We start from the raw sequence: 478,900 nt of genomic DNA, 5'->3' as shown, positions 1-478,900 counted from the left end.
CGCTTCCCTGGAAATAGCAGGAAGGTTTCCAGTGTTGCCACGGGGCGGGGAAGCTGCTAAGCAAATGGCTGGCGGTGTAGCGTGCAATTCATTCTTATTCTGGCTCACTTTGTTTTTCTTCTATGAATGCGGCATTTACACTCTTCCACTTGGGACTCACACTATCAGTGCTGCAACCGCGGAGCCAAATTCCCCAGAAAGAGCCTCAAAGGGCTCTCGGTCAAAAGGTTTCCTCTCGCACAAGACGACCCGCACAGGTGGTGATGAGCGATTTCTGTAATGCCAGCAGCAGTTACACACACCCAGGCTACAAGAACTCGGCCGCCGAAGAGGAGTTCTGCCTAAATGCTGCTTTTCTGTCTGTTTTTCCTTAGGTGACAAAAGCGAAAGCCACGTGCCTTGCAGCAGGGCTTGAGGCGTTTGAGGACTTGTCACCCTTTCCCCGAAGTGAGCCAGAACAGAGTTTCAGAGAGTCCTTTCGCCTTTGCGTTTGAAGGGGAGCCAGGGCCAGCGTTTCCAGCCACTGGGCTCTCATTTTCCGGCACGCTGCGGGTTTTGTGATTTTTTTAGGTCTCTTTTTGACCCCATACCCATGTCTAATTTAGTAAACCTTAGGAAAGTTGCAGGGTTTTTTTATAAGATATTTAGCTCCACAGGCATTAAAATTGCAGTGGCTGTAATAACAGGCCTGAATATAAAGGGTCATGCTGAATTATGCACGACTCCTGACTTTGGGCCGTTTCAGTGAACTAGAGTAATGCTTCGGGGGGGGGGGGGGGGGATTGCCCCCCCCCCCCTTTGCTGCGGCCTGGGAAGAGTCTGAATTCAGGAATGACTAAAAGCAGAAGCACACAAACATGCTCTAATTGCCTGTATTTTCCCACCTAGGCCTTAGCGTGCAATAGCAGAGCTGTCAGGCGTCTGCTCACTGCCGCGTCAGAGGAGGACGACGGAGCCAGTAAAGCGCCAGCAAAGCTGAGCACAGGCAGCCTGCAACAAGCATTAGCTCCTGCATGTTGCAATGTTGCTGCCGAAGATCACAGACTCCCCAGCAAATGCAGGTATAATTTATAGCACAGGTACCCCCTCCCCTCCCCCCCCCCAAAAAAAAAGGGAAGCACGAGCCACACTCACAAAACACAGCACTGACCACAGCGCATCGCTCCTGCCAGGCAGCTGGGGCGCGAGGACCTCGGGGTGGTCACAAACAGGAATTACTTAAGCCACGTTGTATTTTGTACAGAAAACCAAACACTGAGGAGAGAAAAGGGGACGATGAATCAGTAGTATGATCTTTTTTTTAACAAGCTATTTGTTTTACAGGTGATCATGGTACTACAGAGGTGTTTGCTTCCTCGGGACATAAACCATGAATAAATGCTTTTATAGCCACCCTCCTTCTCAAAAACACATAGAAAGAAAAGCAAAAAAAAAAAAAAAATCAAAGTAAACTGAAATTCATGATTAATGCTTCCATATTTGTGACAATAAAATAAGCATCTCTGTAGCCGAGGTGTTATTTAACGTTTCTGAGTGGCAGTAAGGCAATTTGAAAAGCCAGTCATGAGCCAGTATTGGCTCGTGACCCCCTTTTCATGGCTTCGACTTTGTTATAAAGTGGAAGCCCCGGAGACCGCTGAATCAATCTGTCTGCTACTCGTCACATGCTTTTGCACTCTAGGCTGGGAGAGTGGAGACTGGGGAAACTGATGGATTCACTGGCCATCTAGGCAGGTAAGGGGAATCACACTGGAGGGGGATTGCCTTGCCTTGGCTCGTTAAGTCCCTGGCTAACAAAAAAGAAACAGCCTTGGAAGTGAAAGCAAATAGGTAAGTACGGGCCAGATAAATACTGCTGCTCATCGTGGATGTTTCAGACTAAGAAAAGAACAACAAAATTTGAGTTTACCTGTTTCAGTTATGAGGAGTGGTTTCTGCAAAATCCCCGGTGATCCGTCACGCTGTTCTGCGGAGCAGCTGTACTGCGCTCAGCGCCTCTGCACGAGGCCCAGCAACGCCAAGAAAATCCCCGACGACTCGGCTGAGCGGGTCCTGCTGCTGCGTTGGGCTGTGCCGGGCTGCTCGCTCCCGCCTGCTGGCTCTCAGCACAACTTTTCTCCTCAAATCCCTGCTGCCAAGGGAAAACGCTGCTGTGTTTCCTTTGCCTGCCTCCACGTCATCTCACAACACTTAATCTGTTTTAGTTTTTTTTTTTAATTCTGTCCCTTAGGCCAAAACTCAGCTGTGATTGAAAAGCATGAAATTTCCAGAATGCTCTCCAGAAAACCCGAAGAATCTTAGGTTTGGGACAGCTGCAGGGGCTAACCTCCTTCTGAAATTAAAAACAGTCCTTCAGAATAAATACATGGTTATAAGCCAGATACTTCCTCCCAAAGAAATACTGTGGCTTAGGTTCCCCTTTTTTCCTCTTTTTTAACCCATGACGCAGCACCATGACTTAGGCGCATGCTAAGTAAGCCCAGCACTTTCTGTGCCCTGGCGATGCTGTAGATCTGCCTGTGCGTTGAGGTAGCACCACAAACTACGAAGCAGGGATAGACGACTATATGAAATTGCAGTGGAAAAACTAGATATTCTTTCCCTTTTCTCCATTTATTCTTGAATTGAACCGGGCTAGTGACCTTCAGAGAAGTCATGTAAAGAAGTAGATGAGGAGCAGAGCTGGGGACAGCAGGGATATAACTCTTTTTTGCCTTTAAGGTTAAGACCTGCCCTGAAGAGCCCTAAGGAGCATACAGGCCAGATCATAGCAATTTACTGACTTCCATCGTGGGGCTTTCGGGTGGATCCACACCCTTATTCTTCACACAGCTGCAGAAGGGGAAGGAGGTTACGGAGAAACAGTTGGTTTTACTTATTTTTTTTTTTAATTTTCCTTGACCAATCCTAAGCATTAAGAAAGTCCACCAAACTCCAGACCACTGTGCCAAAGTTCAGTCCTAATTTGCCATTCATGTGGGCTCTCACAGAGGGCATCCCCAAGAAAAAGCCATCCGGGGGACACTTACGGTCTGCAGCCGGTTTCCTAGCGAAGCCCACGCGTGCTCCTGCAGCACGCTGGGCAGTTTCTCTTCCTTGTTATTGTAAAGCAAAGCGAAACCTGTGTCTGTGAGGGCCTTCGGCATTCGCATGTTGGACGGGTGCCCCGACTGCTCGCTCCGCCGCGCTGTGGCTGTCCCCGCTGCACCACCCTGGTGCGCACAGCCAGGAGCAAGACGCACACAGCGGCTGGAGCTGACTTCAGCACCAGCAAGGGTCCCCTGCGGGGGGATGCGAAGGTTCATACTGCAGGCCAAATTCTCGCTTGCGAGGGCTTGCCACCGAGACAGGCTGCATGCAGGTTTCAAGCTTTTCTTTTTTCCTTCCCGTTCCCAGAGAGCTGGTGCAGGAGGTTTTACACATAGCTAGAAAGACTCTTGTTTCACGGGTGCTGCATGAAGTCACCTGGGCACAATGTCTGCAAAGCAGCCCTGCCCTGCAGGCCGTGCTCTCGCCCAGCCTTACTCCAGGCTAGGACCTGCTTGGCGCCACCAGCATCTCCCCTTAACCAGTCCCAGCCCAAGGACCAACGTGGCCAAACACACCAAGGTCTTTGCTAAAGCAGCTCTCCGCAGGAACACATGTAAAGGCTTTGACCCATCACAGCCTGTTCTGGTTCATGATTTTGAGGCCTGAGGGCCAATCGAGACTGCTAGCTCCAGCCAGCGATCTCCATAGATGGGAGCTTTCCCCAGCCTCTGGGGCTGTTGTTAAACCCCATGCACCGAGGACTGGAAGGACTGACTGCAGAGGCTGGCCACAGCACCAGGCACCACTGTATCTACCTAATGCTTGGGTTCCTAATAACAAAACTTGGGGAAGAAACAAGCCTTCAAAAGAAAAGTGAAATATATACTGTTTTATGAAAAAGGGAATTGCAGAGTTTCACTTGGATTGACTGAGCTAATGACCTACAGGCAGAGCAGACATTTCCAGTTAGCCTGCTCGTCATTTCTCTGGTAGCCTGTCAATGAAACTGTTAAGCAAAATGTGGGTGGAGAAATTTTCCCAGGTGTTAGCCTCAGACTGTCCTGGAGGTATACATGACACATGTCTGGATCGACTCAGTAGCTATTATTTAGCATAAATTCCATCTGCTTCACCAGGAACTCTGCCTGAGGAATGGCCACTCAAGAGCGGAAGCCAAGTTTCTTCAGCTGCCCCTTCCTGCATCCCACCGTGCCAGAGAGGTATTGGACACGGCGGTCCTGCACCCCCCGTGGAGACAGAGTCACCAGCTTCTTCTATTCATCCCTCCCAAGCAGGAAAGGCCACAGTGAGAAGCAAAGCTCTTGATGGGAAGAATGGTGGTGAAAAACTAAGGTGCTGCCTCTCCACTACCCAACTCCCCAACTCACGCACAGAAAACATAAAATAGAAAAAAACAGAAAGGCAAACACACCCCGCAGGTAACAGGCCCAAGATGCTCATCGCCGTTTCATGTTGTGCAGTCCGAATCGGGCACTAAATCACCACCACCTGGAAGGCATGGACAAACACGAGGCTTTCCCCGAAGGAGACCTGGGGCAAAAAGCCTCCAGGCTCGTTCACTGAGTCAACCAGGTGTTCCCGCTGCTCTGGCTGAGCCAAACTGCTAGCCTACACTCCCAATTTAGTTAGTTCACAAGCTGTACAGTGTAACTGAGCATTTTTACCTGTGCAGTGAAATAAGCCACTGCCAGGACTCTCAGCTGTCATAGAAAGCAGTGATACATTCGAGGGTTTTCTGAGATTTTAGGCAATGATGAAACAAGAGGTGAGAAACTCTATACCTTCCCTCTTCCCTCCTACTGCAACAGCTCCTCAGCACAGGGCACAGGACCTTCCCCCAGCAGCAACCATCGCTAACATGCAGTCGCTGCCACAATCTGCAATGTGATGGCTGGGGAAGAGAAGGGGATGCCCAAGCCTCACACCCATGCTCACATCATGGGACTGCAGCAGCACTCTCAGGCCTTCACGTTTCAAGTTAGAAGAGGTGATTAGCAGCTCTACTTTGCCCACAGACAAATCACTCACCCTCAGTTTCATCCAGCTGCTCCAGTCAGGAGGTCTCTTTTGAAGCAGGGGTAGATCAGCTTTGAATAGTGGGGTTTCAGCTCCCTGCCCTGCCTTGCTCACCTGCTGTATACGATGGCACTGCACTATTGGCATCGTCAGTCACAACTATCCCGTGGTAGAAGCAGAAGACTGCAAAACTGGGTGTCTTCATGGGCTGAGGGAACGGCCCAGTCTTGCAGTCAGGCTTTGCTTTTTTTTTTTTTTTCCCCCCGGGGTGGGGGGTGCTCAAGGAAATGCCTTGTTCTACGATAATGCTGCTGAAGTGAGTTACCTCACACCAGAAAAAAAATGGGTGCCTCTGAGTTCAGTTTCACATTGGCAGCCTGCAGCTAAACACACTCCAGTTGTAAACAGTTTGGGTCCTTTGCAAAGACCTCTAGCATTTGCATTAATCCTCTCTCCATTTTCTTTTGCTGAGGCGCTACCACGCTGTATACCAGAATCATGACCATTTGTCTCCAGCAAATAAACTGTCTATGGCAGGTTCCTACCTGCACCACATCTTTACAGTGAATTCCTTAAGCCTGTTTCGAAGATAGCATTGCAGCACTATTAGCGGCATGGGTGGTTTGTTATTCAACTTCCACCACCCGTTTTTTTGGCAGGTATTTCCCAATCAGAATCCTCATTCAGCCTATGTAGGCAATTCTGGTTTGAACATCTATTTAATATAGCACTCGCTCCAAGTCCATGTTGACTAACTTCACAGTTCCTAATAGTCAACAGCCAAACTCTTATTGCCGTTTGCCGGCTGCTCCCATAAAATCAAACTTGTGAGGTTGATTCTTCTCCTTCCCGGCTTTGTCCTTCTAGCTCCATGCCTGGGAGGCTGCATTAGATACCGATGACACTGTCCATCTGCCACAACAGCCCTGCTTTTTAGGGTAGTGCCAGCACCCAACAGTTCCACTTCCTTTGCTGGTCTTCTTCCCTTACTGCAAAGTCAACGTACTGTGTTCTATACCCACTGCTTATTTTAGGTCTTGGCTTTACCATTGCAAGCGCATATAGCGAGCCAGCTCCATGAAGTATCTGTACCAGATTATTCCTCATTATGAAATGCAGCCTATTCACATCAGAGCACAGAGAGATTCATTTTGCTTGCATTATGCACCCGATGATCTGTCTGCCTGATGGGCAATTCCTTACTCGGATATGCTGCAGATGAGAAATAACTGAAGCTCTAGTGCCCAAGACATAACCTCAAGAATCATTGCACATCCAAGGAAAAAAGAAATCCAACATATATAAGCACAGCTTTGATCTGAAAAAAAAAAAAAAAAAAAAGACTCTCCAAATAGCTCTAACTCCAGAGACCTGCTCTTTCTAGGTATTAACTACTACGAGAGCCAAGGGAAAAGAATCTGCGTTTTATTCTGCCTTAGCAACCTGCTAACTGGGCAGAGATGAATGAATCTTTATAGCTGATGAGGTGAAGCCAGACAGCAACTTTTCCTCCTGTGGTAGTAAATGTTCCTTGATTTGTGGTGAAGTGGTAGATTTTAATCTGAGAGTCAAGGAGAGCTGTCGCAGTAATGCGTGCAACCACACTGCAAACAGCAAAGGGCTCACAGGTCACGAATGTTCCTGTGCCAGTCTTCCTCCTTCCCCCTTTCCCACCACGACCCACAGCTGCTTCCTGGACTTCCCTCATTGAAAACATTAGTTAACCACAAGAGAAATCACCAGGTCCTGCAAAGTGCGTGTTGTTTTCATACTGTACCCAGATGCCTATCTCTTTGCTCCGCAGTAAACATGCAGTCACAATGCTGTCTTTGATACGTCCCTCTGGAGCAGATCTAAAGCCCAGGAAAGGAAACTGAGGAACTGCCACTGTCACCAGTGGGCTTCCATCCCCAGCAATGGCAAAACAGTGTAGCCACAAGGCAGGAAAAGGCAGCAATCCCTTTGCATCTTGATTGCTGCAAATGAGATCTTGTGCTCTTTCACCAAGTAACTGCAGTCACAGGGCGAGGGAGGAAACAACGCGTATAGCAACAGCCTAACCTGTCATAAGGCTTTGAACAGTTTGTTCTTCTTTGCTTCTGCTCTCAAAGCCAGGCTCCAACCTGAACTCCAGTAGTCTCTGCCATGCACGCAGCTGCCTCGCAGGCTGGTGGTGGTCTGGGCGAGAGCGGGGAACACTTACATCTCCCTTGGACGCGACATGAAATTTGGTACTGTAAAAAGTCAAATACATTTCAGGAGAACTTTACATATAATTAATTTTATTTTAAATACCTCTTCAAACAGTTTAAACAAAAAGCGTATTCCACACTCTTATCAATCCAAAAAGTTCTTGATTTTAAAACAAAAATCTAAATTAAAAACAAATTCAAAATTAAAGCTATTAGATCTACTTTGTTTGACAACTGATAAGTCTTGTCCATTGAAAATCTGTAGTTGCATGAGCTGTAGCCACAGCCAAATCTTTGACATAGAGCATAAACTGTGGCATGGTCGGGCCAACACGTAAAAATAGATGGTGGATCTTCAACTTACCTTTGCCAAACTCTAAGCGTCTGGCCCAGATGTGAAGCAAGTTATTAATCCAGCTGCAGTGTCTTCAATTCACACCTGTCGTCCTCTGCATTTTCAGTGGAGGCCAGCTAAGTAAAAACAGTGTTCACGCCTCCAAGGTGTCCCCAGCCACCCACCCACCATAAAGTCAGTGAGCTTATTTCTGTGGCTCCTCAAAAAAGGTGCTCAAAGACAAGTTTCAGAACTGCTGTGTCCTTGCAGAATTGTCCACCACCGCTGTGAGGTTTTGGCTAGAAAACACAGAATTGCACAACAGGACTATTTCCCAGGGGACATTTGTATATGGTATTTCTTCAGGCAAGAAAGAAATTACATTAGGAAACATTCAGTGAAAGGATTCACCTGACATAACATTTACATCAGTTAAATCTTGTCACAACCTCAGAAATTCAGGTAATGGGTGCAGTACAAAATCTAGGGAGCTAAATTAGTAAGACAAGATAATACAGTGAGCACCCTGGACTGAGATATGATACAAGTTCTTGAGAAAATACTTGCATTCCTGGCATGTAGACGAGTAAGAGATATTTTCTAGTTTCAGAATAAAGGGCTCCATGCATGTCCTACCTTCATGTGGACTGAAAGGTGGGATAGCTGGTGGAGTTTCATTCCCGGAGCCCATACCTGCTGCTGCTCCATTGAGTAAATCACCCAGATCCCAGCTCCTTTAAAGCATAAACATGCTAACGCCTGCGCCTCAACCAGCATATTTTGAGGAAAACATAAGTCACCAACGTCTCTATAACCGCGGGAGGAGCAACTGATTCTTAGTCCAGTAGGGGATAAAGAAGGCAGCTAAAAATTACATACGTACTCCTTAGAGTGAACAGCTCAGATCTCATCTGCTTGGGCTTCATTCAAATTCCTATCTACGTAAGAGAATCTAACCTATTTCCTACTTAAAGGAAATACCATGTTCTCCCAGCACCAAAGTGTGATACAGTGGGCTTCTTTCTCACTCTCTCTTTCTCATGAGAGAGTTTCCCTCAAATTTATTCCCAAAGGTCAAATTCAACATCATACTGCAGCTGCAGTACAGCCTCTGCTCAGCTAACAATAGCATGGCTGCCACGTCTCTCCAAAGAGCTGAAGTTGGGTTCTAGTGTGTATTCTGTATGCGTGACTTGTGGTAAGTAGGTCACGCATAAGATAGATAGAGCGTGCGCTTCCCTGGCCATTCACCGTGCTTTTACACAGCTTGATTCTGTGATGTGTTAGTCTCTAAAGTGAGGGCCGCACTCCAACACTTCACCCCCCCCCCACCAACTCAGAAGCTGCAGTCTTACACAGACTGGAGCTCAGTGACAACAATGGTGTGGTTGCCTCCGCCTACACCATGGTAAGAGCTAAAAGACTTAGTTCCTTAGCGCACACTTAACACAAAACTCCAGGACACCGAGAAACACACGAAGTAGCACCAGACACTTCAAGATCATCACAATACGCCTCATTTATCGCTTTAGCCCTGAAACTCCAATGTACTTCACTGTACCACATGTCAATGTGGATTAAAGCTGCACCAGGAGAGACACACATCTGAACTGGCAGAGATTAAATAATTGAGAAAGACATAAAAGCTTTTAGTGTGAGTGCTTTCACATGACATTTGTTAGAAATTCAAACCTGTTTAACGCTTTCCAATCTTTCCATATGTGCATGTCAAAAACATGCCACAAGCTTGTTCAAATGCCATTTCACGGACAGGCTAGGGGAGAGATTGTGCATCAGCTGCAGACATCATCACAGCTACAGCTACACTTCCCTACACTCACTTCATAAAATAGCTGCAATGTAACACCCTTGCAATCTTGATTCACTAGCTTTTGTGATCCTTTCCCATTTCACTTCTGAGGATGAGGCAATCTGTACTTTGAAACCAGTACAATTGCTGAAAATATCGTCAATGTTTCCATTTGTAATGATTTAAAGAGCCAAAGGTTGTTTTGCCTGAAAGGTAATTGCCTTCCACATGGATTCAGGAAATGGAGCAAACAAATTAGTCAATATAACTTAATAAAGGCTTGTTTCTTCAGGAATTACCGCCCAAACACAAGATCATTTATCCTGAAAACCTGTTAAACGTAGAAAAAAATACATGAGTTGGATGCGCTTTTTTTCTCTCAAGTAACTTGGATAAAGACCGCAACTTCCAGTAAGTGTTTTCAACAGGGTCTACTGTTATCAAACCTACTGGGGTTTAATCGTAAGGAATAGCCAAACAATCTTTGGCCTAATGAGCTTGAAATCAAAGTGCAGCAACTTTGATTGCTGTACAATATGTATTCAAAGTATTTGTGACTCTGAAAACTGGTAGTCTGACATTTTGCAGACTTTACTCACACACGCAATCCATAATCTCCCAAGCGCATCCAGTACTTCTGTCTTTCCTGGCGAACGCTGCAGGGTCCAGATTACCACTGTACATTCTTCCAGTGCATGCTCTATTTATCTGACAGACAAAATATACAACTTCTATTTGAAGTTTTAGCTCTTCTGAGTCAGCAGACATCAAATCTCTCTGACTAACTCCAAGAGCAAAACGCAGAGTTCTCAGTACAATGGACACGTAGACAAATATTTATGGTTTACAAGTGTGTAAGCTGTTCATCAACACCTGCTCTTTTTACCCTATAATAAAAATCTATGTAAAATGTGAAGTATTCTACTGACATCAGTCCAGAAGTGTTGGTGTTCTCCAGTGGAGAGACGTTACCTTTTCTAATAATTGCCTGAATGGAAATGACTTTAAAAAGGTTTCCCTCAGATAGAACTTTGCCCACAAAGCCCTGGGGTATGTGATCTTATTGCAGGGAGGATTTCCTACCTGAAAGGATACTCTCAAAAGTCAGCATCACCACATTTGTGTCCTGTTCTCTTTTACACTGCATTCTTGACCCCTGCTCTTAACATAATCCATAGCCCAAATCACACAGCAGAGAAACCTGCACAACCACCCCCCCCTTATCTGCCCTCTCCCCCACAAGAGAACAACCCAAAACCGAATTCAGTTCCAAGACCAGGAGCCGCATTTCTCTCCCTCTCTCTCTCGTGTCCCTTCTCAGTGAATAAATAGGACTTTTGTGCTGTAGAGAACCTGATTCTGCTAAGCAGAAACCATCCAGTTTTCTGCTGTAGCCACCTGGGCCACATCACAGATTCATTCTCTGCTTGTTGTTCTGACCAGAACCTGAACATTTTATTGAGACTTTTGTTTTATGCTTACCTAGGTATAAAAAATATTAAACGCATCCCCAACTATAAATTCCCTCCCAGAAGAGCGCTCAACTCTGACAAGGTAAGAAAGGGGAGCCAATGACACGCTTCTTCCCACCTGTGAAGAGCTCCTGGCACATTTCACAGCGCGTTTGCCTCTGTACAAAACACAGCACAGAGCATTCACTAGGGTGTCCTGGGCTCCCGACCCTGTTCTAATAACTAACAGCAAATAATCATTACTGGAGCAGGGTCTGGAACTCAGTTTCTTCTCTTATAGGGGAATGTCCTAACCACAAGCTATGCCAGAAACTCTGCTCTCCTTGTGACTCCAGCTGTCTCGCTGTCCCCAAGCACTTCAGAGATTGACCCGTTCATTTCAGTAAACACTCTCAGGTGCGTGAGTTAATGTGTTGACGGATCCCACACTCGCATCCTGCCCAGTTCAGTGCTGAAACCACAGACATCTCAGGTTCTGCAATCTGTTTCTTCAGGTGTGTGGGTGAAGGGCTGAATTTATGATTAACGTGACTTGATTCAGACAATCACTTTTCCTCAGGGAAATAAAAAAATGCCGCCCTAATACATCTTAGGTGTCAACAAATATCAAAGCTCCTCTTAAAAGTTTAGTCCTTTAAAAGTTTCAGGCTCTGCTCCTGCCAGTTGCTCTGTCTGGGCTGTGTCCTGCCTTTGGGAAAGGGCTGGTACCAAACCTTTGCGCAGTCTGACAAGTCCCTACACATGGAACAGTTTTCAAACCAGAACACCTCTTCCTGCAGTTGCTGGGAGCCGTTTTGTACAGCTGTATTTCTGTAGAGGCTCTGATTTTCTTTGCTACAATCTCTTTATGCATTCTCAAATTTACCTCCAAATTCCACTGGAAAAGGTATAGAACTTCAGTGGATGTATTTTCGTGCTATAAATGCGTGAGCCGCAACAAAATTGACCAGTGAAAAAAAATGAACAGAAAATTAGCTAGAAAAAAAGCTAAACTATATCCACTCCCTTCTTTAGCTGAAGTTGTCTTCCTGCTTGTCCATCAGGTCAGAGAACGAGCCAAAGAACGTGAAACTATGAGAGATACCCACAGACAGAAAAAGATAAAGGGACAGATAAAATTAAAGAACAGAGCACCAGAACAGAAATGCTCCACTGAGTGGAAACAGAAAACGGAGAAGGGACCAGTGAAAGTGGAAGTATGGCAGGGGTCAAACAATCCAGCAACACCACGGTCATCAGAGTCCAAGTACTTCCTCTCAGGCACATTTCATTCTTGTAAGTAGCACCCCAATGAAATCACTGAGACTATTAACACGAGTCAAGTTACTCACATCTCTGTTTTCAGGATTAGGATCGCAGGGAAGACAAGCAGATAAAGGAGGATCTCTTGGGCGTCTTCAGTTCTCTTCAAAGTCCAGGGGGACTGACGGGTGGAGAGGCATTACCGCTACAGAGGTAGCGGAATGAGAGGAGGAGGAAAGAGATGGGATGTCCCCTGCTTACCGGCAGTCGTTGCCGATCTGCACTGTAGCAGCATCCAGTCCCATGAAGTTCCTTGCAGGAGCTTTTCTATTTTTATGTGTAAAACAAATTTTTAAAACAAAAAAACAAAAAACACAGGGGTTGAACCTCATCAACTCTCCTCCTATGAGTAAAGGTTACTGGATCTCACCCACACCTCTTATCTTCTGTAAAGCAACATGAACTAAGTACGGTAACACCTTACAGTGACAAGGATGAGTGTTAACATTCCTCTAATAGAAGGTTTTGCAACCAGCCTGGCAATAAACTCAGATGGTTCACAATGGAAGAAGAAAAAAAAAAAAAATCAGCTGTGGAAAACTGCTATAGATCCAATTGAAAAAGCTGCTGGAAAAAAGTTTTGAGATAAAAAATAAAAAGGTATCTCTCGTCTTGGCCTCTGTACCCTTAGACTGCATTTATTTTCCGATCAAGATATCTCTCATTTGGCTTTAATACAGATTTCTCCTTTTATGCCAACTATGCAGACAAGAAATCTGAGAATTTACATAGCACACTGATTCCCGAAAAAAAAAAAAAATTCTTCCTCTTTCCCCGTTTTCTAGAACGCTCTTAGAAAACCCTCCCATTTTGATACAATTTACTATAAAGGGTCACCATTCTAAATATCTCCATGTATTTTTTAGGGAGCTAAGCCACCTAACCAGTGGTCATCACAACTCTGACCATTCCCTGAAAACAACTGTACTCTGACATATAGATTCAAACTTTGATCAGCTGCAAATATCCTTTGATCTGGGGGACCGGTTTTGTATTCTTTCTCCTATCAGGCTGGCTACCTTAAGGACACAAAGCTGCCAAGTTGTCACCTGCTAATGCCAGGTGGCAGCTAGTGACCAGGTAACCCGCAGTCAAGAACAGAGATGCTCACAGTACATTGCAGTGCGTGCTGAAAAACTGAAGGAACTCCAGTAACGGCAGAAACAGAGAAGAGTGAAAAGATAAAGGTGATTACTCCATAGGATGTTACGGATTTTAGTGTGCTGACTGCTGATTCAGGAAGACATTTCTACCCGGAATTCACATCTAATCACACGTTTAACCTTTAAATCAATGAAACGTTAGCATAAGCACGTGCTTAGGGTTATGCATTCCAAGGGGTTCCTCAGTGAACAAGCATCAGTCGAAAAAAAAATTTTCCAAAAAAATTATCCAGGAGCATAAACGATCGGTCTTCCATATGTTAGGAGAACTGTAAAAAGTATTAAAATAGTTTTATTAACTGAAGCAATCAGCAATCTTATTCCACACAAACACTTTTTAACCACAACATTTTGCTTTTTATGTAGCAATAATTTACAATTAACTGTCAGCCTAGCTGTGATATAATTGTATGAAGGGAATAGGACTTTATTACACACAGCCCATCTCTTCCAGGAGATCTTGTTACAAGTCAATATGCTACCTGATCTTCATGAGGGCTTTGGAAATCAGCCTTCCACTGAAGAAAATTCATGTAAATAAGGCGGGAGAAGGTAACATTACGTAACTGGACAAACCGTTAGGAAACATCCCGAACTATCTATCCATTTCTCCACAGCACAACAGCTGAAGATGCAGAGGATTTCATGCAATGTTCCAGGCACTTAGTAGGTTGCTGTCTCTCAGCTGAGCCAACGTTATCTGCCCTTTTTACATTCTCCCTGCACTACCTGAGCTGAGAAATAAAACAGGTTAGCTTAACCTTATACCGCTGAAGCTGAAATACTTCACAAGCCTGTAGGGCATATTGAAATTGATGGGAATTAAGTACTGAAACGTCTCGAGAGATCTGGGCTTTGATTGCCTCAGTGCTGATCAAACATTACACGGAAAACACAGATGCCTGCTACTTTCTTAGAACTGTGATAACTCCAGGCAAATCCTGTACCAGAAGAATGCATCTCTCTGTGGGAAGGCAGAAAATTGTACAGCACCTGGGATAGCTATCTCTTGCGGTAAAACTTTGCAAGCAAGGTGGTTTTCATTTAGCTAGTATTTTGAGAGTCAAGCTAGGTGAATGAGGTGAAAATTATATTCCTACTTGTAAAAGGAGAGAGAGTAACCAGAGAACGAAACAAAAGCTTAGTACCATTACTACTTATGTCATCATACGTTTACAGGAACTTCGTAGCTTTTTTAGAACAGCGTGGCTGGAGAAGATCCTGTTTCTCATCACTCACATATTCAGTCCTCAAAACTAAACTGGACTAAGGTTTTGGGGTTTTGTTTTTTACTAACTGGGTTTCCTTATTATTATTAATTTTCCTTTCTTTTTAAAATAGCGTTGTTAAGTGTTGTTTTGGTTGATACCACTGTAGATGAGAACACAATTTAACCCAATTTTGACTACCATACTGTTACAGTTTTATAGCTAGCCCCCAGAACGGTTCTTACTTTTCTCTGAAAGTTAATTTCAACACAAGCAACTATATCTGAAATAAAGCTAGTGAAATTATACTTTCTCACCCGAAATCATAGCTGTTCTAACAGTTTTAATAGAACATGATGGGCAGTTACTGCACTTTATCTCCGAATGTGCACATGATATACCCCTGTATTTGTTGCTTTAGTAACAAAAGCCATCACTCCGTTTTGTAATCTTTCTTTTGCCTGGTGAAACGGATATCTGAGATGAACACATACAATATACAATAAAAAGGACATAGATTTTTTAATCAGAACTTCTGTGAAAAGAGCTTGCTTTTAATTGTTGGATGCTACTGACATACAAAATATTATCATGGTTAACCTCCCCCAAAGTAATATTATTATTAGATCTCAGGCTATACATAGTCAATAAGCAACTCAAAGCCCAGTCCATAGCTCTGTAATTACTCCCTTTTTGCAATTAAAGCAGAAAGACGCTAAGTGTTTGGGAACAGATAAGCCAAGTCACTGGCGGAACTAGACACACTGGGCCAGCAATGTGCCCTTGTGACAAAGGTGGCCAACAGCCTCCTTGGCTGCACAAGGCCGAGCACTGCCAGCACATTGAGGGAGGTGACCCCTTCCCTCTGCTCAGCACCGGCAAGGCCACATCCAGAACACATGTAAAAACGCCTGATGGGGTAAGTAAAGAAGACAGGGTCAGACTCTTCTCAATGCTACCCCATGAACAGACAAGAGGTAACGAGCACAAACTGAAACACAGGAAACTATACTTAAACAAAAGAAAAAAACTTGTTTACTGTGAGGGTGACCGAGCACTGGCAAGGTTGCCCAGAGAGGAGCAACTGTGGAGTCTCCACACATGGAGATACTCGGCACCCAACTGGACACGGTTCTGGGCACCCTGCTCTAGGTGACCTTGCTTGAGCAGGGCAAGTTGGACCAGACGATCTCCAGATGCCCCTTCCAACCCCAACTATTCTGTTTTTTCAGGGTTTTGTTTTTTTTTTTTGGGCTAAGGCGTGTTGTTTTGACTCCACTGGTCTAGTCACTAAATCACACTTTCCCAAAGCAAAACAGAGAGAGACAAAAATCTGCTAGAAGAAAGACTATACTATGCAGAGTAATTAATTATCAAGATTGTCTACTCAGAGTTAAGAGTGGTCAAATATAGGATGCTTTGAGATGGAGGAGGCAGACAAATGAAAGAGAATAGGGATGAAAAACAGATGCAACGTCTGTCTGGAATAAGACTTGACTACTTCATTGCTAAGACCTAGAAAGGACATGCTATTTCTCATTCTCTTTGTTTTAAGGCTATTTTGGTCCCTCATCAATTCTTCTGAACTGTTCAACGTCAATACTTTGATTAAATATACTATATATATAAAATATACCCATACAAACCTAGTATTGTATCACTAATACGCTGTATTGAACTTTCCTTCACCCTCATGGAGAAGGAATTTTTATCTTATACCGCGCTTTGACAGATTCTAAATAAAGAGTTCCTTACAAAATAGTGCATTTTGCATAGCATCATTCAGTCCATGACTGAAAAGCCGTTGCAGATGAGCAGAGACTACAAATACGATACAAATCAGGCAAAATGAGTAGAAACGGATCAGGCTCAACTCACAACTGAGACAAATCACCACAATCAAGACTGCTAGATCATGTTATGGCAGCTCAGCCTCTGCCCCTTTGAGTCTCCCAGCACGCGTCATTGAGATTTACACTTCTGCGGGGATTTGGACAGGCAGAACGTAATTACCAGTGCCGGAGTTTTAACAAGTCTCTGGTCCTGTAATAAGTGCCCAAGGATCTTTGGCAGCCCAAAGCGGCAGGAACTTCAGTCTCATACGCTACCAGGAAAATAAATTACTAATGACACCGGTATCATTTGGACTTTGTTCTTTATAGTTATGTGAGAAAGAGCTGCCTATTTGTAAAACAACAAGTGTAGTAGCACCTTCAATTATTTCATCTCCTATGAGGAAAATACTCTCTCATCAATGTTAAGATATATTCCATTTTGTCAGGAACTTAAACCACTATGCGTTGCATTGATGTATAACTTAACCGTTGGGCTGAGGAAGCACTGACCAAGAAAGCATTTCTGCTTTGCAAACAACCGGGCAACAACATTCCTCACAAATTATGTGTAAGCCATATACTGTAACAGATGTGAATTACACAAAGAAAGCCAAATATAGCTCAGAGTATTGCATAAAAGGAAATCAGAAGGGTCCTACTTGTGTGCCTGTCCTACTCGTGTAGCCCATCTTTTTAAGAAAACGAAATATATTGGCTTCCTCTGCTCGTGGAGTAAAACGATTAGCTGCTCTGCCAGCAATGACTTTCTGCACGGTTAGGTTTGCCCTCCTGGTGGCCTTACAGCTCTAAAGAAGTCACACTGGCAGAGCTCCCATGGCTGGTGGCTACCTGGGAGACCTTTGGAGGAGAAGTCCTACTGGGAGATGCTATTACCATTCCAACCCTATTTCCACACACTTCGGACACTCTCTGGCCCGTTTCCCTCACCTCACAGCCACAGGTCACAAAGAAGCCCCTTTAGGAGCTAGGACTCACAAGCAGGAAGTAAAGTCTTTTCTCCTGGAACATGGTACACAAGAGACCATTGAGAAGAGTCACCTCCACACAGAAGTTGTGCGAGATAACTGTTTCGCGCACAATAGCCATTCACTCCATGCAACAGTGGTTGCATTCACAGACTTCTAAATGTATCTGAGCTATCTTTCAGACAAAACACCCTAATTAATTTTTTGGTGCTTTTGAGGCACTACCTTTCAAGAGCAGCAGGAAAGGAACGCCACAGACAAGAAGTTATTGTCCAAGTTCTGCGCCAGCGCGAACTGGCTGTGCCCCGCATATAGAGAAATCTCATGCATTATTGCTGAAGATAACACTATGACTTAGTATCAGGCAAAGAAACCTGGAAAGCCTATTAGATGCCTTTTCAAGAATACACATGCCTGCATATTCCCAAAGCCTGTTTCACTTCCATGTGAGAAAAAAATCTCCGAAACAAGACTAAAACCACAGCCCACTGCTTAATGACTAGTGCTGAAGTGGAAAACACGCAGTACAACTGGAAAATTATACGGCACTGGTATTCTAGCAAAGTCAGTCTTTGGATACTCCACAAAGCTTATGGGAAATAAGATGTCAATAAAAAGAATCTGAAAATTCAACGTAAAACTCTTGATTCATCCTACTCCCTTCTAAGTCAGTGGCAAAACTCCCACTGACTTCATTGCAGACCTGACAGAACCAAAAGTTCTCTACAGCCTTTTGACCAGTCTAAGAACGGGCCATGTGCAATATGAACTAATATTAAAATACTTGGTGATTATACCAACTGTATCAACAAAAAAGCAGTTTCCAGTCAGGCTTTCATGATTTTCATCAATGACATTTCTTCATCGTAGTTTTCAACGATAACAAATTTAAACGGGAAAAAAAAACGTATCATACACGCATCCACTTTAAGTAATTCTATTTTCCTTTAAACAGGTATATTGTTTCATGAAAACTTGTAATTCAGCTAGCCATGGACTGTGGGCTGGTGCAAAGAAGGAAAAAAAACCCACAGTTCTGAGGCTCTAAACAATGGGTGCTACTCCAGCACAGTGCAGTGGCTTCCAGCCCGCTGTCTTATTTAACAGACTGAATTTTCTATTATGTTTTAGAGGGTTTTGCATTCTTTCCTTCCCCTCGAGTCAGCCCTGGGTACACTTCACAAGTCTGCTGGTTGTGATGGATTTCATCCATCTCTTCCGTTCCAGTTTGCAAGCACACCTCTTTAATGTCTGGAGAGAGCTGTAACGTGTTTGCTGACCACAAGCAACGCACAAAGCATTTGCACTGGCACCTGTCTTGTACGCGATGGTACCACCACACACTATTCCTCACGGTTTGGGACACCAGGGAGCTTGTTCCCCATCGCGTGCAAAGTGAATGGTCCTGTATACAGTGGGGTACTCTTTACACTTACACTGTTGACAAGCACGTCGCTCTCCTCACGTCCACTGCCTCCTGTCCCTCGGCACCTCCAGCGCAGGCTCAGCGGCACACAGCAGCCCAGCGAGCAGGAGCACTGAGGTGGCATCGCCGGGACGGCTTCCCGCGGCCACCGTGAGCGGCGGAAACCATCACAAGGAAACACAGGCAAGAAGAGTATTTTGTTAAAGAGAGCAAAGCAGAAGTAACCGTTCTCCTACAGGTGTGCTGGGGCCCACACTAAGGGGAAGCTTAAAAGCCATTATCAGTTTAAACAGCAAGCACTGAAAAGAACGCAAACGTTCCTCCACTGCTGCTCCCTCTTTTCCCCACTGCAGAAAATAGGGTTGCGGACTCCTCCTTTGCGACTCCAGCGGCTCGTAGGGATCTTCTTGGCCTCAGAAGCTTTAAAGGCATGAGACTAAACAAGCCGCCAAGCCACCGCCACTGAACCTGGTTTGAGCACGTCGACCGAGAGCTCCCCAAGCAAATATTTCCCTCGATCTGGGCTCTAAAGACTTTATCGCTTCAAAAAAAGCAGAAAAGGCAGAGCCTGCAAGCGCCCTGGCAGAGCCCGCTCCACGCCCGCGAGGGGCTTTCAGCATTGCCGCTGCTCGTCCTCAGAGGACCCCCTAACCCAAAGAGACCCAACCGCCCCTCGGTCCCGTCAGCGCCCTCAACCCGACGCATCTGACTGTTTAAAGCCCCCAGGTTGGCTGTGTCCCCCCGGGAACGCATTGGTTTAACGCCTTTCCACCGCCCAACGGCCGCGCGAGCGCGCGGCGCAACCGCTCCCTGAGGCGCGGGGCCGCTGAGGGAGCGGCGGCGGCGGCGGGGCCGGGCCGGGTCCCCGCGGCGTCCCGAGCCCCGCTGCCCCGGCCGCCCGGCAGCGGCAGGCGGGCGGGCGGGAATCCCGCGGGGCGGCGGTGGCGGCGAGGAGGCGCGGCGCTCTCGGGATGAGCGAGCCCCGCGGCGGCCGCCCCGCGGGTTTCATCTCTGACCGAGCCGCTGATGTAAAGAAAAAGAGAAGAGGGGAAACTCCTGCCGCCCGACCGCCGCTATAAAAGGCGGCGGCCCCACCGGCACCACCACCACCACCACCTCAAGGCTCCCCTTCGGCAGCATCATGGCGAAACGCGGCAGCAGCGGGAGCGGCCGCCTGGGCGGGCTGTGGGCGCTGGTGGCCGCGCTGTGCCTGGCGCTGCCGCCGCCCTGCCGCCCGCTGCCGCCGCCGCCGCCCGCCCGCAACCTCACCGACTGCCGGCTGCGCTCGCGGGCGCTGCTGGCGGCGCTCGGCGGCTTCCTGCGTCAGCTCCAGGTGGGCGGGGGGGGGGCGCCCGCTCCGCTCCGGTCTGGTCCGGTCCAATCCGGTCTGGTCCGGCCCGAGCTGCCGCGGCTGCGGGGGGGCGGAGGGGGCTACAAGTTGTGAGGAGATGAGGGAAGCGCTGAACCCCCTTCGCCCCAGTGCCCGGGGGGATTTTCTTTCTCTTCTTTTTCCTTTTTTTTTTCTTTTTTGCTTTCTTTTCTCCTAAATGCCCTCGCTGTCGCTGCAACTTTAGTCCAAGAGCACCGCCAAAGAAAAGGAAAGAGGTCCGTTGTCCCCGCGCTCGGGCAGCGGGCCGGCGAGGGCTGGTCGGCGGCCGTGCTGCTCCCTGGTTTGCCTTTCTAAGAAACAAACTTAACATCCGCAGCTGCGGCGACATGAGCTCTCGGTAGATTCAGTCTCCTGGAGCATCGTTTGCGCCGCTGCAGGAACGGAGACGGCGTAATTCACAGCTGCGCTTATAAACCAAACCCAGGCCAAGCCTCATCCTATTCCCGTTAGGCACAGCCGCAGCGTTTTCTTGCGTTCCCGTCTCTTAGTCTGGCTCTCTCCTGTTTTAGGTATTTAACCAAAACTCTAGGCGTGAGGCTGTACCGGGACTGCGCTACCGCAGACAGCTGTGGCGCATCGCCTGTAACTGTTTCTATAGGTCAACAGTAGCGCGGGGCTGAATTTGTGACCGCTCTAACCCCTTTTTCTTTTTCACGCAGGCGTTTAACACACTAGGATTTGAATGCACCCTTGAAGAGCTTGATCTTGAAGATATCACCGAGCCTCAAATGAACACGATAAAAGCTTGTACATCTGAGGATTCAGGGGTATAAAAGAAATCAAATTTCAGCACCATGTTTATATGGAGCAGTCGTATAAGTCATCACACTTCCACAAATGATCATGTATCATTTCTTCTTTGATTTGCAGCCTGGAAACTGTCCAGCACTGGAAGGATCTACTTTAGATATGGTAAATTGCATTACATCCCCAAAGAACCACTTATTTCGCTGGTTTTGTGTTTATAACGCATTTAAGGTCATATTCCAGTATTCATAAGTAATTCTGGCTTTTGCAGAATAAATGCTTGCGAGGTATCTATGAAGATCTGAAGGCCTATAGGGCAGAGCTGAACAATTTCAGTGATCAACAGGTGTTGACAACTATTGATGAGTTGATGAAAGTAGGTATTTCTGTCTTTTTTTTCCTGTATGTTATTTCTGTCTTAAAACAGAGATGTTTATCCAGTGTGTTCCAGTCTGCAATCGGTCAAATAACAAACTCTCTGCAATCTGACTATTTAAAAACTTGTCTCTCAGCTTTTTTTTACTTAAGAGCCTAGTAGTAAGTACTTGATTCTTATGAATTATGATGCATCTCATTTGGTGTTTTTGTCTCGCTACTATGGTCAGCGCATCAATATTCAGATTCATCGCTTTTAGGAGTCCTCATTCTTTCAAACTGTCCTGTCCTTGTGAGGAGATGGTGTATGTGATTTTCTGCAAATTGCTATAGACTTTCAGAGAACTCAGCAAAGAGCAAAAGGATACACAGCTCCATTTCTCTTCCAAATACTGACATACAACGTGACTGGCATACTGAATATGAAGTAGGTTGTACTGAACTTGGATAAATACTATTAGTGAGATGAGGGAATAGATGTGACTTTTTCGTTTAGTCACTTTTTGATTGCACTTTCTACCGTGCCTACCTCTTCTCAGGCGCTGAGGATCAGCAGCACGAGCATGCTGCAGCCATCGTCAAACGCAGGATCAACTTTTAAAGACAGAATGAGGCTATGCAGTGTTCTTCATGCTTTCCGAATCCGCATGGTGACTATAAACAGGATGATGAACTACTTGTCTTCTCCGGAAAGCTCGCTGTAAGCACTCCACTCTGAGAGCACTTTAGGTATAAATTTGAATCAGAGTTGTTTGGAGTACTGAAGAAAACATAGTGGGTTTAATATCCTGCAACATATTTGGGGACTTTTTAGAAATTAAGCACATAATATTTTACAGAATTTCTTAAGAATCAAATCATGTTTTAGTGAGTTACTGTCAACGCCTTTTAGGCTATTGTGTTCAACTTTGACATTTTAGAAAATAAGCTATGTTTTACAAAAATGTTCTCAAACAACCGAACACTCAACTGTATTTTTTCTTAAATGTTGTATTTATTCAATCCTAAGTTTATATAAGTTAAAACATATTTATAATATTCCTGTTTTATTTATAATACTCCTTATTTATTCTTTTATGGCCTAATAAAATTTAAAATATATATTAAAACTTTGGGGTTTTTTTCCTTCTTACTCGCGCTACGAGATGAATCAATATGACCATACTTTTAAAATACTTTTTAATATTGCTGGCACGTAAGTGGTACATTGTGGTAACGCTCAGGACCGGTATTAATTGAAAAGCCTATTTCCTTCTTGTTAGTCGCATCGGATGAGTTTTTTGGGTTTTCTCTCATAGTGGGCAGTAAAAATAACCTGCTCAATTTCCTTTTATAGCAAATTTCTGTCTGTTACATAGTTCATGGTTGAAATCCTGGCCTCATGGAAATCAATGGGTAAACTGTTTATTTCAGTGGAGCGAGGAGTTTACACATGGCTTTTAAGGTCACTGAGGATGACTGGATCATTATTTTCTAAATGCTTAAGCTAGCCTAAAAAGAGCGGGGGTGGAAGAAGGAATCCACTCTGCAAAATCTGCCTGAGGTCCTCTAAGCAACGACTTTTGCAATTGCCATCTACTTTGCCCAGCCAGCTGCTGTGTTATTTCCGCTTCCCACTCATAGTTCTCTGGAGCGTTTTTTCTTCAGCTCTGTTCCCTTGCTCGCTTTCTGCCCTTTGGACTCCTCGGGAGCCATGCTGCCACCATCACTCAGCCCTCGCATCTTTCCCAGGACACCCTTCCCCAGCCTCACCTCTTCCCGATGTCCAGCACAGCCCTTTCCTCGGCGGAGGGGCCGGCTGGGTCCCCTTCCCTTCCTCCCCCTCCAGGGGACAGCTGCCCGTGGCCTCATCCCCTGCCTTCCTAAGCGTAGCTGTTACCTACCTGAGTATTACACCAGCCAACAAAATACAACTCTAAATCCCCAAGAGCTTGCCAGATGAATTAGAGCCTTGCTTCTTACTCCTGTACACTGTCCACAGGATGGGCCAGTTCATAAGGTAAGAGTAGCCTCACACCGTGGCGTCCAGATGATCTTACTCAATTGTCATGTTTTAATTCCTTCTGCCTGCAAGAAAGGGCAGTCGCGTGGACAAAGCCACAACTGAGGAGCACAGAACTATAATACGCCATTTTTTTGAAGGTACTTGATTTGGATTTAAGGAACTCAAATCATAAAAACCTTACCCTATCTTCTGATCATCTGCTACCATAGCCAATTGCCTCATTATTACAAAAAAAGCACCCCATTTCCAGCTTAGACTTACTGACTTCCAATTTTGACCAGTCGGTCCTGTTAGCACTTTGTTTATATCAGATATCTTAAAGTTCCCAGGGACTAGAACATAGATTTTTGAAAGCAAAGGCTTTCAGTTGGAAAGCAAAATCAACTAGGTTAAATTATGTCTCTATTGTTTTTTGGCTTGAGCCACACCAAAATTATGACTTGAATTTGACTTAGTGTGTTTGTTAGAGAAAAATCACAACTTGCCTCTACTTTTTGAAGACTGGCTCTTGTTCCTTCTGTTGAGTCAGGCTGCTTCTTCAGTAGGGTGTTAGGAGCACACAGGGCGTAGTTGTCTTGATTCCCCCTTCGGGCACAGCACTTGCAGGGAAAGTCTTGCTTAGTTCTTGCAAACCCATTGAAGTTGCATGTTCAGGAGATGATTTATTAAAGCATTTAGCCCATTTCTAACAAATCACCACTACATACATGCGAAAGGGATTATTTCCAACGCAGACGTATCAGTTGGCCCAGCCTGCGTGAGCTTGTGTGGGAGCCGCAAAGGCAGGCGTACTGGGGTGGCAACGTGGTGGCCCCACGTTACCTTTACAAAGGAAAACATTTATGACCGTTTAGGATTGCCAAAGTAATTTCAGATTAGTACCTGGGCTAAATAGCTGTCTTAATAAAATAAATGTCTAAAGTGTTTACCCAATTCTCCCATTTTTTCTACTGGGACCTGCACTGTCTCAAACAGACTCTAGAGGAAACGTATCAAACTTTTGTTTGTTTTGTCTGTGAAAAGCATCAAAGTTTTTTGTTGAATTATGATTACAAATTACTCTTATTATGAATCACATAAGAAAAGTTTTATGTTTAATTCCTCTTATTAATTACACAAAAAGACACGCTTTGGTCCTGCTACTGAGCTCATCTGAAGAGTCAGGTCTTCACCACCTTCGTAATGAAGCTCGGGCCCACACACCTGCCTTCTCAAGCTCGGGATTGGCCACCATGTTGCGGGGGAGGCTCTCTTACCTTCGTAGATAATTTAGAAAGTGAGCAGTGAGCTGAAGAACGCAAGGCACAATATTCTCCAAGAAAAGCGTTTTGTATTGTAATTTGGCATATTCACTCAATAAAACTGTTTACTGTAGCAGTAAAGCTAGTAGTAACGTTTTGGGAAATGATTGCCTTAACGCTCTCTTCTATGAGTTAAACAGTTTTATTCATGAGCAGGGAAAAAAAAATAATGACATCTGTATTTTTATTATTAGTGGATCCATCCCCAGCGGCACCCGCTACACAGATACCTGACGTTTGCAGAGAGCAGGGAGAAGAGTTTCCACGCGTTACCCACACAGGGCACAGCCGGAGCAGAACGAGCAGGCGACGGCGCTAGGATTGCATTTTGCCAGGAGATTAAAACAAAAAAACCCAAAACGCTCATGCAAATAGTGTAAACGTTGCCTGTTTAATTCTTATTTCTAAAAGTATGCTTTTTCTTTCATAAACATACACAGAGTAGGACGATCAAGAGAATCACAGGTGTCTTTAAAACAAGACAATTTCCCTTCTAAGGTAGCTGTTCTCTTCTGCCAATAACATCACTTGAAAATCCTGTAGTACATGTATTGCCTACAGAGTAACCACCTTTTGATGAATGTTGACTTTCCCTGTTTTAGATGTCTAATTCTATTCAGGTAAAAAATGATCAAGTAAAAATGCATAAAAAGATTGTAGTTAAAAAAAAAAATCATACAACATACAAATTGATCTCACAAAAACTGAGACAGACTATATACAAAAGAGCCGATAAGAACTTCTTCTAAAAAAATTCAAAGCTGTCCATAGTTAATATTGGTGCTACTGTGAATCTAGTCTTGAGTTTGTTAGAAAACCGACCCACAGCCCAGCACAGCTTGAATGTGCAGGACTACATACAGGAATTATGTAAACGAATTTATCTGCAAGTTTGAGAATATTCTTCCCTGATCTTAGACATCTGTGAGAAATGCAATATATACCTCATGATTTTTGCAGTTTAATTTTTTTAAGGTGATGAAAGCTTCTATAAAACTTTTCTCCCTCTGTCTTTCCCTGATTCAAACAAAGCTGCTTCAAGATAAAATCCCGTAGATGAAAAAGGTAAACTAATGTTGCTGAGTGCTCGTGTCTCTTAGAACTGGCTCAACTGAGACAAAATTCAGTGGAAGTTTTAGGTTTCACATTCACCACGATTGGCACTTCCCTCATGACGAGACAGTTCCAATGACTGGTATCTGAAACAGTTGAGTAATTACTCCTGAAAACATTAAATTCACTTACATCAGCGTAAAATTTCATACCCACGTCTTTCGAAGATTTTGCCTGAACTTTCCGCTGACGGATTAGAGCTCGCATCTTCATAACAGAATTGCAGCGAAATCCCAGGTAAACAGCTTGAAAAGTTTAACCATTCAGCTGAGGAAAATTCCTGACTTTTCTCCTTTTCACTGCTTCTCCACAAATTCGTCACTGAGCCAAAAAACCTGAGGAAACGAACACACACATACACACACGCATATATATGTATTACTTGATCTCTACAAGTTGCTACAACATTCATGTTGAATAACAAGTGTACATATACATGTTTCTAAGGATGAGGTGAGTGAGGGAACATGAGCAATGGTTCCCTCTTTGAGAGCCAAGTTACCTTTACAGAGAGTTAAGAAAGAACAAAGTTGTGTCTGTGTCCTCCAAAAAAACATTAGTTTTTGAGAAAGGTTCTCCGCAGCTGCTTGAGTTCTGGCCCCGCAGAGCACCTTTTGTATGGGCAACGTCGATGAACACGAGGCGTCCCGCGGAAATCAGTGGGACTGTCCACGTGCAGTAGGGAAACACACAGGACAAGTGTGCCGGATCGAGCCTTTAAATTGTCAGGGGATGGTGTTAAACTTCAGTGCTACTAAAACGCAAGCAGTAAAGACACAAACCTTTCCGCTTTGGGCTCCCTATAAAAAACCAAGAATTTGCTTGGGTATGTAATGCTGGCTGGTTTGCAGCAGTCAGGTCATGTATCAGCTATTCTAAATGCAGTGACTACAAAAATATTTTCCATTTTATATCAGTTTCTGAAGGGAAGTCTAAAAACGCCACAAGAAAGAAAATGATTGTTAATTTTCAAGGGAAACTGAGTTTTACTGGATAAAACATATACCAGGTATTTAGTAAATTCTCTGATGAGAATTCTTTAAAATATGCCTGAAACATAATGATATAATTAAAAATATATAGTAAGAGGTCGACCTGTACCTTCCAGTACTTCTAGTACGTCATACGACGCCTTATCCTTGAGTCTGTTGTACAAACTTTGTGCAGTTGCGTTACTTTTCTCTCTGTCTCTCCACATGTTTAACATCAGAAATTTCTGAATGTTGACTTCCTCCTCCTTTGCCTGAATCTGATGAATGTCTTTCATTTCTAGCTGAAGACATTCGATGGCAATTTCTTTCCACTCTCCGCCAAACCTCTTTGCGATCATAATCAGTTGCTGATCAGTCAGTATGCTTCTCGTTTGAACGCCATCTGAAATGATACCCGACAAAAATCAGAACCAACGTTGCTCTCCATATGGGACTTCCTAATTAAAATGATGCTGTTAGTGTTGTGCACTGCCAGGAGAGAGATGAAGGAGACCTTATTAGTCAGATAGCGGAAAGCGGATTTCCACTTTATGGCTCAAGGCTGCGGCAGGTTCCACGCCCTGGCAGCCAGGGAGCTGCTGGCTCCTTGGTCTGCTATTTTATAAAACAGCCAGGGATTTCTAGACGTGCAACACTAAGGTCATGCCGAGTACACCTATCACCCCAAAACTTCTGAAAAGATTGTTTTCCTTGGAACCTACGGTTGCTTCCAAAAGCTGAAATTTGGTTTTGCTTTAGTTACAGTAGCCAAGAAGTCTCAGCTTGAACGGTGACATGGACTAAGCACACTTCTGCCCCACGTCGGCCGTGAGAGAGCAGAAGGACGCTCTGCCTGAGGAAAGCCCTCCCTCTGGTGGCAACGCTCACCTACGCACAAACCCCCGCATGGTTATTTTTGCCGACGTGCAAACCCTTAACGGATTCAAGAAACGTTAACGGATTAAAAAAATGACCATGATTCAAATGCTATTAGGTATTTCCCCCAAAAGGAGAGCCCAAGATAAACAGGTACTGGAGGCCAAAGAAGTAAGACTCTACAGAAGTAAGACTGTAATTGAGATCCAATGTAAAACTGGGAGCTAAAGCTTTTCACATATGAATTTTTTTTATATACTAATGAACTACAATTATTTTGTCCATAATTTTTCCAAGTAACCATCAGTAAATCTCTAAGCCTGCAGTTCGGGGAGAAGAAGGAGAACGGTTAGCATTGCTGGCACCAGCAAGGCACCCGACGTCTTTGGGCACCAGCATCTCCGACCATCAGGACAATAAATGGGAGCTGATTTTTTGTTTGTTTGTTTTTTCAGAAAAATTCAGCCTGTTATGGCTAAAGGGATATCCCAAATTAAAAAACTTGAGACGTACAGTGGAAACCTCTTTTAAAAGCAGCTGTTAGTTCCCAGTCCAAGGAGACAATACCATCGTAGGTGACCCTCATAAATGCAATTCCCAAGTTGCTCCTCTACACGTACTTCCTGCAGGAATGGCAAACAGTGTCTGACAGTGTACCAATGAGGTATATACACCTACTAAAGCACCACTCTCTTCCCTTGTATTTTCTGGTCACATTCATAGCCATAATTAAAAAAGTTAGCTCTAGAAGTGCAATTCATGGCATGCAAGAAAACCCTAACCTGATATTTTAATCCACACAAAAACACTCTACCTGCAGTATCGCTGCCCTTCTGCTTTTTCCAGTAGTGTTCTTCGTCTTCAGAAAAGCTGTTGGTGGGTTTCCGTCTTTTGACACCTAAGGGGGAAAGAACAGTTGATGTTACTGCTTCCGGGTCACATATACATCACGTGGGCTAAATAAGCACTAGAAGAGACTCCAAAGTATCTCCGAAGTGACTTACTGACTGCGTTTCTCTTCTGCTTGTTTTTGTTCTGATCGTGATGTATCCAGTCACCTGCCAAACATTTTCCCGAGAAAACAAAAGGTGAGGTAGCAACTCCCATTGCCGTGCCCCAAATTCAACGGTTCTCACGTGTAAAAACCCCGTTCGGTGTTGGCCTGCAGCTGGGCCGAGATTTAATAACCAGGCTCTGCAACGAAGTTAGTTCCCCCCTTTTTATCCAGCATGCTGCAACCCGCGGGAGGTGGCAGTCCCAGCAATCGAACCCGGCTCAGCCCGCGAGGCTGAGGTCCTCGTCCGTGCCGGGGTTTGCCTGCGTGCAGGGGCGCGAATAGGGGAGGACCAAATTATATCCCAAGTCGCCCTCATTTGCAGCGGGAACAAGTCACCAGCCAAAACATGCCATGCTCACTCTCTCTTAGTTTTGCTTTCCATACAATCGCATCGGACTCCAGCTCGACCAAAGATAAGGTGAAGTCATCAGGCTTCTCCAAGTAGACTTCAATGTAACTCTTCAGTTTCAAGAGAGAGCCGTCCACAAATTCGATTTCCTGCAAAACATAAGGACATTAACAACAAGCGTTCGCCCAGAGGTAACTTCGACAGACGGCACTGACCGCCGGCACCGATCTCCTGGAGCTTCGCCACTGCCGGCTGGTGGAGCCGGGATGTCGCCCCAAGGTTGGAGGCCGTGAAGGGCCATTCGCTTTCCGCAGCGACGGCCCAAGGAGGCGAGAAACGCGCTCGTTGCCAGCGCGTGCCCCCGTCAGCAGGGACGGAGCAAAAAGCCCTGCTGCGGGGTGGCAGCTCACGCCGTGGCACGCAAGGCGACCACGCGCCTGGACCTTACCTCCGGGTTTACTTCAGCTTCTGGCTCGCACACTAATCGGTATCTCTTTCCTTTCTGCAGCAATTTTTGGCAAACGGGGGGCTTGTCGATTTTAATGAATTTCTTGTTGGAGTGTTTCACCGCTCTCGATATATCCTAAGATTTAAGAACACAGGTTAGATGTCACTCGCCTCAGCAGACGAGCTGCTGAAGCCCGCGCAAATGCGGCGCTCGTATTCCCGGGCTGCTTCTTCTCTCCCCCCAGCTCTGCCAAAGGGTCTCGGCCCCCTCCACACACACAGCAAACGGCAAAACGCGGCCCGCCGGGCACGGCGCTTGGGCACGGGCGAACGCCGCCGGCTCGCTGGGGGCACCCGACCGACGCCGGCAGCTCGCTGCGCCGCCCAGGAACGGCACCTGCGCCCTGACGGCCAGCAGCGCTGTCGGCCGCTACCCGCTCCTCACCCTTGCCCGCGTCCGGCAGCCGAGGCGACAGCTGAGCGGGCAAGGGAAAGAAGCCCTTTTAGGGAGAAATCCTGAACTCCGGGGATTTTGGTGGCAAATGGATTTCTGACGTACTTCTTCCTTCTAGCAGCTTGCGAGTGAGCACGTGGCCAGCGCAACTGCTTGGGTGTCGTAGCCAGATTTGGCAGACCTTTTCTGCTCGGGAATGGCCTTTCGCGGAGCGCTTTGCCCGCAGGAAGGGGCGGAAGGGAGCCTCTCCGCCGCCTCGCAAGCGCTGCAGGATGCTCAGCCTGCCACAGAGCTTGGGTTGCAGTTTGGAGAGGAGCTTTACCTTTATAAAGGAGTCGTTGTTGGTAGCCACGTACACCCGAAACAATAAGGAAGGGTGGCTGTCGACGACTTTGTACAGGACCACGGCGCCGTGGTAGAGCACGGGCTCCTCGGCCTGCATGACGGGCCCCACTGGCGACAGCGAGCTCACGAGCCATTTCACGTGGGACGGCGAGCAGTCCGCCGGCGGCTCGAGCGCCGCGCTCGAGCCTTTGACGTGCAAAACCTTAAACGTCCTGCGCGCGTCGCCGTCTGTAAAGACACGCAGCCAAGTCAGCGGTGCCCGCGCCGCGCCGCCGCGGGCAGAGGCGCCGAGCGGGCAGCGGAGCCGGCACGCGGCACTCACCGCCGAGGCACAGGGAATGGGGAAACTCGATGGAGGTGAGCGCCGTGGCCGAGGCACAGCTGATGTCGAAGAGAGGGCCTCCCACGATCCACGCTTTTCCCACCAGGTCCGCATACTTGCTCCACGACAACACGGAGTATTTGATCGCAACCGCCTGGGTCACCTCAAAAATCAAGCCCGTGACGCTGCACTGGTAGGTGCCCTCCCCTTCCAGCGTTATCCTGCGTGGGGCAGAATCGACAAGAGTCGGCTTAGCTCCCACTAAGGCGTTAAATCTCACACAAGGCACGTGTAAAAATGTGCTTCGCCAGGGATAACTTGGAGAAACCCCCTTCGCAGCAAGCGCTTCCCAGAGTGGCTGATGACAGCTTTTGCAAAAAACGTCACCAAAACGAAGCAGCTGCCCCGGTTCCCGTCGGAAGCCAGCGTCCCACGCGGAGCACAACACCCACGCCAGGCACAGGGAGAACGAGGCTGACACCCAATTTTGCTGCTCAGGGCGAATGGGAAGCATAAATATCCCTGTGAAGCAGAACAAGACACCCCATGATATGCCCAGACCAAAAAAGTACCTAGGAATGTGTCTGTGGTTCTTTACTTCAGTGACACTTAAACTGCCATAAGCCAAACTAAGAGCTTTCTTGGACAAGGATCAGGGTCAGCACTGGCAGCAGTTATAAGCGGTTTATTTTTAAGGATTTGGGGGTATCTTCCATCATAACTACAAACGCATTCGTGCAGCAAATTACTCTTCTTCCCACTCTACCTGAAGGGAGAAGGATCTTGATGTGAACAATGTAGGTGTATATCTATTATATTTAAAAGAACATACAAGTACTTTTCTCCAGAAAGTCTCTTTGGGGTCACCTGCTCCTTCGGGACCTATGTAAATAGGTAAAATAAAAAATACGTATTTAAAAAGGTGAGGCGAGACCAGAATTAGGGTTTGCAGTTTGCCTCATACAAATGTGATTTTTCTTTAAAAAGAAAAAACCCATACGTTTTCATTTCTGCAGTGTTCACAGCGCGGCAGGCAGTTCACTCCTAATGAGAAAACAGCAAAATCGGCTCATTAACATCAAAGCAACTGGATGCTCAGAAAAAAAAACAAGAACAACAACTGAAAATCGGTTAATACCTGATTCCTTGTAGTGTGGTGGTGACTCTTGCTTTTCTTGTTCTTCATCTAGAAAAAATCAGATGTATAAGGCAGGTATTTAACGCAGCCTCGTGAAAGCCACCTCTCTAGAAGGGCGCTTCTCTGGGGCTCGTGCAGAGGTGGGAGCGCGGGCGCTTGCGCGTGCCGGCGCAAGGACGCGGCTCAGCACCGGCGTCCGAGAGCTGCCAAAAGCTCCCGACTTGACCAAACTGCAGGAGACTGGCACAGCGGGGGGGGGGGGGGGCCCCGTTCCCAAGAGCTGAGCGAGCCCCTCGCCAAAGGCGAGGTCCGGCCACCAAGCTTGGAAGCCAACCGAGCGTCCCGGCGAGCAGGTAACCCGGGCGGCGCGATACGGCTGTCCTGAAACTGGTTTAGGGATGCCTGAATCGTCATTACTAAAATCCGGCACAGACGAAATCGAGCAAAGCCGATACGGCGGGCGGAAGGTTTTATCCCGAAGGATGGGGATCTCGCCGGAGGCGGCGGGCAGAGAGCTGGCGCGGCACAGTGTCGGGAGCGCCGGCCACAGGTGGCGAGCTGGAGCCCTTCCCGGAGGAGCGCTGCTCCCGCCGCCGGCGCCGCTCCGACCCACGGCGCGAGCGGGGACGCAGGGCCGAGCAGCACCCGCCCCCCCCCCCCCCCCCGTTTTGGCACCGGCCACCTCTCAGCCTGAGGAAGCTGGGCCCTGCAAACGCGCCGCGTCTGCACGCTCCCGCGCACCCACCAGCCTCTCCTCGTTACGCTCTCCGGTGTTTTTAGCGAAAGAAAAGCACTCCCCGTGCCAGCACTGAATCGCTAGATCGCCACCCTCGTGCATCACGGTGGGAATCAGTTATCATCATCATCATCATCATCCGTTTTGTCCTTCTAACGCCTTAAAAAGCAGGCAACAGCAACAGAGACAAAAGCACACTCACCCGACTGTCTTACTTCCGACTCCTCAGTATCTGAAGAGAAAAAGATTTCTAATTATTTCAGTAAACGTTAGCAGGCCGGTCTGCAATGAGAATAAACTGCTGGCGGCGTAACACATGTAAGCGAAAACCTGCAGGCTTCTCAGCAACAGCCAACACTTCCTTTAATTCTTTTCCTGCCCGTCCTGTTTTGCCACTTCTGCTGCCAACTCTGGAGCAGATTTATAGCCTCGCCGTGTTTGGACGACTCCTGCGGTGTAACAGCATCTGCACGGATCGTGCCCAGAGGCCAAAGCAGCCTTAGCTGCTGCTCCTCTGCTACCGCCCCGCTCGCGAGGAAATAACCTGCCCGCAAAAATATCGTTTGGCGTTTCGGCAGGCGGCCGCCGAACGGGCAGCGGCGCGTTACCGGGGAGGCTGCTCCCGTACGACGCGGCCGGGTGAAGCCGAGTTTCCGTCTTCAGAAAAGAGACGGACGCGTAAGCGGTAACACGCCGCTCACCGGACTCCTCTCCGGAGGCGCTGCCAGAGTCCCTCGCAGCACTGTCCTCTCCTGGGCAAAGCCGCAGCCCGTCAGCCACGCGGAGGATTCAGTAGCGCAAGCCCACAGGGAAGTCAAAGACAAACGGAGAAGTTTAAGCGCGTTAAGGCCATCGGCCAGCTGGATACGCGCGGGCCAGAGGGAAGGAAACACGGAGGCACGCTTAGGCATAGCCCAAATCCCGGCGTGGGAGGTCCCCCCCCGCCCCACCTTGTGCAGGGCCTCACCACGCCGAAACTGCCGGCCGCGCTGGTCAAGGGGCTTTGACGTACGAAAGCCTGCACGACTCCTACTCGCCTCCCTTGGGCCGTCACCGTTCGCCTCCCCGCCGCCGGTTCCCGCGCCCCGCGCGGCGGCTGGGATGCGAACCCTGGCCGCGCGGGTGTTGTAAGGGGGAGCAGCGCGCTGCTCCGACACACACAAACTGAAGAGAAAAGCGTCTTGCAAAGCGCACGCCTGCAGGAGCTGCGGCACTATCTTTACTACCCTTTTATTGCTGTGCAAAAGCAACACGCTATGGGAGCGTCGCCGTCTGTTTACAGCCGCAATAAATCACGTTTCGCTCTTGTCTAAAAAAAGAAACCCCACAGGATTTTATCCTGTGAAGCATATCCTACGTTTGCACAGCAGCAAAACATAGGAGCGCGCACGTTCAGAGGAAGCGGAGAGGGAAACGCTGGCAGTGCCTTACTGCCAACAGCGATTTTTTCAGCCGTGCTTGCACCAAGCGCCGGTGCTGAGCTCTGGGGTGGAGAGCAGGCTGCCGCTTACCTGACCGGCGCTCGTGGGCAGACTCGTCGCCACTGGCACTGCCAGTTTCTAGCTCTGAAAAACAGTTGAGGATAGAGGTGTGTTTTCCACGTGAGAAAGGAAAATTTTGAGTACATACAACCCAAGCCCCCAGGGCCGTGCCTGGCACATGCTCCCCAACACGCGCAGGAACCGGCAGGGCAAAAGGAATATATAGATAGATAGACAGATAGATAGATAGATATGTATATATATTCTTTGTTTGAGCTTTGATACGCAGGAGTTAGGCAGTCAGGTACTGACTTATAAATGCAAGATTAACTCATCTCTTGGCATTTTCATACTATGCAATTAAGACAAAAGGGACAAATAACAAAAGAATTTCCAAAATTTAGAAAAACCACAAAAAGATTGAAATCCGTATTCACAAAACTGAAGCATTGCACCGTCTTCTTTAAAGCAAGCGCTATAAAATTGCGATTTTAACTCAGCAGAGCGGGCGTTTCTAACGAACCCGCTTGCAGCTACCGCGTATTTCCCAAAGGGACTGTACCTTTTTCATCGGAGGAGAGGGACTCAGCTCCGCTGGAAGACAAGAGGGGAAACGCGTGAGAACGTCTCAGTCCTTTCCACGCTTGCACCCCAGCCTCACCCAGCTCGGGGGCGGCCGGAGCGCCGGGCTCACGTCCCCCTCCCCGGCCCTCGCCCCCCGGTGGGTTCGCGCCGGGAACTGACGCGCAGGCTACCCCGCCGCGCCGCTCATCTTCCCAGGATGCGAACACCTCTTTTGGAAAGCCGACGGGCGCTAGCTGCGGCGGTGGCAGGGCCGCGAGCGCGGCCCGGCGGCGGGGAGAGCAGGGAAGGAGCGGCGGGAACGCAACACGACGGCAGCGGTGCAGAACGTCACCCCAGCGGCACCCGGGGACTTCCGAGCCGGTGGTTGCGCTGGGAGAGGGCAGGACCGGCCTGAGGCTGTTTCGCTGCTTCGGTGAGGCAGGAGGCTCCGACCCGCTTGATGACTCAGACGCCCCAATGGGCTTTTGGTAGACCTGCTCCGGGGCCGCTTTCACGGCATCGCCCCCGCGAGGGCCAGGGATGCTCCAAGAGGCGGGAGCTGGCGCCGGCGGGGCGTGCGGACCTCCCGTCCGACCGACGTGCGGCGAAAGGGGAGAGGGGAGGCGGGCGCCGAAGCGCGGCGGGCCAGCACCGCGGCTCGGCCGACGCTCAGGACGCGCGCCTTACGGTCACGGAGGCCAGCGAAAACAAGGTTGCGGCAAGTTAGGCACAAATCCGGTCCTGGGTGAGAGACCGCGGGCGCGAAGAGGCAATTGCGCCAGGGGACTCGCGCCTCTAAACTGAATCGCTAGACAAAAACCCGGAGCATCCGCGGGGTTCGGATGTAGCCTGGAAGTGATAACCCAGCATCCGAGTCAAGGACCACACTGCGGTCCTTTCACTTGTGCTCACGGCACGGTCCTCTCCCGCCTGCCGGGCTCCGGGGGACAAACCCCAAACGGGGCGGAGGGACGGGGGGGGGGACACCCGAAAGAACCAGGCTCCGCAGGGTAACGCGTGACCGCCGCCCTGCAGCTGAACCGCGAGCGCGGGAGCAGAGGCGCCGCCAGCGCCTGTTTCCGGCGGCTTCCCCGCGCCCACGCAAAAGCAAAACCGCGCGTGTGAACCGCGCAGCGCCCCGGGCCCGGCGGGCGGGGACGGGGACGCCCGCGCGAGGGGACGGACGGACGGACGGACGGAGGGACGGGGAGGGGAGGAAGGAGGCGGGCGCGGCGCTGGCTCCGGGCGCGCTTTTGTCTGCGGCGGGGGCAGAGGCGGCCGCTGGCGGCGCGGCCGGGGGCTGCTCGGGGCCGAGGGGCGCGGGGGTTGGGGGGGGGGGAGGATGGAGGATGCTGGGGGAGGATGCTGGGGGGGGGAATCGGGGGGGAGGACGGAGGATGCTGGGGGGGGAATCGGGGGGGAGGACGGAGGATGCTGGGGGGATGCTGGGGCTGCGGAGGGGGAAGGGGAGGCGGCGGGGGGGGAGGGAGGCGCGGAGCCGTCGGGGCTCGGCCCCGCGCTCACCTGCGGGGCACCTGCGGGCGGGACATCGCGGCGGCGGCGGCGGCGGCGGCGGCGGCGGCGGAGGCGGCGCGGGAGGCCGCGGGGCGGAGCGTAGCCAGGCGGGGGCCGCCCGCAGCGCCGCCTCCGCGCGGGGAGGGCCCGGGGGGGGGGGACCGGGACGCGGCGGCCCCGCTCGGCCCCGCTGCGCGCCCTCCCGCGGACACGCGGGCGCTGCTGCGCGGCGATGCGCACCTGCGCGCGGCACACGCGCCTATGGGCGCACCGGTCCCCTGCTGCCTCCTTACGTGCATGCTGCACGGCGATATGCTGTACAGATGCACACCGTACAGACATCTGCTGTGCGGGTCTACACCCCATAGGTAGGTATATAATGTGCCTCCTCTCTGCACACACGTGCCCTCTCCGTGTATACCCCGTACATATAGATAGGACGCCGACTATAGAGATGTATAACAAACCCACACCAGATACTGTATATTGCATTACTTGTGCATACTGGAGATGTACTATACATAGCTATATATAGTTACATACCGTTAGATGTCTCACCTAAACACACAAGTGCTCTCCCTGTATAGATACATATATATGAGCACTATATGTACACATGTATAGTGCATATATATGAGCACTAGATATACGTGTATAATGCGTATAGATACGTGTCTAGTATGCCTCGTATATATATCTATAGAGTATATGTGTCAGTATGTATATACTCTACAGATACAGCGTAGTGGCGGGCACTGCAGCGGGAGGCCCCGGCCGAGCGGAAACGGAGGGGACCAGCTGACAGCACGAGCGCGAGAAACACCGGTAACGTGGGGAAGACGGAGGAGAGCAGCCGACCGCGGCCAGGGAAGGACAAACCAGAGGCGGAAACGGGGAGAGAAGAGAGACGAGGAAGGGAAGAGGGGAAGGGAGGGAGTCAGTGAGCAGCACCTTCCCTCTAGAAGTCTCTCAGTGAATTCGCAATGCATAAAAACACGAGGAATAGCTGTGACCTTGCCGTGCCCGGACCGGTGGCGCTCAGAGCGCTAACAGCAGGTCAAGGCAGGGCACACGTTTACACCTGACTCCGAATGAAGGGGGACACCGGGTCGGCAAAACAAGTATTGCCAGGGTGGTGTAACAGCGGATGCAGCGTGCTGCGAGCGCATCCCGCCCCCGAGCGACTCTCCGGCACGGCGGCCCGTTTCCCGCGCATGCTGGGCTCTGCCTCAGACCCGGATGCTGGCAAAGCCGCGTACTGCAGCTGTATCTCACCCAAACAGGCGACGCCGGGCTGCGTTCGCCGCCGGCGAGCGATCCCTTGCTATTATTAAACCCGTTGGTCTCCACAAAGATTAGATACCGAGCTGCCGCTTTTATCGCTCCGGAGAGCTGTTGTTTGCCTGCCGGCCCGGGACAAAGGCGAGTAAACAGAGCGGCTATATAACTTAAGCGCAAGTGTGTCAGTGACCCCAAGGCGTGCGTGTACCCGGGAGCGTCCGAAGGCCTCGGCCCCGCTGTGCTCCCACCCGGGGTGGAAATGGGCTGGATGCGGCACCGGGGCACCCATTCCCGCGGCCTGCCACAGCCGCCCCTGGCTCACCCCGCGGCTGTCGCTGCTCTCTTCCAGCGCCTGAACAACCCCCCTGTCCCCAAAATCCCCCATGTCCCCAGGGAAATACATGCACTGAGTTTTCTGGCAGAAGCTGCAGGGCCGGGGCTGCTAACGGCCTTCGTAAAGCTGCGGCAGGAGCAATGAAATGAAAAGCCCGGGAAAACCAAAAGCCATTTCATCCACAACGCTGGAAAAGCGGCACAGGAGAGGGAGCTGACCGAGGAGCGCAGAGGGAAATGCCGGCGCAAGCAGCACCCTGCCCGCGCTGCCGCGCACCAGCAGCCTCAGCCTAAAACGGACTGAAGGCGGCAGAAGCAGCGCCGGTGCAAGAGCAGCCACAGGAGTTTGTCAGGGAAAATAAATGCACGTAACAGGATACAACGGAGAGCAATTAAACAAAAAAAAAAGAAATAAGAAACTAGAGATAAATGAGAAATCAGATGACTGTATAATGCAGGGGCTTGGGGCTGGCAGTTTGTTTTTTTCCCGGAAAAACCACAGGCTAAACGTGATCAACCTTTGGAAAAAAAAAAAAAAACCCACGGAGCAGTTCTTTCATCACAAAATTGCTGGATAGCCGTTTCCGGGATTCACAGGTCCCGCACCGGCAGCCGTTGTTCCCGCGCACCCGACCGCTCCGGGCTGCGGCCCTGGGGCTGTGCGGGCTCTCCCGCAGCTGCGTAGAAACCTTCAGATAAAGTCTTTCCCCCTCGAGGAGCAGCCACCGGTGAGCATTACTCCCGTTTCGCAGCAGCATCCCTCAGCCAGCGGCAGCCGGAGCCGGGCCGCGGTAAAGCCCGGCCTGCCCGGGGGCTCCCGCGCAGGACGCCCGCGGGGTGAGCAGGGAGTGAAGGGCCCTTTTCGCGGCCCGCGCTCCTTACCGACCGCTCGACCTAGGCGCACGCGCTTCGTGCTCGCCGCAGTTTCTCCGGCCCCTTTCACACGGCGGTGGTTTTGAGAGATGCTCCAAGTTAACTCAGGACTTACCCCCCCCGGCACACGCACGGGCGCGGGAAGCTTTCTGGCACGTCGGGGAGCTCGGGATGCCGGGTCGGAGGAGCCTTGAGATTTTTGGAGGGTGCCGGGTGCCTATCGCCTAAAACCAGAAAGCAGAAAATGGGTGTAAATACTTCCAAATATCCCAATTTGCCGGCCCAGGTATTTTTTCCTCCAAGACGGCCACGGAAACACCAAGCGGCTGAGGCTGCAGCCCCTGCAGCGCTCGAGTCCCTCGCTTACCTCCTCGCCGGCCGCGAGGGGACAGTAGGGAAGGGGGTTATTGCCGCCGAAAGAAAGAAGGAGGAAAGCTGCGTGGCGGGGGGGTCACACACCCTTACGGCCACGGCAATGCGCTGCTTGCCTCGGTGTTGATTTTCTTGGGCTGTTTAATCAGATCTTAAAAATACGGATGGGCTCGTTACGAAGGAGGTCCGCACACCTGCGTCGGAGCTCGCGGGGTTCCCGACACCTTGACGCTGTATTTTAAGACAGAAACGTGCGTTTTGCGTAGGTGTAGTTCCTATTCGGTTGCAAGGAGTTAATTCTTCTGCTACAGTAGGTTCTCCGGCCAGGCTTTACACCCGCGTGCATAAAACTCACCGACCCTACCCTACGTGCACCCTAGGATTTGACAAATCGCCCTCACGCTCCCCTTTGGACGGCTGGGCTGTCATGGAGCTTTTTTTTTTTTTAATTAAAAACACCGGGTTACTGCAGCGGCTGGCGCACGGACGGGAGGGAGCAATCGTCACCGTGTTGCCGGCGTTGCCGGCCCGCGCGCCGGGCTGCTCCGCTATCGAGCGCCTCCATCCCGCTCCCGCGACGGGGGAGCCGGGAACCGCCGGAGCGGCGCTCGGGAAACACCACTTTGGGTGGGTTTTCAACTTCGGACGCCCCAAACGATGCCTCGGCGCGGCGGCTGCGTCTTCGGTTCGGCTCTGCCAGCCAACGCGCCCGCCGTTTGTCTCGTTCAAATGAACTCGCTTGCGTAAAAACGCTTTAAAGCACGGGCGTTCCTGCAAGCTCTCCCCCGCGGCCAAAACGCAGGGTTATCCCTGGGCCACCGGCGGATCGTCCATGTTTTCCCACCACCGGCTCAGGGCTGAGATGCCGTGGCCGAGCTCCCGCCCCTCGTTTCCCAATACCGAATATTTGCCTTTTTCCACCCGTGGGCTGCCTGAAAGGGCCCCCGCGCCAGGCGGCGACCCCGGCACCCACACGTAAGCCGCGGCCCGCCTGGACCGCCTCCGGGGCCGGCAGCCACGGCTATTTACGGCGAATAAAAAAGTAAAATAAAAATAGAAAGGTCAAACCGCCTTGACCCCAGCTTCCTGCCCCCGGGGTGCTGCTGCCGCCATCGCGGCTGGATCGAGGCCTCAAACAGCCCGTTTGGAACCTTAAAACCACCGGAAATGGGGTTTTGGGGACCCTGAACACCACTGAGCAGCCCCAAAAGGCCGGCAAGGAGGGATGTGCTCGAGCCCCTCGGGGCCCTGGGGCGGCCTGAGCTCCGGTTTGTGTCATTCACACCATTTTCGTGGGAGGCTTCGTTTCACCCCTTTGCACACACGTTTCTTCATTTCCCTTTTAACGCTTTCCTTTAACGTTTTGCATTTCATTTTTTTGTTTTCCTTTTTCTCTTTTCTCTCGCCCTCTTAGCCTGGCCCCGGACCCAGGCCTCCCCGGGGCTTTATCCCGCAGCATTCCTGTCCCCGCCGCTCTGGGCCGCGGGAACCTCCTCGGCCCAGGGGGCGGCAGGCGCCTGCCATGCCGGATTAGACGGAAAACCCCCCCCAAACGTGACGCAGCTCTGCGGCGAGGCGGCTCCACTGCTTTTTTGGGGTGAGAAAAAAAAAGAAAACCCCAAAAGTCCACAGGAGCGGCTGGTGCTCCATGGCGCGGGAATCGCACGGGTGAGCGCGGGAAAGGGAAGAGGGGCCGGCGCTGCTTCGCTTCCCGCTGCTTGGGGTGACCCCGGGATGCGCGGCCGGAGCCGGAGGCGGCCCGGCCGGCTGGGACGCGCTCCTCCGCCTGACTCATGCGATCCGTGTGGGCGGCAGCGAGGAGAAATAAAAAAAAAAAAGCGTTCCTGGAGAAAAAGGGGAATGGGAAAGAATCCGCTGCTATATTTAACCACAAATAATAGGAAGAGGCTGAGCTTTTGGGGCTAAGTTGTAAATAACAGCGAGATGACATCACCTCAGAAACGCGTCGTTAGAGCCCCTCGAGAAACGGCGCGGCTAGCGAAGGCGGCTGTTCGGAAAAATGTTGCCCTCTGTAAAAAAAAAAAAAACAAAAATAGTTTTTTGATTATTCCAGACCACTGCGGTGATCCTCCCAACCATGACAAACCGGTTGTTATCGGCTCTCAGCTTTTGCTGCATTTTAGCACGTTTTGGCGTTTCTACGCCCAGCGGCTGAGGCGCTGAGCGGCAGCGTGAGGGCGCGCCGGCCTCCTCCCCGCAGCGGCCCACCGCTCTCCCGGGGCGCCCGCTGCCATCCAAAGGCTCAAAATCCAACACCTGCTTCAGGACCACGTTGAATCGAGGTTATAATCCTGGAATCATTTTTAGAAAGTTATACCGTTTGACGCAGAAAAAACCAGCCGGCGAAGTGAACCATCCTTATCACAGGAGCATCCTTACTGCGCAAGCATCAGCTGAAGAGATGACCATTACTTTTAACAGCAGAAGCCACAACCCAGACTTGCCCGATGCAGGCGAGTCTGTCCAGAGATTCAAAGGGCTCAAATCCTAATTGCAATGAGTTATTAAAAGGGGAGAATTACTATGATCAAATCTTCCTAACGCTTATTTCTAGCAGAGGCAGAAGATAGAGTACGTTAACCGTAACACGGAACCCGCTAAGTCTGGCCACGTGCTTGACGCTGATATAACTTTGCTGCAATATTTCCACATTGTATTTATTTAAAGAAAATACATTTCATTTCTGGAGAACATTCAAAACTGTTAAGGAGGAGAAATGACCTAGTCTGGGAAGGAATCACAGTCACGCATGAGCGTTCGAGTCCCTCTCTCTCACTTTCCCCTTTTTTTAATAGTCTGAAATAAAATATTTGCTGGCAGTAGAGATTTTTGAACTGTGAGGTAATGGCTTTTTTTTTTTTTTTTAATCATATGCAGAGTCATCTTCTTGTCTCGTAAGCCTCGCTGCAGTTACAGATGTGCCTGAGCAGCAGGCGGTGACAGGCTTCAGCTTGGCCTTCTTCGTGCAAGCAGTCCGGAGCTTTCCCCAACGTAAAGGATGTCCCCGTGTTCCCCTCACCTTCGAAAGCTCGTTACGGGCGGGCTTTTTTAAGAGCCCCTTTAACAGCTTTCACAGCCATTTAAAAAACTGCCTATGGGTTATTTTGGCGCAAGGTTTTGAACGGCTGAGGACCGCGTGAGCCGGGACCCGAAGCCAAACAGCCGCCGCCGCGGCCTCGCTCCCGGCACCGCCTGCACGGCAGGACCCTTATTTTTCCCAGCCAACGGAGGAAAACGACTGCACGGCTCCGAGTGCAAAACAAAGCACCAGGCGAGGAGCCCCCGCGTCCTCCGGCGGCGCGAGGGCCCCTCGTGCCGCCGTTCCTGCTGCTCGCCAGCCCTCGCCGCGCGTCTGTATTTTGCAATACGCCGCCCGCGGAGATGCAGCTCCCCCGAGGTGGTAACGCGCCGCAGCCCGCAGGCCGAAAGCCCACCTTTCGCCAGGGCGCCGGCCCGCGGCGAGGGAAAACGCTAAGGCAAAACTGGCCGCGCAGCTCAACCTGCTGCGAAGTAAAACAGAGGGAAGTGTATTTTTAATAAAGTCCTAAAGACGGTGGAAAGAAGCTGCGGTTTCTCATTATTTGCATGCACGGACAGCCAGCGAGCCGGCACCGTTGACGCCGTTCGTCCTTTCCGGTGGTTTTTTTTTTTAGCCCGAGCTCTGCCCAGGGCCGTGCCGGCGCACAGCCTCGTTCCTCACCATCTCCGCTCCCGAGCGCCCCGACAGCTCACGCCACCTCCGCCCCGGCGCCCCCGCGAGCCGAGCGAGCAGCACGACGCAAGGGAAGGCGCCCGGCCCCCGCGAGCGGCACGGAGCTGGCGGAGCTGCTGCCCATCAGATCTGGCGCGAGTCAACAAAAGGCAGCCGAGCGGAAAAAGCGCGGGTCGTTTTTTTTGCCGGGTTTCGCAGCAGTAAGTTTTTCTGTGCCTGGAGCAGCTGAGCCGCTGGGAATCAGCCAGCAAGGCCACGCGGGTCGGCCGGGCTCTCCCGCTGGGCAGCACGGCGGCGGCGGCGAGGCAGGGCCGCGTCCCAGCCCGGCCCATCTGTCCCCGCCAGCGGGGAAACGCGCCTTCGCAGCGCAAGCCATCGTCCGCTCGCCCTTCGGCCCTCGCGGGGGAAGAGCCGGGGCACGGAAAGTCAGCCGCCGAGCGACGCGGCTTTGCCAGCAGTTTTTAAGACAAAATTGCTTTCGCGTGGGGTCGTTCGAAAATAAAGTCGAAACGTGCCAAAGTCAGCTCTGAAAGTTACTCTTCCTCTTTTACTGACTCACGAGTCAAGTCGCCAGGAGAATGCAACAAGCCGAAACACGGGAAGCAAACGACAGGAAGGGCAAGAGCTGCCGTCGGCGCCTGGCCCCTGCCCCAGCACGTGCGAGTACGTGTGCTGCCAACAACAGACCATTAAAAGCTGTAAAAAGCTGCTTCTGCCCCCAAACGTGGTTTCTGAGATCAGGCCGGCGGCGTGCTGCCCCTCGTTCCCACCGGAGCGACGGAGAGAGCCACCGCGGGGCAGTCACCGCCTGGCACGCTGCGTAGCTGCTTTCACCAGCTTCGGAAACGGGTATAGAATTGGCTAACGACGTGGATAAAAAAATTTCAGTGGCCTACAGGCATCCTTCACCCTGTAAAACTTTGGGTTTGTATATACTTCAAATATATATATATATATGGATATAGAGATCAAATACTTCTTGCTATCACTTTTAAACGTTTATACAATGTGGCCAGAAATGGTAAACTCGAAGGACGTTCCACAATGCTGCATTTAAAAATAAAATCCTCCTATGTAATTTAAGTGCCAATCCTGCTTTTACTGGAATTGAGACTAAGCCCTTTTTCTGCGATACAGAGAGTACAGCCAACCCCGACAAGGTATGACGATCACAGGGAACGTAATACAACGAAGAAAAATCTTTTCAGGCAAATCACTACCGATCTTAAGTCCCGCTAATGTAAGTGGCAGGAAGAGAAAGACTTCAAGGACAGCAAGATGAGGTTTTGGCAAGAGCCTTACCAGAAAGCAGCGCCAGCGCAGTCAGTCTTTGTAAAATGACGTGCCCTTAATCTCTTTGTGAAGTTATTTAAACAGCTACAAGAAAACTGGAGGAGGCAGGTCCCGAGATGGTTACAAGCTAAGGGAAACGGACCTGATCCTGTGCTCCTTCCTCGTGTGGAGTTTCCTGGGTTACATTAACACCAGTGCTTGCGTGAAGGTGGATTACAGCACTGGGAATAACGTTTAGTCCTCTTAATAAACAGGCAAAATCCCAAAGAACCCCTCTTGCTTTGTTTCCATCTTAATCAGGAGTGTCTACAAAGCACCCAGAGGATCCTCCTGCAAAGTGCCTACAGTGTCCGTGATCGCTGGCTTTGTGCAAAGTTAAAGGAAAGCAGAATTTGAGATCATCCTAACTTGAATTGTGGTTAAATTTAGCCCAGAGTACCTAATTTAGCCTTAGATTGCCAGTTGATCACAGCTTCCTATGCTACCACCACAAGCTTCCTCCTCCCATGAGCTCTCGCTGGAGCCTGAAATCACTCAAAATAAGGGCAAGGCTGGGTGGCCCATTATGGCAATAGGCTTATGCCCAAATAAACTACTAACAAGTATCTTTTTTTCTAGCTTGAAGTTAGGGCGTGGGAAAGAAGCAAGGTTGCGTGTAGGCGTAGATATGGGAGACCTCTATTTTCTCTGTTTGAAAGGGGTACCTATTTAATCTCAGAGGAAACCTGAATGGTTATTTAGAAAAGAGATCAGAGCACTTCCAAACTGCAAAACTCCAAAGCTACTTCTCTATATAAAGAAAAAAGATCTTGCAAACCCTTTATAAGAGACACAGAAGTAATTAAACGTGATCCTGTTTATATATCCATTTCATCTGATTGTTCCAGGCATATTGCCTAGCTCTGGCCAAAGAAAGAACTTACCCCTTTATTTCCTTGAAGATACCAGACCATCGTATCTTCATATGAACCACTTAGTTCTGATTAGAAACATTTACAGTTGGGTAAAGGTACCTACATTAAAACAAGCAGATAATATACGGTTCAGTATTTTAAGTTTTATAGCATGAGGCAACCCTTGACTAAACTGGCTCAACAAAAATACACATTGGAAATACAAGCTCTTACATATGGAAAATTCACATAAACTTTTCTTCACCCCCCCACCCCGCCCCAAGAAAAATATTAGTGCACAGGATGTATTAGTACTTAGAATTTTATGAGAAGGTGAAAAGATCATCACAAGAGAGATCACTAGCCACACAATGTTGGTAAGGGCTGAACGGGAAAATTGCTCTGTTCTTTTTATGTTAACGTAGGACTCAATGCACATTCTTCCACGTATTCCCGATGGCAAAAGCCCTCTAATCAGTTATACCTGCCCAGCACAAACTGTACTTACGGAATCAGGAAACATCAGCTGATTTGGGGTTCACTGATGAAATGTGGTATCACTAATTCACAAAATAAGGTAATGGCAGTCTGAATATTTATTTGTTGAGTATCAGTCATGAAATACCAAAAACCACTAAACTGCATTTTTTCCCAAGTTCCCTCTATTTCTACGTGGTATCATCAACATTTGTCAAGAACTGTTTGTTTTAAAAAGCTGTTCTTTTTTATTATTTGTTAATTACAGCTTTGACTATTCCAAAGTGAAATAAGGCAACTGAAAACAATATAACTTAATGAGCCAAACTGGCTCCCAAATACACTATGCTGTAATGTAATTGAATTTCATCCCTCCTTAGAGCAGCAGAAAACAGTCAGGTCCTGCGCCTGGGCTCCCTTGTACTCACCAAGCAGAATTTCACATCTGCTTCAGTCATGATTTTCATCGCGTCCTTTACATATCCCGAGCTTCACATCTTCTAAGCAAAGCACCGGGAGCCTGGACCTGCAGGTTCCTGGCACGCACTTTTGCAACTGGGCGCAGTCAGCTGGAGAGTTGGCGCCTTTCACAAAATCTGAAAATCTTAAAATCCAGAAGTCTGCTGCAAGCTTCCAGTCCAAAGGATTTCTTTCTAGACATCTCATAATTAACTCCAGATTCTTCTTTTTCATTAAGATTGTATCAATATTTATTAATTTAGAAAATAAAACAGAACTTACATTCTCTCATTATTATTACAAGACAGTTGGCCTTCCTATTTCTTTATTGTAGATTCCCATTTCTACGGATGAGCAAGCTATGAGCGTGCTCTAATCCCCAATTAATCTAAATGAGTAAAATCAAGTCACATATTACCTACTTTGCACTTACACAGAACTTTGTATGTCTTGTTTTGAAAGGAAATTAGTATGTATATTGGTTAATTAATATGGAATACCACTGAGTCATAAGAGGCTTTGGATGTCCATACGATTGGAAACATTGAGGAACAATCGAATTCTTCCCTGGCCATTCATTTCAGATGTCCATCTACCCCAAAAAAACATAATCCCTGGAAGAATAAGCACTTGCAATAGTTTGTTTGATGCTTGCACACCCAAATCAGATTGTGAAAGCCCAAAGAGAAGACTTCACCTGGTCTACTTATATTTTTAAGAAATGGTACTGGTGTTTGCTATCACTACATAGATGCTGTTCCCTTCATTAGGCAGAAGGTAGCTACATCACCAGGCAGATTACTCTGCTTTCCAAGCACTTTTTTCCATGGTCCAAGACTTAACTTCACACCTCAACATTTTATTAGGAGAGTTAAAGTAGGAAAAGCAGCAGCAGATACCAGTCCCTTGCAAACGAGTGTTCATTTCAATAGCTCAAAAAGCTTCAATAGCTCTTTTCACCACTGATGACAGCACAGATTATGTAGGAGAACCTTTACTGGCATATCCCTGTGTTGCTTTTATCATGCTTACACACTGACTGATCCAAACTGTATGCTTCCAAAGCAATATTTAGCAACAAAAGCAGCGTCATATGGCCTAAAACTTTTAAATACGGTTAAATGTTGTGCCAGGATTGATACTTGCATTCTGACTGATTTGGAGCATTTGATATACACTACAAACAGAAAACCTGTGCTACAGAGAGTCATATTCACTGGAAAAACATGCTATTTTTTTTTCATACTTAAGTGCAACAACAAGAGCGATAGTGGGACTAATACCAAAGGTAGGACCTGCATATCGGAACTAAACAAGGAATTATGAACCCACGGTTGCAAAAATTACATTACAGATTTTTTCATCTATTTATTCCATCACAGTCCCCCCTTCTAGGTCCCTGCCCTAACGGTACTGTTCTACACCTCAGCTAAGGAAGTGGGAGATGTTGGGCTCAATTCTGGTCTCACACATCTGCACAGAAATCAGCTGCAGCTGCAGCGCAGTCTTATGTAAACTAATGCAAATATGTCAGACAAACCTCTGGGCAAGCGGAATTAAATCCAGAACTGACCCAGATCTGGGGGATCTTGGCAGGTGGCAGGCGAGCCCTGCAAATGTAAATGACCCCTAAGGACAAAGAACCTTTGCTTGCAGGACCATAATACAAGTAGTTAATTAGGACATACAATCAAAATGAGCAGAATAAAGGCCACAAAGGTCTCTCGAACTCCCGGCGGCTGGATAAGCACAGAAGCACTGTGGCTACACCCCATCCTTCCTACTTCTACTACTACCCTTACATCCTGCAGGAAGAGCAGAAAAACTAAAAGCCTCACCCTGGCAAAATACAAAATTAATATCTTGCCAAAATGATGCTTTCTATTTATAAACGACGAAAACACACCATTTATTTTTTCTTAAAACTTAAATAGTGAAGGAGTTTATCATTTCCGTAGAGTGGCCCAAAACACACCCAGTGGGCTTATATTACTTTTCAGGCAAATTTGCCAGATATACCAGAAAAATCATGTAAAGGCTGGCATCAGGCCAGCATGATACAGCTCTCAAAATACTTTACTGCTTTACAAGCAGTAAAAGCAGCGTATTTCACAACTTTGAGGTGTTTGCTGTTCCTAAGAATCAGTCTATCAGTGGAACACAACTTTTTGGTTCCTATTTTGCTTCTTTTGGAATCAGAAGTACTGACATGTTACAATTCTACAGAGAGCTCCTCTTTTATCAGTTTTTCCTTTTACCATCAGTATTTCCATTCACTACTCATTTGGATCTACATATTTTCTGAAGAAATAGCAAAGACTAAGTCTCAGAGGAAATTTCAGGACGTTTTTGTTATCTACAGTAGTGAATTTTATCTTTTAACAGAATGCATTTGGATGAAATCCCAAGACAGCTAAAGGCAGAGGACATGCAGCTTCTTCCACAGCTGCGCTAACCGTACACACGGATCTAACGCAAGCGCCTGGCTACCCAACCTTGGGCAAGTTGTACCTGGGCAATTTCCGTTACATGAGAGCTGCACAGCTAAATCTTGCACCCTGTTTCGAAAATTGATTCTTTGGCATTTCAACTGTCTTCACAAAATATCCCAGTGTCTAACAGGGACTAAGATGGACTCATGACAGCTGTTTAGACCAATAAATAGGGTGAAGCTAAAGCGAGATCAATGGTCTGGTTCGACCGCCAGCTTGCGTGAGCCTGCTGGATGACCACCGACCGGCAAGCATCTTCACCCATCAATAGGAGAATAACGCTACTGGCCATCTGCACAAAGTGCCAGGAAATGTATTAATATCTATTAGCTTGGGGTTTGAAAAATCATTAACATTATAATTTGCCAGCCTTTTCCCAAAGTGCACTATGCACATTAACTTCTTGGGGAAAAGAAGCTCTGCAACGTAGATAAGTACATATTATTACTCTTGTAGCTGGAAAAAGCAAGGCACAGAGGAGCTACAAAGGAGATAACAGAGCCAAAGCCTAAAGGCCACAAGTCCCAGACACGCTCAGAAAACACCTCTTACCTGCTGTTGCCTATCATCTCCCTCAGATAAAGATACTGCTAAGACAAAACAACTTCTGGCCTCTAAAGCAAATGTGATATACGTATAGTTACCTTATGCAGTGAGTATTTTAGAGTTGAGCACTTGCTCTCCTGCAGTAAGAAAGAAACGGCTCCGCATTAACTGTATCAAATTAAGTTTTCATATCAGATTATTCAAAGCTTCACCCCGTACCAGTTCCAAACGAGAAAACTCTACTGTCAAACACAGATCTCACAGCTGCAGTGTCTTACATATTAGAACACAACTACTTTCCTTTTTCCTGTGAACTACATAAAAAAAAAGTAAGCTATAAAAAAATTAAGCTAGAGGTAAAAGTGAAGAATAGTGTTTCTTTAACCATTTGCATTACCTGGAATAATTGCAGCCAAAATGATAGTCAAAGTTAAATATTATGTAAAGCAAGATTAAAATAGTACTTTCAAAATTCTTCATCAACGCCAAGAGGATGTTCTAAAAACGTTCTTTGCACCGCTCTTCATTGCGATCACCATTGGCAGCTGTCAGGAGCTTCCCTCGGAAACTAAGGGTGGCTGCTGTGTACCATCAACAGAAAGTCGCCCACAAGGAACAAACCGCACTACCTCTGTCTACTCTGTCCATTGCCGAACAGAGGATGGACAACATATGAAAATTAGGAGGTAAGCATGGATGTCTTCTATTGCAGCATAGGGTACTGACTTTATCCTGACAGATTATTCAGGTTTGTCCCATTTTACACAGCCAGAATGGGAAAAAAGTCCTGCATATTTTCACATAAAGTTTCCGAGTCCGCGTGCAATGAGACCTACGTGCAAGATTTGTACCATTTGAAAGTTTAAAAGACAGAAGTGCTACATAATGCACACAGCGTTTTTTCAGTATATTGCTTTCGTAACTCAAATTATGGCTTTTAAATACTGGTCTTAGCTTTTACCTCACCTAAAGACATATTTTTCTCACATCCATTTTAATCCCTTTTCTTACAACCAAAGAGGATTTACTGGTGCCAACGTCAATATCACAAAAAACTGAAATATATTAGAGGAAATACAACACACATCCTGCTAAGGCAAAATTGTGGTTATATCTGAATAACTGATCAATCATAACACTGACTTAAACAATTACATTTCAATCATGGTACTCTCTGGTTCTGAAACAAGTTCATGAAAGTTTAAATAAAACAGTAAACAATTAAATGGGCAGCTATTTATTTTGAAATCAGATATTTCTAAGTCATTGAAGAATCAGTTATTCTCGCACTGGACAATAAAGCAATCGGTAATTGATTAGCTATTTCATTTATGGCTCTGCAAGGTTTTAATTCAGGGTTTGGAAGAAGAGGTAAAGTGACATAAACACGGTAAGTAGGAGGAAAGCATTCTTGGTCTTACACTTGCATTTGCTAATATGCAAATCTTATCCGAATACACCAGAAATAGCCCATTAAAGCAGATCAGCAAGGTTTGTTGCAGCTTGTTTATAAATACTCTTCCTTGAAACATCTACATTCTTCTAGTAAATAGACTACTTCACTAAGTGAACTGTCCAAATGACTAAAAACAGAAACAGATAAATGCAATGCAGAACTTTGAAACCCCGTAAACAAACCAGCACAAGATTACCTTGCACAGGACAGGCAGCACTTTTCTTAGAAGTGCAATCACAATACATAAAAACCCTACAGCAATGCTAGGCGAGCCACATAAGGATGTTATATATAAAGATATAAGGATCCTGAAATTTGTATTTTATAACCGAGGTACAAAATCGTACCATGTACACACATATTAGAACTTGGTGAAAATAAAGAATAAACAATGCTTTTTCGGGAAATTGAGTATATACTTACACATTCAAGGTACTCATAAGCTGCTCATAATGTATAGCCCTAAAGACAGCAACACTTACTTGATCAGTAAGTTGTTAGCTACAAATTCTTTCTCTATTTAACACAAACATTCTCAGTACAGCATGTAGTTCAGGACTGGATGTGTATGGACAAAATATGGATCTGATCAGTAGTAAATAACTTGAGATCTTCACTGTACTTTGGCTAGGAAATAAATAACCTTCTTCATCACTTAAAAATACACTTCCCATTAATAATAAGACATGGAGAACCTTTGCTTGCAGGACCATAATACAAGTAGTTAATTATGAATTATGAGTTAATTATAGCTTGGAAGTGCTGCTGTACCATTTTCTGTGAATGACACAGACATCAACCTGAAGGACAGTCACTCTAACACGGTATCTTTGCAAGCACGGCACTCATTACTTTTTTTTTCCCTCAATCTCTGCAATGGTTAACTGTTACACTATGCATTTTTAAGAAGCTGAGTGAATTTGCTGCCGCTGCTGTGCTTCCACTTGGCCCAAGAGTAAAAGACCAAAATTGAACTGAGATCCTGAAATTTGTATCACTGCTAGCTAGCCGGGCTTTCAGAAACTGCTAATATTGCATTACAAATCCGTGCCAGGCTTCATAAATTTAATATGAAACATTTGCCGTTAGTGATATTTTGCACTCACTCCTGGAACTAGTAAGTGCTTCCTGCAAGTCACTGGGGGATGAAGGTGCTGACTTTGCAACACGCACAGCATACCAGAATCCTGGGGAGCTTCAAATGAGCCCAGGGGGCTACATCAAAATTGCCGTTTCATTTAGCAGTCAGGTAAATCAATGGAGATCATCTCATCCACCATCTATTAGATACATAAAAAAAAATCACTTTATTTGAACTTTTATTAGGAAATTCACAAACTATGCAAAAAGGTTCATTTCAGCCATATAATGACTCATAAAACAAAATATTAAACACAAGAAATTCAACATATATACAGATATTCAACATTTTGGTGGTAACATACATATTATACAATGTCAATTATGAATAACCTACTCATGTCCTGATGCTGCAAAAGGCTCCTGCAAAGAGCGTCTAACATTTGCAGTCACTTTCATACGTAAGACAGAGAAAAGCATAAATCGATGAAATAACCCACGTATAACAACAACAAACTTTTGAAACAAACTATTTCAAAATCAAGTGCTTTGGGCAGAAGAAGAAACATGGAAAGCTCTTCTTTTTTAAAAGTGAATATAATACCTTAACTTTTAGGAAGCGCTGAATATCATCGTCAATTACGTGCGTCAGACACTGCAAAAACAACTCGCTATGCTGTTTGTTACTTCAAACAAAGTTCAGGGCACGTTCCCTCGTATTTTCAGTGATGACTTAATTATTTCATGATAACTTACGTTTTCTTAAAATATACCCTTCGTTATTAAAACAATAGTTTGTTACTGTGACAAACCTGAGTTGTTGAAATAATCTGAAATCATCTACTGAAGAACTTCAGAGCACATATATTACCAGAACTAGGTGTAACTGCAAGGGACATATTATTTTGCAGTTTACAAGTGCAAGCTCCCTTTTCCATTTTCAACATTTATAGTTTGCTGAATTCATTTTAAGCCAGTTTAACAAGTCACTTGCTTTTCAGAGGTCTGAGGCTGCAGAAATAACTAAACTACTTCACTGCACGCTTAAACAGGGAATTCAATACTTAGCTAGAGTCAACTAAGATTAAATAATTTTAATGGCAATGAAAATTTAAAAGCCAATAATGGAAAGACAAAAGTAAATTTCCCTTTTTTCCCTCCTACGTGTATCACAGATCACTGTGGTAACTACACACTGGAGTTAGGGAATCAGAATGTAACTCCAGCTCAAAACTGGACTGAGCAAAATAAATAATTCTGCCCATCAACCAACAAGTAGCAAGACTTGCACCATTTCTTGCTCCTGTTCCCTCTTTTTTTTTTTTTTTTTACTTAATCAATATATGGTAGTAAAAAACAGTCACAACACTTGTTAGTATGACCAAAATGACAGTTACTGCTGCACAGTTACACCAGCTCTTACTGCTGGACTGCCTGCTGCTGCTGCTCGTTCTCTTTCTTTAGCAATTTCCATCTCTATTTTGGCTTTGATCTTATTCCAGTCAACTTCCAGCTGCAAGAACAGAAAGAGTATGTAGAGGTCAACTCACTTTATACAGAGAGGTTACACAGACACCTATTCACTAACCGGAAAATTTGAAGTTACTATTACTGAGTGACTGTATATATCGTTATATAGCTCTTCCCACATAGGCTCTGGCTTGCACTAATGGAATGTATGTCAAGTTCTAATGAACTGAGCTCTGCGCTTTCCACGTTTAAAATAAAACAAACTTGATTTTTTTTAAACAAATATTAATACATCTCATTGGATCTGGTAACAAAACATTAAAACAGGAAAATAACTTAGATCAGTTTACTGCCTCTCATCTAACTTAAATGCAATGCAATCTGTGTCCTATTACTCAAAACATAGTCCTTTATCAGTAGTACATGGCATAATATCTTTTGACTGCACCTAAAGTCCATCAGGTAAAATGATGGCATATACATTAGTCATCCGATACAACAGAAATCAGATTTCCACTTGAAATTTGTCCTCTACATCAGTACATTTTTCAGCTGTATCTCGGCATTTCTCCAGTTGTAGAAGAACATAATTCAGCGACCGTAGTCTATTTCAGTGAAACTTGAAACAGACACAGTACAACATCCATGGTACAGTGGGGTACAACAGTTGTCTTTTTTTTCCCAAAAACGATTGACAAGGAAGAGTGGATCATGGTGTATTTGATAACTACAGAAAACATCCAAAAATTGGACAAAAGTGTAATTGTGAAGTTCAGTCTCACTGCAGGAGAATGAGGAGTGTCAAAGATGGGCTAGGGGAAAAAAATCTCAACTGCTGCACAGGGAATTTTCAGAGTAGCTGTTATTCCGTTAACTCACAAAATAACAGGAAGATCTTCTACTAGGGAAGACGTAACTGTAATGCCCACATTTTCATGTGAAAAGGTTAATCCTTCAGTTCGGGATGCATTTGCTGGGTCCAGGTGCTTTAGATCTGATGACTGAAATCTTTATGGAGCTCTAAGAAAGAATGTGTTTGCTTTAACAGATGTCACACAGATGCTAAACATACCTAAGGGCTAATTCTGCCATCTAGCCCAGAGGGCCACTTGCCAGTGAAGCCAATGATCCTTGCCAGTGACACCTAGTAACTGCCAAGACATGGACTCTCAGTATACATATGAGGTTCATAATACCTTATATATAAAGATGTGAGATATAACAACTAAGCACATTGTTTAGATTCTGCATCTGACTGCAGATCAGCGGTCTCAGCTGCAGTATAGAAAAGAGATAAGAACTCCCTGCTTAAGCTTGAAAACATTTTAGGTGGTGAGAGGGAAAGTGAGACCAATCTGTTTTCTGTTCTTTTCTCTGAGAAGGAAAAGCAGTATAAGACCTTGCTTTTTCTCTTCGATGCCCTCACTGTTTGCTTCTAGATTCGCTACCTGAGCCTGATAGGCGGCACTAAAAATTCTGCTAACGCCATAGCCAAGAGCTTCAAATCCACTTGACTGGATAGATTCCCTTTTAATTTCAGATCCAGCAGCCAAGACCCCCAGAACACAAATACGGAATACAGCTCAAGGACTTGTTGACTCCAGGGACCTTCTGCATTTTGAGACGCAATGTTCAAGACTGACGGCGAGATGAAACCCTTACAAAGGTCCTACTCACACCTTGTCGCTGACAAGGTGCTATTGCTTAGGATCCCTTCCAGAGATCACAGCCTTATTATGATTTAAAGACAGCATTATCTAAAAAAGTCTCTTTCAGAGGCATTAGGGGATTAACATGATCTTTGCTGGATCTAAAGTACATGGAAGACCCAGGCAGCTTAGCTGCTGAAATTGGTGTGTAATAAGAGTTCTTGTAATCTCTTCTGTTATCTTTTCCATATCCCCTAGATAAAGTACTGCAGACTTGTTTATCACGCGCCTAGACATCTTGCAGACTTTTATTCTTGTTTAGGAAATAAAACATCCCGAGAAGCGCTAAAAGCTAATGACTTACATTACAAATTAAGTTTTATTGAAAGTGATTAATGGGCACTATCCAATTAAAGGATCCAAGCTAGCAGCTCAGATGCATCTCCTGATCCATCAGCTACAGTGGATGGAAAGATCTGATACAGCCAAAGTACACATCTCTCTTTATAGTCTCAGAGTGCTCAGAAACAGGGCAGGGAAGACCAGCATGGATGTAAGGGCTGCTCAGTGAAACTGCTGTCTCAGGTGCCCATCTGCTACATCTCATAAAAGAAAATGCACAGAAGATACTCCAGCGGAGTTTAAGACACTTTTAGCTTATGAACCATATGATCTCTTCTCAGTCTTTAAGATCTGTGAAACGCTAATAAATTGAAATGACCTAATGATAATGGAGAGGGTTTCCAGAGGTCTGATGAAATTGTGTATTAAGCTATTTATCATATTCGGCAAAACAAGTCATAGATCACTCTTAATATATGTCTGGATAGCTTCAAGGATTGTTATTATTAGTATCCATAAGAGCACATAAAAATGCTGAAAATATTTAAGGGGTACATATTCAGCCATACTGAGGCTTATCTCCCTGTTTATGAAAAACAACTGTGCCTTCATTTGTATAATCCTTGCCAGATACTAAATATATACATTCCATATCTGTGCCTCCAACTAAAACATACGCACAAATATTAGTAGCCACATAGCCACGCATCAAGCTATGAGCTTGCACTTTTAACAGTCAGATGTAAAATCATAAGATCTGTGTCCACATTTGAACCAAGAAGGAAAAAATATAAAAGCAATTTTTGTTCTTTTTGGCACAAAACTGGCTACAAAGAGTCGGCTGACCTAAAGCTGATGCTGAATAAATTCACCTAAAGCCGAAAAATTCCAAGGAATACTTACACCTTCTGCATACTGTAAAAATCTTTTGTTGGTTTCTTTTTTACTGAAGTCCTCTAGGAACTTTTGTCGATAAGCCAGAACTGTGTCAACATGTGTCTTGTGCTTTACTGCTAGGTCTAGTGCCCTGGAATAAAACAGAAATGGGCTTGTCAGGCTATATAAATGCTCTGGCACAACTACAATCACCACGGCTTTGCAAAAAGGATATGCTCAACAGCATTTGGGCTGCAGGTAAAGATTTCTGATCTATTGTGCCAAGCAGTTTTACATAATTATCAATCACAGGAGGTTAAAAGTAGCCAACGTGTCATATACTGACTGTCTACTTTATGATGCACATTAGGAAAAACACCCAACAATTTATTTCTGTTGACAACTTTGTCTCCTGATTGGAGTTTGACAAGAGGAGGCTTTTTATTTCAAGGAAATAGAAAAGAATGCATAGACTTCAGTATTCTCAATAAAAAGGGGCAAAAGGAATCATTTTCAATAAAGTTACTATAGTCAGGAGTTATAAAAATCTCTTTACTTCCGAATAGGGTCATTCTGTGCATTCAGAGCATATGCTATGCAGCATTTAAGAAAATTTTAAAGGTGGGAAAGATAAGCCATTATAGGAGTAATCAGTTATTCTAATATATCTGATTCCTTCTCAATGACATAAGGAATACTTCTCTTTTTACACACACAGCTTTTAGATAGTACATATTAGGCAACATAATCAAAAACACAGATATGTGCTCACTGGAAAAAAAAAAAAAAAACTTTTTGCCCCCAGTGATACGTGCAGTTAGTAGTAAACAGCCTCATAAGATTCTGTTAGAAAACCTGGTTTTCTTTTTTAAAGGAGAAATTCTTCCTACCCTGCTTTCTCATTCATAATTTCTATTTTATCCACCTACACATTGCTGGGAATCTAATTAGCTATGTTATCTATTTTTAGCAACAAGATATTTCAAAACAGCTGTAATTCATTGAGGGTCAAATACAGTTTGAGGTATTACTAAGCGCTTTTCTGTGTTGGCAATCATGAAAAAGTAAAACGTCATTTAAAAATGCTTCTAAGCATGTTTCAGATTTTTATTACAGAATACTTGCATCTTCTAAATAGGACAGAAAAATTAATCATTTTACTTCTTTAGTATATTGTCGTGATATGATTTACTTGATCTTTTTACAACTCTGGGCAATTACAGACAGGAAATTAGTCAGCTAATTATCTGGAATAAAACAAATGATCCAAATACTTTAAATGTTACCTCAATAAGACAGCTCATAAACATATCGTGTTTAGAGAAATACTACCTATCCCAATTGTAAAGATTAATGTTGACTTGAATAGCTTGGTAAATAAGGCCTGTCTGAAGAAGCAGGGTTTCAGCTTCTTGGGTATTTCCACTGAACAGCAGGATATGAGCCATCCTTGATTCTTTTGATGGAAGATCTTTGATGAAATTGATAAACTGAACTTTGTCAATCTGTTAATGAGATGAACGATAGCTGAATAAGGGAAATCAATTAACCAAATCAGTTTTGCAATAATTTAACTAGGAAACGGTTAACTGCATTTTCTTACCTCACCAATCGACGCATAGGCAATTTCTGCTGTAGCCATATCTTTATTGGCAACTGCCATAGCAGCTAAACAGGCCCACATAGTCTGATCCTGAAACGAAAATAAAATACAACTCCCAAAACCTCATGAAATTAATATTATACTGAAATTGACTTGTAACACAAAGCATACAAATCCTGAAAATATTCTACAACAATATAACATTTCTCAACTATGCCATTCCCTGGACTTTGGTCTAAATGTTTCAACAGAAAGCCACTATTAAATTAATTCTCAGAAATCCCTCATTACCAAAATTGTGATGTTGTGATGGACAGCATGGCTAAATGAATCATTAGTTTTCAGCAGCTCAGCCAGTAATGAGCTCTTGCCATAGCACCACTTGTACAACTTCAGCACTGGTGCCTTTATCACTGCCTTCGTGGAAACTAAACGCTGGCTTAGGCTACAAAAAAATTACGTTAACCTGGTTCACCTTAACCCGGCCTCGTGAATAACTGTACTGGAATCACTGATGCTGACAAACTGCAGCACTGGGAACAGGGACATCTCAGGAAGGCTTTACTGCCAAAGCCAGTATCTCATTAAACTGCACTGTTAAAGACAGAGCGTCATAATTTCCGTAACAACAATAAATGTACATTTATCGTAAATGTAATACATATGGAAGAGAAAAAAAAGCATTTATTAGTAGAACATACTACGGACTTGCTGAAAAGAAAATGAGAGCTTCAGAAGTTCCATCTCCTTTGCGATACTTTCAGTACGTTTAATGCTTAGAATTTAAGAATTTTAGCAAAGCCTAGCGGTAATGATGATTTTGACCTCTTGTTCTCTTTTTTCATGACTGCTGAATTTTTATGCACTCTTAAGAAAACGTGACTAACTCAGAAAAACATTTAGAAAAGGAGGCGGGGGGTTTGGTTTTGGTTTTTAAAGACTGCCAGACTCACCTCATCTGTTGCTGTTGCCTAAATGCATACAAAAGAAAGCGAAGGAAAAAGAAAAGGCAAGTGAAATAAAATATGAAAAAAATACTAGATAACTGTATGGGGAGATAAAAAACATTTTTATATCAGTTATATTACGGTCTAGTCCTGAAAACTTACGCTTCTTACTAACTTTCGTGAATATCTCTGTTTAATCCATTTGGACTTTGGTGTGAATAAGGACTGTACGAATTTTCATGATCAGACCAAAAATCGTCAGCAACAAAGTAAAAAGTAAACAAACGGTTTGAAGAATGGAAACAACACCTAACATTTCATATGCAATTATTACTGAAGTAATACTTTAAAACATAAATAAAATGTTTCAGTGAAATTATATCTTAACTTTACCAATTAAAAATTACCTTGACAAAGCGACACAATCTGACAGCATCTTCCCATTTGGAACTACTAACGTATTCATGAAGAATCGCAGGATAAGGCGAAATATTAAGGTGAATAAGCGAACCATCTGCTCTTCTAATTGTTATTTGATTTCCTACAAAGTGCACAATCTGGGGATTTTTGCTAAATTCGCTGTGTAGAGAAAGACAGGTAAGTTAACATTCACTCCTTTCTTACTGAGAACATTAGGAACAGAATGATTATATTTCATTTTCAAATCATAAAAAAATCTAAGCACCTAGTTATTCAACAGTTACATTCAACAGGTACTTGTAATATGGTCTAAAAATAAAATGATACTTATGCACATTCACTGGCTGTAAGCCAAATGCAAATTGCGTTTCTGTGCAAATACTGGATTTTCTAGTAATATTTTCAGTAAAAAATCTGGGCTCCCATGATTCTTAAGAGTAAAATTATGAAGTCAGGTGTACTATTTGAAGAATTTCCTATCAAAAAGTATTGTAAGAAAGGAGAAACAGACACCAGTACTTCTTAACAGGAATTTTCCCTCAGGCAGAAGTAAAAGTCATACATGCTGAGCTAGAAATAATGTTATCTGTGACCAAATATTTTGATACGTTTCATTTACAACAGATATTTTAAACAGATCCATTATTTGGTTTTCAAAAATAGCTAAGGTAATACTGCAAAAGGTTTAACTAAAACATTTGATTGTGCATCAAAATAGTACTCTGCTTTCAAATTGTGCTCTTACCATTTAAACTCCAAACTTCACGGTGTACCTTATAAAAAGCTTCCTCCTAATTCTCTGAGCAAGAAGTAAGAACACAGAAAGAATTTTGGAAGTTGCAACCCTGGCATCTATTTCAACTGGCAAAATTAACATAATTCTTTAATAACTGAGTAAACAACTTGAAAGAATATTTGAAATACATACTAATACTGTTTTGATCAAAAGGATATATTATTACCTTGCGTCTTTTTCATACAGAGTTTTTGGCAAAAGATCTTTATCTACATAGACCGTGTTGGGGTAATACCAGACTGTGAAACGGGTATCCTGAATCCCACAAAGTATGTTAGACGTGTCATTCCAAGCCAAAGTATGAACCATTGTTCCTTAATTTAAAGATAACAGAATATTACGCATTTCCACAAGAATCTTCAAAACAAACACATACTTCTTGAAACTTCACTATTGGGGTACTTATTAGCTCCTTTTATAAGGAGTGGTTTTAACTCCCTAATTTGTAAGGTGAAGTCTTATAAACTTTCAGCCAAATTCAATTTTGTATCTTTCTGACATTCATAGTCTTCATTTCTGATGTGGATAAACACAAAGTAGCTCAGTGTTGTTGGTTTTATATCGCTTTTTAAGCTTTAATGATAAACTATTAGTATGTGAAAGATATAAAACACTAGAAGCGATGTCTCCTCTTAGCTTAACTGTTGCATCTTAACTGAGTGCAAAGAAAGCGCCTTTTAAAAATTCATTTTTTAGAGCTAGTTTTGAGAGTAGAGATCAAAATGAAAACAATGGCCAGATTCCATCCTGGCACTTACCAAATCATGCATCTGCCTACAGAACTTAAGCTTTTAATTAAAAATATTGTGCAGTTAAGAACTTGAATCGTCAAGAAAAATTTCTGAAATATTCTATATTCAAATCGCTTGAATAATTCTGAGGAATACAAGCTTCTCCAATAACTTATTGGCTTGTTACTCTGAAATATAATAGTAAGTGCTTAAATGTTAACAACTGCTTTACTAGTTACTGCTATAAAATTATCAGAATTTACATAAAACATACTAGTTTCCATCACTATCTTATGAAAGCCACGGGACTATTCAGAGCGTTTCATCAAGTCCAATTTCACTACTAACTAAAAAGCTATTATTTTGTCTCTTGTGCTGGATAAAAACTATTCTCCTGCTAGCACACAGTTTAATGTTATTTTGAATTTTTCTTACCTATTTTGACAATCTTCTGTTCTTTTCCAAACCTTTTAACGGAAGTAATGTGAAGATCTCTATTCTTATCAATAAAAACTATCTTTCTTTCACTTGTGAGTCCCTTCTGGTCCAAAGCAATCTCCACAATTTCTGTCTAAAAAAGAAAAAAAATATATATCTGACTTTTATCCTGAGGATCTGTATCAGAGAAACCATGTGATATTCAAACAGATGAATGCCTCACTAAAAACAAGACAAAACTCTTGAAAAATAGGATTTTTAATGCACTTGTTATGTGTGTCTTCTCTGTTGAATGAAGCTCCATATAGATTAATTTCAGACAGATTAAAGCAACACTCTCTGGCCAGTATCATCTCCAACAGAGAAGTGTTAGCAGGTTAGGAATTTACAAAAAGATCACAGAAACAGAAGTGACAGTCCATAAGCAAAGGCAGCATAAAAGAAGAAAGCTTATGTCTCTCTCCAAAGAAGCTGCCTGATTTTGCTTTAGTGCCTGAAGTCCTTTCTTGTATACCACTAGGGTGAAGAAAAGTAAAACACAGTTCATGCAGTCGGTTTTGAAAGAAAAACAGCAAGAACTCGGATCAAAGACAAATCTGTTTTCCTTGACTCTCTTTTCTTCAGTGTTAAGATGGGCCTGAGCTAATAAAAGTTGCTTTGGAGTACGTACAGAGGAAACCCAACTCATCAGTTCTACTGCGTAACACAACCATTCACCTGTAGTTTCAATTTCTTATGAACATGGGATATGTGTGCCAGCAGCCAAAAACAACATACGGTACAGCCCTTGGAATATCAACGCTGCATGCAGAATCTAATTATTGTTATTTTGTAAGAATCAACTAGCTTGTCAAACTGCTTTGTATTAAGATTAGAAGCCTTTAATAGTTTTTCATTACTGATTATTACTTTCAAAATACAATCAAAAAGAAGCATTACAGCCTTCATCTTACCTTGTGGGTTAGAGGCCTTCCATCACCCAACAGCTTTCCAGATAAAGCTTCAAATATGTAGATAACTGAAGAAAAAAAACGTTATATGGTTATCCAGTTATCCGTCTGGTCCTCACTCCCCTCCTTCTCTCTCTCCACAAAAAAAATCCACCTCGTCTTTATTTCTGGGATATCCAATGAAGACTAGTATTTGAATCTTTCCTAAAAAGAAAGTTTCTGTGTGCGTGCATTTGTGTGCGGACGTCTGCATGCACACGCGCGCACACACGCACACACATTTGTGCACAGACTATTCATAATACTACGTATATCGTCTGTGAATGTACACACACGTTCAGACGGCTGCCGGACCAGCCAGACTACTCAAACTTAGCGAAAACAGTAACATTATTATGAAAACATCAACTGTAATTTAAGGCACGTGATTCAGCCTTAGTTCAAGGAAATCACATAAGTGACAGAAACACTTCAGATGCTTGATAACATATCCCACCTGAGCCCGCCACTCGATTCCTGCAGGTAGAAAACCTAAGAGGTGCATGCGCTTGCATTCCAAAGGATGGCGATGTTAACATGTTAACGTGCTGCTCTGTGTTTCTTTCAATAGGACACAGGATGTTGGTTTGAGGTCAATGGTTATACAGGCAGCAGAAAAAACCGTAAGAGCAGGTGTTCAGAAAGCATTGGTTGAGTTTGCAGAGGAGGAAAAAAAAGTTGTGTGCAAGTGCTGCTTTTGGCAGCTGGTGAAATATACAAAAGAAAATTAGCTGTTCCTGAGAAGTGGTATTTTTCTCACCTCTATGCATGGCTCCCTACAAGAAATTTATTTTGATCTAGCTATACAAACCAATTTTGCTGCTACTTTAATAGCAACAGAAAGTGAGATTAAGAGAGTTTTAAAGAAAACTATCATACCCAATTGACAAGTAAAATTCGTTAACTCCTCATGAACTTCTTAATCTACAATGCTTATTATGGTAGTTCGGTAAAGAATTTTTTTTTAATCTGGAAAATTTCAATATCTATTTATGATTTCTTAGAGCCTAAAATCCATATCCTTAAATTAAAAATATAAACAAAGATTATTTTCTTACTTTAAAACATCCAGGGAAAGAGAATGGCTAATGTCTGGCTTTTAACACAACATTTTGCTATTACAGAAAAAATGCCCCTAAGGCTTGCAATTCCTTTGGATCCTCTTCCCTCTTCCAGTTTCATTAGAGAATGTGGAAGGACTAAGCGCAGAGATACAAGTCTTTGTTCTGGACTACTGAAAGTGAAAGAAGATCCGAGTAACTACATTAAAGCACAAGTTATGCTTTTCTCTGTTGTGGAGTATTTCTCTGTTTTAGCTTGTAGAGAGCTCCAGGCTACCATGTGTAAAGCGGTTCCTGCATCCAACTGAGCGATCTGAGATGCTTCCATAATGCACTGTGTTATGAAAACCAGACCTGCCCTCAAAACAGGGGAAAAGGAAAAAATGCTTTTGCTGGGGTGAATCTAGAAGAACAAATAGGCCTAGATAAGCCACAGTTTCCTCTGCCAAGAAACTGCTTTCCTATGTGCTGGCTTATTCATAAGGCCTTTCACCACTACTAGTGGGACTTGCTTCTAAAAAAGAAAAAAAAATGCTCAACATCTTAAATACTGATACATATATAGACAACAAACAATATTTATGGGTAAATTATTAATACAGTCTCATTGATATAAGTACTTCTACTGTTTTTTATCCTAACCGCACGAAAGGTATCAACAGGACAATAAAATAAAGTCTCTGTTTTACACATCTTAAGTAATATCCAAATACACATATACACACCCAAACACACACCAGGTACAAAAAAAATAAAGTCAGAAATAAAATGCAGTTTTTCACTTATCTAGTTACAAATTTTGGAAAACCACTGCTTTCTCCTGAATAATTTATATCGAAATATACTTTTACTAATTAAAATCCATTTTAATTATTACACAGCTACTTTAGATTTTTTAATGTCTCTACTCTTGATAATTTTTCCGTTAAGTACGTGTCCCTCAAAATGAAATACACGTCACAATTATATTATTATTCTGAAAAGTAACTATTCAAATTGGAATAAAGCATTTGTTCTCACACAAAAGAAAAGGACGTACAATAAAAAATCCCTAGGCTGTATGTAGCAGCAAAAATGCTTCGAAACAAAAAAGTAAGATAAAATCTCCCATGCTTTTTTTTTTTTGGCCTGGGGAGGGATACTGTAAAGAGTTATTACAGGCTGTCCCATCCCTTCCCTCCCCCACCTAATCTTCAAGTAAAATAAGTTGCAGGTTACAGTCTGAGAAAACTACCATGCAATCATTACTAAAGATTTAAGTCACTGCCTATAATTATCAGGATCTTCTTTTGCTTTTCTACTTCACAATGAAAAGTTTCTTCTACGGGAAAAATAAAAAAAGCTTCTTCCTTGCAGCAAGATAAAGAATTCTAAAATTCGAAGACTGTTTGAAATCAAATAATTAAGTCTAGACTAACAGATTGCTTGTATGGGTTGCATTACTGTCAGTTGGAACTACTGGCAGGAAGTTTCCACTGCTTCATTCCAAGGTAACAACAGCTCCCACGCACATGTGTTTCCACTGGTCAGCCCCTTATTGGCCATATCGCAGTAGGATATAGCTACAGATAACACTGCGGTGCTGTATTGTAATACTTACGTGGCCTATAAATGACACAGTTCTGACATCAGGAGTCAGAGTGCCACGACTCTTCCAGAGAGGCACTTCTTCAGCAGACACTTAAAAAACTTAAATTGTTGCATGGGCAAACGGCATATTTGCTTGAAGAGATAGAACAAAGGACGGAAAAAAGCTAAGTGAAAATAATCCTGTACCCCTCATTAATGCAAAAATTTACCTGAAGCAAAACTTGGTCATGTTTTATTTTAAAATTACAGCATTTTGGTGCCAAAACAGAAACTGTAGAGAGTCTTCAGGACCACTACAGTGAGAACATCACAGCCTCATGGCTATGGGCACCACAGCTGCATATAAAACTTACATGCTGTAGAGACACAAAACCCAAAAAACCTTGGAAGAAAGAACATCTGAGAACTAAAATTAATCACCGTTGATGTACTGGAGGCTCCTAAGAGCAGCAATCAAGCAGGAAAAAAGAAGGTGCTGATGTACTTCTTTAGAAAATCACGTGTAAGAGAGTGAAAACCTACAGCGCAAGTATTTATTGCATATGATCCATGGTTCTCCAATGCATTACACATGTAATTGGAAGGTCAGAGACATACATCATTCTTTTTCATTTTTTAAATCAAAGTTAAGCAAAACCCATCACTTTAAGTCATTTTTAGAATAAATATAATCTTTACTTTATATCAGAGATAAATAAATTATTATTTCCACTTCATGCTTTCTTTTCACCATAACTACGCTAAGCCTGAAAAACAAACTCAAATGCAAAGATGTTGAAAACCTCATAATGCATTATTAGCAAACACGAAAGTATTAGAATCAAGAACATACCCTTGCCATCAGCTTGGTCTTTTATTGCTAGAGTATCATTACTCAGAGATACTGTCTGAGCATTTAAAACATCTGTTCTCATTCCTGGAAATTTTGGAGAGGAAATTAATCTTCCTTCATAGGAATATAAATAAAGCCCTCCACCATCTATAAGAAGAAAATGCCTAAAAAAAATCAACAAAAAAGCAAATCATTTAACAGTACAGACAATAATGATGACAGTTTCAACTACTGGAAGGTAATTGTCTACTATCCTGCTTATCCTGCAATTGTTTTCTAGTTAAATTATGTAATTTCTAAATCTTACATTTCAAAGTTGACATTCTGAAAGCTCCGTACGGATGATTTCAATTTTAATGTGAATGTTACCTTTTTCCATTGTAGAAAATATTTATTATCTGGAATCACTATGATTTTCAAGTTACTTCTCTGTTATAGCTATTACAAGATTTAATTCTTACAGCTCCTGATGATAAAGCATATGGCTTGCACAGTTTTCCCCACACATCATTCCACAAGAGAACTCTGGCCATTCATTTTATACTGTATGTATATATGAGACATAACTGAAATGTTTATAGCTACCTGTGAGATAGTTTTATTACCTGTTATCTCTTTCTTCAGCATGACTGGATTATAATGTAAAGTAAATGGAAGATACTTCTTTAAATTAATTGATCTCCCTCTGTTAAGATGCAGATCTTCAGTAAAAAATAACCTCTTTGCAGGAACACATTTCAAACTTTTATAGAGAATATAGAGAATAATGTGTAACAGTGATTGATAAGTATAATATCTATAGTTCATGGATGCAAACCATGACCATAAAACAAAAAGCCAATTGCTAAGCCCTCAGCTATTGCATATGGTGTTACTGCCACTGACATCACACGCTGTGAGCGCTGTGCTGCACTATGCTGAAAACAGTTGTCCAGGGACAATTGTCTAAGAGAATTAAGATTAAAATCAGAACTCAAGATTTTTGACTTCTGCTCCTTTTCTTAGTCCTTTAAAAGTCTCTCTCTCTCTCTACAAAGGCACATTTAGAAGTCTGCGTGGCAAGTGATTTTTCAGGACATACAGCTGAAAAATTTCTTACACTGAGACAAAAGAGTCAGTTCTTGCATGTATAACTAGAAATACATAAGAAAAATGAAACTATTTCTTTTTATTTGGTAATGCTGGCAATGTTTTAAATAAAAATTGGAGACTAACGATTATTTCTATAAAACATATTCCACTTTAATAAAGCAATATAAAACATTAAAAAATAGATGTTAGTGTAATGTCAGAAGACCTACTTTCTACCATAAGCAAGAGTCTCAACATGTACATGTAACATATGAAAACATTCATTACCACCACCTTATCATAGACACTATAGGGCAAATGGTCTGTTCATTATACCAGCTAGGCCTTCACATGCTGCTTACAAACACCCTAATTCTGCACATTTTAGGAAAGAATCTAAGAGCATTACAAGAAGTAAGCTACCTTTCCGCCTGTAGAATTAAACTAACTGTTCCTTCCTTCAGGTCAAAGATAATTGGTGTATTCCAGTTCTTTGTACTACAAAAGAAACAAGTTCATCATTCATTAAAACTGCTAATCTTCACATATCACTGTAAATACAAAGCTGAATTTGCTAAGTAAAGCATATACATTTTAATTACTTAACATTCCTATAATGGGAGGTTTTCAAAAGGAAAATAGCATTTAGGTAGCCAAGTAACATGGGTAATCATGCAGTATGATCCAATAACACTTCTGCCCTGCCTTCATTTTTTCATCCCTTCACATTAGCAGTGGCTGATCCAGACACCTGAGTAAGCATCCAAATCACATTTATATGAAACAAACACATCTTTAAATATTTCTGAATTGCTGTTCAACTTTTTTATATTACGGAGGTAGGACAGAGTCCTTCTCTTGTGTATCCTATTACAGCCGGGATTACGGTTCAACACTAGTCATCTCACTGAACAGATAAGTAACTTTAGCATATAAGACAGAGTATCATGTTCATAAAGCATGATGTAAGATTGAACTAATTCTATTCTATTCCAAAATAATGGCATGCCAAAGTCCCCCTGGATGGAGTCACCTAATGGGAACAAATACACTGGCAACCAGCCACCGTTACTGCTGCCTCTACCTGAAAAGAAAGCTTGCAAAATCTTTGTAGCAAAATGAACTAGCAGCGATGGCACCAGCAGGAAGCTGAAGGAAATTGAAAGAAATAATGACAGGAGGAGGGCAACTTTACTCAAATATATTTTGCTGTATATTAGCCTAGGTTCCATAGAATATTTCAATTAATTTCAAAAAAAAAAAATAGCATATGAACTTCAAAGTACTTCAAATAAAGTTTCTGCTGCTATCTTGCAATGGTTACCTGAATTCAAAAAGCTTCATGAATATGTATTACTTACGAAAACACGTAACATTGAAGAGAAGTTGAAACAACCAAATGCCCATAGTTCAAAGAGGCCTTAATAACCCTGTCACGGAATTCCAATAAATCTACTGCATCATTAATAACATTGCGCACCTAATCAAGAGAAATTTTTGGTTGAAAAAAATGACAGTAAATGAAATGTAAACAAACCAGTGAAATATCATAACCTTATTATAAACACATGCTGATTCTATTATGCCATTAGCAGAAGAACATACCTGTGTAGAAACAGGCACTTTCACAGCAATGGTGAAAACGTAAATTTGTAAGTTCTATAAACGCTGCATAAACACTGAATATGCTTTTGAAATAATTTTACATTAAATATTTGTATCTGCTAATTTGCTTTGTGTTTAAAGAGCCAACCTGTAAAAATGGTCTGTCTTCCTGAATGGATGTTCTAATAAAAAATCAAAAGCCTAATCTCACCTAAGATAGTGCAAGAGTCAATTATTTAAAAACAAACAGACAAAAACCAGCACAACAGCAGCAATGCTCAAGGTTGAGAGATGAAAATAAAAATTACTCAAGAGCTGGATGAAATTCCTTAGAAGTAAAAAGAATAAGTAATGCTTAATTGGAATACACACCAGGTATAAGCACAATATTATACATGAGGTTGACAGAGTCATCTATGATCAAGGAGGTCTAAAAGTTCTCATTTTAAGACTCAGTGTTCAGTTGCAGATTATTTAAACATTTGAAATGTAATCTTCCAGTGATCTTATCAAAATAGTTCAGTTACATCCAAGACTGGGATACAGATACGTTGTCTAGATGTTAAATATCTCTGGTATATATTTTAACGCTACCACACTCCGGAGCAGAAATTTAGGAGAGTTGACCTTTGTACGCAGGCCGTGCCTTTGCCATTTCTGTGAAAATCAGCTCAAATTGTTTCAGTAAAATCACCGTTTGTCTGTAACCAGAGATTTCTGAGCCCCCAGATTCGAAGCAGCTGAAATCTAACGAGATCTCTTACGACCATTTTTTTTTTTTTTTAAGATATCACCATTCTGAAGGTGGTAACTTCTCTTTGATTTCTTCCATTCTGCAGTGAACTGCAGAACGGAGACTGAGCTCAATTATTAGGAAAGTCTAGAAACCATTTCCGTAGACATACTAATTGCTGTGTCTACCACAGCAACAAATCCGCAATTCATACCTAATTTTGCTGTTGCCGTACTGAGTGAAAAATCAACCCAGCCAGAAACCTTTTGTAGGCAATGCTTTCCTACCTAAATATATACGAATAAAATAAAATGACTATAAAATAATGAAATAAAATGTTAATTCTGAATCAGGGTTAGTTGTACTTCCTCGGTTGTTTGCATATTCAAACTCTCTGGAGATTATTAACAGAGCCCATCTGTTACGAGTCGATGTCTGGGAATGAAAGAAGAAATATGAATTTTTACCTGCTAATTCGTCTTCTGTGTTCCCAGACACTGACTCATATTATCCCACCCACCGGACTGAGCTGTAATACAGCATTTCTGTTGTTACAATTTTTCCCAATTACATATTAAACATTAAAGAATCAAGACCAAAGAAAATTTAAGTGCCTAATTAGGAATTCGGGAACTTCACTTCGATATTGAAAATACTGGCCTGGTCTCTACTACTGCATGTGTAATTGGGAAAATTTGTAGGAATGGAAATCTTATATTATCCCACTGTTCACAAAATAAATGTTATGAGTCAGTGTCTGGGAACACAGAGGACAAATTAGAAGGTAAAAATTCATATTTTTGTATTAATTCCCAGATATTTGGTAACCTACACGTGGATTCAGGCCAAGATTTTCAAATGAAGGATCCTAAATGTAAGCTCCAGAAACCACATGTAGGGGCCGGCCTCGGGCCGGCCTCATTTCTAACAGTACCCAGACTTGGCAGCTCCCACTCAGGTCAATGCATATTGCTGAGTTCTCAAGGCATGGAAGCACCAAGGAGGTAACTGCAAAAGTGCAAAAGAAAGCCTTAAGCTCCTATCATTTTGTTTTTCAGCGTTGGTGTCCTGAATGTAGACATTCAGTTTGACTACAGTTGTTTAAATGCTTTATTTCCCAAGCATTTCATCTCCTAAGTCTTCATTCGAAGAGCCCATGGACAGAAAGAGCTTTACAGTCATGATCAGCAACCAAATTTATGTTGAAATGCATTAAGATAGCAACAGTCATCATAGTTTCGTTAACAAACAGAGATATAGTAAACCTTACTAAAGCATTAGTCGTTACAAACTGCACTCAGTGCCACCAACAATTCACGAGTGCAGGTAAGGTAAGAAAACCTCCTGTATATCATCTACACTTAGTTCATCTTTGTTGACGGTTACTGTAACACAATTTAGGTTACCTGATTCTTTGGTTTTAGCCAACGCGTTCATATTGTTTTCTGCATAAATACTTTCATTACACTTAAAATTCTCTCTCTCTTTCTTGTAAGAGGCCTCCCATAGCTAATTTCATGTGCTCTTCAATGATCTTTGCATTATTCTGGAGGACAAGGTACTTCTGAGCGATCTAATTCTAGTTCATCTGCTAGTATAGTCTTATTTACACGCATCCCATCTCCTGTACAACTGCTAATTATTCACACCATTTGCTCCCTCTGACCATTTTATGGTCCTACGATATATGTATGAAAAAAAAGAAATTCTTATTCCTCATTTTAGGATTACAAATTCAAATCGTATATTAAGAAAACCTTAGAAAGTTACTAATCAGAATGCACAGCTCTGAACTGTGAAGATTACCTCCATGGTTCTCCTCTTAATTAACGTTATTTCAAAGTTCTTCCACTCCCAGCGTTGCTCCACAACATGGGCAAAAATGACATGTCCATTTCCACACGCTCCAGCTAGTTGAGTACCATCAATAGACCACGCAATATTAAATATACTGCCAGTGTTTGGTTTCTCTAAAGCATAAGACCACTTGTAGAAAAAGAGAAAAGAACACTTAATATTTTATTATACTTTATGGAAATGCTTTACTGTGGAAGTGATTTATTGCAACAAATAGACTACTGCAATAAACAGACTTGTAATAAATAGACTGTGCTATTCATAATTTTAAAGAGATTTATCAATGAAGTAACTTTTTATTATAATTTAAACAAGCAAACCAAATAGACTGCGTTTCTTAAGTCAGATTACTTGCAAACCAGTGATACAAACCCAAAAACTTTAGATACAGCAGAAATGAAAAAATGTCACAATGCCTGAAGTACATTAGATAAATATTATCTAGCCACAGTATATTAAAAATACACCTAATCTTTTATGAATCTAGACAATTACTATATACAAATTACATGAATGTTCTTAGAAAAAATAATAATATTGGCTACATGGGTACAGTAAGCTACTATAGTAGGCGTGATGCAGTCAGTTTATGCTGCAGTGACAGCAGTCCCTAGGTACAGAAATAGCAAGGCCCTGGGAAAATCAGCCAGTGTAAGGAAGACCCTCTTGGTACAGAGAGAATTGCAAAGCTCCTGTGGTGCAGCTCTCCTTGCTTCCAGCATAAGAAACACTGGTGGATTAAAAAAAAAGTCTGAAAGCAATGCTTTCACACTGTTCTGATCCTAACTCACAAAGGATCCCGGGTACTTCGCCCACCTTCTCCTACAGTCTCTGTTACGGTTATTTTGCAGGGATAGGATATAGTAAAAATTTCCAGTTGCTACGCTTGCAAAAAATTCAGCCAAACAACCAACACCCGCCCCGCTCTATCGCAAACAAAGTAGTGACATCTGGCCTAGCTTCAGAGGGAACCGGAAGCAATAGCTCCGAATTTCCCATTTATTTAAGACTAATTCAGAGGTCTAGGGTAAACCTCTGTGTACTTTGAGAACTGCCTGATGGCTCAAAACATCTCAACCAATGAGAAAGACCATCATTTGAAAGGCCCTCAGAACGTTACTCTAATGCAATGTACTTTAAATAACACATAGCAAAGAAAAAAGAGAGTTGGCTTTGTCTTCCTTAATAGGGCATAAACCTTAGAAAGTTTAGAAAAAGGTAACACATAGTATCAATTATTGACAACAATTAGTACTTCTCTTCTATGTAGATTATTTTACAACCATGGACAATTGTTTTTGATGTGGCTCTGTTTGAAAAGTCTGAAATATCTGATACTGCACCCTTCAGATACTGCACTATTTCATCCGCTGTGCCAACCTTCACCTAACGGATTAATTCTTCTGCAGCATTTAATTGATATTTAATTCAATTTCATTCTTAAGATAAAAAGAGTAAAACTAATAGCTGACACTATTAAAGGATCTTTTGTTCCAAGTCCCACTCCTCTCAATTCCTCACAAGCAGATTAAAAACATAAATTACATATTCATAAAACAGCCATATTCCGTGAAATACAAACACAGATCCGGATGGAGCGGAGCAGCTTTGAACAGGACACAAACAACTCCTCAGACAGCTCCGAACACAGAATTAACCTCTTGCTACAGAAAAAAATAGTTGGAATGTAGTTAATTAAACTAGTTTTGAAAACCAGGAGTACGATGCAAAGATAGTGCAGGCGTTTCCACCATGCACAAGACGTAAATGTAAGTGATTTCACAGACCTTTTCTAAGGCAAAACATCTACCTGCACAGTGTATTTCAATATTATAATGGTACTCTGCTTTTGAACACAAACCCCTCAAAGCGCTTTACAGATCTTCCAACCAAAAAGTAACCAAACGCAGCCTGGCTTCTTTTACGCTCTCCATAAGATCACTGCCTAATACAGTATGGGAACAAGTCAAATAACTGTATTTCAAAGTCCTGTTACTAAATAAGTAGCGTACTTGCTTTCCTTCGCAGCTAGAAATTCAAATAGTAGGTAAAACGGCCTAATTGGACGCTTCTCTGCTAACTGGATTTTGCAAGGTGGAAAGGCCCGCATGGACCTGAAGAACGTGTTTCTGCGGGACAAAGGCCACTTCTCTGAATAAAAGCCCTTAATGGCTAACATATTTTCCTTCATCTTCTCCTACCGGCTTACGTCATCTATGTCTATTAAAAACAGAGTTATCAGTTCAGTTTTTGTTCTTTAAATGGAGGCCCAAAATTATTGGAATAGCAGAAAGTTCTGAAAACTGAAGCGATCGCTTACAACGAAGCTTACCACGGAAAATGTGTCAGGGACACGTAAACACGCTGCTCTGCCCGAGTAGCTAGTGAATCTCAGCCAAGTGCCCCGGGCACTATTACACAATAGTTCACGAACTGTGGGCTAGCTAAAAGTTCCTTTCAAATAAAAAATAAAGGAGCCGTCTATTGCCTAGCAGCAGCGTATAAGCTGTGCGGTAACACCGCAGTTCCCCAGGGGCACGCTTCCCCCGACTCTGCCCGCACAGCATCGCAGAACGGCACCTGCCTTGCAATGCAACAACCGGTCGCTTCCTATCCCTTGACCTCCGGTCTTTTCATTCTCTCTTCAAGCTCAAACATAAGAGAGAGTAATACCAGGCTTCAGATCACCTCCCACTGGAGAGAGCCCTTTACCTTGGTCATACAGTGAAATAGGAAAGGTGAGAGTTTTCAGACCAAGACGCTTGTTTTCTATTTCTTGCCTTTCTGAAATAGTGTTTGTACAAATCACCACAAATCTGAGGACAGGTGTTTCCCTGACAGTGGATCACAAAGTAACCTTTTTCAATGGACTATCAGGAAGAAATTAAAGCCCGTTTCAAAACGAGAAGCAAATCTCAACCTCAGCTACAGCCTCTTCAAAACTGTGTACAAGAATATTTAAAAAAAAAAATCTTTGAACAACTGAAAAAACTTATTGCATATCTTTTTTAAAGATTTATCCAAATACATTTGAAATCTCCAGAAGAACCAAATCACTAAGAAAAGACATGTGATTGAAGTTAAATGTAGACATTTGATTCTAATGGCTTTCGGATACATGATATTATACCAAAGGAGAAACAGTTGGAAGAAAATACTCACCTAATGTTTCTAACACATTTCATATTCTGATTTCTTTTGCAGTACACACAAAACCCAAGAAATACTCAGTTCTTCACATACGCAAAGTCTCCATATGATTTATATGAAATGAAATCACAAAAATTACATTAACATAAAGGTGTCTGACTTAAATGTTCAACAGCAAGGAAACGCAACAGGATGAAATTCAACCTCCCAGTTGTGCTAATGATTTGCAGAACACTGTTGTAAGATCACCTGCTGAGTTAAGGCTCTTCTACTGCCTGTGCACATGAGGGTGAGCGAATGCCAGAAGGTCAGCACTGGCTGAATTTCCCGTCTCAAGGACTCAGTTTTAAAGGCTTCAGCTTCCACCGCTCTTGGCTCACAGACATGCCATTCACTGCCTATGATTTGCAGTTGGGGAAGCTAATTGCAAATTTTTTGGGAAAAGTCCATAACCTACTCTTCTTCAACAGAATGAATTCCGTATGAGACACTCCACAGTAATCAAGAGTATAATCTTTAACTTCTGTCTGACATCCATATATGGCAAGTGAGTAAGCTCTTGAGTTGTAGGACAAATAATTGCACCAAGCACATTCAGAGAAAGCTCTAAACGCCCTAAATCTGACACATGTTTTTCACAGCTGGCCGGATGTGATCTATCTGAGAACAGTTTGGAGAAGCACTACTTCAAAGCTGGATATGAGGATACTCCTGAACAAAGTTCTTTCTAAGGTCAGTTACCTTAGATCAAGAATCCACCCAGAAGTCAGAACGGGCAATAAAGGAGCATCAAACCATCCATAAAGAAGCCGTTCAGGGAGCTTAAGGAAAATAGCTTTGGTATTACTTTCTTTATGCATAGCAGATACACTCTACCTTCCAAAGAGGATGCATTTCAAAAATTACATTTTTTAACCAAAAGTTTGGTATTCAGGTAGTTCAAACATTTAGTAAAATATTTCCACATTAAAACAAAAAGAAATACTATAAAGCAATTATAAAGCTTTACTTCCTGTTTATTTCTGAAAGCTCTCAGTATCATTCAGACCACTCCGATGATTTCGTACTCCCTGAAGATGTCTGGTACATTCTTCACGTATAAGAAATGTTATAACAAATAAAAATCACTTAACTTTCCATTAGCAAGATAGAAACAATTTTTTAAAAATGAAACAGCTGTCATGTATGTCCTAGATCTACTGAGCTAAAAAAATCAGAATATGACTAGTTGTTCCAACATTAGCTGCAGTGCTGCAATACTTTGGTATTACTGTTTGGCTTATCCTTTTCCTGTGTCATATTTAATTCTGTATTGAATTCAAGAACTATCTCAAGAACAAAAACAGTAGTTATAAAAGTTTCATGTTATTATATAAATATACAAAAGCAGTAACTTTAAGCTTCCCTTTTCTGATTACACAATGTAGTAAAAACGATGAAGCACCACAGTCTTTGAATACTGTCTCACTTCCATAAATGGACACTGAGTAGGCTCTTGAGATGTAGGTCAAATGACTTCAATGAGCAGATTCAGAGAACTCTGTGTCCTAGGAATGAGAACAGTATTTCACATGTATAACACTGATAGCTCCAAGACCTATGAAAGATCTAGACAGTTATGATTTCCAGACAGAATGCTGTAAATTAAAAATTATTATCCACATAATACCTTAGCGTAAATACTCTGAAAAAGACAGCGAAGAAAGTATTTTTTTATATTTTAATGATAAAAATGCTTTCAAAATGAAACTGCTCTCAGCTATACAAAGAATGGTTAGTGGTTTCTGGCAGGTCTTTTTTCAGGTTCTGTTTACAAGTACGCGGAATTTCGCACAGGGAAGGCTGACATAAGCTTAAGCAAAAGCTGAGACTGCTAAGCATCCCGATGATGTCAGAATCGACATAGCCAGCATACCTAAGCTGCTGACATGAGTAATAGGACTTTGCCTTTGCTTATGGAAAGAAAATATGTAATCTCCACTACAATCCTTTCCAACCAGAGAGCAGAAGGGACTAGCAGGGAAATAGGCATTCTTGTCGCTTAATGCCCCGACTCACACACACCCAGACGAGCATGCTATAACCCGCCTCCCATCCCCACCTGACACTTAAAGAAAGTTTCAGGTCCTAATAGCTGAGGAGCTCTTTTTTAACTGGAAGCTTGGTTCTCCTAACACCTCTTAAGGGCTTGACATCAGTGCAGAGAGGAGAGGAGAACCTTAACATCTGGTAGAGCATCAACTTGGTGCGCCGCAGCAATCTAGCGGGTTCACCCTGCAAAACCCGACTCCTGGAAGAACCAGGGAGCTGATTCACAAACGTGGTAAATTTGGCAGAGGGAAAGAGAATTGTGACAAATCAGAATTTTGCTTTTTCTAGATGTGAAAGCACTACTAAAAGCTTATGTGAAAAAATGACACAGAAAAATGCACAAGAGCCCCAAAGACAGTTTCATAGAAATGTCACCTACAAAGAAACTAGGAGGAATCCGACACCTGAAAATACAGTAGAGTCTTAATGTCCACTCAAGCTGGCAATCAGTTCTCACTGCTACCGAGTGATGCAGGGATATTTCAGTGCAAACTGCTCAGAAGCCTCCCTTCAGAAAATGAACATTCAGTTCCCAATGTAACAGCAGGCAAATTAGATCCTAACAAAATCAGAAAAATCACGTCAACCAAAGCAAATCTATATTTAGTTGTGTTAGAAACACCTAAATATGCACACACATACAGAATTAGCTCATGGGAAATACATATGCATATATGTCTACACACACTCGTGCACGCGCAGATGCATTTTACTGGGTATAAAATACAACAATTTTGCAATAAGGTTTTCAATTCCAACCACATGGGAATCCACAAAAGATTCTGTAAGCTAAAGAGATAATACGCATAACTGGAGGTAAGGAAATCCAGTGCTACGTGTGAATATACGACATGTATAATCTGAAGAGGGAAAACTGTCCTTGACACAAGACTGTTGAACTGCAGAAGCGAAGAGGGTTCCTGCTGCCTTCTTAAACATTTGTTGGACTTTGGCCCAATAATTCATGCGAATTATCAAGAACTGACAAAGTCACTACCTCCAGATGAAGTGTTATGCTGCTTATTAGAAGGACAGGATCTTATGGAGGACATCTAAAATTCTCCTAAAATTCAAGTACATTCTCATAATTATTAGATCGAATTACAGATCTAATTACAGATCTAATTATTAGATCTAATTACTAATTACTAATTAGAACGAAGAACAATGTCTTACCAATAATTACACAGGACAAACTGTCCCATATAAATTCCTAACCTTAGAAAATGAAACATTGATGTAGTTCTTTAAATAGATTATTACTTTCATAGATGCTCCACATGTTTTCATTTTCTTCCAGAAGTTGCATTAGCCAATTCCAATAAAATGAAATATGTCAACTTACAAAGAATCAGCTACCAACATAACCCAATGGGAAACCTATCTATAATATTTTCCTTTTACTGAGGTACAAAGAATTTAGCATCATGACTCTTAAAATAAAGGTAGATGAAATAGAAACTGTAGAAAAAAAAATCTGTATCTTTGCAATACTGCCAAAATGCATATCTCTGCGAAACACGACTAAAACTAAATGTAATGGGATCAAAGCTCATTGTAACTCTATAGAAAACAGATCTGCTGGGGTTTCCACAGTGCTGTAGTTTAAGTTAATTCAGCACTATCAGAATATTACAAAAACATACACCTTGTATATAGAGTCTTTTGAAATCTTCCCATCTCGTTTATATTAGTCTAATATCTAGTGTTAATTTAAAGGGTAAGTTATAATGTTAACTTTACAGTATTCACACAACTTCCTGCCCTGAATGCAAAACATGGCTTTAAAACTAAACCCTTGAAGTATCATTTTCAAAGATTCTCTGTAAATATCTGCTACACTGTAGTTTTAAAAAATCTTAGATCCCTTGTCATTTGTTAGCATTGCTAACTATTTAACATATGACCAATCCTGAATTCCAAATCTTTTAATCAACTTTCACCAAGTTTAAGTCTTCATCTTTTGAGAAAAAGTGCAAAAGAAGCATGTTACCACTGAGCTCAACACCTTTTAGCTGTAGCATCATACTCTCATTTCTTTTAAATGGAGGGGGGGGAAAGCAGCTGTTACACTTGCAGAACTTTTCCCCTTATTTTTCACAGCTACCAGGCAATATTTCCCAAGTTACATTATTTTCCAAATGATTTCATAAAATTTCTAGCAAAATTAGAGATTCTATGGAATGAGCCATGGAATATAAACGCTAGGTAAACAGAAGCAGTCAAATATGCAAACTACCAGTCTAGTAAAATGGCCTCAATTTATTCCATAATAAACGAGAGATCCTGGAGAATGTACACAATCATTTAAAAAGATGAACTTGCAGTCTAATGCGCAAAGAATTGCTTTAATTTTAAAACACTTGATAAACACAGAGGTTAAATCAAGATCTTAGAAGTAAATCAAAAGGCAAGATTTAGCAGTCAATCAAGCACCTGTTACTACAAAAAAAGACTACAGGTGAACATCACCAGAAAAATGTTTAACAAGAAATAAGAGCATGATTCATTTGGAAAATAACAATGACAACAAAAAGCAAACCAAAGCGATCAAACCCCATTAAGGTTAAATAAGTTATTAATGGAAAAAAATCTGAAAGGCCTCCCCAAAACAGAGGCACACACACATGTTTGGCATTATTAAAAATAAATGTGATGTCCATCCTTGCGAGCTTTTGTTGATGATTCTAAAAGGATTAATTTGACCACAGTGGTTCACTTCAAGGATTTTTTAAATTATCCTTTAAATTCTCCAAAGAACTGAGGAAGCAACCTGTCTTTGGAGCACATGTATACGGTCCATCTTCTAAGATACTATGTGGGAGCGGAGAGGGAAAGGAGGAAAATTAGTGAATTACAGTTATCCTTACCACCTCCTACTATGTAAATATTTTGACCCAATCAGTAATGTCAAGGGACGCATGTAGAGCTGCAGGAAATAACTTACATAAATGAACCTTTTTAGCAATATCCTCCATACAAGTGACTAGATTCTCAAAATCTGAGAACACCTGGAAGTTTAAGGTATATTCACCAATACAGACAGTTTTACTTTGTAATATTCATACTTTAACAGTAATCTTAGTGCTCTCTATAAGCTTAATGAACATGGACACTTAAGTAGGCAATAAATTCCAACATAAAATATATATTGTTTGGTATTCTGTATGATAGCCATATAATTTCTTTTAGAAACATAACGCTGTCAAAGCAAGCGATGTTTTTAAATGAAGAAATTAAAATGTTCAGAAAGTTACTACAATATTTGCACTTTTCTTTTTTAATGGAAAACTGCTAGAACAAAGTATCAAGGGAGAAAAAAAAGAGTAAGAGAAAAGAACATACACTAACAGAATTTAATTGAATTATGTCCCAAAACGGAACATACATGCTAGAGAAGAGTTAATGATATGTATATCGCCTGATGGCTCCCTGAGGAGCAATTTGCCAATACAGCTCCATTACATCAGACATAATAAAAATGTCTAGGTTGACCAGTAAAAGCCAGGTCTGGTTCTCTTCAAACTCCATCACTCTGGTGGTATGTGAGTCATTCTTCCTTTTTCCTCAATCCTAGCAAAGTAAGTTCTTTAGTAACTATTTACAGTTAATGTCAGAAAAGAAATTCTCATGAAAAATCATGACTTTTGAAGATTAATCTAATAAATTACGGTTGCTAGCTACTAGCCACAGACAAAAGTATCTGGCACTAGCTACTGCGCATGTCTGTTTCTGTAAGAGCTGAATAACGAATCAGATAAAAGAACCACTAATTTTATGAATAAACAATCCTACCTGCATTAAAATGTTAACAAGGTCCACAAGCCCATGCAATATTAAATACCGATTTTAAAATTATCAGTTTTCAGCTAGCAGGAGTTTGAACTGCACTTAGGTTACATTAAATTATATAATAACTAATAAGGAAAAAATAAGGCCCTGGATGTCAAAAACAAAAGCTATATGCTGCAAAACAGAGGTACATGACAGCAGAAAAAAATCAAAAATTTTTAAATCTTCCTTTTCCACTACTTCAGTCTTTTAATATCAAACTGTCACCTTTAGGCATAAATCTATACTGAGTGCAAAACACAACTCAAATTGTTGGGCTTACCCACATAAGACCACATTCATTTCAGCTTACAGCTTGCTGATATAGCTTGGTGATCCCAGTATTCAGGAAGGAGATTTAAAATGGTTGTGGAAGAAGAGGGCATGGTTTAAAGCACTGCTTTAAGAAGAAAATACTAATGGCTAGTGTCGTTTTTTAAAAGATTATATGTTACATAATATAGTCCTACGCGGACATAGTTATATTAGTATAAATCGCTTTATACAAATATACCGTATTTAATTTCACTGAGCCAAATAAGCTATATGTATATGAACACTTCTACAACGGCATATTCATATAGACAGATGGAGAGACAAGGGTCAGTGTAGGCTACTGTTTTAATTACATTTTAAATGACGTTCAATGGAATAGTAATTGGAGAAAAAAATTGAAGTATATATTTTATATGAATTTCTTTTTGAGAATAGCATGAAAATAACTAAATCTTAGTTAACTAAGTTAAGTAGCACCTGACAATATAATTAAACATTAATAAACAGAATCTTGAGACAATATGATTTGTATAGAAATTTAGTTGCTGATGACATGGGACACTATTATACTAATCTCTCAATCTTCCTATGCTATTAAATTCCCTTGATCGAATCTTTTTTAAAAATTAAAACCACATTTGGAGAATTTAACCTGCCTGGGTCTGGCATTTGGGACAACTGCTGATTTATTTGTTGTATATAAACACTTTCCACATTTCCCAAGTTCAATGTTATTTTCAACATACAGTTTCTTTCTGTTATTACGTGATCTTTTCGTACACTCTTCCAGCTTTGGCTGTTTTATTATTATTAAACTCCTACATGCAAGTCTGGAAGCTGTCTGTGCTGAAGATAATACATACTCACTATTCAGAATTTATTTTTTTAATCTCTCATTCGTTCGAACGCTGATAACAAAAGTCACAACTGCTCCAGGTGAAACACCGTGTAGCATGTCACTTACAGCAAGCAAAAGCACATCAGGCTACTTTATAATACCTAAGTGATTATTTCAAGAAAAATTGTCACGTAATTCCATATTTATGCCAATAACATCAGCTGAAATGACAGTAACGGAAAAATACAGATGCTAAATGATGTCATTTAAAATAATTTCAAAGTAAACTATTTATTTCTCTCAAGAAAACCATCAGCTTCAGCTTATTCAACACAGCAAGTCATTCGTCACAGTGGATTGCATTTTCTGATCATTCATAACTAAGTTAATGCATACCTTAAACACTTCACCTCCTGTATTTCTTACTGATGGGGCAAGGATGCAAGTAAAAAAATATGGCACACCCTCAAGAGAAAAATGCCTGCCAACCCACCCTGCCCAGGAACAGGAAGGTGTACGGGAAGCAGCAAGGGTACCAGGAGACACGGGCACTGAGCTCGTAAAGACAACGATACAATCTCACCTTCAGCGCCTAACAGTAACCCAAACAGGAGGATACTAAAGAGAGGAAAAGACGTCCCAGCTAGTAAACTAGCAACTTAACCAGTTATCAATCATCTCTACGTCCCACCCTCTAGCAACTGAGGCACGGCTGCACAATCTTCATGACTGTATGCACAAAGACAGTTTATCTACTTTCTTCTTCAGAAAGAACGTATAATTTGAAAAAGACAAAGGCAGATAAACCTAACAGTAAGATATATCTTATTTTAAAAGAATAACTTGCATGATGAAAACCATTAAATGACAGAAATTGCAATCTGTCATAACAAACAAGGCTTGCACAGTTTAATTTGAATTATCTGTGCCCTGTGTGTTCTGCATGAAATCTGAAGTGGTAAATGAAAACTTCTCACTGCATATTTGCTCTTGAGTCTTCTACCAAAAAGAGAAAGAAAAGATCTTCTTTACTTCAATATTTTTTATACCTACAGCAATGCTAGTGGTATCCTCTTTCTGCACAAGTAGATACCTCAGGCTCTAGCTCTAACCACAACTTTACTCTTCTGAAATTTCCAAGCTGTTCCTAATACACAGGTAATAAAATGTCCTTAGCATAAAGATTTTTTTTAAAGATACTGTAGAAATCAGAATAAAACAACTTAAATGAAATCTGAAAATTAGTACTTTCTAAGAGAAAACTGCAAGTGAGTAGTTTTCCTTCCAGATAATCATTGCCAAATTTTACTCATAGATTAAGTAGTTCTAGGAATTTCTCAAAGGAAGTAAGAGGCAAAGGCACCCAACACAGAAAACAGAAGCAATCCCTGCATCAAATTTAAGGCCTAGATTACACTTATTTTGTCAGTGAAGATTATGAAAAACAGAATCCGTATAGAGAGCGAAATATGAAGACTCAAGAGTTTGCAAATTAACCTGCATGCTTCTGCTCATACAATTTTTAAAGGCTATTCTTCATGAATGTATAAATCCTTGAAATGTGTGGTCCAAGTTCATAGTTAGGAGCACCACATGGTACCACGTGATACTGAAGATGTCCCAAAACACCAAAATAAACGCTTACTTGCCAACCTGAGCAAGACTGCAAAAAACACAACAAAAGAGGTACACAATGGGACAGCAAAAGTCCCCAAACTAGTGATGTTCGATGCAGTGCAAGTCTGAATAAAAAGTTGCAGAACCACAGGAAATCCACAGAGACAATCAGGTCAATCTGTACCCTGGGTTAATGTACTTAGAATACCAATGAAGGCACATGAAACTACATTAAATTAATTTTAGTTGGAGATCAAGTGGAAAAAAAACTAGGTCAACGATAACAAACTTGGAGCAAAGCTCAAGTCAAAAAAAAAAAAAAGGAGAGAGAAACAGAGGTATCTCCGTTAGGAAGCTTTCTTCTCTCACAGCAGTTAAGTAGTAATTGCATATGTTCAAAAAAAATAAGGCCAGGGACACTTTGTTAATGAATACAGAAATGGCCATGTTAGAGAAACTCAGATTAAAACAAATCTTTAGCTGGAAACAGTGTCTTGTCTAGCAGTAAAAAACAAATGCAAGAATGTTCTCTTAGATGCTGCTTTTACTACTGTTTTAACCTTATCGTTTCTAATGCTTGATAATCACGTTTTGTGATCGCCTTATGAGATGTGCTTGCAAACTCTTAGCACTTTTAAGGCAAAAAGCTAAACAATAAATACACAAGAACTTTCGTTCTTATGTTTTGTTTTTCCATGGACACTGTCTTCTAGCTTCTTTTTTATTGTTCTTACACCCTCGTTGCTTTTTATGGTTAATAACTGTATTTATGATCGCCTTATGAGAGATGCTTGCAAACTCTTAGTATTTTTAATGAAAAAAGTTAAAAAAAAATACAGAAAATTGTAATGCCCTGAAAGGTAGAATATTATGAACATTTTTACTTGACCCAGAAGGTATTTGTAAGCGCACCTAAGCAGATCAAGAAAGCAGTATCGTAGATGCACTGAGTAGAAAGATGTTGGAAGTCAAGACTAGTTTCTGCCAATGAAAATACTTGTCTGTACACTTATGTCCCTAGGAATATTTACTACATTATCACTAAATTTCCACATCTGCTACTTCTCAGAGTTGTTACTTACCCCAGTTTTGTCACATAGACGTAAAGTATGAAAAGACCCAACAGCAAATAATTCCCCATCCATAGCCCAGGCAACAGATGTTATAGGATACTCGTGGGGCTGTGAGCTGTACAGTATACGTCCATAACTGTCCCAAATCTTAAAAATAATTTTTAAAAAAGAATATATTTTGCGTGCGCCTTTACGTATTCTAGAGGTATAATTTCCCCTCATTTTCACGTAAGTTACAAAAATACACTGTCCATTTTTAAACCACTACATTAAAACACAGGTGCTGAGTATACTTATTACACTTATTTATTTATTATATTTATTTTAAAATATACTTGTCCAAATAAATTCTCCACTGAAGACACATTTTAAAACGCACTGACTTTTTTAGAATTTTAGATCAATAAATGTTCTCTAGAATCACATGCACACTTCTAAGCTATTTAAAAAAAATTTTGCAAAACTGGAAAACCACACCTAATATTGTAGCTCACCTTTTCATTAAAGGCTGTTCACAATCATCAGTATTGGTTTCTTTGGTGCAATGGAATTTGCTTTGCTATCATGGCAAATGTTACATTGCTCCGTATAAAATATTTTGAAATAACAACTGAATTTTGTTTCCTGCACTTTACTGTAAGTCTCTAACAGAACCACAAGGATTATTTTATTTGCACTTGTTCTCCAACAGTGGAAGACAACTCTGCAAATTTCCAGACCAAAGAGATTTTATAACTGATTGTAACCAACAGAAGACCAGGAAGTTAATTCATTGAGTAGAGTAATTTGCTTTTAACACTTTGATAGAAAATTAAAACAAAAAACCTCTTTTGTATGATTGTGCCACAGCCATCACACAATCCTCTTACGAAAGTGCCAGGACCAACACATTCTACAATTAAAAATAAGTTTGTAATTAAGGGAAGAAATACAATATGTGCTTTCTATTTTGGATATACAATATTCCAACCATATAATTTCCTAAGATGTTCACTAATATTCCTGTAATGGAAGGCAACTACTTTATCTCCACTAATTTTAAAATTTCCTTACTTTTCTCAGTACGTATTATTGTTTATAGTATTGCAAGTATTTATTGTTATATTTCTACAATTTTCCTTTAGGAGTTTGTTTGAATTGCATTTTATTTTTTTTTTATTCTGGCATATTTTCTCAAGCAAACATTTGTAATTTTATGCTACTAGATGGCGTGAAACGTATTTACAAATAATACAGCTTAGGGTAACAGGTTTTTTCCTGAAAACTGAAAGACTTTTTCAAATCTGAGCTTATAAGTGTTACTAAAACCATAAAACATCAGACTGCCTAAAAATATCCCTTTTGGTAATTTAGTTTCCCCTAAAAAGGTAACCAGTACTCACCTTGTATTTACAATCTTCACCTGCAGACAGAATAAGATCATTGACTGAGTTCCAGTCAATTTTTAAAATAAGTCCATCATGGCCTTTCCACTAAAATGGAAGAAAATAAATTAAATAGAGGTGCAATCAGTCTGACAACTTTTAATATTATATCATTTAGTAGCATTCACATGCCCCAGTCCAGGTCAGGGTTTCCAACAGTACAAACGCACAGACATTCTCTCTTCTGCAGAATAACAGATCTAATACAGTCTAGAACAAGGTAGAACGAAAGCAGGACTTTCTACACTAAAAGAATGTTCCAAACTCTAGCTTCTGTACTCTGAGAACTGTACTATTCCCACTGACTTTAATGCAACCCTTTACTTTTCACTTGATTCTAAATTAGTACTCACAAAGCTCAGTACATACATAATTTTCTATTAACGATACCTGTAAAACTTTAGCATTTGGCTGAAGAGGTTTAATAATCAGCTGCTTTCCTGATGTATAGAGAACCTTTTCAGAATCAGGTCCCCAGGCTACTGAGTACACTGGTGTTCCTGCAGACAGCACGGAAGAAAACATTTCTTATCAAGACTTATCTGATCAAATTACACAGAAACTGGCACAGCCACTTCAGACTGGTTACTTAAAATCATGCATCAAAAACCCAAATGTGGGAGAAGGCCAACCCAGGGGCAACTATTTGCCCCGGTACTTGTCTAATTGTAGATAAGTTAGTAAGCAAACACCTACAGCTTTCAACGGGACCCCTTTAAAATGTAACACTTAACAAATCAACTATAGACATCACAAAAACAAATGATGAATCAACGACTTGTCCAATTCTACATCTGGGTTACTGAAAACCTGTATGACTTAACTACTGCTATAGGTACCTAATTCACAATGCTCTCCTTTTCTTGTACTGTACCCATCAATTCTTCCTATGCATCATGTAACTTTTAAAACCAACTTATTTTATTGGAAAGTCTATCCCACTAGCCTCCAACTACATTTACCACTTGCATTTACCACAGTTCATGCTCACTTCAAAACCATCTCAGGAAGAACTCATATCACCAAATTTCTTTTATTATAAGATTTCCTTTTCTTCTTCTTCACCCCAATTGTCTTTATAGCAAAACAGTTTTGCCGCTTTGGCTTCACTGAACCTCATGTCTACACTCCCAGTTGCTGCCCTGTTTCCTCTCTCTTAAAAAAATCTGACCAATTTCTTGCAAGACACAGTTGAGCAAAATAAGATGAGATTTTCCTTCTCAGCTTTGGGTAGTCTTTCAGCTGTAAGGTGCTCCTCTTCTACATTAAGGTACTGACCCCCTTGGCTCATGGCTAACCAGGACACTGCAAATATTTTTGTTACCCTTCTCCCTTTGTACAATTATCTCTACTACATCAAAGTCCTTCATGGCCAATTTACTTTTAAGGTTGATCTGCATCATGGCATCTTTCATTAGAAGGCCAATGGCATCCCTGGGCTGCATTAGGCAGAGTGCTGCCAGCAGGTCAACAGAGGTGATCCTGCCCCTCTACTCAGCCCTGCTGAGGCCACACCTGGAGGACTGTGTCCAGTTGTGGGCTCCCCAGTACAAGAGAGACATGGCACTCCTGGAGAGAGTCCAGCGGAGGGCTATGAAGATGATTAGGGGACTGGAGCATCTCTCCTCCAAGGAAAGGCTGCGAGAGCTGGGACTGTTTAGCCTGGAGGAGAGAAGACTGAGAGGGGATCTCATCAACGTGTACAAGTATCTGAAGGGAGGGTGTCAAGAGGACGGGGCCAGACTCTTCTCAGTGGTGCCCGGTGCCAGGACAAGAGGCAACGGGCACAAACTGAAACACAGGAAGTTCCGTCTGAACATGAGGAAAAACTTCTTTGCTGGGAGGGTGACTGAGCACTGGCACAGGTTGCCCAGAGAGGTAGTGGAGTCTCCTTCCTTGGAGATGTTCAAAAGCTGTCTAGACACAATCCTGGGCAACGTGTTCCAGGTGACCCTGCTTGTGCAGGGGGGTTGGACTAGATGATCTCCAGAGGTCCCTTCCATCATCATTCGGTGATTAATCATCACATAATCATTCTGTGATTAAGTATTAAAATGTTAACTCTTCCCACTGATCAGTCCACAAGGTCAAGCCTTCATTCACTGCCCAGCTATCAAATCTTCAGATCTTCTCTCCTGATTTCCATCAGATTTGTCGACACTTCCTATAAATATCTACAAAACCATTTCATGTTTACCTTGAAACGCCCCTCTGAACTTGTTTGCCAGAATACCTACAATATGATTACATCCAGTGCAGAGACCACTGCCTGCAATACTGACCGATATCTAATTTAAAACCAAGAAATATTTGTATCAAAACCAAAATCAGAAAATCAGGTAGATGGTTCATCAAACCACCACCTATCATTTTAACATTGTGTTCTTATTATCACCTCTTCCTCAAACATCGTCGTCTATTGCAATTTACCATGCTATTTATTTCTAAAACTTTTCATAATGCAAGTTCTACATATTTCCAAAAAACGAACAAAAATAGCTGCATTTTTTTATTTATTTGACCTTGTGTTCTTTGATGCAACTGTATTCAGAGTTGCCACTTAGAAGATAAAATCAACATGAAAACAAACACTCTAATACTTACCAATAGCCACTGTGGGAAAAAAATACTTTGTATTGCACCTGAATTATTCTTTGGAAGATGTTTAAGCTCCATAATTAAGACTGTATCATAATGCTTTTTTTTGTTTTCCTGCACTAGTGAAGAACAAACATCTCATACACAAGCAACTTACAAAATGAATTAACAGCAGATCAAACTAGAAAGAGTGACCTGCAAACTTCACAGATTTTTCCCAATTAAGCGGAAGTATTTTATTGCATATTAAAAACTCCAGAAAGATGTAGCCAAAATAAAACTGAGCGTTTGGTTTTGAAAACACATAACGTTGCCGTTTTAAAAGATCTTTTTGAAAATAGAAGAAAGTGAAAAATTACATGGGAAAAATATCCAGGAAAAAAAATCAGATTTGCCAACTATGCAAATATTTTCCTTAGTACTTGACAGCATTGCTTTCCTCTGAAAACGAAGAATCAAAGTATTACTTTGCTTGATTCCATGCAAATAAAAGTAAGAAAATTAAATAAAAAGCATGCCCAAGCATTTATTTATGTCACAGCAAAAGCCGTGCAGCAACGGATAGCAAGTTTCAGCATAGCCTCAATATTACAAGACATCAGGAAACAGCGAATATGAAACTGCAAGGAGGTGGACTGTGTAATAAGCAGTCATGTAACGTCAGATCATTCTTTTTACTTTTTGTATAACTTGCTTCCATTCCTTTGGAAATGGGAAAGAGAACGCTTATTTGAGGACTCTGTTTTTCACCTAACAGACTTGATATTCTCACTGGTAGACATGAGGCCTTTGAAGAAGCAATTCAATTGTCTAAACGCGAGCATCGAGGGTGATGTGATGTGCCTAGTGTACTCTAAGGTATCCCTATGGAACTTACAGATATGATACAGGACCTGAAGGAAATCCAGCTCCTTCTGGAAGATTTGGAGATTAAGCAGAATCACCTAAGGAACCTCATACAGCAATAAGGCACACCTAAATTAAGGCAACTAAAACTGCACCCTAAAAGTTCTATCGCAGAAAAAAGAAACCTCAGAAAGAGCAATTATTACAGTCCAAACATTTGTACTTGACAACTTAAGAATTTTAGAAGAGGAAAATGGAAATAAATTCTCCTTCAGTCTCATAAAAATGATTTTCTTAGGAATTCAAGCACATTTGGCTTGACAACTATCAAGTTGATCAAATGAATTAAAATTGAGTAAAAAAAAATTTTTTGTACATCTATCATTTACGGTAATATGACACTCAAACAGTCTTAAGAAAATGCCCTTACAGGGTAAAGTTTTCAAAGACACTTTTGGCGTTTTCCATTTCTAAAAATGACTCAAGGGATTCTCTTTTGATGAGATTTAGACAGTTAACTGATAGAGTGGATGTATCAACGGTCTTAACGTCATCTAATATCTTACCCATTCTTCAGCCTTCAAATTTTCTCTCTGAACATACCCGATTTTATTATAGCCATCAATTCAGCACGCTAAATTTGATTTGCGCTTTCAAACATTTAAACTCTAAAGTTAAATCTGGTTCATTGCTCCTGAATATTTTTGCAATTCGTATATTTTGGGAAGGCATTTATTTTATTTTGTTTAGAGCTACGGAATGATGTAATTATCATGTATCTTTTGGGCGGGGAGGGGGGTGTTACTTTTCAACCACCCTAAGTCAGTAGGAGATAATTCATAGAAACATGCAACATATATTAAGTAAATCTGGCACTAGCTATTTTCCTGCTGGCAGCAATTTGTGTTGAAAATGACATAAATTCTGACACCAGCTGTTCATAAATTCAAAATAAACTAATTTTTCTCCTGCTCTTATGCTGATTGAACAGTCAGAAGATTTTTATATTTAAACCAAATGTTTAAATTTTTTATGATGGCTAACTACTTAACCACAATTTCCAGAGCTTAACAGCAGGAGCTAAGTTAACTCATTTCCTTCTGCACTTAGCAAGAACTTGGTTAGGAAAGGACAGCCAACACATTGCATTGCTGTGGAAATAAAAATTCAGCAGAAAAGCTCTAGTGAATTACATTGGTTATAAACAGTTTCAGGAAAAAAACAGTGTGACAAAAGCAGAAAAGGTGGGCTGAGAGAAGATCTGAAGGAGGAACATCAGCGTTAAGCCACAGGGTGGGCTTTTTCACATCTTGGAGCTCTACTAGCAGAGAGTTAATCTCAGGGAATCAATCCAGCGGCCAATCTGCATAACAGAGAAAAAGCTAAGGCTAGGTGCAAGAATGATGGAGCAGTCGCTGACGCTTTCAGCCATAGCAAATTCTTTGCTAATTATAACAGCACGTCTGTATGAGACTTCTTCCTTCCACAGCAACAAAAACACTAATTCAGACAACTTTATGTCTCTCTGGGGCAGCACAAAAATAGAAGCTGCATCTTGAATACAGTTGCCCCTTAAAAAGTTAAGTCCCACTTCACAACAATTAAAGTGTAATTAAAGCATATGTGTTGCAACTGTTGTGATTTTGCTTTCAGTAACCAAAAAGGCAACCCACACAGCTATTATTCACATTACTCCTTACGCTTTTCTTAGGATATAAGCCAGATATATTTATGTATTTATATGTATTTATTATTATGTAAAATACAACCAGGATATAATTACTGTCATGACTACAATAGCCTTACATAATTTAATACAAAAATGACTATAAACAAAATGGGCTTTCATGTATAATATTGTTATAAATTATTCTCAACTCTAATGTCCACAGTTTATAAGTAAAAAAATGTGTTTTACCCTCTGTCACACTGTAAACTCGATCTGGAATCTCTTAGTAAAGTTGAAGGGTTTTTTCCTCCCTTCTCTTATTGCCAACAATAAAAGACTAAGAGCTAAAAGTCTTCCGCTATCAACTTCTGCAGAACAGTACTGTTTTGATTGTATTTACCCAGATAACAAGAGTAAGCAACTCTGCTACTGACACACAGGGATGAACAGAATCAATCAAAGTATTCTACCTGTGTTAGCTCTGCAGTAGCAGGTCTAAAAGTAGTAAGCAGTAGTTTTAAGAAAGTATTGAATGAATACAGAGAAGCATTCCTATTAATACAATGATGTAAAAATAAGGTCTTTATTACCTTGCAAAGATGTATCAGACAAAACACATTTAAATCCATTTCATACTGTCTGCTGTGGTAAGTGTACTGCTTTAGGGCTCCAGTGGAATTCAAAAGTATGAATGGTGGATTACTGGAGCATACTGGTCACCGGACGCTCATCAGAAAGTCAGCACGACCAAAACATAATACTCAAGAAAGATAAAGCTTTAAGTGTAGAAGTTTACAATTACAATGTCAGTTTGAAAGAAAGATGTCAGATCACCTGAAGAACTACAAATCCATCCAAGGTAAATTGGTAAAACGTATAATATAGAAACAATAAGTCTGTCAATAATGATATTTAAATGATAAATAATTAGTGTCATATTCTTTTATACTGGGAAGTCATGGCTTCACCAAGACTCAAAAAGCACATACAGAGGACCGAACCAGCCTGTGCAATGCACGTGCATTTTCATAAAGGTTATGGTGAAGTCCCTCACCAAATGCTCTTAAAGAAACTAAGTTTTCATAGCGCAAGAAGGAAAGTCAACCTGTGAATTTAAGATACGACTTTCCTGCAAGGAATTATATCTGTCTTTACCGGAATTAGGGACAGTAAAATAGTTAACAGGCTCAAGGAAGCTAAGGAATGCTCCAACCTATGACAGAAACTATATATCCTTAGATAGTAATCAAACTCGCAGCTTAAAGATGGACTACTGAAACAGATCTGATAGAGAAGATGGAGAACTGAACAGATCACCTGATCTTCTGCCTTGATGTTAGAGGACCAGTGTGTCTTGTGGGGTACTCACATTAAGAAGGCAGGCACTCCAGCCTTAGCCTGGTTGCTGTTAAATACTTAGGATGGATCCATGGGACTTGTTTGTCCACTAAGGTTCTCCGATCTTGAAGGAAGAGTAAAGTTATCAGCAAAGCTATCAGATTCATTGATGGGATGAGCTAAAGAAATGGTGCTGTGGGAATAATCTTTACAGTAATGAGAAAGGCACTCTTGCATTCTACCTCTTAATTTTCATCTTGTTTGCCATGACCAATACCTCCGACCTGCAGGGGATGATGAGGGTTAGAGAGCCAGTAGTTTATGAGCCTCACTAGTTGCAATTGTGGATAGAGATAAATCAAGAGAGGCTATGTAACTGTGGGCTCAGCACTGGTCCTACTGACCAGATATTTGGTCTGTGAGGGGCTCAGTGCTGGTGGCACCACTAAGCCTACAGTAAGATAGACCCTGTAGGGCTTCCCTCCAAATAACCTTAGTGTCAGGGTCTGCAATGTACCATAAAAATTTGTGCTGTTAAAACTGTTCTTCCTTTCTTATGTCAGCCTTTGTTTCTTTGCACATCCTACCCTTGATAGTTTTGCGGCTCTCTCCAAAGGAAGAGAGACACTTTAAGCACATAGTCATGCTGCAGTGTATACACAGATACAATGCTGCTTTAAGCACAGTCATGTGGGTTATCAACATATAGCAAAGGGAGCCGTGAAAAAAAATTACCTCATTCATATATATCAGTGCATGGCATCAGCCAGAAACCCAAAGGATGGTAAATACAGCAATTTTTAATAGCTTTCTGTTTAAGGAAAAGGAGAAACAAAAGGAAGAATATAATCTAAGGATGAAAAAGCAAGATCAGGCTCAAAGAACAATGCAGCCAGAACAGCAACATGTTACAGCTAGAGGCTGAATGCAACAGAGGCTGTTGGGGCAAACTAACTTTATTCCATGCATCAGCATGATGGAAGGACATGGGGCCAGGGCACTCTATGTGAAAGTACTGAAAAGGCTAAAAAAGGGAAAAATCTACAGTCGTGTTTTCGTAGTGAATAAAAATCCAAAGATAGAATAGGTATGTGGACCATTATCCAAAGATAAAGAGTCTGAAAATTTATTTCTAATACAAAGCACGGAATGAGTAGAAAGAACGTTAGCAACAGTAATCCTTTCATTTCTTAAGGAGATGATAAAGAAAGTGAAAAATTAGCTCAAACGTAACATGCTTCTTTTAAACAACAACATTTCTGCAAAGTCCTATCCTGATGCCAGGTATGTCAGCAGCTGACAGAACGTTCTGTAGGAATCTGATCCTACAAATTAAAAGTTTAAAGGGCTTCTGAGTCTCACAGGATCAACTGTCTTTTTCTATTTGTGTTTTACTCCACGAGGACCCACCTCTACCCTTACACTATACCAGAAGTTCTGAGAAATCAATGGAAATTCAGCTTGCATACATCAAACTAGAATGAGGCTCTTACTTTATAAGCTTCATCAAACTAAGTATGATACCTCAAATAAGTACAGTTAAACATAAGGAACTTGAAACATATCAATTGAGAAACACTGTTGAATGTGTTGTGTTGTTCTTTTTTTTTTTTTTTTTTTTTCAAAAAACATAGTTTGGTTGGCTTATCTTTTTACATTGTAAGCATGAAAAACACATTACATCTGAATATGAACTTCCTTAGCAGAATTGAAGTACATTTTACCTTTTCTCCTGTGGTTAAAATGCCTTCAACAGGTTGAAAGAATTTAGATAATTTGTTTTAGAAAGAGATAAGGGTCTGACATTTAACCCAACCCCAGGTGCATGCGGTTTCTTAAAAAATGTCAAAAGGTCACATGATTGCAATGTATGAAGTCTGAAAAACAAAATCTAGCTTGGCATTTTCACTGAAATAGTATATAAATGTTAGAAGTTATGATTATAAAAATTAGCATTTTAAAAATATCAAACATGTATAAAAATATATTTGCAGGTTGCAGTGTTACACTCTAAAATAATGTGAATTTAAATTGACTTAAATAAAAATAACTGGAATGCTCTAGTGTGCATAAAACTGTAGTTACAAAGCCAAGATCAAGGTTAGGTCTCTATGGCCCCAGTTCAACAAAGAACTTAAGCACAGAAATAGTTTCACTTCAATAGGACTATTTGCATATATTGAATTAGTTACTAGATGAAGTAGATTGTTGAACCAGGGCTGCTAAGAGTTCTAAAGTACAGAGGAGCTAAACTATAAACACTTTTTCTCATCTTTCAAGCATTCTCGCAATGCTTTTAAATAATTATTTTTTCAGTTTCACCAGAAGAGTCAGTGGCTTGGTATTAAAAAATTGATTTTTTTATTTTGAATTCTTTGATTCTTTAGTCTCTCCAGCATCCTCAGGGTGGAAGTGAAACAGTTGTCTGAAAATGTTGCAAGAATACTTTTTTTGTACAAGATGCTTTTTTCTTGGAAATATTAATCTTATTGAAAACCAAATCTAAACTGTTTTCTGTTAAATTTATCACAAAAAAAAAAAAATCGTCTTGAGGGAGGGATCAATTATAACCATTTAAGCCAAAAAAGTAAATCTTTCAAAACCTATAACAGCAAAATTGGAAGCTATAGCAAAAACTATTTCATATTCATAATAAGACAATTGCTACTTATAATTCAGTAATAAAAATGAGAAGAATATTTTGCCAATTGATCCAGCCCAATCCAAAATAAAACACAAACACCAACCGAGAAACTTACATGGTTTGTAGTTAGCATGTCAACATGAAAAGATGAAAGATTATTGTGCTATATCCTGAAAAAATTCACCTGATAAAAAATCCATAATAGATATGATATTCAGATATACAACAGATTATATCAGCTTTATTTTTTTTTGGCTGAGAGGCTCTTTGTTTGAAAACATCGACTAAAAATACTAACTCCTTTATAGGTGAGCAAAGGAAATAAGTTTTATTGTAGTAAGATATGGAGTTCCACAATAAATATTATATTTTAACATAATATCAACAGTTGTTCTATAATTGTAAGAATGATTAAATCAATAACGACAATAGTCAATATTAGGTAAGAACGGAATACCACTTCTGACAGTGTATAATGACATACAGTAGGTCCACAGGAACAAAATGAGTACTCTAAATGCATTAGATTGCATTTAGTTTCATTCTTCTACTAATTTTAAAATCTAATAATAAATTGTTTAATAGTCAAACACTCTTATTCAAAAAGAGGCCTTTTAAGTGGGGTTTTGAACAATTTAATGAGAACACAGCAGTTCAGGTAACGAAGCTGATAGTCAGAATGTCTACCCGCCAACAAAAAATCAAAGATCCAGCTCCTACTGAATTCAACTGTGGATTTAGCTTTAATTTTAGTGGAATTGATCCAGGCCTTAAAATCCTTAATTAAATCATTACTGCCAGGTTTAAGGTCTGCTATTTCAATATATTTTATAATCAAAAAATTAAACATTCCAAATGAAAGTTAAGACAATTAACTTACCTTGCTGAGCTAAAGTGGATCTCAGCATTCCACTTTTAGACCAGATTTTCACTTGGCCATCTTCACCAACTATACACAGAAAGTTATGGAAATCATCAACTTACAACCAATAACAGATCTAATAATCATAACAATTGTAAACTTAGGGTATTTATTTGGAAATATTTATATTTAAAACACCACGTCATTTTACCTCTCAATATTGTTTAGGTAGTCTTCCTAACAAGGAAGCAGATAATACTTTAAGGAAAAAATATTTAAGACTGTACTTCTGCTATTATCAACAAGTCTTTTCCTCTCCTGAAACTCCCTATAGTCTTCTCAACTGAAGCGGCTCCTGGGAAGAGAAAGCCCATCACTATTTAAGTACTCCAAGCTCTCTATTTTCTATTCAGCGTTACTAGTATTCTTCATCTATTTACAGTTCAATGGCCCAGGAGCTGTTTAAATGAGTCTCTTAGGAGTCCAAAGGGAGCAGAAGCAGTTTTTTATGTACTAAACTGGACACTTCACAGCTGATAAATGGTGAAACTGAAGATAACCAAAGGCTCCATTTGGAAAGTTAAAATTGTATAATGTAATCACATGCTACCAAGAAACTTAGACAACTTATTAAAGATTAAGTTCTTACACACTATACAGAAAAGTCAGTTACGTGTACATAAGGAACACAGATCTCCTAATGTACTACCATATTTAAGATGTATAGCTCTGTGCCTTTATTTAAGCCTTCTAAATTCAGTTAATTGGGAAAAAGGTTCACCAGGACTCCCAATGCCATTCTTCCTTTTACAGGTAATTTACTTGTCAGATTTCAGGTTTTTATGCATGGCAGATTTCGCTTTAAATATTTAAAAAGTGCAACAAAAACAATTTCAAGGATCATATTTGTGCACACCTGAGACTGTTAAAATAGAACTTTGAAGAATATTTTAACTGATACACTATCATCAATGAATCACTATTCCTCCAAGCATAGTTGCAGTGTAAGAGTAGTAGATCTCAGAGTACACTGTTTGGATATGGTGATGAATTCACATATTCCCCATAAGAAACATGGCGTCTTTCCAAAAGAAGATTGAAACAGCAATTTTGATTTTTTCTTTGGAGAAGTTCCTAAAGCAAATCTCTCTTTAAAAAGAACAGTATTTCTATCCCTCTGGGATTTAAGAGGAACATGCCAGACAGAGTTCCTTGAAGCAGCATTTTAGACTCAGACTGAATCTGGAAACAAGCAGATCCAAAATTATCTCCAGTACTTCTGGACTGAGTTGGAATTTGTCCAAAGAAATCAGCTGTACTAGATCAACAGGAGGCTGCATCAAATTTTGACACCAACAGAAAGCCCACTAAGGGGAAGTCTATCACAGGAAATGTAATTAGCTTCTCCTTAACGTCAAGATAGAAGTTTTTGACAAAAATGCCAAAAGCAACTAATTACCAGACGATTTAGGAAAAAAAGACACGCAGCGATACAGATACTGGGAGATCACTTCCCCAGCCCTTACGGAGAAAAGGGTTAGTCAGCGGCTGGATCTACACCACCCAAATAACCAAGAAAAAGAAGCAAAGGAACATTCAAGATGCTCTTGAGGCCTCAGTAAACTTTGGTGGCCAGAAAACTCCAATGTCGTGTGCAGGGATGTACAGGTACTGACTTAGCAACCTTTTCAGTATCAGGCAAGGGGGGAAAAAAAAATCAAATATTCTCCTTTATGAAGTACAGAATATCTATGGAAATCTCTTAACGTTTTAATATTAAAAACATTTATTTTCGAGTAAATAGAATAACTTCTAATAAATAGGATTACTGAAAGAAAGATAAATGTTTTACTATCTTTTGTATTGGTTAAAATAATAAACAAAAATCAGAGAACATTCTTCTAAAATAGCATTGATCAAATAGCATAAAATTAACCTCTATTAAACAAGATGATAATAATCCCAATGCTAATGCAGATATTAAAAATAAAGTTGTAAATTATAGTTTATTTATATTGTTGATTGTGTTTCCATTTCCCCCTTCTCACACGAAAATTTCAAGCTAGGTCAGTAAATGACCACTGAATAGACTCAGTTTTACCCATTTGAATTCAATATAGTTACAACATAAGCTATAAAATTTAGGTCTACATCCTTTAAATGTATGTCAAGGATTCACTTTTGAAATTATTTTTCCAAAACATTCTATTGTATTTTTCCCCTAACGTACGTACATTTCATAAATATTACTGAGGGTACTTACGTTTCATAAATTTTGTCTAATACTACATTCGTGTACCCTTCCACTTTCTCAGGGCACATTATATGTCAACTTTGTATATCAAAAACAACCAAACAAACAGGCCTTATTTGGAAAGAGCTGTTCTGCTATTTAAGCTTCCAAAACACTTTCTTTAAGTGTGCCTACCTGTAACCAGTGCTGTTCCTTCGTAATTCCATCTCCCTGCAAGTACAGCTCCGCAGTGTGCCTCTACGCTTTTCTCCAGTCTTCCTGATTTTGAAATCAAATGGAACTTCCCTAAATAAAGTTCAGATTGGAAAAGAATATCTCATGTTGTGCATAGGGATTTACGACCGTAAGGGCGTCGTCTCCTGTTAAAAAACACACACAACACAAAACAAACACCCCGAAAAGAAACATGCAGTTGTATTATTCACAACTGTGCTTAGCCCAAACAAAGGAGCTCTTGTAGAAAGAGAATACTTGTAAACCAACTGCCATGCTGGATTTTTTTTTCCTTTTTGGTAAGCATAATCTTTATTTTGCCCATTAATTTTACTTACATCTCTCTCAACATTTGCCCCTTTTCTGGGGACACAGTTCCTCAGTGTTATTTCACTGTCTGAAAGCTAACGTACAGAGTTTTATACCCTATACCTCAGGAGAGTCCTTACGTTTTCTTTTTTAAGATCTGAAAAATCACTCAACACCAAGAGGATAATGGAAAAGCTAGTACAATCTGACCGTCGCTGCCTGCCTTTCTCTGAGGAAGCATTACCGTTTGCATTATGGGGCTGTTGTGGAAATTCACAGAAGCCAAAAACAAAGCTATTAATGATTTCAACAGAAGCATGAGGAAGTCTTTCTTTCCAAATGAGGGATGTTGCTTAAACCCAGGAAGATCAAATTTAAACTGGACCAAAGAGCAGACAAAGGAGGACTTGGAAACATGCAGCAGAACAAATGCATGGTTTAGAATAGCTCAGTGATTCAAATCAACTACTTTAAAGCTAAAACTCTTTTTAAAATATTTTATCTAATCTGCAAGACAGTGAGCCAAAATAAGCAATTTTCAGAGTGACCAGAATGCTTTGAGATAAACAGTACACACATACCTCACACTAAGTGTGTGCAAATGCTCCATCACTCGAGATGGGATAATTTTTCCATTAATACCATACTGCATATGACCCTCCTGCTTGAGAATACGAATGATAAAATAGGGCATACCCTGTTCTGGTTAAACAGCAGGATCCCAGAACAGCAGCATATCGGAAAAACAGAGAGAAGGGAGGGTGTCTTTTCACCTACCAAAGGAACTGAAAAGTCCTTATTTGAGGTTTTTTTTTTTTTTTGTCATAGCCCTTACGAACAAGCATGAGGGAGATAAAGTAAAAAGAAGACAGTTTAACCTGTGAAAATCAGATATCTCCCATCCAAAAGAACTAGGTGGCATGGAAAAAGAAACTGAGATACCTCAGCTGGAACCGAGTGTCTTCATCAACCCAAAGAACCTTTTAACAGCCACCCACTAATGCAAAAGTTTCCAGGAGGATGCAGTGGTGTTTAGTTTGCTCCTTAAGGAAAACTGAAGAATCTAGCTGTCCATCTTAGGAGGCCTTGGAAGGCACTCTGATCTAAAGACAACTGGTACAGTAGTTATTGTCCCTGACGTAATCTGATGATGCAACTCATCAGGAGAGGTCGCAGGAAGATCTATGGAAAAAATAAAAAATTTTCCATCATCATCCATTTTAGTGTAATTTGGTTTGGGGAAAGCTTTGGGCCCAAATAAAAATAATCATGACTCCTAAGGTCTCTTCCCAGGACTGGACTATTATGCAAGCAACACAGCACCTTCCTTCATGCCTAGTTTAAGCGAGCTGAGACAATTTACAGCGAGACCCCAGAGGGACTGTACTTTTCAGCCTTTTATCTCTGACAAAGTACTTCTTCATCAGAAACGAAAACAGAAAGCCTTCAAAGGACACCGGTCTTAGTTCTGAGCAAGTAGTAACAGGCTTCTGGCCCGTGCACACATCAGTGCCAGTGAGATACGCAACAGGCTGAGGAAAGTCACCACTGAACACTGACACAGCTACCAGGACGACCACGTGTGGGTCTCCAGACCCAACGTGGTCCCTCTGATCCCAACCCAACCCGTGGGCGACTGCCTGGCCCCAGCCCCACGGCGGTGCACGATGCCAGGGCTGGGGCTGCCCCCAGGCTCAGGCTCTCGTTCACATCTAAGTTTTAACTGCTCCTTGCACGCAAAGGCTCTGAAGAAGCGGTGACCTGAATCTCGGCTAAACAGCACCGGCACATGTTACACAAAGTATCTAAGAGTTTCAGTGGCAAAGACACAAAAGTGGATGTCAAAGAAGCCACAAGCTTATGATTGCCGTGAGCAACTTTGCCCTGTAAAAAAACATGTGCCCCCCCTCAAAAAAAAAAGCAAAAAAAAGGAGGGGGGAGCTACCAAAGGGTGCTCCTCTGCTCCACTTCTAGTATGAAAAGAACTGAAGAGGCATCAGATGCACTCAACTTTGGACAGGAATCAAGGGCAAAAGCATGCTCTCTCTACAGTTATTGTGAGAGCAAAAAGTTAACTGATTTCAGTACATCAATTTTTGCGAATGGGTATGTAGACTATCAAGATAAGTCTTTCAAGCTTTTTTTTTTTGGAAAAAAAACTTGATCTATTGGAGGAAACATTTTGCATTTAGTCTTGCCTGCAACAAGTTACTTCCATTACTATATACAGGGTACAGTAGCTTTTTAGGAGATTTAGGTGTCTAATGATAACAAAAGGCCACTTGAACTACATAAAAATACTGCATCCACGAAACTTGCTTGAGAGAGAAGTCAAACGTAAGAACTCCTGCTCAGAAGAGTCAGAAGTGGAAACTAAATACACATCTATTTCAGTAAAGAAATACGTTATCTAAACAAGTATGCATACGCTGGTGATAAAGGAGTTAACTATGAACTGCACAGAAGGTAAAACACAGAACACCAGCACACTATATCCACATTAGCATCACAGTGGCCAAGATGGAAACGTTTAAGTGGCCTGCACTTCCAGAAGCCTGAAACAACTTTTATTGTGGTCTGTCTTCCCATGTTTTATTTTGCATATTTCAGTTACAAGAAAAAAAAAGACTTGAAAACAAAAACAAACAAAAAGCATTTTGGTAGTTTTATCAGTAAATAAACACGAACCATACACTGGTGCTTTCCCTACTATTGATGGATACAGACCCTACACAGCAGTAGAAGATGTAACATAAACAAATTAAAAAAAAAAAACCTCCGTAAACTTTGTCTTCATTTTACTTTTAAGTACATAAATAAAGGAACAATCATCTAGCCAAATCCCTGTCAGTGCAAGATTATACAAACGATTTTTCTCTCAATATTAAATATCTTTTGCTTGTAAAATCAGTTTATTTAATCAGACCATTCTGAAATATCATACACTGAACTATGCATTTTTGCTTACGACTAACCTTATCACTTATATTCATACCTACCAGAGTACTCTGAACAGCTGCTTAATCCTATTTTTCCTGTATTCACAGCACTAATATGATTACTAATATCTCTCATTCCTCATTCAGTTAATTCTCAGATTCTTAAAATTTTCAGTACTGGGTCTTCTGCATTTTAATATATTAGTCTAGTTTCAGTTCTCTTATAGACTGTCTCTCAGCTCTAAGATACTCGCCTTTTGTGTTATTTTAATCATCGTGCATCTCGCACATAATCTGTCTCTCACGTAGCATTATTGATTCCTCAGTTATTTCCCTCCCACTACATTCTGTTTGCATATAACAGTAAACCGCTTTGCTGAATAAGAGAATAGAAGAATATCAATATTACTATACTCGGATTTTTAAAGTGACCTTTATTTTCCTTCCTCTGAATGAGTAAAAGAAATTTTTAGCCGTGGGTTTAAGAAAGTACAAGAACTAAGGGGTTTGCAGCTCCCAATTCTGTGTACTTCCCTCTCCTTCCCAGTCCAGAGTAGATGTGTTTCCAGTCCTATTTCTTAACTGTACAACTTTTCACATTTATGATATGCAGTTTACACAGCTGTGACTGATTTCCGCACAATATTTTTTAATTAAGGGTCATGTTGTTAAATGATACCAGATGGCCTTATTCCAAACATTACCCTTAATTAGACAGACGTGGAATTATGTCTTATAGAAACATTTATCATTAAGATGGAGCGTGGAATATTCTCACATTGCTGGACAAAACCAAATTGTTCGCTCTCAACAAAATTGTTAAAGGCCATCAGAAACATACTGCGAGATGTTCATAAATGTCATTACTTAGTTTCAATCCCACACTCATTCACAATGACCCTAATAATAAATCTAGTAAACAAGTTCTAGAATCAGTATATGTCATTCACATTAAATCCTACAGATCTAAAAGATCTTGTAAGGAGAAAAATCTAGAGCTAAAAATCTATCTATACCACAAATTTAAGTTTCTTATCTGATATGTAATACATAACTCTGGGCAGTTTATGCATGCACAGCATCAGTATTGCCATCACAGGGTTTTTGTGCAGTCACAGAAATTTGAATTATTTTTTGAACAAGTAATACATTTTTCATAGTATGGGAAATTAACAACCGACAATTAAAAATTAGTTTTGGTGGGTGTTCGAAAATTAAAGCAAGCAGTTTCTCCTAACGTTATGCCCAAGGAAAACCAACACCTCAATTCATAGGAATTCTACAGCTAATACTATCTTCTTGTGTAATACTATCTTCTTCTTATTATTAAATTGTCAAAATGGCTTTTCTGGCTGTAAAATAATAGCTAAATAGTGTGTTTTTTTTTTTTTTTTTAATCTGATCGGCTGTCTTCTTCAACACCTAGAATAAAAGATGCTTGTTCATTCTTTAGCCAGGACCTTTATTCACGGCAGACTACTCAAACTCTTTCTGATCACAGAACTATTAGTATTCTCAGGTCATTACCTACAATATTCATCAGTAACTGACTGAGCTCTTCATAACCGTTATGAACATATTTCACTAACATAACTGGGGAAAACCAATGAGCTTTCCAAATAGGTAGCTAATCTAGCTCAAAGGCATCTATCAATTTTCAGGATTCAACCTGCAACACTCCGAATTCTTTTTTAAGAACACATAGAATTGCATGGCATTTTATGTAATTAAACTATAGTTTCCATTGACCCAAGTGGAATCTGAGAGGCCTCAATACTTCCGTAAGCAAATCCCTCAACCTGACACACAAAAGAAAAGGTAAAATGAAAGAATAGTTTGTACGTAACCACACACTTTGGTTTAAGTCACATTGTCACGGTGGGACATGTCACCAAGTACAGGATGAAATCCTGTTATACTGGAAAATACTCAACTGATTTTACAATCTTTTGCATCCTTTCCTATTCTACAAGCTCCTACTTTATTTTTATTCACAAGGCATCTTCCAAATATTGAAGCATAGTAAACTGTAGCCTAGCAGGGAAGAATATTTTTTCACGTAAGAGCAAGTTCCTCTCAGGCACTAAAACAGAAGTCATCCGGAAAAAATGTGATCGTGCATTTAAATACTGTATCGTAACACTTATGCACAATAGGGCCAAATAAAGCTTTCATGGACATCATCTTTATTTCTGTAACTTCTTTACTTTTCCAACATGTGAATTTGCAGCCGATGATAGTCAAATGATGTGACTCACTAGCATTTTTACACTACATTCACACATACAGCTTGCTCCAAAAGCAACGTTTTAATGGATTACTCTGCCTTCTTCTGTTCTTCAATTTAAAACTCAGGTAGTAGAGGCTTTAACATCAGAATTATTATATTCTCATATTAAGAAAGGGAACATTTTACCTATACACTTGGAGCAGATAGAAGTGAAGCAACTGTAACCTTACTTTAAACCTCCGATCTGTAAAATACTGGTCCTTTCTTTTTATGAAGTCCTGAAACCAGAAGCTGCTCTCAAGTTTAAAGTGACTCTCCAGTTCTGGAAGAATTTCAAGTGGGAGATTAGCAGCCTATTCAAATACAGAATATAAAACATGTATGTTTTGTTCATTAGTTTTCATAGACTTTTAAATGCTGACCTAATGTAAAACCGTCAATAACATAAAAAGTTGAAAAAAAAGGTTTATTCACTTACAAATCTGTGCTTAATAAGCACTTTAAAACTGAACGTTTTCTTTATTTTTGTAAAAAAAGCAGTAACAACATCAGTGTAAGTAGGAAGTAAAAGAACATATCCCATAAGAGACATGCAACTCGGAAGAAAACCCGAGAGGATTAAATTTACATTTGCTCTAATTTCACAAACATCTGGAGTTCAACCAGGAATTAATGCAACCCTGGAAAGACATTATACTCAATTTCCATTGGATTCAGCAAATTTCCAGGAATCCTTATCACAGAGACGGATTAGCTGTTGCAGGAAAATTGCAGGCTTGACCTGTAAGGCATACTATATAAGTAACAACTAAACAAAATTTTAACTTGAAAGTACTTAAAAATAGTAATTATGAAACAAAACTTGTTCATACACTTCTACAATGCAGTAATTCACTTGCACATGCAAAAAAAACCCCAAACTCTCCAAGATATCTCCCTTTTGAGAATGCTGCTACACTAGGAGACAACAATCGGGAATTTTCTCTATTAAATTTTATCTTAATTTATTCTTTCGTAAATTAGATTAGTACTATTTTGTTCTTCAATTTCACAACAACAAAAACAAAAACTATGATTTTTTGGTAAATACATCTCAGGAGGAGTATTCCAGAAAATGAATGTTTAGATCGAATTTACCAATGCTCAGAGCTGATCCCTTAGTTTTAGTGACAGTTACTATGCAGAAATACCCTACAAGGAAGAAGACGAAGTACTAATTTGTGCAAGACAATAACTGAAAATCTCATTACCGTGCATTAATTGTGGTAAAAATAACTCATTCCACAAATATCAGCAAACCTAATCAACTCTTGTTGTTGGACTCTCAGCTGGCTAAGGGAATCCAGCTGAATCTTTTCCTGCGCTTAGGCCACTCGCAACAATTCTTCCCTGTGCAGATTGTCTATAGCCCATGCTGCAGCTTCCCCTTAATGAAGGCACTCACTAGTTTGGCATTTTCCCATCATGTAGCTGCCTCTTTCCATGTAAACTGTAGGAAGCAAAGACGCCCTCTCCTCTAGAGGTAGCTGAAACCCACCAAGAAGCTCCAAAGTTACTGAATTCCCACCAGCCAGTCCCCCTACAACACAGAGTGATTATAGAAATCTCATTCCCTCAGGAAACAGAATTAAAACAAAAACCAAAAAAACCCCCCAAAAATCGCACAACTTCCAGGTCCGTTTCTTCACAGAGTTTTGTTTAAGTTTAGCACTCTACACATACACACAATCTGGGATCACTCCATTCACTTAAAGAACAGAAATTACATCCTCCCTTGTCTTCCGCAATATCCACAATGTTTTCTTCCACAAGTTATCTTCCCACTGAGAGTATCTACTGCTCTGTAACAGTCATACGGCATTTAGCTTTAACAGCAGCTCAGCCAGCAGAACTCAGGTCTCCTTTGCACTGTGCTACCGCTAGCAAAACAGCGGCATCCAAATTACCAAGAATAGTGATAAAGCCCCCAGATGTCTAGAAGGTATGCAAGGACCTAATACAAAGTAGACCCTCTGAGCAATGGAAATTATCTAGACACAGACCACCAGACTGGCTTGAAGAACTAAAAAATATGCCGTCCTGGGAAACGGGGCAAGTCGGTAAACTGCAGACTTTGAACAGACAAAACCCACTCGAGCTACCATGTTGTCAAGATGATAAGCCTTAATGACTTGCTGAGAACTGGACAATTCTCAGGGCCTACACATATGTAAAAAGCAAAAAATAAAAATAAAAATAAAAATAAAAATATCACTGCCAAAGAGTTGGCAGGGATAGCCCAATCAGTTTATACCACATGCAGGAAAGAGCTGTATTAAAAGAAAGTGAAAGTTAATCAAGCTGATCTCCAAAAGCCGGGTAATGATAGAGATTTATATACCCTCAAGTGCATACGCGTTTTCATCGAGATATAATCACATGATCATTGATACTTTTCATAGATTTTTTTCTCAGTAATTATTTTCTTTTTTTTAAATGCATGTGGAAGAGAGCATTTTTCCTGACCTTGCTCTCGCTATTTCTTGTAGCTGAAATCATTAGCTAGATTCCTACAACGATAAATTCAGATTAGACAACTAAGGTTTGTTTAAAAATGTTATAGCAAATGAGAAGTTACAAGCGCATGAAAATAAAAGTCTTCCCAAGGAAAAGAGAGGTCAACGTTAAGACCTCAGAATCTGCTGGTCATACAAAACTGAAATCTCTAGAGCAGAAAGAAAAATCATCAGCTAAAAAGCCAGAAACCCTAACTTTAAGCCTCTGCCCTTGAATCAGGTCACTCAAGAGAAACTTAACTTCTAATGGTTAATTCGTAGCCTTGCACAGGTCCTAACAAATCCTGGACAAGATTCGGGGCCCTACTTGTACATGGTGTTATTCATGAATCCTTATTCCTAAGTTACAGCTCTTTTTTGCAGTTTCTCTTAATCCACTTTCAGAGGAGTAAGCATTCATACCTACTAGGCATTACACTTCAGAACTGATATCCTATCTAAATTTGCATTAGGTTTCATGTACAGGTTGGATAAAAGCGTTTCAGAACACGCAGCTTCTATGACGTTCTAATTTGAGCACTTCAAAAAAATCAGACTTTCAACCTCTCTCAACACATCTATGAACATGAGTTATTTCTCTTTACATATCTTAGGGATATAAAAAACAGAGAACAATGAGACAGAAAAATATAGCACAGTTTTTGAAGTCATCTTTTTCATTAAGATAGTAGTAGCCCATATACATTTCTTCAATCAACTGTCAAAGCATTATTCAAGCAAAATATGATACGTTAGTGTATTTTGCTAAAAAAAGGAAAACAATAAATTAACAGATGATCTGATTCAGTACAGTTGTTACGCTATTTACACACACAATCCAGAATTTTACAAAAACAAGCTATTACAAATACAAATTTGAAAATTTTGAGAAAGAAAGGGGAAAAGAAATAGGAATCAGAGCATAAGCTGAGCTACAGAAATCCCTGCACCCCACGCCTATCACTCTGGAAAGAAAAAGAAAAAAAACCCTCGCGCTCAGGGGTGCAACTCAGCTCCGTTAATATTGATTATTCTGAAGAATACCTTTATTTAGGTAACACAGAAAAAAAAGCATAAAGCTGTACGCGCATGCTAATAGGAAGTGATATAAGTGGATCTTCCTTTCAGTTTTCACAAAAGCTCCCATTTCCACCTTAAGAGCTCTACAAGTACTATTTCATTAGACCCAGCTGCCTAAGATCCACAGTAAAATTCAGCATGAGGTATTGCAAAAGTTATGATCCTGCTTAGTCAAACTTCTCTCCTCATCTTCCCTCCCTATGTGCATCTAGGAAGTTATAGGGAGTCAACCTTCTGACACTGGCCAAAAGATGTCCTGCTTTAGTTCCATAAATTTAATGCATTTGTTCCTTGGGAAGTACAGAATGCCTTGAAGAAATCTTGGCCTCCACCGCCTTCCTAATTTTTAAGTGCAACTCTTGCCAACAGTCAGTGCAAAAGCCAAAGTCTCATTCAAGGAAAGAATTTTCCCTACCTTTCGCAAATATATATTATCTCCCTCTATACAGAAAGCCATGCTAGATTCATCAGCTCTAGACTGCTAATGCCCAGTTACATACCTTCTGTTCCCAATCAAGCGCACAGCGAAGCTAGCCAAAAGCCTACAATAAGTTACCCTCACCAAAGAAAACATACTAGACCTACAAATCCAGGGTTCTGGCCAAAATACAGGCACAAGTTAGCTGAGAAACATCCATCAGGCCCATTTAAAACTATCAGTAGGTCCCCATGAAAACTATCACTAGGTCATGGGCTGGCGGCCATTATTATCCTGACAGAAACTCTCTTCAGCATTTGATCACGATTCTCGCTGTTTTGCCTGAAAAAGCTGGCAGGGATTTACAGCAGCATGTTGCCTTCAGTTCACTGCTGACGAGCTCCCATCGCTACCTGTGTGGAAATACAGCCTCGCCACCAAAATGTTTGACTTCTGACAGAAGAACATCAGCTAAGTTGTAGTGTGTTGGCATGTTATCTGCTTCTTTGTGGCACACATTTATTACCTACAAGCAAGCTAGTTTAAATGACTTACTCCGAAACCTTCCATAGCGTTTTCAACTGAGTGAAACGCACAGGTATAAAAATGTAGCGTTTGTGTAAGGACTGTTCAACTTAAGCAAGCAAGTCATAGAGCTCTTCCAAGTCACTCGTATGCCAAGTTCCTGGATGTAACACACGGAAGTGTCAGAAATCATTCATGAACTAACATGTCCTTCCCATCAGCAGGCTCTCGCCTGTGGATCGTCAGGCAGGCAGGCAGTCCCAGGCTAACACCAAAGACTTGTTTCTCAGTAGTGCTTTTATTCCAACACAATTTTTTATAAGGAGATCAATGTAAAACAGCAGATTTCAACAAGGATCAAGCTCTTTCAGATTGCGAAATTCATAGGAACAGGAAGAAACACTCAGTTGAACTACAGGGTCGCCACTTGGCGAGTCCATGGTAAGAGAAATAAAAAGAGGGTTGGAGAAGGCTTTGTTTTAACAGTTATTTTTCATATTTTGTTCAAATGGAATTAAATTAAAAAGAAGAGTCCAAGAGCTTTTCCTTAATTAAAGAAGAAAAAGGATGAGGGAAGGAAAGGAAGGAGAAACATACACAGGAAATTCCTAATGACATGGAATATTGTTTAAAGTTACAACGCTAAGAAGAAAGGAGACAAACTGATCCGAATCGTATGGAGTGCTTCATAATAAACATAAAACAATAATGAAACGAGTTAGCTAAGATTTCTTCACTGAATTGGAGCTATGTGTGTACCTGTGCCTTCACACAGGAATGGAAGTTTGATAGTGTGCAAGTCAGACAAATTTGATGTCTGGTCTCTTTGGGGAGGAAGAAAAAAAATGAAACAATCCATCAAACCTTCCTGCTCCCACAAGCCAGAATTCATACACAGGAGTACATTGGCAAATATAGTCTAGTATTAGTATATTAGTACACTGGACAAATAGCTGTACACTGGACATGCACATGCCAATATGCTGGACATACAGTGTAGCCTTCTATCCCTGACAACAACCAAAACTAGATGCTTCAGAAAGAGCTCCAGGACACTACAGAAGGCAAATATAAGATGCACTGGTCTCCTTTTGGTTACCATTAGCCGGAAATGAAATAAATTGCTTAACCATGATGTTTAGTATCAATCTCAGTAATGTGGCCATCTTCAGTTTTGGTAACTATAAGTGATTGGCATCTATGTACATACGCAACGCAGACAAATTGAAAGCTGCTCGTTTATAAACTAGAAAAATGTGAAAGAAGAGCTATCAAAAGACAGTAGAATTTGACCCTATGTAAAACACGATACATCTGCTGACAGAAGTATGTTTTGTAATGTTGTATCAGAGAAAATTATAAAAATGATGTATGAATTTTGTAACAACTGTTCACTTTACATCAGTGCAACTGGTCTACAGGTATTTGAACTTGCTTTCCTGCAGATTATTTAATTGCAGATAATTTCTTAGGTATTGAGTGACATAGTCAAAGCGGTATGAACTGATAAATGCTTCCAATTGACTTACCATCAGAACTTGTAAGAACAAAGCTCTCTGCATAGGACTGCTTCTTTCCACCTACACTTCTGGGAAACCAATGAAGATCTATGGGATAAATATCATCGGGAAGTTTCACCACTTGAGTAGTCTCACTAGTTAAGAGGTTCCATTTCATAATTTGGTGGTCATCACTGCAGGAATATAGCTCATCAGCTGTAGTCCATCCCACACAGCTAACTAATTCCTTATGTATAATTAAATTAAGGAAGTCTTAAAGTTTTGGTTATTGAAAATAAACTTCTATCTCATCTAGGCTGTACAAGGAAGATTATTTTAAGAAGATTCCTATAAAGACAATATGATTCTTCGTACTTTCTTCGCTTCTTCGGGTCAAGGAGAGCTGGTCAAAATTCCGCATGAAATAGAAAAGCAGACTGAAACTACATCACGTAAAAATACCATTCTTATTACAATGCATATTTACTGAAACATTGGGTTACGCCTCTAGAAGGGTCTTGGAGGACAAGGCAAATGCAAATCGCCCAACTGTCATTCAAATTGGCTTGTGTTGGCTTATGTCAACAGTTTATATATGAGACTGTGTTAGTATCTAATTTATTAAGAATAGAAAAATTACAGTTTTGTTTATATCTCGAGTGTATGCGTGCGTGTGTGTGTCTTACTGCATGCAATTAGATACATAAATACTATTTACTACGTGGGAAAGAATTCAACCTCAAAACTTTCCAGTAATACATTGACAAATTCTGCAGGGTATTGAACACCAGTGGTCTCAAACTAGGTCGATAAAAGCAGAGAACACTGGGTATTGCAATGAGAGTGTTCAACATCTCCAGAAACGTTGCCTGTAAAAGAGGCACTAAAACAGTAACATTAAAAAAAAAGCCACATGCAATTTACAAATATTTTACTATGGCATTTATGATTTAAAGAAAATGTTTCTAGTAAACAGGCTATAAAGAGTTAACGTACTGTCCTAAGGTTTATTCTGAGAGAAAGGATATGTTTTGGTTCCTTTAAAAGTGAAGTCTTCAGTCTCATTTCAGTTGTTCAGATGGAGCATTAAAGAAAGATGTTTTGGGTACGTTATAACTGTATTAAAACAAAATAAACACATATATAAGTAGCAAAAATTAAAAAGGAAGATGGCAATACCAAAATTAAAGGTTTTGAAATAAATAATATTACATGAGTATTGTGGCACAACAATCACCAACGTGGACCTGAATGTTAAGGGAATTCTCCTTGAATTCTCCTACACGACCGCACACATATCTGACTGCTTAGTATCAACACACCAGGCAAGTTGAAAAACTAATGTCAGCCGCATTTTGCTGAAACATTACAGGTTGAAACACTGAAGTTCTCTTGTGCTGACAGACAGCCATGAAGGTAGCTGGGGAAAACCTGGAATCACAAACGTTCACGTGATTTTCATCTTAAAATGCCTGAACAGAGAATTACAAGAAAATTTAGAGAAAAGAGCCATGCTATGAAAATAACGCTGCTGTGACCAAATGATGATCTTCCTCTTTCACCCACAAGTATTTGGAACCTCCATGATGTTTTGCTGTAACACTGTAATTCCACAAGATGTTCAACTGGGTCCCACCCTCTCATCTTCTCCTTCCCTTTGGTAACAGCAGAGGCCTTTGTGAGTCTGTGCCTGGACAGGAGAGAGGCACTGATCCAGGTTAAACCTTCTTTCCCCCCCCCCCCTTCAGGATGGAAAGAAGTGAAGAGGAGAGGATCGGAGCAGGTGGTATACTCTGAAGACAGCATCACGATGCCCAGCATGACCTTCTGATCTTCTGGAATTTCTTCAGCATAGAAATTACTATGTGTTACTGTGCAGAATTTAAGATGCCTTAAGAGGAAGACAGTCCTAAAACATGTAATTTTCTGTGCCCAAAGGATAAAATAAGCTATTTTCAGCGCTACTTTACATTCATTCTGATAAAATGCACACAACATATTTTTAAGTACTTCAACATCTTTCATATTTGAAAGTCTACTTGCTTTCTCCTACCCTTACTCTAGAAATGTGTGAGGACCTCAATATCAAGGCACTTAAAAGGGGCCTGGGTTTATGTTGAACTTTCAAAGCGGCCTTTGAATCATGTCTTTGATTTCTAGATGGTGGTGATGGTGTCACTTAGCACCCACATCGCTATTCAGCACACGCTACAAAGCTTACCACCGGTGAGTTAAAGAGCTAGTCTACATACCATGAACGCTAGAAAAAACTCTACAAACATAACCTTAAGACTGTACCCAGCAAAGAAAAAAATATGGAGTAAAACAGCACTAAAATATGTCTTCTTCAGTTTAACGCAGGTATCACTCCAGCTTAACAGAGTATCTCACATTTATTTGGATGCGCGGCTCTTACTTACCCGCTTCTATTTTCTGCGCACGTCATGCCTAAACGCACTTTTTGAGTGGCCGCTTGGTATTTTTTATTGCTTATTTTTCATTTAGAGTTTTAGCAGGCAGGCTGCTACCGTCAGCTTCCGCTCCCCCTACGCAGGCCTCCAAAAAGCCTGAAAAAAGTCTCACGTGGATTCCGCGTTCTTTTATCCCCAAAGACACCACGGGAATTTTACAACAGGTTTTCGAAAACCGCAGCTCTAAACGCTCTTGGGGCGTACCTTAAGGAGAAGGAAGGCTCACCCTTATTTTACGTGTTAAACAGGCAGCCTTCTGGGGGGACACAGTCGCACCGGTTATCGCCGCTCGGAGCGCGTTCCCTCGGCGCCCGCAGTCGACGCCGCCGCTCTAACAGGGCTTAACGCCAGCGCACCAGCCGCAGATGCTGCTGTAAGGAGGAGGCCGCGCTGGAGGCATCGCCAGGAGCTCGGCTCACCTCCCTTCGCCCGCAAAGCCCGTTTTGCCCCCCCTCCTTTTTTTTTTTTTTTTTTGACAGCGCAGTCCCACGTTGTCTCCTCTCCAGTTCTCCTCCGGAGCGGCTCCATGAGAGTTTTAAGGAAAAAAACAAAAGGGGGGGGGGGGAACGTGAGGCAGGCAGGAGGTTGAGCAAGGCTGTGGATGCAGCGGGTGGGGAAACAGGCCGCGGGAGGAAGAGCGGGACGTAACGCGGTGCTTCCTCGGGGCAGGAGCTGTCCGCGGCGCTTCCAGCCCCGCCGCCGCCGGCAACACGCCAGGCGGCCCAAAAATTCCCCGTCCTCCCCGAGGAGGGACCTTCCGCCACGCGGCCGCCAGGCCGGTGCCAGCGCAGCCCCAGCGCCCGCTCCCCTCGGGGGGGGGGGGCTTCGTCGCTCCTACCGCCGCCCCCGACCCGCCGCCCCGTGGCGGCGCTGACTCAGACCCGCCGCCCCCGCCGCGTTATTTTACCTGAGGCAGCGGCGGGACGGAGGGAGGGAGGCGCCGGCGGTGGTGGCGGCTCGCGAGCCCCAACGGCTGCCGCTGCCACGCGATTCCCGCCTCGCCCGTCCCCGTCGCAGCTCCGGCGCCGCCGCGGCGAAGCTGCTCGGTCTCTATAGCTACTTCCCGCGAGACTTCTTCCTCCCCTCCTCCTTCTCCTCTTCCTCGCCCCACCGCCACCTCACGGGCCCTCCCCGGACCAGGTGACGCGACTCCATGGCGTCACCGCGCCGCCCGTTAGTTCACGCCGCTTTAGAAGCGTGCGCTATTTTTATTATTATTTTTTTCCTATTTTTTTTAATTTTTTTTCTGCACGTTTTTAAAAACCGTCCGTTCGCGCGGCGGCCCCCAGCGCCTCGTCGCCCGGCAACCGAGCGCCGCCCCCTGACCTATTTCTATTAAATTTAAAATAAGCCTCTTTACGCCACATACGGACGCGCTCCCCCAGGTGCCAAAAAAACAACGTGGCTGCCCCACAGAGCCTGTTCCCTTTCCCCCCCTCCCCGCCACCACCACCAAAAAAAAAAAGCGAACGGACTGATTTTGCTTTTTTTTTTGTTGTTTTTTTCAGCCCTCCCCGTGTCCGCGCAGTAACGGAAAACAAGATGGCGCAGGAGCGGGGCTTTCCCCCCCCCCCTCCCCCTTCTTCTTTCCCCTCCTCCTCCCCGCGTTCAAACCCGCGGCAGGCCGGCCCCCTCCCTTCCCAGCATGCCCCGCGCCTTTCTAACGAATTTCGGTTCGAGTTTGCCGTTTGGGCGCCATTTTCGAGTGTGGAAGCCGCCAAGCCGCGGCGGGAGCCGGGACCGCCAACGCCGCCGCCCGCTGCCGCCCCCCCGCCGCCCGGCCCGCGGCCGGGCGCTGCCCGTCCTCGCAGGTACCAGCTCGGCGGGAGCAGTCGGGGCGGTTTTGCGAGGCAGGGCTTTCGGGTAAGAGCCGCCGGAGGGCAGGTGGAGCCGGGGGAGGTGGCGGCGGCGGCGGTGGGGGGGGGGAAGGTGGTGGTGGTGGTGAGCGCCTTCCTTCGCCGCAAGCGGAGCCGCCGTCGGGAAATTTCCCCGGAGCGAGCAGCAAGTTTCCCCGCGCAGACGGTGCTGCGGAGGGCGGTGGCGGGCTCTTTTGCCCCGTGCCTTATTCTTCCTTTCTCCTCCTCCTCCTTCCCCTCACCCCACCCTGAGCGGGCAAAAGGCGGCGGCAGCCCCTTGGCCCGCCGTCGGGGCTGCCCTGCGCGGGGCTCTTGTTGAGGGGCGCCCGCCGCTTGGTGCCCGCTTCCCTTCCCCCCCCCCCCCCCAACCCCGCCGGCGTTTCTGTCCCTGCGGGTGTCGGCAAATGCGTGTGAGGAGCGAGGGGAAGAGAGAGCGTCGGGGAGAAAGCAGGTTTTCCCCTTGTATCCTTACGGACCGCTAATCGGAGACCAACCTATGAAGGGGAAGTGATATGTTTTCGGCGTGCCCGAAATACAGGCGCCCGATTTTAATCTGCTTACGAAGCAAGGACCCTTCCGTAACTAGCTCTGCCTACTCCTTTTATGCCTGAGGCGTGAAAGCTAAATCGTTGTAACTCTCTAAGGATTTTCTTAAGACCGGGACAAAGGTGCAGTAGGATTCCTTAGAATGACGGATTGATTATTTAAAAAAAAAAAAAAAAGAAGGAAATTTCACTGACATCGGTTATCGCTATCAAATTTGATCAGCTTTTAATAAGGAAGTCCTTCTGCCTGTCTCTGACTCTTCTTTTCGCCAAGCCCTCAAGAAAAACGGCACTTTGGCAGGAGATCATTGAGAGATGCTTTTAACAAACACCTCTGAGTTGACTTGGGGGAGGGGCTCGACACGAATATGTTAAGTTTATTAGAGAGTCTGTATATCTGGTCTATCACAATTTAAAAGTTGAAGTCGAGTAGTTACGCTTGTTAATTTTGTTGGCGTATACGGAGGAAAGGGGTTGGTAAGGTAAATAGGTCTATATTGCACAACTCTGAGTGGAGAAGCTTTGGAAAAAAAAATCTGGTACTTTGAGAGACTGTAATTGTTTGAGACAGCCATTGCGGAACACTTCTTAACAGGGGCATAGACTCAAATTGCCTTAAAACGAATCCTCTCTCTTATTTCCCCCCTCCCCCATTGTCCCAAATGAAGGACTCTCATGAGAGTGTGGGTTGGGGGTAGGTCTGAAAACGTCAAATGATTGGCACCAATTGTAAGATGACTTTCTAACCACGTCAGTTTTTTTTATCTTGTGAGAAGTAAACTTTCTCATGTCTGTTTTTCTCCAAACTGAATTCGCCACTTGCTGCAGTTTAAACTCTTTGGGGAGAGTTTCGCTCCTGCAGTCCTCTTGCTTCTCATCGGTTGCTTTCTATTTGCACTTTTTTGGGAGCTGTGCTTAAGTGGCAGCTGATGGACTTTTGTAAGGTTTCGTTCTTGATCAGATAACTTTAACATCAGAACTAGATTAACGTATTTTGTTTCGCTTACTCGGTTAAATGTTGAACACTAACAGTAGAGGTTGTGTTGTATTTTGCAAAGTGAGGGTATTGATCTAAACTGCTCCAAAGTTGAGACTTTACTTAAATTATGTATTTTTTTCTTAATAATTAGCATGGAGTGTTGAAAATAAAATGTGTGTCAAGTCTGAAAGGTGTATGTAAAGCGTGCTTCCAGAAGGATATAGCCATATGGCTACTCAGTTTGTTATTGCAAATGTATCTTTAACTCTTTTGCCCCCAGCAGCAGGGTTGCTCTCTCTGAGCATAGTAACTGCTTTGAATATGGCTGTATGGGTTTTCAGTAGGTAAATTCATGCCGTATCTACCGATTAGGGTAGGTCCATCAGTTTTGGGGGAATGTTTTCAAATCTATTTTTATGAGACTAAGCTTTGGGTGTTTTTTTTTTTTTTCCTTCCAAATTCAGAGTTTTGTCTTCAAAATACATCTAGACTTTGGTTTCTGAATTAGTCAAGCATCTGGACATTCGTATAGGTATATTTCTTAGGGGATTGTAGCTCAATGCTTAGATCACGGGGTTTTCTTGTTTGTGTTAGCAAAGGAGATAGATCCCTTCAGTGGTTTGATTGCTTGGAATTGAAGGGGAACAGCCAACAGAAATCATGCCAAGCAAGAGCACCAAAACCTCTACAGCAGTCCAGGCAAAAGGCAGAGAGCCCTTAGAGGAGTCCACCAGTGACATGAACGTGGACAAAGGTGATGGACAGCTTGGTGAAGTACCTCCACAAGGTAGGTTACTACATTATGATTCTGATGGCACGTAAACTTGACAATAGCGCCTGTGGAGCAATGGTGTTCAGTTGAATTTACAAACTATTCCAGGTACTCTGTTCTTTCTCTTCTAGAATATTGAAAGCCTTGAGTCTTGGCAAGTTTAAACTTTTTAAAATGGAAAAGAGGGCTTGCAAAGAGTTAAAGTATTTGGACCGGTCCTTTAGTACAAGTGCAAAAGCAATTGGTAGACTTTTTTCTAATAAATCTTATACTTGAGATTTCTAATCTGTAACATTGCACTTAAGATTGTGGTACAACAGCCGGATTTTTCAAATTTATACATAGCCAATGGTATGGGATTTCTTGGAATGGAATAAACGTCAAGTTTATTTACTTAACTCTTAAAAACGATTTGACTTTCTTTTTCGTGAAGCAGGGTTTTTTTGTTTTTGTTTTTTTTTTTAAGTTTTTTTGAGTTGAGCTTTTTGCTGAAAATGTCTGGAAAAGCAGAAGTTAGTGTCTCTTTAGTTAACCAGCTATGTAATTATTAAAGCAAGGTATTTGACAAATGGGTTAATATGTTGAAATTTGTGACAAAGTACTGTCTATTTGAAGAAAAAGTTGTTAGTAACTGCTGACTGCTTTGCTTATAAGTAGTTGATATCCAGGGGGCCAGTTTGTTTTCGTAACAAACTTCCTGTCTTTGCAGAGTAGTTGTGCTGTCATTACAGCTTTCAGAGCATTGTGCAGCGATCCCCAAATCTTGCAGTGAGCACGCTTGAAATGTGGCTTTGCACTTATTAATTAGAAAGACTTTGCCTGTTTCAGATTTGTAGGCTTATTGTGATGTTTGTAGCTATTGTAATTGCAGAGTGCTTATTAAAGAGTGTTAGAATAAGAATTACGTAATGAAAGAACAAAGCCACTCGTGAACTGATGGGGCATCTCTAAGTATCTTCTTCTAAAAGATTCAGTTCATGGCAAGAAGAATTTTAACTCCACTTAGTTCATGTTGATAATTTCAGACAAAAGTATAGATTTGATTCATGTAGAAATAATATTAGCTTTTGAATTAAACACTTTAATAGGTGTCTAGTCTTCAGAGCTTATAGTCTTCTTTTTCTTTCTGTTTATTCTGGATGTTTTTTAGCAGCCTCAAATGAGGTACTCGATAATCGAAGTTTAGAAGAGATTTTGAGTAGCATCTCTCCTCCCCCACCACCAGCAATGACCAATGAAGCTGGTGCTCCTCGTCTCATGATAACTCATATTGTAAACCAGAACTTCAAATCCTATGCAGGGGAGCAAACTTTGGGACCTTTTCATAAGGTATCTTTCTTTTACTTTAAGAATATTCTAAATGGAGGTAAGACTTTGTTATGTGAAAATACAGTAAGGAATACTAACACACAAGCTTAGCTCAAAATAACTAAAAAATACTTGTTTCAGAATTACTTCATAGTGATATTCTATATTTTAATTATTGGACAGTAGAGAAAACAGTTAAGTGTAATTTTATGATACTATGTGATTGTAATTTATCATTTGCCTTAAAAAAACCAAAAATTTTCTTGATTTTGTTTGCTGGAGAATTTTCAGGGGGTCTGTTTGAAAAACAATAATTTTTTTTTTTTTAGGTCCAGCAGTAGACTTCAAGTGGCTAATCATGACACTTTCTTTGCTAACATGCTTGATAAATGCAATGTTTTGAGTTAACAAGTTAAAATTCATAAAGCTGAGCTAAGTTGAGGTGTTTTGGTGGGTGTGGGTGGGTGTGTTTTTCTTTTTTTTTTTTTTTTTAATGGGTTGTACTGCTTTACCTTTGGCAGTAAAAACTAAGTTATCAAATAGTCTGCAGTTTCTTGCACTAGAAATAATGGTATTTTAAGCTGTCTACAAACGAAATAGGTGATACACACTGCCTAGGATCTATTTCAATTTGAATATCACTTTTTTCTTCTATTATGCAGCGTTTTTCATGTATTATTGGGCCAAATGGCAGTGGAAAATCCAATGTCATTGATTCAATGCTTTTTGTGTTTGGGTATCGGGCACAAAAAATCAGATCCAAAAAACTGTCCGTTCTGATCCATAATTCTGATGAACATACAGAAATCCAGAGTTGTTCTGTGGAAGTCCACTTCCAAAAGATCATTGACAAGGTATGTATTCTTATATTCAGAACAGTGGAGGCCTTTATTTTATTTTATTTTTTAAGGGTTTGAAAACTAGCCCTTATTTTTAGTTCAAACTGGAGAAAACTTCATAGCATGATTACTTTACCTTTGGGATGTAAAATATCAATTCAGTGTTATTTAGCTTAAAACTTCCTCTATCAAGTGATGTAGCTCTTAAAATATTAGTAGATTCTTTTCTGTTTTCTGTGAGACCAGTATCTGGTACGTGTACATTTTAAAACTACTTTGAAATATAATATAGTCGTTTTAACAAGAAATCCTTTGAAAATTGTGTGTTCTCTGTTTTACCTCGAGTATATGAATTTTTAGGGATTCTGTTAATTTCAGGAATACCGTTGGTAAATGTACAGGTAGACATGTTATATATTCTTAAATATATAATGAACAATGTAGGTTCAGAAATAACAACTATTTAAGCAAAACTTTTTAAGCCAATTAAAAATATTTTCAGTTATCTCAATATAAGCTTAGAAAAATACAAAATGAATCTGAAACTTTAATATTCACACTTTTTATGCCATAAAATATCTGCAATTTTAAAATTAGATTTTTAATAGAAAATTCTAGACTCCAAATCTTATCACTAAATATTTTTGGACATGATGTTTTGTTTGAAAGAAATGAAGTGTTGGCAAATCAGAAATACTCATTTTGCCTGTCACTTCTTGCACAAGTAAAAACTGCTCTGCAATTTTGTTGATTTATTGTGATTACAGTGCAAGCAATTTTTTTTTTTACTTGAAATATTTAATTCTAATTTCTGTACATGTTTATTCTGGCTGAAATTTAAACTGTTGCGTTTGGGGTTAGTCAAAAAAAGGGGGAAATGTATCTTGAGTTTCAAAGCTTTTGTTAATAAAATGACAATATTCGCAATCTTGGGAAAAAATATTTTTTTGAGTAAGAATTTTTCTTTGATATACCCACCCACCCCTACGTTTTTCTTGTATCTAGAATAAGCAGATCCAATAATTATAAAATTTACTTTAGGTTTTCATTTGACTACATATTAATACCTAGGAGCTAATTTTATGATGTGCTACAAGTTCTGAATAGCCTAGATATCAAGTTAATTGTGCTCTTGGGGGAAATTTAGGAAAGCGGTAGGCCAGTTAAAGTCTTTGTAAGAAGCATGCATCAATTTTAATATCTTAAAATGTAGTACCGGCTTTATTTTAGTTACTGCATTTCAGGTAAGTCTAAGAGCTTTTGAAGCTGATGATGTCACATTTGTCACATCTTTAAAGTTTTGCTTTTGTATCTTCTACAGTTTCTCTTTAGAACTATTCAGCTAAAAGTAAGCCCTTTTCCTAGCACTATTGGGAGAGAGAAAAAAAAAAAAGGGTTTAAAAATGAAAACAGTAGTTAAGTAGCTCAAGATTTCCTAATCTAAAATTTAAAGGTTAGAATAGCACAGCCACTTTGAATTTGAAGTAGGCCTTTTCTTTTGTAATTTGAAACAGTGGTGAAGAGAATAAATTAGATATTTTTAAAGCAATAGCTTGTATTAGAGATGGGAAGGGCATTAAATGAAGGCCATTCACTTTAAACAATTTGAAGTGTCTTTAATCCAGTCCTCAAGATGTTTTTTCTTTTTTCTTTTTTGTAAGGTATACAGCTTTAAGAGTTCCCATTTCTACTGGACCTTAGAGTGCAGTTGACTTAAAACCTGAACATGATAGCATTTCTGTGCTTAACTGTGAAATATGAAATAAACCTGTGATATCCTGATTGTTTTTCTGGCTTTATTTTTCCTCAAAACAGGAAGGAGATGATTATGAAGTCATTCCTAACAGCAATTTCTGTGTATCTAGAACTGCCTACAGAGATAACTCTTCTGTCTATCATATCAATGGAAAGAAAAAGACATTCAAAGATGTTGGTATTCTTCTTCGAAGCCATGGAATTGATTTGGACCATAACAGATTCTTAATTTTACAGGTAAGTGTAGGAATGAAATGATTTTTAAGAAAAGCTGTATTTCTAGTTATGAAAACTACTGTCTAGGTTTTGAATCTTGTATTTGAGGCCTTAAAGTACTCTAGCAGCACATCATGGTTTGCATGCTCCAGTAAAGATGCGAATCATTATTTGCTGCTTTAGAAATTTAAGGAAGAGAAACAGTTGAAGATACTGCTTACGCAAATTTTTCTATGGATAAGTTGTGTTCCTGACATGTGGATGAATAGAAGAGTTGTCATACTTGTTCCGCCCTAGCAGCACGTAAATATTGGCGTAGTAAAATAAACCTTAAACCCCAATATTATTGTGCTGCTTAAGCGTGGCAGAGATTCAGCAACTTATACCAGATAAAAGTGCATCAATATTAACTTAAATCTTAATGATTCTACTTCTAACTTATCTACAGTTTTCATATGTAGACATGTTTTTTCTTCAGAAGTATGTATATATTAAAATCAGCTGTTCATAAAAATTGAATACACGAAAAAGTTACGAAGTGTACTTTTTGTTTGTGCCTGTGTAACAACGGCAGAAGAGTCAAAGAATGGCCAGATTTATAGCTGTTTCAGGATAAATCTGTTAAAAATACAGTTTACAACCAATATAGCAAAAAAAAAAATCATTTAAAAAGTCATAGAATTTGTCAATAGCGTTTATATCCACATTTGAGTTCAAAATTGTAAGGTCTGCTGGCATACGTTTTCTGCTTAAAAGACAGTCTAAAGAGAACCGTGCTAATTCTTCTGGATTTTAAAGTGTATTGGAGAATTTTGATGTGTGCCAAATAGAATTATTTAATATGTAAATTGAGATAAAGTATTTGATGAAAACATTTAAATATTAATTAAATTGAGTAAACATACCCCTGCAAATACCTGTAACTCTTTCACTACTATTGCTAACAGGTCCAGAATTTACTCTGGAGGATCATGGCCTAGAAAATTAGTGAACATGGGAAGCTTTTCGAGGTCTAAAACTTTTGAATACAGATTATTTTAGGCCTGTTTTTGTCAAAGGAGCTTCCAGTTCCCCTCTACCAAAAAAAAAAAAAAAAACCTAGATAAGTCGCTCTGTTTGCTTCACTTCCTCAAGCCTTCTCGTGCAGCCCTTTTTTTGCAGTTACACCCACAAAAAGAGGATATATCTGTTTTGAAGTCTCCCTACTAATTTATTATTCCATCTCACACTTCATTTCTGTATCTTCTGTTTTAAGTTGGAAAGAAGTACCTCCAGCAAAAGAGAACTGTATTAAAACTACTGCCCCTCCCCCCCCCCCGAGGTTGCTCTTCAGAAGTAGCAGTTTAGGTCAATTTCTAAAAGGGAAAGAATGCAGAGTCAAGGATTAATCAAGGTAGAAATTACAGCACAGAAGTATCTAAAGCTTAGCGTTAGAGTACCCTCTTTCACCATTGGGAAGAGGGAAGGAAAGAAGGAAAGGAACATTTGTGAGGAGCACAAATGCCAGCCTTTTCCAAATGTGTTTTGTCGTCTTCTCCCGCTACCCGCTTCCCAGAGTGTTAGTTATCAATGGGAAGAACATGCCTATTCCTAAAAGTTTGAGTTTCTTGCTCTTTACCTGTAACATGAGAAAGAAGGGGGAAGTATAAGCAATATTAAGGCATAATAAAGTAACGGTAATAAATGGTAGCTCGTACCATTTTTTCATTTCACTAGACTTTTTGTGGGGAAAGTATTATCAAGAACTGCGGAGGAAACTGTACTGAGATTTCTGCGTTTCCTCAGACTTTTTGACTGAGGCAAGGCCCTTTCCCTTTGCGCACAAGTTTGTGCCCCCTTTTTTTAAGGGGATTCTACTGATTGGGTGATTCAAAGTTGAGTAGTTTCCAATTGGGAAACATGGCAATATTTTTCCACATAATTGCAGCAGAACTTCAAAACCCAAATACTAAAAACTGCAGTTAGAAATAAGTGAGACCATGTCAGAAGGCTAACTGTCACAGGGACTGTCCCTTTTTCCCTAGTGTTTTTCAAATTAAGTGACTGAACGGTGAGGAATAAGTGACGGTTCTATTTAATTTTTTTCCTCTTTTCTTGCTGTGGTAAAGCTAAACTTAAAGTAGCCAGTTTTAGTTTGATACCAAGTCAGAATAATTCCATGTTTAAAGTAAATTGTGTCTCTCTGATTTTGACTATGTCAATAGGATAGAATTGAAATTTTTCATTTTTGTTACAGGTTTGGAGTAAATATGTTAATTAAGGATTATGAAATGTTATTTTCCATCCATGACAGAATATTCACTACCATGAATGAAAAAGTTGTAAGAGAGCATGTCCTGCATGTAATAACAAAACCATTAGTTAACTTGGTTAGTGTCCTACTAGCGTATTTAGCATTACTCAATGGAAAATACTTGCTTTTTTAGAAGACGGCTTTCTGGTTTTGGTTTCTTTCCCTCACCCCACTCCACCCCACCCCCCCCATTTTCCAGTCTTTCTATGAGCTAGAGATTTCAGTGCCTTTTAGGATCAAGTCTGAAAATTTAGGCCAGACTGAATTTTTAAAAAGTTTCGTAGGTTGTGGTATAAGTTCTTCTGCTGGTTGCCATTCTGAAAATACAAATATCAGAATAATGACTTTGAGTAGCATTACAAAGAATTCTTAGGGGGAAACAGAATATGTAATATTAGTTGAGCAGTTCTGGAAGTACTACAGTTTCTGTGCCTAAACTAAATAATTGAAAAAATCTTGTTTAAAAATGGTTTTGGTTACAGTAGGATATTGCCAGTATTTAACAGGAGGAGAACGTCACTTTTGTTGTCCGTAAGTTTTAATACTACATGTTTTATGTTTTTAATAAATTGCTGTATGCTTTTAGCGCTTCAGGAATAGACAGCTGTGAGTTTGTCACAGTGTGAAACTGCAATAGAGAAAATGCAATTTATCACTTAGGAAAAAAAAAAAAAGCATAGCATACTTTCTTATCCAAAGCACTGTGGCAAAATCTAGCATCTTGCTGCTATTTTTTGTCTTCTATACTTAATATCCCAACTTCCATAACTTATATCTGTAAATAACAAATTATTTGTTTAGCTTTTTTGAAAGACATACTTGGAACATCAGTATATGTACAGAAAACTTGTGTGGGTTCTGTGCTCTGACCATGTTGGGCAAAGCTCAGGAGGTAAGTATGTTTGCTGTTGCTCGATAGTGACTCCTCCAAACAGATTAACCTTGAGGCCAGAAAGATGTCTCAGCCTCTTTATCTTGGCTGGTTTGTCTCTAAAGGGTTAGTAAATAAATGGGGAGAACTTGAAGGATGTCAGTTATGGACATCCCTGGGGTAGGCATGTCTAGGGAGCAACTGTTAGCACCTGCTGAAATTGGCTCTTGCTGTATTTCAAGGTAAGAGAGAGAGAAAATAAAAACTTTTAAAAAAGGAAAGCACAGTTTCATAGACAACTCCCATTCAGCTCCTTTGCAGATTAAGGTTGTAGAAAAGGTACTAAATAGCACAAGACTTTGAATTCGTTATCTACTAAAAGACGCTATTACTGAAGAAGACTTTTACAAGTTGTAAAAAAAAAAAAAAAAAAAAAAAACCTTTAGAGCTATCTTTCTGTCACAGAAACATTATTTTAAGTAAATCTTGTTGTACTAATTATAGTATATCACTTAAATGTATTTGATAATTTAATTAAAACATTCTCATGTAACCTGAAGCAAATATGAACAGCTACAGTGATTTTATATCTATATATATGCTTACACACACACACATGCATGCGTGTGTGTGTGTGTGTGTATATATATATGTATATATTTTTTTAACCAACTGGAACAGCATTTTGTAATGTACTAGTAAGCCTTATCCTATGGCAAGATTATGTTGCCTGAAAGAAGTTCAGTCAAGTTTTTCACCTCCTGCTTTGTGGAAATAGTATGAGAGTCACTCTCCTAATATATTGGATAGGAAATGGGGGGGGGGGGGGAGCAGATTTTCTTCTTGCTTTGAGATAAGCTAGAAGCTCCCAATTGTTGAGCTATGCTTCCCTAATGAGGCACACCAACACTTGAGCTAAAGCACTGAGTGGAGCACAAGGTAAAAAGCTCTACTGGGATTATAAATGGAGATCTACACTGCCAAAATTAGTGGTGAAGAGAGATTTGTTCTAGAAAGGTCAAGGACAACTGAGCTGTAGCAGTGGGAAGAATTGAAACAAGTGTGGTAAAATAAAGTAAAAGCAGATTGTTCGAGTAAAATATTATGTAAAAATAAAAGCTTCACACTAATTCATGGAGTACAAAAACTTTTTCACTGACACACTAAGTCTTAAACTTTAAGCTGAAATGAATACAGAGCAGCATTAGATATGCTAATACCTCTAGATGTGCAGTTTCAAAATGAATTCTCTTATGACATCAGAGAACTTTCATTGAACTTGTTCAGTGGGCAAGTCATATGATTTTTTGTTTTGCTAATTCCAACATAACGTTGTAACCAATGTTTGTTCAGCTTTCTTTGGAAAAATAGGCAAGTATGGAAGGAAGAGGTAGAATGCACTTTTCTAGCGAAAGTGTGTAACTGAGAGTGATCAATTAAATAGTTTGCATGGAATGTGTCAGTAATCTTAGAACAGTCAAACGTTGCACATTGAGTTTGACAATGACTGACTTAGATGCCAGAATGACTCTAGATTTGTACTCAATTCATATTCTTGTACTCAATAAAAGAATGTCCGTAAAGCTTCTAAAATTAGACTGATGTGCAAACAGCTTGACAAAGGCTACTTTTAAATTATTTCCAGAATGCAGAATAGTAATTTTGTGCAAACAACTGAATGTTGTGTAACAAGCTAATTCTAAGTTTTTCCTCATCTTTGGACAGTAGTGTGGCCTTGTAAATTTGTGTATGTGCATTATTACTTATTTGACTTCCTTTATTTCCCACCTAGCTTATAATGCTTTTCTTGGAAGGCACAGCATGAAGTCGAGCGTTTCTGATACTTTCTCCCCTCCCCCATATTTACCATCTGGTAAAACGAAGGATAGAAATGAGATGTGACTGCAAGCATTAAGTAACAGCAGCAATAACATGGAACTGGAAAAAACGGTTGTGGCTTACAAGAACTGCATTACAGTTGCATTTATAGGAGAAAAGAAATAAGGTTACAGTAATACTGGTTACTTGTGTACATAGTTTTCAAGGCCCAGTATTATGCAGAATTAGAATTCATAGTCAGACTCTACATTGAGAGGGAGTTATGGGCATGCAGTCAAAGTAAAGTCAAATCGAAATTATATGGAAAATGTGAAAGAGATGCAAATTTAGCACTTATTTTTGCTATTGCTTGCTGTATTCCTGCTTAAAAAGTAAGAAGTATCATTTTGATAAAAGTAAAAAGTGTCAAGTGTGAGCACTCTCCTGCTAGTGCAATGTAAGAAAAATGAAAAAGGGGTTGAAACAGCTCAAGTAACATAAAGCCAAATGGAAAGACACATCTCACATTGCTGCTTAGTGGTTTATATAAAATAAAATTATGGTCTTGGTATTTTTATAATAACAAGAAATTAGTTACATAAAATATCCAGGAAAAAATAACATTTCAAGGCAGGCAGTATCAGACTGCCTGCAATTATGCAACTTCCAAGCTAGCATTTATGAAGTGACATGGCAGGTGGATATCCATTACTACTTTTTCTCTAATTTCACTCCTAACTGACTTCTGCAGCAGTTAAAGTTGTGTCAGCTAAATCTCCACAGAATTGGAGCTGTACAACAAAAAAGCTCAAACCTTAATTTAGTGCTAGTGCCAGTTCTAATATGAATGCTAAGAACAGAACAGAAGACTAAATGAGGAAAAACAGTAACTTGAGTTTCCTGAAATTAGCTTTGGATTTTCTATCTTTTAAAAGCTATTTAAGCTTTTAAAGCTTAAATAGTAAACGTTTTCCTCTTAGACTGGATTCTGTTCTCATGTGGTTTCTCCTTCAAGCAAATCCATGATGTCACTGGTTTCATTCCTCTGGCTGCATAAGCCATTGCTCTTTCGTATGCTGATGATGCTAAAAAGAACTCCTACGCATGCTCTGTTTTCAAATTCTGTATCTGGCTGGTGAAATGCTTTCAATGACTCTTGTCTGCATTCCCCTTGCACTGGTAGACATGCTTCACGATTTAAGGGATAAATTGAAATACAGCTGTGTTCTGTAAAATAAGGTTCACAATTTTAAGCTTTAGTTTCATTTTATTAAGTGAAACTTGCCTTATATGGCAAGTCAGTTTTGTCCTCCTGCTGCTGTATTGAAAAGTTCAGAGAAGAACTGAACTATAATCTTGATTGATCTTCTTTAATAGGGCAAATAGAATAGAGAATAAGAGATTTTGCCTACTACTGCTGTAATCCACCACAAAACTTTTTAGTTAGGAGAGGTGGCTGTTTGAACTGTTTCTTAGTGCTCTGGACATGCTGGCTATAACTCAGAATGCCTACTTGAATTCAGTACTTAAAGGACAAGTTCTTTTGCATGTAAAGAAAAGCATATTGCTTTTAAGTTTAGCATGATATGAATTTTCCCAATAACTTGAATAGCCCTTTTTGGGGTACAAATGTTCATGCTTAGACCATTTTCATCTAAAATTTTACATTATGTTTGCATTAATTTTTTTATATGTGCGTATATAGCAATACGCTATTACAAGCCTGACAAGACTGTTAATCTTGTGATACTTGAAAAAGTTAAATGAAACATAATGTACTGACCACTGTCTACATTTGTATATCACCTAAATCAGTGGGATAAATACAGCAAAAAGAATTATGTAGTACCATAAAGTTGTAAACTGTGATTCATTTAGTCAGTTAATTTAGTAGAACAAATTGACTATACATCCTGACAGTAATAAAAAGTTAAGATTGTTGTAATTGTACTGTAACAGATGTTATACACTGGATTACTGTCTAACCTGCTGATACCCATCACTCAAAGATTCTAGGCTTCTTACCAAAAAGCTTCATTTTAAGGGTGTTTTAAAAAATGTATTGGCTTGTATGCTTTTTTTTATCAAAAATATGCTGCTATCATAGTGAAACCAATGAAGTATTGTTCTGAATTTTTTTAAAAAGCAGTGACTGCCTTATAATTACCAAGCAAATGCTATAGCCGCAGTCATTGTATCTAAAATTTTGTGATACTAATGTAATTCTGAGACATAATGAATCTGTTTCAACCATCACCCCAGCCAATAAATTTCCTCTCTTAAAATATTGTAACACTTCTGTTAGAAGGCAGGAATTCATATTAGCAGAAAGAAATTAGAAACGGGACTGATTGCAATAGGTAGTCTTCTTTTCTTAACTCTGAATACTGGTAGCGTAAGAATTCTGAAACAGAGCTATTATCTTCTATTGATGCAGAATCACAGTTAGGTAGATCTTTTACATCCAGATGGGGTTAAATCCTAATGTCAAAACTTAGGGGGACTTCCTGGGAGTGGAAAATATCCAGGCTATTGCAAGTAGGCAGTGTCTCCTGTAATAGTCTTCCTTTGTACAGCTTGAAAAAGAAAGATGAGTTTACTACTACCCAGTGTCTCAGAGAGAAAATATAAACAAAAAGAAAAGCTTTTGTAAAGAATTTACCATAATTAACCATCATCCTCAGAATGTATGACTTTAAGCCTGGATTCAATTAATAAAGCACTTTGAAGTTCCAAAAGTGGTTCAGAGGATTTTTGTTCTGTATCTTACTTTCCGCAGTTGAATTGGAAAACTGAGACAAATAGGATGTCCTGCTTTCTAAGGTAACTCCTCAGTTCAAGTTTCTCAGTGACGTGTGGAAACATGGAAGGTTTTTTTTTTTCCAACATGTAGCATTGCAGACATCGTATAGGCAGTATTTTCTCTTACAACCGTTTCTTATGAGCAAAACTAATCTTAAATTTCAGTTCAGTTAGATGTTGCATTATGGCAGTTTTGAATCTGACTAGTATCAAATAGCCACAACTGCAAGAACAACAGCCCCCCAAAAAACCAAAACTGTTCAGTACTCCCTCGGATTCAATACGTTCCTCTCTGCTGGGCTCAGCTACTTCATTTCAAAATATATCTTAATGTACATATACCTTACTGTGTTTAAAGCAAAAATTCTGGTATGTGAATTTTCACATTCAAACACTATATTGAATAGGATCGTGCTAATCAGTCTTAAGGTTTTCAGCACTTTTATTTTAAAACTTGAGATTAAGATACCAGAAACCAAATGTCAATCCAAAATCCCATAAAGTTGTTTGTGGGCAAAAAAAGTACCTATTTGATGCCATGTTTCTTCTGTGGAACTCCAGCAAGGTGGATCTGTGAACATTATATTAACGGTTTTGTTGATAAACTTCTTTATGTTGCAAGATTGTTGTCTTCAAAAGTTATTTTCCCCGAATTCTCAGGGCTGAGGAGAGGAGGCAGTAACTGACGAGCAGCCATGTTTCTCTGCAGGTTCACCAGAAATCACTCTCAGAGTGCTGAGAATTTGGGGGTGGGGGAGTGTATGTGTCGTCTTCTTTTTTTTTTTTTTTTTTCTTAATAAAAGTTGGGCTTTGTTTCTCCTCTTGTGATAACTTTAAGATTACCTTTATTAATTAATTGGACTTTGTAGTCTCTACTATTTGCAAATGGAATCTGAGGGCCATGCTCTAAAATACCTGAATTCAAATTCCTGCATTATCACAGAACTGCTGTACACAGCACCAATAACAACCTTGTACAGCTTATGACCACTTGAAGCTGGATAATGTCGGTATTGGGATTCCTGCGTTATGCTATTCAGACTTTTTTAGCTTAGGAGTTGGTACTTGAGTCCAGAGACTCCTAACTCAATCTGAAAGAGGATCGCTGGAAAGTGATGCTACTGTCTCCCAGGAATAACAAACTAGGAGTTATCTGCAGAAGTGAAAAGCAGCCTCCTCTTTCAAGACCAGTGGTGGGAATTGCAGAAAGACAACTGAGTAGTCAAAGCTTTTTTTTTTTTTTTTTAATCAAACAATTTGATAATCTTATTTATAAATATTTATATGCCAGAAAACCTTGGATAGCTCAGATTTACAGTTTTCTGTTTGGAGAAACCAGCTGTTTTAAGAACTAAATGTATAAGCATAGAGAAAATTGTGGTAGTAATCCTAAGCAAGGAGGTAATTGAGATTTGAGGCACTTTATTGTCCCATCTTTTGAGGGCTACATGGGGGGTGAAGTTCTTGCTCTTTACAAATTGGCTCTAGGAAGATGCATACAGCAATGGAATGCAGTCATTTAAGTCAGCTGCCTGTGTTACCAGAGATGTGCTAGTCATAACAAGAATTTTACTCCAACATGAGTATGTAAGAGTACATACACAGTGCAGAGACTAAAATTTGATGAATTCAGTTTGTCATAGATTTCTTGCATTGAATGTATGGCATTTCCAAGATACTCCTAGGACATACGTACAATTTCTGCTGAAATTCATAGACCTGAAATAGATTCTTGACTTAGCAACCTCAAAACATTAAAAGAGTGATAGATCATACTGCTGATGTCACCACTTTTGTCAGTTCATCAGACATCTTTATGAGCATCCACCCACTGCATCCTCACGGACTCGAGCTCAAGAGGCAGAACAAGTCCAGGCAGGCCTACCTAGGGTATTTTCTACTGCTTCTCCACCCTCTGGTTGTGCTGACCCTCTAAGTCTCCTCAGCTGAGGCTTTGATTTCAGATATTTCATTTTATCACCAACAACTCTTATGTTGGTTTTGAAGACTATCGCTATTTACGTACTTGGAAGTTTTTGCTATTTACTTACTTTACTTTAAAATTATGCAAATTTAAATCTGGAAAGCAACTTAAACATAACGCCAGTCAAACAACTCATCTCCTCAAGAGTTCAGCTATGCAAAGGAAGGTAGAAATCTCCTGGTTTCAAGTTCCTTGAAGTTATTCCTTGTATTTTTTACTACAGGAACTGGCTTTCAAATGAGAGTGGCTCTTGCAGCCCTCCCCCCTCCATTTTGGAGGGGAACTTTCTAGCCTTATGTCAAGGGACTTTCTGATTATTTACAACAGCTACCTATTAACCTGTCAGTTAACTTCATTGCTAAGGTGCATTCCTAGTGAAAAATTTGTGTTCCCTATCAAAACGCACCAATTATTGTTTTCTCATAACTAAACTGATGCATTTGGTAGAAATAACAGTTATTTAGGTGTATCTTTGTTATTCACCATTTAAGTCAACTACTGTTGTTACTAGTGATGTGCCAGCATCCCAATAATAATTTCAGTCTTGCATAAAAGAATACACAGACAATGTAGAAACTGAAATTTGATTTGTAAATTCCATTTACAATTCTTGCACTGATGGTTCAGCCTTCCTAAAATACTCATACGATATGTGATACTTTTTCAATTAGTGTTTACTTTTGTGGATGTTTTGTTCTTTGTGAGCTGTTTGCCAGTGTCATCAGTTTCTTAATGTTAACATCCATTTTGATTGTCTTCAAAGGATTAATGTTCTTCTGCGTGTTACTCCCTCTCCTTTCGTGACTTCATGCCTGTGAGCTACAGAAAGATAACTGAGGCAAACAGTTAAAGAGATTTCCTGGTGGTCAGTTTTGAGACATTTTAAATTTAGGTGTGACAGCTACACTAAGCATGCCCAAGCGTATTTTTTTCTTTTTCAACAAATGTCTGCCTGCTGCCTTTAGTTTCACTTTCAAAAATGCTGTCCGTGTTTTGAAAGATCATTTATTAGATAAATGAGCCATTATTTATTTTACAATCAAATTTCAGTAACAATAATGGATAAAATGAGAAGCACAGCTAAAAAGTTAGCAAACAGTTACAATGACTGTATCAAGTTTTAACACAAAGCAAAGTTGTAAAATGTTTTCTTTTCCCTGTTAATCACTAATGATTACCCTCAGAAGAGGAGCGGGTACAACTTTTGAGTCTCCTTAATTAATGAAAATAGCTGGAAACCGTTCAATTTCTTCATGTATTAACTATAGGAGCTAAACAGATTTCTTAACATCCAACTTGGTAAATAAATAATTAAATATTATTTAATACTTTTATTATTTGGTTATTGTTTATATATTCTAAAGGTTACCCATTTTCAATTCTACTCCTGCTATGAAAAGAAGCCAAGTATTTGAGCAGCTAGACCATCTGAATCTCTTCAGATGAGGAGAAGAAGAACATGTTGCTCTGAACAGAGAGATTGCATAGTATAAAGCTGGCAATACCCAGCCCAGCAAGTTCAGTTTGTGTTCATTATCTTTTCACCAGTACCTCATTAACTCAGCTTTGCAGAGTTTTCTTGTATATGTGTGGCCTAAACTGAAGTCTCCAGTAATACTAAGTTCCTGGTCGTATGGTGATGTAGTCACCATGCAGACAAACAAAAGCCTGATTTCTTAATTTATGAGGTTATAGAATTACGTACGACACGACTAAATTTCATTAGTCGTGTACTAATGTCATTAGACATTGTAGTTATATTATCCTATTACGTTAGCAAGCTGTGGAGAACTCTCACAACTCATCGTCCTCAAATCATCATCTTTCCTAGGTAGCCATGACTTAAAGGGGGAAATTATACTTAGCTGGATCCAGAAAAAATGTTGGCTTACATTCCTTGCTTGTCCACCTAAGGTAAAGTAAAATTTCCCATGCTTGTGTTAAATCCAGGGTAGTTTTGTGGTTTGCACCAAGTTTTTAAAAAAAAAAAAAAAAAAGGGCAAAGGAAAGAAAGTACAGAGTCAAAATAGAACATCTGCCTTGAGGGTGTTATGTATATATGCAACTTAGAAGATTCTTAGCGGATATGTTAAGACTTGATGCTCAGCACCTTCTGATGCTCAGCTCAGAATTAAATATATATTCTATGACTTTTTCTTGGATGTAGAGTACTTGCTTTAAGGTAAGAAGAAACAAAAGGGAGACTTGTGACAACTGCAGAAATTTAAGAGATTTCATAGAGTGACTGACTCATGAGCAGCATTTGGCTGACAGGTGTTTTTGGTTTAGATAGCTTTATAAATACAAGGTCTTATTTCACGTAATTTGCAAAAACTTTGCTTTTCTCTTCTATTCAACCATATGGGATTTACTAATTAGAAGAAAAACATAGGACCACTAGGTGTCATTGTATACTGAATAAGTAGAATAAAATCACTTTGGCAAAAAATTGTAGTAACTTCTTAGATAAAGTTCTGAAGAAGTACCTTATCCTCAACTTTCTCAGCTGGCTACAGCTCTGGTTTTACAATGCTTGCCATGAATGCTTGCCCTTCACTGACTTCTGTGATTGTGTCCTTTCTGATTCTCCAACCATCTCATTAATTAGTCCTGCTTGTATGTGCCTGAGAAATTCTTCCTCATCCATACTCTGAATCTATATTCTTTGGTAAACTCATACATGAATTGAAATATGGTTTTTATGGGGAAAAACTTAGAGATTTGTTTTCTAATACCAAAATTCTAGCCCAAATTCAAGAGTAGTTCTTGTAGAGGCTTAGCTGTTAGCTCAGGCTCAGTGCAGCCAACAATGACAGCTTGGTTCTACCTGAAGTGTATTTTCCTTAGGTGGACATAGACTTACTGGCATTTTTTACGTATGTAGCTTGGATGCTAGAATATAAATCTTGGTTTGTTTTTTTTTCTTGGTCAGTTCTAAAACTGAATTAAAATTTTAATCCAGCTTGTTATTTCATAGTTACTGCTTTATCAGGGCCAGCAAATTAGGTGTTGTCTTCTTCCTTCTCACAGCCCTAAAATAGTTCTCTAATAAAGATGATTTTGTGAGCCAATTTTGGATCCTTCTTATTTCAGTGGTTGCACCATGCATAAATATGCTAACATCCCTTCTGATTGCCTGGAATGGGCTATCCTCACTCTTCTGTCACTTTGCATTCACTATCGGAATGTAAACCCATTTTATGTAGTCAAAGCATGATACCAGCTCCTGTTGTCTTCTAGTTAATTTTTTCCTTAACATTAGCAGTCTGTTTAAAAATCCGTCGCAAGGGCCAATATTGCTACTTGGTAGTTTGTCTTACAGGTAAGTTGTCTCTTATCCTATACCTAACTATAGAGGTTTTTGAGCGGTGGACAATTTTACTATCTTCTTTTTAGTTAGTTTGTGCAGCGTCGTCTATCACATCTACTCTTGCTTTAAACGCTATTGTAATATATGTATATTCAGTTTCATATCTTTACCTTTTGACATATGACTACTTTACAAAATATAATCTGTAGTTTGAAAAATTCTATGCTTCTCTATCCTAAGCATAAAACATTGATATAGTTAGATTTTTTTATTTGATAGCATCAGTACTTAATATAAATTGTCCTTGTCATTGCCTCAGTTTAATTTCCTTCCTAATTCTTATTTTTAAAAAATCAAATTAATTGTTATTCTTCAGCTTAATAATTAACAACTAATACTATGCATAAAGGAAAATTAAATGATGGAAGTCTAATACTTAAATGTTTTTTTCCAACAAAGGAAGTCTCAGTTGTATGAACTGCAGGTCCAGTTAATCCAGCAGCTATGACTTTGGAATCTTGTGTTTTCTAAAAGAACCTCCAGGGCTTCATTCCCAATCAAGCTAACTTAAGACTATAAGGTTCTACATGACCTAGAGGGCGTGCTGTATTCTCTTCTTTTTTTAGATTGGGAAAATACATTCTGAATCTTTAGAGAAATGAAGCAAAGTTTAGACCTGACTGTGATCTTCAGAAGAGACATCGCTTTTTTTGCAGATCATCATCATCACGTGCTCCTTGGAGAAAATTTCTATTCATTTTGATCTGTGTTGTCCCAGATATATTGCTACTTTGGTTAATCAGATGTGATTATTGTAGTATTAAGTTCTTTATAATGCTTGAATGTGGTCACATATCTTCATTCCAAAGGTATTTGTATTTTTTTAGAATGCTAACTCTCCCTCAGAAAAAAATACTAAGAAAAGAAAGCATTGTTAATTTGAGAAACGCAGATTTAATGACACGTCTTTTTTAAGGGTGAAGTTGAACAGATTGCAATGATGAAACCAAAAGGCCAGACTGAACATGATGAAGGTATGCTTGAATACTTAGAAGATCTAATAGGATCTGCACGACTAAAAGATCCTATCCAAACGCTATGTCGCAGAGTAGAGATTTTAAATGAACAGAGAGGAGAGAAGGTGAGTCTCAGAAATTATTGCTTGATTTATAAATCAAAAATCCTTGCAGTGTTTCAGGATTTGATCTTATTTTAGAAAAGCGCTCAAACATAAAGGCTTGTTTTTGTTTCACATGTTTGGGTTAAGCACGTTTCTGCAAGAATGACTTGCTTTAATAGTACAGAGAAATTTTGAGTTTTTTTTTTTTTAATGCATTCTATTGCTAAAGGGATTACATCTGTTTGGTTATATATGGAGTTAATGTAAGCTTTGGTACAGTGTTAAGTAATCTGGAAAACAGAAATCTTTCAAAAAGCCTTGTATTATCTAATGGCCTTTAAGCAAAAGTAACCAAAAAGTCTGTAATACTCAATTTCTTGCCTATCGGTAGTTTAGATCCCATTCTGACAAGCAGATTTTAAAGTAATTTGTGGCCTAGTGGAAAAACTTCCATAAACCGTACAAAACCACTCATAAATGTTCACTTTCAAAGCCAGTTTGCCTCTCTCAAACCTTACACCCCAGTGTGTTGAGAAATGTATGTCAGAAGTTTTTAGGAGAATTAATGCCATGTTACTGACGTGGTAGTAGGATACAGGTGAACACCTTTTCTCTTTCCTTTGTTACACTTGCAGCTGTAGTACTGCATTGCCAAAACCCACTGTTTCCATTATTTAATCTTAAAAAAAAAAAAAAAAACAAAAAAACACCCTAGCCCTGTTTGAGTTCAGTTTAATTCAGTTTCATAGAACTATAAATGTGATCTTCATAGCAAACAGGTCTTTCCTGCCAGGAGTTTCAATGCACTTGAAAATAAACTGGTTTTAAAAGGTCAGGGTGGTTGGTTTGTGTGTTGTTTTTTTTATTTTGGACCTTGTCATTTGAAGATCTGTGAAATGAAATGAAAAGACAATATAATGATTCCCTCATTTGTAAAAGAAATAGGCCATCAACATCAGTCACTGTTCTCTAGGCACTCATAAAGCTGAAGGGGGAGGGAGGGAGGATTGACGTGGTAAGGCACACACAATTGTATATAAGGAGTTCTTATAAAGAGACTTACAGATATAAAAAATCAGTTGTAACTTGAGCCGCCTGATCTATTGAAGAACTCTCTTTCATAACAGATCATGCATTTATTTGTAAAAGTAGTAAAATATCAGAGTTCATTTTATTTGACTTGATGTTTTCTTGGTAGATACCTAATAGGTTGCAGACTTTAGAAAGAAAAAGACCTTTTCATGACATTAAGCTCTGTTGTGCTGTAACAAAAGGAGTATAATCACAGGAATTATCTTGAAAGGGCTAGTCAAAATGTTGAAATGTGTAGAAGATAACATGTACAGACTGTCTATATGTAGCTTTCCTTAACTGCTCACCTATGTTTTCCTTGGTTTGCCTGAACTGTTCTTGGCATCTATAGGATGCCTTTTTAGTAGTTTTAAATTACTATTTGAATTACCCTAAAAGTACAGTCTGTAGTGTGGAAGTGGCAGTCTCTTATTTCTGAAAGTTTGCAATGCTAAATTGCCTTGCAGAGTTAATTGTGGAATGGCCTCTTTTCAGAGGCTGTGTGATGTGACGGATATGGGTTTTTTTTTTTTCCCTCATGGTTTGCTCTTCTGTAGTACTACTAGCAATGTCAACTCTCACTCTCTATTTTGTCCAGTTAAATAGAGTTAAAATGGTGGAAAAAGAAAAGGATGCCTTAGAAGGGGACAGGAATAAAGCCATTGAATTTCTTTCTTTGGAAAATAAAATGTTTAAAGAAAAGAATCATATTTGTCAATACTACATGTAAGTATTTCACTGCAGTTTTGATTTGGCATTGGTGTCGGGGTAGTGTTAGACTCTCTGCTTCCATATTTTCTGATTAGAAATACTCCGTGTTTTCTTAACAGTTTTATCACTCCTTTAAAATTAACTGAATAACACAGTGGCTAGTGAGTTTTGTTTCATTTGTTCTCAATATGAAATTAAAGATTTTTAAATGATGATAGACCATTTGAATAAAAATATAAAATGTAAAAAGCTAGCAAGCAGGTTTTTTTAATGTGAAGTAGTTTGGCAGATGAGCTTTATGCTTTCAAAGAGAAACTCGATCACTGAAAGATAATTTTTGTCCGAAATGTCTAAATTGTTAGATTTCCTTGCTCTTTTGTGTTAAATTGGCAAGGCTACTCAGTAATGCATATTAGGATTTAATATTTTTTGCAATCGTTTTGCTACTCTAAGATTGTCAGAAATAGATACTCATTAAAAATTTCAGCTTTAGAAAAAGGTGGAGTTTTTGTAATCTTATGCATTTTTTGTCTAGCTATGATCTACAGAAACGAATAAGTGAAATGGAAACGCAGAAAGAAAAAATTCATGAAGAAACAAAAGATGTTAATGAGAAAAGCAGTAAACTTGCAGATGAAATGAAAAGCAAGAATAAAGCGTTAAAAGAACTTGAAAAGTAAGTATTTTAGGTATAGATTTGTCAGCTGAGAGAACTGTACCTTTTATCTTCTGCTTTCAGCAAACACAAATATGGTGATTTCTTCATTGATTCTTCACTGAGGTATCCAGTGGTGTTCTGTCTGCATTACTGATGTTTCAAATGAACACCCAGGTTATAAGTGCTTTCAGATTTGGAAAGTAGAAGGCTGACCGTTATGATAATCTTCCCCCCCCCCCCCCCCCACCATCGTTTTTTTCCTGCTTAGTATCTCTTTTAACTTCCTGCTAGGTTTTTCCTCTGCATCCTTATCTCCACTGAATGTTAGGATCCTCAATATTTTGAGATCATGGTGGCTTTTAGAGTTACCAGGATTTTCAGAAAAAGCTGTGGTAGTTGTATTTCTAGCAAAAAGCACCATCTTAAAAAGCAGAACTATGTAGTAGTTGCACAGAGTAATGATCAAACAAAAAGATTTATTTATAGTTTGTTATTTTTAGTTGTCCTTCCACCGAAAACTTGAATTATCTGATGAACAAAGTTGCCTCGAGTATATCTAAACGTTCCTTGGCATGGATTAAATAATCTTTTGTACAAAAATAAATAAGTACGTTTCTTATTGGTTTGATTTGGTCCTGCCAATTGCTTCTCTTGGAGAAATCTAGATGAAATCTACAATAAACAATAAAAAAACTTCTTGCTTCTGATGGAATTTAAATGCGTCCTTTTTTATATTGAATGTACAAAAATAATTGGGAGACTGGGAGATTCAGGTTTTTATATAAACACCCTTAATGCTTAGTCACATGAATATTGAGTATTTTTCTCTGGCTTCCTTATGATTCTCTAACCACAAATTTTTTTTCTCTAAAACTGTTTTGTCTGGATATTAATGTCAAATCTTCAATCTGACTCTAGTATCAATCTTCTCATCCTCTGAGATGAAAAGTTATTTGTAAGACTTGTAAATTTTAAATTGGATCAAAGAAAATGTATTAGTGATTTCTGAAAACATGGTTAGCAGTGCTTTCTCGGTCGATACGACTTTACTTTTTTTTTTTTGTTGTTGAAACATCAATGCCCTAGGAAAATATTGTGAATATAGTAAGAGTTGGATGTGAATGATATAAAGTGAATAGTACTGTTTTAAATTCTACATGCTCAAAGTTCTACTGAAATTATTTTATAAGATTGATGATCCTTTCTTTTTCTCTTTTAGAAAACTCAATAAAATTACAAAGTTCGTAGAGGAAAATAAAGAAAAATTTACTCAGTTGGATTTGCAGGATGTTACAGTAAGGGAAAAATTAAAACATGCCAAAAGCAAAGCTAAAAAGCTTCAGAAACAACTTGAAAAGGACAAAGAAAAGGTAGTGTGAACTGCAGCTTGCGTCTTTTTTGCCCTGTTTTTTGTTGAGATTACAGGAACATTGCTTATTCTCGGTGTTATTACCCTTAAAGCATATTTTTGTTACATTTCCTTAGTTAATTAAATTAACTTAATTACCAAATGGGTTGCTACTTACTTTTACAGATCTTAAATCACTCTCTGGGTCAAGAATGGCCTTCTGAAAGTAGGTATATAAGACTTAAACCTTACCACGGTTCAAAGACTTGAATTTTCATGGGTAAAGCTATGTTCCACTGTTGTAATGGCTGGCTTCTTTCTGGATGGGCTGTAGAACTGAACAAGCTTTGCAAATCCAGGCCTTCTCCCAGGGCTTTAGTGCATCTCATCCTGTAAAGACACATGATCTTCATTAATGTGATACTGCCACCTTGCACCTTGAAGATACACAAGGCTAATTAGATTAGAAATTCCGTGGGTTCTCTTAATCATGTTCCTGCTCAGCGTGTCTCTGAAATTGCGAAAGGAGCTTGCCACTACCTTTAGAAAAGCTTCTTTTGAACCTTCTTTGCTGTCCAAGAGATGATGATTGGATGCCTCGTTATCAGACAGGGAATGTATACAGATGGAAACCTCCAGCCTGCTGAAGGCTTAGTGGGAACTGCAAGATGCACATCTGTTTACTGGAGCATAGGACAATCCACAAGATATACAAATCTCTGTTGTTCTGTATGTGTGTGTACACACAGACACACACACATGCTTCTTCACCTCTGTGCTGGTGTCACCTTCCCTTTCTACCTTTCCTCTCCCACTTCCCGTTGGGAGGTATAGACGGAATCAACTCTATAAGGGCTCATGCTTCCTTTGACTTCAGCAGAGTACTTGAAGGCAGAGTTTAGAGATAAGGCAAAACTGTTTCATTTCATTGGGGGAAGAAATTAAAATCTCTGCCTTATATAGGTAGAAGAACTAAAAAGTGTACCTTCCAATAGTGAAAAAACTATCAGCGAAACAACATCTAAGAAAGAGCATCTTGAAAAAGAAAAAGAGAAAGAAGAAGAAAAACTAAAGCATGTTATGGATAGCCTTAAAAAAGAAACACAAGGACTTCAAGAAGAGAAAGAGGTTTGAAATGCTTTTGACTTCATACACTTAATATGTAACTAATGTGTTGGTTTTGCACTGAACAGCTAAATGATCGTAAGATAGTTGGAAAATGCTGTTTTATGTGGCAAACATGCTGTTTCAGGTGTTAGTTCAGTGGAGGCTAATTAGAAATTTCATTTTGATGATTTATAATCAAAAAGAACTAAATCTTTCTCAGTAAGTTGTTTGCTTTTTATAGTGATTATATGTTATCAAGTATATCATTCTTTAATTTATATTAAATAATTCAACACTCTTCCATTATTTTTGAACACACTAACTTTCTCCGATCAAAATGTTCAAAACAATATTTTAATTTAAAAAAAAAAAAGCCCTCAGATTTTGAAAAAGCACATTCCAAGCCTTTCACACAGCTATAATCTTTCTTCTGATTAACAAGTACCTACTGCAACAGTTATTATTTTTGATATTAGCTGTCCAATCATTAAAACGTTTGGAGGGTGAAAATTTCCGCAGTAAGTTTGGGGCTTTTTTCTGTATTTGAAAGTGTGTGGTTTCTCCATTTGATCTGTAGTTTAACACTATGTGTAGGGTTCCTCCCAGCTTTAAATAAATTGAGAAAATGATATAAAGCTGTTATGTAAAGATGTTTTAAGATGATATCGTTATATTCTCTATAATTAGGAAAAAAGCCTTATTTCCCTTCCATACAGATTATTTTCATAAATCGAAATACAGTTGTTCTTCTAAATAGCTAACAAAATTTTGATACCTGTTTTCTGCCAACAGGAGAGCTAGTAATAGAATGTGATATTTCCTTTTTCTTTCATACAGCATGATTGGCGTAATTGTTAACCCTATTCTATTTTTTAATTATAACATTTTGTCCATTTTTGCAGGGCAAAGAGAAAGAGCTTATGGAGTTTAGCAAAACGGTGAATGAAGCACGTTCAAAGATGGAGGTAGCCCAGTCAGAGCTTGATATCTATCTCAGCCGCCATAATACTGCTGTATCTCAGTTAAATCAGGCAAAGGAGGCCCTAAGGACTACTTCAGAAACTCTTAAGGAGAGGAAGGTCGCTATCAAAGATATAGATATAAAACTACCCCAAGCTGAGCAGGAATTAAAGGAGGTGAGACCTAAATTTCACGCTGCGTTTCTTTGAGAGTTGTGACGCAATCTTGCAACGCACATAGCAATGTTGTTTTAGCAGCAATCATGGTGAAAATAAATAGAAAAACTGTCTCCAATGAAACAGCATTTAAAAACTAAACTTCACTGGTTAACTAAAGTGAAGTATTTTATTTCAAACTGATTTTAGGTTAAGCAAATGTTAACAGTAGGCACTGGTAATTAAATCCTGTATATCTCTGCAAGGCACTCGGTTTAAGTATCATAATTAAACATACAGAAAATGAAATAATGCAATTACAGCATCACTGTTAATTCAGTCATACTGCACACTACACTTTTTTTTTTCCTGAATTAGGTAGGATTTTCCAAGGAAATTTCAATGGCTATATCTGTCAGCCTTTTTTGAATCTCCCTTTTTGCTCCCCTTTCATTCCCCAAAGACAAAAAATCCTGATACCGTGTCGTAGGCCAGATGTCTAAATTCATAAAGCTGCCATATTTTTAGGAAAGTGTGCTTTTTTGTTTTGTGTTTAATATTAACCAGTATCAGTATACCATCCATTCTTCTGATAAACATTTTGCTGCTTCCACTTTTCAGTGTCTGGTTTCATAACTTACACAATCATGTATCTAAGTCTCCCTGACCATAGTAGGTTTCTTGAGGCTAAGATAACTTCTTTTTTTTTTTTCTTTTTTTCCTTTTTTTTCCCTTTTTTTTTTTCTTAACTTAGAAAGAGAATGAGCTTGAGAAACTGGGAAGAGAAGAATCAAATGCTAAAAGTCTTGTTCGAAATCTACGTCAAAAAGTAGAAGAAGCCAAAAGTTCTTTAGCACTAAATTGCAGTCGAGGAAAAGTGCTTGAGGCTCTACTTCAGCAGAAGAAATCTGGAAAAATTCATGGAATATATGGAAGACTGGTAAATTTTAAAAGGCTATTATAAATTTACTCTTAAAGTTTATGGGTGGCAGAGAGGGACTTTGGAAGAGTGGTGTTATTGTAATTAATTGAAAGGTAGAATTCCTCGTTTCTCTGGTGCTAACTATTAATTTGGACAGCAGAGTTACAAATCCTGTAGACGTATTGTAGATTAAAAAAAAAAAAAAAAAAAAAAGATTGAGACTCACTCTACTCAGGACTAAGGAAGGCAGTGGCTACCAGAAAGCTGTATCTTTTTTGTAGGCTGGTCTTTAACATCGAGCTGAGTTAGCTCCATCTTCTAGGGAATATGTTCAAACTGAGGATACTTAAAATGTTTTGTAGCCGTGTAGCCATGCATTAGTGCTGCCTTTGCTTCTGGATTGAGCTGTAACTGACAGTTGTAGTGATTCTGATTCTGTTGATTAGGGCCATCTATACCAGCGAAGTACTCGAGTGGAATGGTGCTTTTTATTTTCTGGTGCCACAGAAGGTAGAATCAGTCAGTATCCACACTTTGTAGAACTGTCATGAGACTTAAAAACACATAGTCTTACAGCTTGTATGTAACTTAAAATGCAGAAACTATACAATTTGTTTAAAAATATAAAAATCAGTGTTCTCTTTGCTGTTTATTTTCTATCATCTTTCTTACTTACATATCAAAACAAAAAGAGCAATATAATTGTCTCAGAAGAGCAAGGAAAGCTATGACACAGCAAAATCTCTGTTATCAGTTTTCTCCAAGCAATGTTCTGAAGTTCTGAAAAGTTGCTGCTGAGGTGGAGTTCTCCATAACTTTTTTCTTCCTAGTACTAAACAGTACATGCCTATCAGTGTAAATGTAAAATGTGCTGTTATTGTATTCTGCAGTTTTCTTCTCTTATTTTTCCCCGCCTTCTCCTCCAAGAAGTATCTCTGTGTCAGAAAGTGGGTAAATTGAAGTAGAAGTGAAAAAAAAGGTTGTAAGAACAGAAGAACAGGGTGTGACTGATAAATAGTACGGATTCTATTATCCAGAGTAAAACGGCACGTTCTGCCAAAAATATGGATAATACTGAACATATGTTCTTATAACCCAGTTTATCTATTTAGTGCGTTCACATTTGAAAAAGTATAAAAAGATTTATTAAAAGGGATGTAGTTCAAACAGCAGCAGACCACTGCCTAGTACAGTTGGCATGTATTCTGTTTTATGCTGTCTTTATCACTTGCTACAGAGAGGAGTGTGAGATTAATCTGTTCATGGATAACTGACAGTTGACTGTACACGGCGCTCTGCAAATAGACAAGAAATTTTTTACATCCATTTTTCTGATGGTCACAGGATGGCACAAAGAAGTGTATGGCTTGCTCAGTCCCATGCAGCTGACCAATGGTAGAACCGTGCCACACATTAAATGATTTTGTTAGGCCAGACTGCCTTGCTAAAATGTTGGCATACAAAATGTAACATTTGTCTATGGAAAATAAATTGATGCTACCACATTGCTTTACCACAAAGACCTCTGTTCAAGTTCTAAGTATATGAATTTCTATTTTAGAAACGAGTACATTAGAGGTATATAAATAGCAGTGTGCAGAACTCAGGTATGATGTTATTTAAAATTTTTGAATTAAAGTATAACTTCTTCCACAGAAAAATCAACTGTTGGATTGTTTTCCAATTCGTTTTCATATTATTTCACACTGCAATAAGCTTTTGTCATCCCTCTCAATACCAAGACAAAACATTGTTGCCAAGCTAATTAGAGTATTTCTGCTCCTGTCCCCCCACCCCCCCCCCACCTCCCACTTTTTAGGGAGACTTAGGAGCTATCGATGAAAAGTACGATGTTGCTATTTCCTCATCTTGTGGTGCCTTAGATTACATTGTTGTTGATACAATTGATACCGCACAGGAATGTGTGAATTTCTTAAAGAGAAAAGGAATTGGAGTTGCCACGTTTATAGCCTTGGACAAAGTAAGTACTGGCACTTTGGCAAAACAAGTTGTGGTGTTGATTTACTCTCAGCTGTACAGTATTGATACTTACAGATAAAGCTAAAATACAAAAGTTTTAATTGGATGTTGGTACCTTAGAACATTATACTGGCAAACAATAAAGTTGACTTACTGAGACTTACAAAACTTTTTAGATACTTGTATGCAACAAATGTTTGGTGTGTCTTTTAATTTATTATATTTTTATATTCAGATTTTTTTTTAAATTGGCAAACTTAGTTTATCTGGTAGCTGTAACCTATGAAATGTAAACAGCAAGTATTGGTAGCAAAGGGTTTTTAATTGTCCTGTAAGTAAGTAGGGATCCCCAAGGAAGCTTTACTGTTAATTGCCATTCTGAAGAGAAGCACAGTAATACTTGGAGCAGATAAGGCTTTAGAGTGAATGTAATAGTTAACTTACCTTAGAATAATATAATGGCCTCATAGCTTGTCCGAAGGAATCCTTCATTCATTTAGTTACTTTTTTGATGTAGATGGCTGTGTGGGAAAAAAATATGAAAAAAATTCCAACTCCTGAAAATACTCCACGGTTGTTTGACTTGGTGAAAGTAAAAGATGAGAAGATTCGCCAGGCTTTTTACTTCGCATTACGTGATACCCTAGTAGCTAATAACTTGGAACAGGCTACCAGAGTAGCATTCCAAAAAGATAAAAGATGGAGAGTTGTAACACTGCAAGGACAAATCATAGAACAGTCAGGTATTTGAGTACAAACTTATTCTATTTTCAGAACTTTACAGATGATATCAAATCAAAATTAGTATGCTGACTGTTTTTTTCTCTTCTACTTTAGGAACAATGACTGGTGGTGGAGGTAAAATAATGAAGGGCAGAATGGGATCCTCAGTCGTAACTGATGTTTCAGAAGAAGAGGTTAGTGTATATAGTCTTAATTAAAAATGGAATTTCCTGATTTCTTGAGTTCCTGATACTTTGCTAGTTTATACATATGCATGCTATCCCCTTATCAATCTGTAATGTAAGATATTAATAACGATTTATAAAGCTAAAGTTCATAAGATTAACATAGACTATATTACTCTTAAATGCATTTGTTCACACCCCAGCTATCGTATGCCTGTTGTTTAATTCTCAGTCCCATAATGCTACCTTTCATAACTTGGAAACTGATTGAAAGCAGGAATGAGACCATGGAAGAGACTGACCATAAAGAACCATTGTGCTGCAGAGCAGTACACACAAACTTCAGCAAAAAGAAAAGACCTTGGGGTTTTGGTCTGTCATTTTATGTTCTGTCACTCCCTGACAAATCTCGCAAGAACTTCCCTTAAAATACGTATTTCAAGAACACTTTGGAATATAAAAATACAGCTTGTCTTTCCTTCTGAATTCTTTTTGGTTTTATTCTGTAGTTTTACTCAGTGTGGGTGAAACTGTAGAGCCTGGGTCCTTTTTGTCCAGTATCCACTGATCAACCTAACTGAGATCAAACATCAAAAATGTTAATACCTCCTCCAGAAGACAAAGCTCACTTGTCTAACTATCAAGTCAAACAGGCTCCTGAAATCAGTCCTCTCCCTGCAGGGAAGACCCAGCTTTTGCTCTTTAGTTGTTAAGAGCTATAATCCAACACAAGGGTTGAATATTTGCTTACCACTAAGGACACGAAAACAGTAGTTGGTATTTTTTATGTGAAAATGCTTTCAAATTGGAGAACTCCAAAATCAAACTCGACTTTAAAGTTATCTCTGTCTGATTCCTCTGCTGGAGGAGGAAACCATGTCTTTCTGCACTCTTCAGTTGTAATACTGAGAGGCTAAAACGTGCATCTGTTCTTCCTTCTGTCATCCGTCTTATGTATTTTCACCTTTGCACAGCTGGGAAAATAGGGTCCCATTAGCCAAGAGAAAATATCATTTTACAAACCCTAGAGACTTTGACATGGAACTTTTGTCATGCCTATTCAAATTGTGTTGCACTTCTAGCCTTTCTGGATGGTTCTCTTGTAGAGAACCAAGGAACTGAACTTTTTTATATCGTTTGAGAAAGCACACGTTTTCTTTCTGCACAGTTTGTTAAACTGTGACAGGGGAAGAAATGAATCATCTGGGAAATAAGTAAGCAATATCTTTGGTTATAGGAGAGTATGAAAGAAACTCTTCTTGAAGACTTGGATCATTCCAAAGCACTCCTGCGTTTCTGTCATGTTCAAGACAGACGTCAGCGTCGAGAAAGTTCGCAAGGGTTTTTGTAGGCTGGTTAGAATACATTCTTCCAGTCTGTGGTTAGGAAGAATCTGATCTGAGTTATCTGGCTTCCTCCATATGAAGCTGCAGAAAAGAAATCACAGACTCTAACCCGTCAGTTTTACACCTTCCGTGACGTAGCTGGCTTAAGAAAATAGACTACCTGTGGTACTCTTGGGTACCCTTACGCTACCTAAGAATAGCCCCCAAAATCTTCAGTAGGCCCTTTTTACAAAGTAAAATCTTACTTGGTGACATTATCCTTCCTGTCTTTAAATTTCTGAGATTCTAAATGGATGCAAAAAGTTAGATGATGAATGGAGGAGCTAAATCTTAAAGAGCAGCTATGAATTAATGAGAAGTAATTACGAACAGAACTTCATGATTGTAAATTTTTGGCATTATCAGAAGTGCAGAATTATATTGATTTACTTAATTCTACAAGAGACCTCCTCTTCTCTCCTCCTTCTAGGACTCTAATCATAAAAAGTCAGCTATATCCATTTCTACTTTTGCTCAGTAGGTATAAAGAGAAACATTCAGTGATAAGAAAAGGCTCCTGTTTTTATCTTCATGGACAAAAGGTTTTTATTGCTGTAGACTTGAAAAGGGTCAAAAAATATATAAACCAGCTCATATTTAAATCTTCCTAACAGTGGCCTTTGCTGTTTCTTATCTTCAGACTTTAGGCTTATTTGTGATTCGTTTGTTACAAGAGAGGTGCGTACTCCCTGTTTTCTGTTTGGCCCATGATACATACTGTAGCTCTCTAAAGATCAGTAACTGTAATTCAGCTTCCCTGTTGTCAAGATTTTTGGCTGTGTACCGTAATGGCACATCCAGGTAGAGCAAGTGTTCATATCTGTGCATATTAAACAGTTTTTGATCATGTAAAAGCAGATAAGTGGCTGAGATCTGAAATATGTTCATATTCCTTCTGCTCTTGATGGTGAATTGCAAGATGTAGGCTCTTAAAGCGGTTGCTGCCTGCAAAAGCCTATCTTCCCAAAATAGAAGACCACAAAAACCAGTAACCACCCTGCAGTTGATTGTATCAAATCTAATCAATAAACAATATTATAATTCAAGTTTCTTCCGCTTGTGTAGTTTTGGATTCTGCCTTCACTATTCTGACTATGAAGTGTTTCTAGCTTAATCTAGTTTTATTTCCTTGAAACCATTTTTCTATTAGCTATTTTGAGAGGAATTCTTCAGCATTTTTTTTTTTATGCTTGCTCCTCTTGTCTTTCACTGTAATTGATCTTCTGAGCAATCAGCCTCCACGTTCTGTCCAACTACGGCAAAGTTTTTACTCTGTTTTTCTCCATGGCTTTTAAGACTTTGTAGACTGTATAGCACGTGAATGAGATCTTGCTGTGTATTGTAGTGGTGACACTAGGCAAAGAATGACTGCATCTCACTTTTGTGTAGGTTAGTAAAATGGAATCTCAGCTGCAGAAGGATTTGAAAAGAGCAATGCAGTATGAAGAAGAAAAAATGCAACTTGAAGAAGCCATAGCAAAACTGCACCAGAATGTTAGGGAAATGAGAAATACTTTAGAGAAGTATACAGCAAGCATCCAGGTAAGCAACAAATTTATTATTACTGAGGCAATATCTGGCATCTCCATAATTGTGCAGGAGGATAACTTCTCAGTATAAAGCCTCAACTTTGTATGGTCCTTGTTAGTATTCAAGGATCTTTGTAAGCTATGGGATTCTAACACAGTGTGTCCTCTGTAGAGTTTATCTGAACAAGAAATTCATCTAAAAATCCAAGTTAAGGAATTTGAAGCAAATGTAATTGCTGCTGCTCCGGACAAAAACAAACAGAAAGAATTGGAAAAAATCCTTAATAATTTTAAAAAAGGTAAGTGTTGTGGAGAGGGAATTATAGTAAATGAACATGACTACAATTTTTACCTAATACGGGACTGAATGTTATAGCTTTGTTCTTTCAGATTACGAGTGCTTTCACTGTTATCCTTGATCTTGTTTTGGACCCTTTTTTTCTCCCAAGAGAGGGGGATAAAAGGTACTCCTAGAGATTAAGGAGTCAGAACCCTTCTGTTGCAATTCAGGTTCATGTTCCAGTTCAGCTAAAATAAATACTAATTTTAGTATTTTTTTGGTTTGGTTGATTAGATTTTTTATAGCTTTATTACAAACAGGATAGTAGGGAAACTTTTAGTTTAACTAGTATTAAGAATTGTCAGTGCAGAGGGTAATATTGTTAAAGTCAAGTAAAGGGGTTTGCTGTACTTTAACAGGCTTATTGCATGATTCTATAAAATGAATATAGTATATTCTGTTGTGGGCACATTGTACTCCAGTTCTTTTTGTGAGAGAGTATTTACTCTGAGAATTCAAATAATTATTTCCGTGGAGAAAAGTATCTAATTAAAAATTTTGACAGTTTACACCAAAAATGTTTTGCTTGTACAACAGTATCACAGAGTACTTTTCTTTTTGCCACCTTAAAAAAGCTTTTTTCCACAGTGTAAAGAAATATATGCATTTTTCAGTATATTCATACAGCAGAGCTTTTTATCACTTAAATCTGATGTATTCTAAACAGTCCAATGTTCTTAAGGACAGCATAATGACACTTCTTACTCCATTTTGTTTATTGACAGATTATGATTGTGTTGCTGAAAAAGCTGGTAAATTAGAAAGTGAAGTTAAACGATTACATAATCTTATAATTGATATCAATAATCATAAACTTAAAGCACAGCAAGACAAACTTGATAAGATCAACAAAGAAATAGATGACTGTACTTCAACTATTACTAAAGCCCAAGTGGCAGTCAAGACTGCAGACAGGTATAGTAAACACGAATGTATTCAGTTTGAAAGCTTCAGACTGTAATTATATATTGCTCTGATTCTTGTTTGATTATAGCTGAATCTTCATGGGGGGGGATTTGTCAGGCTGCAAGAGATGAATTTCACCTCTTTATGGCTACGTGAAAACTGGAGGGAGGAGGTCATCACTTTTTTCTCTAAACTGATTTACTTCGAATTGAAACTGAAACATTAAGAACCATAATCTTTGTTAATTAAAATGCTTTAAAGGCATTTCTAGCTTAGTGGAACCTGATCAAGGAGAGTAATTTCAGCCTTCAAATAGCTATATCTCTTGGTATTGGTGCCTGCAGGACGTCTGCTTGTTTTAAGTGGTCTCCATAGCTAAGATCTATGGAACTTAAAATCTTAATTTTTAGTGGCGTGTGTGATACAAGATGTAGTTTGTGTTAAAGAGGTAAAGGGAAATGGAAAGATTTGTAGTTTAAATATTTCTAGCAGGCAATTTAAAGGTCACATTTAACTGATATTTTTCTACTAGTATCTGCCTATAGCTAAAATACAGTATTTCAGGTAAAAGTTCAAAATAGCACTTATTGTCATGCAGTGAAGCAGTTCAAAACTGAAGGGACTCATTTTATTATGAATTATCTCAGGAGGAAAATTTTAAGCTTAGCAATGCATACTGAATACTTAGAAGAAATGTCAAAACTGTTTCTGAAAAAACAAATTAAGTCTTCTAATGGTATATATTTAAGGAAGGCAACAACTTCTATTTTATCTGTATTTCCCAGGGATGAGAGTTCATACCTAAATAAGCACATTTTTGGTCACCAACAGCTAGTGAACAATCTTCTTAAGTTAGATTGTGTTTTTTCATTATCTCTTGTCAAATTTGCACTCATGTGAGGTATACAAACATCTTGGTATCTATTCAGAAACCTGAAAAAATCTGAAGAGTCTGTACTACGCACACAGAAGGAGATTGGAGATAATGAGAAAGAAATTAAAGACTTAACACAAGAGCTGACTACACTAGAAGAGAAAGCTACTGAGGTTATGAATGACTGCAAGCAAGCTGAAGTAAGTGTATTTCTTCAGAGGGGATGCAGTCTGTGAAATACCTTGTAGATAACATCAGTTTTGCCAGAGTTGTCCTGATGAGAAATTCCAGGCTTAGCAATAAGAAAAGGGGTTGCATTAGTTATTAGTACCTTCATTAAAAAATGTTTCCATGGAATTTAAGCTTCAGTCTTGACAACATTGTAAAAATGTATTTTCTCTTAAGTTGTTCTGCTCCTCATCCTCCAAAAATTCACACAAAATGGAAAAGAATGTTCTTTTCTGTGTCTTGCAATATGTTGCACTCTCCTTTACAAAATGAATCAAAAGCTGACCTTTAAAAATAGGTGCTGTCCAGAAAACAAAAAGAAAAAGGTAGGCCAGGACAGCCCTATTAAGTGTTCTAGTTTTCCGGTAAAAACAGGATAATGAGTTAAATTCTTATGCAAATTCTGCTGTAGAGCTTTAGAGTCGCATTCAGCAATAGTTGGGCATGAGAATGGTGCACTTCCTTTACAAAAGGGGGGAGAAAGCCACTGGGCAGAGCGGGGGGGGGGGGGGGGGGGGGGGGGGGAGATGTTTGAAAGGAGTGAGTAGCTGGACTTAAGTTCTATCCTTAGCTGGAAATATATCTTGACCTCGTTTTCTGAAGCTAAACAAAAACTTTAAATAAACCAAGATTCCTTAAAGAAATAATTGATTTTAAAACTTTTCTTGTTTAACAAAAAAAAAAAAAAAGTAATATAAGTGGAGAAAATCTCTATAAAGTTTTCCATGTGGATTTTATTTAAGAGAGGTAGTGCAGACAACCTGTCGGCTGAAATGCTTCAGAATAAAGTTGTTTCTTTGAGGCTGTCCTGCCCTGAAGCTTTCAGCTAAAACATACAGCTGCAGGATTCATTTAATCCAGATCTAGAATGAAAATATAAAAAGCAGCATATTTTCACAAGTGGGATTTCAGAATTTAGAGACTAGGTTAATCCAAATACAAGAACATGTATCTGTTTATTTAAATTCTTAAGAATTGTGGAGAGTAAGCTTGTGCAAATAAAATAGCAGAAAAAAATCTGTAACCCAAGGAAGTGGTAACATTTCACAAAGAACCGATTAATGCATGTTTTCGACATTTCTGTTTAGGAAGCATTACCAGAAGTTCAGGAGGAACACCGCAGTTTACTCCAAGAGATGAAAGCTATTCAAGATAATGAACATGCACTTCAAAAAGAAGCTCTTAATATAAGGCTTAAGATTGAACAAATTGATGGTCATATTTCTGCACACCAGTCAAAGATTAAATACTGGCAAAAAGAGGTAAAAAAAAAAAAAAAAAAAAAAGGCATTCAATTCATAAAATTCAAATTTTAAGATTCCAAAAGGTTAATACATTAACACATAGTAGGGAAACAGATAATTGACAGAAAATGGATGTTCGCTTTCCTGCTCATTGGTTTTCAGCTATAAAAAACAACTCTAAAAAATATACCTTTCAGTCTTTTAAGTTCTGGTTTACAAAGCTATGAATGAAATGATTTAGCTTCTGGCTTATCAAGGTTTTTTATTATTTGTTTATTTATGAAAGAATGCTAAGCTAACTGTAACTGACATAACGCCATCTAAACTTAATCAGGAGCAATGAGCAAAGGATAACCAGCCATAAAGAGCAACCAAGAGACTTTCTGTGCCTGTACACCTTCTCTGTACATGTCACATCATGTTTGTACCTACTTGTTACAAGAGAAAAATGAGGCTGGGTAACAGTGGCAGTCAGTGTTTCCTGTCCTACCAGTCCCTCCATAAGGGAGGCGGGGGGGTTACCTACTTTGAAAATCCTCCCTCCTTTCTATGCCTATGTACATGTGCGTATGCCTATGTTCACGTGTATGTCTGTATACCTTGTTTTGACAGCAATCAACTAAACAGTATTAACATTAACAAAGTACAGTGTGGAGAGGCAGAAGTTGTACTTTAAACCCTTGTTAATCTGAGGATGACTATAGGGCAGCTACTCAGCAAGGAGAGCCACTATTGTCAGGCACTTTTCAGTCTCAGGCACACAAAGTATTAAACGTAACTTGTTAAAGTTCTACAGGATCAGTGATGGACAGATGACGACAGATGTTACCGACTACTGTGGCTCTTACGGAGAAATATCTCCTCTGAAAGAATCGTGTATATGATTTTCAGGAACAGAAGAGCAGCATAAAAGGATGCTTGTTGTCTTTCTCAGAACTTATCTTTAAAGGGGTAAATTTAGACCAAAACAAATTAAGTGATTGATTAATGTTTGAGATTGGAAGGTTCAGTATGTACTAATACAGAAAATGTTTATTTTGGAAATAAGTTACTGTGATAACTAATGTGATCTTTAAAGACTTTTAGTAAGTGGTTTTGAATTTTAGATATCAAAATTATCACTGCACTCCATAGAAGATAAGCCACCTGAGGAACTTCCAGTGCTAAGTCAAGAAGAGCTTGAGGCTATCAAAGATCCAGATATTATCATTAATCAGATAGCTCTCCTGGAAGCCCAGTGTCATGAAATGAAACCCAACCTTGGTGCTATTGCAGAGTACAAGAAGAAGGTAAACTTAATTACTGTTGTATAGTAGTAGGATAAATCTTTCTAATGTTGTATTGTCTGTCAGCATAATAGCACTGTATACCCCTCATCCAGAGGTAAGCGTTGTGTATATAGCTTTACTCTTGTCCATTACTTGAATCTGTTAATATACAAAATTAAAGTCATTGCTTTTGAAGTGTATCGGTAGCCTTCCAATTGCTCATTTTTCAAGTGACTGCTCAAATAGATCCTACGCTTGGAAGTGCATGCAAAATTGCTCTCTTTAGCTGAGTGACCAGAGAAACTGTCTTTTTCTATAGGCATACCAGGCCTATTGCTGTTCAGTTCCTTTTTATTGGATCTGGAAAATGAAATGAAATCCTTGAATTTTCCCTTTTTTCTCTGCATGCTGTGCTGTTGTTAGCACCCTGACTACTTGTTAGCTTATATTTAGCCAAAAGGGTGACAGTTGTATAAAGGAGCCTACATACAGCTTCTTTGCCTGATACCACTGACACTAGGTGAAGATGATTTTTGTCTGTTAAAGGTTGTTTATTTGGTCAGCTAGTCTCAACTAGACACATAAACACAGTACTAGGATTTTTTCTTCTCATAGTACTCTGTTCAGTAATATTGCACTATTTAATAGACTAAGCGTTTTTCATTTTAAAGTGGATTTTCCGTCAGCTCTGTAGAGTCATCTCACAAAAATATCTACATAGACACTTAAATTTCTTTACCATATCGTAGTTACATCCCTGAAAGAACCTTAATATTTCCCCCCCCCCCCCCCAGAAAGTAAGGCACTCATACTTCTTGATACCTCGTATAAAATCAAAGAGACTGAATCTTTCTCTTGGACTGTTTCATCTATTCCACACCCAATAAGATTTTTCTCTCTAAAGTACCACCTGTGTTGTCTCAAAGGACAGGGAGATGCTGGGAAATTTTGTGTAAGCTATAATGCTTCAGAAGAACAAGCTTGTAGACATCTTAGTTTCGTAAGAATCAACTTACTCACCTCTTGTGTTTTCTTTCCCAGCTTCACTTAATCTCAGAAAAAAACCCAAACTTGCACAGAGAGGAGATTCCTGACAATATAAAGACAATGTCTATATGCTACTAGTGTCAGGTGGTATCATTTCTAGCTGTTTAGACATGTTAAGAAAGTGCAGACAGGAACTGCGTTAAAAGTAGAGCCAGAAGGACTTTCATGCTCTTGCAGAATATTTCTGAAATATGCTTTACAGCAGTTGCACACAGCTTTTTCAGACAAATACTCCATGAGCTGTAAGATTACCCTGCAGCACAGACCCACTGCAATAGACATTCATTGTTTAACTAGGACTTCCACTAAATTAAATGGCTGTGGCAGTCCATGTTAGGAGCGAACAGAGAAAAAGAGAGTTTTTTGTTGGTGGTGGTGGTTTTTTCTTTATTTAAAAGCTGTTAGCCATTCTGGGAAAAATGAATTTCAAATGATAGAAGTAACTGGCTTAAAATTCAAATTTTGGAGACAGCTTCTCTGATTGCACTTTTTTCTCCAGGAAGAGCTATACTTGAAACGTGTGGCTGAATTGGATGACATCACTAATGAGAGAGACAACTTCAGACAGGCCTTTGAAGATCTTAGAAAACAAAGGCTAAATGAATTTATGGCCGGATTTAATGTAATAACAAATAAACTGAAGGAAAATTACCAGATGCTTACTTTGGGAGGAGATGCTGAATTAGAACTTGTGGACAGTCTGGATCCCTTCTCTGAGGGAATCATGTTTAGGTTTGTCAAAATTCTTTGTATTATTAATGGCATTCTTAATCAGTGTATTTCTTTAACTTTTTAATTTTTTTTTAATTGCATGCTTATTGAGCATCAGCTAACCAAGATAATCCTATCTCTTGGCTAGTACTGGCAAGATATGGGCAGAAGCCTCTCTAACTTTTAACGTGGGTTGATGAAGAGATTCATTTCTCTTGTTAAGAGAAATAACAGCAGTTAGAAAGCTTTAACTTTGCTGAAGTCATTTCTCAGGTTTTCTTAATTCCCAGCAAATTATTTCATTTTGCCTAGGGAATCGTGTTATCATCATTTTGGTAACTGGAGATGGTTCTATAAGTGATGTAAGTGTAAGTGATCCTAACGTTATTATATTCATTACATATGAATAGAATAGCACTGTTGAAAGATAATTGAATAGTTCTTCAGTGCTATAGTTCCTACAAGGAATAGCTGAGCATTACAGTAGTTTGAGTTCAAACACTAGGTGACTGCATGCATAGCTATGTGGGTACCAGTGGAGTTACTCCACAGCAAATAGAAATAATATGATCTAGCTCACCGCCTCTCAGTTGCTGAGGACTAAAGGTAAGAAGCAGCACAACCATGGCTGTTGTCTTAACTTCTTTATGTGTCTGTGTTTTTCAGGAATTCCCTCCTCTGTCGTAACTTAAATTTTCACCACAACAGATTTATTTTAATTATGAACAGAAATAATTTATAACTCTAAACTCTTTCAGTGTTCGGCCGCCAAAGAAAAGTTGGAAGAAGATATTTAACTTATCAGGAGGAGAGAAGACTCTCAGTTCACTGGCTCTAGTTTTTGCTCTTCATCATTACAAGCCAACTCCGCTTTATTTTATGGATGAGATAGATGCAGCTCTTGACTTCAAAAATGTGTCTATCGTAGCATTTTACATATATGTAAGTATTTAATGGTAACTGCTGTAGTCTCAATTTTCTAGCATGTTTTCTCCTCTCCCAGAAGAGAGAAAGTGATAACATAATTGCAGCCAGAATTTAAAATTTGGAATAGCATACTATTCTCAGATAATTAAATGAAACTATGTAATAAGCAGATTTCTAGACAGGTATTAAAATGTAGCTTTTTGCTGCTTTTTTTTTCTTCTAAACTGCTATGTTTGGCTCTTTCCTGAAATGAGGCAACTAATAGAGGATATGCTGTTTTTTTCCTTCTAAGCCCAGATTGTACAGTTTTAAAAGCTGTCTCTGGATAAAGAGTTTGTCAAAGGTGCCACATTCTGAAATAGTCTTGCTGCTACTGCTTCCTCTTTAAAATGTAGAAATACTTTCACTAAATTAATCAGTTATAGTCAGCTGAGATACAGTATTTAGCTATTAGTAATGTGCTTGTGTATCCAAACTCACAATTTCATTTTGACGTGCAGCCAAAGTTTTTTGACTTTACACTTTCATTTCAACGAGAGCTGTTTCCCTCAGGCTTCTGGGGGGTAGGCTGCTTTGATCTGTGTCTGTTAGCGTATGTTTTCTTTCAGGCCTTTAAAATTCTGTTGCCACTGTATTCAAGTCAAGCAAACATTTACATTGCTAACGTTCTGGTTGCTGCTTTAAAGTTTTCAGAGTTATCCAAGGTATAACCCAAAATCAGCAGTTTTGGGAACCACCCTACAAGCACCTAAGATTATGATCAGCTATTTAATGTTAGAGAACCACTTCAAAGAAATCTGTCTGCAACTATCATTTTAAACTTTGTTTCCACAATGTCTTTATTTTCACAGAGGAGGGTCCCATAGCTCAGATGTGATTTAGTAGAGCAAAAGAGTTTAATTTCAACTTCAGTGTAGACTAACACTTAAATTTGAAATTTAGTATAGCTTAGCTCTTATCTTAAAGAAGGGCAAAGCATAGCTTAGCATATAGCCTTAGCCCATATTTTGATTTTAGTACTATGTTAGGAGAAAAGATGGTTAATTGACCTTTGAGCCATTTTTGGTAACATGTTGCCAGAAGCCTTTTGGCCTCATAAGGCTACATATAAAGATATAACAAGTGTGCGCATTATGTGTTGCTTTTCATGTTCCTGCAAAGTGATTACACCTGCTCTGTTAAGTACACAGATATATGGCCAGTCTTCAGACTGCGCAGCACTGCATACTACACGTGCACACCCCCAAATGTTACACGGGTCACTCCATCCCCATTACAGCTTAATCACCTACATAACCTACTTCATTTACCTCAGTACCTTTGCTTTGATTTTATGAGATCTCTGATTAGGGATAGATATTCCCCATGCCATGCTGTATGCTGGCACTGGATTGTACCTAACCTTCCAATCCTATTCAGCTAGAATTCAACCCTTACTGGATTTCTGTGGTGTGGTGGCAGCTGCTACATGCTGATATCTTCATGGCCCTCTCCCCCTGAGAAGCTCTACTTTTTCTTTTTGCTAGTTTGTGTCCCTTCCTCTCCTTTTTCCAGCTGCATTTTTCTTCCCTTTTCATAGCCTGGCAAGCTATCAGGTCCTAGCTTGCTACAGCAATAGTTGTAGCTCCTGAAGCAGCTAGGCAGACACCATGCCGTGTGAACAAAGAACAGAGCCAAAAGAGCTGTATGTTTTTCTTGTTCCCCTTGCTTAATGATCCTAAGAGCCCAATGGGGTTCAAAACACAGTTACACTGTTATTGCTGGATTCTTAAGAGTAAAGTGGTGTTTATTTTTTTTTTTTGTAAAGCACCAAAGTTAGATGTGTTTTTGTTAACTGTTACCGTTCTGCTGCAGGGTCACAGAACTAGCTTTCTTTGAGGCTTGTCCTCTTTAACAAAGGAATTCCTTTCCCTTGTTCTCCGTGCTTGGAAATAGGTTTGGTTTCCTTTTCATACTTAAAGTAACCCTTGTTAAAATAAATCTGGTAACTGTATAACCCATCTTCTCTAAGATGTATGTATATATTTAATTGAATTCGCTTGAATAGGTTGTTTAAAAACAAAAAAAAAACCCACACAGGCACGAGTTACTTGCAGTGCTTCATTGTGATAGCCAAGCTAGGCTTCTGTTGTGCAAGCGCCGATTACAGGCAATAGGAATTCTGAGTGATTAGCACTTGCAGATTTATATATAGAGAGAGTATATATTGATTTTTGTGTGTGTGTATATATACGTATAAATATATATATACCCTGTATATTGAAAAGAGCTATTTATAATTATGTATCCGTAGTTCCCAAGATCTGAATATAGAGATCACACAAGAACATAGCTTTTTGAAATACTGTGAACTAATACAAATAACTTCTGTTTCAGGAGCAAACAAAAAACGCACAATTTATCATCATCTCACTGCGGAACAACATGTTTGAGATTGCAGACAGATTAATTGGAATTTATAAGACGCACAATACAACAAAAAGTGTGGCAACAAACCCTAAAGTTATCGCATCTAAAGGACTAGCTGAACTTGGCGCTGTTGGGTATAGTATAGCTCAAAAATAGAGGAGGAATGAAAACTTTCCAATGTATATTTACCTCCTTATTGCTGCTGTTTACTTTTTTTTCTAATATGTTTTTGTGTTTTGAGTTTGAGTTCTATGAGGCTTCTGTTTGAGCTCGTTAATAAAACTAGCCTCTGAATCAAATCCATTATACAGTCTATATAGATCTTAATTACATGAATTGATTTAAAAAAGAGCTATTTTTCAAATTATGTATCTAGCTGCGATTTTATATTCCTTTGCTAGGCTTTATGCCAATGCTTGGGTTCTGCATGTAGTTTTAATTGTCTGTTTTTTACTATATATATTAAAGTAAGACATATAGTTTTTAAATGCCATCAGTGTCGTCATTTAAATATCAAAACACTTGAGTTCCAGAATGCGAAGTCAGCATACAAAATATTTTACATTTGATGTTATAAGGATGCAAAACTGGAAAGTACTTGGATTTCCAGCTCTTGCCATAAGTAATGTTTTATGATATGAGACCAAAACAGACATTTATAGCCATTTTGTGAAGAACTGATTCAGCTTCAGGAGCTCTTTTCCTTGGTTGCTTTCCTACCTTTCTCTTCCTGTAGTTACATAAAACAACATTCCCTCTTTTCCTTAGGCCCAGCAAGGCCCACTGTCAGACTGTGGCCATGTTGTACACTTGCAGCTTAATAATTCGCCAGTAACCATCATCTGCTTGTTCTTGCTATCATTTCCCTAAGGGATAAATTGTTATCATGGAAGAGGTAAGAACAGGTAAAGCTATTCCTTACTCCTGTTGCTTACCTAGCTGTTACACAAAGTTCTCCTTTTCCCTACCAACACCTCACTATACATGTTTTGCTTTGAATTCACTCTTTTTTGTAGTTCAATAGCTGGAATTTGTGTGCATTACTGCAGAGTTCACACCAGCGTTTTGTATTCTGGCATTAATACTGATTGCTCATCTGGAAGTTTCATACTTTGGGATGGCATTTCCTGTAGCTGTATCACATCAATATCTCATCTGATTGGAAAAAATATTATCTTACTTGATACTTAATTTCACTTGTTGTGCTAGTCTTCAGGAGTTATCCAACTATTTCTCACACGACTCAGATCTTTCTCTATTAATGTTAGGCTTCAAAAAAAAAAAATCATTTATATGCTGCCTTTTGTAAGAGGGCCATTAATAGAAATGGTTAGTAGGAACAGTCCTAGAATGATAGCTCGTTCTCTTCTGCGCTATTAGTCTTTGTTTCCGGTTCCATCTCCTACTTTTTTTGTACTAAACACACTTCACAGAACTTCAAACAGATTGTCCTGCTTCTGTTTTCCTAGTCTTAAATTGGTAACTTATACATTTTGTCAAATAGTGCATGATTGCTCCCAAAACTAGAGAAAGCCTCACCACATCCAAAGAAGCTCTGTTGTAGCTCTTGTGTCCTCTCCTCTGCTACCCACAAACATACACAATGACAGTTAAGAACATGCAGTTCCAAGAACAGCATCTGTATTCTCCGCATCATACCCTCACTTACCTAATATCAAAGACATGATCATCAACACAGAGCTGATCTGGAAAAAGAAAAAGGGGGGTAGACTGTAAATAATTTGCTATAAATGAGGAAATGAAAAAAGCTGAAATGTGCTTTCAATGTTGTGTGAAAACATCAGGATTACATTAAATACCAAGTGCAAATGACATAGACATAAAGTGAACTGTAGGTACACAATCTAAATTTTTACTCCCCAGAACACTCAAGCTCAGTGTCAAGCAGAAAAGCATATTAGAAAAGACAAAGACCACAAAGCATTTCTCTGCCACAGTGTAGGTTCACACTCAAGTGCCATGTATAGTTTTGCTCTTCCCATATTAAAATGAAGCTATAAAATCTTGAAGTACAGCTTCAGAATAGATTTATGGGTAAGATTAGCGAAGAACAAAAAAAGTACAGTACAAAAAAAGCTCTTCTAAAGCACACTGAAGGAATAATCAATAAACCAGCTGGAGAACCGGAGGAGAGAGTCACAGAGGCAAGTTGAGGACAAACATCGTCACTGGGGGAGTAGATGACAGGTAAGGAAAATATGCTACTTCTGAGCTTTGACTGAGAAGATGTCTTAGAAATTTTGCTGAAGAGCAAGGGAAACGATGACAGGACAATATAATAATTAGCAGTGGGAGATGGTGACTAGGAAACAACTGTTCATTATTTTCAGCTGCAAGAGAAGACCTCAGAAGAGTGATTTCCCCAATACCACTAAGTGGCCAGAAGCCACTTTGGTATTTCAGATATCCTTGCTGTTTCTAGTATGCTGCCTGGTCACCAGGCAGTGAAATATGTTCGTGAGTCTAAGTGATAACCTGGAAGCTTGTCTCTGTTCCTCCATGGGATCTCAACAGCTAATCTCTTTCAAGCTGTTTTTAACTTGTTTAAAAAAAAAAAAAAGAAAAAGAAAAATTCCTGCAGTAAGACTCATGCTTCCAGAAAAGAAGCTTCAGAACAGGACAGTTCAAAAGATTAGAGAAAAAAAAAAAAACACACTGATTAGAAAACTTGCTACGTTTGTTAGGGCACTAAAGTTAAAAAGCCTTGTGTTCCACACCTCACCCAAAAGGTAGTGGGAGATTTTATATATATATATATATATATTTATTTATTTATTTATTTTTTAAAGAAAGTTTCTACCTTTGTCAGCAGACAGGTCCTCCATCCAGCATCGAAGAGGGAAAACAGCAGAGCTGAAGCAGCTTTTCTTGATTTGCTCCTGTCCCAATACTCTAGGATCACACAACTGAGAAGTTGCTCACAGCACTTTCTAGTGTATTCTCTCATCCGCATTCTTCCTGCGAGGCAAGGATGGGCGAACAGTTGCCTTTATCAGCTGTGCCCTGCTCTGTCCTTTAGCTAGATCTTAGTACCAGGTCTTTCTGCACAGGCCCCAACAGTAGAAACAGCATCTGTCACACACAATTTTGAAGGCTGCAGCATTCACCACTCAGGCTGCTAAATACTTGGAGAAGTACAGTTCCCAAGAGCCAAGATTTATGCAGGGGATCATTCTACACTACACTGGAAGACATCATTAGTCCAATGGTAACTACACAAGCTTAATCAAACACTAGTATTTACCCTGGTACTGTCATTAGCTTGGCTTGTATGTCAAATGTACAGCTAAACAACTACTATGCTACAGCTAACTATTAAAATGTTTAGACAGCAGTTCTGCGCAATGGTTCAGGAGGGCAATGCCATCTACATCTCACCACAAGCCAACTCCCAAAGAAGCTCAGACTAACAAGACAAAGTCTCAATATAAGTCTTACTTGAAGCTCCATAGCTTGTGTTGCAGGCATCACTTCCTTGTAGCCTGATGTGTAGTGTGGCTCTGCAGCATGACATATAAACACAGTAATGTAGACCAAACCTCATCAGAAATTGTACTAAGCCTCATCAATTCACCATCACAGATGGAAAAATAAAAAATAATAATAATAATAATAAAGCCTGTGACAGGCAACATGAAATAACAGGAAATCCAAATAGGCCAAATTATAGTTTGGAATCTTCCTAAAATTCATGCTACAGAAAGTGGTGTAACTAGGAGAAAAATCACACACACACAGCATTTCAACAGCGTGTTCTTTCTTTAGTGAAATTTGCTACTCCTGTCTCACATCACCCGTTTAGCCCAATGTTTCAGCTCTGTTTAGGGTTACAGGGAGGGTTTTGTACAGTAAGGAAATCAAGGTATTAGCCAATCTTAATGTAAGAATACATTTTATTTGTATGCAAATTTATTAAAATATATAGTACATTGATAAGTACAAATACTAAATGTTTTAATCAGTGGTAAAGGTTATTTTATAAATTCATGATGTCCGGAAAAATAAAATTGCATTATAAGCTTACTTAAAGTAAGATTTTTAACTGTCAGGAAAAAAAATAACATAAATGAGGGGAAGATGATGATAGGTCAAAAAAGAAGCCTCACTTGGTAGTGGATATACACTTAGCCCCAGGTTTTGAGACTTACATGCCAAATAATAGCCATCTAGCAAGGCCAAAAAAAAAAAAAAAAAAAAAACACCCCACCTCCTAGAAAGCCAAATTCCAAAATTTTATTTTTAAACTAATGAGAGCATTTGAAAGTCCCAGGTTATACCTAAACACTATTTCAAAACCTGACCTTTGGAATTAATAGGATTTGCCTCTGTAATTCTAACAGAGATAGATTACAGGAAACTTGAGTACAGGTTACAGAAACTGTTCCCAAGAAATAGGTAAAGCCCACTCCTCTCAAGCATTGCTTGTCCATACATTTCATTCAAATAGAAATAATAAAAACCACCAAGCTGCACAGAATAGTGGTAAACAGTATTTGTTTGGCTAGGCTTAATTAACGCTTTATAAATATCAAGATGTCAATATTCTTAGAATCTTTATTTGGCCTTAAATAATACATCACAGCCTCAAACTCGAGGATTAATCTTGCGCTCAGCTCTCACTAAGGTCAAGCGCAGCAACTGATATCTTGCAGGACCCCCATTTGTGACAGCAAGTAGGAAGAGGCATGTTTCATTTCCAAATGTTTTTTTTTTTTTTTTAAGTGTCAAACAGCTGAAGGCTAGCCTCAGAATTCAATCACTATTTAAACAACTTTTACTATTTAAAAATATTCAACAGCAGAATATACATTTTTTCATTTCTAACAAATCAAATACCATTAAACAAACATGGTAAATACTCATTTTTTGTTTTTATAAAGTCATTAGTGAATTAATTGGAAGCTCATCTGTGTTCTGATACTTTAATTACAACACTTACTTAAAGGATATCCCAGTACATAATGTAATCAGCCTATTTATTAATAACTGAAGGTCAAAAATTACTTTCATTTGGAATTTTGCTACTAAGCACAGTTCAGACTGGAGTAGCTCATCAAAAGAAACTACCTGCATTAATAATTATTTGATTATAGAATAAAAAGCCATCATTTTTGTTCTATATCAAGGTAACAATCCCCATTATTTGTGATGAAAAGCTGAAAATAAATGTACACTCATTTTCAAGGTATTTTATGGGTTCTTAACAACATTTGACATCCTTATACCACTGATTTCAATGGGAGTTTTGCTATTTATTAAACTACATGGCTATTTTCACTACATATTAAATGACATAGCAAAAAGGGCTCATTTTAGTAAGCAGTAAGAACTTCCTGCTATACACAGCTGAAACTAAAAATTATATTCAATATTTTACCAGAAGTATTACAGACACTGATCTGAAAATTGGTGATAACTACTTGAAAGACACAAGACTGTTAGACACAGGTTTTTTTTAAAAAGATGAAACTATATCATCCACTAGTAAGCAGGAATCAACAAAATGAAACCCAGATCAACTAATACATGATTAAAAGACCACAGATACATCAATTAAAATATATTTAGAGAGGTCAATAAAATACAAAATATGAACTTTATGTACACCAGAATTAGGGACTGACTGATTCTCCTTGGACTACCCTGTTCTGGATTTGAGGGTTTTTTTTGTTTGGTTGTTTTTTTTTTTTAATTTTGTAGTGCTTTTATTACAAAACTATTTAAATTATGTTGCTTAAGGAGGGGGGGGGAAGTATAGTAAATGTTTGAAGAGCTTTTCAAACTCCTCTAGGTTATAATTTGTAACTTGCCTATAGCTTTCTTACACAGACATTATTTCTGACTAGCTTCCAGTTTAAACAAATAGAAACCCAACTATTTGTTACCTACCTACCTATCATATCGGAACAAGCAGAAAAGCGAGTCTCTTCATTGTAAGTCTTCTCATTTAACTAAGAGTTATATTTTCTAGGTATTCTACCTAGATGAAAGGAAACTCAAAACAAAAAGGAGAGCTATGGAAAAAGAAAAATGTACAGTTTTAGTAAACAACCCAGCTTTAAGCAGAAACTTTAAAAGGGTATCATGGGGATTCCTATATTAATTTTTAATCCAATAATTTGCATTATTCAAAAATAAGCGATTCTCCCTAAAAGTTCCATCAGTAAATTTAACACATGGCACAGCACATCCGCTACAGTCTGCAAATGGGTGCAGAAATCTTGATAAACAAATAACAAGAATTCTGAAATATAAGTGGGAGTAATTTCATTTACAATTGATGATACTGGCTTGTGTAATGAAAGCATAGTTATCACTATTATAAAAAGTAGCATGACTGTTAGAGGATTTATAGCCTGAAAGAATTCTTTAGATTTTCCTCTTTCCTTTTCACTGCTTTTGCTGCATAACTTCCTTTTTGGAATCAGTTTTATTTTTGGAGTAAGGATCTTGTTGATCTGACCAATTTCAGTTTTAGACCACACATCCTTCAACAGGTGCCCTATCCTTGGATAAATCTCAACAGGTTTAACATCCGGTAGTTGCTTTTGTTTCAAAGCTTTTATACGTTGATGTACATCATCAACCTTCTCAAGAAAAATAAGTGGGGACTCCTCTTTTTGAATAGATGTGTTCAGTGACATTAATTCAAGCTGCTCTTCCCTTATTTGTTTCAACTTTTCAATTAGAGGCTCATATTCTTCCAAAATGCGTTTGTTAATTTCATCCAGTGCAGTCAGCAACGCTTGTTTTTTATGCTCCACTGTATCATTAAGTTTCTTAAAATACTGTAGTACTACTTTTTTATCATCTTCAACAATGTTTTCGCACTGGGATTTCTGTTCTTTCAACTTTTCAATAAGCAAACATACATCAGTCCAGTGTTTATCTGTTAGCTGCTCAATAATTTTTCCAGAAGTCTGTTTTTCTTTTACATAGGCACTTTGAAGGTCATCTATTGGATGACCATTATGTTTTCCTATTGTAAGACAGTGACCACACACTAATTTTCTATCCAAAAGACAGTAAACATTCAGTGGTTGTCTGTAATGTTCACTACAGGTTGCAACATCAGGCTGATCCTCCTGCCGGTATTTTTCAATAATAGCTTTTAATGCAAAGTTGATAGGCAATGACTCAGTACCAGATGCAGGAATTTCAACAATACTCCTACAGTTAGGACACTTCAGTGGAACTCTCAATGGTCTCCAAATGGAAAAGTTGCTTGACAGCTGAATAACACCTTCCAGACAATTTCTACAAAATGTATGCGAACAAGGCAGAACACGTGGATCTTCAAATATGCTATAGCAAATGGAACATGTTAATTCTTCCTCAAAGTGATGCATGTCCTACAAAAGAAAACAAAAACAAAAAGCAAATACAATTTAATCTGTTTCTACAAATCAACTACTTCAAAATTGTTTTAGTGACCTAAGTGCCTGAACATCTAAACATGAAATTTAGCGATCAGTAACCTAACCCAAATTACTATTTTGATTGCTGGGGGGGGGAAAAAGGGGGGGGAGGCACTCCCCCCCCAAAAACAATGTTTTAAAGATTTTTATCAAAGTATAAGCTGTACTTAAGTGACTAGATACTGTTCTCCCATTTCCACTTTCTACCTTAAAAGGTGGAAAAAGAAGCAACCTATGTTTTTTTTTTTCCAGTGAGAACCAGGAGAAGGGAGTAATAAAAGTCAGACTATAATTTCTAAATTACCTAAACGTTATCTCCCACTATGAGTAGCTTTTTCCCCATAAGAACAGAGTAATAACTACATTAACAAATTATTTTTGTAACTTGTCTCAATACTACTTTTGTAATATAAATAGTCATTCGAGCATTAAGCAGTCAAATCTACTAAAAGCTACCTATAGATTCTGGCACAAATAAGGTAGTCTAACTTATTGGTCCTTAAATACAATTGTACTGATAGTAATTAGACTTGTAGTGCTATTGCTTTTAACTCCTGGGTTACTTGAACCAAAAAAAAAAAAAAAACTCTCATTTTTCATCCTTTGTAATGTTTCCTTCTATTTCTTTGCCAACTCAGTAAAATCACACTGAAAAGTCACAAACAATAACATAAATGTCAGTTTTCATAATAAATCATTCTGGTTTTTGTAAAAAATAAGAAAAGTAATTCTAACTTTCATTATCTCTGTGTCACACTTTCCTGTCCCTTCTATGAATTCTAGCATCAACTATTTAGGTTTCACTACACTGCAAAAAGAAGCTGTTCAAGTTCTGATACCTATCAAAGACTCACTACTTCGGGTCTAACCCCAAATCTCAGAGAACTAACATGCAGCTGGGCTACTGCAGCTGCACAATATGCTATTGAATTTCAACCTTCAGTGGCTTATTTTATTCAGTCAGGAAAATAACTGTCGGTGAGCTATATTTAAGGAGGCTATTTTATTCAAATGTGCCCTCCTAATCTTTTTAAATGCAGTAGCATACTTTTGTATTGATATATCGTTTCTCATTGACATCAAGATTAATAAGATTTGCTTTATTTTAAATTAATTTATTTACAAATAATTTAACCGTTAATTACACTTTTTTTTTTTAATACAAACAAAACCTTAAATTGAATTTGCAATCATGAAAAACAGTAAGGACTAAGTTTGACACTACCCACTGAACAATTTACAATAAACAAACTAAGCAGTATGTTTTCTGCAGAAGTTACAGAGCTAAACTGATAGAAATCAGAAGCTAAATACTTAGACCCAGGGTCTTTGAGAGTTAAGTAAGTCAGCTATTAACAGAGAAGCTTATTCTAGTTGTACAGATATAAGCATGTTTATCTCACTTTATTCAGATAGTTTAGTATACTCAAAAGTGAAAGCGTTTAACTAGGAAAGTCTGGTCAGACTTTTTTTTTAAACTGTGATTAAGAGAGAATGATAAAAGTTGTCTAGCAATTGAAGGTCGTCATTACCCGAAATATCAAGTTCAACTCAAGGAGGTATTACTTTTACTTTTTTTTTTTAATAAGCCAATTTTAAATACAAAACATATTTTGATTAATTCATCTTAAAAAAAAAAAAAAAAAACTATCCAACATATTTCAGGTAATTTATTTATAGCTAATTAACCTAAAGCATCAGTTCACTTCTTTGAACTCCACTTTTCAAACAGACCTTCAGAAAAGTCAGAAGAAAACAACCTCCTAGCTACAGAGAATTAGTATCAAGTACTACCAGTCATTTAGCGAAAGATATTCACAACTTTCTGACACTAAATCTACTTATGTAACACATTGTTCTTACTAAAGACTATTAAGTGTTTCTCTTCGTACTGGGGAGCCACAGCCCTTTATTTTTCAGCTTTCCCAATCAGTCACTGTGGCAAAAGGAGTTTGTTTTGGTTTATGTTAATAGTTTCATGTTTTTAAGTGATGTATTCCAAACACTGAAAAAAACCAAAAGTAACACATCAATAATAAAGCCAACATTAACAACAAATCTACTACATCCTCTAGCTAAATAATGTTTTGAAAATTCAATGCGTTCCCATAGTAAGTACACGTGAAAGTTAAAAAGAAGATATATATCAAGTTAGTGCGAGTCTTAGGAATACCACCTTAACTTCACTGATGTTTGTTAAGTTTTTGCTCATAGTGAGAAAAATCAACCCTTAGTAGGTACCTTCATTAATTTTTTTCTCATATATATATATGTGTGTGTGTGTATGTATGTGCATATATATATATATATATATGGGATGAATATAGTTCAAAAAAACTCGTTATGTTTAAAATCTATTTTTTTCCTAAATCCAGCTTTTAATGCATTTTTCCCCCTAAATCTAGGGCAGTAGTTCTCTTCAAATGAGCTGTTAAAAGAAAGAAAATTCCTTTTTAAGGGATAAAAGTTTAGATCACTTGAGTTACACAAAGGACAAGATAAAATTAATCTTCACAAAAATGGGTTGAACTGCAAAGTAGTTGCTTGCTATCATAAAAAAAAAATAAAGAGCAAACTTACAAAACGTATCTTGTCACTACGAGGAATCATCTTCAACTTTGTTAAAGAAAACAACTTTTAGCTTAACCGTATCTACCACTAGCAAATACATGTATCTTGCTGCGAGTCTGTTCAAGTTAACACAATAGCAAGTATGGCCAACCTAGCAGCCTGCATTCAGTGTCGGGACTGTTTCATAACCCAAGATCCTCACAGCCGCTAGCCAGAAAGAGTCAAATACCCATTTCCACAGAAACAGACTGCTCTGTTTCCCAGGCAACTAAGAAATTTGAAAGTGACAGCAGTTGCCTGCTAGTGAACAGCCCTGAACAACTAGAACCGCAGTTACTGCGGCCGCAGCTCTTGCCTTCAGCAGAGACTACTGCCCAGCCCCGGGCCCGGGGCCCAGCCCCAGCCCCGGGGGCCCAGCCCTGGGCCCAGGCAGCGCAGGGAAGCGGCCCCTGCGGGGCACCCCTGTCTGGGGCACCCCCATCTCCAACCCCACTCGGCCACAGGGGCCTCGGAATGAGGCCCAGAAGAAAACAGATTTCATTTCTCGGCTGCCTATTTATTCATATATCTCAAAACATTCAGATTACTAAAGCTGATCCTTGCTATATGAACCCTGCAGTTTTTAATTCATTCGAGACACTAACTTGTGCTCAATAGTTGTGCCCTCTAGAAATACCAGGGAAGCAGACGGTGGAAATACCTAAACGCAATTTCATCCTGCTTTGTAGTAGTATGGTGGAAATATTTCATGCATGAACAATAGTGGAAATAAATTAGTAGATGGTTATCAGAGAGACAAAAAGCACCACGAAACGATAGGGGAGGACCATAATAACATCAGAGCCAACAGGGGACAAAGAAAACAAATACGTTTTCCAGGGGAAAAAAGTAGCAGGAAGTTGGTAAACTGCTTCCCTGCACAGAGCAGATATTTTTCCTCAGATATTCAAAACAACTTGGGGGGAGGCGAGGGGGGAAAAAATCACAAAACCTCCCAGTCCTCAATAGAGCTTTTAAAAATTATTTTATCATAAGAGAGTTACTCAGTATAAGAAAATTACAAATTAGAAGGTGTTCCAAAAATGTAATTGTGTCAGTAATATGGTGGGTTTCAGAAGTATTTTAGCAATAGAAGGCTAACTAATTGGCTATGATTTTATCCTCTTTTACTTAGCGATACTGTAGACTAGGTTAAAACATGTAATAGTTTCAATGCTTCAAAAATGCTTTCAATGCTTCAGCTTTTTTTCTTTGTACACATTTCACAAGTCTGAATTAAATTATTTTAAGCAGATCAAAGTCACATAGTATATTCATCAATAACACTGCATTCCACACCTAGAGATCCAGCCACTATTCATCTAACTAATTACGCTAGCCCTTCTTTATAAACAATTATATCTGGAATACATTGTATACAAGTTTTCAGGTGAACAAATATCTAACAGCATTATTATAAAAGCCATCTGTAACAAGTTAATACACCACCACCCTATACTGGAGGATTTAAACAAGTGAATTGGCGCTTGGTAACAGTTTACCATAATCTAACCTCAACTGTTACAGTTTGCACTTAACGCAGAGGCAGAAGCTAGGTGTGGTTAGGCTCCCCACTTCTTCTTTTGCTCGACGGTCAGAAAAGAAAATGAGGTTTGTTTTCTCCTGAAAGATGCTTTATTTTTTTTAATTCTTAAAACATTTGACTGTGTCCCTTTTATGTTTCAATACTTAGCTCAACTTAAATATTGTCTCCCTGTACCATAGCGGACCATGAAAGTCCTCTTGCACCACTAGCACAGAAGCCCACGGTTATGTTCTGAAAAAAGAGAGATTAAGTGACATTTGCACAGTGCTTACCATGAAAGTGACCTGTAAATGGAAAAGGGTAGCAGAACTTACTCTCAAAAAAGTGGCTGAGCTGCAGCTCCAGCCTTTGTCAGTTCATCAGAATGAAGAGAATCTCCTACACAGCTGTTAATTATGACAATTGTAACAAGATACCAGGCATCAAAAGTTAGAAACAATAGCCATAATTTCACATTCTGTTTTCAAGTCCATTTCAGCTGGACTGCTTACTCCGTGCCACAAACATCCCACACTCAGGTCACAGTAATTCTCAACCAGGAATGCTCTAGTCTTGATTTTTTTTTCTATCTTAACAGTCAAATTTCATAATCAGTCTCCATTCACACCGCAGCTACTGAAAATCATCCCAGACTTTTACGTTGTATTTTTTTATGAAATGAAAAGAGATGAATACAGCTGAGAAGTCTATGTAGTTTGTCTGTCAAGTTGATCAGACAGTTCCCTGCTTTATATCCTTCCACTGGCTCCTTGTCTGCTGCTACCAACAAACTTAACACAAGTTACCGCCTTCAAAAAAAGCTTTACTGCTTGGTCCGATCTGTACTTATTTTTCTTTGCCGAGACTCACTTTCCATCCCTGATCTCTTGCACTCTGCCAAAGCTTCTCGTCTTGACTACTCATTTGTCATTTGCTTTTTTGTAGTTTGCAACGGAGCTCTAAGAAGGAAGACAAACACCTTTACTTCTCACCTACCTGCTCAAGTCCCTCTTTCAGCTCTGATAGACTGAAATCAGAGAGCACAAAAGATAAGTGCGTCAGCACCTCCTCACCTTCTGACACATAACATATCCCCCAAATAGCAGCGTCTGAATCAGTTTCTTAACTGCTGCTATTTTCAACACGCAACCCCCCCCCAATTATCGGGCACCCCAAATATGAGTTTACAAGCGATGACAGGAATTGCATCTATATTAATAGCCAGGATAAGGGATAAACAATAACACCAGGAAATTTGCAAAGGTTACAAAGGCAGAAACGCAAAGGGAGAATACTAAATAAGCTTTCAGCTCTCTGACACCTGAGCATCATCCAAGGACGTACACTTCTCCTAAGCGTATACGACTGCTTGGGAAGTACAGGCTGCTGGAACCTGTAGCGAGTCCTTCATGCCAAGCTGCTCAGCTGGTCAGACAGGCGGTCAGGCGGCCTGGGATTGCTGAGCAGCAGCAAACAGACACACGGTCTCTTCCAACAGTATTGCCCAGCGGCTGACGCGAGCCCCTCCAACTGAGGGGATTAAAAGACTGGACAAAACCGACTAGAGGAAGGGAAGAGATTGTTTTGGACACTCGCGACTTCATCTGAGACACGCTACTGGAAGGCAGAAGCATCGATTACACGCATCAGAGCTGTGACGTCGGGCCGAGGACTTTTAAAACACCTTTTTACAGGCGGCGTTGCCTGAACGTGAATAAGCGCGACGCTGGGAGCAAAAGCTGTCCGTGCCCGAACAAACGCGGCACGCCGGTCAGCAGCACCGAAACCGAACGCTGCCCACAGACGAGCTGCCGGGGCAGGGGCCGAGAGGCAAGCTGGCCCGACCCCCGCCCGCGCCGGCTTCAACCTCACTCACCGGCGCCCGACGCCCGCACTCGGACTCATCGCGCAAGACTCCGGCCAAGCGCGGCCTCGTTAATCCGGGGTAACGACAGGGCACCCACCACCACCTCCTCCTCCTCCTCCTCCTTCGCAGCAGCACCGCCGCGGCGGCCGAGGAGGAGGCGAACCGCCCGCGGCACCGGCCGGGAACCGTTAGCGCCCCGCAACCGCCGCGCAGCCCCCGCCCGCGGGCGCCACTCGCTCCCTCCCTCCCTCTCTCACTCACTCACCGGGCCCGCGTCGAGCCGAGCCGAGCCGAGCCGAGCCGGCCGCCACCGCCGCCGCCGCCCCACACAGCAGCAGCGCCGCCGCCTCCCAGAGCCGCCGCGGCCAGCGCCACAGCGCCGCGCATGCGCCGCGGCCGCCGGCGCCAACCGTCGCCGGGCCGCTTCGCGTTCGAAAGTCAACGGGCAGCGGGCGGGGCGCGCGCCGCCGATTTCAAACCGCCCGCCGCGCGCGCGCGCGCGCGCGCGGCCGGCGACCGTTAACGGCCGGCGGTTGCCCGGCTGCGAGGCGCCTCCCGCCGCGCAGACCGCGCCGGGTCTGCGCCCACACGCTTTCTCTTTCTCGTTTTTCGTGGTTTTTTTTTTTTTTTCCCCGCTTGGGAAACCCGCTGCTGCGGCGCCCCTCGGCTCGCACACGGTCCCAGACCCCCCCCGCCTCCCGGCCGAGCCCCGAGAGCGCCAGAAACGGCCCCCTGGGCTCGCAAGAGGTGAGGAAGAGCCACCGTCCTCGGGCCTGGCAGGTACACCTGCCAGCCGCGGGGGTTGTGAGGAAGTGCAGGCAGACCGATAAAGGCTCTACTTTCCGTAGCGTCTGTCACACGAGTTGCTTTGCAAAAACGGCCAAGTAACACAGCGTTGGAGAAAACAAATTGGACGGTAGTCCTTTACAGGGAATAAAGGGGCCTTGTGCGTAACGAAGAGCCACGGCAGTTCTCTCAGCAGATAATGACAGGGTTAAGGAGGGGTGATATAAAACACTAACCTTAATATTCTGTGTAGTAGTCTGTATAGTATTAGTAAAGGTATTCATAGATAAGCAGTTACATGATTTTTTTTACTGTAAATGCAGACAATTAGACAAGCATAGAGGAAGACACCAAAAACACTCAGGAGAAGGCTTACTTACATAATGGTTACACAGATTGAATGATGCCACTGTTCAGTTAGTGAAGTAAGCAGGAGCAGGAGAGACCTTTGTCAGTAAGGTGTGACTTTTGAAATGAACGATCTGTAGTTGGCTGAGAACGTGTATTGGAATTTGAATACGTAAGAGCATAGGTGTATTTAACTTCCGCAACTGAACATAATGCTGTCAGATCGGTTCTCATAAGAGATCATTTCCTACAGCTACAATGTGTTATATAGTCTTCTGATACAAATCCTCTGCAAAGGTATACGCTTAAAATGGTAAAATTAAATAGAACTGACAATTATGCAAATATTGACTATACTTAACCTTTAAAATAACACAGGAAGTAATCCATGATTCCCAGTGCTTTACAGACTTTGCATTTAATTTGCAAGCAGTAAATTAGGGAAGCACTTAGAGCGTCACTTCAAATACCTACTTGCTAAAATGATGCATGCTTTATCTAGAGTTTAAACAAAATACAGGGTTTTAATATTATATACTGAATTTTCATGCTAGAGAGGAAGAAAACCATAAATGGCAAGAAGCAAAAATGACTAATTAGCAATGATTCATTTAATGTCACCGCCATCAGTAATGAAATGCAAGGCAAACACAAGTGGAAATTCCTTGGTATACGTCTGTGTTATTCTTTTGTACTGCTTTGAGTAATTGCTCTAGTCAGCATTTTACCAGACTGATTTTTCTTTGCATTATGGGAGAAATTCATCCTGAGGCTGGAAACCAGGAAGCATGAAGACTTTAAATTAATCTACTTCAGTGGGAGCAGAAACAGACCTTCTGTCAGTTACTAATCACAGAAGTTCAAAAAAAGTAAGTAATAATGTTCAGTTTAAATTTAAGCTTATTTACCTGTCTGGGTTACTGAAGATAGTTAAGGTTTTTAAGAGAAGCAAAACTGTTACTGCCATACAAAATACTTTAAAACTAGGTGATTATAATGAAGACTATAGAGCATCTCTTCTCCTTGCCGAGCAAGAAAAAAGAGTGAAAGTAATAGAAAGCGAGCAGATTAGGATTATTGTTACTGACGCTTACTGACATGTTACATTGGAAAAATCTCAAAGTTTTATCCATCAAAGTACTCGGTATTGTGTACTGTTTTCACATATTTCAGATTATTCTGTATTTACTATTCATTGAACTACACTAAACTAAAACTGCAAAGTTATTCTCAGACGTAGCTTTTACAATAAATTTGAAAAAGAAATCATGAAATCCATTTAATATTGTAACATAAACTATAGCACATCATCATTCAGGAGTTACCTAAACATCTGTCTTAAAACTGGCATTTAGATGACCTTATATAAATATCTGGGAAACATCTGGACTTATGTTTGGAATAATAAAATTTCATTGCTGTAGTGAACTAACCATACAAGTTTTTTTTAGACACAGTTTATAATACATATAGCTATAATTGATCTTTTTGCGAGTTCAATTGATCTTTTTGTGAGTTTTATTATAACAATTTTTTTTTTTTTTACTTTCCTATGCAATGGATTAGCTAAACCTTGAAAGCACTAAACTCTGAATGTGATCTCCCTTGCAAGTGAATAAGTATGTTATCTTTTGAAGCTTATTCAGATTTTGATCTACAGTCAGACTGTCAATTAATGTGTAATGATTTTCATAATGTAGACAATTGCTTAATGGAAATTCCACTGTAACCACTTATTTTATGTGGGTCACTGGTTGATCATTGGATAGCCAAGATTTTTTATCGCTATCACTTTGAAGTACCTTTAAAGTAAACTTTTGATTACTACTGTGACCTGGTCAGTTATGGATTATTAAAACAAATCTATGAATAAATATGAATCAGTTACAGTAACTGGGAAATAGACAGTAATAATAGATATTCATTCAGAAGCCTGCCAAGGAAACAACTGGGCAATACAGATGATTCACCTGCTGCTTTTAGTAATAAATAGAGCTTCAGTAAATCCTTCGTGTAACCTCTCTTATAAGGAACAAATCTGTGAAGGTAATTGCAAAGCTATCTTTTTATTTTGGCAGTGCTTGTCTTTTAAAAAATCATACTTGTTTTGAGGTCAATTACACCACTTTAGCTTTGAATATGTAACAGCTTAAATTTAAGCTTCTTTGTATGCTATCAAGTTGACATGTTTACTTTTTTCACCTTAGCAGGTTGAAATGGTGCTTCATATCATGGTAGTTCCACTTGTAGTAGTAAAGATACTGCTATCTAAGTGTAACTAGCACAAACAATTTTTCTGAAGAAATATAAGTTTTTTCAACTATCTTAATGATATTGCTTCTATGTTTTTGTTATCATTCTGTTGGCTACTGATTACTTTTGCTATATGAATCTAATTAGGGTTTCTAATGCAGATTTCTTATGATTTTGCCACTGTGCTGGCTCTCAGCATAGTCCCCATAAAAAATTAGATGGATACAGTTATTCTTATCTCTGTTTCCGAGACTGGCAGGGAACGAGGAGGGATTACAAAGAGACCTTTTTTTTTTTTTTTTTTTTTTTTGGACAGAGGGGGGAGAAAGAAACATAGGAAAATATTTTAGTGACCCTCATCTACTTAGATGATTTGTAATAAAAATGTCAGATATAATTTGACCTTTTAACTGGTAGCTCTAGTATTCTGGACAGTATTTGTTTCTGAATAGGCCTGATACAGAGCCCTGGATTACAGTATTACTTGAGATTTCGTTTTTTCTTTCTCTCAGGGCACAGCATACTGGTATCATGCTCAGCAGGGTTAGTGTGTAAGTCCAGCAAGGCCCCTGCCCCACTCCACTTCCAGGGGGGTCTCCCAGCACCTGCTCCGCCTGGCCAAGGTGCAGCTGCCCACAGACTTAGGAAGGAAGAGTCCAGAGTTGGGGGCCAGGAGCTGGCGACATTTCCCTTGCCCTGCCCACCTGCAGCACAGCTCCACAGAAGCAGCAACAAGCTCTGTGATGGGCCAGAAGGATTTGCACAGCCACACCTCTTTGAAAGGCAGAAGGCGAAGGGGCAGCTTGGCTGCAGCTGTAGCCCAGTGCTTAGCCCTTGGGATGATGTGCATAGCTGGGGCCTACCCTAGCTGGGTTGTGGTTCGAGGCCACACGAAAACGATCCAGTTTGTGCTAGGGGCTACCTGGGCCCTTAATCCCAGGTACCCCTCACCTCACTCCCCACTCCTGGGCTGTGCAGGAGTCATCCTCCTGAACTTGATAGCTCTCTGCTGCCTGCTAGCCATCCTCAGCAGCTGTGGTGCCTTGCTGCTTGACTTTTTGGGGCTGCCGTGGGGCAGAGTAGCTGCCCCCCTGTTACACGGCTTAGCTGCCCTGTTTGCTGCCATTGCAATGGCCACAAGCTCCTGCCTCTTGGCACTGACAAGGCGCAACCTCCGCACTGAGCAGGAGCTGCAGCCCTTGGGCCTGTCCTCATTCTTTGGCTCAAGCTTCTTCTTCTGTATCCTTGCTTGTGCCCTAGCAGCCACTGCGACTGGCTGGAGCTGCGCTGCCTTGGCACAGGTTGAACCTGCTGTGGCCCTCCACCATACCAGGGTCAAGCAGCAACAGACAAGCTTACGCCCCACACCTGAGGAAGACAACAGCAACACTCACTGCTTTCCTTCCTCACTGCAACAAGAGAGCAGACTACCCATGGCTGTGAGCATTCCCTTCATCCAGAGGGAAAATGAACTCCAGATAGAGGAAGGTCTCCCCTTCAAGCAAGAAAAAATCGAACTCCAAATGGAGGAAGGCATCCATCCACTCCATCCACAAGGAAACTGACCTCCAAACAGAGAAAAGTCTCTCTCCCACACAGGTAGAGATGCAAGCCCAAGTGTCACAGAGTATCCTTATCATACATAAGAAAACTTACCCCAAAATGGGATGACCTTCAAAGACAGAAAGAATGAACGTGAAGTCGAGAGAAATTCCCATTAATGAAAGAAAAGGCTAACTCTGACACAGGGGAGACCTTTTCTCTTCTTGGAGATGCCAACTACATTGCTCCATGAAACCTGCTCGAGTCAACTATACGGATGCTAGAGAGTAAGAGATTTATCAAACAAGCTGTATAAATTAGAAAATTTGAGCAAAATTCTTGCTTTGCCATGGAGGAGACTTAAGACATTATGAGAAAATCAAATCCTTCCTTAAAATAAACCGTTAGGAGAAACATTAAGTCCTTCCTTACCTGAGGATAGGACTTAAAACGCCTTCCAAAAGAAGGTGACGTCCTTTCCAGGACAAGTGCAGCAGCAAAATGAGGGGGGAAAAAAAAAAAAAGCAAGTCCAAATACTTGCTAAAGTTGCTTAAAGTTAGTCTTAAAATAAGGGATATGGGTCTTCAAATAGCCAGTTCAGTTTTAGGTCCTGGATTTGGAGAACCTAAAACAGTTAATAAAGATTAAAACATCATGGACTTCTTATTCTGGCTTTATTTCTGTACTGGGGTAAGCCTATCTCTTGGTAATGTTAGAGTAGGATTAAGAGAGTATTTTATACCTATGTATATATCTATAGCCTGCCCCTATCCTTGCAAAACAAATAGGTAAAAGGTTCATTTTTCTTTTATAGTCCAAACATGGTGTATTTCTTTCTCAAGCTGTGAAACTTCTTTTCAGTCTCAATTCACAAGATGCTGCTATTTCCAGCTCTTCAGGATCAAATACAGCAGGAATTTTAATAACCCAGTATGGGAAATGGCCCACAAAGATAGTACCTAGCTTCCAGCATCAAGGAAGATCCGTCATGAACACTCTCTGGAAGCGCAGTGAGAAATTAAGAGTCAGAGTATCTGAGCTTTAGTCTGTACTCACAGACTCAAAAAGTTCATCTCATTTACCTGATGATACATATTGAAGCTGTACAGGAGCTGAGGAAGATCTGCAGCACTGTACTGAACCAAGTAGGTAAGATTCAATCTGAACTGAGGTGTAGGCAATACTTAGCGATTCTTGAGCAAGCATTACGGAAGTAAATAGGTCTAACGTCCTGCACGCTTTGAAAAAATGGTTCTTGCTCAAATAATATGGGCATATAGTGCATCTGAGGCAGAAATAAACCTATCATTGTATACCTATACTTAGTATACAGTACTTCCAATTCATTATAACAGGAGCTTCTTGTCAAAGGCTGTAGAAAAGTATGAACTGTGTGATCAGAGTGAGAGTTTGATGGGTTTCAAACAGCTTAAGGAGAAAGAGGTAAGTCAGGGACATGTAGATAAGAAAGAAAAAAAAGAAAAACTTTGAAGAAGAGAAGTAACTACACATGGTAGGGTGGAATAAGAGCTTACTCTCCCAATATTGCTCAAAACAAAAGCTCTAAAGCTTGATACCAGAACAGATGTGAACAGAACTCGACTCAAGAAAGAGAGACACAAGACTGACACAAGCCCTCAGATATTTGCCTCGATTCCAATGCCAAACCAATGAATAGTTACATGGATTCATTTTTTCCCCCTCATTTTCTTATATTTGAAATAGCCATCTTTTCCAGACTAAGAGGCTGTAGCTGTCCATGGTATTGGAATACTCCCCCCAGCCCCAACCTGATGAAGGTCTAAATCAGTTGCATATTTCTTGGAAGATGTTTCTCCAGCTCATCAATGCTCTGAATTTTTGTGGTGGTGGATGGGAATGTATTGGCATGTTACTCAAGGATCTATACTAAATAGAGTGCAACAGCAGAGAACGCCTCCTAGTAATCCACAGTGCCTGAAACAGAGCCCAAATGATATGGACACACAACTTGAGTAGTTTTGCTTTTTGAGGTATAGGCACCACATAAAGTAGAATACAAAGTGGTGCTTATCATCATTTCCCCTCCACCACCATCCGCCGCCAACAGGAAAGTCTTATTAAGGAACAAGCTACAGAAGCAGAGACCAAACAAGGGAGCTTTTGCCAATACTTTACAATGTAAGTAACTGACGTTCACAGGAAGAACGTATGCTGTTTCACAGTCAGTTTATTTTTTAGGTACTTAAAAGCATGTAAGAATTCTCAAAATGAAACAACATTTAATTTGAAGAATTGCCATTCCTAGAATAACATACTTGCCTCATACCTGGATCTGGTACTGATGATACAAAGTCTGATTGCAGACCACCTACCTTTCCATGCAAGTTATGAAACTTCTGTAAAACATTTACAAATAGCTGGTCGTTAAAGCTTCCTGTATTTGCTACTTTTAGTAATAGCAACTTTCAATGCTGTTTCTAGAAATCTAGAATATTCAAGTATAACAAAGGTATTTACATATAACACATCAATAGCTTGATGAAAACAAAGTTTACCTTAGCTTTTGAGCACACGTAACCAGCAGAAATAAAAGATCCCTTTTTCACAGGATTACAAGCAGAAGTGGGATTTCTTTATGCAAATTAAGATTTCAGCCATGTTTCTGTGGGCACTGAAGTGATGTTAACTCTTTCAAAGCATATTGCACACCTTCTGAGACTTATTCTGGCAGCAGCTAAAACTCATCGTCTGCTAGGCAAGAGTTGGTAAACTTCACACATCTTCTGCTACTAATTTTCCTTTCATAAAGTCTATGTGATCCAGATGCCTGACTTCTGTAATTGCTTCCAGCCTTGTGACCAGCATTCCTGCCAGTAATTTGGTGACATGCAGAACTGAGGAAACACTTAGAAGTGGCAAAGAATCTAGAAGTATTGATGCAAAGACAATCTTAATTATAAAGCAGCAAAAGTATCCCAGCAATTTATGCAATATGGTATACTTATGACAGAAAGAACTGATAACAAATACATACAGATTTCTTCAGTTTCATTTGGAAAGAGAAGCACTCTTCTTTCTGGCACATCCAACTGTTTTCAGTAGGCTTTCAAAATCCTGCAAGAGCAGAGCCCTGGTTACAAAGAAGCCATCAGGTTCCCTTGCTCAGGGCTAGCCAAGTTACCTTGTGTAACTGCCGTTTCATTTTGCTTTGGTAGTTGTTTGGTAGCTTAACACAAAATCCAGATACTAGTATTTTTACAGCGAGACTAGCCTATTCCACCAGCAAAACAGCAGAAGTAGACAACTTACTGGGAATGCTTGGCATCTGCCAGAAAATACACTTCTGTAAAGAAAGATGAGCAGTATTTTTCTGCTCAAGTCTCCATGCATCCAGCAAATGGCTCTCCCATGCCAAAAGGTATCACAGAATCAGGAGCTATTCCACTTCCAGTAGTGGGAAAGGAAGGGGGGGGGGGGGGAGGAAGCAACAGGTAGAGGGTGTGAGCTTCTCAGGTTTTCCTTTGGATTCAGTACAGCATTCTTCCCTCCACAGCAGAACTTGTTTCTCCTAGCTATGTCAGGTAGTCCAATCCTAAAATCCCAGTGCAGCTGCTATTTGAACTGAATGCTGCTCCTTGGAAGAAGTTATACATGAAATAGTTTACATTAACTTTTGCCCTTTAACATTTTAAAAGTCTTTCTAGAACTCTGTTACCCTAAGCTCAGCTGAAAAGTGAACTTTTAATCCATTTTTTCAGTATTTTGAAGTAACATGCAGTCTTTTTTTTTTTTTTTTTTTAAAACTAGACTGCAAGAACAGTGACCAAAGAGTTAGTACCTAAAAATCATATGATGGCAGACAACCTAAGTATCACAGAGCAGTGCTGTCTGTTACCAAACAACTTGAGAAGTATACTTGGTGATTTATGTCATAGCTTGAATATAAAAAGGAACACATCTGACTTCTGTTGATGATGTATTACCATTGTTCAGTGGGGATAAAGTCAGGTGATAAGATTTATTTGTCTGCACTCATAGGCAGAAAACTGATCTATGACTTCCATCACAGCAAAGTTGCATCCTTGAAGAAAATACTCTGATCAGATGATCAGGTGAGGCAGCCTCCTACCCCCCCCCCCCCAATACAACCATAGGTTTGCGGGAGGGGCGGGGAGGGGAACAAAACACAACAAAACAACCATATTGGACAAACTCACTTCAGTTACTTCAAAGCTTTGCTCCTAAAGAATTATGAATATTGCCACCTTGTGGATGCCAAAATAATTTAAGCTTTCAATACACTGGTATACTAACAGAACAGAGATGGGATCTGCTCTTAAGCAGGTGAAAGAAAAAAAAAGATTTAAAAAAACACCACCAAGACAGCAATATGGAATAGAGTACAGGCTGCAGGTAACGAGAATTAGGCTAACAAAGTGTCTTTTCAAACATAAAGCTTTCTGCAAATGCATCTGTTCTCCTCCCACCCCCAACAACAAACAATTGGAACAAAGCAACAGTTTTTTACTGTACATCCTTCACACAGATATTTTAGTGGGAAGTTAAAAAGTATAATTCCTTCCACTTGTGGCATCTCAGCTTCTTTAAAAACACTCATCTCAACATTTTAGCTCCTTCAGGGGTTACTTACACTTTACATGGACAAAGCTTACATGGACTAGTTTATTTAGTGAATATGTATTATGTAATCAGGTAAAGGAGTAGATATTTCTTAATATTTATACCAAAATAACTATTTTCTCCCCTCAATTTCACATACCATATCGCACTACACACTGATATTTGGTAGGTAGCGTCAGACAAAAGATTTAGAAGACACAACACCAACATAGCTTTCTTCAACTGTTCTCCTGCATCTTTTGATGAAAATGTGTGTTTATACAAAAAGACACACTGAATACAATACTGTTGCAAGTTTTAATGTTTATTTCCCCAAGACAGCCTAGCCTGCACTCTACTTGGATAAATTTCACAAGCTAGTTTCCGCTGCTTCTAGTTTTAAACTTTAACCATGTTTCTGATGACAAGGAATGCTGCAAAAATACTCTAGTCCAACAAAGAGTTATGATCACAAAATAATCTTTATCCATTCTACAGTGTTTCAGAATTACCAGTTGATTTTAAAACACAAGGTAGATATAGATGCTAATGGTGGCTAATCTGGTATGTTTTATTATAGCAAACTGTTGTTCATGCAACACTTGTGCTCAAAGGGGAAGGCACAGCATTTCCTACAATGAGCCACCTTATAAAGAGTTCATTTTGTACAAATTTGTAATGTCACCTTTAATTTAGTGTGCAGAACCTCAAAACTGAGGCATTACTCCAATTATAAAAACACTTGCATCTGTTTTATGCAAGTTTTAAAAATACAAAGTTGTCTCTCTAAAGTGGCTCAAAATAGATTGTTCATGGCTGCCTACATCTAAGATAAAAAGAGTCTAAAACAATTGGATTAGGCATATTAAAGGTGTTCAAACCATGACTTGATTTGTACATCTATTCACACCTCTTTCGGTCTTTATTCAGCAGTACATATGCACCAAATTTCATTTTTAGAAGTTTCCATATCATTTTCATAGAAAACAAAGTTTGAAAACAAGTAACATTGAAACACAGCACGGTATTCTACCACAACAGAAACATTTGGTTACAGGACTCAACAGAATCTAAAAATGAACTATGCTGTAGATTACCACATGCAAAGGTCTTTATGTTATCTTTGAAAATGAAAAGGATGAGATTTTTATTACCACATTTTACTGCTTTCTACTATTATGGCAAATTGTGTACTGCAACACAGTCTATTTGAAGGGAAATGTATGATTTTTCATGCAAAAATCTACAAATTAGTTTTGATGATATGGAAAGCTTTTCATAACATCAAACATTCATCTGGTGCAAATGCACAGGGAAGCCTTCCTGAAAATTCTGACTTTACGAACAACTAATAAGCCATACAGGAAAGAAATTAAAAATAACTAAAAGAAAAATAAGAGGGGAAAAAAAAACAAGAAGAAACACAGGCTGCAGGAGTAAACCAGAGTCTGCTGCTAAACCGGTCTTTGTTTGTGTCCAGTGTAAGTTAACACTTATGAACTCATTTTGATGATTTACTAGGTTTGTTATCAGCCCCCTGAAGGCGAATCAAGCTTGCATGCGTTCACATACAGCATCACAACCATACTCTCGTACACACGCCACTCCAGGACTAGGAGTCTGCTTCATGACTGAAGAGCCCCATATTGGAAACATCAGCCTGGCTCCACAGCATTGAGTCCAGACATTCATTCAATGTTGTCCATTCACACGGTGCTTCATAGCAAGGCCTGGGCTCATTCTCCTTGGACTTATATGGGCATCCTATTCTCTTATGCTTACAAGGCTTGATGATGATAGTACTGCATATCCCCCCAATTGCTCTAGTAAGTCATTGTTCCTTCTCAGGCACTGAAGATCTTTGACCTGTAGCCCTTTTTTCTTTGAACAATCTAAATAAGCATTCAGTGTGAAGTTTTTCATTACATTTTGCCACTCATTCTCACTCGCACCCACTCGCCATCTTGACTTCATTTGGGCTTTTCTGTGATTCCAAATGAAATCTTCACATTTTCTTTCCCGATTTAATGCAGCAGCGGATCCCATGAGCCAAGATTGATGGATCAAACCTTTTTTTTTTTTATTCAGTGCTGCATTGTACCTAACTTCCAAATTACCACTCTAAAACTGGAACCCTTCTGCTGGTACATTGGCAGATGAATTGAAACCAAATGTTCCGCCTTGTATTGCCTCTGGAACAAGGCTAGGATCTTCATCAATCTATAAGAGAACAGGAACAACATTAAGTAGGTACAGAGGAACCAATGCCTAGCTAAAAAAACTGCAGTCCTAATGAAGATTTATCACTTCACTTCAGTTTACTTCACTGAATCAAGTTTTCCCAATTTTCTCACCCAACTTAGTAAAGGTACCATAGCGACGAAATAATTTAGGCTGACATTTTTTAGCTTACAGGTGGACTAGCTTTAGCAGGTGGACTATATGGTACCCAATAATGTCTCCTGCTTATTATCAAGTTTTCACATTTGGGAAGTATTTTGTCAGTCATGTCATCCTTTTTGCCAGTTTATAGGCTGTCACAGTTCTTACAAGAGGAAACCAGTATCGCTGCATCAAGCGAGGAGTAACCCGAAACTGCGGTTTCAATTTAAATAGGCAGTATACATTTTATCATATTTAAGTTTGTCACAAACACCATGTTAAATTCCAAGTCCTGCTGCAAATATGCAAAATTTGAGCTACTAAATGAGACTTGTGTCTTATTGTTCACAATGCAGACTGACATTACTTACTGCATCTTCTTTCCAGGCAACTAACTTCTTTACTATTTAAAATGCACACACATCTGTAAAACAACCTTCCTTTGATTTACATCACGCATTTAAACTGAAAACAACATTCTGGGTCAGTGCACCCTTATTTTCACTTGAATAAGACCGCCTACCTCTCTTATTACTAAGATATTCAAAATAATTTGTTCCTTAAGCAGCAAAAAATAAGACTTGGTATTCAAGTCAGCAGGGGGGCTTATCAGATGTGAGAAGTCAAGCTTAGTCAGAAACCAACAGTAATAGCACTTTAAGCCTCATCTTTAGGGATTAGAATACTAGGCTTCAATTAGGCATCAGATCTTTAGATGCTTCATCATGAAGCTGCCGGCATGCAGCAGAACAACATAAGGACTCATTTTCCATTGAACCTGGTTAAGTTTACTAAGCGAGTTTTCAACGCATTAAGCGCCGCAGTCTGTAAAAGCAAAACACAGTAATAACACTAAGCGGAAAATGCAGGACCTTAACAGTATAGACAAATGCACTTTTGATAAAGTAGTATCACTTCACTCTTTAAGAAATAAGCACCACCCAGCTGAACAGAAGTGCTCTCTAAAAACATGGTTGCAGAAGATGACACATCCTGAAAGGCAAAGAGTCAAAAAACTCCCTTCCTTCTGACTCTGAAGACCCATGATGCGCATTTTATCAGCCTTCCTCTATGCTGCTTATCAAGTTAAAAGCAACATGCAAACAAATAATCATGAACAATATCCCCATATTTATCACATTGTTGAATAATATTTTAAAGGACTTTAAGCAACTAGTTCATACCATTGAAAAACTACACTTAAGATGCCAGTGCATAACTCACAATTCTCTCATCCAGTCTCAAATAGGAAAGTTATTCAAAATTCATGGTTATGAACACAAGGTCTATGCAAGGGAACCAATCAGTTATGAAATCCCTTTGGCATAATAATTAGTCCTGTTTAACGCATGTAGTTTTACTCACTTCTTATGGTGGTAGCATCTAGCAAGCCATTTAGATGAAAGTTTGTAATACTGCTGAAATCTATGCAACTGTACTAATAGGTGTTTCCCACCACTGGGGGACTGAACTCAAAGACTGAAGTCAGGCAAAGAAAACTAAGCAAAGGTATCAGGTATTCAGTCTTTACATTTAACTACAGACTAAGCAGCAACAGTGACAAGGGGAAACATGGAAAGCCAAACAAGGTTGGAAAATACTAGGTTTTCAGTAAAATAAGTAATTCTACAATACTTGAAGTTATTACCAGAATGTTGTTAATTTCAGTCTGTACAAAATACATTCTTTAAAAACATACATTTTTGTTCTTTTGCAACTGTATACATCAATATACACTATGGCTTATCTGAACAACAAGTAAATTCAGTACGTAAACTTAATGCAGTGAAGTATAGAAGAATGCAGATTAGAAAGGGCTGTATTTCTTTAAAATGATAGTGTTTCAAAACGTAAAAGCCTCATTATTGCCGGTAATTAACTATTCAGAAAGGCTGTAGCATCAAGGTAGAAGTTCTAGGAGTTCAATAACTCATTTTTAGTTTTATATTTGTTTACATTTATAATTAGTTTTATAATCTGTCCGTATTAAAGTTCCATCAAACTAGTAAAGCTAGTTACAGTTTCAATGAAGCATCTCACTCAATTATATCCACACCTGCAGTATTACATATAAGTTGTGCACAGCAGGACTGTAAGCACGCATCAGTAATTTGGGTGCAATAAAAAAAATTCCCGAAAAATTAAATAAGTGCCATAGAGCAAATATTATAGTTGCTGTCTCTATCTTTTACCATGTTTATAAGCAAACAGTTTCAAAGGCAGATGTCAGAGCCATGTATACTTACATCATCTGAAGAGAAGAACTGATCAATGATCTCATAAGCCAGTTTGTAGATGTCTTCATTTTCATGATTTTGTAGCTGTTCAATTTTCTCCAGGCCTAGAGGAAACACACAGAGGACGTAATCGAGTTAGAAATCCAAGTTCAGTCAAAATAATCGCCCTCTCCTTCGGGCCTCGTCACAGAAAACTAAAAACAAATCTAGGAGTAAAGTGAGTATGGATAAGGTGCTGTTAATCTCATTTGAACTGCTTAAGCATAAAAATTTCTTAGAGATTCAAGGAAATATTAAAGATCAGGGCATACACACTACAACAACAATTTATATAAAAGGTCAAAAAAAAACCTTCTAGCACCAATAGTATTTCCCCCTCTCCTGACCACGAGTAAGCAAGTTGATCATGGACATGCAGCAGGAGTCAAGAGTTTCACTGATGTTCCAGCACATGATGTGGCAGTCCCTGTCCCATGACATTCAGAATCCACTCATATGCTATCTGTGGCACACATGCAATCAGTTACTAGTAGCTTGAGTACATATCAATAGCTCTAGTACAATATAAGTTATTAGCAGACATGAGCAAAGCATGCCTACAAGGAAGCATGCATATTCGGAAGTTCTAAAGCTCAGCTTGCCAGACATGAACACCTCTCTTCTCCTCGCATCCCCATCATCACTATTGAAACAAGCTTCACGCTTTTAAATGAGCTTGTATTTTAAAGATCATTCTCTTCATGTTAAAAAAAAAAAAAAAACCCAAACAAAGCTTTTACCAGTGTCCGAATTTATCACTGGTTTTTCCCCTGAAGAGTTTCAGCCAACTGTTAAGTAGCAGCCAGTCTTAGAAAGCCTGAAAGCTATTAACACATCACTACAGCTATTATGTTTCTACAACTTTTGTATGTAGAAATTCCAAAAAATTCACCTGGACACAACTTGGGTACAATTAAGTGTGTCATCCCTACATTAAAAGATATTTATCTGTGAAGTACACCAAACTTGGTAAACTGGCACCTGAGATGCTTCATAATGTACAATCCAAATTCTACATATTTTACTTGATCATGAACTTAATTAGGGAAAAAACTAAGTATATCTAACAGGCAGGAAAAAACAGACAATATTTTATTTAAAATGCTTGCTCCAAACATTTGTGCCAACATACATTAAAGCCTGGAATGTATATGTGCTGTATGAAGCAAAACCATCAATTTATAAAAAACAGGATCCAAACATTAAGCATCGTACCTCCGCACTCTTCTATAAGATTGGCTATGGTTTCTGCTTCATCTTCAGCCATTTTTAATATATTACTTAGTCCATCCAGAACAACTTGCACAACTTGTGCATCTTTTACTGTTAGCAAATTGCAAAAGGGAGGAATTACGTTTTGTTGAATTAAGTATGCCACCTAGGAAAAAAGCAGAATTGGTTCAGAATCATGAGAAGCAAGTAGTACCCCACAAACGCGCGCTCAAAAAAACTAGTGAAGTGAAAATACTCAGTTACCCAGCAGTGTAAGTCCCTAGCAATCATCATTTTCAGAAATACTCATTTTAGAGCATAAAAAGGTAACTTCATTTATGAATTAGGTGATAAACATATTTCAAGTTTAGATCACTTAGACAAGCAGTAAATACTGCAATCTTTTCATTATTAGTTTCAACCTGATCTTTGAAGAGTGACAACCCCTCTCCTGAAACAGGAATCAATCTGGGTTAACAAGAAACTAGTGTATTCCTATTCATTGGCTTCTGCCCAACATTATGTCTCACTCACTCAAATTGCTGACATGCACTGCCATCAGAAAGTAGCAAGCAATGCAATCTCTTTGTGGAAAAGGAAAACAAGTTACTGGACAGGGGAGGAACTGACACTTTCATAAACCTGTCACAGAAAAAGTCTGAACTAAGCAAGCTGAAATTCTTTCCCAAATGCACCTAAGGAAAAAAAAAAAAAAAAAAGGCAAAGGACCCTTTCTAAAAGCTCGACTCACTTGGTCTTTTCTTCCGCTGATTGTTAAGTTGCTTATTGCCCAAGCAGCTTCTTTCTGAGTACCAAAGTCACCCTGAAATACAACAGTAATTATAAATAATCATTCTGGTTCTTATTTGAAAAACTCATGCTGTTCAATATTCTGGTAAAGTTTTGTTTGTTACAGTCAATTCCACATGGTGTCACCATATCAGTTTTAGTTGAGAAGGAAGGGTAACTGACAAAGCCTGTAGATGTTTGAGTCCACAAGTAGAATGTTCATCCCTCCCCTGCAACCATGTTTTTAATGCTCTTCCAGAGCAAGAGAAGTTTGTCTGTATCAAAGTAAAGAAAAAACTGTAGTACTCTTCCCTCTCGTGTTCCTTATCAATAGCCGTCACATTACAATGAAAGATAATGCAGTGAGTGGTAATTTTGATAAATACTGTGCATACGGTAATTAATTCTGGCTCTGAAGTTAGCCCACTCAAGTTTGTTTACTAAATTAAATCGTCTACAACTCTCTTCTCAGGGTGATAAATAATTGGTAGTAACAGCACTATTTATGAACAGCTATATGTTACTAGGGTAAAAGATGCAAGTACTTCTTCAGTCACAACCCCAATCCCTACACTGACACAGGACCTTCCATTTTTGCCTTTGGCTGAAATCATAAGGTTGGTATTTCTGGCTTCCTTCCACATTTCAGGAAAAGAAAAGTCATAAATAAAGTAAAAAATAGGAAATATTTGAAAGACAGAAGTGTTGCATACTTTTCTCCTGCTTATAAACACACTTTTAGCTACACTTCATCCTCACAATGGAGTTCATCGTGAACAAAACGCAGCCTGGAAATAGATGTTTTAAGAGATACTAAAACTCGGTAACTGAAATTGAATACATTATTTGAACTCCAGACTGATGATCCATAAGAGACTTCGAGACAAAGCAAGAGAAAAGTATTGAAGTAGTTGCCAGCAAACAGTTCTCACTTTAATTTAAAAAAGGTAATTAAAACAAAGAGTATTCATCTTAAAGGCTTAATCTATTACTAAAAAGAAACATAACCTATACATACAGGCATGTATGTATATACAAGTGGCAAAAAACCTCTGAACACAGAAAAGCTACATTACTTTTTTATAGATATTTTTGATGCAGTTTTACCAATTAAGAAAATGAACAGGTTAATACATGCTGTTTAGCATCTCCTTATGTTTCCGGGGGGGAGGGGGGGAAGAGTTCTTAAGAATAGGAAAAACACTAGGAACTAACTCAACACTCTTCCCATGCAGACCTCTTTCTACTACATGCAAGAGCAAATTCTGGCATCACTGTTTACAAAAAGAAAAAAAATGAGTTTAACAGGATTTAGAAGGAGCTCAGAAGGAACTTTCCCTGATATGCTTGCTTCCTTTCCACAATGCATCTAGACATGCATCATATGAAAATGCACATGGGGCTAGTTTACCAGCTGATTAATACCACACCTCCCTGGCCTCTTCCCACCTCAGACTTTACAATTTGATATAATAGGTAAAGCAAGAAATTCAATGTCACTTTCCCTGCTTAAGGAAATAAACAGTTAAATCATTGTTATCTAACCTTATCTAGAAGATGTATTATCATTGGAACAAGGTTCGCATCTATTACTGCCTGAACTTGTTGCTGATTTCCTGCAGTGATGTTAGATAGGAACCACACTGCTTCCTGCAAAATAAGAGGATTCACTTAAATTATTAATTCATAGTCCTCTACACCATATTCTATTTCCAGTTCAACAAGTTGTTAATACATTCACATTTTGAGATCTGCAATTGATACAGCAGTCAATCTTAAATACAATTAAAGAAAGACTTGGTCTATTTTGCACACAGTTGAATCTCTAATAAGTGGACTAGAAGTACAAAAAAAGTTGATGCAACTACATCTCCTCAGGAGATTCCACAGGACTCTCAGTCTTTCATTTTAAATAAACTGCTATCAAATATTTCAAATTCATAGATGAAATGGAAAATTTAGAGACAAAAAGTCACAAGGCTACAAATGAGCACTCAGAATTGATTCTGCTACTGAGAATGAACATTACAGCATTTTCAGCAGACAGCCAGATCAAACCCAAAAATGCGTTACAGCATCATGCATTTCAGACTCTAGACAAGTAAAAGAATGTTCTTCTCCTGTTCCAAAGTGTTTCTTTATCTTCAAATTATCAGGAAGATGCAATGCATACTAATCAATTTAAATACATGATTTCAAGAACACTGTAAAGTCATATGACCCTTTATGCTCATTCTATCCAGAAGTGCCCAGGACACCCTCTTTCCAGCAATGACCACTGGCAGATGCCTAGGAAAGAGTACGCAAGAGATCTTTTCCCCAGTTGGCCCTCCTAGACCTTGGGAGTTGACAATCTGAACCATGCCAAATGCTGTATTTGTGGTTTGTTTTTTTTTTTTTTTAAACTTGATCAGTACTTCTAGTCACAAGAAATAAAGACAAAGACAAAATTAAGTATACGAAGAACAAGTATCTCTTGATTTTAATCTTTTAGTGATAAATTTCTCGCCTTATCCTGCATGACAACTTTCTGGACAAATATTTATCTCTAACACAAGATCCAGAAATTACCACATTTGTATGTGTGACATTTAACCGAGTCTCTTGGATCAGATCACAGGATCACTTTCATTAATGAACCTGCTAGAGATTTAAGATGCCTAGGCTTGTCTGGTGAGCTTGTTTTGGGCTCTAATCATTGGCAATGTTGAAAAGCAACACCCCAGAATATAACAACATGCCTCAGATGCACTCCGGAATCAGCACTTCCTTATCAGTGCCCCCAGTTTATAGCCTTTTATGTACCACACATACACACACATGCTTCCCCCTCCCCCCAAAAAGTCTGCTTCAATTCAAATTATATTTATCACACACACTCCATTCAGAGAGGCATCCAATGATCTCTGTTTCATCACTTCCAAGAGAGTCAGTTTAATTAAAATACAAATTGCATGTATTTCATGTATATCAAGAACTAACCTGTAAGTCAACAGGTAGTACAACAAGATAAAGCTTTAACTTCATAAAAATTTAATGAGAAGAAGTGGAGAAATGACCATTCCTGTCAAGGACAAACTGGTAGCTCCTCAGAGATTTTTCTAAGTAGGTTAACTTAAAGGGGGGGGAGGGGGCAGGAATTTCAGCACCCCATGCGCTCTTGCAGTATCTTAAAAGTAGTCAATCACTCAAAGCTCTATCGTATCATACTATTTGTAGAATTCAAAATGGCCAAGCCAAATATCAAATAATTCTCAATCAAGAGCAATCTCTGCAGTTACATACCTTATTAATTTTTTCTTTGGGATGTGTCAGAAGTGCTGGAAAATGCGAAAGAGCTTCACAATTCAAAACTACCTGTGTCTGTTCATCAGTACCAGTGACAATGTTCCCTACAGCTCTCAGTGCAGCAGTCTGAAACAGAACACCTTTTTTAAAAATTCTTTCGAACAAAAAAAGATAAACTCTTTTAAACAGAAAGAACAGAAATTTTTCTAATCAAACACATCCCACGCCTTCAGAACAAGAACAGATAAAGGAAAATATTTTATATAAATGCTGTACCACACAGCATTTTTAAATGCTTTAAAACTTAAACATGATCTATTAAAAGATACCAACTACTTTCTCTAGTATTGCATTTTAAACAACACCTTAAAATTATCCAAACATACTTGCACTTTAACTTCTTGATGACTGAGAAGAGGAACCAAGTGAGGGACTATTCCAGAGTCTATCACCATCTGGATCTGTTCATTGCCAGCATCCGTTAGATATGAGAGCGCCCAGACTGTATCTACCAATATCTTTTAAAAGAGATTCTTTAATTAGCACAGAAGCGTTATAAATATTACAAAAATTAAAAGTGTATACAGTTCATATTGTGAAGTCAGTTTTGATGCAATACAGTAGATCCACATCTACAACCCAATTCATTCGACAAGCTTTGTACATTCCACTGTAAAAGTCTGAAACATCTGCTATTTATAACTAGTTCCAACTCCTAACACCACAAAGGTAATAAAGAACCAGCTGAACAGCCCAGACTACTACAGCTAAAATCCTGAAGGATATAATAATCACTTAAGAAATTCATGAAGATCTGCCCTTTTCATGAAGTACTAGAGGGACAGCGCAAGATATGAAAGACTATCCTTTGAAGGAAGATGAGACGCATCCCCCAGGGGCCAGTACTGGGTCCAGCATTGTTCAACTTATTCATCCATGACCTGAATGAAGAGACAGAGTGCGCCCTCAGCAAGTTCGCTGATGATACAAAACTGGGAGGAGTGGCTAATACCCCAGAGGGCTGTGCTGCCATTCAGAGGGACCTGGACAGGCCAGAGAGATGAACTCCATGAGGTTCCTCTCTGCCCAACAAAGGCATCCTGCACCTGAGGAGGAATAACCCCATGCGCCAGTACAGGCTGGGGGTTGACCTGCTGGAAAGCAGCTCTGCAGAGAAGGACCTGGGGGTCCTGGTGGACAACAAGGTGACCATGAGTCAGCAATGAGCCCTTGTGGCCAAGAAGGCCAATGGCATCCCTGGGCTGCATTAGGCAGAGTGTTGCCAGCAGGTCAACAGAGGTGATCCTGCCCCCTCTACTCAGCCCTGCTGAGGCCACACCTGGAGGACTGTGTCCAGTTGTGGGCTCCCCAGGACAAGAGAGACATGGCACTCCTGGAGAGAGTCCAGAGGAGGGCTACTAAGATGATTAGGAGACTGGAGCACCTCTCCTCTGAGGAAAGGCTGAGCGAGCTGGGACTCTTCAGGCTTGAGAGGAAAAGGCTCAGGGAGGATCTCATCAATGTGTCCAAGTATCTGAAGGGACAGTGTCAAGAGGACGGGCCAGACCCTTCTCAGTGGTGCCCGGTGCCAGGACAAGAGGCAACGGGCACAAATTGAAACACAGGAAGTTCCATCTGGGTGACAGAGCACTGGCACAGGTTGTCCAGAGAGGTTGTGGAGTCTCTTCCCCTGGAGATGTTCAAAAGCTATCTGGACACAATCCTGGGCAACCTGCTCTAGGTGACCCTGCTTGCGCAGGGGGGTTGGACTAGATGATCTCCAGAGGCCCCTTCCAACCTCAACCATTCTGCAATGGCAAAACCTTAGGAAATACAGGACTGCAGGGGTCTGACATACTCTCAAACCCGTGGCCTATATTTCATAGTCTCAAGCTGTTTTTCCTGGAGGTCCACCAGGAAAGTTAAGAAAGGCTTTGAAATTCTTTTTACAACCTGGTGCTGCAACACTTTAGACTGGATTTCCTGTGGGCATGCCTGCGTGTGTATGTATGCAGACACAAATACTCATGTACAGAGAAGCCAGTTTAAAAAGCAGTACATCAGAACATTTCAAGTGACAGCTTAATGCTCAGTTTCTCAACTGTTTAATTTTATTTCAGCTGACAATTCTTAACCAACTGATCTGTACATACAGACATTTCAAGAAGTTCCAAGTAAGCTTCATTTTCACCTCACGGAACGATTACTATAATCCAATATGTTTTGTTAAAGGACTTGCTATTAAACTTAGACACCTAACTGACCTACAACTTTGCTAAAAAGTTGAGATCCAACCTTGAATAATTCTGACATTTGTTTAGGCAAAAAGCTGGCCTATTTAATGATTTCAGTAAAGTCTCCGTCATTTACTACACTGTGAAAATAAGCTAAAGTTCACGTTTAACACCTCAGAAGTTATTACATAATACTTGCTAGCATTTTTACATAAGCACCAGTTGCTCGTGTTTCTTCCTGGGTTACTGGACACTCGTCTTCATTACAACCTCAAACTTTTAGTGCTAGTCATACAAAATCCTATGTCTCTCTATTAATGTTTGCAGAAGTAGAGATGAAACTGCATTTTTATGTCCTATGAGGATGAAATAACTGCATGAAGAAAACAAGCTGATTCTCATAAGGCATTGGGAAAGTACATTGAATTGAGTACTTGCAAAAATACACAGAGGAATAAGGCAAAAAAATCTAACTGCTGCTTAAAAATATATATCAAGATACCAAAATAAGCTCACAACGATCCAAGAGAAGACAGTTTTGCTTTTTAAGTTACTTAGGACAAGCCACACACTTCAGCTAAAAAGCAGCACGTGAGCACAAAATAACTTGCTGGAAATGGTGCTACTTACATTTACATCTGTGTGGTGAATTAAAACGCAGAGGGCCGGAAGGATCTAAGAAGGAGAAGAAACATTTAGTATTAAACAGTTATGTTTAAGGTATTCAGATATTCAACTTCATTAAATTACACTGAACAGCGAGTAATTCAGTCACCTCCTGAATGGTTTCCATCGGTGGAGGAGGATCTTTGTGACGACACAAGTTGACCATGACCCAAGTAACATTTCTTAAGAAAGTTATGGGAATAGATGGGCTGATGAAGGACAGCAGTGGTTTCACTACTCCAAGACTAATAACATAATCTCTACACTGGGGTCCATCACCTGTTTAAAACACCAAAACCACACACACAAAAAGGTAAGACAACAAAAACCATCCTATGCCATTCACAAAAACAGTACCACAAAACTATCCGCTTAAATTAAAATTAGGCTGCAAGTTCCTAAAGATAATCCGAGAGCTTTCTACCAAAGTTTCGGCATAACTTGTGCATGAGTTTTAGACCCTGTTGTATGGGGGTCAAATCTGTACCATCTCCTGGTCCAGCATACAGCCAACAGAAGAATTCAAAAACTGACTAATAAATACTACTTAGTAAATAACGCATCCGATCTTCGGCACTTACGAGGGAGTCAGTCTACTCTAAGTCCTATACATTTAAAAAGTTAAATTAAAATGCATACAGACCTGAAGTTAACGACAATGGCCCTGGGGAGATGTAGGTCTGTCTGCATCTATACGCCTCTATCATAAAAGCACACTTATTTAAAGCTTAAAAAGGACCTCTAGCTGTCCAATTGCTTCATTTTGAAGCACTTATTAAGATCAGGTAAATGCCTAACAGAAAAGCATTCCATGATTTACAGCAGATCTACAGGGCAGGGTGGTGGCAGGGCAAGGGATGGAAGAAAGTTCCAGTCTCAGAACTGCCTGAAAACAGACACTGCAATCTTCGTACCTGAAGAAGAAATGCTACTTCTGTCACTATCTAGGTGATGCTACAGTCGCCTCAAACACTGTTCAACTTGTACTACACACACAGCACTAAGAGTTTCATTCTAGGCACCTACAATGCTGAGCTTTACCTTCTAATATTTTAAGAAATGCCAAGTTTTTCTTTAGATTATAGAAATCTAATGTAGTATCTTATAGCTGATATTAGCCTTCCAGCACCATAATCAGAACTATGATCATGTACACTGCAGTGGCTAAAGCTTGCACAGAAAGAAGACAATCAAATGAAGGCCTGAACAATCACAACCTAACTAGAATTCAACACACACTATGTACATGAGCTCAGATAAAGCGTCAAAACTCAATGGAAAACAAAGTTTTTGTTTTGACAATCTGCAGGTCTGTCTGCCAACATTTCCTCTTCCTGTACCTGCAATGAAAAGATGCGAAGGTACATGTTTTTGTGTGCACACTGTATTTGCAGTAGACAAAACAGGAAGATGTTAACAACAGGGTGTAACTTTTGACATAATACCTCATGTATCAAAGCCAGTTTAAGAGCTGCATTTCATAGCTCAGCATATCTCCATGTTCTAATAAACAAAACCCTAGTTATTTTATTCATTCATTTTCAAAAGAACTTCAAAAGGTTTTTAGTAGCAGGAGTAAGTAGCACAAACCTATGATATTGCCTAAAGCCCACACAGCTTGCTCACAAACATTTTGATGAGGCGAATGCAGCAGTCTCAGAAAAAGCGGCACAGCATCTGAAAAACACAAACAAAAGAAACCATGCCATTGTTAATAAATAATTTGTCTTTGAGAGATATAACTGACATAATTAGCTCGTAAGTAAAATTCAATGCTGCACGAGAAGTTTTTCTTCCAGTTGAGTACTGGTCAAAGCTTTACTACTAAGTTTTCTAGATCACATTGAAAGAAAACACATTGCAACAGTTCTTCCTTTACCAGTTTCATATAAGAGCCCACACTTCAGAACATTAAGGAAGCAACTGCTGACATTTAAGCAGCTTAACAGTCTTAATAAAAGTTTACTGAAGTTTATCCAAATTCCATACTTATACTAATTGGAGTGAATTTAGAAATTCAGTGCTAACTTATCTGTCAGAACTGCAAAGTAGTAACTGTTTAAGACCAACCTCACCCAGTCAAGTTAGCCAAGTTAAGGTACGCCTTCATTACTGATTGGTAATATAGTAAGAGGGAAGGACAGGGGCTTGATTTGCTGCAATCTTATGACTCAGGTACCCTCTGTCCTTCATCATGTCTTTACTAGCAGTGAAGCATGTGCCTGTTGCTAGTCCCAAGGTGCAGAAAGCTTACTACTGGAGGACCTTCCAAATACATTGCAAGTGGGATGCTCCAGGCAACGCTTCAGCAGAGTTTCAGCCACGGCTCTACCAGGAGAGAACAAGGCTAAGCACAGGTGTGGTGAGCTCCAGCACACACCACAAGTAGCAAGGCAAGGTGAACTGCACCAGAAGAATCCCTGCTGCAGACACAGAGCACTCAGTAAGCACCAAATCACTGTGTACTTTCTCTGATACTTCCAGACTTCGCATCTATATTAATAATCTTTTGAAGACAATTCTTACAAAGGGATCTGTACAGCAACAGCAGCTGTTTCTATGCATCCAACTTGCTCAGTCTCCCAAAAGCCAATACAGATACACTTAATGTGAAGTCCCCTTTCAGATCTGTAAGTTTTGACTCCCCTCAACTTGAGGGCCATCATAACAAAACAACCTAACTGACTGATCACCACAGAGATCACTTCAAATGCTACCAACGTGACCAAGAAGAGAGCCAACTGACTGAGCAGTAAGAAAGGGATCCAAAAAGACAACACACAAAACCACACAATTGTTATCAAGAACAAGGCAGCTACCTTTCTATCCCACGCTGAGATCAGACAGGGAGTGCTCTCAGACAGCGACGGCTATACTGAGCCAATATTTTAAAAAAAGATTTACATATACTACATTCAGATAACCGATACTCATTGTTCCTCCCAAAACTAAGGGGCTTACATGACTGACAGCGTAATCTGAAAGAAACGCTCATACTTCAGATCACATGTATTTCACTAGATGCTCGTATTTTAATAGAGTCTCTCTTAATATGAAGGATTCTTTTGCTAGAGAGATAATCACAATAGATTGCTTATTTTCTCCTAAATAAGGGTACTTACAATGCCTGTATGCAAGGAAGGAAACACATTCCCAGCAGCTATATTAATTAGTACTTCCAGGAAGATGACAGGCCATCTTTTTTCATTTAAACAAATCATTGCAAGAAAGAAATCACACCTTGATTGGTTACAACTATTAAATTGGCTAATATAACACACACACACAGGCCTGGCCAAGTCAGAAATCACCATCAAAACAAGTAATTGCTACATTTGGTGCCCACCTTCAATCCATCAATAAGTTAGGTTTAAACAGTTGAAAAAAGTTCTAATCAAGAAACACGTAACAGATTATATATAATATAATCAAGAAATGTGTAACAGATTATATATTAGCTAGATTTTCAAAAGAAAACTCAAGATGCAGTCAGGAAAGGAGCAGAAGATGGGAACACGAAAAGTTAAAAGCATTTGCGAAGATCACCTCTTTTAAGGGTCAGATCCAATCTTTATCAAAGTTAAGAGGGTCAACGCTGACCATTTCTAAAAGCATAGGGTAATTAATCTTGTAACCAATGCAATTTCAAAGCACGCATTCAATTAACAAAAATTCTTTAGACTGAAGTCACCTGCCTTAAATTCCTTGAAAGATGCCATTGAGAATTAACACATTTGTCCAATTAAAAGGATGTTTTAATTCCCCTAGTCATTTAACAGAGAAGATGGAGCTAAACACTCACGAAAGATATTTACATTTTTTTTAAATCATATCCAGTAACCTACAGATTGTGCCTATTGGTTACAGACGTCTCACTAACAATGAACAAGAAGATCTACTAAAGTGAAACAGTTAATCATAGAAGATATGAAAGACACTGATACAATTTCATTGCTTAAACCACACAGCACAATTTAAAAGCTGTATTACATAAGTTCTATGTAGTTTAAAGAGTCCAATACCTGATGGTGGGTGGGGCAACACACAGAAAAATATTAAATTCTTTGCCTTTTCACTGTTGGAAGCACAGCATGTCCAACAGAACCAGCAGTGTAAAATGCAATAAACACTGACTCCAACTATTAAAGCTACTGATATCTCACTTAATGGAAGTTCTGTGGATTGCTTCCCTTGAGTTTAAGGAAAAGCTTGTTGTAATGTTTGCTTGATCCTATTATGGGTCACAAGAAGCTCAGCTGTTTTACTCACTAAATTAAAAAACCTGTTGACACTTCTACTTAGATCTACTTTACCAACAAAAGTACTACTTCAGCCTAGGACATGCTAAAAGTATAGAAAATGGTTTGTTTTGCTTGGCAATTCAGATTCCAAGTACAACAATTTCTTCCCAAGTTTCAGATCCTCAAAATATGAAGGTCAGCATTTTATCTTCAACATTATTTTGGAAGCGAGATCGATGAGAGGCACCCTCTGAACTTGGTTCACACCTTTTCCTCCCTCTTCAGAGTGAGGCAGGAAATCCCTCCATGGGAGATTTAAAAAAAAAAAAAAAACTGTTTGAAAACTGGAAACCAGCAGATATCATCTCTGCTAAAATAGTGTGAGTTCCCAGAAGAGATTACTCACCATCAGGAAACCCAACTGAATTTAAAATCTGAGAAAATGAAGAACAAAAGCAGGTGTGCGCTTCAACTGATGCTGCTTGCCAGAGAAGAGGTAGAACTTCTGGCAGGAGACTTCATGGGCAGGTCCTTCAGCGACGTGCCTGTGATTGACAACCCAATTTCAACCATCCTGGCTATCGCATGAAAGGACCAACCCTATCACATGGATTGGTGAACATGCTTGAGAAAGAACAGGAGTGTGGATGCTCTTTACAGTATCATTCAGATCTTCTTATTTTTGTGGAAGTTACAGCGCACGCTTTTATCAATGATCAAACACTGTTGGACTTACTAGATTGAACTACAGCCTGTGTTTGTTCAGAGGTTCCAGATGCGATGTTTGTCAAAGCCCACGCAGCTTCAAACTGTAAAGAAGGACTACAAAATAAGAAAGATAGTTTATTGTAACATGAGTTTTCATTCAGAATCTATAGGCATGGTAACTGAATACTGAAAATTCTTGCAATAATTATATGCGTTTAGTTGTAGAAGTACTCACTTGTCATCTCTTTCAAGACAGTGCACTAAAATAGGTAATATTCCTGATTTTATTAAGTCATCAATTGGTGGATTGCGATCACTGGAAAGCAGCTTTCTGTTTAGGAACAGAAAAGAAAATACAAGACTTAACAGGGGAATCGCATTATGAGAAGTGCTGACTGGAAAGGCTCTCTGGAGGTAGTCTAGTCCAACCTCCTGCTCAAAGTGGTACTCTTGCTAACACTAGAGCAGGTCAGTCGTGACTTCATTAGTTAAGTTTTGAAAACCTCCAAGCAGCATGGAGGTTCCACAGGTTCTCTGGAAAACCTGTTCTAGTGCTGCACTACCCTCTGGCAGATAAGTTCTTTCCAGGGTCCAATCTTATGCTCTCAAAAACCAAGTAGGCTTTATATTCTCAACTGTAGTGCAAAATAACTAAGTTCCAACATTGAAACCACTGAACTACTGAAAAACTGAAGTTTGTCTATTTCAGTTGCCATGCCTCCTGTGACTATCTTTAAAGAGTATCAGCAGTCAACAAAATAAAGATTACCAAAGTTATTCAGTTACACCCTCCTGGGGCATCCTCCTCCCCCACCCAACAAGGCAGATAAGCAGACCCTGGCTGCTTTGGCAGGACTGCCAGAAGCTTCTTTCTTCCCTACTAAGGCTAAAGCGAGAGAGGCTAGGGGCTCGCAAAGTACTATTACAAAGAACGGAAGCGTACAAATTTGTCTTAACTTCTAATCCTTTTAGCTTCACCTTTCTGCAGGGAAGGAATTTAAGGAAGACAAAAGAAGGTTCTTGAGGGGACCACTTGGGCTGCTTCACAAAAATTTTACAGGCAGTGGGAAGAGAGATTATCTATAGTCATCTCTTCATATCCCAGTCTATTCACAAATATACAAAAGGCTTGACAAAACACAGAAACAAGAGATTAAACTTACACTGTTGCTTTATGCTGAAAGTTATCACTGACCCATTAAACAGGCAAATAGGAGGAAAAGAAGAAGTCAAGAAAAAAGGGCTGCGAAGACTGAATGGCAGCAAACCAACCAACTGCAACGGGGAGGAGGATCTGAACAAAGAGTATTGAAGCCCCTCATAACCAGCGAGATGCACATTTTCAACTTCCAACTAAGCAAAGGGAATTCCTTCTGGAAGTGATGACAACTTACATCTATGAGCTTATACAAATTAAGAACAAGAGTTTTTTGTTTTGGGTTTTTAAAGTACTTCTAATCAATTTTCAATGTATGTTTCAGCATTAGATTTAGGCAAGATCTTTCCTTCTCATTCCAGCTTCAGACCAAAGGGAGACAGAGTAAAACCAAAATGCATGTGTTTTCTTCTCTAAAAAGAAATTCTTTAAGTTGCTACTTTTGGGCCTTGTCTACAACATATGTTGCACAGGTTTAATTTTAAATTTAGTTTTCAATTAAGAAAATAAAAGTATCTAAACTAGTAAGAAGCCCACATGGATATTTCCGTTAGACTTAATGCACTGCACTTCAATCTGGTTTAGATCAGCTGTAATAAACAGGGTTTCTCAAGTGATACTATCCTGAGTTGACGCTTTTCTTTTTTTTTTTTTAAAAGGTCACCTGACGAAACAGCATAAGAACTGCTCTTTCACTTATCAGGTTCGAGTACACTAACTCCCAAAAGTCCAAGTAACTTCCTATTTTGCCTGACTTCTCTGATCTATGACTCTTCCTTTATACTTGAAACATCCCTCTCTCCCACAGAGTTCAAACAGATACAAAGTCGTAGCTCTCTGCTACAACAAAAAAAAAGCAGTAGCTCAGGAAACAGCAGCTAAACAGTGAATTTATGCAAACACAAAGAATAGTTAACAGTATTTTTCGAACATTTCTCAAATGCATACATAACTATATAACAACTATACATAATTCCTCTTAAAACAAGAGGAGGTCTTAGAGGTTTGATCCATGACAAAAATATATTAAAAAGACTGTATAGTCCCTTGTTTCTGTATTTTAAACTAAACATTGTTTATAACCCTGCTAATCACATATTGTACTCTACTTGTGAGAAGCGTCAAGTATTGCACCAAAGTAAACCCTAGTATTTATTTGTACCTAATGAAACCACTGTGAATACCCAGGTATTGGCCCTTCTTTTAAAGCCTTCTTTATCAAGGATTTAAAAAAAAAAAAAATTTTTTTTAATATCAGTAAATGACATCCTATTTCTAGTTTAACTAGATAAGCTGTAAGAAGGAAATATATTCGAGAAAACTTTCTTACCTTGCAGCCTGCACAGCACTTAACTGTATACCCTGGTTGTCACTTGAAGCATTCTAAAACAAGAGAATTTAGACTTTTTACATATTTGTCACCACGATAAAGACGTTCAAACACAATTAAAAATGTTTACCTGTACTATTGCCTCCAAAGAAGTGTTTTGCTAAAAAACAGATACAAAAAAAGAGTTAGAAGTTAGAAGTGTCTTCTAAGTAAGAAGAAGAAAACATTTTTAAGAGTTAAAGTAATTCTTACCACTCTAAAGTCACCATCTATATCAGAATCTTCACAGATATCTTCATGGGGTACATTTCTCCTCTTTAAGAGATGCTCATCTCTTTTGTTCTTAAAGAGAAAAATGATTTAATGCCTTTAAAACCTTGAATGAGGCAGAGGAGGGAAGGGGGAAGAGAAGCTTCTTTGTTAAACCAGTGTCATAAACATGCTTTCATTGATACTACTAAAGTTCCAACACTCAAGAAGTCAGAGAGGACTGCAGAGGGAAGCACTTTTGGGAAACCACTTTCTAGAAAAAACTTCCATCCAACTTTATCTACAGTAACAACTGTACTTTTGCTAGAGGTTTCACATCCTTAAATTCATCAGCACTGACCCTTTCAACCTATTTGACAGTATTTACAAGCAAACAAAGGAAATTCCCAGAATCTAGTTTTCTTTTCAGCCCAGAAGTAAAGCATCTCAAGTGAGGATTATTCGTCTCAAGAGCTAGAGTTCTGACAGTTGTAGGCAGTTTTATCTTTGCACATATCCTCTGCATTGCTTTACTTGCGCCTGCGTTTTGGACTATCACTTTGGGCAAGGGAATATCTTTCTGTCTCCAGATTAGCAGGAATTCTTCATTTTCAAAGGAAAACAAGTTTAAACCTTTAAAAGGCTTACCTTAAGAACCTAGCTGCAGAAGCAAAAATTATTCCCCTTAGTGAATTACAAAAAAAAATTTGTAATTTTCAGAAAACAAATTATATGAAATATGAAGTTTTTAGTACCAGGTATAGCAACTTTAGAAGTTGCTTCTAAATCAAAAGCACCTACATGGAATTTATAAAAAAAAGAGTTTAACAGTGGTGTTCTCAGTGGCCTGCAGAAGAACACATAACAGCTTTTTTTTTTTTTTTTTTTTTAAAAGCTTTAAATATAAGCTTTTACTGAAACACCAAAACAGCCAAATCCCATTTGGTAAGAATAATACCAGTTCATCTCACCTTTCTCAACTCCACAACAACTTCATTCCTTTGTCTTCTCATAGTCTGAAAGGAATCAAGATCAAAGAAAGTACGTTATACGCTGAATCTAGACCAAGTAATTAAAAAAATAGTTTTTGCACAACTCATTTTAAGTTTATGCACTTTAAACAATACTTATATACACTGGATTTACTAAGCAAAATTAGTTTCGACTTATCTTATAGTTAAACAGAATCTCCTAGGCCTTTACACTGAAAATGAAAAATAAGACAGTATACTGAACCAGAGAAGAAAGTATACTTTAGCACAGGATCATGATGAGAGAGTTGTATATGAAGCATAATAGTCCCAAAAACATGTTATCTGTTTGCTGTGGTATTTATAATATCGGAAGCACCTGAGAAATTACTATTTCACAGTTTGTCCATCGTTTACAGCCTGCCCTTGATTCAAGTTTTTTAACATCTCCTTTCAAGTTACAGTATTTTGACAGAAATATCATACTATTGGTAAAGCACAGAAAACTGAATATTCACCTAGTAAAAAATACCCAGATCTACAAGACCATGCTCCTCAAAACTACCTAACACCTGAAGATACTTAAATTACTACCAGTCAAGTTCAATGATGAGCTACCGCCACCGCTTCCAAATCTAGCACCACTATTCCCCCAGAACCAGGCCTGGACATGAGATACACCCATACAGAGCCTAAGGCCAAAACACAGACACAGCCAAAACTGCCACTTTATTTAAGAAGAAAGTCAGAACAAAAAGTGCTGACTTCCCTCCAGATAAACGCATACCCGGTAAACTAGGAAGCATAAGGCCTGGCTCAACTGCCTCATTTACACACAAGATTAAGAACTAACACCTGAGAGCAGCCTGAAAAACAGGTGATTGCACAGGCAGAGACACCTGGTCACCACTGCTATATGGCAGTACCAGACTCGCTGATCAGACAACATGCAAGGAGCACAATCCATTACTAACAGGTAGTAGTCAGTGAGGAAGACATCACACAGTTACACGGAAAAACAGAGGCAGAAGTTCAGATTGTGCAGGCAACCCTTGATATATATTTTATATAACTACTAAAAGTAAAAAGAGCAATGCAACTCTTCAAAATAAATATATCTAGACACAGTGATCTCTTCAGATGATGTCTACTGGATTAGGCCTGGCTTCTCATGCAAGCATTGCACAAGTGTACTTCTCCATCCCTAAGTGATGTGAATTTTTTTCTGCCCATAACCACAATAAACGTAACAAGTTTCACATGTTTCTGATGCGCACGTTCTTCTGTTACTGTGTAAAACACTAGTGACTTTGTACCTTGCGTAATGACTAAGTCTCCTCATTGAGCTTGCGTATAAGCAAAGCTGAGTTACACAAATAATATTCATAAACGACTATCACATGAAACACTTAGCATTATAAGAACACATTCATTCTTGGCTATTTTCTGTACAGACTCCAATTTAGATTGTTCAAAAAAACACAATTGTGAATGTACAGAAAATGGTTTACTATTGCTTGTGTCGGTGCAAAGTAAACAGAAAAAAGTCTCTAATAATTTTCTTCTACGCTTCAAACTCTACAGCGAATCAGAATAGTAAAATCAAAACCAACTGTATTTTATTGTGACCTAATAAAATGTTCAATGCCCAGACAGTTTGAAATTCCAGAGCATAAGAGATCCCATTAGAACAGAAAACGAGAAAAAGAGAGAGCTAAGAGAGCTTCTGTACAGCAATAAGCAGCAGTTCTTAAGATAAGGATTAAAAGTTTGACTTTGAGAAGCAAGGGGTTTTTTATTATTAAATGAACATGCATGTCATTAAAATCAGTATTTTTTCCAGCTCTGAGCAAGACAGTTTTCCTTCTCAAAGGAATACACTACAAGAAAAATAAGGGAACAGGAACAGAGGTGAGTGGAAGAAAGAATGGCTCTCCACTGCCTTGGAGGTACAATCTTTCATTGCCCGAGGACCAAATGCAGTTCACTACGAGAAAAACAGAGGAAGAGAAAAAGCCACCCACACTATGATAGCTCCCCAGTATATAAGAGATAAAGCACATGAGCATATCCAATGCAGATGAAGCACCCGTAACAACTAGATAAGAGTCACAGCATGCAAGTACAAACTGTCCCACAGTGAAAAGCACCAAAGCAAGCAGCCAGTAAATGCGTTTTTAAAGCATGTTAATTCAAACACAGGTCAATCAAAATTAAAACTAATAATAGATCAAAGGTACTAGAATAAGAGGCCGGTGCAGCTTTGATTCATAGCTTTCATTTTAAAAGTCATATCTACCACATGAGGTCAACCATAACACTTAACACCACTAGTATGCCAAGAACTTTTTTTTTTTTTTTTTTAAACTTCAGTATCATGGACTTGCTCTCCAGGCTTTTCAAATATTTCTCAGAACTCTTGAAATGATAGTGAAAAATCTCAAAATAACGTAATCTCTAAATAGCAAAACATAGACTTAACAAACCTTTAACAGCACTGTTCTTCCCTAATAGGTATTCTTTGAACTAATGATATCTGCTTTATAAATGCATAAGCTTTATTTAGAAGTTTTAATGTTTTGTAATAGCTCCAGCTCAAGTGTTTGCTGACACAAAATGGAGAAAAGTTGAAAGCAGAAAAATTTCTCTAGGAACTACCTTCCTACATAGGTATTTGTTAAACAACATACCAATACAGAACACTAGCACAGTCATCTGGCAGTTCATGCTTCAGCTTTCAAATATGTGCATCACTTCGATGCTGGGGAGCCAAGTCCTTTGCCAGCAGTTGCACACACTGCAGGATGCTACCAACTGCAGGAGTCAGCAAAACATAATTTGAGCCCAGAAAACTGTACCCCAGCATCGTTCAGCCAAGACATGTATTCCACATGAATGATGGACGGCTAACTCTGAAGAGCAGAGCCGAAGGCAAGAAGCACTCAGTCATTTACCTGTGCTTGAAGTGCTGGTGCCTCTCCAGAGAAGCTAATGTCAAGCGCGTTACTGGATACCACCTACCATACATGCACTTCAGAAAGATTGTGCAACTTCACAACTGACAGAACTGCTAGATGCTCTTGCTCTCAGCCTGCAATACGATGTTCACTGCAGTTTCTCCCAAATCTATGAACCTGATACATGCAAGTAGAAATAGAGATGAGGAAAATCTTTCTCTCATTAAAAGATTATAGAATACAAAGCTCCCTATCATCTCACAGGACTGTAAATTAACCCCTTCCCAACCCACAACAGTTGCTACAAACTAATGCAAGCAGCACACCTAGAGAAAAACTGCACTGCAAGAGATGCTTTTCTTCCCAGACTTCAATGATAGCACCACTGCTTACAGTAAAGCGTAGCTAACAGAGTGAGATCCAATGTATGGTTTCAAGGTGTAGAAGACTGGATTGTTGGGGCACCAACTGCAAAGTGACATTAAACCATAACAGGTATTCAAAGATAACGTAGTTAAAGTTATTACTGAGCCCAAAAGGGAACGTGTTCTGACTCAAGTGGTAACGTACCTTCAAAAGGACAAGCACGTATGCATGCACGCGTGAGAGAGAGATGGGGAAGAGAAGAGTAGGAAAAAGACTGAAAAAAATGCTCAGACACGTCATTTGAAAGCTTTGTTATTTGAAGAAAAAGCACATACACAGTCAACTAGGCTTTAAAACAAACTCCCGAAACTACATCAGCTCTGTCTGGAGGAAGAGCGTGCTTCTCATTCCAGCAGAAAGACTGACAGTCCCTTGGTTCTGACTCCTGCCTGCCTCTGAAGCAGACCTGAGCACCTTAGACTCATAATAGCCTCCACCTGAAAGAGGAGCAGCCACTGAAGTCACTGGTGAGAACAATTTACCAGAATAGGGCTCCTTTAAAATAATTTTCTGTACGTACAGTACTTGGTTGACAAGCTGGTTAACTATTTCTGCCCTTCCTCCTAAGAATAGGATATGAACAAAACAGGAAGAACTGAAATCAGCTCTGTCAAGAAGTTTCACAGCATTTTCACCCCAGTCTGGAAAGAGAAGAGACAGTTTTGAAGAAACTAGAGTGACAGCAACAAACTCAAGAGCTAACTCGTGGGTTGTTTGGAAAAGCGTCCAAAGGGCAGAACTCTAGACCTAACGGTTTCTTGGCGGATGGCATAATAAGGCTAGATTCTCCAGCATTACCTTCTGTCTTGCACAAGATCCAGCTTGACCGTCAGACTTCCCTGAATCTGTTCTCAGCCTGCACTAATACAACTGCAGGAAGCCAACCTCAATTTAAAGTTCCTAGAAACAGAGAATCCAGAACGGTCCTTGAAAAATGCTCCAATTTAAAAACATATCACTTTTTAGTACGGCTTCATCTGGCTTTCAGTCACTGGATCTTGTTCTTCACTTGCTACACTGGAAATCAAATTATTAAACTTATTTCTCTCAGCCTATGATTGCCAGCCCTCCATCCTCCTTTTTTCAAGGAAACACAGCTCAAGTTTTATCAAGGAAGCCATGAATCATTCCTGATCCCTCTGGCTTATCATTACAATGTTTCGTTAGCTGATGGCAGCAGGATCCTGATACCACTCTAGTATGTTCCACAACAATACCAAATAGAGGAAATACTCTATACTCCACACTCAGGAACTGCTCCCATGTATTAGCCCTTTCTACATATACTAGCATATGCCTCGAGCTCGTGCTCATCTGACACATCATGAGCCCTCTTCAAGTTCTTTCCTTGAATCACTGCTTCTCAAGATCTCCCATCACATATATAACCTGTCCTTGGTGAGTTTCTTGCTATTATAACTTATTTCACTCAGAGCTCTGTTTTTGCATCTACAATAGCAAGGCCTGCCAGCATACAAACAACGTTAGAACTCCACTTATGCCTCCCGTTCTAGCGAACGGTTTGCCAAAGCATGCCGTTTCTGTTGCAAAAGACAATAGCTCTAAAACAGAGCTGCTCGACCCATCTTCTCCTTCCTTGGCAACTGCTACTCTGATCGGCGATTCGAAATACAAACAAGAAATAGCATGGGGAATAACTGACCACTAGTTACCTCAAAAACTCTTAGGGGCTGTATGACACGTCCAATTTTTTGTCGAAAACACCACTGACTAGGGCCCTGTGCACCAACTGCTTACCCATTACTATCTACTCACAAAACACTCTGTGACCTGCAGATCACAGTTTCCTCAAACTAGTCTATAACCCAGAACACACAATGCAGTGACTAACAAATTTTCTTGTGCTTCACAGGAAAAACAAGAAAAGACCTCCACAGACACATGTGCAAGTTCAAATTTGGATTTGATAAAAATGTATTCTCTTCACATTCAGTTTAATCAGGTGATTCAGTCCCTCCTCTATCCATTGGTCCTCTCCTAGACTAGCTCTGGTTCATTTGCAAACTGGAACAATAAAGTTTATCCTCAAGATCACTCATAAAAATGCTACACAGTTTTAAAGCCAACACAATCTTTACAAGATACTACTAGAAAACACATCTCAGCAACTATTTCTCCTTTAAAATTATAACGGGGACTCTCAGTTACAAAAGTCAGTAAGACATTCCACATGCCGACATTCTAGTTTCTTCCTGGAGAAGCTGTGCACTCCAAATATGCAAACAAATATATCAACATGATTTTTTACACCACTAAATGCATGAGTTTCAATAAAGAACGACAAGTCAATTTAACGGAACCTATTTTTAAACTATCTCACTGTGAGTGAAGTTACTGCCCTCCTTCCATTCCTTCTTATTTGAATCCCAAACAAACTTCTTATTTTGTAAATGGGAAGGCTGAAAAGCTTCTAATTAACTGTGATAGCCAATAAGTCACAAAATCAACTTTCTTTCAATCCTCTGAAGCTTACTTGGTGTTTCCAAATATTTTGTTAGTATTACAAGTCCAGTGAACTCCATCGGCAACTCTTGACAATCTTAACTTGACACAGTTATTGAGCTGTGCTGATCTTAAAATGTCTAGATTCAACGGCTGCCCCAATTGTTTTGGAGTACCCTGCCTTACATTATCATTGTTTTATCCTGTCTCTCAAATAGAGAGATCTACTGGACACTCCTCCTGTTACTAGGAGGACCAAGAGGATCTAGGTTCAAACAGGAAAACCCGTTTCCGGTTGAAAAGGCAAGATGAAAAGAGTAGAAGTTATTTTACCTAGCTTTCCTAATGGACAAGCACTTACATAACCGTGTGCAAGACTACAGATAAACATTGTTGAAGTATAATTTTGTTCTTGGAATTAATGAGCATGACAGTTTGGACAGTTTAAGTCTATCTCCTTTTTGGGTTACAAGAATTCTAAGTTTTTTGTTTCCCACAGCTCCGATTTTAGCAATTCCTAAATCTTAAAAGCCTAACAGCATACTGCATGTACTACACTAGAAACCTTAAACACTGCAAACAGATACTGCTTTAGTATTGGCTGCAGATTAGCTCTCTCATGCCACTAACTCTTCAGCTGTTAAAGAGTCTGTATCGCTCAATATTTATGTGATCAATCCTATAAATAACAAAAAAAGGACAAGGAAGCATTCTGTATTTCTGGTATTTCTTTATTCCCAGCCTAGTCATCAATGTCATCTTCAAACATACAGCAGCAATTGTTTACAACATAACAGGTCCTTGCATGCATGTTTATCCCATGCTTAAGTGCACGAATAACTTCCATTAAGCCCGTATTTTGCAAAATAGCGTGGGTTTGTTTTAAGACCAGGCTTTACATTTGTAGAAGCACATTGATATGAACTGGAAAGTGAAAGTCAGCTTTAATTTATATTTACATAGGCAAAGAGCTAAGCATATGCTTAGCATTTTTAAAGGTAAAAGCTAAAAATTCTGTTTTCTGAAAAATAGACAAATAACCCCCTACCAGGTGAAAAGACCTGAAAGTTGAGTACAATGTGAGAGCAGCTACTATTAAATTAATTGCCAATGGAGCTGAGAAACATGTAGGAACGTGAACCATTTTTAAAGAGTTTATAATCTGCAACATGATAAACCTCCATTGTCCCCAGAAGAATTCATTAGTTTGGCATTCACCAAAACTAATTCTAGAGTGATTTAAGATTTGTAAGATGGTGTATGGAGGCCAACCGTCACAGGAAAGAAAAAAGGATCACCCGTTTTGAATAAAAGAAACTAATGGCAAAAGATGCAACTTCAGCAAAGGTAAAGTGGGGGAGGAGTGAAGGAGGCAGGACAAGGGAAAGAGAAAGATCAAACGTTGGCTTCCTACGTGAAATAAATAGACAGCTTTCTGCCAAAAGCAACACAGAAATATACCTGTATTATGAACAGACTGAACACTCACTAGTAACTGTTGCTGCCATAGGATGCCTGACTACAAGCAAGCCCTACCAACATCTCATGCTCAGATGAAAAACGTGGTGTGTAAGCAGTTAACAAATAAGAATGATAGCCATAAGCCTGAGCTATTGTATGAAAAATAACTGTCCATGGTAGTTATTTTAGGTACCAAGCATATGTTCCAAGATTTGTTGGATAGATGTCAGTATCTAAAATTTAACAGTGCCCAACAGTGTTTTTTCACTACAGAAGGCCGCTTAAATGCATCAGCGAATTCAAAAAATACTTGAGAGATTACCTGCTTCCCGATACACACACACAGGGCTCTTATTTCTGCATGCGTTCATGTTAAGCCTTCCCTACTTCAGCTGACTTACCTTAAAACCAAGTATGTAGGCACCAGAAGAGAAATAAGGCGGACACACTCCAATCTATACTTTTCCATAAGGTTCATTTTTAGTATGTCAGCATATACTTTACTGCACACTTTCCTAAACAGTCTCTTCCTGTTCAGTTATCCGTTCAAAGACAACTATACAACTTAAGACAAAAACAAATCAACATCTAAGGCAAGTTCTCACTAACAAAGGTAACAACTCTACTAAACAACAGCGTAATCATTGCATTAACTATTGCCCTTTACAGCTATTTTAACATTTGGCATTGTCAAACTGAAGAATAAACTGCTATACCAGCACAATTGTTTCTTGGTAAGGAGTTGCCTTGGATATTCATTTGTCTATACTGTTTCGAAACAAACAAAAAAAAACAAACAAAAAAACCTCCCAAACCACCAAGATATTGGCTTCTAGATTAGCCAAATGCCCAGGAAGAAACATGGCTGATATTCTCCCTGAATGATAGACAGCTAAGTAAACGCATCCTTTACTTTCGAAAAAAAAAAAAAAAAGGTAAAATCATCTGTGTGGCGATTTCATAGGAAGACTAGGATCTTATACTATGCTATTCACAGGGACACATATTGAGGCAGATACAAAATGGAAATATCCAAAGCCCATTTCTTCATCAGACATAACCCCCACGCTATGAATATTACCATACACAGGCTCCCCAGTCAGCACTGCTGGCAAGCATTTACGGGTGAGGCTCGATATATAATTTTAGTATTAGAATACTTACTAGGGAAACCCTAAAATAATTACCTCTTCTGCTGTGTTGACGAAGCAGCTTTACAGCTGAAGCAAATAGCATACATGGCAATCCGGCCTCCAAAAAGTTTAGAGGCTGAATACTACAAGCCACGACTGTTTCCACGGCTCAGCGAATTTAACACTAAAATACTAAGATTCGCCCCCTTTTCCAAAAGTGCGTTTAAGCGAACAGTTATTGCCTACGCTTAACGTCACGGATTAATACTCGAGTATCTTGGAGACAAACAGCACAACTGGGCCTTAATCCCTGACTCAGGCTTTTCGGGGCTGCTCAGCGCAAAAAGAGTAGTTATTAAGCGTTCGGGAGGAAATTAAAGGTACGAACGCGCTACTTCCATTGCGGCAGACGAGCACGGCCGCGCGGAAGCACCTTAACGAAGGGCGGTTTTAGCTACGACGCCCAGGCGGGCCCGATAAGCGCCCGGGGCGCGAGGGCAAGGCGGCCGCGGGGGGGGGGGGGGGGGAAGAGGCAGGGAGAGCAGGGCCCGGCGGAGCCGCCAGCGCCGCCCCCTCCCCCTCACGCGTGAGGGAGCCTCACGCGCGTGGCGAGACGGCGGCGGTGGCCGCCCGCGCGCGGAGCCCAACGGCCGCGCCCGGCCCCACAGCGCGGCCTCACCCCCCCCCCCTCCGCCGCCGGGCGGGGGGGAGGGGAGAGGAAGGGGGGAGGCGCTGCCGCCTCTTTCCGCGCAGGCCGCGGGGGCCCCGGCCGGCGGATTAAGGAAAGACGCCACAGGGCGGCGGTTACCTCCAGGTCGCGGCCTTTGTTCTTGAAGTTCTTCAGCCGCTGGTTGTCCAGTTTCTCGTTGTCGGCCATGGCGGGGGGAAGGTGGGAGGGAGGGAGGGAGGGAGAGCGCGCGGCGGCCTCCTCCTCCTCCTCCTTCTCCTCCGCCGCCGCCGCCTTCTCTTCTTCTTCCTCCTCCTCCTCTTCGCGGGCCCGCGCCCCTGCCCGCCGGGGTCCCCCTTGCCGCCGCTGGAGCCGCGGCCCGAGCCGCGCCGCGCTGCCGGGGCGGCCGCTGCCCGCGGGCCCGGCTGCCTGGGCGGCGGAACGTGCCGGTAGCGAGGGACGGAGCCGAGCGGGGGAGGGGAAGGAGAGGAGGGAGGGAGGGAGAGAGGGAGGGAGGGAAAAGGGGAGGGAGGAAAAGAGGGGCAGCCTCGATCTGGGCCGGCCGGCCGCGCTCGCTGATTGGCCGCGGCGCCCGAGGCCGGCGGCGAATAGGAGCAGCGAGGCGGAGGGTGGGAGCCGCGCGGCGGCGTGACGCGCGCGCTGACGGTGCGCGAGGGAGGAGGGAGGGGGGGAAGGGGGCGGGGCGCCGGCCCTTCGAGGAGGTTCGGCCGCTTCCCTCAGGCGCGGCGGCCATTTTGGGTGGCCGGTGCGCGCCGCGGGGGGGGGGGACGACAAGCGGCGGGGGGGGCCGGGCCGGGCCGGGCCTAGATGCCTTCCCTCCCTTCACCACTCGTCCTCTCCCCACCCCGGCGGTTGCTGCTGCGTTCACCCAGCTGAAAGTCAGCAACGCCATCATCCTTCGCCCCGCTCCACTTCGTGTTCGCTGACCCCCAAGGGGCGCCCCCGGCGCCCTCAGGAACGTCCCCCCGCGGGAGGCGCTGCCACTCGCCGCCGGTTTATAAACAAAACCAAGCACAACACGTTTCTCCAAAACTGCCCCAAACGTGGCCGCGGGATGGGCCCGTGGGTGTGTGTCAGCGCCGGCGGGGAGGGTTTGCGCGGCGAACGCGGGGCAGCGAGGAGAGAGGGGCGGCGGGCCACCCCCCCCCCACTCCGGGCCCCTAGCGGGGAGCGGGACGGTGCCAACCAGCGAAGCTTCACGAAATAATGAAATCGGGAGGGAGCGAGGCACTGGGGCTGTCGAGGTGGCCTCGGTTTGACGCCGTCCAGACCGTAATCCAACCCGCTGTACTTTTCCTAGACTTTGGCGCTCAGGCGACTGGTTTTGGAAAGAGGAAGAAGTAGCGCGCGGGAAGCGGCAGCAGGTATCTCGGCAGCCTCCTGAGAGACGGGGTAAGCTCTCTTAAGGAATCAGCACCACCCGTATGCAGATCTGTCTGCGGGAGTGCTGCAGTTCAGCTTTACTTGCCAGTATTCTCATTTACGCTGCTCAGCCGCTGTACACCAAGCCCCCAAGCGAGATTTAGTGGCAGTAATTCTGACAGATAAGGGATGAACAGCGTTGGGAGCAGAAGACTTTTTCAGTAAGATCATGGATCTTTCCTGGCCTCTTAGCACGATGATGAAGATAGGCTGCAGTGAGCCAGAAATAGGTTGCTGTTGTCTTTTGGACTCTGCTACCTCAGGTAGGCCCATGTCTCACTAGTTTGATGATGACAGTCAGCCTCTGTGGCGGTAGATTTTGGCCAGTAGCAATTACTGTAATTCATTCTCAAGGGCTGTAGGTGGACCGCGTTCCCAAACTAATTGTGAGCATTCAGCAGATAGGCTTCTCACGTTTAAGTATAATTATCAGTGTTAGGCACCTTTGTTAACTCCCTGCTTCCTTCCAGGGTGCTTTGTGACAAGTATTACCCATCTGTTATGCAAACTGTGGTGAGCTGGAGGAGGTGGTTCCTGAATTTGCGTTGAACACCCCAGCAAAGGGAATGATATTATGAAAATTCCACAGTGGTGCTTTGCTTGAGTATAGTCCGGGGCATTTTGATTACACCAAAAATGTGGAGCTTGGAGTATGTCCCTGCCTTCATTTTAGTAAATCCTAGCTATCAAAAAAGTTTTTTCTTGGGAATGCCAATCTGATAAGCTATTGCCTGTTGACAGTGACTCTCCCAGAAATACAAAAGAAAACTCCTCACTTCTTTAGCTGTTCTGTGATGCAGCTGATTAGAATACAGAGAATTTCTAGCAATGTAGACAACTCAGTGATTACCAGAAAAAAAAACCCACACATTTTCTTCACAAAATATCCAGTGGTTTTTCTTCGCGAGGCTTACTTGTTAATGCCTGTGACGTTTGGACTCGATGGTAATTTTTGAGGGAAAAAATGCTCGTAGTGGTACCGTGTCCAGTCTTCCAGAATATTGGAAAAAAAGTTCTGTCCAAACTGTCTAAGCTAACCTTGTTCATTTTGATTGAAAAGAGATAAGGAACATTCAAAAAAGCATGCACGTGCTGAGCAGAGGGGATGGTAACTTCTACTTCTCTAACTTGATCGAGAAAAGAATGCCTCTACAGATAAGTAGAAGTGCTCACTGGATGTTATACTGTCCTGGTCACGTGTGTAGTTGTATTCAGTCGTAACGCTTGTAGAATTAAGCCTGGTTTCTTCTTTGTTAAAGTCTTATATGTTGATGAGCCTCTCATTTCATCAGTGGCCTTATGATTTTCCTTAAACATACTTGTTGAGAAAAGTAAAAGCCATGATGGAAGGTGCAATCTTTCAAGTAGGTATAGTTAAGACACTTGGAGATTTATGAATATCAGAAGAGAGAACTTAATTTTAGTTTTATGCTCAAGAAAACATGACGATGATGATCTCCCAGGCTACCGTATATTTTATGTCGGGGAGATTTTTCAGAGCATGGGACGCCGTTCCTAGATAGAGTTGTAATCGAGCCTGAAAGTGATAGAATTCGAGTCACCACAGCCATGTTGATTGCATGAATGTAGCGGCAGTGGCACGACAGTGCGGGTAGGGTGAATTAGTCAGGGTTAATTAGTCCAGGTGGCATTCCATATAGCCATAGCTAGCTCTCTACCAGTACGTAAACTAACCTGTTCAAAGCTGACTTAGGTACAGCTACCGCTACACATTGCAGTCGGAACTTACAAGAAAGACTTTTTCCCTGACATTGCTATTTAAATCGAACAACAACAAAAAAGTAATTTGTCAGTTTGATGGTGTTTTAGAATACTAATTAGGAAAAAAGAAAAGAAAAAAGAACACTTATTTAGCTAGATTTTGGTTGTTACCACAGCACAATTGCCTTAGGAAGACAGGATGTTACAGCAGTAAAACCATCGCAGTATCATACCTCACTTTTTCAAAAGTAATATACTTTCAAATTGATGGTGTCACTTCCAAAGAGAAGTCTTTAATAAAGAGACAAGAAAAATTAAAATATGTAAAAAGTAGCAATGCATGACGTCTTAGAAACAAGAAATTGTATCAGCTTCCTCAGTTTTAATTCAGTTAAAGAAAATCACCAAATAGTTTCTCATCACTCTTAGCAGGGACAGTAGCTTCTGCACTTACTGTTTCAGGAAATAATCAGTAAGTAAAATATTTTTCTTTACCAAATTGGAAATCTCTAATTTTTGCTGTAGCTTTTGTTACTATGAGTTTCTTGTATAACCTCCTGTTTACACCTGAACCGTTTTAATTAACTGAAGGGAAACGCCCTGCTTGTGCTTTAATTTTCAAGAATATTTTAAAGCTGCTTCCTTTTGTGATTAAGGATTGTGTTGTATGTTTCACTAGAATACTTAAAACCCTTCATCTTTTTTAGTGACTGTCATCTTTGAAATTGCCCTAGATGAACATACCTGTTGTAATCACGTAGTTGATCACATAATGGAAATAGTATTTCACTGGCAACTGTGCTCTAGTACTTTTTGCTGAACCACAGCTTTTTACATGCTAAGGGTACGAAATCCAGAAAGAGAGACCTAAAAATAACAAAGATTTAACTAATAACCATTGCAAAAGATGTGAAAAATCAGGATGCAGTACTACGAATCTGTGAATGGCTGTGAATGGCTGATGCAGTTAATACCTTTAAAATTGAGCTCCTTCTGGGGAAATTATGTACTGAAAGAAGAAAAAGATGAGAATTGTAACGAGTGCAATAGCTTTGCAACTTTATCTAAAAATATAAACAGAAACATTGAGAAGTTACCGTTACACTATAGAATGAAGTCGTTGCTCTCAGAATTAAAAGGTGACAGATATTTTCCAGATCTACCAATAACTTGCTGGTTGGTTGTAATGTCACTTCCATTGAGAAGAGAGAGCTTGATGTCCTTGAGAAGCATCTCTGCAGAATGTTTTTTGAAATTTTGTGGCTCTAAAAAGTTTCCTTTGTGAATCAGTGTCTTAAAGGAGAATGGAGGCCCTGGTTCTGCGGAACGACATTATTATACTAATGACATGGTTATTAATAGTGAAACTGGACAAGGTACTAGAGTGTTAAACTCCTCACGGTATCGTGAGATTATAAATAGTCAGGTTATGAAAGTAAAAAAAGTAAATATACATACATATATATGTATATATAGTATCTAAGACCCAATCCAGAAGAAGTCTGTGAAGAGGAAAGAAAAAATATTTTGCTCCATCACAACTTTTTTCGTAGCTACCTTTTTCCTGTCTTTTCTAACTCAAGCTCATCCTACCTCTGCTACCTCCTGCTGTCACCACGCATAGCACTGACTGATTACGTAGCGTGTGGTTTGGGAAAGATGGAATTGGAAAGCCAGCACATTCTTTTGTGACCAAAACTGACTCAGTGTTGAACAGTGACCTTTAATGAAGTCATCTCTTTTTTGACCTTCCCTCTACATTATTGGAAAAAGATTGACAGAGACAAGGGACTGAGCAATATCTTGTCATTTTATGAGTAACCGTTTGAAAATAGCTAAGAATCACCGAGTTAGTGTTCCTTGGAGAATCTTCCGTCAAAACCAAATCTATTCTAAAATCACATTACTGCTTGCATTGTCAGATCTAACGCAACATTCTGGTGTGTATAGCTTTTGTACAGTGTACCTTTGTATGAAATATAAGGACGTGCTTCGTTCTTATTAAATTATGTATGTTCAGAGGAATACTACCCTTCAGGAGTCTTTGATATGTGTTTCTGGTCTGGTATCATCTGAAGAATAATTTATAGTATGACTTCAGTGAAGACATAATCAGAGATTAATCAAGTGCGTTTTGTTTAACTGTAGTCTAATTAATCTGTTTAGCTCTCAGTGGAACAATTATCATGTTATATTCTTACTGGTTTGATTTTACCTCAGATCTGCAGTGCTAATCTCCCAGCACTTGGAAGACTAGTTTTGAAGAACAGACCAGTTCCCTTCTGAATTCTTGATCTTGCGGCATTGGACTGTCTTAACAAAAAAAAAAAAAAAACAGCAAAACATATTTTGATTCTAAAGTAGCTCTTGCTAAAAGAATACAGTTTGACTAAATATAGGTGCCTACAACATAATAAATTATGTATATTATGCAAATTCACTTGGTACGGTAATGTTCAAATCTCCCATGATGATATGATACCAAATTGTGTACTTTTTTTCTATTTTTGCATATTTCTCAGCTTGGAAAATAACAGTAATGCAAATGTAAAGATGTGAAATAAGATTCTGCTCCACTTTTGTTCTTTCAAGCAGCAAAAAAGAAAGACGCTGAGAGCTGGTTTAACCTCTCTTGAAGTTACTGCTAGTGATTCTAAATTATTTGGTCTTGGCACCTGAAGATAAAGTTGTTAAGATGATCAGCACAAGTCAGAGTAGCTTGAGATAGTTATAATTTGTGCAGGATCTGAGCTGTGTCTGCCTGGCAGTATATAGGAGCTGGAAAGGAGTTACTGTTTGGCAAGGAAGAATTTTTCTCCACAAAACAGATTTCCAGTTGATGCAAGCAGCCGATTTTGTGACTTCTCAAAGCTTCTGGCACAGAGGGTATGCTACATGGGCATCGTGCTCAGTTTTATGAAGATTCTGGCTTGCAGAGCAGCTGTAACATGGCGAGGCCAATCTGACTTATGGCAGTGGTCATCTGGATCTCTGCACAAAATGCAGAAGATGTATGTGTGAAATGGCTTTTAGCTGCTGTTGTCCCTTCCCTATGGGTTGGGCTTCTGTGCTGTGCCTTCTACGCTGTGCAAAACGGAATCTATTCTTTAGTATTCCAGGTCAGGCACAAGCCTCCCTCTTGTCAGATGCTAATATAACCAGCTAACTTAACTTATGCCCTGCTTCCTATGTCCCTTGGGCAATGTGTTCTACTTGTCCCAAAACCAACTGCTCTGCAACCTCTCATTTCCAGCCCCCTTTCCTTGGGCCAGGTAGCAGGTGCCAATGTGAGAGCTCTACGTGGTCTGGGAAGCTCCCTTTCATAGGAAATACTCAGAAAGTAAAGTACTCCCCGTTTTAAAGACCCTTTACACGCTCAGCCTGGCATAAAGGTCGTGGTTTAGAAAGTTAGTCTAAACAAAAGCTAATCACTGAACCTCGAAATATTTTTAAATACTTAATTTTTCAGCCAAAAACCACCATTCTACAGGTCACTGACATTTATATATGTATATATAGGTAGACAGATGCATTACAAATAATTCACATTTACAAAAGGGTAATTTATTGTCATCGTTTGTAAATTTTGCACCTGATTAAACAATGAGAGAATGTCTAATTATAAAGTTATCTTGATAATGTCTCTTAAGTAATTATGTGGATCGATCTGAAATCTTTTTGTAATCTTTTAGTCTTTATTTTCCTGTAAATATTCATTTACGTAAAATGAGTTAACTGAGACAGCTTTTTCATACCTAGTAAACCTATCTCCCTAGTATAAAAAACAATATCATATATAAAGCTGAGAAGATTGCTGAGAAGATTTGTGTTGCACGTACAAAAAATTCTCATTAATCCTGGAGCTTATCTGCCCTTTCAGACTCAAAATGGAATAGCTGGTATTAACCAAAAAAGTGGACTGCGGGACTGCTGGTAGGCTATTTTACAATAATCTTTCATCTGGTATGCAAGCACAGCTATTTGTTTTCATTTTACACAGAGCGTCTCCAAGTCTGGAATCTAACTGCGCTTGCTGGACACTGAAACAGCCATATCAAATAGTACCTAAACTTATCCTGGGATGAGCCATGAGTGTTGCTCCAGTTAAAAAAGACATAAACAACACAAGCAAATAGTAAATGCACAAGAGGAAGCTTTACAGAGCAGAGCAGGGGGCTTTACTTTGGAAAGAATGTTATTACAGAAAGCATACTACGTAAGATAAGGACGAATTCTAGTAAAAAGCACCATAGCTTTCTTGGGCTCCATCAAGCGGCTCAAATTTTTGTGCACTTGTTTTCACTGTTCTTCAAAGTGCTCTGCTGTAGTTCCTTAGTATAAAAAGCCCCTTCTAGAAAGAGCTGGAGATGTTCATGGAGTTTTTCTGCTGAATGAGAGGGCAGGTGGAGGCATAATGATTCCAGAGGCAAGTCAGCACAGAACCCTCTCGGCATGAGCTAGTTCAAACGCCATACCGTACAGCAGTAGGTCATGAGCAGCAAATGCCACGCTCCCATTTCAGACATCTGTCATTGAAGCAGCGACAACCACGGGCTGGTTTCAGGGGAGCTAACTTGAATCATACTTCTTTAATATACAGCAGAAATTTTAAGGCTAAATATAGGAGCAAAATTGATCTTTGAACGCCACTTTCCTGTTTAGTCTTCTCTTACGTCAGTGTGTTAGAACCATTTTTTTGGAGCTGCCGTTAAGCAGTGACTCCCTCCAGGATGTTGCCTTTTAGTACAGTGCTTGCTTTTGGCTAAGCCTCTCAGTTCTCTTCTGCTGTTTGCTTATTTTACCTATATGAACTGCTTGAGCCAGACTGTAATTTTTTCTCTCTTAGAAAATGCTTATGCAAAGTTGGCATTCTTTCCTGAGCTGTTGCTTTGTTGGCTGATTCTTAACTAGTTGCTCAAATTTTCATTGCCCCACTTGTAGGCCACTTTGCAATAAAAGGCTCTATGTCAGGTGTTTGAAGCAACTACAGCAAATCCACCTGAGTTGCTGTCATCGTTGCTGACATTTCCTTTAGTCTTATCCTTGCGTGTAGGCATTTGAAAACAGCACCATGATGGACTGTGCATTGAAGATATATGTGGTGGGTGCCTGTCGTCCCTTTTGGGCTAGAAAGAATTTGCAAATACTGTTATCTTCTTGGAAGAATTATTAACTCTTAAATTACATCCAGCCTTCTGTCCTGCCTCCCTTTTCTTATTTGAAAAAAAATTGATAGGCAATTATTTCAGCTAGTTTTTCAACTTGTTTTTGAAATTGTTACCCTAAACTATTGTTTTAAAGTTGCTTGTTGATGGAAGTTGGCTGAAGTCCTTTGGGTGTCAGTAGAGATGGATTTGGACCACAAGCGCTTAATTGCAAAAGGTATATAGTACCATAGTTTAAAGTTTAGAAATTTAACCACCGCCCTCAAGTGTCTGTATTCATCATAGGCCTTATGATTACCCTAGGAAGACATTCCTCTGCTGTTCCATGGTCAGGGCTGGGAGGAAAACAATTTACCCTGCCTTGAAAGATAGTATATCCCAAATAGCCGATAGCAGATACCGCTGTAGTCTGTGAGCAGAGAAAACTTTTAGGCTGTTTTCTGCGAGTAGCTGCTGCTCTTAGATCTTCACTCTCCCAGGTGGGTCATTGTCTTGTGAGTGGGACACAGTGCGGCTCACTTCTAAAGGTGTGGAGTTTCCTGTGTGTGTCCCCTTTATTTTGCAGTGTCCATTTTATAACTAGGATTTAGAACCCTTGGTTACACTGTATTTTAGCTATTTTGTGCTTAGAAATACCTTTTTGTATTTATTTATTTATGTTTTTGTACTTACTGGTGCTTAAAAAAATCACTTTCTAGCAATGTAGTTGCTAGTAACGCATTGCAACATAGTTGCTAAGCAATGAGCTGCACCTAATTGAAAAATGCGTAGCTACAAGCATCCTAAAGTGTGCAAAACTTGGTAGGATTCAACAGCTTTCTATTTATAACATTTAATCATGTTGTGCAAGACTGAAATTACTGAGAGATGTTCTTGAACTTAGTCTCAGTGCAGGTCCATATCAGATGTTAATAAAGCCAAAGGCTTTGTTGATGCCACTATGCCCTATTTAGTTTTATTGCTCTCACTCATTTAGCACGGGCCCTTAACAGGCTTTCTTTCCCATTCTTATTTAGGCCCTAAGTATTATAGATGCCTTGAGGATCTCCCCACCCACATTGCCTTTTGGAATTTGAAACACCCCATCATGAGCAGTGTTGTTTTAGTTAAAGAGTTCTAGATATTTTCCCTTTTCATTTTATGGAAGCTACTGTGTGATTAGTTGTAAGATAATGCACAGTATTCTTTCTTCAAAAGGAGAGACTGCAAAACAGATCCCCAGATGGTGCAAATTAAAGGCAGTTCCTCTGACTTCAGTGATGGTTTGCTGATTCACATCAGCTGAACATCTGCTCCTGTGATTAGAAAATAAACGTAGGACTCCCACATGACTGCAAGCGCTAAGCAGCAGGCAGCCGTGTTAAAATTTATGATCATAGCTTCAAAGCTATTTCTGAAATAGTGCATGAGCCTAGCTCTGACCTCAGTTATTCTGATTTGACATAACTTTTTATTTAATAAAACCTATGATTTGGGGATTGTTCCTAATTTAGGTTGGTGAACTTTTCCGCAGTTCAGCCTATATACATTCTGTTTTTAATGCATTAGATCAGACCATTTGAAGACAAACTTATAAATCATGAAATGACCCTTGCGAAACAAGTTTCTTGGTATGATAGCCTCAGTTGATCACAAACTCCGTCAGCTACAAATAGCCCAAGAATAGGGATTAGCAGATAGTAGGGATGCACTTTTGCAGCTTTGCCTTAGCCACTCTATCCTTCGAGTAGAACAGATTCCTAATAAATACCAGAAAAGAACATTTCATTTGAGATGAAAAGTGAGGAAATATTTGGTGAAATGAGCCATTTCAGTGTTCCAGGCAAGATTCAGGAATATATTGTTCTATGCCAAAAGAAAATTCCTTCTTAAGAAGCACCTCGAACAAAGTCATCCTCTGGTAGCTTCATTGATGGTAACACCGAGAAAAGAAGCTTTTCTGTTGCAAACAGTTATCTTTGATTCTAGCTTGTTCTTAGGTAAAGTGATGTTTTTAGAAGGAAAGGAAAACTTAATAGTCTGATCATAGGGCTGGGAACTGGAATATTCAGAATTCTGTTCTGCTTGAACACTGCCTGTCTGCAGCAAGGGGAAGTCACTTGCCCTCTTTTCCTTAGTTCCTTAGTCTTTCAAATGAAAGAATGATCCTTAGAGCTGTATTTTAAAAGATAATAGATATGTAATATGCTTGGATAACTAAATGCTAGTATGAAGTATTAGGTAATACGAGTTTCATATTGTTTGGAGAAACACTGTTTGGATCACAAAGCTAGAGACACTTGTGGGAACATCTAAAAGTTAAGGTGTCTTATTTCTGACTATTAATACTGCCAGTGAACAGAGTGAACAGAGCTTAGCATTATAAAACAGCATCAAATCCAAGGTGCATATTTTATGCAACAAAAATGTAAATGTCCAGATGCAGATTGCTATTGTCAGTGCTGTGTTTTTGCAAGGAAACTGAAATACGTAACTGAATAAAGGTTTTGAAAAGGCTGAAGGATTGAGATTGAGAAGTGAAATATATTAACTATGCATATCTCTTTGTTATATCATAATGAGGAAAATGAGTGTTTCTGAGCAGCAGAACTAACAGGGTCTACTCTTCTAAAGATTTTTGACTGAGTTCTCATTGGTTTTCTGATGTCTGATACAGGGGAATATTTGTGTTTCAGCTTTTCTTTCAGGGCAGAAGGGGAGTAATGACCATGTAATTTTCCTGAAATTATATCTAGAGTCTTAGTAACTTCATGAACTATATACCTTTGTTAGATTTTGTTGATGTTGACTCACAGGTTGAAAATTATTAGGAAAGGGTACAAAAGAGTGATACAGAAAGTATCATTTCCTAAAGAGAATTACTACAAAGGCTCTTGGACAAACCTTAAGCTGTACAAGCTTATCGGAAAGTTTTCAATATTTAGTAACCTTGGGAAAGCAACACTTTTCTGAAGGCAGATCTTCGGTAAGCTACACTCAGAATTGAACTAGTATTTTAATGCATACAAGTTAAATAAATCTGGGGTAAAATTTAAAATACTTATTCTAATATTTCCTATGATTTTCATTGCTTTTTTTTAATTAGAAAAAATAATTTTGCCCAGAATCAGAACACTATCAGTTAAAGGTCTGTAATCAAATTTTAGGCTGATCTAGTGAGGGTAGTTCCTTCTGCTCTCATTGTCCACAGGGAGTTTAGGAGATGCTCTTCAACTTTCTGGACGTGATTGCTCATCACTTGGGTCCTTCTGTGTGTTAAACACCCATACTCCCCTTTTTGTCCACTGATTCTACATCGAAGTTAAATACTGAACATATCGCATAGAGTGAGTGTTATGTCTTTGGCAATGGACTACAGTGTCTTTCATACACACCAGATTATGATTTTACTGTAGGATAAAGTAAATGCAGGAAAAATGTTAAGAGAGTAAATGCTTATTTGGGGGCAAATCTGAGTAAGAGCAAGAAAGAACACGGAAATACAGAAAAAGTAGCTTCTGCTTTTGCATAACTGGGTTTTTTTTGTTGAGACATTACCATCTCGGATAAAGGGCCTTTTAAGATGTTTGAGACTGAAATGCAAGATTCACCCAGGTCAACTTTTTTCTTTTAATGCTCATTATTTTATATGAAAGTCTCCTTTTAGTTATAAACTGTGATTCAGGGTTCTTATAAATCACTACGTGATTCAGTGTGAAAACTCATTTTAAGATGAAGGGCAATTCCAGTGTAAGAACACATAATAAGGATTTAATCTAATAACCTACGAAGTAACTACTCTCCTTTCCCCATCCTGATATTTTGCATTCTGTGAGGCACATGTTATAGAATTGGGTAGTGTTCCTGCAGGAGAATAACACCTCTGCAATGGAGAAGGGAGTGCAGGAAGCTGGAGCGAGGATAGACTGGGAGAATTGTAGTCTGGCAGTCCTGGATGCTGTAATGACCGACAGAATATTTTTTGCAGTATATTACACTTGCGTACTATGAGATGAACACTTGCCACAATCTCAGAAGTAGAAAGGTGATGTAAATCTTCCTTGCAGTCTTATGTGTTGCACAGAGGCTGTTGAGACAAGCTTACACGCAGAAAGATTTATTTGTTGAGTCCATGGCTGATGGCATAGCTTGTTCTGTAATGGCAAAAATTACTTTTGGGGAAAAATAAAAAATGAGAGAGAGAAGGAGAAGGGAAAGGGAAATCTCTCCCAGTGATTCTCTTCCCAGCCAGGAAGAGAAGCAAGCGGGCCCCCAGACAAGTGCTTTCCCCTGGGCTCTTCTCCAGGGCCACATGTGTTCCCCCTTCCCCTTCCCCTTCCCCTTCCCCTTCCCCTTCCCCTTCCCCTTCCCCTTCCCCATCATACCTTTCCTAGAGTAGTTATATAGTGTTCATGTGGATCCGCTCAACCCCCTATTGATCCTCCTTAGGATGCTCTTAGCGCTTCTGACTGCTTAATTAGGGGCATGTGTTGCACACTAATTGTTTGTTAAGACTGGGCGTGCATCTTATTGGGTAGTGCTTACTGCATGTTTAAATGACTATTACCTGCTTTGTTCTCCCGTAGTATAAACTAAAGACTACAACCAAGAGGTAGAAAAAGGGGGGAAAGAAGGAGTGATTCCCATACTGGCTGGCAGTAGCTTCCTGTGAGAACCCACCATAACAACAGGATGGAGCTCAGGTGCAAGGCCACTCTAGAGTGTGACAGCACAAGGGTGGACAGCGGTGTGAGAGCAACAGGAAATGCTGCCCTTCAGCTTGTGCAAAAGGGTGCCGAGCTGCAAAAGGAAGGCCCTGAGCTTTCCGCATGTCACTTGCACAGTGGGTTGGCCGTGCTGGGAAAGGCTGAGATGATTCAAACAAGAAAAAGTGAAGGTCAGAGGCTGTACTGCCGTGATACCTTCATCACAATAAGGAACTCCTTCAATACGTGATACTGTTTGTATATATTGGCTAAAAATAATTTTAGCAAAGGAGCTACAAATACAAATTCAGCTATGGATCAACTAGAAAAAAATGGTCTCTCTCCTTTTTTCTTTAATCAAAGACTGAAGTACCAATGAACAGAATAGGATTTAAGTATCCATCAGAAAAAAATGTCAGAAATAATTTCTTCAGAATAATTTGCTCTGTCGGGAAAATCTTTTTTCAAAAACATTTTTTTTGAATATTCCATTCCCTAGACATTCAAGTTGAATTAGCATATTTACATTTTAAGTTACTCTAAACAGCATTAGTTTGGATCAAATAAATAAAACATCAAAGTACATTTCTCTGTTGTGACACACTTCCTTAAAGCAATATCAGCTCAGGCATCAGTCACTGTCACGGGCTGATTTCCTTGCAGAACGACGTCTGCTATAATGCAGGACATATTTTCTCTTAAGAGTGTGCTGGAGTCATATGATTTAAGAAATTTATAACCCAGCCAAGATAACAGCACTAAAGAGAGAATGGAGGCCTCAGTACTACAGCTACCACAAAACAGAATATTGCCACTATGGGTCAATAATGCTACTTATCTTTTATTCACCACTTTTTGCAGTAGAATTCAAAACAATTCATAAAAAGCCAATGCCATTATCCCTGCTCTACAGATGGGGAAACTGAGGCAAGGAGCATATGAGTTACACAAGGTCATAACAAAGGGTAGTTGCAAAGCTGGGAATAGGTGCCAGCTTTCCCAAGCCCCAGTCCTGTGCTCTATCCACTGAGCGCTTAAATGATTTAGAATAAGGCATTTGGTTTAGTTCTGTAAATGGGAATTAAATGATTAGATTTTGGTAAGTTAAGGGATTTAATTGTTAGCATCATTGACACTTTGAATTCCAGTTAAAACATTCTGAAGTTTCTGTTCCACAAAATGCTGTAATTTCAAAATATTCATCTTAATGTGGAATGAAAACAAATGTGTATATTTCCTGCAGTGCAGAAATTTGAATTTAACAGATTGTTACTGTCAGCTTTACAAATACTTAATATCTGAAAATAAGTCTCATAAAAGATATTAGTCAGTTTTTTGTTGAACAAGTAGTATACAAGATTTTTAGCCAGGTGGTTTAAACCTCTCAAAATAGAGAGATCTCAAGCTCTCAAATTTACAGCCAGATAGTTTCCTTTTTATTGACTGCAATATATCTAATATGCCACAAGATGTCTCAGTGCTGAAATACTAAAATGTATATAAGTTTTTTTTTAAATGATACTATTACATTCAGATAAGGATTTTCAATATTTGGTTTGGGTTTTCCTTAGTACTCGATGGGGACTTTTTAGTACCACATGAAAAAGAAAAGTGTATACCTATTTATCCATTGGTGTAGAGAATAAATGATTTTCAATGGTCAGTGAACCTAATGACTCCATTGGAAAATCTTATTTTTCAAAAGAGCAAAAGCTTAGTTTATAGCCCTTACTAAGGAGGTGTTCTCTAAGAAATATGAATGTCTTCCTATGTAGATTAAATGGAAGAGCTTTTTTTTTTTTTTTTTTTGCAATTTTAACTACTGTATTTTATTTCCATAACACTTAATTTTAATAAAATTTTACATATTTTTAATTATTCATTCTCACTTGGGATTACTATTGTTTAGAATTACTGTAAGGAGTCAGTCAGTTATTTGCATAGCATGGTCTTTAAGAGTACATTATCTTACTAGAATCCGCCCTGTGGTTGGTCCCTGGGCATGAGACCTGACAGGCTTATACAAAGGTGAGAAGCCTAACATTAATTTAAGCTGTTTACAAAATGCAATACATTTTGTCTTGTATCAAAGTGAAAACAAGGACTGTTGCATAAATTTATGATGGTCCTAAACGAAATTAGACCTTTTCAGAATTATAAATCAGTTAAGAAAATGTTGAGAGACTAACATTCTTCGGTGATTAATGTGTATGCTCTAGATAAAGTAACTGCAAACTATTGATTAAGGCACAGTTACCCTTTAACAGTCAAGGACAATTGTTAGGGAGATTAGCCTTTCTCTAAATCAATGAGGTAGTTGCTGTAGTCCCCGGGTGCATTTTCTAAAAAGAAAGAACACACAAGGCCCAGGTTTCAGAGCTAAAAGATTTATTTAAGCTCACAAAATTACTATTATATTAAAATTATTATTTTAGCAGCTATGCTGTGAGATTTGGATTACTTACAGCAGTAGTATAATGTCTAGAACCCCTTCTCATCAGTCAGGCAGTATATGAAGCACAGAAAAAAAGATGATCTTTGCACCAGAGTGCACAGTCTAAGGCTAAAAGGCAACAGATGAATAAAGAAGGCAAGTACAAGGAAATAATAAAGGAAGACTTCTCAGAAGATGTAGTCAGGAGCCTCATCATAAAACATATAGCAACATATAACAACTCAAGTCAGGATTTTTGCATACATCATGGGAAAGGAGTGCTTTAAGGAAGGATCTGAAAGAAAAGAAATGATTTTGCAAATGTTGGTGGACAATTGCTTCCAGGTGTAAGGAGCAGCAGGAAAGCAAGTACAAAAACACTCGATGAAAATCTAATAAAGACCATGGAAACTGGCATTGCCATTTTGATAACCAGTGAAGGACAGGGAAAGTGAGAACAGCTCTACTGTGCAGAGACTCACAACTGCAAATATGTATCTGGGGCGGGGGGGTGGGGGGGGCAGGGGAGACAAAGGGTATGGGGAGGTGTCTCCTGGTGACAGCCTGACTTAGCATTAGATGCTGCACACTGTGAAATTACACTGCAGATGCACTGTGGACCAGTGTGAGCGGTACAAAAATATCACAGGTAAGGAAGAGGTTATTGTAGAAACTGATATACAAGATAATGCACTATTTGTTGAAATTACATGCATTCAAAATAAGATGCGTTTTCAGACATGTTAGTTTTATGAGTACATATTTGCATTAGTACCTGCAGTATGATAGGTGTTTTATAAGTAGGGTCTCCACCCTCAGGAGTTTACAACCTAAATTACAGAGACTTACCTAATCTAGACTTTGTAATGTGATGAAATATATATCTAGAGTCCTTATGTCTGTGCTTCAGACTGCAGTGTAGAATAGCAATACTTGAGCTAATTTTAAGTGTTAAGAGGTCTAATTGTAGCAGCACAGAACTCAGCATAGGTGGTTTACTTTGCCCAGAAAGCCTGCTTAAAACAGTTCTGTGTGCATACAGTGCTTCAAAATGCTGTCTTCCTGTGTACTAGGCTTAGAACTTACGTTTTAAATACACAAATCTTTCCTTTGGTTGTTTCAGTTGATTTGTCAGAAAGGAGGAGGAGACGGCAACAGACATTTTGAGTAATTCACATAGCTGTAAAAACTTGCATTACCTGAGGTTGTAAAAGCTTTGCCCTGCATTCCTGATACTCAGGAATATATAAGGAATGTCTTCCTTCATTTTTGTTTGATTCTACAGAGTATCCATCTGCTGAGAGAGCTGTCTCCAAAGAGAAGGATGGAGTGTTAACTGTCCAAATTTGCAATGAATTCTTGTGCTGCTCCTCACCTTCCCTTAAAACAGCCTTATTCCTGTTGGGTTTATTATAGGAATTGTTATTAGCTCCATGGCAGCTATTTCAAAACTGAGAAAGCTCACCATGATCTTATGGTACAGTGATCTTATCAGTGAATGATCAGAAAGACAAACCCCATACTCCCAATTTGTCAGCTTTTAAATTGTCCCACCCAAACATGTCCCAGTGGATAGCCTCAAGTGGGGATAGGATACAACATGCCTCACAAATCACAGATCCTGCCCTTTCTGTGTTTCACAATCTCAGATATGTGCCATTTATTTCTACATGGATGACTGTTCTGTCAGCAGAAATGAACAGGTACAGTCAACCTTGTGTAAGAAATATTAGCAGACACTGAAGGACTCATACAGTTTAGCTACAATGATTTTACAGCTTTTATTCTGATTGCACAAGACTGCCAATAAGCACGAATAGGAAATGCTAGAAACAGTAGGCTGTGCATTTGTGATTGAGGTGTGATTTATTAGGAAAGCTAGTGAAAGAAGCTCCAAAACCAGAAGCTAGGTAGGCAGCTAGCTGACCAGTGCCCCAAACTCTTTAAATCCTCCTTTTCATCCCATGCAAACTTTTCAACTCATAGACCACCCCATCTGCTGCTCTGTCAGTCAAACTGAAGGCCTTGCCATGCTAACTTTGGTTCCACTCCTGAGGGAGGCAGCACTCTTCGTATTCTGATTTCTGTCATTCTCAAAGCACCCTGAGCCCTTCAGAAATCCTAAAGCTGTTTTTAGTGAGTAGTCTGTATAAGTTCAGAGCTTAGCTCTGATTTTATTGGCAACAAAACCATGCAATATGAAGTCGTCCAGGAATAAATGATGCTTGCAATACTATGGATTGTGTTTTTAGCTCAAGTAAGTTTCCACTTTGTTTTGCTCAGAAACATAAAGACAATCCTACTCGTTATAGTGTTCAGCCAAGAAGTCAAAAGATCTAAATCTCGCCACGGCAGGATTAAGTTGTAAAATGCTTTTTTAACTTCCTTGCTATGATTTTAGCATGTAATATATGATAGGATTGGATGTCAGACAATTTCTGGGCTGACCAAACAGTACCCTGAGATGAGCATGAAGGCCAAGGCTCAGAGGCTGTGGCAGGTGGCACAGGGGGTTGTGCTCCCTACCAGTACCTCTGATAACTGACCTTCCTTCACAATGAACCCCTCCCTTCATGGCTGTGGGCCTGCGAAGCTGCCACGGGGATGCTCTGCTGTATGTTCTTGCAGAACGTGGCCAGAAGTTCCACTTTCTCTGCATCTTCCTACGCACATAATGCACCTTTTGGGGAGCCGTCACAAAACGTGGTGAGTGCTCAAGGAGATGCTTTGCTCCGACTGCAGAAAAAGAGGAGGGGAAGTTTTTAACAGTGAATTCTATCCACTAACTCCTCGTCCTAAAGAAGCCCCCAAGTACGCTATTTAGTCATAAAATACAGAAGAAAAACAACTACCTCCAGCAGCAGCAGAACTAATTAAGTCTGGGTTCTCTGGATTTATGCCATCTTGTTGGCTTTCTTTCGAATAAAATGGAACATTTATCTCCCAGGGGATTAGTCTCTTGTACCTGATCAGCCTTTCCTTCGGTGGGGGCACCAGTATGGTCACCTTTCTCTATCTTACTGCTTTTCTTAATTAAACTTTTAGGCATGTAATTCTTTTGAGAAACCTCCCCGCTGTCCAAATGGGTTGATATTTAAGGCTTAAAAATTGTTCAGAATATAGGGGTTTAGATGGACAGGTAACATGGCCACAGCGTCACTTTTAGACACCAAGCTCTTAGAAAGCCCAGTATCTAATACATGTTATTCTGCAAAGTGAAGGGGAATAATTTTATTTCCTTTGAAGTATGATGCAAAAGATTTTCTTCAAATCAATGTCAGTATCATTTCATCTAATTTGATAACCTGAAGAAGGGACTATATGCCGGAAAGCTTATTCACTGTTTAGCTCTATTAGCTGGTCTATTGTAATATATTATTTCTCTCTTCAAAACTAGCTTCTTGTCTAATTAGAGACCCTGGTTCATTCTCATTAAATCTCTCAAGGAGTATTTCTCCCTGAGGGAGTCCTGAGGCCAGTGAACTAGATTTAGATTTATAATAGATACATGATTAAATTAAACTAGTGCGAGAATTAAATATGTAACATGCACATACAAATGTTTATAAATGTATTAATCTGGAATACTACATTATTTAACATTGAATTATTAGGATTAGAAAAATCATGTTCCTATTTCTCAGTCTGTTGCAGACTTTTTTTTTTTTTTTTTTTACCTTTTCCGGGACAGATGATGATATTTTATGTTAACCCTAAATCATCAGATGGGGCAATGACAAGTCTAAATACTTGTTCTCCATTTAGAAATGTAGTCTCAACATGACTTAGTATCTAGCCCATGGTGTTTACTGTCAGTATTAATAACATCTGTTGAGAAACCCTCCTTTGTTTACTATTTCAGCAAATTCACCTGATGACTTTTCATCTTTGAATAATATATGCATGAAACAACAGCGTATGTCTGCTCTCCTTTCTGCTTCACCCTTCTGTAACTTGAAATTCCTGCTTTTTTATTAGTAAGAACTACCTGTAAACGTCTTGTGTGGATTACTTGGTATGTACCTTTTATCACAAGAAAAAAGCACGCAAGCTGACCTTTGCCACAACTTTTTCAGTGAGCATAACTGGGAAGCTCGTTTTGCTAAGGGACTGCTGAGGCAAAGAGTGATTAAATGACTAGCCCCTGGTCAAAGACTGTGGTACGTGCAGGGGAAAAAAAAATACAGCTACCTAAGCAAGCATCCTGACCACTGGAGCATCCTACCTCTGCAGAAATTGCTCAAGAAGGCAAAAATAAATGGTTTGGATTTTCTGTGACTGTATAACTAGTAATTAGATGGTCTGTTGTTTTTAAAAGAGCAGACTCTATTAACTTTTTAGCTTTAGCATTTAAACTGTTTTTGATGGCTGATACAGTTCAATTAGTCTTCTTCTAGTTATCAATCTATTGTTACCTCAATGGCATTCAGAATACTAATTCACTCCTTAATGAATCAGGAAATCTGAACGGGAAGTTCATTTGGAAATTTTTCTACAAACAGTAGTAATAGGATTAGCCATTTTTGTCACTTTGTATGTCAAATTTAATCAGAAAAAAATTTATCAGTAACGATCTCAGGTGGCTTCAGTACAGGCAGGACACAATTCATCAATATCTATAAAAAACTCACCCACCAGCTTGGGCCCCCCCCCGCCCCCAATGCACAGCAGAGATCAGCACTTTGCCGGATTGATCCCATGCTGGCTTCCATAGCCTTGCTGGTGTTTAACGATAGCAACGGCAGTACAGAAACAAAGAAGTAGATACATGGAAATCTTTAACAAAGTGACCTCAAAGCTACACCTTACAAGTAACACAGGAACTAAATTTTGTCTGTGGCTTGGTGAAGACTTGATCCTGATTGTGAAAATCGATATGGAGGAAGAGGTTCTAAAATGCAGTACATTTAAGTTTGTAGTACATTTGAAACAAATATTTCAAATAGGTTCATAGGTACATAACTAAGAGTTTAAGCTCTAAAATAAATTTTTACATGATTAATACATCCACAGAACACAATAACATTGAAACAACATTTTATCCCTTGTTTTTCTTGCTGAATGAACCACATATCTTGGCTATTGTGTTTTTTGACAAAATATTTAAGCATTTTAAGCGCTGCCCATCTATTTTGTCCCACTCGTTAAAATTCAGCAGCTCAACTCTGCCTATTTTATCATTCAACGGCCACATTTCTGAGCTGAATAACTCCAAGTGTAATGTCGATAATTAAAGTGCTACAGAATAGTATCTCAGAAGCATATGCAGGTAGAACAATATAATTTAAAAGTGCTTTATAAATATTTATTTAAAGAGTTTCTCCAGGATCAAGCATTTTCAGATTTAGTCTGTACAACAGATGTATGTTAATTAACATTCACCAGAATTTGATAATAGAAATCCTTAAGGTTTTTCAGTTTGCTTAAAAATTGTAGAAGTCTCCTTTGATCTCCTGTGGTTTTTTGCAAATGCTGTTAGTCTTTGGAGAGCTTCTGACAAACCTTCTCCTGTGATGGCACAACAGGGTTGTACATACCAATTTCTGTCACTGCAGTACTTCTTCATGTTGAATCTCCTGGTTACTTCCTCAGCGTTCAAAGCTCCAGGCAAATCCTGTTTGTTTGCTAGCAGAACTACTGGTACGTTTTTTATAAATTCATTCTTTAAAATGAGTTCAAATTCTTTCTTCGATTCTTCCAGACGTTGCTTATCAGAGCTATCCACAACGTACAGAAGCCCATCTGTATTTTCCAAGAAATTGCACCAAAGCAGCCTCATTTTTTGTTGTCCTCCAACATCCCAAAAGGTCAATGCAAAATCTCTCTCAGTTTCAATCATATCAACGTTAAAGCCAATTGTTGGAATTGTTTGAAAAACATTGTTGTACTTTAACTTGTACAATAGTGTAGATTTTCCTGCTGAATCGAGTCCTAACATTAATATATTGCCTTGTTTGACTTTGGAGTCTTTAGTGTTGTGGAGGCCCATTTGTGCTGTGGTATCCTGTAGTAAGCCTTTAAAGACGGTATTTGCTGTCTTCTGTGAAGCCAATTTTTGTCAGTAAGCCTTCTTTCTTCCTGTGTGAGATGAAGCACAAAGCGTAAGGAAGAGGAAGAGGAAGAAGCAGCTTTGTGTTATGAAAAATAAATAAAAGCTCTCTACAAATACATTCTGGCTTTTATCAAGTTGATAAAAAGCAAATGATATTTACAAAGGTGTAATGCTCAGTGCCAAGCCTGTGGGTGGAACGACTATGAGTAATGTACTCACTGGTCACAGGGCCCAAAGGTTACAGTGTTTGAACGTGTTTGAACAGTGAACCATAGTTGCACGATCATCTGAACCATAGTTGCACGATCATCTTTCTCTAGAATTTAAAAACTATTTATCTATTACAAAATTGCGTATGCTGAACCAGCAGTGGTCTGGTTATACTCCATAATCCCATGATCTAGGAATCATTAGCTCTCTCCCACTGTTTCAGAGTATATACCCACAGAGAAATCACTTTATTACTCTGTCAGCATCCTTTTTGGGACGGAAACCTGATATAAACAGAACCATTGAGGGAGAGGAGTTCTTACAGGTTTGTCCATAATTAACAGTCCATGAAATGACAAGGTATCTGACTTTATCAGTGTATCTCATCTCCCAGCAACAGCTTAGTCTCAAGTGGTTTCTAATGTAAATCTATATAGATACATGGACTCAATCAACCATAGCAGAACTTGATTTAAAAATGTATTCTGCTCTAAAAGTGGCCAACTTTTACTCTGTAAGGTATTCTTCCTGCTCATTCATACGTTAGGCTGTCTGCTTTGATTGTAGTTTTAGAGGTGTAAACTCGATGAGTTATGTTTTTATGAAAAAGTTTGTTAACTGCACTCTGCATGTTGGAGATTAAATCTGACAGGGCTTATGGTCTGGTCATGGCTTGAGATTCAGCTACCTGAAATGAAAAATATATATTAGCTTCATTATGATCTGTTCTGCCATTGCACGCTGATATTATGGCCAGGATTTCCTACAAGAAAGGAGTAAGAAGAGGGGAAGTAACTGACTCTCAATCAAAAGATCACTTTTTGCCAGCATTCTAAATAGTAGAGAAGATTAAAAGTTGAGTCTAATGTTACTTAATTCATATTGAGGTTCAAGTCCTTTTGACACCTACTAGATCCACGTAGGGCTAGTATAATGCAGACTGGTTATTTTTGCAATATTTATTTGCCCTTATACTCAGATGGACTAGTAGTTAGTATTACCGCTTGCCTTTGCTTCAGTAAGAGCAAAAAGATGTAAAGGCCAAATCTAGCCAAATGAACCGCTGACTGATAGGGCAATCATTTTGATAATTATGACATTGGTTGCCCAGGTGTTATACCTGTTCTGTAAAATAAACCTCTTAACTTGATAGCCAAGTTATAAACTGATCTCTCTTCCAGCTGAAATGGTTGTAGCAGAACTCCTAATTGGGGACAATAAAAGATTACAGTGACATACTCAATGTAGGACTGTTGTACATTTTTCATATTTAATAACATGTATAGATTATGTATAGGATTTCTTTCTAGAGAAGATCACGATACATTAAACCATGGAGGAAAGTGTTTGCCTTTCTTTATAAATAATGTATATGAATGAATTGAAAGATGGGGAGATAGGAAAGTATGCAAAGCACATTGTTAACATAGTCAAATGAATCATAATTCCCTGCAAAATAGCATGTCATTTCCTTTGAAAACCGGTTATCTTGATGAAGGGCAAGACTCCCCTTCTGTGCAAGCTGTGATGGAATGGATGGATGATCTGTATCTCTGCCTAGTGGTGTGCTCTAAAGATAATTTACAGTTCTCTGCTCTATAAGTTTGTTCCAACTGTATGTGATATTTACGGTCTCAGCTATTATTTAATTAAATCAGACTGTCGCTTTAAAGAAGCTCAGTAAGCGACGCTTGACTTTTTACAAGTGAGTTAAATTTATTTCTAGGACAGAACAGCTAGTTTTTGAAGATGCCATGTTGTTGCAGTTTTTAACTGTACCCGAGTCAAACATTAGTTTGGTTCAGATACAGATTGGGTGATTCAGGCTCGCTTCTAATAATAATTTCCTGTGCTACTCTAGAGTATAAAAACTACAGTCTAAATAAGGGTGGATTCCCGTCAGTCAGTCTGTGGCATACTAGTAAGATCAAAACAGAGCCTTTTTCAGCTTCCTAAGATGCAGAGCAGTGCAGCCTTCAGCATACAGATCTCGGAGGTGTCATTCGCAAGGGCTGTGCGACTCCTTGCACAAAGACAACCAAGAGTTGCAACTGAGCTACATTCAGCCAGCAGATTTTAATTTGTAATCGTTAAGCAGTTTGGAACTGTAGTAAACATTTGTGCAGACCACTTCACAGATTTAATCCCAAGTTATTTAAGGAAGTGAGCAGGGCAGCAAAATGATGGCATTTATTGAGAATAGCATCCTTTCTGGATGCTATTTTATGCTTCCGTAAGGCGACATCTTTCAGAAGGTCACGCACAGCTTTCACCTATAGACACATGAACTGAAACTTGAGGTGTAAATCTGGAGCAAACGGTACTCTGACATACAAAAAGGCTGGGTAGTTCAAACCGTAAGAAGTGATCTACATTTGCACAGAAAGACAAGTGTATGAAAAAAGGAGAAACTACCTTTGACTTGTCCAAAACTGAATTTGCTTAGTAGGGGGTGAGGCTATTTTGCTTGTAGGGTTTGCCTTTGCATTCAGTTTCAAAAACCCATCGTAATAAAACAAAAATCGGGACAGCTGATCTGCTATGGATTAGTCTGAACTCAGAAATTTCACACAATAAACTTTTCCAACTCAACTACCTAGGTGTCTATCTCCCTCCAGGTGGACCTGAGACCGAAACTCCTTTGACTGCTGGCCTGGACATTTACATCGCAAGTCACTACGAAGAGGGGAATACCACAGCGCATTGCAAAAGAGGCATCCAAACAGCATCTCAGAATTTAGTAATGACTCACCATCTTCCTCATTTCTGAAAACCATCTCCTAGCTTAAATGGGAATTTTTGTGAAATTCAGGCTATTTTCTCCAATCTCTGTCAAACCAGGATATTACGTAAGTAGTACATGCTTTTAAAATAGAGCTATATAATAATTTAGGGGTGCTTGGGAGTGGGTCTTCATGAAGATCAAGTGCCATCTGAAAGCCTGCGTCTCTTCTCCCCTAGGATCCACAGACTTTGATCTCACACCTACAGTGGTGCAGTTTTTTAAAAGCGACCGTGGTGGAGTCTGCAGTGGAAGGGACCACGTGCACTGCGAGGAGCAAATCGGGGAGGTAACAGACCGTGTTGAGGGGGAAGGCCAAAATGCCATTTGTTACACCTGAGGCCTGTTGCGGGCCCTCAGGAGGAGAAGTCGGAGCCTTCCTGCGACTAATTCTTTGCGGTTAGCCCCGACGTCCACGCTGTATCCTGCAAGGAGGATGACGTTTCTCGGCATCTGCCACAGCCTGGCTCTGCAGCTGCCCCCCTCAGCACTCAGCCACGGCTTCCTAAGGGCGGCCCCGGCGCCGCGCGGTGCCCGAAGGGGCGGCGGCCGTTGCGCGCGCGTGAGGGGCGAGGCGCGAGAGGCGGCGGCGGCCGTTGCGCGTGAGGGGCGAGGCGCGAGAGGCGGCGGCCGTTGCGCGCGCGTGAGGGGCGAGGCGCGAGAGGCGGCGGCGGCCGTTGCGCGTGAGGGGCGAGGCGCGAGAGGCGGCGGCGGCCGTTGCGCGTGAGGGGCGAGGCGCGAGAGGCGGCGGCCGTTGCGCGCGCGTGAGGGGCGAGGCGCGAGAGGCGGCGGCCGTTACCCGCGAGGCGCGGCAGCCGTCGTACGGAGGCGTGGCCGCCCCATCTCTTCCCGCCCGCCCCAGCGGCCAGCGGGCGGCGGCGCCGCGCAGCACGGTAATGGCGGTCGGGAGGCAGCGGAGGGCGCGGGGCGGCCGCAGGCAGCGGCTAGGGGGTGCCGGGCCGCGGCAGGCGGTGAGGGGGCGATGCGGGCTCCCCGCGGCGCGGCGCGGCGCGGCGCGGCCCGGCCCGCCCGCCTGAAGGGGCGGGTGGGCTGCGCGGTGGCTCTCCTCGCCAGCGCCGGGGCGTGCCATGTCACGCTAGTGTCTGGTATAGATTCGCGACGGAGAGTCGGGAGGCGACAGCCGCCCTCGATAGTCTGTTATTGTCGTGCGTTTCCAACGGGGGTGGGCTAGGGGCGCCCTCCCCCCAGATTTTCAGAGGGAGCAGCGCTAATCAGCTGCTCGCTCGTAGAGGAAAGGAGATGGCTTCCCCGTGGGTGCATTTTTGAAATTCGCCGAGGAAGGGGTTAAACGTGATCACTCCGGAAGGCAGGGCCTCTCGCCGCCGGGAGGTGTCTGGCCGCTGCAAACTCGTGCGTCGGAGGAACAGGAGGATGGAAAGAGCTCTCTGGCCAGCTGGGATGCTGTTTAGCAGGTTACTTCGTTCTTCCAAACCCCGAAACACCTCCGAGGTAAAAGGATAATAACATAGGCACTAAAGCAATAAAAATGAAAGTGCCTGCTTGATCGTGCTCGCATTGTATTTGGGGGAGGTCTTGGGAATACTGTTGGCAGGGTTTCTCAAATATTTGGCTTTGGTTTGGCTATCCTAAATAACGCTCGTATTAAACACAATACCTCAAGAAGTCGATGTACTGAAAAAGCCTTATAATTAAATAGTTTTGTCTCCTACTTTTCACTGGGCTGTTAATTGCAGCATCCTTTAACATCAGTCGCTAGGACAGAACGGAGGTGTGTTGATGAAACTGGGCTGCTTGCAGTTCTTCCCCATAGAGCAGATTCAGAGGTAAAATACGCTGAAATAGAGTTAAGGGAAAGAAATATACCGATTCAGGACAAAGCATTTTACAAATGTAGGGATAATTTATTTAAGTAATCTACTACATACTCCATAAGAAAGTAACCCTAAGTCACGGAAAAGGATGGTGAAGGTAGTTGGAGGGCCTTAACTCTGCAGTATGGGTGCTGCTCAGTAGGACAGCAGATTTATTTATTTCAGTTTTTGTGCTCTCATGTTAGAATAAACTGATCTATAAGGAGACTGGTTTATTTCATATTTTTTTCCTCTTCTTGTTTTTCTTATTTCCTTATTTTTCACTGGAATTAAACATTGAACTTAGAATGACATCCGTGTCCTGATGCATAGTCAGAAGGGTAGTGTCTTAGAAACGTAGTGTAGGGATACGAAATGTTCTTCTATCACCATGTTTTTATTTTTTAACATAAAAATGAGAGTAATTTAACTCTATTTTGTGTAATTTCAGCAGGGGGCAGTAGATTTCCTCTTAATTCTGCCTTTTGGGCTGTTTCCTCCTTAATTCTGCAGTATGTGTGGAGTAATTGCCTAGAACAGAAAATTAAGATTGTTTGGATAATCTGAAGTGATAGCAAGTCATTTTAAAAGGTTGCTTTAAGTATTTTTAATATCCTTGTATTAATATCCTTTAAACTTAGTTATCCTCATAGCCTAGCATCTTGCAAAAATACCTCAAGCTCCTATTGTTAGCAAGTCATATGAAGAAAATGAGAAGCCAAGAACTTTGATACCTTTCTAAATGATTTGTGGCCGTGACTAAAAAAAAGATTGAATTTCTGTTTGTATACACCTATCATTACAAATGTGCTAGGTGGTTTTTTATCTTCAAATTGAACTATCCGTTGGCTATCACACAAATGACTAGAATTTGACGATTTGCCACACGGTTTGCCTGTCAAGAATGTCTGCACTAGAAATTACCCTAGCTAGAGCAGAATGTGAGGAAGGCCTCTAAAATTTCTATAGAGCGTCTCCAGCGCATCTTGCCTTAAATGTGATTTTTCTTAAAATTGATCTGATTCATCTGTCAGCATAACTTCAAACTTAAGTTTGAGTCCTGCTAGCAAGCTGTGGACTTGCAAGCAAATGAAACTGTTGCTTGGAAAAGAAGTTTTGACCTGGCACTGCTCCCTGCTGCCTCTCCTGTCGTGTGACACTGCAATTAGAAAGCAAAAAATGCAGAAAAACAGAGTATAAAAGTAGTAAAGAACCTGTCAGGGGCATATCTCTGCTTTCTGCAACTTCACCACCTCCTAGCGAAATTACTAAGTGACCTGCCAAACCGCATCAGCTCAGCCTCATTGCTTTGGATGACTCTTTGGTTTAAGGATTTGGAATAAAAAGAGACAGGACTTTTTGTTACCTGCTAGGGTTAGGGTTTTTTGTTTTATTGACACTTTTATTATTTTCTGTGTGTGTGCTTGAAGCCAGAGTGCTGTGCTTAATGATTTCGGAAGATGACTGCCCTTATCGTAGGTTCTCAGCGCTACACTAAATAGCTAATGTTTTGGGAGTGCGGTTTCTGCCACTTCACCGTTATAAAAGCTTTGTTTTGGTGAACCTGTACTAGTTTGCTAACAGCATTTTTTGGATATATAAGGCCACATTCTTCAAGTGATAAGCTAAACTATGTGCTTTGTTGATCATTCTGCTTTTTTTGAGTGCGCTAATCCTGCCATTTGGTGCTTATTCCATGAGCTTGGTGCTGCTGCCCTCTCCTGTGTGGATGGCCCCTGATCATCTTCTGGAATAAACAACTCATTTACTGTTACCCCTTCTTCTGTTTTTTCACTTTCACAGCTGCATGCTCAGCATATGTGGTAGTTGTTGAAATTTCACAAGTGCAAGAATTGCCAGCTGCTGTATTTCCAAAATGGTAAGACAACTTAGCATTGCTGTTTCTGAGGGCAAGATGTTTGAGAGGCTGAAAAGGATAACGTGAGTGAGATTCATGGAACAGAACAGCAGTGTTTCTAGGAACTGGACTCCAAACTTTTAGAGTTTCATGGTAGGATTCCTAACTCCTTTAGGATTCATACAGCAAAATACTAAGCATTTTGTAATGCTTGTTCTGGATTCCATGTGGTATGGACTTTTAATGAGGATCTGGTAGCTTTAAGATTGTGTTTTGCATTGTCTGGGCAGAGAACTTGAATTGCTGATATACTCTCTTCCCAGATTTTTCATCGCTTATCAGATCAGGCATTGGTCTCTAATTTTGTTGTTCAAAAAGTTATAGAATCAGATTTTTCTGTCAATAAGGAATTGAAATCTTTATTGACTGTTTTTTTTTTTTTTCCTCTTTCAAGATGTCAAGAACTGAACAAACTTTGATAAGTTTTTCCTTTATGTTGATCATCAGACCATGAGAAACATTATCTATAGAAAATCCAATACATAAGCACTGGTATACATAACTTAGGTTATTTTATTCCAGTATATATTTTTCATATTGTTCAATAAAAATCAGGTTGGTGTATGAAGAGAGAAGAATTAAACATCTTCTTTTGTTTCTTTCCATAACGCTGGGAAGTACATACCAGTTAGATCCCATATAAGGAGGGGAAGTCTTCTTGAGAGTTTTGTGGTTGTAATCAGCTTTCCTAAATTACGTACAGTTTGGACAGTCCCTCTGACAGCTTCCTCTACACTTCCCAAACTTTAGTTTCATTTTGCTTACATATGTTTAATCCATGTGCAGGTAAAAGAATTGCCCCCCCCCCCCCCCAAAAAAAAAAAAAAAGTCTGAGCATTTAAGCTTTTTATGAACAAGGGAAAGATCATCGATCCTTTTAGGAATTTCTTAATGAAACTCACTTGTTCATCTGTAATTATGTGAGGTGCCTCCAGTGAAGAACTGATTCCTGTTAGCCCCTCAGTATTTTTGAAGTAATGCACGTTTGAGAGAGATCAGTCTGAAATTCTTCTATTTAAATAGGTATTTGAATAAAATGACTGCAATAGATTGTAAGTGATGCATGATGCATCACTGATGAAATAGGATCCAAATACTTGCTTTAAAGGATCATCTATTTAAGGTCAAATCATATGCAGAAATACCAGGCAGGAGGGCTCTGGCAAATCAAAATCACATAAATTCCAGAAGGTTATATTGTTGTTTTTCTCTTTCTTTTTTTTTTTTTTTTCTTAATTTTGTACCAAAAAGCTCCAAGCCCTGTGGTGGTCTTTTTAAAGATTAGTTAAAATGTAATTAATTGTGCTGTGAAATTGAACCTTCTCGTCATCCTTTATCGAGTCTTTGTGGCTACATTTACAGTGCAAGGGGAAATATAATCACTGAAAGCATTAGAGATCATTTGGAACTCCCACAATATGCCGAGGGAGTTTCTTGCTCAGCTGTGAAACTGCATCTCAGATTGACTCCTATGCATGTAATAAGACATGGTTATTACTTCGGCTTAACGATAACCTCGTATCTAATACAATATGTAGTTTTAATAAATATAGTAAAGGTAAGCGCTGTTACGTGGAGAGTACAGGGCTGAGATTTTATTTACAGTATAGATTTGGAAAGATATATTGGTTTGAATTTATGGTCTTGACACTGTAGTAATATTTTCAGCATGGACTCCATGGGGGTTCGGAAGTACCTGCCTGCATGGATTTGACTCCAGGCCAGTATGTGTGTCACTCATTGAAAGACTGCTTTGGTTCTGTGTTCCTCTTCTGTGCTCACTGCTGTTTTCATTTAATATGGCATGCATTATGGAGCAGGGCTAGTCTGTTGCATTTTCTAACTCTGCACTGGCACATGGGGGTAGGGTCTGTAGACATTTCAGGAAAACAATACAGATGGGATCCTTTCTTCTTTGAAACTTAAATAGATAAAAGCAGGTAGGAGGATTTTGTAGTGACTTGTTTGTGCATATGAAAGTATTAGAAGAATTTGCAAAGCGTCTTTAAGGTTTGAGCCTCATCTACTGCACTGGATTTGCTGCTGTTCCCGTTGTGTCAACTGCGACAAAAATTGGTTGCCATGTGCCATTACTGAATCACGTGATTTAATAAACACATAACAGATAATGAATGAATGTTGTATAATGGTATGTGCTGTAGGAACAGCCATTTTTGGAGGGGCACTGTAATAGCTCAGCCTGTCTGCCGAGATGCGTTTGTGTTTGCAAGTCTGCAACGCTGAAATAGCTTGGGATTGTTTGTAAGGAAGTTACTTCCTCCTTCTCTCCCCATCGCCTATTCAGCCAGTTAGGAACACTTAGTTAGGTATGTGACTCTGCTGAACGTTTCAGTGAGGAAAGAATGACTTGCCTGTACTCTTTTTACCCCCTTTCTTTTCTGGTTTGTTCTAGTTGATAAAAACTATAGTAATACCCCTTTCTTTGAAATAAAGTACAACATTTTGAAGTCTCTGCACAACAATTTGTTGAGCACTTAATAGCCATTAGATTTTGTGTACTGTCTTCCTTCCTCGAGGTTTAAATGAGTCTAAGACATCGCGCTGAGAGTGTTCAGCTTTCTCCAGGATCAAAACGCTCTATTTGTGATCCTTTGTAGAGGTCAGGTTTATGTAGGGGAAATTCCCAACGGGAAAGCTGTGAGACTTCAATCCGTACCATGCTCAGTAGCAGCTCAGTGTTCTGCTCATTCTCTCGTTTTCAGGATACATTATTGATGCATGGTGTACAGGATACAATATGCAATAGCTGAACCAAGCAGTCTCGTCTTTATTATAGCAGGCTTTCAGCTACCATTTTAGGCTGAGAAGAAGATAATATTTGAGTAATAGCGTTCTGAATACTACTTTTTCATTTGTTTTTTTTTTTTTTTTCCAGTAAGACACGTGCTTCAGAACTTGTGATCCAGATTTCGAAGGTCACTGGCATATTTCTGCAAATTACTTATTGCCCTGTTCCAGTTAGTATCATGTATATGAGACAGTTGAAATGGATTTTTTTGTCTCTCCTCCTGTTTTCTGTCATAACAATATGGTACGTAACTCTTTCCTCCAATGCTGTGATTGAGCATACAAACTCAATGTACTTTTATGACTATGAACCAGTTTACAAGCAACACTACCTCTTCACTTTGCGGGAACGCTTGAAATGCGAAGACATAAATCCATTTCTAGTCATCTTGGTGTCTTCAGAACCTAAGGACGTGAAGTCAAGGCAGGCCATAAGAATAACGTGGGGATCTAAAAACTTCTGGTGGGGACATCGAGTTCTAACCCTTTTCTTACTAGGTCAGGAAACTCAAAGAAGAGACAATTCTGCAACACTGTCAGTAGAAGATGAAAGTATTCTCTATGGTGACATAATTCGCCAAGATTTTATGGACACGTATGACAATCTCACCTTGAAAACAATCATGGCGTTTAGATGGGTAACGGAATTTTGTTCAAATGCTAGATTCTTCATGAAGACTGATGCCGATGTTTTCATCAACACTGGTAATTTAGTAAAATTTCTTCTAAAGCTGAATTCCTCAGAAAATATTTTTACTGGTTATCCTCTAATAGATAACGTTGCCTACAGAGGCTTTTACAAAAAGACATTTATCTCCTATGATGAATATCCATTCAGGTTGTTTCCTCCATATTGTAGTGGAATGGGCTATATATTGGATGGGAAACTTGCTCTGAGGATTTATGAATTGATGAGTCATATCAAACCTATTAAATTTGAAGATGTTTATGTTGGAATTTGTTTAAGTATACTTAAAGTGAACATCAGTATTCCAGAAGATAAGCAACAGTTCTTTCTCTATAAAATTAACTTTGATATTTGTAAGTATAGACATTTGATTGCAGTACATGGTATTACGTCAAGCGAAATAATCAGGTTTTGGCAAGATTTGTCCTCAGCCACTTCACTTACTTGCCTTTGATTCTGTGTTAATATGAATCATCTTAAACCTTTGAATTTCAGTGTAAAAATGTTTTAGGGATTTAGGGAAACATGAAGCAAAACCACAGTTATAGTGGCTGGCTAAATGACTGGCTAAAGGAGGGACTACTCTGCTGCAAGGACAAAACTGGTCTGGCAGCATTTCTCTGAGGCTTTCTAATACTCCTAAACTGAATAGATCAGGAATTCCCAACACACCTTCCGTGTACGTATCCTGTGCATGCTAAGAGAATTTGGAATGCTCTGTCCTGATCGCAGCCTTCTCCATACGTTTTGCTGTAACCACAGGATTTCTACCTGAATCTCCTGGTGTTTATGAAATCTCACCAACAAATAACGTTTCTTCTGAGAAACGAGCTTGGATGGTGCTTCCCAAATCCCCGGCTAACAGGACTTTTTGCTGTTTTGCAAGCTATCCTCCTTTGCCACGCTCAGCAGAAATATTTGTTCTCTGCTCAGCATGGAACTGAAAAAACTACTTTTATTTAAATGCATGAAGTCAGTAATCCTTCTGAGAGTGTTCCAAGACTTTGGAACGTTGAATCTTATTGTTGTCTGCAATGAGATTCAACTCTGATGGCGAGTTCTGAAAAATGTGGTGTACTCGTGTGTGCGTGTATGTATGTATCTATGAAACAGACTGATGTCTTAAGCGGTGTAGATAACAGTCACAGAGTTTGGAGGGCTAGCTGCAGGAGAGTCCGAGTGCAGTTTTGTTACCATATACCTCCTAATATAGCAAAATCATACCTACGTATATGTGCGGATGCATCCCAAGAGTTATTGGAGCCCATGCAGGGAAAATAAAAACAGGTGTATTTAAATTGCCACTTTATAGTTGTGTCCAAAGTAGTTTTTCTGTTTCAAATTTTAAAATTTAAGAATGGAGCTCCAGGAATCTTAAAGAACACAAATGCAACTATATCTGTAAAGATGGGTTTTGTAATAACTTTATTCATATCAGCAATGCTAAGTTTTCAGTAGTTTATACTTCTAATGGACAACAATACAGAATCTGTAATTGCATTAACATAACTATCTTTGACACATCTACTACACACTGAAGATACTATAGTTACACCCTGTACATCTAGAATGACAGAGCACTGCCACCTTATTTGTACTAAAGCTAATATGTTACGATATATTTACATTTGGCTATCTTTCAGACAGTCTCTTAGAGACAAATTAGAAGAGATGCAGAAACCTCTAGTAACAAGATTGAGGTTTCACCTTTTTTTTGTTGTTACACTGTGATTATGGTCAGTATTGACTTTTGCTGTCTTTTCGATAACTACACATAGTTTTATGATGGAATTACAGGACACGCTTTTAACTATAAAAATGAGGTCTTAGGGGAGAATACCGTCAAAACAAGCATTTCAGATTTCAGTGTTTTAAGAATGTATGTTAAGGAGGGTCAAAGTTTTTCAGAAATAGAATTCTTGGTTAAACTAAACAGCTAAGGATACAGTATTGCATAATTGAGGAAGGAATGCTATTGTGGACCTAGAAACGGAGGTTAAACTACTACCGTTCGTAGGATTTTAAGATTTGTCATTTGATTATTTTCGTATTGTGGTCAGATCTGAGAGCTCTGTGGAAAATGGTTAACCTGTCCTCTGATTGAGTACACATCTTAAAAAAAAAAAAAAGGGGGGGGGGAGGGGGGCTGTCTGCCATGATGAATGTTTGGAAATAATTTCATTTGGAAATAAGTAGCAAGAACACTGATACTACAGCACAGATTGTATTGTTTTTTCAAAAAAATTGTATTATGAAAGACTATGTAATTTTCAAAAACTGGATATATAAAGCAGACAGTGCCCCTGTTCAGAAAATAAGGAGTATCACAGAAAAATGGCTGTGCGTTACTGCAATAAAAATGCAACTGTCACCGAGCAAGCTATTTTTATATCTGCATCCCAGAATGTTAACAATGATCATAGATTACAAGGCTTTTGTTTTCACAAATGTAGGTTTTTACACAGTGATCTGGTTATGCCACTTGACATTGTAATTTAGTGACATAAATTCTGCAAGAAAGTTATGTTGTAAAACGTTCCTGTGTCTTTTTTTTTTTTTTAACCCACTTCCAAATCCAGTTTGTATTTGCATTTGACCTTATTGCTTAAAACACCATACAAATGCATAAATAAGCGAATGTTTCTGCTTAAAGTAAGTGTCAGGAAGTCGCTAGCATGTGCAGCTATGCAAGAGGTTTAAAAAGCTTAAATCTATGAACGGACACAAGCATTTAAGTCAGTGGTGGTTATCATTTGGGCCTACATTTGACAGCATGTGCCTATGATATTTTACTAAAAAAATGAAATCTAAACCACAGGTTAAGATTTCTCCAAATCCTAAGATGATTCTTTTCCTTGCAAATAAGTGGTTGAGAAAGCCATTTAAAACTATAGATACTTCAAAGTATTTGTGAGCTTGGCATTGAAAGTGTGGGGCTTCAATAATGACTTGATAATAATCCATTGGTCTAAAACGTTTGGAAACTACTGTTGGTTGGATAGCAAAGGGGGGTTACAGTATACAATTTCAAACATGTGTTGCCTGTATATTATTCCAGAAGAGTTCAAAAGTCAAAATGTTTACATATTTTGTGTGCATTCCTAAACCATTAAGTGTATTATTCCCCTGCAAATATAGGGGCATTATTCAAACATCACTTCGGTATCATCAGTAAAAGGACATAGAGGCTTTGTCTGGATCTACAATAAATGATGTAATTTTATCATATTTCCTTCAAATTTAAACTAGAAACTGATTGAAGGACAACCAAACAGAGTAGGACACTGAGTTCTTGATATGCATATTGGACATGTTAGGTATGTTCCAGGAGTCTAGAAGCTAGAGCTTTGCTCCCTGCTTTTCAAGCGTTCCTTAATCTCTCTCTTTTTCTGGCCAGTGTGTACCATTATTTCGGTCATTAAGAGTAACTTACAGTTTGCTTAAAGTAGAGTTTGGCAAGAGGGAGAAGGACATATAGAAGTGCCGCCCGATTGTTAAAATAAGCTTGTCAAGTTTGAATGCAGTTCTTGCGTATTGCATCTTAAGTTATGAACCGTATCCAAATGCAAGCATTACACATAGGAAGGAAGGAGAACAAACTTAAAATGAAGCCAAGTCTGTTTCTTGTTTGTTTTCCCATGTAACTGACTCCACATGTTAAAGAAACGCAAAATAAAAAAAAAAAAGTCTGCGATTACATATTGGGTGTCTAAAATTCGTAAAGACCCTTTCTTTTAAGGGGCTAAAGAAAACAGAGTCTTGGAGATGCTGCTGTTACATGAATCTTCACATGAGGAAATAAAATCTGCATTATAGTACAGTTTGCCTCACCACACTTGTGAGACTTAATTTTCCTCCCATAAAATAAGCACTTAAAAAGACAAAGTTGAACCCAAGTGGTGTTTATTGATACAGCTTTTATATCTGAGCTCTGTTTACCTCTAGCCTTCTGACAGTTGCTATGTAGCACGTTAATTTTTCCAGAGCGTATTACTCTGAATTAAAGTTTATGCTGAGTGAGGATGGTCTGCAGATGTCATATGCATCCGAATTTGTTATCCAAACTAAGATGGTGTTGAGCCTGATGTCTTAGCCCTTCCTTTCAGTAATGCTTTTGTCTGTGGTGGTCCTCCAAGTAATAGTAAAGTGCGGTCTCCCCTGAGCTGACAATAAGGATACAACCTTAAAAACACTTCTGCTGTGAGTGGGGGAAAAAAAAGTTACAAAAAGGAGCCTGAAGAGGCTCTTCTCTAAGATAATACAGCAACACTGAACTGAATGAAAGTTGTACTTAACCAAGACAAATTACTTAAGTGTTGTGGTTTTGTTATCATCTCTCATGTTGTTCAGGCTTTTCTTTGATAAACCTCTGAACTGCCCTTACAGCATTCAGAACATGCACAGTTCGTTTTCATAATTTTTCCTCAGTCTTTTTAAGAGCACTTACAAATACACTAGGCAGAAATGGTTTTGCAGTCACCAAGTATACTAACACACAGTATGTTTTTTTTTTTTTTTAAAAAAACTGTTCCTCAGACAAAATTAACAGTTACATGATCGGTAGAAGTAGGTGCAAGTGTTGCATTATAATTCAACATGTTAAAGATAGATGGGTTTGAAATTTATAGGAATTGACTTTATTTGTAAATCCAGCATTACTAACCAGTGCGTAAATGGTGTATCTGGCCTATGCAGATAGGAACAGTTGATCAAAGAGCAGTGTAGTGAATCGGTACAAAATGAAACTAACTCCAAACAGCCAAAGAACTTTTCCCAACTGAAACATTTTAAACTAACTTTTTTCTTTTAACCAGAAGGAGACGTTTTAAATCACACATGGACTTTGTCGGTTCTGGTGTGAAAGTCTTGTCGGATCAACAGATGAAGCCAAGTGAGTACATCTGCAGAGGCATGGGGCAAACTCACGCTACTGCCAGCCAACTTAATTTCACAGGGTAGTGAAACCATGATGGCACCAACACTTACACGGACAAGCCTGCTGGGGATGCTGAGCAGATACATGCCTGTCAGCCCACTCAGCTTAACTTCATGACTTTTATTACCAAGACTAAAGCAAGTGTAAACTACAGGTCTGTCTATGTTGCTTTTGCACCCCTGACTACACTATAGGCATACCCAGAGACCAAATGTCTGACGGGCCTGCATTCAGCTACCTGAAACATTATAGCTGGTTAGTCATAGTATTTTAATTAACTGTGTTGAATATAGGCTCAAGTAGATTTCTGAGCTTCTAGGTTCCCTAGAAATACTAATACATCCCCATAGGCTTAAGGGAACACAGGACTGGTCTTTTAACGCAGAAAGAAGTCCTTTGTTTTTCCCTATTGTTAACAAATTCAGAATTCTTCCCAGCGTCTCAGCAGAATGGAGCAAAGAACTGACCTTCTCATAAAAGGGGGTTTCAAAAACTTAAGACTGTCTCTTGATGTGAATCTTTTTCTTTACGGTTTTAGACAGGCTTCAGTTGCTTTGACTACACACGTCTTGTTTAGCAGTAGCACATCCACTATATCATCTATGACTGGAGATGACTGATAACCTAGAACGTCAAGTTATTTAATGGAAAACTATATTTAAAATAGCTGCTTAGCTAAGCCTGTCAGTACTATATAAATAAAACTGAGTAATTCAATATTGAAATCAGTATTCTTAATTTAAATATGGATTTCTTACTGGATATGAGTTCTCAGATTTAGAAAAATAACTTATACGTGTATTGACAAAACTGAAGGGTAACAGCTCTGTTCTATACAGTTGTGGTTACACTTCAACCAAAAGTGCTAACTTTTGTAATCTTGCAATTTCAGGTTTGTATAGCCAGATTTCAAGATGAAGGCATGAAAACCTACTTTAGAAAATGAAAGACTGGTGACCTTTTTTTTTTTTTTTTTAAATATAATTACTTACTAAATAGTTTTATACGTAAAATAAGTATTAGATACATCAGCACTATAATAATATTTAAAGCAAGAATGCCATGTATTCTGAAAGACAGCTGAACAACAAAACTCCTTTATTTTCAAGATGCAGCATTATTACTGTGCAGCATTAGCATGCACTGTTACGTCACACTAACCCAGTGTATTTACTAACCGCTGTATGCTAATTTTATAAATTTTACCATATGTAAATGGTATAATACTGTAATAACAGTTTTAGCTCTGACCTTGTCTTCGCAAGTCTGTAGACAGTATTTCATTATGTTAAATGGCATTTATTTATAATATTTATGTAGGCATTCTATTCAGTAAACACTCAATCATTTGAAATTCTATATTTTTAGAAGTTTTAGGATTACAGTGCTGAGAGGAGCCTCAAAACGTCATCTAGGACCACCTCGCCCCAGTGAGACGGGATAAATATGCTCAGGCTATTAGCACTGACTGTCACAACAAAAGAAATTGCATACATTTTATATAAAATAAAACAGCAGATCCTGCCATCCCTGAGACTAGCTATGAATTCTGGAGTCCTCCAAGCTTGACCACTGTCATCTAAGCTATACTGTCGCCAAACATTTTGATCCCATAAACAAATGTCAGTGTTTAAAATGCATCCATCAATTTTGTGAAGATATCCATACTGGGGGGGGGGGAAGGTAGGGGTGCATGCGTGTGTGTAAACTGGCAGGGGATGCAGGACAAGATTATTATAGCCGAAACTCTTTTCACGCACATTTATTTTTTTTTGGCCGCTGAAGAGCTGCATTTTTAGATATATGCACATGTTCAGAGTGCAGTGCTTCAGCACTGGTGTAAAATTCAGTCTGAGAGAATTGGGTCTGCATTAACCTCATAGTGGACTTCTGCACAAGGGACACTGGAGTCTTTAAAATCGCATGCATTCTTCATATACGTGCTAACAGAGCAACTATTAGCTTTAATAAATACTGCTTCGTTAACGTGCTAAGGCCAGCCACTAGACGGAGCCATGATCACAGCTAACCAGCCTGGTACATATACTTTGGCTTCCCAATGACTGCACAAGGTGCTGCAGATGATGATGCTTATAGCCCTTTCATTAGATGGACAAACAGCCTTTCTAATACCATACTAGCATATAATCAGAGTGATCTACTAAATATTAGTATCTTTTTATTAGGTGCAAAAAATGTACTACATGAATCCAACTGCTCATTTATACTATCCTTGTTAGGATGAGCCTAACTTATTTAAGCACTGGATGAGATGACTGATTACAAGGTACAGTTTGCATACTGGACCAAACTGAAGATGCTCTTCGGCAGCATCCAAATAGATCAGTTTTCTGCCATTAGATGCTCTTACTTGCTGAACAGATGTCAGTGATAAAGCTACTCCGGCTTAAACAACAGAATTGTTCCATGAAGATGTAAGGCGAGAATTAGGAAGTTCTCAGCTGTATGCAATGAAAGTGCATTTCCCTTCTTTGGACAGGTGCTGAGGCAGGAAAGCGGCACTGAGGATGGCATGCAGGAAGCATTTTCTCTCCAATACAGTAGACTGCTCTAGCATATATTTATAGGGCTCTTTCTGGTTACAGTGCCTGGCAGCTCTTTCCAGATGTAGGATTTATTGTTAAGGCGGTGGAGGATCAGAGTCTAGATCGTTTAGGTTGCATAAGCTATATATATATAAGCTTATATTATATATATATATATATAAGCTTATACACACACACACACACCCCTCCTTAATCTTGTCATCCAATAGACGTACATATCACTACAGAATTTGGCACAACTGGAAAGTTTTACTTACAGAGGTCTAGAACTGGACTAGAAAACTTCTTAGAAGGCGTGTAACAGGAGCTAGGCAGGCACTGAACGTGTATGAGGCAGACTACCCAAAGTCTGTCATTTCCGTTAGTCATTTCCCTCTTGAACCCTAAAGTAGCTGTAACGAATTTTTAAAAATAATTAAAACAAAAGTCAACAACCTTACCAGAGATCATTGGCATGAATGGCTTTCTTTGGCCAAGAAAAGGTGCTACAACAAAGAGTGAGAACGTTACAGGGAAAAGTAACGGTGCTAAAACAACTAGTGTTGCAACTGCAATCAAAGATTGAAATAGATCTGATTCAGTAACTGATTGGACTGACCTGCGAGTGACAGAGTAAATGAAGCCTGGAATAAATATCCAGGCAAGTTTGCAAAACAGTTCTGTATTGCATTGCGTTATGACCTTTCTTGAATTACTCCCAGAGCAAGCCACCCTCCCAACAACTCCCTCGTGGCAGCTCTAGGACTTTGTGAAAGTGTTCATTTCCTGCCACCTCATTCTCCCACCTACCTGGTTGCTCAAAGCAACCAGAAAACTAGCTGTGCTCAGCAGAAGGTCACGAATTCCCTAGCAATGTTTACTAAGCTTGAGGTGGTGAGCTGCACAGAGGTTTAGGGGCAGCTATAATCTTTTCGCTCAAGTGGCCTGTAATTTTTTTGGAGCTGACCACTGTTCCGGTTCCAACTCCGCAAATGTGTGTGAAAGATTAGTAGTTAAGTCTCTTCTGCTATACCAGCTTTTGTGTGCTTCAGAGTTCTGCAGACTGCTAGGTCTAATTCTTCTGTTCCCTGGGCGGCTGTTTTGACAAATGTCCAGGCTACGTCCTACAAGGAAAAGCCAGTACGACTGAAACATCAGCTGTGAAGGAGAAAGCAAAGACAAACGCTATATGCACTGTCAGCTCTGCCTGGAGCACGGTTTAGATACTGCTGCTCTAGCGTTATTCAGTACGTGATTAAGCACCCCCATGAAAACTTCATCCAAGGTTTTCATTTCACAGTATTTTGACCTCAAATACTTTTTCAAAATAAAATACTTGGAAGTACTCTGCAATTATTAGTATTTTCTGTTATTTGCTCGATTTCACTGCAAAGTTGCATTTAAAATTGTCTGAATGCAGTTTTCCCTGTTGAAGTGATTAAAAAAAAAAAAATCCCACACCTTCCATCTTCCAGATAAGGATCAGTGCAGGCTGGGTTTCCAAGTGTTCTGGACACTTTCACACTTCTTTTTTGCACTGGTGTACGCTGTATGTTAACACAGAAGTTAAAGGAATCTACCTAGAGTCTGAAATGAGAAGAGGGTATGTTTACATTTTGAGTAGCACTGGCAGGAACAACATGACCAGGTAAGATTTGTGATTATCTCAGAACAAACTAAAGGAGGGAAAACTGTTAGGAATGAGATAACCTAAAAACGAAAATGAAGAGACTGAGATGGGAATGCCTTCCAATAGGGGAAAGCAGAATTTGTGTTCGTTCTCGTCTTGGAAAACATCGCACCTGCTCAAGAGAACCGCAACAGATCACAGTATTTTAGAGACAAACAAGCCATCTTACCAGAAAATGCTACAGCTGTGGTAAGGAGAAAAAGGTACCTCTTTGACCAAGTAATCTTGTATCTTTCTCCAAGAAACAGATACTGTTAGTTCATATATTATCTCCCTGATTCACCTCAGGACTGAAACACCGAGAATCTCCATCCCCTTCAAGAGAAGAGACTTCAGCAGATCTTCCAGGACCAAGTTCTATGGGGAGGGAATCCCAAAGGACATGTTATTATAAGACACGATGCAGGCAAGCCAGCTATCCAGAATACACACTAATAGCTAACTCAGCCCTTGCTCTGTTCCTGTAACACACATTGCCCTGTCACTCTGCTACTGCTGCAACTCAGTCGCGAAGCAGCCAACTAAGTTATCATACGTATACCAAACTTAGAAGGTCATTGTTTAAACTTACAATAGTGACAGATTCCAAAATACAATTACACGTTGAAAGTTAGATCTAAAAATATTTTTACCTAGACTTAACGCAATCTTTCTTCTCTGCAGGGCAATTACACTGTCTAGCATTTACATATTATGCCAAAAAACTGTTCTACAGTGGTCTTCTCCTAGATTAACACTCCAAGTTAATCTGAAGTGGTACTAAGAAATCTTTGATAGGCAACTTCCGTCCAGTAGCTCTAAGGAATGCTTTGTTTTGCTTAGTTCTCCAAGCAGTCACTAAAGAAAGAAATTTTATCTTGCGTTGTTTTCTTTACATGCCTATGAAAATCCCATGCTAAAAAACCGACATAAGGGTGACTCTCAGTGAATGATGGACATTCTTCTATCACGACGGAACTAGGTTTCTGATACAGAGGGCCATCAGTGTTTTGCTGGAGTTCAACGTTGGTTTGAATACAATACGGTGTTGACAAAAAATTTTTAAAGTAATGCACAGACTGAATAAACATGTGCTCTTAGGTATTCACTAACTATACCTAATCACATGCTTAGCAAGGTTTTGTTTAATGTGTGTGTGTGTGTGGGGGGGGGGGGAACAAAGTGAGGAGAGCCAGTTCTGTGGTATCAGGCTAATATTTGGCTCCTTTTCCTCCTTCATATGAATGACAGGCCAATAATTACACACCTTTTCCAGTACAACCTTATCACTGCAGATTAAAAAAGAATAAGACAAGAAAGAGTAGAGCATCATTCTGAAGAGTTACATCTATGAGTGAAAAGCAGCATCGTTCCTATCACTTGCTATTAAGCAGCAGTACTGCCCTGACCCTGCTGTGCATCTGAATGAAACTTTTGACTCTTAGAAATAAGAGGTAAGAAATGAAATCAAAAGTCTACACAGGATTTGAAAAAATGTTTGAAATGGAAGATTACGGTTAGTTTCTAAGGAGCAGCAAGGTCACAGGAGACAGGTACATGTGAATAAACTTAATTCTTATAATCACTCAAAATGTTATTTGTTGTATTGCTCCTTTTGTTAAGCCAAAAAAAGGGGGGGGGGGGGAAATCTGTTCCTTTTGTGTAAAATCTTAATGGTATTTACTAGAGCCTTCTACTATGTTTAAAATGTAAGAGTTTGTTTTCAGTTCAGAGTGAGGCAGAGCATCACTGGGAATTACTGTTCTTCTGTTTTGCTGCTATTCCTGAACTTCACCACCATAACTGTTATATTATCAGGACATCCTCTGTAGAATGACTGTAGAACTATACTCTTGGCACCGAAGTGTGGTTCATCCAAGCGTTCCTTGATGAATCGGACAGCCTCCTCATTGCTGAAAGCATCCCACAGACCATCCGAGGCTAAGATCATGAACTCCGGCTGCAGTTTGTCCAGATCAAAGGTGAGAATATCAGGGTCGGGAATGACGACGTTCAGGTTCTTCAGAGGGTAATCTCCTAGTGAGCGGGACATGGCCAGGATCCCCTGCACACGCCAGGAGCCATTAAAGCTGATGAAACCACCTGGAGAAAAACACAAATTCCGTTAAAGCATTTCTCTGACTTCCTGCCAGATTCACCCAAAAATTCATGATGCAGTATCCTCAGGTAAAAAATGTTACAGATCTCAAAAATCAGGAGATGCCTGAAGTGAAATAACCAGAGCGCTGCAATGAAGAGCTTTGTGCCTACCTGCTACTGAAACAGCCGAAGCACAAAAATCACAAGCGGCCGCACTTTCCAATGAAGCACTGCTTCATACTCTTTACTCCCCCAGTGAGGCTGACAGCATGCTGAACACAGAGATAAATATTCCTGTACCATACAACTTTCTGTTCAGAAAGCCTCATGGCAATGTTAAGAGAACACACTGAAAGCAAGTATTTATATTCTTGCTTTAGTAAATCCCTTCTTTTTCTGTGTAATTCAAGTTCAGGTTTTCCCTCATTTAAGATTATCTATGAAGGAAACATCACACTGAAAACACTCTGCGTAGGACTCACATCTCACTTCAAGGCATAAAGCAAAGAAGCAGCAAGTGCAAAAACACTTTATAAGGTTCTTCGACCAAAACTGCCCTGAATAAGGGTGTCTCAAAAACGACCTAAAAATTCTTGTGAACAAACCATAAAAATTTACTTCTAGTCAGAAAAATACAGTGTGGGATTTGGCTGACTGATGCTACCATCTCCAGGATTAAGGCCACTTCCAGTTGAAAACATACTATTATATTTAGGGATTGATTCTAGTGAGATGTATTTTTCACTGAGTTCAATGACTGATACAGCCAGCACCTGGCCATTATACTACAGCTGGATTTTATTAGGGAGGAGACTCTGTGCTGCTTCAAGGTCAAAGAGTAAAACTGAGGCACCTTCAATTTTACGTGCATGTACTTGTATGGCACTGTCTGCACTGATTCACAGTAATACTCCATCTTAACGTGACAGGAAAGTTATCAAAGTTATTTTAGGACAAATAATTTGCAAAACGCGTTAACAGAACATAATATGAAAAATGTGCAACAAAATCAGATAAGCTATTGATTTTTATATCTGCAAGTCCTCTGCTTTGGTTTTCTTATAAACGTGTTTGTTCTTCATAGTTATCAGAATGTTTTAAGCTTTGCGCTTCAGCCTATGAATTATTTGTTAACCACCGAGCCACCTAATAAATCTTACGATACATTTCCTTTCCTGGTTGGCTGGTCTAATCTGCAAATTCCTTCTGTTTTCCCACAAAACTACACTTCATTTAATGATTAATTATCGTCTAAAGCTTGATTTGTGTTAAAACTGGCAGAAGCGAAACTTTTTATTTGGATGTGTTCATGAATACTTCTATGGAGTCTACATTTATTAAGACATTTCCTCCCCTAGTCTAAAAAAGAAGGATTCTTGAGACTATCTGCAACTGTTCTTTAGATACGCAGTCAAATAAGCCCTGTCCAGCTGCTGCTCTGTGTTTAGATGGCCTCTTGCTTGAATATTACACAGCCACCTATTTATCAGCGCTGTATTTTTTTTTCATAAGTGATTTGAAAAACAGTTACTCTGAATGCAATCGTATGTATACACTGGAATGACAGGGGACACAATGCAATTAAGAGGAGGTAATTAAAAGTACCCATTATAGACATAATTAGACGACAGCAATACCTGCATCCGTTATTGTACTTACAGAGGAGATATCTGATCTTACTGACGCACTGCAATCTGTGACCTGCCTTTGCGTGTAGGGCTTATGCATACAAAATGACTTTTCACTACCATTGTCAGGCGGCAACCAAAATTTTCTGTGGCACAGATTGAATTCCTGAGGTTTGCTGAAGTTGCTGTTGGCGCTTTTCATGTTTTGTTTTATAGAGTCATCCACACCGAATACTTAAGAATTCTCATTAAAAACCAAACATTCTGCAGCTCTAGCTGTTCCTACAGAAGAAAAGGCATTAAAGAAAAAAAACCTTTTTGGCAATCACACAAAGAGTTTGTGTGTTAGAGAGCTCAGCTCCAAGGATTCTGTTTAAGGTGAATAACTTAAATTTCCATCAGTGACGATCCCCTTGTGGCTCCAGAACTGAGTGTCTCTTCCCAAGTCAAAACTGGTTGTTTCAGGGCTCCCTATTTAAGCCCCTATTCAGAAGGGCATTCCTTGGGAAAACAGCATCCTTGAGTGGCAGGGCGTGCTAGTCCCTATCCCACAGAGATCTCTTGGGGTGGATCGGAGGGGTGGGCTCCTCCTCTCATTCAGCTGCTAGACGAGCAGTGCTGCAGCACTCGGGGCGTGCATCGGACAGTCAGCTTCTTGTGAAAGTAAATTCTGACAAAGACCCTGTGACCGGTGCTGCTCATTATACAGCCACACTACGAAGCAGATGCTTCTAAAAGAAAGCGGCACCTTAGCTCAAAGGGTGAGGGCCCTGCCGCCTATTCTGCAGGCTAGTGCCATCTTGTTTTGGTAGTAGTAATTTCCTTTGGCGGCAGGTTTTGGTACCAATAACCACTCACTGCACTACAGGAACTCTCAAGAGAAATCCGAGTGTTGGCTTCTGGGGATTTCAGCACAAGAGTCAGTAGAGCTATGCTGGACTGATAGAGGAATTTTCTCCTCCAGTTTCAGGCTGTGGGTAGGGAAGACTTCATATGTAGTAGCAGGGATGGGGAAGAAGAGGAGGACTGAATTGCCTCCCCATCCAATAACCCCTGACAGCAGCAAGCTCAAACCTCCTTAACATCCACCATTAGGCAAAGAATGAAGGATTTCTTCAGACTTGTCATCTCAACACTAAGACTCCACACCAAGAAGTACAGGGCAAGTCACACTTTACTTTGAGCTACTCTTTCAGGGTGCCTTGAAGTGATTTATGTCAGACTGACATTTAGAGGATATTTTCTCAAACCAGTTATATGGATTTCACTTTTACAAGAAATCTTATCCTCCTAACACAACTGTGCAGCTAGGTAATAGCTACCTATAAGGCCCTGGTCAGGACGTTGGCATTTGATGGTGCAAAGCAATGCTGAACGTGAAACGTATCATCTTGATGGGGTTATTGTAGCTTTCTTCAGTCGTACCCGATAATGAAACACCTAGCTACTGCAAAACACAAGGTCAGGTACTACTGTCACAGTAATAACGTCAGCTTGATAATTCAGTTTTGGTATTTTGCTTCAATTTTACTGTATACATTAAAATCTAAAGGGCTGTTCCGAAACGTAAACATATCTCAGTATAAAATGGAATCTACTTTTTTAATAGCACTATGAGGTCACAGCAATCATAATAACAAAACGGAGTAGTATGTAGTAAAGAAGTAAATTCCTTAAGTTATTAGGCTAGCTAGAGTATTTCTTGTTTAGTTGCAGACACTTACAGCACTTCCGTGTCTATTAAAATCATTTCTGCCAATGTTGACAATCCATACAATGTCAAGGTTCATTCTTCACACTGCTATGTTAAAGACTCACTTCTACAGCAAAGAAATACCCAAATTATTTTTTTTTCCCTAAATGAAGGCCTTCTCTAAGGCAACAATTTTATAGAACACCTGGTCAATACTGTTAAAGGAGGGCTCACTAAGGGAATTACCAAGATGTAAAAGCATTTTTACAGAAAAATCTCCAGATTTTATTAACACTTCCCCCAAATACATAGCTGAAGCAAAGACAGACCAAGATTTCTCTATTCCTTCTCCTTAGGATTTCTATATTTTTTATTCCCCTTTAGGAACTTATATTCTCTTGGGGTCTCCATCACACAGCAGGCAGACTCACACTGCTCCTGCACTTCCTCAGCAATAAAAGCAAACTCAGAAGAAAGCACACATTCCAAATTATACATCTTCATACAGGGATTCATAATGGTGCGAGTATACTAATAAAATTCCCTAAGGCAGGCAAACCAAAGAAATTTGAACCACCAGATTTGATGAAAGACCAACAAGAACAGAGGAGGTTATTAGGAAACACCTTTAAACATGGTGGCTTAAAAAGAAAAAAGAATTTTTTTTGGAGAAGTCAGTCTTGGCTTGTTCTTGCATTATGGGAGCCTCCCCTTTTAAGCTGGCAGAGCGTCTTGAGGGAAAGGGACTGGTTAATAATTCTAACATTCTAACAAGTGAAATCCCCAGGCAGGAATATTTCAGAAGGGCCTCCACAAGGTTTATAAAGTTCAGAGTGACCTTCATGACTAACTGCTATTAAATTTGATTTTGGATTAGAAGAGGGCCAGTGGTTGAGGTCCAAGCCTTTATTAATACTGTTTGTTGGTGGAGGGCTCAATGCACAGCCCGGCTTTGCCATTATGGTATTTTCTGGTTTTGTAGCATATTGGTAACAGTTTTTTTCAGTTCTTGAAAACGTTAACATATTCCTGCTTCTTTTGCTGTTATTTACAATAAACAAGGACCCCGATGCTGTCCTCTTTGTTGCACTAAAAGCTGCAGTCACAGTCAGGCTGTGACAGAAGAAATGGTGGTAAGAGAAGACAAGAGACTGGTACTGGCAGTGCACTCTGCACGGCGTTACACTGTTAAAACTTCACCCTTTTCTAACAAAAAGAATGGAAAGCAACAGAGGCCAGGTACACACTGAGAAAATTTGGAACGATATAGCGAAGTAATAAAGACTGTATTAGCAGAATTCATATGGAGATCTGATTTTATAGAAACAAAAATGTAAGAGAGGGAAGGAGAGAAGGATTTCAGAGGACAGCAAATTCTACAACTGTCATGGTCACGCTTTGCGCTTAGACTGCGATGAAAACCTGTAGTTTTTTAAAATGTTTTACACTCAGGAAGAACTTCCTATTTCCACTTTATAGTTGAAGAGTCGGAGGCAGAAAGATGACAGCTCTGCAGGCAACGCTCATCAGCAGGTTTAACACAAACAAGAGGGTGAACTTTTCATCATAAAATAAAAATTTGCTGCTGCAGGCAGCAGGGAGCCGAAACAAAAACGAGTTCAAAAGAGACTGAGAAATTCATTGAAAACTGGCTATTAAGCTTGATGATCCAAATGTAACTTCTAGCCCAGGAAGCTGTTAAACTAACAAGTAATGAAAGCTAGAAAGATTTCATGTGGAAAGGTCGCTGTTTCTTATACTCTTTCCCTATACGCCTGTTAAAACGTACGTTTGTACTCATTAACGGTCATTACATGGGAACAAAAATAGCTCTAATGAATTAGATTAATAGCCTGCTTATTTTAAGAAGTAAACTGTGCTCAGTTTTAGACCCATCCTCTTACATAAAGGCTGCAGATAAGACATTGTTGTGAAAAGGCCTGTAATGCTGCTGTTCCTGTTTATTAATTTGCTCCCTGCAGAGAGCACAAGGGAACTGGCCAGGGCGTTCACCTGCCCGTTGAAGATGACGGTTGCAGGCCCTGCTCTGACACTGGCGCGTGAGGGCGTAGGTCAGTCTGCTTCCATTTATCTGTCTGCACCTTGAAATCCCACTGAAAAGTGCTCTATTAACAATGGAAGATTTTATTTGCTGTTTCCTCAGTCTGGTACCTTTCAGTATTTTTAGAGGGGAAAAGTCTGTTATTATTGGGAGAGTAAAGAGAAGAAAGATGAATCTTCAGTTTAAAACAAAAATGTTAAAACTCACCAGCTCTTTTAATCCTCTTCCTCTCCTTCAGTTGGTAGGGTTTGTGATCGTGGGACAAGGGGATAGCGTTCCCATCCTTGTCGCACAGGACTCCTCGCGAATCACCAACATTGGCCACTGTGAGTTCTTTATCTGACAACAATGCAATCAAACAAGTTGTACCTGGGGAAAAAGGGAAAGCAAAGCAAAAGCATTTATTTAGGATGACCAGCAGTTACACTGCAAGTTTTCTCCTACGGATATTCAAGTCTATCAGATTTTAGCTTTCAGAGGTGGGGATTACAGGGTCACTCCCCATTCACAGTATCTCACACAGTTATTTGGCCAAAGTTTTACAGTGAGTCCATAGAAGAACCGGCCTTGATGGGAGCTTCTCACAGCACTCGCTCTGCATTGCTCTTGCCCAGAGTGGCAGGCAGATGAGTGACGTGCATAGCTGAAAACTTCAAACTTCTTGGTCTTCTGTTCTGGCAGGAAAACAGTAACTAGCGCGAAAATGTTCTTTACATTAAGAACGGTAGAGAGGGGCTCAAGTGGCAGGAGTATATTCTCAGACTCCCTCTGGTAGCTGTCTTTTCCTCACGGTCAAGGAAAGTAGTAAGAGACAAGTCTACGTTGGCACCAGGGCCCACCAGCAGTTTCCATGAACATAAACTACTGCATTTGAAACATGCACGAGTAAAACGAGTCTTCTCTCTCCTTATCCGTTCAAGATCTGGTGCCAAGATTTACATGCCTTGCCAACCTCCCAGGCCTCGATAAAGGCAGGCTGCACAGCTTCTGCCTGATACAGGTTACGATTTCAGATGGCACCTGTGGTGCAGATGAACTGCTGTGTATGGGTGCTTATGTTGCACCGTATACTCGGTAAGGAGGGAGCAGCAAAATGGCTGAAACTACTGTTAGTAAGGAAGACTATACATCCAAAGGACACAGTGCGTTTTACTGAAAAAAGAGAAAGCCTTTACAGTTTAATTACTTTAATCTGTACTTACACAGAAAAATTAACCATTGACTACAGTATCGAATAGGGTGGCTGGAGCGGCGGGAAAGAGCGGCTGCTTTTAAACGTACTGACCCTACAGTTTTTATTTTCCTTATTTAATTGATGCAGAGCAGAATGAACTTTGAGCAAAACAGACCCCATTACAAAGATACCTCTTGTACGTTTTCTCCTCCTAGTCAGTATAACACGAGCTGTATTCCTAAGCACCCTAGCTATTAAAAAATATTCCTTTCAGATACGTTAGACCAGATGTCACAATTTCATTAACATTTTGGAACAGAAACTTGCCAAATATGTTTTTAGATACACCCTACCAAACATTAAAAGGGAACACTCCTGACAGTTTCGGTGACAGAGCAGTACTAAAACACAAAACATAACTCTAGTATCTTTCAACAGTAAATACAATTGATTTCATGGTTGCTTTCTTCTCCTTTTACGTAGACCAGAAAAGCGCATGGTGAATTTTCATCTCTGTTGTTTATTTACATCTGATTATTCAAAAAACGAGGCATCTACCCTTCTCATATAAGGGGGATTGACAGGGAGAAACAGCACCAGCTGGGCAAGGGAAGGTGACAGGCAGTACCGAAAAGCTTTTAGGAGCTGTCTGACATGTACTTGTTCATTTATCTGCATTAGGATGAGGAAGGTTGGGTAAACGAATTCCCGCAAACGCACACCCCTTGCAGTCGCTGGCGTGCACTAGGCCTCGGAGGTGGGACGAGCAGGGAAGGAGCGCCCGCACGCAGGGCGCCCTACGCCAAGCTCTCGGTGCATTTCCCCGATCACGGCCAAAAGTTACCACTTGAGCTCACGGGCAGGACAGAGCTGCCAGCCTGCCTGACAAAGGGCCCAAGTGATGAATTCTTCACCAATAGGGAGTGTTTTAAAGCAAAACATCTCTGCTTGTACTTTTAATCAGACAAGGAAGCAGTTTTAATGAAAAAGCCAATAACAGAGCACTCCAGCACATCCCACTGTCAACAGCAGCTTCGGACCTCTGTGAGTTTGCCCCTGGAGAGCTAAATTAGGGCTTAAGTCTAAATTCTCATGTCAGTGGCTTGTGGCAAAGCTGTCCAAAATCAGAATTTCAAACTATGTTTTGCTGTTCCCATGTCCATAGCTGAATGTCCCATGATTGGTATAAATAAAATAGCCAGTAATAAACCGCTTGTGTTTAGATGCACTATGTTTGTTCTAAAGATTTATTTTTAACTTAATGGTCTGTTCCTGCACAGCTCTGAACTAGAACTATTTTTCACAGACAGGCATATATATATATATATATATATATATATATTTTTTTTTTTTGCAATTGACTGACAGATTATAAACATAAGTGGATATAGTTTCCCATTTGTTGCTAAGAAAATCTGCTCGATGCAGAACGTAATGGTTCACCTAACAATAGGACATACAGAGAAAGCCCCTCCACCAGAATCACCCAAGGAACCAAGGAAAATTAGCTGCCTGCTCAAGAAATATCTTGATTGAAAGCTAAACGAGATTGTGCCAAAGGATATTAAGAAGGTAAAGGGCCACCCGCTGGCTGGATTCCAGCATCAGCTCTGTCACTCATCATCTCCCCCCCGCCCTCTCCCCCCCAACGTTAACCTCGCTGGGCTCGCCTCCACCTCTCCCAGGGCTCAGATCCACCCACGGGCAGCAACAACGCAAGGAGCAGTTCGGACGCGAGGCACCTGGCATTGCCGCCCTGATGAACAGACCTGCGCCAGAGCCAGAGGGCTGCTTAGCAGTTAAAATACCAGTGTTCCCTTTGAGCAAGGGGTGTAATGGCATTCCTACCACCCTGCCTACCCTGAGGAGCAGGGCAGAGCCGAGCCGAGCCACGTGAGCAGAGGTGTAGCCACGGAGAAGAAAACAAAGACATCAGAAAAATCTAGTGCAGGTGCAGCCTAATACCTCCATGCCTCCTCTTATAAAATAAGGATAATAAGCGTTACTGCGTTTGCGAAGCGCTTTTGAGATTTGTTTACGATTACTATTACTACTCTTAGTGGGTAGGATGACAAGATTATGCCAACTGAAATGGCCTTTTAGAGGTTTCAAAACATAGTATTAGCGCTGAAGCGTTGCACTCCGACTTCATTTTGCTAAGATCCATCGAATCCAATGGCAGCTCGACACAGTAGCCATGGACGCTCATACAGACTCCATGTTTTTGGACCTAATTAATGCTGAAAAGACAAGCGTTAGACTGTTCATTCTACAAATATGCGTTTGAAAGTATTGGAAAGAGAGCTGCATCAATATCAAAACAAAAAATGTTAAGAGTACAGTAAGTTGCAAAGCCACCTGACTATCCTCTACCATGGTCTTTTGGGACAGCAGAGCAGCAAGTCTCTAGGTGGGAGCTCTAAGTGGTGAGAGTACAGATAAGCAGGATATCCTCTGGGAACTCTAAATGAGGATACAGCCTATTGCTGCAGGGTGCAGCTGTTCATTTAGGCAAAGCACAATGTGAAGTAGGATTTGAGGTCACCTCATTCTCTACCTGAACAAAAGCGATTAACATTGCAAATCCACGAAGCTTTGCATCAATAAGAAAATTATAGTGGTAAACTGCATCCTCTTTTGCCTTTATTTATTAAGCTTTCCAACGTTCAAGCATGGTGCAAGCATAGTAGTAGCATAGTGCTGACCATCTGCAAGAGTAGATGAAGATGGTACCTGCTGAAGCCCGTCTGATGTCTTGTCTAAACTTCAGAAAGAAAAAGCACAGCCACCTTCACATTTTTGATTGAAAACAAAACCTATGAAATGTAAAAAAGGGGCAACAGTTGAAGCCCTCTTGGAAGGGAATACAAAGCCAAAAAGGCCTCGTCCAGCTCAGGAACAACTCCGGCAGGCTCTCAGCAGACTGTGGGACAGACACGCATCCGCACCGTCCAAGGGGCTGGAACTTTCCCTCACCTATCACATAATAATCTTCTTTCAAAAGATGAGAGCTCCTTCTTTTCCCTTTCACTGCCATCTTGGCCTGACATTTGCGTTTGTAAACTGAGTACCCGAATTCATTGTCTCTTAGGTGTACAAGATCACCCTGCGCTCAGCAAATTACCTTCCATCTTTCTAGTGACAGGCTCACAGCATTTATTTTTCCTACAGCAGTAGTAAAAATCTTAAGTCTCCTAGTAAGGAAAATACTGCAAATAACATTTCAGGGACTTGATGTTTAGAAGATAAAACACATCAAAAATACAGTCATTATTACAACCCTGTATAAAAATGGTAACTTTGAATATAGTCCTATTGGTTAGATGATCTATGCGAATGAAAAAGCACAAGAATCTAAAACACAAGGTAATTTCCAAAATGATTTACGAAGCATCAGTTGCTTCCATCTCTCTCGCAGCCCCTGACTGATGGCTGGGCTATCATTAAGTCCCTGACCTCATGGTCCAGCCTGTCACTACATGAGAAAGCAAACTTATTTTACTTTGTTTTCTTTTCCATCTATTTTTATTTCAGTCATTAAACCTTGGGTAGAGTTAGAAAATGCTGTGCTCTTGTCAGTCGCCTCAGATTTAATGCAATTGCACAATGGAAAATTCCCAACATAAAGGGTCCAAAATCGAGAACACATGTTATATTAGTCCCTCGATGCAGCTGGCTGAATAATACCCTGCTGAGCAGTTTAAAAAGGAAATCACCAGAAAATTTAAAACCTGTAGTATACTGACTGCAGAGATAGGGGATTTTTTTGTTTGCCTTTTTTTTCCCCCTTCGTCAGATAAGATTATTGGTGTTATATTTTAGCGTTAGACAAGGTGCATTGTAAAAGTCAAGGTTGCACCAGCTCTACTGTTTTTTACATAACTGCTTAAGCTAAAGAACAAAAATTTACCAGAGCATGAATAGGACCCGATTAACATATCTGAAGGAATTAGAGAGCATAGGCATGATCCAGCTCAGGCGACAGCCTGCTGGAGAGCTCTTTGTTAGCTGGAGATCAGCTCCAGACGTGATGGAGCTGCAAGGAATGGAGCAAGGGATCTGCCGGGAGCCGCCCATAGCCGCCCAGGCCCCGCTACCACCCGGCCCAGGGAAGGTTGCCCCCCTCCCCCTGGTCCACACTTGACACCTACGCCTGCTCAGGTACCGCGGCCCAGCAGAGGCGCTTCACGGCCGATGTCCAAGTTCTCACATCTCACCCCAAATCCCCTTTTGCCCAGCCACTGCCAGCGGAGCTGCCGGCTCCCGACTTATGCGACTGCCAGGTGGGAAGGCTGCAGAGCCGCCTTCCTCCTCGCGCTCCCCTTTTAGGCTGTGGGAAACGGCTCCAAAACCTGCTCAGTGACGGGAACTGAGCCCACCTCCTCACCCGGTGGCAAGGCTCTTGCATTGCAACGTCATCACCTGCTCTTTCCTGCACGCTGGAGCGGGCCCCGCTCGGCCCTCGCAAAGCCTGGCCGGTGCAGCAGACTTGGCTGTGCGCTGGGAGGGAGATTTGGGGATCTCCCAAACGGGGATTTTTGGCTGCTCCCAGGGCTCAGGCTGCCGCTGCCAGGCAAGCTCCTTGGTTGGGTCCCACGCGGTGGCCTGAAAGCTTCTGTCACGTGCAACGAGCTGACGGCAAAGCTCAGCATCTGGGAACGGGTGTCCCACGGGACGGCCGAAGGACAAGGTTTCCTGCTGGGCTGGGCGAGGGCTGGCGCAAGGAGCCCAGTCCTACTGCCCCAGCCACCTTTCAAAGGAAAGTACCCGCCAGAGAAGTCTTGTATTTTGTTGTCATGGCAACTAATGCTCCCAAAATTACTACAATAAAAAAAACAGAGCCCAGTTTCTTTAAGAGGAGTCTTGCAGACTTGGCACACCAACAAGGGTCTTGCAGTTTGCTAACTGTTTGCTTCAGTCCTGCTCTGCACAATCTTTTTAATTTCTCAAGCTAAAAGATGAAGTGCAATAGTTAAGCAGAAGGGGAAAGAATGAGAGAAAAAGCAATCAGGAGATGTAAGAAAGAAAAAAATAAAGCTATGGAAGTGGCTGAAGGATATCTGTCATCAGCAAAACTTCACGGGGATACATGTAGCACAAGGATGCCCCAAGGCAGCCAGCACATGCTGCGGCTGATGCACAAGGAGAGCAGAGAGGTATGTTTTAGATCACTACAAGAGCAAAAGCAATTCTGGAACTCGAATTGAAAGAGGGGCGATAACGGACTGAAACCTACTGCACAGACCATACATATCATAGGGAGGTTTCAGGCATAAGTCTAAGTAGGCATGTTTGACTTAGAGAAAGTGAAACGAGGCAGCGAGATAACCAAGACTGCAGCAGCTGTTGTGGATGTCAGAAGTTGATTGAAACTTCCCCCCCCACCCCCGTCCTCGTTTCATTCTACTCCCTTACCAAAAGGGGCAGGTATTTTCACTAAGTCCCCCCTTTTTCCTCTTTTTTTCTCTGCTGAATTTTCTTACTCTTTTCCAGTGATTATACGGTCTCTCGTGATGCCCCCACAGCTTTCAGCTTCCCAGCACATGTACCCTCTGACCTTGCTCTTGGCCATTCCTTCCTCCTTTTCACTCTTTCTACCCTGAAATTTGCCCATCCCTCCCCTGTAAGAAACCACACCTCCACCCTGCCCTATCTCATCTCTTAAACTGCAAAGTAGGGGACAAAATCCCATGACGGAGACCTTCCTCCACGGCCTGTCCTGAACAACTGTACTTCTCCAGTGTGCCTCTTCCCCTCTTTCAGCTTGCTTTTTCAAGTCCTCCCTTGCTTTCTGGAGGCTCTTGGCACAGAATTTCTTTTTCAGAGAAAAATGACAAATGAGACTTTCCTCTTCCTAGATTTTAACCATAACTTCCCCTTTTGCAGAATTTTCCCCAGATTATATATGCCAAAGTTTTTCATCTGCGGTCTCCCATCAACCTTTCTTCCTGGTTGAGCGACTTGACTTTAACCCTTTTTATTCACTGTCATCTCATCCCTATGCTTCTCTGGCTCTTTTCTTTTGCAATGCAAGCCTGTCTCAGTAATGCCGCTCTTTAAAAAAAAAAAAAACCCCATCATTAACCTTGATAATTTTTAGGGCTACCACTCCTTTCTCGTCTCATCCGTACGCCCACTGAACATGCTGTTAATAGTTACTGCCTGGGGTTTTCTCTCGCTCCGGTTCTGTGTTACACTTTCTCTAACCTAGCCTCTGCCTCAGGCTCTCCACTGAAGCTGCTTTTGCTGAGGTCTTAATAACATCTCCTAGCCAAAGCACAGACACCCGTGGTCTCTCACGCTGCTTATCTGCCTTCCCCGCAGGCAGCTTAGCTCTTCTTGGCTCACGTGACACTTGTTCTCGCCTCCTTCTCCTCTTTGCTCCTCTAATCGCCAACATCTCTCGCAGCACAATCTCCGAGCACCTCTTCATCCCTCTCTGTCTTAGGCTCACACAGCTCTGACCGTCTCTGACCTGCTCCATTTCTCCCTTAAAAGCTTACTGCTATGTAATCTCACCTGCAAACACACACAGCACCTACGTTTCTATACAGACCTCACAGACCTCCTTTTCTATTCCCCTTATGTCACTTCTGTCACCTACAAGGTCAGCCTTCCCCCCCGCCCCCCCCAGATATTTATCCTCTGCCCAACACTTCCATGGGCCACCACAGCACTCCTTGTCTTCCCTCGGCCTCTGCTGCAGCCTGCTGTGCTTGGTGCGCACATTGCCGGGGCCTCTTCCACAAAGGCCACAGCACCATTTCCCGCTCAGAAATCCCGCTGGAGCCTTGCGTCCAGGCTCTAAGCCTGGTAAAGGGTTTCTGCACCAGTTCTCTCTGGGATACAGTAATGAGGTCGCTGGACATAACTATAATTGAAACGTCCCTGCGCAGATGGAGGGAGCTGCCACGGCCGGAGCGAGCATGTGTTAATGCTGCCCCCAAACCTCAAGTCAGCTAGATGACATAAGAAATGCCTTTGAACCCCATGTTTCAAGGTAGCCAAGGCATCAAGAGGAACAGACCAGTTTGCTGCCTCATCGCAGCTTCCTAATACATTCCTAATACTACGCTTCTCTGCGTAGGAGCAAAGAAGAAAATTGGTAGAATAACGACCTCAAAAACATAAACCACCACCGTCGTCTTTGGAGAGGCCAACACCGTCCTCCCCTTGTTGGTATCAGCTCAGCTGTGGAAACAAAGCAAAGCAGCAAGAGAAAGAGAGGAGAAATAAGCATGTAATCAATATTAATTTTTAGACAGAGACAGAGATAATACGAAGAGACCAGAAGAACTACAAGGCAGTGACCAGGAGTAAACCAAGAGTTAACAGAAGAAGGATGTGCAGCCTTTGATACGGTTCGCAGTAGAAGGACCACGGTGGGTTGCATTGGTTGGGACCACAGTGAAGTCAGGGGAGAAAAGATTCCTGAGTAACCTTGATCAGAAAGGAAAGCATTCTGGGTGCCCAGGCTTGGAACACGTGCAAATGGACAAGGCTTTCAACAGCTGCACTTCTAAGGATCAAATATGGTGCTAGAGAAACTTTCTATTTAAACAGCATGACGCCTGCTCTGACGGTATCCTTTGGAAATAGCAGCAGGTTGGAAACAGCCAGATCCCTTGCCTGGAGCTGCTTTTGGCAAGCGATCCTCACGGGCACCATGGGGCCGAGGCTAGTCCAAGCAAAGCTGGTGGGAGCAGGGGCAAGGGCTTTATAGCCAGGGAGGACAAACATTTGGAGGAAGATGAAATAAACATATTCCGTATATCTCAAGAGACGTGAGGTAATCTGAAATCTTATAAAGACGATGTACGTTTACCAATAGCCTGTTAACATTTTTTTTTTTTTTTAAATCCAACATAAAAATAAGTTTCTCTTCAGATTAGAAACATGGTTAGTAAACCATAAAATGGTTACAACAACAACAACAATGCTTCTTTATGACTTTTGGGCTTGCAAGTATAGTTGCTGGCAGAAAAACAAGAAATTGAGAACAAGTCTTGAAAGCAAGGATAAACCTATGTTTAAATAACAGTATTGATAAATAGGAGCTTCAGGTCTGGCTTCTGCTCTTGCCCTTTTGCCATATATCCCATATATTTTTGGAGTGGTAGTGAACAAAACCCCCCAATCTTGGAAATTCAGCCTCGCCTCCAGCATCAGAGGAAGGTGATGGCTGAAAGGAAAGAGTGGCAGCTCCAAGCAGGAGCCTCCATTGCACGTCAGTTTTTAAGATATTCTTCTCTATTGCTGTAGGGTCAGCAAGGAAATAAAGAATACGCTGGGAGACAAACTAAAATAAATATATGTCGAAGCACAGAAACAAACAGTAGCTCAAACTTGCCAAAATCGTGCTCAGTTTGAAAGAAAAGAAAAAAGATGAAGGTAAATCTTTTGGATGTTAAATGCGAGGAGTCTGCACCGCACTTCAGAACTCCTCGACTCAGAGGCATCTGGGGAAAAAACCCCAAAGTCACCTGTGATATCTGCCAATCAGACTACAAAATTCAGTGAAACTCTTTCGTCCATGAAAGAAGCAAAACCTCCCGAAGAGATTACTACTAAACGCATCTTAAAACTGGAACCAGCTAGGCTCCTAGATGAAAGTCTGGGAATGCCCAGCCCCAAGCCAGGCAAAGTGACTAACACCCCAGCTGCTAAAGCACCGCAGAGTTCACGCTGCTGAGGCTCTGGCGGTGGCAGGCCGTGAGGACAGGTACGGTATTGTTTGCAGAAATAATTAGTACTTCGCGATCACCATAAAAATGGTAGAACTTGTTGATTAAACTGGCAGCTCAAGCTCCAAAATCCTTCCCACTGCTATTCCTGTTTCGTGCCGTTTGCCCTCCTCCTTTCCCTCCAGAGTAGGTGCACAAGGAAGCTGAGGAAGAGACGTTTACCTGAGCAAAGGGACAAGTGTGCCAAAGTGAACTGGCCAAGGCGGGAGCAGCAGTGACCGATGGGGCGCGCATCCGCCATGGTGCGCGGTGCTCAGTCATGCAGACAACCAGTCGGCTAAGGAGAGCGCGACAGCGAAGTAAACCTGCACACAGAATTGTGAAAAAATGGCTTTTCTGGGCCGAGAAGCAGAAGTCAGCTTCTGCTCTGCATCTGGTGAGAAACGAGCGTGCGGCCTTGTCCGTCGCCTGCCAGTCCTGCCGCTGCGGACCGGCCTCCTCGGGGTGCTCTTGGCTCTGCAGGAGAAACTCCAGAGCTCCCTGTCTGCTTCACACGGTGCCCGGCCAAAACCGCTGCCCACAGCGTGCTTTTGATCGTACCCATTGTCACACCCCATCTGTGCGGAAAGAGGTCTTTTGTTTACCCTCTAGCCTGCCTAATCAGCCCCGCCTTATCAGCGACTTCACGCTGGATCAGAAGTATATTAAAAAAAATCTCTGAACAACTGCTTTTTGCTAAGTCTGAATCCCATTTCACAAACTCACGGTGTACGTTATCTTAAGCACTTCTGTGACGTCCGACAGTAGGAGAACGCAGGTCTACAACACCCTGAAGTGCAGCTGCATTCAGAGAGACTGGGAATCCAAGAAACTGGGTACTCAATTGGCTGGACTGATAATAAACTTTCCCATCTCTTTACAACAGCGCTTAAGCACGAACTCACACAATAATTAAGCAAGAACCAATATCTTCAAGCTTCAGGAGTCTCCAAAAGGTAACAGAATTACTCAGAACAATGCAAAAAATGGGGGAAAAAAACAGTACAGATTCACACTTACTCTCTGACAGCAACTCACACTGTACATAGTTTTCTTCTCATTTATAAACCGTGCTTTTACATTTGCCTTACAGGGACTTCAAATCCTAAACAATAAGACTATATATATAGTAGATTTTAGGGCCGATATGTGGTATTTTTATTATTGATATAGCTGTCCTTTATGCCCATCTACCTTTAATTGCTCCTCTGTCTCCCTCATAGACCAGTCACGTTGCCTTGAATGTCTGTTTTACATGCTGTACACATACACCTCGGGCAACGCAAATAAAACTTCGATTACAGCCTGTGGAATAGGAAAGGCTGAGAAACACACTGTAAATACAGGAGGGAGCATGAGGCAGGCTCTTCCTTCCCAAGAGCAGGAATATGGATGAAAAGGGGAGAGGAGGGAGGGGAAACAGTACCCGGTCAAGCTCATGACACCCTGCCTTTGTGTGCCCTCCAAACGCCCCACCTATTCTCATCCAAAACCATAAGATCTAAAATCCAATTATCCAGGGCTTATCTATGAGATAAGCGAGGACAAAAATCAAGCTGCAGGTGCTCACGCTTCATTCACACTGGGGACACGGAGGGAACCACAGGAACAGGCAGGCTGAAGCCCTGACTCGCTTTGAAGCTCCCCAAACGACTGGCTCTGCACTGAAAAGGCAGACCAAAGCAGTTATTGAAAACAACACTTCTCCGATCTGAAAAAGTAATCACAACAACCTGCAATTATCTGCAAACTCGAGAGGAATCTCGCTGTAAAACCTTTGCTGAGCCGGACAATTTCCATCTCAGCAGCGCGCGTTGCTGCCTTCGCCGGTTCCCTTGCTGGAGGCAGCCCTTCCGCAGCAACGTTCGCATTGCGCTTAGCTTCTCTAATGTCATCAAGCCATTGCCAAAGATCTAGTGAAAGGCCAAATTCACTGTGCTCACTACCTCTTCTTTGTCCTTACTCTTTTACAGGTTATTGAAACATTTAAATAATTATACAATTTCCTTTAGCAGAAGCTATGCAGGTTAGAGCAAATGCTATTATCTTCTCCAAAATATTACGCAATTTCAGCAAATTACTGGGTTAACCGTCTGCCCATGGAATATAGCTCTCATCAATCACAGCCCCTTTCAAAAATACAAGTGCATTTTTAAAGCCCTTTCCCTCAAATCTCTTGCACAGTATATGGGACTGAAGAGATTACACGTCATTCAGTCATTTCATCCTTGAACTCCCTTAGTGCTGATATTTCATACCCTTCTTTTAGTTAAAAAATTTGTTTTGTAAAACTCAGTTCTGTAAAGCACGAACCTAAAAAACCCCCCCACGTATTCTGAAAATTCAAGGACTTATAATTGACTAATCATTTCAACGTAACTTTTTTCCCTAAAATTAAAAGAATTCCTTCTTTTAAAATAGATGAAAAGAAATGCCAAACTCAGAAATACACATAAATTACTGTGGATCTTTCTACAAACGTAGCTTAATTTCAATCATGAAACAATTCCTACTCGACCGAACACAGTACTATTTTAAGATTTTATATGTGAAACAAAGGAGAAGAGTATCATACTACATTCCTATTTAGATACGTCTTATTTTCCTGTCTAAACAACCAGCACATAGAGGTCAGTCAATCCCATTCAACATTAATCACATTATACTTATCATAAACACTAGTTCTGAATAGATTTACTGACTAACAGATTTGTGCAGATGTTCTGACAGGCTTTATAAAAAGTATCTAAAAGTTTTTTCCAGATAAGAAAACAACCCCTGCAAGGCAGCGAGGATGTGCATCAGCTAAGGGAAGTTAACCACCGAAAAACAGAAGCACTTTTGAGCAGCCTCTCCATCCTCCAGGCCGCTCCCGACACCGCCTCAACTAATCCAACGCAGGAAAACAGGGAGCACCTCCACGGACTTCGCCATAGCCTAACACGGAGTGATTCATTTCTTGTCCTTCCAAAAAACAAAAAAATTAATACAAAAGGAACCTTCATGTCACTTCAAAAGTCGATTTCTTGGCATTGCTCCTGTATTTAGGTTCACCTGACCACCACGCTCACTGGTTTAATACGAGAGAAGTAAAAATGTTGAAAACGGATTTTTTTTTTCCCTGGTTTAAGTCTCCCTCTCTCCAAATTTCCCCTGGCTATTTGATTGAAGTACAGCATACAGGTGAAACACACTTTGCAGATGGGCTACCGCATTTTGCAATAGTTAAATCTTCCAAGCAGCCTTGCAGGGATTTGAAAAGAAAACGAGACTGTGCTAAGGCCTGTATTCGAGAGGAAAAAAAAATCTCCTGCTAGCATCTGTCTGCGCGCCTTAGTTACCCACAGCCTGAAATATGGTTATGGGCAGCCAGTTTAACACAGTCATTTGCATACAAGCTGCAAAGTCTAATTATAAGGTCTCTTGAAGCACTCCAAGCAAAAATGAGTGTCGGCGCTTGCAGAGCGTACCGCATAGCTACAGCGGCCACACACGTTATGGATCCTGCTCCTAGTATTCCAAAACGTATTCCTATAATAGTGCTAATTAGCTGCTAAATAATCCAGGCAACAAGAACAAACAGAAACTCCACGGTCCCTGGAAGGGTCTAGTGTAGGGTGACATTCAAAGATGTCCGATAAAGCAGACAGGCCATAAAACCCAGCTCATTTACTCCACTGAAGCAACAGGTAGCACTTGCAATTTTCTTACTGAAAAGTCCAGGTTGTATAAACTGAAAAACAATAGCTTCACCTCAATCAATAGTAAAACTTTTTGCTTTCTTGTAGGAATTTCACTTAGTTTTTTTTACCCCCAATCTGTGATGGTGAAATTCAGAAAGACAGAGATTCAGATCAGGATTTTTTTTTTTTTTAAAAACATTTTCTTGAAAGCTTTTTCTTCAATTCTTAGAACTATACAGCACAATTAGAATTTGGGGGCAATTTAATGCAATTTAGCTACTTTGAGCTGGAGGCATTCCTGAGTAACGCTAACCCAAGTCCATGCAGGTTAATTTAGATTGGCAATTACGCTGAATAATCTCAAGGCTCACAAATAGAAAGTTGTGGCATTTCTGTTGGGTCGACTGGCAAGCAGGAGGAGCCAGAGGATGTAACGTCCCTCCTGATCCTGGCAAACTTCTGACTTTCATCATTAATGAAAGTCAATAATATGAAGCTTGAGCGTTCAGGAAAAAGCTGTAAGATTTCCTCAGAGAAAGATATGGGTGTTCAGTGAAAATAACAGTACTTTACCTTTTCTGAAGAAGAGCAAGATAGAAGTTTAAAAACTAATAAAAACATTAATACAAGTTTTGCAGGAAGACATGCAGCACAATCGTCTTTGTTGGGACATGTCCCAGATGTTAAGAACTGCTGCTCTGGGAGTGAACACATCCATCAGGAACCTTCCAAACCTTTAAGAAACCTTTTGCATCATTAACGTTTTCCATGCAGGAAGGTGACTGCAGTTTCATGCAACTCTTTGATCAAAACCAGCAATGTAAACAAAGCTACTGGGTTTCTCTGTGGAATTTACTCCGTGCATACTCCTCAGGTAGCAGGCTGTTTGCTAAACCTCATCTCTCCAGCAATTTAGAAGCCTTCTCACTTCATGTTTGCCAAAAAATCCTTAATGAAGACATTATTTAATCTTCCTTACCTCATGGGGAGTAGCACCAGCCTCATACTGCCCGCTGCTGTAGACCAACGCAGACACTCGGTACGTGTGCGGTTTGAAATCCCCTCACAGGAGACGCAAGGGGTGCACAGTCCAGAGCACATCTGCTTCAGCAGTACCAGACGGACAACTCTTACCAGCTTCCAAGCCAAATAAACTTACAATTATGGAAATATATCAAATTGGAGTGTAAACCAGAATCTGCCTAACTGATTTTTAAAAATTCCATCGTTTTAGTGATTCCAGACAAATAAAACATCCCATAATCACAGTGCCAAAAATATTTTAACGTTTTACGTTCACGATACTCAGGAAAGTAGCTGCCGCTGAGGGATGGCTCTGCCGTTCGGGCAGAGGAGCAGCCTGTCGGGGGCAGCAAAGGCGCTGGCACACACGTGCAGAGTCAGAGCGTGTAGGGGAAGGGCAACCTTCCTCCAGGATGGCCGAAACAGCCCCCGGCTACACCCGAGCAGCATGCTCTTCAAGCACGTGCTCTGATAACAGCCTAAGAAATAAAACTTTGTTGACTCTTGCTTTCTTACTTGGTCTATAAAGCTAGGTAACAGTGAGGCAGCAGGCAAGCACAGGCCATTTATGCCACTGGCTAAAAAATTGCCCCACAGCTCTGCATAGACATATGGGACTGACCTTTCCTAGTTAGAAAATATTATACTAACACTCAGTAGACTTTTTCTAACGACATGAAATGGTAACTAGATGGGTAATCGAGCGGAAAAATTAAGATCAAAATGAAAACGCTGTTTGAAAAGAAATTCCACACATTTAGAAAGATCTGATTCGTGCCACGTTCACTGTGACAGACTCCTGCGATCTCCAGGCTTCTTTCTCAAGGCTGAGATCAAGACCAGAACAATTCATCTGAAACAACGGAAGTGGCCTGGACTTTCCCGAGGTGCACGGACCATAAACACCAGCCTTAGAGCCTCAGCTATAAATAAGGTACCAGCAGGTAAGGCACGAACCTTAACTCAAGACATACAATTAGTATGTTCTTCGCAAACAGGATAAACAATGCCTGGTTTATAGATGCTGCGCACAGCTCTTGATCGCTCACTCAGCACCAGCCTTAACAGGACAGAGCTGTTCAAAAATCCCTTTTTCGACTGGCAATCGTATTCGGCAAATCGTTGTTAGCAGGACCGCGGTGTCCCTTGGCCCTCGCAGCGGGGTTTTCTGCAGGACTAACACAGCCCACCTATCAGATTGCAGCTCATGGCACTGAGGACCGCTGTACGTAACCATCACGCTTTTCAGCTGCCCCTGTGGCGCTTCCATGACAGGTCGCTTGCATTAACTCCTGAACAAATAAGAAACTTATTAGTACACAGACCGAGCTGTAGAGTGAGGAGGTATTTAAGACCTATTTATTCAGTGCCCGAGGTGCATCCTGAAATTACCAACACGCACCCCGTCTGAAGGGATTACGATCTAACGTGGTATTTCACGCGCTGGCAGAAGACGGGGAGCGAGAGCAGGAGAAGAAAGGGACAGGGAGTGAGAGCATACCAGAATCACAGATGGCTGAAGAGGTTCGTTCTTTCCCTGGAGACCCGCACTCGGGACACGTCCACTACACCGCGGGGCTACGCGTCTGGGGCAGCCTGGCCCAGCGCTACTGCTGACGGTACTTCTCTCCTTGTGCGTTCTCTTCTCCTGAAGCTTATCCCTACTTTTATCTTCCAGGTCAGCATATGGAACGCTACTTTGCACATTCACGAATGCAAAAACTCTGTATTTGCTGACTGTCCAGTCTGTCTGAGAAGAGCTGTCCCCCGGGAAGGCCCCTGGCAGCAGGCAGCTGGCCGGCCACAGTCCAGCACTGCGGGCGCCACGGCACGACAACTCTCCAAGGAGAGGCACAAGCAGCTGGCAGCGGGCAGCTGCCAGCCATAATCCCAGAGCTTCAAGGAAAAGACGAAAACGCAAAACACCACCGATACTGCTGCAACTCAACAGCTATGGCTGTTAGAAAGGTGTTATAATACAAGGAAGAGCCAGTTTTTGCTCGTGTATGACCGGCTTCTTTCCCTTAATGGGCTGTTACAGACTATGGACAGGGTTTTTAAGACAGCTTCACTCAGGAAGAACAAGCTGCCTTTTACTCCTGCTCCTTTGCCCTCCTCCATCCAGCCAGGTATAACCCTGGCCTGGGTGCACAGAGCAGCGACGGGCCCGAGCGGAGCGACGCTGCTGCACCGCAGCGAGCGCAAGGTCAGCTGACACACGGCTGTGTGTGCGAGTGCAAGCACTCTCCAGAAATACAGAGCGCGCCATGTATCAGCGTGCACATGTATTTTGCGGTATTACGATGTGGTTTTCTTCTTAATGATTCTCCTACCAAAATGTTTTCAAAAGAGCCTAAATGCTAGCTTTAGCCCATGCTATGGCAATGCGATGAGCAGAGAAACGGAAGGTATTCATTTTAATACAAATACAGGAGTCTAGCAGCTGCAGGCGTTTATGCTTGTCTGGGTAATGATGCAGGAAAATGGAATAAGGATCTCCAAACGGTCCGTCAGGTTTGTAGGCAGAGAAACTTTCCCTGCCTGCCCTTGCCGTTCACAAGAGTCCGCCAGCACACACCTCCGCACCACTCAGCGGCAGGCACAAGCACCACGTACAGGGGTGGCTCCTGGCCGAGGCCGGGGACACGTTCCCTCGGCCCTACGCCGCGTCTCCAGCAAGCTGCTGTCTTCGCATGCTATCTCTGGCTGATGCTTTTTAATTAAAAAAAAAAAAAAGAAAGAAAAAAAAGATAAATCCATGCTCATGTCTTGTCTTTCCATGCAACACTTCCAGCTGAGGTTGAAGAAAAATGCCGTGTTACTGAGAGAGACCAGCTCGAGCCCTGGTGCCTATCAGCTCCATCTAAAGGCTCTTGAATGAAACCTGACCAACTTCCGTAACACAAATCTCAGAGAGCGGATTTAAAAGCTACGTAAGCTCTGGAGAATTAAGGCTTTCACCAGGCCATATATACAAATAGGGGAGAGAGCAACCCGGCTGCGGTAAGGCAGCCTCCCTGGACAAGCTCCCTTGGAAAGCCCCTTTGCCATGCAGAGGAGCAGCCTTTTCAGCACACGGGAGGCACCAAACCGCTCCTCCACGGGCCCCGAACTAGAACCGACTCTCTCGCAGTTTATGACTGAATTACGTAAGCATCTAAAAATAAGTTTGTGCATTTAAGATGCTTTCCAGGCACATATATATACACCTTCTCCTTATGGGAAATTCTGCAATATGTAATTCTACTGTAAGTTTTAAAAGACATCCTGTGAAACATAACGGAAAATGCAATCACTAATACAACATGATGTAAATGGTTTCAAAAGCATAAATTACTCACAACGTTCTCTATCACATTTATAAGTTTTTGGACATCTCTGTACAGGACTTTGCTGGGTTGTTTCCTCCTTTCATGGAAATTTGGTGCCACTAGAATGTTTTTATTATTGTTTTAAATTGTTACAAATATATAAATACCAAAATGAACACTACATGGCATTTATATAGTAAGACTGAACATAGTTACATGTACTCGAGCAAAACCAAAGCGCTTCACATGACCAATAAGAAACTGGCAAACCTACCGACACAGTCCTGTAGAAACACCACTGCACTTAAACTACACAGAAGCAGACATTGGGTAAAAACCCAGAAAACAAGTATGGACAGCATTTCTCTCAATGCTAAAAGATCTACTGCTAACTGACACATTTAAATAGCTAAGCACACATCTAAAAGTTGATAAGGGAGTGACGAACATTTCACATGCAAATAGGCACTTAACCGCCAGAGCACTGCTACTGTTCTGAGCGTCTCCTGAAAGGGTATAATTATATGGAATAATAAAACTTTATTTTATTTGAATAAAAGAGTAAAAGGTGCTTGGGCAGACTTAACACCTATCTATTGCTCACTAACATTGCCAGTATTCTGCAAAGCTGGAAGACCACAAAGTGTTGTACGAGTGTATCCGCGCAGGAAGTGAGAATCACGTGGCTTCTACTGCAGCTATGCAGTAAAACATAATGTAAATGATTTTACGTGTCCACCTACACAAAGACATTTAGGCTGGCATTCCTCTCCCAACGAGAACTGTCTGCTTTTATTTACTTGTGAGTGAAAGCTAATTCATAGTCAATGAAACGAAATAGGCACATTTGGGATGTGATTCTTCACAAACTCAAGTAAACGCTTAAAATGAATCAATGAATCACAGCAGAAATGCCCGTTTCTCTCTGCCGACTGGAACAGAGCTCCAGGAAGCTGCCTCAGAAGTTATGCCTATAATGTAAACATCTACACTTAAAATGAGATGAACCCTCCCCTAGCTGACTGCCCTGCGATTTTTGCTATAATTTACTAGTCCTCAGTACAAAAACAGAGCATTGATTCAAGGTGTCCAAGTTTAACGTATGCCTGTAGCGTGTAAAAGAAATAAAACTAAATATGGCCACGAAAGCGTTGAGCATAAGGTAGAAATTAAATTAACTCAGTAGTAATCATTTGGCTATAAAGACTAAAAATCGTTACTTGTATTATTTGGAAAAAGCTGAATTCTCATTAGCAGCAATCAAAGATTAACAGAGCTGAGTTGTTTTAGATCACGTTCTTGCAATTAAATATCTAAAAATCATTTAAAACACAAAGTCCAGCGGGAGAAAAAGCAAGCAAGTGCAGGGCCCCGCAGACCACAGCACTCTGCTCTCCACCCAAGCAAGCCCCCACTAGCACAGCCGTGACTCTTGTCTCTGATGCACTCGAGCAAGGCTAGTTACCCATCTGCTGCGCCAATGTGTTGGTAGCAAATCAGAAAATAAATTTACTAGATTGCTACAATGCCGCCAAGTGGTACTCAACAGCCACAGGTAATTTCCATCTAGTAACATTTCTTGAGATAATAGAAACATGCTGTTTAATATACAAATGCTATGCCTGTACGTGCTTTTTCTTCTTAAGATGAGGTTGTTTCTGCCTCTTGTCTTCCTCACAACTTCTTTACAGCTCCCCTTTTTTTGCCCTTGTCTATTTGGTGCAATCCATTGCATTTGCAATGGCTTTTTTAAATCTTGTGTAGTGTATGACTTTCGTTCTTGCTCTTTAAATCCCTCCTAAAATCTTCCTTACTCCATAAAGACTTTCAACAGTTTTTCAGACCCAGGTCATTTCATGTTTTGCACCGTTACCTTTTTATCGCAGGAGCATTATTCCTGTACGATTTTGAGATTACTCGCATCTCCTCCTGCCAAAGCCATGAGCAGAGCACACCCATGTCCTCCACAGATGGCCACCTCGTCCATAACGGCTGTAGCTGGGATTGCAGGAGAAACATTCCCGAGACTCTTGATCGGGACAAGGATTTAAACTCCTGATGAGACACCGCTGTTGACTTTGTGTTACTGCACTTCCCCAAGGACTGAGCCCTGTGTGTAAAGTACCAGGCAAACACGCATCAAAAACAGGGTCCAATCCTAAGCGCGTTTTAAGACAAGATTTTATTTTTTTTCTTTTTAAAAAAGGTGGTATAACAATCCCAGCATTTCTTTCTGCATTTGTAACAGGTGTCTAGTGCGCATGAACTACCTCGACATAAACATCACAATAAAGACAATTACTTCAGTTTTACTGTGACGTAGAATAACGACGACTTCGCCTGGCTAAGCTAAGAAAAGTAAAGCCAAGTTTAAAAAAAAAAAATTTCTTTGCAGTGAAAAAAAGCAAGTCGCTTATTATCCCCAAATATATAACATTTTGGGGGCTATTTTACTGCTTTAATTTTCTCAATTTCTGTTTGTGTTACTGTAGGCAGTTTCTCTGAGTAAAAAACGCCTGAGCTGACCTAAACAGAGCAATATAATTGAAAAAAGGCCAGTCAAACTGCCTGAACCCGCAAACGATTGAAGTTAACCTTTTCCCAGAGCAACCATGTTAGCATGGACAAATGTTTGTGTGAAACAGATGGATTTGCCAACCTACTGGACCGAAATTTAATCCTGGATATTTTTGCTCTTCTGTATTTTTGCCAGAGGTGGCAAATGCTCAAGGGACTGGGTCTAGGCAAACTGAGCTGGTTCCAGCCCTGGAGCTGCAATGAAAGTCAGCAGTTTAAATTTATGCTCGCACCTAGTTTTTACAGCTGCAGCTAGGAAAACCAGAACCAGTCTTCTCTGAGGCACAGAAATATGGACTAAATAAGAAGAGGTGATTTAACTCTTTATCCATTCCTTCTGCACTAACTTCCGCAGGGATGGAGGGGTGGAGGGCGACACAAGGCACGCTCTGGAGGAGCGCATCATTGCTAGGGAGAGCGCAGGGCACTGGCACATTTCGTGCATGTAGAGTACAACCCCTCTCCCGTCTCCTTCAGAGACGGACTGCAATATGCTGTAGCCCTAATGGCCACATTTTATCTCAGCAGAAAATAAATTCTGTTGCTAAGGTCAGAGTATTCAAACTATTCGGGATGTGATCTGCTATCATAAAAATATACTTTATGAAAATAACCACTGACAGAGGAGAAAAAAGGGAGCACGGTACTAAAAATGAATGCATGCATGATAAAGGATGCTTTGACTGCTGCTCGTGCTCCTTCCTGACAAAAGGAAGTCCCTTGCTCCCTTTGGGCCCGTTCCTTCTCCCCGTCGTTCGAGGCTCCTTCCAGAGCCACCCGGACAGACGCAGCGGCAGCAGCCGCCGCCGTGCGGAGGTGTATTTGTGCCCGTTTGGCACCTCTCTTACCATTGCTGCCTCGCAAGCTGCTGCAGCTCTAGGGGCGCTACAGCTGCCTCCCCCGGGCAGCTGCAGGGAGACGCCTGGACCCCCTGCACCCACCGGCGCTGCCCCTGGCTCCAGGCTGTTGGGTGTCAAAAGTATCTGACATCTCTCGTGGCAGGGAAAGATCAGTTCCCCGCCTGGGCGGATGCTGGAGTACAGACCTTTGTCCCGGTGCTAAAAGCATGTTCGTGGCAAAGCTGCCACAGGCTCTCTTCAGGTCCTTTGCAAAAGGTTTCTATAGGGGATTATATTTTACCAAGCAGAAAATGCATAGAACAGTACTAGCCTCCATAAAATTAATAAACTGTGCTTCTTTGCCAATCTCTAGTGCCACCTCTAATCCCTTCTTTGAGCTTTTAGAAAGTCTAGCTTCTTCCTCCTCCTCCCAGTATGGCTTCTTCTCTGAACCACAGCTCTTCCCCCCCCCCGCATCTGCTTCCTTTGACATGGGTTGGTCTTAGAGATGCAAATATAACCTTACCTATTTGTATCTTTTGCTCAAAACTTCTTAGGAAACTGTTAGATCTCTCTCCTTGTTTTTCCTTTGATTTGATTTGTTCTTTAGGGCTTCAGATGTGACTTCATTTTACTGTTACCAATATTTTTATGTTAGCACCTAACAACCCCGTTCAATATTTAGAAACCCAGTGCAGTAGTCATCTGTGGCAGCAAAAAAAAAAAAAAAAAGGGGCTTCCCAATGAAGTGATAATATAGTAACACAATAAAACAGGGGTGCGATCCAAACAGCTCAGTGACACTCAGCCAGGTACAAGCTTTCCGGTCCCCTCTGAGAAGATGTATAGAGTAGGAACTACCTGCTTTTAATACATGTGGCTCCAGGAAACGTGTGATACAACAGCAAAGACTAGCTAAGGAAATGTCTTTCAGGCTGACATCTGGCTGAGGACACAGTGCCTAAATGTCAGTATCTTTCATGTATGCTTCACAGTAGAGCAAAAAATCAAATTCTCCTCTTTTTTTTTTTTTTTTGGTCGTACACTAATGAAACTCAATCTCTGCAGGGCTTTGGGGAAAAGGGGTCATCCATTAAAGAAAAACCCTGTTGACTACAATATTAAAATATCACCAGAATCTCCTAGCGGGCTTTAGCTAACTGACCCATGGGAGGTTCAGTGCCAAAGTGCCTTTAACTATCCCAAACTTTTATTTGTACAGAGCTGTCACTGACCACCCCAGACATTTAGAGATGCTGTAAAGAGAAGGAATAGGATTAACGTCCTATTAGGACAGAGCTTCAAGGGGAAAAAAATATCCTTGCGCAAAATTAATCCAGCCTTAGCTAGTCAAGAATGCCACTTTTTTAAACTAATGGATTTAAAGATTATGAGAGGATTTGAACCCATCTGTCCCATTTGGCCTGGTTTCATTTTATAAAGCTTTCTTAGTCAAACTTCACTAAAAATCTTGTCAACAATTGACTATTTTTAGAAAAACTCATTTTATTTGGTGGCTTTGGTTTACTGATTCCTAAAGAGAAAGATTTACAAAAAGAGGTATTAGAATGTCAGGTCCATTGAAGCTGCACGTTATTAATGTTGTATGCTACGTTATAAAGGCCAAATTAACATAAAAGCTGTACCAAAAGCCCAAGCCATTTTAGTGGAGTTCTTCTGTTTTAATCTGGCAAACAGATACAGTTGCTACTGAATCCTACACAAAGAAAGGACACTCGCAACCGACAGAATGATGGAGTTGAGGGAAGGAACCAGAATAATCAGTTTAAACCCATTTCAAAAACTTTTCTTCTCTCTAGTGCCCCAGTAACTACAGCACTTAAGTACAACGTTCACCAATTTTCCCTAAAGAATTCACTGAGGAAAGAAAAGGTGAGGGCAAAACGCGTTCCTGAGAAGATGACAGATATTCAATTGAGCTTTAGAGATGGCCAAAGGAAAGACGCAAAAATAGGGACTTAGCTCTGACTGCAAGGACAAGGGCCCTTAAGCTTCCCTTATCCAGTGCCTGAAAACGCATTCATCATCAAACGCTCCCTCTGCACGGCTGCAGACCTGCAACCGAGCCCTGCCCTACGTGGGGCTCACCTTGGGCAGGTGTATCTAAGCAGAAGGACAACGGCAAGGAGCGGAGTGCCAAGCACCAACACCAGCAGCCCTAAACCTCCTCCAGCTGATGCATCAAGAAAAACTTGCTTAGGTGAGCGGGATTACTGGTGGGTTTGAGCTCTGTGAGCCCTCAGAAGAAGGCCTTTTGGGGAGGAACGTGTTTGGAAATGCTGAATGCGGGGAAGTTGAGGGGTGCTGCAAAGCTCAGGGCAGAGCCTCAACTGTATTGTCCTGGACGGAAAAGGTCTCCTCCCTCCAGTAAAGCAAGCTGTTAGGTTAAGGCTATGCAAAGCATGAGGAAATGCCCTTAGCAGATTTGCATGTAAACACAGAGATATTTCCACCTTGGCATAAGTGCTAAACTATTACACACAGACCCTTGTTTCAATCAGCTACCGAAGTGAAGCTCTGTTTTGTCACATACCTTAAATGTTTAACATTTTGTTTCCCTGGCTGACTCTTAACAGAACTCCAACGGCTTATGATTACACTAATTAAACACTTGACAGTGGTCCATGGGATGGATTTTGTTTACATCTCACAGAGTCTCCTGCTAGACAAAACTGTGTTTTCCCCATAAATGATAATCACTTATTTTCACCATTTCTGTTTCTTAAAGATTGCTTTCTTCAGTCTGTATATACCAAGAACAGCTTCATCTTCTTATTAAATTCACTTTGATATGGAAAAAACACTAACAAAAAAACCGTCACCAACGCAGCAGCTCTCACATTGAACAGCTCAAGAGCTTGGAACCACGAATATCTGCTGTAATTACGTCTAACTGCACCTATTCTGTGCTCTACTCACAATCAGATCTTGCTTCAGGACCAGGTAGCACCATTTCTCCCCTTGCAGTAAACAAGTAACATGATTAGAATGATAAGCTGGTCCCATCTCAGTGTTTTAATCCCCAGAGGTCTCTCTACCTGATTAGGAAGCTAAAATTCTGACTTTTTATTTACAGTGAGTTGCTCTCTCCCTCTATTTTGAATGTGTGTATGTGCTGAGCTTTTTCTAAACTAGTCATTTATGCAGCATCTCATTTCTGCATGATTGTTTCTTTGCATGATATAAACCCCCAAATGTGTGTTTCAAGCAGTTTTGATCTTATTTTCTCTGTCCAAACATTCAGTTTTCAATAAAGAAAAATGTTTTCTTTTTTTTTCCTGACAGGAGTTGATTATTTCCTCCAGTATCTTTTTTTCCTTCCTAACAAATTTCTATCCATCAAAATGACTGCAGAGAGGAAGTGACCAAGTAAGCATGGCAAAAAAAGAACTACATGATTCATTGGCTGGTAAATTCGGTGTTAAAAACGACAAACAGATTTCGAGGGGAAAAAAAGAAAAAGATAATTCCAAAGCTTATTTTTTATGCATCATTTAAAACAGGACATGATTTAAAAAAAAAAAAAAAAAAAGAAATCCTGCGCCCTTATTTTAATTGCTTTGTCCTTCAGGAATTCCTATGACTCAGTTCTTTACGTACATGACATGTATAGTCCACAAATGGCACTGTAAGTTGCTTGAGAGCTTCTGAGATCAAAGGAGTTTAAGAGAATCAGGCTTATTTATTGGGTGACTGGGTGAATATCGTTGATAGAGTAATAGAGCATTTTAATTACTTCACATTACTAAAGCACGTAGTCCTTTAAAGTATCCAGAATAAACAGTCAACAAATGTCATTGTAAGTTGCTTGAGAGCTTCTGAGATCAAAGTACTTTAAGAGAATCATATTGGCAGCGAACAGGAGTCTGAACAATGTTGATAAACTAGTTCAAGTGAAGTATTTCAGGCGACTACAGCGTAAGTATAAAGTAACAGGACAAAATAACAGAAACTTCTCAGCACTCAGACTAATGAAGAGAAACTCAGATGATGGCAATATTAGCAGACTGACATCTAACAAAGTTCAACAAACTACTGATCCACTGGGAATGGTATCTGGCAAATACGACCTAAATGGGATGAAATACCCACATATGAGTTCCAGGCTTGTGTCAAGAGGTGAAAGAAAAACCTCAAGCTGAGCTCAGAATGGTTTCCAAAGGGTGCCATGGTGCCCAATACAGTCAAGAGAATAACAAAATAAAGTACCTTCACAGTTTACCAAAAAAAAAAACAAACCACACCACACACACATACATACACGCACACAAACGTCAAGTGGAGACACTTGACACTAAGAGACACTAAGTTTAAATTCTCTTTTCACACTACAAAGCATATTGGGGCTGGCTAGTGGGACCACGAACAAAAGGCGACAGTGCGCTCCACGTCCCATCGAAAGTAGGGAGAACAAACAGAAAGTGGAGAAACCAAAAGCAGTTTCTTCTGGTTAGAGCAAATGAAAGGTGCCATGAGATGCATCCCTGGAGAAAACAGAGTGAGCCAGGCATGCATCAGCCTAATGTGGAAAACGCGCGGCTCACCGTACATACCTCCTTACACCTTGCCAAATCCCTCGTCCAGCTACCATGAAAAACATTTCACTGTTGAAATAGTAAACTGGTGTTTTTCTTTGATTCTTCCTTTACAAAGTTGTGTAGCTAATTTCAGTTCATCTAAACACTGAGAAACTTGGTAAGATTCAGGGGATTAGGCAGATACATAGCCATATACTGATGGCTATTTTGGAAGATCAGCCAAAAGCATCATCAATAGCTGATTTTTCACCTACAACTAAAGCAGACCATCAGAAAACTGGAAGGCATTTCTAACTACATTAAAACAAAACGCTAGTAAAATCCCTATTACCTATAACTAGGAAAATGACCCAAATATTTAGACCACCAAGACACAAATACCACAACTGAAGACCCCTGCCATCTCCTGTCTGTGAAGACCTGTGTCAGAGGCCTCCAACACTCTACCAGTTATCTTATTTTGGCTAGCTACCTGCATCATGAAACATTAAAGATCAGACTCTGTGACTACCAGGTACACGCTTAGCTATGCAAAAATTAGTAGTGAATGAGAAAAGAGCAACGTACAGGGCATGCGCTTGAAAAAATGTTTTAACAGGCTTCACAATCCACCCAAACTATATTTTGTAACCTGGCCGCAAAACTTGCAGCGACAATAAAAAAGCATGGCCAGATCAACCAGCAACAGAACATTAGAAAGGACAAAGTGCTGTTACTTTTCAGCTATTTAGTATTCCATAACTTTTCAGCTATTTAGTATTCAATAACTGAACTGGAAAATTTTCTATCTCAACTTGATTTTTAGGAAAAAGAAAAGTTTTACTAAACTTTGAAAGACACAGTTCAATTTGTGAACTCAAGCACTAGTATTTTGAAGACAGACTGAAAATGACTCCTTTTTTTTCCCTAGTAAAACATAACTGAGAAAGAAATACCAATATACCTGCTTCATCATAGGATACAGTCAATTTTTCCAGCATTTCTCGATCAATTGATAAAATCTGCTGTTCCAGAATGGTTTGGTAAGACAGCACACTGTTCTCTTTGTCTTTCTCATAGTCTTGCAGATGTTGTTTCAGGACTTCAGGCAGGCGGGACTTCACATATTCTGCTGCTGACTATACGGAAAAGAGGCAAAGGTTTAATGAGTATATTTTCTTCTGAAAAGCTTCATGCCTACCCATACCCCTTTTTAACTTAAAGCTTTTTCAAACGTAACCCATCACAATAAAAACCTAGAATTGAGTTATAACGCCATTCTTTCAATCACACCTGTCATTTCCACTAGTGCTTCAGTGACAGATATCCAGTGCCAAAACGAACCCCTGACTCCAGACTTACTTCTAGGGAATAAGGGATGTAAGTGACCAAATTCCTCTTTGCTGAAGGAATATTCCTACCCTTCAAAAGGAAGTTGATGGTGTAACTTTTGGTTTTGGTAATCCCGAAACAGTTACTATGCTCGACTTGACGCACACCGTTAAGAGCTAAACTTCGTATTGTAAATGTGTTTTGAAAATATAAACACAGATATAACAAATATTATGTCTTTATTCTAAATTTTAAAGCTACAAGTAACAGAAAGGAATCACTTCACCTGCTATTGATACATAACCAAGTTTGGACAGGAAGATAGTAGTAAATCTTTAATAGCATTAAAAAATTTATATATATATATATAAATATATACATATATATATACACACACATACACACACACAGAGAGAGAGAGAGAGAGAGAGAATTCTTTTTGCTTTTTTTTTTTTTTTAGGACTGCTCAAGGCTATAAAGCCACAGAAATTAACACCAGGTGGCATGGTTGTATCAAGTTGCAGAGCCTTGTGCAAAAATTTAAATGGCAGTTAATAATGAGAGCGGTTGCCTCCGCCTGGGTGTCCACATCCCCCAGATCAGGGCAGCTACTGAAGCGGCCACTTTGCTCCCAAGGGGGCTTGGGTGGGACACTGTGCTAAGCTTCACAGGACAAGCTTGCTCTCATTCACTCTTCCGGGAGAAACACAAATCAGCTTTCCACTTTTTAAGCACTAGCGTCTCTTATGAATATTAACCTCCCACTGGACTAGAAAGTCCCTCTTTCTGGCCTAATTTTTTGTTCTTCCTTTGCATCTCTGATATAAACTTAACTGAGGAAGAAAGACGTAGCACAGGCTGCTGCCCCGTGCTCCAGCTTTCTGCCACTTTCAAGACAGAAGGGAAAATAAATGAGAAAAAAATTACACTATTGCAGGCCTGGAACTGACCAGAAGTTACCCCTACTCAGCAACATGCTCTCCTCAGGAGGTTTATATTTAGATTTTCAAAGTCAACTGCCGATTAAATTACCATCTTAAAATATCACTGAAGTTGTGTTCAATTTATCTGCAAGCTAAGCCATGCAAGACCAATAAAACTATTCCGCAAAAAGTAAATTAACTCTCCACATGAGAACAACATATTTAATACTACATCTTAGTAGTATTTTCTTCCTGGAAGGGAAGGCCAAAAGATACACTGTATACTAATTATTTTAGTGCCCTATAAAAATATCAGGGTCAGGCAATTGTAATTAATGTTTCCTTTGAGAAGAGGTTGTACTCCGCACGGGGAAAATTTTGTGCTGTCCCTACTGCAGCAATGCCAGAAAGCTGAAAACAAGAGTTTATATATATTCATTTTCCGAAAAATGATTTGTGCCATCTCAGTGAATACTTGCATACTACTCTGGCTGTAAACACGTACGAAAATATACTGCTCCCGTCCCAAAGATCTTGCAATTTAAGTAAAAGTCAAGAGACAGATGGATACAAGCAGATGGGAAAACAATTGGGAACAACAAAACAATACTGGTCAGCAGGACAGACCATTGTTGTGAGCCGGGTGAAGCCCAATTGCCCAGTTCTTCATTGGCATCAAGGCCACAAAGCATCCACAAAGGAGAAACTGGGGCCAGAGAGCCCTTTCTGGGAGATATTTGCACCCTCTTGAAACATCCCAGCGAACGTTGCTGCAATCCGACTGATACGCTACATTTGAATTCATTCCTCCTATCACTTCTGACACACAACCCTAATGGATACGTATTTCCAAACCCACGTTTAAGAAACTATTTTCATGCTGAAGCATTATTCTTAGCAGGGCAGAACAGAGACTGCTCCTAAGTCAGGAACTGCGGTTTGCTCGCCCAGTCCTTAGCGTTGATGGATGTCAAGCACATGACTTGTAAACTAATCTAAATACAGAGTCAACAATTTTTTCAATAGATTTTGAAATGGCTATTTCAAGTGTAACCTCACCGAGAAACAAAACACAACACCACACACTAAGGTAGCTTAGTTTGCTACCTTCTACATTACTTCTAGACGTCATTAAAAATATAAACCCTAAAGTAACCAGGAAACCAGTATGAATTACTCTCCTTTTCTAGTACGGAAGGTGGATGAGCCACGTTTGAATAATTACATCCCCAGTTGCACTGCAGTAATGAGATACATAGTACTATGTTCTGCTCAGTACAAAAGTATTTTTTTCTTGTTTTTAAAAAGTCGTGTTCAGTCTTTGGAATACTTTAAAAAATGCATGTGTTTGTGTACGCACTTGGTATAAACAACATTGACGGTCTGGATTAAGAAAAAAAAAAAGGAAAGGAAAAAGAGAAAAAGGACTTCCATATACCTGCCACGTGCACCTCATTTATGGTTTCTGTTATTGCCTGCAGTCTTATAGAGGCTCGTTTGCTGGGACGCAACGCAGCAATGGCTGGTCTTGGGGCTGCCTGACGGACCTGGTCAGCCAGCCCCCAGGCAAGTCCCCGGAGCATTGCTGGGCTGAGTCCTCCCCACTCCTTCCCATGCACGCAGACCCCACAGTACAATCATTACATCCACTGTCAGTAATATTTGTGTTTGTGTCACTGAGAGAAGTCAGGGAAAAATCCACTTCACTACTCTGAACCTGCAAAACAGCTTCATCCTCTCTTTCTCCGTAGAGTCATCCTTACTCCTGCAGGAAGGAATTACAAACCTAGCTACTCCTGGAAACATCAGACCTCGGTCATTAGCTGCGGGTACCACTAACTGCGCAACATCTGCTGATCAGCTTTCCCCACCACTATCTACACCACGAAGCAACCGGGAGCCGCAGGGTACTGCAGCAGTGAGGAAATATGGAGAAATGCTGCTGCTGCTTGTACCAACACCTCTGCACTCCACATGCACAATGGCTTAGGTGGCCAGCGGCTCCCTTCACATCTAAGAAAAAACAAATGAAACAAGAAAGGTACCTAAGTAGAGCCTTAGGGCTTGTTTGGAAGCAGAGATGGCACCCCCTTGATCCTTGGTCCTGTTGGCATTTATGACAGTTAGCTTGGAAGATTCACGTTTTGGGGGCGTTCCTACCAGGCCACCCAGGCACAGGTTTGAATTCCAACCAGTTCCAGCTCTAAGGCCTTGCAGCGTGTTTTGGGGGAATCCTCACACAGATCACCGCATCAAAACAGCAGCAGAACCAAATGCAGAGAACTCACTTATTTCCTGGCTTAGCCACAATAAACCCTCATCTCCTGGCAGGGATGTATCCAGTTATTTTATAAATGGGCGAACGCAGCATTCCCTACAAATTTTTTTCCATTCTGACACAATCAGCCCAAACGAAGTAAAAGATTGACACCAATACCTTAAATGACTTTAAGGAATTTCGTTTTACCACAGAAAACTTACATTTTACATATGTAAAACATAATTTAAAATATCAACATAAAACAAAACGTACTTGCAGAGCTTCTTCACGTTAATTTTTCTCTATTCACTAAAAAAAAAAATACATAAAAATCACATGAGGAAACACTGAAATCCCTCACTGTGTAACAACCTGAATCTCAAATCTCAAGGCAGTATCCTTCTGTAACTACCTATTTTTCCACTTTTGTTTTTTTCAGATTGATGAGGCATGTATTTTCAAAGTGAGAATTTTTATAAACCATGCTAGCCGTCTGCTGCAACTTGCTCTGCTTTTCTGCCATATGTCCTTCTGGGAACTCCTCTCCATGTGGGGAAGTAAAGGTCCGCAATGGTTAATGAAAGGTTTCTTTACGAAGCTACTTCAAAAGTCAAGCGGCAGCTCGATCAAAGAGTTCTCCTTACGCAGTTGTACTGGGTAGTTTCAAAAAAGGCTTTCAACACGCAGTAAGGAACTGAAGAAAATGGCAGCAGAACATATATATTATGTTCTCTTGTACTGCACGTTTCAAATATCATATATAGCTATCACACACTTCTGCTGGCCTTTTTTCCTGTTCCATCCCATTGTAATTAAATTGCTTCTGTGAGTAAGCGTAAGCAATAGCTTGTATTGCAAATGACACACCGGTGAATCCTGCTATCCCCCCAAACTCAACAAAACCATTATAAAACAACAAAAAAAGCCAGCCAGAAGAGACCCAAAGGCAGAAGATGAGTAGAATATTTTGTTTGGGAAAGATAACCTCCGCCGTAAAAGAAAGTTGCAGGCTTGTTCATTTTAATCACATTTGGCAGACTGCTACAGCTCAACACGTTTTAGCGCCTGGAATTACCAATCTGCTCGACCTTTAAAATTCAGGTTTTCACCAAATTCAGCAAATTCAGTGACCTCACATACTTCTGACACTCCAAACCCTTTGACCCACTTCTTCAACAGCCCATGGGGCAATCAAGCAAACTGCATTAAACCGTGTATCGGCAAGTACATACCGATCTGTGGAAAACCTTCTCAAACTGGCGATAACCTGGGAGTTGCTTGCTGTCCTCCAGCCATCCCTGGCAGCAGCCGGCAGTGAAAGCTGGACAGCGCAGCCGGGAAGAGGAGCCAAGTGGCAGAGCGCCGGTGCCAGCTCCCAAATTAGAGTGCTTTCCACAGGCGAACACCTGGAAAAGCATGATGGTCCCAACAGCAAAACCACACCAATGCTGGCAGAGAAGGTGCACTTCCATGGGTGCATGTGGAAGAAGTGAATTACTCAATGTGTTCATTAAGAGGGTAAACGTTAACCAGCTCCACAACCCTGTGAAAAATGAGCTGCTGCAAACAGCTATAGAAAGATAAGCACACGCCACATATAAAGCAACTGAAGACTCTAATCAGCTGGAACGGCCATCATTTCTAAACACAGCTTTCCAATATAAGAAACTGGAAGATGAAGACCTTCTTGTCTCAGACCCCCACTCCTCATCGACTCCAGTGATTTACAGAGAGGGGAGGGAAATCCCAAATTTATGACCACAATATTCTTGAGATAATTCACTCCGTCTGTCCAGCTACTGCAAACATTCACGGGTGAACAGAAAACGCAGCCTTCATGTTGGAGCATGGTCTTGCTGGCATACCATATGTAAACCGCTGACAGATTTAAAAAACAATCACAATTCTTCTGTTGCATCTTCCTGCCTCTTCCTTTCATATGAGTTTCTTTCCCCTTCAAAGACATGTGGGTCCTGTTATCATTTTGCTGCTTTTTCTGGCTTTTTTTTTTTCCTTTTAAGAATTTTAAAATAAGCCATATTATGAGTATTAAAAGATTCCATTTTAACATGAGAGTTCTTTAGACTAAAGTAAGTAATGTCACGTAGGTCCGAAAATTATAAGGTGTAATTATTGTACCTGTGCAACCTAATAGGGAGTTTGAGAGAGTTTCCAAAAACATCTAGATAAGAGGCAGGATGCCTGCAGTCCATCAAAAAGACTAACAGAGCCTGACATGAGCACCTATGGTATCGCACGGTTTTGAGCGGCGACCACACAGCGCATTTAAGGACTTGTAGGGTAAACTGAGCTGCAGAGTGCTGCCAACACTTGGAGCCTGAAAGCACAATTATCACATGAATAAATGAAATTATCCAATTAAGAAAGACCAGGATTTGGATGAGGGACTTTTCAAAAAAAATCTAAGAAAAGGAAGGTAAAAGACAAGTTGGATGAAAATGACTATTAAAAAGTATTTTAGATTATCGAGGGAGGAAAACAACATAACATAGACGAAGAACGTTAAGGGAGCAGACAATCTCTGAGACTTGACAGCACAAAAGGATTAACAGGACACAAGTCAAAAGAGAAAAGAAAGTATAAAGTGCAAATGTTTGCTTTAGAGAAACAATGCAACAGCTGAAGTGCAAAATATCCCAAAACAGAAAAAAACGTGCAATTAACCTGGCTAAATCGTAAGCTGTTCAATGATCTCAAACTCAAGAAGGAAGCGTGCTACAGAGTCAGATTACTATGTGAGTATGAAAGAATAACATAAACGGAGATTAAAGTAAAAAATGACATAGAGCTAACAAAAATAGCAAGATAAGCTTCTGCATGTCCATCTGTAATAAGAGAAAACCCTGGCAAAATGTTGGTTTACTGCTCAGCAGAGTAGAAAAGCTATTGACAGATGATACTATAAACGCTCAAGTATTTAACGTCTTTTTTGCTATAGTACTCACTATCTTTACCTTGCTGTATTCAGCTGGCAGTTGATATCACAGGCAAGTAACTAAACTCTAAAGACAGAATAGGGAAAGAACATGTTAGAAAGTGTTTATAAAGACTGGGTATTTTCCAGCTAGCTGGGCCAAATGAAGTTCATTCAGGTGTACGTAGGTAACTGGCTGAAATAATCTCTTTCATGACCTCTGTCTTTGAAAATTCACAGAGGCTGGTCAGGTACTATTTGCCTGAAAAGGGCTAGTGTAGGCTCCACCTTTTAAACAGTATAAAGAAAAAACCAAAGAATTACAGACCAGTCAGCTCAACTCTGATGCCTACAAAAATGGAAAAAAAGATCAAACGATTCCTAAATACAAGAAAGCAACACAATTTGCAAGCCATGGACAGTGAAGTGGTTCTCTCGGGTGAGAGCAGGCATGTTAATTCAGTTCTCGTCAACTGTAGTCTACGGAGCAAATGTCCCCTGGCTCATTTCACCAAATATGCCTAAGCTTAAAAGTCTTAGCATCACTGATCACGTCATCAGCCTAGGTAAATTTTTCATGCTGTTCTCATAAGCCTTAGGGGACCCTAGAGAAATAAGGTTTCTAGGTAAATTAGGATCACAGAATGGCCAAGGCTGGAAGGGACCTCTGGAGATCATCTAGTCCAACCTCCCTGCTCAGGCAGGGTCACCTGGAAGACATTGCCCAGGATCGCGTCCAGGCAGGTTTTGAATATCTCCAAGGAAGGAGACTCCACTACCTCTCTGGGCAACCTGTGCCAGTGCTCTGTCACCCCCATAGCAAAGAAGTTTTTCCTCATGTTCAGATGGAACTTCCTATGTTTCAATTTGTGCCTGTTGCCTCTTGTCCTGTGCTGGGCACCACTGAGAAGGGTCTGGCCCCGTCCTCTTGACACCGTCCCTTCAGATACTTGGACATATTGATCAGATCGCCTCTCAGTGTTCTCTTCTCCAGGCTGAAGAGTCCCAGCTCTCGCAGCCTTTCCTCAGAGGAGAGATGCTCCAGTCCCCTGATCATCTTTGTAGCCCTCCGCTGGACTCGTTCCTGGAGCTCCATGTCTCTCTTGTACTGGGGAGCCCAGCACTGGACACAGCACTCCAGGTGAGTAGAGGGGGAGGATCACTTCCCTCAACCTGCTAGCAACGCTCACCCTAACACACCCCAGGATACCATTGGCCTTCTCGGCCACAGGGGCACACTGCTGGCTCATGGTCACCTTGTTGTCCATCAGGACTCCCAGGTCCTTCTCTGCAGAGCTGCTTTCCAGCAGGTCAACCCCCAGCCTGTACTGCTGCATGGGGTTATTCCTCCCCAGGTGCAGGACCCTGCCCTTGCCTTTGTGGAACTTCAGGAGGTTCCTCTCCGCCCAGCTCTCCGGCCTGTCCAGGTCCCTCTGAATGGCAGCACAGCCTTCTGGTGCGTCAGCCACTCCTCCCAGTTTTGTATCATCAGCCGACTTGCTGAGAGTGCACTCTGTCCCTTCATCCAGGCCACTGATGAATAAGTTGAGCAATACTGGACCCAGTATTGACCCCTGGGGGACACCGCTAGCTACAGGCCTCCAACTAGACTGCACCACTGACCACAACCCTCTGAGCTCGGCCATCCAGCCAGTTCTCAATCCACCTCACCGTCCACTCATCCAGCCCACACTTTCCAAGTTTACCTATGAGGATGTGATGGGAGACAGCGTCCAAAGCCTTGCTGAAGTCCAGGTAGACAACATCCGCTGCTCTCCCCTCATCTACCCAGCCAGTCATTCCATCACAGAAGGCTATCATGTCCCTTTGGTGAATCCATGCTGACTACTCCTGACCACCTTCTTGTTCTCCACATGCTTATTGAAGCAGATATAAAAATTCTGCCTTCAGACTCACATGTGTCACTTCGGGTGATTTTTAATGGAACATACGTGCATAAGCCCTGACTCTCAAATCTCACACAAAGCATTTAGGATCTGAATCTTCATGTTCATCAGCACGAACCATCAATAACCCCGCTGCAGTTAGTGGAATTATGCTGAGGCAAGCCCATTGGAACAAGAACACGAAACTATTAATGGTTACTCAAAAGGAAAATACACAATAGCAGAACTTAATCTACTTTCAAGAGCATTACACAAGACCCACAAACGGAGCTAAGACAAACATTAACAATTTGCCCTCTAAAACAAGGAACTATTTAAAAAAATAAACATGTCAAAAGAAACTCCTTAATCGAACTTTCCCTTAATATAAAACTGTGGTATACTTAATATGTTACTTATATTACAAAGTTTCTTTTCCCCCCAAAAATAAACATTCAAGTGCATTGTTGCGGGAGGCCTGGGAGGGACAGCTGAGCCGACCACAGAGCACCCTCACACTCTGGTCCCCACAGCACTCCACGCTTCAAGAAAGGCTCGGGTGGCGGTACAGCTGTCCCTGTCACTTATGAACGGGTTCACAATTAAAGGCCAGAAACAAATAGCAAAGTTTAATATGTATCACTGGTACTAATAACAATTAAAAACTAGTAATAACAGCAATAGTAGTAATATACGATTAATTAATCAGTAACTATGCATTCAACTCCCCACACCACATGATTCAGTAAGAATTACAGTATTTACAAATACATATATGAGCTCAAACCGGTAAGGGGAAAGGTGACTGGTGGTTACACCAGGAGGCGTTGGGAGCGGGGGGAAGAAGGGACAAGGAGGCCATGCCAGGGGTAGGGGGGTGCCGCTTCAAGCTTGAGGGCTCCCGAGCAGGCCACAGCCGAGCTGGTGTGCTGCTTCGGTTACTGCTCCTCCGGGGGGATGGGAGGGTGTACTCACATGTCCACTGATTTTAGGGGCGAGGGGGGGGAGGGGAATCCCCCAGCTGCCTGACCCAGCGTCCCAGGCCAAGGGGCACGGTGGCACTGGCTGTCCCATAGCCTGCTGGGCAGAGATCTTCCCTCAATTGTGCCGGGGGGGGGGGGGGAGGGCCTTGAAAAAGGCCGCCTGGTGTCTTCAAGCCTCGACAAAGGCCACTGAGGCTGCTTTTCCCCCAGCCTCTTCAGTGAACTCAGCTCCTCTCTTTTCCACCCTTGCCACAAAAGCCGCTGCTAGGCTCGCTGTGCCCCTTTTATACCTATCCCGCTTTGGGCCTGCAAGCAAGCGATTGGTCGAGTTTGTCTAGACCCCTGCTCTCATTGGTCCGTTTTCGATCCCTCATTATAAGGCGGACCTGTTGGCAGAGGGCTGTGCAGCCCCGCCTTCCTTCTGGAACATTCCGCCTGATTGACAGGTAACGGGCTTTAGGGCACCTGTTAGCCCTCCACCAATGGTTTTAAATTGTGGCAGCGGGAGATTTCTGCAGGCTAAGGGGGCTCACAGAGGGGACAGGATGACTGACACCGTATACCCATTGTTCAATAAAACTCATTTTCCTAACTTTTCCCCTAAACCAAACCTTCTATGACATGCGTAATTTACTATCGAATAATAATTATCCTAGGAAAACCACAGAACAGAGCTCACAATTTTAGGCAAGAGCGGTTCAGGGCAAAAGCGGGATACCTGAAAATGTTCTCAGACCTCAGAAATTCTCTCCCGGGACTTTCAACAAGACTGAGCACTAAAAAGGCCACTGTTATTTTGTAATCCATGCGCAATTTATTTCTGCAGCAGGAAAAATATTAGCCTCACAAACATCTTTAGTTAATCAGTCGCCATATAATCACGGCAAAATTAACCTGATTCCAAGGAGATGTATAAAGTTCAAATTAGTATTCACGCTGGATTGTCAGAGATATATTAAATCCATAATTACCGTAATCCACAGCTGCTTCAGCTGTGGAAAGCAATGAATTGCCCAGTGAGAACTGGTGTCCATGAAACGGAAAGAAAAGGCCATCTGTCGTAGAGCTTTGCTCTGACTGCATGCTTGGAGCACAGAGGGCCTCCCCTTCCTTGACGCAGTCTCTACGTGCATTTATGGCTACAAGCAATTCCAAATAACCACATCACAAACCAGAAAGGATAAAACCGAAAATGATACATGATAATGATTTATGGCTTTAAATTACGCATTATAGTTTCTTCCATAAGACAGCACTTGTCGCTCACTTTTTAAATAGACTTATTTAAATGTCCTAGAGCGAGAAGCAAGTCAGTCAACAAAATTTGTACTGCAAAAGCTACATGTTCTCTTCTCCCTCCCACTCCCCGCAACATTCCTCATATATAAATGTGTTATATTACATTGAGAATATTGGCATGGTACTTGTTAGTCCAGGGCATAGATCAGAGGAGCTGAAAATAAATGCAAAATGATTATTTTCCACCTTCTAATGAGGAAGAGGATAGGGTAATACTTGTGCTTAAATAATACTTAAAATGATTTTAATTAATTGATTGAAATAAAAAAAAAAAAACATACTCTATAGGTATAATCAAGCAGTTAGTCATTCTAGAAATAAGGAAGCTAAGGCACAGAGATTGACTTGCCAGAGATTACCCTATGAATTGGCTGAGCTACAAAGAGTGCTTCCGAATCTGGACATCTGACTCCAAAATTAATGGTATCAAAGCAAGGCGGAGCATTATGATTATCTTGTCTGACAACTTGAATCAGACGGACCATACTACTTCCTTGTGTTACTGTTTGAGTAAGCCATTTAGAAAAATATTTAATTCTGTTTCCGGGACAGAGAATCTTCCATAACCCTTGGAAGTTAATTATCCTTACTGCTAGCGGATAAATTTACATTCCACCAAAAAATGCTCATATTTTTTCCAATCTAAATCTGCTATTATCTATGATTTTCAGCCACTGGATCAGGTAAAAGTCTGCTCACCTACCTTTCTCTTTCTCATGCAAATATATGCAAATTGATCAAATCACTCCATTATCTTCTTGTTGATAAACTAAGTAGCTGGAGCTCCCTGAATGTCACATTACCCTCCACGCTTTCTAATCTCTTCAAGCATTCAGGCGGTTCTCCTCTGAACGCTCCCTCCAATTCCCCACCCTCATTCGTGAACAGCAATCATCACAACAAGGCCCTACACTGCACAAGACAACTGACTGGCACCAAAACCAGCTCCTTACTTCCACTGAACATTTTGCATTTTGTTTCTCAGCTCACCGTTGCTGTGGGATCTCAAGTACAGTTCACATGCACCATGGCCCCTAAACCTTCTTTTATGGCCTACACTGTGCAAGACTAGATAACTGTGCAAGACTAGCTATATAGCCTTGCAGTTGATTAGGCTGAAATGCATTTTACTTGCACGCATTCACCTAACAAACGAGTCAAATTACTCTGGATCCTTACTTAGTTGCTCTTCATTATTTATCAGTTACTTAATCTTTGATAAAATTATTAAATCACATCCCTTCAAAAGCCAGGAGGACTCTTCTATAAACCTACTCACTCAACAGTTACTCTCGATTTGTAACTATCCTGAAGCCTATCATGCAACCTGGGTTTAATCCCTTTAATATACACTGTCTTGATTTGACCACATTCAAAATAGCACGTACATCAAGACAAACACTATTACCTCTTCGACCAAACCTTTAACCTAGATAAAGAAAAAATCAAGTCAGTTTGACAGGATCTGCTTTCCATAAACTGCTGTTAATTGGAACTAATTACATTACCTTCCTTTGATTTTTATTACTTGTGTCCTGTATTACCTGTTCTGTTGATCCAGAACTGATGTCAGGCTGATAGGCCTCTAACTGCCTCAGACTTCCCATTTGCTCAGTTAAACGTTGGGACAACATTAGTTTATCTCTAGTTTTCCAAAGCCTTCCCAGTCTCCCCAGACTTAGAGAAAATCGCTCAGGGGCCTGGACTGGACGATCCCCAGAGGTGCTGCCAACCTCAGCGACTCTGCCAGTCTGGGGCGATGTTTCCAGAGAATCCAACGGGATAACGATTGCGCCCGGCATGTTTATTCTGGTTGTTGAAATGACTACATATATGCAACAAAAAACAATGTTTTGTAAATATATTAAGAATAATGATGGTAAAAGGAGTTATTATCCTAATAAAAGGAAATGCATTAGAACTTAAATTGCATATGCACAGACACAAATTCTGAATCTTAATTATGCTAGGAAGCCAATTATTATTCCTGCCCTTTTTGGGAAAAAAAATTAAGATTAGTAGGTAAATGAAACTGAAAATTAGCCACAGACAAAGTAGTAATTTTATAATACTTCTGTTAGTTCTAACAAATAAAGAAGATAAACTTATTTTAAAGGTGATGATTTCATAACTTCTGGAAAACACCCAGACTTAGATTATTTCAGCAGACTTAGATTATTTCAGCAAGAGACACAGAAGACAAACAATAATTATGATTTCAATGTCCGCGTGGCCATGTTTAAAGGACACTGATATTTGATATATGAGACTAATATCCACGTTTGCCAAAAGGCGTGATTTAGCTGCTGGAACAAAACAAAAAATGTTTGACTCAATCACTTAAAAAAAAAAAATAGGAATGTCAAGATTTAACCCAATTTTACTGATAATTGGCTGTGCTCCACTAGTAACATAGAAGCAACTGAATATTAAGTTAGCCAATGATAAAAAAAGGTTTAAAAATGCATGAAAATACTTGTCTATTGCCAGTTAACAGCGCAGAAAAATCTGGGTACCAAATTATGATTTATGGTCACAAGTGACTATTGCAACATAAATGCCTATCAAGCTATATCAGCAGGGATTACATTAGCTGCTGAAAACCTACCAGAAAAATTTCATCCAACCTGGAAGAAATGAAACATTTTCTTATATTACTATAATCAAATCTAAGCAGTGGGGGAGCAATATTTTTTTTTATGTTGGCATAAAAAACATAAGCAAGAGAAACAGAAATAACACTGAAGATAATGGTTGAAATATCACACAATAACTAACTTTTATTATAAGAGTACTGAGTTGCTCATTTTGCAAGCTAGGCATCAAACAGTTCTTTGATGTAGAAGAATACTGCATTTTGGTTTTTTGCTAAACTCATCAAGTTCAAGGCAGAAGGTGAAAAAATTCAGTTTTGCAAAATGAATGCTACTTTGCACAACCTCTGAGAAAATGTTTTAAACTTTGTAACTGCAATCTTGCATCAATACAGATCCTGAAATGAAAGCCTTCATGAGCAATTAAAGTAGCTTAAATGACTCCAGAGGATTTTTTACAGGTATTTCTGGGCAGAGACTTTTGCAAATAGCAGTAGGATATAAGAGGTATGGGAAGAATCACTTTTACCAGAAGCCTTTCATTCTGCTACTTTAGTTTAGGGAAAAATGTATTTATAGCCCACTAGACACAACTAAATAGCAAGAAGCATCTTATATATCCATTATAAAGACTCTGCTTCCTTACAGTTTTACCAACATTCAACCAGTTGGTCAGAAATTCGCATTCTATTTTAGATTCTTATTCTGCAAAAGTTTTAGTCGAAGCAATCGAATTCATCTGGAGAACAAAGCTAAGGAACAAGACACTGCTTTTCCCACTGTAAAATCACTTTTGGCAATCACTTCCTCGAACAGCTTCAACGACAGCTCGGTCGTTCCGAGCAGGGACGTGAAGCAGAGCGCAGACACTCGCTGGCTCCTCTCGGCTGGGCATCTCTAGAAGGGAGTGAGGAGCTGTTATCAGGGGCACATGAAGAGACAAGCACACGAGCTACTGAGATACCGTACAGGCCAGGGAATTTGCATCCCTTACGAGGATCAGCGCAGGCATCGTCTGTGCCGTTACTGCTCGCGGCCTCTTCGCTGCTCACCATCTGTTTCACTGCACAGCATGGGGAGCGCTCAGAGGAGTTCAGGTTGGGACTGCTACGCCTGTGCTTGCTTTGGTCATGACCATTACTTTTAGCTGAAGTAATTCATACAGATGGCTCACGTCGAGCTATTTTGTATTTACAGCTTCTCACGCAGAAGCCAGGTGCACAAACGCCTATCTGTAAGTCACTCGTCAGGGTTGAGGTTGCACCACAAGGTAAGTACATGCCTCGCCCTTCTGCATTATAGTTTCATAACTGCGGGTGGAAGAAAAGCGTTGTTCATTTATTCTGTCGGTAAAAAGCAAATGTAGGAGAATCTTTTTAATGGACTTAAAAGCATAGGGGAAAGATTTGAGAAGCAGAGCATCACATACTGGTTACCACCCCGCTATTCTGGGCGTACTTTCCCCAAGAAGTGGCGTATCTGCAGGGGTCCCACAGTTCCTTTTCATAATATTGACTCCAGCGTTCCCAACTGAAATCGTTCTGTAAATTATTTCAGTACGATTCCAGGACTCCACAAAACTTAACAAGTAGAAAACGGATGGGATTTTCAAACAATTGCATAGCGTCAGCATATAAAATACACTTATTTTACCCCTCATAGTCATAAATCATCTATGTATCACCCTACCAGAGATCCAGCATACATAAAATACTGCAGCAGCAGTCAGTAAGTCACATATTTTTCCCTTGGAGCAAGAGCTTTGCCTAGATATTGTCCCCTGAAGCCCAGCAGCCATACCTCCTGTCCTGAGAAAGCTTTTCCTAGGCAGAATATATTTAACGCTGGGAACCATTCTTAAGCTTTCATTTAGGTCCCCCATTTCTCTTATTAGTGACCTTATAAAAAATTCTGTATTAAGAAATCACATTACTAATTATCCCCATGTTACATCCAATACTACAATAAGAGATAAGAATCAAGATAAACCAGTTCAGTATGGAAAAAAAAAAGTACTGGAAGTCGCAGAGCCTCAGGATTAATCCAAGAGCTGTAGATGTGTTCTGCTGCGCTGTTCACTCCAAGCAACTCGAGCCATTAATGAATAGATGACAAAACTGCAATTTGTTCCAGCCCTATTTACGGGAGTCCCCTGCTGTCTCTTCAAAAGCGCTAACAAACACTGTAAACAAACAGTTAACAAGGAAAGCGTGGCCATGTCCTCTTTTAGACAATGGGGGGGGGGGCTGATAACATTTTCCTTTAGCAATGGATATGGAAATTAAAATTTGTGGAGATAAGGACTTTGAGATTCAACAAGCTCTGTTTAAATACAATTACGGTTCTTTTGCTTAGGTTTTCTCCTCACTCCAAATCTGCAAAGGCCACTATACTGACCAATGTGGCAAATAATGAGCTGGCTAGGAAAGCGCTGCATTCACAATTTATGCAGAACGAATCCCACACTGTTCAAGAATGAGGGGAACTACTGTTTCCTCTGTATATGATAGTATAATACCAGGCTGCCAGAGAAAAAGCTTTTTTTTGCCTGTCGGACTTTGTGATCATGTTGGTGATAAGTGGCTGAAACATAGATTATGGTACCACATAGTGTTTAAAGTGGCTACTGCAGTCCTAAAATGTATAGAGGAACAACGTCATTGCGATAATTGTGTTCTTACAGAACTGCTAATGGAATATAGCGTTTAGTTTTTTTATCTGGAATTCAAGAAGGATGTTGAAAAGTGGATGGGTTCAGAGAAGAACCATGAGAATAACTAAAGGGTTAGGAAAACAAAAAAATTGAAAACAATACAAAAAATCCCAGAGATTACAGCAGGAGAAGCAAGGATCTATCACAATTTACCAAAGTTAAGGTTAACACATCTTAATCAAAAGCTGTAACAGGAACAGGATTCCAATAATCCGGCATACAAAACTGTAACCCGAGTCATAAACTGGAAGTTGAAGCTAGGTTAAAACAATATAAAGCCTTTTTAACAGCTGAAGGTAAGAAACCGCTATGATAAATTACCAAAGTCTATGGTGGATTTTCCATTGCTGGCAATAATTTGCATTGGATTTTTACACAGCTGTTACCAGTCTGGTCAAGGACTTCCAATGTAGAGAAGTCCGAGGTTAATTTGGGCACTGTCCTCAATACAGTTAAAGGTCTGCTTCTTTGGTAGGTCAAGTGGAAAAACTGGAGCTGCTTTTTCCACGTAAGGATCTCTGTTTTGTCAGAAAGATGCTATATCCCGTCAACTCTCGCGGAGAACCGGTTGATTCTGAAAGCTCTGCTCTGTCACAGCCACTGAGAAGGAAGCCTCTCCCACGAGGAGTAGCTCAAACAGGTAAGGATGCAGGCTCTGAAGCAAGAGATACTATACTGATCCTAAGGAGTCACAGCACACACGAGGGCACAAGGAATCAACATCTGCATCTAAAGAAGGCTAGACCTTTCATAAGACTGACCTGTCTCCAGGATAATAGCAAAGAAAAGAGTCAGCCTAGGTATTTTGTGAACATACATTGCGTCCCCACTACTATACTGATACAGATATTTGTTCACAGCTCCTCTCCCCCAAAAGAGGAGAAATAAGAGAAAGTTTTGCTAGCTCAGTAACTGAGGAGAAGAAGAACGGCCTTAGAAGCATCTCAGCTACTGTGACTGTAGTCAAACCCACCCTGCTACAAAAAAAAATCTTTAACTTGGGATTCTTCACTTTTGTCTGTTTGCCGTTTTGTTGCCTCCCAAGTTGAAGCACTTACCAACCACCAATAAAAATGCATAACATATAAAAATTAGGACGTTATCTTCAGTAAGAAGCACAGACTTTCCAGAGTGGACAGAATTGATGACAGAGAGTAATTATATAAAGCACTTAATTAAATGGCACAGACTCAGAAATAGGGACTTCACTAAATAGGAAAGCAGCCAATTCAAATCTATAAATAGAAAAACAAAGTTTCCAATGCATGTTCATCTTCTAGCGCCATTTCACTACGCAAATACTGAAAGCAGTACCCTTGACAGAAGGAAAGGCATAAATCATGCCTCCAGTTAGGAGGAAACATACCTACTTGAACGTTATTTTTTCTTCCCTCTAAAAATGTAGTTAGTCAAAGGCTACAAAAAGTCTTCTTGCCTGTGTTGTCAATGCATCTTTGCTTCCTGAATCCAAACCCTGCAAGTACACTGGGCCCTAATGTGCTTAGTGGCCCTTCTGTGCTACTAAGTCAGTAAAACCCGCACATGGCGAGACTCTTGCCGCGGATTTCAACACAATCCATACGCAGAGCGAGGTGTGACGGCCTGCTTAGGGCCACAAGGTAGAAGGCACCCCACACCATCACTTTGCAACAGATGCACTCACCCACTCAGCTGCTCCAGTCCGTCTTTCCCGCACACCCCTCAGCACCCTTTAGCTATCTCTAATCTCAGCTGTGCTTTGACACTCTGCTTGCACACGTTCTGGGAGGAAGCAATGCAAGCAGAATCGCATCCACCTTTGGAGGTATTTCTGTACCATCCACATAACTTTAGTGCTTGATCAGTTAAACCACAGCAAAATAAAAATAAGGGGAAAATAAGGATAAAAAAAGACAGACAGAAAACAGAGTAAAGGGATACTAATTATAGAAGAATAAGTACAGGGGAATAAAGTTAGAAAAAGGAAAGATGAAACCAATGCCAGGGAAATATATGTTACAGTTTAAATGGCACTTTCTTGACTTACAGTTTAAGTAAATTTGAAGTACACAGCAATTTTGTTTCTCTAGCTTATTAGGACAAGGGGTTATTAATAGTCCTTCTTAAAAAGGCAGAAGATCAAGTAGATTACAGGCTCTATCCATCACTGAATAGATAGAGAAACAGAGGCCGACCAATGGAATTATTCAGCCAAATGACTTATTGCCAAAAGCTGGTGGCTGGGATTAGACTTCACCATTTCCACGACACTTCTTTCTGTGCTTTAGCCACAAGCATTGTTGAAGAACATCCCTGCCACAACCAAGAAAAACCCCAAACACACACAGGCAAAAAAAAAGCATTTAACATAAGCAAAACAAAGTTAATGCTGCTTGGAATACATTCACCTAAGGGGGAAAAATTAACTTCATAATATTCTGAAGTACAGAACTGAATAAAAATGCACTCTGCTAGGAATCGAGAGCTCCGCTGCAGACACACTGAATCTTCACTGACTCTAACGACAAAGGCACATGCTGAATCTGGTAATAACAACACTAAATCATCTGTTGTAGTCATCACTTTTATTCGTTTTTATATCTTTATGCATCATCACCCTGCCTACCTAAACTGAGGGCTTTCAGCAGCAGCAAACTTAAAAATTACAGCTGTGACCAGGTTTACTTCATATTGAAACTGAACCAGCAAACTCTTATCAAGTGAGACTGATTAAAGGTTCAAACAGCTTCTTTACGTTACTGCTTCACTTTGCAATTTCTCACTATTTTAAGAGCAGCCACAGATTAAATGTCCATGATATCACACAAAAAAAACTTCAAAGACGCAACTGGAAGTTATTCTGCCTTTGCATTAGAACCCCCTTGAAAAAGCTCCTGGTCTGAAGAGATAACAGCACAGCTTTGATTTTAAGCCTTTTGTATTGCTCAGTGTGCTTGTATATTAAAGTGACACAGCCTGAAGTTTTCAGATTTCATGGCGAGCCTTGAGATGACAAAAAGCACGTACCTTTTATCAGAAGTATGTAGTAAAGCAACATACGCAACAGAGCGCAATATTTTGGAAAGTTGCCCAAAATATTCAACCTTTAACTTCTAGGAGTTTAAACAGAAATTTAAGCAAACCTGAGGGAACATTTCTAAAGAATGGTGGGGTTTGAACTTCAGAGAAACTCAATATAATATAAAGGCTGGTTGCGTTTTCAGTTAGCAGAAGAGAGTGCTGTTCTACAGAAAAGCAAGTGCTGGCAGTGCCCCAGGACTACCACTGCTTTAAGCTGTCAAGTTCAGGCACACAAATCCAAAACGCTCCACTTAGGAACCCACTGGAGGACTACAGAGCCTGTGCGGCTTCCTATGCACTCGGCATATTAAGTTTGTTGAAATATGCGGTGCACGTGCCTCAGCTGAAGATGCAGGCAAAGGAATCATCACCGTCTTCACCTGTCCTGGGCATAGGTAGGGAATCTGAGGCATGGTGAAGGCAAGTGTTGTTACTGAGGTCACATAGCACACTAGTAGCAGAGCTAAGAAATCAGATCCCCAACTCGTAACCATTGCCCCAGGGCTCCTCAGCATTAAAAGCAAGAAAACCAAAGACAGCCATGAAGCGTCTCAGAAACAACAGTCATGAGTTTTCCCCATATTTACCTACATGACACTCCACCCCTGTCAAAACAGAAGGCAGACGATAACATCTGAAATAATTTTAATTAATTAACATTTGGGAGATCAGAAGGCAAGTCTTTATGTAACTCTTTCTCAGGTTCAATAAAGTAATTTCTGCCCTTGTTAAAATGGGCGTTGTTAAAAAATAGTTCAAGGCTTCTACTTGTGGTCTTAGCTACATATGAAAAAGCAAAGGTTAACCCCTGTGCGCTCTGGTAGGACGCTGACTTCAACTTCAGCCTGAGCATTTTAGGTTAAAAATTAGGAAAAGTTTTTTTTCTAGCTGTGAGCTACTAAGTGCTAGTACAGATCACCTACAGTAGCTGTGGAAATCTCTTGAACTGAAAGTATCTGAGAACTGATTAGACAAACATTCATAAAAAACGGTTTAGACATATTTGATCCTGCCTTGGGACAAGAGGGTGGACTCGATCACCTCACCAAGTCCCTTCCAGGCCTATTTTCAATGACCTGAAGCTATTCTTACAAAGTGTGGTACTTGCATCCTGCAATTATCCTCTCAGGAACAGTTGTGTACTCTTTACTCCAAGAAAAATTCATTATCTTTTGGATCATCTCTTTTCATTATTCTAGTACACAATGTATCTTGTGAGAAGAATAATATTGCACAGATTTTTATCAAAAGCAACAGCAAAGTATAAGGTCGCTCCCAATGAACCAGATTAACAAGGCTAACAAGTAACTTATCTTACAGCTTTCTCTTTCAAAAACTCATTGAAACACCTTTGTCTTGTGAATATATTACTCATATTTTTCCAATTCAGTTAGCTGACAGCCTTTAGAAGTTGGAAGGTGGTGAGATCAAGATTATTTTCTCAGCAAAAAAGGCTGTTAGCAAATCTTTCTTTTGCTGTCACTCTCTTTCTGATTTATTTTCTGCATTCATTTAAACAAACCCCATCTATCCAAAGTCTTAGGCGCTTGATCTTCTTGCCAAGGCCTTTTGGCTACGTGCTATGCTTTGTCTTTTAAAATTGGTGCTATGCCTTCACTTCAAAATTTGCTCCCTGAGGAGGAACTTTCCGTGCGTTTTCCTTTCACCTCACTTCATTACCTATATTCTACCTGCACAAGCACAATTCTCTGCCCTGTGTGTGGGTTTTTTTTATTATTTTTTTTTATTTTTAGCTTAACGTATACTGAGCTAGACCAGTGGAGCTCAGGTAACTTCTACTAATGGAGAGTCTGACCTGTTATCAAAGGCGCATACAGCACTGTATATACCCAATATGCTATGAACACCATATACTGTCCTGAACACTGTATACTGCCCAAATTTCACCTCTCCTGCAGGGATGTTTCTTTTCTGTTATATAGTTCTAAGTTCTTGTACAATTAGCAACTTTTTCCTGCAGGATATTTGTATTAAATTAATGTGTCCCTTGCACTTACAGCCCACATCTTACCTTGTACTATATCTGGTACAGTTTAGGGTGGAAGAAGTGATATACAGATTGAGCAGCAGATTTGCTGAAAGTCATCAACAAGTAAATACATTTCAAGGTAAAATTTCAAAACACACAGGTGCTATGGAAGAAAACAGAGACTACAATGAAAGAAGCACATAAGCAGAATAGGTAGGATTGACTCTCAGACAAGGTAATACAGGTTGAGATCTCTACTGACATGTTTCTAGACACCTCCATCCACATCATCGTCAGTAACTTTACCATCATTGATAACATTTCTTTCTTGCAATCCTGCCTGCTTTAACATCAGTCTCTTGTTTTTTTTCACTCCTGCTAATTATTCCATCAGGCTCTTGTTCACAGAATTATTCTCATCCCACCTGTTATGTTCCCTGAGAGTTTCATGAGGATTGTCCAAGGTAACGATCACAGCTGAATCTCACTCATAAATACAAAATCAGCTACAATCTTTATGCTGATGACTTGCCAATGTACCTTGACTCTCTAGAGCTATCTGAATTAAAATCCAAGTTAGACAGCTTTAACGTTTACTTGTGGATATTCACGTGATAGCTTAAAATAAAATGGTCAAAGCACAGCTCTCAATCTTTCTCCCACAGATCCTCCTCTTATCCTGTTATTCCAGAGACCAGGAGCACCTCGGTATCCTTTTTCAATTAGAAACATATCTGAGGTGTTATCTTTGACTTTGCTCTATTTACTACACTTGATAGCTAAACCATGTCTAAATCATCTCCGTTATTCCAGCAGATCACCTAAAAATGCAGTCTTTTTTTACGTCCATCTATGTAATGTGCTCCTTCCAGGCATTGCACAACCTCAACTACTGGAGCAGCCCTCACCGCTGACAAATGTAACCTAGCTTAATTTACAGCCATTCAAAAAAACTGTTGCGATACGGCTTCTCTGACAACATCACTGTATTTGAACCCATTCGTGAGCTCCGCATTATCCATCACACTGGAGACACCTTGTGCTCAGCTTCGAAGCAGAGCAAGGCCGAGCCCTGCCCCGTGTGTCTTCTCTTGCGTACTGCCCTGATTTCAGCTGCTGATTATGAACATCCACAGAAGTGCCACATAAACATCCTCAAACTTACCTGACATTTTTACTTTCCAGCCTCTTCCTAAACGATGCCTGGATGTCAAAAGTAATTCTGCAATTGTTAAGCAGCGGATATGCCAAGATTTTTAACATCATGTATCACTGTCCTGTTGTTTTTTCCTGTACTCCCTGGATGCATTTTTACTTCCCTTGGGGCAAGGACTATCTTTTTGTTCTATGTCTGCAAAATGCCTGGCCAGAAAGCCCTTGTGTGACACTAAAATACTAAGATGTGGAAGATTCAGTCTTGTAGTGCAGGATAGCAAAGGTCTGTGTTGCAGGTCAATGGCAATAAACTCTTCATTTTGAGCAGAAATACATACTAAAGGGATGAACTGCGGTGAAACCAAAAGAAGACAACAGATGGAAAAATATTCTACTTGAAGTGTCCCAACAGATTAGGACAAAAAAATGTAAGGAAATAATTCAGAGCAGAAAACTGCTGGAGTCGAGGCGTTATGCACCAGAAAGTGGGCTGCTTCTTCGTGACTGACACTGAGACCGAGAGACACAAACAGAGAATGAGAAAAGAAAATCTGAAAGCATCCCAGTGTTTTGAGTAGGGTTGAAAGAAATAGTGCCAACACACAGCAAAAAAGGACGAAACAGGATTTGGGAATGCTGTGGGTGTGACAGAAACTAGTCTGAATAGAGAAAAATAAAATACCAACAGGAAACGCTGGGGAAAAACCTGGCAGACGCGTAGAGCGTGGAAGATCGAGAAACCAATTTTGGAGCCAACGTACTGAAATAGTGCTACAGTTGAAGAATAAATGAGATTACTCCGCAAAGAATTTATAAGGCAGAAAAATGGTAGACAAAAGGGATGCACACCCTCCTAAATGCTTGTTACAGAAAAGATTTTAAAAGAGACAACTTTAAAGGTAGTTTTGATGAAAAAGTTAAGAGAAGTTACAGGAGCTCTATGCTTCTGGTAATCAGTTGCCTAACACACCTTACTTCCCAACACTCTCATATGGAAATGCCTATCCAAAGATCATTGCATTAGGCTATAGTTACGTACAACCTGTGGCCCCATTTTCCCAAAGAGAAGGAAAATCATAGATTAGAGGCTGAGGCTGCTATGAGCATCACTAACTTTGAGGAGGCTTTCTGCAGGCAAATCCCCAGGTTCTGCCATTATTCAGTGCCCTGACAGATATCAAGTCAGTACATAAACCTAGAGTCTACTATAGATTCCCTGTTTTCTGAGAAGAGCTTATTTGGTTGGGATGAGTACTGATAAGAGCACAAAGCCGGACTTCCATCAAAAAGAAACTTTGCAGTTATAGGTAACTCTGCCAGCTACAAAGCAAAATAAAGAAACCCACTGCCAATCCATCCGACAGCGTATATGCCAGTTTAGTAGTTTAAAACCAGATTAGTTTGCTTTCCTTGGCCTTTTGATTGAATCTTGGCTATTTTTAATCCATCTCATTACAGAAAGGAGAAAATCTCCGACAAAATAAATACTGAGAATGACCCTGACCTTAAAGAGCTACGGACATTAATATATAAAAACAAAAATATTCTAAAAAGAAAATGATTGGATCTGAGAGCAATTTAATTGGATGTGTTAAATGGAATGCAAATGTTGCTTTTGCCTACAGAAGTGCTACTTTAAGGATACGTTTCATTTTATTTTTCATCTAAGAGGCTTCACAAAACATTAGAACAAAATAAGTCAGGAAAATTTAATCAAGGCTACTATGAGACTTACCTCACTTCCTGATGTCCATAAACTCCCTTTTTGAAACACGTAGATACAGTACTTGCAAAGAGAGCATTTCAGTGAACTGATAAATCAAACAAGCAAGAGCAGCTACTGTAGGAAATCACAATAAAGTGTTTGACATTCCCTGACGCTTGTTTTGTTTTAACAAACTTCTTTCCCCCACAAAGTTTTGTGATAAGCTCAATTGCTTGGACAAGGAGGAAATCAAAGGAGACAAGTGAATCCAGACACAAAGAGCATGTAATGAACAGTTATTAAATAAAATTAAGGCAGATGATATTTTTAAAGAACTGCAGATTGAACTACCTGAAAGTTACACCACTGGTGCCATCATGCCAGAGTGAAAAGGTGAATCCCGGCAATTAAAGACAACATTGAATTTGGCTTGATTTTACTCCATTGGTTAAAAAGCTACTATATCACCTACTTCATCACCTACAACCTAGGTGTCCTGGAGAGCTCATAACTAAATCTCTTGGGTTTCCATTCCATGACAGTTGTTTTGGACACTCTCCGAGTTTCACATGTACTTGAGGAACTACAGGCTATTTTCAATTTTATTTTGTAACAGATCTTCGTCCTTCTAGCTTTATTTCTCATTGCCATGCTTTTGCCCTTGACCACAATCTTTGCAAATCTTCCCCACTTTTATTCCTCTCCCAAGTCTGAGTTGTTTTGAACCCTTTTTTAAAGTATCTGGTTTTATAGTCATTAAAGCCTTTTATTTTAACAGTTTCGAATTTATGGGCTCTGTCTCTCAGTGCAGCCTAGACACGTTGCAATACTCAGCCTGGTGCTCCTACTGCTTTTTTTTTTTTTTTTTTTTCCCCATAACTAGACATTTTGGGTATTAACATCTATTACCATATAAATAGGAGCTTTCATCCTGCTTTTATACCCAACAGCAAGATACACTTGTTAGAAAAGACTGCCAGTGGTGTGTGCACGACAGCGGATGGACTGCTGAGGCCCACGCTGAACCTGAACGCATCCCCCTTCCTCTCTCTTCCCTGACAAAGTGCGACGCTAATGCGATCTGACAGTCAGTCCAGCCTCGGAAACGCTGGGACAGCGTGACCGCAATGAGGACCTGTGGTATGGCAAGGTATTTTCTGGCTTTTTATTACTGATTCTCGTGCTTTTTTTATTGTTGGATTCTATTAGCCTTTCTCAGCACTACGGCCCACAGGCATTAAGTAAAGTAAACTATATAGCTAGTATCAAGCAAGGAAGCCATTAAAATACTTCCACAGTTAGGCATTTAAGAAATACTCTTATTTTCACTTAAAAAAGAAATCAGAAAACTTTCATTCAAATAATGTCTTTCATTGGCTTAACATCATGTACTTTTTATAACGAAACCAATTACATGAAAAATCTGTACTCTAATCTTCACTTAACAAATATTGCCAAAATAACATGCAGATTGTTCTTTCTAAAAGACATAACACTTGCTTCAACTTTGAGAGACAGATAATAAAATAAGTTCCATACAACTCCATAAGAGTGATGAAATATTCATTCAGAGAATGATTTGAGGAAGAAACATGACAGAGCATTCAGGGTAAATTGTTTCTTTAATGTTTGGCTCTCCAACAACTCTATGATTGTTTTCCTTTCCATTAAAGGTGTCTAGCATAAAAACATATGTCAGATTTGGCATTTTGAATTTTTAATAAAATACCAAATGTTATTACCATAACAAAAGGGAAGAAAAAGCTTGGTTGAACCTACTCACGTTTTTTAAATGTGTACCTCTGCAGCCCTTTCACTGATTAACTGTGATAATCACAGAGGAGCGAGCCACAGGAAACCGAGTGTGCACAAACCCGAGTCCTCCAGCTCGGGAAGGGCTACCTAAAATTTCTGCATTCTGGTAAACAGAGAGGGAACAGGAGGGAACATCTCCTTGTGCCGTGAGACCCCCAGCTTCTCCGTAGGAACCCTGCCAGTGGAAACTAAACAAAGGTGCTGACAGCTAGAAATCTGAAAAGTTAAATTCTACCTTAATACATGGAAACAGTTTTTCATCTGTAGTCAGCGACTGCTTCACAATATTGACCTATTCCTTTGCAACAAACAAAGAAGCCACCTAAGAAACCAACCACAGGGATTCTTCTGAGGAATGGGTAAGCAGCTGGAATAATTCAGAGATTTCCTCCTCGTAAACTTAAACCTCCAAGAGTCAGAGTAGCTGTGTATCTCCAAAAGAAAGACTCCAGGTAAAAATCTCTTACCTCTGGAATATCTAAAAAACAGTTTGTGTTGATCCCACTGCCTTTCTGACGGGAATAAAAATTTCAAAAACATCATCCTGGGCTTAAAAATAGAACATTTTGGCCAGCCTAATATCCATGTGGCAACATTATTCGTTACAGTGTAGCAAGCCCAGCTTTGAGCTTTTCTGCAGGTTTGTCTCATTTATTCTTGGGAAGTAAAGAGTTAAATCAGGTCACAAAGAGATAATGCTGGACAGTAAAGAAAGTGCAGTTAAATGACAGTCACCATTTGCACAAAAGTTTCCTAGTAAAAAATTTAGCAGCATAATTAGTAAAACTCTTGTAATTGAAGGAACAGTGATTACAGCCATCTACAGAGAAATGGTCTAAACCGAGCAAAACATTTGACATAAACCTAAATCCTAGTAAACTGAGGAAACAACATGATTGTACTGCATATCATACAATAAACAAATAAAAATACAATTTTGTGTAATTTATACATAGCTTCTAAATTTGCTTGAAGAATCACATTCCCAATGGGATCACATCTCAGGTAAGCTGTTTTTTTTGTTGTTTGTTTTGTTTTGTTTTTTTTTTTTTTTATAACTGCAACTTTGTAAACTGTTGCAGCTAGATGTAGAACCGGAGGAGGAGAAAGCAGCTAGTCAGCCTAGCTTAACTGTCACCTATGTATCAAAATAAAACTCACTGGATTTAAACTGTCGAACCTAAAATGTTGTATAAATAGATTAAAAAAAAAAACCCTCTGGTTTACAGATTCTCTGGCAACAGGAAAGCATTCTTAATACCAACATCCTATCCAGGGCTTTGTTTGAAGGTTTATTTTAGATGAGGGGAGGATTTTTTTTTCCCCCCCACAAGGTTCCCCTTTGATATAACCCTTCTAGTATTATCTTAAGAAACTTTTTTTGGAAATAGTTCTCATCACAGAAGTGAACAGGATGTTTGTACATTTTGTATTTGAAAATGGAATGATTGTATCCTGGAACAAATAACAGCAACTGATGTTCAAAATACATGCTTTTCACAGTAGCTGCCAGCATAGAGGTTGGAATAACATTCAACTGATGACCGAGGGGAAAAAACATTCCTTGTCCAAAACCCATTTTCTGTTAAATCTTCACAGTTGCTCTGACACCAGTGGTCTGCAAGCCTGCAGAGATACAGCCGGGACCTGCGGAAGGCATTTATGCAACGTGCGCTGCACATAGTAAAAAAGTAATGTTGATATTAGATTGGAAAAGAATTAACTACAAATGACTGCACATACAAGAACTTCTTAAACTGCAGATAGCTTGTGACAAGAAGGGACGTGAGAGGACAGGAACGTGACCACCGCTGCATGTGCTATTAACTGCTTTCAACTGACAAAACGCCAACTCCAAGAAAAGCTGTTTCCCCAACCCACAGCCACTCTTTTGATGAAGCAGCAAAAATGCTTCTTTGCCCTGTTCTCTCCCATGTAGAGTCAATATATGCTTGATTTAACAGTGAGTCATTATCAAAAGGGACAGTCCTGTCTCTTCTACCACCAGGCACATGGTCCCACGTCACTTACATTAGCTCTAGCAACAGTGTGGCTAAACACTGAGTTTGTATCAGCTTACTGATCTCACTGAAAACTAACCCTGGAAAAATGAAGGAAACGATGTCAGATTTTCGGTTACGCAAGTGACCTGATAATGGGGCAAATCCAAATCCCTGCATAGCTGCATCACCACTGTATCAATGTAACCGAAAGGGCAGGCAGATGCAGGTGGAGATGGGACGGAAATACAGCATCCTTTTTGCAAAAAATTCAGTTAGCTCAGATTAAGCCTAACATGAGAATACACATGCAGCAAACATTATGGCAGGAGGCACACAAGGAAGTCAGAAATCCATCAGAACAGAAATAAACACGGTTCAAAGAAAAATTACGTCACTGTTGAATACATCTTGCAGCCATGATGCTGTTCACCTAATACCAGCATCACAGCAGTATCATCCACATCAGAGAAGGAGTTAACAGAACTATACTTGACCCGAATTGCTTGCTACAAAACATGAAGCAACAAAACACCAGAGGATGTGCATACGTACCACCCGCTCTTGGGCTGTTACTCAATATAGGGCCATCAGTAGTGTCAACCAAGCTGCCATCCAGAAGGGAGAGCCTGGGCTCGGGACTCACATCTTAAATATCTCAATATAATTAGAAAATGGACTGTCAAAAAAGTAGGAAAAAAAGCACGTGCAAATACTGAATTCTAAATCTGCAAAACTAAAAGAAATTCATTCCATGTGCTACGTGTTAATTAGTTTCATAAACTTCCTCCCTCCCTCTTGCCCTTCTCCTACGCAGATTGGCCTTATTACTGATTTAAGATACTTTCAGATGAGCAGTGTCTAGGGATGCCGATCAGAGCAATAAGCAAGCTTTTTGGTTTTTTTTTTTTTTTTTTTTTTAAATCTCCCATCTCACGTATTTCTCTCTGGAAGTATTTTTAAAGTGTTTTACATTTTCTTCAAGATAGCAATTACAAATATTTCATTGTGCATTAATAAGTTCTTCATTATCTTTTCTTACTACGGAACCACTGAAAGTTCTGTGTTAATAAATTCTATGTTATCTCTATTTCTCCTCATATTACGTTATTTCTGCGAGTATTGGGGAGCATTCTTTTCAGCTTCATTTCTCTTGTCACTGAACCCAAATATCCAATGATGTAGAGTTCCAATAATAATAAAATTTTCTAGGTAGTGATTTGCCAGGTTTAAGAAGAGTCTTCATGTTTCCCTATCTAGCCACCAGCAAATTTACAACTTTAAACTTCTCATCATCATTGCTAGTGTTAGTTTTATTCAAGAAAGCCTCTATTAGCCAGATTGAAATACTATATTGATCTTTAGTTCTCAGATGTTATTTTTTGAATATGCCCAAAATATAGAGTTTTGTTGCATTTTATTCAACTGTACTACTACTCATTTGCATAATATATTACACACTGACAATGCCTCAATTAAAACATGAGATGAAATTGATAGAAATGAAAAACAGGCCATCGATTTGAGGGAAGAGTCTGTATAAGCCGATATCTTTATTTTCTGTTCATTGCAACCTCAAGAAGGAGTTGGAAGGAAATGTGAAGGAAGAAACATAAAAAAAGCAAGTCTGCCCCAAGGTCCTCAAAGAGAGAAGAAGTGTAGTCCCAAACCTGGGAGGAGCGGCTGGGCTGCCATCCACAGGCACCTCGACAGGCTCCACGTAACAACTATTTATCATCATTTCCTGGAATTTCCATACAGATCTTTATATATTTTGATATGATGAATTTTAAAAATATAAATTAATCGCTATGATCCTTTGAAATGTAAATAATCATTGTGCGTCACAGACAAGAAGCAGCACTGAAATATTTTACACATTCATCACTGAAATAGGCTGCATAATTGATAGTGCGCTAATGGAGTATTATTATATACCTATGCTGAATTCTGTAAAAACAAGCTAGAAACCAATTATAATAGTTCAGATAAGAAGATCTAGGCCATATTTTAAGAACAGCGAAAGAGATGATCAGCTTCAAAACTAGACTGGTGCGAATCCTGTCTTGCCAAAGCTGGGCATTATGAGAGCAGCGTAAACAGTCAAACGCCGTGAAGGTCAGGATTTTTCAGAGAAATCTGACATGGACACACAAGCCTTTGATTATTCCAAGGAACAGTAAGTTTTGAGGAAAACAGAAGATAATAGACATCTGTTTATTGTTTTAAGATCTGTTTTCTCTGCAGTGCTTTTCACAAAGCCGGTCTCTAATAACCACTGTCACTCCTTCAAGAAGGACAACAGCAAGGTCTGAATTTAAAACAGGCACGCTATAGCCTAGGGCTAATACACGTATACAAGAATTGTTGCATTTCGCCTAAAGAAAAAACAGAGTCCTGAGATCTTAGGCAGGGATATATTTATGAAGAGACCACAAGGGGTTAAGAAACAGTTATATCTCACTAACTAGAAGAATTTAAGGGGTAGTGACGCTGGTATACTTTAAATAACTGCTAATAGCCGTAAAATCACGTACTGTGCAAGGAAAAAAAAATCTTATAAAAGAATAGGATATGATTTATGAGCAAGTGAAGAAAAAGTTATCTGGTACAGTTATGAAGGTCACTAAACACAAGAACAGACAAAGGCACAGCTGGTCAACTTGCTGCACTTGAATAACCAACAAAGAGAAGCAAAAGGGGAAGATGCAAGAACCACCAAGCTAGTTATTCCTTAAGATCTCCCTGAGATTACATACAGCAATAAGAGCAGGGCTGAGCTGGGCTGCAGTCCTCTGGAGAGGTCTCTGAATGGCAGAGCCATTAAAATCAGAAAGAGAAAAAGGAAGTTGAAATTGGAGGGGGAAGAACTCACTGGTGGGCACAAAACCCGGGGTTTACGCAATTGCACCTGGCAATCCAAAGGCCTGGTGAGCTGGCGGATGGCAACAAGGCAGTCGGCTGCCGGCTCCAGACACAGCGCCGAAGTGTTAGCCTCTTTCAGACAAGGAGTACGTGGTGAACCTTCAGAGATCTTTAAAGGCTTACGCTGGAGCAAGTTACCTGATATAAATACCTTATTTTCTAACATTGTTGCTGTGTAAAAGCCACCAGATCTGCAGCCAGAAGGACAGAATAGACACAGTAAACTGAAATCAGTTATGAGAAGGACCTATTCCTTACAGATAAGCTGACTCCTAAGCTTTACAGTAAAACACTTCATGGAGTTCAAGAGCCTAAAAATGTATCTTATGCAGTAGTGGCAAACAAGAAAGAAAGAATCGAACTGGGGGCAGCTCAGAAAACTACGAGTATGAATCTATACTTATGACTGAAGTTCTACGGGCAGTTGCTGCAGAGCATGCTCTTAATATACTTAAGGTTCCTTGCACTGGAAACAGATTTGTCTTTTTTCCAGTTAAAAGATACACGATGAGAAGGAAGCTGGCTTTTTACTCAGGTTAGCAGCTTAAATTATTTCCTTGTTATTTTAACCCACTTGCTATTTTAACCCATTTTAGCTAATTCAGGTTAATTGAAAGAAATTGGCCTCAAAGTACTGCTGTTGCAGAATTCACCTACTCCACAGCACTTTTGAAATTTGCATCTAAATAACGTTTTGGGGAAATTGTTAATAAAGATTAATTATTAATAATGAAAATGATTACAAACTACTACTAAAGGACAAAAATAAAAATGATAAAAAACTTCTATTTAAAAATAAATGAAGGCAAGTATCTATAGCCACATGTCTAAATTGTTATTCCTCTCATGAACAGCTTTTCACAGCTTATTGAAATTCATATATTGTCTCTGCGGTAAATGTAGCGTTGGAAAAATAATTACAGAAGATGACAAATGACGTAAATTATACCCAAAGTGTAGCTATAAAACAAAAAAGTACTGTCCTCTTTATGCCTAATGTTTTGAGGTATTTTTAAGACTAGGAAGGTTAGAGGTTAATCCAATAAATATAATGCTGTTTGCCACTTTCCGAACTCATGTAACATCATTCTTAAACACACCACAACCCGCAGTACCTACAGAGAAATGTAATTTATACTGTTGAAGGGAAAATCCTGCTCAAAGCCTTTGTAGAAAAAGGCTGCACAAGTTAAAATTTAATGATCTAACTGCATAAAAAAGGATTTTACATTTATTAAAAGTCTAGATTTGCTTAAATGAAATAGGTGTTCAGTTCTAAATCCTTAGATTTTGTGTTTTGAGTCAGAAAATTAAAATCTTGAAAAAGATGCAGAATCTCATTGGGACAAAGGGAGATTCCTCACAGCAGCGAAGTGGCCTATTTGGTTAACAGAAGTACTGATTCTGATCGCGTTACAACATCTCACACTGGTCTCCTGGCTAATCACAGAAATGATGGTACTAAAGCACAAAAAAAGCAATTATACCTTCTTCTGCTTTCAGGAGACCTACAAATTGGTGGTATTTATTACTTATTCTCCACTTCATTAAATAAGGATTATTACAAAAGGGAAACAACATCAGCGTAAACATTGTTTACATCCAATATAGAACTAGTTTTATGAACTGGAGGGTACAACTTTAAACCACTAGGGTTATGAAAATTAAAATATATACTGCTTGGCAAGAGATACTACTTCAGGCAAAGGTTAGTGTTACTAAATGTTTACTTTACAGCCAACCCTAAAGGCTGAACCCCAGTCAATACAGGGAAGCAAATTCTGACATGAAAAGGGAAGGATCTCTGCTTACAGATTTTCCAGGCATTGATTCTCATACTTTCAGCCTGCACCGAGGCAGCTTGGCGGAAGCAAAGCGAGGGCCGCGCGCTCACCGGCCTGTTCCCAGGGCATAGAAATGCCCATGGCAGTGCTCCCTGGGGACACTCTACAAACGTGCAACACAAACAGCACCTGAAGGTGGTGCAAAAGATACTTGCTTCACACAGCACTGGTCTGGGACCGCAAAAGCACCCGAGAGGTAGATAAATGGAGATCCAGAGAGCAGTTGCCAAGATCTACCAGCAGAACAGAGACAACAAGTCAAGCACCTCAGCTACAAGCCCTGTGTCTTTGCTGAGTAGAGAATTTAAATACGCATTTGTCTGTTGTCAGAAGAGAACCATTCTATGTTAAAGCGTTTAAACATGCTCTTCCACGTGGGCGCCAATGATACCAAGGGCAACTTGGAAACTATCAAATGGGATTTCAGAGCTCTGGAGATGGTGGTCAAGGGTCTGGGGGCCCAGGTCGTTTTCTCCTCAACCCTGCCAGTTACGGGGAAGGATGAGAGGAGGAATAGACGAATTCTCCAAGCAAACAACTGGCTGCACCGCTGGTGTTGGCAACAGGGTTTTGGTTTCTATGACCAGAGGACCCTGCTTTAAGATTGACAATTGATTGGGAGAGATGGGATCCACCTCACTAAACCCGGCACACACATCTTTGCCAACCTGGTGAGGGCTTTAAACTAGGAAAGATGGAGGAAGGGGAGACTTATAGAGACCACCCAGACAGCAAAACAGAGCTCAAGTGGGACACCTCCAGCAGAGCATGCAGCCAAGGAAGTGCCTACAAGTCATGACTATGGGGTATCCTCTTGCACCTCTCCTTGGAAATCAGCATGCTCGAATACCTCTCTAAAGTGCCTGTACAGCAGTGCACACAGCATGGGGAATAAACAGGAAGAATTAGAGATCTGTGTGGAGTTGCAGGGCCATGTTCTCATTGCAATTGCAGAGATATGATGGGATAGCTCGCATGACTGGACTGCTGTCATGGACGGCTACGTGCTTTTTAAGAAAGACAGGCCAGGAAGGCGAGGTGGTGGACTTGCCCTTCATGTGAGAGAGCAACTGGAATATATGGCGCTCTGCCTAGAGGTGGATGATGAGCGAGTCAAGAGCTTATGGGTAAGGATTAAGGGGCAGACTAACATGGGTGACACTGTTGTGGCTGTTTCCTACAGGCCACCTATTCAGGAGCAGAAAGTGGATGAGGCCTTTTACAGACAGCTGGAAGTAGCCTCATGATCACAGGCCCTGGTTCTCATGGGGGACTTCAACCACCCTGACATCTGCCGGAAAGAGAACACAGCTAGGCACAAATAATCCAGGAGGTTCCTGGAAAGCACTGATGATAACTTCCTAACACAGGTGATGGAGGAGCCAACAACCTTGAGAGAGCTGGGACTCTTCAGCCTGGAGAAGACAAGACTGAGGGGGAATCTGATCAATGCGTATAAGTACCTGAAAGGATGGCGTCAAGAAATCAGGGCCAGCTTCTTCTCAGCGGTGCCCAACAATAGGACGAGAGGCAACGGGCACAAACTGAAACACAGTTTTTCCTCATGTTCAGATGCAACTTCCTTTTTTCCTGTGAAGGTGACTGAGCACTGGCACAGGTTACCCAGAGAGGCTGTGGAATCTCCTTCTCTGGAGATATTCAAAAGCCATCTGGACACGATCCTGGGCAACATGCTCAAGGTGACCCTGCATAAGCAGGGGGGTTGGACTAGATGATCTCCAGAGGTCCCTTCCAACCTCAACTATTCTGTGAGCACAATAAACCACAGAGACCCTAACAAACTGAATTCAACAGTAGGATGATATTTGAATGTACAGTTGGTATTCAGGTTGTATTTAGAGTTTGTGTTCCCTTGGTTCTTCCATGGAGGGGACTACAGACTGGAAAAGACTGACATCAGACAGTCAAAATCACAACTCGGAGGAGGTTAGGCTAAACGGCTAAAGGAAGATTTTGCCCTGTTTTTTGAACAGACTGGAAACTTTTAAGAGTTTCCTTCGGGAGTACAGATTTAAAGATTAATTCACAACTATGCATTTTAATTTAATCAGCTGGAATTATTTTTTTCTGCTGTTAATACTAAACTAGCATCAATTTTTATCTTTAACCACAACCAGTTAAGAAAAAATGCTACAAACTAAATCTGAAGCTACAGCTAAAACAGGGAATAGCATAGGAACTGAGCTGGGTATGTGGGGAAGCACGGCACAAACTAACAGTCAGAAACAGATCTAGCGTTTTTGAGCTTCGAAGGCTGTGATCCTCAGAATGCTCTTTTTAATGCTGCTCGAGTGAGCAACTTTATGAACATTCTTAAAACATTTAGGAGCAAAATACTAGATTAAAAGGTACTTCCCTTACAATCAAGTTCAAATTTGATTTCTAAAACTTTGAAAATTTTGCACAATAGAACTCTTACCTGCACTTGCTATATTTGTGAGTGCATGTACTTCTTCATAGTTGCACAGTTTACAGAATATATGCTATACAATGCATAAAAATAGTTAACCACAGTTCTTTTCCTTGACAAAAGGTAAAGTGGCCAAAGCACTGCTGGTGTGTAGCTTATATTTTAGGGTTTTTTTTTTTTCCCCTAAATTTACCACAGAATAAACGTTAAAAAAAATAAATTTCTGAAACAAATAAACAACTTAGTATAGAATTAAAAGGAAGCCATAATAGAGCTTGGATTTGAATTTCAAATGTAATTTTTGCTTCAGTTGTGAATGCAAAAACATTTACGAAGACAGAATCAAATATTTTCTTGTCAAGTAATGTATAAATTAGTCAAATACGGATAAGAATTCTAAAATAGGCAAGGCTTCTCTTGAAAACTTCAGAGAAAAGGTTCAAATATCTCTAGGTTAATACAATTTAGCACAATTTTTCTTTCAAATGAAGTACACTAGATTCACAATCCATAAGTTATCTGCATCTCTGACCCATTTTGAAGGTAAACATATTTCACTGACATTTCAACAATTGTAAAGAAAGTGCATACGGAATATTTTACAATTTTTTCAGATTGGCTACCTTTAACATAGGCACTGCGCAGCAGCATATAGCTCGGACCCAGAAGGCTATGCAGGCCTTTGCAATGCAAGAGTCTGTCCCACTGGGGAAAAACCACGCAGTTTTTTGAAAGATGCACGATGTGTGAGCAACAACTGGCATCCCTGCTGCTTCAAAGTTGAAGAGTTCAGTTTATGCTGCTCAAAGTGAAATGTTCCTAATGACTGAATGTATAAGCAATGTATTTAAATGTTAATAAATGCTTTAGATATAGGCTACCCTGTGACTACTCTTGTATAGTGTTCCACAGGCAAAGCAAAGAAGCTACAGCATAACTATTATTTCAGCTGCTGCTAAAATAGTTATTAAAAAAAAAAGAAGGATTTGTTTCCACTTCAGAACTCCTTCATGCTCAAGAAATTCCAGTTGCCTCCCAGCCACAGTGTCACCCTTGGTTAGTTACGCCAAAACCAATTTACACATCAGAGCAAAGGGTAAAATTGTGCACTGGCCTTTTGAAGCCTATTTTGGAAATTTTTCTGTACAGCTGAACTGAGGATAATGAATCTATTTCAGAAGTAGGAAAAGAAAACGTCTGAGAGGGAGAGACTGGATTGCCCATAAATGGGGCCATCAAGGCCACAATGCAGGGTAGGAGTAGAAAGCTTGTTTCCAGATTCCCCACTGGCCAGAATTTACATGGCTACATGTAAATACCAGGCACTTTGTTCAGTTAGTACTCCATAAGCGCTCTCAACTCACACACTGTGAGACTCAGTGGTGATAAGAGAATTAATAAATGCAGACACCAGTTATACCGCCCACCTCTGGGCCGAAACCCCTGGGCCAGGAGAGGAGAATCCTGGAGGAGAAGGGCAGCAAAGCTCCAAGAGCTGCTCCCAATTACAGCACTCGCCAGGTAGAAAGCTATTACGCTCAAAGAGTTCAGGAGAAAGAAAAATAATAGAAAAGGTAAAATGTCAGTTCCAGAATCAAACAAAAGATCTGGAAATACACTGCCACGACCAATAATATTGAAAGGTTATGGGGAAGAGCTAGAGATTCATACTTATTTATATCAAACTATTAAAATGTAGTCCGAGTAAGGATAGTTATACAAGTTCTACCACTAGACTACTAAAGCAGTATGAAAAGTACGCTGTGCACTGAAATCAAACGGTAATTCTTTACTACTGTTAGCTGTGACACTCCATTTTTTTCTAACAGTCCTATTATGCTAACAGAGGTTTGCTCTGTCTGGGTTTTTTTAAGACTAATCTCTGTTTTTGTATATGCTAACTAAATGTATGTTATCTCCATTTAATATTAAGACAAAATAATTGCAGGATGGTGGGAAGAGGGATTTTCATTAGCAGTCCTTGCAGTAAGACTGCTGTATTAATATCAGTCACGTATTCCCTACATTAAGGCAGCAATAACATTAAGGCATTTCAGTAATACAAGAGCAACTAGCAGCTTTTGCCAAGCCTGTAACTACTGCAGTAGTCTGCTACTTCTCTACTGCTACTTTGCAACACAATGTTTAAAAACTACAGATAAAATTTGTCCCTCTGTGAGAACAGTTTGAATATGGAGCAAGCTAAAAGTGAAAGAAAAAGTTTGGGCTCTAGCCGCAGACATGAACGAGGCCGGCTCCACTAAGGCCTCCCCTGTAGCCCGCTCTGTAGCTTGTGGCCCTTCCTACTGCATCGAGAAAGCTCCAGTCAGTGCTTCAGGAACTCCAAAAAGAGACTAAACAGGCAGAGCGTGGCATACGCATGCATATTTAATATTCAGTGAACAAATCTATTCACTAAAAAGCAAATATAACTACGTTAAATTACAGGAGTTATATGTCTGCATCATGTAAAGAGGTGTAATATGTACACCACCTAAGCTAGAGCTGGTATTTCAATACAGCAGAGCATCATATACTTCTTTTGAGATGCAGCACGTGCTTAATTATGAAGCTGTTTCCAAACTTGTTACCTGTCCTTAAAGCACAGCATTGCACTGAGGCACATACACAGTTTCCAATTCAGGAACAGACACTGTTGGTCCAGGGACCATCCACACCGCAAATCATTGCACAAAAAACACATGGCAAAATTCTCCCCCCCCCCTTCTTTTTTTCCCCCCCTCCCTCAGCAGCTACAGTTCTAACTCTCAAATGCAGTCCTTCTACCCAGGAGCATAAGGAGGTGTTAAACAATAACTTTTACATGTGGGCTTACCATTTAAAATGGGAGTATATGCATAACGCACAACTGGCAGAGCTAAACTACAGACGAAGCCGCCTTCGCTTCTGCAATTTTCTGCCCTGAACGCTTGATTTCTCAATTACAACAATGCCTGAGCATTGACAACCACATTTAATGAAACAGGCTGCAGGCTGTTTACTGTATAACAGGCTCAGAAATGACCTGTCAGGCACTTCCTGATAACAACATTGGTGACACCTAGAAGTGTCAATGAAATGAGGATTCTGTCAGGATTTCTGACATAAATTAATTCTACCACAAATTTCATAAAATTGGTTTTTACCATTTATACTTTAGGAACTTCTGGACTCTAAGAGAGAAAAGCAGAGACTTCAAACAATTTCACGCGTATTTTCTTAGCTTACTACGAGGCAGCCGGTACACAGTGTACATAATGGCTTCAATTCTGTGGCATAATTTCCACAAGCCACAGAGGTAGTCCAGCACAAAGCACACGGCATGCAACTTTTGTGCAGGGTGACAAAGCACTCCTCAACTCAAACAAAATTATAGTCTTAGTTCAAGGGGTTTCTTAATACTCAGATGTATATTGTGGCAAGAACTCCCTAGATGAAGTTAACAACCTGCAGGTTAAACAGGAGACGATTTTTGGTACTTCTAGTGGACAGATCATTGAACAAAGACATAAATTAGGTTGTTTGACAGTCATCAGTGACAGGGAATTGTGCACTTGTGGGTAATATTTACAATATTTTAGACAACGCTACATCAGTACAAATAAGAACAACTATTCCATGTAGGCATTTCTACACCTTAACTCATGCTGGATATACATCGCAACAAAATTTATCTTTCAGAAGCTGCCCTCTCTTTAAAGTGCAAAATTCAACTTAGAGGGAAAAACACTGTTTAAAGTTACAGGATGCAAAGCCTTTTCCAGAAAAGATGGAGGAGGAAATACATGAACCCGCTCTTCCTTCTTCTTTATTAAGAGCAACCTAGGTGATTTTCTTTGTTGCTTTGACACAACAGGAGTTCTAGAAAGGAGATGATTTATGCAAGTAAGTTTGGGGGCTTGTTTTGCTTTTAGGAGTCTGGATATTCTGCTGTAGTTGCAGGCTGATGCAAATATAACTCCTGGAAACAGTACAGAGAAGACCTGATGCGTTATCCCAAGAACACTCATTCTTAAATGTTCCCTGTAGCACTTTGAGAAGGATGCTATTCTTTGCTGCATTTGCCCAGTTTTGTGTGATGACATATGTACTATCAATGTTCATAGCTGCAGTGCACATGCCTTTGAAGTGACCAAGAGAAACATTACGCACTGATAAGCTTTTATCTACACAAGTATATTTACAAAGACTTTGTAACAACACCGAGGCAACAACAAAATAACGGGCTTAAATACAGTTACTGAGGTTAGTACGCTGAATATGAATATTACTAACTTCGTATGAATATTACTAACTTTGTGTATACCAGATTGCATACACAATACACACGTTACTTTGATGTGTTTTACTACATGCTTTATCACCATACATCTGGCATTGGACATTACTGAAATTAACAGAGTATTTTGCAGTCCTCACAAGATACGCATATGAATAAGATCAACTTCATAATCTCGTCCTTATCTGTGCAAAAATTATTGAAATGGGTCCACCATCTCAAGGTCTGGAATGGAAAACCTTACCAATTACTTGGGCAAAATGCAACACACTACCCAGATGGGTACAGGTTACCTGCGCAGAGACACGCTTTCTGCTGTCCTTGATCAGCTTTTACAACCCAATACCCGAAAGAAGCTGAAGGGCATTGCAAAACCTTCACCTGCAAGCAAGGTGTGCCGCTTTGATCTTACAGCTCTCCGGGACAAAGCAACACTTAAGACAACAATGAAAAACTACCAAGCAAACATTAGGCTGCACATACAAGTCTCCACCTGGAAAAATGATATGAAGAAAAATGAGCTAAGATATTAATTATATCCTTTAACAATGCAGCTATAGTTCAGCTGGGACAAGTAGTACAGGAACTTCTAAGGCATGAAATATGTGTGTACACTGTCCACAGGCTGAACAACTTTAAAAACATTCTTGGAGTAGTCTGAATACCAACAGCATTGTTGGTGCTGACAAAACTACAGGTTTCTGAGAAACGGTTTTGAAATGCAACTTGCTCCAAAAGAGAGGAGTCATGTCCCTGCAGAAGTCGGCAGATTGCAGCCAGTCTCTCAACTTCTTGCCTAATCTTCCAATTTGTAGACTTACAGTCACATTTGTGTTACGAAAAGCATTTCAACAGCAGAGACCCCCATTTCAAACTGGCATCGCTTAGTCACTACGGTGAAGACAAGCAAAAGGCATTTTTAGTGACAACTACTGCTGTAATCGCTGACAGCACAGAGTTAACGATTTGCCAGGAGTAAAAAGAATGCGTCATATCTTTAAGTGACTTTTTTAAAAAAAATCTTTATCAACTCAGTAATTTATTCCTACCTTCCTACCTGAAGCATGTTTGTCAGCAGCTCCCATTCCAGTGGGAAGCAGTCCTTCTAAGAGGAAACTGTCAGACTGATGAATACAAATACAAACTTACACTATTAATACTACCTAAGGGCAGATTTTTGCTGAATATAAACTGTCATCACTGCTCCACAGCATTTTAGACTGTAAACTGTCATAATCCTTATCAATAAAGGAATGTCTCCCCTTCCATTTTCAGGAGCTAGGAGAAATGCTGAGGCAGACAGGGATACGGGGAGTAGCGCACCATTTTCACAAGCGAGGAGAGGAAATGAGAGCACAAAGAGAGACCTGCAGCTTAGCGCAGGTCTGCTTCTTCCCTTGCTGTGAAAACAGGCTAAATAAGCTCTGTTCTCCCTCGCTGTGACAGTAAGGCTGACAAGGGGTATGAGAAGTAAAGAAGCCTGCAGCTGGGGAGGGTAAGAAGCTTAAAATGCCAAAGAGCCTCTTGGCTTGAAAAGAGCAGAGAAGGGCTGGAAGACGCGACTAAGCGGTAAGATGAGATGTGGGACTGGAAGAACAGACAATTACCGGGAAGGACTCAAAATTACTACTGGTTAGGGGGACAGGAAGGTTCAAGGAGAAGGTAATCTTATGCTAACATAAAATTCATGTGTTAGCTCCGAGTTCCACATACTCGGCAGCGCATTACCACCATCTTTGTGGTTCTACCACAAAAAGTCAAAAATCTACTTATTCCACTGATCTGTAAGACTTGTATACTATAGCACTCTCTCACCAGAATGAACTGGGAAACTAAAACAATAGTTAAGAGGCCAAAATAAGAGAATATAATAATTGCTAAGACATCTGGAGATTTTTAAGCCATTCTTGTGAATTTTAAGTCTCGGTAACACTCCGCTGCCTGTGGCTTTGCAGCTTCTCCCCCTTAGAAACATGCTGGTACATATGCTTATGTATTAGTACATTCCGCATAGTACAATACAATCTCATCTGTCACAGTCAGCTTGACAAGACATATTTTCCTGCAAAACCCTCATGAAAGATAAAACAGCGTGAGCTATTCATAACCCTGCTTTATGGGCATACCTCCTGAATGCACCTTTAACGATGTACTATATTTTGGTGAAGCCAAGACTCAGAGCTCAGTTGTGAACGCAAGAAATGTTTCCTATTTATGACCTGCAAGAACATTCGTGATGGTTCTTGACTGAAAATAGGAGCTGGAAGCGATTCCTTCCCCCCTGTATCAAAGCAATGCACCAACTTATCTTCAAGATCATGACCGGACCCTATTCAATAGCTTTGCCAGTATGTCGGAACAAAAGAAGAAAAGAGGAATTTCTGCTTTAATCTGGCAGTCAGTTCAGGTCAGTGCATATGGGAACAGTTTACCCTATATATACCCACAGGTAGAGATTACAATCTTCAAGCAGAGAGCTTTAGCTGAAAAATTAACGTTGACATTCATCAAGAACTGATAGTCTAGTAAGCAACTATAGGCTATTTCAAAAGCCCAATTCTCCCGTGAATTCAAGGCCTACAGCAGGGTTAGATTTCAGATACAAATCTGGCCATGCATTTGGGGCTTGAAAGAAAGTTGCAAGATACTTCCCCACCCCTCTTCCACCCACAAACCATGAATGGTCATTAGTCTGAACATAAGCCATGTTCTAGCTTTTACTGCAGTGAAACCCATTAACACAAATGCTTTCCTCAGGAGAACAAAAATGGAATTATATTTCTAATATTGAAAGAGATACATTTTGCATTGTCAGCAAATGCTTCATGTCTTCTTCTCTCACCTCCAGACTAATGGACTGACACAAAAACACTTTTCCTTTCAGTCTTCTCATATGCTCCAAGATAAATATTAATGAAGAAATACGGAGTAAACACTCAAGCGTTTCATCTGAAGATACCTGAAACTAAATGAGTGCTTTAAAGTATTTTTTGCACCAAATCTTTTGCTCTGAAGATTGGGGAGTTTTGCTTGGTTTCACTCCCATGAAACTCTTGTTTCATGTTTGCGAAAAGCTGACGGCTGGGGAATAGAAGCTGCGTCTGCTGAACGGGTAAGTGCACGTGGAGGAAGTAGCCTGCAACTTGCCTGAAACCTCTCTCTTGGAGAGTAATCCCCTCTGAAGGGGTGGTTACGCAAGCTGGATTGCACCTCTCTGAGCACTTAGCCTTTGAGCACAGAGATTGACCTGAACTAGCCTCTTCCTCATTTAACTACCACACGGGTTACCAATGGTCCACGTTACTGTGTCCTCTGCAGCCTACAGATTCACGTATCTAGAAAGGATCTCAAGTAGCTTTCAAACTCTGTCATATTTTTGAATGAAGAGTTAATGAATCTTTACTCATAAAATAAAAATGAATAAAATGAATCTTATACTAGAGTAAAGGATACGCCTCGCGTCTCTGAAAAGCATTTACAGTGGTCATGCATCCTACGTGCATGCATTTGGGAAATAGTAGGCAATCTGCTCTGAGCACCGTCCTGTTAACTCTCTGTTTGCAAGAATTATGTTTATGTTTTTAGCATGCGATGAAGGCAATATGGATGCTTACATATCCAATTTGAACATCTACCAGCAGTCACTCAGACTGCAGCAATACTACATGCACATCACTGAAGCTTGTATCCTTTCACTAAGGCTTTTGAGGGCACGGCTTTCTTTTCCACATTAAGTAGAAAATTAAGTGGATGAAGGCAATATTTCTGTCCTTCCGTACAGTACAAAACAACCGTATGGTTTGAAAACAGCAGCAAGACACAGTATTTTCTACGTTCTTCCTCCTCTGAGCAGACCAGACGCTGTCACGGAGAACTCATGCCATACAACACACTATAAAATATGGTCTAAATCCCCAACTAAATGTAAAATGAATAGAGCCTCTAGTCTGTGCACTCTAAAAATAGTTCCTATGTACATTATGCTATGAATAATTCCTCAGTTTAGGAATACTGAAGTGCCTTTTTAAATTTAGACTGCACAGTCTGCAATTTGGACAAACGATATTGCTAAGGGCACTGCTACACAGAAAGGGTAAGCCTGTATAATTTTCTCTTAACAGCATTGTTGCCAGCGCTCCATTTTTCAGGATAATTTGCTTTCGTTGATACAATGCTTTGCACATCCATATTCATAAAGAATATCAAGGGGGTGTTTTCCATTCATAACCGATATGTCCTCACACGTGCCAATTACTACACCCTCAGTCAACAGAGATGGGAATAACTCCCCCGAGTCGGCCTGCCCCTCAAGGGATGGGGGCACCGAGCTGCATGAGAGACCAGCCGAATGGAGGAGGAGGAGCTGCGAGAGTCGGAAAAAGCAGCAGCTGCTGCCACCCGGGTCACCCTGCATGGTCCCTGCCGCCCCCTCGACGCAGCAGCAAGCAGCCCTCCCCTCCCGCGCGAGTCCAGCCCTGCGGCCCCCGTTCCCTCGCCGGAGATCACGGGCTTTGAAAGCTCTGGCAACTACTTGAACCTCATACATCTCAAACAGGAGACCTAATACTTTTCATTTTGTGTTTCAGTCTGCCCATAAAGCAGCACAAGCAAAAAAAATTGTTAACAGGTATAATTATTGCTTTGAGACGTCTCGATTTAAAAAAAAAAAAAGTAAAAAGTAAATGGATATGGAAATACATATTCCAGATGTAGACTGTATATTTGGAAGCACATTTTGCTACAAAATAAACAGTTGCTTTAGCACCAGAGAGAAAAAAGATCTTTGAAAAACTTCCCCTGATTTGAAAGGGCTAGAAATAAGGCCATACCTGTATGTGAATCACCAAGTTAATTAGGGACTTGTTTAACCTGCAATAATTGCATATTGATCCCAGCAGTTACTGCTGAAGAAGTTGAAGAGATGGTTTAAGCATGTGCCAGACAGCACCAGCAGTACTGATTTCATCTCACAGAAGCTACCCGTAAAAGGGGGGGCAAAAAAAAAAAAAAAAAGCCTTTTTAGGATGAACTTCAGGTGTTACTTCCTGAATTGTCATTTTGATGAACTTAAATCACAGTTACTTAGGAAGAGAAGCAATTTAAGAAGAGGTCATGGTATGTGCCTTAATTGACAGGTAATTGCCTAACGGCTTAATTGCTTCATTATATGTGAGATTGGACAGGAAAAAAGAGTCATTAGACTATGTAACTGAACAGAAAACTCTGTGGCTCAAAGAACAGGGGTCTGGCAAGGGCTCAGAGGCAGCAGGAGCCAGCGTGGCCGGGCCCCGCGGCGGCACGCGCGCACCCCGGCCTGCCTCGGGCCCGGGCCCAGGACGGCCACTCGACGCCACATCTGAGCAACCAGAAAACGTCCCGCAGGAGCGCTCCCCGAGCGGACATCTCTGTGTACGACCTGCAAAAAACCATCTGAATATTTTTCATTCAGTTCAGTTTTATTCTGAATATTTTTATTCAAGAAGAGAATATCCGAGTCTTTTCTGGCTGACACGGTACCGAACATCCTAGCTCTCAGGGAGCATTAACAAGTCACATTATTCAACTTGTGACAAATTAAAGAATAGTGAGCATTTATGTAATAGAGGCACCAAAAAGGACTATAATAGTAATGCTGCTTCCCACAGTCTTTGCATAATAACAGCCGTAAAAAGCTATTCTCTTCTCATTTATTCTTTTCTCCTGAAAGCCACAATTATTCCAACAACTCAACATGCTACGCCCTCGCGATTTGTACATGAAAAACTGAAAAGCTCTTCATCAAGACAGGCAAATTAAAACAGACTACCACTTTGTTTGTACAACGTGAAAGAAAACTGCACGTTTACCTCAATGAATATAACTAATGCAAGTCCCAAACTGTAACTGATAAAAAAAACTTCAGCTGCTTTTGAAAGTTATTCAGAGCATTTCCTGCCAGAAAACTTTTTAAAGCTTTATCACTTTTTTTTTAAATTTTTAGATACCTCAATAGAAAAAAGCCTGTTACAGTTAAAGATGTTACAGTCAAATTGCTTAACTTCCTGCAAGGTTTGTGTGTGAGACCAAAAAAAAAAAAAAATTCTCCAAATCAGGCCACAGAAGAATAAAATCAACTATGCACAGCTAATTGGGATATGACACAGGCAAATTAAAGAGAAGTGAGAAAGACTCTGATTTTAAGGAGGAGACGGGTAAGAGAAGAATGACTGGGAGGGGAGTTTTTCAAGGAAATAGCTCTAAAAATTGAGCCTGTATTTCTTTGACTATATAACTCTAGCAGTTAATTCCTGGCGGTGAAGGCACGGGACCAAGAACCTGACTCCATTCTGTCACTGATTTTCTTTTCTCTTGCCCTACATCGCTCACTTTGATATCACTTTTGAGTACCTAACAAAAACAGATACAGATTCAAAGAGATGGATCATGTACAGATCAGATAATATTAATCTGTAATCTCTTTTCACTCTGTACACCCAAGATCAAAAGAATGCATCTTGCATGTCTATGATTTTGCTTTAATAGAAAAAGTACATATAGAGAAAGGTTTACATTTTGTTCTGAATAGTAAAACGTCAGGGTATTCAACTGTCGACGAAAGAACTCTGTAGCAAAAAAAAAATTGGCCATGCCGTGGCTAAAGTAAACAGATTAAAACCGAACACAATATGAATAATTACTGTAGCTGAAAAACAATACCAAGGAACTTGTAAGTGGGATGAGCGGTCAGACTTGACTAGTCAATGGGATGCCTAGAGAACAGAGAGACCAGTTCATAAACGAAACATGAGGTATGGCACGGAGCACAACGTGCTCGCCCGGGACACGTCTGAACACGGCATTTAAAATTGCTGAGTTGCTGAGTCAAAGGTACTGCTAAAAGGGATTTCAGTGCATGCTTAGTATATGGAAAAACACTTAATCAGGAAGTATATTACAGGTGTACAAGCAAAGATGATAACAAAATCATAATGTATGGTATAAGGAGAAACGTGTATTCAAACTGCTGGGCAGTGAGTGAGTCCTCATTTTATGCCCTTTGATTCCCAGGTCTCAGTCTCACATTTGTTATTTATAATACTGACCCGAACAACGAAACCTGCATGACAATCGTTGTCAACTCAAGCGTTATGTTGATTCAGTCACCAAAAGAAGCGGCACCAGAACTAGAGTTTGGGGCAGCCAGTTCTGGCCAGCAGGTGAGCCACAAACAGGCTGGAGCGCTGCAAGTGCCAGAAACAGCCAGCAGGACAGAGCACCTCGGAGGAGACAAAACCTTGGAAGAAGCTGTCAGCATCAGATATCACCTTTGTCGAGAACTCCATCCCACTCTCACGCTAGGATCAGAGCACGTGTTGAGGGGACGTCTTATATTATTTCCAGTCGGCACAATTAGCTTCACTCGTGTGTTTATTTTCTGCATTGGCAGGTAACAACTACCAAGATGCTACCAGGATGGACGTTCTCATCCAGATGAAAGAATAGGAGTGTAGCTCTGAAACAGAAGGCTCTGTTACACGTGGGAGTCACGTAAACTGTCTAGTTTGTCTCTTTTGCATTTGCATATACATGTGTCCACAGATTATAATATTCCACAGTTAGAGATGTTACCCAGCTACCATGACTAATTCACTCTCCTCAGTTCGCTGCCTGTGCTCCACAGAGGAGACTGTACGTTTTCTAATAAAATTAAAATCTTTCCATCACCCATCTGGATATTTTGCCTTGGTGTTTAAAGTGGCTTTGTGGAGCACCTGAAAGTAAGGTAAAACTGCCTTACCTTGCAGGTTAATCCTCAGCACTATGGACCATTCATTGAAGTCTTGGAGACAAGTGAAAGGAATCAGATCTCTATATTCTCTCTTTTCCGTAGTATTTTAGCCTTCAAAAAATCTCATTTCAATTACTTAGTCTTTCTGCTTGAATCTCCCAGATTGTAATATGCACACTAATACTGGTATTCAAACTTCTCCAAAGTGGTGTGGATATTAGTACTCAGTCAAACACCTCTTCATATGCACATGGCCTAACGGGGAGCCAGGAACTGCTGCACCCAAGTCTAACACCAGTAACACCCCCAAAAAACTGTTGGCTTAGTTGCTAAAGTTTTTGCTGACCTAGATCTACTCATGACTCAGGAAAACTGTAAAATTTAAAGTGACAACAGGGTTCTCCCCCCCTCCTCCCCATATACAAGTCTGCATTAGAAGTTAAAGATATTTTAAATCCTTTAGTGATATAGTAAGTTTAAAATTAAACTACCTGTTTGAAATCTGAAAACGGTTATTACTTTCCAGCTTGGTCAAACTCTCTGGAAGAAATGCAATAATTAGCAACTACCACACCCTGTAAACCTTAGAAAGGTCTACTCTGTTTTTCTGAATTCACCCAATGAATCTCAAAACAGCAGAAAATAGGTAACGCTTCCTATATGTGAGAACGTTTTGTCAATTTTTCTTCCTATTATTGCATACGAAGACCATTTAAGAGCATACAGTAAAGCACTGAAAAACATAGCATGTCTCAAAACATGCTGCCTGATAATCCTGGCCAGCCTCCCGGCCTTGGTGCCTACGACACAAAACGGTGCAAGAGAAGTTCCTTATCCTACAGGACCCCAATCCTGAGCCCGCTCAGGTTATGCTGCCACCTTTGCAGTATGCACACTCCACAGATTTGCGGCATGGCCTACTTTCCTCTTTTCAAATTATACAAAACTTGACTGGGCCGCACCCCAAGTGCGCAGTGACACAGATTGCTTTTCCAGGAATAGATGCAAAAGGTGCTATGGCACAAGGCGTCTCACAGCTGGGCTAGAGACGCACAGCTAATGCAGTCCTTGTGACGTGAATATAGAGCACTCAAGGAAAAAACTAACAAGCGCCAGAATTTAGGCCTTCTACTATCAACTTCTCTAGCTTTTACAATTCTGCTAAAAAGGTGATACAATCAAGTTGGGGAAAGTCCACACTTAGTTTGCAGTGAGCTGGAGAGGTATAAGAACTTGCTCAAATGAAACTTCTATTTCAACGTTATGTGATTTGTTGGTAGGACAATGATGAAAACGCAATACAATTCTCCACTAAGATTTTCAAGTGAATTTTGATTTTTATGTCTCCACACTAGACACTTTCCACCCAGTACTGAACACCACTATCTTAAAGTCAAGGCCTGTTAACAGTCTCTTAAATTGGAAACACAAGTTACTAGCTGTTACAGACAAAAGTGGCTCTAATGGGTTCCGTTAACAGAAAGCTTGATTCTTGCTCACCGAGTCTGTACCACCCGCTGTCATGCAACGCTTTTAGGAACTCTTGGTTTACTAAAGGTATCTAAAAAAACCTCTCTCGGAGACGCTCCAATATCACGATGGCAATAGGTTACGATCAGATTTCCAGTGTCAGTGCTGTCGTAGCGAAGCAGAAAGCACGAAGGCCCGGGAGGATTTCACAGAACCCAACATTCAAGAAGGCGACTTATAACTTTCTTTTGTACTGAACATTGTCGCTGATGGGCTGTATCAGTGTGATTAGCCTGAAAGCTTTGTTATTTCATTCCCCATCACCACTTCAAAGAGCAGACCGCCTGGCCTTCTTTAGGCACATAAATTGCAGTTCAAAAAAGGCAGTTTCCAGGGCCATTGATTAATCAGCATTTTACTTTTCAAAATCTTGATTTCTACATGGAAGGAAACATTATTTAGTGTTATGAGGAAAGGAATTAGGAATTTCAGATCCTTTAACGCTCTGCAGAGAGGCACTGAATAAACATACCAAACGGTGCTAGATGTTTTAAAATATTTAGATATTTAGATTAAAATGTATAGACTGGTGATCAGCAGGAACTTGGAGTGCCCAAGTGCCTCAATGCCATTGAATTTAAAGGTATACGGTCACTTTGTGGAAATCTCAGAAAGCAAATAGCAACACCTCTAGCTGTATAAATGCCTAAAATACCTAAATAACTAAAAATTTTTGTCATTAATTTATCTATTCCGCAGTCTATAAACCAGCTTTACGTTTACTAGACCTTCTGTGGAACACATTTGCTTTGCATTATTTAAGAAACACGGCTTCCTATAAAAAAAGCAAAAGAAAATTTATTGCCCACTCATTTGTTAGTCGATTTGGCTACAGTTAGCAACAATCAATCTTTTTTAAATCACTCCCCAGTTCGTTATGGGATCTCATGCAATATCAAGTATGAAGCACCTCACAAAACAGCTACAAACATCTTAAAAGATACTAAACTGAGAAGCCAGATTCAAAGTTATAGCTCTCTAGTCACTGAACACTTTACATTCACTAAGAAGAATTAAGAAGAATTTCCAAATGCTCTCCTGGAAAAATTATTTTGGTTTCAGTTCGGGAGCCTAAATCCAAGTGTCCCCCTAGGAAAACAAAGTTAATATCGAAATGTACTTCATTAGGTCTAATGAGGCCACATTTACAGTTAACTGCATAAAAACAATTCTTTCTTTGGATTATTCATTAAAAAAGTTTCTTTTAAACGTACATATTTTTGTGATCGATATTTCTCATTTTAATCTAGCCCATAGTATCTACAGGCCTCACAACGTTTGGTGCATTTGCATTCAGACTTCTATAAGGCAAGCAAGCGCTTTTCTCTCTGCTTCACAGATGGCGGAATGAAGCACAGGAAAAGTTAAATGATTACCCAGGGTCACAAAGGAATTTCACGATGGAAAAAAAGCTAGCTGGGGATCTAATTACAGAAGCTTTCTGCCCCTCTGGTGTCTCCCATAAAGGGCCCTAATAATAGACTTGTAAAGTTAACATAAGAATGAGTTTAATTGGGGGGGGGGGGGGGAGAGAGGGGAACGACACCACCACATAAGATGATCGTGAAGCAGAACATCTTTTAAAAATTGATTACTTTCATAGTCCAATTCTTCATTCTGAAAAATTATTTTCTGCAACTTGTCTTAAAAAGTAACATGGCCCTGAACAAATAAAACTTTGCCATTTTAAGTATCACAGAAAATGCTTTAAGATCAAGGCAAACGAAAGGAAAAATTGTAATGCAGCAGTAAAAGCTAACAGACACTGCAGTCACGCATCCCAGACTTTCAGATTCAATTTGCTCACCTATGTAAAGTCTACCTTCCACTACACTTCAAGACCACTTGTCAGATTTGAAGGAAGACATTAAAAGCATTCTTGCCTTCAGAACAGCAGGCTGGAGAACACTTGAGATGGTTTCGCATTCCTCCTAAGGAAAGCCTACATTCATAGTAACATTTTGAAACTCTTTTTAAAATACTGCAGAGGTTGAAATATTTAACCTTTCAAATCAAATAGGAATAAAAGTAATTATAAGTGGTGCCTAGTTAGGAAAGGCCATGTGCAGCCTTCTAATAGATTTACTGCTCTGCAAATGTTGATGCAGACGCTGTGCTTTAAGTGTCTATTTCATGCCATTTAATTTCCACCTAGTTAGCAGGAGAAAGCAGCCTGGATTCTGGGGAGCTGAAGCACTGCCTGCAGAGAAAAGGTCTTTTCCAGATTGCCCTTTTTTCACAAGGTATTGCCGTATTCTCAACGGCCAGAGAGGTGGCTCAACAAAAAAGGCATAGAAAGGAAGGAGGTTGTAGTGTTTATATTATTCATTCATAAGACTACGAATAAAAGATTTTTTTGACAATACAATTGTTCACTATTCCTGACCAAAACATTCCTCTCATGCAAGACAGAATAATAATAATAAAATGCAGAAAATTCATCTGATCTAAGGCTGTCCAAATGCTGTCGAGGGAATCGTCATTCAATTTCTGCAGAGACCCTACCACTCCCATTTAAAAACTCCATCCTGACTGCAACTATAGCACTATTTTAAGTGAACCACTTCCACCTGTTCAGGCTTCTTCTGTCAGCTAGGTCCTGCACCCAAATCAAGGATATATCACCAGACAATTGGACCAGATGAAAAAGGGTTTTGAATTCAAAGGGAAACAGTTACTCCTACAGAGTTAATTCCTTCAGTTTGATAGCATTAAAAAAGCTTAGCTGATAAGCACATAACCCCCCCCCCCCCACACACACACACATTTCAGCAACATCAAACATTGCAGGAAGAAATGTAGATTTGGATTAATTACTGGGAAATTGCGAAGACGGACACTACGTCAGTTATCACACTGATGACTTTCAGAAGCTGTCCAAGCATGATTACGTGGTTTCTAGCTGTAAAAGCCCAGAGGTTAAACAGGTAGTGTTCTGTGCTCACAGCACAGCTCTTATTCAAAAAGGAAAGCCAACAACGATACAACTGTGGAATCATATAAAAGAGAAAGTCATGAACCTGCGACCATCTATTTTAAATTTCTAGCAGGTCCTAGGGAACTGTTCACATGCCTACAACACAAGGCAGAAGATTTTATCTTCTCTAAGTAAAAAGGATCCACATCCTCCCGGAATGCTATGAAATAATTCATTCCCAGATTGGGAATAAAGGCGGGTACTTGTTATAGAGTTTTATTATACCACATAAGCCCCAACGTGTTTGCTGTTCACATCCTGAAGCCACTTGCATTACAATTAAAAGTCACCAGGTAGTTTTCTGCTCCTCATATTTTACTGCCTATGGGAGACCTAGTTTTTAATACTTTGTATTTAAACATTTAACTGGATACTTACATGCTTCTCATCCTTGTGATGCCTGATTTGTGCCCATCTGTCATGAAATGATTAAGGCCTAATCTAGTTAAGTCACTTGTATTAGACTCTTCCTGAATTACAATGATAGAACCTCAGCAAAGTTACTGGAAGAAGCTAAACGGTAATGTGAGAAACGCTCATCCCCGTAACGGAGATCTTCAAAAGGGAGACATGCAGAGCTGATTAACGGAGCAGGAGAGTTGACTCAGGGATAAGAAATTCACTAAAATTATCTAGCACTGGCTGAGTACTTACTTTTTACCCAGGTCTGAAACACTGCAAATATTTCACTGTATGCTTACCTCTCCTTAAAACTCAGCAGATGGTATTAAACTTCATGCAACATAACTAAAATATATAATTGGATTGAGTTACGCTGTTACTTTGGTGGGGGGGGGAGAGTAATATGATGCTCAATTCACTCCATCTTCTCTAACTATCTAGGTAAAAAGCAGTTTTTAACCAAGAAGATATCTAACAACCAAAGCCCATTCCTGACCACAAATAATTAAATAAAAAGCTCTTTTGTTAAAGCAGCCAAGCCTACTTCAGAGTGGGCTGACATTCCAGCAAAGGACTCAGGAGGCTAACAAAGCAAAAGCTTTGAAAGAAACAATTGCCTTCTATTAAGGCTCCATGCTAAGTAGGCAGATTTTGGTTTCTGCTAGTTTTTGTTTTGCACACATAATGCACTGGTCTGCTTTCCTTTCTTTCCTTTTACTTACTGCACCCCAAGCACAATTGTTGTCTTCTGGGGTCTGCTGGGAAAGCGGCTGTGGTGTCTGTAAAGAGATGTATTTTTTCAGCTGTGGGCCCAAAACAGCATCAAATCACCAGATTGCTACTTATTGCTGATGGCTCTATACGGGTGATCTAATGAGAAGTCCACAAAGTGTCAAAGCACGGTAAGACACTCCTCACTCTCTTCCCATCTGAGAGCTGTTGAACATGAAACAGCTGAATGTACTGTACAGGTAGATCACCTGCTATGCACAGAACTTATTTACAAATATTTGCAAAACAAGGAATTTATTCAGTCAGCATTACAAATAACAAAATGAACTACACTTTCTTATCCTGAATTGTGTTTCACATTTGTATTCCTAAGTGATAAACTGGCGCAGTAAATCTAGTTAGGCAACAAATAATGACTTTTCCAGTAAAGGAATAAATCAGGACTTCATAAGCACAGTGGGATATTGCTGTAACTGTGAACAGTAAATACACAAAGCTGACCAAAAAAAGCAAAAAAACTTGAATATATTTGGTTGTGGCTTATTTTTTTATTACTGTTAATCCCCATTGCTCTGTCAGACCCTGGTACGTAAGCGGTGTTCAACACTCCCGAGAGGCTGTATGCTCATATTATGGAATCACAGACCACAATTCACTTGAATGACACCAGAAAGTCTTCTTCTCCTAAAGCCACCTGATTTGTGTGGAAATACTGCTTCCTCTTCAGTAGGTGGAGGAATAAGCACAAGGCAATGGGAATCCAGGACTTCATCTCTGGGAGGAAAAGAAAACGAAGAATAAAGTACCACATACAAGAAACAAGCTCTGATGCTGAATGTAGATCCAAGAGTGATAGTCTCAAAAGGAGCTCTACAAAAAGAGTAAGAGAAGTCAGTACTAACAGCACATCTGGAGAAGCGGGGAGCCAAGAACGTCTTAATGACTGGAAATGCACTGGAGAAAGTGTCACATGTTTTGTTTGATGGAGTAATAGCTATCAGCTGGTTTGGAAACAGCACTACAAAAAAGTAAAAACATGGCTAGCCTTTGGAAGTTTATGAGCCTGTGTGTCATGGTGTTGCAAAATTTAGCCCTTAGATGTACAGACTGTCAAGGAAATTATAATAGTAAAAGTGACAGATGATTAGGACTGCGACATGAATGGTGACATCTTAGCTCAGAGAGAACAGAGTGAAATTTGCACATTTTATCTTTGGACTTAGGAGAAAAAGAAAGGTCAAGGAGGCAGCTTTCAAGCACTCTCCCGAAACATGGAAAGGAAAGAAAGATCAGGCAAAAAAAGGTGCTGAAAAGGAAATATGAAAAAGAAGATAACTTAGGGCCCAGGGGAAAAAAAAAAAAGAGAGAGAGAGAGAGAGAGAGACATAAAAGCACTGGGAGGACTAAACTCTTAAGAGCTTACAGTCACGAGATCAGAGATAGCTACAAAGAAAATCAGAGAGTCTGAAGTTTCAGGAAGAAAAACGCTGACAAGGATGTGATAAGCTGCAAAACTTCCATAACAACATGAATGAGAATAGTTAAAATGAATATAAGTTTTTGCTATAAAAACTATTGTATCAAAGCCAGTCTAAAGAATGAATGCCATAGCAGTCAAGAAAATAAGTAAAGCGCAGACGAGTTGGATTTGTTTCTCTCTCACGTCAGGTACAGCAAGCGCTTTCAGAACCGCAGCCTTTACGGTGCAGCGAGTTTGTGGGGAGAGCGCTGAGCCCCACAAGACTGGCACCTAGATGACAAATTTCAGATTTTGGAGGGGCTAGGCAGAAAATGCAATCCTGTGTGGACCCGGAGCCTTGACACCTTAGGAGTAGTTCACACAATAGAGGTTAAAGCATATAGAGTATCACTGTCTCAAGCACGATATAATTGTCAAAATAAGAGTAGTGGAAGAAGCTCAACAAACACTTCAGAAGACTGCTCATGTCAAGGACAACTCTTCGGCGCCATCGGTAACGCTGGCATTTAACTCCCTCGCACACACGCTACTGCTCTAACGAGGCACCACGTTGCCACAGACTGGACAAAATTATTTCAGACAACAGTGGGTGGCACGATACAAACTGGTGAGGTGTTTGCGGGGCTTGGGAAACGCTTAAGTTCGTCTGTCTTAGCTACGCTAAAAGAATGAACTCTTGTTTTTCAGGTCAGTGCTTGGTTTTATGCTCCTCCACCACGGCAGTGCTGCAGCTCCAGCGCGATGCGAGAAAGCCAAGAGACTTTCCTGTCAAAGGACTGTTTCAGTTGTAAGCATTAGCATTTTTGCCTCCTCCAGAGGACAGCACGCTCCGGCCATACTAGCGGATAACGACAAATGGATGATAAAAATACACATCTAAATACAGGACAAGAAATAGTTTCTTCTCCAATGCTATTTTCAAAAAGATACATTTGTAGCATTCAGGATTTCTTTTCTAAAAGAACCGTTAAAACAGTTTTTGTAAAGATAATTCCTGTTTCTACTGTCTCTATTTCACTATTGGCATTCTGGCAAATTGGTTTACTCCTTCACTCTCCACATTCTTTATAAAACGATATGCTCTTGCAACATATAATCCTTATTGACGAGTAACACATTAAAAGTACGACTATATTCCTAGAAGGCTTATATGAAGGAAAAAAAACAAAACAAAACACTTTTTAAAGTTTCTCCAGGCTCTGAAAGGAAAATTTATAAAGGAACAATAATAAAAGCACACTATTATTTTCAAAATAGTATTCTTTGAAGTATAACTGTCTTTTCAGGGAATCAATTGTAAAATTAGAGGTTCATTTTTTTGTTATTTTAGACCCTTCAAAATGTTGGTTTCATATCATATTGAATAAATTCTATGAAAATTGCTACTCCAATTTAAAATATCACTTTGAGTCTTTATATTGGTAATTATAATCTGTCTTCCTTATAATTTTCACCCCCTAAATTTGTCATTTGAAGCTATTTTCAGTGCATACAAGAGTTTTTTTTTAAATCAAGTTGTTTATCTATCTCTTTGTCTAACAGCTTGAACGCCTTATGTCATGCAACACAGATTTAATACAAAGGTTTCTCTTTTGTGGCTGGTACTCAACAGATGGAAGTATAAAGGCATTTTTATTGTGTTCACTGCTATTTCCACAAGCTCTTCTACAAATTAAACGGTGATAAAGTGATACTCCTCTATATGTTTCATCACAAAAGGTCTACCTTCAATTTTTTTTTTCCCCAAACAAAGTAAGAAGATACGTTCACTTTTTCTTTTCCTCTCCCTCCAAAATATAATAAGCAACCCTTTTCCATTTCCAAGTTTTATTAATAATACTTATTTGTGGTCTGACGATGATCTGGACTGGACCTGGCAGTAGTACGTCCCCTGAGCTAAATATTTATAATCTAGATAGACAATGCAGTCCATAGTGAAAAGAGACTTCAGTCTCCAAAGCTTGATGCATCAATGTCATCACTGTTTAAAAAAGAGTCACTACTGGTTTAAAAAGACTTTCTGGAGTACAGACAGGGCAGACGAACTCAGCAAACGCTGTGCTCTGAAGTGGAAACAAAGCAGCATTTTAAGAGAGCCATCTACTCTGAACTTTTTATCTGTTTTTGTAAGCTTTTCACCACAGGTTTATCCTACCTGGCAGGATTGAAATCCACACTTCTCTTAAAATATGCAGCGGAAAAATTTAAATCAATGTTATTTATGTAATTCATGATGATTTTCAAGTGAACTTGCTACATGAAGAACGTTTTTTTTCCTGGCTGAATTTCTGAACCGATACTGCCAAACAGGCAAGCACTTCTACAGAGAGGCAGATCTCACTCCCAACCCAAGCACGGTTGCTCTGGTGCCGCCCCGTCACGAGCGCCGGGCCTCGGCTGTCAACAAAAGAGGGAAATTTCTTCTACCGTAACGACCTCTAACATCTGAACCCACATAAACACGGACAGACAGGAAGATGAATATTCATCTTACACCATAGCAAAGAGCATTTTAAAAATAATTTTCAAATATTTGGCCTCTTCAGCCAGTGTTGAAATTAATATTTAAGTCTTCTATTTAAAAACACTATTAGAGCACAAATTAAGAAAAGTCGGTATTCTCTTCATGGAAGTATCATACAATCTACAAATAGAATAGTCTTTAACTGCATTGTCTGTCATCTTTTCTTTCTTTGTAGTTTAAAATTTGTAATTATTTTCCTTTCACTTTGCTCTGCCTGATTTTAGTTATACTTCCAAAGAAATTAGAAATATTCAGCAATAGTTTCTAAATTAAATGGACTCAAAAAAACCCCATCCTACAAACAAACAAAAAAAAAAAACACCAAGGCTAAACAAGTACTTGCTTTAAAAATAAGCAGCCCCCAAATTCAACATCTTCTATACCTTTAGTTGCCTCATTCCAAAACGCACAAGCACAGAGCTGATTACCACTAATCGGTTACCTTTCCCATAGATGTGTAAAAAAATTAATCCACCTTCTAGTGCTACAAGAAAATGCAACATTTAAGGCCTTCATCATAAAATTTACAGTTATTAGTCGATAATCTCATACTTTTCTCACTTAATTTTTGCTATAGTAGAGATGACACAAACCAAATGCCTACTTTTAAAGTAAAGGAATTTAAAGTTAATAAATACGGCTGAGATGACGGCAAGCAGGACGAGGCATCAAGATGCACAAAAGCCAATTTGGAATCACACACATTTTCAATTACAGAATAAAAATAAATGTGAAAATAAACCATAATACTAAGAATCTGTGCAATGTGGTCAGTGAGGCCAAGAAGATGAAAGCTACCTTACTAAATAAACGTGTGTAAGAAGGAAAATAATATTGAAATTCCCTCAGTGTGAAGTATTGACTCAAATGAAGGCAGCATCTAAGCTTTAATTTCAACTGCTAACTCAATTTATAGCAATATCATATTCAGGAAAGAAAAAATTAGGAACAGTATGCCCACATAGCATGGGATACTATCTATTTTGCAACTAGATCTCGTGAAAAGGATTGAAGAATATGGCACATATTTTACTATTGATTATTTGGGAGTTTATCACCATCACCCTGCTTAAAATTATCAGAAATTGCTTCAGAGCTGTATCACATAGGTAGTAGCCCAGCGCATGAAAAACCATAAACCATCATACACGGGATCTGAATATGCTGTTAAAAAAAAAGAGAAGAAAAAGAGAGCCTGAAAACACAGACGAGTAGAATAGCTGAAGTACTGAACGGTTTGGGAATGAGCCAGTAATCCCTATTCCAACCACTGGTGTGGACAGAGTCTCTTCTTTATTCTAGTGACACAGTTTTTCTATGAACACGTTGCTCCATTTTTAGCCGCCTTCTATCTGTAAAGTGCTAGTGCTTACTTCTTAAGAGCATTGCTAAGAATAAAGCACTTGTTAATATTACAACTGCTGCACAGGGTCTAAGTTATATAAACAGAACAGCGTTATTTTAACTAGTGTGGTGGCTTCAGTATAGAAGATCTATAGGAGACAGGCAGACAGACCAAGAGGGACATTTCATGGAGATGTTCTGCAAGCTGGTTTTAAGAGGCCTCCCAACTGCCCGGTTATGGCACATCACTGGAGTTACTAAGGGTTTAATGACAGGTTGCCCAGAGTCAGTGCCAAGAGACCTGCGTATCTTTTCCAATTGAATCTATGGAGCTCAAATTATAAAGGCTTTGCCATGCTATATTTTACTTGTCTTTTCACGGCTGGAGAGAGAAGTGCCGTTACTCTTGCTGCCAAGACTCTTCTTTAGCTCCAACAGTACAGCAGCTACTTTTAGATCAGAGTCCTCAAATTCAACCCCCACAAAGTTTCTTCTCCATATATTATGTCTGCTTTGGAGTATTGTAATGCTGTTAACTCTGTAATGAATATTAATACAGCCTGTGGGGAGATTTGTTCTGTCTCTATTATGCCTAGCATATTACGAAGCACTTTTAAATCTGCAATAACAGTTTATCATATCAGAGACAAGTAATTCATCGTACTGCAGTACAACGGATGCACGCAAAACCCCACACTCGCAAACACCGTCTTAATTACCTGTTCTGCCTTCCTCCCATGAAATATGTTCTTTCACAAGACGTGAGCTCTGGCTGGGGCACGCTGCTATGCTGGAAAGAACATGGAGAGAAGCACCACAGCCAGTCTCCCACATGTCTCTAATATTTCAGAAGAATCACTTACCTCCTCCCACAGCTACCATGGCAGAATCAAGGCCACAGCTGGTTTAATGTCCAAAACCAGACGTATAAAGAAAAAAAAAGAATACACTAAGGGGTCAACAGTGAATAGCTATGACAGCAAAGCTGACCGAATCTTCGGAGGCAGTGAAGGGTTTGAAAAGAAAAATAAGTGCCTGCATGCTTGTACAGCAAAACCCACCTGAGCGGCAGCCCCAGCACACAGTCCCGCTCCTTTCCTTCCGCTGGCACTACTGTTAGCTCAACCCATAGCTACCGGCCAAGAAAAAAAGGGCTTAGCATCTGCCACGCTGCCCTCCTGAAGCTGCTCTCGACAGAGGCACGGACACCGGGGCAAGAGGAGCATGCCAGGTGGGCAAGGCCTGAGGCGGCGGTGAGGGGCAACGGCCTCTCTCGGCAGCACTCGCTGTCGGATCTGCTTGGCGTAGCCTGGCTGCTACTACCGAACAACTCACTGTTCAGCAGATGAGCTGTGTGTGACATGAGCTCCTCAATGAGGAGTAAAAACCACCTTCGGAGTCTCCGTCATCCTGCTGGCATAAATTACCGTACTCGTTACCTCGCAACAAAGCGGCGGAGAGCGCCGGCACGGTGGGGCCCGGCGGCTGAGCCGCAGTAACTCCATCCTTGCACTGTCTACATGCTCACCAGGAGGAAAATCTTGATAAAAAACAGGCTTGTAGCTTTGAAGAAGTTGGTTGGCTTTAAAGCCATAGTTCACTTCACTTGATGAAAAGACAGCTTGTTAGAAGAGACACTCATCTTGACAGGGAGCTCCCACCAGGGGTTTTCCTGTGGGTCTGTTTGTTTACTATGATAAAGCAGGCTATAAAAAGCAAAACCCCACACAAACACACACCTTTTTGCTTAAAGAGATATCACCAACCTAGCTGCATACAACAACCTAATTTCAACTCGGTCAGCTGACAAGGTGCTCAGTCTTTCCTAGGACAGTACCTTGGGGGACAGTGGAATAAATACCTTCTTTTAGCACAGTGACACTGCGTAGGAAGCAAAGTCAACGGAGAGTTAATCTAACAGCGAGACAGAAAACCGTTTATTAACTGCAGTGTTTTGAGTCTCCAAAAGAAGAAAAAACAAGTAGGCTGGGCAGAAGGCAGCTGTGCTACTTAAAAGGGTAAATACGATCACTGTGGCTCTGCAAAAATTTCAGCAGCTGGGACAGGGCAAAAGAGTTGGATCCAGTGCTGAAAAGGCAAAAGGGCAGGACTGGAGGAATGGGAACAAGCATCTCTGCACTGAGAGGGGCTTTCTCCTGCAATGCAATGAGAAAACCAGTAGATTTATCAAGTGGGAAGCTGGGGGAGGGGGGGAATGGGAGTTTCTGTAAAACAGAAAAATTTGTAGTATCACTGTTCTAATGCAGTGTATTAGTGGAAAGGTATCATACCAGCAAGAGCGTCTTTTTGGCAATGTTCGCAGGAACAAGGGAAGAAACTTTCCGGCATGAAGCAGTGTCCCCAATAGGTTTTTGGGAGCATAACCATCGAAGCCAGGGTAAGCGTAAAAACGACAACCAACCACACACTGCCCAAAGTACCCCAACATCAGTAACGACAAAGTTAAGCTGACAAACCATGTACTACGTCTAGACACCTTAGGTTATGTTTTAATTGCAATGTTAACTCAAGTTACTTTAGGATTTGACTGACTTCACTGAATGCAAATCAAGAAAGTGCAAGACTTAATTTTTACAAGGGCAGCAACTCCTTTCCTTACGAGCCCAACCTGACGCACAGAAGAAAAGAAAAATATAACTATACTGTGCTGCTCAACACGCACACCAAAGCGGCACATCATCTTTGCCTTCAGTTGTCTTGCAACAGCTTTAAGCCAGCACAAAGTGAACTGTGAAATAAAAGGGAATGTCCATATAACTAGTTTCAATATAGTAAGTCTAAAACGTGGAGAGTGTTGAGGGAGTAATTACAATGATTAGGCTGAAGCCAGTTTGGATATTTTGCAGCAGGCTCATTCTATGGTGCAGAGAGGCGCTCAGACTACTTTGCTGAAATAACTCCCCACCTCATCTTTAGTATACAAGGATTTTCCAACCAGAAGTCTGCTCATGCATGACTTCGGCAAAGTAGTTCAAAATTTCCAAAAAACACCCACCCACCCACCACGTTTACCTTTTTTGATGCAATAACTAACAATCAAATTCAGAATAAAAGCTCTAATTATAAAGGCTGTTAATCTGTAATAATATGGCAAATTTTCTCTCTTCTTTTCTACCTTCCCAGAACATGTAGAAATGAAAGCCAGGTTTTCACTCTTAACTTTTTGAAAAGAGAACACTCTTTGCATTTTTGTCTGGACCGGTGGGTGGCTTTTATTACCACGTCCTAGATAAAGAGGACATCGTAATCCAACTGCTGGAGTGGTTGTTTCCATGATCTTATTCCAGACACACACAAATGCACAACAAAGCCAACTTCCATAATTCAATATTTGGGTTCCCTCTTGATTCATGTTTCAATCCTTACTTTGAGGCTGAAACAGCTGTTTCAGGTGTTTCTTCACTGGAATGCATCAATAAACAAATTTATTTTGTTGTTTCCATATAAAAGAATGGAAAAGACTGGTGGCTCCCCTCCCCGCCCCCCCGCAACCTTTCTTCAAATATCAATTTGGAATGATATCTTCATTTCCTATTCTTTGATGCATCAAAACGTCAAGCTCTTTTTAAGCCGTGAACAGCGCTCCACAACGCTATCATTTCTACCAACGAAAGAGGAAGATATCGGTAAGAAATCCTGCACATACATCTCTGCTTTCAGATACATTACCCACAGTTCAGCAGGTACCCGGAAAGTAAGCAAGTTGCTTAGGCACCAGGTAGTTAAACCCATCATTGCTTTGGTTTCTTTGCAATTCAGCTGTAATTTAGACAGTTCCAATTTTTTCAAGTTCAGGCAAACAAGGGATCATTAGCAATGTTTACTAATTCCAGCTGGTTCAAGCTGTCTCAAACATTGAATATTATTGCATTTAAAACAGGAAGGTCACAGAACAGGGCCAGGCCACGAATTTCGGGTAGTAGGAGAAATTAGCCTCACCTCTCCTACTGAAACGCAGGAGCACTGACAACTCTTAGAGCAGCCCTGATGCTTCCCTGCAACTCAACCTAATGCATCATAGCTAGATAGTTAGAGGAAAATTGCAGAGCACTTAGGCAGCACAGCCAGTGCTGCACAGGTTTACAGTTCCCCTCAGGCTCCTAGGCACCTGTGTATGCTGGAGAGAATTACAGTTCACAGCTTTCAAAATGCAGATGCAAAGCGGTGCTTGCACACACTCCTAAGGTACGTTGGAGGAACTGTGGTCTCCAGGACTTAGGCATCTGTGAAGATACATTAGTAAAAACAGCTTCCCTAGAGTGTTTGGCCTTATTTTTGCCCTATAAAGACAGTTTCATGACAGACTCTTGAAATTTAACATTTAAATAAGTTCGTGGGTATTATGGCTTAATGATTGAGGTAGACAAGGTGATGGTGATACTTGCAATTTTGAAACTGTTTACAGGAGAATCTAGATTTTCTGGCACCTTGTGGCCTTGGCATTAACTCATTCTTACCACTAACTACTTCACTCTACAAAATATTTACATATATCCTCCTTTCAAGCATTCGTTATCTCTTTTTTTTTTTATTTTTATTTTTTGAGTATCTCACTAAAGTCTTGCTGCACACAAAATACGCTTGCAGGTTCTTTAGCAATACTAAGATCTTTGTTTAGAGATAGTCTGTTTAGAGATAGCACATTCTTCATGTGGTTCATCTGATTCCTCTCCATGTGTGGCTATATGGAAGATAAGAATGGAAGGGTTTCTCCCCTACCCTGTAATTTAAATTCATTTAATTTCCTTATATTTTTCCCAATCCATCCCTCTTCACCTTGAAACTCCTCTCACTACTAGGGATAGTTTCTTGTGACACAATACTTGAATTCAAGAAAGATGGAGGGTGGGGGAGTGTCTTAAATTTTTCATTAACAAAGCTTTGAAAGTCAAGAGACAAAACACTTAATTAGATCATCTAGGGCTTTTCATGAGAAAAATGAAATAGATTACACTGTTCCCTAATTTAACTTTTCTTTCCGTATTTAAATTACAGAATACTAGCCATATTCACTCCCAACCTCCATGTTGCTGCTGCATTCATATCCCCAGAACGGTCAGCCTCTTAGAAGCTGGTCTCCTGGACCAAAAGCAGCAGCTTCCAGAAGATTTTAGTCTCTCTCCTTTCAACACCAGAAAATTGGAGAAGAAAGAGTACTGCCTCAGGAACCCATGCTGCAACACCTGCAGTAGTTCCATTGACAAGCAATGGATTGCTTGCACTTACTCTATGTTGCTCAAGAGAGGTCAAATTATGCTAAGTTTTCAAGTCTCGCCATTAGCTTCCTACACTGAAAGACTTGTTGGCAGAGAAAGGGAACATCAAGTCCCCCTTCCAGGAAAGCAGGTGAGCGCAAAGATTAAGTTCAGCTTCTCCCCTACACAGTATCACAGAGAAGGCCTGGAAGCTCGAGGAGGTAATCCAGGCAGGTAGCAGGGGTTAAAATTGGTTACATCCTTGCGTCTCCACAAACTGCCAGAGACAGACCCTCTCCATCTGCTCAGAAGCGACTGATGAAGTGCCAGAGTTACAGGCCACGTACATAATGAGTCCACCGCGGCTGTGGTGAGATCCAGCTACAAAGCCAGCCACCGGGAATGGGAGTTCATTTAAAGAGAAGACAACGGCGCTCCTTACTCTTGTCATGTCTAGCAGAGCTGGGTCAGTGAAAATTCTTCTCACGCTCATGCTGTGTTATTTAGATCTTTACACCACAGGACACAATAAAAAACTGAAAGAATTATTTTAGGATATTACTAAATTAGATATTTTGCCATTTCCCGAACATTTTTTCTTTTTGGTTAAAGTATTTCTTCTTGTTTTTTTCAGACAAATAATCTAGTAAATTCATACTGATATTAATAATTTTAGAATATGATTCCACAAAAGGATCTTCTGCTTATTACTATTGTTCCATACTACTAATACTGTTTCATAAAACCAAGACAGCTACAAGACCTCAGAGCTAAGGCACTAAGCGGTGCAGGTAGAAACCACAGCTAGCTCACACGCCGGCATCCGCACGGCCGCAGCACAGCCCCTTCCCTGGGTTAATTTACAGCAGGGTTTCTCACAGTGGGAGGGACACACAGGGAACGTGTTTTGGCATGAGAGATGACCACTGAGATCCACAGTGCTGATGCGGAATAGGTATTGACGCTGCTGGGTCTTGGGTACCATTACTTTTTTGATAACCTTATTAAGGAAAGGAGCTGAACACAGCACAAAGCAGGTTATAGCCCTACAAATAGCAGAAGCCACGCAGTTGACAATGCTGGTGTCTGACAGAGGGAACAAGAGAGCCGTAGCACCTGGGAGTGAAGCGGAGGCAGTATATAAAGTTCTATTTTCAGCAGTATTACTGTTTTGCATCAGATCGGCCAAGGGACATAAACAGAAATTGAAGCCTGTAAAGTGATCTGAAAACACCTGTTCACAGAGGTATAATGTGTTTTCAGGATATACTTTGAATCAGCAACACAATGAGGTAGACTCAGAGCCACTGTGGCAAACAAAATATTAAGTTCCCAATTCGTACATACAAAATCTCAATTAAAGTTAAACAGTGTTTGTTATCTAAATTGAGTTCAACTATCCTAACCATTTGGGAATGCTGGGAAGCTTATTACAAAACATTTCAGTAAAAATCTCTCTCTTCACTAGAATAAGCCTGCGATTGTGTCCTTTCAAATTATTCATCAACATGATTTTAATCTTCCTTCACAGTCAGGTTTCTTCCTTAATAAGAGAAGCATAACCAACATGCCAAAAAAGCTTTTAAAACTTATATTTGGAACAACTAATTCCGATATGCAGCTGGCTACATTTTCTTTTGGCTCTCCTGCCATGGCATCATAACATTTAGTTTATTAGAAACAGCTATGTCACTTGCCAAGCTCAGAAGTTTACATTAACGCTTTTGGAATACACAAACTCCAGCCATTTAAAGTATGGAGTGCAAAAACTAACACATCCCAAGATACTCTAATGCACTCTGAGTATTTTCCTAGTCAAGTCACGTGCAGATCTGCAGGATGAACCGGTACACAATCACCACCTTCAGCTACTACACATAGTATACTACATATAGTAGTAGTATATGTCTATACTATATATACACACACACACACTCCATATATACACATACACTATATATATACACTTCTGTAGTATATGTATATACTATATGTACCAGACTAGCACTCTTCTTTACATGGAGGTAGATAAGATAGATAGAAGACACTTTTTAAAAAAAAAAAAAAACTTTCGTTAAAAACAAAACTATTTAAAAATGAGTTTCAAAGCCTAAGAATTTTTATAATCTATTACTTCAATTAAGATAACTATTTAATTAAAGCAATAGATTATACACTGCATGTATTTACCTCTGAACGTTATTTAAAGAGGAAATAAAATTAGTGAAACGGTGATATCAATGGATGAGCATCTGGAATGGGAGTCTGCACCTGCAGGAAAAGATTCGGCTGTTATGGTGGTTTCTTTATTTCCATTCACCTCAATTTATGGACCAGTTCATTCAAAACTGAAAAACTTACTTGGTATTAAAGGAAAAATAAACTGTTGTCCTCTTTTCATCTGTGAATAAAGACTAGAGGTAAAAGGATGATACCTACGCTCTAAAATACTTCTGGTTGCTCTATCCTCAAGAGAGTCAGTTCAATTCACACACTACCAGTAGTACTGAGATGTTTTGGAAGACCTCTTGTTCAGCTTACGAATGCTGGCCTATACTATGAAATTTCTGTCTTCCCTAACATCCCTCTGCAGGATGTCCGTTTTCCAAGTGGCCAGAGCAGGGTATTACTCTCACAAGTGGCATATTGCTACCTAGGGGCCCAGAGGTACCGGAGCCCCTAGACCAGAGCCTTCGAGCACATTTAGATAAAGTCGCAGATACACTAGCACAAGAATATCTTGTAGGAGAGCGGGTTTTCCTAACCAGGAAGAGACATAGGACTTTGGAAGTCATTGACTACCTTGTGATCATTCTCTTTGAGCAGGTAATAGGTTAGCTTTAGCGGGGTGAAGTAGCTCTATTTCTTGTCTGTCCTGCTGTGAGTCAGGTTAGAACCGGAGCGTGAGGAGCCCGTACCCGACCTCCTGAGAGATTATTTGGCCATGGATTTGAAGTCTCAGGAAGATGTGCTTCACAAGAGGACCTTCAACATCAAAGCAAGCTTAGGAGTCCCAGAAAAGGAAGCGTGCCTCAAATCAGTTCACACTCCAGGGGCTTGAAAGGTTTAGTACACTTACATGCAAAACATTCACTAATTTCTAATGTGTAGATACAATATTTGGCCTTTTATTTAGTTTTTTGTTATTCTGTTTTTATTTATGTGTTGGTTTTAGACTTTATTTGGCTTTGATATCCACACAAAAACAGGGCAATAATAATCGCACCAAACAGAAAACAGATCTGGTAAACACCGTTCTCCTTTTTCTGAAACAATATAAAATAATGTGAAGAGGTATATCAAGATACAAAATTGCTAAAATAAATACTAATGCAAAGAATTCAGGTTGATCATTTAAGTGCTTGCCAATTTAAGCATCATTGAAAGTGCTTATTTAAAAGCACTGATTGAAATAATTCCAACCTGGCGGCAGGAGATTGCTCCTGCCTTCAAAGTTAAAAATAATATCACTATTAACCTCAAGAACAATTTTCTAATTGCCAAAGATTAGAAATCTTTTATGCAACATTCATCCAGAGAGGATGCAATCACTCTCCTTTGCCTTCCAAAAACGTTATTGTAAGAGTAGTTGTAACGCAAATCTCCTTTCAAAAAAAAAAAAAGACTCAAACTTATGCAATTTTTTTTAATGAAAGCATAAAACATTTACCTCTCTTGCAAAATTAAAAGGTCTGTCACACCAGTCTTCTATAAATTATCGTAGCACCTTACATTAATATTCATGCATGAAACATAAGCAGAAGGAGGGGCTGATCAGGACTCTTCTCCGCCCTGTCAGTGACAATTGCCACCATGAAACAGGCAGCTGGTCCTGCATTTTGTTCTCTAAATCCTGAGCAAACAGGACTGTCAACACATACCAGCAAGCCAACAGCCATCAGGAAAGAGGAAAAAAAAGGCAAATTTTAGTTTTCATATCTATAAAAAATGTTAGTGCTGCTTCAAGAGCCATAAAGAAATGCAGCCAAAAAATCACACTCATGCCTTCTTTTTTTTCTGACATGCACAGAGAAAGATAAAACAGTATTCATCCTAAACCACATCCAATTCAGAAATAACCCTTACACACACATCTCTGAGGTTTTGGGTAGAACACAGTAGTAGACTGAACCTGAGAGTAATTTTTCTATGGGTGCCTGATGATCTTTCTAGGATAGTGTATTATTAAATACATCCATTTTTACAGCAACCTAAAATTAAGGAACGTTACAATGCAAGAACCTTGTTATTCCAGTAAGACCACTGGATGCCCTTTAAAGATTGCTTTCAATTGCATGGCCACAAGAGGAAGCAACGCTTTTTCTAGCGGTTATAAAAACACAACTTTCCTTGTCACGGTTCAGAGTTAGCTGCATCTCCAACACCCGACCGGCCAAGTACACATGCAAGTACTGTTAGGACACCCGCCTACGCCTTTCTGACGGGAATCCTAGCGGCAACCTGCCCACCAACAGTGCCACAGCGGATCCAAGTGGACTTGGTCTTCACATCAGGGGCTGTGATCAGATGCCAACCATCACAACCCCACTATCAGGTGATGAGTACCATAGGCCTTTCAGAACAAAATCTGGTTTAATCCTAATTGTAGGATAAGAATGTATAAGTTACAACACAACTATCTACATGTACATCCTATCTATGACTTAAGTCTATCTGACGTCTCCCAGATAACACTACTTCCGGGAAACGAGATTCAGTCTCGTTTCCACCATTGCTGCTTCTCCTCCCTGTGATTCAGGGACTCTTTTTCTACAGTTATTTTCCTACTTTTCCTTGTGTGCTTTGTGTTTTCTTCATATCAATAAAGAGGCTGAATTTAGTATGGCCAGGAGTAAACATCAAATGAATCCGCTAGTTTTGTTCAGTGGGACCACACAAATTATTGTCCATATACCCTGCTTCTCAGCATAAATAAACCCACTGTAACCACATAGCATATTTCAGTCAGATTTAAAAAAATATTAAAAGCATCTCTTACATCCTACATACAGTCCTATCTTTTAAAAGACCTAAGTAATAAACTTAGCAAGAACAATTAGAATATTCACACTCAGATGCAGGAAAGCAGATGAAAGTCCAAGGCTATAAACATTAAACAAACTAGGGGAAAAGTACTCGTCCTCCCTTTCCTCCACTCCCACACTAAGTTTCCATTCTTGAAGCACATAACCTTGGATGGACATTTTATTTAACGCTTATCACAATCAGATATTTCAATACCTCAATTTTAGTGTGTGTTTGTAGGAAACATATGTTTCAGGGAAAACTTAAGCAGTTCTGAGTTACAAGTCCTTGTGTACGTTACCTGCAAATAAATCATGCTTCCATTTAAAATGCATTTAAAAGAAGTGTAAGTGAGCAGTGGCAGACCAGAAAACCGTATCATGGGCCATGCACTTTCACTTATCAGAATAAATGCTTCATGCCCTCCAGCAGTTTTCTATCTAGTAAGGAATGAAAAAGTAAAGAGATTTATTACATTAAAAAGTCTATTGATTGAAAGTAGTACTGTATGACAGTTTCGGCTATTATAACAGAATTTAATAAAATCTAATGTTTACCCCTAAAGGGGATTTTGAAGGAGAGAAAAAAAAAAGAAGGCTTTTTTAACATTTATGACAATGAGAAAACTTGCAAGGGATAACATTTTAGCATTGAAAGTAAATGCAAATAAATGTTCATTTCTCCAGGGGATTTTTGAGGTTTGTCGACATGACGTGCTATGGATAACTGCATTGTGGTTTAGCAGTTAAAACACGTACTTTGATTGTCTGGCTGGAGATGTCAGCTGCTCACACAGCTGTGAATCAGACAAGGTCGGAGATGATGAGAGCCAGCAATGTTTCAGCATCATAATCAATTTGTATCAGCAACGGCAAGATTGGCACTCCATGCTGCCATACAGCTCTCCAAAGTTCATTAAAGCACCCAACAAAAAGAATTATGCTTCTTCCTCTCCCCTGGTCTGCTATATTGTACCATCTGACCCTTCTGAAGCTTCTCTACTTGGAGTTGGTGCCTCTGTCCCATTTGAGTACCCTGTGCTCTCACTCTTGAGCTAGTTTCCTGGAATGACTTTTCTACAAAAGTTTAAAAACATATATATTAATTCTCCATTCAGATGATTTTATGGCCTGCAAGTTACTCTAGACCTGAAAGCCTTGTCTTGAGAAGTATTTTGTTTTTTGGTTTTTGTTTTTTTTTTTTTAATTTCTTCAATGTGATCACAACAGTTCACAAAAACATCACCCATACCAGATCAGAAACAGCTGTTACATCTCACTGTAAGGCATTATGGCATAAATGGGCACTTATTTCAACTACAATTCACACAGTCTCTCCAGTCTCCCCTGCTTACCCTGGCTCACTGTTTTGGTGTCTTCAAATATTTTTCCCGCAAGTTGTAACAAAATTCACATTTTTGAAAGCTAGACTGCTTTTCCAATGATATCTCTACATTTGACAGTATATTTTAAATTGCTTTACTAGAAATACCAACTAAAGGATGTAAAGTCATCAGGATGCTCAAAAAAAATACAGAGTGACTTTTGATCAAGGAGCTTGAAAAATCCACTCTGAGCAGATAAAAAGCTTTCTCTGGCAAATATGGGGGCCTAAAACATCATTCCTAAAGTCTCCCAGTACCCCTTTTGAACACAAAAGTCAAACAAATAAAAACTAATGATACAGTGATGTCATGCACTTCTGTTAATACGTGTCAGTGACTGCAGTGAATGAATCGGTCAACTTTATTGCTACTTACAACATTGATATGATTATTGACATGCAGTTTCCCACCAGCGTTTAGGAAAGGTGTGTGTTGAAGATGGCTAGAGTAAGAACACACAAAGAGCCTGAAAGAAATAAATTCACCAACTTGTTGCAACTACCGATTCTATGTACAACTTATAATGGTCCTGAGATCATGAGCTGTCTGTACAGACTTCTCTGTTAAGATGGAAACTTCCTTTTGAATACGTCTTATCTGTCTTTTTTGTTGTCATTTTACCTTTAGAGTGAACTGAAATTCTATAGGGCTAGTAAAAATAGAGGGTCATTAAACCTTCATGGTCGTCTTTTACACGGAAGAGCTCGTAGGCAAAGAGCTGGCCACAAGCCAGAGAAACCAGTCTGTCCAGCTGGACTGGTTAGAATCACTGACAGTGAATGTTATCATTATAACACGGTCCCAAGCAGGAAGTCACCTGCCAAAGGGATCTAGTAGTTATAAAAGCCACCCTAAAGAAGTACGAGTCTCATTCATGTCTACTTTCTATTCCAAAAGGAGGTGGCACAGGAAAACAGAGAATGCAGTCCTGAACGTGTGGCAGAGGTTTTGAAACTGAGGTGCAAACACACACACTACTAGGAACAGGCAGATCGTTTTAAATAGCAAGCACGTGCCACATGGCACGAACAGTAAAAGCTCCTGTTACTGCTCATCTTCAGCATCCTGCCCGAGATGTGGGCTGAGCACCCCAGCAAAGGCACACGCTGCTGTCCTGCATCTGTTTGGGTTTACAGCACACTACACACAAGGACTTACCCAGTGTGAAGACCCAAGCTACCAGCATTGCCAAATAGAGCACAGTTTGTTGAGGTGGAGCCTTCCCTAAGCGGATGAAGGCGTAAGGTTCATAGGATGCTCAGGATGTGTGATACAAAAGCATGATTACAAAGTTATTCAGAAGGCAGGGGAGATGGGCACGCGTGCAAGGAGTCCTGCCAGCAGAGGCACGTAGTAGGGAGGAGAGCAGCACGGTCCAAAGGGTAGATCTTGGGTAGCTGAGTTCACTGAGGCTTCAAGGTTTTAACTAATATCGAAGCGGAGCGAGAGGCTTATGTCTTTCTGCGCATAATTATAGCAGCCACTGTCCTTAAACTAGTTTTGGGAACTCTCATTTCAAGGGCATTGACTCAAACCAAAGAGCAATACAGAAGGAGCATACGTACATTCTATTCCTTCTTCTAGATCTATCAGTACCTATGACATGCCCAAAACGGAGAACAAGCCTACAACCTCAAAACCCGAGAAATGTTAGCGCCAGACATCTCCGGAATACGTTTGAGTCACAAAACTTAACTCATCTAATAGGCCACCATTTCTGAAGAGATCAGCAGTTCAAGGGCTCCTGGAGAGGTGGGGCAGGGAAGGCGTACTTCAAGAAACGAGGGTGACCAAGTGTGAGCCAGCAGCACTCCTTGCAGCTGTTGCTACTGTGAAGGCACAACGTATGCACCCAGGAAGCATGTTACACAAGCCAAAGGAAGAGAGACCGGCTGAAAGGCCCCAAGAGAAAGGAAAAGGTGCCTGATCCAGCGCATAGGAAGAGAACAACTAGTAAGGGGACTTCCAACGGTGCCGAGACAGCTGTAGAGAACTGCAGCAACCGGGGAAAACTAGGCAGCAGCAAAATAAAGCCAAGAGACTGTTTAAAAAGTGAAACTGCCAGAAGCAAAAAAACCTTAGTTTTAAGGAACAATTAACTATACCATAAATATGTGGATCTCTCAGACAACAGGGAGGAGGAAGAAATACTATTGTGGTTTCAAAGAGCTACTGAAAATGTGAAAACCAAGACAGAGCTAGAGTGACATGCTGCTTTAACTAACCCCATATGACAAACAAATATGAATTTTCTTTCTCTCACACTCTTAAATACAAGTATCCAGATTCATGACCTACAGAATTAAATCCATCAAAATCCTACTGCCCCCAAATTATAGTTCTTCATAATATGTCCAGGCTGAGGAAGTTAGTCACCAGATTAAACGGGACTAGTGAGTATTTATCATTGCCTATGTTCTATGGTAAGCAGTATTAGTAGTACAAATTAGCATATTTTCAAACAGTGTAAGATGTTGCTCACTTTTGAGACTCAATATGTCTATGCGGCCTATAAAGAAAACTGCACACGTTCATCTAAGCATATAGGCCCACAAGAGTTACTGAAGGATATCAAGTTAAAAAGCATCAGGCGCTTTCACAACTGTCATTTGGACATTCCTGTTCTGTAGCTGTGAAATACCCTTCCCATCTATGGCAGTGGATAAGCTGCTGAGCATTTACCATGGAGCAGGAGCATGCACACACACACTTTCTATGAGTGGTGTGAGTTATTCAAGTTCTCAGAGGAACTTCAGTGACTGCTCATAATCTTAAAGCATCTAAAAATCAAAATCGATTTAGTTAAACCAGAGGCCAAATCAGTTGACTGCCTCTGTGCCCAAATGTGGAAGCACTGATTCAAGTTCAGCAGGCAGACTACATTTAATTAACTTCTTGAGTTTTACAGAAATTGAAAAAGACTCAATTTTACACCCAGGAATACAGCTATGAATGACACTGATAAGAATTCCTAGCTCCAATTACTTTTACATCATATTAATCAATTCTAAGTCACATTTATGTGGAGCAAATGACCATATGCAGTAGGGCTAAGTTAAAGATCACTAAGACTGTTTTGTACAGTGAAAATCATAACTCCATAACATCATACGCAAGAATCAAAACTTGCATAAACTAAACAAAAATGACAGAAATGTTCCTATATATAATTTTGGTTTATATTTTAGGATACTCATGCAGAATTTATGAGCAGATTTGAGACTTGTATATCAACATGACCTCACCTACATAAACATTTATTCAAATATTTAGGTACTTTGCAGAGGATTCTAGATTAGAAATTGAAAGAAATTACTATAAAAGGAAAACCAACCCTAATCCCAGCAGTTTCTTTTTGAAAACTGCAAAGTCTCAAAGACTTTACCTTACAAATAGGTTAAAATAGCCATCAAAACTCAAAGCTCTCATTTGATTTATGTGTACTTTTTAAAATCTAAAGCCATTAATCTTTAATGGCCTTGACTCAAAAGCATGACAGGTAAATTTTCATCACTAAGTTAGCTTAACTAGTTCAGTATAAGAGAAACAGGTTTTGACTTAGAGTTTGAAGATTCTGATAAATTTAGAGAGAAAAAAACCAATACTGTCAGCTTCTTCTTCTTTCAACACGTTGCATAAATACTTTTTGCTATCAGGATCAAAAACAAAAAAAAAACACTAAACATCATCAAAATAAAAATATTGGCTTATTGTTAGTTCGTATCTGACAGAAGGCAAACAGTTCCTTTCAACTGTCAACTACCATCTCTAGTTAAAGGGAACAGATTTCCCCCCCACCAGTATCTGAAAAAAAAACGTTCATCATCACAAGCAGGATCTATTCACAATAAAGTTTAGGTTATCAATTTGTGAAAGGGTTAAAACGATCAGGACAGCTTAACATGTTAACAGCTACGAACACAAGCATCTACCTCTAAAAAGCAATACAATGTACAGACACATGAGAAAGTCACTATGTAGTTTTCCAAGGGTATGATTTACTGCTAATCAGCTGCTCTGCTGACATCATCACACATATGTTTGATAAATTTAAGGTTTCCTTACATTTAAGGAAACTTTTTGCTTTCATTGAGAATGAAGTTATTAAACCATAAGAATACGCACACGACTACTACCCAAGTATGCAGCGCTCCAGACACTCGCTGGCTTCACCTTGCTGCAGCTTGTTCATTGAGGCAGGCGTGAAGACAACTGAATACAAGTTTATCTTGATAAATCCGGGAGAAGTTAATCATGCTTTCTAATACCTGTATTTCAAATGCACAGCCTGCTCGTTCAAGCACAGCTGGCCCAGTGCCATTTATTCCAGGCTTCACCTCAGCATTCACATTTCCGTAGTCTCAAACAACACTAGTAAGGACTCTTACCATTATCTCCCAACATGTTCTTCCCCCCCCCCCTCTTTTTTTTTGGGGGGGGGGGTGGGGGGGCCCTTGTAAGTTAATCAGTAACCAGAGACATCTGCCAATAGTTCAGGCTACTGATTTCAAGGTCCTGTGGCACACAAAGTATTACATAATGCTGTGTATGGTTAAAAACATCAGCCATTTACATAGTGAATAACTCCCTTCCACATTTAAGCTTCCCAATCTTTCCCTGTGCTACAAATAAAAATTAAAAAGTTATATTTCATTTACTCCAGAACTCTATTGGCAACTCTTAAAAAAAAAAAAAACAACTGTACTGTGCAAAATGCTCTTATGCATATATACAGGTTCATAAAGAGCAAGCCTTGCCTTGTTCCCATTTAAGGGGGCTAAGAGAAATAAAAAGGGCAAGATACTTCTTATGAAACAGTAACTGAGCTTTAGTTTCTCACCATCATAATCTGTATCAGTTTACAACTGCAAACAGGCGAAGGCAGCATATAAGGTCTTATCTATTACTATAATTGTTTTGAAAGTCTTCACCTCCTATAGTCAAGGAAAACCAATGATATGCAACGTAGACATAACTATAAAATTGCCGACGTTAGGTGAGCTACCTTGGCTACGTCAAATACTAAGATCTCAGTTAAATTGAATTCTTAATCATTAAATATTTGATCAAAGAACTCTTTATTATAAATGCTAGTTAAAACAGTTAAATCATACTGATTAAGATACTTGACTGCTCAGCTTTCAAGCTCATAGTTGGTTATTTTATCATTTAACTAGTTTTCTGCTTCTCAACCTTCCAGTCTAGACAGCCCCAAGATTTCTGAATGGGGGTGGGGGAAAGGCATGCAAGCCACCTTTAAGCCTTATAAAGAAGTTGGTGAGAGAACAGACAAGGGCTTTCTTGGCTTGTTTTTTGATTTTAACGCGTAGATCACCTTTAAGATTCTCGTCCAAAGTAATTCAGTGAAATAACAGGTAGAAACTTCATTTCTTTCCTTCTTTTCACATCTATTTCTTTGCCCTCTATCTGCACTGTTCACATTATTATTATTACAAACCAGCCTTTTGCTAAAAGGAAGCCTGCACCATGTATCAAGTTTCATCTCTAAAATATCATTCCCTTAAACCATTAACTGCAGCAGCACACCAGATTCTTAGCTGTAATATAGAGCATTAACACTTTTTTTTGCTCATCTTTCTCATCAAGTCAACCACAAAATTTAAGTACATGGCTGCCAACCTATTCAGATTAAAAATTTTAATATGGAAGAGAAACATCACATAACAGAAAAGTAGGATTCCTGCAAAACGCCGGCAATATTTAAACAAGCAAAAAAAAAACCTCAGAAATATTCATAAATTAGCACTACGCAGTAATTCACATTACTGCGTAACAGTAATTCTCTGTCCTTCCACTTCAACCCAGTGTGGCAGGAAATAATTCATGGAGACACATCCCCTCATATACAGCCGGAAAGAATTAATCTAGTATCTCATCTGTGGTACTACCTCTTTGGAAAAACACATTTTCCCCATATAGAACAGTTTGTTCCACATGTAACTCCAGAGATTTGCAGTTCTTTGTTCTTTAAACACACAGAAAGAAATTTAACAGGAACCCATTCGGAAAACTAAATCTTTACAAAGACTTTGCTATATATGCAAGCAAAGTGTTTGACGGAGTCATTTACTTAAAAAGACATCCAGAAAAAACAGTTTAAACAGAGACTCAAAATTTAGTGTTATGTATTTTGGATTAAATAAGAGCATTGCCTTCTGCAGTTTCCTTCCCCTCCCCTCTTTTCTACAGACAACTACAAAATCTGCTTAGATTAAAACATACTATCTTATCTTTTTTTTTTTTTTTTTTTTGCTGTCTGCACAGCCCGCAGTTTGTGCTCTTCTAACTATTTTTACATGAAATCTAAAATGAGAAACTAGTTATGTCCCTAGTGGTTAGATATCTATTTTTTAGGAGAAGTAAAGGCCACTAAGAACATTTGAGGATTTCATTTGAAAGACAAATAAAAGATACTAGATTATATATTTTTTAAATCTTCACTTCAGTAAGGTTTGGAGAAGAACCTTCTAAGCCTTTCAAAATGACAGCCTTTCATACAAAAGCCTCACACTTCGCCACTGATTCAATTAGAACAAGTTCTCTGAGGAATGAGAACACAAAAGGTAGATGAGCTTTCCACAGAGCTAGTATTACCATTCTAACATATCATATGGAGGTAAATCCAAGCTCAAAAATATCCAGACTATATCCATAACAAAAAAAATACATATCTCTCTTTCCCGCCATTTAGTTGTCTTCTGTTAGCTTTGCATTATTTAATATATTGACCGTGGAATCAAACGTGGGGTGAGATACATACATGATACAAAATTAAATAAAGAAATAAGATCCCTTTTTCACAATGCCAAAGACTAAGACTGTTTATATAATACTTCTATCTGTAACCATCTCAGACTACTGTTTAAAAAACATGACACACATTCTTGCAAACTTGTTTTGGTTGATCAGTTCAGACTCGGAAAACTGTCAGTTTAAATAAAGGGGGAAAAGGCACAAAACAAAACACCTTTCATTCCTATCCCACATCATCAGAAAACAAAAGAAGCAGATATACCAAACACACAGTTCAGAGGTAATACTTCTCAGAGAGAAGACATGTATCAGTTTGCTATATATGTGTATTTCTGCCACTATTCCTCGAATGCCAAGGAATAGTGAACTGACACAACTATGCCAATAAGAGTTGGCACAACTACACCCCAACTGAAGATAGACAGAAAAAGGAAAATAGGATTCAGTCACGAGAAATTTTTAAGAAGCTGACAGTTCTCAATATCTGAAGTGTTTTCATTATTTTAAAGGGGGCGAAACACTAGGTACTGCAAGACAGCATATCACAGATGACTCGCCTTACAACCACACAGGTAGCAGAAGGGAAGCTTTTTGATACGTGCCTAAGGCCGGAAGTCTTCAAACATCGCTTACAGGTTTAGAGAGGTAGCAATTGGTGTTTTGTACTTCATTAGTGTCTGGTCACTGTCAACGCTTTTCTAGAAGGACGCTTTGACTCCTTGATCTGTGAAAGCAGCTGGAGGAACACCAAAGTCCCCTCCGCTGTCTCGCCCTTCTTCAGCAGAAACACATGAAAAACTTCAACGTTTCTCTCCAGCTTCCATGATCCCAGTAAAACTCTCAATGTAATCTTATACCTAGCTTAATGCATGCAAGAGCTAGTATGTCACAAGGACACCCCCCCACCTTCTGCATTTCTTTTCCATAGCTATGAAGTATGTTCTTTGTGTTATACAAGAAGCTAAATGGCAGCACCACAATCCTAGATGAAGAGGAAGCTATAGTTTCGGCATATGCCACCTGAAATGAATGATGTATCCCATCAAGCTGTAATACAAATTACAGAGCGCAACCTAAAGGAAATCACCCTCTTCAGAAAGTTAGAGGTTAAACACCACAAAGTTTCAGAATGGTAACTTTTTCTGGCTTTCTGCTAGGGAGGGCATACGTATGAGAGCATAACTGTAATTCCTTAAAAACTACATTAATTCATATACGTGCAACTCATCTGCAACGACTTGTTGGTCTTCGTAGCAGAGTGAGTTACTGAGAAGACGCATTTTATGCGCAGCTTAACGCTACACACATGCGGCCTCAAAGAGAAATCTCTGACCAGTGCTGAAGAGCACAGCTCCTGACAGGAGGGGGAGACCAGCCCTCTGCCAAAGCCAGATTACACCACACTTCTCTGCAACAAAAGATGACTCCAGGCAGTTTGTGCTCAGCATCATTATTCTGTGCACATAAGATCCACCTCCAAGGGCTTTTACTTCAATTAAGCCTTTACTGCTATAAAGGGCAGAGGGGGTATAAACACATTTACGGTAGTGGAAATGGTAGTGAAAGAGAAAGGGAATAGAGACATCTCTCTCTCTCTCTCTCTCTCTCCCTATTCAGGGATTCTTCCTCCTCATCCTTTAGGAAAGGAGCAGCCCCCCAAACAGTGACCTCTCACACCTCGGGGGAGGACACGACAGCTCCTTGCCTTGAAGCAGCCCTCCCCACCGCCAGCCCCGTTTTATCCAGCCGAGCACTTGCCTCTCCTCCGTGCCCGTCAAATATCCCAAAGATGGAGGGGTGCGTCTTGTTCACCAGGTCGGTGATGACTTCGAACCGGTCCTCCATGTGGTCCCGCCGGCCTTGGATGGAGTAGACGGCCACGTTGTGGCTCTTGAACTCCCAGGTCTTGGAGAACTCCGCGTCCAGCACGTCCAGCCCCCCCAGCCTGTCGTTCTGCATGATCTCGGCCACCTTGCCCTTCACCATCTTCACCGCGTCCCTGCTGGACTTGACGATGGTTTTCACCTCATCCGTGTGGAAGAAATAACTCCACAGGGCCAAGCTGATGCACAGCAAGAACAGCGTCTCCGGTCTAAGCAAGAAGTAACGCATGATCCGACCCAGCAGAGACAGCAAAGTCATGGTATCCTCTATCATTTATTATCGAGGCCGTGTGTCCCCCCCCACAGCCTGCAACGCGCGCCCCGACGGCTGCCGGGGGTGTGCGGCGAGGCGGCCGATCAGTGCATGCCCGCCGGCGGGGGCAGAGCCGGGCGCCGGGGACCGGCCCCGCGGCGCCCCGTGCCTGCCGCACGGCGGGGAGCGGCGCGGCCCGGCCCGGCCCGGCCCGGCGGGAAGGGGCGCTCCGCCGGCGGCGCCGCCACCCCCTGCGGCCGCGGCCCCCTCAGAGCCCGAGCGCGCCGCGGGCGCCGGCGCCCCTAGGCCGCTGCCCCGCCTCGGGGCCCCGCGGGAGGCCGCCGCCGCCGCTCTCTCGCCGCGTCGCGTCGCGAAGCCACCGGCGACCGGCCGCAGCGAGGAGGTGCCTGGCAGGGCCGCCCGCGCTACCTGTCTCCCGCGTCCCCCACGCCTTGCGCCGGCCCTCCCCCGGGGCGGGGCGCCGCCGCCACCGCCTCCTCCTCCTCCTCGCCCGGCCCCGCCGGCTGCCTACGAGCCCCAGCAGCCTCCGCGCGGGGAGGCCGCCGCTGAGTGGCCGGAGGGGGCGGCGCGAAGGCCGCCGGGACTCGTAGTCCGGCGGGAGGCGGGGCGCGCCGCGCGGCCTAGGCGAAACCCCCCTCCCCGGGAGGCCGGGGCTGGCAGGGCAAACGCCGCGGGACTGCGCTCCGAAAACACGCCTCGTGGGCCAGGGCAGGCGCCAGGAGGGAAGCACCGGGCAAAGCGGGGACTCCCCCGCGCCCGCTGTCACGCCGCGGTGGAAAAGAGCCCACGCGGAGGCCATGGAAAATAAGTAATTTCATCCTCAGTGTTTCCCTTAGACACCAAGCCTGGAGCAAAGTTTTTACAGCTTAGTGAAGAGAAGGGAGCAGTTGCTCAAATTCGTTGTTTTCCTCCCTCCCCGAGCATCTCCGGGGTTTTGGGTCACCCCCCTGTCACGGCAGCAGCCGTTGGCTCGGGCCGTTCCTCGTCTCCTCTGCGGTCAGCTCTTCTGCTGCCTTGCGTGCTTCGTTAGCAGAAACAGGAGCCAAAAATACCTCTCCTGTGAATTTAAAAAGAAAGAAGGAGGTTGAAGGGGGAAGATGGATGTAAACTGATACAGAAATAGCTGCACAGTCCTATCTGTTACCAGCTGCCCAAGCTCGCCTCCTCAGGAAGTGCCAGGGCTGCAAAAGCTCAAGCGCAGCTGATCCCCATTTCAAAATCTGATGGTGACCTATCGGCAACGGACACAAAGCCCAGGGAAATGAGAAAACAAAACAGTGCTAGAGCTCTTCCTTAAGGTAATCTCATATGGGCACCTAGTAAATCTAGTAAGTAGCCCCCAATTACATTGGCAGTCTCACAGGTGAAGAGGAGCAAAAGTAGAAATTGCTGAATTATTCACCTGATAGTGGAGTTTGTCGAGGCAACGTTTCAATGAGAAAAAAAAAAATCTGCTCAGAATTTGTATTCTCTTTCTCTGCTCCACTTCAGTAAGCGGTTGTTTTTCTGTTAACTGATAAGCAACGAGAGTCACAAGCTGTGACGGTGTGAGCGGGGTTTGCTGGAACGAATGCGGTTCCGCATCCCGCCTGAGTTGTGGGTGAGCGGGAAGGATTCGCAGCCTGGGGCTCTGAAAACTGACAGGATTTGTCAACCAGCCTCAAGGAGTGTGAGAGCTCATGTAAGAGTAGCGTGGAGAATGGATAAGCAAAACGCAAAACCAGTCTGAAATTTAGATTGCAAAATGTAATAAAATGCCTTTCAGCCAAGGCTGACTGTTCAAGTACCTGCTTTCCCCCAAATCTAACAGGTCCTGCTTCCTGAGGACTTTTGGTAACACAGAATTCACATATAAACACATATAAACTATTTTTTGCTGTTTTTTCAAAGATCAGCTTATTACATGAAACCGGTTAACCCAAAGTTAATGAGTTAAACCTTTTTGTGTCAGATACTTATGTCCAACTCCGAGAAGCAGGAAAATTAATGACAGATATTGGCTACAGCAATGATACTGCTTTAAAATCTCAGAGGCATGTGACACTTCTATTAAAAGTATTTCAAAGAACTATACAAAGCTGTACGTTAGAGGTCTGAAGAAACTCTCTTACCTTTACCTTCTTGCCTTTCGCTGTCCAGAGGAGTTGAGCTGTGAGCTCTTTACCTGCAAGGCAAGATTTGCACCTGTGATTGCAGTAATATGATGAACAAACCAGACTTAGAAGCGTTTGTAGCTTACTGTGCTAACTGATTAGCTCTACTTACAAGTACGACCAGGAAAGTTGAGAGTAACTGTGATAAATAGAGGCTGAAATAAGTTACTCCACTGAAATAATGTTTTTGCTACTACAAACTTTGTAACTGCATCTCCATTGAAGCTTTTATGTCAGACTGCCTCTCCGTTTTTTGAACAGAGCATTTATGGGAAAACTTCTCAGCCTAAAGGAAGTCCCCGTATATTTCCATCTAAACTATGCCTTAACATGGCTGAGACACTTGCATTACCACACAGATGCCTCAACACAGTCAACTTGTCTTTGTATATGTGCCCTTGGAGAGCTAATTTCTTCTCCCTGGCTTTTTGCTGTATTTGCTGCAGCAACTCCCCTTGGAGTTGTTTATTTCACTAGCTGGAAGCCATATGTGGCCACTAAGCAAAATTTGTCCTATAATGGTTGTGTTTGTTTTTAATAACAACTGAATAATTGCTTCCTTTAACTCTATTTAATTTTATGTTTAATGAAAGATAAAATAAATTTTAAAACGTGGAAAATACTACTCACTACAGTCAATTAATTCATTATATATTTAATCATCATTGTAGCGAAATATAAATGTGAATGTACCCTGAGGGTACAGTGACTTGTATTAAAGTTGTGTTTCAGTGATGACAGTTTGAATTCAGACGATGGGATTGCCAAGCGAAATAAAGTGGTTTCATTCCGGACAGTACACAAAGCCCTCTTCCAACCGCCAGCGTGCATCTCGTCATTGTTATTTCAGTTGGTGAGGACTAGTATCTATACACTGTCTAACAACTTTATTCGAAGAGGTGCAGAATCCTCTCTGTGCTAAACGCCTCTAGGAGCTGAAGCTCCACACTACCCTGAGGCAGTCCATTATCAGCAAAATCGGTGTTGCCTGTTTTCCAAAGCCTTATACATATTTTAAACTGCTAGGGAGTTTGAGTTGGTTCCAAAAACATCTCAGCTGTGAAAGTATGACCTGAAACACTCTGCAGCTGTGGAGTGTTTAAAGCTTTAATTTCTGAATGGGAGGCAGATGAAACTAGAAGGCACAGGATAAGTCTTGTTTTGCTAAACTGATGCAATAGGGTAGCAATTGACATCACGATAGAGGCATCTCAACGTAATCCATATAATGATCTCCGAGAATTTTCTTCCGCTTGGCCCTTGAAATGGAACTGTCCGCTTATTAAATGCTAATAAGCTAAGCACAAAGTGCAAGCTCCACAGGAAAGTACCTTAAGTGCAAAATTAGAAGGTTCAAAGTAAGGTTCAGGCAGGTCTGATCTAGAATGAGCGACTGAGCACATGTAAGGGTTTCATAATGCTCTCCACGACTGAATCCGGCACTGCTCACTCCTGTAAGTTTCCCTAGCTGAACTAGTGGAATGATGGAACTCCAAGATCCAAACACGTTCTTTTAAAACTGGAAACTGATCATTAAAATTTCGGAAATATTTGGCATATCAGTTGCTATGGAAGGATTTTACTTTGTTTTTGCTGGGGAGAAGAACTCTGACTTTTATTCATTTGTGAAAGGAATGAAAAGCAATCTCTTGAGTCAGCTTCACCAATGAACTTGGTAATGATACACCATGCAATGACTTCAACATGCAGAAAAACATTTCTTGCTCAACAGCTCCTCCTACTGCCTACATGTATCATGAAGATACCAAGGCAGAGTTTGCTTTCATGCACTGGCTACCTACCGAAGCAAATCGTCTGTGAATATAAGCATGTATTGATACCGCGGTCATTACGTTTAGCATTGTAATATACAGGTATTGGCTATATGTTGCCTGATACAGAATAAAATGAGAAGTTTTGGACCTGGAGAAAAAAAGCAACAATACTACTTTCAATTGTAAGTAATTTTCATGGTAATCAAAATTAAATACTGAATAAGATTTTGGAAAAAACACTCACTTCTTGCTAATTTGCAAAGAGTTAACATTATAATTTCTTGATTATAAAATAAAATCAATGTAAATAATAAAAACAAGATATTTGATTTCATTTACCCTATATGCAAACTGAATTTACTATTACTTTACCCTTGGGATGACTAGTGAAGATATGATTCTAAATGATTCGTCAGTCTTACTAGATAACTACGCTAACATTCAGGGTTCAGTTTCATGGAAATTTTCTTGTAAAAATCCTCCCGAAATCTGTAAATTTTCTATTTTATAACATTCTCTGCAGTGCTACGATTTGGAGTAAGCTTTTCGTATTAATTACTGTATTGTGCTATTTAAGTCTTGCCAGGCTATTCAGATTCAAATAGTGTTATTAGCATAAATCAGAAGTGCACCCTAATGTAGTTTACTGCAGGTTAGTTCTTTCATTGCAGGACAAAACACTGACATTTATATCAAAACATTCCAAGAAGCCTACAGGGTCATCTCCTTTTCTTCTGTTAATCAACAGAATTGTAATAGAAAAAACAGTAACAATGATAACTGCAAAACTGACCTTTTTTTTTTTTTTTTTTTTGGCCTCTGTCAGGAACAAAATTGTAATGCAGTAAAATATCTCTTGATTTTCTTTACAGATGTTTTAAAGAAACAAATTTTAGACTAAAATTTAGACAAATTTTAGATCTGTCTGGCCATGACAGACATAGGTCTCCAGAGGAATAACAGTACAGCAATATAATAAATTGTTTTCTACAGTAGCTTTGGTAACAGGCAAATGAAGCTTTAGTTTTCTTGTCAACAATTTGTATCCTTTCTTTCAATCCCAGTTAATATATCCCAGTATTGTGTCCAGAATTATATGTATTTTTCTGTTGCAGCGACTGTCAAGCATTGTAGGTAAATTCTCCTTTCTCTCTGTTAAATCCAAGAGGAATCTTATTACAGGAATTTTGCTCACCTTGCATCTCCCTTGAAGAGGAACATTTGCAGATGTAGAAGGAAAGCAGCAATTTTTCACGCAGGCTGGTTTTTTTCTTTCCTATTTTCCAAGAGTCTCAATTCCCATTCCGCGTTATAGTACACCTTGATGTGTAAAGTCTGATGTTCATTTATTTCCTGGCAACATAAAGTGACCTTAATGTCAGTAAGAATGAGGGTCACAAGATGCACGGAGATTTCTGGAAAAAAAGAAAGTGATGCTTTAACAGCATCTTTTATTTAAACATAAGATTCTGCTATGGTTTAGCCCCACGTATTGGGGCAGATACAAGGGAGAAGTAGAGGGATTGAGAGATAAAATCATGGGAAAGTGGAAGAATTTAAAAAAGGAAAAAAATGTTTTTAATCCCCTTGAGATACTGAAGCTACATGCCTTAATGGTATATGTCAGATTTGATTTGGCTGCTAAAGAGTAGATCTAGGATTGATATAACTACATAGCTAGAACGCTACTGTGCTGTAATTCTGAACTAGCTTGTTTGGCTACAAAGACTGCTGAAATTTAAAACATACACAATTCAGGAAGTGATGCTTTCTGCGAAAATGATTAACACCATGTCAAATCCTCGTGCAGAATGGGACAAGGAAGTGCCTTGTAACGGAGCATAATCTGTAAGTTAGTATAAATTCACTTCATGGTTAGGCTCTGCCTAAATTAGATTAGAAACAAAGGTTAACACCTTCTAAGCAAACTGTTTAAAGGTGACTTTTGCGGTCTGGGACAGAGGAGAGCAACTTGATGCATGCACCAGACCAACAGCAATGAAGTTCTGTCTGCCTATGCAGCTGAAGCACATCTTGGATATATTGGGAAGGTTAAACGTGTCCACCTACCCTGCGTACAAACAGATAACATGAGAATGCAAATCCCAGACCTGGCTTACTAAAGTTATGGTATGTCATTTTTGAAAAGTTATACCTGGGGCCAACATATTATTTCAAGAAAACAAAAATCAAAAAAACTACCACTACTATTTCACCAATGAAAAAAGGGTGTTGTTTCTATTAGTGTTTGTATGTTCTAATCTACTTTTAACATTGAAGGCAAACTGTCCTGTGAAACACACAATCAAGAAAAGATGCCAATACTCATTTTATGGAAAAATTTAATCAAGGATGTATTTCAGAAATAAATTCTGAAGTCTGTCAATTTATAGCGTCTTGAATTGATACAATTCAATATGGCAAGAATAATTTGGCTATTACCTATGAAGATGAAACAGTTTTATACTACTGAGATCACATGCTGATGTAGAGACAATCTACAAGTGACCTAAAAAAGTGGGATGGAAAGAAGCTGATAGGAATACAGTGCAATTCTGGTCTCAGTAGTTATGTAGTCCTCAGGTGATCCAAATATATAAGAGGTTCTCACCAAGAAACTAGAGTACTGACAATGCCAGTGGGATGAGAAGTCAAAGGTGAAATGCTGTTCCCACTGAAGTCAGTAGGAGACTTGCCTTGCATCTTGGTGGGAGCACGATTTCAAAATTTTCATTCTGAGCCCACCTCTTGGGGACATGACATACTCTTGGAAATTCTCACTGATTTACCCTTAGGTTTCTCTAGTTAGGCCCTTTGTATCACAATTATTCAAAATACATATTTTTCCTGTCAGTTTCCAGATATGAATTCACTGAGAATTGGAGCATGACTGAAAGATCGCCAAAAAGGCCCAGCAGATAAAGATGAAAACGATCCTGACTGCCAAAGCTGCTATCTATCTAAAGTATTCTTTCATTTAAATAGCAGCAGAACTTTACATCACTACTCAAGGAAGATGTATTTGGAAATGTCTGGAGAGTATTTGCTGGTGAATTAATGCATCACAAATTTACCACTTACATGAAGAACTCCAAAATATGTATGCAAAATATGAATAGAAACTAAGTCACTTAGAACCATTTTGAATTAACAGTGAACTGGCAGCACTCTTACTAAATCCTTCTCAGATTTGAACACAAATTGATAAAAATCAACAATAAAGGAATCTTAATTTTCCTCTTCATTAATTTTTATTTGGTTTAGCAGATGTTTCTTGCATTATGTTGTAGACTACTTCATTTGCATTAAGCATTTCTACTTCTTTCAGATACACTTGCATGCAAAACACTATGGGCTGCATTCAGGCCTAGATCCTTAGGTTGGCTAAGCTAGGCTTGTACCAAAACCGAGATGAGAGGGGAACCAAGGTTACAGATGTCTTTTTTTTTATGATTACCCTAAGCCCAAAATCCACTGTGGACTCACTTGGCTCACTGCACAATTTCAAACAGATCCCAAGTTACATTCAGTTTCAGGAGTCTTCAAGAAGCTAGTTACACCATTGGTGAATCTCAAAGGTGCAGCAGCAATCCAACCCTGACACCTTCCCTTGATCATATTCATAACATACCCTTAAAACTAAAGCCTGCTATAAGGCACAGTAGAGAGAATTCAGTTCTAGGTTACTGAAGATTTCCTGGAACAAGCCAGGTAGATTGGTTTTCTGATAGCTTCACAGCTCTTGAATGGTGTAAAATGGGCAGCCTGGGCTCCGTTTGTCTCCGGGAACGTGCAATCAATCCTCAGTGACGGCTTCATTTCCATACGCAGCCTTACAGACGGGCTCATCTGGAGCACTCAGGCTAACGCTGTTTGACACGGTGATGACAAGTTGTACACAAAGCACTTGAGGTAAGGAGACCATCAAGGGGGGATTCCAGCTTCAGTCTTAATTGACTGAAGCCCAGATCTGTTACTCAGTTTGAAAGGCTCACTTATTCTCCAGGTTTTTAATGATGGAGATGATTGATAGACAAATATTAAAATAAGGATGGTAGGAGAATTTATTGATTGGGGTACAGAGAATTTATTAAGACCTTCCCCTTTTTTGAAATTATGGAGTGTTTGTGTTCGTGCCTAGTGCTTGAAATTCATGTGGATTTCTGAAATGGGTCTGTCAATAAACAAATTTGAAGCATTCATTTGTCTAGGGCTGAAATATTGTATATATTTTATTAAGTAGCAGGGGAAGGAAGAGACTCAGACTTTCTCCAAAGAGAAGACTGAAGGAGCATTCCTGATGTCCTCTGAATAGAGCCATAGTCTTCTGTCAAAAGAGATACCAAAGTACAGAAAGAACACAGAAGCAGTACAAAAAATCCACAACTTAACTGTGGGGGGAACTCACAGAAGAGGACTTTATAATTTTTTTTTTAATTCTATATTAGGTAACAGGGATAAGATGCTTAGAGATATTTAGATGTCTACATTCCACACAAGAAAAGTTTGGGTTCACAAGAGCTGGATGCAGTAAGGAAAGTGATAATACTAAACACAGCTCCAACTTAAGGCTGTTTTAAGTGTTAGCTATTCTACCTGTGTGTCTTCAGTGACAAATATGTTTCTTTTTGTTTACTCTCTGTCTTCTCACGGGCAATATGTCTAGTGAGGTACAAACCGCATGGTTTGTACTAAAGTAGCTGCATGGTTTGGTACCTTCAGCTGTCAGAACTGTCTCTCCTTCTTGCCCACTTTGTGAAATATACACACCACAGCACCATCTGCTTAACCATGAAGCAGATTTGCAGCATAGGAGTTGTGTTTTAATGGGAAAAATCATCTGAGTACAAGAGAATTTTATGACTTTGTTTTAATTTTCTTTTATAGCTATTTTTTTTTCCTCTAATTCTCACATCAATCCTAGGTCTCCTGAGGCACCAGACTGTGAAGCTGATGCCAGATGGAGGAATGAGTTTCAAACAGCTGCAGGCTTCCCTACTGCTGCTTCCAGCTACCAAGGATTCATTTCTGCACATGCATATGGTAGAAGCTGGTGATATCGAAACATTACTAAATTTAGTTTTCTTCTCTACAGGCTCCACTGCTTTCAGCATTCACACGGCTCACAAAATTTGCCGCAATCACAGGATCTGTTTAGTGAGTGCAGAATAACGGGCAACTGCCTTCAGCCGATGAAAAAGCAGCAAACAAAGGATGAGAGAAAGCGTAGAAGGAATGGCATGTGCTTACATGGATCCCTCTGCAGGAGGCAGTTTATCAGATGCTATGAACTCCTTTATTTATAGCTAATGACTTCTCCACAAGCATTGTTCTCTGCTGACCTTCCATCCTCAGTGGAAAGTCAGGAGACCTGCTCTGCCAAGTAAGTGAACTAATTTCAAACAAAAATACAGAAAAACACCCTGCCTGCTGTGTTGTGTTTCCATCGTGAACTATCGTATCTTCCTCTTTTCTCTGCTGTTATCATTCTTGATTGCTCCGGTTAATTAGTATTCTCCAGAATAGGCAGTAGACCTTGTAGGTGAAAAGACAAAAAACTCAACTTTATTTAATATGGGAGTTGAGGACGCTTAGCCAGTAACCTGATGAATTGCTTAGCTGTCAGTTACTCATACAGGCGTTCTGTCTTTCAGCTGCCCGTGCAATGCCCAATCCATTAGTAATGCCGCACAAATGACAAATAGGGATTTGCTTTTCTCCAGAGCTGAAACAATTACTCGTTGCAGCGAGACGTTTGCACCCGGAGAGGATTGCGCCCTTGCTTTGCTCTCCATCTCCGCTGCACTGAGTAACTTCCAACAGCAAAGCGTAACGAGGTTCCTGCAGTATGGAAAATGCCAGCGCTCCGGGGTCACCTGTGCACCCGAGAGACAGCTACTTCACCTCACGCTGCTGTCAGGCCCCGTGCTGTGTGGGGGACCGCATATGCGTGTTTTACAGTTGGCTCTTCGCCGTCAGCAGTGCCTGTCATCGCTTTCAAACCGGGATGCTTCTGGAGTCAGAGGGCGTCCTGACACCTTTGCCTCTCTCCATGCTAATGAGACCCTGCACTGTGCAAGTGCACAGCAGAGACGCAAAGGATGTTTATCAGTTGTGTTTGTTGTTGCCCTGTAGGAGTTACAGAGGAGACCCATGCAGTAAATGGACGGAGATGCTGGCCGACAATACAGTACTTCACACACTCACTATGTCCCAAGTGCTTTCTGGGGGAGGAGGGGTGAGTTCATTCCCTTCCTCCACGGGCAGTGCCTATTCCCGCTGCAGTTCTTGCAGTTGTGCAGCTCTGTCTTCCCCTCCTCCTCCTGCCCTCCTGGCTCCCCCTATCCCTGGCACAGACAGAGCCCGGGACCGCCGGGCTCTGCGGTGGCTGGGGAGGCAAGGGCCATTGTGGCTTGGCTCAAGCTGCTACAGAAAAAGGACCATGCTCCCTCCCTGTCACCAGAAGTGACAGCACAAAGGAAAAGCATTGCCTCCACCACACGCACTTTTAAAGTAACATTTCTAGTCTCACATTTAAGCATAACGAACTCAGTTATCTGCCTCACGACCGGTAGACAGACTGAGCAGAAATGTCTCAATGTTAAAATCAATTCAGTTACCTGTGTGCTGATAAAACAGGTTTTCCTTTCTGCTCCTTGCTGTAATGGAAAAAATAAAGTATTCGAGAAATAACTTCGCAGCTTGGCTAAGCATTAACTAAGACCACTTTCTATGTATCAAATATATGATCTGCTATGGTTTTGGAAATGGAAAGGGAGAAGGCTGAGGCACTTACATGAGAGTAACTGGGCTACCAGCCAGAATTTAAGGTCTACTAGTTATGTTCCCAACCAGAAGCTATAAAGATTAATTCATGAACTGAAATATGTGATGACAGAAAATCAAAATATAGCATAAATGCACAGAATCTGTGGGCTGTGTGCATATTTATCTTTCTTTTACTGCTCTTCTTTATCCAGTCTTTTATCTGAAAACTCATAAAACTCTTGAATCACAAAACTCGGCAGAAGTGAAGCATGCTATACCTACAACCCAACTCCTGCTCAGAAGACGGAAGAGCCCACTCTTTTCCAGAGCCTTTGAGCCTGATGCTGTCTAAAGAGTCTCCTGCAGCAAGAGTTGCTTCATGTTAGTACATGAAAATAACAGCACCTCAGAGAAAAAACAAAAAACATACTTTATTCCTGTAACGATTAAGACATGAAACATTAATTGTAAGTCTTTGATGTATTTTTCATTATCTTCGTAAGTTTTCTACCTGGAACTGCCAGTAACAAGCCTGCATTCTGCATTCTCAAGAAAATCCGTATGGCTGAGATGTAAGGAGCAGACTTTGAGAAATACAAAAAAAGTTTGAGATGTCTCATGTTGACAAACATCAAGACAGGAGTGACAATACAAGAAAGCAAGTCAGACAGAACCCTTCTAAAGAAGTGCAAAACTCTCATTTTAAATAAATAAATATGCTTTAAACCTTGGCTAAGTTATATTGGGGTGAAGCAATATGTATTTGAAACTGCAGTTGCCATTTTCTAAACCTGCTCTGTTACTTCCTTGAGGTCAATAAGCTCACTTACTCTTTCTTCCTCTATGATATCAAGAGACATTTAATGAAGTCTTCTGTCTTAGTATCAGTTTCTCCAAATAGCTGAGTTCTGCTGAAGAATCTAAATTTAACGGCTTTTTAACTATGACCCTGCTCTGAAGAGGCAGCTAAGCACATAAACAGTCTCACTGACCTTCAGCCTATGTTCTACTACATATGGCTGTCCCGAATTTATTTTAGGAACATATCAAACTACCAAAATCGATGGGATTAGTTATAAAGCTAATGATATACCTATAACTATCTGTGATATTTTTTCTAAAGCTGAGGACCTCCAGGTGATCTGCCACTGCAGCACAGTGCATAGATAAGAAAACAGAAAAACTGCATTGTTAAGAGGAAGTACAGTGTGCAAACACTGTTAAGGCAAACACTGAAAAATTATTTTAAAACACTTAAAGATGGGCTTCTAGTAGCTCCTTCCGTACCTCCTGTATTGCTATTAAATACTACTCCTTTTCAGAGAGCTTAGTTTCACACTCATTTGCTTAACTCAGATACTTAATAATGTAATAGCTGTGTGCTTAAAACAGCATAGTTTGATTGTGGTGCTGTTGAACTGTATTTTGCTACGTTTAACTACCTAAAGGTATGAAAAAGGTTGTAGAAAGAACAAAGTGTAAAGGTGTCGCTACATTATGCTTCTCCTCAGTGGCAAAATCAGTTTTAGAAGCTGCTGCCGTCGTGCTGCAGTTCTCTGCCTTCTTGTTGTTCCCACCTGATACTTCAACACTACTCTACTACCTGACAGCTCGTCTGAAAATTGTCTTTTATTAGCTCTTTAGAAATATTTCAAAGGCTATGAACAATATCAACATTGTTGATACAGTATCTGTTTAATGAATCATTGACGTTTGTTTTATGGTTTTTATAATAATGGAAAAAAACTCTAAATTTTTTCATTTAAAATTATGAAAATTACAGCACGCACTTTTTTTGTGAAAAGCTGTTGCCCTGGCCATCTTTTAAATTAGAATAATTTGAAAGAACACCAAATAGTCCTACATTGAACATATTTAGCCAAACTGTCACATATGGATCCGACAACTAGAAGCAGAATCCAATCATTTCCATAAAATGCAAATTTCTTAATGACTCGTACAGACACACACTGGTATCGTTTAACAACATCTAAATCTCTGCCAAATACATTGCCATTCTGTTAAAACTAGTGGCAGAATCATAATTAACTATTTTGTGTACTCAGAGCTCTTCCTTTCTCTAGCCATCTGAAGCAAAGAGCTTATTGATACATATCCTTCATACATAAGCATAATTACTGCTTGAACTCTATACATCTAGACAGGCAGGAGATCAGTAGCTATAACATTTTGATTAGCAAACATGTAAGTAGGGAGAAGACAAATTCTGGATCATTTTGCCCTTCGTTTTCAAAATGTGCTTTGTTTTCCCTGAAACAATATTCTACAGAGGTTCTCTAGGGTTACACCTGGAATGAGGAAAATACGGCTAAAAGGATTTAATTTATCCTTAGAAAAAGATCTGGTATGTCATCCAGATAGGAAAGCAAGCCAGGGATGAATGTTTGATATAAAAATTTATGAAACATGAAATGGGTTTTAATAGTAAGTCTGTGAAGTCTTGAAACAATAGGTTTCTCTGGAGTAGCAGAGTGCTATTTTTATGGTGCTCTGATAGGTGGGAAGGTGATAAAGTGCTGTGTATGAGGGAAGAATTAAAAAGGTAATTGAACATGGTTCATAAATCCACAAAGATTCAAAAGCTACACTCTGGATATTAATTCCTGCTGGGAAATATTTCTATTTAGTCACACTGTAAAGGTTAATAATAAATACAATCTTGCATCTGCAAATCTCTGGCTTCCTTTTCTTCTAAGATATGACTTCCCATTGACCTTATGTTATCTATCATTTGATGATTAAGCCTGCATTTGCCAGTAAAAGCTGTTCTTCCTTTCTTGATTAAATTAGACTGCGAGTTCAGATTTTGATTTATATGAAGCAGCAATACCTCATTCTCCCAGGACTGAAAATATCCTCATTTAAGATCAGATCAGAAGATTGGATAGAAGCCTTCTATAATTTTGAAAGGAATTGGTCTTTTTAGGCCAGTCACGACGTTTATGTTATCAACTATAAATATAGATAATTGTAAAAGAAGATATTTGTACATTGACACTAAAATTCTGAATTTTTTACATGGAAAAATAGCTATTAATAAGAGAAGGATACAAAGAGAAATGCAAAGAGAAATGTTAAAAATATTACCTTCTTACTCAAAGACCCATTGCTTTCACAGCTTGTAACTATGAAGGGGCACCCAGGGAGCTAAGGCAGATCTGTTTCAGGTGAGCAGTTACCAAACATAATTTAAAGGAGGATGAAATTACAGTGAACCAGAACAAGACAGCATCCATCTGGTAGTGCTGGATAGAGGTCTGTGCTATGTGTCTGAAAGCTCTGATTTCAAACTTCCTTGCTGACCTATACGTGAATTCCTTACAAGAGTATAACATAGTTTTCTAAGAGTAACAGTAAGCTAAGAAAATTCACACAAAGCAGTATTTATATGATTACTGTTAAAGCTGACAAGTAAAAATTGCATAATGTAAGAAACATACCGTTAACGTTATTATACCAGAAGGACCATATGTACTGTTCTGTCACTTGTGTGCACATATGTGAACATAGTGTGTAATAACAGGTACACAGACTGTTTTGGCATTGTAAGCTATGTTTTTGCAATTACAAGATAGGAAAATATTTAGCTTCCTTTTTCCCTCACGTACTTGTAGAACAGTTTTAATTATCTCTTCGATTTTATTTTTGTTAGCTGTGATTTGGGAATTGCATTGAAAATAATTTCCTGTTTTTTATGCCATAGTCCTAAAGAAACTAGGACATGTTAAAAAAAAATCTAAATAAAGAGAATTCATATACAGGAAAAAGTCCGAACCTCTGTCAAAACAATATGAATAAAGAAGCAGCACTGCTGATCATTTTGGCAGTGCAGAAATGCAGAAGACTTGTTTGCTGATCAAAAATTCATGTAGAAAAGGAAAAATTTGCCTCAAATTCTCATTCACAATTAATCAATTTCATGACTAAGTCATTATAGGAATAAAATATGAGGTGGACCAACTTCTTTGTTAGAGTCTGCTAGTAAGTATGGGTGGTCAGAGCTCACTAAGAGAAACCTATCTGAAAGTTTCAAACTCACATGTGCTGGAGAATAGCAAACTTTTCCCACTGTTAAGCAGACTATGAGGACGTACTTATGATGAATTTTAGCCTTCTAATTTTAATTAGCTTCTAATATAGAAAGATAGGATGAAGAAAAAAGTTAGAGAAACTAATGTACACAGAGGAGACAATTTCTGCATATTTGGGATATTTGTAGACAATTTACATACTGTTCATAGATTTTAAGATTTTCTTTTAAATTAATAAGCTTCCAGTCCTCTGACTGGGGGAATTAATTTTGAACATAAATCACCGCATTCTGTGCAGTTTCCAGTCTGAATCCCTCATACACGAAAGTCTTCTCTATCATACAGGACATTAATCTTCAGTCCAGGAATAAACCATTTATCTCCATCCTAATAAGACCTGAAAAGAAGCCTATTCCCCTTCATGTACTGTAGTAGAAAGTAAATTGGAGAAGGAATTCTGGGCAAAGGAAAAGGTTCTCTACTTATGTCCCATATCTAATTTTAATGAGGTAATTGAATGTCTTAGAGCAGAAACTGTTTTATCTGCACATTTCACTTCTAAAGAACAGGATTAATTTTACCATTAAGACATTACTGCTCAGCCTATCCACCCGTCCTGGGCTGCGTTCCTTACGCCTACAGGGCAACAACAAACACAACTGATAAACATCCTTTGCGTCTCTGCTGTGCACTTGCACAGTGCAGGGTCTCATTAGCATGGAGAGAGGCAAAGGTGTCAGGACGCCCTCTGACTCCAGAAGCATCCCGGTTTGAAAGCGATGACAGGCACTGCTGACGGCGAAGAGCCAACTGTAAAACACGCATATGCGGTCCCCCACACAGCACGGGGCCTGACAGCAGCGTGAGGTGAAGTAGCTGTCTCTCGGGTGCACAGGTGACCCCGGAGCGCTGGCATTTTCCATACTGCAGGAACCTCGTTACGCTTTGCTGTTGGAAGTTACTCAGTGCAGCGGAGATGGAGAGCAAAGCAAGGGCGCAATCCTCTCCGGGTGCAAACGTCTCGCTGCTTCTTCTGTAAGCTGAACTCAAGTGTGCTAGTATGAATGAGTACGACAGTCAGAAGAGGCAGGACCCGCTGGGCTGAGATAGTCTGGATGGTGCTTTCCGTATTTTTAGAGGAAGCAATGAGTAATTGTTTCAGCTCTGGAGAAAAGCAAATCCCTATTTGTCATTTGTGCAGCATTACTAATGGGCCACTTCACATGTAACAAGTCTCTTTGTCAAGCAGATGACATTTCAAGATATTGCAAGGTTTGCTGTTTTCTTCCAGGCTTTTCTTGATAACAGTGTATTTACTAGTCCCTTTTATTTCCTTATCCCTACTCCTATTTTCATCCTGGTGTTAGGATGTACACTGCTCTAGTTCCTAGAGGTCAGCAATTAACAAAATAAATGATTTCTTCAGTCTTTAACTGTCTTCTCTGCTCTTCTTATTGCAGATTACATTTCTGCGTAATCACTGAAAACCATCTTCCTTCCTGTGGACAGGACCCAAGAGGCAGTCTGGGATAGTCCGTTAGTCAGCGGAAAGATAAACTTCTGGCAATCTTTCCATTATTATTTGCAATCTATACAATGTTTTTTCCTTTCAGAGGTAACATACAGTATTCTTCCTCTCCACAGTTATAATTATTTAAAGCACTCTGGATTAAAACATCATTTTAAAAGTCTAGGGATAAAATAAAATGTAGTTTACATATAATTATAAATAGTTTTAATCCAGTGACATTGATGAAGACATTTTTGAAATAAGTTTTAGATAAAACATGTAACAGTTTACTGATGTGGTCTTTTGGAGAAGAACTATGTATTCTTTGAATGAGTTTTTGACCTTCCCTATGCTTTCCCCTTACATAGTTTCCTCTTTTTATAACATGTATTTAAATCCAACAGGAGAATTTTCCCAACTAGGCTTTCAGTGAAAGAGATTAAGGACCCAAATGAACAGGCCATTTCTACTTCACTGTCTTACAGTATTTAACTGTATAGCTCAAAGCTATTTAGACATCTAAAACCTATTAAAGTCAATGGGGAGTTAAGCATTAAATACCTTCGTGAATTTTATTTGGGTTCCTGTACCTATCAAATTACTCATGTCCACAAGTGTAATAATGTGAGATATTTCTCTGAAGGGGCCATTCACTTATGCAGAATTATGCACACCTTAGGCACACCTATGCCTACGGTTTGACAAGGCAAAAAGGGAACCACATTAGACTGGCAATAGTCTCCTACAAAATTAAACAAGGTTATGCTGAAAAACTGAGAAAAATAGTAGCAAATTTTATTGCAGTAGCAATACCTGTGCCTGGAGAGAAAGAAAAAATTTCTTGATAGACACAGTTGGACATCAGTTATTTCTTAAAGCAATTAAAGAAAATAATGTAATACTTTGTAGTACTGTAATTCCCTGAGACCATTTTGTCACAGTCAGTGTATAAACCCAATGTTTTCAAATTTGCCTTTTAAAAGGATCACTTACAAAAGGCAAGAGCTGTTTTTTTCCCCTTAGCACTCTTAATTATATAACAATGTAGAAAATGTATGACTCTGATTAGATTTTTATTAAGTGGAAATTTTCTCTTCTTATAGCTAATTTGGAAACTATTCAGCAAGTACATGGTTATGCTGAAATGTGGCAAACAAAAGGGATACTGCTCACCTGGAATACTCTCTGATAGCTGTTGTTGACCCTTCGATTTTGCTGCCTCACTGGAATACTTGGCTTGTTACTCCATCTGAAATAAGAAAGCCACAGGTAGTCTTTCAGGGAAGTTACGCCTTTTGAAAGAGTCTCATGTAAGGAACGGTGATTTCTAGTTTAAAAAAACGTGGCATTTCCTATACCTCCTAGGCCGGAGTAAAATAGAAGCTTACACAATCTCATCACCTCGTTATTCTTTGTTTAGAGTGAGACTTGAGACGGGCCCATGGTATCTACCAAGCAGTGTCAGAAACAGCTAACACTGTAGTCTACTAAAATCATCTCACCTCATTTTTGAAAAACTAACGGCTTTACTTTGAAGTTGTACCAGCCCCCCCCCCCCCCCCACCAAAGTATCACTCCAAAGTACAGGTTGCAGGGGAACCTTTGTCTCTTCAGCAGCGTTAACTCTGTCATAAAGAGAAAAATTTTACAGTTGAGGACAACCGTAGGCCTGAAATGACTGGCTTTTGTATTACTAGAAATTACAACGTATGTTTACCTAAGTGCTCCTGCAGTTTAATCATATATAGCTGCTATGCACATCAAGGTACACGGTTTAAATTTCATTCACCTGACCTGTACTAAAAGAAAGCACATTTATTTTAAAAAGGGGCTCCTAAAGACCTGGCTTTGCACAGTTACAATTCTTCGGTGAAAGGCTAATGCTATATTAACATTGTATCCAAGATTACCTTTTTTCTGTTTATAACACAAACGCAAAGTGGAAATTCATCCTCCAGCGACTCCGGATATCTTTCTTTGCCTAGGTGTTAATCTGGGAGCACGTTTCCCGGGCACTGCCCGGGACTACAAGCCCCAGCAGCCTTTGCGGTGCCTTTCGCCAGCCGTTCGCAGCTCGGTGGCGCGAGGGCTGCTGGGGCTCGTAGGCATCGGCCGCCCATGCGGCTGCCGCGGCCAAGCCCGCGAAGCTTGGCGCGATAGTTGGGCCGCGGCGGCCCGAAGGAGCCGGCGAGGTCACTCCACTGCGTTACCTTGTAGGCACAGGAGCTGCTGGTTGCCGGCCGGTACCGCAACCCAGCTCTGGAGATGAGGGGCAGCAGGAGAGGCACACCACAACCACACAGGGTGAGGCACGGGTAGCCGGCAGGAGGCCGAGAAAATGGCGCGGGGTGGGAGGAGAAGGCTGAGAAAATGGCGCGGGGTGGGAGGAGAAGGCTGAGAAAATGGCGCGGGGCTGGTGGAGAGGGTGAGTAGATGATGTAGGGCCACTTCCCCCGTCTTGTCTCTTGAGTTTGTTTTATGGCTATGGGTGCTTGATGACTTCAGCTTGCCCCTTGGCAAGATAAGGGCCAAGAGATCCTGCCTCGCACAGAGGAACAGCCTCCTGTCAGGGGACTGGCACGACTTCTTTCCGTGAGCAAGAGCAGACCTGCTGACTGTGGCTGCGTTTGGAGCTATCCTCTGCTGAAATACCCAGCTGGGCTTTAAGAAGAGTTTCTTCAGGGTGGTAAAAGCTTCAGGTAGACTTTAGAGTGAAATTAAAGAGGATGTGCATGAGGATGTTATTCTTGCTTAGAAAGGGGCATCCATTTTGATAACCACCTGTCTTAGTTATGACAAGAGGGAGTCACTGAGCTCATCCTTCATCTTGCAAACAATAAGTCTTGAATCCCTTGTCTTTCCTCCTGAAAACTTGCTCCTTGGACCTAATTTCTCTGGCAGGGAAATCTTCAGTGCTGTGTGCCAGTTCTTGTGGATGTTGGTGCTTGCTAAGTTTATGTTGACTCACTCTCTTTGGAGAGAGAACTGAGCAAGCAGCTATCCTTTTGATGTCCATTATGCACCAAGAGACGCTCCGTAAACGGAGTGTTCTTCTGTATGTTCCAAATGCAGCGTGCTGTTCTCTGTGGTTTCAGTATTAGATAGGGGTGGGCTTCATGCTAAAATGATTTAAAAATAAGAGTCACCTGCTAAAAAGCTTTGTTTTTTTGCTCCTGGGCTAAGTCAGGAAGGCTTTGGAAATCCCTCCGAAACGTGAATGGAGCACGTTGGGGCTGCAGCTGTTGCCATCCTGAGCCTATACACAGAAGCTGTTTACGCCACGCGCGTGTGGGAGATAAATGTATTTGCTGGCAGTAAACCTAGGTTTGCACTGCTGTTGCTTTTTTCATCTCTCTGGGCTCAGCTGTTGCAGGAGAACGTAGGAATCTGCCTCCTAAGTGAAGGTGAAATTTCAGTGAGGTATCGTATTGACATGTTTACTCAAACCAGAGGTGCCTATAATTCTGATCTGAATGAGGAGGAGAGAAAAAGTAAGAGGAGAGCGTCATGCGGAAAAGTATGATGTCCCCGATCACTGTTAATGGAAAGTCCACAATTCCCAGCCTGTGCCACTTTACTGTGCTGTCACTTTTAGTAGGGCATTTACTGTAACTTCCTGTATACCTGACAAATAGGCTAATTAAGTATAATTTCCACATAATTGACAGTAAAAGCAATCCTGTTGAGGATTTTTTTCATTTTGAAACGTCCTATCTTAATAAGTTATTCCATAGTATTTGACAGAACTATACTTGTTTCTCAGAAATATGACTCTCACTGTGCTTATAGTTTGCTGTATGCAAGCTATACAGTTAAAATAAAGAACTACTGCTATTTCTCTACTGAAAGCTAAATGAAGTCTCTTCTCAGTGGATAGAGTGAGAAGTTCTCCTTAAGTTTTTTCAGTTTATTCTTCATATAATATGTACTGAAAGTCTGCAAGGTAGCTAGTGCTGTTTTAAAGTAGAATTCCAGAACGATCATAGAAATCGGAGGACAATAATAGAAAAGTTTTGACAAGGAACTGTGAGGCAGGGAAGAAGAGATGAATGTTCTGTTGTCAGCGTGGTAGAAGAGAAGCTAGCTTGTCCCGAAAGCGGTCCAGAACTGGAATATCAGCCACCTTCCAAATTAGGCTCTTGATCCTGTTATAGTCTAGAGTATATCATGACCAGGTCCTTCTGCGCAGTACTGCCGAGCGGCATTCACTGTAAGCTTTCAGCCTGTCACTATCAACGTATTTTTCTATAATGCTTTTCTTTGGACTAGTGGTGGGGATAACAGGTTAATATGTTGTGCCAAATTGTGAATGGCACTATTGGCAATCTGGCAAAACTATGAGAGTCATAGAGAAGATTATACACTGATAGATAAGGTTCAAAAATAAACAAGACCCACATGAGTCGTAGGGGAATCGTTTGCAATGAGTCCAGAGCGTGGAGAGGTTCATGCCGTACCTGAAAGGTGTCTTTCCTGGCAGGAAAATTGTCTGCATTATGCCACAGAGCATGTTCTAACCATGAAATGCTGCTGAAAACAAATCTCCCAAATTAAATAAAAAGCAGCCTCTATTCCTGAAAGAGAAAGGCACGAACATATTTTTGCTTAACGTTAAAGTATTCTGATTGTACAGTATGCTGTTTCAGGCAAGCACGGTAGCTGAGCTGACTTCAAATGCCTTGTTATTTTGTTTAATTTGCTATCATTAATTACCTTTTTGGATAGCGTTCTGCTTGTGTTCAGTGCTGATGGGGATTTTGTTTCTAGCCCACAGTTTCTGTAGTTAACCACGTGGGAACTTTGGTCTTAGGAGAACTCCCAGCTTTCTTCAAATCCTCACTCTTAGAGCCAGGGAGGGAAGCCTGAAGTAGGGCTTACTGAAGGGGTAATCTGACCCCAGCCTATAATTTCTGTGGTCAGCTAAGGACTGAAAACCTTTGTCTCAGGAGAACTCCCAGTTTAATCCTCTCCTAGCCTTACATTGGGCGCTCCGCTCTGCAACTCACAGTTATGGTTTTGTATCTCTACAACTCCATATCTTAAGCTGCTTTTAGGCAGCTTTTCCTTTATATTTGCTTTGCACCTGAAACAACATCAGATTTCAGATAACTGCTGGCTTCAGCTTTGCTCTCTTATTTCCTTCTGCTCTCCTCCTTTCTTATGAATAGATTTCAGGCTATGTTATAATATTCTTTTACCATCATCCAGAAAGACTCAAAGTCTGTCATCCCTTCTAAGCACAAAGAAGTTTCTACCTTGCCTTCTCGTTACCAGATGATGACCTTTTAGACATACAGCTGACGGTGAACTCCGTGCAGGTGCTCTCACTCTGTATCGGTTAAAGCTAATTTTATTTACTCTTGTTGCCTTCCGTAGCTGTTTGGCTTGAGACAAAAGGGTAGGATCCAACAGGAGTGGGCAGCGCTTCCTACTCACATGGGGGACTGAGGAACTGTCTCAGCCTGGCTTTTCCTCTGTATTGCTCCCTTTCATTCTTGATGTCCTCTGCTGAACCCTGTGAATCCAAGGGGCTGAACAGTAAAAACACTTATTTTTTTCTGGGGTTCTAATGATGAAATGAATTTGAAAAAACAGGGAGAAGAAAGCATCTAAATGCATAAGAGTCTCCTAGGACTGTTGTTGCTTTAAGATGGAAATGCCTTGTAGAAATATGAAAACTGCCTTATGAACTCAGAAGAATGGAACTGAACAGAAGGTTGCAAAGCCTAATGGCAGAGGTGTGTGAACTATACTTTCTGAATGAAGAAGACTTTTAAATTATTTTCATTTAAAACGTTATATTTGAACTGATTTCTTGTTGCTCTGTAAGCTGAAGCTTTACGCTGGATGAGGAATAAACCCAAACTATGAAACTAATATAAAAACACTTGAATTCAGAGAAATAAGGACACTTAGCAGTGTTTCTAGTCATCTTGATGTATTTTTAACACACTTAATTTTGTACAGTGAACAACCTTTTCCAAATAAAAAGACAGGGGATTGATACATTTGAAACAAATTAGGAAAAAATCCCAAATAATAAGTATCTCATCTAAATTGAGTTAAAGGTAACTGTTGCTAATTTAGAGGTGTCCTGGTTTCCTTACAAGTTAAAAACAAAATTGAAACCCGTACTGGAGTATGAAAAGGTAATAAAGGTTCTTTAGTAGAGTTATGTTTACGTATGTTTCTACTTTCATTGCCTCTAAGGATGCAGCTAAAATATTTTCTTACCTGCTGAGATTTTAGGATCTTTTTAGACTGAAAAGTCGGACTTGGTTTAACACCTGCCAATTTCTTGGTGCCATCAGTACTAAATATCCTAGTTTGTTTGTATCTCATCCCTATCTATGTCTCCAGTACTGTGAGAAAAAGAAGCCAGTGGGAGAACAAGAAAGTGATACGGTAGAAAGTGTATCTTTCTTTATTTCCGTAGAAAATGAAGAGGTAGGGGTTGTATTAGGGAAGGAGGAAGGAGGTAAGAAAAGAGGTTTATCTAGGAATTGATAGAGCAAGAGTCTGTTATCTGTGACTACCTGTAAGTTTCTGTTGGGACTATCGGGATGGAACTGCATAATGGAAAGAAGCGTTAGATGAGCAGAACTATCCTACAGGCAGATAAGAACTGGGCTACAAGGAGAATTTGTGACCTGGAGAAGAGAGTGTTTGATAAGTGATTGCTTATACTAATCCGTGTGGACCTACATCATGAAGCCACTCACTAACTTTACCTTGTAAGTGGAATATATTGCTACAGACGTAATAATAGTGATTTATCATCTGGACTGATTATTTAACTTCCAGGGCAGTGTTTGTGTGTTTGCCTCTACATCTCTAGCTTAGCTATCTGAAATACCATATTTTCCTTTGTGGTGCTGACTCTTCAGAAGTGGGTTAGTTAAAGCCCTTTTGCTATAAATTAGACTCATAATAGGACATTCTTCAGGAAGCTCAAAGGCTTTCATGTTTCCTCTGTTGTTATCAGTCTTAAGAGATTAGAATGTGATGGAACCCAGGACGTAGCTCTTAAAAATATGGAACTGCTGAAATGGGGGATTAGTTTGTAAATGATGATAACAAAATATATATGCATTCCATATAACAGCAGCCAAAAGTAATTAATGAAGTACGTAATTATTTACTTTTGAAGGAATCAAACAGTGTTTAGAAACATCTGCTGTAAAGTAATTTAGCCCACACAGAAGTGCAAAGTGATAGAGAGGGTGCAGAGTTACATGTTGAATGATTCTACAGCCTGAGCAACACTGGGGAAAAGAGCTGTAACCAATAAACATTGTTAGCAGCCCGGGGAAGCTATGAGAGAGAAAGAACTGACCTTAGTTGCTCGGTACAGGAACATGCCATTTCCCTTATTTTTTCTGTCCTTAAAGGCCCTGTCCTCAACTGTGAAAGGGGAGTGAAAAGCTGCCAGGTGAAGGAAGAAGATCTTGGGTAATACAGCCTGGAGCTTCCTTCTGAGAATGGAAAATGTGAATTTGAATCACACCTATAGAAGAGACCCTGACCCTCCAGTGATAGACCAATAACACAAGCACTGTGACAGCTGACTTTACCGGCAGCTTTGCATGCTGCTGGAACACTTGGGTGGGTATGTGAAACTGTGTTGCTTTGCTGGTGTTTCCAGTGGATTTTGGTACCTCAGTGGTAGCTAAATAAAAAACTATGCGAGTGGGGGGTGAGCGACCTGCCTAGAGAGGTAAGAGCAATTGCAGTCTAGGGAAGGTCTGTATTCATCTCATCACAAATGACATGTTGAGCTCTACAACTTCTATGCAGTACTCGGCTCCTGACATATTAAATACCATCTTTCTTCTTGTTGAATAGTTTGTATCTAAACCTTCTGTGCCAAGTATGCGTACATCTTACGCTTTTGGAGAGCACTAGTCTCAGTGGTTTTCACTAACTTCCATTATCTATCTTGACGTAGGATTAAAAAGGTTCTTGAACTCATCTAACCAGATACGAAGAAGCATGCTGGGAAATAGTGTGATTCATGCAGACAGCAATGTAATAATTAAAAGATGTTATTTGCATTACAAATATAAGTAAGGGAAGACCCTGTAAGCTTGACTCCAGATACATTGCTCATCAAGATACATTCCTCATCTATATTGTGCTTCTGTACCTGTCTTACAGCCTGACTCCATGTGTGATGCCACTCCAGATAAACCTGTCTGGCGCTAGCCAGATCCGCATACCAGATGCTTTATACCATGCAGAATAGAGTCTTTCCAAGAACTGGCCTGTACGACACTGTAGGGCAATTTTTCTTTTTTCCAAAAACAGTAGTATATATTCTAGGTTCTTTCATACAGCTGGATTGTACTGGCAGGTCAAGCTAAGAATTCAGTATGTGAGCTGTTCCTTATTGCAGGGTATCTTTTTATATGCTATGAAGCTGGTACTCAGGTGCCTTGAGGATACAGGATAACTATCAGTGACTGCAGGTCTTCAAAAAGGAAACAGATCCTCTCAGAGGAAGTGACACCACTATTTGTGATCAAATTACTTATCCAGCAATGTGGTTTCAAAGCAGGTTAAGCTCATCTTTGCATGTGGTGCCATCATCCTGCTTAGCCTGCCACCATCTCCTTTCCCTTGTCATGTGTCTTCATCCCGTTCCCTCCATCAGCACCTGCAGCTATGTGATCAGGTGTTGAGCAGACCTGAGGACACTGACCTGAACACTGACACGTTTCTGTTCTGCCTGGCCTGAGTAGCTTCCTGAGTTGCCCTGCCAGCCAAAGCTAGAGCCAGCACAAGGGAGAGGGCAGGCAAAGGTTGCCGGGGCGAGCAGAACCACATTACGGACTTAAAGCTGCAGCCAGAAGAGCTCGTGGTAATGCCCACGTGGATGCTGGCTGTCTCCATGAACTGCCAAAGGCCGTTTCCCCAGTACGTTAATAATTCATCTGCTCCATTGTTTCGGGGAGTCTGCAGTATGAGGGACATGAGGAAGAAGCCCAAAGCTAGTACTTGAAGAATAGGGTTTCCAAATTGTGCTAGAGCCAAAAAGAAACAAACTCAAGCATGCTTTTATGACAAAACAAACTTGATCACCTTAACTTTCTGCTTCAATTATCTTCCACTGTCTTAATTTTAAGTATACAAATAAATGATTTACCACAGTGTATATGTGTGAGGTAGAGAGACTTCAGGCATTTGTAGCCTGATCTTCTAAGGAAATGAGGCCTAGGTATCTCTCTGTACTCCCACACACCTTACTTTTTAACCTATGACCAAATTAAGTTAAATCTGAGCACAAAATATTGCTCTTAAAAATTTGTGAATTTTTTCAAAAGCAAGAAAGCAAGATGATGAGAGATGATCCTCACTGAAGGAAAAGTGGCATTATTACATAGTCCATACTAGATAACAGAGAAGCCACATGGAAGACAGCCATTATGGATGCCAAACACAGAGCAAATGCTTCAGTGTAGGTTTATACCTTACTAGACATCATTATTAGGCACAAGATAATAGAAAACAAAACTTCATTACTTTTTCTTATGGAGCTATTCTACTAAATTCTATATATTGAAGAAGTCATTGCTTTTCCATATGGGGAACCTTACTGAACTTAAAAAACAAAAAAAAAAGAGGGACATCGTGATGATTTCCCTTGGTGAAGTGATTATTTGAATATTTCTAATTTGCTTTTTCAATTCATGTTTTCCATGCTAGAAAGAATCATTGGTGTATGACCTTTTACATGGTTGTGTTTCAATTTGTTAGGCTGGAAACATCATGAGCAATAAAAAGAGGATTTGAAATTTAATTATGCGTCTGCATAGGTACAAACCTGGGCAAAACAGTTAAAAGGCCTGAAAACATCCAGAAGGACAATATGGCAGTTGAAGAATAAGCTTGTTCAGAAGTTGTCTGGATGTTTTCCTTGCAATCTATCTTGCAGTCCATGAGTAGACACCTTTTAGGAACTGATAAAATCTGAGAAAGAAGTAAGCAGCATTGGGAAGGGGACAGCCCTGTCTGTTTAACAGAACACAGCAGGATATAAGGCTAAGGAGGACAGAGTCCAATATTCTGCCACTCGGATACACATTGCCAATTTCTGTTTTACCAGTAACTGAAATGACCACTCAGTTAATCTCAGGACTGGACGCTGCTAATAATGGAGATACAAGGCTAATTGTTGATGGCACTCAGGAAGTAATAAAGCTTTCAAAGCTTTACACTGCACTTCTCATGCTCGCCTTTTCCAGATTTATGTAAATGTATGTTGATGCAATACTGTGAGTCAGTGCAAGCTTTTCTTGGAGCACAGATAAGTTTTGATTCCAAATATGCAACTCCGTGAAAGACCTACAGCCAAGGATCTGCACGATTTAGAAGCAGTGACTGATGCTGTCAGAGGGACAGAAACTAGTCACTCTGGGACAGTGTGCTCTCCAGGTAAATCTCTTTCCTGCTCTTCAGAGCTGCACCAAAACTACAGTATAATCTTTGCAACAAAATGTTTTCTCCATGCATCTCCAGTCATTTATCACTGTGTTTTACCAAATATAGCAGTGTGTTTTTGTCTGTTTTTGTTTTTATCTTGAAGATAACTTCTATTCCTTCTCTGAGGGGAGGAGGTATCTTAAAGCATGTAGGCCAAAACTGGCTTAAATGGTAGGCGTTTCAGGCAAATTTTGTATTCTGAGTGAAGCTATACGCATATGGCTATGAATTGTGAAAGGTATTAACGAGTTCTTATTTCCCCTTGGGGCAGAAACTGGGAAAGGCAGCAGGAGTGGCTGCTCAGAAAGCAAGGAGGAGAGAAGGCCCTGGGGCTTTGCACAGCACAGTCCAAGATCTGCTTACAGCATCATGTGAGTATGGCTTCTGCTTACCTTAAGATTTTATTTCTGTGAAATAGCCTGTCCTTCTGCACTACTAGCTATCCTTTTCATAACTGCTTTCAACTGTCAGGTGAAAACTGAAATGTTTTTGAAGCTGTTAGAACTCAAGCAAACCCAGACTGGTCTCGCTTCCTGCATTGCTTTAGTTCTTGGGATTTGCCACTTTGTATTTGAAAATGGCAGAAGTACCTAAATCATTTCTCCTGGCTGTTAACGCAAATCTTTTTCTGAATTCAGAGATTGCTGAGGTGACAGCCCTACCTTGGGTTGCTCTGTTAGTCACTTTTCTTCTCAGCTCTGCCAGTGCATCTTGCTAAAGGATTCAGAGGAGGGCGATTCACCTAGCAGGGAGGGTGACTAACACAAAGAGGGATGCTGGCCTGCCAAGAATGTAGGCACTGTGGTAGTCAAGAAGTGTTGTTTCTCCTGTGTATAAACACAACAGTTCCACTAACATTTTCATGAAAAACCCCCAAAGAAGTTCCCCTTTCCCCTGCAAAGACTCCATTGAAATATGTACCCCAAAAAATCTGGCTGAAAATAGAAATTCTTGAGATAAGAATCCTACAACTGTATTTCAGGGTGTTCTCTTCTTTGGAATAGGCCCAGGCCTAGGTTATATAGGTTCATAATAGTCTGTCCCGCATGGGAAAGGTACTCCTGTGGCAGACCCCAGGCTCTGGAAGAAAAAATTAGGGCCTGGGGAATGTTAACTACTGCTGTCAGAAGCAGTGGTTCATCATTTTAGACTTTCTTATGGGAAGTGGACAGTTTTTTGAACAGAAAGCTGTATTTTGTTGAAAACAATCACAGAAAAAAATGTTGGGGGTGCAGGTCAGAATTTAGTAATAGATCAGCTCCGGCTGTGTTTGGCAAGGAAGGGAAGAAAGAAGGTGGGGCTAAGATGCCTTAGACGTTGCTTGTGGCATATTCTCCCAAAATGAAGCTGATTCATGTTTGGAAATGATTTGGCTGCAGGCAGATAGTTTACAGCATAATGGTAATACATAGATTTCTACCTACTTTACTTGTCCAATTAGACCAGTTAAAATGTGTCAAGCTAAGACTTACTGAGGTTTGGTTTTATTTTGTAGCATTTTTCAGGAAAACTCATCATCTTTTCCTCACATGAATCTTGTCCACACGTTCTCTCCAGTGTGTTCCTAGATCAGGATAACTGAAGTGTGTATATGGGGCTAGGAGATAACAGCCACAGAGAGAACTGCTTGAAAGTGCTGTTAATCAAAGGTTGCAGGAGGTAGTGGCTTCACCTGAGGCTCTCCAGTGACATAGTCATTGAACTTCATTTTTGTGGCTACATAACTCTCACACCATATTTTGCATTGGACCTTAAATTGCATGTTGAAGGAACTTTGGCAACCTGTACTGTGAAGTCCCACAGAAGTGGAGCTATATACTTTGAAATTCAAAATTAGGGAAGGCACTAATTGTAACAAATTTTTGCCGATTCTCCCAAGTAGTATGTCAGCCTCCTGTGTTCCTTCCTACCTGTTGTGCTGTCATGACATGCTTGGTACTGAGCCAGTCAGTGGGTGTCCATGTTGCATAATGCATCAGCCTTGGCCAGAGGAGTTTGTAGCAATAGAAAGAAGAAGGGCGGGGTATGGAGGCCACACTCTGTAATTGAGGATCAAAGCTGATTGTTGCTGCTTCTCAATGTGTAGGGGAGCTGTTCAGCTGCAAAAGGCAGGAGTGTCAGGAGACATCCCTCATCTAGATATTTTGTCACCAGGGAGAAGTGAAGAGGTAAGTTTTATTTTTTATGCCATCTGTACTGTTTTTGTAAGAAAAGTCTTTCCTCAAAATAGTTTGGCAATAAATGTATTTGATAGGAGGCTTAAGTGTGGTCTGGGTTTTGTAAAAACTGCATGTAACATCCAGAAAGGTGACTGCATAATAATATTACTAGAAACAGTTAATGATAATATTTAACTGTAGAAGCATACCTAAGTTCACCTCACTTGTCAGGCAAAAAAAGGGGAAGACATGTTTTGTAAAATGGAAAAGCTGAGGCAAAAGTTCTTTAAAGCCTTGAAGAAGTGGCTTTAGTTAGGATGACACTCCATTAAAATCTATGAAGTTGCCTTTCATTTCTATGGACTATGATTTCCCCACAGATCTTGACACCACCAAAAGTTCTAACGTTGCAGTCAGCACCAAAAGGAGAACGTCACCATTTGTGTCTGCTTCGTAAAATGCATCTCCTGCTTACCGAATGACGGGAAGCAACACTAACTGAAATAGTCTGAAATACTGAAATAGTTTTCCTTTTACTTCTCTAGTTGTTTATTCTTCTCGTAACTATATTATGTATCATTATAGGATTATTAGCATTAATTTGAATACGAAGCTTGAAAAAAAATTTATATTTCTTATTCTTGTAACAGATCATACTCATCTGTTACAGAACGAGCTGTATAATCAATATATAGTTTCATTTTTTTTGTATTTCTGTATGTGTTGTACTCTCAACCCTTTCAGTCTGCATTCCAGCAACAACTGAAGCATAAGACACAAAGTTCAGTCTGAAGTAGTCAAAATTAGACATCTAACCAAATTATACTTTGAAGTTCACGTGAATGGTGAAGGAGAGGATAAACACTTTCTGAATTAAGCCACTTCAACAGAATCTTAAATAATCCAGCACAAGCCAAAGTTAAGAACTAGAGTGGGTTGGAGAATGGAATGGAAATAATTACTGGGACACAGATTTCTGGAAAAAGTGGATTACAGACCTTCCTTGGTAAATCACCCATGATACAGCAGTCTAAATTTGACTGTCTTATTCAGAACTGCAGGTAGGAAAAGAAAAGGAATACGGATGAAGCCTTTTATGGGAAGGGGTAAATGACTCATTCTTGCTTTAAAATATATTTGCAGTCCTGGGATTTTAGCTCTCCTGTGTTTATAAAACATCATTGAAAATGATGACTGAAAATGGTCAGTATAAACAAACTGAGTGAATGCCATGTAACTATTTCAGCTTCTTCAGTTAAATAAGACATTTAGCATAAAGAGTTGTGCAAGTCATAATTTTTTGTCATGTCATTACAATGCTTTAATATAACTTTTGAAATGAGTTTTCTCTTTTTTAAAAAACAAGGTTTGTCTTTCTGTTAACTATTCTTTATTGTAATAGGGAAGGCCTCAGGAGCTTCTCAAAGATGAGAGTGGATATTAAGACCATGAAGAGCTATCTCTATTGGCTGTACTGCCAGTATGAACTAATCACCTGCAGCTACCTCATGGAGCCCTGGGAAAAACTGCTCTTCTACAGTTTTAACATTGCTGTGGTAGCTGTGATAATATACACTGCTTACCTCTTTATCCCTGCCCATATTAGCAGGGCTTTTCAATTCTTCTTACACTTACTTGGAAATCAACCTGAAAATACTGCTTCTATCATGAAATAACTGGCATCATGACACTGGCTTTTAGATCCAAGAAGTATTTTTCTTAAAACTTTTTTTTTTTTTTTTTAAGAAACAGGTTCAGAGTGTTTGCAAATGCAAACAGGATCTCTCTACAGTATCTCTTACTGTTCTTCAATGTATTGGGACTCTGCGACAGCATTATTTTGACTGCTTTTTAAAGAGCTTTGAATTTAAAAACCTGGGTGGAGTTACAAAGCTGGCTTTGGTATGGAAACAACCATGATGCAGATTTTATTATTCCATGGAGAACTACACTCCTGGAATATCCTCTCCTTAAAGAGAATAGCAGGTTCTTACTGAGTGGCAATCAAATGACTTATGAACTGAGATTTGGTCATAGATTGTGATAAGACAAATGGAAGGTAGTAATCATGTTACTTGCAGAAGTATTACTGCCATCTCTACGTGCTATAAAGTTACTTTCCCAATTTATAATTGGGGGAAAGCAAGACAGGACATTAAAATACTTTATTTGTGAACATGGGGGCAGCTGAGCTTAAACTTGCAACTCTTTTGACAGTACCCAGGTGATCTCTAAGTTCATAAAAAAAATGTTTTCTATGTGATGCTTTCAGATGAGAATTCAATTGTATGCTTTATTAAAGTAATATATCAGCTACAGTAATAATGTCTTGCATTTACTCCTAGTAGCTTTTCAGTATGTGTATAGTTTTTACTGCCATGTAGGAACAGAAAAGGGAAACATAGTATCTTATGTTGATTATCAGACTATTTGTCATGACAAACGCTTTGTTTCAAAACTGTCAGCACAGATAGAGATAAGTAATGCAGTATTTTGCATTATATGTGTTGGAGAGACATACAGTATGTGCATTATATAGCTGGGAAGAAAAGTGAGTAAGCAGGCTGACAGATATGTTTATATTTCATTATGGCAGAAGACTATGTACACACACATTCAAAGTATTTGTCAGCATTAAGGAATCTGACATCAGACTGAAGACCTAGGAACTCTTATGCTGGGTGTGTTTGTGATTTTTCTTTATTGCCACCCTTTCCCTGTCTCCCCAGTGTAAACCCACTGGGTGTTTGTTGTGGTTGCCTGAATTGCCTGGTGTCTCTTTTGCAATAGTTGCCTTATGAGCATGTCTGTTTAGCTGCCCTGTTTGCATGCAGCAGTCCTTTGGCAGGGACTGGTTCCTGTATGTCTGCTAGTCACAACGTCATTTCAGTTTTTCATTCTGTTCAGCAGCAGCAGCAAACATCTCTAGAGCTCAGCTATGTGAATTGAGCAAGGAAAACACCAAAAAGCAAAGAAGGAAACAAAGGACTAAGCGGTACCTAAAATTAAAATACTTCTTGATTAATTTTACTCATTAAAATCTTTTCTCTGCATGCCACCAAGACTCTCATCTACAGAATAGGATTAAAAATACTACATTCAAACTCCTCCTTGCAATTTCATTTTTGAAACAGTTCCTGTTGGAAGCTATGTTCTGAGCAGCAGCCCAAGGTGTTGGATTGATACAATTAAGGCCCTGGTTCCTTATTTGCTAATGTCAGGCCTGTGCACAGTCACCTGGTACTATAGATTTGATCAAGAACATGTGATGAACATGTGATGGTATATTTTGGTTTCTGTCAAAATAGCTCGAGCAGACGATGCACTGTTTATCCCAGCTGAGAGAGAGATGATATCCATTATAGAATAAAGCCTACTATATAACACAGTCGGCTGCAACATTTCTTCAACAAATTGTTCAATGAGCAGAGTTTGGACTAGGTCAGCAGTCTGCACTGTGTGACCACAACATTTTTTCTTTATCTGCTAATAAGCGTTCTAAACCTAAACGTACTATCTCATGCTACCATAATCTAAGTTTAGTAACAACTTTAGCGTTTTCAGACCATTTGTCCTGCTGGGCATTGCTAAAGCAGAAAATATTTCAAGAGGAGAAGGAAATGGAATATTCCCTGTGATTCATGCCTGTATATCCTCCTCCAAGGACACTTGCACCGAGTTTAGTTCCCAGTGATTTCTTGCTAACACCAGTAGCGTTTCCATCAAACTTTGCCTAAGGTTCTTGTACAACCAAGAACTAACAAGTAGCAAAAAACTAAAATGGGGCAGGTTCTTGCACTTTTTCTCTATTTTAAACACATTGGAGTGTTGCCTCATGGGTCTGTCAAGACCTCTTTGTCAGTTTTCATGAGTGGACTGTGCTGATTCGTAAGCTACAGCCCTGCCAGAGCAGAACAATGAAAACTTACAAAGAAGTACTTGAAGTTGGACAAGAGTCTACCCTTCAGAAGCGCTGCACCAGGCAACTTTGCTGCAGATTGCCCAAGTGACATGATATCCCCCAAAGTGACTTCAAGACATTGCACCTGGAGGGATTCCCAGTATTGCTGCAGCAGTAGAATTGAAACAGCTGATGCAAGTGAGACTTTGGTTTTTTTGGACACACTTTCTAGTACAGATAGGCCAACTACCTGTAGACAGTCTGTCTTCACACACACACACAGAGGAGGTTGTTTTGAGACACTGGAGCGGCTGGTTAATCTCCTAAACGTTAACATTAAAGGATTTGCTTGCATAAGGATTTGATATTCTCTTGTTAACATCAATGTCTGCCAAACTAGGGTAGCTACTAATCCTGCACACCCGTTTTATAGTGTCAGTGTGGGTTGAGCTTTTGGGGTGTGGGTGCATGGGAGGAGATGCTTCTCCCCCCCAGCCCCTCCCCCGCAAAAAAACCAGCAAAAACAAACCAACCTTACTGCAGTTGTTTGCAGGATTCGCTGCAGGTTTTATTAACAGTGAGATGTACAAAGAAGAGATGCTTGTAGCTCTCTTTAGGACTCTTAACCACAGTGTACACTTGTATACACCGTACACACTTGCTTAGTGACTTTGTCACTAGATAAAGGAATTAATTTTAGTTTTTGCAAATGCAGGTTTAAGTGAACAAGCAATATTAATTTTACAAATTTAGTTTCTGACATATAACCAATATGGTACTCTCCAGAGTTATTTGCACTGTCCCTCTTTGTGAATACATGTGACCTGCTATTCCAGGTATTCATAAATGGGAAATTTATGTCACAGCAATATTATATATTTAAAAATGAAAGTGAAGGTGACATGAATCACCATTCATATCACTGTTTTTGGTGAATATTAACTTTTTAAAGGAATCAAATATTAAAGTTACAGAACTTTCTGGTACTGGTTCAGCAAAAGTTGAAACTAAAGAACAAAATAATAAACATCTGCTACAATAAAACAGCTCTTATGCTGTTTAGTATGAACTGTTTGATCTTAACATCTATAATATATGACAGTAGATTCACAACTTCTTTATTATAAAAAGCTTATTATGGTAGGACTTTTATAGCTTCTCTATCATAAAATTTAAATTATAATCCATATTTTATTGATCCAAATAGGTTAAACTTCCAAAAGGCAACGAAGAATATTTTATTTGTATAGAACTTTACCTCCCTTGCTATTGATTACCTCTAACAATTGTTGGAGGCCTAGAATCAGTTCATAATCCTTACTGTTACTTTTACTGTCTTTGCTATTACAATGTATGCATTTTGCCTTTGCTACTATTTACATTCGAGGGTAATTTGAGTTCTTATCCCAGATATTCATTATCTGACTGGAAAATCCTGTTTCTACTACAAATTCAACTTGTCAGCACTTACTAGGCACTTAATATCCCACAGAATATCTTCCTTTTCATCTCGCATAAGTGTTTAGAGCAATGTTGAGTTTATGGAAGACCCTTTACAAAGCTGATCTTACGTTAGGCAGTCCTGCTTGTCTGAAACCTTCTGCTCAACTTTCCTGATCAGCTGAAACTACACCATATAACAGCCTAATGCCCCAGACAGTCTTACTTTGCTACAGAAAATAAATTCCTACTCTACTGATAACATCTCCAAGATACAGTAAGCATACTCTTAAAATAATGTTTACATTGAGATTTCTCCAGTTATTTTCCAGAGGGACAAATTTAAGAACTTGAAATTGTGAAAGCTTGTCTGCTAATGCTTCCCTGAGGAGGCCAGGCTTTGCCCCTGTTCCTCCCTGTGGCATTTCCTGTGACCCAGCCCCTGTAGCCTCTCATCTGTCTCGCCGACCTCCACATCGCCCAGGAACTGCCTGCCTGTCTGAGGAACTATAACAAAAAGCAAGGAGAAGGGTTCCATTAGGAGACCTTTTATAGATCTTGCAACTGCAAGAGACTGAAGAATTGTCCCTTCTGAAGCAGCTATCTTGGTTAGATTTTTGTTTGGTTTGTACAGAATGTATAGGAAAAAAAATGAAAAATTAAGCTAGTCTTTCAGAAAGATACTTCTACAAAGGCAAGAGTGAACATCTTTTTATGATATGATTATTTCTGTTTTGACGTGAAGACTATTGGAAACGCACACACAATACTATACAGCCTCTGCTTCAGCTTAGATGTTTAATATGTGGTCCATAATTTCATAATGCATTTTTTCCACAAACTATTCAACTGCTGTTTAAACTAGGGGCACCTAGGCTCCTCAAGTTTACCAGAAAATTATTCAAGGCAACCTTTACCTAAACGGTTGCGGCTGGCTGTAACTGCTGCCTTACTGAACAGAGCTTGACAGCTCAGTGGCTAAGAATTTACCTCCTGCTTATGCTGTAATGAATTCACAAATCCTGTTTGCCTAAAATTCCTAACACAAAAATTCTCAACACATAAGGTCTTCTAGGGTAGCATTCTCTCCAACCTTCTACTGGGAGTGCTCCACTTCAAGGAATACATTAGACAGGAAAATAGAAAATGAGTCTGCAGGTGCTTGATTATTCAATGAGCATGTGATTTCTGACCTTGCTCAAATTGTAAGTCTTATTGACCACATAAAAATAAAACTCTCAGTAGGTGAGTCTGCAACAGCTTGAGGTTCAGGCAAGCAGGCATCCTTCTACAAGACAAGATGTGAAGGTTTTAAGTAGAGGAAGAACTTGCATCCAAAGCTCTCACTTTCCAGGAGTGTTTTAACTAGCAGGCAAAAGGGATCCACCAACACTGTTATCTCCCCATCCTGTTACTGATGTTTATCTTCTATCTATAAATCTGAAACATCTGTTAATACTTTCCTTGGTTGAGGCTTTCGTTCTCTCCCTCTTTGTAGCACTTCAAGACGCAGTTTAGGTGGCTCTTCATTTATCTTGCCGTCTTCCACATCTCCTGTTCCTATCTTCCTGATCCCTCCCAGGAATCCCAGTGGGACCCAGGGCTAAGAAGTCCAACAGGAGACTTAGCCCCTTCCATCCAGCCATGCAGCTAGCCCCTTGCAATTAGAAAGATCAAACAATGGGGTACAGACATGCTCCTTTAGAAAGGGAGAAAACAAACAAGAAAAGGCCTATTGTAGGAATTCTCTGCCCCAAAAGAATGCTACATTTTAATTGCAGTGTCAGCAAAATATAACATCGTAATGCTGACTTAACAAGGACTGCTACACAGTTTCAATTTAACTGCTTTGTATTCTCCTGTTTGTTATTCACCTTTCTGGTACAAGTTTCACACCACTGTTCTCTGCCAAAGCTATTTTAGAAAAGCAATAGGTAAAAAAAAAAATCCTATTGTTATTTAAAAAAAACGAGAAAGTCTGACCAGCTAACATGACTTGGACAGAGAAAGTATCTCTGAAGTTGGAAACAATTCCAGAAGACACTATGAATTCAACTACTCTTAGGGGCTTAAAACCCTTAAGGTGTAAGCTAATAGCCCCGGCCACCTCTGCGGCTCCAGCAGCTGTGGCACAGCTCAGAGAGCGTCCCCTGTGAAGGCAGGGGAAGGAAAGCAGGTGCTTCGGCAGCCAGCACTGCTCTCAGCCAGTGAACACGAACACAACCAGATCACATGGTACATGCTATGAACCACTTGAGTTCCTATGTGCTCTCCTATGTGCTCTCACATGCAAGGCCTCCTCCATCCCTTGCAGCTACAGGCACCTTTGAGAGTGGGATGGGGCATATGAGGGACCAAGGAGCAACTTAGGTACTAACGATCAGTCTGCAGCGTAAGCACCATCAACAGCTCTGCTGGAAGGCCTTGGCTCTTCCTGCAGCTGCTGTTTGGAGGGGCACAAGTTTCCTTGGGAGGGGTGGGGTGGGGGGGGTGGAAATCAAACTTTTTTGTTGCTTCCTACTGCATGCTGCAGGATGTCAGTGTCATCCTATTCAGGATATCACTCATGAAATTAAAATACGGTGCTGAGAAGCACTTTTGTTTTTAGAAAGCTGATTTAGATTCAAGTAATCCAGTTTGGCACTTTTTTTTTTTTTTTAAACTAACTCTGAAATGGTCCGATTCTGTTCCCGCTGACTTTAGAGGTGCATATTAGTATCAAAGATCACAGGACAGAGGAAAATCAGGTCATACAAACGTATCATGTTGTAACTGGGGAGGGTCAATAAACCTATGTTGTTCTTCGCAGATAACAATACAGTCTCTACTAGCATGCCATCCTCTTTGTCTTAGGAAAAATTTTTCCTAACGTTTAATCAAAATTTCCCCAACTCCTGTTGATCCTATATGAAGGGCCACAGAAACCAGAGTATTCATATCCTGTAACAGCATTTTCTAATCAGAAGACTGTTATTTGAAGATATCTGAGGCTGCTTTCAATTATTTGTGTATGCATGGCTAATTTATCTGCATAAGGAAGGGATTTCAAAGGCCAACGTAACACTTCAAAGAAAATTTGTTTTTGAGATTAAGTAATCAAAAGTCAAGTTGAATGTAGCTTTCTAATATTATTTTAAAAAGTAATCTTGCAGTATAGAATGAAGAGATGTGGGTATGATCTAAATTGCACTCAATATTACTGAACCTATTGTTTTTGGCACATAATGCAAAGCTGTAAACTCCTTGCTTTATGCTACCAATCAATAACAGCTATAAAAACCTTATGTGTATACTGCTAGAAGATGATTTAATAACCTCATGGAAAGAATGCTAAAGAAGACAGATGAAAGCTTTAATAGAGACTTACTTCATAAGACAGAACTTAGATTTATGAAAATTAACATGGAGAATTTTTGTTTTTAAGTTATGCAAAATTTTTGTAATACTTGTGGTTGTTAAACAGGAAGCTGGGCACAATTCCCAAACATGAAATATAGCCAAAATTAAAAAAAAAAAAAGATTATAGCAACTCAAAGAAAAAGTCATTCCAAAAATACCGTAGTCAGTAATAAACCGATATAAAAAAGTCAAATTAAACTTACAGAAAACCTGAGGTAGCCATGAATATCCTAACTTTTCTAAAGCATTTTAGCTCAAGTTAACCTCACTATAGAGTGAGAAAGCTACAGAAATAGGAACCCCTCCAAGGGACTGTACCAGGCTGAAGATAAGATGCCTTAGGAAAGAGCAATTTTAGACACTTCGGAAACAGAGGTAAACGAATGAGCTATATATGGGGTTCAGATGCTGCCAAGGTTAAACTGCAGCTGTCTCTTCATTTTCAGGATTTGGACCAAAGAGAAGTCCTTTTAAATCCTACTTGGAGCATAAACGTCCTTTTGCTGGATCTGCATCAGGCAATATCAGCCACCTACTAGACCACAGAGTTTAGCATGCTGAGGATGGAAATGGGCACCTAAAACGCATAGCCACTTCAGTAAGCCAGCCAGAAGAGTTGCCCAAAAATTCTTGCTCTCATTGGCGTTCATACAAGCATTTCCACCAGGCAGGCTCAGGCATCTCCTCTGTCAGTGTGCCAGCTTCTGCAAATCTTGTGCTTTGGGACTAATGCCTTGTATTTGCGTGTTGGGAACCTGCATGCCTAACTCCGAACTGAGGCTTCCAAAGGGCATCAGGGAACCTAGAAGTCTATCCAGTGGAATACGAAGCGATGCAATGCTTACGCTCCTTGGGCGATTCAGGGCCCCTAAAGGACTGAGGTAGCTATACTGTCCAGGATCCCTGTAGAGTTCATTGAAAAAGCCAGGTAATGTGGCTTGGCATATTCCTGCACTTTGTCATTTAAATTTAAGACATGCTCCATGATCTCCCTCCGGTAACTTTAATTCTGGATTATTTTTAATATGATCATACATCTCTAATGCAAAAATCTAAAACAAACTTAGAGCTTCAAATGACTGAGCGCTTCCTCTGCTGCTGCATTCACACCAGTTTACGTATGTCAAGCTTTCATACATTAGCATAAATTCATTTCAGCACAGGCACAATTAAAAATTGCAGCCCCTTATATTTCTGATCAAACCAACAAAAAGGTATGAATTTACAAAGATCTACATTAATACCAAAGGTGATAATCATTTTGTTACAGCCCATCCGCACTGAGTTGCATGATGCTAAGTAGTGCACAAAACAACCTGCCCAAATAATTTATAGATTAAATAGTTTCCATCCATCATTTAAAGCTCATCACTGAACACAGATTTTTAAGTCAGTCTCCCAATGTCCTTACAGTCCTTGGCACATCTGAAGCATTTTCTTAACTAATGTGAGAAATCACATTACCTGCAGATGCATGTCATATATAATTGTTTAATTTTATAAAGCTGAATATTCAAATTACATAAAGGCACTTTTATTTTTTGATAATTATGCTTGAAACCGAGATCCTGGCAAATGTTAAACTTGATCGCCTGTTTTTAAGAGTCTTAACCAAGTTCCTAGCCAATGATTATGCTGAAGGTTAAATATAGAAAATCTAAGTCAGATAAATTCTGAAGGCAATAATATTCTTTGATACATGATTATGCTCTGGAATGAACATAACACCACCACCAAAAAAACTTTGAAACCCAACACAGGAGCCTCGCCCCTATATTTAACTGTTGTTCTAGGCGCACACAGCTAAAATAGGTTGCCTTGGCAGAGCGTAAGTTGAGGGAATCTGGGGGCAGAAGGAATAGATTGCCAGGAATAAGTCCTTTGGCAGATCAGAGCAGCTTTTTTGTCTTACCTTCCCTAAGGTTTGCTGTTATTGACTTTAAACTTAAATAAAAATATGTAGCAACTACATCAGCAAAAACAAGAACTGGACAAAGTTTCTCAGAGTTCAAAGCTAGCTTTTCTTTCTAACAGCTGAACAGACTGCTTTTGAGGCCATTAACATGAGGGAATAGTGACATCAGGTGGACAGTAACATTCATCACAGGAACATCTCAAAAGTTTTTCTATGCCCACTTCTGCAGAAGAGTGTGAAAAAATTTCCACCTGCCACTGCAGGTGACTCCTGACTAAAATGAGACCACTGGTCCCTCTCTCCGGCTACATGTTGCAGCTTTAAAACAAAATGTATTTGACCATACATAGAAAAATACTTAAAAGATACCCAGCACTTTGCATTCTATTTTGAACATATCTCAGTTACTGAAAAGGAAAATAAGCATGTATAGCAATCCTTGCCCACCTCACATTATCAGCAACCGGACTGCCTTGCAGGCAGTGAGTGCCTCCTAAGACTCTCTGCTATCCTCACTGGCTCCATATTATGCAGCTCCCATTTGCGAGGTCCAAGCTCTGACCCACTGTGCTCCCTTCTGCACCTGGCAGAGCCATTGCTGCCCCCAGCCTGCCTCCCACCAACCAAGAAATTCCCGGGGAGAAAGAAAACAAAGTGTGTCATACAAAAACTCCCTTAGCTTAAATAGCTGCTTCTTCCCACCGTTCCTAAGCAGGAAAATTAGTGACAGGGCTGAAAGTCTGTAAGAACCACAAAATCACAGAACGGTTTAGGTTGGAAGGGACCTCTGGAGATCATCTAGTCCAACCCCCCGGCTCAAGCAGGGTCCTCAAGCCCTATTTGAAGAAGCCCCATTTGATTTCCCATTGCAAAAGCTTTGCTTCTGAAAGAACAAAGCATGAGATGTTTTGAAGGACAACAGCTCTTCTCTGCTGAAAATGAATCCCTCAGCTGGCTGCACTGATTTTTTTTTTTTTTAAATACTTAGAAAGTACTCTTTCTGTTTAGTCCAACAGGTTATTACATATGACAAGTACGCTTCAACCTTAACCGTCTTACCACTACTTCAGACGGCCCTTTTCTATCTGTATTATTACACATACTACTATTGCATGGTATCTGCTATCACACATACTCTGTGCTAAGTCCTGTACACACATATGCACATATTCATGTCTCAGAATCAAACTCCCTCCCCCCCCAGCAGACCGGCGAGATGTTTTGCTCCAGCACTTTGATTCAAAATCTAAGTGAAAAAAAAAAAAAAAAACCACAACCCACTAAGTAGTTATGTCTCCTGAATCCTAAAGCAATTTCTGTATAGTACAAAAAGGTGCTTTCTCCTTATGTTGTGACTCTTAACTTACAATTAGAGATTTTCGAAAGAGATGCAGGGTAAAGTGGCACCTTTTTTATCTGTTGCGAATTAAGTTCCTGTTGTCAAGTTACTTACCCAGTGTCACTGAGAAGAACTGGCAAACGTTTCATTTGCTGATATACCACCTAAGCCTCTTTTGGCTCCCAACTGTTTAAATGTTAAAGGGACACTGTAAACTTGAGGACCTAAAATTAGAACTTTGTTTGGTTTCAAGTATGCACAGCTTACCCGCTCATCCAAGAGCTGTTACTATGTGCTACCAGCTAGCAAACAAATGCACAGAAAGCTAAGCAGTAGGCTTGGATTTATGACTTGTTTATCTAGCGTCTTCAGTATGAGATTTTTTCCAGACAAGTATGAGATTTTTTTCCCTTGCTGAAAGACACTTGGAAACTAATACAGACTGGTAATGGACCATGGCAGGGGAGGTAGGGTCGGGGGGAAGGAAAAAGAGACAGAATAAACACAGAATGGCAGGACAGCAATTCATCTGAACTTACTGAGACACGCTATGAAGGAAAACACCAGAAAGGAAGGAAAAGGGTTGATCAAAGTAGCACAGTTTAAAAAAAGCTTTTATTCCATCTCCCCCCTCGTCTCCCAACAAGAGGAAGCTTGTTTATTACTAAACAAGATAAAGGACTGATCACTTTCATCTCTGCCAGAAAAAACGCAGCTCAAAACACATCCAACCCAGACACATTATGAATTGGCTACAGGTTACAAATTAAAGCTCTTCAAAGACTTCCACAGATTTGGTCCAAGGGAGGCACTAGAACAGAGTTTTATCTACATCTCCTCAACCCTACTGCCACTACAGTATAATAAAATTTATTGTAGTGATAATTCAGGTTAGCTATGCAGCTGCATTCTCATGACTGGTTTTTTTTTGGAACATTGTTTTATGCATTTTCTATACTGAACTACATTACTGGTATGAGATAAATTGTACCTCAGCAGCTTTATAGATTTTTTCCTTTACTGCTTTTCTACATAGTAAAAATATATGACAAAGTTTGAGAGAGGAAGCAGAAGAGCTTAGCACAACACAAATATTCAGTGAAAAAATGGCACTTCTAAGGGATGGCTGAGCTGCTAACAGTGCCAAGAAAAAGCTTATAGCTTGGCTACATCAAAATTGCTTTCCAAATTTTCATTTTTTTCCCTTTACAAACGGATGATTACAAGATAGTCAGAACAAAAACAGAGAGAGAGAAATACCACCCGGAACCTAACTCCACCGTTTATAATCAAAAATACCTTTGCCTCTCACGGATACTGTCTGGGCTCAAACACTGAGGATATGAATAAGGCTGGAATCCAGTAAAGTCACACCTGTTCAGAAATGTTTAATCAACATTTGACATTTAAACTAAAGAATAAGGCAAAAATCTCTCTCACTTAACAACATCTATCCCACTGCAAAGGTCTTGATTGTTCCTTAATTTTCTTTGAGACCTTAAAAACCTATTTAGTACTGTCAAATTCAGAAAGGTGCTCCTGACACCTCATCAGCGGATACTGCATAGATCAGTGCAGTGAATTTTCAGCCCTACATATTTCTCAAAAAATTAATTTTACAAACATACAAGTAGTGACAGATAAACTGTTAAGTGTTCTCATTTTACCAATTACATAGAGCTTACATTGAGGAATCACTAATACCTCTTTAACTGAATCCTACACATCTAGTACTAATTTTCCACAATTTTACATTAGGAGTACTTCCCTCTTTCATATATGCTAGTTATTTTGAAACATGTTTTCTGAAGAGTTGAAAATGAAGTGGCAAAATTACTCTTCCTGCATGGTATATTTCCTTATTTCTGTTCAGTCAAATGAAATGCATATTCACATAAACATTTCGTAATATTTCTGTTGCACTACTTTTGTACAGTAAAGCAAATTAAAAACTGATTGATATCAATATTTAATGTCCTACTAAACGAATTATGTCCTCTTTGCGTTTATAATAGAGAGCAATTTACTTTAACAGTTGACTAAGTGATGGACAATAAAAATATCTTTATAGTTTGTAGTCCTCTGTTGTATTAGAGATTATGCACAACACAATATTCATTACAGTGAAGAGAAGTTTCCAATCTTTCTGATTCATGGGGCTGCACCTTTCATCAACTTACAGGGAAGTTTTTTTGTGTACACAACATGTACATTTGGAGTTGCCTTACCACAGGAACAGGACACGCATGCTTGACCTTCCCCAAATTATTATAATGGAGAGTAATCTAGCACCTTCATGTAAAACTTCAAACCACTGTGCTAAAAAGATTAAGACAGGAAAATTTGTCTTGTAGATGAAGAAATGAAAGTAATAAAGAGTAGGTAAGATACTCTACCTACAAGTCTAGCAAACTAGAATAAGATCTATCCCTCTGGACATCCATCCTTATCAGGTGTCTCAAGTACAAGACAGTCATTACTCTTAGTGACAGCCCAGCAGTTAGTCAGCTGGTCTTTATGCTGCACAAGTTAAGGGGAGAAAGCGTTCAGGGACGTGTGAGGAACTTGCGGAACTTACACTGCAATGCCTCCACCAGAGATTTAACTTTACTTGCTGATCCTCTGGAATATAATCATTCAGTAACAAGATTTAGGGGTACAGTGATCTCTATCACATTACTTTCCTAGTTCAGTGTCTAACAATTACAGCTTGTCACATGTAGGTATGTATCGGGAATTTGGGGTATTTTTTTTCCTCCCCAGGTGGATATTTATTGCATATATTAACGCACTGTTCTTATTCAGTCATCATACTTGCTCCCTCCCCACCAGTGGCATCCTGGGAAATATGGAGATCCTCTAGCATTTCAGCCAGACTGATTCGTGGAGGACCATCGTCATCTGTGTCACTCTCCACTGGAACATCTGAATCTAATAAACAAAAACAAAAAAGCTGAGCAAAAAAAACCCCAGCAAAAACCCCAAACAACTCCCTCCTCAAACCCCACTCCAAAGAATAAAGCTTGTTTGTAGGATACTGAATCACTTATGAAAACCTTCACCTAGCAGGGCTGTTTGTCTGTTGTTGTTGAGGTTGCGGGGGAGGAAGAAGAGAGGTTGCAAATAGGCTCCTATCTCGCATTTTAAATGCGAACACACACACACATAAAACAACCAAACCACATCCACTTAGTGTATGTGAAACAGAATACCTCATACTTTTAAGTTACAGCCTTTCCCTAAGCATTAGCAATTGGAAGAATCCAAATACAGAACTTCCGTAAAAATATTTTCACTCAAATAGTCATGATCTAGTGATATACAATTAAATAATTAAAAAGGCCTTACTTCTGTAAATGTTGATATTCTTCCTTATGGCTTCATCTTCTTCGAGATCTTCAAGGAAGTCCTGGTATTGTCTGTAAAAGAAGCTTAATGCATTTAATCACTTTTTTTGGATTTCTGTAAATTTATTTAGAGCATAATTAGAGAACCTCAATGTCCATAAAAATCAAAGAACACAAAGCCCCAAGAAAGGGCTGCAGAGTGCAGTCCTTTAGGCACGCATTCGAATTGCATTGCTACACTTTCCAGCTCATTCTTTCAGCTTATCTTTAATTATCAGCACCTACTAGCTTCTAAAGAATTTTTGTTTAAATCACATGTGCTCATTTAATTCTAATTGCCTCAGTTTTTCTATTCAGCTGAGTATTATTTAGAATTAATCAGCTGTTGCTGTATCAGCTTTGTCCTTGAATGTAGTATCCATGGAAATTCTATGTTTTCACAAAAGTGTCCCTTTAGCCAACTTAATGCCAATTGTAAACAACTGACACAAAGCTTCTGATACTACTCATTTGTTTTATGGCTTGGGCTTTTCTTGAAAAGTATCTTAAAGATAGTTTTCATATTTGCCAACAATAAACTGGAAAGGACTGCAGGGTTATCTTTAAGGGTCAGGATTTAGGTGTTTTTTTTTTTTCTTCTTCCTTCAAGTACTGTCTTCAACATCCATCTTCCCTGAAAACTTAGCAGTCAAGACAAGATACTTTAGAAGCACAAATAAGGTGCATACACTTAAAGCGCTTCCTGCACGAGGGGGGAAAAAAACATGCAGAAAGATGCTGCTCTTCAGAGAACGCCGAAATCAACCTATGAGAGCCAGCATCATGCAGTCTCTCTCGCACAGAACCAGCAGCACTTCCTTGCATGCCGTGAACAGTCAAGTAAATCACCTTAGGTATTACACTGTGTTTGTCCTCAGCAGATGCTGAGAAATGCTATTTCTAGACTTGGCACAGTATATTAGTAGAAGGGACTGAAAAACTGCTTCATAGATACTGAACCTTTCATCGTCTGTATCCATGCCTTCTCTGTCCCTTTCCAGCTCTTTCAGCTTCCAGTTTCTGCGACGCTGGCGTTTGGTACGGTCATAGCTCTTCTTTATTAATACCTACAGTGTTTAAAAAAAAAAAAAAACACACACAAAATATTTACACATACACCTTAAACAAAACAGACAAAACACTCTCAAAATCCAAAACAATAACCAAGTCTAGATTTGGAAACCTGTAAAATCAGTTGAACAAATGGTAGAGTCAATAATTTTACTACTAAACACAAGACAGCAGCATGAGAGATCTGTACTTTTGCCCTGAGTACTCCAGGATGGCCGGTCTGGCACTAAGAATTTTTTTACATACAATTTATATAGCATTCATTAATCTAAAACTTTCCAAACACTTTGGGTTATGTCCTGGGGAGGCATATGCATGCTGGAGATGTAATACACAGTTTTCATCACACAGGACATGGTAAATTAAATGAAAAAATAAGACAAGTTTAAGTAAATCTATTATTTACTTTAATTATTATTTTAACCATAAAAAACCTAGGTAGTGAAAAAATAATTCTCAGAATTAGTATTCTAGTCAAATTTCAACATTAACGTCCCTTTCCTTTGGCACTAGGGAACTGCTAAATTATAAGGGAACTTTTTCATTATAAAATCATTATATTCCTGAATACCCCTGTGTAACGTAGGAAAATTCTGCACAGACAAAGAGAATGATCTTACCACATCAGGAATATGCTGTGGGTTCATCTTATTTGCAAACTCATCATTTAAGTTACAATTGGCCAAGTCAAATCTAAAATGAAAACAGGTACATTATCCTACCCTTATATGCAAGCGTACAGAACTGAACTCAATGTATTGAATGCTTATGCTAAAGAGCAGCATACCATAAATTATAGCTCCTACGAAAGATGAACATTTCCAAATGAGTTACAGAGCAAATCAAAAATCCACAGTAGCCGTCAAAACTATGAATAACTTGTAGAAGCAGTTGTTCTCAAATTCTTTTTAGTAGGTTATCCCATATACCAGCCTCTTAACCCCACGTAAGAGTATCTACTGAGGTTTTGTTGGGCTCACAATAGCTCCAGCAACATCCACGTTTAAGCCCACCGGTACCAAAGTCTAATCTACCTTAGGAACATTTCATATTTGTCAGTGTTTATGATACTATCAAGCAACAAGGCCACGTGCTTTAACTCACTCTCATCTTGACTGATATTTTTAAAGTGCCTCCAATCCATTTGTGTCTAACCTGTTATTCAAACCTGCATTTTAGAGATAATGCTTTAGCTATCTTATTACTAACGACCCTTTTCCCAAGATGACTTCTGCTATTAAAAATTCTTGTATTAGGACCATCTCTTCCTGGCCAAGACAAAAAGATTCTATTCCTTTTGCCAATTTTCCATTTAGAAATAAGAACAGCTGACAACCTTCTTGATAATGGAGAAAATCCAGGTCAGCTCTTTGATGCTCACACTAAATGGAAATAAGCATTCCAGCTCCCTAACAAACAGAAGTAGTATAGTTAAGTCACCAGTTGTCAGCATTTACTTCCTTTTTTTCTGGATGAGAGAAAACGCCAGCTTTCCTCTCTTAAACCATTCAAAGCTTCTTCTCCACGACAGGATATAAAAATCTTTCACGCTTACCATGTAAATTCAGTGGAGCCATCACTAAAACACCTGCTGCAAGATTCAAATGCTAACTCCTACAGCAGGATCTCTCATTTAACCCAAAGCCAAAAACAAAAAAATCAAAAAAAAGGAAGAAAAGGAAGAACAGACCCCAGGACAAGGTCTCCAGGATTTAAAATGTGTCCTAAGTGAGTACAGCAGAAATACTGATGATCCGTATTCAACTCCGAAGTTTTCTGTACCCAGGCTTCTGCCAGCGCGTGCTTGAGGAATGAAAAACAAAATACTTCTGTAATCAAATGCAGCTTAAAACACTCATACTGCTATATTACTGTTTTAAATTACATCTGTAATTAAACTTTAGTTCCGCATCAAGTAGCCAACGTACTGCTTATTATTTCCCATTTCTCATCTCTAATGCTTGGCCTTTACCAAAATAAGGAAATGGTCATGGCAACCACTTTTCACAAGAATTCCAATAAAGCTGTTTCTATAAATAGACAGGTATTGTTTTTACATCGTAACTTTTTACCACATACAGCTTTTGACTTAGATTAAAAAAAAAAAAAAAAAAAAAAAGCTTGGTAATGATTCTTTAATTCTAATTTAAAAGAAATGCTTCTATAAGTCAATGGAAACAATTTAATAATTTAAGAGTTACTGTCATTGTTAATTATTATTTTGTATTAATTTTGTAACGAGTAGAGTTTAAACTCTACAATGGACAAAAATTTCTGAGAGTGGAACTCATAGAATGCATATGCAATTTCCAAATGAAAATGCTTGGGGAAGAGCTTTTTTGCTAGAGATAGAAAATTACAGATAAGAAAAACATATATGTGATTTGGTAATATAGAATGAGTCAAAACAGAATTTCTGACCAAAGGGGGGAGGGGGGAAAGAGGAACACTAAAAACATTAAATCAAATACAACTCTTACTTTGTTTGATCTTGCCCCTGCACCTGCACCTTTTCTCTTCTCTTGAACTCTGTTGATATCCATAACAATAAACTCCTCTAGTTGTTTCGGTTGGAACAAGCTATTGAAAGGGTGGCGCCAGTAAGTATTTCCATCAATTTCAGCAACTGAAAAAGCACAATTATAAGGATGAGAATGACTTTCAGAGAAATTAAGGAAAAAAAATAGTATTGGCCAAAATTAAGGCAACTGCCAAATAGATTCTGTTCAAGTTTGGTATCATAACATAAGCATCTACGGCAAGATCTATATCGTAAAGCCTTGCTTCAATAGCTGTTCATGATCTGCCTATACACAGCCGGATCACCTATCATGTGTCTGAAGCACAAATATCTTGTATTCATTCCAAAAAAAAAAAAAAAAAGTTCTTCTGGATGTAGCCTTATTAGAAGCATTTTGCTGGTATGGCTCACCCGCATGCCTATCAAAGCATAGTTCTTTTGTTACCCAAATGGCTAGAATCACAACTCAAGAGAAGGAAATAGATGCCATCTAATTTTAGGGAAATATTCTTGAAAATTTAAGTGCTTAGCAGAGCAACAACAGTGAAATAGAGAATCTGTGAGCTTAATACTGACCGTGCACATTTTGCCTAGGATACTAAAGAAAGGAAATTTAAGACCCACGTCTGAGCTGGCTATTAAATGTCTATGCCTGTGAGTGTACAGATACATTGTCAACACTAAGGTCTCAAAAAAAAAGAAAAGGAAAAAAAAATTGTCACGAAAACAAAGAGTAAAAAAACTGTACCAGCAGAAAATCACATGCAGCTAGAGGGCAGTAAAGAATTCGTAACTTACTCTGCAGAGTGCTAGGATCAATGAGGTGGATGGTACTTGTTACTCTAATGCACACACAGATCTGGCTCATGTTTCCAAGACTCTGCGCCAGTTTTGGAGACAGACAAACAACATTGTCCTGCATACAAACAGAAAACGCTTTACACTCACGTTTCCCTAATTTTCAATCAAGTCTTTACCGATTTTTAAACTCCATCCACTATCCCCCAATAACCTCATTAACATAACCGATATCTGCACTGTCCCTGCTTGGGGACATAAACACACCACTTCTCCTCCCTAATTATACACTAAATCAGGTCTCCATAGTTCAAAAACTTTTTAAAGACAAGGAACAGTCTCAACATAAACACCATTACCAAAAACAAACTCTAGCCACTGCATACCGAGAGATGAAATAGAGAGAAGCTACCTTGCATATTGGAACAATTTCCACAGAGAAAGTGCTTTTGTAGTTGTAGACATTACTATGAATATCATGAGAGATCAAACGTTGAGAAGATTTTGATCTGTAAAACATAAGTACAGCCTTTAAGCAGTAAGAAAGACATTATTTGAAACAGAAGATAATCATTACAAAAATACAGCAACAAAAGCATATAGTAACATATTACAAATACATAAGGAAATAGGAAAATGCATCAGGATTACTTTCACAGCGGCTACGTGGAAAATACAGGATTTTCGTAGGAAGGGTTTTTGTTTGTTTTAACAAGAGGACACCTGCAGTTTCCACCTACAAAATTCTTTAAAAATGAAGGATAAAAAACATTTCCCAAAAGTATTTTGCGTATTTAAGGCAATAAATTTAAATGACATACCTTGCTGGAACTGTGCACTGAAGAAAGTCTACCATTTTCTGGGCATGTTGCTTTGAAGAATAATAAAAATCCAGACCATCTTAAAGAAAAAAGGCTTGATGAAGATACCTATTTGAAGTACTATATTTATGCTATGTAGGGCATTTGAAAAGAACAATTTGCTACATGTCTGTACATAGCTATTGATGCATTCTTCCAATATGAAATAGGGTAGTTCATTGTTCTACTTAAGGATTAATAAGCCAACTCACTTACCATGGATTTCTTTGATGCGAAGTGTATTTTGATGAAGTCTGTGTTTTAAAATCAGCTGCTCCAAATAGTAGAAAGTCTTTTTGTGCAGAGTCTAAAACCAAAGCAAGACAAATTTATCAAAGTTATTTATGAATCACCTAGTACAAATGCAGTACATCTCGAGAATAAACAATTATATGAAGAGAACATCCAGAAAAGGAACAGTCCCCAGTTATTTCCAGGTAACCAAAAAGATTTCACAGACATACAGACTATACCCCAACCTACGTGAAGCTTCTATTTCTTATTTTTATATATCTGCTTGCTAAAGCTATTCATTTCCTTAAAGGAGATTTAAACGTTTATAAACAACCTGTCTTACTGGTTCTAAACTGCCTTAACATCCAGAAGACTATTTAGTAACGTGCACAAGATTTTTCTCCCACCCGTCATTTCAAAAGAATATGCTAATAATACTAGGCAACAGGGGGGAAAAAAAAAAAAAAAACCCACGCTTTTCTAAACTAATACCAGTAAGGAAAAATTGTAAACATGTAATTCATTCCTGTGGCAGTCTGCAATCATAAGTACATCTTCTGACAAAATTAGAAAAAAATCCAAAGATCTGTTTCACTCATTACGCTACCGTCAACAAATGAAAATTAATTTGCCTCTACCTTTTGCCTGACTTGAACTACAGCTTTCCAGAAATCCTTAGCTTCAACTCTATGACAGTCTTCACACATTTGAGACTGAACCATATATTCCACCACAAATACTTGCTGAAGAACTGCTCCATTTATCACCTGCAAAAATAAAAGTTTAAAAAGTTTCCTCTCTCTTTTTCTAGTAATGTCAAGACAGGAACATTTCATAGTTTACAACTGCATTCCGAAGTAACTTCTGTATCGTTACTAACTTTAATACAGCTAGTAGAATTACATGAAAGAGAGCCATATTTATGTCACAAACGTCAGCAGTATTTTCTCAGTTTTACTGGGACAACAGATAACCTTCTTCAAACTGTGATGAACAGCACTCTAATGGCAAAATTTGGGCACAATGAAGTCCGTATTCTTTCAAGAACCATCTATCTTAAAAAAAAAAAAAAAAAAAAAAAAAAAAAAACACCCTGATACTATATTTGCCCTACAGGCTTTTTAAAAGCAAAATGCAGAATACTATAATCCAATTACCTCTTTCTGTACAGTTAGTTTTAATTTAAGTCTCTTAGAATGTGGTTCAGTCCAAATAAAGCCTGCGTCGATCAGCCGGACCTGTCAGTGGAAACGAAGAAGAACTCAGCCACTGCCAATAGTTTTTTAGAGTACGTGTTAGAAACATGTAAAGCTAACTACCAGAAAACATAAATTTATGGTATACTTCATCCTTCCTCAACTGAGGAAGTAAGTAATCTCAAAAAACAAAGAGAGAGAGAAATTTAGCAGTCTACCAAACCCAGTTAATAGTAATCAGGCTTAATTTGAACACAGACAAGTTGTAGAGTAGCACTTGCTCTTCCTTCCACCCCCAACTCTTACAGTAATTTTTCAAATAAGCAATATCACATTGAATAGTAATGACGTTAATAACAACAACAGAATTAACCATTAGTCTACTTTCTAGTTGATTAAATAACCCTTGAGTTAGTTTGCTTTTGGTTAGCAACCTGAAGGATGACACAGGGGATCGATATCAGTTAACACACATCAATATTGAGCGCATAAAAACATCCATTTAGTTTAACAGAAGACTCTTCCTACGGGAGGAAAACACTGTTTGGGATGGATTAATTTTCAAGCAAAGTTTAACACGAAAAACGTACAGAATTTAGGAATATATCTAACAACATACTGCAGTGCAATTCAGTAGCTGCAGTCAAACACTTCTAAAGCAAAAATAAGATTAAAAAAAGGGAGGGGAAGAAAGGGGATACAGCAAATCATATAAGTCGCAACGGACTTCTGATAAGCGTACAGGAAACAAGTATGTACCAAAAATTACTATCATAAAAAATAATTTAGCAATACGAAAACTATTTTGTGCATTTTACTGTGAAGATGCTTAGAACATGCAGTTAGTTCTCATGTCTGCAATCCAAGAATACTTTAGTCTCTCAGGCTACACCTACATTAGCAAACACCATAGACTAACAGTGGCAGATATGTAGAAAAAGCTGGTGCAGAAGACTCGAAATCCTTTCTTTATTCATGTCAGGATTTTTTGGTTTTGGGTTTTTTTTTTTTTTTGCTTTGTTTTGTTAATAACTTCAGGCTAGCCTGATCACAAACTGAATGCCTGCTGGTGGCTGGAGTGCATTAGATGTGCTCCTGGAACACACCTCCCACTTTATTTTCATCCAAAAGAAACTCGGTTCATGCTCTTTAAGACTTCTTTGTAACGAGAACCAAAGCGCAATAATCAGAACAATTAGATTTGTCCCAAAAGTACACTCTTGATCCATACTAACACTGTAATGGAGATGCAACCTCAAAGACTGTTACGCCAGAATAACTGAATACACTGTCCAACAGTATCTCTTGATGCAATGTAATGATCAACCTGGATAACAAAATGTTTTCTTCCGGACTTAAAAGTCAATTTAATCTGCAAAACTAAGAATATGCAAATTTATTGCAGCTAAAGATATATATACATAAGTACTGGCTTAACACAGAGAAGCTCAATAAGGCAAACCAATTCAAATTTTGATGAGTGCAATAACAAAACAGTCTTCTCTGCCCAGTACACTAGTTCAGATTTTCTCCTCTAGTAATAGTCTTAACCTAAGAGATACTTTATCTAACCCAACATGTAACAATTTAGTCAGTATACAGACCTCTGCAAATCCTTTTTGTAACGTAGCAATGTGAACAACTATCAGATAAACAATTTTGAAAATTTGGAAAAAGAAAACTGCAAAATTAAATTGCATTAAAAACACCTGAGCTTCCTTCAGTTGATTACACTCAACTCCCATATAGAGGATAACAATTATGTAGCTTACTGCGTGTCTTAAAGTCACAGAATTGGACTGCAGTAGCCTCAATTTGTTTGGAGGTTCTCTGCTACCGCCTATCCTTACTGAAGTCCTCCAAAATCCTTGTACTGACCTACATGAGATCAGCTGGCCATTCTCTATGCTCGACATAAATCAGTTGATAAGCTCTCTATAAAAATAAATGGCTACTCCAAACGGATTGAACCCTGTACAAGTCAGTCAGATTTCACTCTATGCAATACTGATAGAAGCTTTATGAAATACTAATAAAATTCAGTTACTAACCCTGCTAAGCGATGCTTTGATTTTTTTGAGACACAAAGCAAGAAGCTCTCTTGATTCTAAGGTACACTGGATCCAAGTTCCTGGAGGCTGAAGATACCTACGATAAAGAAAATATTTTAGAAAACATGAAGCGGCTTCAACAAATGAAATCATTCGAAAGATGTGCACTTATTTCCCAAACTTCTAGCTTTAATATCAGCTACGTAGCTAAAACTTCTCCCTCCCTAAAGCGTTAAGGTTCACGTATTCCAAAAGCACTCAGAACTTTTACTGCCATTCTTATCAATATGCTCACTTTTTTCTTTCCAAGACCATAAACTCATTATTTCAATTTTTTAAGGCATCATACCAACACCTTCCTACTTTCACAAGAAAAGAAATATACGAAAGCCCTGGAACAGTGAAAAACCCAACAAGCCCACACTATGCTACAACTGTCCAAATAGCTATCTGCAGACTAGTAAGCTAACTGAAACCTTAAACAATGTATTGAAGGGGTCCATGAACGTGTTCTGCGTAACCAATCTAAATCTACTGCTATAACAGCATCTCCAAATCATTGCAATAGACTACAAGATCATCTCTGAGTTGTAAAAGTTTTAAGGAAAACACATACAGTGGGGAGAGTCTGGTGACCTTAAGAGGCACGTCCCGCACTCAAGTTACAGTGACCAAACCAAGGTGCCACTGTTTGCCAAGATGGTCATTTCTCCCCTCGGAGCGGGTGGGGTCACTGCGACCCCCCCCCCATCCTACTAGGGGACGGACAGCACCTGGGTGCCTACCTCTCGCACTGCTTGCAGAAGTGCACGGTGACCTGCTTGGGGATGCCCTCCGTGATGTCCACCTGGCAGCGCAGGCATGCCACGCACATGTTAGCTGGGTTCGGCGGGATAGGCACGCCACACTGGCAGCAGAGGCTTGAACACATGAGGCAAGAGCCAGTTAAAAGATAAAACAAAAATAAAATAAAAACATAAGAGCAGAACTATAAAAATAAAATCCGGAACCCCCACAAAAACAAAATAAAACCGTCTCAGAGAAGACAGCCAGAAGAAAGGCCACTGTTAGCCGAAGGGACATAGAGGGTTTTTAACTACAGTTACTTTTACGTTGTACAGCGTCTGGAGCAGGCCCCGGGAGAAGCGTGCCGCAGCCACGCGGCTCCGCCAGCAGCCGCGGCCGGGGCACCTCTCCCTCTCCCTCTCCCTCTCCCTCCCTCCGCCGGCGCCCGAAGCCGTGCAGCGCAGCTCCTGTCCTGTCCTACCCTCCCCGCCGCCACCGCCACCACTCACATGTTGCCCTGGCTGGGGGCCACCGGCTCCGTCAGGTACTCCATAGCGGTGCCTCAGGGTGAGCGGCAACGGCGCGGCGATGCTGGCCGCGGCTTCCGGGTGTGAGAGAAAAGGACGGAGGGCGGCGATCCCGCGAGAGGCCGTGATGGCGGCACCACCCCCGCCCCTGAGGGAGGAGCCCGACATGGGCAGTTGGAGCGGCGGGCGCGGGCGCCTGGCGGCGGCGGCCTGGCGGCCGTTAGAGCCGTTGGCGCGCGGGCGCCCCGCGGCGGCCTGGCGGCCGTTAGAGCCGTTGGCGCGCGGGCGCCTGGCGGCGGGTGCAGGAGTTACAGCCGGCGAAAATCAGAAAAACTTGAAAGCGGAGGGGACGAAGGAGTGATACCTGTATTCTGGATAGACAGTTTAAAGGAAATACCAGGTTTATGCTATATTGTATTGGATAATACCTGCCTAGTAGTCTAAGGCTTCTGACATTTCTGAGTGTTGTTTTGTCTGAAGAATTCTTTCTCTGATTAGAAAAGGAGGATCCAAATTTTCCCCGGATAACAAGTGTGTGGGGGAATTTTAGTTTAGAAAACTTTATTTCTGAATCAACTGTGAAATGAGTCTCTCTGATTTGTTTTTCATTGAGGATATATTTTCTTCTCAGGATGCATACTTAATTTTCCTTTATTGTTAAAATAGAAGAGTGATATGTTGGCATGGAAAAGCCTTTAGTTGATCACAAGAGGCAGTTGCCTTCCCAATTACGGATTTTCCCCTATGCCTCAATCACTTGTTTGGGACACAGGGGAACTCTGGAGTCCGTTCTGCTTCAGTGTGCCGTTTGAAATGCACTCAGCTGAGAAAATGAAGATAACTGCTACCCCCTGTTTTTCACGCAAGTGCATTTTATACTTATTGGCATATATAGGCCGCTTCCAAAGAGTATTTTAATTAAGGGAAGCTTTTTTAAAAGTAGGATATTGTTTTTATCTGTTCAGAATGGAAATGTACACCTTCAGGAATGGTACAAAAATAACTTTGTGAGTTCTTCTGGCTAAACTAGGGAACTATCGTTTTCTTTCCTCTTTGTGTGTGTGTGTGCACGTGCTGTTTTATGTCAGTGTCGTGTTTTATCTCCTAAAGGGAAAGTGTTTACAAACTTAAAATGTCTGAACAACTGTTCTTCATCTGCTCTTCATTTTGCATTCTAGTTAATTTTTGTGCTGGTGTTTCTGCTTGATTTCAGAATATGTTTAAACTTTCATTTTCTGTATCTTTTCTACTCTTTAACATAGACCATTTTGGTGCAGATGCCAGGAGATTATGGAAAGCATTCTTACATTTCTGTTTGACTTTTTACAATTCAAATTTAAAAATCTCCAAAAAGTTAAGTTTTGAAAAGTAAACCAAACTCCATGAAACTTATGGTCAAATCATGGGAGCTGGTCCATCCGTCTGTCTTAGCTATACCTCTGGGGTAAAGCTGTGCCGTCTGATATTTGAATCAAATTACACATTTAATGTTCCCGGCAGATGGTGGCAGTAGTGTGCAACAGCAGCTTCTCTTGTTACTCCTCCTTCAATCATTATGTTCTACTCTTTTTTTTTTTTTTTTCCCATGGAAATGTGCTACATTAATTTATTAACACAGGATTGATCTGGCAAGTATTGTACATCCTGAAATCCAGCTACGGGGGTATGAACTGATGCTGTCAGCAGTATACAAGGGGGTGGCCCTTTTCAACAGTAATTAATTCTTTAAAGTTGCTGGTAATCTATCTTCAAGAAATACTGCTTTGAACTAGTTGTATTATTGTTTTTGTCTGTTCATTATATGTAGCTGAACTTCTCCAAATACTTCTTTAAGTGCATTCTAAATGGAAGTTTCAACTTTGATGGAAAGAATAAAAACAGGAGTGTTTGGCATTAAATTCATATTACTTTCAGTACTGATTTTGAAAATAATGTTATCTTCCACTTTCAGAATTAAATAGCCACTTCTTGTATCCCCCTGCAATTTCTCATCACCTTTTATCTTTAGAAATGAAAAGTCTAGGAAAAAAAGTACGTTAGCATTTCCCTTTGTTTAATCTTTCTATATCTGACCAAGGAGATTTTTCTGCGAACATGACCTAAAATTTTTATGACTTTTCCTGACATGGCGTTAATAGTTTATCTGATGCTGCAGATGCTTGTAAGTGAAGAGACTAACAACTATCATAGTTGGGGATTCAATTTTGATTTGAAGTCATTATCAAGCATGAGTGAGTAAGGGTACTCATCTTGTCACTAATATAAGAAGCATTGGATTAAACTACAATAATTGTCGCTTGCCACTAACTTACTTGTAAGACTTAGTGTGAAACTACCCACAGAACAGACTGGTAGTTGTGAGATTCTTAAGGGAGGATGAAGCTACAGTAGTGGTATAATAGCACATTATTTTAGTTGATGTCAGTAATCTACTCTCTTCCTCTTCATGATGGCTAGTTTCTGCTAAAGCCTTGTTGGATTTTGAGAAATTTTATTTAAAATTATACTTTACAGCAGTAAAGCATTTGTAACTCCTTAAGAGTTCATTTTCCAGACTGGTGCTTGACCCCTGCACAGATAAGATGTTAATAAACTGGAATGAGTTCAGGAGAATGGCCATGGCAGTGGTCAGGGCTGGAGCACTTGCTGTGAGGGGAGGCTGGGGGTATGGGGCTGGTTCACCCTGGGAAGAGACGGCTTTGAGGGAAGCTGGTGGCAGCCACTCATGCTAATGAGGAGACAAAACCAGGCTCATCACAGGGATGCCTCACAGGAGGATGAGTGGGGATGGGCATAGACTGAAAAAAAGGAAGGTTCGGGCTGGTTTTAAGGAAAACCTTTTTCAGCGTGAAGACAGTCAAGCACTGAAGGGGGTTGCTCAGGGAGTTGTGCAGTCTCCATCCTTGGAGATTTTCAAGACTAAGCTGGATAAAGCCCTGAGCAACCTGGTCTGACCTCACATTCGACCCTGCTTTGAACAGGAGGTTGGACTGGAGACCTCCTGAGGTCCCTTCCAACCTGCATGATTCTGTGATTCTAAGCAATATATATTTATATTTTTGAAGTAGAACTTAAAGCTTGTAGAACTTAAAGCACCAAAAGTAGAACTTAAAGCACCAAATATCCAAGTCTGGCAGGTTTAACAGCGTCAAATTTTTCCTCTCCGTTTCTCTCATTGCCTTCTGTTAAGAACCGTTCCTTCCCCTTCAGAAAGAGGCTTTGAACTTCCCCAGGGGAGAACAGTGAAACAATGAGTACCTTTCTTTGTGGATCCATTGCTAATGCAGCTTACCCACAAAACTAACACAAACTTACAGTGAGATTGTTGTCAACTGCACTATCATAATTCATTAATTGTGAGTTATAAAACATTTCAGTTCAGAAGGAGTGGGTACAACTGTTTGGGTTGGATTCCATTCATTCTGTATGATAGTCACCCATTCCTTTTGAAAGCAGCTCTTTACTGAATTGTCATGATATTAAGGTATGCTTCAGGGTCAGCATCTGTTTTCTGCATATTTACAGTTACAATGCAGAAAAGTAGAGCAGAATTGCATCAACACTCAGCATTTGGTTTATTTAATACCGTATAATATGCTGATGGTAGGGAAGCATTGTGTTTGCTGCTATGGAGTTGCCTTTGGGACTGAAAATCACAGGCTGTCAAGCTATCTGACTTTTTTTTTCTGCTTTGGCACATTTTTCTTTGATGGGCTTGTTGTACTGACTTACTCACTTTTGCTCCTTTGAAATTAAGTTTCTTTGCAGACCTCTTGGGAAACTTACTACGGACCATTTTATGTAGACAGAAAAAAAGTTTAAAAAAAAAATTTCCCTGTACTAAAGTTCAGTTTCTGTACTCTTCAGAACCCCTGCCATACAGTGGGTATTGTATAGTTTTTACTTTCAACCCTGATGAGTCACTGAATCTTTGATCTCTTTTATTGATGAAATAATACATTTCTTGTAAACTGCAGGCTTCCATTTGGCCAATTTCATGTTGCAAGAGGGGTAGGACAAAGCCTGCCCATTTATGGGAGCCAGATCATCTGTGAAGTCACCCTAAGGAGAATTTGATCCCAGTAATACTCTAAATGTTTCTATTACAGGTTTATTTTCAGCTGCAGTTTCTGAACCTTATTTCAGTACTAATGTATTAAACTCTGCCTAAGCTCAATGCAGAAACACCACCTACTGTCAGTTAAAATCAGAACTATGTTCTTTGCAGTTACTAAGGTACTTCACGTTGCCTCTGTAAGCTCTGTTGCTCTGTGGCTAACACCTATTCAAGTAAAATTACTGTAGTATTTTAAACTGACAAATTATCATAGCATCACCTCTGCAAGATTTTCCATCTTTGCATACAATAGCCAAGATAAAAAGCAGATCATAAAATTCCCCAGGAACTTAACAGTGGTAGATATTGATTTTTAGAACTTACTATCTGTGCGAAAAGCCACTTAAATCAGCAAAATTCAGCAATCTGATGCTCTCTGAAAGATTTCGCCCTCTCTGCCTAATGATGACTCAGTATTTGAAGGCGTGTCAATATTGCAGTTGTCGAGATGAATGATGTTTCACCTAAATCAGTGGCATTTTGAGGAACAGATATACGGGTAAGATCTTCCGTGCTGTAGGTCAGCAGTAGCTAGAGATCTGGTCATATTTGCATAGGTGTGAGTGCTAATTCCTTAACCTATGGTTTACCAAAGACCAACAGAGGCTGTCCATTTCTTCTGAGCCTGAGATCAGGAAATGTCTGTGGTAACATTTGTAGCAAAAATAAGGGATATGGTTTTATTTTTTCACTCCTGTCAGGCCACATCAGCTTGATTCTTGGTGGTTGGCTTTTTAGTCCAGATCAGTCATTTAAAATAATACACTAGGTTACTCGGAGAGATCGCTAGCTGAACTCTGCGTGTATCATTGCGGTCATATGCTGATTACTATCTTCCTGATGTTGCATCCAGACTCATGGGAGCAATGCAGGAAATGGGACAGGCTTCTGTTACGCCTTTAAAACCAGACACGTCCTGTCGCCTCACTGCTGTACCAGCTGTAAACAGACTGTAGCAGGGGCACAAGAGGAGATCCTCGGCTGGAAGAAAACATTGTATGAGTATAGAGGCCTGAGTCTTCACTGTTCTGTACGTGTATTGGTCAGTCGCGCATGTAGTAGCCAATATAAACTATAGCATGGAAACAGGAAAAATGGGATTCAGGAGTATGCAACTGTGGCCTGCCATAAATGACTAGCAGGGAACACAGGGCAGAGAGAAACCTAGGAGCATGTGACCTGTTCTGCTTTAAACAAGTTAGCGGAAGATGGGGGGGGGGGGGGGCAGATTTCAGCCTTCAGATTTCAGGGATGTCCTCCTGCACATATGCTCTTGATTTCTTTTTCATTCCCAGTAAAACTGCACCATGTACTGTTTAATAGCATATATAAGCCAGAAGTAAGAAAGTGGCTATAATTGCTTACCTGCCTGGAAAAAAAAAAAAAAAAGATAAGACTTATACTTCTAATGTGGTTCCGGGTTTTGAGTAGTTTTTTCTTTCCCTGCAAATGTCTATGGAGCTGAAGTGTAAAATGGTAACTCATCAGGACAGTTTAGTTTTCACAGCTCCATTTAATTTCCCTTTTCACCCCAGAGCTGCAGGAGTTTTAAGACAGTATATGGGCACTGCTGTGAATTTAAAGAAAGCTTTGTAAATTCTGGCAGCTTAGGTGATAAAGCTGTCGGGTCTGCACTACCAGCAACTCTAGTAGTGATGATTGAGAGTGGAAATGATGAGGGTGAAAAATATGTTGTTCCCCCTTCAGTGACTGCTGCTATCTAAAAATATATTGGCATTTCGATGTAAGACTTGTTAGATGCCGTTGTTAATTACCCCTTAGGATTTCCTAAGGTCAGAAACACAGCAAGCAGTGTCCATAAGTTATATTTTACATTTTTTTCTTTGCAGGATTTGGGAATGTAGAGTGATATTAAAGGCTTTGTCTCTCTCTGTCTCGCTGTCTCTCTCTTCCCCCCGCCCCCTCCCCCCCCCTTCCCAATTTGGATTTGCAGGCTAGAATGTGAGAGTCTTGGAAATAAACACTCAGCATGGAAAAAGTGTATACTTGATAGCTGCATACCAGATAGCATTTGTGTCTGCTTGGAGCTCCACTTGTTCAAATGGACAAGACACCACTGGAAGTTCCTAGGGGCCCATTTAGATGCAGGAGCCTTTCTGAGTGGGTCACTAAGTCACTAATATCTCTTAAAAACGTATCTTCATCATGGTATTAGAAAGAGCACACTAAAAATAATTCTTTCTGCAGACAAGCATTATTTTGGTATCAGTCTGAATGTGGCAATAGTTGCTAAAGGGTATGCAAAAAGCCTCCTCTCAGTGGCCCTGCTCTTTCAAGTTGCTGCATACTGTTTATCCTATCTTGATGCAGGTCTGTTCTGAAACCTGTGGAGGCCCATACAGCTTGCTTGTCCACGTATAGCTCTCTTAAAGGTTGAGGCCACAGTTGGTGATTGTGTAATGAGATTTTAAATAACTCGATTTCTTCTAATTTCAGTTAGAGAAAATAATAATAAAAAATATATATATATATAAAATGTCACATATAGAAATATGGAATTTGTTTATAAATTGACAGTGTATACAGATATCTGTACACAGCCATCTTATTTACATAATGGTCTAATAATTAGAAGAGTTATATAATTAGTTCGGTTATTGAGATCATAATTAATCCAGTTCCTTCCTTTCCTGAGTGAGGGATGGAATTCAGTCTTTCTGTATACTTACTTACATCCTAGAATGAACCTTTTCACGCTCGTGTGAATCGTGTTGATTGCTATCAACAGCTGCAGCCAGTTTTCTGTGTCATTTTACCCAGATTCCTCTCTTTCTAGAGGCATGTATATTTCAAGAAACACTACCCGTTAATCCAGAAACCAGTCATCAAAATGATTTATAGAACTGGAGACAGGAACTAAAGCAAAAGCTTTTCTGGAAGGGTACAGTTGCTAAAGATGTGCGATGGCTATTAATGAAAAAATAATACGTATTTTACATATTGCTGCCCCTTGGAGAAGCTCCTGATCCTGTCCTTTGCACCAGTAATGGTCCTTGGCTGAGCCCTCACTTGATTCAGATCACTGAAGCCAGTAGAAATCTAAGCAGAAAAGAGCTGATAATTTTTGCTAGCAATGAGCTGTTAGATAACTGTAGGCATCTGCTTCGGTATTACCCCTAGTGAAAAGCATATTCGGTAGAATATATTAAGACAGGAGAATATCGCCTTTAGGTTTTTATGCTAAGTCATATATGCTTTGCATTGATTTCTTACTCTTCTTTTTGCAGTTCTATGAGTCTTAAATACCGTATCTATATGATCTGTTACCATGAACATATTTCTTCATCTTATGCTGTATTATGTTTCATTTCTATTTATTAGACTATCCAGATATTTAGCACTGTATCGGGAGCATATTGACATTTGAGTTAATGAATGATATTGAACTCCTTCAAATTGATACGAGTTTGTCCTTAGATTTGAAATAGATTTTGTACCTGACCCTTAAAAATATTGCTCTATCTCTGATCTACCAAACGATACAGAGGTCACAGTATTAAAAAGAATCTGTGCAGTGTGAAGAGAAAGTAAGCACACCGTTTTTAAGCAATTTTAACACAGGTTTGCTCTCATTCTTAAATGTGGATGACTGGACCTTTGAATAAATAGCTGTACATACTTTGCTTGAAAGCTCAAGTGCCAAGGCAAGAAAAGTCAGAACACTGTGTTTGTGGAGATGTGCCAACTAGAACAGTTGGCTCACAGCAGCTCAATTTTCAGTAAAAACTTTAATAAATAGAAGCAGAGAATGAAAAATTCATAGGAAAGACATTCTTGTGATTAATTTAACAGACCACCTGAGGTCACTATTCCCTCATGCAAATTGGATCTAGCAAAGGAGCCCCTGAAACTACCAGAGAAGCTCTTAGGGCTGCTTACCCAGTTAGAGCTGTTTTGCGCTTCAAACAAACAAACAAACAAACAAAAAATCTGTACCAGTAGTTTTGTTCTGTTCTGGGCATCTTTTTTCAGACATCAGCCGTGTTGTTTTAAATGGAAAGCTCAGTGGTTCAGTTCTCAAGAACAAAAACAAACACAGTGTTCTAGGCTTTTTTTTTTTTTAAATATTCACTGTAAAATAAACTTGGAGTACTGACCCAACATACACAGCTTCTAGGACATTAAGCACTTCCAAGTGATAAACTAATAAAAATACTGTGATTTAACTGTAGCAGTACATTAAGATGGAAGGGTTGTGCAATAACAATGAAAGACCTCTATGGAAAAGTTTCTGAGTTTTAAGTTTTTTTTTAAGGATTGTGATAATAACTAGGCTCTATTTTTAGTTATCAGGGGCATGCATTCTTAGCAATTTCAGTTTGCTGCCTATTGCATGAGGCAGCTGTTTGGGGAATTAAATTGTTTCTGTTCAGAAAGGAGACAAATAACAAAAGTATATTCAGTACTCAAGGTGGGGTGAGGGGACGTGGGGCTACATCAGTTGAGCTGTTGTGGATCCAAGGTGGAGGCAGCAGCTTGTCGTGCCTGCAGAGCTCTTGAGGCTGTAGGAGGTATTCTTGTGCTGGAACAGACTGTCGTGCCCGTGTGTGGGGTGATAACTCTTCACTTCCACGTTTAGTAGGAGCCAGGCTCTAGTTCCCTGCAGAGGCCAGTCAGCAGCCTGGCTGACCTGGAGGTATCCTGCTGGGTATGTGCATTGACTCTTGCTATTGCTCCTACCTACCTCTGTGGGTACTACTTCTGGCCTGTTCCTTTAGGAGCAAAGAACTCTCGTTACCTTTTATCGATTGCAGCCATGAAGTTGCAAATGAGTGATTTCAGCAATGCAGTGCCTACAGAGCTGTACATCAGAAGAAGTAATGCTGCTTCAACTTGCCTCATTCTTGCGTATCTGGCTTTGGACTCAAGGAGTGTTGTGAATGGGAGCGGGGAGAACACCAGCTAATCCCCTTGGGACGTGATACTTCCATAGACTGCTTTCTGTGCAGGTAATCTGCGCGGGTAATCTGCGCTATGTTTACTGGGATACTGCTCCAATTTATCTTCCAGTTCTTGCTGATTTTTTTCAGTTCCTTACAAGGGCAACAATGAAGGTGATTTGTATATACAGACACACTCCTTTTACAAGAAACATTCTACTTATTTAGAAATAAAATAGACAAATTAAGATTTGAGCCATAAATCTCATAGAATATATATGTATATATAATTTGGAAAATGTCCTCTGGGGTACTTCTTCATTTTCACTAATTAAAAAAAAATGGATACAAGTAAAATTAGGCAGCCGAGTTTAAATGATATTCAGTGCAGCTACAGGACGTCTGTGCATCAGTGGCCACAGTGGCTCAAAAAATTCCTCTAGACATCTCTGAGTTATTTTTAGCTTGATTCACTTCAGCGGTCCAATGTATAGTATGAGCCACAAACATTATTACTGGTGAGCTTCAGTGCGGGAGCAGGAACAAAGAGATCTGAGAGGAAACTTCTCTAAAATAGCTTTGCAACAGAAACCTGCATATTGTGTCACTACACTGAGTTGATCAACAGATAAAGCCTGTGCATTACACCATCAAGTTTTAAGGTGTTTCTTTGCAGCACACATCTATGGTTTAGTTTCCTTTAACTAGGTAATGTGTTGCATGGAACTTGCATAGAAGACATATTTGATCCAGTGCAGTTTGGAAGTGCAGGACATGCTTCCTCAGTAACGTTTGAAAGAGCAGCAGATTAACTTTAGGCTGTACAAGGTGTAATACAGAATTAGTGTTAAATGCTGCCGTTTGTCAGCAGAGGGAGATGATTCTCAGTCTTCCTTACTATAAGTTGATCAAGCTTGAAACAGCTGAATTCTCAGCGTGCCAGAAGCAAAGCTGCTGTTTTTGTGCAAACCCGGTACTGCACTGGTGCAGTCAGAGGCACATGTGGATGCATACAGCAATTTTACACAGAAAGGCAACCTCTTCTTTGTAAATCCATGCAGCCTGATAAGAAACACTGCTATGCATGTCATGGCATTAGTAACAGATGAATTTTTCTTAGTAGCTTTTAAAAAACAAAATAACCAAAATCATAAAGCTACTTAAATAGATAATCTCAATAGAACAAGGAGACATCCTTAATGCATGAAATAAGGTCCTCTTAGGCTTAATGGAAGGGAAATTCTGCTAGTACAAACTTCTGTTCTTTAACAGTTCCCATACCCTATTTTATGTTTATCAGACATCACAGGTTGTTGTTTCTTGGTAACCACAGAAACGAAACCTCTTACTTTACCAACAGGATAACCTCAGCAGCTCAGCCTTTACACTTTGTTCTGTCAAAGCGCTATAATGTCAAGGAAAGTGTCTTGCTAATTAATTCTTCATTGCTGTGTAATACTTGGCTTTTCTGCTGAGATTGCCAAGAAGGCTGCTTTCCTTTTTTTAAAGCAGGGCGGCAGTTTTAGTATGATACTGGTACCTGCCAATATATCTATTAGAACCAGTGCAGAGAGTACAGCCAATTCCTGTAGATCTATTCAACTTAACAATCTCTTTTTATTAGAATTTTTCTTTTTTTTAGTATAGAAGATCATGACAGGTCCTGCTACTCAGTTCAGCCTTGCTTACACTACCTGACTTGGGGAACAGGCACGTCCAAGATTTAATTTTAAGCAAAAGCATGGACAAGAGCCAAGAAGTCTTGCTTTAATATTGGTATATTTTTTGCCTGTACTAGGATGTGTTAGACCTGAACCTCAGAGTCAGGAATAACTACCTTTAAAAAGGTAAATATTTGTTCTTCAAACCGTGATAGGAATCTTGGAGAGTATTGTACAGTAGGCATTTGCTTCTCATGAGCCTTTTGTAATCGTTCCTGTCTCATCTAAAAATGTCTCATCCCATTAGCTGTCTAAAGGAAGCACAGTGAAAGGGCATGTTGCCCTGAAAGGTATGGAGCTTCGAAGAGAGGATTCAAACCGAATGTGAACTCTGGACATTTGTATCACTAAAGTAAATATACTGTTGTAGTGGTTGTAGTGTATATTTTCAGATATTGGCGTTCCTGTTAGGCTCTTTGATAGCTCTGTAGGAGCTATGAGAATAGTGATATGCAGGTAGAAATATTTTGCACGTTGTGTCTGTTAAAAACATGCACCTAAGAATTGTGGACACTGTTGACATTTCCTATGCTTTCCTCACTCTAGCCAGCTGGAGATGAAACCAAGCAGGGAAGAAGATAGAAGCAGCTCAGTGAACTCACTCTAGGAACAAACCGTATCCCTTGTCCTTTGATTGGTATATATGTACTGCTCCTCCTCCCTCCAACATTGCTTTTGTGGGTAGAAACATAGAGCAAGAGTATGGAGGCAGGAGTCACATGTTTCAAAGTGCCTGGAAGGGCCGAAGGTTGGTGGTTTATAGGGGAGAAGGAAGAGCAAAGCAAAGTGAAGTGAAATGACGAAACACTGTTGGTGAAAACAAGAGGTAAAACAAATGCTGATTGGAAATGATCCCACTTTGTGAGGGGGGCCAACCGCGGAGCCAACCGGAAGGGACAGGAGAGCAAGGTGATATAAAATGACAGCACTGGATGGATTCTCTGCACAAGCTGGAGCAGCTGGTCTACTGTAAGTCATGCCCTCTCTGTGCAAAACAGCAGCTAGACAATTTTAGGGGGAGAGGTGCCGAGTGTTTTGCTTTTGACCAGCTTTGACACTTTCTTCACTAAGCAACGGTAATGTGCCTGGAGTCTCTTTGCCATACTTACATCACTAGGATCATCCTTTGAGGCAGGGTTGAATTGCGGTATAGTCCCATTTGAACAGAGCCAGGGCTAAAGGAGCCTGAGAACTGATCTATATAATTATAGTAAAGTTGTTCCTGAGAGTATGTACTGATAAACAGAAAATTACATACACAGGAAAGGAAAACATGGAATGGGGAGGACAGGTACACTCTGCTCTCCCAGGGCTCTGCCAGAGCACTTGAGCGTTTTAGCACTGAGTGTTGTACAAATAGTGACCTACTAGTAACCTGTTACTGAAGTAGCAGGTTTTATAAATGTAATGGCAGTTAGCGCTTCTTTTTTTGGCTTATATCGGTCTCTGTGATGATGTATGCGTTTTATAATTATTCATCAAGATAAGTTCCCAGGATGAGGTGTTGCAATTTTAGTGGGTTGAAATTTTCTTTCCACCACTCCCATCTTTCTGGCACATGCGGTACATGGAGATCTGACTCATCTCTATTAAAAGATGTCTGCGCAAGTACTGCTGTGCTCTAAAATTGCAAAATCTGAACTTACTATACCTGTAATAGACTTTTAATATAAGGTACAGACTGTAGACTGCTCTTTGTTAGTGGAAACTTTTGCAAAGCTGATGTGAATGTTTGCAACTCGTGATTTATTTAGGAGTGTATGTAAAAGACAACCTCAGTAATGCTAGTTTTGTTATGGAAGATATGCTGGAAAAAATGGGCCACGCGTGCAGGACTTGCAATGAGATGCACTCAAGGCCCAAGTCCTGTTTTCTTGATCATGATGTTTGGATCAAGTAGTTTATAGAAGGCAAGGTAATTCTGGATAGAAAGTTGACACTGAAATAGATTTGGGGGTCTGAGGTATTTTGGTGCCACCAAAATATGTTTAGGTTAAGAAAGAGCTTTTGGAGACTACAAAATGTGGGCTAATGGGTTACAAATTAGCTAGGTCTATTCAGATGTGAAATGCTTTGAACATAGGAGGCATTTAACATTTATTTGCTTTTGTCTGCACTACATGTGAGACAACACTGACAGCTGAAAATCAGTGCTAACTCTATGTATGGACCGTTCCTACTTGATTTCTTGATATAAGTATTCTCTGGCACCTCGAGATGTTCTTGCAGTATTAAGGCATGACTGAGCCCAACAGCATGTACCCATATACCCATATTCATAGGATGGTCTTGGTGAAGTCATGCCTTTTATTCTGATATGAGAAGAAATATTGGAAAAAGAAATAAAAAGCATTCATGTGTGATGTGGAGAAGTCTTTTGGGGATCTGAGTATTATTTACCTTGAATAAAATACTTGGTACATCATGTACTTCCTCAAGGTAAGTCATTAAGGAGTATGGAGTTGTATGGGTCTGCCTGGTTTGAGCCATCTTTTCTCTAACTGTTATTTCATAAAGCATTTAGTCTTTGTGTATTTGGCAGATATTTAATGTGTATGGGCTACCAAGCTTTTCTTGTACAATTTGCAGCTGTGGAGAATGCAAAGAACTGATACAAGCACTTTCCCCTGCTGTCCAGAAGAATGAGTGCAGCCTTCTACTGTGTCTTGTCACCCTCTCTTTAATTATGTTGCTGCAATTCTATTGCTTTTCTATGCTAGGATGCTTCATCCTGAGCTTGGCCTCAGTTGTTTTGAGGTACATTTTTACCTGCAGACTCTCTTCCTGTTCATTTGTTAGCATCTAAAGCGCTTAAAGAATCACGGCATGTAATTCATGCTTGAATATGACCTTGAAATAATGAGATATTTCTGAACTGCTCCATGATTATGAAGCAAAGATAGGAGCTGTCAGAAAAAATAACTGAAACAGTACCTCAGCTGACAGTCAGTATGTCTATTCTTGACACTGCCGCAATTTACCTTCATTTCCTCCCTTCCTCCCTCTTTGCTCAGTCAAGGTAAGCAAAGCAGCCTCTGATATTCATACAGATTCGCTAGATTTACCCCATTCTCATCTAGTAGTGATTCCAGCTCTCACCTCTGTCCTGGTTATTAGCTTTTTTCTCCTGCCTGAGTGTGTGTTAGCAGTAGGCTAAATATTTTAATCCAAAGGCTTCACGTGCATCTTTTTAATTTCATTTTTAAACTTAGACTAATGGTTCCTGATAAGTGAGTGAGCATAGCTTACAGTAGGACACATTAAGCAATTTCTACACCTTATTTCCAGCTCAGAGGTTCTTAGTCCAATCTAAAGGAGGCCCCAGTTAGCCTGGTAACAACTCCTGAACAGGTTCACTTTGGGGCTCATCATATTGAAATGCCAGAATCAGCAGCACAGTTTATCAGCTATAAACTGTAGTGGTTTAGCAGCTACTGAGAGCAGCCCCTGAAAAAAAGGGTGGAGTAGACATCAATGATGACAAATGTCTCAGAGTTAATTCTTGCATGCATCTGTGAATCATAGCCGTAAAGCTGGGGAGTTTCCAAAGAAGTTACCTAGAGATACTTTCATAACCTGGACTCTTCTAATTCAGTGGCAAAATATTCTGAGGAATTTATGGACAAAATTGGTCATGCTTTGAACCAAGCTATCTTCATTTAGTTCAGACCAAGTTTTCTGTGCTGTTTCTAAGAAAAGAGTAGAGGAGCCTATTTTGTTTCTGTTCTAGCCACTGGAGCTGCTGGAGGAGTTCTGTACTATTACTGTGCACTCACATCCAGCCTTTCCTGCCTTCCGAGCACCTAGGGGCATTACAGGTATCTGACCTTTATCAACTGACAGATGCTGCTGTTACACTGAATTTTCTGTTTCTTGAGATTTAAGGTATTTTATTTTGCCGGAACATTTTGATCACTTCAACTCCCCTGACTTCCTTGGATGCAACAAGATTGAGGCAGGTCTGCACATAGCATCAAGTCCGCTGTGGATGTAGTAGCTGATGACCTGTTCCTTAGCAGAAGTCTAACTTTTCTCCTGACTCCCCAGTTTTTAGTTTCTAGTCATGCTTGGGTTGGAGGAAAGTGCCTGTACAAACTGAGAGAGGAACTTCAGGCCTTGAGCAGAAGAAATATTCCGGGCAGCTGGGGAGTATGAATGCACTCAAAGAGATATCTAAGTAATTTAGCTGGCCAGTAAGCCAGATTTGTTTAATTGTGATTTTGCATTTCCTTCATCTGGTGGACCATGCTGCTGTATTTCTGGAAATAACGAGGAGGTTGGCTATTGCTGCTGTCAGAGAGGCTGCAGGACAGGCGTGACATGAGAAGCTACTGATGTCTCTTGCTGTCTTGGCCTCCGTTGCCACATGCTGTTTGTTGACCTGCAGCTGCAGGACACTGGTGACCAGTACTCCAGAAAGGAGAGGAGCGGCTGTATGTGCCATGGCTTTTCACTAAATTCTGCTGTTGTCAGTACCCAGATACACACAGGGAGTCCAAATAAATAAAGAAGGTATCTGGAGGTACTAAACAGAGGAAAAACAGGCTCTATGCAAAAAGGAGTTTGTAGTAGGATAAGAACATGGTGACTTGCTGATATAGCTGTGGTTTGGTCTTTTAGGAGTAAGTAATTAAAATGACTTAGGTAGGGACTCACGCGCAATGTGAGAGAACAGCATTGCTTTTGATCTGGTACAGGATGGTGATCTTTTTGTGTGATTGTGAGGAAATTCTCACAAGCTCAGTAATATTTAATTTGAATATTACCTTTTCTGCTTTAATTTTCAAAAGCTCAGCTTGAAATACTGCTATTTGTCTATGTATCCACCCAAGAGTGCAGTAATCCACCTGAGAGGTGGATTAATTTCTGCAAATACTTTTTAGTGCTGTACAAGATTAATTTGCAGTTCCTATGGTTCTGTTGACTGTTACTACACCCTGCTGTACTTCTTGTATTTAGAGATCCACTTTTATGGTGGCTTGAATAGTGTTTTTTTTTTCTTCCTGGCTTCCACACAATTAAACTCTAGAAGTGGAATGTTGCCCTGTTGACAGAGAATAGAGAGGAGACCCAAACACAGTATCCTGTGTTCACAGTCCTGATCGATAGTAACTATATACGTGCTGAACAGGCTAATACTGTGCATGTAACAAGAACGGGACAACATCTGTACTTTGAAGTAGTACAGCAGAGCTTCCTTTCACTGAGATAAGAACAATTTCTCATCACGTACTATTTTTACTATCCCTTGACTCTGTGGGCAAGTTTCCAAGAGGCATCTCTGTGGAGGTACGTTGCTCAAACATTGTAGTGCTTGCATGTTATTGACTGATGATATGTTTGTTCTTCTGGAAAGTTTATCTAAAACAGAATCTTTATAAAAATGATTATTTTAAATATGTTAATGACGTTTTTCACTTGATTAAAAGCCTTACTGCCTTTTCTTCTTTAACCATAACCAGATAAATGGTTCAGTGGAAAAGTAATGTAACTTTGTTTTTTTTTTTTGCCGCATCCAAAGCGAGATTCTTAAATTATGGTCAAATAGCAGCAATAATAAAACTGCAGAAAAATTTTGTACTTGGGCATGTTTAATATTTCAAAACTTTTCAGAAACACAGGCTTTCATTTTTCAGGGAATTCCATGTAGATCAAATTGGACACCTAAGTGATGATCTGTCTCTACAAGTGACTAGTTTGAACCCAGGTACCTCTGTTTATTCCCTGAAAATAGGTAGGGTAGGCAATGGCAGTTTTCCCTCGCCAGCCACTTTGGACTGTTTTGCTAGACTTTTCTAGAAAGATCAAGGGAAAGGATGAAGATGTTGCTTTAACCACTAAATATATTTATTCCTCTTTCTTCTATCAGGTAACCTGGAAGGCAGAGACTGTTCGGGGGATATCTAGGAGCATGAAAAGGGACTGGAAGTATTGCGCTTAAGTAAGTAATCGTCACTGTGAGCCTTAGCTGGCAGCCTACAATTAGAGCCTTCTCTATCCTACTGACTAGCCTCTAAGCTATACTGTTGCTAATGTATTTGCTTTTCCATATTTTAATTCATGTGGCAAAATGAGTACACTAAAATAATTCAGAAATAAGCCCTCTAGATGTGTCAGGTCATTATTAACTCTGCTGATCATTCCTGATTTCCTGTATGAAACCACATACAGGAAGAGGGCCCTGGGAACCCTTGTTCTATAACTTTTCTTTGGCAAAGGCTGGTTGGAAGTGCATGGTCTGGACAGATGCACGTGTAGTTGCTCTAAGTAATGGTTTTGAGAGCTGATCCATGAAATTGGACAGGAAACCTTTACAGCAGGATAAATGCTGGCTTTGATTAAATGAAATTTAAGAAAATGAATTTTAAACAAGGGAGGTATGCTGCAGGCCAGCTGAGCCCAAACATTTCTCAGCACTTAATTTAATGATGAGTTTGTACTTTCAGGGTGAATGCAGATGGAGCTAGTTCATCTTCCTTTCTGCTTGTGTTTCATTTATTGCTGTTGGATTATTGATTTTTATCTACTCCTACCATAGTGCTTTTATTTGCTCTTTTGGTATAAAAAGGTCCAGCTGCTGTGCTGAGCCCAAACTACAATTAGCATAGGGTTAACTGCAGTTACCTGTGCCATGATTATGTGGGGTAATAAAGAAGCAGGAGAAAGTGTCCTGTCAAGGTGTTTTATAAAGAGCCCAACACTATACTCTCTCCTGTGGAGCATCTGCCTAGAGACGTTGCTCCTGTGTTGCACATACCAAGCTGTGTGCTGATGTTATTGGAGCTCTGGGAAGGTGCGCACCTTCCTCCTATGGCTTACTGCTATTACAGCAAATGGTAATTCCACATGTACATTAAAATGGAATATAATGGAAACCTCTTTCTATCACCTATGAACAGCTTCATCTATCAGGGAAAAGGATTTTCAGGATCAGAGGTTCCTAAGCTGTGGTATGGTCTCAGGCTGTTGAAAATGATGTCCTATACTACCTTACCTCTGCTTTCTTTTAGTTGGGGAAAAATGGTTCCATTTACTGCTGTGTTCCAAAAAAAATGCTTTGGAAAGCTCCTGCTGGAGCTCATTAATTTTGAATATTAAATAGGTAGAGATATTTCAACTTTGATAGAGAAGAGAGTTGGAAAAAAATCTCAAAAGGCTTTTCAGCAAAGAGAGGTTAATTTCAGCTGTCTCTTTCCTTTCTTTCAACTACTTCTTGCCCAAAAACTCCTTTAAAATTTAGTAAACAAACTGAAGACACCCCCAAAGTGTTCTTCAGTTAACAAATGCTGTAGAGAACAGTTAGAGAAACTGATGCTGCTTTCCTCCATCTTCCAAGTGCCTTCTGTGAAGCTGTAAAAAGCCAAAGGGAGGAACAAGGAAGAGAAGTGCTTTACTAGAATCTTACATGAGAGGTCAATGGAAATTCCCTCTTCCTGAACAATACTTACATTTGTAGATGATTGTTCTGTTTGCTTTAAGTTAAACGTTTAAATTGCAACATCATGTTGGGGCGTGTGCTCCTTGAGATATGAGACCCAGCCACTGCATACATATAAGAAAGTACTTTTCCTTGTAGCACTAGAAGCAGGTCAGTTCTGGTTGATGCTGTTGGGGACAAAAAGCTTTTCAGAAATTAAAACATCAGTTTTTATTGGAAACAGGATTGATGCAGCCATGCCATGGCATTTACTCTGCTATGTTATCTAGTTAAGAAATAGCTCCAGATATCCTGTCCTCAAAAGATTATATTTTTGGTTCAAGCACCCACTTACTCTGCCAATCTTTTCATTTCTTTGTTTCCAGAATTTAGGTTGTTATTTTTACTCTATGTTATAGACCATTTTCATAGACGTTTTCACAAGTACTTAATATTTTCTCCTCTAGTGCTTAGTTTAGTACTGTAAGTGTGCTTACAAACCCAAGTTTTCCTCTGAGGAAATGAATGTCATATATATACGCTGACATGTTTGTCTCAAGTAGTTGCAGATTTTGATGACTGGTATAATTAGGCTGCTACACAGCAGTGTCTTACTTCATCAGCGGTTTCCCTAAAAGAAAGCATTCATTATGCAGAATAGAACAGGCTCAGGGTAGGGAAGGCACATAGATATTACAATGTCCCAGTAAAAGGGTAAGACAATAATCACCATAAAAAACAATTGTAGAGAAGTCTTAAATGGGTGAGGGGGATGACAAACCAACTCTTTAAACATCATTTCAAACACTAAAACAGAAATTCCATGTCACACCTTTCTTATGGCTAAACGTTGAGACTATAATATAAACTTGTGTGGTAATGTCACATCTTTTGTGTTGCATCTGTAAAAGTCTCACAGTGCTCAGCTAATAGCGTATAAGCTGAGGTTACAAATCCTAACTGAAGGATCTGACAATCCAGTCATTGCCCAAACAGCCTGATACCTCATATTTGCTGATTAACAACTGTGATTATACAGATATGATAGCCAGGCCTTCAGCTCCCACTTGAGCCTAAACTGCTATCATCTCCAGCATACACAGCTATTTGAAGCAAGTCAGCTGTTCACAGCCAAATTTGGTAACATTTATGATCTGCTTGTGTTGGCAATGTGAACAAGATGAATTAAAGTGGTTTGGCTCAGGTGTAAACCAGAACCTGAACGCAACTACCAGGTACAAAATGAACGTGGCTTCTGACAACCACCAGCCCTGTGCATCTTCAAGAGTTACCATCAGGACCTGCGAACAGGTTTGCAGAGGATCTTCAGCTTGAAGTCTGAGATTGCTGCTTGCCTGCCTTTCCGTCCCCCTCCCCCCCCCCCCCCCCCAAAAGAGGAGAGATCTCAGGCAGGAACATGGGTCCCAAATGGGGATGAATGTGGCAGTCCAGACATGGATCTACTTGAGCAATTGTAGAACCTTGCCCCAGAATATTAGCAAAAAAAAATCATCTGTTTCCATGATATTGACCTGTACCACACACATCTAGGTTATTTACAAACCAAAAGAAAGCACAGACAGAGCCAAGTCATGCACTAAAGTATCGTTTCATTAAGAAACGATTTTCATTTTGTTTCTGAAAAACTGCATACACATGTTCAGATCTGTTCAGCCTTCAAAAACTTAGTTTCTGATAAGGTTGAGAACACAGTCTTTGTTTTTAATCCTTTATCTCTGCAAACATTATTTGAAAGCTATTTACATTTTACACCTTTCACTTATAGCAACATTAGCACCAGCCGTTAGATACATGCGCTGCATAGCTATAGCTTGCAATTTGGCATTGACATTTGATTTAGATGTAAAGTGAAAAACAAACAAAACCAACCTTACATTGTTGAAGAAACTTCCCACAGGCAATTACAGTAAATCTCATTTCTTCTTTGTAAAGGAGATGTCTGCATAAAAGTTTCATTTAAATGCTTCAGACTTCCCTGCAGTTATTAAAATATTATTTCCACTCTGAAAACTGGATCATCTTCCTCTGGTGCAGACATGTACTTTGCTTGCCTCAGTGAATGGGAGCTGAAAGAAAAAATTTCTCAGTTGATATCAAAGAAGGCAGGAGTGCCTTCACTCACTTTTGTTTCTTTCCCTTGTTTTCAGTAAACACATTACAGGTAATCTTGAATTTCAGCTTTTGCAGTTAGGACATCTAAACTCATAAGCAGCAACTTAGATGCTAAAAACTGCATTCGCGATCATGGCTCCTATTACTTTCTCCTCTAATTTCTTCCATCCATTAAGAAACAAAAGTCAATTACCAGGCAAACATTAGTATTCAATCATGCTGTATTTTGCTCATGCTCTTTATATTCTCTAGTCTGTGTCAAAAAAAGAAAGCCATGTTTTGCCACTGCACTCTGTTGGCAGAAGTTGTGTATAATCAGCAAAATATCCCTTCTCACAATCATCCTAAACAGTCTTTGCTGTTTCATATATGCCAATATGATTAATTCAGAGTGAAGAAAATGTGCAAAACTACACTTTAAAAAGCATGCGGTTCTAGAATTCCTGCCTTCTGTTATGATAAAATTAAGTTTTGGGTGTGTTAGAGCAGAAGACATCCCTGAATTCAAGGGATGAATATTTTTCCTTAAAGTGAACCAGCTGAATATTAGATAAGTGTTTCCTTCCAGATGATGTGTTTCATTATCACACAGCAAAAGCTGGCTTGAGCTTTATTTAACTGGGACTATGTAGCCAGTAGTCAGCGCATTACTCTGGTTTTCAGCTATGGTAATTAAGCAAGCCATGTTTTATAAGAGGAAACATTATTCTCCTAACTGCAAAACTGCTTCAGAACTCAAATACACAGAACTGAAGAAGACATTTCACTTCACAAATTGCAAGAGCTGTTGTTAATAAGTACGGAGGCAAGTTCAGTTCATGATGGAAACAGTACTTTCAGGCTGGCCTCCAAATATCTGGGAGAAGAACTCAAAAGCCAGGCGGATGTGGATGGGGATGAAGACGTAAGCAGTGTACACCACCATAGCAAAAACAGTCACAGTGATGGTGTGGAACATGGACTGCTCCCAAGGCTCCAGCACATAGCTGCAGGTGATCAGGAGGTACTGGTAGTACAGCCAATAGATATAGTCCTTCACACGCATAATATCCATCTTCAGCTTTTATCAATTTTGAAAAGACAACCTGTAACAATAGAGAAGCCCGGATTACCACTGCTGTAGAAAGAAAGACCCAGAAATAAAAACTGCTGTGGTGAATATGATAAAGTTCAAAGTACATGACAGTTGTTAGATAAAAGAAAGTTCAATTAGAAATAAAGACACAGTGCCATCACCAGCCTCTCTCTTCCTGGAGCAGAGGCAAACGGCCTTTAGCTCTGGGAAGTGCTACCTGCAGTAATTAAAGTTGTATCAGTTGGGCACTCTAACTTCCTACATTCTGAGTATGAATATGTTTTGTTACTCATCCTGCAGTAGGTATTAAAACCACATTAGCTTGTAAAGGCATAGAGTTCACATGGAAGTCAGGGAGATACACATTTAAAAGGAAAGGCTTTGGGCCAAGTTCTATAGATGAGGATGGCAGACTTGTATGCTCTAGAATAAAGGAGAGTTTAAAAGAACTGCTCTGTAAAAAACTCTTCTGCTTACTTCTGACAGTCATTTCTTAAATCCGAAGAGTTATAGAATACTAAAATAGGCTATGAAGGGTGGGGGAGAAGTCATTTCAAATTGCATAACAAGTTTTTTTTCCAGCTCATTTCAAAGAAATAAGATACATTGCAAATTAAAGAATAGCTAATGGAAGTTACAAGTCTAGGAAAGAATTTCCTCTCAGGTAACACCTTTATGCATTCACTGTTCCTGTCTCTACACAGAGAATAAAATGGCTGAGCCAAGTATTAACTAGGAAGTAGGTTTTGCCTTCCACTATTTCTTGTTAAAGTTGCTTTTCAGTATTTTATATAGTCTTTAAATTCAGGTTTAAAACACCTACTTACAGAAGAAAACCAAGATAAACAATTAGACTTCACAGAAAGAATCCTTTATGGGCTTTTTTTTTTTTTTTTTTTTTAATTTCAAGTCAAAACATGCTGGCCAGGTCAGCTTGTAGTAAAAGGGAATACAGGAGATTTTAATCCTGCTGGAAACTCTTCCAGTGTAGCATTTTGTTCTATGATCTGTTGCCTAAAATGCAAGGTGTAGAGATGCTTGGACATGTTAGATCCCTCCAGTCTAGTGTTTCTTAGTGAAATTTGGGCAACAGAAGTTCCCTGTCCCTTAAGGCAACAAATACTAAGAAAACACTAGAAAAATTCCAACCTTTGATTGATGACCACTGGTATGGCCTAAATATAGAATACCTAATGCTTTACTACCACAGAGAGGCTATACAGTTTTTTTTCTCTGTATATTCTACGTTAAGGTCGTATGTGAATATTTATTGAAGGCAAAACAAATTACTGGTGGTGAGGGAGGACCACTTTTTTTTTTTTTTTTTGACAGTCATGTAAAGCTTTATTTTGGTTACTGGTGAATACAGTTTGTGTCCCGTGGATGCATTATTAAGTGCACACACCTTAAGGAAGCATATTGCTCCATCTTTCTTCCTTTAGGTCACCAGTACAGCTAATTGTTAAGGTTCAGCGTTCCTATATAAAGTTCCAAACCTAGCCTTCTGAGAGGCTATACAGCAGTGTCTCTCCTTTTCTTTAAGAAAAGAAACAAATGCAGTCTCTTCCTAAGTGTGGGAGACCTTTTCTGATTACATTGGTACTCCAATTGACTTTGCAATGCTGCCAGTGAGGGAGCTGCCTCTAACCTTGGCTCCCCCTCCATCATCGTCCCTATGCTGGCTCCTTTCCCAGTGTTTCTCCTCCCTCCCTGCTGTTTCCTATCCAGATCTCCTTGCATGTGTTCTTCAGCTGCTCCCCAGCTCTCAACACCCCCGTGAAGACAACCTTTGGCTGGCAAGAAGCACAACGAAACCGTAAATACTGTGCACTAAAAATTGGAGTGAGAGGTTTTATATTAGCAGATTTGTATACAGAAGATTTCTGTGCCTGACCCCTCCCCCACCCAGTTACTTTCCACCAGCCCCTCAACCTCTGCCTTCAGTACCTTCCCCAATATATCCTTTTTCCCCCCTTCTCCCAGAGCATTGAGTTTCCATCATTTCCCTCTTCCCCTTATTGTCTCCTAGGCTACATCTCCTAGCTAAGAGGCTCCCTATGATCTTTTTGGAGGGCAGGTCACTTCCATTTTAAATCTAGCAATGGCTATCTCTGCTACGAACAGCTTCACTTGTGCAGGTACAGGTTGGAGAGAAAGGGCTGCCATTGGTTTCTGACCTGTTATTAATGGAAGATGATTCCTTTCAGATACATTATTTTAAGGCAGAACTCAAGGGGCCTTAAAGCCTTGAAAATATCGTAAGGCCTGTAGTAAGAGTGGCACAGCTGTCAAACCATGACTCACCAGGAGCCAAAAGTGTCTCTATGTAACTTCGGCAAAAAGACAGCCTTTTTCAATGATTAGGTTAAGTCCTTTCCTATACAACTGAAACTAAGCATAATGGGTCCTCTTACACTCAGCAGGATTACAGTATTTGCACTGGGGTTATACCTGCACTAGTTAAGCTTTCTTGTGTAAGTAACTATTAAGCCTGATTGCTGTGCTGAGAAACTGCAAGGCTGGAGTGCTTGCTTGCTGTGCATTTGTGACAGTGTGAGAAGATTTATCAAAGGAGTACTGGAGCAGTTTGGAGGGGAGAGACCACAGGTTAAAAGAGCTTTCTGCCCACAGCAGCACATACACTTTTATGTGTAAATACAGAGCTGGTATGCCTTCATTGGTATAAGGAAAAGCCAATGATACTGAAAGATTTCCCCAAGCTGAGTTCACTGATATTAGACCAATCCACTAGGCTGCACACTCACCATTATCATTTGCTAGATACCCTTATTTAGGAGAGACATGTAAATGAAGTACAAAGTAAACAAAATAATGAACAAGCCTTTTGGTTTATTCTTCTCAGTGTTTTACAAAGACATCATTGCATTTTCTCCAGCCTGGGGACTGCATTTCAATTCAGCTTGGTCACAGATTTCCTAGCGATGCTAGGCAAGTCCATAAGCTAGCCTATGCTTTGGTTCTTCCCATATTTACCGTACAAGGGGATAAACTGATCCTCAGGCACAACTGTAATGAGACTCCTCAAATTAGCAGCTAGAACACAAGCCTTCTTAACAGGGAGGCTGTGCGGTCTCCAAATGAACGATAAGGTTGAGATAAGTAAAAGGTAACAGTCAAATTACAATTCCCATCCTCATCGCTAACACAATTCCACTCCATTTAATCTATCTAGAGACTTCCTTCTTTAGCAAGGCTGTCTTGGAAACAAACAATGGGCATCTCAGGACAATGCAATTCTAGATACATAATTAATTAGAGGAAAATGTAGAAGGTAAGGAAAAATAGTCATCTTAAACCAACTGATCAATCAATGAGATAGAAAGAACCTGCTGTGGTAGTATGCCACAGATACCTTTTCTTAAGGTACTCAATTTGCATTAATTGCAAATTTAAGCATAAGCAATACTCCAAAGCGCTCCATGTCCAGAGGTTTCAGGCAAACTTACCACCCAGTCCAATCACCATGTAGCAATATTAAAGGGAAAGGCAGATGACTAGACAAACAAGAACCTTTCTGGCTAAAAGCTGTGCGTGTTAAAACAGGACTTGTCCTAGAGAGGCTTCCACTTACATTTTTAAGTGTTGCTGATATTTATTGCATTTTGCTGCATTAATGCTGCAATTAGTTGGATCTCTGAGTTGAAAGGATCCTGCATTATTAGCTCAGTTTCCGGTGTTCCAGAACAGGAGGAGATAATTTGTTGTTACACAATCTTAACTTATTATTTTTATTTGTCTACAAATTTGAATTTAAGTGTTCAGTTGCATTGTGGAAATGCCTTCCTGGGTAGAGGCCATGGAACTGTTACAACCAGCTGTGCATAAAATGAATAGAATTCAGCTTCTAAAGCTCTGTAAGCAATATCCAAATTATTTTCAGCAATCTCACCTCCAAGGGAAAAGGCAAGAAGAAAAACCTGCAAAGCAGCTTTTATTGTTCTAAGTGGCAACCTGATTTTCCTGATTGTTAACACCTCTCTGAGTAGAGCAGCTGAAGAGATAAATCTATACTAAGTAACCTTAGTTCACTGTGTTAGAACTAGTGTTTGGAATTGTAATACAAAGAAGATGCCAATGTTATGTACTTCACTATATCTCATTTCTGCCTTGAGCAACACCGTTTTTTGGGACTTCATTTGTTTGCACTGGCTGTGCGCATCTCTGGTGGCCGAAACCCACATCGCAAAATGCACATACTGGGAAATTCCTGCAGAAACATTCTTGCTATGTGACTGGCATAGACTGGTTTCCAAAGAATGCTTGAGAAAACCTTATACTCTCGCTAAGAGAGTATACATACTACACATATAGAGAAAAAAGGGTTTCCAAAGTATACTCAGGTCTAGATAACTTTATCTGTAGTGGGCAAAAACAAACCCTGGAGCTGTAGATAGCATTGAAATCATTAAACAGATGGTCCCTGGTGCCTTTATATGTAGAATACAAGCACATGAGAATGGTAGTATCTTCATATATGCTTTGCACTGCTATAACCAAAGCCGGAAGGAAAAAAACCAAACCCTAAACCCAGTCCCAAATATGCACATATGTAATTGATTGTAAATGGGTCATTTGCTAGATAACTGCTATGACAGCACAGGTGCAAGACTTGATCAGTTTTGCAGAATCCTAAGGGGTTGGATTCATAATGAAACTTAAATAAAACCCTGCTGTGGGACCCTGAGGCTTGTATTTGGTCTTCTGCCTTGTGTGCAGGCTCCAAATGGCAGATAAAACAAGGCAAAGTGCAATAACTATTTTTAAATAATTTGTCTAATATGTTATTTACATAATTATAACTATCAGAAGAAGATAGAGTTGTACCTCTCTGATATTGAAATATATATCCTCTCTGCACATAGTTTATCTAAAACTGTTATTAGACTTTTCTCTAATTTTATTGTCATAGACAGGTTTGGTGTACTGTTATTTAGGCACTCTGTCCTGACTTACCTGAGGACTTATCCTGTCACTCTTAATGCTAACATAACTCTGGAATTAACCCATTGATTTATATAGACTGACACTTCTGTAAATACAAATAGAACGCCAAAAGGATTCACATTCCCAGTCCATCATGCATTTGGTTTGAAATGTTTCAATTCAGTGAGCACCAAGCATAGTGTATAGTGAATGAAAGACAGGTCCTGTGCACCAGTAATACTCGATCAGGAAGAAGCGTAGATTAGGCAGCAATTAAAATTATGCTGGGAGTCTGAATGCCTGCATCTCCTGGGGAAAGTGTCTCAAGTCTGTGGTTTTTGTACTGCATCTGTGCTACTCAGATTCCCTGAGTGCAGCATGGCCCTTGGCCACAGCGTCAGTTCAGCCTCAAAAGCTGCCTATTACCGTACTGACAAGCAGGGCCCTCAGGTTAGTGTGGTACTTGCACTTTGATGTGTAAAAGCTTGTTTTCACAGGGAGGGTAACATCAAACAAAGAACGTGCATGCAACAAACAGCCATAATCCAGCACAAATCCCATTACGGACATTTATGCACAAATAAAAATGTCTTTACATATGAATTAAAATAAACAAAACCTCTCCTCTACTTCTGGAGTAAAAACCTGCAGCAGGTGCATGGCCATTTCCTGCTTTTCCTCCCTAGCATCATCTTCTTGCACCAGCACCTCACAGTACAGCCTTACGTTACTGCCAGCTGCTGTGCTACAGAAATTGTCTGATGGACTTTTCCTACGTATGCCTTGTTGCCAGCATTCATCCAGCAACACCTGAGTGAAGTTCAGAGACGAGAAATTAGTGTGCATGACTCGGACATTTTGCATGCAAGTGAACATGCTTGGACTGTGTCTTTGAGTTTTCAGAAAAAACAGTTCTTCCAGGAACAGAAAAATACTTTGGAGGGGGAAAACAGTAAGGTAGGGCAACAGCATTTTCAGCCACATTTCTGCTTTACCTTGCTCAGGAGAACTTCAGAAGCTTCCTAATTTGTCAACGCTAACCCTCCTCCCTGCTGACCTTAGTGGTAGCACACAGATGGGATTTTGCTTCTTTTAAGTGACAAAAGTTACGTAACGCATATAAGAGCTAGGAACCTAGCAAACACCTTTTGCTGGAGACAGAGGCTTCCTTTTACCTTTGGTAGCTTCAGACAAGGCAGTGAAACACTAAATGAGTGGCACTACAGATGTGGCAGAGCCCCACATGCAAAATCCAACCCAAACTTCCTCTTCCTCAGCTCCAAACCCAAACCACATCCTTATGTGCGCATTCCTTCAGCATCTCTTCAATAGTATTTCTCAGCCCATGTTTACGGTGACCAAAAGCATCAACTTGAAAAATGCATATAATTCACAGCTGCATGGATACATTTGTAACTGAAGCAAACAGATCCTTGTCAAAAATACATCTCCACATAGATTACAGGACACTTAGACAACTCTGAAATAGCATTTATTCCTTCCTTCAAGTTAAGTACACAAATCCAGTATATGATCGCCTACAACAATGTAGGAAGTAATTTTACATATGATAATGTAAACTGCCAGTCCTCAAGATCTTATCAAGAAAGAGGCTCCAAACCATTCAAGTAACAGCACAGCAGCTGAAAACTGTAAATATTTAGACTGATGTCATGCCTTAACTATTCCCTGAAAATAGTGGACTGCTAGCAAAAACATTTTTAAAAATAACCTTCCCATAACTTTGAGAGCTGGCTAATTTATCACAACCTATCTGGGCAGGGCAGAGAGAAAAGATGGAACCTCCTCCCTGTCTAACAAAATAGAGCAGCTCTGCCAGCCTCTTCCCTTCATCTGTTTTCCTGTAAAACATAACTTCAGGACAAATTAGCTTTTTAAAGCATTGTCTGTTCTTCCCTCATCCAAAATTTCTTCAGACTTTCATACATTATTATTTTTCTTTCTTTCTTTCTTCCTTTGCTTATAACTTATTTATAAAACCCTTCCTTTCTGACTTTCTCTCTGCTTAGTATATTCTGAGCCCTCATCCTCTTCCTCTGCCTGGAACTGCACCTTAGAGCCAAACTAGCCTTTAGATGCCACGGACAAGCACTGCAAGAACAGAGAGAAGAAAATACATTTCTCTCCCTCCATCACAGGTCAATTGAGATCTTTGGACAAAAGTCTTCCTCCATAAGTTTTTGCTGTAAACACAACATACAGATATAGTTTTGAACAGAGCTGAATCCCAAGCAAGACCTCCAATTTGAGACTAGAGACCAACACTAAGTTTAAATTGCAAATACTAAAAAAAAAATTAGGCGTTGTTAAAGAATTGTTCTATGAAGTGTCTATTTGAATATTTTTTCAAGTTTCTCCGGCCTTGCTTTAGAGGGCAAACCTCAGTTCCCACAATATTTTTTGTGTTTAGAGCACAAATCAGAATATTTGAGGGAACTTAAAGATTTGGAAGTTCAGAAGCTTGTGAAAACAGAATATTCCCTTAACAAAATAGCCAAGATATTCTGGCTCTACATAGAGGTTGACTTTCAAGTCTATTTATTATTTTGTTCAGACTTATTTAGTTTGCTCCGAGTCATGTCTAAAGCAGCTAAAATAATAGCCATCTCAGATTATATGTAATATGAGAAGGTGAATGCTGTCATAGTTATGTATGTATGTATGAGTGGAAAACAGCTACTTTCATGCAAGTGCATATCCTTTGAGAACTAATGAAAGGATGCAGCAGCATTGCACCATGCTGGTTATGAGTCTGAAAGATGAAAAGAAAAATGAAATGACATAATTGCAACAGATATGAAAAAAGGAAGATTTGCATTCTTTGCAGAAAACCACTTAACCACACGTGCAGCAGGGAGACCACTCTGTATAGCCCACTTGATCCCTGTGAGAAAACAGTTTTGAACATAGCAAAATAATGATACAGCAGAATACCCCTCAGATGTGGGGGACAGCAAATCCACTCCCAGCTTTTGGAGGGGATGGTACAAATACTCCCGTCAGTTAGGGAAGATCTAAAGAGCCTTGTATTTGTTGCGCAAGATAAGGCTCTTCAAAGTTGCAACATGCCACTCTGCCAGTTTCACCTGAAACGTCATAGAGGCTGGGTTGTGTTGGTGTTAGACTGGAGTAGATAGCACGGGTGAACAGAAAAAGAGGTCTCCAAAGCGACCTACTGAAATCTTAAGGGCTTCACACATGCATATACACACAAGATGCGATTTGAGTTGTGAAAACAGAAGTGAGCACTCCTACTAATGCAGTATTAATTTTGTGGTCTCATTTAAAGCTGTGGGAAATTGTTATTTAAATTCTTCCACAAAGGGCAAATTGCAGGCAGCATGACCTGCTAAAGGGCACAGAGGCAGGTCTCCTTCGGCAGGGCTGTGAGCTACCCACTGCACCGCAGCCCAGCCCGCGTGCCTCTGAGTGATGGGCTGGGCTCTTCCAGCAGGTGCTGACTTTAGGAATGCTTCTTCACTCAGCTCAATGCCAAGAATGCGACCCAACTTGAGGTATGCAATTACTGCACAGGCTTAAAAGCCCAATAAAAACAGGATCAGCAGAACATAACATGGAAGAATGAATGCTTTTTTCCCCTATCAGATAGATAGAACACTTGAATTTCTTGGTGCCATTTACTAGGTAGCATGGCCCAGCCACGTTCTTGGCAAAGGGCTGACTGGATAAGCAATCCCCCAGGCCCAAGCTGCTTGAGGCATCTTTTCACCACATCTGTTGCTGCCTGATGACATGCCCTGTGCAGAGTTTCCCTAGACTTCTCTTCCCAGTTCTCACTGTCAAGAGCCCATTCCAAGAAAATGGGCAGAACTGCTCTCACAGCAGAGTTACTTGTATCAGTAGTCACAATATTCATAAGCAAAAGATAAATAAACATCCCAAATCCTAAAGCATTTGTAATTACATGGTCCAAAAGTACCATGTATGTGGATTAAGTGAAATACTGACATTTATGACAGGGATTTTCCACTATACTATCCCAACTCTACATATACAACAGGGAAGTACTCTTGCACCTAGTTCACACTGAATGATTACAGGAACAGACCAGCAACTCTTTTTTTTAAAAAAAAAAGGAAATCTGCAGATGGTGAGTAGAGCAGCCACACGTGTATGAGCACCACCTTCCCTCCTCCACCACTCCCCACCTATTTTGACCATTTTACTTTCAATGATTTGACTTATCTTTAGTGAATCTCTGCTAATGCCAACCACATTCCCAAGAGCTGCACCTGTTTACATCATCTGGAAATCTCTGACTGCAAGTCAACAGCAACAAGTACACCAAGACTTTGCTCAAGACTATCAGTTCTTCTATAACACGACCAACCATCAGCTGCCTCAAGGAAAGAGCACAAGGCCATCCTGGAGGCATTACTGCTAGCTCCCTCAGTCCAAGGCCTTTGCTACCATACTCCTTACTAAGCTGTTTGCAAATTGCCCATTGCAGACAGTATTGAGAATTTAGCTGTGATTTGACAGGCTCACTAAGCCTTTGACTTTTGCAAAAGCTTTAGGTCCACTCCTCCATTGATACCACAACGTCCTCTGCAGAGGACAGACTGATGGGCTGCAGAGCACCCAGGAGAGCACAGACAGGGACACGCAGGGGAGCAACCCCCGGGCATGCACAGCCGGCCACCCCCCGCGGGCCCAGCTCTCCCCAGCCCTTTGCAGCAGGGCAGGGCAGAGCCGAGCCGCTTTCCCCCCCAAGCGCCGCTATACCGGGGCCCGCGGTAGCTCCTGTGACCTAGCGCATCCTGGCCGCTCTCACCTCCACGCCGCTCGGCGCCCGCCGCTCCCTAGCCCAGCCCGACCCGCGCCGCTGCGCTTAAATCCTTGCCGCAGCGCAGCGCGGCCCGGCCCGGCCGCCCGCGGGGGCTGGCCGCCGCTGCCGCCCGGCCCTCCGCGCCGCTCCGCTCCGCGCTGCCGCGCCCCGCCCCGCGCCTGCCGCAGCGCCCAGCGCCGCCCCGCGCAGCGCCGTTTCCCCTCGCCGGGGTTGCCCGCGCTGGCCGCGCTCCTCTCCGCGATGTGCAACGCGTTCCCACGCCGGGGCTGAAACAGGACCAGAGCTGCGTTCGCTAAAAGCTGCGGGGCGGCCGCCTGGCAGACTCGCATCCGGCGAGGATAATATTTTATTACGAGTCTATAGGGTGGCGTTTATTTCAGAAACTTGCGCAATAGGCTTTATTTCCCCACTGCTAGGAGTAGGAATGCTCCAGGAAAACAGATACCAGTTGTCAAAAGCATCCTCTGGATGCTCGGCCCCAGACTACCTTCTGGCGTTTAGTTAATAATGATGGTTCATATTATAAGCATAGGTTTTTTTTTTCCCTCCCCAACAGCCTGGTTCACGTGAAATTTCAAAACCCTTTCTTTCCTAGCTGTGGTGCTGGACAACATAACAACATAAACAGCATACTTACTGGCTGTTAAGACCTGAAAATCAGATTGTCTAGCTTGGTGTCTGCATTTGGATTACGGACTAAATGCTATCTGGAATCATGGACCTAAACGTTCCTTTTTTGAAGAATAAAAATATGTACTTTCAATATGTTATATTGAACGTATGTTATATGGGAATTGTTATCCCATCGCTATGGGAAACTCACTGACCCGAAGCCTTGGGAAGCTGGAAACACAGAATCTACCTACAATGTTTAGACTAAACAAGATGCAAGACTGAAACATGTTCAAGACCGCTTTCAACAAGGGACGTGAATTTGGTGGAAATTAGGCAGGATTTAAGTGCCTAAAACTCAAATCTGCTTAGCTTTCATCTAGCCCTCCAGACGCTTAAGCCCTCTTGTACTTTACTTTTTACTCTACAACTGCAGTGTCCTTAGAGCAGTACGCTGGCCATAATGGTCCCCAGGAACTGCAGAATCTCCTTCAGGTTGCCATTTGGTGTGCAAGCCACCAATGTTAGGAGGATATCAAAAGGGAAATGATGATATATCAGATGAGATGTTTCCAGAAAGGAAAGAGAGATAATAATGGGCAACGTACTTGCAAGACTTTATCTGAAATACTGTGAAAAATGACATGAAGCTGCTAACTGTGAGGCTTACGTTTCCTTTCTTATTCAGCCCCCAATGATGGGAAAAAATAACATAAATGTTTTGCTCATTTTGCTCTTTTCCCTTCTGGTAGTAGGAGAAATCTCATTCCCAAAGAAAACAATAGTACAGACCTGATCTTGGCAGGCTGCTCCTATTTCTCAGCCTTTGAAATTGTGAGTATGTGCCACTAAGAAGGTGATAAATGAGTGACATTAAAAATGTGTGGGTTTTGTCTTTCATTCTTTCCTTTAAGGTTATGCTTTCTGTTGCTGGACTATGACTGAGATGTGGTGTCTCTGGCATCGAGACCAGCTGGGTAGTGTTGCCTGAGAGCGGGCTTCTCTGCATTGCTCTTTGTGCCCTCTCTGAAAATGAGTCTGCACCTGCAACCTTGCATTGGTGCTGTAGTGAAATAAACAGCCCGTGGAGGATGAGCAAATTCCTTGCAGGGTATGTGGGCACGAGCCAGCATTCAGTTTGCACAGACACCGCAATGAATCTTACAGGTCTGCTGGTATCAGTCCCCTGATTGTCACAGGGCCTTGTACACCTGTGCATAGTTAGTGAGTCGCATGCCTATCCATAATCTGTCCAGGTGTAAGGCACTCGATAGAGAGCTACTGAGTGAATGATTAGAGATGCTTAAAGAAATATTGTCGTGCTTTACTGTAATGCTCATAATATGTTTAAAACTGTAATTTCAAATAAGTAACAATCAGAAATCATGAGACTTTGTCTTTCAGTGCAGGTGGAGAAACTCAGGGAGATGGGGCAAGCATTCTCAAATGTGGTCATATGAAAGTCATGTGGTCACGGTTCAGTGAAGCCTGGGTAAACATTTGGTTACTGTTCTGGCATGAACTGGTCTCTTCTGAAACACAGAAGGCCATAAAGACCTCAGGAAGGAATGCAAACTGTTTCAAAGGCCAGGTATAACTACTGTTATTAAAATTGTTCTTCTAATATTTGAATACATGTTAATGATGCTTTAAAAATGCTTTTTCCTCATTTAATATCTTTAAAAGGCACTTACACAAACATGGTAGCGTAGGCAGCAATGGAGCAATCAGGATATGAGCTGTATTTTTTTACATAGCTTCTTTCATTCCTAGCCCGTACAATACGAACATTGTCTCTTTCATCTGCTGCTCTTTTTATGACATTAACTGCAGAACTGATGCTTGCTTAGTCTTTGATCCTAAAAATATTTATACAGAGGCTTGATTTTAAACTTACGAATAGGTCCACCCTGTTCTAGCTTTAAGCAGAGAATAGACGTTCCATCAATTTCAGAGAGTACTGAAAGAGCTCAAATGATGTATGTGTATATAGCTTAGCTTAAGAAGATAGCTGGTATGCCTGTAGAGGTGCCTGAGAGGATGTTCCTTGAACTAGTAATAGGTTTTTTGCAAGTGGTAATAGCTGGTGTGTATCACTTAACGCCAATCCCTTAAAAAGACTTGCAGAAGTATTATCAAACAATTATTGGTGCGCTTGCTGTATGGCTTTCTCTGTTGGTATGGTATTCTACAAAGACCAGTTTATGAATATCTTTTCCACAGGTTCATTATCACTGCAATGATCTATTACTGTTCTACTTCACTCAGTCCTGCTGATGTTTATATTAAGTGCACTTGCCAATTTATAGAAAACAAAGGTTCAGTGCAAGTGAATGCTTCACACTGATTTAAACATTGGCTTATCAAATGGAAAAGGATTTGCCTTACAAGGAATTAGCAATTTGCTAATAATAAAGTGCTGTTTGCCTTAGGACAAGATATGGCTGTAGCTGGCCACACCAAGCAATGCTGGCATTTTCAAAAGAGGGAGGAAACTTGCAGAGGAGGGTGGTCAGAATTGCCTCCTGATTAATTTCAGGATTAATAACTGTTGTGTGAGAAGTAGGACAGAATTTAACATAAAGAAGGCTGTGGTTTGACTGATCAGTGTGCTGTTGCTGAGAGAAGGAAGCATTATTTCCTTACACCTGCTCTTTCTCCTTGAGCTGGCTGCTCAGGTTGGTCTTCTCCTGCATGCTAGTCCTGCTCAACTCACCGACCCCAGAGGAGCACCCTGGTTTCTAACCTGGAAGAAATGAAAAGAAAAGCAATGAAACAGAAATGAAAAGAAAGAAAGAAAAAAGATGAAATGCTGGCTTTTCCATAAGTCCAGCTGGAGCAGCTAGGCTTTGAAAAGCAATGAAAGACTTCATGTGTGGTCAAAAAAAAAAAAAAGGGCATCGAAAAATCTTGTCAGCAGTGCTTTGGTGAGTCAGGAAGTAGGTGCTGCTCGTGCCAGGCTCGGGGGTTCCCTCTCCCTGCATGACCACCTCTTTACTGCAGCTGTGCCCGTGCGACAGCTTGTGGTGCTATGCTGAGAAATGGGTCAGTTTGCTCATCTGAGCTGAGAAGAAAGTTCTTCTGGCCCTCGTCCTTCCTTCATCTGACACAGACTGTGCTAAAGGGCAGCCCCAGGCTCCTGCGCCAGTGGGAGCCTCCAGCCTAGGCTGCTGCTGCACCGTGGTGCCCTTTTGCTGCCGAATGAGCCCTTGAGCCGGGGTGGCTTCGCTCAGTGCTCCTCTTCCCTCCAGCCTGGGCAAAGGAGCCTAATGCCCTCGTGATGCCTTAATAACAGGCTTATAAAATAAAAGGTTAATAACACGGATAACCTAGGCTTGGCTGTTATGTTCCTTGGGGTTGTCATCCCCTTGCTCCAGACCTGCCTGAGCCCCAGACTTCTGTAAGAGTCTTATGCTTGTCATGGTAAAGGTCATCACAAAGTTGTTATTTTTATAAAATAGTCAGTTTATTTCTTTTTTCCCTAAAGGTTGGTGCTCTGCAAGATTTGTTTCCTTCATTGTTTCACCACTGGGGATTTGCGTTAATTATTACAGGGGATTTGAGTGTTGGCTTTGGTTCCTGCAGGAAACATCCAGGAGATTACCCCCTTGAGAGAGGAATAAAATCGCTGACCTGCCATAAAGACTAACATAACATTTATAAAGTGAAAACTATAGTCTTTGAATATTTCATGAGTCTCTAGGCTCTGTCACACCCAGTAATAGAAATACTTGCCAACAGGCAAGTATTTCTTTCTAAGTTTGGTCAGTGAGTGGCTGGATTGCTTGCCACAGCAGAACGGCTGTTGTCAATGTGCATTTTAATCCTATTTCATTCTGCTAGTTCCTGCATTTTGGCTTTGCCAGCGTGATTGAGGTAATGTTGAATTTAGTGAGGAGCTTAACTGACTGCTGTAGGAGTTGCTTTCTTTCCAGGAAGCAAAGCTCTGTAGCTCGCTGACTCCAGACTACTTCCTGCCGTAGGACACAGAGATTTATGCCTATATGTGTGCCTATGTCCTTTGTTTTTGGCTGGTTATTTTGCTCCTGTGGGTAGGCTTCATCCTCTCAGGAATGTAAACCACCTGGCTTGAGACTGGTTGTTAGGGATTAGTGCAACTCTTTGAGGGCACAAAGGGAGGAAGTTCTGAAAGTAAAGACCTTCATTTGTTAGCTGTCTATATTTGTGTCATAATCAATGTGTGCATTTGATATTTGCAGACTTTGAATATCAAATATTTACTAAAGCATGAGAGTGCCTAGCTGCTGATTTTATTAATGCCACTATATAGTCTGCACCTGTGTGCTGCAGAAGGCTAACTTCTGACTTGCACTCGGAGTGTGAAAATCATTTGTCTGCAGTGCAGTCTTATTTTGGACAAGCATGTTTTAACTTTAAATGCAGGAGCAAAATAACTGCAGGATTCTCTGCAGGCCTGTTTAGCTGAGCAGACCGCAGGTCCAAACTCTTTTGGTTTTGCAGTAGTAGGATATCTGGATACATGTTTTCATATTTCACCTAGTCAGACTTGCTTAATTAATGAAAGGGAAATACCCGAAGTTATCATAAGGCTTGGCTTATCTGAGTTTGTGAAATGTTCCTGTAAAACATCCCCAACCTGGCAGAGATGATGTTCTGGCTAAACCTTTGATTATTGTCAAAATCTGCAGAGACTGCTGTGGCCCTGCTGAAACTCACAGTCTGATCTCCAAGCAAAACCGCATTGAAAGTCAATCTAACAAATCGGAGAAAAACCACTAATGTAATTATAGGGCAGAGCGGGTAAAGCAATAACCTTTGCGAGGTGTGTGTGGCGAGTGTTTGTGGGTGATTTCCTCTACATATGGTTTGGCTACAGCCAGAAAATCACTTCTGTCTACAGCCCCCGTTTGGGGATTAGCGTTAGTGCTAAGGTGCCTGTGGGGCATGAAAGACTGTGTTGGATGCTAGCCAGACTGTGGCTGGTGGGAGCGGAGGCAGCCGTGACTGGGTCTGGCACATTCACCCTCTCTATGAGCATGGCCAGGGTGCAACTCCTTTGAACTTTGTGCAGGAGAAGATCCATGACTGAGTGTCAGGAGAAATGATGTTGCACAGGAAACTGCTGGTATGCTACATTGTGATTCATCATAACTAGCCTATTACTTGCTTCCCTAAGTGTTCTGGATAAATAGGCAATTCTGCCTGTCCTGTGGCTGGAGGGGCTGGGTGCAATTCAGAGATCAGGTATAGCAAGTAATTAAAAGGTAAAGGATTAATCAACTTTGAGTACAAAGGTTGGGTAGGATCTATAAGCTTCCATGAGTCAGATCTCAACATCATTTTCTTTCTGCTCTTGATGTGTCCCTTCTACAATATTAAATTGCTATAGCCAGTTTAACAGTCTGTATAAGCAAGTGTGCCATCTCACATAATAGTTTTAATCTCTTCAATGACCTATTTTTAAGATCTGAATGCATCCATACCTGCCCCTTTCCTCAGATATGAATATTTGCGCTTATAGATCAAAAGTTCCTCTTTCTGTAAGTATTTATGGAAAATTTATTGTTTCTAATGTCATTCCTACTTGTTAGAAAACTTATTCATTAGAACATTCGTAGAAGGCAAACAAAACAGGACGAGGAGTGAGTGTGAATAAAATCAACGTAGTTTTTGAATGAATGTTTGCAACGAGATTGAGGTACTGCAGAAGTCCTTCTTTTTTCCTAGCAGAGTGGCTCATTTGCAAGATGTTGATTTCTCTTAGGCAGACCTGCTGAAAGTGCAGCCATGAGCCTCCGTAAAGACAAGACATAAGCCATTCCTCTTCCCACACCTGCTGGATGACTTGTATGATTACCTAACTTCTTTCAGTGGGTGGGCAGCAGCATGTGGCGGGGGCGGTGGTGAGTAAGTGACCTGCCCCTGGAACTGGCTCTCTTCAGAAGCTTCCTAAATGCAGAGCTGCAGTAAGAAGCCGGTGATTGCAGCTGTTAGGAACAGTCGCCTGCTGAAGAGCAGCGGCAGCCGGTTTGGCAGTTCCTCTGGGCTGCACCCAGTTGGTGGAGGTGGTTCACACCTTCATTTTAAAATCATGCAGTTCCATCCATTATCTCTGTCATCTCTTCATGCTCTTTCATGATATTATAAGAGTACAGCCAACTATCTAATTAGTCCTACTCATTCTGATACTGGTTTTCAACAGGAAATTTTCTTTGAGCAATTTTCTTATTAAGATTTTTTTTTTGTCTCCTACATACTTTGACCATACAGATTCAGTCTTTACTTCTGCTCTTAACAGAAACGAATTTGAAAAGTCTCTCTTCTGATTATTGGCATATGTCTGATTTGTCATGATTTATTTATTAATCGTATATACTCCAAAAATTTGATTTTAGCCTAGCTGTTGTTGGTAAGTTATCCCTGCAGAAATGTTTGTTGTCTGCTCCTGTGCTTGGTCTGAATGGAGCAGGATGCTCAGGATGCACAGCACAATGTCCTGGGTCTGTAAGGACTTAGAGCTGGATGCTTGGGCTCCATCTTTGGATGACGTGGGTCATAAAACCATCCCAGGCAGGGTCGTTCGGAGCACTTGGGGCATCCTATTGTGCCAAGCCTCTGGCTGAAACTGTGGCTCTCCGCAGTTTCTGACGTTTCTAGTAATATACTTCTCCATCAATCGTTCTGCCCTTGTAATCTCTTTTCCTCACAGCTGCACCTACAAGTGTGGAAAACCCCTTCTTTGTCTGTCAGTTCTGTTCATAAAATACGCTACATTTCACTGTGAGGTTTTACCATATGGCAAGGCTTCTTGCTGCATTTGAAAACCCAAATGGGCTATGTCACCTCTTTGTAAACAACAGCTACTGTCTTAGAATTCCTTCCCAGAGGCACATTTTGCTCTCTTTTTCCCTTTCCAAGGCCTGCTCTGATAGTTACTCTCATTCAGGAGATCTAAAAATATAGTGATAACTGTGATCTGTATATTATTCTTTCAGCGATTCCTTCCTCTGCTCCTGCTGGATGAGGTGGAGAGAAGGAAGTGTAGAGATTTATGTCATGATTCTTCTTAGGGGATCTTGAGGGGAAACTGGGAAAAATGCATGGGGAAAAAGGATGGGTGGCTGTTTGGGTGGAAGTGAAACCCTGCAGAGCGTGAGATACTCGCCCCCATGAAAATCTGATCTGAAATTTAATACTGAACTTGTAATAATCAATAACATTGTCCTTGATTTCCATCCTGTGCCTTTCAGGCATTCTAGGGTATACTGGCTTCTGACAAACATGCTTTTTTTGCTGATTCCAAAATATTTCCTTTGAAAAATCTCAGCACTCGTGGACTTCTGCTCGGCTCCATGCTAGTACACAAGAATTAGTGTTGTTCTTTCCTGTAGCATGGACAGTTTGAGTGCTGACCCACTGCTGTTTTGAAGCCAGTGGGATCCTTCCAGTAACCTGAGCCCTCAAACCATCATATCCAACTTACACTGCAGACAACTTACAACAGAGTTGTCTTTCTGGGATAGCTAATTCTCACTCTGCACTGGCGTTACATGTCTCTTCCAAAGAAGCCAGTGGGAATCTTTCCTCTGACTTCAGTTTTGATCCAAACTCCCTTACATCTGAATTGTATGTCACAAAAGCTGAACAATTCTCTCCCCCTGTTGCTTTTTAATATTGTAAGTACTATAAACTCCTGGCAAGTTGCAAACCCAACACACATCACAGACAATTTTGTTTCAAGATTTTTTTTATTGCCTCATGATTTTATGATTGCAGCATGTAAAAAGTCTGTGTACTAACAGACTCTTAAAACACCATGAATTTAAGTGGTATAATCTGGCTTTATTACAAAACATGCACTTGTCAGAGCAAAGAAGAGTTTGGGCTGAAGGAAAGGAAATACTTAAGTTTCCAAGGGGTGTTACAACCTGCAATAACCTGCAAAGGAGCCAGCGCCGCTGGTTGTCAACATTACACCACAGAGGAGCAGGACAAGAATCTCTTAATTCAATTTGGTATTGTGGAGATCAGTAAACCCATTGTCTCAAAAGGTAGTTATTAGCTTGGATAGTTTCAGACTGACTGGATTTCATGCTATTAAAATGTATAATGATTACAGTGTTCATTATGGAATAATAAGCTTAGGACAAAAGCTTTTGCTACTGCAAAGTGCTTTGCTTTGGACAACTGTGTGACAGCGAGACATTGGCATCTCTTGAGCAGGTACAGCCTGACCAGCCCTGGGCACAAAACAGCTGAAAGGCAGAGCCTGCATATAGATTTTGCTTAAAATCTATAATAATTCAAAGCAGGTCCAGCCTTTAAGAGGAATCAAAGAATAGTGGCATGGAGAAGAGCCTTAAGAGTGTGACTGTGCGTTACATCCCTTCCATGGGGAAAGATCACTCAGTGTTCATGGGAATACGCAGTCAGAAAGGGCTGACTGTTTTTGAGTCTAGTATCCAGATATTTTAGTCAATGCTATTCATATATTTACTGAGCTCCATCTTAACACTAGTTAGGGTATATTCCAGCTCAGAAACGTGGTTTGTTATCTCTTCATGTAAAATTGGTTGTACTTACCAGGTTGATATCTCTTAAATATTCCAAGCCGTGACTCAGGTTCTCTCAAATTATGAGACTGTTTCTGAGGCAAAAGAACATTTAAATATAATTACATTTGGGATTATCATCATTTATCTCATAGAGTTTGACTCTTTGCAACACAAGGCTTGGAACTGACTTTTAAAAATAAAATCTGCAATTTTCTTCCAAGAGTCCAAGAGCTTGAGCCTTAAAAATACTAAATATTCTGAGACTCATGGGCAAAACTATGAGTGTTGGCAGTACTAGTGCCTGCCTTGCTTCCTTGATACTACATTTCCCATAGTAAAAAGAAGACAAGTAGGCATAAGCTCCTGATTTTAATTAAATTCTGTCTCTTGGTAGGGAAAGTGGCAGGTGTATGGTAATAGAGAGACCTTCTGTGATTGGTGAAGTAATTAGATGAAAACTGATAATATTGGACTTAATCAACAGTGCTGGAATAAAGAATCTTAAATAATAACACCTGCCCTCTGCTGATTAATATGCTAGGATTAATAGGTAATCCTGGCATACACCTTTTGTAAATATTGCCTGTGCTAATTCTAAAACCCTCTTAAAACTTGGCACTCAGCCAAGCTGAGTTTGACGAAGTTTATGGAAACTTTTTACATGAAAATAGCTGCACCTGATCCAAGTACAATAACTGCTGTATGAGCAAATATTTTTCCTCCCTATAAAAGTAAAAATATTGTGGAATTTGAATCATATTAGAATATGATTTTTAATACAATGACTGCTCACAATATTTGGCTGAGTTTGTGGCTTTAGACATTTGGCCTTTATGGGCCTGTAGGGTTTGTGCAAAGAAAAAGTGAGAAATAGCCTGTTTCCTTAAAGAGCCCCAAAAACTGAGGGAAGAGATATCTGACCTGCTTCCCAGTGATGTGCATATAGAAACAGCTTTCTGCTTTTCTACCTTCTCCACTTCCAGGTTAAAAGAAGCAAATTAGAGCCCATTAAGAAATTCCACTAGTTCTCAGTCTTCATTCTTGCGTGGAAATGGATTTGTTTCCTTTCAGGGTTCCTTTCATCAGTTAGACCCAACCCACGTTTCATGACAAACAGCGGTACGATAGCCGTCTTTGTGGATCTAGTCTTATTCACATCTCACCGCTTTTAGTCGTTTTTGGAAAAAAATGTAACTATATGATAGTAAATCACTTTCTGAAGAATTTTTACTACTTATCTCCCATTTCAAGGGCATTAACATTTAATCTACCTTTTCCTTGATCACTGAGAAGCGTAGTATTATATCTGCTTTCATAAATGTAGTTACATATTCTCAAACCTATGTGCGTAGGCTCATTTCAGATCTCTTTCTGAAGGTACCTGAAAGAGACATCATTCAAGAGTGATAAATTGGTCCCTTGAGTCACTTATAATCTAAGGAAAGGTGTAGTGAAATGAAGACTAAAGAAAAGAGTCATGTCTACAAATCTGTGATTTCTACATTTCAGAGAAATAAATAATATAAACTCTTCCTTTCAGGAGGTCATGGAAATAGTGCTATTATTTTTCAGTTTTCCTGGGATTTGGTTATGGTTACAGAATTAATGATGGTAGACAGATCTCTCCCCATACCTAAAATGGGGTATGAGATGTTAGTGACACTTCCTCACCGATCAAAAAACCCCTGCAGAACAAAAATCAATTAAAAAAGACAGGCTAAGACAGTAATATATGGCCATTATTCTTTCTCTCACAGTCATGCTATGCCTATATATATATTTGTTATTCAAATAATGAATTTGATGGCCTTGATGCTGTTATTTTTAAATGTAAAGCTTTCTAGATATTGCATGTGAATGAATGAATTAAATTTGTGCCCTCTGTCAAGAGACTGGAACGAGTCTCTCCATTGTCTAAAGAATATTTCGGAAATGGGTATAACTGCTTTCCCCTCTTGCTGCACCTCGGATGGACTGGGATAGGGTGGGTGCAACCACAGCCTGTCTGGCAGCGCACAAACAGCCAGCTGAGCGGGCCAGGAGCCAGCAGAGCTGACGCCAGCAGAGGGTTGGTGCTGGAACAAAACGGCCTTGCCGTGACGGCATGTAAGACTGCGTACGAGGCGGGGTGAGTGGGACAACAGGCAAATGCTTTATCGGGGCACTCCAGAAAAAGACACGATATAAAACTTGATAGTGCACTTTCTATTCATAGAATTCAAAAATATTTCAGCCGAAAAGTTCCTAGAAATAGTCATGTGTATGTGTATATGTGTACACATGTATATGGAGAGAGAGAGCATATATATATATGCAAAGAATGTATACAAACAAGCGCTCTTCAGTGCCTAAATGCATTATTGCTGTAGTAACTGCTGTGTTTCCCAGAAGTCTAAATTTCAGCCTAAGTTTTGAACACTTTTTGTACAGTGAAGGACACACTATTTATACACATTTGGCTTGTTTCTTAAAGGCTCCATCATCTCCCCAAAGCACTAGTAGCAGTAGCAGTTTTCTGGCTGTATTGGGTGGTTTCCTTTAGCAGTGCAGAGCAAAGGGAAAAGATGATCTCATATTGCTCTCTAGTGGAACAGACTATGTCTGCAGGGCTTGGAAACGGCTGCTTGAAGGGAGAGAGCCGAAGGGCGGAAGCCAGGTCCTGGCTATCCTGGGGAGTTGAAGCTGCTCCTGTCTTGTGGGAGGAGAGGGACGTTTTCTCCTGGCGCTGCTCCCAGCTGGCGTAACATCTCCACTGAAGAACCACCATGTCCATTAGCAGCCCTGCCCACAACCTTCAAAATGGGGAAAAAAAGGGAGTCAGTGACCATGTGCTTGTTTCCTCCGTGTAGGCATTCAGGCCAGGGGTGGCAATGGTGTATGTCTTTGTCCTGCGCCCACCTTCAGCTTCATTTCCTGCTCTTCCAGCCTGAACTGCTCCTTTCCGAAGCTGCGCTGCAGCAGAAAGTGCTCCTGAGGCCCAGGGAGAGGACGGTATCTTGGAGGATGCCATGGGTATCTCCTTCTGTGTGAAGATCCTCTGCCTCCTGCCCAAGGAGCCCCTTTTGGGCTAACCAGTCTCCTGAACCATGGAGGACAGTTTTCCCTACGTGTGCTATTTCGAACTCGGTTATCTTCTCTCCTCTCTACATCTCCATGAAGATGCTTTGGTTTCGGAGTTACACCCACCCGAAAGGGCCCTAACCTCTTGAAATTCTCCTGCAACTTCACTTAAAGTTGGCTGTTCATGTAAAATTCCTCTGGCAGTTTCTCTCTTTGCCAAAATATTATCCAAGATACAAATTTAGAGTCCATATTGTGAGTAGTTTTAAAAAGTAAATTAAAGCTCATGAATGTTTATAGAAGTCAGTGTGATTTTTGTTCTTACTAGATTTATTCACAGGCAAATATTTAGCCTGAGAGAGAAATAAATATTGTGGATTAGTTAGATATGCATTTAAGCATAATCAATCCTAAATTTGCATAAATAAAACTGTGAGTTTGTAATATGCTATATGCATTATATACTTCCTTTGGAATTATTTTAATCATCACATTACCTCATAGGTAATAGGCACTAGGTGAGATGTTAAACATAAAAAAGAGATTTCAAAGTAAAAATATAATATCCAGGGAGCTGCAATAAAGCAACTATTTTTCTGTTTATCCTCTAGATAATTATACTGGAGATCTTTTTGCGCATCTTTAATTACGGTATAGTATACGTAGTCTTTGTTCTTCATTTTAGTATATAACCCTGTGAATTCAGCGTTCTTCTCCACGTTTGTGGATGGGAAAGAAGTTTCTGTATTAGCAGATATTCTTCAGGGTAAGGTACTTGCACTTAATTATGGCTAGGTATGTCTTCCCTACTTCTTTTACAAGGAATGATTCTGCAAAGAAGGTCACTCCAGTCTTCAATAAGGGCAAGAAGGAGGACCCAGAGAACTACAGGCCTGTCAACCTCACCTCCATCCCTGGAAAGGTGATGGAGCAGCTCCTCCTGGAGGTCATCACTAAGCATCTGGAGGACAAGAAGGTGATCAGGAGTAGTCAGCATGGATTCACCAAAGGGAAGTCATGCTTGACCAACCTGAGTAGCCTTCTATGATGGGACAACTGGCTAGGTAGATGAGGGGGGAGCAGTGGACTTTCAGCAAGGCTTTTAACGCTATCTCCCGTAACATCCTCCTAGGCAAGCTCAGGAAGTACAGGCTGGATGAGTGGACAGTGAGGTAGATTGAGAACTGGCTGAGTGGCATTGCTCAGAGGGTTATGATCAGTGACACAGAGTCTAGTTGGAGGCCTGTAGCTAGTGGTGTCCCCCAGGGGTCAATACTGGGTCCAGTATTGCTCAACTTATTCATCAATGACCTGGATGAAGGGACAGAGTGCACCCTCGGCAAGTCGGCTGATGATACAAAACTGGGAGGAGTGGCTGACACACCAGAGGGCTGTGCTGCCATTCAGAGGGACCTGGACAGGCCGGAGAGCTGGGCGGAGAGGAACCTCCTGAAGTTCCACAAAGGCAAGGGCAGGGTCCTGCACCTGGGGAGGAATAACCCCATGCAGCAGTACAGGCTGGGGGTTGACCTGCTGGAAAGCAGCTCTGCAGAGAAGGATCTGGGAGTCCTGATGGACAACAAGGTGACCATGAGCCAGCAGTGTGCCCTTGTGGCTGAGAAGGCCAATGGTATCCTGGGGTGCATTAGGCAGAGTGTTGCCAGCAGGTCAACGGAGGTGATCCTGCCCCTCTCCTCAGCCCTGGGGAGGCCTCACCTGGAGTGCTGTGTCCAGTGCTGGGCTCCCCAGTACAGGAGAGACATGGAGCTCCAGGAACGAGTCCAGAGGAGGGCTACTAAGATGATGAAGGGACTGGAGCGTCTCTCCCATGAGGAAAGGCTGAGAGAGCTGGAGCTCTTCTCTTCAGCCTGGAGAAGAGAACATTGAGGGGGGATCTCATCAATGTGTCCAAGTATCTGAAGGGGGGATGTCAAGAGGATGGGGCCAGACTCTTCTCTGTGGTGCCCGGTGATAGGACAAGAGGCAACGGGCACAAACCGAAACACAGGAAGTTCTGTCTGAACATGAGGAAAAAATTCTTGACTGTGAGGGTGACAGAGCACTGGCACAGGTTGCCCAGAGAGGTAGTGGAGTCTCCTTCCCTGGAGATATTCAAAAATTGTCTGGACACAATCCTGAACAACGTGCTCTAGGTGACCCTGCCTGAGCAGGGAGGTTGGACTAGATGATCTCCAGAGGGTCCCTTCCAACCTCAATCATTCTGTGATTCTGTGATGATTGCTCTTGGAACATCTAGACAGGTCCCATTAATATCACGAGTGGTGGGGAAAGTGTGTGTGTGTGTTTGTGCAGCAAAGCCAGACTCTTCAGGTCTTACCTACTGTGGGCTTACTGCAGATAAAAATTCCTCAACTTCATCTACAATCTCTGAAATGTTTTGAACAATAGCTGTGTTCTTGCAAGGCAAACTGGTGTTCTGGGCAGCAGCTTCAGGGCTTCCGCAGCCTTGGGACTCCGTGGCCCAGCAGTGTGGGAGCGCACTCGCTTACACTGCAGCCTGGTCCTCCCAAAAGGGCTTCAATGAGCAGCCCTTTCTACCAGTATCAGCGTTTCAGTGCCGTGAGCTGCAACAGCTCGTTTGCTGTAATTCCAGCCTCTCGCATAAATAAGTATGTTCCCAGTATTTTAAATATGCATTTAGGGACTCTTAGAGTGATTGATTCAATAGAATATAATAGGTATCATGAAGTTCTTATAGTCTTTAAATAACTCCCTAAATGCTTATTTATGTGAAACTGTAGTTTTCGGATCTTCCTAGCCATTATACTTTAAAGTGCAATAAATCCATATTTAGGTGTAACTATACTGCCATCCTGCAGACATAGAAAATAAGAAAGAACCTAGGCTGGTGGGATATACTGTTAGAGACTGATGCAGTTGTTTTGCTGATCTTATTTTCCCCTTGGTTGTTTGAATCTTAGTAACACAAAATTAAATTATACTGATTTTAGAAGGAGGTTATTTTATTCCTTTGCATCCAGTGAAAACCCCTATGGCTGTATTATTTTAAAGCTGAGCATTTAATAATCCTACATGAGCAGTAGCTTCTTTTTTCTAAATAAATAACTTGTTTAATTTATTTACACCACACAGTATTTAAAGTTCTCATCAAGAAGGAAAGCCTCAAAGATTTTAAACTGAAAGCAGAACAACTGTAAAGACAGAATCCCAAGTATAACATTAAATACTTTTTTTCCATTTTTATTTCTCTCAAGCTTTTAATTCATAATTCTTTCTTTTGCAAAAGATGCAAACTATGATTCTTAATGTGCCCCCCACCCTCCAGATGACTGTCATGCCACCCAGAGCAGGGCTGCTGCCCATGGCATCTGAATATTAGCAGCCCAAGATGGAAAAACGTTCTAATCTTTTAATACATCTCTTGTAAAAACGTCATGTACAGCTTAGTTTTTAGTAATCATATGTTGTATAGAAAAACTTGACATTATTTAGGTGAAAATATAATTTCATGGTGAGTGAACACTCTGCTATAGAACTAAATTCTGTTTTTAATTTCCATGAAGAATATGTGTGTGTTTGTATATATATATATGTTTTTTTTTTTTGGTAGCTAAGTCAGGATATGTTGGGAAGAGAGGAATACAAGGATGTCTAGGAGAACCTGGACAGCAAGGGCCGAAGGGGAAAAAGGGTGCTCAGGGTCCCAGAGGTGAACCAGGAGTTCCCTGTCCGAGAGGAGGACAAAGTTTACCTTGATAAAAATAAAGTGTGTAATGTTGAATTGGGTATATTCGTAGCCAGCACTGGAGGCACTGGTGCCACAGGTATCCCCTGGTGCTGCAGGTGCCTGGCTGGGGGCCGTGGCTCCCCCCCGGGCCGAGTCCCGGGGTACCTGGCACAGGGCAGTACAGCGTGGTTTGGGGCTGCCGGGCAGGCCCTTCTTCGTCTTAGTGGAGATGGCAAAACTCGGCTCTGGGTTTTGGAAGCTTCTCCAAACAGCCTGATCGCTGATGGTGCCACCTGAGATTAGGGCCTGAGCACTCAGGAAGGGCACATTTCTGCTTTTAGCTAGGGCTCTCTGGGTCCCCTGGCTCTTAGCAGCATTTGGGAGGCTGCAACATACTGAGTGCATAAAAAGAGAAAAAAAAGGCAGTATCTTCATTTGATTAAATTATCTGTCCCAGATGGAAGTGCTTCCTCCCCTAATTAACAACTTAGCAGAAAATTATCATATCAATCTGTTTGCTGTTTAGCTTAGTTGTTTTTCATAATGGAGAATGGAAACAAGAACATATTTAAAATTTTCAGAAACTAAAATTAGAGGAGGGTAGGGAGGAGGGTCCCTTCTAAGAGATCTGCTAAATTATTGCAGGAAATCTTGTGAGAAGTGTTAATTGTTTTTCATGCAGAAGTGTTAATTTCCTTTTAACACTTTAAAACCATCTCAAATATAATTTAATTCCATTTTTTCCCACTTCCTGTGTTTTGTGAATATTCTCTTCTCCATCTTACCTTCTTGATATTTGAGCATTAAGATTTTAAACTATATATTATTACAAATCTGGCTTAGTTTACGCTGCTCAGCTTTTCGCTGTTTCTTCTTTTTTTTCTATTTCCATAGCACCTTTTTAGTTTATCATCTGTCTACCTTGCATCTGCAAATATACATTTTCTATTTTCATTTGCAAACAAATGGAAGTGAAACCCTCTGGGAGGTGCTCTTTGTATCTTGTTTGTTGATCTCATTTAAAAAATATCCCACTAATTTCATACAAAATAGATTTATAAAGTGCATTGTGTCTCCCTGTGTACAAAGCGCCAGTTGGAGCAAGGGTCCTGCAAGCAGAAGGTTACTGTGACCATGTTGAGCTCAGCACCCCCTGGGGCCCCAGAGGGGATGCAGAGGAAGTGAGAGATGAGGCTTCCTCCCGAAGCCCTTCTTTTTTCCTTCGTCTCTAATAATTATGGAGAGCAGAGGTTATAGTTATAAGGATTAGTGAGGGAAAAACTGGTTCTGTAAATTGTGTTTGCAGTGTTTGGCTTTTTGTCTTACTAAAGAGGCATACATTTTTGCACGTGTGTTGTTTATCACCTGACCGCATAAATAAAAAGTGATCCTGAACTGGATTGCTCTGCTTTTGGTCCTTGTTGCATCGCCAACACACCAGATAAGAAAGAGCAAGCTGCTTTTTCACACCACATAGAAGAGGCATCTGTTCAGTCATTGGTTTCTTGCTTGCCTAAACTTCCTTCTGAAAATTTCCCTTAAGTGGGATATTAGTGATTAAGTAAATGTACAGTTTTTCAAAGTTAATAGACTCTATGGGTGCAGACTGTCTACTAATTTCAGTGGAGGCTGCTTGTCTGAGGTCCTGACTAGACTAGGGGTCACTCGAGTAGAGCAGCGTGGACGGTGTGTGCGTGGCGAAGTGCTTTGTGCTGCTTAAAGGCTCCTCCGGGGCGCACGGGCTTTTGTACGTTTGCTTTGGCCAAGCCCCCAAGGGCTTTTGGTGACCCAGGGAGCAGCAGAAGGGTTCGCAGCCCTCCCTTCCCATGGCTGACAGATGCCTCTAGAAATTGCTAGCATGGCACTAGCTGGCTTTGCAAATCTCAGTCAGAAACATTCATCTTCAAACATGCAAGGCTAGGAGTATCTTTGAAATGTACTTTGAAGGCCTTTTAATGGCCTGCATGCATGCATCATTTATTCCAGTAATGTATAGATTCTAGATTCCTTGAATAAACAAAGTGATTAATCTAGCGTTGTAAAATCTTAATTTACCACTCTCAACCTATGAGTTTTCCGAACTGCTTCTGTAACTCGATGAGCACTGTTTAATTTAAAAAGCTGCAGGTGTCCCATAATCCAGTAACACTATTCCAGACTGCTTTGCAGCTACCATTCGAGCTATTCAAGAAAATACACTAACTAAGGTTTAAAGCTGTATTTCTTGCTTTAGCATACCACAAAAATGGCATTAAATCGGGGTCCAAGAAACAGCAGCTGTGGTGAATATAGAGGCAACATTGCAGAATGCAGTAATCTTGGTTAAAAAAGAAGTTGCCCTGTTGAGTAGCTTATTTTGCCACTGACAAGTCCTGCTTTTAAACCAATACAAGGATTTGATTACAACCAGTTTGACTGCTTTTTTAGATCTGTAGCTTGTGATGTGGTAAGGCCTGATGCTGCAGTCCTTTATTCGTGCAAGTGTTTCAGTGGTTAATAGCTTTTGTGTGAATAAAGTTTGCAATATTATCCTAGAGTAATTCACTGATGAGGGTTAAATCAAAGAAACATATTAAAAAGTGAACAGTGTGACCATTAGGATTATGCTGTACACTAATTCCTGAGAACAGCCGAGAAAGAACATTTTCTGTTTTACTATAAAATATATCTTAGTTATGTGTTATGTCTTAGTTATAAAATGCTGGAAGTCATTATAACTTTTTGTCCTTCTAGCAACTTACATTGTCTAAGAAAGACAGTAACAAGTAAATACAATCCTTTTCTAAGGTGACTGGTAACACTCAAAAAAATAATTAAACCCTTTGATTCAAGTACACACTATCATTATAATGCAGATGATTAAATGAATGCATGCAACTTCAGTACTAATTGTGCATGCAAATTACCATTTTAGTAACAACTTGCATTTTAAGAAATCTGATGCATTTCATTTGGCTTACAGTTGTAGAATGAGAAAGTATTAGTTCAAGTAATTTTCCTCCTTGATCCAGTAATTTCACTGTTCTGGAAATACTGCAAAACAGCCTTCTGTTTTTGGCTTTCACATTTTTATTGGTTCTTCCATATGGAATAATACAGTGATTAGAGAGGCTGAAAGACATGGCGCGTTGTAACGCCACCAGTCGCACCGACCAAGGCTGCCTCCCCTTTCCTGGACAACCCTGCTTTCGTATGTGACCTTACCAGACCGCAAGTACAGGACACAGGTAAAGGATGTGAAGCCAGGACAGGTTTGCATAACCTGCAGCTACATCTATTCCCTCTGTGTCTATGTTATGAAATTGTCTTTAATTCCATCATCACTTAATGTTTTCCCCTTCCCTGAGCTGCAGCTCTTAGGGAGAGCAGCTCTTTCTCGCATAGGGAGTAAGATAGTCATGATTTTTGCTTATAGCTGTTGCAGAGTGCTAACCTGGGCTGCTTTCAGCAGTTGACAGTGCTTTGATCTGGGAGGTCCCCAGCTGCTTTCTTCCTCCTTGGCTGTGCTAGTGTGAATCAGTTACTTCCATGAGAACTGAGTGGAGGTACTTTATTTAGATTTATACCAATGTGCCTGCGAATCAAGTGTAGTCCTTGAGTTAGGTCTAATCCATAGGCTGGCGCTGATGCCATTTATCTGCAGTTTATACAGGTGCTTCCACTAGCTTGTCAGAAATTTAACTTCTGAAGGCCCAGGGATTTTTAATTTCAGTTTAAAACATTGTATCTGATTAAAAATTATTATTACTTTTTAAAGAAAAGAACTGTTCTTGAATTCAGGATCTGCCTTCTGTTTTCCATGGTATTAATGAGCATTAGTGAGTGCTGATCCAGGTTATACTGCAGAAGCCGTGAGGACTGCATGTCCTACACAGGGCTAGAGCATCTTTCTGCAAAACTCCTAATTGATTTCTTTGGAACAGCATGAGGAATTGGTGAATCAATCTAGCGTGGTATGCTGAGTAATACACTTTCCTTAATCAGCTTTTTATTGCTGAAAGCTGTAGACTATTGTGCAGGAAAAGGTAGTTTTGCAGTTACAAATAAATCATGGAGGATTACAATTCCCAGAGCTTACATTAAAGGAGAATTGATTGTTTTCTTCAGGCTGCCTGAAACAAGCAGGCTTTCTTGTCCAGCCACTGAGCTTTGAATGTACTGGTATGTAGTAAATTCAGAGTGATTGAATGAGAAGGTTTTCTTGCTCATATTTCACCAAGACAAGGAAATGAAAGGCAGCCTCACATTACTGCATTTCATCCTGCACTCTGAACTGGGTTGTGAAACCCAAGAATAAACGATGGCCCATTTTAATGTCATTGGGGAAGGAAATGAGTGCACTGCAATTGCTTGGAAGGACACAAAGAAAATCAATTAGCTTATTAGATCCAGAGGGGTTATCGGTTCAAGTAAGATCTAGAACAACATTGTAGTAACCTTCCTTGTGTTGGCCGTTCCTCTCCCAACTCCGTGTCCTGTTCAGCCGCGTGGTTCCGTGTTGTTGCTGGGAGCTGAATAAGAAGTGATATGCCCTTCTGCATGCTCGGACGCTCTCACACACCTCCGCCCTGTCCTGCTGCCTGTGGAGTGAGTGCCAAGGCCACGGGACATTTTTACGCATCTATAGAGGAGCCGAGGGTTGAGCATTACTGGGGTCACACAGCGTTACAGGGTGAGCAGAGGCCAAAATGCTCCGGAGACTCGTATTGGGTGTTGAGGGAAGAGCCAAGAAAGACCCACGTGAAGAGTAGAGCCGCAGCCTGGGGAAAGCATTTCAATTTCCTCGGGTTTCACGGCCACCTTGGCTCCTTTCCGGAGACTTCGCCAATCCCATCTGCCCTGCGCACAGTGCATTCTCTCATTGGCCACAATAGCAATAATTACACAAATAAAATAGATTCTCTCTGAAAATAAGGTTGTCTTTTTCAAAGCGCCATTGAGGGCGGGTAGTCCTGATAGCGGGAACGTTTATAAGGTAGGAGATGACACACATTGTTCACTTTATCTTCAGTCTGGATATTTGCAATGAAGTCATAGAATTTAAGACACAATGGCAATACGATTTGTCTCAAGAAAAGCTACTCTCTTTAATGAATGTATAGCTGCATGAGGACTAATTTTTCCATTCCTAAATAATAGTTTGAAATAATTAAATGACAAAAAGTGCAATCATCTCCTTACTATTTAAAGTTGGGAGATTGGAGTTAAACTTCTACTGTGAACTAGAATATCTGAATACTATAATTTTAGGGACCAAAGAATAACCGTATTATTGCAATATTATTGTGGAACACATACGAACAATTAGTGGAGATGTAGATCCAGTTCAATATAGTTGTGCTAAACTACATGTCACTGCAGCAAAGTTTAATTGTTCATATTTTGTGTCTGCTGTGAATCATAATCTTTTCTAGCAGGTCTATTAAAATGCATGATTTTATACTCGCTGGTGGTAATCCAATGTAATGAAAAAACAAAACATTTCACTTAATTGAAATGTATTTATATATTTTACAGTAACTATTTTAGGAACAGTGTTGTCAATTTTAAAGAAAGTCTGCCTAACGATTCCTTGCTGTGAGCAATTTATTTTCTAAACAGACTGGTAAGGTACAATTTTTTTATTAATGTTGTTCTACCTGTATTTGATGACAATCCATCAATTTGACTATGTAACTGGAGCATATATGCTTTTAGAACTAGTAGCAGAAGTGGTTTGTGGCAGTAAAACTTAGAAATGGTTTTGATTTGAAAATTGATTTACCATTTCCCCATAAAGTTATTAGGTCTCTAAAGTAGCAATTTAACCTTGTCTCGCAGTGCAGTTGGTTCTTAATGAACTTGTACTTCGTAACCTTCTGCAAATTGTTGGCTTCTTTAGAAAATAATGATAAAATCAGACACCCTCCTGGCACTGTCTGCCTTACATGACTCCCACATCTCCTCTCCGAGGGCGGGCATTAGGACATGCTTGGAGGGGAAGGCACAAAAAACTACAGGAACATCTGAAAACCTGCCTACGCCGGAATTTCTGTCTGACCTCCCAGGCCGAGATGTCGGCTTGTGGTCTGAAGTAAGAAAACAAATGTCTCTTCTGAAGCTCCAGAGGTGAAATCCTGGCCTCTCTGAAGGCAAGAGCAGTTGTGTCCTTCAACACAGTTGGTATTTCATGTTGTGCATTTTTAATCTTTATTATAAAAAAAGGGCCTGGAGTAATGCCTGAATTAACTAACCTAGTCATCTTCACTGAAACACTCGCAGGTCTGACTAGGCAGAAGTCAGGGTACTGAAGACCAAAGTAATTACAATTTCTACATCTCTTTGTAGTAGTTTGATTTATAAAAGCACCCTGGAGATGAAGGGTGGTCCTTACAGATATTCATCTGCTCTTTCCTCTTCCCTGTGCTGGCCGCAGAAAGCTCCCGGCTCCTGTGCCACTGCGCTGCTCTGCTGGCAGCCCCAGGAATGATGCGACAGCAGGAACGCTCCTGCCTTTCTGTCTGGTTGCTGCTTTTAGCATTTAAAAGTTCTGGGTTTTCCATAGCTTCTGGCCAAGTCTTTACACTGATGTCCTGCTTGAATGAGCCCCAGAGGCCTTGCAGGCTGCCCGGGTCGCAGTGCCGGGGCTTGTTCTTAGCCACCCCCGTTACAAGTAGCAAGGGCGTCCTGCGAAGGGAAGGGGCTGCATAGCCTCTGCCATCTTGCATTAACCTGCCACTAGTGTCTGCCAAACAGTAAGCCTCTGTCGTGGTCTTGGCTGCTGCTGGCCTTTCTGCTTTCAAGGTACATGTATTAGTAGCAGCTCTGCGGTTCAGTTTAGTATCTGAATTTGAAAATATCTGAATTTGAAAAATGTCTGAAAAAATCTGTACAGACCTTCTTTTACCCTCAGGATGGCAAGAACACTATGTGTTTCTCCTGGTGACATTTTAACATAATGAACTGCCTTAGCTGCTATAGAAAGGTTGGATTACAGGTTCAGCAAGAAAAGAAGTCTTTTCCATTTGTATTTACAGGTCAACACACTGGTTACAAAGAGGAACAAAGATGCTTTATGTGATAAGTCATTTGAGAGGCATCATCTGTCCTATAGGAAAAAATGTGTAATTCTTACCTTGTTGTTTCTTTCTGCTTCAGCTAAATTAACCCTTTAAAAAGAAAAAAAAATGGACCTGAAAATTTACACTGAAAGAATATGCAAGTCTGGGAAATGCTACTGACTCTAAAACATTCACATTAGGAATTTTGGAATACTTAATTTTATTTCCATTTACTCTAGTAGAGCAAAACTTTTGCATCGTTTGCTTTGTGTTTGATTCTGAAACCATTACTGAATTATCCCTAATCACACGCTCAGGAGGGACCTTCCTTGAGTGGCACTGCATGCTCCTGACCGCCTGTGCTCATGCCAGGTGGGACTGGATGCAGTGCTCTTAGATATGAGGTGAACCAAGGCTCAAGCTTGTTTTTCTCCTCCTCAGGAAAGGGTTGATGGGACCGATCCTTTAAAATCTCAGCCAGTCCCCTGAAAACTTATTGACGTCAGTGGGAGCACTTCCAACAAAAGTCAGCCAGGGCATTCAGGTGGCCAACGTGCAGGATCACCGGCAGTACCAGGGAGACCAAGCTGGAAGTTTTGCTAACTTTGATTTACTTTCCCTATAAAAGTGAGGCTCTGTAATGTACTTGGTTGGGCAAATGCCAATATGTGCCAGGCACTTCTCTGGCACATCTTCTGGACCACGCGCAGGCAGAAGGGCCTCTGCACAGAGGCTAGCTATCATAAGCACGGCCATGTATTTCTCATGCTAAAAGGAAACCTGGCTAAATGGGAAAAAGCTCTTTCAGACTTTTCTGTTTGCATGTCAGCTTGGTTGTTGTGGATTAAAAAATTAAAGCAAAATAAAAGGGATGTAATGAAAAGTGCAAGAAAAGAGATTGTGAATCCAGTATAAATGGGCTTTGTGGGGAACATGCAAACACAAGAGGTGTTCTGCAATGATTTATGACTGCCTTCATCTTTCCCTATAGCTGCTAAAATGTGGAGTTCACCATGGCCTGTCTCTGCATTTGTAATGCTGGCGGTTACAGCTGTGTGCACAGAAGCAAAGGTGACCCCAGCTGTGAAGTACACGAAGGTAAAGCTGCCACAACCGGAGGGTGCCAAGGCCTTGCCGACCTCCGTCGCCCCCCTTGCAGGAAAAGGCCCCTTTCTGGAGGCACCAGGCAGAGCCAAGTTATCCACCCTGAGCCCTGCCGCCCGCGCAGCCACCACGCTGTTCCCATTCGAAAACTTCACGCTTGATGCAGCCGATTTCTTCTTTAATTGCTGTGATTGCTGTCCACCTGTGCCAGGCCGCAAGGGGGACCAGGGAGAGCGAGGTCTTCCAGGTAGGGGATGGCTTTCCTGGGACTCTCAAGAGGATGTGGCAGCTGATAGGTATAAAGTAGATCAACAGTTTTCCTCTTGTATCTCGAAGAAATGCTTTAGCAGGAAGGTGCAGGTGTGCGCAAAGGCCACCGGTATACTGCAGGATTGTGGGCACCCTGTCCTGTCGCCCTCTGTGCCTCGCACCCCTGCTCTGGTGTTTTGCCTCCTGATGGTTGCAGATTGCTTTTGCTTCAGCCATGGTCTCAGTACCCTCAAAACTACCTGAAAGCAGTTTTGTATCTTTTCTGAAAGTTTATGATAAAAGCCTCTTTTTTGGGCTTTCTTTTTTTTTCTTGGAAAAGGATAAATACAAACATAATTTTGGTTTCAAATTTTAAAATAGTCATTTGTTCTCATAAGTCACTCTATATGGCATCTAAATATTTTATAAGACATACACTTTGCCTCTTTTTCTACTGCTAAAATACATATCTATAGAAGGCCTGATTCTAACACTGTTATAATGAGTAGTGCATTAATCTGCAAATGTTCACTTTAATAGCACTAATATTGGAGATAGAAAATATTCAGCTGAGAAAAGGTGGTAAAATCATGATTTTTAAATTTTTTTAATATGATGTACTCAAGGGATTTTCACTTCCCATAGTTCAAGAGGGATGGGCTAATGGAAATTATCTCAGCTGCAGAGAGAGTTTACACTCACATCCCTTTCGCACTGATAGAAAAGTTCTCATGTCAGGCGAATGGTGTTGTGACAATTCAAACTGCCATACTCTCCTCCTGGCTGTGCCCTGGGAGTCTCTAGATTCCCACGCTGGTGAAAAATTAAAAAAACTGAAGCTAGCTTGCTTGCCTTTCAAGCCATTCCTTACATAGCACAGAGCTTTCTGCCAGACTCCACATTTACATTTGCAGAATTTTTTTTTTTAAGGCGAGGGGCAATTACAAAGCTGTAGGAGCTCCTTAGATGCATTCAAATGTTTAAGACAGATTTCTTCTGATGTTTTATGAATGTCTGAGCTCCTATGGCTCTGAGGCAGCTGGAAGTTAGTTTTAAAAAAACCTTTAACTACAGCCAACAGCTACATGCAAAATTATAAGACTTTGGGGACTGCAAAAGCTGAAAGGCAAAGGTTCAGGCGCTAAGTGCCTGACAGGAGGATTTGCCAGTGCAGCCCTCATTAATCTCGGTATGGGCCGGCTGGCGTTTCCTCTGCCAGCCCTCCCCTCTCGCCCTGCCGCAGGGTTGCAGCCATAGCGGCCACAGCGCATGGTACGCAGGCCAGCGCCCTGCTGCCTCCCGTTATCTTCGCCTCAGTTGTGTGATACCAGACAAAATAGGCAGCTCTTTCCACGATAATGGAAACACAGTCTGTCTTACAAGCACCTCTTGATGCCATATTACTTATGCGGTTATTTCTAAGAATTTTCTTTACAAAGTTAATCCTTTGAATAACTAAGATAATTTTGTTAATGTGATAACAGGCCCTAAAGGAGAGAAGGGAGACGCTGGTCTTCGAGGTCTGCCAGGAACGCCAGGACCTCAAGGTCCAAAAGGTTTTAAAGGAGAAAGAGGTAAAGCAGACTAACTGCCGATTTTGAAAACAGATGTTGTTGTCCTCATCTGATACCACAAAGTTATAGGATAAATTATTTTACAAAGGAAACAAAATATGCTGACATGGATTGACACCTTGCAGGATTCAGCTGGCATTAATAGAGCGGGAGTAACTCAGATGCTGGTAGAGTATGCTCAGGTAGCATAAGAATGGATGTTCATAAGGATCTCATCCAGTGCTCCTTGTTCTAAACAGGAATTTTTAAACTGACTTCAAAATTTGCTTTGGATCAGAAAAAGTAGAAAAAAATTATCATGGAAGCTATACGCAGATGTATCAGCTACTTTTCAGTTCCAGTATCTCAGCCAGAATGGCTGCAGCTAAGCTGGAGAGCAATAATTCATCGTTAGCAGTAACCTGGAAGAAACTCTGCCTCTGGTTTTGGGCTCAGAGCAGCTCCATCCGGCTATCACACACTGCTGATAGGAGCTTGCTGTTGTCTCTGGTCGCAGAGAGACACAGAACGGATAATCTAAATAACCGCACAATGTGCTGCTCTGTTTTCGGTTGTGCTAGTGCGGTCTCTTAGGCTTTGATGTCACTGCTCGAATTAGACTTTTGGCAATCCGTGCATGAAAAGTGTGGAGCTGCCATCTTCTCCATCTTGCCGTTAAGCAGCATCAATCTCCCTCCCAGCCAAGTGCTCAGAGTCAGAAATTTAACATTGGGGTGACTTACAGTTTGCTCTGTGGTGGTGCTTGTGCTGTGTGATTTTGGCTAAGGTTTCTGACAGAACTTCTTGAAGAATAACAGCGCTCAAATGTGTAGAGACATGTGCAGAATGGTACTAGTCATGTTCTGTATACTGGTTACTGTGCTACAGATAATACCACTAATAGCATATTAATGGTAACATGTCCTAGGTGGCAAAGGGGAACAAGGCGAACGAGGAACAAACGGCATCCCAGGTTATCCAGGCAAACCTGGAGTACAAGGTATGTACCACAGGCTGCTGGAAAAGCTGAGAATATTGTGCTGGCATTTCCCTTTGCTGTTGGTGATGCCCCCTGCCATCGCCACAGCAATCCAATACTAATGGTGCCCTGTGCCTTGGGGGTTTTAATCTCTCTCCCTTTTTTTCCCCCGCTAACCTGCTTTTTGTCTTTGTCCTTTTTCTAGGTGAAGCTGGAGTAAAAGGCAATAAGGGCAACTACGGCCTCCCTGGACTGAAGGGCCAAAAGGGGAGCAAAGGGGACACTTGTGAGAATGGGACCAAAGGAGCCAAAGGAGATCAGGGGGACACTGGGGCCCCAGGGCTGGATGGAGAACGTGGGGACAAAGGGGAAAAGGGAGACATCGGGGAGAAGGGGTATTGCGGGGAGCCGGGAGGGAGAGGGGAGAAGGGTGAGAGGGGGGAAGGTGGGATGAAAGGAGAGAAAGGCAGCAAAGGAGAAACAGGGGTTGAGGGTATCCATGGGATGGATGGAAAACAGGGTGAAAAGGGTGAGCAGGGAAGTAAGGGTGAAAAAGGGGACCTGGGACCCACTGGCATCATGGGACCCTCGGGACCCAAGGGGGACGCTGGCAGCCGAGGGGGCAGAGGGGCTCCTGGCAAGAAAGGCTCCCGAGGCGTGAAGGGCGCCAGAGGCGACAGCATGAAGCTCCCACGATCGGCATTCAGTGCTGGGTTGTCCAAGCCCTTCCCTCCACCCAACGTCCCCATCAGATTTGACAAGGTTTTGTACAACGACCAGGAGGATTATAACCCTTCCACCGGGAAATTCAACTGCAGCGTGCCCGGGGCGTACGTCTTTGCTTACCATCTGACGGTGAGAGGGCGGCCAGCCCGCGTGAGCCTGGTGGCCCAGAGCCGGCGAGTGGCCAAGGCTCGTGATACACTCTACGGCCAAGAAATCGATCAGGCGTCTTTCCTGACAGTCCTGAGGCTGAGTGCCGGTGACCAGGTGTGGTTGGAGGTGGCGCGGGACTGGAACGGGCTCTACGTCAGTGCTGAGGACGACAGCTTCTTTACGGGGTTTCTTCTGTACCCTGATGACATTTCTGAGATCCTGCTATAGATTTAAAGGGTAAACCTGTTACGAAGGGACATGACTTTCCCTCCGCCTTCTAGTAGAGAGAAATGAAATACCAGTTAGTGACTGTGTTTTGTATCAGTGTAATGGTGAGGTTTCCTGGTCTTTTAACGAAAATGCTTCTATTTGTAAGAAATTGATTAATTTTAATTAGCAGCCCTGATTTTCACTAACAGTCCTGAGCAGATGAGTGATATATCTATGATACCAAACTGCTGCACAAATGTCAGCAGGAGTGGCATGGGGAAGGGGAGCCTCAAGAGATTTCACATCACAGACTTAAGGTTCGTAACCAACCTGTTCAAATTACATAGTGAAACTCATCATCCTACTTAAATTTTAACTGGGCCAGCTCCTGTGAACCTTGTGTGGTCAAAACTCCTGTGGCAATGCATACTGGTAACCACTGGAAAGTCATGATTTTGATTGTAGGGGTTGATTTATAGAGTTTAGTCTGGCACAAACATGAGCAGTAGGTTTCTTCAAATCACATAAAAAGATTCAGAAGTATTTTCCCATTGAATCAGTATTTCATAGTACTTTAGACTTGGTCACACATTACATAAAAGTGTGTCTAAGATAGGATTAAAACTGATCAGTGTAAAAAAAATCTGTCTATTGACCAAATTGTTTTTGTCCTTGGGAGATTTAAATATATTTGAAGTTTTCAAAAGTAACTGAAAGAGATACATAACCTACCTTATTAGGCAGCACAGAAACTCCCCATCGACGTTACAGCTGCGGCTGCTGGAGTCGACCTCGACAGCGATAGAGGAAAAGCAGCCCAAGAAGAGCCTTTGGCGCCCAGGCGAGTCCCAGGGCTCTGTGCCTGCCGAGCGCACGTGGAGGTATGTTTTGAAAAAGCTATTCCACCAAAATGGAGCTGAATCTTGTGAAATAAAAATATGATATTAAGTCATCCCTGGATGTCAGACTAGATGTATTTCCTTATTAATGTAAAAAACTGCTTGCTGTTAATCCCTGCACCTTGCGGGGCGGCTCTGGAGGGCGGAGAGCCTCAGCTCCCATTGCTGAGCCCGCAGGAGCTGCTGCGTAGGCTGCGCCTGTGCCATTTTTCTGCTTATTTGATGAATGCTGGGCCAGCCCCTAACGTAGACACTGCAAATTGGGCTAGTATTCTTACTGCTCTCAGTTTTAGTGCTTAAACTGCCATCATGCTTTCCATACCTTATTTAAATACCATCATAAATCATATCCTTAATATCCAAGAGTTAACACCAGAGAACTTCTGTAAAATTTTAAGATAAAAGCAAGCCAATTTTAAAAGATCGATCCTATCTACTCAGTAGATGTAAAGGGTCTTTCAACTCCTCAGGTTCACAGCCCTGTTTCAGTATCAGCAATTCAAATATAAGATGTACTGGCTCTGTCAAATAGTTGGTACTTAATTCAGTTCTTAATCTCAGTTGGTTCCTCTGTGGCTCAAATTCAGGGTTCTAAGCAGATAAAAGATGCAGATTTCAGTTTATGAATTCTCTGGCAGCTGTTAAATATTGAGGAAAAACAACAAGTTTTAATAATAATTTTGAATTCCTGCTGTCACAACACCCTTAATTCTTTTGTTGTGCCTTCATGCTGCTTCACATATGGTCCCTGTAACAGATGGTGGTATATGGACATCTGATTAGCAATTTTCTGTTCTCCTACTGAAGTTTCTCATACTTTTTGAATAAATAATCTCTATGGATGTTCTTAAGAAAAATGCACAAAATCTGGGGTCTCTCAAGAATCTGCTGAGATCTAAACCTCTCCATAAATTGCTTGGCCCTCTGTGGAAAAGAGGAGTTGGTAATGCTGTGCAGACTGGAAGGGAGCAGGATTCACTTGTAAATGAATCATTGTCTGGGCTGGCTCTGAAAGGTTTTAATTGGAAACAAAAAAAGCTGTTGCTTCCTTACAAAAGTCTCTGGGTATAATATACCCGTGGAGGAGAGAGTCAGATTAAGAGTCTTTGGACTGCTTAAATCCGGCAGAGGTGCTCTGAGAGCAGATTAATAGCAGCAGTTGGGCACAATAGCAGCAGTTG

At 40.4% G+C, this 478,900-nt stretch overlaps 11 protein-coding genes, 4 long non-coding RNA genes and 1 other non-coding gene across 69 annotated transcripts; 5 read left to right on the top strand and 11 right to left on the bottom strand.

Annotated features, from left to right (window-relative positions):
* Positions 1 to 5,310: 5,310 nt before the first annotated feature.
* Positions 5,311 to 19,561, bottom strand: LOC138068122 (uncharacterized). Of its 2 annotated transcripts, XR_011142762.1 has the most exons (4): positions 18,806 to 19,561; positions 7,624 to 7,892; positions 7,129 to 7,301; positions 5,311 to 6,385 (listed from the first exon to the last, which is right to left on the bottom strand). It is a non-coding gene; the product is annotated as an uncharacterized lncRNA (long non-coding RNA). The 2 variants fall into 2 exon arrangements; XR_011142761.1 differs by having other exon boundaries at positions 7,129 to 7,892.
* Positions 19,562 to 20,154: 593 nt separating this feature from the next.
* IL12A (interleukin 12A) lies at positions 20,155 to 22,412 on the top strand. Its single transcript, XM_068954350.1, has 5 exons — positions 20,155 to 20,694; positions 20,845 to 20,952; positions 21,056 to 21,097; positions 21,204 to 21,308; positions 21,847 to 22,412. The coding sequence occupies exons 2-5, from the start codon at positions 20,914 to 20,916 to the stop codon at positions 22,009 to 22,011; spliced, it is 351 nt and encodes a 116-aa protein (XP_068810451.1). The 5' UTR covers positions 20,155 to 20,694; positions 20,845 to 20,913; the 3' UTR covers positions 22,012 to 22,412.
* Positions 22,413 to 24,985: 2,573 nt separating this feature from the next.
* On the bottom strand, positions 24,986 to 36,088 carry LOC104140050 (NACHT, LRR and PYD domains-containing protein 1b allele 3-like). Of its 4 annotated transcripts, none has more exons than XR_011142757.1 (16): positions 35,991 to 36,053; positions 34,465 to 34,496; positions 33,933 to 33,986; positions 33,123 to 33,173; positions 32,624 to 32,653; positions 31,686 to 31,733; positions 31,548 to 31,591; positions 31,380 to 31,429; positions 30,548 to 30,768; positions 30,203 to 30,453; positions 29,428 to 29,562; positions 29,015 to 29,128; positions 28,578 to 28,631; positions 28,388 to 28,471; positions 26,828 to 27,100; positions 24,986 to 26,061 (listed from the first exon to the last, which is right to left on the bottom strand). XR_011142757.1 is itself a non-coding variant. In XM_068953834.1 (16 exons), exons 1-16 carry the CDS (start codon positions 36,014 to 36,016, stop codon positions 26,045 to 26,047), a joined length of 1,509 nt encoding a protein of 502 aa, XP_068809935.1. In that variant the 5' UTR covers positions 36,017 to 36,071; the 3' UTR covers positions 24,986 to 26,044. The 4 variants fall into 4 exon arrangements, 3 of the variants coding, with proteins under 3 accessions (XP_068809935.1, XP_068809937.1, XP_068809936.1); XM_068953834.1 differs by having other exon boundaries at positions 28,990 to 29,128; positions 35,991 to 36,071; XM_068953836.1 differs by lacking the exon at positions 33,123 to 33,173 and having other exon boundaries at positions 28,990 to 29,128; positions 35,991 to 36,088.
* Positions 36,089 to 51,472: 15,384 nt separating this feature from the next.
* IFT80 (intraflagellar transport 80) lies at positions 51,473 to 112,131 on the bottom strand. Of its 9 annotated transcripts, none has more exons than XM_068954313.1 (21): positions 111,916 to 112,131; positions 111,235 to 111,379; positions 109,566 to 109,653; positions 108,568 to 108,789; positions 96,965 to 97,075; positions 94,555 to 94,623; positions 84,970 to 85,079; positions 84,538 to 84,627; positions 83,165 to 83,302; positions 70,229 to 70,408; positions 67,446 to 67,564; positions 66,508 to 66,582; positions 65,014 to 65,177; positions 61,495 to 61,559; positions 60,539 to 60,674; positions 59,539 to 59,686; positions 58,564 to 58,735; positions 57,210 to 57,299; positions 56,939 to 57,111; positions 55,634 to 55,757; positions 51,473 to 52,782 (listed from the first exon to the last, which is right to left on the bottom strand). In XM_068954313.1, exons 3-21 carry the CDS (start codon positions 109,600 to 109,602, stop codon positions 52,663 to 52,665), a joined length of 2,343 nt encoding a protein of 780 aa, XP_068810414.1. In that variant the 5' UTR covers positions 109,603 to 109,653; positions 111,235 to 111,379; positions 111,916 to 112,131; the 3' UTR covers positions 51,473 to 52,662. The 9 variants fall into 9 exon arrangements, with proteins under 9 accessions (XP_068810414.1, XP_068810415.1, XP_068810417.1 ...); XM_068954314.1 differs by having other exon boundaries at positions 111,213 to 111,379; positions 111,916 to 112,115; XM_068954316.1 differs by having other exon boundaries at positions 111,213 to 111,376; positions 111,916 to 112,080.
* Positions 112,132 to 112,535: 404 nt separating this feature from the next.
* SMC4 (structural maintenance of chromosomes 4) lies at positions 112,536 to 156,652 on the top strand. Of its 13 annotated transcripts, none has more exons than XM_068954301.1 (24): positions 112,536 to 112,819; positions 114,983 to 115,175; positions 116,311 to 116,489; positions 117,131 to 117,322; positions 119,123 to 119,299; positions 133,333 to 133,497; positions 135,146 to 135,273; positions 135,794 to 135,934; positions 137,136 to 137,286; positions 138,228 to 138,392; positions 139,274 to 139,507; positions 140,241 to 140,426; positions 142,228 to 142,389; positions 142,906 to 143,131; positions 143,226 to 143,305; positions 146,071 to 146,223; positions 146,383 to 146,509; positions 147,276 to 147,465; positions 148,386 to 148,530; positions 149,647 to 149,820; positions 150,909 to 151,091; positions 152,617 to 152,849; positions 153,587 to 153,770; positions 156,132 to 156,652. In XM_068954301.1, exons 2-24 carry the CDS (start codon positions 115,049 to 115,051, stop codon positions 156,318 to 156,320), a joined length of 3,891 nt encoding a protein of 1,296 aa, XP_068810402.1. In that variant the 5' UTR covers positions 112,536 to 112,819; positions 114,983 to 115,048; the 3' UTR covers positions 156,321 to 156,652. The 13 variants fall into 13 exon arrangements, with proteins under 13 accessions (XP_068810402.1, XP_068810408.1, XP_068810401.1 ...); XM_068954307.1 differs by having other exon boundaries at positions 112,666 to 112,819; positions 116,314 to 116,489; XM_068954300.1 differs by having other exon boundaries at positions 112,675 to 112,871.
* Positions 156,653 to 160,060: 3,408 nt separating this feature from the next.
* On the bottom strand, positions 160,061 to 177,480 carry TRIM59 (tripartite motif containing 59). 6 transcript variants are annotated; one of them, XM_068954325.1, is made up of 2 exons: positions 177,073 to 177,480; positions 160,061 to 163,537 (listed from the first exon to the last, which is right to left on the bottom strand). In XM_068954325.1, exon 2 carries the CDS (start codon positions 163,532 to 163,534, stop codon positions 162,314 to 162,316), a length of 1,221 nt encoding a protein of 406 aa, XP_068810426.1. In that variant the 5' UTR covers positions 163,535 to 163,537; positions 177,073 to 177,480; the 3' UTR covers positions 160,061 to 162,313. The 6 variants fall into 6 exon arrangements, with proteins under 6 accessions (XP_068810426.1, XP_009666825.1, XP_068810425.1 ...); XM_009668530.2 differs by lacking the exon at positions 177,073 to 177,480 and adding an exon at positions 170,772 to 171,498; XM_068954324.1 differs by lacking the exon at positions 177,073 to 177,480 and adding an exon at positions 169,871 to 170,046.
* LOC138068165 (uncharacterized) lies at positions 170,004 to 177,066 on the top strand. The gene is made up of 3 exons (XR_011142834.1): positions 170,004 to 170,352; positions 171,497 to 171,608; positions 173,505 to 177,066. It is a non-coding gene; the product is annotated as an uncharacterized lncRNA (long non-coding RNA).
* Positions 177,481 to 179,441: 1,961 nt separating the features above from the next.
* KPNA4 (karyopherin subunit alpha 4) lies at positions 179,442 to 210,168 on the bottom strand. Of its 2 annotated transcripts, none has more exons than XM_068954322.1 (17): positions 209,888 to 210,168; positions 200,640 to 200,684; positions 199,672 to 199,761; positions 199,550 to 199,579; positions 199,420 to 199,472; positions 197,169 to 197,264; positions 196,962 to 197,047; positions 193,575 to 193,661; positions 192,094 to 192,263; positions 191,949 to 191,993; positions 189,471 to 189,602; positions 189,082 to 189,210; positions 187,342 to 187,446; positions 185,759 to 185,830; positions 185,011 to 185,173; positions 183,766 to 183,860; positions 179,442 to 181,357 (listed from the first exon to the last, which is right to left on the bottom strand). In XM_068954322.1, exons 1-17 carry the CDS (start codon positions 209,954 to 209,956, stop codon positions 181,259 to 181,261), a joined length of 1,566 nt encoding a protein of 521 aa, XP_068810423.1. In that variant the 5' UTR covers positions 209,957 to 210,168; the 3' UTR covers positions 179,442 to 181,258. The 2 variants fall into 2 exon arrangements, with proteins under 2 accessions (XP_068810423.1, XP_068810424.1); XM_068954323.1 differs by lacking the exon at positions 209,888 to 210,168 and adding an exon at positions 209,134 to 209,760.
* On the bottom strand, positions 188,401 to 188,719 carry LOC138068332 (small Cajal body-specific RNA 7). Its single transcript, XR_011143063.1, has one exon. It is a non-coding gene; the product is annotated as a small Cajal body-specific RNA 7 (non-coding RNA).
* Positions 210,169 to 210,462: 294 nt separating the features above from the next.
* Positions 210,463 to 251,809, top strand: B3GALNT1 (beta-1,3-N-acetylgalactosaminyltransferase 1 (Globoside blood group)). Of its 19 annotated transcripts, XR_011142832.1 has the most exons (10): positions 210,463 to 210,833; positions 211,068 to 211,159; positions 234,076 to 234,306; positions 234,419 to 234,528; positions 235,490 to 235,709; positions 237,875 to 237,950; positions 240,886 to 246,376; positions 247,314 to 247,374; positions 250,724 to 250,846; positions 250,946 to 251,809. XR_011142832.1 is itself a non-coding variant. In XM_068954331.1 (7 exons), the coding sequence occupies exon 7, from the start codon at positions 240,977 to 240,979 to the stop codon at positions 241,937 to 241,939; it is 963 nt and encodes a 320-aa protein (XP_068810432.1). In that variant the 5' UTR covers positions 210,463 to 210,833; positions 211,068 to 211,159; positions 234,076 to 234,306; positions 234,419 to 234,528; positions 235,490 to 235,709; positions 237,875 to 237,950; positions 240,886 to 240,976; the 3' UTR covers positions 241,940 to 251,809. The 19 variants fall into 19 exon arrangements, 11 of the variants coding, with proteins under 11 accessions (XP_068810432.1, XP_068810433.1, XP_068810437.1 ...); XR_011142831.1 differs by having other exon boundaries at positions 250,724 to 251,809; XR_011142830.1 differs by having other exon boundaries at positions 247,790 to 251,809.
* ARL14 (ARF like GTPase 14) lies at positions 229,144 to 231,343 on the bottom strand. Its single transcript, XM_068954344.1, has one exon. It carries the CDS (start codon positions 231,182 to 231,184, stop codon positions 230,600 to 230,602), a length of 585 nt encoding a protein of 194 aa, XP_068810445.1. The 5' UTR covers positions 231,185 to 231,343; the 3' UTR covers positions 229,144 to 230,599.
* PPM1L (protein phosphatase, Mg2+/Mn2+ dependent 1L) lies at positions 242,894 to 363,541 on the bottom strand. 4 transcript variants are annotated; one of them, XR_011142825.1, is made up of 5 exons: positions 363,027 to 363,537; positions 284,952 to 285,122; positions 258,327 to 258,488; positions 250,429 to 252,739; positions 242,894 to 250,125 (listed from the first exon to the last, which is right to left on the bottom strand). XR_011142825.1 is itself a non-coding variant. In XM_009668535.2 (4 exons), the coding sequence occupies exons 1-4, from the start codon at positions 363,427 to 363,429 to the stop codon at positions 252,393 to 252,395; spliced, it is 1,083 nt and encodes a 360-aa protein (XP_009666830.1). In that variant the 5' UTR covers positions 363,430 to 363,541; the 3' UTR covers positions 242,894 to 252,392. The 4 variants fall into 4 exon arrangements, 3 of the variants coding, with proteins under 3 accessions (XP_009666830.1, XP_068810430.1, XP_068810431.1); XM_009668535.2 differs by having other exon boundaries at positions 242,894 to 252,739; positions 284,952 to 285,126; positions 363,031 to 363,541; XM_068954329.1 differs by having other exon boundaries at positions 242,894 to 252,739.
* A 578-nt stretch (positions 363,542 to 364,119) lies between these two features.
* Positions 364,120 to 381,692, bottom strand: LOC104140023 (uncharacterized). 2 transcript variants are annotated; one of them, XR_693205.2, is made up of 5 exons: positions 381,598 to 381,692; positions 380,861 to 380,936; positions 368,553 to 368,710; positions 365,541 to 365,593; positions 364,120 to 364,486 (listed from the first exon to the last, which is right to left on the bottom strand). It is a non-coding gene; the product is annotated as an uncharacterized lncRNA (long non-coding RNA). The 2 variants fall into 2 exon arrangements; XR_011142743.1 differs by lacking the exon at positions 381,598 to 381,692 and adding an exon at positions 381,405 to 381,582.
* Positions 381,693 to 404,918: 23,226 nt separating this feature from the next.
* NMD3 (NMD3 ribosome export adaptor) lies at positions 404,919 to 418,004 on the bottom strand. The gene is made up of 15 exons (XM_068953712.1): positions 417,735 to 418,004; positions 417,225 to 417,359; positions 416,440 to 416,536; positions 414,350 to 414,430; positions 413,831 to 413,959; positions 413,175 to 413,265; positions 412,920 to 412,998; positions 412,511 to 412,607; positions 412,099 to 412,216; positions 411,260 to 411,405; positions 410,470 to 410,582; positions 409,400 to 409,472; positions 408,669 to 408,775; positions 407,671 to 407,741; positions 404,919 to 407,253 (listed from the first exon to the last, which is right to left on the bottom strand). Exons 1-15 carry the CDS (start codon positions 417,776 to 417,778, stop codon positions 407,120 to 407,122), a joined length of 1,515 nt encoding a protein of 504 aa, XP_068809813.1. The 5' UTR covers positions 417,779 to 418,004; the 3' UTR covers positions 404,919 to 407,119.
* A 12-nt stretch (positions 418,005 to 418,016) lies between these two features.
* LOC138068116 (uncharacterized) lies at positions 418,017 to 438,856 on the bottom strand. Of its 2 annotated transcripts, XR_011142742.1 has the most exons (4): positions 437,799 to 438,856; positions 435,940 to 436,096; positions 435,486 to 435,841; positions 418,017 to 418,123 (listed from the first exon to the last, which is right to left on the bottom strand). It is a non-coding gene; the product is annotated as an uncharacterized lncRNA (long non-coding RNA). The 2 variants fall into 2 exon arrangements; XR_011142741.1 differs by lacking the exon at positions 418,017 to 418,123 and having other exon boundaries at positions 427,598 to 435,841.
* Positions 438,857 to 451,043: 12,187 nt separating this feature from the next.
* Positions 451,044 to 477,771, top strand: OTOL1 (otolin 1). Its single transcript, XM_009668574.2, has 5 exons — positions 451,044 to 451,094; positions 472,841 to 473,200; positions 474,687 to 474,776; positions 475,684 to 475,755; positions 475,940 to 477,771. The coding sequence occupies exons 2-5, from the start codon at positions 472,849 to 472,851 to the stop codon at positions 476,836 to 476,838; spliced, it is 1,413 nt and encodes a 470-aa protein (XP_009666869.2). The 5' UTR covers positions 451,044 to 451,094; positions 472,841 to 472,848; the 3' UTR covers positions 476,839 to 477,771.
* Positions 477,772 to 478,900: the final 1,129 nt, after the last annotated feature.

Source organism: Struthio camelus, chromosome 9 (assembly GCF_040807025.1).
Source record: "Struthio camelus isolate bStrCam1 chromosome 9, bStrCam1.hap1, whole genome shotgun sequence".
Lineage (NCBI taxonomy): Eukaryota > Metazoa > Chordata > Aves > Struthioniformes > Struthionidae > Struthio > Struthio camelus.
The sequence above is the reverse complement of the archived record's forward strand: the minus strand, read 5'-3'. Positions and strand labels throughout refer to the sequence as shown.

What these genes read in the sequence shown, in the direction of transcription:
- IL12A (XM_068954350.1), top strand. Translation starts at nt 20,914, where the DNA reads ATGAACACGATAAAAGCTTGTACATCTGAGGATTCAGGG. An exon ending in GTACATCTGAGGATTCAGGG is followed by an intron (nt 20,953 to 21,055) that starts GTATAAAAGAAA and finishes TTTGATTTGCAG; the next exon opens with CCTGGAAACTGTCCAGCACT. An exon ending in AAGGATCTACTTTAGATATG is followed by an intron (nt 21,098 to 21,203) that starts GTAAATTGCATT and finishes TGGCTTTTGCAG; the next exon opens with AATAAATGCTTGCGAGGTAT.
- LOC104140050 (XM_068953834.1), bottom strand. Translation starts at nt 36,016, where the DNA reads ATGTCCCGCCCGCAGGTGCCCCGCAG. An exon ending in GTCGGAAGTAAGACAGTCGG is followed by an intron (nt 31,734 to 32,623) that starts GTGAGTGTGCTT and finishes GATTTTTTCTAG; the next exon opens with ATGAAGAACAAGAAAAGCAA. An exon ending in CTTTCTGGAGAAAAGTACTT is followed by an intron (nt 30,769 to 31,379) that starts GTATGTTCTTTT and finishes TGCCCCACGCAG; the next exon opens with GATAACGCTGGAAGGGGAGG.
- IFT80 (XM_068954313.1), bottom strand. Translation starts at nt 109,602, where the DNA reads ATGAGACTGAAGACTTCACTTTTAAAGGAACCAAAAC. An exon ending in TGTTCTTACAAGTTCTGATG is followed by an intron (nt 97,076 to 108,567) that starts GTAAGTCAATTG and finishes AACTTTATTTAG; the next exon opens with GGAAGTTCCATTTGATTTCA. An exon ending in ACAGAAGATTGTCAAAATAG is followed by an intron (nt 59,687 to 60,538) that starts GTAAGAAAAATT and finishes CTTTAAATTAAG; the next exon opens with GAACAATGGTTCATACTTTG.
- SMC4 (XM_068954301.1), top strand. Translation starts at nt 115,049, where the DNA reads ATGCCAAGCAAGAGCACCAAAACCTCTACAGCAGTCCAGGCAAAAGGC. An exon ending in ACAGATTCTTAATTTTACAG is followed by an intron (nt 119,300 to 133,332) that starts GTAAGTGTAGGA and finishes GTCTTTTTTAAG; the next exon opens with GGTGAAGTTGAACAGATTGC. An exon ending in ATGAACAGAGAGGAGAGAAG is followed by an intron (nt 133,498 to 135,145) that starts GTGAGTCTCAGA and finishes TATTTTGTCCAG; the next exon opens with TTAAATAGAGTTAAAATGGT.
- TRIM59 (XM_009668529.2), bottom strand. Translation starts at nt 166,213, where the DNA reads ATGATTCCTCGTAGTGACAAGATACGTTTT. An exon ending in GTAGTGACAAGATACGTTTT is followed by an intron (nt 163,538 to 166,183) that starts GTAAGTTTGCTC and finishes TTTCTTTTGTAG; the next exon opens with GACATGCATCACTTTGAGGA.
- KPNA4 (XM_068954322.1), bottom strand. Translation starts at nt 209,956, where the DNA reads ATGGCCGACAACGAGAAACTGGACAACCAGCGGCTGAAGAACTTCAAG. An exon ending in TTCACCACACAGATGTAAAT is followed by an intron (nt 189,603 to 191,948) that starts GTAAGTAGCACC and finishes CTCTTTTAAAAG; the next exon opens with ATATTGGTAGATACAGTCTG. An exon ending in CCAAAGAAAAAATTAATAAG is followed by an intron (nt 187,447 to 189,081) that starts GTATGTAACTGC and finishes CTTATTTTGCAG; the next exon opens with GAAGCAGTGTGGTTCCTATC.
- ARL14 (XM_068954344.1), bottom strand. Translation starts at nt 231,184, where the DNA reads ATGGGCCTCCACAACACTAAAGACTCCAAAGTCAAACAAGGCAATATA.
- B3GALNT1 (XM_068954331.1), top strand. Translation starts at nt 240,977, where the DNA reads ATGTATATGAGACAGTTGAAATGGATTTTTTTGTCTCTCCTCCTGTTT.
- PPM1L (XM_009668535.2), bottom strand. Translation starts at nt 363,429, where the DNA reads ATGATAGAGGATACCATGACTTTGCTGTCTCTGCTGGGTCGGATCATG. An exon ending in TTGACGGGCACGGAGGAGAG is followed by an intron (nt 285,127 to 363,030) that starts GCAAGTGCTCGG and finishes TTTTCCGTATAG; the next exon opens with TCAGCAGCAGAATATGTGAA. An exon ending in GAAGAGGATTAAAAGAGCTG is followed by an intron (nt 252,740 to 258,326) that starts GTGAGTTTTAAC and finishes GTTTTTCTCCAG; the next exon opens with GTGGTTTCATCAGCTTTAAT.
- NMD3 (XM_068953712.1), bottom strand. Translation starts at nt 417,778, where the DNA reads ATGGAGTACCTGACGGAGCCGGTGGCCCCCAGCCAGGGCAACAT. An exon ending in TTCTGCAAGCAGTGCGAGAG is followed by an intron (nt 416,537 to 417,224) that starts GTAGGCACCCAG and finishes TCTTTATCGTAG; the next exon opens with GTATCTTCAGCCTCCAGGAA. An exon ending in CAGGGGCAAGATCAAACAAA is followed by an intron (nt 410,583 to 411,259) that starts GTAAGAGTTGTA and finishes TCATTCCTCAAG; the next exon opens with CACGCGCTGGCAGAAGCCTG.
- OTOL1 (XM_009668574.2), top strand. Translation starts at nt 472,849, where the DNA reads ATGTGGAGTTCACCATGGCCTGTCTCTGCATTTGTAATGCTGGCGGTT. An exon ending in GGGAGAGCGAGGTCTTCCAG is followed by an intron (nt 473,201 to 474,686) that starts GTAGGGGATGGC and finishes ATGTGATAACAG; the next exon opens with GCCCTAAAGGAGAGAAGGGA. An exon ending in AGGCAAACCTGGAGTACAAG is followed by an intron (nt 475,756 to 475,939) that starts GTATGTACCACA and finishes TCCTTTTTCTAG; the next exon opens with GTGAAGCTGGAGTAAAAGGC.